Below are 576,716 nucleotides of genomic sequence, written 5' to 3' on the forward strand. Positions count from 1 at the left end.
ATGCTTCCTATATGCCAGGCTCCGCTAGTCCTTTATATGCATTATCTCGTTACATACTCACAGCAAACTCATGAGTTAGACATTTTTGTTACTCCCTTAAAATATATTTATATCAAAGTCGTACATACCATGGTTAAAGTAAACCAAATGAAACTAAAGGGCTCATAATAAAAATCTGTCATCTCTGGCCCCATCGTGTGTTCATCTATTTTTGCACCCCAGAGACGACCATACGTATTTGTTTTCAGTTCTTGAGGCAGTTATTTCCAGATTCCTAACAATGTACCAATATGGCAGTGATTTTATTCAGACATTGTCTGTTGATACCAGCTGTGATGGACAAAGATTTAGTTCATCCCGTACCTTCATTTATGCCTTCCTCTAGCTCCCTTTCATAAATACATATATATTTATATTGTGTATAATACTTGTGTATATTTATTGTGTATAATATTTGTGTATATTGTGTATATTTAATATAAATATATATTCAACCGAGTGTATATATATATTACATAAATATGCATAATATATATATATTTAACTGAATATATACATTATATATATTCAACTGAATATATGTTATTTATTACTGAACATATATATGTGTGTGTGCACATTAAAATTAACCATATATATGGTTAGTTTTGGTTTCTTCCTGGTCAGTTACCATTGTAACCTCAAAAAAACCATACTTAAACCTGCATCTATGGGTCTATCAGCCATAGAGAATATTTCCTAACTGACCATTTTATAAAATACAGTTGTTAGTTCTCTCACCCTTTCACGAGCTGTCATCCCTTCCCCCACTTTCCAGTCTCTACCAGCCACATCTTAATTTTATTCGGCTTGAAGCATGTGAAACTGCTGACATGCCATGGCCTTTGACCTATAAAGATGGCAGTTCCATATGGTCATGTTCATTGTACGGTCATAAAATTACATTGCATTTCATAACCATTGTTAAGGCTTCCATACTGATGGGAGACCAGTTAACATTATGCATAGTCTATGATGTTATAAATGTGTTTAGAAATAGGAACGCACAGTGTAAAAGACGAAGTCTTCCTTTTTACTAGCCCTTTACGTTCTTTACTTTAGAATGGTTTCTCGTTTGAAGGGTCCCCTGTTTCCTCATCCAGAGATGCAGCTGCTCGACCTTTGAAAATACCGTACATTTATTCAGTGCTGCTTTCAGTACAGGCAAGGCTTGTCATTAGTATTTTGGAGAGAGCTGTATCAGTGAGATAAGTGAGGAAGGTGAGCAGTGATCAGTATCGTTGTCACTTTCATTTATTTACTGTGCAGATATTTACGGAGCACCTACGATGCACCAGACACCGCAATAAGGCAAAGAATAAATCAGACACAGGTCCCGGACTTCAAGGGGATGATACTCTAGTGTGGCCAAATTGTGGCATTCTACAAAATAAACAGCGGAGGGACTGTGTGTGTGTGTGTGTGTGTGTGTGTGTGTGTGTGTATTAAACTTAGGCTAGGATGCCACCCAGATTCATTGAGATTTTAGAGCTTGTTTCGATTCTCCTGTGAGTTGTGACTTTTAGTTTTTTTACCGAATGCTGATAGAGTGCAAATAACGTTGTTTTACTCTAATAATAGTTGTGTTGTCTCTAACACAGGGATAGTAAAATTCTCTCTTGTATCAATGAATTGGTTCAGAAGGTCTCTATGTTTCCATACATTTTTAAATTAAATCCCAAGTTTATATAACAAACCCAAAGTGAAATTGTCTTCCTATAGTTGAAAAAAAATTTTTAAAGGCTGCTATTAAAGTGATTGTTTAAGGTTATTTTTCTTACATTTTGTTTGTCTTTTTAAACTGTTCCTATCTTATATGACTTGTCAGTATCCATTTTTGTTGCTGGACCTGCTATTTCATTAAAGAAATGGTTTTCATGGCAAAATAGGCAGGAATGGACAAGTATGTTCTCATGTGATTTGAGGAGACGCTCGTGATCTCCACTCACTATTTTTACTCACTGGAACCTAAAACAATATTGCTGGCCCGACTCACACTCTGCCTTGAGAAAGAGAGCAGGAAATCGTGTAGGTGGTCAAGTGGATTACTGAACCAAGTTCCCTGTGGTTTGTTTGCTCCTCATGTAGCCGTTTCATTCTTATAGTGACCTTGGGAAGCAACAAGGGCTGTGCTTAGGTTCCTGATTTGTAACCTCATGTCCATGATGGGACACTGTCCACTTATGCCTAAGATGGGCATGTATCACGTGAGGAGCGTCGCGCATGTGGTAAGCGCTCAGTGAATGTACTCGGCATCAGTGCGTGAATAAAATGAACTGAAATCCCCCTCAGTGATGTAGGAAATCAAATGCCTGCCTAGAGATTTCTGTGAATTCCTGGGGGGGGGCTAAAATGTTTATGGTTCCTTTTGGTTCAAGACCTCTTCTCACACCAATGGCTAAAATTTTCTGATTGTCTCACAAAACTATCCATGTTTTCCCAGTCCTGTATGAGGAAGGTTCAGAAATGAGATGAGACTCTTTCTTTGATTTCTCATACTCTTGTACATCATGGATGGAAAGGTCAACAAAAGAAAATGCATCTGTGATTACAGCAGACTTTATTCAAAGTTTGGGGACATTTTCTCAGTGTTTCTGTGCAGTGATGTGGCCATCCATTTGCAGTCTCCTCTGTCCAGATGCCTGCCCCCCCAGGGCCTGTTTTTAGAAACAAAATTATTCAAGTGAACAAAGTTAGGCCTTCTCCAATTATTCCTACTTACCCTAATTCTTGACTTCTTAAGACTACATTTTCTAGTTCTCTGATTCTAATGCAGACGTTTTGGCAACCTTGCCCTGGGAGTGTGGGGCTGGGGATTGAGGAACAAAAGTTGCTCAAGAGTCTGAAATGATGTCAGACAGAACTGGGTTTGTATTTTGGCTCTGATATTTACTGATCTTTGACATTGGTTAATTTGCTGAACTTCTCTAAGCTTTATCCTCCTATAAAATGTGGATAATTATAACATTTTACCTACTTTGTAGGGCTGTGAACATAATGCATGGAAGGTGCATAGAACAGTGTTTAGTGCCTCAAAAGCAGCCAATAACTTTCTTTTGTTGACATCGTATTATTCATAAGGCTATTGTGAGCCCTGATTCACTTGAAGACTTTGTACTTGTTGAAGTTCTATGTTGTCTTTAGAAATGTTTGCTACTATAAAATTTACTACCTTTAAAAATAGTTCCTTAGATGGGAATGAAGTAGCGAGAGTGGAAATATACGTGTGCATGGTAGAGAAAAAAATGGTCCATTAGATTTCCATCCTGACCGGACCACTTGCCTTTCTGTTAGAAATTCTAGTACTTTGAAGTAGAAATGCTTTGAAACTTAGCAACCACCGTATCAACTGCAGTGCCATTTTTTCTTTCATTTAACTGCTTTGAGCATTTAGTACATGGAGCCCATGACAGATCTCTGATGGTGAAATTGGTCTTACCTTAAATGCTGGCCATTTACTCATTTCACGATGGTTTTTATAAGTAAATCAGCATTTTCAACTTTATATTTTCCAGCAGGTCTTATTAAAAAAGGTATTTTTTGACTACTGGGAAACTATCTGTGATATATTTTTCACTATAAGGTTTCTTTTTGCTTTTATCGTTATGGAAAGAAATACGGATAGAAAAAAAAGGAATAAGAGATCTTTTTCTACTTGAGTGATTCTTCTTAGACGACTTTGAACTCAGTGTGTAGGTGTTTTGACCCATATAAAAATCTACAAAAAAAAAAGGGCCACTTTTTGAGAGGCAGGTCAGAGATAATTGTGAATGTGTGCTTCCATTCAGCACACATTTTTCCTTTGGAGATGTGTAGCCCAACTGAATTATAAGCTTTTGAAATGAGTATTTGATGGACTTTAGACTGTGTTGTGAAAAAGTGGAAAATTAGAAAGCTTCCTAAAACCAAAGTTTGAGAAATTTTTTGCTGTTTATTGTGGTTACACAATACCTTTGTAAGAGTAAATCATTTGAGCTTTCAATGGGTTCCATCCCCATAGTCTTTTTTTTTTAACTAGTAGGGACATAATTTTGGGCCATATATATATATATATATATATATATATATATATATATATATATATATATATATATATATATATATATATAATTTTTCTCATATATATGTATATGGAAGACTTCTTCCATATTTAGAGAACTGTAAATCATACGGTCACCTAAAACTCAGTTTGGGGACTGGTCTTATTTGTTAATAATGATAGTAGAGTAATTTTTCAAGTTTTGAGATGATGCCAAGCTCTTCTGTATAGTGTGTATTTGGGGATTGTGTACAGAGAAATTATGAGACAGTCCCAAGGACCCACAGGCCAGGAGCGCATTCTCCTGCATCCCAGACCATGACCCCACTCCTTGGCCCTGCACTGAGTTTATCCTTGGTATTTCTCTATTTCTCACACTGCTTAGAATAATTTAGGTAGAAACTAAGCTAGCACTGCTGCGTTTTCGGTTACTTGGCCTTTAGGTCATTTTGAGAAAGTGTGACCTTTTCATTGGTGGTCTGTACCCTTCCTCCCTACCCAGGTGCACAGCATATTATCAGTGACTTTTTACTTCGTTGCACCTTTTGGACCTTTGTAGCCTATTTATATTTTCATTAACTCTCACCTCTCTGATGTACTTCGTGGTACTCATTTTATATATAGTTGCAATCTTGAAATACCATGTTTAGATTTTAAGATATAAGTAGGACTTTTTTTTTTTTTTTTAAAGTAGGACGTTTTTTAAAAAATTTTTATTTATTTTTGCATGCTTTGGGTCTTCGTTGCTGCGCACAGGCTTTCTTTAGTTGTAGTGAGTGGGGACCACTCTTCCTTGTGGTGCGCAGGCTTCTCATTGCGGTGGCTTCTCTTGTTGCTGAGCATGAGCTCTAGGCACGCGGGCTTCAGCAGTTGTGGCACACGGGCTTCAGTAGTTATGGCTCGCGGGCTCTAGAGCGCAGGCTCAGTAGTTGTGGCGCACGGGCTTAGTTGCTCCATGGCATGTGGGATCTTCCCAGACCAGGGCTGGAACCCGTGTCCCCTGCCTTGGCAGGCAGATTCTTAACCACTGCGCCGCAGGGAAGTCCCTCAGTAGGAGTTTTGATGTGTTTTGGCAGCAGTTAAATTTCCCCCAATCAAGAGTATTTTTCACCAAAATAGTCATAGAGCATATCACTAATAAACTGAAACATATCACTAATAAGTTAAAATGTCACCAAACGTGGAAGAAAATTATGTGCTATCTATTGTAACTTAGGCTGAGAGTCTAAGCTTTTGAGAAATCATTCTGTCTTTGAAATATTAAGTGAAGGCCACGTTATAAATGGGTAGTTTGGTCCTGCAATATTCTGGAGAATACTGAGGAATAATTTTCCAGAAAATAATTCAATATTTTTAGAAGAACTTTCATTTTTAAACCACTTATTTTCCATCTCTGCTCTTGTAACCTTCTCTTGTTGACTGAAGACTTTCCACTGAATTTGTAGGTGAACCTAGAGAGAATGCAACATAGGTGGGGAAAACTATAACTTCAATTGAGGGAGTGGAACGCTGCAAGAGAGAGAACCTGGAAAGATCTCCAGTATTCAAACTGTATTTCCTTCTGTATTTCAAACAGCAAGGAAAGCCCTGCTTAACTAGAACTTGGTTTGAAAGTGAAAGAAAGGGACTACAAAAAGCATTGTTACTGAACTCAGGTTCAGCTGCTTATCGCTCAAGAAAGCAACCTAAATGTCCATCAACAGAGGAATGGATAAAGGAGATGTGGTGTGTGTGTGTATATATATATATATATACATATATATATATACACACATAATGGAATGTTACTTAGCCATAAAAAAGAATGGAATAATGCCATTTGAAGCAACATGGATAGACATAGAGATTATCATACCAAGTGAGGTAAGCCAGACAGAGAAAGACAAATATCATATGATATCACTTATATGTGGAATCTAAAAAAATGATACAAGTGAACTTATGTACAAAACAGAAACAGACCTGCAGACATAGAAAACCAACTTACGGTTACCAAAGGGGAAAGTGGGGAGGGATAAATTAGGAGTTTGGGATTAACAGATTCACACTACTGTATATAAAATAGGTAACCAACAAGGACCAACTGTATAGCGCAGGGAACTATACTCAATATTTTATAATAACCTATAAGGGAAAAGAATCTGAAAAAAATAGGTATATATGGATGTATAACTGAATCACTTTGCTGTACACCTGAAACTACCACAACATTGTAAATCAAGTATACTTCAATAAAAATAATTTAAAAACAAAGAATCCAATACTGAGAGACAAGTGTTGGGTGAAAGGAACGACAGCTTTATTGAGGAAGCCTGCAATCCTGGGGAGAAGGTGGACTCATGTCCAAAGAACCAACTCCCAACTCCCCAGGTTTTGCATGGAGATTATATGGGGAAAAGAGGAAAGGGCTACATGCTAGGGAGGGGGTAACCTTCTATTTTCAGAGATGCTTGTCTCGATCACAAGATTCCAAGTAGCTGTCAGGTCTCCCTTATGGTTGGAATATTATTTAAGTCATAAGTCTCTGGTTAGCTAGTCCTGAAGAATAAGGAACAAGGGTGAAGCCTGTAGAACAACTAATCTTCAATCTCAGTATACATCAACAGTGTTCTCCATCAGCAGCAAGCTAAGCTCAGTTAATGTGAACTGGGGTAGAAGTCAGGATAGTAAGCGCAAGATCACAGCCATATCCTAACTAAGAAATAGTGTCGGAACAATGCTGAGGAGCTGAGAGTTCCTAGCTACAGCCTCACCACCTCAGTTACAATCCGCACTGTCAGATCTTCCTTCCGTTTCCATGGGAAAGGGGCTAAGATGCATCTTCTGTAACTTCTTCAAGCTCAGAACGGGCAAGGAAGGGTTCTTACAGTGGAAGGATCTGAGGAGGTGTAAGAAATATTCTTTGGTTCCCTTACGTGCCAGTTGAGATTCCAAAAGAGGGGTCTCAGTAGTAACCTTTTCAGTAATTCTTTTGCGAAGAGTCCTTATGCCAATTATGACCCCCTGGACTAGAAGATAAAACCCCACAATAATTAGTGAAAGAGTCTCAACTCCAGGGTCAGTTTGGTCCCACTCTCTTGAGCCCAGTTCTTGGAACTGTGAAGCCATAGACTCAGTACTGCTCCAGATGGAGCAGCTTATGTCATGGCTGCAGTCTGGTCATCATGCAGTTAGCTTTTTCCCTCTGGTGGCGGTTATAGTATCTGTAACACAGCTCAGGAATGTGCATCAGACACTGTTACCTGTGTCCTTCAGGGAGGAACTGAAGATTCTGTGACTCTGTTGTCCTCACTGTTAACTGCTTGAGCCAGCTCTCTTGTGACTCAGGGAGGCCTGGGAGACTCCAGCTTTTCTACAAACAGAGGCAGGGGACGTGGAGGGGCTTTTGTACCTGGGAGGGCTTCATGGGCTGTTGCTCAGTTTCAGCATCTGTAAATGAGAATTTAGACTCAGCATCTGAAATCACTTTCAAAGGATTTATCTCTATTTTAGAGGATATCTTGTAAGAGGATATTGTGAAATATTCTGAAACATCTTGCCTTGAGACAGTTACCTTTGGTTTGTGTCATGTGTTGGGGATGAAGGTGGGAGAAAGAGTTATTTTCCCTAATTACGGAAAATCCTGGATATATTTACATCATCCCAAAATGTTGTGATCCATCTGTGAACCCCTAAATGGACTGCTCCTCCTAATAGGGATACCGCATGTGTTCTGAATGCTTATTAGCTCTGAGATTACTTATATTTTATTTCTAAACTGTGCCAAGGGTGGCAGAATTTTATGGTCTTAATCTATAATATTATTCCTGTATTTAATATACAACTTTGGTGTTTTACTTTTTGTGATGTTAGTTGTTGAAGTTTTTTTTGTATTTTATTTTATTTATTTATTTTAGATGTTGAATTTTTTTTGGTATGTTATTTCATTTATTTATTTTAGATGTTGAATTTTTTTTGGTATGTTATTTCATTTATTTATTTTAGATGTTGAATTTTTTACTTACATTATTTGAATTATTGACAGTCACTTCTATTGATGTTTGGATTGGTCAATGTCTTTAAATTTAAATTGAAAGTACTTATCATTCTTTGCTTTTAAATCATGCTACTAACTGCTTTGGATTAATGTGTTAATTTTCTCTCACCTTAAGTTCATTTGAATGGCTTATTTTTCACAGTACTGGCTATAATTAGCTATATTTAGCAGTTCAGTGGCTATGATGGAACAGGATTAAAGGGACAAAAGCAGTTATTCAATCTTCCAACTAAACTTGACATCTGTTTTTATGCTATTTTCTTGTTTTTAACCCAAGCCTTAGTAAATTCCTCTTTTCCAAATCGTTTTTTTCTTTTCCTTAATCACTATTGATTTTTGACTGATAGAACAGCTACTTTCAGTGAATGTATTGAAGACCTACCTGTACTATGTGTAGTTTTTTAAAGGATACTAGAAATACTTTTGGTGGAAAAGATTTCTGTACCAAGGAGCTAACTCTGAGACTTTTTCTGGGAGGTCAGGGAGGAGTTAAAATGCTAACTGTAACATATGGAGGAAGAATGCAGCAATAAGGCTGAGGAAATGAAGTTAGCATTTAGGGGTGGATTGGTTGACATCTAGATGGATGCGTGGATTTGGAAGCCTTCAGCGGGACAATGCATTTTTGAAGCATGCAATCCATGTATAAACGTTTCTACTTCTTCACGGGTTATCAGTGGACTATTCTGTGGGAAAGAAATCATGTCTGGTAGTAGTACTAGGGTTCTGGTTTTAATCAAATCTCTTGTATCCTTAATCATGGTCCTATATCATAGTTACATATTAATCTCATTTCTCAAAGGACCTACTCATTGAGACAGTATAGACTCCTGTGAAAGAATTATACTTTGCAGCTAAATATAGCCATCAGTGCCAAGAACATAATTCCCTGTGTTTGTAAGGAGGCTGTCTTTGTAATATGTCTAAGAATATTTCCTTTTGTTTATGTAATAGGAATACTTGTCATCTGATGTACTCTATGTGAAGAAAAGAAATCCCTATGAATGTTCTAAAGCCCCACTGTCCCACAGTGCTCTAATATCTGACAGAGGATTGGTCCCCAGACTCCTAGATGTGTGATTCTAGCCTGAAAAAGCATCCCCACGCCCTCACTGTCCTCCATGGAACTTTCTGGAACTGAACTCAACATGCTGGCGTGTCCTCCTGCTCTGCTCCACAGTGCAATGGTATCAGACCCCAAGTATCCCTCCTCTGTCCTTCGTGGCCTCCTGCTCCGCCAGGAGCTGTGTCTCTGATCGCGCAGACCTTGAACTTCCCGACTGCCTCCGGGTCTTGTTTGTTTCCTGCTCTGCCCTCCTGGAGTTCCGGGAGCCTCTTTTGCCTTCCTGGGTGTCCTTTCCAGGGGCTGTGTCCCCACCAGGCCTGGCCAGGCTTCTGATTCTATGATATAAACAGCTGAGCTGTGGGTCTCTCCATTGGGGAGAAAGTGCCCCAAGTGGGTGCACAGACAGAGGGACCCCTACCAAGAAAAGATGTCCGGGGATGCCCTCAGGACCTGGGTACCAGGTCCTTAATTCCCATCCAGGTGGGAGACCGCAGGCTCCACAGGGCAGGGGTCTAGTGGGTGCTATGCCCGCAGGGGGTGCCCAGTGGTGTTGGTTGATGAATAAGTGAAATAACAATTTTGAAGTCATTAAGCTGTGGACTTGAGTGGCTACAGTACTGAACTGAGACACTAGAGGGAGATCAGAGAAGGACTTGAACACGATAGATACAGCAGGAGTCAAGTTTCGGCTGTGTTTGCTCAGATGGAAATGTCACTTCTCCTTCCTTGTCTTAAATTCAAATATATATATATATATATATATATATATATATGTATATATATATATATATATATATATATATATATTTGGTGTGAAATCTGAACTGAATCTGATGGAAATGCTTTCTCTGTTTTTAACACAGGCCACGATGACCCCTACCATCTGTAGAAAAAAAGGTAGGAATGCTGATAGACATTCTCAGATAAATACTCATTTGAGAAGAAGTCTCATGAAATTACACCATATCATTAAACAGATGGGCTAGAATTAACACCACTAATAGTAATCGGAAATGACAAATGATAGACATGAAGGAATTCTGGGGAGAAAAACACTGGGCTTGAAAGGAAATCGCATAGCATGCCAGAAAGTTGTGTATATTAAATGGAAGGATTCGCTTATGTCCTCACAAATAAAGTCATTAACGTAATTCATGAAATAGATGGGAGAAGTAGGAAAGGACTTAGGATAAGCCTAATAAAACCCATGTGAAGCTTTGGGACAGACTGCTATGCCTGAAACAGATATCCAGGGCTTATTCTCTGTTTGACCTTGAACAATAACCTTTCTAGGCACTGTTTCTCCATCTGTGAAATGGAGTATGTGTTTCACAGGGATTTAGTGAAGATAAAAGGAGAGAAAGCACATAAAGGCCTTAACCCAGCGACTGGCACGTATGTCTTAAGAATGTTGTGTGTATGATAACTCTTGGGTGGTACTAGATACAGGCCTTTCTGTTCCTGTACCTCATTTACTACCATTTCCCTGATTGGGCCATTTCCTCTCTCTGGACTCTGTTTGAATGACTATGCTGTGCTAGAATTTTTTTGTTTCCTTGGACTGTTCCTCAAAATGGTACTTTTTTGGACTGTGAGTGTTTTGTAGGGAAGAATGCTCTTGTGTTCCTTTTGTAATCCTGCCACGTGTTGGTTCACCTTGTGGAACAGACAGATAAGGCCTCAGCAGTGGTTTATGAATGATCGTGCAGAGCAGTGATGCTGTAAGGAAGCTTCCAAATGTGTATGGAAAGATGCTGATGGGAGAGTTCTGTGTTGAAATTGTAAGTTTCAGCTGCATTCACATTGCGGCTAATAGCAAATCCTCCTTTTTTATATTTGCTTCACTCTTGGCTTCCGTTTTGTTGGATCTGGCAGAAGCTCTGATACGCAAATGGCTGTGCTAGCCTCACAGGCACAGGTGACCTTGAGAAAGAAGGAAAGAGAAAAGCTGAGAGAGCTGAGTAGATGGTTGCCTCTTCTTTTACCTCGACTATATTAGAGTATTTTTTTTCCTCCATGTAAATAAAGATCTGCTGCAAGTTCATTTCCAGATGCTTCGGTAAAAAAATTAAGTTGACTCATTTTAATAAAAAAAGATGGTAGGAAAGCTCTGCAGTGGCACAAAAGCCATGATGTCTTGAATGATGAATTCTTACATGAACTTTAAAAATTAAAGATATCCATTAGGTATCACATATGTCATTTTGAAAATAATGTTGTATCTTCCATCTAAATTTGAAAGAAGTATCATTTCAGTGATCTAAAAATCCATATAACTTGGTTCTCCATAAGTAAGAATAAAACAGTATAAAATATAAAGAGACGCGAACATAGTAAAATCTTATAGACTTCTAGTTTCAAAGACCTGGGTGGTGGACCTCATCTATTAGTTTTCACCTGCGTGCAATCACAGAAAAGAGACATACACACACGCACACACACACACGCACACACACACACACACACACACACACACACACACACTTTAAAAAGCACCAATTCAATGAATCAAATTAATCATTTAAAAATTCCAAGTTGGAAAGCACACTGAAACAAATAAGAAAGGAATTAATTTGGAACAACTAGGGAAATGACATGTAGCTAGTATTGGACTCAGTTCAATTTAAAATCAGAACAACTTTTATATTTTACCATCTGCTTCACCAAGAGCCTTGTAAAATTTCAATACTACAATCTTTAGAGATTCCCATATGAGGGCAGTTTTTTTAAAGGCCATTTAAAGAACACGAAACCAGAATAAATAATGTTGGTGCCTGTCCAGGAACTGAGGTTAGTAATTGGTGATCAGTGAAAAGATAAATCACGTCTGGGAATTAGGGGCTCAAAAATTCCACTTGAACTTCTGCCCTCTACAACACCTCACAGAAGTCTAGCAGAGGTCTTCCATCCCGTGTAACAGATGAGCAAACAGAGACTGGGAGAAAACAAGCAGCTAGGTGACACCCATCTCACTTGAAAATGCCTCAGAGCTGGAATCAAAACCCACAGTTCTAAACTGCTGGTTTTAGGCGTAACACTTATTAAACAAAATAGGCAAGCGGCATGGAACAGAATATATCTCTGTCTGCCAACTTTTCACGTTCTAGTTATATATTCAGGTGAGCTAGATAGAAGGCAGGTGATATATGCTGATAAAGCATATGCTTTACTTTTTACATAGACACACGCAGGTATCTGTATGTAGAGATTTTAATCGTGTAAGTTTTAGTTTATGGATATGACTGAAGGTTATAATGTTTTAAGTGGCCATTTAGTTAATTCTTCTGAAGCTTCCCCTGGACACAGAATGTAACTTATTCATCCTACAGTTCTGTGTCTTGTACACTGCTTGTTTAATGAGTGAATGAATGTCTAAGGAAAGAAGGAATCTTAAGAGAAGAAAAAGGGAACAGACATAAGCTGCTGACGCCAGATAAAGAAGTACTAATATGCTTGAATCACGGTTTTACTGAAGCTGATCATTATATTAAAATATATGACTCTACGGGATATGGCATATTTGGGCAGTAGATACTGAGATAGTTCTAGTTACTATCTGTGCAATCTTGACAGAGGAATACCTTAATTTTTAAGAACTCTAGTTTGCTGTTTACTAATTTAACATTTAACATGCACCAAGTACTGCAGTTAGGTTCAAATGTCAAATAAGACATCGTCCGTGTCCATGTGGAGTTCACAGGGGACTCCCAAGCAAACGGATAAATGGCATATCAAGTGATGGATGCCGAGATTATCCCTACACCACACCCAGGGGAGCTTAGAGAAAGGAGTCCTATCAGGAGTGAGGCAGCGAGTTTGGTTGGATGAGGAGAACCGGGGTAGGGACTGAGCCATGACAACGGATTCTCCAGTTACATTCTCCCTTCCTCCTTAGTCTGTGGGACATGTAATGTAGGTCATCAGAAGTGATGTTTCATGTTCTTGCTCCTCTGTTAGTACACCCTATCTCTCCTGCTGAATGAGAAAAGAAACCAAGAAAGGTTAGTTCTTATTTTAACTAGGTCCTGAAATTAAACTAGGATGCAACTAGTAGAGAAGTAGCCAGGATCAGGAGAGGGGATGATGCCAAGACAGACTCTGAAGCAAGAAATAGGACTGCACATTTGAAGGTGATACGCTATTTAGGGAGTGGAGCTGAAAGGGACCACAAGTGAACTTGACTAAAGTTGTAAAATAATGTTTATAGCTTGGAAAGGTGGGATTGATTATGGACACACTTAAAGGTCAAGAAAGTAATTTGGGCGCATTGTCTGAGAATGGCTAAAGTTCAATTAAATTTGATGAAAATGTAAAACTACTTGTTTTCAGCTTTTTCTAAATATAGTAGGACACATTTGGATGTCTGGGAAAATCTACATAATTTTTCTGGATTTGACATTCTGCCTGTAAAAACATTGGAAATATGTAAATGAATGATTGCATCCAAATGTGTCCTCATTTATGGATATGCTTGAGACATTCTAAAATTCATCTTTACTCCTTCCCTCGCTTCGATTCTTGACATGCAGTTAGTTATCATGCCTTTTGATCATGTTCATGTGTGTTAGCTTTAATGTGTAACAAAGCACCCTCAAAGCTTAGCATCATGATAGAAGAGAAAGGAACACTTCCCTAATCATTCTATGAAGACAGTATTTCCCTAATACTAAAACCAGACAAAGACATTCCAAAATACTATACACAAACGCCCCTTATGAATACAAAAAGAAAAGGATTCAATAAAATACTAGCAAACCAAATCCAGAAACAGATAAAAAGGATTATACACCATGACCAAGTAGGATTTATCCCAGGAATGCAAGGTTGGTTTAACACATGAAAATCAATCAGTGTGGCATTAATGGAACATAGGACAAAGACCACATGATCATCTCAGTAGACTCAGAAAAGACACTTGACAAAATCCAACAACCTTTCATGATAACACTCAATAGAAGGAAATTTCCTCAACCTGATAAAGTGCATCTGTGAAAAACCCACAGCTAAAATTATATATAAAGGTGAGAGACTGAAAGCTTTATCCGTAAGAAGAGGAACAAGACAGGGATGTTGGCTCTAGCCACTTCAATCCAATAATTTACTAGAGGTTCTAGCCAGAGCAATTGGGCAGGAAAATGAAATAAAAAGGATTGAGATTGCAAAGGAAGAAGTAAAATGATCTATTCTCATATAACATGATCTTGCATATAGAAAATCCTAAGGAATCCCCCCCCCCAAACACACACACATAACTAATATGTGAGTGCTGCAAATTTACAGGATACAAAGTCAGTAAATGAAAATCAATTGTATTTCTATAAACTAACAATGAACAATCCAAAAATGAATTTAAAAAACAATTCCACTTACAAATAGCATCAAAAAGAATAAAATACTTAGGAATAAATTTAACAAAAGAAATGCAAGATTTGTACATTTAAAACTACAAACCATTGCTGAGAGAAATTAAAGAAGTCCTAAACAAATGGAAATGCATTTTGCGTTTATAGATCAAAAGACTTAATGTTGAAAAGATGACAATGCTCCCCAAACTGGTCTACAGATTAAATGCAATTCCTATTAAAATTACAGCTGCCTTTTTTTCATAAATTGGCAATCAGAGCTTAAAATTAATATGTAAATGCCAGGAGCCCAAACTAGCCGAAACAATCTTGAAGGAGAACAAACTTATAGGATTGATGCTTTCCATTTCAAAATTACTACAAAGCCACAGTAATCCAGACAGTGTGGTAGTAGCATAAGGCTAGATATATAAATCAATGGGATAGAATGAAGAGTCCAGAGATAAACCCTTACCTTTATGGCCAATTTTTGACAAGGGTGTCAAGACCATCCAATGGGGAATCAGTAAGCTTTTCAGCAAATTGTGCTGAAACAACTGAGTATCCACATGTAAAAGAATGAAGTTGGACTTATACTTCACACCATATACAAAATTGAAATAAATCATAGACCTAAATGTAAGAGCTAAAACTATACAATTTTTAGCATAAAATATAGGGGTAAATCTTTGTGACTTCATTAGGCAATGGTTTCTTAGATATGACACCAAAATCAAGTTTAAAAAATGATAAATTAAACTACATCAAAATGCATAACTATGTGGTAGAAAGGGTACCATCAAGACAATGAAAATACAACCCACATATTGGGAGAAAATATTTAAAAATTATATACCTGACGAGGGGCTTTGCTCTAGAATATATAAAGTACTTTTATATATAACTCAACAATAAAAAGACAAACAGCCCGATTTAAAAATGGGCAAAGAACTTGAATAGACATTTCTCAAAAGAAGATATACAAATGACTAATAAGCACATGAAAAGATGCTCAACATTACTAATAATTAAGGAAATGCAAATCAAAACTACAATGAGATACACTTATCCATTAGAATGATTAAAATCAAAAAGTCAGACAATCAGACAATGTCAAATCTTGACCAGGTTGTAAAGAATTTAGAACTCCAATACACTGCTGGTAGCATTATTGTTAAATGGTGCACCCACTCTGAAAAACAGTTTGGTTGCTATGAAAAATTTTAAATACAGGGTTATCATATGACCCAGAAATTCTACCAGTAGGCATATTACCCAAGATAACTTAAAAAATATGTCCACACAAAAACCTATACATAAACATTTATAGAAGTACTATTTATAATAGCAAAAAAATGGAAACAACCCAAGTATCCATCAGTTGAAACAGGTAAGCAAAATGTTGTCTATCCATACAATGGAGTATCATTCCACCATAAAAAGGAATATGTGTTGTTCCATGCTACAAACTGTATGAACGTTGACAACATTATGCTAAGTCTAGAAGCCAGACACAAAAGGCCACATATAATATGATTCCATTTATGAAATATCCAGAATTGGCAAATCCAAAGAGATGGAAAGGACATTAGTGGTTACCAGAGGCATTCAGATTGTTCTGGGTTTAGTTTCCAGATAACCCAATCTGCAACTGTCTGCATCCATACTGGACAATCTATTATAAAATTAAAACATGCATTTCCCTCTTTTCTGACCTGTTTATACTATCCTGAAATCTGGACTTCCTTATCTTTCTTCCTTGCTCGGTAGATCCAAATAACTTATTTCCTGTTGGAATGCTTCCCTGAAAGTTCAAGAAGCAGCCCTAAAACTGACCATCTCTGACACTGAGCTCATCCTGATGTCTGTAACCCTCAACCTGGTCCTCAGAGTGTCCTAAGCAGGCGTGGTGATCTTGTCTTGTGTGATCTCTCAACCCACCATCAAGGGATCCATCAAATTCTGGAAAATCTTCCTCCTGAATAGATTTGAGGCTGCCTAATTTTCTCCTTTTAATTATATTTTTGAATGTGAATGTCAAAAACCCAGAAAAGTTTATAGTTTCATTTTCCCTGTTTGGAAAGTTATATTAATTTATACCATTACATTACTCAATGTACTCTTTTGTGTATTGAATCTTATGTAATAAGATATAAAGTTCATCCATGTTATTGTGTAGCTCCATTTCATTAACTCTTCTGTTGAATAGTATACATTTGTTGAGTATATCAGAATGTGTCCATTCCACTGGGGCACAGTTGATGCATTTGCCATTTGAGGCCACTGCAAACAATCCCCCTAGGATCATTCTCGAACCACTGTCCTGGTGTCCTTAGGCACACATTTTGCAGGTCGTAGGATCTGCATATCCTTAGCTTAATAGATAATCCCAAATAATGTCATCTAATATTATTCATCCCAGTGTCACAACCGAAGTACAGGATAACATCACCTCTCTGTAGACATAGTGCTGCACCTCCCCTCTTGGGTCATCTCTCTGCCCCCCATGTGCTCCCACCCCAGTGCTATCTTCACACTACAAGAAAGTGATCTTTCTAAAATGCGATTCTGTTCATTGTATTCAAATGCTTGAAATCTGCGAATGGTTCCCCATTATCCCCCCAATAAAATCCAAACCCCTACACACCATTTTGCCACCTGGTCTCTGACTAGATTCAGGGTCATCTCTCACTAGCCCACTCATCCATGCTCCAGCCATGCCTAAGCTTCTTCAGCAACTGAATGAAACCTGGCTTTGTTCTGTTTCTCTTACAGAATTTTGAATGTGCTATTTCTCTTTTGTTGCTCGTTTGTTTGTTTGTTGCCTAGAGCAGAGGTTCTCACACTTAATATGTATCAGAATCATCTGGAGGGTCTATTAGACACCCCCAGAATGCTGGAGCCTCACGCAGAGGTTCTGATTCTGTACACGGGATGGGACTAGAGAATCTGCATTTCTAACAAGTTCCCAGGGCATGCCGACGCTGCTGGTCCGGGGACCACATGACAACCACAGGACTGGATGAGCCTTTCCTACCCTTTCCTTCCTTGCTTCACCTCTCTTCATCTTGCAGAATTCAGCTTAGGTAACTCCCTTCAATGACTGCTGGATTGGCCAGAGGCCTTCAGTGTGCATCTCTGTACTTTTACCCATTCTCTCTATGTACTTAGCAATCTATCATTGTAAATATCCAAGTACCCTCATTTCAACTGAAAGGCATTCACAAGCGGGAGCTTTATCTATGCCATGCTCGTACCTCAGGGCCTGGCACCTTGCCTCATAGTATGGACCCCATAATAGTAGTTATTAAGGGATAAATAAAGGAAGACACGAGTGGAGGCCAGAATCCATATCCACTCCATCCTGTGCTCTCTCCAGCATCAGCCCAGGCCCTGTGCACAGCAGACACACTGTCAATATTTGTTGAATTAACACATGATGGTTTTATGGGGGTCAAATGATAAGACATTTTGAATATCTCCTATATGTACTTTTCTATGGTATTGTGGAAATTAAAATTACCTAGATTTTCTTACTGAACCAAACTTGGATCCACCCACCCACGTGCAGTAAAGCCAGTCTACTGACACTGGGTTGTGGTGAAGGAAAGTGTAGCGTTTATTGCAGGTGCCAAGCAAGGAGTCCAGGCAGCTGGTGCTTAAAAAACCAGAGCTCCCTGAGGGCTTTCAGGGAAAGAGTTTTAAAGACAGAGTGAGGGGGTGATGAAGGGAAGTTGTGGGGTGTGTGATCAGCTCCTGGACACTCTTCTGATTGGTTGGTGGTGAGGTGATTGAGAGTCAACATCATCAACCTTCTGTTTCCAACTGGTTTGGGGTCAACATGCTGGTTGTCAGCGTACAGTTAACTCCTTCTGCCTAGTGGGGGCTTCAGTATCTGCAAAACAGCTCAAAGGACATGGCTCAGAATAGCACCTCTAGCCCTTGAGGAGGAACCGAAGGTCCTAGACTTTGTTTAATGGCTAACCTACTATGATTTTGTCTTGCTTGACTGTTTTCCTTTCTTTTTGCATTTTATCACTTCTCTGATGAAATTTATTCTTTGGAACTGGGAGGCTGCCTAGGAAGCTAAAGTTTTTCTACAGACAGAAGGCAGGCAGAGGACGTGGCGGGGTGGGGATGGAGGTGCGGGTCTGTCTGCAGAAGGTCCCTTAGGGTCCTGCTTGGTTACATTTTCAGCCTCAAAGAATAACTTACTGACTTTCCCCCAAACCGTTCCTCCCTCCTCTGCCTTCCTCCTCTGCTCTCTGATCCCACTCATGACCTCGCTGAACAGCCAAGCACCGAGAAACTGGTGGCCAGGCTTTCCTCCCTGCTCTCCTGCTGCATCTCCCTTCCCATCCTGGCAATCTCAACATCGTTGCTTCCTGAAAATCTGCTCTGTCCCCTCTACCACGACTCTATTTCAAGCCCTCATGATGTCTGGCTTGGACTATGATAAGAGCTTTTTTTTTTTTAATTTTTAAATTTTATTTAATTTATTAATTTATTTATTTTTGGCTGTGTTGGGTCTTCGTTTCTGTGCGAGGGCTTTCTCTAGTTGCGGCAAGTGGGGGGCCACTCTTCATCGCGGTGCGCGGGCCTCTCACTATCGCGGCCTCTCTTGTTGCGGAGCACAGGCTCCAGACGCACAGGCTCAGTAGTTGTGGCTCACGGGCCCATTTGCTCCGCGGCATGTGGGATCCTCCCAGACCAGGGCTCGAACCCGTGTCCCCTGCATTGGCAGGCAGATTCTCAACCACTGCGCCACCAGGGAAGCCCAAGGACATGTTTTTTAAGAGACATTATTTTAAAGGAATGTATGGGAATGGGAAAGTATGAAGGAGAGCCTCCAAATTTAATTGACTCAAAATTCCTTTCATCCTCTTCAGGAAAATTGACATTATGTGTTAGGTCATTGAAATACTTCAGATAATTGTCTTCTAGTTGACAGGTGTGTATAGATCTGCCCAGCCATCAGCGTCTCGTTTCCCAGCTCCATCTCGTTTCCCAGCTGCATCTCGTTTCCCAGCTCTATCTCTCTTAGTCAGGCCATCACTGATCGCTGTGCTTACCTTCATCACCAGTGGAAGGTCATTCACGTGTCTATCCCACCAGTTACAGGAAGCTGCGTACTCCTTCAAATGGATTGAAGAACAAGGCAGAGAGTACTTCATTGTTTTCATACAAGCACCCATATTACACATTTGCACACAAACTTAGGTGCAGTCATACAGACATCAACTAGCACTGTCCATTGCTTACTTACAGTTAAGATATGCAAACTCTTGTTTGCAAGGTCACACTTTGGTGAGGTGAAACAGTATCTGAAAATCGGTGAGTCAGCCTAGATAGTTGTAACATATGCTGGAGAGATTTCGAAGTGGTTGTTACCATTCAAGTGAATGAATTTGCAAAGGTTTTACAAATTCCCTTTCGTAGATACCCAATTTAATTGATACTCATTAGAATTCAAAGCATTTCATTTTGAATAGAGAGAAAAAAAATCGCAAAAGGAATGTGGGTAACCAGATGCCCTTATGGAGCAATTAGAGCATCCCATATAGCCTGTGTGTATGGCGACATCTCTGTCTATCAATCTATTTATCTATCTATCTGAATATATGTATATATTTCTGTATCGATACACATAAATGCATATGTTATATTACTCTATCTTGCATTGCATAAAGAGTAATTTTCAAACTTTTGTGGAACAAATTTAAAATTGCATTTTTTTTAGTTTACATTGCTGTTCTATGAAAATATTAGTATAAATGCTGATGAGTATTTTCTGACCCTTATATTACATATTCACATTGAGGCACTAAAGCATCGCTCAGCTGGGTGACTGTCCTCACTGCTCTGCTGACACAGAGAGGGTGGCTTTTATTAACCTCTACTTTCTTTCTAGCCTTGCAGATCAATGTTGTAAATTCCCTCCTCTGTTAGCCCCACAGTTGTCTACATCTAAGTTAAATGTCCACTTGTTCTGGAAGGAGACTTGTGAGGCTGTTTGAAGGTGAGGAGTCCTGAATCTGATAGTCTGGCAGAAAACCAAATCGGCCCCAACAGGCAGCAGGCTGTGGAAAGGGGATGTGATCAGAGAGGCCAGGACCTGATCAGTCAGGCAAGGCAGGCTTGATCCTGGTTCTGAGGCACCAGAGGATGACTAGTGAGGCTGAAAGTCTAGCAAGAACGGACTTTATTTATACCTTTTCTTCTTGACAACTCAGGATCGGTCCTTCTCTGCAGCCTTCAGGAAAGGACCATTTAAGCCTTATAGAGTCCTAAATGATTAAACCAGATTATTGTTCTCAGGAGAGAAGATCTTGATTCCATCTACTCAGAAGCATTCATTATTTGTGATAGGCGATACTATAAATTTAGTTTCCAGCCATTCTGGGTTGGGGGGGGTTACCTGTGGATCAAGGTCCCTCAACCTGTATGTGATTTTCTTCATCAAAGTCTAATATTTTTAGGCCCCAACCCATAACCAGAGCAGAAGCAAAGACTACTTTGTCTCACGACTTGAAGTTGCTTTACAAGCGATTTGTGCATGTGATTTATAGCCTCATTTGGAATTTTTATAGCACCCTACCTAAACTGATGGTGTTTGTAAAGTTGAGTTTTAATTCCATCATTTAATAAATTCTGAAAAAATGCAGAACTGTGAGGTTTGGGAATTATCTATCAAAAGACTGATGTAACAGATCCCTCCAGATAGGGGTCGAAATGGAGTAGTATTTCATCTGTGAGCTTTCACTAGAAAAACTATTTTGAAGCTGTGTATCACGCACATTCCATTTTAAAAGATATTTAATAATAAGTGCTTGTCTGTCACCAGGATCATTCCAGTTTCATATTTTTTTTTTTCCATTCTGGAAATAATTTAGCCTTATTTGAAAAGATCTGGTGTATAACGATGCTAACCTTTAAAAGAAAAAAAATCGTGTTTTTAATCAGAATTAGCGTGAATAGTGAGCAGCTGTTTGGTGTACAAAAGAGAAAAAAGAATTTCTTTATTATTCCAAATTGCTTTTGAAATATTGTGTGTGACATTCAGTGAGAACAATTGTTCATTGTAAATTCTGAAAGATAATCAAACCTTTGTGCTTTATTAGTGTGTATGTTTTGTAACAATGAAAAACAACTTTCAAATGCGTGATTTCATTTTGTACTTAGTGACCATAATCTGTAAAATTAATTGTTAACATTATATCTAATCCAATCTAGGTCTTTATTGCTACCATCATCACCAACTCTGATGTTATATTTCAAATATCAGATTCAGAGGACCCCAAACTGGTCCATGGGATGTCATAACACTGAGTTGAGTTTTGTAGAGTTGGGCAGAGATCAAGAAGTTATAATCAATTGTAAATCACCATTGTTTTTCTACTTTATAAAGGGAGTGGAGTTAATAGAGTCAAAATTATCTTCCCTCAGTAATAATGCCTGCAATAGAAGCTACTTTTTGTTTGATAATGATGGAAAATATAAAGATGTATTTCTTTGTGGTTAAATGTAGTTCTACCAGTGTTTTGAGCATGAGTATGTGGTTTTCAGAGACAAAAACATGAGAGAAACTCTTAATCTGGGGGAATTATATGTATATACAGTTCATGCATATGAACCAGATTCTAAGTATTTTGATAAAGCTAAGAATAACTTTCTGGGGAGAGCTTCCTTTAACCCTAAAGTGGATTGGATGTTGTTCCTACTTACATACAGTCCTTCCCCTATAATTTTTATCACACTACACTGTGCTAGCTTGGTTGTCTATATTTCACCAGACTATAAGCACTTTGAGGGCAGGGATGAAGTCATCTTTACCAGTGTACTTCCAGTAGCAAGAATCAAAGACTTACCAAATGTTTATGCAATGAATGAATAATAAACACTTTTGGTAATGAGCCCTTGACATATGGGGAGAGATGTTAATTCTCACAAAGGACTTTGGTAAGAGTTCTTACAGGAGAAGGGTTTAAGTTACTTAATAGTAGATTTTTCGGGCTCAAATCAATCATACTTTAAATGACATATTTTCTTTGCCAAGCACATATCGTGCTTCTCTGACACTCATACATTATTTTTTTCCTCTCCATGAGTAAATGGTGTCATAGAACTCACTTGTCTTAAGATGTTTGTTGAGTATGAATTATATAGAGGTGTGCAATTTGCAGAAAACAAAGAAATACATGTATTTAAGGAAGGTATATAGATAACATACCTATCTTTGTGTTAAGAGGAGGGGACAGGTGTACCTAGATGGATAGCACTTTCCCCCAAGAGACGCTGGACAGCATTCACATAAAGTCATCATTACTGTGTGCATCTATGAAGACTTGTATTGAGGTAGGAAGAGAGAGCCTTGTTTTTTTTTTTTGGAAGCAGAGATATAAGTAGTTGTCTCATGGTTTTATTAGGAAACATTTCAAAACACACAAGAAAATCTTAAACAATAGACTCTATAATCCTTGTATTTAAGGGGTATGTTTTAGACATATTTTTATTCCTGAAAAGCACTTAAAATGGCAACTTGATAGCCATGACTGTCAATAATTGACTGTGGAATGAATGAATAAATGAGGAATATGCATTGCTGATAATGGCTGAAAATCCTCATTCTAGTTCTTGGGAAAACAAGTTAAGGTGTCTATTGCAGTCGTTTGATATATAGCTAAATATCATTTCCTTGTTACTGCTGATGGCACCTTTTTGTGGAACACCAACGATATCAATTAGAATTTGTATATGCATTTTTCTAACCTTCAGACTAAAGGTTAGGACTTGTACTTGCCATCTGTAGGTGAGGAAGCTGAGGCTCTTGGAGGCTAAATCACTTGTCCAATTAGACACCGTGGTGAGGGATAGAATCTAGATGTGAACTCAGGCCATTCTGATCCAAACCTTGAACTTGTTCTACGTCGTACTGCAAAAATAGAATGATGCCTTGGTTAAAACTTAAGTTGTGGCCAACCCAATACATAGGTTTGAATTTTATAATCTTTGGGTTTAATAAAGGCGTTTCTTTTTGAGTTTTGCTTAGTAAGGGAAGCTAAGACCTAGGCTTCTATCTTAGAAGGATGTACGTGGTTAAAACAGTGTTCGTAGTTATCTTTCCAGTGCCCTCAAAATTTGAAACACCACTTCTAGACTATGTCAACTTGTTTTTTAGATCATCATTAAAAAGTACCAATTTGTAAAAAAAAATTGTCTTGCATTTATAAGCAACTTACCTATGACCTTTTCTTTGGTTAACGTGACTATTGCATTGTTGAGTATACTTATTTTTGTTGCAATGACGCTTGCAGACCGTACATTTCTTTCTTTCTGATTCCAATTCAGTTAGAATTACTTTGCCCGCTTGTACAGTGAAATTCACTGCAGTCTGCAGAGGTAGCAGAAATCTAAATTCGTAAAGCTTTGCAAACCAAAAGCTTTTTGTGGATCATTTAAGTTTTACATTCTGTGTAGAAAACCAAAAAGATGTGTTGTGAAATATAATGTAATTTCTTCATTATGAGGGGCAGATCCAAAGACCTGGGATTCTAAGAGGTGGTTATTTTGAGATCCTGCTATCAATTTCCTATTCACACACAGCAACTGGTGGCAACTAAAAATAATCAGCTCGGGGACCAGCTAAGAATCTGGTCACATTCGGCTCAGGGACATCGTGCAGAAATGAGATTTAGGGTCCCTCCTTCAGTCGCTTCTCTCCAGCCCCCTCATTAGCTAGTTTGCTGCCATCTGAAAGCTATTGAAAAGCCATTAACAGGCAGGACTCGGAGAGAGCCGCACTGCAGCACACCTCGGAGCCGGCAGAAGGTGGGTGCATGTGAGCGCCAATTAGAGGGCAGTATTCCCGGGATTGTGGCACTAGGAGCCCTGTCAATCAAGGGGCTACAATAGCACGTGCAGCAGTGGTGGCTCCAGACCCGCGGAGAGGCTGATCTGAACTCCAGCTGCTGAATGAGAATGAGTTTGAAGCCTTTTGCACAACCATGGCACAGAGCCTCGGTTCAATAATGCATCCCGAGGTAAACTGTTACCTGAGGAGAAGCTCTCAATAATGCATTTCCTGGGGACGACAGTTGTAGCTGAAGAGAATGCTGGAACCTGTAGCAAGATTTCTGTCTGAGATGGAAAGATGTCTCACTATCATTTTATCAAGTGCTGTAAGTAACCTTGCTATTTTGCTCAGATGGTTATTTGTCTTCTTAAAATATTATTTTATGCAGATGCCAGCCTTAAGGCAGGTCTGCCGGCATGCCACATCTGCATGAGTGACTTTGAAAGGTGTTTTACATGCTAAATGAATTACCTCTTAATACTGGGTTCTGAAGTAATTCCAGTGTGATCCAAATGCTGATAGTATAGAAATCATTAAAACTCTGGCTTTTTAAGAAAAAGATACATACACATAGCAATTTTTAAGAACAATCCATAAAAAAGAATTCGATAAGGATATTTCCAGGTATCAGCACATATTAATAAAATGTTTGCATAAAAACTTAGTTCATTAATATATGGCTGAGGCCATTTAGTTATTATTTTATTCTCAAGTTTTACTGCTTGTGTCCACACCTAATGCTCAACTTGTAAGCTTTCATCTTTGGGTTTATCCTTGACTGTAAACTTTCATCCTTGCATCAGTCACCTTGCCATGATCAGGGACTAGGGTGACATCTGTACCAAATACTCTACACTGATGCCAGTATGGTGAAAAGTAGTTTGGCACTGGCTTTTCTCGTGGGTCCATCAAGGATTTCTTCAATGCCTGAATTTTTTACAGGATTTTCTGAGCTAGACAAAAGCTGCATGTAAACCTTTTTTGGATGGTAATAATGAAGAGGGAGACATTTTTGGTAAAAATGGCTCGCTAGAGATGCATTTTTTTTTTCCTGTAGCACTTCTGAAAAGTTCTATACATACATGTCATTGTCTTAAAGTGACAGATGACATTTGTAGAAAATGGTTCCCTCCTAAGATGAGGGTTTTGTTGGCAGAGGACATAACAATGTTACCTTTAAGTAACATCATTCAGGGAACACATGTTTGGAAAGGATCTTGAGTTGTGCATTAAAAGGGAACCTAAAAAAAACCTTGGTAATCAAGAAGGGGACAAGATTCACCTTTTTCTTGTCTTTTGTGGGGAATGCATATAGGAATAAAAACTCTATGATTAATGAAAATTAAAATTCCTTGCTATTCAGCACACCCAGGAGAGGCATGTTTTTGGCTTGTAGGACAATTTTAACTCCCAAAAGAATTCCCTTGTAAAATCACTTGTTTGTAAGTTTGAAAATTAGCTCTCTAATTAATAAAAGTAATTTGTTAACGATGTGCAGCATATTTAGGAATTGTGAGGGGTCTTTGTTTTAACCCCAGAAATCTTGGGGTTCTCGTCTTGGTGAAATGCACCTAGGACCGCACTCTTGGCTGGTTTTGTGTTGCCCCTCATGTTTTACTGCACCAGCAGAATGTCATTATTTCTCCTGTCTGTGCTTGTGCAGAGGAAACTCCTGGAACCCTCTGCACCATTTCTCCAAGGACCCTGGGTCCTCCTAGGCAGTGTGTGCAAACCTGGTGGAAGGCAGCCATGCAGCATGAGGAGAAGCAGAAAGGGACAGGGTGACATGAACTTGGAGGTTCAGGGAGCAGTTTGGTTGCCAAATATAACACGAGACTGCGCTTTCCTGCCTTACATTACTTTTGTTGCAGCTGAGTTATTTGAGTTTAGAATTTCAGAAAATTAGAAGAAGTGATGACGTGTGACCCATGGAAGCATCTGAGATAATTCTTGCAGTCCAGATGAAATCTAAAATTAATGAATAGTGAAATGATCCAAATACCTGGAAAAAGTGTTGCTGATGAATTTATCAGAGTAATTACCAACTTCCTACTAAAGATTCGACTATGTCCTAAGCTCTGTGTTTGGCAATAGCTATAAAATGGAAAAGAAGCATGAATATTGTCAAGTGCTAACTTCTCCTCAGGTGGAATGGTACAGCATGCTAAAAGGAGTTCAGACATTATATGTCATCATGTGCCACTAGTCAAGGGACATTTTGCAGTATTGACCTCGATCTTGAAGAATGAATAGAATATAGAAGGAATAATGAGGGCATTTACAGCATCAGAAATGTTTATTGATGAGGATCATAATTCACAGTTTAATCATTATTCCTGATGCAGAAGATGTTACCATACTCTGTTCCCTTGACCTTGATATTGGGGTGATGGATTGGCAAGGTTAACTGGCTGCTCCTTTTCTTCACACTCCATTCCTTCCTCGCATGAGCTCTGTGTCTTCCACGTGCCTGCCTGTCTTTTTTATCCTGGCCCTTGTTGGTCGCCGTATCACGTGTCCACTTCCAAGATGGGCAGCAATGCCGGAAGGGGATCAATTCCAGGGAAGGAGCCAGAGCTTCTGAAAACGTTCAACAACAGAACCACATGGGATCCTAGGAAGGCAGCCTTAGGGTGGGATGTTGGGAGACCAGTGAAGAGTGCTTCCAAGGAACTTTTAATCATCTGGGGAAGTAGTCATCAGTCATCATTTAATGTTAAAGCAGGTATATACCGAAAGGTCTAAATGCAGATTTCAACAGTAGCTGCTAACTCTGACTTATGGAATTATCAGTTATTACAATTTAATTAACTATAAGTATAATTAATTATATCTGGTTTTATAATTACAATTAATTATAATCAGCCATCAGAATAATAATCATAGTTAAACATTTATACTTAAATATTTATATATTAATTATGACTAATTAAATATAAAATTCTTTATATGATAATTATAATTATCAGCTACTTTAATAAACTATTCTGTATTTTAAAAACTGTCTACAATGGGCATGTTTTACTTTTACAATCAGAAAAGCAAAACTTTAAGACAGTATAAGAGAGACTATTCAAAGAAAGAAGTGGCTTAGACTCACATCACCACCCACATTCCTTCTTGACTCCATGGGACCTGGCCTAATTCTAATGTGCCATACATCTTATACAGAAATGTTAAAAACTAGAGTCTAAAAATGTATTGTGGAAGCACGTTGTAGCAGGAAAGTTTAGGAACACCACAACAAAAAGTGCAGATGTTTCCTGTGTCTCTGTGGCCCAGAAGGATCTTCAGATGGGTCCACAGTGATACTGAGATAGTGAGATTCTGAGTTGTGCCTGGTGAGGGTGACCTGTGAACTTGGCCAGAAACCTCAGCTGAGGTCCAAGCAGAAATGGGAAACTAAGGAGAAAATGAGCTCTAGGGAGTCATGGGCTCCCAGAGTTCTAGTGCCTTGTGAAACCTTGCGCCTGCACTTCTGGTTTCCTCTTAACAAACTGGAGCTGGAGCTTGAGGTGTGCCCCATGAAATTCCCTTCTGTGCCTTGGGAATTAAAGTGTTGGAACAACTCCACCTGGCTTCTGTCTCTCCCGGTTCAGTTCTTCTCTAAGTATATGGGGTTGGAACAGCATTCTTTGTGGTAGAAGGAAGGTTAAAGTTATTTAAAATGAATAGACTCCAGAACCGCTAATTCACTCACAGCAACCGAGGAGGAATTATACCAGAAAGGATGCTATTTTGCATATTAAACACGTTTTACAATATATCAAGGTCACCTTATTTTTGTTTTTCTTGTCGCTCATTCTCATAAACGCTACTTCTGCTGAGATGGCTTCCCAGATCTTGCACTGATTTTCCATGCTCTTCACTTGTTTGAAAACCTCCGCTGCCCTATTCCGCCAGCTCATTGAAACACCACCGTGCTGCTCCCATGCCTGCCTTGTCTCCCTCAGCCTGCTCTCTGCCCATCTCAGATCCAGGGTCCATCCCTGAAGCCCCTCCACTCCCTCGTCCTCACCTCCCTTTGTTGCACTCAAGGGACAGACGCCTAACCCAGGTCGAACCCAGCTTTCCAACTTGTCTGTCCTTATACCTCAGCAGTGGACGATCCTTGATGTCAGAGCAAAAGCAGACAACTCTCATTTTAATTCTAGACAGACAAGACTCTCCCACACTCTTACCATGTTTCCCCGGTTGGCATGATTGCTCTGACCTAGAGATTCCCTGGATCGCCCACCCTGAGAAAATAGAAACCATCAGATGTAACTCCTGCGTCTTCCCACCATTATGTCTGCAAAGGTGCCAGCGTGTGGGTTTCTCTTTGCTCACTTCTGTTCTATAGTCCTGAATTGTTTGTCCTTGTACCCAAAGCCAGTGTGCTCTGGACTCTACCTGATTCCTCCCTCCTTCATTTACCCTTTTCTCTCCTGCATCACCGAGCTCTCTCCACTGCACCATTTCCATCAGTTTGAATACAATTAAACAGTCCCCCTTGACCTCCTGTTCCTTTCTGGCCACCACCTCATTTCTTTGTTTTCATGGTCACATCTTAGAAAAATTGACACACATGACCTCTGACCCTCATCAATGTTTTTACTCTCCCAGTTGGTCCATTCATTACTTCACTGAATCCACTTTGGTTAAAACACCTTGATGCGGTTAAATCCCGCAGACCTTACTCCTTCCTCGTGTGAGTCAATTTCTCACGTGACTTCACTTCCTCTTTTACAATTCTTGGGATTTTCCCCCTAAGTCCCTGGCAGCTTTTCCTCCGCCCCATTGCCGGCTTTCTCTCTTTAGAGTTTGGCCCTGACACTTTGCAAAATCCCTGGTGACCGCATCCATTCCTGTGGTTTAAACACCATCTATATTTTCTCAAATATGTACCTTTAACTCAGACGTCCCCCTCTTCTTCCTTAACAACATGGACATCTTTTCCGGCTAATGAAGATATATCTAAGCATTCTTTTTTTGATAGTTAAGTAACATTCTTTAGCATTTGTTAAACCATTTATTTATAAACTTTTTCCTTTTCGATAAGCATGAAAACTTACTTTAGTATTTTTGGCTTATATTACTAGAGTATTGATTCACAAAAGCAGGGCTGCTGAATCAAATGGCATGTGGACCTTTAAGTATTGTAGAAACTGCCAGATTTCTTTGCAAGTAGTTATAGCACTTCAGATTGCCACCACGAGCAGAGAATGTGCATCTCTGCATCTTTGCCAGCCAGAGACGCTGCTGCTTGAAGATGCCTCTATCTTCAAACGTTGTCAACTCCACGGTGGAAATATAGTTTCTGACAAGGCTCTGCTCTTACTCCACTGATAATGAAAACGTTTTCCCCATTAGGCTTATTTCTTCATATCTGTTTTCATTTTTATGTTGAATTATTTATCTTTTTCTTATCAACTTTATATAATATTTTATATTAAGAAATATTCATATTTTTCTGGACATGTGTTGAAGAGAGCCTTCCTATTTTTTTCTTTTGTCTTGGTTGGCATCTAGTTTTCTTGTAATTGTATAGAAACGATGGCTCTCTTGTCTATTACAGAGTTTGGTTTTATTTATTTCTTTGGGTTGTCTGTTTTTCCTGACGCTAAGTGATTGATCTTTTACATATTATTCTAGACTTTAATTCTTACATTTTTAATTCTAATCCTTGTAAATTTAAGATGTTTGTGTGATGTAAGGTGAGGATCACTTTTTTCTCGTTACACTGATCCATTTATCTAGTTCTTGGCCATACTCTGTTGGTAACTGTGTCTTGATAGTAACTTTAATATATAATAAGGCAAGTCCCTTCTGATTTTTTTCATACCGTTCTTAGATATTCTCAAATATTTACCTTTCCTTTCAATATTAAAATTATTCAACCTGTCTTAAATTTAAAAAAATCCCTGATCAGGTTTAAAAAATTGCTCAGAAGTTTAAATGTAATAGTGTATTAGAATAAGATCTGTAGATCGATAGTATCTATAATTCTACTAAATCAATTAGTTTCAGAATGTAACACAACTGCTCCAAACTTACCTTTAGAACAGTGTATTGATAATCTTTATATGAATATTTTATATATGTGTAAGAATATTTTATTATTTTATCAACCAGTTTTTAAATAGAATAAGTATAGCTCTCATACTAGTGATAAATCTAGGACTCATAAAACCAACACAATTAAGAACAAGATAGAAATCACTAAATGTGCTGCTAAAGATAAATCTTTAGTGTAAGCTATCTCTGTCTGTATCCAAATCCAAATCTAATACCTCTCTACTTACCTATCTAGCTATCTATCTATCTACCTACCTATCTACCTATGTATCTATCTATCATCTACCTTTTATATCTATATCTATCCTTCCTGTGTCATCAGTTGTAAAGTAAAAAACCAGAGTTGAAGCCTATGTATAAAATGATAAATTACTATAGTATATGTCTATTATTGTTCCACATTTGACTGCATTGTTCATGTATTTCACTTTTCTACAGACTCTTAGGAGTGTCAAGGCTCCGTGTGCCCTGCCGGTCCATCCAGGATATATCTTTGTGTATTTCTGCAGTGTTGACCTTGCATTATTAAAGGCTTGTCATTATATCTGGAGGGTTCCACACCCATGTCCTTACCTGGCATCTGTTATGCTAATGTGATACGTTCCCTTCTGTAGGCTCTTTGGTGAATGAAAGGGGACTCTTTATACTTCCAATGGTTGACTCACACTTAGTGTCACTTGAGGGGCATAAGCGTGCTATGGCAACTAAACTGAGCTGGGTGGATTAATTTAGTTTCATTTTCCTTCTGTCTTATTCATTCATTAATTCAGATATTAATTAATTCAAGAAATATTTTTGAACTCCTAGACTTTTCCAAGCACTGATCTAAAGGCTAAGGATACAAGGAGAATAGAGCTAGCTCACATCCCTCACATTTTGAAATTCCCATGCCAGTGGTGAGACAGAGAGTAAATAAGTAAACAGATGTAGATAAAAATGTTTGGTATCAGCAACTGATGTGAAGAAAATTAAAAAGTTTAAAGATCTCATGGTGGCCTGAGAACAGAACAATTTTAAGGGACAATTTTAAATAGGTGGTTAAGGGACAGCATCTCTCAAGAAGTGACCTCTGAGTGATTGAATAAGTGGGGAGGTGGGACGTGAAGATGTGTGGGAACAGTGTGCCCCGCAGAGGGAACAGCAGGTGCAAAGGCCCTGAGACAGGGATGAACGTGGTTCATGTGGTTGATTCAGAGAATCTAGGCTCTCAGAAGTCAACTTTTTTGTTTAAAGTTTCATTAATACTTTCCAAACTTAGAAATAAATACTTTCAATGTTCTTATTTATTTCGATGTTCTTACCTACTCAAGTTAATATCCCATAATTCCACTTACCTCTACTTCCAAACTTCTTAAAAAAGTTCTTTGTGTCTGTCTCTCAAATGTCTTGCCACCCAATTACTGCGTTTTAACTTCCATACCATCACTGCATTGAGATGTCAAACTCTCTTTTTTCTTCCCCATTTATCTCAAAATATTTGTCTAGTTCAGCTCAGCATGAGTCAGAGTTACAAGGATACTTTCTTTCAGGAAAGCAAAATGCAGGAAGACTTAGGAGGTTAGAGATGGTCACCTCTAAAAGGAAAAGGATAGAAAGGACAGTCTGTGGACGGAGATGTGGTCTCAGAAAAGTCGTTTGCTTTTAAGATAGGAAATACTTGAGTAGGTTTTAGTTCACTGTGTCTAATTCCTCATCTTGGTAAACTCAAATCCATCTATGCCTCCACACTTGCCGTCATTAAGGCTATGTGTTGGGGCTGTTTTGTGTTTTAAACTCTTCGGGCATAGTTTAATCGCTTGAGAAATGAAAATAATGATAACAACAACAATAATAACGTTCATGGCAATGCAGATTTAGAAGAGCTTTGACAGAAAGGAAACTTTGTTTTTCATCAGTTGTCATAAATAAATTCATGCTAGAATAGTACCTATAGTATCATTGATTGTTATAGGAGAGGGACCCTTTTTGTGCCATGCTTTGAAAACTTCTGTTCCAAACCACAGTTGCATTATGTTTTCCTTTCTAAGGAGGAAACATCGTACAACTGCAGAGTCCATTTAAATGATTCTTAAACTGTTGGGTTTTAAATTGACTTCTATCTTCAGAAAACTACCCACCGCTGCTTATGGACAGTTCAGTAAATATGTTATCTCCACAGATAGTTGTGGTTAAAAAAGGTCATCAGGAGCTTCCCTACATCTTAAAGCAAGATGATAAAATGCAAAAGGGAAATTATCAGTGGCCCCTCTAGAGCTGCCCTCAGTTCTGTTTAGTTCAGCTTGGAAAGGTCTTTTGCTCATAGGATGTGGTCGAGGGAAGGATAAATAAGAGGCAAAAAAGCTTCAGGGTCTTTTAAATAAGGAAAGATGAAAGAAGCTTGAATTATTTATTATCTAGAAATGAGGAGTGACAGGAGAGACAGATACAAATTAATGAATGGTTTTGTGGAAATCAATTGGCTGTTCTTCAATCAGGTAGAAAAAGAGGAAACAGCTCACTGAAGTGAGCTGAGAACAAATATGAGATTGATGAAGGGTATGCCTCTTGGTGCCTCCTATTTTAAGCTTATAAAAGTCCATTCTGTGGAGCATAATTGAGGGGAGAAAACCATTTGGAGGTTGAATCGTTTCCTGGATTTCTAGTTCCTTATTATTTATCTGAATAACTTTACTTATTAGGTTAGCTTTGGGGGACTGAGTTTACACGCTTCCCCCAGGGCACTCACTCATTTGTCCATCACGCATTCATCCATCTCTGCAGTCAGCACTGGGTACTGGGTACATACGTCCCTCGGTCAAGGTCAAGGCTTACCTACCCCAGGTCTAGGCTGGGTCTGGAGGCCCTCAGGCAACAAAAGACTGATCCTACAACAAACCTGGTTTAGGTTAAAGCCAAACTTACGTTAATAATATTGGACACATATTAATGACACAGTAATATTTGTTAAATGAAAATGAGTGATCAGTAGTAATCCGTTCACAGAATGACTGTCATTAATGTTCTGTAGCAAAGCCATGTTTTCACAAGCTTTGTCTTTATTTTCCCAGTATCCACAACAGTCTTCTCTGCTGAAATGGCCTCCAAACCTTGTAAGGTTTAGTATGGACGCCCCTTATTTTGGCTTTTCTTGGCATTCAGAGATCTCCATCTTGCCCACCTTTGGTGAGATTTCCGTACACTACCTTCACCAGCAAACCTCCCACAGAACATGGAGCGCTGTTTGAGCTACCAACAGTAATTCTGGGGAAAAGACCTCCAGCTTTTCTGCAGTGCAGACACACCAAGTAACAAAGGACAGAGACCTACACGGACAGGATCACAGGAGGACAGTGGCTGAGGAGGCTGGGAGCAGCGGAAAGGACGGGATTTGGCCCCAGATGACAGGGGAACCCAACGCTCCCCATCTCACCCTTTATCCCCTCTCAGTCCTTGCATGCGTCCACCTTGACCCATGCTGACCACGGGAAGATGGAGGAACAGAGAAGGCAGAATCAGAGACTCTAGGCTTCCAAGTTCAGACTGAACGGGGCGCAGGGATCTGAGGGTTCAAGAGGAGGCAGGAAGCCCTTCTGAGGAGTGTCTCCAAGGTCGAGTACTCACTCCCAGCCTCACTGCCACTCTGCCTAAGACTCAGGCTGACTGAATGTGACCCGTGTCCAGGGCTCCACGTGTTTCCTGAATCCCCAGTTTGTGATCCCAAGTCTGCACAAGGAGAAAATGTTAGTTCCATGAAAGGAAAGAAGAAAATTAGAAAGAGGAGGGGACTTTTCTGTTTGTTTGCTTTGTTTTATCTTGGTTTTGGTGGCACATGTGAGGGAATTTTTGCTCTCCATCTTGAGCACAGCACATTTGGAACACATACCATGAAGCTTTCTGAAGTTTGGAAACATATTATTGTAAAATAAATAATCTATAATAAATATTCAATATAATATAAAGTTGAACCTTTCCTCTACTGTGGAAATAAGGTGCACATTCATGGCAGAAGAGAAGGGAAGTGTATGGGTAAAAGGAATGTATTGTTTATCAGGAAGGAAGAAAAAATCCTCACAGACTAGTATATTTTATGAGTCTCTTGGTTGCCATTGACAGAAAATCCGCTCATAATAGTTTAAGTACAAAAGGGAATTCTTTGGCTTTCATATCTGGAAAATGGCCCATATACCTGGAAAGTCTAAATTAAACTGGCCTCAGGTACTGCTGGATCTGGGATCTGGGGATTTAACTGATATTATTTACTCTCTCTGTCTCTATCTCTTTTTCACCTCTTTCTGTCTTTGCCTGTCTTTCTCCGTTTCAGAAGATATGAGACATATACCTACTTTCCAGTGAATTGATATTAAAACAACGACTGGGTCTTTTTTTTTTTTTTTTAAATCTCCCAGTGTCCATCTAGCAAATCTCATGGAAGGATCCTGAATTGTCCCTCTAGGACCGCATCCCCACTCTAGAACAGTCACTGATCCTCAGTGTAGCGGCCATTGTGATGGGCTCAACCTAGGTCATGTTTTCAGTTCTGTGGGCAGTTAAATTGGACAACCTTTTTAATTCCCCACTAGGACCACATGAAGTGAGTTAGGAGAGGTGAAGCCCAGAAGGGGGGGCTCCCAGAAGAAATGATGAGCACTCTACGTAGTTAATGATACTTTCAGATTCCATATAATGGAGTAACCGGAAGACAGAAATGAAGACAGCAGGTATGTAAAAGTCTGGGTTTTTTTTTTTGTACAAGGCACTAATTAGTAGTAATCTTCCATGGGCAAGGTGGAACCCTTTGATGATGGGTATATAGGTTTTGACTAGTTGTAATAGCTATACCCTTATTCTGTGTTAGTTCTGAGATGAACATATTTTTGAAAAGTCTTCCCAACAGGATGGAGCAGTGAGTGACCAAAGCCAAGGTTGTTTAATGTGATAACTAAGACTTGGGACAAGGGCAGTGCTTATTTTGGACATATGGATGTTTATTTGTGAATTGTACTCTTTGTTTTCAACTGACATTGAAGAATCTCTTTCATCTGAATATGTCTTACAAATTAATGTGAAGGGCAGTGGTAATCACTTAAAAACACAACATATAACCTAGAAACTTACTTAACCTAGAAAGGATAATAGATATTTTAGCATCCGAATTTTCCCTAAAGTTTTCCCTTTACAAAGAAAGGGGGGAACCAGACTCTATTAAAGCCAAAATTAAATATTAAATGTGAAGTTCATAGTTCAGGGTTGAAACTATTTTATACCAAAATAATGTCAAATATCAAATATTTTACATCAAAGTAACATTTTAGATAGAAAAATTTGCAAGACTCAGGACAATGATGAAATAAAAAAAAATATTTACAGCCATGAAATTAGAGTTGTATGGACACATACACAAGCTTTTGCATGAAAAAAAAAGAAATTTAAAGAGGAGCTATTAACATTACTAAAGCACACATAACATGTGCTCATTGATCTTGACCTTGAAATACACAATGTTCATTTTAGAGTGCTGTTTCAGGACTCAGACTAAGGGCATCCAGGAAGCTGCATGACTGACCAGTGGGGTCCCTGAGCCAGTCACAGCTTCTGTTTCCTTAGGAGGGAACTAGTGTGTTGAAATTGGCAGGAATCCCATTCTAAGACAGTCTGAACACCAGGGAATTTGTCTATTAAACATATCATCTGGCAGGAGTAGAGTGAGCTGAGCCTCTTCCAACCGGAATTGAAGATGTTGACTAAGGACGAAATGTGTAGATGTGGATTCAGAGCAGAAGATTGTTTAAAATTTGAGGGCCCCAAAATGTGTAATTGGAGGTAAAGGGTCTAAATCTACTGTGTTGATTATGAGTCCAAAGAGAGCTTCTCTCTTGAGCTACAAAGGCATTCAACCTTCTCTGAGGCTGTTTTAATGTCACGGCATTGCCCTCTCTTGGAAGGGATAGGGCAGTGATTTCAGTTCCAGATCTCGGAGAAATCCAGTGGCAGGGGCATTCAGGAAAAGACAGGGTTTGTTTTCAGCAGTATGGCAGGGCATTCCAAGCTTCTGAGAACAGCCGTCAGTAGGCAGTTCTGATCTTAAAGAGGCTAGACTTCCCCAGAGAAGTTCTCATTAAGTGTATATGATAAGAGTTGACATCCAGAGATGGGGCTCTAAGCCACCTGGCTCTGAAGATCCTGAGTGTAGCTGAGTTGTCTCCGAAAAGAAGCCTGGTCATTCAGTGCTCTAGGTATGAGGGTAAACCAATGTGCTGGGTATCAGCACGTGGGCATGATTGTGGAACTATTGATGACACAGGACAGAGAATTCATGACATGGTACCCTCCATGAACCATAGATTTGATGAAACGTGCAGGTCCACTTGGGTAATGAACCAGGAACATCATCACCTTAGGGTGACAATCTTCAGTTTTATTATTACCCTGAAACAAATCCTGAAAAGAATTGCGACTGTAAACCTATTTCCACTGAAAAGTTTTTTATCATAATCAAATCACTTGTTATTAAAGAAATATGGTAACAAAAATATTAAAAGTAGAAAAGTATAGATTGATGTGTAAAAAATAAATATACTTTAGAGTGTGCAGTAATTTTTGTGTCCTGTGTATTTGCTTCATTTCCATTTTCATTTTTTCACATTCTTTCATTAGAAAAGCACGCCCTAATCATTGGATGGAAACCCAAGAAATGGCCTCTTGATACATAAATTAAAACATTTGAAGAATCAGTAAAATAGTGAGATGAAAAATATTGTTGATTTTCTTGAGAAGAATTTAAATTATTTAAGTTTATTTCTCCGTTTTTCAGAGAAGTGTTTCAGTGCAGGGTTATATGAGACAGGCATTGTCGACCTAAATCCTGAGATATTTTAGGGCATAACATCTATATCTTCCCCAAATATAATTTCTTTGTACTATTTTTTGCTCTGCAAAGAGCGATATGGACCTGCAGCTTGATTACTAAGATGTTAAAATCTAGCACTTTTAAAACAGACTTCCAAGCTTTAAAAGGGTGTTCTTTTTAAGGCTCTGGCGGAATATGTTGAAATTGATTATACTCTTGTCTTTGAAAATCCTCACTGTTCCTTTGTTTCATTGTCATTGTATATGCAGTAAAGATATCTCTGGAAGCATGTTGTAACAATTGATTATGAGAATGAAATTTCTGCTAGGAGAGTTGTTGGGTGCATAGATGTAGTTGTGTGTGTGTGTGTGTGTGTGTGTGTGTGTCTGTGTGTAACACCTGTGTGTAAGCATGTTAATCTCCTTCCCAGACAACTACCTTCCTGGAATTCGTAGAAAACATTTGTGTAAAGTGGAATCAACAATAAGTTTGCATGTAAATTTTTCACAAAATACTTAAACTATGTGTATGTTTTTTTAAAAAAATTTATTTATTTATTTATTTACTTATGGCTGTGTTGGGTCTTCGTTTCTGTGTGAGGGCTTTCTCCAGTTGCGGCAAGCGGGGGCCATTCTTCATCGCGGTGCGCGGGCCTCTCACCACCGCGGCCTCTCTTGTTGCGGAGCACAGGCTCCAGACGCGCAGGCTCAGTAACTGTGGCTCACGGGCCCAGTTGCTCCACGGCATGTGGGATCTTCCCAGACCAGGGCTCGAACCCGTGTCCCCTGCATTGGCAGGCAGACTCTCAACCACTGCGCCACCAGGGAAGCCCTATGTGTATGTTTTTAAATCTCCTGTGATGCAGTGCTTTGTGTCGTCTTATGCTCTCTTTTTTTTTTCTACTTCTTTTATTGCAGTTAAAAAAAACTATAAAATAGAATTTACCACCTTAACCATTTTAAAGTATCCAGTTCAATAGTGGAAGCATATTCACATTCCTGTGCCATAGATCTCCAAAAAGTTTTTGTCTTTAAAATCTGATTCTCTATACCCATTATAAAACAACTCCCTCTTTCCCTCTTCCCCTAGGCCCCTGGTAACCACCATTCTACTTCTGTTCCTGAACCTAACTTGGATCCCTCGCCCAATGTGCGGTAAAGTCTACCTACTGACACCAGGTTGTGGTGAAGGAAAGTATAGCCTTTATTGCAGGCGCCAAGCATGGAGAACGGGCAGCTCATGCTCAAAAGACCCGAACTCCCCAGTGGCTTTCAAGGAAGGGTTTTTAAAGGCAAGGTGCGGGGGGTGGGGGGTGTCTCAGCGTGCGTGATCAGCTTGTGGACAGTCTTCTGATTGTTGGTAGTGAGATAATCGGGTGGTATTTTGGGAGTTAACATCATTAACCTTCTGGTTCCAACCAATCTGGGGTCTACAGGCTTGTGGTCAGCATGCAGTTAACTTCTTCCACCTGGTGGGGCTTTTAGTGTCTGCAAAACAACTCAAGGATATATTATCTCTAGCCCTTGAGGAGGAACTAAAGGTCCTATTATTATTTTGTCTTGCTTAACTGTTTTGCATTGTTTCTACGTTTTCTCACTTCTCTGATTAAATTTATTCTTTGGAACTCAGGGAAGGCGTAGGACGCTAAAGCTTCTCTATAAACAAGAGGTCAGGGACACTGGGGGAGGGGTCTGTCTCCTGGAAGCCCCCTCAGGGTTCTGCTCAGTTTCACTTTGTTTCTATAGAATTTGACTACTTTAGATGCCTCATATAAATGAAACCATATAGTATTTGTCTTTGAGGGACCGGCTTATTGCATTTAGCATAATGTCCTCAAGGTTGATCCATTTTATAACATATGATAGGATTTCCTTTCTTTTAAAGGCTGAATAGTATTCCATTACATGGAATATACTTATATATATTCCATATATATACATTTTGTTTATCCATTCATTTGCTGGTGGACATTTAGGTTGCTTCCACCTCTTGGCTATTGTGAACTGTGCTGCAGGAAATATAGGTGAGCAAATATCTGTTTGAGATCCTGCTTTCAATTCTTTTGATTTTATACCCAGAAGTGGGATTGCTAGATCATATGGTAGTTCTATTTTTAACTTTTTGAGGAACCTCCATACTGTTTTCCATAGAATTTGTACCATTTTACAATCCCACCAACAGTGCTCAAGGGTTCCAATTTCTAATTTCTTCCACATCCTTGTCAATACTTCTTATTTTCTGGCTTTGTTTTGTTTTCCTTTGGTAATAGCCATTCTAATGGCTGTGAGGTGATACCTCATTGTGGTTTTGATTTGCATTTCTCTGATGAGTAGTGATTTGGAGAACCTTTTTATTTGCTTTTTGGCTATTTGTATATCATCTTTGAAGAAAAGTCTGTTCAAGTCCTTTGCCCATTTTTTAATTTGGTTATTTGATTTTTGTTGCTGTTGAGCTGTAAGAGTTCTTTATTCTTTTTATATTCTGGATATTAGCCCCTTATTGGGTACATGATTTATAGGCATTTCATCCCATTCTGTGGGTTGCCTTTTCACTTTGTTGATTGTGTCCTTTGTTGTGTAAAAGTTTCTGTTAGTCCAGTTTGTCTATTTTTCATTCTGTTGCCTGTGCTTTTGGTGTCACATCCAAGAAATTATTGCCAAGTCCAATGTCATGAAGCTTCTATGTTTTTCTTCAATGAATTTAGTAGTTTTAGGTCTTATGTTTAGGCCTTGAATCCATTTTCTGTTAATTTTTGTATATACTGAAAAATAAGGCTCCAACTTCATTCTCTTGCATGTGTGTTTTATTATTTCTTATGCTGTTATTATTTCTAGTTTTGAACATGTACATCATTAAGTATGTTCAGTGTGTATAGATTTTGTATCTATGAAAAAATTTTTTCCTTTCGGAGTGAACCACAAAAATTAATAGAAAATTAAAGTAAATATAGGAAGCCTTATATGTGTTAGATTGTATCCCCTAGAAGCAGATTCTGAGGAGGGGATTTAGGAGCACATCACAGTCTACTGAGGGAATGCTCAGCAGGGAAAATCCATCAGGGAGTGAGGGAAGCAGGGCACGGAACAGACAAAGAGCAGAAAAACAGTGTAGTCTTGTGTAAAGTCTGTATTCATCTCAATTCACTTTTCTCTAGGGTGTAAATCACATCATAGGGTCGTTTCCCCTTGGGTCAGCTGGACATGTTCTTGGACCTCTGTGTAGGGCATTCAGTGACTATTGCTCATGGTAGGTGGGTAGAGTCTTCCACTCCCTGGGAGACTGAGCCCAGCAGGGAATTCTCCAGGGAAGAGGACCAGCCAATACTCAGAGCAGCTGAGGATATTGGTGTACCAGACAGGGAAGGGGATCTGGACAAGGCACCAGGAGCAATGTAGCTTTCTTCTTCTTTGCCGGTACTGACTTGTGTTGACCATAATTCTGAACTATCAGTTCTAATAGCTGAGTCATAGAATGTGTGGGTTTTTTCTATGTAGGTAGCAGTGTTTACAATGATAACTGATTTTTTCCTCCTCCTACCCATATTTTATGTCCATTATTTCTTTTTCTTTTTTTCTATGTTGAGTAAAACCTTCATTTTGTGGTAGAATATAAGCAATGATAGAGGGCCTCCCTCTTCTAAATTTGAAACAGAAGATAAAGTGGCAACATGCATTCATAGATGTTTTAAGACTAGCCATCCTTTCATTCCACTAACAAATTGCACACCCCTGGGTTCATTTTGCTGATGTGCACACAGGCTATTTGCATGTGTATGTATAATGAGATTGATCTATACCCCTTATTTTGTGATGTCCTCATTTAGTTTTTTTTTTGTACCAGTTTACATTCCCACCAACAGTGTAGGACGGTTCCTTTTTCTTGGTGTGGATTTCTTTTTATTTATTTATTTATTTATTTATTTTTATTTTATGGCTGTGTTGGGTCTTCGTTTCTGTGCGAGGGCTTTCTCTAGTTGCGGCAAGTGGGGGCCACTCTTCGTCGCGGTGTGCGGGCCTCTCACTATCGTGGCCTCTCTTGTTGCGGAGCACAGGCTCCAGACACGCAGGCTCAGTAATTGTGGCTCACGGGCCTAGTTGCTCCGCGGCATGTGGGATCTTCCCCGACCAGGGCTCAAACCCGTGTCCCCTGCATTGGCAGGCAGATTCTCAACCACTTCGCCACCAGGGAAGCCCCTCATTTAGTTTTGATATCAAGTTTATGTTAGTCTCAGAAAATGAGTTGAGACAGTTTCCATCTTTTCCATCCTCTAGGAGAGTTGAGGAGACATGCAAGCTACCCATTCCTTAAAGGCCTGTAAATCATTTGGGCCATGGTTTTTGTTCATTTGTTTGTTTGCTTTGTTTTGTTTGTTTAGTTTTTTTTCTTTTGCTGATTAGATTGTAACAATTTAATGTAATGATTATAAATCTATTCAAGTTTGTATTTCTTCTTGAGTCATTCTTGATAAGTTATATTTTTCTAGATATTGTCCATTTCTCATGTCTTTCCTTATCTTTGTTCTTTCCTTATTTCATTTTTAGTCATTTATATCCTCATTTAATTATTTTCTTCTTTTTTGTTGCACTTCTTTTATTGTTCTTTTCTAACTACGAATCAGATAGTTTTCTCATTGATTCTAAGACTGGATTCTTTTCTAATATATACATTTAAAGCTATAGATTTATTTCTATGAGCTATTTTAGTTTCATCTATGAATTTGATATAGACTTTCCTTCATCAATGGTTGGTTCTAAAAATGTATTATGTCTATCATATTTTTCTACTTAAACTATGTTTTATTTAGAATCAGCTTTTAAGTTTCTGAATATATTGGGAGGTGTGGCTTCATTTCTGTGGTTGAGATGAAGTTCTCAACTGGGTTAAGAAAATGCCTGTCTAACTTCACTTCTTCACTATTTGTTGAAATTTGCTTTGCTTTGCTGCCTAAGACATAGTCAATTCTGTAAATCATCCATGAATTCTTGGAAAAAAACTTTTTTCCCTGAAAATTGGATGCATGTTTCTACTGATGTCCTTTAGATCAAATTATGTATGCCTTTACTAATTTTTTTCTGCCCGTTTAATCTAGCAGTCATGGAGAGAGATGCACAAAAATCTCCCACATTGAGTGTGCCGTGGCCACATGAAGATTTTGATTCTAATTGAGATGAAAGCATTTCTGGTAGTTGTACAGTAGAATAATTTCAGGAGTTCATTTCCTAGTTCCCTTAACTTATTTTTTATATTTTTGGTTTGCTACAATATAAAGTCCTGAAGTCACACATTATGTGGGACCCTCCATAGCCAAAGCATGGGGCTACTAAAGTTTGTAACAGATATTGCACGTTTATTTCTGAATACAGATCTTGGCTTTTTCCTTTATGTATTTTGTCTGCTGGCTCTCAATTTTTGTCATATGGAGATGCACATTCGCTGAGCGGGGACTTCTGGCTGTGATACGTGTCTGTACATTTTTATCTAGAATTGCAGGGCAGTCATATGTATAGGCATCTCCTTCCCCACCCTCACCCCCAAAAATGTCACATTGTAGAGCAGGAAATCCCATACATGGTAAACTTGGCTATACTGTGTCCGGCCAGATAATTTTGTGAGGAAAAACAATTAGATGAGAAGTATGGTGTCAGTGTGCCCTTCTGTAAGAATAGAAGTGATAAGCATTTATCTACTACACCTTGAATTCTGGATCTGGTCCTAGTAATATACATGATATTCCTGCCAACTATCTAATGGCCCATTAAACAGTTTCATTTAACGACAGCAAAAATATTGAACATCTGCTATTCCAGAGACTAAGAATAAGCAGTGGATAAAACACGCCAAGTTCCTGACTTTGTGGTGCTTATAGATGAACGAGAAAATATATACCTTTTTTAGTAGACAGCGTTAGTATTGGTATGAGTATAATATGTATTCTAAGTATAATAATTGCTATTGTAGAAGTGTAACTCAGGCTGATAAGTACTAAAGGGGAAAACAAAGCAGCGAATAGGAATTGGAAGTTTTATCAGGGGACATTTGCAAATAGAGGTAAAGTGGGAGCCTGTGGGAGCCTCATGAAGAAGGGGGTTTTGAGTGCAGACCTGGGGGGACAGAGGGTGCTAACTACACAGTCTTCAGCTGTCAGAGTGAGAATATTCCAGGCAGAGGGAACAGAAATGCAAAGACCTTGTGTCTGGAGAATTCCAGAAAATAAAAAGGAGAGGTATCATTGAAGCGCTTTGTGGGGAGTGCCTTTACCTCTCTCTGATTCTCTTTACACATCCCATGTATGCAATAATTGGGACACAGAGATCCTCATAATATATTCCTAACAAGAATAAGAATAATTACCATTCATTGACTACTTTGTGCCAGACATTTCTTTTTTGTAAACTTTCTCCTATTTTTAAAATGTCTCAGAAAGCCTGACATATTAATTCCTTTTTATATGCTAAAAGAAAAATCTTAGAAGTCTTGAGTACTTTGCTCCAGCACATAGATAGAAAATGCTGTATCTAAGATTGGAATCCAGTTTGAATTTCACTAGTTTTTGTACTGTTTAACATTGCCATCCATGAGCAGCTGATTTTGATGATTAAGCCATTTAAAGTACATGGGTATTTATCTACTTCCTATGGAAACTCAAACTACAAGTTGGTTAAATCAGTCAAACATCCCGAGCAAAGGTTATTACCTATATGTAGTTATTTTCTCTTGAGAAGTGGGTAATTCTTGATGCTGTCTGCTTCAATCACGCCTTGGAAATCATACTGGAATATCTTTTGCCAAGTATTTGTTTTTTCTGATGCACATACAACCCTTGATTCTCCCATGCGGGGAAGGTGCAGTGGTGTTCTGAAGCCGGCCTGCACTGATTCTGGAGGGTCCCATCTCTGAGTTTAGTGATGTCACGTGGTCGGTTTTAATTGGCCATGCCCAGAGTATTTGTACCATGATGACAGGCAAACACACGATAATTCAAAGATTCCATTCCCACCCCACCAGAGCTGATTGTTAAAAATTCACCAGCGCTCCACTTGGTAAACAGTAATGGAGTAGTCTTATCATTCAAAATTCTAGAAAATTTTAATGTTTTGTTCATCACCATTTAGCACTGTGAAGAAAATAATTCCTCAACAACAACATCCTCTAGGTAGGATGCTGTGATTGTCATAGAGTTAAAACCCAAAATGTCAGTGGTTACACACAACAGAAGTTAGTTTCTTGCTCATAAAAAGTTAAGAGAAGGGCTGATGGGTGGAAGGCGCTTGGAGGAACCAAGGCTCCATCACTGTCACCATCTTGGTAGGCGGCTCCCTCAGTCACCAAGCTCCTGGGCATCAAGCTGGCAGAAGTGACAGAACATGGTAAAAGGCATGTGGGCATTTTTCATGAGCCTGGTCTGGGAAGCTCAAAAATGAAGTCCACTCACATCTAAGGAGAAGAGAAAACTGGTTTCAGCTAGTCAGTCTGCACGACAATGAAAATATGCCCTATCTTAATACATGTGTCTTTGTCATATTAATGAACTCATATTACTGTGAGAAAGAGGTTTGTATAATGTTGAAGTTGTATTAGTTCATGTGTCTTTTTTCCTAGGCAAAGAGAGTCAAAATAGTGGGAAAAGAAGTAGGATAGTCAGCAGGAAGAGCCCCGGGTCAGTAGCTGGGAAGGCAGAACCCCGTCAACCCCGTCACACAGTTGGAAACCAGTGCCTGCCCAGAACTCCTGTCCCAGGAGCAAACTAGCCTGGCCCGGTTCAGACTCCTGTCCTCCGCCTGGGCCGTCCAGATTATCAGCTGAGGAATTAGTTGTTGTTGTTCTTAGTGCCCTGGTGATGAAGTTCTGTAGACTTTGAGTAGACTGCCTCAAAACTATATTTCCCATAACTCTGCTATTTTTAGTGTGCTATCTTAGAGATCCATATAGCACATATACACGACATAGCTGATCCACCCATAATTAGCCAAAAGAAAGTCACAGTGCCCAGTACATTTTCAGAATATAAAATACATCAAAGTTTAGACCATTTAAAATCAAAGCATGTGGAATTATTTAACAAAAAATGTGTTAAAAATCAATATTTTATATATGTATGGATTTGAAATTAGACAGCCCTGGCTTTTGATTTTCCAGATCATAAGGGAGTTAATTTAGGAACAACCTTCGGTGCTTCTTTTTGAGGGAGGAGAGGGATTGCTTAATGAATCACCAGCTGTATCCACAGATTCCTCAAAAGTTAATTGAAAATTTCACCATGAGACCTTTCTTTAAGAGCGAAAAATGAGAGGACTGTTGGCTTTATTAGATTAACCTCCCTCTTGGACTGCATGCTGATAAGCACAGGATGCTCTGCGATGTCATTTGTTTTACTTCTTTAGGCTTTTCCGTGGCTCCAACGATTCCCTGGGCGCCCACTGACAAACCTGGAAAGTCATGGGAAGTCACAGTTTCCTGAGCATCCAAGTTAATAAATCAAACCCAATGATGTTTTCTAAACAGGTTTGAAAGTGGAGGATATCTCCTTTCCATTATTAATGAGCCCTCACAGACAGCCATACTCCAGAGCAATTTGTCATAATTTCAGAACCCCAGGTGTCCCTTTGTGTTCGCGTCACTGGGAAGGGAACGTTTTGTGAGTAGCTATCTGATTCTTCTAACACCATTCTTGCAAAGACTGCTGAAGAGTTTTATGAAAACATATGATTTTAAAACATTGAGCTTTTGTCTAATGCTAATGAGCAATGAAAACACAGTTCCCCAAGTCTGCTGCTCTCCCCTCTCCATATGTGTACACATATATATGTAAAATCTGGCTTTCAAGACTCACTGTCTTTTGTCTTTGTCTTGAGCCTTTATGGGACATTTACAACTTTATCATGGTCTTGGGCAAGTCACAGACTCCCTCAACATAGTTTTCTTTGCCTACACAGCAGGGATGGTTATGCCTGGTGTTTGTGAGAATAAAGTTTTGCAAAGTGTCAAGTGAAATAGAAATGAAAATAGCATTGGCACAATTTGCTGTGCTGTCAGAGGAATAGAGCATCTTTCCAAAGATGAAGTAGACCCTTATGGTACGATCTTTCCAGATGTGGCTTACGGTCGGTCACATTTTTGTGCATGCAGAGTTACTTTTACTTGCCTGAGACTTACATCAGATATATCTTGAGAGAAGAACATACACACGGTTATCTGAACCTGTAATTGTGAGCCACATTCTAGAGTGTTCAGTGGTTCAACATTTATTTTCTGCCAATAGTAAAATTTTAATGTAGTGGTAAATATACTGTTGTCAAGACCAAGTTTGTGTGCCTGATGCACAGTGAGGCCAAACAAGTCGGAGTTGGAGCAGGGCAATGTTTATTGCAGGGCCAAGCAAGGAGAATGGGTGGCTCGTGCTCAAAAGACCCAAACTCTCCAGTGGGTTTCAGGGAAGAGTTTTTGTAGGCAAAACTTGCAGGGAGGTCTGCTGGGTTGTGTGACCTTCTTCTGATTGATTGGTGGGGAGGTAACAGGGTGGTGTTCGGGAATCTCAGTCATCAGCCGTCAGGCTCCAACCAGTGTGGGTTTCACACGCCTGTGCTCAGCCGCAAGTTACCTTCCTCCGTCTCTGTGCGGGGGCTTAGTTCCTGTAGAAGAACTCAGAGATATGAATCAGATTGTTCTGTGTATCCCCTCAGGAGGCACCAGGACCCTGCCCCATCCCTGCACTGTTGTTTCTGGACTGCCTTTCCCTTGTTTCTGTATTCCCTCACTCATCTAGTTAGTAACTGCTTGAAATGCCCTTTGGAACTCAGGGAAGGTCTAGGAGGCTGAAACCTCTTTCCTACAAACAAGAAACAGGGGACACAGAAAGGCTTTTGTACTCAGTAGGGCCCCACAGGGTTCTGTCCAGTTTCAATATAAGTTTGTACAATTCCATTACAGGTGCTTTGGGTGGTGTTTATAGGAAATAGAAAGGGATGATTTTCAGGTCCAGGACAGACAACTCACTTTGCTAATCACTATATTAGTAAGACAAAGACTATGACAGCAACAATTCCATACACAATTTTGAGTTGCCAAGAGAAAAATCTCTCTTCCATTGCACAATCTTTATATTTACCCATCATCAGGTCTTTTAGGAATGAATGTCACTGATGACAAGGAAAAAGGCTCAGCAATAAATTGTGGAAAATGATCACTGTGTCATATAAACAATTGATGGCATACATATGTTCTGTTACATTAGGTTAGCAGAGTCATCACGACATGGAAAACCAATTTCATTAGGCTGTTCTCCAAAACTTGGAATGGCTTTCTGCCAAAATTTAACATGTAAAGTTTAGTTGGCATTATTCAGTTAGAAGGGGCTTAGTGCCATGGTAAAACATTTAAGCCTTTGGTAGAGATTTAAAGAAACAGGAAAGGATGGATTGTTAGTAATTATGTTGTACAAAATTACCCATCTATATCTAATTGTCATCTGTTTTACTACTATGCAGTCTTGAGTAAGGCATCAACTCTCTTTGCTTTTCCTGCAGTCTCTAAAAAGTGTTTGTATTAGTTGTCTAGCACAAAGAGGACTGAATGGGTTTCCAGCAATAGGTCTAGTGACTTTTCCATTGTGTTTCTTTCAGGTTGCTTTCAGCTATGTAACATATTTCGATCCCATGAAATGGAAATTGACCAGTGCTTGCTGGAGTCCCTCCCCCTGGGCCAAAGGCAGCGGCTGGTAAAACGCATGCGCTGTGAACAAGTCAAAGCCTACTATGAAAGAGAGAAGGCTTTTCAGAAGCAGGAGGGGCTCCTGAAAAAGCTGAAGCATGGGAAGAATCAAAAAGTTCATTTTAACCTTGCTGACATGATACAGGATGCAATTATCCACCATGATGACAAAGAAGGTAACGACAAAATCGTTTTCTGATGTAGTGCTTCATATTTTTGGTCTGTTGTTTTTTGGTGGGTAAGTGGGAGATAGAATTTCTTTTAAATATTAGAGGGTTTCTTTTAACTGTCTGAAATATTCAAGAAAAAAGTACTCTTTTCAGTGAACATAGTTAAAAGTCCCAAGTCTCCTCGTAAAAGTGAAAAAAGGGCAAAATTTTCGTAAAATCGTTGTATATGTTTTTTAAAGAATTACCTGCCTGAAAAGCAAGTTGTTGATTCAAATCGATAATGAAACTTTTTCCCAATGAAATTGTTTCCTTGATGATGAGATCGTGTTGTGAAATTTATTATTTCATACCTGGATTTATATATAGTAGTGAAGTCACTTCCCCCCAAAACTCTTGGGAGAGAAGAATCAATCGGCTTATCGCTTAAAGTTGGTTGGCTTGTTGTATCAAATTTTATTAAGAATACTCAATCCAAATTTCAGTTGCCTTTACAAGATTATGAAGTTTCTTGATTTTTGTGTATTCTTTTGTATGAATTTTTTTTGTTTGTTTTTGGAATCTACTTTCCAAAGTTCTAATGTGAGAGAGATTTTCCAGCTGTAGGTATACATGGAGAAAGCTTCAAAGAAGCAAATATAAGTTAATTTATCTTGATTGGCTCTAAAATTACTGGTTGAGTTAACCTAAAGCAGGTATGCAACGAGTACAGACCCATGACCCATTAACTACATTTCAAAATCAAAATCTCTGAAAAACAAGGGTTTTTTTTGTAACTCACTCAGTGGCAGAGTCGTCCCAGAGCTATTTATATTTTTAACCTGTCCAGTCTGGAAAAATAATAAGTTTAATAACATTGGTCCCAAAGCTTTCAACAGGAATTGTGGATCTAAGAAAACTGACAGCCCATCCTATACAATAATAGCAATAATAAGAAGACGAAAGTAGTTCTTTTTATGGTTTTGTGTGGGCATGCTAGTCAAACTAGAAGACTCTGAGAAGCTCTGAGATTTTTTTTTCTTAAAATGGAATGAGTGGCAGAGACTCTCCTGGCTGGGAAGGACCTAAGAGATCATGTCGTACAACCTCTCCTCTTACACGTGAAGGAACTGAGATGCAGCCAAGGCACCACATCCTCTAGAAAGCTGTCCCAGAGCACTTTTACCTCCTATTTTATTATTCTCTTCTCACTTATAGCTCTTCGTTGAATGACCATCTGCTCTGTGAAGCTATAAGCCCCTCGAGGGGCAGGGGACTGTCTGTCAGGTTCACCACACCCCTTGCCCCTTCTAGGACCTTCCAGTAGTGTGGAGGGAAAGAGTGAGCAAGTTTACCCAGAGGTAAACTAATTGTTGGAGAAATCCTAAATTAGAACGCAGGTGGATTTAAGCCCTGTATCGATTTAACAGTAAAGAAACAACAAGAAAATATTTACAAAGTTATAAAAACTTCTGTGTAAAATAACTACAGGAAAAGAATAACACCTAAGTTAGTGTTAAAAAGAAATTAAGCATAGTAAAATAGTAAGCCCAGAGAACAAGAGGAATCTATTATATATTATATTGTGTTATGTATTATAATACTTTGCAAAGACACTGAAGTCATAAAATCTGAGTTAATACTTTTTACGGAGTTGCTATAGGCTTGGAACTGTGCTGTCACTTGGGTGACCAAAGAGCAGGAAGAGAGGTGAATCCTATCTTCAGGAAGACTCCAATCCAAGTACAAAGAGAGAAAAAAACCTCAATAAAATAGAAAACAATAAATGAGTAAAAATGAAGTCTGGTGGAAGCGGAGTAGTTGGGCAGAGTTTTTTGGTGACTGTGATTTTTGAGAAACTCTGATCTTGATGGTTGCTTAAAGCTTAGATCTTTGAAGGAAGGAAAGAAGAAAACCCTACCCTTGGGCAGCAGTGCAGGTGAACAGCTTCAAAGAAGTGAGAGTCCCACACAAGGAGGTCTGTCTGAAAGGAGTGGAAAGTGAAGATATTAGCTGCAAAGATGGTTTTAAGTAGATAACTTTAGTGGGGATGCTTCAAGGTCTGGTCTTAAAGCAGAATGCAATGGGAATGATCGTATAGACCTAAGAAGAAAATTCACATGCTACAAATGGTTTTAAGCAAAGGTTAATCAGGGATAAATATACGTAGGGATGCACTAAAGGGTGAGAATAAGAACTGGAAGCAAAGACACCAACTAAGAATCCATTGATGAAACGTTAATGGAGTGAGCTTGGTTGAGCTTGGTTGGGGTAGTAGCAGTGGGAATTGCGGCAAAAGAACAGACCCAACAGTCCTATTCCATGGGAAAAGTACACTCATTCATCAGATATCTACTGAGTCTTTATTATGGTCCAGACAGCTATGAATGGAATAGACAAAATCGCTACCTATACGATGCTCAACTGTCTTGTGTGGGTGACCACAGATAAAAAGATAAAGTTAAACATGTAGTTTGGTAGATAATGATAAATGCTGAGGAGTCCACAGTTACCTCCTGAAAGTGTATCAGGAAAGGAGCCTTTCAGGTGAGGTCAAAGCCCCTGATGGAGAAACCAGTGTGATAGGAGCGGATGAATAAATGAGGAGGGCAGAAGGAGAAGAGCCAGACCACATGGGGGCTGGGAGGGTCATCAAAAGGACTCTGGCTGTTGTGCCCAGTGCCTGCTGAAGCCATTGGGAGATTTGAGCAGAACAGAGACCTGGTGTCACTTATGAGTTAACAGAAGCAGCCTGGCTGCCACATTCTGAACTGATTGAAGGATTTTGAGGGCAAAAGCAGGGAAACCAGTCGTGAGGCTCTGTTGATAAATTCAGCAAGAGATGATGGTGGCTTGGACCAAAATGGAACAAGGATGTGGTGAGAAATAGTCAATTTGGGGGTATATTTTTAGAATAGAGCTGACAGGAAATGCTAATGAACTGGTGATTGGGAGCATAATAATTTTCTATTACTGCCGTAACAAATTACTACAAACTTAGCAGCTGAAAATAACATAAATGTATTATCATATAGTTCCATAGGGCAGAAGTCTGGTGTGGGTCCCACTGGGCTGAAATCAATGTACCATCAGGGCTGCTCCCTGTTTGGAGTTTCTAGGGGATACTCTGTTTCCTTGACTTTTCCAGTTTCTGGAGGCCATCTGCATCCCCTAAATCTTAGCCTCCTCCTCCATCTTCAAAGTCAGCAACGGTAGATTGAGTCTGCCGCTCATGGTTCGAACTGTTGTTTCTTTTCTGTCCTTGCTTACATCTCCCTGACCAAATGTTTTGCCTTCCTCTTCCACTTCTAGGGACTCCTGTGATTACATTGGGCTCACCTGGATAATCCAGGGTGATCTCCCTATTTTAAGGTCAGCTCATTAACACTCTTAATTCCCTCTCTCTAGATAATGTAACATACTCACATGCATAACATCAGAGGGCAAAATTATGGAACCAAAATCCTACCTGCCTTTTTAAGGAACCTCCATCCTGTTCTCCATAGTGGCCCAGCAATCCCACTACTGGGCATATACCCTGAGAAAACTGTAATTCAAAAAGAGTCATGTACTAAAATGTTCACTGCAGCTCTATTTACAATAGCCAGGACATGGAAGCCACCTAAGTGTCCATCATCGGATGAATGGATAAAGAAGATGTGGTACATATATACAATGGGATATTACTCAGCCATAAAAAGAAATGAAATTGAGTTATTTGTAGTGAGGTGGATGGACCTAGAGTCTGTCATACAGAGTGAAGTAAGTCAGAAGGGGAAAAACAAATACTGTATGCCAATGCATATATATGGAATCCAAAAAAAAAAAATGGTACTGATGAACCTAGTGGCAGGGCAGGAATAAAGACGTAGACATAGAGAATGGACTTGAGGACACAGTGGGGGAAGGGTAAGCTGGGACAAAGTGAGAGAGTGGCATGGCCATATATACACTACCAAATGTAAAATAGATAGCTAGTGGGAAGCAGCCGCATAGCACAGGGAGATCAGCTCGGTGCTTTGTGACCACCTAGAGGGGTGGGATAGGGAGGGTGGGAGGAAGGCTCAAGAGGGAGGGGATATGGGCATATATGTATACATATAGCTGATTCACTTTGTTGTACAACAGAAACTAACACAGCATTGTGAAGCAATTATACTCCAATAAAGATGTATTAAAAAATAAAATCCTACCTGCTATGGGGAGTGAGAGGTTCATGGATAATATCAAGTTTGTTATGCCCTGAACAATCAGAAAAGCTAAATGCTCTTAACTGTGTTAGGGGTGCCTCTAGGAAGTGAGAATAAGAAAGGGGGTGTCGTGTTGGCTGGAGATACAAACTTCAGACACATGAACATATAGCCCAACGATTCTATAATATCACTTAGGGAATGAGTTTAGATAACATTATAGGAAGCACAAGGACTGAGTCCCAAGGAATTCCAATATTAAGAATTGAGTGAAATGAGGTAGAGCCACCAGAAGAGGAAAGGAGAAAAATGAGGTGAGGGTGCTTTTCTTGGAGCTAAATGATAAGAAATTTTCAAGGAGGAAAGAGTGATCAACTGTTTCCAGAGCTCCTGCTCAGTCCCACTGGAGGAAGACTGAGACTTGACCATTATGGTTAGAAATATGGAGATGATTAGTTTTGGTGAATTGTAAAAAGCAGAAATCTTAAAGGACTGAGTTCTAACAGAGGGGAAAACAGAAATGGACACGGAAAATATACAGAGCCCTTTAAAGGAGTTGTTTTTTCAGTTGAAGTATAGCTGATTTATAATGTTGTGTTAGTTTCAGGTGTACAGCAAAGTGACTCAGTTATACATATATATATATTTTGAATTATGTTCCCGGATAGATTATTACAAAATATTGAGTTCCCTGTGCTATGCAGTAGGTCCTTTTTGGTTATCTCTTTTTTTATCTAGTAGTGTGTATATGTTCATCCTAAACTCCTAATATATCCCTGAGGAGAGAAATGATAAGGGACTCCTACAGAGGGAAGAGAAACCAGGGGTCTTTTTAATGATGGGAGAAATAAACAGCTTAACAGAATAACAGAATAACAGCTTGCAGATGCTGATGCGATCTGACACCTAGGTGGAGGGTTTGCTTTAGCTAAGACCAACGATAGCAGTAGTTCTCAGCCCTGGCTGCATGCTAGGGTCATCTGGGGAGATTATATTTTTAATTTCAACATCTAAGCCCTACCCGTAAAGATTCGGATTCAGTGTGTCTGGAGTGGGGCGAAGGCAGTTTTCAACAACGTCTCAGGTGTCGTGGTGCCCAGAGAGGGTTGAGAAGCTCCAGTCTAGGGTCATGGGTGGAAGGATGTGGTGACGGGTGCTCATGGAGGCTCCTCCTGCGTCATACGCTCACTGATGGAAGAGCTGTGGCTGTCAGCTAAGAGTGGGGCTGGGGAGGAGAAATTGCAGCTTAAGGAAAGAGGGGAACATGGAAGAGTGGGGGGAATGAACGGACCAGAGAGAGGCAGTATGAACAAAAGGACTTATAGGTAAAATTAGATCTGAACAATAAAGAAGAAAGATCACAGGTTGTCATGGCCTCTCCATTTCTTTGTTTTTATTCTTAACTCTTTGATTTACTACCCTAAAATTTTCCTGTAGCTCCACAGTTTGCTTGGTGTAGTGACCCATGTAAGGTATTCAGAGTGATGGGTACAACAGGAAACGGAAAAAAAAAAATCACACACACACACCATAATATTCTTTGCACTCCTGCCATGCACGACGAACTGTAATAAACCCTTCCTATACACCACCCTGTTTATTCTTTAGGGCAGAAAAACACAAGCATTTTCTGAAGATTCTTAGAGAAGCATGTCCTCCAATACAACTTACGTAAATTTATTTCTCCCAGGAAAGACTTTCTGTTACTGATGGAAGCAAAGGTGATGTTCAGTAACTGAGGTCAGCATTAGCATCAAATGATGAAGAAATAGTTGAATGACTTAGAATTCTGCAAGAGTTTTAATTTGGAATAAATGTTTAACATTTTAAGTATATACATTATTGCAATATAAAATAAAAATTTCTGTCCACGGAGGTTGTCTTAGCTCAGGGTGCCATAACAAAATACTCTAGACCTGGTGGCTTCAACAACGGACATTTCTTTCTCACAGTTCTGGAGGCTGGAAAGTCTAAGAGTAGGATGCTGGCCAGTTCAGTTCCTGGTGAGGGCTCTCTTCCTGGCTTGTAGGTGGCTACCTTCTTACTGTGTCGTCACATGGTGGAGAGAGAGAGTGCTCCTGTCTCTTTTCTTTTCTTATAAGGGTACTAATCCCATCATGGCAACCCTATCCTCATGGCCTTACCCAAACCTCCCGAAGGCCCCCCAATCCTAATGTCACATTGAAGGTCTTCAATGTATGAATTTGGGGGGGGGACACAAAAATTTAGTCCATAACAGGTGGTATATTCATTTTATACTTGGAGCTGACCCAAGAATGAAATATCTATCTATATCTATCACTTCTTTGAGTCTCTCATCTACCTTGGAAAATTCCACCTGAGTACCAATATACCTCACTTTATCAGAGGAAAAATATTAATTCCTTGCAAATGGAAGATATTAAATTGCATTGAAGGGGTGAGTAATCTCTTCAGAGACATTAAAACCTCTCTAGCACATGTTTTACTTCTTCTGGAAATGTATCCAGGGCAAAGTTTTCATTTAGTCATGGTAGTCATATTTTCATTTATTCTTAAGCTACCCAAATAGTCCAATGTACACATTTATACAACTGAGAAAGTTAAAAATATTGCCATAAGAAAAACTCTTTCCATTTAAATTATTGTTAAAAACTTTGCAGAGTGTGTATTTGTGTAAATTATTTTATCTCTTATTTTCAAGTTCTTTCACTGGCTTGCTGAGTGTAAAGGATCAAATATACTTTTTCAAAGGATGACATGCTATTTGTGCTAAGGTTTATAGTATCTCATTAACAAGCAATTCACAGATTTTTGTTTAACTTTCTAAATGTTGCATTTTTGTAAGTGTAAATTTAGTATCTTCGACACTTTATTGTTCTCTTCTGAGAGCTGGTGATTTTTTAGTGTGTAATCTGTCATTTTAATGTACTCCATCAGTCTAAAATGGAGTACATTTTAGATTCAATAATTCTTTTCCATCTAGAAAGGAAAATTTGTTCTAAATTGTTTTAGGGGTTTCAATTTAATTGTCTTTGAGTTATACCACATTAGAGAGAGAGAGAGAGAGAGTAATTTTCCCTATATGCAGAGAATATTTAAATGAGAATGCAATTCCTCTGTTAGAATTGCTACTCCCAAATATCAGGTTTTACTAATTAGTCCACAATATGTTTTTACTAAAAGTAATATAAATGGCAATGGAGTGACTTCATTATGCTTTTACTATTTAGCATTCTACAGATGTTTTCAACACTGTCTGTGCTTTATATGATTTTAGTCACTTAATTCTTCCAGCAGCCATATTCAGTAGGTAGGATATTCTCCCCGCTATATGGGTGAGGATAATCAGCCTTAGAAGAACTAATTACCATCTCAGGTCTACATGAGTTGAGAAGCCATGTTTTTGTTCATAACACTACACTGTCTCTCACGTTGATTTCTTTTTTTAAAATCACTTTATTGAGGTATGCTTGACAGAAAAAAACTTGTACACATTTAATATATACAACTTGATGAGTCTGGAGATAAGTCTACCTCTGAGATACCATCACCAGAATCAAGGCCATAAACATCTACCACCTCCAAAAGTTTCCTGCCACCCCCTTCATTTTTTTAATTAGATTGTTTTTCTTTTGTGGTACGAGCACTTAATATATCACCCCTCTAGCTTATTTCTCATGCTAAAATGAGCTAAATCATCCACTTCACAAGTTGATTTCCTTCCATTTGCCATTTGGAATTCTTGCTTTCTCTTGTCTAGTGGAGATTTCCGTCCACTGTTAAGGGAACGGCCAAAGGCACGGACAGATATTCTTTATGCTCTGGTGTTTTCCTTCCTCTTTCCCTGATCAGCTCCCCTCCCTTTTTTTCTTTTTACAATTTAAGATAATTTATTAATTTAGATACCAAATATCTACTGAGGGCCTGTTTTATTCCAGATGCACAAGGCACTTGCAAGCACAGTTATAGACCTGTAATGTCAAACTTCAGTTGTATCTCCATTTTCCTTAAAATTCTGAGTCCTCACTTAGGAAAAGAGGAAACTATCAAATTAAAGCAATGTGAGACTCTGTTTCCTTCTCCTGTCTCTCCAGCCCCTGGTCTTCAGTTCCTTGGAGGGCTATGGTCTAAGGTCCATGGTCAAAGCTCCGACCTTAACTCTTCTCTTCCTACCCATCCTCCCTGGAAGGTCTCACATTTCACCTACTCTAATGATTTCCAAATCATATCTAGACTTTTCTCCTCAGCTCCAGATGCCACCATTCTGATGCCCTTACATTTCTAACTTATTATGTTCAAAATTGAGTATTTATCTCCATGTATTTCCCTAATCAAAACTTCCTCTTCTGTTTTCTATTTCAGTTAATGTCACCACCATTTCCTTGGTCTTATGGCCCAGAAATCTGGAGGTCACATTGATTTAGGTGCACATTTGTAAAATGCTGAAGGTTGTACCTCCCCTGAATAATTTATGAGAAGTATCATATATCTGTATATTATCCAGAGCCTTCTAAGAATATGCCTAGACTGCAATGAATTCTTACCATATGTTGGATGATCTCCTGAGAGGCTCCACTTAGAGTTTTGTAAGTAAATCATTAAGACCAAGTGTGAAGCCTTGGGTCAAAGAATAAATTTCGTATATTCCTTAAGTGTTTTATATATGAAAAATTAAATGAGACTGTGGTTAACTGAAAGCTCATGAATACTTAGCCCAGCCCTTTCCCTGCATTTACTAGATTGGCACAGAAGTTAAAATTTTGAAGTAGTTGGCTGCCACATAAATTTATTTAACTTTTAAATTTTTAAAATTTTTATAGCATTTATATTTATTAGTATCTAGAGTATAAATGAAGAAGGAACTAATTATAATTTTTCACCGCTACCATCTAATGATGCTGGCTTTATGAAGATGACCCATGTGCTCTGGCACTGTTTCCCCAGTGGAGGCTGTGGATTTCTACCAAATGCAGCCCCACTCTCTTTCCTAACCTCTCCATCACCAGCTGCACAAACAGGCAGGTAGAAAATGAGACAATCCCTCAGTAAATTTAAGCTGATACCTACAGAAATTGATACTGAGACTCTGCCACCTTGAGAATAGTGATCAAATCCAGTAAGTAGGTACCCAACCCTTGTTCCCTACTTGCATTCATTCTGAACATAATTGGGTGTGATGTGGTTGAGTACTCTACAAGGATAAATATGTCTAGAACTCAAAGGAGTATATACTTGACATGGAATATAGGTAGACGTTCCCCAAAAGAGTTGGATTCAACCAATAGGAATGACTTGGGTATTAGACATTTGGGGTTGTAAAGAAAATGTAAAGCACCCTTTTGTCTTTAAGGAAGAAATAGGGAGAAAGAATATTCCCAGTGGAAAGACATAACAGTATATTGTTGTCTGCATCTTCCATGTTCTAAAGCAGTACCAAGCTTGGGCAGAGTGAAGGAAATGGCAAATTTATCAGAACCATCCCTATCTTGTTAACTTCTCAATGATATGGGAACAGACACCCTCTAAGCTAAGCTGAGAATGAACCTGTTCCTCTCACTTGAAGGGGAGTCAGGGTATGTGGGAAGATGTAACTCAGATAAGATATTTTCTGGGGGCAGACACAGGAACAAAAGGACCACGTCTAGATTTTAGAGAAAAGGGTGAGATTTTAAGGTCCAGGTGTGTGTCTGCATCAGAGATCTGGAAGGCTAAATGTGTATAGCTTATGTACATGCTGAATCCAGCAACCCCAGGCAGTGTTGAATTTCACAGAACTATGTTCATTGGACTGTGATTATTTCAATGAAGGTGACAGCTGCTGGGTAATTAAAGGTGCCCATTTCAACACTGGTTATAAAATCATAAATAGCTGGAAATTAAGTGCCTTTAAATTCTGTGGGATTCTTTATGAATTTAATGAGTGGCTTAATATTTTACCAAGACTGAATTCATACTCCTGAGAATTATTAATTATTTTAACTGCCTGCTATGAAGTCACAACTTTACTGGGTACTGAGAGTGATTGGAAAAATGTAGAGAAAAAATGTGCTTCATAAGCACTTATAATCTAGGTGGAAAGATACACTGTTCTTTAAAAACCAAACCAGAAGTCTATCCATTTAAAAGGAATTGCAGTGGACATTTGTTGGGGTGAGGTGAGGAATAGGTGAATCTGAAACTCTGCTCTTTGGGAAATTTTTAGAGTCTGGTAAGAGGAGAGAAAAGGACTTTCTGGCTGTGAAAAACAGCTTGAGTGCAGGAACAGAGGCAGAGAAAAGCAGGTTTCTTACAGGAGAGCATCATGGTAGAAGCATTGCTGGAAGCTAGCACCAAGGGTTTTAACTCTGCATTTGGAGGATGGGTTGGATCCCAACCTAAAACTTAGGAACCGTGTGTCCCAAGTCAGGGACAGGCCACTTTCCTATTCTTACCTTCCTCTTCTGCAAATAAGGTTAAGAGGCAGAGGGGAACATCTCTCATAAGTGGTTGTGAGGATTAGTTAAATATTACATGCAAAGAATTTACGTCTGTCATGTATTACTACATACATAATAAATATCAGCTGCTATTATGATTTGAAAGGGAATTAATAGATGCTATTGAAACAGGTGGAACACTCTGACCTCAGGACCTTTGACATCTCAAAATCAAATAGAAAAAGGCATTTCTTTTATAGGGAGGGGTCATCAGGGCTAGCAGGAACTTTTGTCGGGGGGAGGGCTCAGAGGGGGGTGAGTAGACAGCATGATGGGTGGGTTAACAGGACATCTTTCTCTCTGGGGGCCAGACTTGTTTCTGGAATGAGCTATTAGTAGAAGATGTCCATAACCTTAGTGTTGCTTAAACAGAATCAGCCAGAGTCCAGGGGTCTGGGGAGAGGAGAGAAGGCTGAGCAGAGCTCCTAGATCTAGACTGCCCTGGAGGACTGCACAAGTGTTTGGAATTAATAATTAGCTGAAGAGCTAGTTGTTTTTCCTGATGATATTGTGTGCTATTATACATGAAAAATCAGGACCTTTTTCTTACTGTTGAAACCAGCCTCCTCATCTTCAGCAGATATCATTCTACTTCTCTTAGTCTTTACAAAGAGATTTTAATATCAGTTAGTGAGTGGTGACCTGAGTATATCAGTGTTCAACGTATTTAATTAATTAATTAACTCATTCATTCAAAATTAAGGGCCTATTCTTTCAAGTGTGTCCAACAGTGGCCTAAGTACTGGGGATACCAAGAGAAATAGAGCCTGGTCTCTGCAGCCTGGCGGAAGGAGAGACGCTGCAGCAGACAGAGGCCATCGGTGCTTAAGGTCTGCAGGGGAGGGTCGTTGGGCAGTGGGACAGTGGGGTCAGGGTGGAGTGGGAGGTGCAGGGGACAAAGGGAATGGCATCTCTTGGTTCTTCTGAGGAAGGAAAATAAGCTAAAACTAAAATTGGTCCAAGACCCGAAGTCCTGGAGGAGTGTAAAATTTCAGAACTGCAGGCACTTGAGTACGATTGGGGTTGGGGAGCTTAGCATTGGTCTTCAGAGACCATGAGCGCTATGCAGAGAGCTTGGGAGGTGGAAGAGAAGAGAGAGGGGATATTGGTCTGACCCAAATGTGTTTAATGGCAGATGAGCGCTTTAGACATTTATGAATCTTCGCATTCCCAGTGTGCACAATGCCACCACTTTCCTCCCCCTGGACAGTGGCTTAAGGCTTTTCCTGGTTATCCGAAGGAATGGCAGCATGGCGGCAAGAGCATCAACATGGCAGCATGAGCTCTTTTAGGTGTCATTCCTTTTTTTTTTTTTTAAATCATTTTCTTTCATGAATATAAGTAAAAATGTAGAAGGGAAATACTGGATTAAAAAGCACATTAAAAAATTAACCCAGTAGTTTTCATATTTTAGCGAAGAAGAAGGCAGTAGTGAATTCTGGTATGTGCAGTAAAATAGTGTCTTATAGTTTTACAGTCTCACTAGTCTATGTCAGTGTCTTGTTCCATATGAGGTTACTTCCTAGACCCGCTCTCTTCTGACTAAGGTGAATGTCTGATGAGAATTAATGGCAGAACCTGAAATCTGTAATTTCTCACTCTGCATACTCTCAAGTTTTAATTAAACTGAAACTGAAAAAAAAAAACCCATTTTAGGTCACTGAATTAACGCTGTGGCTGTGGTCTTCAATCCATCACATTTTAGATAGTATTGCTGCCGCTGGTATAAACCAAGGGTTCTCTGAGTTATTATGCTCAGAAAAGTCTATGAAAAAAGAAAAAAAATGACTGGTAATTTTCATAGGAAAAGAGCACAATCTGTCAGAGTCCCAGTCTGCTGCTGAGGGCACCAGAGCAGCAGCAAGACAATCTGTAGATCGTATTTGCCTTTGACAGTATGACTGTTGTACGCTCCAAAGTAAAATGTTTTACAGGGAAGATGTAGATTTGCCATTTATAAGATCAGAGAAGTCATTTAGTGCATGCAGGAACGGACAGAACAGAATATATTATCAGAGTTTTTCTTGAGGATTTTCAATATGCAGACAATTTCTAGGAAATCAAAACTTATAAATACTGTTTTGTAAAGCAGCTCTTCGGCAACAAAGTCCAAACTCGCCCAGGAGACCCACTCCCTCTGGCCTTCTCAAGGTCATCATTCTCCCAGGTCCCCCTTCATTATCCACAGCACAGGATCATTTGCATAGAAAAAAATACGTTGTAATATTTTCCAAAGTGATAAGAGAAGAAAACTGAACTAAGCCACGTCCCCTTCATTTCACTGGTCACTTTCTGACCCAAACTCCCAGCAATCCCACCAAGCCTGCTACCTGTTCTTATCAACGGCCTCCTTGTTGCCAAGTGCACGGGATGTTTCTAAGTCCCCACCAAGGTCACCTAGAAGCAGCAGATGCCATCCTCCATCATCCCTCCCTTCACTGGGCCTCTAGACCTCTACTTTCTCCTCGGTTCTTTCTCTACCTCACTGGTCCCATCTTCTCAGGCTTCTTTGCAGATGACTCTTCAGCTTTCCAAACTTTGAACTCCATGATACCCCAAGACTTCAGAGCTTTTCTCTTTCTACCCCCCATCTCTAGGAAATCACATTCCATGCCACGTGTATTCTGTGGACCCTAATTTTTATCCCCAGCCAAGATCTCTTCCCTGGATGTCAGACTTCCTACAGCATATCCTGTGGCTTCTGGTACAACCTGCCCATCCTACACTCTTGGATTTCCCTGACAAGACAGCCTCCTCCCCGTCTTTCCAACTCAGTGAATTACTCCATTCTACCAGGTGTTCATGGCCAACTTCTTGGCATCTTTCTTGATGTCTCTCTTTCTCTCCTCCTCTACCTCTGAACGGCTTTCATAATTGGACCACCTCTCAGCACTTCTGCGGCCACTCTCCTCTAAGCCATCATCATCTCTTGCCTGGATCATTGCAGTAGCCTCCTATAGTATCACCTTGTTTCAATCTATTTTCCAGCAGCCAGAATAATCCTTCTAACACTTAAACCCTTTTAGTGCCCCTCTCTGCCTACACATTTTCAGTGGCTTCTAGGCTCACTTAGAAATGGCATCTAAAACCCTTCCCACTGGCAAGAAGACCCTACAGCCTCAGCCCCCATCCTGCCTCAGTCCAGTCAATTTTCTGATGTCACCTTCTCCCCTTTTCCTCTTACACTCTCCTCCTGAGCCACTCTGGGCTTCTTATCTTTCCCCCAAAATGCCACACATGCTCCTACCTCAGGGCCTTTGCACCACCTCTTGTTCTAGTTCTGCATGGATCCTTCATTTACCTCCTTCAGCCCTCTGCTAAAATGTCACCTGATCAGAGAGGTTTTCTGTGATCCTCCGACCTGAACCAGCCTCTCCCCGTATCCCTCTCGCCCTCTCCACTCACCAGGTTTCCTTCTTTTTCATTGCACTTATCACCATGCAACAAATTCCTTGTTTGTTTGTGTCTGTCTTCTCCCAGTGGAATGTAGGACTACGTGAGCAAAAGCTTTCTTTGTTTCAGTCACTGCTGTTCCCTCAGCTTCTAGAACACGGCCTTGCACAAAGTAGATAATCAATAGACATTTGTTTAGTGAATAAGTCATGAGTGAAGTCTCTTCCTCATACCTTTTAAGGTTCCACTTCTCCCGGTCCCCAATGCCATTACCGAGTTGTGCCACCATCTTCTCTAGTCTGGGTCCATGCACTGGTCCCTGAACTGATCACCTTACCTTCAGCTTTGTCCTCCTTCCAACCCACTCATTGTACACAAACCAGGATCGTCTTTCCAAACCACAAATATAATTTTCCTCTCCTCTACTCAAAAGTCTTATGATAATGATATTACTCTCCAAACCCTTTTCTAGTGACTGGTCCTGATTGATCTTTCCAGAGTGATTCCTTAATGCCACCCCCTCTCCCCCACCCCGTCCCACAAAAGCATCTTCCGTCTATTGGGCTCATTCAGCGCCTCAACACCTTGTTCTGTCTCGTACCTAGACTTCATACACTCTAGTGCCGCCACCCACCTCCCCAGCCCTTTCTGTCTGATAATTTCCATTCATCCTTTAGTTCCCAGCTGATTTCTAAACCCCAAGCCTCAGGGCACTTCCTCCGAGAAGCCAACCCTGCCTGCCCAGGGCAGCTCCCAGAGTGGCTCCCCTGTATCACAGCCTGTGTCAGAGGAGGTATAATGACATTGCGCTTTTGCTTCTCTGCACCCAGAACTCATAGTCGGTTCCGTGAGAGCAGGGCCTGATTCTCCTTTCTCATCGCCGGATCCCAGAACCTAACACGGTGCAGTTGCTTAGCTATTAACCTGTTATATTTTGCACGTTTGTTTTGCAAATTAACATAAAATATCTCCACACAGCTATAAATTGCTTCTACAATGTAAAGAAGTCAACAGTTCTTCTCACCTTATTGAACATTAACTTAACATCTGTCTAGTCTAGTCTAATACTTGCTGAAACAGCCAAGGTCAATATATGGTGTCTGGATAAACCGCTCTAGAGTTCTGGAATGCAGGCAGGCTTTGCATAGTTTGCAGGGATTTTTTTCTTGTTGTTTCGTTATCCAAGTAGAGCGAAAGCAAAATTACCACTACGAGCACAATCAAAAATATCTTTTAAAAAAAAATACCTTGAAGCACTTTGTAATCCAACTATTATGTTTCTAGTTACTATATACATATGGGGAATTGTTCTTACCATGATAATAGGAGGATGTTGGAAAAAACCCAAACGCACCTCGTTCCCTTGTGGATTCACTCTACAGATGGTGAGCTGCTTGATTGTGTGGTGGAAGTTCATGCCTTCATCAGGGCCCCAGATTTTACGTATGAATGATGGTATTGTAGCTTATATTATGCACTTGTATAGTGACTTCTTATAACCGTCCATAATAACAGTGATTTTATTAAAATCGGAGTCCTCGCTGGCAAATTCTCATGTGAAGGGTATTTGACAAAGGGATTTTTGAATGAAAAGTGTCAAATGTCTATATGGCCTTTGGTCTCTTTCATGGGGTCATTTCCAAATTAGATTTTCCAAAGTCTGGTCACTATTCTAATTTTTCCTCTTGCATTTTTAATCAAAAACCACACAGGCGTCTAAAACTACTTACGCCCAACGCTACCCTGTTTTTCTATATCCCCGTTCTCCTTGCTCACAAAAATGTCCTCCCCTGCCCTCTACATGCCCATTTGTCAATGTATCACGGGTTTTCCCCGAATCTCCCGTTTGAAACCTCATAGTTACGTTTGATGTTTCCTGTCTAAACTGAACATGAGCCTTTAGCATCCAGTTTCCAGATCCCACTAGTGAGTTTCAGGAAAGGGTTCTGTCCCCCTACCTGCATATTTGTTCAGTTGCCTAAAAGGATTTTTACAGTTTTTACGTCACTTCCCCTTTCTCTGTTGCCTGCTCTTCACTTCTGATATTGTATCAGCTCTCATTCGTTCGTTCATTTATTAACTTTTCTCATTGCATATAGATGCCCAGGAGAGTGTTAGATGCTAGGCAGGCAAGAGTGAGCAAAAGTAGGCAGGGTCCTTGATTGATGGAGCTTACAGTCCAGAAGGAGAATTCATCCCCTTAGTCTTGTTTTGCTAATAGTACTCAGCTTTCTGCTTTCCTCTCATCGAGAATGTGAACGTGAGTTCCCTGTTATTACTCAACCAGTAAATGTAATGCTGTCCCACAGCGATAGGATTTATATATATATATACATATATACATATATATATATATATATGTATGTGTATATATATATATATATATATATATATATATATATATGTATGTATATATATATATGTATATATGTTTTCTCATAAGAGATTTCTAAAGCCATCCAGGTGCTGTATGTTTCCCTCCCTTTAAGTTTTGAGTGGAGTAGCAGGAGTGCAGTTGGGCATTTCAGAGACTCTCTCTCCCTATAACCTTGTTGCTATTCATGGCCCTCCGTGATTTCGTCTTTCCGGTATTATTCTGTGTTTCTCTATTTTGTGCGCCATCGACAGGCTACCCCAAGAGTGGTCCCAGGAGAGCAGCAACACCCACACCTGGGAGCCTGTTAGACATGTAGGCTGGCAGGCCCCGTCCCAGACCTGCTGAATCAGAAACTCTGGGCTGGGACCGGAAGCTGTGTTTTAAGAGGCCCTCCAGGGGATTCTGATGCCTGCTGAAGTTTTCGTTTGATTCTGGAGGTTCTCAACTGGGCATGTTTGTCACACTTAGTCTTGGGATTTACTGAAATTCTCTGTCCAGGGGACAGAGATGCTAAACATTGCACAGTCTTTGGGGGCAATGACAAACAGATAATTGTCCTGTTTCAAACGCCCCGATCATCCCTATGGAGAGCATGATGAATCTGGTCTAACAAAGATGTTGCCAGCCTTGAGTATAGTGGCTGGCTTCCTGCTTCTCTTAATTTCCTCACTCTGTTTCTTATTTTTAACTCCATCTCAAAATGTCTATATTCTATTCATCTTTCAAGGCTTGAATTCAGTAATCTTCCCGGATTTCCTAAGCTGAAATAGTAATATTTCTCCTTGGCAACCCCAAAATGCAATCTCCTTTGCATTTTATTCATGGATCTAGATTCGCTTACTTATATCTGCCTTCTAATATCATTCTTGCTATAAATGCCTTATCTTCCCTATTCTGTGCGACTCAGGACAAGGTTATGTCCTCAGTGACTTTCTGTTCCAAGCAGTGTCTGGCATTATGGTTTAGAGTAGAAACCTTCTCCCTTCCTTCCTCCTTGCAGTAGCCCCTGAGCGCAAGAATAGAGTGCTACTGACTTATTTAGCAATGTCTGGAAATACGAAAGAAAAAAAAAAAAAAAAAAAGGAAAAACCCACATATTACAATCCATGACCAACCTCTCATGGGAAGCAGCTACAAGCAAGAAATCTGTGTCTGATAAATGAGCCGCTTCATGCAGAATTGGTGCATGATATAAAAGCCTATAATTCCACCTCCCACCAGCTGTGTAATTCTAGAAGCCATTTGTGAATACCCTGGGGCAACATAGATTTCTCAATTGCCTCTATTTCCTTCTCAATTGAAACTGATTCTATAAGAAAACAAGATTACCTTCTGGCTCTAATAAAATGAAGATCACAAACACAATTTTATGTCCAAGTTGAATTTTAGAAAGATAAAGCTTGATGTTAAACCTGAGAATTCAGGCCCTCGATGTTCATCCTCTGAATTTCCTTTCCAAGTGGGCAAATGGTAGGGAGCAGCATGCTCTCTGCCTTTGGAAACTCTGCAGGAGTTAAGATGAGTTGCCTTCTTCAAAACCACAGAAAGGGTACATGAACTGGAGGACAACGAGGTGCAACTTGCGGAGGACTTCTTTCCTTTTTTTCACCTTGTGGGATTGTCTTAAGGAGGAAAGGTGTTGTATAAGTCTGCTGGGGCTGCCATAACAAAATGCTGCAGAATGGGTGCTTTAAACACCGGAAGTTAATTTTCTTGCAGTTAGATCAAGACAGGGGTAAATTTGGTTTCTGGTGAGAGCTCACTTCCTGGCTTGTAGGTTGCTGACTTCTCCTGTGTCCTCACATGGCCTTCCCTCAATGCCTGCAGAGAAAGTGAGCTCTGTGGTGTCTCCTTATAAGGACACCAATCCTATCAGACCAGGGCCCCACCCTTATGGCCTCATTTAACTTTAATCACCTCCTTAAAACCCCACCTCCAAATACAGACACATTGAGTATTAGGGCTTCAACATACGGATTTTGGGAGGACACAATTCTGTTCACAAAGGTGTATTTTGGTTGAATTCTTATTTCAAGGAGGCTGTGTTTGTTCTTGGCCCACTGGAAAGTGGACACCAACATGAAATTAGATGTGCAAGAGGTTTTGGGGAAAACACCAGCAAGAAGAAAAGGAGAAGGACCCAGAGGAAGCTGGAGGAGCCTTCAGAACACAGTGCTGGTGTGACCCAGTTGTGTTAGTGTGCTCACGCTGCCGTAGCAAAAGACCACAGGCTGGGTGGCTGAATAACAGAAATGTATTTTCTCATAGTTCTGAAGACTAGAAATCCAAGATCAACAGGTCAGCAGGTTTAGTTTCTTCTGACACTCTCCCTGGCTTGCAGTTGGCCACCTCACTGTGTCCTCACATGGTCATCCCTCCATCCCTGTGTGTCTGTATTCTAATTGCCTCTTCTTATAAGGACACCAATTGTATTGGATTAGGGTCCACCCTCATGACCTTGTTTAACCTTAATTACCTCTTTAAGGAAATTACCTGTCAACAAATCCAGTCACATTCTGGGGTACTGGGGGATTAAGACATCAACATATGAATTTTGAGAGATGCAATAACATCAGTGAAGAAGAGAAGGAAGCAGATGAATTGGTGGGAGAATTTGCCTCATGGTTCTAAGAAAGTTCTCTAAGAGGCTGACGGCTAGTTCTCCAGTCAGATCTGTCCTTGTGTGGGAGGTGCATCTTGCAGGACCAGACCTGCATCAGTACCCCTGCTGCACATGGTCACTTTGCTAGGAGCAGATCATGAGTTACAGTGGCCTTGGTGTGATGTGGGCACAGCAGGTGGGACCATCTGTCTGTCATGCTTCCTTCTCCAGGAGTTCTGAGTAGACATTTTCTTGGACACAGTAAAGCCTTCTGTCACATGTTAAAAAGAACTACAAGAGATTTTTAAGATAAAAGCCCGAAAGACTCCCATCAAGAATAGAGATTCAGATAAGAATGTAAAGGTAGGAACTGCAATCAGCATGTAAGGTGAAGCAAAGTGAGCTAGCACATACTGTCCCCATAATGGGCAGGGTCTAAACCAGGAGACATGAGTAAAATCAGACCTCAGATTCTGAATATTATAAATCAGAATCAGAAAGAAGGGATGACAGTTATTACTAAAAACTGGTTACAGCCTAAACCAAACAGAGAACCAAGTTAAAGATACAATGAAATGTTTGCATCAAAATCATTCCCTAAATTTTAATGTTCATTTATGGTAAAGTCCTAACTTCCTGAAATTTTACAAAATCAATGTTAGAAATTATCAAGAAGAGAACAGACAGCAATTTGTGTTGGATGATTTGGCTATTCAAGTGCCTGATGGCAGTGGTAGTGGGGGAAGGCGTGGTATAGAACTGTGGGCTGGAATTGCTTCCTGGAATAGAATTAACTTTCTGTGAAGGAAATGGAGGTCGTATGTAGTGGGTGGTGCAATGAGACAGGAGGAACATCCAAGGTCAGGTAGCATCTTAGAAAGATACTATTTATCCCATCTGCCCACACTGGTCCTGTTACTTAGTTGTGGATCTCACGGCCGGCCACTTCTATTGGTGATCCTATGAAATTCCAATAGTCAACTGTCCTTCACCAAGAACAGTTGCCAAGTTGATATGGTCCAACCTTGGTTTAGTTGCTTATTCCCAAACTTTAAAGTGAGTTATGTGACATCAGGCTGTGTCCGGTAACACAAGTTCATTTGTAATGACTGATTCTACACTCTGGAAGAATACTATGCAGTTAACTAAGGAGTTGCCTTAAGCATAAATATATACACAGCAAAATAAAATTAGAATATAACTCCAGCTCCTCTGAGAATTTAGTAGACTAATGGCAGTGTCCTACTTTGATAAACAGCCATGGCAGAAGTGAGTTAAGTCCCTGGTCTGCTCTGGCCTCAGGTGTTGGGTATCCTAGATAATTGCAATAATCACACAGACTCTTCTGTGTGTTCCGTGCTGATGTTTCCTTCACATGGAACCATGCCAGGCTGGTCACTTCTTCCTAGAATCACAGTCTGCAAGGTTCAGAATTCCTGCAGCTTCCTAGGAGCTTTTGTCCATTTAAACCAATTATTTTCAAGTTGCACTTTTCCTAAATTCATAGCCGGCATGAGTGGCAAAGACCTTGAACGTAGAAAGAGAATCTAAAAACAATTTGATGGATTTGAACGATGTAGTTAATCCACCAATAGGAAGATTAATAAGGGCAAATGTAAATTCCAAGATATCAGTTCCTTAATTTGGGAGCTGTGGTTTGTTGTAATAATGTGATACGAGTCCATTAATAAAATGGAAGACTGCATTAATAGAAGCAGGGTTTCTAAAACAAGGGAAGCAGAAGGCCTGAGTGATATAATTTAATTTGAGGGCCTTGGTGCATTTACATGTAGAGAAGCCCATCAGGACCATGAGAACAGGGAGAGACCTAAAACCATTTTACATGAGGAAGAGGCAGTGGGACTCAGGGTGTTTGGCTTAGAGAAGAGAAGCTCAGATAGGACAGAATAGCTCAGTTTGAAGTATTGCCACGTAGAACTTACTCTTTTTTTCTTTTTTAATTTTTATTGGAGTAGAGTGGCTTTACAATGTTGTGTTAGTTTCTACTGTACAGCAAAGTGAACCAGCTATACGTATACATATCCCCTCTTTTTTGGATTTCCTTCCCGTTTAGGTCACCACAGAGCACTGAGTAGAGTTCCCTGTGCTGTACAGTAGGTTCTCATTAGTTATCTGTCTTACACATATTAGTGTTTATATGTCAACCCCAATCTCCCAATTCATCCCACCCCCCGCTTCCCCCTTGGTATCCATATGTTTGTCTCTATGTCTGTGTCTCTATTTCTGCTTTGTAAATAAAGTCGTCTATACCAATTTTTTCAGATTCCACATATATTCATTAATATACGATATTTGTTTTTCTCTTTCCGACTTACTTCACTCTGTGTGACAGTCTCTAGGTCCATCCACGTCTCTACAAATGACCCAATTTCATTCTTTCTATGGCTGAGTAATATTCCATTGTATATATGTGCCACATCTTCTTTATCCATTCCTGTGTTGATGGACATGTAGGTTGCTTCCACGTCCTGGCTATTGTAAATAGTGCTGCATTGAACATTGGGGTGCATGTGTCTTTTTGAATTATGGTTTTCTCTGGGTCTGTGCTCAATGGTGGGATTGCTGGGTCGTATGGTAGTTCTATTTTTAGTTTTTTGAGGACCCTTCATACTGTTCTCCATAGTGGCTGCACCAATTTACATTCCCACCAATGGTGTAGGAGGGTTCCCTTTTCTCCACACCCTCTCCAGCATTTATTGTTTGTGGATTTTTTGATGATGGCCATTCTGACCGGTGCGAGGTGGTACCTCACTGTGGTTTTGATTTGCATCATAGAACTTACTCTTATAGCTTCTGTTTCTTCTGGCAACTTAGACTTGTTCACTATGGGATCTGATGGGTAGAGAAGGCCAGGGCTTCGAAACAGAATTTAGCTCCATGTAAGGAAGTGGTTTCAAGTCTTCGGAAGAAACTGCCTTGGGAGATGGCGAACAAGTTGACAATTAACTAAAAGCTTTCAGTGCCAAGGTTTGCTCATCTGTGATAATAGTACCTACACTGTAGACAGTGTGAATGTCAATCTGTAGTCTTGTTAGTATAGGCTACACTGCTCATCAGTAGCCTTTTGTTATTATTTTGTGCATACTTGGATTGCTTGTTCTTTAAAATTTTGATATTATAGTGTGATTCTATAAGTTTTTCATACGAAAATAATTGCGTTCTTGAATCAGAACTGTAGGCTGCCGTCAATTTGCTCTAGGATCCTTGAAAATCTCAGGATCAAACCTCTCATGAGTTTAACTTCAAATGTAAGTTATTTTCAGTGCAAAGGTAGAAATGGATTTAGGCAGAGAACAGTCTCCTGTCTCTTCCTTTCTTTTTCCCAAACTTTCCTTGCAGGTTGGTACTTGAAGGGCCATAGAAAGAGGGTATAAAATTGTATAACTTTATTAAGGTGCTTTATGAAAGTATATCTTAGCAAAGATGATAAGTTTTGGAATCAGCAGAGTGTGAGTTACAAATCTTTCTTGTGCTGCATGTTTATCTAACTTGATGGCATCATGCAAATCAACTTAATGTCTTTGAGTTTCAAGTTTCTTACCAGTTAAATGGAGGTAATACTGGTTTACAAGCTTGTGAGGATTGGACATTAGGTAGATACTGGTCAAATGGTAGCTTTCTTATTATTCGGCTATTGAGGGATCACTATAAATGTATACTGTCATATTTATTACAACTCATACTTATTACAAGGAAAATGTGATTAAAATAATGCCGTAAAATATTTTTTTTTGTTAACATCTTTATTGGAATATAACTGCTTTACAATGGTGTGTTAGTTTCTGCTGTATAACAAAGTGAATCAGCTATACATAAACATATATCCCCATATCTCCTCCCTCTTGCGTCTCCCTCCCACCCTCCCTATCCCACCCCTCTAGGTGGACACAAAGCACTGATCTGATCTCCCTGTGCTATGCGGCTGCTTCCCACTAGCTATCTATTTTACATTTGGTAGTGTATATATGTCCATGCCACTCTCTCACTTCGTCCCAGCTTACCCTGCCCCCTCCCCGTGTCCTCAAGTCCATTCTCTATATCTGCATCTTTATTCCTGTCCTGCCCCTAGGTTCTTCAGAACCATTTTTTTTTTTAGATTGCCATAAAATATTGTGGCGAATTTAAAACTTTAGGTTATAAGCCTTAAGAACATAGATTGTTGATTTGCCATTTGAAAAACTGGATTTTATTTTCATAGTTTAAATGGGTTTCAAAACTGCTAACCATGTCACAGTTGGTGATTTAATTTTTAAAATTTTATGTTATATTACAATTTTTATCACAAAGAACCTACAAAACTACGTTGAAGATAACTGTATGTGTATGTATTTGCCTTTAAATGTCAAATCAGACATTTTGTATCATACTTGCTAATTAAGTTAACAATTTTAATAGACCCCCAAATTTTATCATGAGACTATTATACAGTAGTAAAAATGAATTATTTCACTCAAATGCCTCATAAAGACTTCTTTGTGAGTAATAGCCATTTTTGATTATCTTTGCCATGATTCTATTTGGTAAGAATTAAATAAACTTTCATTGTCAAAGCGTATCTTTGTTAAACCCAGACAAATAACCTACATCCTTGACTATTCTCTTTTTATTTAACGGTCATTTCTTCTAAAGTGGATGAACGTACAAGTACAAAGAATCTCTGAAATCTGAAAGATAAAAAGAACAATAGCAGCAAAGAAGTTAAAGTAGAAAAGTCTCCACAGTGCCAACCTGGACTTGGAAAAACCACCACAGCTAACATAGTTCTAGGTGCCTCATTTCTAGGAGAAAAGAACCAGTTAATTGAAGAATAATGAGACTAGCGTGATGTAGAAACAATCTTCAAAATGAAATTCAATATTGAACAACTTGCAATGGGGACTGAGAACGTCACTATATTTTCAGAGTATAATGAGTTACGGGTGTGCCTGAGTGATTTTACCAAGTCTGTCCATCAGCCAGCTCTTGGCTCATTTTCCGCTGTTTTCTCCAAATACTGTTTAAAACCTACATTTTTCAGCTTAGCAAGTCCAGGGCCTTCCACAAGATACACTCCGATTCTGTTCATATAAAGGTCAAGCTTAGTGCCTTAGAACGTGGATACAATGCAAAACAGAACAAAAATGCACTTTTCTAGGACCTATTGTGAACGCTCAGTCTCTGGGGTAGCTTTGGGAGATGGAGTGTTTCAACAGTTACTTAGGTATCTCTTTTTCTCGGCTTTTCCTTCTTCCTGCTCTTTTGCACAGCAGTGATTAAAATAAATCCTTGCTATTTTATTTGACAAGTTACTTACATCTTTTTTTCCCCTACTTCCAAACTCAGTTCCTACCCAAGAACTGGAAGAAGGGCTGCATGTAGATGTCGGACTCATTTTTTAGCCCAAGTCCGTTCTTTTTCATCTACCTCTATTTGGTGGAGAGTCACTCTTGCAGAATATCTAACAATCCCATTGACTCGTCTTATTAATTTCTTTGTTTTCAGTCATAACTTAATGAACATCAACGACAAGTTGAAATAATCTAGGAACCACCACCTTATTGTCATCATTTTTATGTTTGGGCCATACTTATTCTGGAATGAGTTGGCCAGGCTGGAGTTATTACTGACCTGGACTATTCTTGAATGATTGTAGTGATTTTCTACCTGGCGTTTCTACCTTCAGTGTTTCTTTCTTCCGAACCCTCACACACACCAATATATTAGCGTTGTTCACAAAAGATCCTAGTGATTATGTCCTTCCCACTCTCAGAAAACTTCCTGCCATTTTTCCAGAAGGATGAAGACCCTCTTCCATGTTGTGTAGCTTCAAGGTTTGTGTAACTTAATCTCACCTTGTTTTTCATCATCTGTGATTTCACTACAACACAAGTTCCTGCTCTAACTCTTTTCTCCAGGATTTTTCGGATGCCTCTTGCATTTTCTTGCTTCACAGCTTTCTTCATGGTACTGGTTCCAGTCAAAAGGCTTTCTTCTGTTCTCTCAACCTCTGATGTGTTCCCCCACTAAATAAAATTTCTGTAACCAAAAACCTTCCAAAATATCCCACTACTTTCCTCTTTTTTCCTCTCTCTTTTCCCATCCACAGTCCAAAAAGTCCCCCAGATATTCAAAAATTGTGAAATTAGTTTTTCCTTGATTTATAGACTTGTTTTCATGAATTGCTTTAGGCTAGCTTTATGAGTTTTCTATTGCTCTTTAACAAATTAGCATAAACTTAGCACCTTAGGGCACACACTTGGCATCTCTCAATTTTTGTGGATCAGGTGTCTGGCTGTGACATCACTGAGTCTGCTACTTAGGGTCTCAAGTGGCTGCTCTCAAGGTGAGGGTGGGCTGTGTTCTCATTTTGGAGACTTGCCTGGAGAAGAACCCACCTCTGAGCTGACTAGGTTGGCGGAATCCAGTTCCCTGTGGGTTAGGACTAAGGGCCCCGGCTTCTTGCAGGATGTCTCAGGTCCTGGAACCCCTCTCAGCTTCTTGCCACGTGGGCTCCCAGCTCAGTCGGTTAAGAGGCCAGATTGAAACAGAATATCTAGAGTGAGTCTGTGGTCAAGACTGAGTCACGGAACCAGTGTCCCAGCGCTTTGGTTAGAAGTTGTCACGCCCAACCACACTCAAGGGGAGAGCGTCATAACAATATGAACACCAGACGGTGGGTTACAGGGGGCACCCTAGGGGCCGTCTCCATCCATGATGCTGAGTCTTCTCCATGATTGGAGCCTGGTAATGAAGACCTATGTTTGTATTTCTCCCTCTTGTTCTCTCTCCATTTCTGTTTCACACACACACACACACACACACACACACACACACACACACGCTGACCTTCCTTGATCACCTGAATTCCACGTCCCTAAAGAGATCCCTATGGAATGTCATTTGTCTGTTTTCTTTTAACTCACTCTTTAATCCCTTAATCTTCTAGCTAGCTGCCTATCTTTACTGTCAAACAGTAAAGATAGGCAGCTTTACTTTACTTTACTCTAGACTAAAGCTTCCAATGTATTAAATGTCTCAAAGTTACTAAGTCTTTTTGATCCAATAAAAATAGAAAACATCATCTTTTTCTTAGTTTGGAGCTTAAATGTTTTTATAACACACATAGATATTTTATTAAAAATTTTTATTATAAATCCCTTTTTCCTCAGTGAAAAGTTCCTGGGGCTGAAGAGCCAGCTGCGTTGTTCCAAGCTATTTTAGTGGCAGAATTTTGCCCAAGCATTGCCAGTTTCGGTTCCTCAACAAGCCTCATTCAACAGGGTCACCTTTGACTCCGTCAGCTACCTAGTACTCTTCCAATAAATGTATTTTATGCTTCAAAAGAAAAAAATAAATAAATCCTTTTTCCCTAACCTCAGGTCTGTGATGATGATCTATGATGATCTAAAAATACTTTGTGATGATTTGAAAATACAAGGGTCTAGTCTAGTCTAGTCTAATGAAACTTCTTACAACCTTGGGAACTAAAGTTTAAATCCAGTAGACAAAACTTTGAAGCAGTGATGAGCAGTATATGTGTCAGGCCAAACTTCTGAACATTATTTAAATAATTATAAAATGGTGTTTGTTAGAACTGAATGTACTGCTATAGTGTAAGAAAAATGAGATAAGATTATTTAACGCATGGGGCTGGATAATGGGCTAATTTGAAAAAAAATCATTCTGTAGCAACATTTATGGATGACTTAAGGTAAGAAAGGGAGAACATGTTTTTTCAGATTTTCTTACAGGTGTTTTTCAAAGCACAACTTTCTTCCACTTTTGGATTTTTGTGAGTTCCTCTGGGTTGTGTGGTACCCGACATGCCTCTGCTCTGCATAGCCACCAAAGTAATGAGAATGCTAGGGGGCAAAAGAGCCTTGAAAATCACAGGGAGTTTTATTTCCTGCCATGGACTTAAGAGGCAGCTGAATTAATAAGTTAACTATAAAAAAAAAAAAAAACGACACTTAAATATAGTTAGGTTTAACTGATTTCCTTTTGGGAAGGGCAGAGTCTTCCTAAAATAGAATAAATACGATTTAATATTTTTAAGTTTCCATCTCAAAGTTGGCAGTGAATCTCAGATTTATATAACAATTTGCATAACAGTAGTCCATAGCAGGACTATTTTGGGTAACACGCAGCATCAATGTGGCCAAATGTCATATCACTACTATGTATAAAATAGATAACTAATGAGAACTTAACTATACAGCACAGGGAACTCTATACTCAGTGCTCTGTGGTGACCTAAATGGGAAGGAAATTCAAAAAGGAGGGGATATATCTATACGTATAGCTGATTCACTTTGCTGTACAGCAGAAAGTAACACAACATTGTAAAGCAACTGTACTCCAATAAAAATTAGAAAAAGAAGTTGCGAAATGTCAACTCATTCCACTTTTGTGTTAATAAATTATCGGGTTGGCCAAAAAAGTTCGTTCGGGTTTCTCCATAGATGTTACAGAAAAATCTGAAGGAACTTTTTGGCCAACCCAATAATATTCGTAACATACAATGTGTTTGAAAAGACTGAAAACTTTTATTGGAATTATTTTGTTTTTAAAAGAAAACACCATTTAACGAATAGTATCACAGCCCCAAACGACACATTCTGAATAGGTATGAAAACTGGTGGCCAGGAGAGTTTCTGTTCAGTTATATTGGTTCTTCACATTCACATTTTATCAAAGCCCCAATCACAGCTATACTTAATGTAACTAAGCATTTTTATATCTCCTGAGTTACCATTCCCTCCTGTTTGTAAAATGATGATTCTTATTGTAATTGTAGGTTTTGATTAGTTTTAACATAGAAAGATATTAACAAATTATTTACACAGGCTTTTCAGTTTAGTTTCTCACATGTCCAAATTAGAGCCAACCTTTAATGTTTACCACAGACTTGCCAAATATTGGCATAGTTCTGTTTTCTACATGTGTTCAGATAACTGTGGGCCATAATAGATGCTTATGTAATGTAAATAAGGGTGAGGCTTAGGAAAGTGTTTGATTTTACTTCATTTATTCCTTACAGAAAGAATTTATTTTATATGTGGTCTGCCGATTTTTTACCTATTAGATGATATTTTAAATAACAGAAAGAAAAGCAGAAAACCCTCATGGTCTTGTCTGAGTAGTGTAGAAAAGTAGGGGAGGGTGGTGGGGATGAAGAGAGAGAGAGAGAGAGAGGGAGAGAGAGAGAAGTCCTAGCACAGACTAATTCATCATTTGGGTTTGTGCTTACTGTTGGTTTGTTTTATAAGGATTAATTTCATCTTGAGTCCAAATTGATGGAGGACGTACTTATTCAGTACTCCCTTGTCACTTGCTTAGCCATTCCAGTATCTAGCTAAATCAATTTTATTTTTGGGTTGAAGAGGGGTGACTTTTGCCGTCCACACTACTAGTTAGTTATATAGTTGATGAACATGAATGGGCTAGAAAAAGAGCCAATACTATTACCACTGTCACATTTCTGGACTTTGAGGAAAGCATACTCTACATGGGAAGAGACCTTTGTTTAGAGGGGGACTAGATGACAGCCCAGGAAATGCCCCTTTCAGAAAGATTTAAAAGCAGATTTATTATTTGTGTCTCTAAGTTAAAAGGCACTGCTTTCAATGACAACATTTTGAAATATCCCTGAAGCCTGACTCATTGTACCCTTGCCTCTGCCTTTTTAAATTTTCTCCTCCCATTTAATAATGGATTTTTAAACATAGAACATCCTGAATCAAATGTAAATGCTCAGTATAGATTTAAGCTAAACAAAGTCTTGGGCACCAGGAACCGATTCCTCTTCAGTACCAACTCCCTAAGGAATGATATCCATCATTCATGCCTTATGTTTCCTTGATTTTTCATGGGACAGAAATGTCCTCAGCACTTCTGGGGCTAACAGAGATATTTGGTATTCATCAGAGTAACTTAGCCTGTGCACATAACACTGAATTTCGAAGAGTGTTTAAGACACAAACTGAAATTGGTTAATTAAAGTGTGCAACATGCAAGGACATTAAAAACTGTTGATTTTGCATTTGTAGGGCAGTTCTTTAGTGCGAAGACCTAACACCGATAGATAGAGTTTTCTGGCAGCTTCTGTGGTCATGAGCACCAGGGAAGGGGCGGGCTCACTCAATCTTGTTGAATGCTAAAGCCTCTGGCAAGTATTGAAATTGGAATTGATCATTTCCTAAGGGGCAGCATTTATCTCTCTTCCTTAATGTATCACCCTGTATATATTTTTCTGCATGAGCTTCTCTGGGGACAACAGTTATAAATGCTTAATGGGGCATATGTCAGAGTATAAAAAAGAAAAATGTACTGATTAACAAGACTCAAAAAGAAAGGTAAGGGTGAGATAGTAACCTGGGAAATATCAGAGTCAAGTAACAACTAAGAGCATGTGGTTTATTTGATGCTGAGTTGAAAACTGTAAGAACTGGTGTCCAGGGTGCTGATAGGACTTGAGCAGCTCTGCTAAGTCATTCTGAGTGACCAGAAACTATGAATTCGAAAACATTCTCAATGTTCATTCTTGGGGCTAAACATATATTTCAGCACATTGGCGGAAAATTTACCAAATGAATATTATACAGATCAGAAAGCTTAATTATTCCTTGAAACTGTTCCTTTCCTGCCTCAGAATTATTGAAAAACACAAATAAGATTTATGCAAATAAAGGTATTTGACATTAGATTTTCTGTATAGATAGTGTTATAAAACATAATTATAATAAAGTGTATATGGTTTAAGAAGGTTATAAAGTTTAAGAGCATCACAGTAGAAGGATTATAACTTTTTATTGTGATAAAAATCCATCGAAAATAAAACTTCCCATTTTAATTATTTTAAAGGGTACCATTTAGCACATTGACCGTGTTGTGCATCCATCACCACTATTTAGTTTCAGGACGTGTCATCACCCCAAATGGAAATACTGTGTCCATTAGACAGTCACTCTCTATTTTCCTCTCCCCACAGCCCTTGACAACCACCGGTCTGCTTTCCATCTTTATGAATTTCCCTATTCTTGAGATTTCATCTAAGTGAAATCACACACTATATAGCTTATTGTGTCTGGCTTCTCTCATTTAGCTTTTTAATGTCCATTTGTGTTGTAGCACATACTCCTTTCCTTTCTCACAGTTAAATAATATTCCATTATATAGATATAACTCTCTTTGTTTACCCATCAGTCAGTTGATGGACATTTGGGTTGTTTTCACCTTTTGGCTGTTGTGAATTGTGCTGCTATGAACATGTATGAACAAGTATTTATTTGAGTACCTGTCTTCAATTCTTTGAGGCTTATATGTAAGAGAGGGTTTGCTAGCTCATATAGTTATTTATGTTTAACATTTTGAAGAACATTTAAACTTCTACCATGGTCACTGAACCATTTTTTCATTCCTACCTGCAATGTATGAGGGTTCCAACATCTCCACATTTTTGCCAATACTTGTTGTTTTTCTTTCTTTTTAAAATTTACTGTAGCCATCCAGTCATCCTAGCAACTATATTTGTGGAAGAGACTATTCCTTCCTCCACTGAGTGATCTTGAACTATCTTTGAAAATCTGTTGAACATAGATGTATAGGTTTATGGATTCTGAATTCTTAGTCCTGTTTCATTGGTCCATATGTCTGTCTTAGGCCAGCACCACACTGCTTTGATGACTAGAGCTTTGCAGTAAGTTTTGAAGTCAGAACGTGAGTCATCCAACTTACTTTTTCTTTCTGTTTTTCTTTTCCACTTCTTTCTTTTTCAAGATTGTTTTGGCTATTTGGAGTTTCCTATGAATTTTAGGATCAGCTTTTCTTTTTTCTGCAAAAAAAAAAAAAAAAAAAAAAAGCTATGGGTTTTGATAGCGATGTAGCTTGGCTTTTTTGATAAGAAAATGTCCTGGAGAATGAAGGAGGACTTTGCCATCTCATATGTTCTTTTCTCCCTTGAAGAGGTACTTTATTTTTGTTCTCATTGATGTTAGTTTAGTGGGTCAATTTAGCGAAGAATAGTCACTACTTAGTAACCAACATTTCTAAATTTTAGTATTCATTATTTATACAGTAATATAGCAAAATTTTCATTAAAATCTTTTAGTTTGAAATAAAACACAGTAAAATTTGCAAAAATATGCAACTATGATTTGTTAAAAAGTGAGCAAGTAGATGAAAGAATAAAATAAGAGTCCAGAATGAGGCCCACACATATATAATCATATGATTTCCTACAAAGGTATAGTACAATGCAATGGCATGTGAAAAGAGCATCTTAAAGTTATGTAATATAAATTGACAGTGGGCTATAGAGAAAGAAAATAAAAAGTAAAGCGTGTGTTTATCCTGTGTGCATTCTGGATTTACTATTTCCACGTCAAGGTCTGAAGAAGTAGGATGCACTTAAATCATGTTGTCATGAGCTGTCTCTCTGGGTCTGTTCTGGAATATTTTGAGAGTTAATGATTTAGGATTGGCTTAGGTACAGGAGCCATTCCTGATTCCCACCAGACATATATACTGTAACATTGTAATATATGCTAGAATTCTATAGAACAGGTGAGTTTGATAATAGCATTTTTCTGAATATCTTTTCAACTGCATGTCAGCAAGGTCCTTGAAGGAGGAAGGGAGGAAATGGGTTACAAACAACATTTGAAGAAATAACTGTCAAATACTTTTCCAAAACAGATTCAGGATATTCAGCCACGGATTCTAGAAGGACTGCAAATCCCTCTAGTGTCTAATTATTTCTTATTTGTCTTCTGTCTTCTCCACCCACCGGTCCACTAGATGATAAGCTCCATGAAGGCAGGATTTTTTCCCATTTTTCCTCTGCCACACCCCAACTTCTAAGATAGCACATAAAAGCACATAAAAGACACTCACTGGATTTTTTCACAGCTGCATGACTGGGTTGGGATTGGAGATTTGGGTCACCCTGGCAATGGGGATCTTGGATCTCATGCTTACAATCTCTGGCCTTTTAGTCAATCCAGTTTTAACCAGGTTGGGTAGGAAAGCAGAAATCTTAAGCCCCTTGCAAATAATGTGGAATTGGTCTTAACTGCCCAAAGTCTGGTAGGTGAGTGTGGCTTAGGTGGGCTTCCACCCACTTGCTTCTCAGGCCCACCAAGCTGATGAGTCTGTAGTTCTCTGCTGAGTCTGGAACGCTACTGCAGCCCCGACCCCATCCCCCAACCTCAGTGGTCTCCTTTTCCAAGAGAGTGGCTGGTATAATCCTTGAGTGTCCTGGTGATGCCCGTGGACCTGACCCAAATCAGAAACATCCACTTAAGGTGTGACTGAGCGACTCACCTGAGTATGGATTCGAGGCAGATACTCACCATGATCTTCAAAACCCATTAGGCCCTCTTACGATTATGGCCAGGCTGGGAAACCAGCTGGAAACCAGCTACACAGCCTTGTGGATACTGGTTTCCACCGCTGCCTCTCTTCCCAGTATTATAATCACTGAGATGCCCTGACATTAAAAATGTATGGTTAGATGGGCACATCCTCGACCGACTGGGCTTAAGAATTTGGTGAGAGAACCTGGGCATTTATATCTTTTTAAGTTCTACTAGCTGTCCTAAAGCATAGTGAGGGTTGAGAATCATTGCCCCAGGCTCAGGCTGTGTACTGACTGGAGGCCCCCCATCCATGAACACCCTGACCTTCTCCTCTCCAAATGCCCCCAAGATTCATGTTAGGTAGGCTTGGATAACTAAGCTTTGCAGCAATTTATTGAGAATAAACTTGTGTGTTCTGAGGAATACTGTGGCTCACCCAGCAGTGGGGACCAAGTTTTCAATGGCCAATTCATGGGAAAGAAACTGCCATGAATTGTTCACTTTTCTACTTATTAATCCCTTTGCTCTAGTTGAGGTATTCAGAGGTAATTTGCTGAGATAGTAGAATCCTAGCCATTTTTTTTCCTTCAAAATATCTTTAGGGGGACACTGGCACCAGAATCTCCTGGAGCGTTTCTTTAAAATGCAGAGTTTTTTATTCCATCCCTAAACTACTGAATCAGAGTAACTGGAGGTGGACAAGAGTATGATTCTAAAGGGGGGAGAAATAGCCCCCAGCGGTGGAAAAGTCGGTTCTTGAGGGAGAAATATCTTAGCTTTAACAAGGGTCTGTCGCCCTTTGTGGGTCTACAGTACACAGCAGACATCCAGAATGCATGTGGTTTTACAATTTCATGGTGGAACTTAGTGGGGGAGAATAATGAAAAGTAGGTTGGAAAGCACTGAGCTACGAAAAGCAATTCAAAAAACCATCCTCAAGTCATTCCTAGAGATCCTAAAATTTGAGTTCTCTGTAGGGCAGGAAACCTGTATGTTAAGCAGTGTTCTGTGCAAATAGGCATTTCTGTGGCGTTGATAACATAACTTCTCTATTCCTCTTTTTTGCTTCCCTTCTTTATTGACATATAATATCAGATCAACTTTTTTAGGCATTTCTCGGAAGACTGTCAATTGTCATGGAAGCTCTGTCCTACATTTTTAGAAGTCCTGACACTGATGCTTCTATTATCATTGCAAGGAAAAAATGACACTGGCTTTTTTTGTTGTTGCTATTCATTGTAACTTTTTATTTAGAAATGAAATTAAACTTACAAATCATACAAAGAAAGCCCATGTACCCTTCAACCAGGTGGACTGTTTGCTAACATTCTGCCACGTGATCTGTCCTTCCCTCTGTCTAAAAAATGCCTTGTTGCAGGGCTTCTAATGAGGACAAAATTTAGAGCCCATGGTTATGTTTTGTTTCACTCTTCCTTGGATCTGTTGATTTCAAACATAAAATCCTTGTGAATACAGACCCACTGTTATCGTGAGAATCGTGTGAGAGCAGTCATAGCTTGCTGGGCTTTCAGATGTTCACCCCAGCTCCTGTGATCGCCAGAGCGCTTACTGTCATCAAGTTGCTATCAAATTACTCTCATCAATTTGCTGGTTGTCATCAACACAGATACATCACAGTCATATCTAGACACTTAAGGCGATAATTATCAGGTGGACCGTTGGGTTTGGTTATGGTTGGTGATGGTGGGGACATCAGGGAAGACAGCTGCAGATTCTATTAAAGATGATGTATTTTCATCCATTTTTACCCCAATAGCTGAAGATTTCGAGACTGAATGTTTCTTTTTAAATATCAAATCATGCCCCCCACGCAGACATTTCGACAGAGTTTCTGTGGCAGCTTGATGATGAAACCACAAATATACAATAAATGCTGAATCAGTTCCAAGCAGCAACCCTATAAAAGGAGCCTAAACGTCATTATTCTGTTAGGTCCCCAGATGGCTGTTTTTCCTTAGGCTGTTTCCTTGCAGATTTTATTGTAATGGAAAGACTCCCAAGTCGTGGTGTCATTTCACTTGACTGTCAATTCCAACCGTGTTGTTCCAAAGTTGTTATGAACCCATACCTTTTTGGAGAAAGTGTTTTAACCTAAATTTGGACAGTTTCCTACAAAATTAGTTATTATGAGGACATTAGCATAGATCTTGATTCCTGTTGTGGTTCCTGAGTTGAAGGTGACCTTTCAACTCTCTTGTGACATGAGAGGTAAAGTGTCCTGATGCTCTCCATGGTTAAGAACACAATCCTTGGAGTCATACTGCCACACTGTTTTAGATCCACCACGCTACCATCTCATAATTTTTAAGCCTCAGTTTCCTTCACGTAATTTATAAGCCTTAGTTTCCTTATCAATTGTATTGATACTAATACAATTATAGTATTTGTATCATAGAGTTGGGAGAATCAATGTAATTCTTGTACTAAAGTACTGAGAGCAGTATCAGACCCTACGTACTTAGAAAAGCTCAATGTGTACTTATTATGCAAGTGATATTTTCTTCAATATATTTGCAGAGAATTATTATTATAAAGATTATTTCACTTTAATCTAACTCAGGAGTTAGGAAATCTTTTCTGTGAGAGTCAGATATTAAATATTTTAAGCTTAGTGGTCACATACAGTCCGTGTTATACATTCTTCTGGACTTTTTTGGGTTTTTTTAATTATTGTTTTTTCCTCACACACCCTTCAAAACGCAGAAATTGTTCTTAGTTCAAGGGCTATACACTGACGGCATTTGGCCTGCCACTCATAGTTTCCTGACCTCTGGCCCATACTCAGTAATGTCAATGAAAATATTAACCAAAACTTCAAGGTCACATTCATTAATTGTAACCATAGATTGGCTGTGGATACAAGAATTTTTAGTAAAAATCATCTAAATCATTCTGTAAGAATCAATTGGCTATGGATATTACAATAAATTGTGGGCTGCACAGCCTTTATAGCAACAAAATGTGTAGTAAATTCCTAGATGCATATCCATCCGTCTATCCATCCATCCATCCATCCACCCTTCCTTCCATCCATCCACCCATCCATCCATCCATCCATCCATCCATCCATCCATCCATCCAACCATCCATCCTTCCTTCCTTCCATCCATCCATCCATCCATCCATCATCTAAACATCTCCGTCTCCATCTGCCCTTGAGCATTCACAAGCACACCACTGTGGCCCACCTGCTCCTGTGGAGATTACCCGTGCATGTTCTGTGCTTGTAAATGGTCTCGCTGAACCAGATGGCTTAGTCCCACCTTGGCTGTCAGTGCTGCCATAGACCCCTCTTTCTGCAGTGGTGGCTCCGATTCCTGTTGTGTCCCAGGCTGGTTAGTCCATTTTGCATCCTCTGAAACAGAGCCATGAACCCTCAAGCTGCACTGGATCACCCCCTTCATCTGAGCCTGAACCTTTATTCAGGATTTAAACTGCAAGTGGGAGCAAGAGACCCCCTCTAGCCTTTGTGCTGACCTCTCTTATTGTCTTAGTCTGCTCAGGCTGCAGACTGACAAATATACAAATATACCAGAGACTGGGTGGCTTAAAAAAAACTTTGATTTCTCACAGTGCTGGAGGCTGGGAAGTCCAGGATCAAGGCACCAGCAGATTTGGCTCTTGGTGGTACCCAGCTTCCTACTTTATAGATGACCTTCTTCTCCTTGTGTCCTCACCTGGCAGAGAGAGAGCTCTAGTCTCTTCATCCCCTTATAAGGGCACTAATCCCATCATGGGGGCTCCACCCTCATTACCTCTTAATCACCTCCCCAATGCCCCTCTTCCTGATACCATCACACTGGGGATTAGGCTTCAACATATGAATTTGCGGGGGGTGGGGGGCACATACATTCAGTCCATAGCACTTACCTAAGGGATCTTTTCCTCCTTTGCTTAATATCCTGTGATCCTCTTCACTGGCCACAGAATGACTTCCAACTCCTGTAGTGTGATGTAAAATATCCTCCACAACAAATTCCTCCAAGTCACACACAATCTGCCACTCCTAAGGGACTGTTCACTGCCCCTCATCATTCTCCCACCATCCCCTACATTGTCCTCTTCACCCTCTTTATCCTGCTTTACAAATTGTACACTCATCCTTCAATTAATGTTGGTAAATTTGTGTTGCTTATATCCTACACTTAAATTCAACATTTAATAATCAAAAGGTTTTGAGAAAAATTTAGAGTAAACCTTAAGATATGTGTTCAGCGATATATTATTATGGGTTTCATGACTTATAGTAATTATACTAATAAAAATCATTGGGCTTCCCTGGTGGCGCAGTGGTTGAGAATCTGCCTGCCAATGCAGGGGACACGGGTTGGAGCCCTGGTCTGGGAAGATCCCACATGCCACGGAGCAGCTGGGCCCGTGAGCCACAATTACTGAGCCTGCGCGTCTGGAGCCTGTGCTCCGCAACAAGAGAGGCTGCAATAGTGAGAGGCCCACGCACCACGATGAAGAGTGGCCCCCGCTTGCCACAACTAGAGAAAGCCCTCGCACAGAAATGAAGACCCAACACAGCCATAAAAATATATATATATATACACACACACACACACACACACACACACACATATATATATATATATATATAAACCATTTAGTGATCCTCATGCAGTGCCGGGAGGGTGGGTTAGCTTTCCCAGTGGGGCTTGGCCTCAAATCTGTCTAACCCCAAGGCCAGTGTATCACAGATCTATATTACGTGTAATTCACCACATGTGTGCATGGTGGATTCTATGTAGAAATCTGACAGTATTTTACTCATGTTTTAACTAATATAATATAATCTTCCTCTCTATTTGTGATCACACTAGTACAAATTCTTTGCTGTAAAGAATACAAAGCACCAAATAGATATCAGCTCGTTCAAGATGAATGATTTCATTTGCTAAACAAATGAATATTAGGGTAAAAGTGCAATTTTGATTCTGAGAAAACCATTGGTAAACATAGTTAATGAACTTTCTGTTGTCATGAACAGACTTTTTAAAATTAAGTGTAAAAGTATGTGAGGGAACAAGACGTGCATCCATTTACTATATGTATGTGTAGAGAGAGGCCAAGAAAGGGAGTGACAAAGAGTGTCTACATACGGCTGGGCAACAGGCTGGTTCATAGAAACACAGTGAAGAAAAGAAAGGCAAAGGCCTCACCTTCCTGGACTTTTCTCCTAAGTGCTGATAAGGGAGATGCCTGAGTCAGCAAATGCATGAGCCATGTGATTTCAGCTTACAACTGATCCTGTAAGATCTACACCTTCAACAAGTTTTTTGTAGCAAACTACCCACATTAGGAGAATCTACGTTACGAAAAGAATTAGATTATTGAAGAAGGAATATCATCAAGGGAAAGATCATCAAGGGAAAGCCATTGGGTCAGTGAGTGGTTGTAGACATGCATCTATGTAGGCACTTCTTTTTGGGAGAGGCTGGAGCTTGTAAGATCAAGGAACCAGTCCAAGAGCTGCTGCTGGTCAGAGAACAGGAATGCATCTGACTTCCCTGAGGAGAGAGTTTTGGACAAAGGGTGCTCCAGTTTCGGGAAAGGCTGTTTGGAGGATGTGCTGGGCTGGGTGGGTGTTGTCTCTGCTCTCACATGTTACCCCCAGTGTTGGAGGGGCTGACCTATCTCCTGTTCATACCCCCTGCAAACATCACCGAAGAGATGGCCTTCCTGGAGAGAAAGCTGTGCAGGAGTAACTGTGTCTGCCCTCTGAGCTGTACAGTTAAAGCTGGGAAGATAGTAACAAACTAGAGATTGGAACACAGGGAAGATTTGGGGTGACGTAGAAAAGAGTGTGTACTGCTGACATTCCGGATTACGGAGAAAGTTAAAGGAAAGACAGTATGCTCAGTGAGGTATGGGTTTGAATCTGAACCATTTTGTACCGTTCTCTGTAATAATGGACTAAAAGAGGAACTGTTGCTTTAGTTATTTGTGGAAAAAGCATGAATGGCTTGTTATGAAAGCTACGATACTGCCATTAACCGTGGAAACTGGGATAGTGTCTTGGGGAATGGATGGACCTCTTGGAGCCCATGGCAATTTGCAGAGAATGAGACATAATCAATCTCCCAAGGGCTTTCCATGTCCTACCCAGTCCACCTTTGCTGTTCAAATGGAAACATAGGTCACTTTCCAGCTGTGCCTTTATTCTGATGAGTAGCATCTGTTTTGATTTGTTTGACGTTACTAATTTAGATACACATGGCTTTGGGAGAATGATGGAAACAGGGCTAAGGGGTAATTGCAGGAAGGGAAGTTTAATGTACAAAGTGTAAACTTTTATTGTTTTAAGCCAATGAGTCCTAATGAGTTAAAAAAAATAAAAATGAAGTGAACTAAAGCATACATGAGCCTAGTGGAGTCATTTCTTTCTTTTTATTTATTTATTTTTGTTCTATAAAGGATGCACAAGCCAGGCGCTTCAAAAAAATAATTGTAAAAGTGTGTTCCCCTTTCTGAATAATTTGCATGGCTGTAATGGGTCGTGATGCTGACAAACCAAGACATAAGTTTCAATGTGAAGAGAAACACTGCCGATCTTAAATACACAAAAAGTCAGATGGCGATTCATGCATCTCCTTTGGCTTTCATGGCTATTTGAGATTTAGATACTAATGAAATGCTACACCTTTTGATTCAGGATGTTGAAGAAAGATGCCGTGTAACTCTCCTCTCTCATTCTTCCAGCGCTGCGGCTCCTGAAGGAGGGGGCCGACCCCCACATGCCCGTGTCTTCAGGAGGGTCCCTGCTCCATCTGGTAAGAGCTGTGATGACCGGGTGAGCGTGGGTGACACCAAGTGGAAGGGGAACCAATGATGGGCTCCAAACTCAGTAGCAAAATGCAAGTGTAACTGATGATCAGAAAATGATGTGTTTCAAGTTAACAGGCTTGGATAGTGATACATTAATATTTGTTAATTACTCACATTATAGTTTGTAAATAATGGAGTTCAAGTCTCTGCCCTAAAGAAGATGCTTTTGAACATGAATAGTATTCAACAAATAAGCAAAACAATGTTGTATCAATTATAGAGCATTAGGCAGCCATCCTCTCTTTTACTTTTACATCCTTTCTTTCACTTTCTTTATTGATCCAATGAGCTTTTACTATTCTCTGCTTGTGGCCCAGATCATATAAATGTGAATAAAACTTTACTACATTCTTTTGGAAACAAGCAGGGAACGATTAAGTGAATAAACAGGTAAGTAACCACATAAACAAATAAATACAGTAGTTTTACATGCAAGAAATTTTTGCTGATTCAGTTAAGGGCAAAAATGAAGTAAAAGGAGATGTCAATATTTATTCCATTTAGTGGTCTTTAGGGCTAATTTAAAGCTTAAAAATTGATTTTGAAAAATGCCAAGATTAACATAAAAACCTAATTGAGAATTGTCTACCAATATTTAAAAAATGCCGTATTTCCTCACATTAGAGCAATCCATGTTAACGGAGGTCGCGCATCGATCTGATGGAAGCTCCCTAATCTGTTATTGGATCTCAGCCTTGTCTGCCCCCTGGAGTCACCTGGGAGCTGTAAAATGCCAGCGTCTGCCTCCCAGCTCCGTCCCAGCCTGGAGATTCTGGCTCAATTTTTCTGGGATGCAGATGGAACATTGGGGTGGGGCACAGCTCCCCCAGGTGATTCTAATTTACAGCCAAGGTTGAGAACCACTGCCAACAAGAGAACCTTGTGTCTGCCCAAGACTGGAGGCATCTGGGGTGCAGGCAGTCATATTATGCATGCAGAAGAGTGGAAAAATAACTCCGAATATTGATGGGGAACACCATAGAAGAACGCAAGCCATTTCTCTCCAGCATTGATTGAGATGGAAAGAGAGATTTCTGGATTCCCTTTTCCTTCTCTGGAGTGTTTTGGTTATGAAACCTCTATGTTTTCTCCTCCGATCGTTACATGGCTTACGTGACATTTTCAAGGGCTCATTAGCCCTGGATCCTAGGTTTGGTTTTGACAAGCAATCTTAGACTAAGGACATGCTGTGAACAGCTTTCCATAGATAAGGATTCTCCTCTGTTCACTATCTTTGGAATCCTTACCAGCAGGTCCAGTACTTTATTAGGTAAGAAGCTGAGAAATAGAAGAATTAAGCTCACACAGCAGTAGATAGTACTGGAGCTTAAACTCTGACCATCTAACTATAAATACTGTGGTCTTTCCACAGTAAATTCCCCGGTGATACCTGGATTAAGTTTTCAGACAGCGAATTATTCCAGTTGGGCTAGTGGAAGACAGACCTTTGCTTTGAACAAATCATGTCAATTCATTGTTGGTGTTAACTAGGAATGTAATGTATTCTTACTCTGTGTGTGTGTGTTTGACAGAAAGAGAGAGAAAGGAAGAGAAGTATGGCCACTTCTTCATATATTGGATTGGCCAAAAAGTTCGTTTGGGCTTTCTCTGTAACATCTTACGGAAAAACCCAAACGAACTTTTTGGCCAACCCAGTATATGATGTATCCAACTTTAATGAGCACCTAAAACTCAGTTTTCCCAATCAGTAGAGCAGCGGTTGCTTTCTTCACCTTAAATACAGCCAGAATGCTGCCGTCCATCTTCACCTGGACAAACCACCCTCCCTCTTCCCTGGGCCAGCAGCTTCTTCCCTCACCTCCCTGGCCCCGTCCCCGACCCTACAGTCTGTTTCTCCCACAGCAACCAGATCGTGTCACTCCGTCAAATTGCCCCAGGAACTTCCCTTCCCACTCAGGGAAAACTCCGGAGTCTTGCTACGGCCACGTGGAATGTGCCCACACCTTTGTGCCCTCATCTCCAGGGACCCCCCTCCTGCTCTAGCTGGTCCTTTAATGTGCCCACCATGCCCCTGCCCACGTGCTTTCACCATTATTTCCACTGGAACATTCCCCTGCCGAAATCCGCATAGCTCACTCCCCCACTTGCTTCGCCTCTCTGCTCAAAAATCATCTAACAGAACAACCTTCCGGGGCTTGTCCCAAAGGATATAGCAGTCCATTCCCACCACCCCACAATCAATCAGCTCAACTTTTATGCGGTTGTTTGTTTCATTCCTTGTAACACGGTTGCCACCAAACAGATCATAGGCTCAAGTGATTATGTTCTGTTTCCCAGACTGTCAGCTCCAGGAGGGCTAGGACTTGGCCTCTTTCATCACTGTTATATCTGCAGCACTTGGGGAAGTGCCTGGCACTTAGTAGGTGCTCAGTAGATTTGTCTGGTAGGCACATTAGCCCATTAACTACTTAATTAATTAATATATAATGCTGTGATAGATATTAGGGGTGCAAAGATGCAAAACACAGTCTAATAGAGTTTAGTTTTCTGAGGGAGAAAGAAAAATAAACCATGGATTACAGCAGACCTGGAAGCAGGATAAGCGGGTGATAGAGAAAGAGGAAAATGACGAGACCACTTGGCCACCTTCGGAGGTAGTTCTGAAGCCTTTTCTCACCCTCCTGATCAGACTGAATTACTCATGTATCCAAGGTCTCATGACGCATGATCCTTGCTTCTGCTTTCGATCTTGTCACAATGGATTGTAATTAATGGAGGATGTGCCCTTTTTCTCTGCTGCTAGACTGAATTTTCAGCAACTGTGATGTCTTAGATACTTTTATATCCTTAGCATGTGATACATGGTAGATACTCAACACATCATATATGAATAAATGAATGAATGAATGGATAGATGAACTGTATATAAGGATCTTTTTGGCTAATGAGAAGGTCCAGGTAACCGAGTCTAAAGGCAGTAGAGTCAGAAGAAAGAAGAAATGAGAAGGTGAAGGTGATGAGGTGGATGGGAAACGCTGCATTAGCTCTGGGTCCAGTGCAAACACACTGCATTTTTATACTGTTAGACTTTGTTTGTGAGACTAAGATAAAGCGGCTTTGAAACCAGAATACATGTAAGTAAACCTCCTGACGGCTGCAGGAATGTGGGCTCAGCGCTGAGCCTCCTTTTCCTTGGGTTACTGAGTAAATAAAAACAAATGAAAAATTGCAGTTTGCCAGAGAGACAAAATTACAGGGTTTCAAACTTGCTTAGGTACTTAAAAAGGCAATTTCGCCCTCGAATGTGTAAAGTGTGAGTAGCTCTGTGCTCAGCCCACCTCTTGGGCATCCTGCAGTATGAAGCCTGATGCTTTATCAGCGCCGAAGCTCTAATTATATAACGTTAGAGCAACGTCTTTGAGAAAATGGCATCGTTTGCTCATGCAGGGCATCAGGAATAAGCTGTGGAAGTTGTTGAGTTTCCCCAGAGTTTCGCTTGTTTAACTCAATTATTATTCACCGAGCACCTGACTGTAAGTGGGGATTTGGGGAACAGTAACTTTTAGGTTGGAGATTAATAATTCCCTCTGTGTTAAAGGTAGACAGTTGACACACAGGTTTTAATATTTTTTCATCATATACAATCTTTAGTTTTATCATCTTTTAAATAAACTTTCAACAGTAAGTCTGAATTTGCATGTTTATCTACTCTTCATTCAATAACTTATGAATCAGGTGTATCGCAAGTATCAGGTACCATTAGAGGGGAAATAATGGCGGCAAGTAACAATATCTGCACCCTAAGATTTTAGTCTCTGTGAGGGCAATATAGAAAAAACTCAGCTGTAACTCTTTGGAAGAAACAATGCTATGTATGGAGTTGAAAACAGCATCACATGGAACTTTGCTAAAATGCTGTCCAGAGTTTTACGTTATGACCTTTCATACATAAGCTATGAAGAAGGAGCTCCTGGTTGTAAGGAAACCCTCTTGCATGGAGTATGCAATGCAAGTTCTTTTGATTCTGTGCTGTGACAGCAGGAGACCATAGTGAAGCTTAAGTGAAATACATTAGAAATAAGAAAATCTTCTTTCTTTTACCTGGTGAATTCTCATTTTAACATAAAGGCAGGCATTTAAGCAGTGGAGTTCCACGTCGCTGATGAAAACAAGCTGCAATGGATGTGCAAATATGCCCAAGACATTTGGTAAATGTCAAAAGCAGATTAGAGAATAGTGTATATGTTACACTCAAGACAGGTAGACATGGTGACAGGGGGGAGGGCAGAGAATCTTCTCAACAGCTGCGAAAATCTTGAAGAACAGACAAGGAATTTTTAACAGTGACTCAGGTTGGGGAGGAGACAAGATCTCGTTTTTTACTCTTTTACATATTGCTTGAATGTTTTAAATAATAAGCATGTATGTTTCACATAATGAAAGAAATTACGCTGTCGTGGGCCCGGGGTTCAATCCCTGGTCGGGGAACTAAGATCCCACGAGTCATGTGGCATGGCCAAAAAAAGATGAAAATAAATAAAGCAAATTAATACAAAATACTTCTTAGAACTATGTTTTTATTAGAAGCTTAAATTCTAAAAGTTTCAATCACTATTCTATTCTTACAAGAATATCTGGGTCTCTGAATCGGGCTGTTCTTTGGGCTTTCTTCTAAGTTTCTCTAAAGTCTCAGGAGCTGTAAGAAGCAGAGATAATTAGCAGTTTACTACAGCAACAGCAGTTCAATGGCTTCATATCTTTAAAATCAAGCAGAAAATATTATGCTATGAAAAGAAGCAGAATATTAGGACTCTGGAGACAATGTTTAAAGGAATATCTTACTTTAGAAACTACCGAACAAAAAGAGTCCCTACGTGGAACTTATCCATACTTTGCCCTGCTTGCCAGAGCATCTGGGCATTGATCATGTAACTCCTTTGCTTTCCCAGGAAAGAAAGGGTAAAGGCTGCAGGGGTACCTTCTAGCAAAAAAATGAATCCTACCAGAAGACAACATGCCCTCTTCAGGGGATTTTCCTGGGGAGTTCCCTGGGGGTGGTGGAATTGGGGAGAACATCCATACAGGACAGTGCAACAGAAAGCAGAGAGGCAAACGAAGAGGCAAGATGGAAGTGAAAGGACGATGTCACTGAGAGAAAGAGAGCTGGGCCATTCTGATGTCTGGTGAGACTGCAGGATGCTGTGAAGTCCTGGGAACGGGAAGTAGAGTTGCCATCGGCTGTGAACAATGAATGGCCCCTTTACGTTTTTTCAAGGATGTGATTTAAGAGTCAAATTCCCGACTGCGCTTTGCTTTTTAAAATCCCACATCTCTTTGGTCCATGAGAATCATGGCATCATAACTGGAAAGTCTGAGTCCAAGATGTAGATCAGTATCCAGCTGGATCCTGGATGAAAATCATACCTTTGTTCTGCAAACTCTGGGTGCATTTTTATTGTGATGGCCCATGTGCATGACCTAGGGGGTGAAAAAGCAACGGAGGAGCAAGTTGTGGAGATCTTTGGAAGGCCGTCAGAAACTGAAGGGAGTGACTTTTCCATTTTGAGTAAATAGATCACACGGAACTGGTTCATTCAACGTCAATTATAAAAAACAAAAATTCCCAAGTGAAGTTACTGGTGAGATTTTTGTTTTGTTCTGTTTTGTTTTTATCTGTGCAACAATGGAATTCTATTTGTAAAGAATCAGAACCCTTTCTTACAGGGTGAAGGCAATTAGGCACAGACTTCCTGGGACTGTGCTCCCCTCCAACTAAATTTTCAATCAACCAGCATTGAAACCACTAGTGTGGATCTTTCTAGGAGAATTGGAGTGTCGCATCCTGAAAGGTTCTCCCTTAGGGAAGTCTGAAACTCCCCCACTCAGAAAGGCCTTCCTTGAGCAAACGGTTCCAATCATTTAATTGACTCTCTAGACATGCCAGATTTCAGGTAATCCCACGAATGACTATTTTCATCCCTCCTCAGTGTTTTTTAGACCGTTTCCTACTCTGGGCTGCTCCTCTAAGGTGGCTCCATGGCTCACTGGACTTCCGCATCTTATCTCTCTTTTGGCTGCCTCTTTTGACTGCCCCCTTGAATGTGAGCTGTTGATTAGGGAGGACATCTAGTTCATAATACCAACCCTCTGGCTTGGCGTATGGTGGGGATGTGGCAGGTCCTCAGTGGATATGTATTTAATCAGTGGATTATGAATGTCTCAACCCCTGCCCCTTAACCCTCGTGTTCCCATACTTAATTGTCCAGTTCTTACCAGGTAGTTGGGGACCCTCTGCTGTGACTCTGTAGAATGCTCTGTACACCCTCAATCTCATTGAACTGTACCGTCTATTTCTCAAGGGTGATTCCCATGTCATGGTCCTTTACGTATACATTGCCAAGCACAGTGCCTGGAATACAGCATTGCCTAATAAAATCTTGGCGATTCACAGCGAAGCAAACCAGTGCTGCAGCTGAAGGAGCAGAGTTTACGTTCACTGAAAAGGATAACAGTGTTATTAGGAGTTTAAAATTTCAGGATGTGCATCAGGGGTACATCTGAACCTCTTTAGCAACGACCTGTTCCATAATTAGAGTCTGGTTCAATTGGCCGGAAGCTGTGCTGTTTGGAATGCCGGTAGAAATAATAACTGTACTTCAACGCAGAGTATTCTGGATAGTTTATCTATGGCAAGGTAATCTGGAGTATAAATATTTACCAGAGAGAAGATACATGAAAAGCAAAAATGATAAGAAGTATATTCAAGATGACACTGTAATGAATATGATCCTTCAATGTCATATAGTGGCAGAGAAATGGGAGTGACTTTGCAGAGATCCAAGCACTGGCTGAAAAGGACAGCCTATGGGATTGACACTGAATGCACAGGACCATATGGAAGTTCCAGAGTGATGTCAAAAATTTTGGAAATTGCAACAGATTTGAATTTGTTTTGCTACTGATATGAATTTCTACCTCTCTGCCTCTCTGTATCTCTCTTTCTCCCCTCTCTCTGTCTCTGTTTCTTTCTCTCTGTCTCTGCCTCTCTCTGATTGTAGAAATGTTTTTGAACCACTAAGAACCCATAAACACAGGACAAGAAAATGGAACTTGACTAATCCAAATTGACTGTGTAAGCCCTGTTGCTTCCTCCCCCCAGAGCTGCCAGGCAGTGCAGAAGTACATAGTTTTTAATATTAGAACGATGCCTGGCACATGGTATCCACTCAATAAATGAATCTGCATCAAATTGGTTGTTGGCCTGATACCTCTTTGCTGGTCTCCTCTGTCCCAATGGCTTTGTAATCAACACACAGGAGGGAAAATAGATACTGAAAATAGATAATCATCGAGAAAACTTATGTTACAGTAGATCTGACTCCAGTTAAAAAAAAAAAACTGGCAAAAGATAACTTACATTTGTGAACCATAGGATTTGGTGTGTGAACACAGTGTATATCGAATTTTTGATTTTCTGAGGGTAGATTTCAGGGTCGTTCAGGACATGCTGCTCCTTAGCCAACCAGAACTAAAACATATAAAATACCCCTTATGATACGGTGGAGGGAAAAGACAACACATTTGAAGTTTAAAATTGTCTTCGTTTGTGATTCGGTTTCTATAGTTTTCAGAGTCTTTGGGGCTGAATCAGTAATTCACATTGTAGTGGGTTTTTGTACGTTGAGAGATATCACCTTTGTTTACAAACTTAAAAATGAGTGAAAGGATGCATTGCCAGAGAAATTGTGAACTACTGAGCTGGTGTTGAAAGTGTAAGTGGTCACTTTCTAACCCTGGTTAATTCCATGAACGTCTCAGAGGAAGGAGCTATCGGCCGTGTTGTTTTCTAAGTGTACCCTAAGAGGCAGAATGGAATATTCTGGTCACAGATTGGGACTGCAGAATTTAATATTTCAGCATGGAGCTAATCTTGGTCATGAGGAATGGGCAACTAAAGTACAATGCAGGTGAAGATTCCTGAGTACTGGAAGGAAGACATTTTAAACTCTCGTATAGGGTGGGTGACCCAAGGTACTTGATGCCTCATTGTTTGGTGGTGCTCAAAAGTGGAGCAAAGACCGTGGTCATGGTTCCTAAGCCTTTGATGAAGGCTTGGACCAGGTTGGGGGAAGAGCATTGTATGTAAGGACAGAGTGAATCTTAGAAAGAAGCACATGAAGGTGAACATGCAGTGATTCTAGAAGAATCAATGATAAGCTGAGAAAATAACCCAGCTTCTTCAGGGTCCTAGGAAAGAATAACTTTACCTGCACAGGGGAAGGCTCCAGGAGAGATGGTGTTTCCAGAGAGATAGATTTCTTTCATTTAGGTTCTCTGGAAATTTCCAGATGAGGAACGTTTACTTGAAATGGACTGTTCCAGAGGTCCAGTGGAAGGAAGAGTGTGTGGACATCAGGCGCCTGGGAGGCAGGTTGGTCAAGGGGCTTCAAAATTCAGGGCAGGCTTCAAGGCGTGTGCCTTGTACTTAGAAGGGCCCAAGCTTGCTTTCATGCTCTGCTGTCACCATCTTTAAATTCTTAGGAATATTTGAATAAAGGGCCCTGTATTTTCATTTTGCATAAATTATGTAGCTAGTCCTGCTTGGCACTTCAAGAAGGAGATGATGGTGACAGGAGGAGCTGGGGACTTGTCTCCAGGTGGAAATAACTGATGTTGTCTGAGTTCTGTTGAGGGTGACAGAGCGGGGCCTCAGCCATTCTTACGGTTCCATAAAGTGTCCCCAGAAATTGCTAAACATGGTGAAAAACTACCTGAATTGGGAAGAAGGTTTGCTAGCTTGATGAAAATTCTTTCTAGGGAGAATGAAGTTTACTATATAGCAATAATATTGTAAGAACATTGTACCAGGAATATTCAGCCATCATCATCTTTGCAGACAAGTGTGATTAGAAGGTACTTATTGCTGTCAAATTATTATTCATGATCCTCTGAAATGTGAATCTAAAACTTACGTCACTTGAGAGGGCGGGTGTCACTTTAAACACGGTATCTAATTAACTGTGTTTTGGTAAAAGACTGAAAGCTAAACCTTAGGTATCTTTGAATCATCAATGTGGATTTCTGACGTGCAGGTTGAGGACATCTTGACAGGCACAGAAGGACGAGGTCACATCCGGTTTGATTATGCAGGGAGCTATCAAAACGAAAAAGAGAGAAGAATAGGAATTACTTGCATATGAATTTCCTAAAAGAAATTGGGTCCAGGCCCCAAATTCTAAAATGGGTGTATTAGCTTTTATTCTCTGGTCCTCACCTTATCAGTCTTTGTACCCAAACCTGCAGTGAGTGTGGATGATGGGGTCATGGTTCACATAATCGGGCCCTGATGGTAGGGACCATTTGTTATTGCTACACATGACGTGGAACATCAGATACACAAATATCTTAGTTCAAAACTGAAACTAATCCTTCAAAGTTCATGTGTTTGCCATTGCCCCAAGTGCTTCCATGTGTCCCAAAAATGGCACCCCTCAGATCTTCTTCCATATGGACTGTGCACCATGATTTTGCATTGTCCTTTTTGTACGTTCTTGAGAGTACCAGAGAATGAAGAAAGAGATGGAGATTCTTCAATGACTGTGTTATAATTGTGAACCACAACTCATGTATCTTGTTTTAAGTTGAAGTACAGTTGATGTACAATATTATATAAGTTATAGGTGTGCAGTATAGTGATGCATAGTTTTTAAAGGTTATACTCCCTTTATAGTTATTATAAAATATTGACAAAGTTCAAATCTTTTGCCTACTTTTAAAAATTGGGCTGTTTTCTGATTACTAATTATAAAGGCAATTAAATAATAACAAAAACATACATGTATCTCTGTAGTACCCATTTCCTGTGCTGTCAGTCTGAGGGGTTATCAGTCAGTTTGAAGTTTACCCACAACTCACTGAGGCTCCGTTCATTTATTTCGTCATTTTTCTCTTTGTGTTTCATTTTGTATAATTTATATTACTGCCTTCAAATGACTAATCTTGTCTTCTATAATATCTAGTCTATTTTTCTTTCCACTGTCCATGGATTCAATTTTCCTTTCAGTCTTACATATACTTCTTTCCTTGTAGGTTAGTTAGGGAACATGAATACATTCTTCCCCAGTTTAGCTCCACCTCCCAAGTTCCAAAATTGGCATTGAAGTTGTCTACCTATGGAAAGGAAATTTGGATTAGGTTTATTCCAAATAAACCTATCGTAGTTTGTTATCATAGTATACTTTCTTTTATTTCTTTTTTTCTTTTTTCAGTGTGCCCGGTATGATAATGTCTTCATTGCAGAGATCCTGATTGACAGAGGGGCCAATGTCAACCACCAGGACGAAGATTTTTGGACACCAATGCACATTGCCTGTGCATGTGATAACCCTGATGTTGTCCTACTGCTTGTATTAGTAAGTAAAGCAATTCAGTTTATTACCATTTGAAGATTTGATGGCATATAAAAGTCTGCATATTTAACCAATAATACTTCACAATATGTAATACTTCAGGTGAGAAAAAAAATGTGTGTATATGTCATCACTTATTTGCCTGGAATTACAAGATAATTAGAGACTAAGGTTGTGGGTCACCACATAGTTCATAAAACAAATTGTGTAGATGTCACACCAAGCTCTATTCCTCTTGCCTTTTTTTTGGAAATTATATGCCTTGATACCTTGCAAGTCAGTGCTAACTAAAATGGTTTGATAATTGTTGTTTTGTCTTTCAATTCATTCTCCTAATTTTTAGCCAAACTAGGTATATGATAGTAAGGCCATGTGGCTTATATTGAATCTTCTTCTCTTGTTTAAATCTAGCAAAGAAGTGTCTACAACTTTTGTTTACATGAAAGTGAAAGCTCTAAGTATAAAAATCACTGGAGTTATTTGTTGTCATTGTCTTGAGTTATAACTTAGACCCTGACATGGGTCCTCACACATACTATAATTATTTTAGAATTGGGATTCTTTCTGATTAGTTTATCTCTAACAAAGATTTTAAGAAATTATGCAGGATTTTTTAGAAAGCATACTAGAATATAAGAGTAAGAATGAATGATTTGCTTTTTTTCCCTTTATTAATAAAAATTGCATAATTCCTTGATGATTTTCTATTATGTGCCTGGCTTTTCACATGAGCCCTCAAAATTTCACATACAAGCAAATTGGTGCTCAAAGATATTAAGCAACTTGCCATAGGTCAAAAAACAAACTATATCTCTGGACTTAAGGTCATTGTCCAAAGTCTGTCCTTTCTCCCCAGGGTCATGCTGCCTGTCTTAACAAATTACCACATACTTGATAGCTAAATACAAGAGAACTTTATTCTCTCACATCTTGGAGGCCAGGAATCTGAAATCAAGGTGTTGGCAAAGCTGTATGCCCTCTGTCAGCTCTAGGGAAGAATTCTCCCTTGTTTCTTTCTAGCTCCTATGGGTCCCTTGCAGTCCTTGGTGGTCCTTGGTTACAGGTGCATCACTCCAGTCTTTGCCTCCATCATCATGTGACCCTCTTCCCTGTGTCTCTGTGTCCAAATACCCATCTCTTTTCTTTATAAATGCACCAGTCATAGGGTTCAGGGTCCACCTTAACTCAATACCACCTTATCTTACCTTGATCTGCAAAGACCTTATTTCCATAGAAGATCACTCACAGATAGTAGCCTTAGGACTTGAACATATCTTTTTTTAAAAAACACAATCCCACTACACTGCTTTCTTCTCCCTTTTTAAAATCCTAAGCAGAAGCCGTTTAGGATGAAGACTATGAATGGAGATTTCCTTAATCTTGTAAGAGGTTTAATTTGGCCTAGTTTAGTCTAATTTGCCCCTCAAGAATTTGTAAACTTTTTTTGTTTTTATAGTAGAAGTGTATATCACTGGAAATGTGTTCCTTTCAAATCCTGGAAGATGGCAGCTATAATGAATAAATAAGGAAAGATAAAGGAAATAAAGACGATTTAGCTTGGAATAGAGTCATTTGGGGAGATAGTACTCTACAGGAAAACACGTGAAAAAGTACTTAACTCATTTATAAGAACAAATCTTCACTTTATAGAAACTGAGCCTAAGAGGAATTAAACTAACAAGTCAGCACAAAGGCAGTGAGATCTACTTAGTATTTGCTTAGTATTAAAGGAAAATCTAAAACATATCTCAGAAGGGAACTATATGGTCTTTTGAGTGATACCATGAAATCATCAACTGTGAACTCTTTGGAATTCTCAGAACTCATAGAACACCAGGCTAGATTTTTTAAGAAATGGCTTGGTCTGTAGTAGTTGTTTGAAACTTTTTTTTGGATAGTTCAACCACTGGATGTCTTGGGTGAAGTTGGGCTATAATTATATGAGAATGAGATAGAAAAGTTAGATTCATAGCTTTTGTGGTTTTCCTATGTTTTAATTTTTTTTTCCTGAATATTAGTTGAGAGATTCAGAATATTAGTTGAGAGTCACTTTTTCAAGGCCTGTCTCCATTTATTTTCTCTAAGTAATTATGATTAGTTACACCAAACCTTTGCCAAATTAGGCTTTCTATTTTCATTTCATTCATGCAATTCTCAGGAACCAATATTCATGTGACTGAGCTTGAATTCTTAAAATCCTTCTTCCATTTCCTCAATGTACACTGCTGGATGAAGACTTCGCCTTCTTGAGTTCAGAGAGTTTGTCAGCCCTTAATTTCACTGCCAACCAAGATTTCCTTCCTTCATTATAGAATATCTGTTTCTTATTTCTGATGGAACAGAGTAAGAGGATCTACCTTCTTTGTGGAGTCTGCCCTGAGTCCTGGTCTAGGCATCTCATAGGATTCTTACAATTTAATATCACAGGGACAGCCAAGAGAAGGGCTCAGTACATGGCAGGGTTGTGATTTCAAGGTGCAGAAGCTATGACTACTTGCAGATGACTCCCCTTCAGCATATAGGGACAGTTGCTGGGAGTAGCATGGGTATCAGAAATACCACTGATAGACTAGAAGTAGCAAATAACTTGGACCACCCAGAGGGCAGGAATGAAGCATGTTTATAACCAGAGCTGGGATTAGGGCAGCCCATGAGGACTGGTACCTGGGATGTCAATATATAAGGTACACTATAATTATAGAAATAAGTTAGACATACAGTGGCAAATTACTTAGGTCTTCCTTGTGGCTCTTTGCATAACTGAGGAAATATACATGTGCCTTGTTCCTGTTGAGGTTAAACAGTGTCTTCCAAGGAAAGTCAATAAGCACTGGCACCAGTCCCATTTCCCCAAACAGATGCTTAGAAAAATAACAACAATTTGAAGAAGTACTAAATCATTGTCCTGAATGGGGACACCCTCATGTCATTGTCAGACTCAATGATAGCTCCATTTTGATGAGGTGGGTTCTCTACACTCCTTTTTTTGTACTTTTATTGTATTCCCCTATTCTTTGGCATTTCCCCCCAGTTGCTGCTAGGATCATCAGCATATTGCCTGAGCTCCTTTTTCTTTCACCTTATCGTGTATGTTGTGCTTGTTTAAATACGATTTACTTTTCCCTTTGTTCTCGTGTGACACGGTTTCTGTAACTCCTGTTTGTTCCCCTGGCAATAACTCAATTTTATTAATGGCCAGTTGCCTTTATAATAAATATTTCTTCTGCCTAGAACAATTTGATTTATATTCATTAATTCTTTATCTAGCTTATATCAGTGGTGTTCATTAGGGAGCTCTAAGTTAGGCATTAACTAAATTATTAGCTTCCAGCAAGTCCCAGAAGTAACTAGCTGGTGCATACATGGCTATTTGTTAAAACAGTGCCAGCACTTTATAGAGACTCAATGTATATATATCAATACTTGCTGAATACATACACAAATGACTGGAAGAATGGCAGGCCAATTTTTGGAAGTCAGCCTGAATTTAATATTGCCATTATTAACTCATGTTATATCTAAAAAAAACCTGTCTTATAGCCACATTCATCTCCTTACATATTCTAGAATTCTTCATCCTACTCATTCTACACTTGTATTTAGAAGTGCTTGCTTCAGCACACATGATCTCAATGTCAGATGATATTGCTTTTCTTTACCAGGCAGAATTGAGAGCTAGAAACTGGATTTACTTCATGTATAAACATAGAATTAAATCTATAATTGTCAGGTTATTAACATTTTCATGGTCTGCAATGCCTTATTTCTCACACCATAGAATAACCCAACCTCATATGTAAAGTTATATATCTGCCCGTTGCTGTTATTCATTTACTGAAGACCATCTTTAATCATTAACTAATATTTATTGATCACCATTTTTAACATAATTCCTACCATCAAGGAAGTTACTGTTTGTTCATTCATTCATTCATTCATTCAGCAAATATTTATTGAGTGACTACTATGTTCTGGGTGCTACACAGTGAATAATAATAAGACATTTTACATTATTTTACATTATAGAACAATGACAAAAACAAACCAAAACAAGTAATGTACGTGTAACCACTGAGAAACTTGACTAATGGATTCAGCAAATCTGAGTAGCCTCATTACCACCATGTAATAACCAGCCCACCATCCATCCACAGAAATAATTTGCTTTCAAATAAATGTGGGTGAAATACATCATCATAAAAATTGTAATTACCAGAGAAATATGTTCCTGCTAACAACCTCAAAAGAAAGATTTATTTTACTTCCAGAACTAAATGCCATTGTACGTTGTTTAGCACTGCATGTCCAGTCTTCTTTCCATTTTCCAAATGGATAAGTAAGGGACACTGTGCACTTACATATTTGAGTGCCTTCTGTTCTGCGCTGAGGGGGTCAGCAGTGAATAAAAGAAGCACAAATCCCTGCCTCTTTGGAGCTTACATTCTACTGGGGAGAAACAGGAAAAAACACCTAAGTGGATGAAGTATACAACGTGTCAACTAAAGCGAAATGTTGGAGGGGCAAGGAGGGAGGAGTAGAGAGTCTTAATGGATGTCCTGATGGAGAGGTGACATTTGAGCTGTGAGCCTCGTGGGCTGGGCAGAGGCAACGGGTGAGGGCAAGCTGTGGGGCAGTGGCTCGTGTTAGAAGAAGAGCAAAGGAGACCCAGGCAGCTCTCTCGTGGAGTGGACGCGGGCAGGGCGGGACGAGAAGTCAGAGAGGCGACAGGAGCTCATCAAGCCCGTTGCTTGGACGTTAGAATTTACTTTTACCCCAGGTGATGAGGGGGCCTGTGGAGGCTTTTGAGTGGAGAGGTGACGTGATATGACATCCATTTAAAAAGATCCACTCTGGCTGCTCTGTTGAAAATACACAAAGGGGGTAGGGGGAACTCTTAGGGGAAACTGTCCCACTGTCCGGGCCAGACACGGTGCAGGTGGTGAGAAGTGGCCGACATGCGGGAGTATCTGGAAGGTCGAGTTGTCAGTATTTGGTGTGGGATTGGATTTGGGGCTTGAGAGAAAGAGCAGGAGTCAGGGAGGGCTTCCACTTTGTTGGCCTGAGAACTGCAGGGTTGGAATCTGTGTTTGCTGAAACGGAGAAGGTGTTTAGAATAGCGCGAGGGGTATGGGGTTATGTTTAAAAAGGAATGAAAAATGTATTTGAATCACATTTTTTTCAAGTTCTTCAGGAAAGCATTATCTGTAGTAGTTTTCATTGATTTGCAAGGTAAGTGTTTATTGTGAGTTTTTGTTAAGTGGAGATGTATGTGTGCGTCACCATCATATACTAAACGGCATTAGATTGTTGCTATTTTAATTGAATCACAAATGGTTTCATGTTTTGGAGTAGACATAGCTACTGTGAATGTTGTCAGTACTTTTGCCAGATCTACAAAACTCTAGCAGATATTAATAATTAACTTTTATACAGCCCTCCCTATATGATGAGTGTTTTTCGACGTGCTTTATAATTATTAATTCACTTAGTCCTCACAGAGTTCTATATGTGTGTGCTAGCTTTTTCCACTTTTACTTTTTATAGGTGAGGCAACTTAGTGAGGCTAATCTACATGCTGAAAGCCAGTTGATAGTGGTAGAGGCAAAATTTGATCCCATGAAGGCCAGCTTCAGAACCTGAACCCTGACCACTCTGATGTGCTGCCGTATTACTTATGATAGAATTCACATGGAGCTACAAGTCCCCAAAGTGGACAAATAAGATCATTATTTCTATTGCAATATTATACATTTCCCGTTAAAACACAGTTTTCTAACTTGAGTACTTAGACTATGGGAGGAAAGTTAAGAAATATTATGATACATTGTAATACATTATTTGTGGTGGTTCTGTTCTATAAAATCATCACAGACACTGACTTAGTGAATACAAGACCAGGCTCCTAGGGGACTTACAGTGTTAGGTTCCTGCGTGCCTCTGCTCACAACATGTTCATCAACAGATCTGTACAGCTTTATTTTTTTACAACTGTATTTTTAGCACAAACTTTATTTTTTGTGTGTTTCTGTTTAAAGACACCTAATTTAATATATGTTGTCGATTCATAAACATTGAACTCACGGCAGTATCACTATAACTCGGGCCTGAAAAAAGCTTATGCAACGCACATATTTTCTATTAAGGCTCATCACAGCCTCCTTGCCCATGGAAACACTAGACAGCACTTCTGCACTACGGTTGGGGGCCCCTTGAAACAGTGAAATCACCAAGAAAAAGCTCAAACACGTGAAAAATGTCACTGAGTAGACTGCAGTAAGACCATTTTTGTACACTATGAGAGCTGGAACAAGAAGGCAGAGCATGGCCTCATGGGACCTCTGCTTTGAATGTGCACCTTGGGTGGCTAGAATTTTCCACCACTCTGTGCATATGCGCGGATGACCAGCAAAGTACCATCAGTGTTGATTTGGGATTACAAATTAATTCTAGCAAGTAGGCAAGTTCACAAATATAAAATCCATGAGCAATGTAGATGGACTGCATTTATTACTAAGTAAAACAATTGACAGTTTTTAGGATTTTAATTGTGAAATAGAAACCATCTAATCCCAGTGTATTTTAGGAACTGGGGTGGCTCAGAAAATGATGGATTTCTACAGTATATTTTCAAGATTTAGACTTTTTAGTACCATTATTATTTTCACAATTTCCTTCACATAGTTGAACAGGGATTTGCAGTTTCCTAGAAGTTTGTTTTTTTTTTAATTTTTAAAATTTTATTTATTTATTTATTTATTTATGGCTGTGTTGGGTCTTCGTTTCTGTGCGAGGGCTTTCTCCAGTTGCGGTGAGCAGGGGCCACTCTTCATCGCGATGCGCGGGCCTCTCACTATCGCGGCCTCTCTTGTTGCGGAGCACAGGCTCCAGACGCGCAGGCTCAGTAGTTGTGGCTCACGGGCCCAGTTGCTCCGCGGCATGTGGGATCTTCCCAGACCAGGGCTTGAACCCGTGTCCCCTGCATTGGCAGGCAGATTCTCAACCACTGCGCCACCAGGGAAGCCCTCCTAGAAGTTTGATAGATAGCTCACTGAGTATGTGGAACACATCTATGACAAAGGCAGTGCACTTAATATATTATCCCTCTTTTTACATAAAGAAATCTAATATCATAGAGGTTATGTAGTAGAATAAGATCTCAAATCTAAATGTTTTCATTCCCAGTAAAATATTTTACTGCATTATTATTTTTATATGTAATGTAGAATTACATATTCATATAATTCTATATAATATACATTCTATTAAACAAAATTTGACCACAGAATTTTCACTTACCTTATTTTATCGAATATTTGAGTATCTCACATATGTAAGTTTTTAAATTTTTCATTCTACATTATCCAGTTTTTAAAATATTTTCTAACTAGTGCTATATTTGAACACCAATGCTCTATAACGCAAAATTTGTTAGAGTATTTTTTTAATAATTCTATAGTAATTTGCTATTTCTCAGACTTTAAGAAACTTTTCTGTTATCCAAGAGAAAATCACAAAGGCTGAGAAGTGGTTAACTCAAACCAGTCTTTTTAAAATTTTGACTTCCTATTTATTTCAACATGGTTGTAATATATGAAATGTATACATAGGTGTGTGTGTATATATACATATATATTTCTGGCATGTTGTGTCAGTGCATCTATGCCTTAAATCAATACTTGTAAATATCAAAATCTGCTCAATCACTTGCCTTCAGAGAGAGGAACAATAGACTTTTCTTTGCTATTTTGTACCATGTGATTTCACAGAGAATGGTTTCTTAATAGCATTGCTCAATTTTCACTTATTTACTGATATGACTTTGGATTACAGGGTTACATTTATCTGCGGCATGCTAGATCTGAATTTTCACATTTAATTTTCCGTTGTGGCCACAGTTGCTAAGCTTCTCTGTCCTGGTAGCAGTTCTAAAGCTGTGACAAATCTGCCCATTTTAACAGCCCATTGCATTTTGAACCATAAGAAACAAATTAACTTTTATATTGGTGTTAATTATTTTAGAAGGAAAATAATTTATTTGACTAAAACACTGAATGATGCTTCTTTTGGGGGAAAATGATTACCTATGTTCCTGACTAATCATCTCAGGTTTTTCTCTTTTTTATTGAAAATTTTGGGAGGAAATGCTTTGATACTTCACATGTCTTAGAACCATTTAATAAACCTTACTATAAAGGGTATCTATTATACATAATGTCAAAAAATGACTAATAAATAACTGAAAGATAAAATGTTATTTAATTGTTTTATTTTTTTAAAGGGGTGACAGGGAATGGTGAATTGCTGAATTATTACTATTACATATTACCAGGAGATCTTTTAAGATATTTTCACTCCCTGATATCAGAATGTGTAGGAGGAGATATTAGCAAATCAACAGTCATTTACTAAGTGAAGCTCAGTAATATTAATACTATCATTGTTTCACTTCAGTAACAATGGAATGATTACTTGAAATTGCAGTGAATGTTTTCTTCATCCTTGGCCTTTTGTGTTTGAACATCTGATGTTAGTAATTTCTCTGCCTGTTGGATGGCGCGTGTCATGCTCTGTGTTTAATGGGCAGAGTGGGACTAGATCATTTTAATGGATGCTGCAGGCAACTGACTGCTGGAACCTAGCAATTCTGCCATAAGTGAAATAGCAAATGATGTTTCAAAACCACATATTGCTCACTTTGTGTCAGGTGGCCAAGTTGATAGATCAAAATTAAATTGTTCCAAAACTTCACTCATTCATTGCTTAGACTGTTTCCGGGTTAAATCCTAGTATAAAATTTTTTATATTGTTTAGTTCTAAATTACCCTTTCCATCACTTTGATTTGTTAAATATTAGAACACAGGGTACCCTGCTATTTCAGAACGTTATATTCCTCCCTAGAAAATGAGCTAAAACTGAATAATTCAAGGTAAGTCTGATTTTCCAATAGGAACTGTGGCAGAACACCTGGGCATCACTCAACTTTTTATGTAAATGATGACATGCACGCCATATTTAATCTTTTTTTCAGATGTTGGTCTTGCCTTCAACTTCTCTGAGAAAATTGAGGTCTTCGGGCTTGAGTGCCTTCAACTCCCTACTAAAAACTATTGATTTTTTCCATATATATATTCACTGGCTTTCTTCCATCCTTAAAGAGGTGTTTGTTCTCCTTTATAAACTAACTCCTTCTACATCCTCTTTAGATTCTGCTACTTGCCCCTTCTCCAAAGATTTCTCCTTCATCATTTATTGAGCTTTCATTTTCGTAGTCATTCCTGTATCCTTTTGCTTTAAATTAATTCATGGTTATGTTCTAGTGATTTCCATTAGTTAAAAATTAAGAAGAAAAAAGCCTGATCAAACGTCTGTCCTCGGATTGTCACCCTGTTGTCCTCTCATGTTCATAGTCAAACTTCTCTGAAGGACAATATGCTTTTTCTGACCCCAATTTATGACCCCTGTCACCCCATCCAGACAGTCTGGTCTCTCTTCACTCAGGCCCCTCAAAATGGCCCTTTGCCGAGAACACTTTGACATCTTTGTGATGAGGTCAGTGGACACATTTCATGGTTTATCCTACTTAATGTATCTCACTAGGTCTAAAGGCAAGTTTGTCAAGAAAGGAAATGGGGCAAACGTCCAATTTTTTACCCAAGGTTGTATTTTTGGGGCTAATCGGAGCAAGAATTTGAAGGAAGCTACTCGGGCTCCTAAGCCCTGTTAGTGACCATTGAACATTAAGAGGGTTTTTTTTTCTTTTTTTCAGCTTTATTGAGGTGTAATTGATAAATAAAACTGTATGTATTTTACAACATGATGATTTGATATATTTTGTTAAATGATTACAGCAATCAGGTAAATTAACACCTCCATCACCTCACAGAGTTAATATTAATTTTTTTTGTAGTGGGAATGCTTAAGATCTACTCTCTTAGCAAAATTCAGGTGTATAATACAATATTATGAACTGTAGTCACCATGCTGTACATTAGATCCCTAGAACTTACCCATCTTACGAGTCAAAGTTGGTACCCTTTCAGCAGCATCTCCCATCTTCCCTGCCCTCCAGCCCCTGGTAACCACCGTTCTACTTTCTATCAGTCCACCTTTTTTTGTTGTTGTTGTTCTTAAGTCGTGTTTTTTTAAACCTATTGCTACCTAAACTTTCCCATCACTAAAATCGACGGTAAAAATTCATCCTATCTATGGTGAAAATGCTTACTCCTTATTCACAGTGATTAACACCATAAAAGTGGATTTCAGAAAACAAGCAATAAAGTGTCATTCGAAAAACACATGTGGAGGATTTCTGGTTTCAGCTTAGACATGCTCAGACTGCTGTGCTTGCAATAAGAAAAAGGTTGAACCAATTGAAAATCAGTAACTTTTCTTGGACCCATCAGAGAGCTGAAGTTTCAGGGAAAATCCTATCAACCTCAGAATCCGGGAGACAGGTGAATCCAGCCAGTCAGAGCTAAGATTTGGTGCTGGGCCAGAAGTCACAGGAGGCATAATGGTTGTTTTTTTTTTTTTTTTTTTTTTAACTTTATTCCTATAGGTCCTTTATAAACTATGATTGACAAGTCACCTTTTACTTTTTTTTTTTTTAAAGATTTATTTATTTATTGCTTGATTGATTGCTATGTTGGGTCCTCGTTTCTGTGCAAGGGCTTTCTCTAGTTGCGGCAAGCGGGGGCCACTCTTCATCGCGGTGCGCGGGCCTCTCACTATCGTGGCCTCTCTTGTTTCGGAGCACAGGCTCCAGACGCGCAGGCTCAGTAGTTGTGGCTCACGGGCCCAGTTGCTCCACGGCATGTGGGATCTTCCCAGACCAGGGCTCGAACCCGTGACCCCTGCATTAGCAGGCAGACTCTCAACCACTGCGCCACCAGGGAAGCCCCTGTTTTTTCTTTTCCTGAAAAGAATTCCACACCAAGTTTTCCTATAAAAGGTCCCCACAAAACTATTTATCACATAGGATGATATCTATTTGTTAGTAGGGTGGACAAATTCGTACAAAGGGTAGACTTAATTTCATGAAGTAGTGATAAAGACAGGAATATTAAAATTCCTGTGGGAACTTTATAAGTGCAAATGTTATAGCCATTCTGAACCAGCAGGAATGGTAAAAGAGATTTCATTAGCTCACTGATCAGTGACATTTAAGAGAGCGTATGCTGTTAAAGCTTGATCTGAGGTTGAGGTTTCCATTTTATTTGAAAAAAATATTTGAATTTGTAGAGGAAAATAATTTTGTAAAGCAGTATTCAATTTTGGGTTCTAAAATAAATACATCAGTCATTAAATTCATTAAAACACTAAATTACATCAAACAGTTAAATACATCAATAAGGTTGATATAAGGGGTGTAAGAAGTGGGACAGTACACCAATACTGTCAAATAAATCAAATAAACAATAAAAGAGGCTTAGCAACAATCATACATAATCCTGCTTTTTTGGAAGGTTATATGTTTTGTATTAGTTAAATAGTCCTTCTCTTTGGAGTTATTTCTTTTCCAGAATGGCTTTATTAAATCATCCCTTAACCAAAAATATTAGGAGGCTTCTACAAGAGATCTACTCTTTGTAATATCTTTAACTCATATGTATAGTCAAGGAAGCAAAATGGATTTTGAAGTAGATATCAATGAAAAGCAGGATCCTGGAAATTCATTAACTTCTTAAATTCTAAGACAATGTAGAACCTATCAGTCTGCTACTGTAGCCTGCCTACACTCTTAAATTACATTTTTGAAAATGAGTCCTCTTTGGGCCATCAGAACAAACCTATAAAGTGATAATTCACTGGAAAAGAATCAGGATCTCCATCAACTTGCACAAGGGTAAATAAGAGTCACCTCCTTTTAAATTTAGCTACCTGAATGGTTACTACAAAATATATTCAAAAAAGAGAAGCTATATATATATATATTTTTTAACATCTTTATTGGAGTATAATTGCTTTACAATGGTGTGTTAGTTTCTGCTTTATAACAAAGTGAATCAGTTATACATACACATATGTTCCCATATCTCTTCCCTCTTGCATCTCCCTCCCTCCCACCCTCCCTATCCCACCCCTCTAGGTGGTCACAAAGCACCGAGCTGATCTCCCTGTGCTATGCGGCTGCTTCCCACTAGCTATCTATTTGAGAGCTGCAGATCTTATGTAGTTGATGAAGTCTGTATATTGGTGTTACAGACATCACATCACCTTCTTGGACAGTAATTGTATTTATATCATAAATAATCTTAAGTGAAAATATCAACAAGGATTTCTTGTGAAAGTCAATGTGTCCTGTTAGAACTGTGCTGTCACGTCCTTCCCTGGTGTAGCATAAAGAAGTAAAGAAAATATCTAAGAATTTTCTTAGGGAAGGAAACAAGTTATTTACAAGCTGGACCTAGTCAATCAGAAAGAATAAATTCCTGATACGTTATTGATGTAAATAGCTCTGTCTGATGGAAAGCTGCACCGACACACTGAACACTGTTTTTGAGTGTGGACAAAACTGCTAGTAAAGGCTTTGACCATGGTGGTCACAAACATAGGTATAAATATACCAAGAATTTTAAAGGCTTAAAGTGGAAGAAAGAAGTACAAGGAATGGTTCCTTGGTCTTAACGTAGGCCTAAAGCATCATGGCAAAGATTATGAGCGTCAGAACCTCAAGTATAAGCCCTGACTAGTTCTCTCACTAGTTATGTGACTTCGCTAAGTACTTCATTACAAATAAACTCAAAAAAAGTGGGAACTTTTTTCATGGTTCGGACCACAGTTCCTCCTGCAGTGGCAGTGGACCATCACGTAAATTACTTAGAAGTTATTTTTGAAGAACGCCTGGATTTTTCAATTCAGTATTGCTCAATTCTCTCTTTTAACTTTATTTTTGGCACTTTTATCATGACTGTCAACATGTATTTCCTTAAGTTACTAAGTGAAGTAGCCCATGGTTAATGACACATCAGGGTATTCAGTATCAATACTGGATAAAAATTTAAAATGGTCTGTTCTGTGAAGATAGATTAAACGTGCAGGAATTTAATCAACCATGGCTGTGATTATGGCACAAAACTTAATACTAGATTCACAGTCCCTGAAAATGAAGTTTGTCTGGTTTCGAGCATGATTTTTGCTGCTCCCAGGGTTCTCTGATTGCATCTTTTACACAATATGAATTGTTTATACAAGAATATGAAAGACCTGCATTTGCACATATCATACATGTTAACTTGACTTTTTGTAACATACTGTTGTCACTGGTCAGCCTTTTCAGAAACTTCCACTGTTGATGATTAAGATTTTTTCTTTTCTGACTAATGTCTGATAGAAGAAATACTTACTCTTTAAATACAAAAGCGTAAACTGAAAAATGTGTGCCTCATGGCATTTCTATAATTTTACATAAAATTCTTTGAAGAACAGAAAAATACATACATTTTGTACATCTAATAGCAACATGGGTTTATTAAGTCTGGGAAATACAGAGCACCATCTGTGCTCAAGGTCTAAGGAAAACTTTTGTAGGTTTACTCTGTTTGATTATTTATGCTCCCATTTTTTGGTAAATTGTACCCCCTCTTTTCAAGTGTTTTTCATGATAAATAATATTTTTAATCTATATTTTAATTAAGATAATTTTAAAAATCTAATAATTTACATTAATATTATAAAGCATTTAATTTGACTTCTGAATGTCTTTTTAGTAAGATGTTTTCTTTTTCTGATTACATAAATAATTCATGTTTGTTTTACAAGCATTGGAAAATACAGAAAAAAAAGAAGTCACTCATTAGCCCACTGGTCAGAGAAAAATCGGTGGTAACATTTTGATGATGTCCTAGGTCTGTATGTGTTGATGAGTTTTAAGTGAGAATCCGTGGCACGTGGCCAGATTGTCATGTGGAAATGATCTCCCTTTATGGGCAGGAGAGAAAGAAATGGAGGGCCCTAGTGGATTCTGTTAGCAATGTGAGGTTATTATTGTAGCTTAGGTCAGGGGAGGTGGAAGTTTCGGCTGGAGTGACGATGGCCGTGAGCAATGGAACACGTCTGGCAGATGGTCATAAAACAGACAGATAATATGATCCTGTTTTACAGAAAATAATAATATATTCATATGATCACTTACATATATATGGGTACTTGTACTTATAACTGTATATAGATACACTGTAGGTATTTTTATAAAACCAATATCACCATATCTGTATTATTTTGCAACCCAATAAATACATGTGATGGCATAATATGACAACTTGCAAGGGTATACTAAAATTTATATAGCCCTTTGCTTATTTATGCTTTAAATTACAATGAGAATATTAAAATAGGATGCCCTAACAGGTGCCTTAGAGATTCTTGGAAATTTCTGAAACAGTGATTACTATACATATAAGAATAAAATTAACTTTTAATATTAACTTCAAAGTTTCCTAGAAACTTGTAATTTAAAAAATGAGTTCTACCTATTGGGAAAAAACTGTGTATTTTAACATGGCCCATTAAATAAAAGGATTTTAATGTGATTAGTGCCAAGAAGATTCTGAGAGAAATGTGTAACATTAAACCAATATCAATCAAGTACCTACTCACTTCCAACCACAATATATCTGTGATAAATTCAGCATGACAGCGGTGCTTTGAAATTTCGATCTTTGTTTACAGAATATCCCATTCCTAATGCAGGAAAATCATTTATAATAGGAGTCTCCAACACATTATTGATGGTTGGAAGGTGTAAATAGGTCAGACATATCTGTCATCTAAGATGGTAAAGTCACACTTGGGGTTGATTTCATGATACAATTAGTTTTAAAGTGTGATTATTTCAGGATTCAACTTAGTGCTACTTTCATATGCACTGCACCCTCAGAACACACACAGATATTTAATACAAGGGAAATGCCGCATCCCTGAGTCCTGCTAATATAGCCATGCTTCGATGCCTTGACCTTGCATTCAAATTGTATTTTTCTCAATTTTCATTCCCTGTAGGTTGCTGACCGGTGTGCCATGCACATTTGTCCTAGCTGTGGGTCCTCCAGGTAGAGCTTGTTTGTAAGTTTCTATTTTCCCACCAATGACTTGTAGTGAACCACTTCTGTGGGAGATCACTGTTATCAGAACCGCTTAGCTCTGAGGCTGTTTGATTTTCTTACAATCCGTCCCGCTAAGGAGAAGAGTAGGGGATCAACTCACTCCCCCGTGCACGAGCAAATGCAGAAATATCGGTCTTTGCATTTCCATCGTCAGAGCTCACTCTTTCAGCCTGTGATTCCATTAGGGGAGCAGACCCCGCCATCTCACTCGCTGTCAGACCTGGGCGACTGCTCTTTATTCAGTTCAGAACTCGTCCCAGGGAGCCGAGTGTGATCTCTGTTAATAGATAAAGCTGCACAAAATCAGAAATTTTTTCACATTTAAATTTAAAGAAACACTGAATCTTTAAACCACATTTGAAAAGTACTTTATTATGCCATTGTAGTGTAAACTGCTCACTTATTTGGGGGGAACTCATAAATATCAGACCAAGAACAGTATATATTACTGAGTGATGCTTTAGTGTAATATCTTTGTCTCCATTTGTGATTCTTGACACCCTTATTTCTTTTTCAATATTTTATCTATTACCACAGCAAGATTTGGGTGTTTTAATATTAATGGAAATATGATGTTAGGTCATTTATACTTTAGATATTTTATCATTTTCAATGAAGATATTATGAGATCCATATTTTTAAAATAATTTAATTTAGAAATCTTCAGCCAGGACTTGCCAAATGAAAACCACTCTTTGACAGATTTTGTAGGCTATATTCTCTTAATGATTATAGTCTGTGGAAAAAAAATAGTAACATCTAAGCCTTCTGAAGATTTTTACTTTGAGAACTGTGTAACTTGCAGATATTCTAACGGAATTTCAGAATTCTATGTTAAAGTGTGAATAGTTAATTGCATTTATGTAGATGAAGCAGGAATTACTGTTTCATAAAATGCACACATTATGCCCTTGTTTTTATTACTATTCTGTACTTTTGATATTTGTTTGGTAGGCACATGTTGCTATGTACTCTTTGTCAAATCAGTGGCAAGTTAAGACCCAAGAGAAATGCAGCAATCTATATATATATTACATGGAAACTGAGAAAATGAAGAAGGTCATATGAAAGAAATGATGTGGAAAAGTGTGATAAGACTAAGAAATATATTTGAATTTAATTCAGTTTGACTGCCTTAGGAATTAGAATACACAAGGAAACTTAGTTTGGGAACAATTTGATAGACAAAAGTGCTTATACCCCTTTCAGTAATAATAGAAGACTTTTAGTAAACACTTTGGGTTAAAACTTTAAAGACTATAAGTCAGGTGGAAATGTATACATGAATAAACAATATATCTAGTAAAAGGTAAGATCATGGTTTATTTTTGGCCTGAGAAAGTCAATTTTAAAAAAAGGCCGAGGCAAAATGGTGCCATAGAAAACCCAGTTACCATTAGGGATTTTCTGTCAGCCAAGGAGAAGTGGAAGTGGAAATCTGTAAATTAAATTTCTAAATACAACAGAAGCAAGAGAGACATTGATAGTTGTATCTATATGACTATAAGGTCGGTAGCAGGAATCAGATGACTTTGCCGGGAAAACAAGACAAAACGGCTGTAACAGCTGTGAGATTGTCCAACATACAGTTCTCCTCTTGTGGGGCTGCTAGAAATACGTCCAACCTAAAGGGCTCTTTTCCCTCCCTACAACTGGTTTTTAGAATCAGCAACTATCAGTTCTAGGATTGCTTCCTTAATTCTGATACGCACCTGTCCCGCTGCCCCCATTCAATGGCGACACAGTTATCTCCTGCTCCCCTTCTTAAATAAGTAAAACAGTAAATGAAAGGGGGTATCATAGAAAAGGGTTTCATGCATCTTCAGTCCAGGTGCATCCCAATGAGACCTTTCCGGACTGTGGCTGGTACTTGATTGTCTGGCTCAGCGGTGCCCAAAATATTAGGACAGGTTAGTGCCCATCTCAGCAGGACCCTTCCCAACATACAGAGGCTTCGCAGTGCTGTGATGGATTTTGAAGTTCCAAGTAGAGTATGCAAAGCTCCCCAAACACATTTGGCCATGGACACCCCAGAAAAACATTCTTACATGTGTAGTGTGCCATAAAATGCGGATAAAAGCTGATGAAAGTTATCAGTGAAGCTGGGGACAGGGAAAAGACCCCCTGCTTTGTGGGGAGTCAACTCTTCCACAATCCAATGTCACCTTCTCTGTTACCAGAGGTGAACATGTAGTGAGAATATATAAGGATAGAATGTTTGAGAGTTTCAATCTGAGGTTAGGGATAATTAATTGGAAAGTCACCAATAATGAGAAAATCTCAACAAAACATTTTGAGAGGCATCCACTTCCGTCTCATCCCAAAGTGAGGATGACACCTGATCATAATGATATTATTCCTCGAGTTTACAGAGCCAGTAAAGTTTCAGGGCTGGGGTTCACCTGGGGTTTGTCTGTTTCTGTGTCTGTCCTCGTCTCTACCATCTCTCTGGATCTACCGTCTTCCTTGTGCTGGTTGGTGCTGATGGGGATTATATTGTGAATAGTTACTCTTCAAGTCACCTGTAAACACCTTGAAGTTAGCTTCTTTGCCTTATACTTTTTACCTGACTTCTACATCCTCATCTGAGAACTGCAGACACTAAAATGCAAAAGGAGACCTCAAAAACATAGAATTACGGGATTTTAGAGTTTGGCAGGGATCTTGTCCCATGATCTCATAGAAAGAGCTACTTGAACCGTCCCTGGTATGGCAGTGGTCAGGGGCCGGGTTTGGAGAGGAACCCATCTCTTCACCTGGCAGAACACCATCGATAGATCTGCTCTGCAGTGGTCTTTGAATCCTGAGGGATTTAATGTTTTCCCATGACGGTCAAATTTACCTGCTTTTCATAGATCCTATTCTCTGAATTAATATAAATTCCAATGACTATTTTAGAAAAAGAAATCGGTCCTTAATAAGTTGTAAGCCACACATTTTCCTCTCAAACTCAGGATAATAATGGAAACACTATTTTCAAATGATCTCTGCTTAACTTACTATGAGAATCAATTCATTGCTTCCTTCCTTCCTTTAACATATTCTTTATCTGAGGGCCTGCTATGTACCAGGTGCTGGGCTTGCTCCTGAGAATAGTAGGGAAAGTACAAAATGAGGTTAAACACGAATTCATTACTTAGTGTGTAATTATTAATATGTTTACATAAGTATTTTTATGCATGTCATGCATCAAATCTTAGCTTTCAGTGAGGCCTGTGAGGCGGTACTCTGGAAACTCAAGTGTGGAGTGTCTGATCCGGTCTAAGAGGCCTGGGCAGCAGTGGGGTAGACAGAAGGGGCATCTAATTGGAGGCACTGCCTTTGGGAGAACATTTCATAAATCCCAGGTCAGGGATTGCAGGTTGAGGGTGGGAGCCATGAGGATGAAGGAAATACTGATGATGTATTTTGAATTGAAATCAACAGTAATGCTGATTTTTCAAATGTAGGCATTAAAGAAGGGGAGGGAATTTTAGAATGAACCCAAGCTTTCTGATTTGGGGAAATTGGGAGGGAGGGTGCAATTTACAAAGAAAGCAAACACCAGCGGAAAAATCTTTTTACATAAGGACCATGCATGCCTTTTTGAATATATGAAGGTCAGGACCCATGGAAAGCATCCACCTGGAGAAATCTAGGAGGCAGTTGGTTCTGGAACTCAGCAGAGAGAGAAAAGTCTTATCTGCATACACAGGGTAACAGAAGCCCTTGAGTAAATCAGATCAACCCATGAAAATGTGAAGTCTGAAAAAAAGAACATTTGAAAGAGGGTCCAAAGAAAACTAATTAAAAGATTCCGAGAGAAACAGGAGGCTGCAAAGAAGACTGAGAAAGGGAAGCCAGATTTAGAAGGCAAACCAGAAGCTTGCATTGTCGTGAAAGTCAAGGGGAAAAATGCCTTGAGAGCTTCCCTATGGCATTGGGAGGACTATACTAATTACAGGAGAAGCTAGTCATTCAAACATGGAGAAGCAAACCTAAGAAATTTGCAAACTGCATCCCTAGATCAAATGTAAAAGCATATTAAACCTTATGTGGTTTCCCTTGTGTACATACCTAAATATTACAGTGTGGAACATGAAAACTGTAATAGAATATTCTAGACTAAAGAAAGAAAAAGAGATAGAGGTGCTGACATCATAAGGCACTGGAGATAAACACCACGCATGAAGACCAGCAGCACAAAATTAAGGGACAGAAAGTATGAAAGGCCTATATTTTCAGCTTATTGGTAAACAGACCTGAAAAAAGCTGTATTTTCTCAGAGCAGGTATGAAGTGTTCAGATTAGTGAAATAGACTTTTTAAAAAGCAGAGTAAACATCAGACTGGTATTAGAGAATAATTCTATAAAGGATGAATGAGGTGGGAGGGTCCTGGCTCTTTCATATAAGGTCTTAGTCAATAAGTATTTACTAAGTTTTGTGTGGTCCCCAAAAAACATCCTATAGGAAGAAATGAGAGGCTTAGTAGGAAATGTGATATTTGCACGGGCCTTGAGATGATGTTGAACTTACCTGAACCATACCGGGCTCTTTACTAACCCTGGAACCCATGATTTCTTTTCTTAGCTTCTTTCTCAGAAATGCATATTCAACAGGCTTGCTTACGAAATTGTATCTTTTAATTGGATGGTTGACCTTTATATTCTGGCAATTAATTGATTCAAATGTTATTTGAGTCAGCTCACTGGATAATCGTTAATTTGTCTCAAGTTTTACTCCTCACCTTTGAATTTAGTAGATTTGAAACTTGCCAGGGCCCCAAGAGAATGGTCATGTGTTTTCATCTTGTTTCATAGTTTTGTTCATTGTTTAGTTTGAAACATAGTTTTCTCAACATAAATATCACATGTTTATTGTAGAAAATTGAAAGACACCCGCAGATGTATAGAAATTTAGTATCACTAACAATTCCATCACATAGAATATATTTTGATGTATTTTTAAGTCAGTCTCTCTCCCCTCTCCCTCTTCCCTACACGTGTACAATTCATACAGAATTTATCTGATACCATATATATATCTTGGTAGCCTATCTTTTCATATGCATTTTCTGTACTTCTGCAGGCCTTAGATTTTTCTGCTACAACATGGTTTTTAATGATTTGCTGTTACATCATATAAATGTCCTTAACTAAGTATTCTCCTATTTTTGACATTTTATACAAATTTTCACTACCTTTCTATTTTTACGGTACTATTATTACATCATTTCATGATTAGGATAATGCATATCTCATCACATATTTTTATGCAGGCCATTCTATTTTTTTTTCACTTTAGATTTTTACCTGTCATGCGTACCCATGTTTTCAAAAGCCAGATAGTTTTACAAGGCTTGTTGGAAGCTCTGTAAAACTCAGCCGTTCCCTTCAGCTCTACCCTTCGAATTTTTGTTCCCAGATACAACCACCTTCAACTCTTTTAGATGGTTCCTCTGACTTCTATATGTATTTCGTGTTAAATAGCTATGTTAATATTGCTACACCTTGATTTTTCATATTCAGTCTAGAAGACAGGGATTCAGCTATTGTTTGATACTCCCAGCCCCCGCTGGATACACCCATTCTGCCCATGTGCCCATCTTCCCCTTTTCATCACTGCAAACTTCTGTCAGATGAGTATTAGAGGTTTCTTTAGCGTGACTGTAAATGCCATTCACACCCCAGTCCCTTGGAATTCTACAATTACCTTTTCCTTCTTACAGGTTTTCTTTTCTTGGCATGGTTTGTTACTTAGCATGGCAGCTGTGCTACACATAAATATTTACGTGCTCCCAAAGTAATAATTACTGACCTCAGGATGTTTGCAGAGGGAGCTGTAAAAATGTGTTCCAGTATAATTTCAGCTGTTATAAAATTTTAAATATTTGTAATACAGGTTTTTAATTTTTTATTACCATAAAAATTTGCAATCATTAAAATCTCAAAGCACACTTTCATCATAATTAGCGCTTAATGCATAGTTCCTTAATGAATAAATGGGTTCCCCAGCGGTATCACCTCCTATGTTATCTGCCCAAAAATCTAGAATCCAAAGGAAAATTACGTGCTCCTAGTTTTCTGTCTCTGCTTAAACAATGGAAACTGGTGGGAAAGTCTCTGCTTGGGACCAGAGATGCATGAATTTTCTGCTTCGGTTCACTAAGTTTTCATGATCTCAGGCAGGTAGCAGTTCAGCAGTCCTCTGGTTGGTCTGATTCAGGAAACAGGAGGCACAGGAAGGCCTGTGCCCAGACAACGAGTCCTTCCTTCTCAGCCCTTTTCACTGGTGGCCATCAGGGCTAATTCACTCTGTTACAGGTTTCTGCTGGTACACGCCGTACCTGACAGCATCCCTCTGACTGCTGCAGGGATTTCAACTCTGATATCTCAGCTGAGGTTTGGGGAAAGAGGTTGTGATTCAACGGCTTGGGGTAGCCAGGTTTAAGTGTTTCTTCACCAGTTCCTTTTGGTGGCTTGAATAATTCAGAATAAAATAGCATTCTTGCCAACTGTCTATTTCAACAGTAATAAAGAGTATACAATGATGCAGAGTAGAGAGGGCAGGTATTACACAAAAACGTGAGCATTTGTCATTTCTGACGGCATCCGCTTGCCCTTTTGGGTGATTATCTACCATCCTTTTTCTTCATGACTTTAGGTTTCAATTTTGGGGGACTCTTTGGGTTTGCTTGTCTTTTTATAAAAACAATTTTCTCTCTTTGTCATGAGTCGTTTGAAGGTTTAGTAGTTCTTTGGAGTTTGTCCTTGAAGACACAGGTCAGAATTATGAGAAACTCGTCTTTCCATTTTCATATAATTGGTTGAAAGCAATAGAGAAAACTCTGTAGTGCTTTCCTGGGTCACTGGCTGGAAGACAGACTTTCAAAAACCTAAGTAGTAAATTACCTGGAAATAAATGAATTGGACACATTTTTTGGAGATCTCTTTCAGAAGTACCTGCAAGTTTCCACTTAATCTTTCATAAATGTGTTTTTAAGAAACAGATTTATAAAGGCTTCCCTTATATATCTCAGGGCAGGCTGCATTTTTTTTTCAATAACAGTAATAATAGAGGGCATTCTGTTATTTGTCTTGGTTTGCTGCAAATACTGTCCTTGAAACTTTGAACATCGTTGAGCCCTTGTATTCTGGGAATGACATTTTTTAAGTATTTCTTGCCTTTGACTAAAATTATTTCATTTCCTCATTGCTGGTTTTGTCAAAGATGTTCTATGATAAAAGTAAGCGGGGTGGGGCTTCGCTGGTGGTGCAGTGGTTAAGAATCCGCCTGCCAATGCAGGGGACACGGGTTCGAGTCCTGGTCTGGGAAGATCCCACATGCTGCAGAGCGACTGAGCCTGTGTGCCACAACTACTGAGCCTGTGCGCTAGAGGCCGTGAGCCACAATGACTGAGCCCACGAACCACAACTACTGAGCCTGTGCGCCACAACTACTGAAGCCCACGCACCTAGAGCCCGTGCTCCGCAACAAGAGAAGCAACTACAATGAGAAGCCGACGCCCTGCAACAAAGAGTAGCCCCCGCTTGCCGCAACTAGAGAAAGCCCGCGTGCAGCAATGAAGACCCAACACAGCCAAAAATAAATTAAAAAAAAAAAAAAAAGTAAGTGGGGTGCGGGAGAGAAATCCAGCCAAACCAAACCTGCCATCTTTAATATTTCAAAGAGCTCTGGGCTGTATGGTCCTATGTCTTGGCAATTTTTTCATTCTGTCCCATTCTTTTCCGGATTTTAATTCTTTTTGTTTATTTATTTATGGCTGCGTTGGGTCTTTGTTTCTGTGCGAGGGCTTTCTCCAGTTGCGGCAAGCGGGGGCCACTCTTCATCGCGGTGCACGGGCCTCTCACTATCGCGGTCTCTCTTGTTGCGGAGCACAGGCTCCAGACGCGCAGGCTCAGTAGTTGTGGCTCACGGGCCTAGTTGCTCCCCGGCATGTGGGATCTTCCCAGACCAGGGCTCGAACCTGTGTCCCCTGCACTGGCAGGCAGACTCTCAACCACTGCGCCACCAGGGAAGCCCCCGGATTTTAATTCTTAAACCTAGCTAAAAACTGTGTTTGCAGAGAAGGATGGGTGATCTAATGGTTGTCTTTGCAAATAATGTATATAATAAGATATTCTTTCTCTTCCAATTAATTATTAGGATAGCTACCATTTGTTGAGTGCCTAGCCCTGGGCTGGGTACCGCATAGGCTTATACTGAAGATAACTCTCCTACACATTATGGACTAAGAGTTGGCTCCACTTTGCAAACTCAAGGGCAGAACTGGGTGATTTGCCCTTGGTCACAAAACCAGTGAGCAGAAACCCGGCCCTCAGAGCCAGCCTTCCCGGAGGCCAAGCCAACTTCCCCCCACTTCTCCCGTTTTCCACCACCTCCAACCCACACCTCCCCATCCTTTGTGTTCCTGTGTTGCAGCTCCCTGTGTTCTAACGTTCCATTTTCCATTTTGTAATAGTTTCACCAAACTTCTTACCTTAATGAATGCAAAATAGTGGGCAATACAGAAGTACAAATTTACAGACTTCTTCTGTGTAAGAAACCCCATATAGGTTTCTTGTTTTTATCTAAATATTTCCCTTTCTTTTGAGTGTGCATTGCTTGTAGGATAGAAAGTTTTCTTATTTAATATGAGACTCCATGAATAATTCAGCAGTGAATATTATTGCATTTCCCAAACACAGGGTATTTTTGATCAAATGAATTGGAAAAATGTGGGGACAATCTTTAACTGGTTTCTTGGAGACAATAAGCTAAATGTACCCCCAAATTTTATAGGGTATGGATTATAGTACAAAGTATTTTACAATATAGTTTGCAGTCAAATTTAAATCAAACAATTTATGTAATGTGTCAGATGATTAATTTGCGAAAAACATAACGAAAATCAAATTAAGTTGTATTAGCCCTTTATGGTTTATTATGCCTGAATATGTAACTATGCCAATAGATTGGTTTTTACAATTTTTGCTCTTTCCTCTGTAGAGTCTATGCTAAAATATTATAAGCACTTTAAAATATTAACAAAAATACAGTCCCAATTTTTAAATAGCCAAAGCACTTGAAAAGATTATTTAGAAAAGGGATACAGTAGCCATAACATGTTAAGAAATAGCTTTTCCTAGATTTAAAACTGCGAACTTTAAAAAGTTACGATTTTATAGTATATACCTATATCAAATCATCATGTTGTACATCTTAAAATTACACAGTGTTCTATGCCAATTATATCTTAATAAAGCTGGAAAAAAAATAATAAATTCAAATAATGAAGCTCAAATTTCAAACAAGATTTTGAGAGCTTGTATTCTTCTGTATTTGACATTCTATATTTTATTCTGTGCCAAGGGTCTGCAAACTAGGTAGGCCCCATGAGACAAATCCGGCCCACTCTCTGTTTTGATGGCCTGTAAGCTAACACTTACATTTTTAAATGGTGGAAAATATCAAAAGAATAAGAGGGACTTCCCTATTGGTCCAGTGGGTAAGACTCCACGCTTCCACTGCAGGGGGCACTGGTTCGCTCCCTGGTCGGGGAACTAAGATCCCACATGCCACGCAGTGTGGCCAAAAAATAAAATAAAGTTTATTTAAAAAGAAGAAGAATATTTTGTGACCTGTGAAAATTATGTGAAATTCAAATTTCAGTGTCCAAAATGAAAATTTCATAAGAACACAAAACAAAATGAAAATTCTAACATTTCAAATTGTCAGTGATAAAATAAAAATGAAAAAATATATAAATAGAAAAAATATATATAAATACATAATTTAACAGTTTTAATAATTCATTCATTTATTTACTAATAATTGTTTTCTGAGCCACATAGAGCCTGTATTAGATCCCGGAGATATAGAAATATCAAAGTATTTTGTCTCATGGAGCTTAAAATCTAGTGTGGGATATGGTCAATAAGTAAATATGTGTGTGCTTAAGACATTGGATCATAATCATCACGGTGAGAAAATTAGAACAGAGTAAGGTGATGTGAAGTGATGAAGTATTGGGGGATGGGGACTTTTAAACAGCGATTTGATGAAAAAGCTGTAAAGGAACAGCCATCTCAAGATGCCCAAGGGAGAAAGCGTTCCAGGCAGCTGGACCAGCAGGTAAAGTCAGTGGGAGCCGGGCATTACGTGAGGGACGGTGAGGAGGCCTGTGTGGCTGGAGGGGAGTGAGCCAGAGGCCAGTAGAAATAATGGGTTGGAGGGACGATGGGGTCCAGACGACGTGGCACTTGGAAGATGTGGGGGAGATTAGAGACACTCTCTGGTCTCACAGTACAATTCCCAGTGTCCTTAAGACAAAAGCTTACAGGATGCCAATAGTATGTTCTCTGTCCTAAAATAATTGCGTGTGTGTTATATATTAGTTTGGGATAACCTTTACCTTAGCACAGGAGTACAAAATTTCCTATTCAAAGAAGAGAAACTCCTGGGATAAACAAGAATATAAAAAAGAATGTATAACTGAGTCACTTTGCTGTACAGCAGAAATTAACACAACATTGTAAATCAACTATACTTCAATTAAAAAAAGAAGAGAAACTCTCTGCAATTCAAAAGCACCAAATACCCACTCACATAATTTTTCTATTTTCCCTATCATGTTTGATGCCAGCATTTTTATATTTAAATGGAATATTTTGTGGCAAGGTGTTTGCAGACTATGTAAATATTTTATTCCTCCTCAACGATTCTCCCAAACTTTGACCTTTCCAATACTCCAGTATTTCCAATAGTTTTAGCATCCCCTGGTGACTCTCATCTGAATTATTACTCTAATGAATGCCAAATTCTAACCTTATCATTCCTGCTACATGTGCTAGTTGGTATTCTATCGTAAGGAAGAGCTTTCTTCTCCCCTGTAGTCAGGGATTCATTTCTTTACTGATATCAGTATGAACCCATGGGTTCTCAGCTGCAACTTGACAGTCTAAAAACATCACTCGACCAAGTGATCAAAGTTACCTTCATCACCACCGGGATCAAGGCACATCAGGAGTCTTCTGATACGGCACCATGGGAAGAACACAGTATCCCCTCTGTGGTTGCCTGCCAAAAATCTCATTGGAAGGACCTATGAGAGAAGGTCTTAAAGAAGAAGACAGAAGAACTGTTCCAATTGGAAGAAGGCTAAAGAGAAAGGAAAAGCAAATGCCCCGGATAACCCCTCATTCTGTCCTGAGCCAGGGGGTGATAGCGATCAAGGGGGGGGGAAAGCAAATGCCCCGGGTAACCCCTCATTCTGTCCTGAGCCAGGGGGTGATAGCGATCAAGGGGGGGAAAAGCAAATGCCCCGGGTAACCCCTCATTCTGTCCTGAGCCAGGGGGTGATAGCGATCAAGGGGGGGGAAAGCAAATGCCCCGGGTAACCCCTCATTCTGTCTTGAGCCAGGGGGTGATAGCGATCAAGGATGTCATTGGAAAAATTAATGAAACTTGGGTGTGGACTGGGCTTTATATAATGGAATTTAGCGATGCCAGACTTTCTGATCTTGATAACACTTATGCAAAAGAATATCCTTATTTTCACGATGTACATACTAAAATATTTAGGGGTGAAGGGACATGGTGCCTGTGACTCACTTTTACAAGATTCAGGAAAAATAAAAGAGACAGAGAAAGCAAAAATAGGGGAAACGTGTAAAAAATTGGTGAATTTGGGTAAAGGGTTTCCTAGCGTTGCCATTATGCAGTTCTACAAACCGGGTGGCTTCAAGCAACTTGTTGTCTCACGGTCCTGGAGACCAGAAGTCCAAAGTCGAGGTGTTGGTAGGGTCGTGCTCCCTCTGAAACTTCTGGGAAAGCATCCTTCCCTGTCTCTTTGAGCTCCTGGTGGTCTCAGGTACCCAATGGCTTGTGGCAGTGTCACTGCAATCTCTGCCTCGATCCTCACATGGCTGTCTCATCCTCTGTGTCTGCGTCCCCAATAACCCTCTTTTTGTAAGGACACCTGTCATTTACTTTACTCCAGAATGACTGCATCTTAGCTATTCTCATCAGCAGTGGTCCCATTTCCAAATAAGTTCACATTCACAGGTACCAGGGGCTAGGGCTTCAACATTGCTTTTTTGGGGGGATGCAATTCAACCCATAACAGATATATAGGACTTCTTTGTACTATTCTTGCAACTTGAAGTAAACTTGAAGTTATATCAAAATAAAAAGTTACTAAAACTATTTGCATATAAAACGTGGTATTTGTGTGTACGGTGTTACGTAGTGTTCTAATTTCATTCTTTTACATGTAGCTGTCCAGTTTTCCCAGCACCACTTATTGAAGAGGCTGTCTTTTCTCCATTGTATATTCTTGCCTCTTTTGTCATAAATTAGGTGACCATATGTGCATGGGCCTATGGCTTTCTATCTTGTACCATTGATCTATATTTCTGTTTTTGTGTCAGTACCATACTGTCTTGATGACTATAGCTTTGTAGTATAATTTGAAGTCGGGGAGCCTGATTCCTCCAGTTCCATTTTTCTTTCTCAAGATTGCTTTGGCTATTCGGGGTCTTTTGTGTTTCCATGCGAATTGTAGAATTTTTGTTCTAATTCTGTGAAAAATGCCATTGGTAGTTTGATAGGGATTACATTGTGAGAGTAGCAGCGACATATATACACTACCAAATGTAAAATAGTTAGCTAGTGGGAAGTAGCCGCATAGCACAGGGATATCAAGCTTAGTGCTTTGTGATGACCTAGCGGGATGGGATAGGGAGGGTGGGAGGGAGGCTCAAGAGGGAGGGGATATGGGGATATATATATGCATATGACTGATTTACTTTGTTGTACAACAGAAACTAACACAGTATTGTGAAGCGATTACACTCCAATAAAGATCTATATTTAAAAAGTGGTATTTGCTTATTAAAAGTCCACCAGGTACCTGTCATTAAAATTTCAGTTTTAATGTGCTGGAGAATTATTACTAAATGAAACAATCAGCAAGTTTATTCATTGACATTAAATTGCTACCTAAACTAATAAAATGTTTATTTACAGGAAATGTGCATTTATTTGTTCGTATGTCATCTGACATGCAGTAAATAAGATTCCTACTTGAGAAGAATGAGACATTTGAGTTCTATTTCCAATACTCCAGGAACAGAGTGTAGGACAAATTGGAGATGGGGTGGGCTTCCAGTCTGCATAATGAGAAAGGAAATGTATTCAGGGCTCCCAGTAGGAACTATCCAGTCCTCAACTGCAAAAGCGTTTGAGGAGTTTGCTTTTGCAGAATATAACATTTACTTCCCTGATGAAACCAATCACGACGTGATTGATTTTCTTGAAGCCAACTGAAGGACTTGCCTTAGTCTCAGTTCCAGAGGGACCCATTAACAACACATTACCTTCTGAGTTAGTCAAACTAAGAATAATAATCAGCCATGAATCTTATCAATGGGGTTTTTATATATGTATGTACAATTTCAGAATTCTAAGTCAAGAAATACAGCTTTTTCAGGGGATCATGTGGATACATGTTTTGTGGCACGTGAATCAGCTCTTCTAGGGACGTCTACTAAGACCAGATAGTTGAGTGGTGGGGGTAGAGCCACCGCAGCTGGGGTGTCTCACCCATGTCCAGTGGCAAGGAAAGAAAGAAAGGGAGGGAGGAAGGGGGGAGACGGAGGGAGGGGGAAGGGGAGGGAGGGGGAGGGAGGGGGAAGGGGGAGGGAGGGACTGATGGAAAGGGGAGAGAAGGGAGAAAAAGTCTCCCACAATTGTCATCCATCTAGAAAGAGTGAAGGCAGGAAACTTAAGTATGCATAGAGTGATTTTGTAATTTCATGTATATACTCTTAAAAATGAATGTCAGAAAATTTAGTTAAAAATAATTATCACAAAAAACATAATCCTTTGCCTCAATTTTTAGTAATTAGTTTAAGTTCAGCGTTTGCTTAATTTTCAGTTTGTTTCAGTAAATTGTTTTTAGGGCCTAACATGTCCCAGGCACCGTTGGGCACATAAAGAGGAATGAGATGTGATCTGTGATTAGGGAAGTTCCCGACCCCCGGGAAGGTCTCTACAGGAAATAACACCTGGCCATTGAGCAACACAGACCAGTGGGGGATTAATGGGTTGAAATTTCAATGAATGAACCCAACTAAAATATTCAGCACCGCGTTTCAGTTTCAGATTCTCTTTGAAAGAGCCTCATTACTCCTGAAAGAATAGAAAATATTCTCCCCCAGTGCCCCCTCTCCCTGGGCATCACGTTGCTCATCTATTTATTTTTGCTGTTATTGATAATATGTGACTCAATTATATTCACTGTCATCTGCCGCCCAGATGTTTGACATAGATAAGATCCTCTCTGAAACGTCTGTGCATTGGCAAAAAAGAGTAACCTGATTATCTCCCACCTCTTAGTATTGAAATCAGCAAGGACGCCCTGTAGTTCCGTGTCTTAATTGATACTTTAACCAATGAAGCTTGGGTAAATATGCAAAACGTTATTCTCCTGGTTGGAGACTAAAGGAAAGGAATCATTAGCAAAGTCTAGTTAAGACTATTGCCTCAAGTAACTTCTTTTCAAACTCTGAATAACTGAAACAAAATGAAATGCACTAAGAAGATAATCTGAAATCTTTAGAACCTTATAATGACATTTTCCTTAGGTAAGGGAAAATCTGAAATATCTAACTTGACCTGTTCAAATAAAGAAGTATCTTCATATGGTTATAGAAAATATAATGTGGTTCACTCTGGATAGTAAGGTGAGCAGTACAACTTACGTGGAGGGAATATGCTACCACTTTGACCTACTTTTTAATTTTCTTTTTACTATATTACAGCAGTCTTTTGGAAAACCTGTGCAGACTTGCTAAGGCATAGGAAAGCAGTATATAGATACACACACACACATATACACACATACACACACGCAGGCAAAGCCCCACATTTTAATATATAAAGCTATTAATGTGATGTTCCTTTTTATGTAAAGTTATGAATTTGGATATTATATGAACCATATTAACTGTATCCACATTGCAATACAGACTCCTATTCAGGAAGAAGAATGGGGTGAAACTTTCATTTGTTTGGCCTGAGTTTAGTGACAGGTTATTGGGAGGAGGCATACGGGAAATCTTGCCTGATAAATTTTACGGAGCTCATTAAAGAATGCAGAGCAAGGGCGACAACTGATGTGACTACATTTTTAAGAATGAAAGTGCATCTATCATTGTATTCAGTCTGGGACGTGCAAAGAGTCGAGCGGTGGGCTCAGAGGTGCTTGAGGGAGGGCCCTTTGAAGCTAAAAGGTGTGTGAGAGTCGTATTTAATATATTCCATCCATTAATGTCTACAGATTATGCTTTTTGTTGGAAAACAGTTTTTGGAAAGAGGAAAACCAACCAGAAGCCATTAGCTCAGCCTTTATTAAAAAGACCTTAGTGTGAGAACAGCTCTCAAATGAGTTTCTGTGGAGAGCAAGGAGATTAAAGATTTAACAGATAGTTTGGGGAAGATCAGTCAAAGTTCATTCAGGAGTTCTCCGTTCAGACCCTGAAGGCAGGGCCACTTCTGTTGTGTTAGGTCAGCCAGCATAGAGGCGTGCCGGGTTTAGCAGCCGGGGATTGGATATTTGGGGTTTGGCAAGTGGGGTGGGGAGGAGTACTTGCGGCTAGGGTCTTGCCTGTCAAGGGTCAGTTGAACCTTTTTGGACCATGAGAGTTTCTCACAAAGTATCTAATATGATTTGTCTTAAAAAATAATTCCAATTTGCTATGTGATCCTGCCGGCTGTATCTAATGTAAACTTTTCTGGGTCTGTTTCCTGAATAAGATAGAAATGAAAGTTTGGATCTGCTTTCTATGTTAACAGTATATATAATGTTCAATTTGTTCGTTTTCACTTACAGGCTGGAGCTAATGTCCTTCTCCAGGACGTCAATGGAAATATCCCACTGGACTATGCCACGGAAGGGACAGAATCGAGCTCCATCCTATTGACCTACCTGGATGAAAATGGTAGGCAGATGCCTTGAAAAACCATAGAAAGACAGAAGAAGAGATAGCGTGGTAGAATTTAAGTGTATATATTTTAGGCGTCCTTACATGATTTCAGACGGACGTCGTTTCCCTTGATTGTGTGAAATGAGGTCTCGTTCCGTGCAGCGTTTCATAGTTGGTTTAGTCAATGCAGTTTTGCAAGCTGGCAGAAATCTGGAGACCAACCATGCAGGGACATTTTAACAGGCATCCAAAGTCCATAATTAGCCGGACTGAGTTTGTAATTATAATCTATTCTCCTCTGGGAGGGGAAGGGAAGTGAACAAGCACAACTGAATTTTGAGTTAATGAGCGTGAGGTCACGTGAAGTGTATTCTCCTAGGAGTATCCTGCCTCCGAAGAATCCCACGCAGGTGAGTGAGGGCTGAAGTCAAGGGCAGTTTGCACAGCATCCCAACATCCGCTCTTGGGGACACATGGAAACTCAACCCTCGTCGGAAGAAAGCCCCACGGTCATGGTGCCGGCTGAAACGATGAGGCTGGGCCCCCAAATGTATTCGCTGACAAAGGACGTTTAATTGCACAGCCTGAGTGTATAATTTCATGAGTAAGTTCAGCCTTGGCGAAGTGTGAGGCGTTTGGAGCCCTGAGCCCCACATGGTGTTAAACTAAAGGAGTATGCCCCGTCGTTTATTTTTTTTTTTCTTTCAGCTTTTTAGGTATAAAGAACACCAAAGAAATTCCAATCCCTTCAAGTATGATCTTTTGTCAGAGAAAAAGTTCAACATATTTAATAGGCACATCGTGCCTGAGACCCTATCGTTCTTGCCTCTAAGAAAAGCCTGCACATCTGCCTCTTTGCTCTCTGTGCTCTGGACCCCCTCCAGATCACTTGTCTCAAAAGGTTTATTCTCAGGAGGGCTTAGAACAATAATAATTAGTGCTTAGCAGCCCTGGGTTCTTAAAAAAAACTTGTCTCATTAATTCTGAAAGCAAGGTGAGCGATGTTATCTTCATTGGAGAAACTGTGAGCTGCGCTGTGGTTCTGAGGGTCACCAGGTCATGGCCCCGGGAGACAGGCCGTGGGGTAGAGTCACTCCCTGGTCCCCGCTCCTGCAGAAGGGACGTTGCGCTTTCTCACATCTCGTCAGCTGTGACTTGTTCCACTGCTGGGAAGTTTATCACTTGGATCTTTGCAAAACGTAACTTGGAGCGCACGATTCTGAATCTGAGTTTAGAACATGGCTGTCTTATTTATCTGTGCCAGTTCTGTGGGATCGTTTCCTGTTCTCATTGTTCTGAATTTGTAATAGCTACAGTCATGTATCTTTCCCTTTGGAAACTAAAATTAAGTATCTTTCTTTGCAAAAGAATGAAATTTACTTCTTCACCTTTCCAACTCATGGGAGGATTTTGTTTGCTAAGAACATTGAGTGTTTGCAAGGGCAGTATTACTATTCCATATAAAGAAAAATAAGTGTATTCCTTTAAGAGGCTGATTTAAAAATGATTAAGGAAAAAAATGAGAAGGAGATACTGACTCTGAATGGTTAGGAGAAAATCTGTCACGATGATGGCTGTCACAATCCGTTTGTGAGATACATGTTTGCCGGAACAAATGTGCTTTAATATCTCTTACATTTTGAATTCTGTTTTCCATTTGTCCCTGCTGTTGCACTGGTCTTTGCCTTTCATCTGTCTGCCTGTCCTTCACCCCATTCACAGTCTGGTTCCATTTCTGCCCACATCCTTCCTCCTTATCTGGATCAGCTGCCATAGTTCCAGTAAATACTGTCTAATTCAATTTATTCTCTGCATCCTCCCCCGTCCCGTTGGTGCGCTTTTAGAGTTATCGGTTGTGACAGCATGGGCTGATACTGTTAGAAATTTCTAATGTTCCAAGATGGGATTTTCATTATTTGGTGCACTGCGTTCTACCTAGGCGGTGGCAAACCTTGAGTTCTCACTCCACATCATCCAGCTTCAAATCGGAGTACTTATCACGCTGTCACATGAGGACACATGTGGAAGAAGACAGGCCAGGTAGCGAGCACGTTGATTACATGGAAAATCGCTGGTCACAGGTTCTAACTGTACGGTCACCACCGGCACACACTGTACCCCAGGAAAGATGCTCACCATGGAAAAAAACATATAGGTCTATGTTTCCAAGTCCCTGAAGAGTAAAACAAAACCTTTTTACTTTGCCCTTCATATATCATCACCCGTGGCCCTTTCTCCTTTCTTTCAAATCCATCCTTTTAGAAAAAGCAGCTCATATTTATTCTTCTGAGTTCCTAATTTCCTCTACTGAGCCCACTGAAGTTCTGCTTCCTCCCCTACCGATCTGGACACGTCCCTACGGTGATTGCCACTGCCCTCGGTTCTCTATCCAGCTGTCACTTTTCTGCTCTCCTGCCTTTCCTCATCTCCCTGTGACATTCAGTGACCTTGATCACACTCTCCTATGAAAAGGCTCTGATCTTCCCATAGTTTTTCTCCCTTCTTTTAGTTTCCTTTGGATGCACCACTTATGTATCCAGAAGCCAAAATGTTGGTTGTTCCCAAGGCTTTGTCTTTGAGCATCTTCTCTCTACACACTGTCCCTGGTCATCTTCCCCTCTTCCTAGTGTCCTTAGCACCTACCTGACCCCAGGGTTACTCTTGCAGCTTAGATATCTTTCAAGACCTTCTGCATTGTACCTGCAATTTCATTACATGTCTTGTGTCTTTGACTTGTATGTCAGACAAGTTGAAATAACGTGTCCAGTATGGACCTTCATGTTGTGCTTTCATACTCTCTCTGTATTCTCTTTACCTTTACACCCAGAAATCTGAGTATCTGAACATCACTTTTCTTCTCCTGAATCCCTCACGTCGAATTGTCACCAAATCTTACAGAGTCTCTTTCCTTGACGTCTTTCTAATAAGTCCACGTATCTCACCAGCCACGCTATTACTGCCTTAGTTAAAACCCCAGTCTTTCTATTTTGGAACAGCCTTGGAAACTGGTCTTCTTAACTCCGGACTTAGCCCTCCCTCTGCACTTTTCAGAGACTCCCAGATTCATCAGTCTGCAAATGTTTCTCCTGCTTAACAAAGTTCATTCAGAATTCTGTTCCTGCACCAACCCCTTCAGAATCATCCCATTATTGGGGTGACAGTGATCCCGATTTGCCTGGGACAGTCCCACATTAAGCCTGTGGTCAGAGTTGGGGGAAAGGATTTGGTAGAGGTTACAACACCGTTTTGGCTTAAACTGGTTTATTTCTCTTTGCTAGAACAACTTTCATTATTTGCCTGCTTAACTTTTTTGCTTCCGTCAAGTCTTGGATCTCTTTGGAGGTTTACCATAGTGACAGAAATTGAGATTAGATGCAATTCTCGGAGTTTAGGGAACCCCAGGGTACAACCATGGGATGGGTCATGTCATGGCATAATGATAAAATTATCTGTGGTAGCAGCACAGAATACCCCCAATACAGGATGGATAATGGAGAAAAGGAAAAGCTGAATTGTTACAAAACAATATTACCTTGAGAGGGACAGTTAAGGAAGGTTAAGATAAGGTTCAGATTGACTTGAGATGTTAATGTAGTTTCGGTTCTTCACAAGCATTTATTGATATAATCAAATGTAATCAGGCAGTAGAAATTAGTATCACATGTAATAACTTGTGCATTTCAGGTAAATGATTTGTTTCTTATGTCCTAAATTAAACAAAAAATTACTAAATTCCTTTCAAAATAATAAATCTAAGCAGGGCATGTATTAATTTTTTCAAGAAACAGTATGACAATAAAACTGAACTTCTTTTCAAAAAGAGAGGATTGGCCCGTTATCCACTACAAAATAATAGATTTCTTATGGGCTATAGTCATCTTGTTTGGTTTTTTTCCAGAAGCATCTTAAGAAATTTAACCAAGAAGTGAGGGAATTTCCATTCTATTGTCTTACCAAATATAGATCTGCGGGGTTTTTTTCCCTGAACATGTCGGAAAAATCTAAAAATCACATCTTAATTGGTATCATATTTGATTCAAAATAAAGTTTTAAAATAATGGGGTACGATGTCATAATATTCCCCTCATGTCTTCACAACAGTCACCAGAAATAGATTGTTTCCACATACTATGTTGTAATGTGCATGAGTCTGAAATGAGTGACAGCTAATCTCTGTTTCAATTTGTGTCTTTCATCTTTGAGCCCTATTCTTTTTTTAATCACTCAATTTTAATTACATGTTTAAATAATTCTCTAAAAGATGCATACCACTTCAGTAAACATGCAATATTATAAAAGTTAAAATAATATAGCCTTAGAGTAGGGCAACCATTAGGTTTTTCTGCTACTTCAGCATGCAAAATTGAACACTGACATCTGAGAAATAGTGTTTTCCAGATATTACTCACATGTCAAATTCCATAATCCTAAAAATAGGAATAGAGTGACAGTTTTAGCTGGTTGTTTAGAAACCTCCAGTGTGCCTATTAGGGAAATCTGTTAGTTCTTCTGAAATGGCTTCTGATGATTAGGAAGCTGAGGTGTGGCTTCTCGTGTTTCTCATTCATGTTTCTACTAAAATGGATTTGCTTTGAACTGAGTGTTTGAAACAAGCTACACTATTCAAATATTGCATTTGGCTTTATTTTGTTTGGTTTCTCCCTGCCTCCTTATGGTAAAGAAAAACACTCCTAAATGCATGGCAGGTGATCCATGTACCAGAAGGCTGACTGATGATGAAATGACAGGTCCCTTTCATTGAGTGCTTCCTGCAAGCTAAATACTGTTTTATATGCTGTATGTGTTTTGACTCATTCTCCTGACAACTGGTGAAACAAACTGTCAGCCCCTTTTGCAGATGAAGAAACTGAGGCAGAGGATAAGTTTCCTGCCCCCACTGGCACAAATAGTAAGTGCAAGACACAGCACTAGAACTCCAGACCATCTCTGCTCTGGAGTTCATCCAGGCTCGGAGAACAAGGGATGCAGGGAGGCAGGCGTGGTGTGCTCTAGGGGGACATGACAGCCGATGGGCACCATGCTGGGCTGTGCCATGCAGACAGGTCTTATAAACGTTACCCATAGCTTTGTTCCTTTGGGATATGTATTATCATCTGAGTGACGGAGGACACAGGCAGTCAGGCTAAGTAACTTTCCCAGAGGCACCCTGGGGAGGTCGGCCACAGACCAGGCACAGCCAGGAGGATCAGTCCAGCCTTTCCGCTCAAGCCCACTGCTCTCTCTCCATGTTTGTGGCAAGGACTCAATCAGATAAGAGATAAAAATTGCTCAGAGGTGCGGCTGGCTCATAGCAAACACTGGCTGAGGTACAGATGTCATCTCAGCAGCAGCAGCAGAATCATCTTCATCAGCAGCATGAATATCACTATGACTGTTATCATTACTTTCACTTGGAATGAGGTGGATTATTTCCCCTTAGTGAACACCTATTATGCCCAGGAACCAACGTTAGGAACAGGGGATGCAGAAATGCAGAGATATATGCTACCGTGGAGATTACACCACCATGAAAGCTCAGGTTAAAATATATACTGGATAGAGGTATAAACAGGTGAGCTGAACTGAGTCTTCTCTGCATAAATCACCCACCTCACTGAAGCCAGGCTATCAGTCTTCACTCAATTTTAGTTTATTTCTCTTTATTAACATTAATAGTCATGAAACGATCATTTGGAGCATCCTTTCAAAAATATTTTGAAGGAAAGTTGCAAAAATAGTACAGAGAGGTCCCAGATACCCTTCCTCCAGATTCCCCTAACATTAAAAATGTACACAGCCGTGGTGTATTCATCCAAACTAAGAAGTTAACATTGGTACGATACTATTAAGTAAACTACAGCCTTTATTCAGAATTTTCCAGTTTTCCCGCTAAATCCTTTTTCTGTCCCAGGACACTGCATTGCTTTTAGGAGAAACTATTTTAATGAGGAAAATCCTAGGGAAAAAAAAGTATGTCTTTACAACTCATTTCAATTCAATGCAGGTACCTTACAATACTTTGGGCAGTCTATGCTGATGATTTATACTAAAACAGAAATCCACTGAAAGCCTGCCATGGCTAAGGCATCCTATCACATTTTGGGATATAATAAGAGGAAAATCATTCAAGACTCTAGCTGGAAATAAGACTGCATGCCAAGAGAAACAATTATGGATGCTTTGAGTGAGAATTCAAATTGGAAGAGGCGCTTCAAAGAGGAACACGTTGAAAAATATAAGATAAAATTAAATTTTTACCCCCTGCAGCTGAGAAGCAGTGTACATTCTGTTTGAAAAAGGCTCTTTTCCCCGCTAGGAGTGGATCTGACATCACTGCGGCAGATGAAGCTTCAGAGACCGATGAGTATGCTAACAGACGTCAAACACTTCTTGTCATGTGGAGGAAACGTTAATGAGAAAAATAATGATGGCGTAACACTGGTAAGTTACCACGCTTCACTAGGAGACACTGCTTAAGTTGAGAACATACGTTGATTTCTAAAACATAGAATTATACACAGTTAACTTCTAAATAATGTTTTTTATTTTTCTGATTATAAAAGTAATACATATTTATTGCAGAAATAGTGCAAAACAAACATGCAAAGAGGAAAATGCAGACCACTTATACCACCACCCAACGTTTATCTGTTGATATATTATTCTCTTTAAGCCTTCCTTCTGTGCATGTTTTTCCTACAAATTTAGAGTAATTTTTATCCATTATTTTGTCAATGTGATTTTTGAGATAGAACTTACAGGAGAATATTTTCATTTTAATTTTAAGCAAAAGAAACTGAGTTACTCTGATGAATGAATTTCTAAATTCAAGCAAACTCCTGTCATTACTTTTTTTTTTTGCTATCAGGCACAGCTGCAGAAAATTAAACACACAACAATTAAATCTGGATTAATTTTAATGTAAACACAATGTCTAATCATCAAAATAAGAACGTTTGGTCCTACTGACCCATAAAAATTACCTGGGCTGGGCATGCTGGGGTTAAAATTAATGATTGTGGAAATAAATAAATGTATTAAGTTTCAGGAAAGTAAACTAGGGCAGCAGAAGGGATTATGAGCTCTGAAGCATGGGGTGCATAGAAGTGGTTGGAACCAATTTTAGAAAGTGGTTCAGTTTCTACCATGGGGAAAATATGGTGTGAGGTTGAGCACGGTAGATGAGGAAAGCAACGTAACCAAATGGATATGAGTTGTGTGACACCTGATAGCTCTATAGACTTATTAAATGCAAAATAAGTGCCTTGAGACTTCTCGATAGAATTGTCTTCCTAGATACTGATGTTGGCCTTTGGGATGTAAATTTCAGGAGACTATCAAAAATGGAACTCTAAGCTGTAGGAAAAGAAAACAAAGCATGTTTAGAGTTTATTGAAAAATAACACATTCAAATGGAAAAACATTCCAACCAGTTTACTGAGGAAGTATTTACTGACCGTGACCTGTGAACAAAATCATAGTGAACAAAACCACAAAAGTCCTTTTGTCATGGGCTCACATTTCATTGGGGGAAGACAGGTAATATACAATATAAATGAGCTAAATGTATAGCATATTGCTAATAATAAATGCAAATGAGAAATAGTAAGACAAGACGGGGCATGCTGGGTAAACAGTTGACATTTTGCGTAGGTAGACAGGTGAGGTCTCACTCTCAAGAAGAGTTCCGAGTGATGGCCTGAAAGAAGTCTGCGCACACTGTAGGCGTGCAGGAGGAGCATTCCAGGCTAAGCAGTGTAAGTGCAAAGGCCCTGAGGCAGGGCCAGGTGTGGTGTGATTGGTAAACAGCACGGAGGCTAGTGTGGATAAGCAGAGGGGTAACCAGGACCAGATCACACGGCATCTTGTGGGCCTATGCGAGGACTGTGGCAGTTACGCTGTGTGAGATGGGAATAGACTGAAGAGTTCTGAAGAGAGGATCCTAATCCTATTCTAAAAGGATCCCTCATTCTGACTGCTGTGATAAGGATGGACCGTCAAAGCACGAGGGTGAAGCTGAGAGTTCAGTTAGGAGGCTTTTGCTTTAATCTAACGAGCGATGATGTGACTCAGACCAAGACGGTAGATGCTGGAGTGATGCGAAGTGGCTCATTTCAGTCTACACTGAAAGAAGGTCCATTGGGATTTCCTGGCCGGAATGTGATGAGAGAGGAAGAAAAGACTTCAGAATGACTCCCGTGTTTCTAGTTTGAACAACTGGAATGACGGAGTTGACACCGAATGAGATAGAGAAGGCTCAGGACCCGGCTCAGAGCAGGGAAGATCAGGATGGATTCTGGAAATGTGAAGTTAAAAGTGCCTCTTAGCCAACGTCATGGACATGCCAAGTCCGTGGTTGGATATTGGGGTCTGGAATTCGGGCGATGCCCGGGCTGGAGAAGCAGTTTGGGGGTCTTTGGCACGTACATGCTATTGAGGCCCTTGACCCTGGATGAAGTCACTGATTTGATACAGAAGGAAAGAGGGTTGGGGACTGAGCCACGGAGCACAGGAAAAGAGGAAGATCCAGAAATGAGATGGGAAGAGGGACTCCCAAGGTGGGAGGAAAACCGAGAGTATGAGACGTCCCCGGAGCCCAGTAGAGAAAGCGTGAGGAGGAGAAGGGATGATTAACTATCCAATAAACACTGCTGAGAGGTCACGTAGACGAGGTGGAGACTCAGCTGCCAGACTTGGGAACTTGGAGCCCTCGGGCTTCTCACCGGGACAGCTTTGGTGGAACAGTGAGGTCAAAATCCAGACGAGAGTGGGCTATTTAATTAACAGCTCATTTAAGGCAGGAACTACGTTAATTAACACATCTAACGCATAGTAAAAACCCAGTGGAGTCTGTGTTTCTTTTGTTTGGCAGAAGATATGACAACTTCATGTTGTTTTTTTTGAAATCACAGCTAAATAAAAACGGCACATGGGCTTCAATCCCTGCTCAATAAAAGGACCTACATACCTCAGAAGATAAGCTATTAAAAGAATCAATACACAGCAATAAATTGCTATCATTTTCAACCATCTGCAATTTTGACATTCCTGGTCACTTTTTCTATTGAACAGAGAACACAAGTGTGGCATATAATTATTCTGTAATAACTAAATCTTGTTTTATTATTGATGTTGTGATCATCTTTGAGCTTTATACGAAGAAAGTAACAGTGAACAACAGGAGGCTAGGAAGTCCTTCCCTGAGGATCACAGCATTTGGCAAATGGCAGATTCTTTGATTCTTTTGGTCGATTATGTTAATAGCTGCCACTCCTGGAGCTGTCTTTCTGTAAAGGGCATGTGGATGGTGTGTTCCTGACTGTTGTTGCTGATAATGATAAGAAGACAGTCTTGGCCGCAGGCGGATTTCCACATCCTGAGTTGGAATGTCAGTTGTGGTTCAAAATTAGGCATAATGCCCCACGCTGTTACAATGTATGTGCAAAAGAGATGAAACTGTCAACAGAATACTCAAGGAGGATCAACTCCTAGTAAGATGGTTTTTATGCTGCTTTTTCTTCCTTTTTTAGAACATGCAATAAAATAACCAAATATAAGGTAACTCTTTTTAAAAATCTTTATTAAAAATTTTTTTGGAGTATAGTTGATTTACAATGTTGTATTAGTTTCAGGTGTACAGCACAGTGATTCAGTTATCCATATATATATTATTTTTCAGATTCTTTTCTGCTATAGGTTATTGCAAGATATTGAGTATACTTCCCTGGGCTACATGGGAGAACTTTGTTGTTTGTCTGTTTTGTATAGAGTAGTGTGTATATGTTAATCCCAAACTCCTAATTTATCCCTCCCACCACCAAGATAGCTCTTTTAAAAAGATCTCTTCGTTTGTGTTAATATTCTTCTTAAAAGAAAACAAAAGCTTCAGAAAAGGATACAGTTCCTCCCAAAAAAGCCATGTTACAGAGAATATGAAAAGGAGTTCCTGAGTTCAGGTACATAAATACTCTTTGAAAACACTGATAACTAGTATATATGTTATCAAGAAGCTGGTTCTTTCCTGTTTTGTCACAGAATTTGATATATCACATCTGGCCTTGAGCCATATTTACTTGGTTTGTTGGAAAATAATTAATTATCCATGAAGTGCAAAATATCAAGCAATTTTATTTTTGTTTCCTTTTTTTTATTTCGGCCGTACTGCTTCATCCTTACTTCTGGAAGAAGACTTAGCCAGTGTCATCAGTTTTCTGGTCACATCTAGGGAATAAAGCTTTTGTGGTTACTTTCTGTCACCGTACATAGCCTCGATTTAGAGATTAGAGTGTCTGGACATATATAATAATGAAAACTTCCAACTTGCATGAAGTCAGGCCTCACTGACTTTTTATTAGGATGATTTTAAAATCTTCTGTTGTGATGAAGTGGAATGACTCAAAGTTAGCTGTTTGGCTTTTGTTCTGAGATGACCTAGGATTAAATGTGCCGGCCGCCCTAGACGTCACTGGTAGCTCCTGCTCTGGATAGCTTTGCTGCTAAGCAAGCCAAGACGGTTTTCCTTTAAGTCTTTGCCTCATAAGCAGCTGAGGAGATGACGGGGTGAGAGTGGGGCTACATTCTAAGTGGTGGAACTGGAGTTTTGCTACATGGAAACAAATCTATTCATAAAGGGGTCGATCCTATGAACTTCGCATCATTAGTATGCAAGGTGGCGATAAGCCACGCTTCACACACACAGCCATGCCAACCTCGCTGGTGTGCCAGGGAAAACAAGCAAGTGTGTAAATTGTGCACATGTTCTGGAGACGAACATTATAATACCGGATTGGTATGTGGGGCAGGGGAGGTTTGCAGGAAGAGCATTTGCATGTTTACACAAGTAAATTGTGGAGTGAATGCAAGGTTTGCTAGGAGCGTTCACACTGCAGCGTTATCCTTATAGCCTGGCCAACTTGGACATCCACTTGCCTTTGCTATTTCAAAATGTGAGTTCTGGGCGTGCAGAGGAACGTGGCTTCAGCCCACGGTGGCCCTGCTTCCCTGGGTCAGTTACCTCAGTGATCTAATCCACAACTTCTCCAGCTGCAAAATTGGGATGGTGACTGTTCCATCGGTTGTTCTGAAGAGAAGAAGTAATTTAGAACTTTTTTTTTTAAATTTTATTTATTTGTTTATTTATGGCTGTGTTGGGTCTTCGTTTCTGTGCGAGGGCTTTCTCTAGTTGCGGCGAGTGGGGGCCACTCTTCATTGCGGTGCGCGGGCCTCTCACTATCACGGCCTCTCTTGTTGCGGAGCACGGGCTCCAGACGCGCAGGCTCAGTAATTGTGGCTCACGGGCCTAGTTGCTCCGCGGCATGTGGGATCTTCCCGGACCAGGGCTCGAACCCGTGTCCCCTGCATTGGCAGGCAGATTCTCAACCACTGCGCCACTAGGGAAGCCCAGTAATTTAGAACTTTTATGCAGGATGTTTGTGAAACCACTTCAACGTCCTGTTCTGTGTTGTAACTGGGTAGGTGATTTCCAGCTTGCGATAACTTTCCATGAGGACTGTGCTTCCTTCCAAAAAGCTGTTGCTAATTCTCTACGGGAACGACCACTGCCTCTGTGGTTCTCGTAGCAGGAGAGGAGTATTCTAAGATGTCATGTGATCAACACTTACACATTTTGGCACCGATACCTTCCAGCCATGTCAGGACAAGGCAGGACTATAAATTCCATTTCAGAAAATAGACATTTTTAAGTTAAAAATTTTTAACTTGAAGTCGAACTTCCATGATGAGAAACGGTACCCACCCATAGGTCTAGTGACTTAAGGATACAGAACTTGATTGCCAGTAGAATCAAAATTATGGCTTTAAACTCCTGATATGTTACTGGGATGATTTTTAAATATTCTGTTATCTCTTGCGATGAAGTGGAGTGACTCAAAGTTGGTGCCTTTTTTTTAGATTCCAGACATATGCCATATGATAAATGATACAAATGAACTTATATACAAAACAGAAATAGACCCATAGACATAGAAAACAAACTTATGATTACCAAAAGGAGAAAGAGGGGGAGGGATAAATTAGGAGTTTTGGATTAACATAGACACACCGCTATATATAAAATAGACAAACAACAAGGACCTACTGTATAGCACAGGGAACTATATTCAGTATTTTGTAATAACCTATAAGGCAAAAGGATCTGAAAAAGAATATATATATATATAATAAAACTGAATCACTTCTGTACACCTGAAACTAACACGACATTGTAAATCAACCATACTTAAAAAAAAAGTTAGGTGTTTTGCTTTTATTCTGAGATAACCGAGGATTAAATGTGCCTGCTGCCCTAGATGTCACTGGTAGCTCCTGCTTTGTATTGCTTTGCTGCTAAGTTAGCCAAGATGGTTTTCCTTTTAGTCTTTACCTCGTGAGCAGCTCAGGGGATGACTTGGGTGAGAGTTGGGCTAAGTTCTGAATGGTGGAACCGGAGTTTTGCCACATGGAAAACAAATCTACTCACGAAGGGGTTGATCCTACGAACTTTGCATCATTAGTATCAGGCGCTAACCAACTAGTGGACCCATTCTTCATGCAGGCTTATGCTACAAGTGAACATCTGAAATCCAGATGTTAGTGCATATAGCTGGGTAACTTGCCAGTCACTGACTGATTATTCAAATAATATGAAATAAATTTAGAAGCAGGAGAAAGATGAGTTCTTTAGGAAAATATGCATATAAAATCATATTTCTCTAAAATATCTGTGGATATATCATTCTAGGGAGGGTTTGCTGGAATGTTAACGAGATGAATTCTGTGTGTAACCAAGTGTGGCAATCTCTTAATGTTTATACCTTAAGTTAGATTGAATCTATTTGTTGTTCTAATGTAGCTGAAAGTACATACAAAACATAAATATATAAATGTCACTGTAGATTGAAGAGCATAATTAAGTCCAGAGATAGAAAAGCAAACTTTTTTCTGAATTTTATCAAAATTTATGTTGAATAAGCCCTTTTGACTTTACTGTAATCTTGTCTTTGTAATAAAAATGGCAAGGAATCGAGCTACAAAATTCCATGCTACAAAACCTAGAAGTTGTTGTTTTTACTACTTTTAAATTAGTTCTTCTTTTTCCTTTCCTTATAGATTCCTCTTCTTAATTATTATGATTACAAATTCCACCATGTAGTTACTTAATAACCTAGTTTAAATTGAGGGTGATGATAATTTACTTAGAAGTAAAGCCTGTTGCCAAGAAACAGGAATTCCCCCATAGGAAAATTTGAAAAATTCCTCCAAACCCTGATCTCATCATGGTAGTTCCTGAGGCTTCATTTCTAAGCTTCAGTTTGCATTGAGAAGCTCAACTGGGAGGATATTAAAATGATGGCTACGTAATCATTTTAGAGCTTGTCGGCATTAATTCATCCTTTCTGGTGCTCCTGCCCCTTTTACATGTATGTAACCATGGCAATGATCACATGTCCTGTGGTCATTTATATCTCTGAGTCCCCCTCCTGTAACACCGAATACAGGGCTGGAATTTTAGAGCTAGTCAGTACATGTGTGACTTTGGGGCAAGAAGTGGTAAATCACTGAGATATTATATTTTGTATTTACAAGTATTCAGATTATAGTAGAAAGGGGCACTGGAGAGGGAAATAGGAATTACATGGAAAAGTGCACATTGTCAGGATCAGAAGGAAAATAATAAATAATTAACCCATAACCTTTTTTTCAAAGAATGATGACATCCACTCGTACCAAATAAAATTACATATGTGTTCTTTTTAAAAGGTCTCTGTGTTTTAGATCCGATACTTTATTAAATGGGTGTCTTTCAACCACTGAAGAAACTACATTGCTGTCCCTGCTTTTTTAAGTTAAATGACAAAATATCTCTTCGTTGCAGTTGCATATGGCATGTGCGAGTGGCTACAAGGAAGTGGTATGTCTTCTCCTGGAACATGGCGGGGACCTCAATGTAGCAGATAATCAGTACTGGACCCCACTCCACTTGGCAGCAAAGTATGGCCAGGTAAAATAATGTTCTGGGTTATTTTTAAAGAATTATTTTATGATCAATGCATCATTTCATATTTTGTTTTGTTTTCAGATTATGTACTAACATTATGTAACTTGACTTTTAATGGAATTGTCTTACTAAACAAATATGTTTGTGGTTGAAAGAAAACATTTACTTTTAGAAGGACACATTCATAACCTACATTCCTAAGAACTCTGCATGTTGCAGTCAGAATCATTGGAGAAATAATCAAAACTTATAAACATTCTTTATAGAATGGACTTAATACTATTTTCTTAATATTATATAGTTCTTATCAGCATACAGTTTCATGAGTCTAGGGTAATTGTGTTTGTTTTCTACAGTTAGTAGATGTAAAGCAAAATTACATTTTATATTTTATTTTTCTCTATAAATTATATTTCATTTTAATGAATGAAGGATGGGTAGCAGAATTCTTTCTCTGAATTGATGCTTGGCTGTAGCTGATGTATCTTGAGTTACTATTGCACAAACTAATTTCTCACTAGATACTAATAAACCATGAAGAAGAAGCAAACTTTAACTTCTAAATAATTTATATGGGTGAATGTGATCCAGAAGTATTCATAATAATTTATTAATATTACAATTGATTTACAAAAAATACATAATATGTTATGTTAGAGAAAGTCTTAGTGGTAATAGTAGGAAATATAACTCAGGTTACATATATATGGAGATTTAAGCTAAGCTTGTTGATGTCCAAACATTAGCTTGTGGTAACAATCTCACTCACAGAATTTATAGTAAGTTAAATCCCTTAGATACTAACCAGTGTGCAAAATATCTAGCATACAATTTGAGTCATGCAGTTGTTGAATAAATTGAAAGCATTTGCATCTCAAGCATCTTAGGAAAAACGTATTGCTTGGGAAGGTCTTCCAAACTAATAAGAACATTGTTTGCTTTGATGACATTTCCTGTAGAAAAAAGATTCATTCATTCAGTAAATATGTTTATCAGGCTACTAACAACTCCAAATCTGTGCTTCTAGCAAGTGAGTGTGTGCATAAGTGAATGGTTGGGTTAATGAGGTAAGGCTGGATGTAGCTGAAATCATTGGCCTCAGGAGTCCAGGTTTCCCAGGTCTCACTAGGATCACAGGAGTATCGGGGCATCAAAAGTACACCATCAGGACATTAGTAATCCATGCTAGCACAGCAGCAGCCCGGGATACGCTGGGTGAGAAGTTTTGTCATTTGTAAAAAATAGAGAGGTGAACATATAAGCAAGTACTCTTTCCTTGAACACACTTCTTGGCCTGTGCTGACGAGGTGATAATCAGTAAATTATCAAAATGTGCCCATTGTAGTCAGAGATTGCTTCTGGAAGGAGCTAAATCTGAAAGTGGTAAAATGTAGCAGAACACTACCAAACTTGAATGAATCATTTTACTCAATTTTTCACTTTGACTGATTGGGCTTTTAGATTTTGGACCAGGTATCATTGCAAAGAGGAGCTAATTGTTTCCCTTTAACCACTTTCATAAGAGAATCAACTCAGGGGAAATGGGACTAGATTTAACAAAAATTTTTAAAAAACATACCTTGGACTAAATATGTCACTTTCTGTTACCAGACATTTAAATGGTTTTTTTCAGGACCCAGTGTATGGTTTTTGTTTTCTTTAACTGCAGGTCAAATGAAATATTTGGTATGAGTTGATGCATTTTATTTGCTGTTGTATTTTTCAGTTCTGTGATTTCCATTTGGTTCTGTCTTATAACTTCTGTGTGTTTGATGAGGTGTTCTATTTTATCCTTTGTTTCAAGAGAATTTGTAATTGCTTGTTAAAGCATTCTTATGATGGCTGCTTTAAAATCATCATCAAATAATTCCTGCATGATTCATCCTGCTTTTGGTGTAAGTTAATTGTCCTAGTCAAATTATGATTTTCTGATTTTGGTATGACCATGATAAGTGATTTTTAATTGCTTCTTGGACATTTTGGCTATTTTGCTAGGAGAATCTTGGTGCTATATATATCTTCTATTTTAGCAGGCAGTCACCCTGCTTAGGTTTAGCGTTCAGGTTCCAGTCTACCTGAGTGGGAGGTGGATCCAATGACAGTTTAAGTTTCAGACCCTTCCAGGCATTATTTTGGTATGATTGGTTTATCTGGTGCCCCTGGAGTTCCTACTGGTTTCTTCTGGTGTCCCAAAAGGGGTAGAAGGCGTTTCCTCGGGCCAGGCTGCCCCACGTCTCTGGGTGGTGTAGGAGAATCTCCACGGGGACAAAAGACTTTCAGGGCTGGAGGCCTCTGGAGTATGCCCCACCCCCCACTTGCAGGTGCCAACCCCTCCCCAGCCACCCTTGTCTCTCTTTGGGGAGGGGCATCTCAGTCTCAGTGGAAAAAGAGTGTCTGCTCTTGACACTTAGTGTTAGCAGGGTCATGGTGCTGTATTCACCTGATATTGTCAGGGAGACATGGTTTAAAAGAGGGAGGGGTGCCTCTACCTGGGCCCCCTTCTGTCACTGGGTTGGACTGGGAAACACTGGGTCCAGGGTTGCCTTCTTCTATTGGGTGTGAGGACATAGGCTACCCTGCCCGTCCGTGATTTCTCCCTTCTGTGGGTCCTGAGTCACCTTTCTCCTTGGACTTTTCAGAGCTCTTCTTGGGTTGCTTGTTATTTCCAGGGTTTATTATAATTAGCAGAGAGGACCAGTAAGAAATCAATCTAAGCTGGTGTGTTTTTAAACAACTGCTTCTGTTTACAAAAAATACTTATTTATGAAAGACCTGTAAAGCTTGATGTAAGGCACATAAGCCCAGTACAATTGCTGCTTCCTTCATAAAGCTTCCTGGAACTTCTGTCACACAAAAGTCATAAGATAGAAGAATCACTGATGGATAAGGTAGAGGCTGAGAGGATATCGGTATTCCACCCCATTACCTGTCACATTCCAAAAATTTCCCAAACTTTGGGTTTTCTGAAACTATGTTTTCAGCCTAGAGAAACATAGTCATGAACTTACATGGGAAATATGATTCAAAAGCTGCACTTACTTTGCAAAATGCGGAGTAATTAAGGTGAATGTTTTTATTACCGTATTCCCGGTGTACCAGCTACATTCCCAACGCTTACCATTTATTAATGATTAATGGTAAATTAATGAAGAAACACTTTCCAATTGCTACATTTTTTTTCAAAACCAGCTGCACAATATCTGACCCCAACTTTTAAAAAACATATTTTTTGGGGGGTTCCTATTTTGTCTTCTATTTCCCAGATACTCCTCCCACATACACACACACACCATAGGTCATTCTGCGCATCTCGGGGATTCAACCAGCTTTGCTCTGAGGATTTCCATGGCCCGGCACTGGCTCTAGCACCAGCCACCCCTCGCTGGCTGTAGGAGCCTAACCAGCCTTGCTGATTCTTCCTGCCTAGAGCCTGGCCCCAGGGTCTTCAATCACTGAGAACCATCAACTTCTGTTAAAAGAGGATTTTTACATAGCTTGGAAGATTGGTGAGAATGATGAAGGCAGATGCATCAGACCATCTGTGCCCATGTGTCCAGGTCAATTGATCCAGCTGCTAGATTCACAGAGACAGATGTCCAACACACAGTTTTCCAGAAATGGCCATTGATAGTGTACAGATAAGGCAGATTTAAAAAACAATCTTACCTTTACCCTCTGCTTCTCTAGAAAATGACTCGCCATTAATTGAGTATTTTCTAAATCCTTCAACATTTTAGTGCCAAGGAGAGGGTCTGAAGATCATATGTCTTTTCCATTTTGCTCCATTAAACCTACTCAAATGGAGTCTCCACCAGAACGTAAGCTCCAACACAGCAGAGACTTTGCCTGTGTTGCCCAGCATGCTTTCTCGGTGTCCAGCAGAGCAGCTGAAGGGCTTGAATGGACAAATCCATCAGCCAAGAACTAGAAGCAAAGCTTTAACACTGAAAGGTAGAGTGGGGCTTTTCCGTTAGAATACATGACACCAAAACCAGAATACTCTTCCTCGATTTAGACTCAAAAAACAACGAGAGATTTCTGTTAATAGAGGATTTTGAGTAAACTGTATCTTGATTATTTTGAAGAAAATACCATATGATGTCTTGAATTGTTTTTAAAAATTGTTCACCCATAAAAATACCGTTTCATATTCATTTTGGAAATGACATTTTAGAACGAGGTATTATTTGGGTATCAATTTATAGGCATGGGAGATTTATAATTCTCTAAAGAAATTTACTGTAAATAACTATACCTCAGTTCAGGGAAAAAACCTTTAGAAATGCTAACATTTTAGAGAGACTAATGGCATTTTTATAGACCTTCATCGCAACTTCAGTTTCTTATAAATATCTTACAAGTATAAATGCCTTTTGGAGAAGGCAGTCCATAATTTATAACAGTATTTATAATTGACATGTATACTGGGATTTATAACTGACATGCATGCATATTTTAAAACTTACCTTTATAAATATATTAACTTCTCCAGTGAGAAAAAAAGAGATGCCTGTTCTCGTTTAAAACTAGGAACTGAATAAGTTATGTGAGCAGTAAGTCCTTTGATTTTCCAATTTTTTATGAGTTGTACATAAAATAAAATTCGATTCTAGCCTTGTACATATTTTTAGTGTTTATAATAGGATTGGCGATGCTACAACGAAAGATAAGAAAATAATTGTACAAATGCTAAAATCTAAATCTCCTTCCCTTCAAAAGTATCTTGAATCACACAACCCGCATATCATTTTTTTTTTTTTAATTAATTAATTTATTTATGTTGTGTTGGGTCTTCGTTTCTGTGCGAGGGCTTTCTCCAGTTGCGGCGAGCGGGGGCCACTCTTCATCGCGGTGCGCGGGCCTCTCACCATCGCGGCCTCTCTTGTTGCGGAGCACAGGCTCCAGACGCGCAGGCTCAGTAGCTGTGGCTCACGGGCCCAGCTGCTCCGCGGCATGTGGGATCTTCCCAGACCAGGGCTCGAACCCGTGTCCCCTGCATTGGCAGGCAGATTCTCAACCACTGCGCCACCAGGGAAGCCCCCAACCTGCATATCTTGATATTCAAAGGAGTCGTTTGTATTCTTAAGTACATTTTACCCAAGTACCTAAGAATTGAGATATATTCAGAGTTTTTATTCTTTAGATATGTCTTTTTCCATTGAAGAAAACAAAAAACACTCTCTGGTACTCCGCTGAGCATCAAATATTGATAAACTCAGTGCTGGATCCTAGGTTCCCTCTCTTCTCAATGTTTACACGTCTTTAGGGAATCTCACACCTGCTACTTCAAATGCTCTACATGATCACGGCCCCCAAAGCCCTTTCTTGTTTTTCTCTCAAGTTCCCGGCCCATGAGGACCACTGCCTGGTGGGTAATCTCTATCAGTCTGCCCTCAAACCCAACTTGTGTACAAAGGGAATTATCATCTTCTTTTCCCCAGTCTGTTGTCCCTTCTGTGTGTCACCATTTACTCATCACAAACCTGGGCATTATCGTTTTCCTGCCTCTCCCATAACTAAGAAGCCACTGAGCCCACAAACTCCTCCCTAGTGAATAACTTTGAGCTGTATGAGTTATAACCACAACCGATTAACCTGTACATCCTCACTGCCTCTGCCTTCACCCAGTGTCTCAGCATCTCTGCCTCTGGATCAGCCCATCAGTCTCCTAATGGAGTCCTCTCCCCCTCCCCCGCTCCATTCTCAACAATGTGGCTACAGCGAGCTTTCTAAATGCAAATGTAATAGAACTATTCGATCCACCATCCTTTCCATTGCTGCTGATATAAAATACCTACTCGATCACACATGAGTCCTCATGGGCCAGGAATTCTGCTGAATTCTACCGCTGTTTTTCTCCTACTCCCTCCACCAGGTTGGAGGATATGGCTATACTGAACTTCTTTCGATTTCTGGAATATGCCACCATGTACATCCTTTTCATGTTCTTTGCTTTTCTTGAAATTGTTGAGTGGTTAAATCTTCCCTGCCCTGCAGGAGTACCCTGAGATGTCAGTTCACTGGCTGTCTTTTCTACCTTCCTGGATCCCAGTGTGACGCCCCCGTCATGCACCCTATGTAGCACCTGTATCCCCCATACCACATCACTTATCACATGCTGGAATTATCTCTTATACTTGTTCGTATTGACCCTCTAGTTTGTGAGAACTGAGCGCAGGTACAATGTCTATTTCTTTATCTGCACGGGGCTGGCACAGAGCACTCAGTTACTACTCAGCGAATGTCCTGGTTTAGCAGATGCTTGTCTGTCTCAGTGCATCACTGAACACATGTGTGAAGAGACGGTGGGTGAGCACACACCTCGAGACTGGTGGGCCAACAGGAGAAATCCTCAGGGAGATATCCAGGAGTACCTGGGCATGGGCAGGGCGTTGGGGAGGGCTGGACATAGAGATTTGTGATAGATGACTCAAAGAGATCACGCACGGTGGAGGGGGAGTTCAATGAAGGGCAAAACAGGATGGGCAGCACCATCTTTAATAGTCTAAAGAGTTCATCAGAGGAACCTTTTTATATTTTAGATCTGAAATTTTTCAGATGGCTCTGAGTTAGAGGCATTTACCTATTATGATGTAGAGTATGAACCAATGAGTGTAGGATATGCAAATTCTGAATTCCCAAAGACCTTTAACATAATTTCTCTTTATTAAGTGAAACAATCTCTTTTAGCTTCTCAACTAGGAATTCGACTATCTCTGAATGCTCAAATTTTCTTTTTTTTACTTTTTAAAGAAGTAATCTAAATGACCATCAAGGAATTAATTTTGCTGAATTTATCCAAACCGAAATACAATTGTCCAAAGAATGAGCAAAGTCCATAGCCAGTAACTTGTGTGAGTTTAAATTTCAGCTTAAATATATTTTCTATCAGCCACGCAGGGCCTCCTTTGACACACACAGAGACACCGAATGACACACACACACACACACACACACACACACAGACACACACACACACACACAGAGACAGAATGTCAGTCACCTTACCCTCTGATGGTTTTGGTGATTCTAAAGTTCTTGTAATAGTGGAGATGAATCTTTGTTGGGTTCACACTTTACCTACTCACATTGAAGTAATTTACCTAAAGATCTTACCTGAGGTTAAAACAAATGTTGCAGACTACTCTGAAATTGAAATCAGTACTGCCCTGCTTAATTTAGTTCTGGGACATGCCTCACTGATCTCTATCTGGAAGCAAGTGGGAAATACTGACTTTAAGAAAAATGGAATTCCCCAAGTGAGAGAATCTTCTTCATTCCACACATGAATGTTTGTTTTACAGGCCTGAAATAAAATGGAAGTACTTTTGTGGTCATAGATTTTCATGTAGGAAACCATTTGCTTTGACCACTTAAATGCTTCCTGCAGTTACAGGGGAAGCTGCGGAGAGAGGTGATTGGTAGAGAAATTTGCCCAAGTTTCTCTTTGGAGTTCTGTAAAGAGTGAATTGAATTTAGAAATGCAAAGTAACTGTTAGATTCTCCTACAGTCGGACATTTTTGTCAGAAAATGAAAGCTTTTAGGTACTGCTGTTTTTTTCAAAATTGTGAAAAACAAGGGCAATCTTATATAATTCTTGGCTTTGCATTTTTTCTTTTCTTTCTGCTTTTCTTCTTCCCTTCATCCTTCCTTTCCTTGCTTCTTCCCTCCCTCCCTCCTGCTTTTTTCTTTTCCTTCTTCCCTCCCTCCATCCTTTCCTCCCTTCTTCCCTTCCTTTCCTATGGTTGAAAAGCAAGCAAATCTCTCAAATTTTTGATACAAAACAAAACTCTTTTCTATACCCATTTTGATGTCCTGGGACCCTGCTCTATATATGTTGTCTTTCAGATTTCAAGAGAACATCTATGTCTTTAGTAAACTGTATATATTTGGAAATAAAAATAAACCCTAAATATAAGCAGTCTGCTGTAACATGATTTAAGTGTTATTGATATATTTTATGTTCTGTAAAACCAAACACTGATTTGCAGTGGACTTGTGGGAAAGCTAGCAATGGCGCAGACTATTTAAAATCTAATTTTATAGTGAGAACACTAACAAGAGCAATAATTGATGGGCGGGGAGATACTTTGGAATGTCTGAGCAGAGTGCTTGCATGGATGGAGAATGACTGGCAAATGTCACAGAAGCAACAAAGCCACAGATCAGAAAAGCCCGTCTAATCAATATAATAAACCAAGAAATGGAAAGACAAACTTAGGAAAAGAGAAAGAATAAAAATTCCAAAGGAATCTCCAAAATTAAAAAGAAAAATAGCATTGAAAACATAAAATATATAGGGATATTTTTTACATAAGGTATGTAAGATTTCTACACTGGAAACTATACAACGATATTATATAAATATAAACAATATAATGAAAATGTAAAGAAGACCTAAATAGATGAGGTGGTAAAGCCATATTCATGTGTTGAGAGAGTGGCTATCATTAAGATCTTGTTACCGACCCTTTCAAGTTGGGCCCCAGCAAGGGTCCTCCTGCCCGGCTTGCTGACACCAATAGAACAGGACCGAGTTGGGTTCAGCAGCAAAGGGAAGCTTTATTCTGTTTTAAAAATTTTATTGAGGTACAGCTGATTTACAGTGTTGTGTTAATTTCTGCTGTACAGCAAGGTGATTCAGTTGTATATCTATGTATTCTTTTTCATATTCTTTTCCGTTGTGGTTTATTACAGGATATGGAATCTGGTCCTCTGTGGGGAAGCTTTATTCTTTGATCGGAGACCGGAGAGGTGTGGGTGTGGGTGTGGCTGGTTGTAGGGGTCTCTCGGTGGGAGGGGTTGGAGTTCTGTGCGGGGCGGGTAGCGCAGGTGCATTCGTTGCTCGCAGCTCCAGGGCCCGGTGCAGATTTCTGCACACGGCCCGCCACCGCCGTCGTGGACGAGGTGTGGTGGGCGATGCTTCTGTGCACGGCCCTCCGAGCTGAGGTGTCCTGAGTGCAGCCCTTTGGCGCCAGGAACTCTGGTCTGAAGGGCTGGGTGCGAGGCTGCTGCCCACGGCTCCCTGTGAGCCAGTGAAGCTAGACGAAGCACAGAAGAGGTTAGACGTTGTCTTATCCCCTAGATTCCATCTTATTCCCCCCACCCCCACCCCGGGACGCCAGTGGGTTTTGCTGAGAATAGTACCTGTGGAAGGCAGAATAGTGGCCCCCAAAGCTGTCCACACCCTGATCGCCGGAACCTGTCAATATGTTACCTGACAAGGCAGAAGAGCTTTGCAGCTGTGGATAAGTTAAATATCTCGACATGGGAAGGGTTTCCTGGATCTCCAGGTGGGCCCACTGTAATCACTGAGCCCCTAAAAGCAGAGACCCGTTCCTGGCTGAGGGTTGGCGGGAAATGCGACAGTGGAAATGATCGGAGAGGTGGGACGCTGCTGGTCTGGAGATGAAGAAGGGGCCCCCAGCCAGGGAATGTGGGCGCCTCTGGAGGCTGGAAAAGTCAGGGCACAGATGCTCCCTGGGGGCCAGAAGGAAACAGCGCTGCCAACGCCCTGGTTTTAACCCAGGGAGGCCGGTGTCAGACTTCTGACCCGCAGACGTGTAGGATAGTTATTATTTATTGTTTAAACCACTACGTTTGTGGCAATTTTTTATGGCAGCCACGTAAAGCTAATATAGCATCTATTTACTTCAAGCAATCCCAGTCAAAATACTCTAGCCGTTCTTACAGAAATTGAAAATTCATTCTAAGGTTTATAGGGAAATGCAGAGGACCTATATAGACAAAATTATCTTGAAAAAAAATTAGATACTTTTTTCAAGAGTATAAATTTTTTACTTATTTCGAGACTGCCTCAAAAGCAGTTCAATAAGAAAAAATTGTCTTTTTAACAAATACTGCTGAGAAACAAAGGATGCTGGACCCAAATTAACCTTAAGCCTTTAGGTGCCATTTACAAAAATTCACTTGAGATGGACCATAGACGTAAAAGTTAAAATTATAAAGTTTTTAGAGGGAAATGTATTATGATATTGTCATGGCCTTTGAGTGGGCAAAGAGTTATTTGAACCTAAAAAGCGCTAACAACTAAAGAAAAAAATATGTATATATGAAAGTTATACATAAACAGAAGTTAAACAAATTTTTAAAATCCTATCCATCAAAAGACATTTTTAAAAAGATGAGTAGGCAAGCCGTAGAATGGGAGGAATTATTGGTAATACATATATCTGACAAATGTATCTAGAGCATATAGATCATTAATTCAAAGAAAAACACTTCAGTAATAAATGGGCAAAAAAATCTTGAATAGATATTTCACAAAAGAAAATGTAAGAATGGAAATAAAGCACACGAGGGGGAGTTCAATATCATTGTCATCAGGGAAATGCAAGTTAAACTATACTGGGCTACTACTTCTTTCCCAGTATAGTAGCTCAATTTTTTTAAATGAGAGTATCAAGTGTTAGGGAGGATGTGAATCTAGCAATATGTAAATAGCTGGTCATAAAATTATTAAATAGAATGTGGAACAACAGGAACTCTGGTTGGCAGTGGGAGTGTAAACTTGAACTCTTTGAAAAAAAAATTGGAGCTATCTCATCGCTTGAACACGACCAGACCTTTATGCCAGCAATTTCTGTCCTAAGTACATTTATCCTGAAGAAATTCTTGAACGTGTACACTAAGAGATATAAACTAGAATATTTATAGCAACATTATTTGTAAATATAGGTAAATGGTTGCAATGGCTTGAATGTCCACTGAGAGGAAGGTGGATAAATTGTGATGTATTTGTACAATGCAGTTCTGTGCAGCCAAACAAACAAATGAAGCTTGGTTAAACCCATCACCTCAAAAATGCAATGTTAATTCATGAAAGCAAAGCACAGAAGAATACATACACCAGGATTTCATTTCTATAAATGAGACAAATAGATGAAACTAAAGCGATGTGTTGATTAGGGATACTTCTTTATTTATTTATTTATTTATTTATTTTTGGCTGTGTTGGGTCTTCGTTTCTGTGCGAGGGCTTTCTCCAGTTGCGGCAAGTGGGGGCCACTCTTCATCGCGGTGCGCGGGCCTCTCACCGTCGCGGCCTCTCTTGTTGCGGAGCACAGGCTCCAGACGCGCAGGCTCAGCAGTTGTGGCTCACAGGCCCAGTTGCTCCGCGGCATGTGGGATCTTCCCAGACCAGGGCTCGAACCCGTGTCCCCCGCATTGGCAGGCAGATTCTCAACCACTGCGCCACCAGGGAAGCCCAGGGATACTTCTTAAGTAAGGTCTAAGCTTACAAAGAAAACATAGTAATGGTTAACATAAAATTCATGACAGTGGTCAACTCTGGGAAGTAGGAACAGGGATAATTTGGGTAAAGAACACACAAACATACTATGAATGACATTTAAAAAACGTGGGTGCACTGGACTCTATTTCATTATTTACTCTTTCAACGGTACATATCCCTTATACATACGCTTTGTATGTACGATGTATTTTATAATAAACTTTAAAAAATATATTAATCTCTCATCAAGCTGCTTTATTCTTACAACTTGAGATGAAGTTTTTCTAATTGTCCATTGGACCTTAGGTTCATATTGTCCATGATGCTGTAATGGACAGACAGTAACAAGAGGTGTGACTTTCATGAATTGTTAATTAAAACAGAACACACTGTAACACGTGATTCCTCCCATTAGGTGCCCTAAAGTAAACGTGAAAGGCGTTAAGTGAACCTTTTCAAACCTCAACGATTTAACCCACATTTGATGAGTAATTTTTTATTTGAATGCATTAATTGATGAAACAGTTTGAATGTCATTTAAAAAAAAAACAAAAACAGGAAATGGAGAGAGTAAGAAACATTTAGCATAGTAGGTTATGCTAATGCATTCTCATTCCACCAGTGCCCCTGGGGGATAGCAACTGTGGATTATTTACTGATGAATCTTAAGTATCCAGCATAATCTTTCCTATTTCAATTACCTTTAATGTTTCAGGCAAACCTGGTGAGACTTCTTTTGATGCATCAGGCAAATCCACACCTATTGAACTGCAATGAGGAGAAGGCTTCAGGTAGGTTATGAGCATGCTGGATCGCTGAGCAGTTGCTGTCTTCTTCCCATCATATTGAAGTTGCTGACCCATCACCGACACGGCTACAAAATGAGTCAGCCTCTCCTGAGATGCTGTGTGAAACCCAACCCAGTTCAAGCATGATTCACAAACTCCTGGGCACTGCTACGTTACCAGCATCTGTCAGAGAGCAGTTAAGTTTATAGGGACTTCATTGCAATGCGCTCTTTGGGCTTTCAATTTCCCGGGCAGTGATTCCTGCAGTGTCACTTACTTTAAAATACATTTTTTCTGTTATTTAACTAGTTTCTCACCATACCAAATACATGCTTGTTCATTAGGTTATTTTTAAATGGTAAGAGTATTTTTTTCTGTGCAGATATTTATACTGCAAGCAATAGAGACTAACATTGTCAACCTAATTTAAAACTTTGAAAATCTTAATGTTACTTATTTTTTAATAAATATCTTTTTGAAATTTTCTAGAATCCTTGTTACCACTCTTTTAAAAAGTGGGTACTACATTAATTTTCTGGTTTTTAAAACTTGACAACAATGTTACTACCTGTAAGTTACTTTTGGTATATTAAAAATAAGAATTCTAAATAACAAAGAGAAAAGTCTTGCATAAGTAACAAAATAATATAAAAATGTTGAAGGTATTAATTCATCTGAATAACATAAATATACTTATTCTTCTTGTTTTTGTACCTCTACTAACCTGAAAGCACTTCACACCTGAGATTTCTTATTTCATGCACTTCTAGGAGTATAATTACCCGATAAACCTCCCGTTTAAGACAGAATGGGAGATTTGCTCTATTTCTTATTTTATTGGAATTAAGTATCATTGCTTAATATTTATTGATCTTATTTGCCAAAAATAAATTGAAGATTTAACAAACTATAAGATGGCTTAATAGTCTCAAACTTTAGAACCATGCTAATATTAATAATAGGGTAGTGATCTTACTATATCTACAAAAATTTGCCTAATGGTAAATATTGGAAGAGTACATAGAAATTTGTAGCGTTCTCCTATCTTTTTTCAAAAATATTTTTACTGTACATATAAACCCCATCCTCTGTTAACTCTAGATCTAACAGGAGATCACATTTTTCCAGATCTTATTTCTGGCTCTTTTCCCAGAGAATGGAATATATGATTGACCCTGGATGGCATGGACTCTATCACACTTTGACCTTTTAAGTCTAGTGTCAACTTTCCCAAAACAAGACACTCAAGGCAATTGACAATGACAGTCCCAGAGCCCCAGGAGTGACTAAGCTGCTGGTCTAGATTCCGCCCTGGCCGCCACAGGCCTGGTGTCTGATGACTCTCTTAGACAATTTTGCCCACGTTGGTCATGCAAAGCCTAGCATCAGTATAATCAGTTCTCCATGCCATGTTGGTCATGAGAGACACAGTGATGGGACCATAGTAGGCTCTCAGTAAACATTTGTTGATTAGTATCAGGTAGATGCAGGATATACCAACAAGAAGAAGGAACCACATAAAATGATAGTGCAGGAAACAGTAAACTAGACACCCATATTGTGGCTGAGCACATGAAAATCATCATCAGTGCTATATATTTAAAAACAATTTTTATTGGAATATAGTCGCTTTACTATGTTGTGTTAGTTTCTACTGTACAGCAAAGTGAATCAGCTATACGTATACATATATCCCCTCTTTTTTGGCTTTCCATCCCACTTAGGTCACCACAGAGCACTGAGTAGAGTTCCCTGTGCTATACAGTAGGTTCTCATTAGTTATCTATTTTATACAGAGTATCAATAGTGTATGTATGTCAATCCCAATCTCCCAATTCATCCCACTACCACTTCCCCCTTGGTATCCATACGCTTGTTCTCTACGTTTGTGTCTCTATTTCTGCTTTGTAAATGAGATCGTCTATACCAATTTTTTCAGATTCCACATATATGAGTTAATATATGATAATTGTTTTTCTCCTTCTGACTTATTTCACTCTGTATGACAGTCTCTAGGTCCATCCACGTCTCTACAAATGACCCTTTTTATGGCTGAGTAATACTATATTATGCTCTTGTTATTTTGCGCTTCTTGCATTTGAAATGGACACACAAAAAATTATCTGAGGGATAAAAGCAGTTTGAGGTATAGCTGTTACTTGGTATGGACATAATCTCCCAAGAAGAGGACGCTGAGCTGTCTCCTACTCATTACGCAGATATGATTTAATCTAAAGCAAATGATGATAAAATCCTGGCGTAAATATCTTCTTGTGGTAGCTGAATTACCTCACCCAGCCCATAAAGCCGCATAACTCAAGTTCATGGACACAAGAGGTCACGCAGTTTAGTCGTGGGGATTGGAAAGGAGTAGCCACAGCAATTAGGTTCTTAGTTGTTATTAATGTGATTTTTCTTCAGGATGTATTGATTTTCAGTTTCAATTGTTAGTAAGCGTAACTTTGATTAATGCACAGCTGTATTGCTGCTCAAATATGTTCGGATGTCACTGTTAACATGTAATTTGTAAGGAAATATAATTATTTTTATTTCAGATTGAAAAGGAAATCCCACCAGATCACAGAGAGAGGCCAGACCCACTGTTTTAAAAACACAACCGAGTATTTATTTGTACAGCTACCCAGTTAGTAGAATGCTTATAGAATGCCTACTACATGTTTTATAAGAGCACAGTTATTGGGGAGGTATAGCTATTTTCCTCTTCACATTTCCTCCTTTCCACATTCACCAGGATGAAGGAAGACATTCACGGAGAATAAAACGACATTAAGTTCTCTCAAGCTTCGCTTCTCAGTGATTTCACATTTTACCTGTGACCACTCAGTGAATATTATTTTTATATTATGTCATTTTATATTTTTATATTATGTCATGTAATTAAATATGCCACTGATGTAACATAAAAATAGTCTTTAAAAATGGTGGCACTGCCATTTTATTCCTACCATAAACTTTTAATGTTTTTTGTTTTGCTTCACGTGTTGATAAATTTTAGCATGTTACATATCAGAATTATTGACAGTAAATAGTTTTGTGGGATGTTCCCACTCACTGGTTCTGATCGCCTGGTATTGTTACTCGTAGATGTTGCCGCATCTGAGTTTATTGAGGAAATGCTGCTGAAAGCCGAGTCTGCCTGGGAAGGAAGAATGCAAGAGCCTTCCTGTGTTCAGACCTTGGCCCAAGAGGAACCCTATGAAGAGATCATCCCTGACCTTCCAGCCCTTCCCAGCAAGCTGTAAGTGCCTTCTCCCTAGTGATAAAGTCGTAGGCCTTGGTCCTTGAGGAGTTAGTTATTCTCCTTTGTCACCCTCTCTAGTCACCAGTCATTTTTCAATCAGTATTAAGTCTGTCTCTCAACCAAAAGTTAGAAGATTGAAGCTGCATATCAACATCTACCAAAAGATACTTGTGGACAATAATGAGTTAGGCATGAAAGCCCTCTGATTTTTTAATATTACCATTTCAGTTCTTCCTTCAATTTGTCATCACGAGACCAAAGATACTATTTTAAACACATTCCATGTTTTAAACTAAACGGATATATAAGGTTTCCAATAACTATCATCATGACTAAATTTCCTGAAGTAGGAAATACAAATATTCATTTTTTTTCTCTCTTAAGTATAAAACTAATGATTTCTTGTTATCTAAAATATGGCCTAAATACTGACACATGCTATAAAGAAGATGAACCTTGAAAACATTATGCTAAGTGAAGGCAGTCAGACACAAAAGACCACATAGTGTATGACTGAATTTATATGAAATGTCTGGAATTAGCAAATCCATAGAAACAGAAAGTATATTAGTGGTTGGATGAATGAGGTGAGGGGAAAATGGGAAGTGACTCTGAATGGATATGGAATTTCTTTGGGGGGATGAAGGAAATATTCTGGAAGTAGATGTGATGGTTACACACATCTGTGAATGTGCTAAAAAGCACTGACTTGTACACCTTGAAAGTGTGAATTTTGTGTTATGTAGATTATATCTCAATGAGATAAATAAATACATAAAGAAAAAAACATTTGAGGTCAAAACCAAAATCTGCTATATCTAAGCAGTGGGACCTTGAGGAAGGTACTTCCTATCTCTGACCCTGTGTCTTGCCTGGTGATGGAGATTATGTCTAACATTGGAGCATTTGAGGGTTCCCTGAATAAAAAGCACCGTCTGGGTTCTGGACCATCTGAGAGGTAATCAAACAGTAAAGACGGAGGCCAAATCACACCTGATCAGGGATGGAGGGTGCATCAGAGGACGTGACTGCATGTGGTGGCTGAAAGGGTTTATAAAGTTATCCCATTATTAGGCAGCTTGGCCAAGTAAGTCCAAGGCACCTATGAGTCAGATGAGATCTCCCAAGTGAGGGGCCCCCCAGACAAGGCCCAGGACAGACAGGAGGAGGACAAGTTGTGGTCTCTGCAGGGAGGCTCGCTCTGAGAAGGGAGGGGCCGAGAAGACTCATCCCCAGTTCATCCATCCGAGGATTCGTCCCACTCCCCAGGTGTAGCGGCAGGCCCAGAGGCAGCATGACTCGACTTCCCTTGCTAGGAGACGTAAGAGATGCTTCCAATAGGTGCATCACAAGGCCGTGAGCCGAAGGGAAAAGGGCTTATTTCAGAGCCTGTCCCATCACTGGCATCAGAAACACATTCAATTTAAAACCTCTCTAGGTAATTCAGAGGCTCAAGTCAGGCATAAACGCGCTGACCTCTACTTAATACTAAAATATATTCATTACTGGGTTTGATTTTTTGACTGTGTGGAAAAGGAGCTTCATTCGTGTGTCAGACGCTATGCTAAGAGTTTCATGGATTATCTTAGTCCATTTTCAAAGCCCCGTTAAGATTTTCTTACTTTCCCAAGATTACAGAGCTGGGAAATGCCAGGTCAAGATTTATAGCCCAGCAATCAGAGCCCAGATCATCCACACGTACACCACCTTACCCCTCTCCTACTTTCACAGGTGGGAAAAAAATAGTGTCACATTTATGTGGGAGAGAAAGTGAGAAAGCCGTACGTAGAAACAAAAGTTGGAGTCAAGAATGGTTACCTGGTAAGATACATTCCAAGTGGCCTGGAACTAATGATTAGAATATGTTGACCTTGCCCTTTACATTTTTATATTCCTGATATCACTGGAACGAGAGGAGTAATACAGATACTTGCTATGGAAGAATTTTACTTTCCAGATGTTGATATTAAAATCCATACCCAATATGTTCCATTTTACTTTTAAGGTTATGTCATGGGCTTCCATGTAAAGAGACATTAAACTGTAAACAGCGTCAAACTTTGAGTTAAAACCAAATTCTTTCATAATAAGTTATTTTGGATAAATATTAACTTATCTCTGTGTCTATAGTTTTGGGTTTCTTCTGCTTTAAAAAAATAAAAGAAAGCAAAGCAACCAACCTGCCCAAAAAAGTACTTTTTGCTGTTTTTTATATTTTTGATTGAACGTGTTTTAAACGGATTAATCAGTGGCTTATTTGCTCTACGCAGTTAAGTATAATTGTTTTAATAACATTTTTCTCTTGTTGACACTGAGCAAAGCTTTCAAACTTTGAAATAAGTTTATATTGAAATTTGACCTCTTCATTGAAGTCTGCTGTCATCTTTCTTCAGGATAGAATTGAAAATTATATTAAAGAACAACTCAATTATAATGTTAAGGTTTTTTTTTAACTCTAAAAAAGTGACAGGTAGACTTGTTTAGTTTAACAACTAAGCAACTTTGTAAAATTTCTTTTATCACTTTTGATTTTATCTTTATAGAATTATTAACAAATGGGAACTGGAGCAAAGAGACATGATGAAACAACAACTAGGTACACTTATGTTTTAATGCAGAAAAGCTTAATTTCTATAACTGACTTGCAGACCTTGTTTTAGTATAAGAAGGAAAAATGGGGATATTTGAGGTCTCCTCTATAAACAAATCCACAGACATTACAAAGGACAACTCTTTCTTTAAAGCTGATAAATGCGTGTATTTTTGGGAAAAAAAAAAACAAACAACAACCACTTGTTGATTTTATTATAGTATCACAGTGGTGATTGATCTGGGCAACAGTTTACTGATATATATCAGGACATTTTCAGAAATGCCCTTCTTTTGATAGAGAACATGTATGAAGTAAATCAGAGAATTGCCATGATTGACAGGAAATAGAAATATAGTTTAAAAAAAAATCTCTTAGGCATTACTTACAAAGCAGCATTTCTTCACAAACCAGTTACGTGAGAGTCAGTGGTTATATCCGATGTTTGGGGAGGGTTTGGGTTTCTTCTCTCCTCCTCATTGCTGCAACTTTCTGCAGACTTTTCTTTTTGCCTGTCCTCTTTCCTTATTTAGCCCAGGATAGAACAGGGCATATTCATTGAGAGGAGAAGCATAGAATTAGAAAGAACCTAAAACAACTTATCCTCTCCTCTGTATAATCTATTGTTTCTCTTCGATAACCTTTCCCACTTTTTATCTCTAGTCCTCATTCTGAAGATTTAACATGTAAAACCTCATCTGAATTACAGTTGCCCATCTTTCTTCATTATTTTTAACCCCGGCTTCCTTTTTTTTTTTTCATTACAAAGTTGACTTGTTTCTTTTATCTTTTCCCTGAACGCATTTTGCTAAAATGTTAAAAAATAATTGAGTGGTTTACTTTCTAATATCTCAGCATACAAGTCAAATTCCCTTTCCATTGTCAACTTACATTCATTGTTCTGCAAGCATTTTGTGCCATAAATCATGATTTAGCCCCAATTGTGCTGCAGGGTTTGTAGCAACTGCCTATCTTTGGTTCAACACTGTATCAATAAGAAATTCCTCTGTTATTGGGTTGTCCCACATTTCATGGTTTCTAAGACATCTCCTATCCAGTGAACATTATTAAGGTGTCTATTAGTTGCCTGAGTTTCGAGTTCATGTCTTAAAATGAGCAGGTTAGATTTAACTCCAGAGCTCCTGCCAGCTATGGCATTCTCCATCGGGTCTCTACTGTCTGTAAAGCTTTTAGGCTTCCTCTCTCTTCCCTAAGCCCTCAACAGCTCTTCTCACACGTGGCTGCGCCTCCCACTCTGTCCTTTCCCTCCTGCTGACGGGGTGTCTCCTCTCCACGCTGTCTTTTACGTCCTTAGCTATCTCAGTGCCTCACTGACTGTTATTGCTGCTAATGAAACAGCGGCTGCCGAACGTGCCCTTTGGGCTTTCAACCTGGAAATGCTCTCCTAGGGTTTCTAATCGCTGAGACATCCTGATAGATGCCCACTTTTGTTTCTTATATTCTCTTCCATGGAGTCCTTGAGTTGGAATCCTCAAAAATTCTGCACAGTGCCTACATGGAGTAGAATAGTTCACTAAACACTTGCGGGTTTTCACTTATTAATAATATAAACAATGATAACAACTGATAGTTTTTGAGCAGTTACCGGGCATCAGTACTTGTGCAGAGTGGATTACTTGTGCAGAGCAATAATTCCATTTAATCCTCAAAGCAACACCTGCAGGTACTTTGTATTTCTCTCCCCGTTTTATACATCCCTGTCCGAGACTCAGAGCTTCAGTGACTGGACTCATGTCACACCCGTGTATTCAGTCTGACATTGTTTCCGTGAGGAGGTCATTTTCATTGGTAATTCTAACATTTCTAACTTGTCTTTTAAAGAGGAAATGATTGATCTGAGTTTCAGTTACGGTTCGTCTGCTTGAGGTGTGGAACGTTGTCGATTTAGGATACGTGTGTAGTATGACAATTGGAGAAGACAGTGCGGAATGAGGAAGAGATGTCCCTTCCACAGAAGTGATGAGTGAGAAGGTTACTCGCAGTACAGTCTGCTGTGAACCTGCTTTCCAGTCAGAGTTGCGCACGGGAATGGAACAAGATGGGGCCACTGGGGGAGTTCCCTGGTGGTCCAGTGGTTGGGACTCGGGGCTTTCACTGCTCAGGGCCGGGGTTCAATCCCTGGTCGGGGAACTAAGATTTCACAAGCTGTGTGGCCAAAATAAAATAAAATAAAATAAAAAGATGGGGCCACTGTTTTCTATCTGTCCACCAAGTTATCCATCCAACCATTTGACCTTACTCACTCTGAGTGTCTAAAAACCAATGATGTGACTTAAGACTGGGGCTTTGAGGCAGCCTAACCTCTGTTCCTGACTGGTAAACATATCAATATTCTGGGAGGATAATGTGCCCTTACTCCATGGGAAGACGGCCCAGAAGCTCTGAGTTCAGGACCCTCTAAGACCTTGCCCTGTGTGTCTATTTGTTTAGCTGGTCCTGATTTGTATCCTTCACCATAAAGCTGCAATGGTAAGTATAGGGCTTTCTTGAGTTCTGTGAATCATTTGAGTGAATGCTCAAACCTGAGGAGGGTTGAGGGAGCACCTGAATTTGTAGCTAATTGGTCAGAAGTGCAGGTGGTCTGGGGACGCCCAGGCTTGTGGCTGACATCTGAAGTGGAGCAGCCGTGTTGGGGACGGTGCCCTTAACTTGCGGGGTTTGTGCTGACTCCAGGTGGTCCGTCCGTGTCAGAAACGCACTGCAGTGTTCGCTTCGGCAGCACATATACTAAAATTGGAACGATACAGAGAATATTAGCATGGCCCCTGCGCAAGGATGACACGCAAATGCGTGAAGCGTTCCATATTTTTCATCGGATGAATGGATAAAGAAGATGTGGCACATATATACAATGGAATATTACTCAGCCATAAGAAGAAACGAAATGGAGGTATTTGTAGTGAGGTGGATGGAGTTAGAGGCTGTCATACAGAGTGAAGTAAGTCATAAAGAGAAAAACAAATACAGTATGCTAACACATATATATGGAATCTAAGGGGAAAAAAAAAAAGGTCATGAAGAACCTAGTGGCAAGACAGGAATAAAGACACAGACCTACTAGAGAATGGACTTGAGGATATGGGGAGGGGGAAGGGTAAGATGTGACAGGGTGAGAGAGTGGCATGGACATATATACACTACCAAACGTAAAATAGATAGCTAGTGGGAAGCAACCGCGTAGCACAGGGAGATCAGCTCGGTGCTTTGTGACCACCTAGAGGGGTGGGATAGGGAGGGCGGGAGGGAGGGAGACGCAAGAGGGAAGAGAGATGGGAACATATGTATATGTATAGCTGATTCACTTTGTTATAAAGCAGAAACTAACACACCATTGTAAAGCAATTATACTCCAATAAAGATGTTAAAAAAAAAAAAGAAATGCACTGCAGTTCAGCGCAGGGTTATGAGGATGGTAACCGTCTCGTGGGGTTGTTCTTGATGACTAAGGGAGTTAATGGTTCTAAAGTTCGAAGCGCAGTATCTGACTCATGGTAATACTACATAGTGCTTGAGAGATGGCAGAAGGGAAAAAAAGGTATTATTCATTCATCTGTGAGCTGTCAGCAAATCATCTATAGAATGAAGGCATTTTAACTATAAGCTGAGACAATAGAATGAGGCCTCCCATTTGGTGCTTTTAAACTGATTATGACCTTATGGAGAAAACTGTATTTTCTAAGCAGCTGGGAAGAAAATCCAGTCTCGGAGAAGACCTGCTTTGGTTGGGTGAATACTTGGATTAAGTTGCTTGGGGGCTGGGTCTCCAGGGCTTCTGAGCCGTAATGCACTTGGGGTGGAGAAAAGTTCCTGTTCTGCTTGGGACCAAGAAAAATCTGGGAGGACCCAGAACTGAGCAGGGCTGAGGGTAACACAGAAAAGGGGCTGATGGTGGGATGTGGACCCAGGGTGGCTTCAGCCAAGTGGCCATTGATGAGGAGAAATACCCTGCAGGGATGATTGAGCAGCGCAATGTGAGTTATGAATGTGTCCTTCTTGACCTCAGTAAAACCTGAGACCCTCAATAGGCTTAGAACAGGCGTTTAGTGGAAAACCTTGAAGGTGCCACATTTTATGAAATAGGCTCAACCCGCATACATTCAAAAACAAGCCAACTTGTGGCTCCCCAAGGATTTCTTCTAGAGCCTTTGTTGCTCAACTGAAAATAAATACAATTTGCATATCAAAGTAATTTCAATAGTAATTTCCATCTACCTTTAAATTCCATGACTTAGGATGGATAGACATAATTATCCACATTTTATTTATGGAGAAACAGAAGCGCAGAGATGTGACAGACTTAAGGGTATAGCTGGTCAGCGGTAGCTGCAATTTGACCCCATTTCTTTGGATTCTTTGTTCATATTCTCCTTCCTAAGGCAGGAACAGCTCAGGAGGAATGCATGGTGTGCACAATCTTACCACTGCAGACCTGGAATGGTAAGAGGGAGGTAGCCTTTAACATATGTCGAAACCCTATGGAAATATCCCCTTGTAATTTAGACCAGAACACTTGGAGAAGCAGTACTGCAAAGTCCATTTTACTCTTAAGATCCTTAGGTACCTTGTGCTACAGCCATTAATTCCCTTGCCCTGCTGGTTGAACACCACGTCTCTGGTTACTCCTGTGAGACAGTTATTCTTGTAAATAACCATAACCCTGAGTGACCTGAGCATTTTCAAATTCGCCACAGAGTCAGTGAACATTTTGTAGTAAAATAGCATCACCTGCATTAAAGTCCAACCAGACTCCCAACCCTAAGTCTCCAGAGTCATTTGGAAGCTCTTGGGCTGTTGCCTTGGATGTCAGGAAAGCTGTGGCTGGCGGTGAACAATCTGAATTTTATTAGCACGTCGCCCGTAGGGATTCGTGAGAGTAAGCATTGAGATACAAACATACAAAGCACTTCCACCAGGGCCCTTGCGTTTATATTGAACTTTATTATTACTACCGTTTAATAAGCGTTTTCAGTGATCGGAAGCATTCATCTTCTACACTAGCTTTGTGCGTGAAAGAAATCATATGTCAGCCCATTTCAAAGCTTGGGAACTTATCATTGAAAAAGAAAACTGTCTTATTTAGAGACTTTTCTTCTTTTGAGCAGAGATGAGATTTGGAGTGAAATCTCATTATGCAAGCTTCATTTAAAGAAAGCAGTTTTAGTTATACCACCCTCTTTGGCACTCAGCTCAAAGCATCACGCTCTGTGACTGGGCCTTGGGATGCCCAACAGAGCCATGGTGGATTATCTTTGCCCAACCGGTTCTGTCTTAGGTTAACCCACAGGGAAAAAAAAAAAATATATATATTCCTAATTGTAGATCGTTCTCAAAGTTCCTCCTGTATCAGTAGGTGTTGATCTGAAGTGGTCAGTGTTCAGAGAATGAGAAACAGATAACATTAAGTAAATATAAAGGTTTTCTGTTGGCGCGGCAGCAGTGGCCCTGCACCTGAACCCCAGAAGAAAGGCAGGTGATACGCTGGCCACTGCCTGTCTATAACACCGGGAACTAAGACACCAGGATTTAGTGCATGCTGAGTCCTGGCCTTTCCTACACAGGTACATCAGTCCTGCTAAGCATGGCAGGATCCCGTCCCACGATTCAGGGAGATCCAATTTTTGTTCCTGGCCTCTGTTGTTAGGAAGCTTTGGGGAACGTCTGGACCCAGTGCCGATAACTGAGTTTAGCCCAGAGCTCTGTTCTGATGTTAAATAGAACATCTTCTAGCCACTTGGTTACCAAGGAGCCCTTTTTAATTTCTCCGGGCCGAGCTGAGATGGCAAGTGCTCTATCCTGATCCTATAAAATGGGCATCGGCTGGGAGGGAACCTTTCAAAATGATATTATTTTAAGCTCTCTCAGTACATTTTGGTGGCAACGTTGAGCATCACTTGGGAGAAGGTGTAGGAGGGGCACCAGGGGCTTTGCTCGGATTCCTGTTGTCCAGTCCTTAGTTCTGGACCAAACTTGCAAAGGCCTCTCGGCAGAGCATAGGCCCTGTAGTTATTAGGGACTGCCCCCCCCCCCCATACACATTCCTGTGTGACTTGGACCAATTCAGCAAAACAAAGCCCTTGGCACAGTTCGATCCACCTTCCTTAGAAAGTAGGTTCACACACTTCTTGGTGTGTCTACCATACTAGCTACTCATATATTATCCAGTTTTCCCTTTACGTGTACTAATAAGCCCCAAGCAGTGCCTTTTGTTTACTAAATCTAGTGAGTGTAACCGGGTAGGGCTTCTAGGAACGCTGTTGTTCTCCTGAGTAAAGGGACGGATTTGTCTGGTCAGCCTTGTTGTTTTGTGTCCTTCTAATACCATCCTGCCTGGGACGTAAATGTGTTACCTGGAGATGCCAAGTGTTTCTGAAACCAAAGGATGAAAGTGACTTGCTAAGAATACAGAACAGGAACCTACAAGGAATCAAGGTCCTGGAAGATCTCCTTGAGGTGGTCAGCATTCCTGAGCTGTATATTTCTGGCTTTCTTGTTTTATGAGAAAAATAACCCTTAATTTCCTTACGGTACTAGCCTTAGTTTCAGGCTGATGCAGCCTAATGCAATACTGCCTGATACCATAGCTATTATACCCTTGGGGTGTTTTACCTGGGGCCCCATGCCCCACTCAGAAAACTTGTAGTAATGATAATACTCTGACTCTCCAGTGTGTCTTAATGTTCCCTGTGGCTTTTTATGACCTTAACAACTTTTTAATCCAACACTATCAGAAGTTTCCTACAACTAGAGTGACCAAATGTCCTGGTTTGGTCCAGTACTAGTGAATGCCTATTTACCTAGCATAACTATCAATAAAGCTCTCTTTCAGCTTAAAAGTGTCCTAATTGGCAATTTATACTCTACTTATGTAGAATCAGGGAACACTGGGATAAAATTTCTTGTGTGGTTTCATTTCAGATTAATATTTTAAAGAAAGTAATTAAATAGACAGTTATTTCAACACTGCTAATTCATATTGCCCTTTAGAGTATAAAGGGCTTTTGCATCAAAAACCTCATTTGATATATGCAAAATTCTTTCTTTTAGTAATAAATTCTACAAGACATCCAACCTGTTTCCTAATCAAATATTATGACTACATTGCTAAAAATCTGAAGAATGTAGCTACAAAGTCTCGCTAAAGCTGTCAGTCAATTCCCTAAGAATTTACGCTTAGGAAGGGATTCTGTAGTCTAGTAGGGGACAGAGAGAAATGTCAGAATATAGGGACATAATGAGATGTTGAGAATTGTTTAATCTAGTTTCAGTTTAAACCATTCACACTATCCCCCAAACATTGTTGGGCAATTAGTCAGCCTTCCAATATTGGTGGAGAAGTAGACTCTCTTTGGGTGAAGGTGGAGGGAAAGGGTAGACATTCCGTTTCTATTTCTTTTCTACATTGGAAACAGCTCCATTGATGAGCACGCACTACCTTTTAAGGTGGCTTGTTCCATCCACTGCCACACACCCTCACTATTTCCTTCTCTTATATTATAGACTGAGTGTGAGTGTGTGTGTGTATGTGTGTGTGTTCTGGTGCTTTTGTGCTGTCAACTTAAGTTTTATCAAATTATATCAAATTTACTTATTAAATATGTCTGAAAAATGCAGTATCTCATTAAACATCTTTTTGATTTAAATAAATGATAACGTTGTTTCATATAAATATCATTCATTCAGCAAAATAAATACATGCTAGCGAGTCACTTCTAGCAAATGTAACTTTTGACATATTTAGAAGCTCCCTAGAGCTTCTGGATTCAACTTATTTTAATTTAGAGATTTTAAAAAATTTCTTTGCAAGTATCTGTTGAGAACTACTAAGATGAATGAGATGTCTTAAAAACAATATAATTTCCAATCCAACCACAAGCGACACGTTGAAATTTTTATTTATGTTTTAAAGACAAGTAATAGTTTACCAAAATGATTTTTTAAATTGTAAGTATTTTCTCTTACAAAAACTAAAGTCATTTTTGGGGGGGCCAAAGGTAGCAATTAATTTAAAACTCTCTAAGAACTGCTTCATTCAACATTAATCTTTGGATCATTATTTTATTTTATTGATGCAGAGAAACCCCAATTCCCTTTAATAAATAATTTATGTAGCTATGTTCCTAGGATTAAAATTGAGAACTATCTATTTGGTCCATTACTTTAACTACCAAAATAACTGAGTCACATATGCCATTTCTTCACATTTGTTTCTATTAAATTTTTTCCCCGATTGGCCTAATATATCTCAATATAGTCAATTTTATTTGTTTTCTTTAGTTTTCTAAAATTGCTTTAGTTATAATGGGCAATAACTGTCGCCTTCGTTAGTTTTATTATGTTCCTGTTTCGATTTTCAGAAATAAAATCCCAGTTTCTACAGGCACATTTGCTCTGCATGAAATGCTTTTTATGTTTATAGAAATAAGTAAGTCTCGAATAAATTCAGTAGAGTTTAGAAATCGGGTGTCTGCTGGTATAGTCCATCTAATTTCTTCCTCATCAAGTTAAAGTTATCTCACCTGCATCAATCTAAAGTACCCTTGGGTAGCTCTTTCATTTTCTTTATGTTTATGGAGTCTGCCTTACCAAAAGCCTTCTTTTAGAAAATATACTATTCAATCCTGTTTTTTTCTTTCTTGCTGATAAATGTCTAGCTCTAATAATTACTATTTTAATAATCAGAATATTTTCTTCCTTGAAGAAAATGTGGAAAGTGCAGAATAACGTATAGAAGCATGAAAATAATCTCTCATTAGTGTCGAAGAAAAATTGCACCAGAAAAGTTAAAGGTACAGGAAAGACTTTATTCAAGAATATAGCAGTAGGGAAGAGATACTGAGCTCAACTCCCTGAAACTAAAGGCCAGAAAGCCTGTCAGCGCTGGGCTTAGAGGAAAACTGCTGAAGGAAATTATCCAGGGGTTGGTCAGAGTGATGAGGCATGAGTTTGCTCACTGGTGTTTATGGAAGTTAGGCTCCTGGCCTCCCACGGAGACTGGGAGACAAGCGCTCCATCTTTCATGGTGATTGCTTCTCAAAAGGGTGGCTCTCAGGTCCTGGAGAGAGAATCCCTGGGTTGTAAGCCTGGGAAGGGTTTACATCTCAAAGGGGCGGAGAAAACAATTTATAACTGTAAGTTCTTTAAAGTAAGTTCTCTAAGAAGGGAGAGGTCAGGGCTCTAGAGTGGCGAGAAGCTTGTCTAAAGTTCAGTTAAGATGAGGGGAATGAATGGTACCTCCTTCTTCCGCATTAGTCGACCTTTTTGGTGCAACTACTGTCTATTCATTGGGCATATTTCTTCGTATCCTGTATATGTTTCTTCTTGTTTATTAAGTTGAATTCTTCGTCTTTCTATATAATTACAACTTATTTTTTAAATTAATCTTATAAATATTTTGCCATAATTGATAAAGTTTTAACGATTATTAAAATACCAATGATTCCTTTAAGATTATTCCTTTTTCTAGAAGAATAGCATTTTAATACATGTTTATATTCTACAAATGGATAATCAGTGATAATTTAAATATGTAGAAGTTAACATATGAATGCTATTGTTAATCACAGTGATTATGGATGAAACGTGTTTCATGTAAAAATTAGAATAGAAACCTGAAGAAAAATTGTTGCATATGAATGAGAGTATTTGTAACCAGCTACTTGCAGTTATTGTTAGTAGTAGATCCTAGAGTGTATAACCTATGATATTAGCGAGTGTATACATGGTTTTTTAAAATGCAGGTGAAAAAGCATGTAAAGAGAGATGATGTGTTCGCATCATAGAACTGTAGGACTTGAAATACATTTAGATATTCTAGTTCCTGCACTTAGCAAAGGTGGAACTGTGGGGAGATTTTGAAGTTCTTAGAAGGTCAGGTAGTAGCCAAATGGAGGTAAAAACTGACTTAGAATGAGGTCACTGTATTTCTGGACCAATCTTCTTTTCAAGTGTATCTTTCAAGGAGCCTGCTATTAACACTGCGATTAGATTTGGGATACAAAAGGAGTATTTCAGCTGTTTTAGTAGACTCACCAGTTCCTCCTTTTAGAAATCCTTTAGAGTTGATTTTACTTATTTTATAAACTATCTTTCTAGTTTTTAGCTTGACTAACTACTGCTTTATTAATTGCTTTATACTCAAAAGATTCAGTATTTGCAAAACCTCTCTTTAGCTTTTTTGTCATTGTTGTTGTTTGCTTTTTAATTTCTTGGCAATGCAGAAAAGGGAGACAGTCGGTCTAAGGGGAGATAAAGAAGGAAATATTCTGGTAGGTGTGAGGGTGCACTTTTAGCCGTAGGCAGTGTGACACGGTGGTTGAGAACACAGACTCTGAAGCTCAAGTCCCAGCTTCGCTACTGCTCACTGTGTGTCCAGGGCATGTTCTTCTCCTCTCTGGCCCTCAGTTTACTCATCTACAGAATGGGCATAAATATAATGTATACCTTATGGTATTGTTGTTAAAGAGTTAATGTGTGTGTAGTACTTAGCACAGAGATGGTCATACATTCAGTGCCATATAATTATTAAAATGATTTGCAAGTGTTTTACTCAAATTATAGAAAATATCAGGGAACCGCAACTGTCCTCAAATAGCTGAAGGGCTCTCAAGTCAAAGAAGCACAAGGCGTGCTGCTGGAGCTCCAGGTGTGATGAACAGAAGGGAGAGCAGAGAGGCCTTGTTCCATTGTTGCTCAGGGGAGAAATGCAGCCTCTCTGAAGGTTGTAAAGAGCTTAGTACTTGATGGTATTCAAGCAGATCTGGACGTGAGCATTTTCAAGCATTCCCTTCGTATAGTGAATTTTTTTAATGGATAATATAGCATTGGGAGGGACGCCCACCGGGGGTCGTGAGCCGCCTCCACGTTCTTGCTCAGTTGGTCAGACTGCAGGGCATATGCAGTTAGTCATACCAGCTACTGGATGGCTGGAGGAGACCGCAGCGCCGGGTCCCTGGCTTCTCTTCTACCAGGCACAGTGTGCCGCTTGTTCAAAGAGTTCTTGCTTCTTGCCCAGTTTTCTCTCCTACAGTGCGACACGATGCACGAAGTGTAGCCGTCCACTTAGGTCCATCTGTGTTGCCCCTCCCGCCCCCCATGGGACAGGGGGCAAGGAGAACTGGTGCACCCAGGAAGCGTGGATTCTGTTCGCCGTGAGCACTATGTCCTCCGTCTGTTATCCCAGAATCTCTCGTCTTCTGCATCTGTCCATACAAGACTAATAGGCTAACCTGTTAGCTTGTAAGTAGATTCCCAGAAACTTCGGCTAATACTGTTGCCTGCTTAGTACCAGGGCCATTGAGCTAAGCCCTTGATGTGCATTATGTTGGTAATCCGTCACTACGGGCCTGTTTTTCAGTTGCTTTTACAGAATGGTTATGTAACCAGCCCGAGGTGGCCGAGCCAGGCATCAAACTTCTTAGCTTTTCTGACTCAGAAATGTATGCTTGTTGCAGCTCTACTATACCATGCTGCCTCTTTTTAATATATGGTCCCCTGCCCTGTTGCCTACTTGAAAATATCGTCATTGACTACAACACTGCAAAACTTCATCATCCAGAGTTCAGAGGATGTAAAGTGACCTCACATTTCTGTAAACGTGTTCTTCAGCTGTTCCTGATTTTGCCTCAGACCTGGACCTAATTCAGCCCGTTCGTTAGTCTGTCTTTATTCCCATTTTCCTAGACTCCAGCACGGCTGGAAGGTAGCACAGAGATGGGCTGCAGAACGGTGGATGAGACTTGTGGTTACTGAAGGAAGTCCTTCAAATTATTCCCTTCCTCCCCATCAGGGTTAATCTAAAACAATCATTTGTATTCCTATAGACTAACAACTAGAGATTGAAATAAAAATACATTGGAAGTGGCATAAAACATGCAATATATCAGAATACATCTAACAAATTATTTGCAAGATTTTAATGCTGAAAACTACAAAATACTGATGAGAAAGTTAATGAAGATCTAAATAAATGGAGAAATATACTGTGTTTATGGATGACAGAATTTGACATTGTTATTAGGTAAATTCTCCCCAAATTAACTTATATTTTGAACACAATGCTAGTCAAAATTCCAGAAATTTTTATAAAAACTGACAAATAGATTCTAAAATGTATATGAAAATGCTAAACCTCAAATGGCCTCAATAATTTTGAAAAAGAAAACAAAGTTGGATGAATCACATTGCCTGAATTCAAGTCTTACTCTGAAAGTATATTACTCAAGAAAATGTAATATTGGTGTAAGAATAAGCTGTTATATCAGTGGAGTACAATGGAATGTCCCAAAGTAGGCCTGCACATGTATGGTCAGTTGATTTTCAATAAAGGTGTCCAGGTAATTGGATGGGGACAGATGTTCTTTTCAAAACTGATGCTGGAACATTTGGACAGCAATACGAAGAAATAATGAAACTTGACCCATATACAGCACCATATAAAAAAAAGCCACTCATAATGAATTGTAGACCTAAGTGTGAAGCATAAAACTATAACATTTCTGGAATAAAACCTAGGAGAAAACCCTATTGACCTTGGGTTTGGGAAAGAATTTTTACATAAGATACAAGAGGCACAAACCATAAGAGAAAAAATATTCCTTGCAACTTACTGTTAAAAAAATAAAAAGACAAGATACATACTGGGAGAAAATATTTGCCACATGTGTATCTGATAAAGGACTCGAATCCAAAATATATAAACTCAATAATATGACACCAAAGAATCCAGTAAAAAAAAAAAAAAAAAAAAAGGAGATTTGAACTTACACTTTACCAAAGAAGGGATTGTTGTGTCAAATAACCACACTGACATGCAAATAAAAGCCACAGGGAGAAGCCACTAACACGCCCACTGGAATGGATTAAAAAAACAACAAAAAAGACAAGTTCTGTCAAGGATGTGAAGCAAGTAGGACTCCAGCCCACGCGTGGGGGAAGCACCAATGAATGGTTCAGCCCCCGAGGAAAGTTTGGAGTCTCTCCTAGGTACGCAGCCAAGATAAATGAAAGCATATGTCGTACGTCACCACAAACACCTGTGCGTGAATGTGTATAGACGCTCCATTCACAATTGACAAAAACTGGACAAACCCAAATGTTTGGTGAATGGACAGCCAAAGTGCAGTGCATCCCACAGGAAGACACTACCCAGTGATAAACAATGACAAACTTGATACATGCAGCAGCATGAATGAATCTCAAAAACATGTTAAGTAAAGGAAGCCAGGCACAAAAGGCAACATGCTCTGTGATTTCTTTCACATGACATTTTAGAAAAAGCAAAACTATAGTGAAAGAAATAATTAACCATGGTTACAAGGGGCAGGGGGTTAGGGGAAATAATTGACTTCAAAGGGGAGGCACAAAGAGCCATTTGGGAGTGACGAAAATTCTATGTGTTGCTGATTATGTGGGTTACACAAATGTATATACATATATATAACCAACTATATATAATTATGTGTATGTAGACAAAACTCATGCAACTGTACATCTACAGAGTGAATTTTACTATTTGTAAATGCCTCCATAAAACTGAAATTTTAAAAACCCAACAAAATGCATTAAGCTTCAATTAGAATCACAACTACTGTTGTAAAATACATGAAATAATTATGTTTCTATATATTTTGCACTTGACTAAATATGTATGTATTTCTGCTTTATGGTCACATTTAGGAAAGTACATTTTTAAATTTTACTAAACTGTTACAATACAAATTAAACATTCGGATTGTGTTTATTTTTTATGAACTTGTCTTTCTTTTGGCAACAGTGTCTATGGAAGAACAAAAAATGAAGTAGGTTTTATTTTATATTTTTGCCTAGCGTGAGCTGTAAAGAAGTAATAAAACTTATTGTTTGTAACATTGCAGTCCTTAAGCATGTCGTTTGTTTTTAATTCCTATTATCATTTCTTCACAAACTCTTAACTATTGTCCATGATTCTATAACATATTAAAATCCTGTATGAACAGTATTTTACTTAATTGTAGAATTTTGCCTTCACTTGTTTGCATTCATTCACATTTAAATGTTTTGCTTAGTTCAGTCACGCATTTCCACCTTAGCTTTTCAATTGCTCATTGATTTGTCTGTTAAGTCATATATCCATTCATAAACATTTTCTTCTCAGGTTGAAATGAATATATTTTTTCTTTTAAAGGTGAAATTGAATGAAATCTGGAGGTAACAGAAAAGTTTACGGATTTCTCATTGATTTTACCTGCAGTGTTGACACTGTTTCTTATCTGAATTAGACAACTTTCTATAACCGGCTGTCTAGTCATGGTAATTTTTGATTGATATGGCAATGTTAGAGGACTAATCGTAGCATTGATTTTTTCCTCCAGCAGCCCCCTGGCATTGCCAATTGCCAAGCAAGACAGTATGTTGGAAAAAGACATTATGTTCAAAGATGCAACAAAAGGTCTGTGCAAGGGACAATCTCAGGACAGTACTCCCGAAAATGCCACCGTGAATGGCCCCACCAAACCTGATCAGGTAACTACACCCTTATTGCATGTCTGCTAGTGTTGCATCCTATTACATCATGCCTTAAAGTCCAACTTTTCAAAAACAAACACCTACTAATTTCAAGTCAGATAAAAATTAATGAGTGCAAATGTTAATATTTGGTTTGAAATTTCCATATGTAAATTGTTATGGTATTATACTGACCATTAACAAACTTAACTGCTATGTGTTTGTACAAGGATTGGAATTTTATAGTCTTGATTTACCAGGAATGGAAGTTCAGCCAATACGTTAATTCCTGAATACTTCCGGTTATGTCATTAGTCATCATTTTGATTATTATGTAGATTGTTTTCTGTTTCTTACAAATAACAAGCATTTTACATAACAAGAAGAAGGACAAACCAATCACTGAGTCACTTATCCTTAAAAGCAACTGTGGTGGTGTTTTGTGTGTGTGTGCCTGTGTGCCCCAGTGTCCAAATGATCAGAGATCACTTTGAGGAGCTTGGAGTTATAGAAATTAATATACTTTTTGCTATCATACCCACAGAAATAAATGATTTTTATATGTTTCATGTTTTATAAATGGCAGAGTAATTTTCTGAATGTCACAGTAATCCCTGAAAATGTTTTGCTTCACTGTGTCTAATTTTGAATGTTTTAAGGACAATTTATTGAGGTTTTCTAAAAATTCTCTTTTCAAAATTTAAATTTCATTATTTTTTGTTATTTTCAAATAACAAATTATTTTTGTAATTTTGAAATACCTTTACATTTTAGTAGGTATACTCATCAGCTCAGGCTGCCGTAACAAAATACCACAAACTGGGTGGCTTGAACAACAGAGATTATTTTCTCACGGTTCTGGAGTCTGGAAGTCTAAGATCAAGGCTCTGGCTGATTCAGTTTCTGGTGAACGTCTTCTTCCTGGCTTGCAGATGGCCGCTTTCTCTTCACATGGTAGACAGAGAGAAAAAACAACCTATCTGGTGTCTTTTATAAGGACACTCATCCTATAGGATCAGGGCCCCACCCTTATAACCTCATTCAACCTTTATAACTTCCTAAAGGCCCCATCTCCAGTGTCACAAGCTGGTTGGAGCCTCAACATATGAATTCGGGGGGACACAATTCAGTCCATAGTGGTAGGCAATTGAATGTTAGGTGAAATTTAAGGCAAAGCTTCTTCTTAACTTTTTTAAAGGTCCTATGAACTTTCTGTAAGCTTAAATACATATTATTAAGTGAAAGAGTCCAATCTGAAAAGGCTACGTACTATATGATTCTATTATTTGACATTCTGGAAAAGGCAAAACTATGGAGACAGTAAAAATATTAGAGGTTACCAGGGGTCGGGGCAGGGGAATAAATAGGTGGAGCACAGGGAGTTTTTAGGGCAGTGAAACTACTCTGTAGGACACCGTAAGGGTAGATACGTGATATTATACATCTGTCCAAATCCATAGAACGTACAACACCAAGAGTGACCCTGACGTAAACCATGGGCTTTGGATGATGATGATGTGTCAGTGTAGGTTCGTCAATGGTAACAGAGGTACCACCCCGGCGAGGGATGTTGATAACCGGGAAGGCTATGCATGAGTGGGGCCAGGGGTATGTGGGAAATTTCTGTACCTTCCTCTCAATTTTGCTGTGAATCTAAAATAGCTCTAAAAAATAATATCTTTAAAAAAAATGAGAGGACATTCACAGCATAATGTCAAGTGTAATCCTTGCTGAATGACTTTTCAGTTTTTAATGTAAGCTCTTTATAATTGTATCCTAGACACTAAAAGCAGCTGTAATCATGTTCTATTGTTCTGGTATTAAACAAGGAGAGGCTAGTATTCAGGTTTCATGTGCATATGTTATCTGTGTAATATTCACTTACATCTCCCACTGTGTGCATCATGCTGTCATTCATTCTTGGTCATGAGGTGCTTGGATTCTTGGCAGGACTATCCTCACTCACACTTCACAGGAGGGCTTTAGAAAAGCCTTGTCAAAGCAATAAAGTTCTGATTCACATTTTAAAGAGAAACACATTGTGGAGAATTCAAGTTGAAACAAAACCCACAGCATCTCTCCTTTCAGATTTTTAGAAAATGTAGGTCTTATCAAATGGTAACTCCATACATGAATATTCAAGACTTGATTTAAACTTTTTTTGGTTCTGATAGTCACCAAAATTCACATTCGCTTTATAATATCTCTGAGAATGTAGATTTTTTCTTAAGATGCTTAAAATATGCGACATTCTTCCTTCTTTTCACTTTTTGTTGTTTTCAGCTCCCATTCCTTGTCTCCCCTGCCCTCTTCCATTCTTTTCTAATTTCCTAACTGCTTAACTTCTTCTTTCCCTTCCTCCCTCTCTTCTTTCCTTTCACAGTATATTTATTTAAATTTGGTTCCAGCTTAAAATTCAGGTCAAATTTTTATCCCATTTACTGAAGACATGTTTTCCTGGGAGTAAAGAGACAGGAGGATGGAGTCAGGCAGATTTGCTCTGGCTCAGGTCTGCTTCTGGAGCTCTGTGACTCTAGAAGCCCCTTAATCTCACTAAGCCCCGTCTGTAAAATGGGAACATAGTACTCACCTTATTTGGTTGTTTTGAAGATGACAAAAGACTAAGGCTATAAGGTGACAGCGCAATTACCAAGAACAAAAACTCAGCAAGACATATGTATTGTTTTTATTACAGTTATTTATATAGACTGACTGTAAGGTTTTGCCAGAGTCGTTGAATCCTCTATCCACTAATTTATCTGCTCTCAATTCATGTAATTCCAGTCGACACTGGGTTTTCTTTTTTTCAATGTAAGTATAGATTATTTTAAAAAATAATAATATAAAATAATACTTTCAGAGCTTACAAACGCTTTCACCTATAATATCTTTTTTTGAATTTTATTTTATTTATTTTTTATACAGCAGGTTCTTATTAGTTGTCTATTTTATACATATTAGTGTATACATGTCAATCCCAATCTCCCAATTCATCCACCACTACCCGCCCCCCAACGCTTTCCCCCCTTGGTGTCCATGTTTGTTCTCTACGTTGGTGTCTCTATTTCTGCCCTGCAAACCGGTCATCTGTACCATTTTTCTAGGTTCCTAACGCATAACATATATGCGTTCTAACGCATAACATATGCATTAATATACAATATTGGTTTTTCTCTTTCTGACTTACTTCACTCTGTATGACAGTCTCTAGATCCATCCATGTCTCTACAAATGACCCAATTTTGTTCCTTTTTGTGGCTGAGTAATATTCCATTGTATATATGTACCACATCTTCTTTATCCATTCGTCTGTCGATGGGCATTGAGGTTGCTTCCATGACCTGGCTATTGTAAATAGTGCTGCAGTGAACATTGGGGTGCATGTGTCTTTTTGAATTATGGTTTTCTCAGGTTATATGCCCAGTAGTGGGATTGCTGGGTCTTATGGTAATTCTATTTTTAGTTTTTTAAGGAACCTCCATACTGTTTTCCATAGTGGCTGTATCAATTTCCATTCCCACCAACAGTGCAAGAGGGTTCCCTTTTCTCCACACCCTCTCCAGCATTTTTTGTTTGTAGATTTTCTGATGATGCCCATTCTAACTGGTGTGAGGTGATACCTCACTGTAGTTTTGATTTGCATTTCTCTAATAATTAGTGATGTTGCGCAGCTTTTCATGAGTTTCTTGGCCATCTGTACGTCTTCTTTGGAGAAATGTCTATTTAATGTCTTCTGCCCATTAATCCCCAAGATTCTACTGTGGGCAAGTTATAATTCACTTTTGCTACTTAACTGACTCTCAAGTTTCAAATTGAGTATTTAAACCGACCAAACTTAAACTCAAGAAAGTTAAACAAATTGCCTAGAGTCACAAGTGTTTCTTTTCTGCTGTATGCAGTGCTCTTTGGAGACACGACAGCAAGCTCCGGGTTCATTTCCCAGAGCCCTGCTGCCCTCAGGAGAGAAAGTGTGTGTTCCATGGCTGCACGTGCACATAGGGATTTTGAAGATTGGTGATGGTTCTCTTCCTGTAGTCCTCGGACATACCAGCATCCAGGTACACAAAAGTGTAAATTCTCAGCAAGCAAAGGACCTGATATATTGCACTCGCTAAGAAACATCTCGTAGAATACAAAGCAGGTAAAAACAAGGTGCTGTGCAGGCACGGTGATGGGCTTCAGCTTTGGGAAGCTTAATATTTTGTCAGATCATCACCCCTTTCCCTGTAGGACCATCCCGGTCGGCTCATTCTTTTCTAATTTCTTCTTTCCTCTTCTTTCATGCCTACTTATTTCTTTCCTGCAAACAGCCTTTCCCCAGAATCTTCTTGCTCTTATCCCAATTGTCAGACCTTCTGTTTGCCCACTGAATTTCTGGTTCCTGGACATGCACTACTTATGTCCTAGAGAGAGAAAACACAATCAAACAAAACAGAACAAAACAGGAAATTTGACAGCACTCAAAGCAGTGTTGGCAAGTAGAGACAAGGAATCAGTGAATTCAGAGTATTTCCAAGGTGTAAATTCCTTTTGGGTCTTGAAGCATTTCTCAAAGTGTTTCTCTAATTTCTTCCTGACTTTCTATTCTGAATTATGTCTGTTTTGTGTTTCAGATTTCCATTTTTGGAAATGTATACATATATAGAGAGAAATGTATGTATATACATGGATATTTGTATATCTTCATAAGAACCATAATGATCAATCCTAGCGAAGATGTTAAGTTTTGTTTTTTGTTTTTTTTACATATTTATCCCGTCTCTGTTTTGACTGTTGTCATAATTGTTTGGGAGACACTGGTAGCATACACGACTGAGTCTACAACTATAACATAAAAATATTCACAGACATATTATCAGCTGTCACAGTGCTTTAGGAATCTTTAGAAAGAATGTGCCCCTTGCTTAAGACTGATTATCAAAGCTTCATTCCTGATCATTTTGGAATCTGTTATGCTAACTACGAGGAATTCTTCCCTTGATCTACCCTAACACTGTATTTTCACGTTTCATTACTACAAGCAGGCTGGGAAGTCTTCACATTTTTACTGTCAGCCTAGTAGTACTTTCTCTAACCCCTGTAGCAGCTGTGACTGGAGATGAAAACCCTCAAGAATTCCAAAGAGATGCCGCAATAGCTCTTTCAGCCTTGTTGGAACAAACGTGAAACTTCTGTTAGTGCTATTCATGCTTTTTTTTTTCTTAATGTGCATGCAGAAATTTGCCTTGAGCTCCTGAGAGCTGTGGTTATACGAGGAATTTAATTATCTTCGTGTAAATCATTGCTTCTGAAGGAAAAAACATCCTGCTCTTGGTTTTTCTCCTTTTTATGATTGCTTTGGGAGTTCAATATGTATGCTAACCTGCTAGAGACCTTTGTCTATATAAATAAAACTAAACATTGCCCATTTCTGACTTGTAAATAATAGATTTTTATCTAATTTAAATATTTCAAATTTACCTTTTTTTTTTTGAAATATTGTCCAGTTTTTCAACTCTGTCACTCAATATAAAATTGAGTAGGAAAGCAATGTTTTTCTTTCTGACAGAATCATCTTAATCTGACACTACTTTAAACTTAGGAGTAATGTAGAACAGAATAAAATTCACGAGCCAAAATTCTAGAGGCTACTTTTAAATTCCAGTGCCTTCCTCCATGTATTCAGAAACTGAAGTCCAGGCACACTGCTTTCTTCCCATTCCAGTTTCGTGATAGGAGTTTTCCTTTAGCTTTGGAAACACTGAAAAACATGAGCTTTTCAACAGCTGGTCTTAAAAAGGACTCAGCACAGTTCAGAGCTGTCTAAATTAGACTTCACGATTGGAGGGACGTGGGGTCACATGCAGGTTGTGTGTGTAGGTGCGTGTATGAATGTGTGCCCGGGCTGTTGGGTACAGAACAGAGATTCTCACCTGAATACACTTCTGTGACTGTTGAATTTTTTGTTCCTTACAAGTGAACCATTTCATCTTTTAATAACAGTTTCGAATTCATGTGGTCTGTAAACTTTTGACACGTAATTGAAAATGGAACAAACAACTGTGAAGACAGTTGATTGGAAAGCAATTAGGATTGATCTTACCTACTTTTCCCCCAGGTCAAGCTGATACCTCCCGCTCCGAACGACGACCTGGCAACGCTCAGCCAGCTTACCGACAGCAGCCTGCTTTATGAAATTCAGAAGCGCTTTGGGAACAATCAGATCTATGTAAGTGCCCTTGAAATTGCCTCTTGCACTGCTTTTGTCTTGCTGCATATTTTCACCCTTCAGTGCTGCAAATATGACAAGGAAGGGGCTCATTGTTACCTCTGGTCATGCTGATAGCTTAAGGTGGATTTCTCAGAGTTTGGGTCAATTCTTCTGATTCAGTTATAAGGCAATTTCTGCAAAGATTCACATTTCAGGGTTGTTAAGAGAAAGTTGAAACCCTGAGGGTAGACAGCTTTCCTGTTGTCGTGTTTGCTGGAGAAGAAGATCTTGCTAGAACCAGCAGGATCTGCAGATCACTTATAAAAATGCTGTTTGTTTCATCTGCTTTAACTCAGCCTCCTAGATCTGGAGAATGAAGCTAAAGAGGAAAAGCTAAGTGTGCGTGGACGATGCTTCTCTATTTGCATGAAAGAAAAACTATTGTTCTTCTAAATTATCAGGAAATGTCTTTGTCTAGTAAATAATTTATATACACATCTCTGATAATAGCATACAAATATATGACTCAGATGACAAACAGCATGGAGAATTGATTTGCTGTGGTTCTCTTCTGGTTTATATGTGTTATTCCTTCCAATACGTGTATCAGTTTTGACACTATGCAATCTCAATGTCTCTCTCTCTCTCTCATTGATTTTGTTAAGTTCATCTCAGAGCAATTCAATCAGAATGTCTATGGAGAAATCTGATTATGCATATGTCTGCTATCCCTTTTTGATAACACCTGTTTTTTTTCCTACTCTACTGAGAAACTGATTAAGTAATTTTCATGTAAATGTGAAATCTGAGATTTCTTTACAAGCAATAAATTGTCAGGTGCTGATTAACCCATGAACATTCAATGCAGTGTCTTAATGATGGGATAAATTGCCCGCCACTGTAAATACACTTAAAATTAAATACTTCTATCAAAATTAATGGAATTGAGTCATCAGCAGAACGTGGTGAAGCCTGATTAGTTTGGTCTGTTACTACTCTGTTGCTTTTGTGTTATTTTTGTTCTCTTGTCTCTCCTTTTCCAGCATCGTGTTGATTCTTCTTCGTTTTAACTTCTTAATCACATTATCAGCAGACCACTGCTTGAATAGTTTTGATTTCTCTTATTTCTTTCATGCTTTTCAAGTGGCTTTATCTCCCAAATATCATTTAATCTACTACTCTGTATCCCAGTGGGCACCATCCTCATCATCTTTTCTCCAATAGCCTCCTGAATTTCTAGAGGAAACTTCATAATGAACTAGAGTAATTTTCGTAAAGAACAAATGTAATCTCGAAACTCCCAGTCTTAAAACTTTTCTGAGGCTTGTCATTTTTCTTGGAAGGACAGCCACAAGCCTTATTCACGATCTGGTCCCTAAACACTCTCATGGATGATTCTTAGTCACTGGTCGCTGCCCTCCTTCCTGCATCAGGGATTCCCCTTAGACTGTCTTTTTTGTCCATAAAGTTCTCTTTCTACCTCCACGTAATACATAGTTTTATAAACTCCCACTCAATACTTCTTCAGTCTTTAAGTAAACCTTCCCAGAACTTCCAGATTAAGTCACTGTGGACCATCTTTCTGTAGCACACTTCTCACCACTTGTGATTATAAACCTTGTTGGTGGTTTGATTAGCATCTTGCTGCCATGCTAGACTCTGAGCTCAGGGGGAGCAGGAGCCCTGCTGGTCTTGCACTTTCTCATCTGAAATGACAACTACTTCCCACCTGTTTATCCGAGTCACGTTGCAAACCCCACACAGTGGACCACCTTCGTAGACTCTCTTTGCTAACTCTACTGGGTTTCTCTCTCTACCTGGATAATCAGAATTAGGATTCCCTGCTTTGCTAAAGTTCATATAAAATACTATTAAAAAACAAAATTCAACTGAGTAAATTTTAGTGATCTAATTGGCTTTATTGAATGATTCATGAATTGGGCAACACCCCATCTAGCTAGTAGAGGGGAGCTCCAGGGGGCCACAGAAAGGGAAGGGTTTTAAAGGCAAGATAGGGAAGTCATAAAAAATAGTGCTTCAGGCTTAGGTAACTACCTGTGGGGAACAGAGGGGTCTATGTAGCGATTACCTCATCATCTTTTGGGGAATGGAGAGGGGCCATGTGACATATTACGTTACTGGTACCAAACAGAAAATTCCTGACTGTCTGGTCAAGACCACATTTCTGGGGGAGGTGGCAGCTTCAGTTAGGTTAGGTATTACGCCCCTGTCGGATAGCCTGGCCTAGCATACGGGACTCTATTTTGGGCCTGTGGTTTTCTTTTTGAGGATATAAACTTTTCACTATGTGAGGCATGATTTCCTCTTCTGTAGACCTGAAATATTGAAGGGCTGAACTACCTAGGATCAATTTTGTAATGAGTGCTCCAAGTTATGGTATTTGAATTTGCCTTTAATGGATAGACAAGCAATTTAAACGTTATTGATTGAATAGTAATAGGTGATTCGCGCAGTGTATTCTCTGGACCATTGGATATGTGAACTTTTTATTACCAGTCTGCCCTCAGAGTAAGCTTTTAGAAACTCTTGTAGCAATTTAATGGTTTAATTTCTGTCTGTTGAATCTCATAAGAATCAAGCCTTGCTTTTTGTATGTCTTTGTCTTTTTCAATTTCAGTTTTCCAGGAATTCGTTTTTTATTATGTTTTGCAGAAGTATTAGTCCACAGTGAATTGGAAATAAAAGTGTTCCTTCCCCACGGATACAAAAGCACTACTTTAGTAGATGTTTCAACATTAAAATATTCAAATTTGGTTGTCCGATCCCAACATGCCCCTCCCATGCCCCTCCCATCTCCGTTAATGACAACCTCTTTCTTTCAGTTTTCAGGCCAAAATGACTGGAAGAGTATTGGTGCTTCTTTTTCTTACATACCCCACATGCGATTTCCCTGCCAATCTCATCAGCCCTACCTTCAAAATGCAGACAGAATACCACCTCTACTGCTGCTCTCTGGGCCCGTCAGAGCCCAAGAGAAAACATTTCAGCTGAATTAACTGTTTAACCAGGGTTTTCATCTCTTTTCGCTATAGCCCTGTAGTCTGATTTGTTATATAAGATGATCTTTCGGAACAATCTGTAAGTTGCTCTTTTAACTGAGTGTATAGCATCCCATTTGGATATCAGATTGCGAAGTTTCCCTACAGTCTGTAGGAGTAGGAAGTTCCCGAACCATCAAACAGAAAGTGTGAATTGCAGGTAATGTGATATTCACTCGCCAGGAAGTGCACAGAATAAATAACATTATTAACATTCAAGTAATAGTTTTAAAAACTATTTTTATCACAAAATATATTTTCAGATAGTCCTGAATTCCTTCAATATTTAGGCCCCCCAAAAATTATATCTCCATAAAAAATGCATTTTAGGGTATTTTTATTTTATTTTAATGTTCCTCATCTTTCTTAATTAACAGATTTCTCAATTCTCCCTCAATCTACTTTCTATCTTCATTTTTCTTCTTTTGGAATTTAAGACTAATTTTCAGATACTTCACTAATAAGGTTCCCCTTTGGTTCAATTATTTCACTTTTATTTCCTTGCTCCTTTACTTGGCTATAAAATGCTAGCCGGTCCTTCTTTTAAGTGAATGCTGTAATGCATTATGACATATAAAGAGAATAATGCACAGCTCATTAAAGTATTGCTTCATGAATTTTTATTTGGTGAACACACCTATGTAACCAGCAGCTTCATAAAGAAAAGGAGTGTAAGAAGTTCCTTCCCCAGTTTTCTGTAATCATTACGAAAGATTCTGGCATATACTCTTATGGATTAGTTTTGTATTTCTTTTAATTTTGTATAAAAGGAGTCATCCGGTATATTCCTGTTTGTGTCTGTCATCTTTCATCATCATTATGTTTCTGATACTCATCTGTAGTGTTGCTTGTAGCAGCAGTTGTTTGTTTTTATTCCTGTAAGTAAGCTACTGTACAATAAGCTACTGTATGAATATATCGTCTTCTATTTATTTACTCTACAACTGAGGAATCTTTGAGTTGTTTCCACTTTTTGGTTACTATGAATAATACTGTTATAAACCACGCTATGCCTTTTGGGGGGCACACATATTAAGTAGCTCTTGGAGTAACACACAGCCTCACATCTTTTGTGAGGCGCTCACCTAGGACTAGAGTGCCAGCATCATCAGGTGTGTTCAGCTTCAGGAGATACAGCCAAATAGTATCTCAAAGTGGCTACATGCCCAATACAGACATCTAGGTTTCCACATCATGACCAACACTGGATGTTATCAGTATTATTTGTATTATTAATTAAAAAAAAAAAAATCTAGCCATTCTGGCAGTTGTGCAGTGGTACTTCATTTTGGTTTTAACTTACATTTCCCTGGTAACTGTCAATTTTAATAATATAATAGCCAAATATAATAGCAAAAGCAATATAATAGCCAAATATAATAGCAAAAGCAAGTTTATTCAGGAATAGCAAAGGAATTGAAATTCGGGTTGTGCAAACTATGGCAGACCACAGGCAAAGCCAGAAAACAAGGAAGGGGAGCTTGCTTTTATAGGGAAAAGAGAGGGTTTGGGAGGGGCTGTAATAACTAAATGATCCATTGGAGGAAGCGTGGAGTCCAGAGCATGCAGGCTTCTCATTGGTTGGGCTGCTTCAGTCTCTGATGGGCGAGGCTGTCCTCAAGCTGAAAGATGTTTTTTTCTTTCTGTTGGTCAGTGAAATAGAGACATCTTTCTGTTATAGATAGATGGTAGGGCTCTTCCTGTTTGGGGTAATTAAGGATGCATGGTAGGGGTGTGAAATCACCCCCTCCAGGCCTGTTACAAGTCCAGCTTTAGCTGAGGTTTTTAAAATTAATTCCACATAACTAATGATGTTGACCGATAGGTGTCTGTTGTTGATTTGATTGTCTTACCTTGTGAAGTGTCTCCAATTATATTGCCATTTAAAAACAAATGGGTTGTTTTACATTTTCTCCTTGATGTGTAGGGGTTTCTTAAATATTCAGGATATTCTTTCTTTGTCTGATATGTATAGATATAGATATATATTTATTGCAAACATTTTCTCCCAGTTTGTGGCTTGCATTTTAGTCTTCTAAAGTGTCTTTAGATACAGAGAAATTTGCAATTTTTACAGAGTTCTTTAGGGTTAGTACTTTTTGTGTCCTGCTTAAAGAATTTTGGCCTTGGTCCTGAAAATATTTTCTTATGTTTCCTTCTTGCAGTTTGGCTGTTTTAACTTTAACGTTTCAGGTGTATTACCAGTGTGGAAATGATTTCACAGTGGTAAAAGAGGAGGGTCAAGATGAATATTTTCCCATGTGGATTCCCCCGATGCATTGCAATGAGACCTTTGTTATAAACAAGCTTGCCATGGGGAGTGAGTCTCTCTGAAATTGGTCTTCTGTTGTATGGATCTGTTAGTCTGTGTGTAAACCAGTACTAAAATATCTTAATCATTATAGCTATATAATAAATCTTGATATATAGAAAGTCCTCTGACTTTGTTCTTCAAAATGTCTTGGCTAATGACTCTTGGACATTCATACATATTTTAAAGTCCACTTATCAATTTTCATTGGATTTTCATTGGTATTGCTTTGAATGTACAGATTAGATGAGAATAATTGACATTTTTCCAATATTGGATTTTTTGTTTCATGGAATGTTACTATCCGTCCTTTGGTCATCTTTAATTTTTCTGGAACATTTAAAAAAAATTGGTATAGAAGGCCTGTTTGCATTAGATCTATTTTAGGCATTTTTCAAGTTTTGATGCTATAATAAATGTTATTTTCTTATTGAAAGTAACAAGCAATTGTGTTTTCTAATTGTTTATCGCTAATATATAGAGATACGATTTTGATTTTTTATAAGCACATTTTATTCATCAAACTTGCTATATCCACATGTCAGTATTAACTTACATGGAGATTCTTTTGGCTTTTCTGCACACACTGCTATGTAGTCTCCAAATAATGACTTTCATGTGTCTCTTTTAAATCTTGATAGATTCTTTACTTTCTTTCTTGCATTGTTTCATGGTATAGGGCTGTTAATAAAAAGATGACTGGCAGTGACAATAATTGACATTCCTGTCTTGTTTCTGATCCCAGGGTAAAGCTGTTTTATTATTAAAATCTGTGTTTTATCATTAAAATCTGTGTTTTGTCATTAAGCAAGTTGTTAGCAGTAGCTGTGCCACAGGTGTAATAACTTTTTATAGATTAAGAAAGTTCCGTTATATTAATAGTTTTCAAAGTTATTATTATTTTTAATCAAGAGTGGGAATTGAATGTTATTAAATATTTTTTGTCATTTATTGAGATGATCCTATAACTTTAGTTCTTGACTCCTTAGTATTATAAATTACAAGGGTTAATTTTCTAATATGAAGCCAACCTTGGATTAGTAGAATAAAGCATATTTGGTTGAAATATATTATCTGTTGAGTGTCTTATTGGATTCAACTTGTCAACATTTTTCTCAAGATTTTAGCATGTATTTTAATGAGAGAGACCAGCTATAATTTTCTTTTCTTTCAATATACTAGTTAGGTTTTTAATATCCAGTTTATTGAGGCCTCTTAAAATGAAGTGAATCATGTTCCCTCTTTGCTGTTTTCTGGAATAATTTGTATAACATTTGTTTATTTGTACATCAGCATTGAGAAGAATTCACTGGTGAATTCTTAGTTTTCTTTGTGGAAAGGTTTTAGACATAGATTCAATTTCTTTTACAGAAAATAAAACTAGTTAGATTTCCTATAAGTTAGTACATTTGTTTTGGTAAGATGGTGGATTGTTGTCCACATCTTCTAAATATCCAAACTTAGTGACTAAAGTATGATCCCTAATATCCTCTTCATCTGTTTTCATGTCAGTGGTATCTGTAGTGATGTCATATTTAAGATATTGGTAGTTGGTGCATTTCCTCTTGTTTCCTCAGTCAATCTTGTTAGGGTACTATGTTTTTATTAGATTTTGCAAGATTGCCTTTTGGCTTTTGTTTTCTATTCCTTGGCATTTGTTTACTATTCCTTTAATTTCTGCTCTTTTTTTTTTTTCTAAGTATTTGTTTATTTATTTATTTATGGCTGTGTTGGATCTTCGTTTCTGTGCGAGGGCTTTCTCCAGTTGCGGTGAGTGGGGGCCACTCTTCATCGTGGTGCGCGGGCCTCTCACTATCGCAGACTCTCGTTGCGGAGCACAGGCTCCAGACGCGCAGGCTCAGTAGTTGTGGCTCACGGGCCCAGCTGCTCCGCGGCACATGGGATCATCCCAGACCAGGGCTCGAACCCGTGTCCCCTGCATTGGCAGGCAGATTCTCAACCACTGCGCCACCAGGGAAGCCCTAATTTCTGCTCTTATATTGGCTATTTAATTCTGCATAATTTTATGTAATTTGATGAGCTCTTTGAAATGGATACTTAGATCATGATCTGTCTCTCTTCTTTTCTAACATATACATTTCAGGCAATAATTTTCATACCAAGTATACCTTTAGTAGCATCTCACATGTTATAATATGTCATAATCAAAATATTTTCTCATTTGCATTATGATTTCTTTTCTGGCTCATAGGTTATTTGCAGATGTATAAGTTCCAAACATTTGGTGATTTTCTAGGTATCCATTATTAATTTCTATCATAATTCTCCCATGATTAGAGAACATACTCTACGTGACTCAAACTCTTTGAACATAATGAAACTGGTCGGTGTTCAGTTTAAAAGAATGTATATTGTACGGTTCTTGGTAATAGTGTTCTATATAAGTCAGTTAGTCAACTTGGTAATTATTTATTTCAAAATTTTGTCTGTTTGTTCCATTAGTTGCTAAGAAAAAATTGTTAAGATTCCCCACTATCACTGTGAGTTCATGTTTCTCTCCTTATAGTTTTATGGTAGATTTCAGTCTCATAGACTTTTAGAATTGCTATGTCTTCCTGATTTATCATTTTATTATTGTGAAATGTCCCTTTTTATCACTGGTACTGCTTCCTACCTTAAAGTCTATTTTCTGTGAATTGAATATTGCTAAACCACCTTTCTTGCAGTTATTACTGTTTTCATGTGTATCTTGCTTCGTCCTTTAACATTCAAGTTTTCTTAGTCTTTATATTTGAGTTAGCATTTTAATCCAGTTCTCATAATCTTTGTCATTTAATTATTTAGTAGTTTGCATTTGACATAATTACTGATGTATTTGGGTTAAAATCTAACATTTTATTATTTGATTTTTATTTGGCCCATCTGTTCTTTATGCCTTTATATCTCATTACTTGTCTCTTTTAAATTAAAATTATTTTTATTTGCTTTTTGTGCTTTACTAACTTTTCTGTTATACATTTTATTATTATTCTTATGCAGCAACATAGAATTCATAGCCCATTCACTGCCTCCATTCTATTTGGCCATGTGTTTTAATTTTGTATGTTTTTATTCAACTGGTGATTATAAAACCCCTTTAAGATAAGAAATTCTTAGAATTCAGTCATTTCACTTGTTATGTGTTCAATGGAACAGTCCTATTGGTTTAATTTTATTTGAATTTTCTATTTATTTACAAACTGTTAAAACAATTCACAAAATGGTAAAGTGTGAATTTTACTTATTCTCTATATTTTGCTCAGTGATTTTAAAATTATATAATTTTTAACTTTAAAGGTGCTATTTATATGGTCCAATAACTATTTATATCCTTTCCTTTTAACAGACTTTTATTGGGGACATCCTCCTGCTTGTTAATCCATTCAAGGAGATTCCAATTTATTCCACCATGGTGAGTATAAAATGTAAAATATCATTTAATAATGTAGAGTAACACTCACTAGACATGCCTATTTGTATCAAATGATTAAGAAGGAAAAACCAAAACAGTAAGTAAAATCAAGCTTCTCAGAAAATCCTACACTGAATGCTTAGATAATAGTGACTTTAACTTCTTCTGAGAAAATATTGACAAGGAATGTTATTTTGTCAAAAGATTTGTTTGCACTTATAATGTGTAATTCTTATGATTGTAGTCATTAGACAGACATCTAAAATCAAATGTTATATTAACTCTATTTCCCATGTATTTTTGATTAATTCAAGGTCAGTCGGTTTAGAGTTCTTTGAACATCATGACTGCTTTCAGAAGAGTATTATGATGTTAAAGCAATGGAATAAGAAAGGATGATACTGCATTTATACATTTTTCTAAAAGACTTTCCAGCTTTAATCATGAGACTCAAAATTAAAAGAGAAATTGCTTTTGGAAAATCATTCCAGGCAACTGAAAACACAGTATGATCTTTGCCTAGTATTTTTGGATCAAACATACTGTCATGGGAGCTCTCTATGTTTTGTGCAGCCACAAGGCTGCTTCCAGTATGAAACAGAATCCCTAATAAGGAGCAGGAGATGAAAGGAGGAGACGTGTGTTCTTGAAGCAGGGACACACTCGTAGATGCCGGAGGGGGGATGGGGGTAGGGGAGAGAAAGAGAGAGGAAGAGAGAAAGAGATTACCCTCTCTAAACTCCCAAAGAAGCTGCTAAGAATTACTACAGAAATGCTTCCCGGGTATGAGAGGACCTCTCACTACCCCACCTTCCACTCTTCTTACCCAAAGTCAGTTCCACCGTTGCTTTAAAACTGCCTTGGAACTTGCCCACCCTCCTCCTTCCACCCGTTCCTACCCCAGCCTCATCCCTGGGCTGTCTGAGTGTGTGTGGAAGCATGACCGACGAGGGCAAAAGGAATTACAGGTACCCATAATCATCTTGGGAGTTCTGTCATAGGAAAAGGTGCAGGAAAAGGAGGGAAAGGAGGAGGAGGGGGAGGAAGAAGAGGAGGAGAAGGGGGAGGGGAGGTAACAATGACAGGGAAGATGGCGCCGTTCAAGAACCAAGCCTACGGCATTGGCAAAGCAGTATTCAGAAAACCGACGCACAGGTGAACGTCTGAGGGTAAATGCTTGAGCAGTGAACCTGCATCGGCTTCTCACACTCAGTATCAGACTTTTCTCGGATGCTTCTCGCCATAACCTTTACTATGGAGTTCACAAACCAAAGATAGATCACCTTGAAATCTCAGTGTGCAAAAGGATGACACCTTCAGGATAAGTACCCGGGGGTGACTTCTCAAGGTTATATTTTTGACTACACACAGTACAAAAGTGATCCGTCATCCTGCATCCTCGAATTACAGGTGAGATTAAGCTCCGCCAAAGTGTAACACGGCACCTAGTGTGGGATGCCAGGCCTAGGGCTTCCTTTGCTTTCACATTCCATTGACTTACAGATGCTGCTGGACTCCTGATGTTCCCATGGCCAGGCATGTTGGGATTTGGCAAGTAGCTAGGGTGGCTGGGCTTCTTAGCCAGGGAAGGAGAACTCTACTGGGCTTAGTATAGGGGTTTAGCACACGGCACGCCTGCTGCAAAGGGCTTTACATATGCTACCACATGTAATCCCAAAAGGGACCCAATCAGTGTAAGTGTTACCATTCCCTCTTTGCAGATGGATAAACTGAGACTTCAGGAGATTAACTAGGCTTTCTAAAGTTTTCTCATGAGTGGAAGAGACAATTTAAATGCAGGTCATGTAGCCCCAGAGCAGATGCAGGACAGACTACTCTCAGGGACCCAAATGCTGAGCCCAGAGACATATAATTAGTCATTTGTATAAAACAAACTTTGTTTTTTCGGAGTATGTCATCTATATATAGGTATAAGATAATGAGTGGGAAATCCAATCAGGCAAATAGAGTGACATGTTCAGACTCTGGTGTGAAAGCAGCAGCCACGCCCCTCAAGCCCTTGGCATCAGGTTCCACAGATTACCAGGTCCCTGATGTCAGGGGCCTGTGAATGGCCCTCGCATAAGCTACAGACTGCATGGTTGGCTTCAGAAATCAGAGCGTGGCAGGATCCTGCAATCTCCTGGATGTTTATTGACGGGTATCGTGCACAGTGGAAAATAGGAGGGAATTGATCCATAAAGAAGGACCTTATTTATATGGGATCACAGAGTCCAGCTAGACTCTAGAGACTAGAGATAAGACTAGAGATAAGCCGAATGAAGCTTATGTGATGCCATCTCAACTGTGAAAGAGCACTTAAAATGTCCACGGACCAAAATCCTCTTGTTCCCAAATGATACAGACATGGAGAGAATAAGGTGAAATGGAGAGAGATGGCCTGTGGGAAAGGAAAGGTCTGACCCTGACAATATTTTCTGAACCAAATGAGAACATGCATTAATATTAGTACTGATCATGGTAACCAATGTAAAGTCGGTGGTTTGTCAATCACTCAGGAAACTAGAACGGCTTGGTGAAAACCTTCAAGGTTCAATATAAATAAGTGGAAAATGCTATTCTATTAAAATTATTATTTCATATTTACATTACTTCTTAAGTGTAGAATTAGCGTCAAGCAAAGTATTACCAGGTGGTAGCAATGGAGTATTCTACAATACAAACTCTAACATCACATGAAAAGAAGAAGATTTACAGGAAAAGGGAACTGAGAAAGGTTATTGGTTTGATTATCATGAAAAAACTTTGGACACTCACGATTCTTTACCACATCTAAAGTGTAGTGAAACTTAGCCTAAGGAGAATACCTAACTCTAAATAGGTTTGAAGAAACACAGCAGGAATGTGAGATGAACCCCACGTACATGTAGATACAGGCATGCTCCTGGGTCTCTTGGATCTCACTTTTTTGATAACATCTAATGAAATCCTTACTAGGACTTTACAAAAACAAATGGAGTTTAAAAGCATTTTGTCAAAATTAGATTAGATCCAGGTTGGACTTGGGGAGAAAGTGAAATAGTGTTAGTGCAAGTTTAAAAAAAACCAAACAAACGCAGAACAGAAATTTATCCTGCAAGAAAACAAAGGTGGGCTAAACCTTCCTAGCTGGCTGATGAATTATCATGTAGACGTCACTATCATTCAAATTTCTTTTATATTTATTTTAAATTCTGGAATAATTCAAAATGCAAAAAGTTCAAGTATAATAGACAATGGTGTGCCCACCCCCCATACATGTCTCGTATCTCTTAAAACATTTAACATAAAAAGTGCCATCTTTTTTCACATGCACTCCTGAGGTTGGGATGCAGCTTTAAAGATGTGATACCAAGACATTGTGTGCTAGTTTAATTGTAATGTTATTTTCTGGGTGGTACAGAAAATAAAGGCATGTTTCAATTACATGGTGTCTGAGATTAAGTGACACTGTGTGATGTCAGCACAGACTGAGTTCCACTTCAGCCTGTTCCTTTTCACAAAAGATGACAATCACTATCCCAAAGTTACCCTTTTTTTTTTTTTTTAATGTACTGTTCTTTATTATCCATTAGTAGATTTTTTTAACATCTTTATTGGAGTATAACTGCTTTACAATGGTGTGTTAGTTTCTGCTTTATAACAAAGTGAATCAACTATACATATACATCACCGAAGTTATCCTTTTATCCAATCTTCTGTCTGTTCATTCTGTATACATGCACAAATATATGCAATAAAAACTGCATATGCCATTATTTTCTGTTTTAATTTACTCAGAGAATATACTAACTATATTCTTTTACAACAAAAATCGTCATTAATCATTATGCTTTCAAAAATTTTCCATGATAAAAGGTTAGGGTCTAGTTAATTCATTCTAAATACCCTATAGTGTTTTATTGTTTTAATACACAATTATTTATATTTATTCATTAATCCCTATTGTAGAATTACTTTCTTGTTTTCTGCTCTTACAGAAAGTGCTGAGGATTGTTTGGTGTGTAGTTCTTGGTTCACGTTTGAGAATTTCTACAGCGAGATCGCTAGTCAAATCTACCTCCTTAAGTTTAGAAGTTACTGCCAAATTACACGTAGAATTTCTTAGAACAGCACTCAGTATTATACATGTGTTTCTCAGCCCTAGAGAAAACTTCATTTTGAAGTCAAGCTCCACCGCTAACTTGCCATGTGACCTTGGACCTGTCACTAATTTTTCTTTGCATCAGTTTCCTCATCTGTAAACAGGAAGATCATCCTCATATCCAAGTCGCAGGTTTCTAGGAGAATTGGATAAGTGAGTGTAAAATGCTGAGAAAAGCAGCAAGCATATAGCAAGTGAGGCCATCGTCATCATTATTAAGCTATTATTGATAAAGTTACCAATAGTTCATGTGTACTGTATCACCTTATTGTTTGAAATAGCATTTCCTTGGTTACGAAGAGAGTTGTTTTTTCATCTTTTCTCACATGTATTGGCCTTTCTTTTCCGCTTACATTCTTTGTCCAATTTTCTATTTTGTTTCCAGTTTTTCTTATTGATTTGTGAGAGTCGTTTATAAAATGCTGATAATTTATTGATTGTTTGCCCAGCTTACTTTCCTCTCTGTCTTCGCCTCAGTTTTTTTTATTATTATATGTGTGCTGTTGGTGGTTGAACAGGAGTTGTTAGCTATAATGTTGTAGGAATTTTCCCAATAAAATGTGTGTTTTTGACCCCTCTTCCCTTACTCCCAAATCATAAGAGTACTGTTTTTACATACTTTTCTAAATGTGTTAAGCTTTGCCGTTCATATTTGGAACTTAAATTCAGTTGGAATTTAGTTTTACACATGGCATGAGATAGTGATGTTTGTTTCCTTTACGAATAATCAATTTTCTTGACAGCTTCCTTTAAGGATAAGTGACACAGCCCTGCGGCCCCCAAATCTCACCGTGTGGGCCTGAGTTGAGTTCTGTAGTCTGTTCCAGCGGTTCCTTTTTCTCTCTCTGCAGCAGAACCGCAATGTTTGATGACTTAGGCTTTTGATGTTTTTATTGGGATAAAATGCATACAGGAAAGTGCTCATCTCTGAGTGTACTTGTCCACGAGCACTAGAGGTAGAATATTCCCAGCCTCCAGAGCCCACACTTGCTCTTTCCAATCACTAACCCTTTGCCCAAAGTACCGCCACGCTGACTTCTAACAGCATACATAGATTGGTTTCACCTGCTTTTTTTTTTTTTTGCTCTCTGTAAATGGGATCTCATAGTATGTTCTCATATGTATCTGATAGATTCCATTCAACATTATGTTTGTGAGAGTCATCCAATTTTTTCTTGTAGCTGTAGATCATTGATTGATTCTACTTTAAAAAATAATTTCCCCTGTAATTTGAAATAATTTTACACTTATGGAAAAATTGCAAATAATGAGTACAAACAACTTTTTTCCTTCAGCCATTTTAAAATAATTTGCTGGCATGTTGTCCCATCAACCTTGAGTACATGTACTGTGTATTTACTAAAAACAACGCCATTTTCCTATGTAACCTCCATACAATCATCAAAATTGGGAAATTAGAGCTGTTACCATTTAATCAGGAGGCTTCATTCAAGTCTTTTCTGTTGTCTCAGTGATGCCCAAACAACCAAAGATCCAGTCCACCATCACAGGGTGCACTGACCACTGGGTGCTTTAATTTCCTTCAATTTGGAACAGTCCCTCAATCTACTCTTGAACTTTCCAACCTTGACATCTTTGAAGATACAAGCCAGTTATTTTGCAGAATAAAAATTAAGTTTGTCTGATATTTCTTCATGACTCACAAGTCCTCCTATCATTTAGTTTTGATTCTAATATAACACAATTCACTCGAAACTCGAAAGGACTAAGAATACTAGCACTGAATCACTGTGGCAATCATTAAAAATCACCATTTGCACTGAAGTCAAGTTCATTTTATTTGTCCTTTTTCCGAGAAATTTGTAAATTTGTATGTTTCAGATGCAACTGCTTTCTTTTCAAATTAAATATCCTTGCCATCTTATGTTACTGAAATTAAATGTTGCTGAGAGAAATTGCATTTGATATAAATTGCCACCGTTTCAGCTTACTTCATGGATAGCTATTGAACTGGATTTTGGGGAGTTGCTCTTTTTGAAGACAGCCAAGTGATTTAAAGCCTGCAAACCAAATAATGAAGGCTCAGATGTATGTCTCCGTTTTGTCATTACGGATGCTTAAAATGTGCTGAGAAGGGCAGCATTGTGCAAATGGTTTGTGTTTACAAGTGAGACTCAAAATTAGAGATTTATATGCTTCTGTGTATGGGAAATCTGTCAATTGCATCGTGAGGTAAAGGATCCTGAGCCCTTTTCACGGAGATTCCTGCCTGTGTGCTGCCCTGTTTTCCAGGTCTCCCAGCTGTACCTGGGCAGTGCGGGGCAGCCCTGCCCCTCTCTGCCACCTCACATTTTCTCGTGTGCGGAGAGAGCCTTCCACCAGCTTTTCCAGGAGCAGAGACCTCAGTGCTTCATCCTCAGGTGAGCCTGCCCCTCTCCCCAGCTCCAGGCTCAGTTCTGCCCTGGGGGCTTGGCGGTAAGACCATCCTCATTTCTTCCGGTTTACGTTTATTTACTCCCTCACCCGTTTGTGGTCCACTAAGTGTGCAGTGAGTACACTTGACTCGTTACAAAGGAGAAACACCTTTGTTATTAGAAATGGCCCTGAGTGTAGCTGAATCGATATCAACAAACGGAGCCCGAAACTCATTTCAACCATTCAACATTATGTTTGTGAGAGTCATCCAATTTTTTCTTCCTTTTGAAGATTTACAGCTTAGAACCAGTGTCTTGCTTTCATACCTTAGAAAACATGGGAAAGAGAGGCACCCGATACTAGTACCACCCTTCTCCAAAATGTGGTGCTGAGCAAAATACCATGCAAGACCTTGCAGATGTGGGATTTCCCACCTGCTTCTAGGTATTTATACCTTTGCTCATATGTCAACAAAATTATACACTCAAAGTAATTTTTTAGTGAAATGCGATTGTAATATTAGCTCATAAATACCAAGATGCTCAGGAGGGAGCATTTAGATTGGAGCAAAAATTCTTCACGTCAAAAAGAAGTGTACCGCAAGAAGTAGGGATGAAATGTGATTATATATTGATAGAGGAATAAAGAAATATTTAGGTATTAAAATAAGATCTGCGTTGAGAATTATGTTTTATATCAGACCACACTGCCACAAGAGGGAGACTTTCATAAATACCCCTGGCTTTGCATAGTTTTCAGCAGTAGTGTTGGTTGAAAACTGAATGTGTGACTAAAGCTTTGCACAGCCTGAGTCAAAGTGAGATAAAAGAGTAACGATGGAAACCTGGAAAGAACCCAAATAATATTTAAATATTTAAATAAGCACTTCTTTATATACTTTTACGTTGTTAATTTAATCAGAAATTCCATGGAGGGTCACATTGATGGGTTGCAAACTTTAGTGTTATGGTTTTCAAAATAGTGTGCAAATGGTTGTTTTTACACCTGTTCTGAAGTGTCCCCTGGGCTGGGGTGGGGGACCTAGGCATTCTTGAATCAAGCAACTCTGCTTTCATCTGCTTTATCTGTTGGGTTTCCTGGTCTCACTTAGACAAAAAGAGAAACACTTTTTAAAAATCATGAGATGGTGGGGAGTGTGTAATAGTGTTGACGATAATAACAACTCATATTTATTGAGAACCTACTAAGTGCCAGACCCTCCTCTAGGTGCTTTCCATGTATCGTCTTATTCATTGCTTTAGTAACCTTGTAGGATAGGTATCGTCATCGTTATTATTATTATTGTCATTTTATGTATCAGGCGCTGAGTATTAGAAGGGTTAGTTCATTAGTCCAGGGTCTCCCAACTAGTAAATAGGTAGCGTAGCTGGGATGTGAGCACAATAGTCTGGCTTCTGAGCCCGAGTGAAGGTTATCCACACTCACAGCCAGACTCTAGAGCGTGGCTCGCCCAGTGCCGCTAACCTAAGGAGGCTTGCAGAGGTCCCCCCCAAACTCACCTAAAATGATGGTTACAAATCCACGGGCTTAACTAAATTCTCATTGAATCCACTTAATCCTTGTCAAAGACTTTGGACCTTAGTGAAGCTATCAGGGGCCAGTGAATCCATATCCTTTGGGAACCTACCGATTACAGAGTTCACAATGCCTAGCATGTTCTTTCAGTGAAGAAACCTGTTTGTCTTTGTTTCTACATGTACTTGCTCATGGAATTGTTTTTCTAACAACAGTAAGATTTGTTAATATTCTGCAGCACTAATATTCCTTTGGGACATTTTAAAAGGCTAATAATGCCATGTTATCAACCACTTATTCTGAAAAAAAGATTTCTTCATCCACGTTTCAAGAAAGGAAGAGCAAATCCATGATCACAAGGACTTATACTCTATTCATTGTCTTTCTTCTTTCAGGGTTGGTTTTGCAGGTAGCTTCTCAACCTCCTTGATTGTCTTGACTACGATAGGCTTTCTGCATTTATACTAATACATTAAAATGAGTAAATTTAGAATTCCACTAAATACTTTGTGTAAAGATCATTTACAGAGTGTCTATTATGTCCCATAATTAGCATTTACAAAGAATAATTGAAGATTTGGAGAGCAAAATTCAAATATTCCTGGAGTAGATGATTTACAGTACCAGGCCAGAGGATTTGTAATTTGATTTTCAAATTTTAATTTTATTTCTCATTTTCTTCATAATTATGGGCTCCGGTAGCACACTAGGCTTCATCCTAAGGAATAGTTTTTAACAATTTTTAGATCTTTGTCCTGGGCTAGAACTGGGAGTTTGGAGCCCACCAAGATCTACCTTTCCTTTAATTTTCTGAAGGCCTTGATAGATGGTTTTAATTAATTGTTTGAGCATGTATGACAAATATCCATTAGCCTAACAGTATGCTGAGCAAACCTAAATGAATGTTGTATGCTGAATGTGCAACTAACTTGTGAAATAAGCAACATAGGGCCTGCTTCTGTCATGTACAGATTTAGCAGACAAGGCTGTTGAAATAAGCTTCAAATTTTGTATGGGTCCATGACCAATCAGCGCTGCCCCAAATCTTTGGTCAATGTCTGGTTTAATCATAGACGTGGATTTTCAGATCAAGGAATGTTTCTTGAACACGTTGAACTAGAATTTTTAGTTTCAACTTGATATGCTATGAAGCCAAGACTATTATATCCATTTTTTCTTTTTTCTAAAATTTCTGTATATTTTACTCAAAGTGAAATGTGGTGATCGTTTTGGGATTTTATGAGATGGCTAAAAAGGCATGTGATTCTAGCTAGCCGAGAGAGTTGATCATTTTCCCTACATGTGGTCACAGGGTGAGGGCAACGGTGGGGAGAAGGAAAAGGGACTCACGTGACCACTGGGTCAGCCCCACAGCCTCCCAGGCTCTGTGTCTCCAGATCCGCAGGGACTCTAGACCCGCCCCTATTTCAACTTGCTCAGTAGATGCTCAGGGAGTCTTGGTTGAGTGTTTAACGTTGGATAAGCACTGCCTTCTACGCTGCCCCTTCTCCAAGAATGAGCTCAATTATCACCTCACCCAGAAGTCTTCCCTGGCTTCTTCCAAGAGATGTACCTGCCCCTTCGCCCATGGGCTCGTTGCTAGCTGTGCCCACCTGTTATAATTATACCTTAATTAGGTACCTACTCCTTCCTCGAGAGTATCCCCAGCCCATGGCGCAGGAAGCGGTATCTTTTCACCTCTTTTACCCTGAAGACTAACAGACGCCAGCACATAGTAGGCCCTCAGTAAGTCTCATTTGAAGGAACAGGCAATATTTGAAAAAGGAAAATGGTATTTTCAAGATTGATCCCTGAGTGAATGCAAGCAAAATCTCTCTAAAAACAAGACGCCTGAGACATCAAGTTATGTTGCTGGGTGATAGAATTTTTTAACAGGGAATATAGTTGTAGACATTAAATTTCCATCATGAAAGATTTAGATTGTTTCTGCTCTGCAATTAGAAGGTTAAAAGGAAAGGTCTTTGAACCCAGAAAATGAGCTCTTTAGTATCTTGCGCAGGTCACCATCACCTGCTCCCCTGAGGCTGCTAAGCTGGTCACTCTAAAAGTGGTTAAAATGTTTATGGTCACAGATGACGGGAGTAGACTTCTTATTAACAAGTTGAGATGTGAATAAGAGAATTAAGTGTCAGTTTCTTTCCTGGCAAACACCCCTTAATCAAATTCATTAGAACAAATGCTCAAGGGAGAAACCTGAGAAAGCCCTAGCAAAAGAGCTTTATATGTATTTTCAACTTTTGGCTATCGATGAATAAACACCGTTTTCACGAGTATTCCATCTAGATGCAGTAAAAGCTTTATTTCATACCGGACCACGTTGGTTTCGTAATTATTGTACTGGAGTTTTATGTTAACCCTATATTGCCTAGTCTCAGGAATATAATACAATCATTATTTATAGGAATTATGTCACTTATGAAGTATGCCTGGGAAATACCAAAAGCATTGTCCTTGTACAGGACATATTTGGCTGGTGCTTGTTCCTAGATTAAAGGAAAATGGAAAACATGAAATGTCAGAACTGACAGCAGCCTCAAGACGAAACAGGCCATTTTCGGATCTGCTAAGCACCAGGCACTGACCTACCCGGTCACTCCCCCATCTCACCGGCTTAGTTTTAGGAGCTGCGTGCTTGATGTTCACCTTGAAGGAAAGAGGAGGAAAGCTGAGAAGGACTGAATGACTTTTCCAAGGAAGATGTAATGTCTTTCCTGGAGGACTCAAAGATTTAACCAGGCCAGACGTGTGGCCCTACCAGATACGCATCTCGACTGTAGGGGACCGACACCTGGCGGCCACCTCACTCACCTGCATTCACGAAGCTGAGGACAGGCGGCAGTGTCTTTCTTTTCAGCCTGAGGCCTTTCTGCTATAATTTACCCACATCATGTGGTTCTACTCTGTAAGATATTGGGGAGCAAAAGTGGCATCCTATTCATTTATAGGCCCGGCATCGAAAACACCGTATTGTGTGTACACAGGTACACACACAGAGGCACCCAAACATACACACACACTTATTTATTTATTGTGCATATAGTACAGCAAAGAAGTGAATCACATAGAAGTGTTAAATGATACCATCATCTCATTAAAAGTCGCTAGGTCATTTCCTCACTTTCTTTGTGCCTCAGAATTATCTCTGGTTATTTAATTTTTTTACTACGTTCTCCAAAACCGTAAACTTGTGTTTTTGTTTTTGTTTTTTCTATTTTATTTTAGTGGAGAAAGAGGATCTGGGAAGTCTGAAGCCAGCAAACAAATAATGAGACACCTCGCCTGTAGGTCTGGTTCCAGCAGGCCTATATTCGATTCCAAATTTAAACATGTAAGTCTCTTGCTTGGGTTAGAAAAGCAAGAAAAGGGGGCATCTTAATAGGCCATAAGTTTAACCATAAGTTGACCAAAATTTGTGGAAAGAAAGAAAAAAAGACCGGTGCAAATGAATATTGTTCACGTCAAGGTTTATTTTCTTGTATATATTTTAAAATATTGTGAACATCATACTCTTTTTGTATTTGCTCTGAACAGTTGGATTGAAAATAGGTAATACAGTTACAGTCTGTCGTTGTTTACATAGAAAGCGACACTTTGGTGGGATTGGCTAGATAAGCAACTTTTGTGGGGGGATTACTGAGAGATGATAATGAAGTTTCAGTGTATGTAAAAGAACTGGTAACAGTCAACTTTGATGACATTAATAGGCTGGTGATAAACCTTCAACCCCCAAATTGATATTTTGACATATAACATTGTATTAGTTTTAGGTATACAACATAATGATTTGATATTTGCATATATTGCAGAATGATCACCCCACAATAAATTTAGTTAACATCCATCACCACACATAGTTACAAATTTTTTTTTCTTGTGATGATAACTTTTAAGATCTAGTCTCTTAACAACTTTCAAATGTACAATACACTATTATTAACTGTAGTCACCATGCAGTGCATTACATCTCCAGGACTTACTTATCTTATAACTGGAAGTTTGTACCTTTTGACTCCCTTCATCCAAATTAAGACTGATTTTAAATTATATGCAGTAACATTTGCTTTTATATGAAGACACCTTATCCTGCTACTTCATAGACCTAAAATACTGTCAGGATTGAATGAGGAAACCACAAAGCCCTATTAGCAGCTAAGGGAAAGGTCAAGTTTCACACGATAAAACTCAGACATTTGACTCAAGGAGACACCTGGAAGTAGATTGATGTTTTCACACTGTTCTAGCAAGTTTTGTTAACAGGTATTTTCCAGGCCACAGCGGATTAGAAGGAGAAACTCTCTTTTCAATTCTTCTCTTTACAAAGAATGTATGATAAATCAACTCTACAATGCATCTATGGTATTGTATGTGTTCATTAATGACTTTAATTCACAACCATTTATTAAACTCGAGCTATATATTGGGCATGTGCATAATTCTACAGCACAGCTCAAAGTAATTTAACATTTTGGGACTACTTGGGAAAAGTAGTGTAAACTCTTTGTTCAGGTATTGTAATATGCTTACTAATGACACTTAAGGATTAGAGAATCTATAAAGCAATGTGGTTTTAAAGTAGACTCAGGTTACCTAATAAAATAACAAGATCTACTGGCTTAATTGTAATGATAAGAAACCATAGTCTCTATGTAAATTACAGACTAAAGCACTCATTTATTAAAACAATGCTTTGAGAAAGAGCAGAGTGTAACTTCTAAAATGCATTCTAGATTACTTTATGTAAATTGGCTTTATGTAAATTGGATTACTTTATGTAAATTGGCTTTATGTAGTGAATACATTCTAAGCTGCATTCTTTTGGATAAGATAGATATAACTCTTCCAAATCAATTAGCATCTGGGAATCCATATTATAATGTCAATGCAAATTTCAAGTGAAACTATTTCTAATTCATTTGTTCATTTTACTCCTTTCTCGTGGCAAATTAAGGGTGTCAGAAACAAGTGATTTCTAGTCTTAGGTTTGAGTATGGCTTAAACTTCATGTCCATCATGCTTTTTTTGGTCTCCCTTTAAATGATCATCCACATGCATTTATTCAGTGTACAAGACATTCTTGAAAATTACCCAGCCACAGTTTTTGCCCAGCATCCGAGTGTGTGTGCTATGCGGTAATAAAATACAAGCATTGGAAAAAGTTATGAACTGACTGTAAATCATTGTAACATCACAGGTGTTCACTGAAATTATGTCTGTTTAAGAGATGGGCCAGTACTTTCTGCATGAAAGAAAAATTGTATTTAGGAGGTGAGTAGAAAAGAGTATCCTTGATACACAGAGCAACGTAGTAGAAGGCTTTATGTTCAGTGCAAGATGAGAGGAAGGTTCGTTAGGTGGCCCGGAAAGGAGAGGAGCGAGTGAACAGAGTTAGACGGTGGAACACCCCTTGGAGGTACCACAGGGCAGACACGTGCAAGATGCTGCCCTGAGGGGCCACGTGCACGGCAGACAGGCACATGGTATCTTCCACTGGGAGATACTGGTTGAGTCTGGACCAAATCATCTTGCCCTACATCTTAGCATAATGTGAGAGAAAAACAGTCATTGAAGGTCATGCTGATCAGCAGTTTCCAAAGAATAAATAGTAGAAGAACGGTAGCAACATAACAGGAAGGACATATCGGGATGGTCTTCAGCACAGAATCGTGGAGAAACTGAGGCGTAGAGAACACTTTCCTTGTGGTTTACATCGATGGCAGAATTAAAGATTTATAATTCAAGGTTATTATCCGGAGCTGGGTTGGGGGGAAACACAAAAGGAAGGGGTTTGGGAGGAAGCTGGCCATTTCTAAGTTCCAGGCTGTCACGGTGAGCAGTGCTCTCTGCAGAGGGTACAGAGAGGGGCAGAAGGAGATTTAACTGGTATCTGAAGGTGAGCTCCAGAGGTGGTTTTTGGTCATTTTATGCAGGTAATACACATATTTTTAAAGGACGCACAGCTGTAACATTTCTGGATTTTAATCTTATACTTCAATTGTCCCGTCTTGAAAGTCTACATAGGTTTACATTCTGCCTTTGGGATGGGCTTCAGAGTGAGCTTTACCCCCTGGGCAGATGGGTTTGAATCCTATCACTGTAGATATTGCTTTTGTTTCCCTGGACAATTTCAAGACAGCTGAGATCAGTTAAGAGGGTGGTTGTTTCTAGTCCCTGTATTTGAATTTCAAACTGTGGAAGCAGGGACTTTCCATGGCAGTAGGTTTATTGGAACATAAAAGTCATGTTTTGGGAAAAAACACAATTGCCTGGGACTTTTCACTAATTCTGGCCCAAATGAGTTTCAACTTTAAGACATTCAGTTCCATTTAAATTACTTAAATATTTATTGAGCAACCGCTTTCACAGAGAGTGATGGGGTCACCTTGATTAAGCCCTTATTTTTTATTGAGGAGGCTACAAGTTTTTACTTTGAGAAAATCCAGCTGACTAACTACTACCAGGATAATAGTGCGTAACTTTTAGTGGCAGAACTATGAAAATTTTATAGAAAAAAATTCCAATGTAAAATAGGAACAAATCATGCCAATAAAATTTGAAACAGTAAATACTGAGGAAATGTGTACTTACTTCCCTTTGCCTATATTTTTATTTAAAGTTTTATTATGGCACAATATTCTCATTATTTTGTTTTAAAGTTGAGCGGCAGAACAGTACTGGTTTTGCATTTTTTCTGTATTTCTCTTAACACATTTGTTTAGTGCCACCTATTGGGCAAATGGATGATTAAAGATTAAAAAACAAAAACAAAAACAAACCTCATTTCAGTTTAATCTTGAATCGTGGACCAGCAGTGCACAATGAAAGAATGCCATGTATTTATATTTGTTCAGTAGTTTTAGGTTTATGCTAATTTTCTGCCTCATATGTCTTTATTGTTATTCAGATATGGTGATTAAACACACCGATTCTGCAAGAGATTGCTCCGGTTTCAATCCCAGCTCCACTATTTATAAGCTCTGAACCTTGGGAAATTTACTTAATCCATCAGTTTCCTTTTCTATAAAATGGAGACAGTAGCTGTGAGAATTAAAAGAAGTTATTTGTACATATACACGCATATACGTTCGTACATAAATATGAATGTGTGCGTGTGGTTATATATAATTTATATATAACTTTATATATATAACTTTATATATATATAGTTCCTGGCACATAGTAAGTAAAGTATAAATGTTTTCTACTATTATTAACAAAAACAAAACTAATCTTTGCTATTTGTTGAATGCTTAACCATGTGCCAGGCACCAAGCTGAGCGCTTCATACACCAGACTCTGATAACCACTGAAGGGGTTATTCTGCTTAGAGTAAAGGAAAGGAGGCTTGGGAATTTATGAAACTTGCTCACGGTGATCGAACTTGTCATTAGCAGAGCTGGAAGTGGGGGGGGGGGAGGTGGGGCAGAGCACATGCATCGTGCCATTCATTACCCTGGACTTCCTGTCTGGGCGTGGGTCATTCATTATCTTTTATATTCATTTTCTATTATAATAAGAAATTAGTGTGTTATCAGATACAATACCAACAAACTAGAAGCCAAAATATTTAAAAATTTTATTTTATTACTTTTTATGAATTTTTAAACAATTGTTTATTGTAATATTGTAAAGGTTTAAAATGTGATATAACTATACTATTAATTTTGCTATATATTTATTTCATATTAAGTTGTTGGAAAAGAAGCAAAACATAGGACCTTCATAAATACTGTTTCAAATTATTTTTCAGAAACATTTCTGCCGTTACTACTATCAATGCACTGTTATGATCTTTAAAATTAGGTTATTGTAAAGAGACCTAAATCATAGGGTTTCTGTAAAGAGTCAGTGTTTCTCTCCAAAAGTTCAAACTTCAAAAACAGACGTTTTAATATATTTCACTGTTTCCACAATGTTTAGCACTGTGACTTGTGATTAGAATCAAAGTGTTGTTTTATAATCTTTCAAAATATAAAATACTTCCAGGTGAGTTGAATGCCTTAGTAGAGCAGTATCCAGAAAGTTAAAAAATAGCAGCAAACTTTTTTTTTCTAATTTAGAATAAAAGTCTCAAAAAATACCATCATCAGAAATTATAAGCCACCACCAAGTGTATCATTAAGGTATCATAGTGCTCACCTTGTGGTTGATGCAGGAACTGCATTTAAGGTGTCAGTGTCTTGAAACATACAGAAAAGTACCTTTGAACCTTCCAGATTTTCATACTTTTTGGAGAATTGTTTGGCCATCATCATTATCACAGGCACAATCGATTCTGAGAAAAAAAATGACATTCATCCTATAGTCAATTTTTAAGGAAATATGTGAAGAATTTCAGGTGCCAGGGTTGATCTGAGGAGCTATATTAACAGCATTTTTAAAGCTGCAAACACCCATCCCTACAAGAGCACCTCGTGATAAGATACACTGGACCCAACGGCTTCATCTAGAATTCTTACTGTGGAGCAAAAACAGGGTATGGGAGGGTTATCTAGGGGTTCGGGGTGCAAAAGAGTATGTGGCAAAGTAAATACGGGTTCAGAAGAAGGTTATAAACAAATGTTTAAGTGAATTCGTTGTTTTTAAAGGAAATTCTGACTATTGCTTATATTAACTCTAATTCCTCCCTCCAAAGCCACAGAAGCACTTCTACTGTTCTATTCAAGTTAAAAAGCCCAAATAGCCTGTGCTGAGTTGTGTGCGTGCGTGCGTGTGTGTGTGTGTGTGTGTGTGTGTGTGTTACACTGAGAGGCTAGTGAAAGGAAGGGAGTCATGTGCTCTGTGCATGATTATCTTGTTACGTTGGCTGCCATTTGAGAGGGAGGATGCTAGCAGTTTCCATTTGAGAAAAGAATGACCTTAAAATTGCAATATTGTGTTGTATGAACAATGGAGAACCTCTTAGCTGAGGGAAGAATATTCCTGTCTCTTTGCTATTATTACCCAATTTTGTTTAAACAGATGCGTAGCTCAATAAATGTTTCCCTTTAAAAAATTAATAAATGTTTCCCTTTTGCTACAGGTCACGAGCATCTTAGAAGCCTTTGGACACGCCAAGACCACTCTTAATGACCTGTCCAGCTGCTTCATAAAGTATTTTGAACTACAATTCTGTGAGAGGAAAAAACACTTAACTGGAGGTAAGTGTGAAATTAACAAGGGAGATCTCTGGAGCTACCAGAAGGGGGCAGAGAAACACCAAGCACCGTGGCAACAGTGACTGGTGTGTGTGCGAGTGTGTGTGTGTGTGTATGTGTGTGTGTGTGTGTGTGCACCCACATGTGGGTGTATCAGTGTGCACACCCAAGGTGTCAAGTTATGAGTTCTAAAATTATTGTGAATTGAAAAATATTCTGAGATGCAAGATGAACCTTTCAAGGCAATTTTTGTGTAAAGTATATAATATGAAACCAAACCCAAAATAGCTGAAATGAATCACACTTGCCGAACACAGAAACAAACTTAAATATCAAAATAATGTGTAACTTGAGTACATAATTCCTTCTTGCAAGGTACGTTGAAATCTATTTTAAATAAAACTGAATCTGTATTTTAAAATGATTGAATTAAAACAAATCAAAAAATCAAAATGATCACCCAACTAAACCCAAACAGAACTATTTCTTATTTGACTTAAATATTTAGTGTGTACTCCATGAAAACCCCCTATTTGAAATTCAGCTAATTTAGAATTCACTTGGGATTTTACATCTTTCAAATCAAAACAGATTATCCATGCAAATTAATAACATGAATATAACTGTAGTTAGAATGCCTGAATCTACTTGGAGGAATAGAGTATTTTCAGAAGTTTTGTAACAGCTGTTAGCACACAAACAATTGTAATTGTCTTTGAAAGAGATCAGTTTTATTTGGTGTTTCAAGTTACACTATCTTCCCTTCAGGAAACAAAAGTCACTTTTGACCATAGTTTAGAAACAAATAACCTGTATTTTGCAGTAAGGTATGTCCAAATCCCATTAGTACTAAATGAAATTTGGTAAAAAATATGCATAAAAAGAGTCAGAAAAGATAATTTTAGATGTTGATGTTAGAGGCTTAAATTCTGCAATAGGGAGGCTGTTTTGTTTTGTCTCTTACTCCATGGCTAAGAGCTCTATTTGAAGATCTACCATTTTAGGAAAACCTCAGAGGAGAAATGTCTTGAGCCTCAAACTCTGGTTTTCACATCTTTGTTTGTAACACCCCAGTGAGACCCCTCCCTCCAAGTGGAGGGCACAGCCTGACCCCCTCATTTGTGAGCATAATTTCCGCTGAGCTTTCCGGCACCAAGGGTTGGAGCCATAGCAGCTGGGAGATTCAGGGGTTCCGAAGGTTGCACGTCCGAGCCCCTTGCTACTCCAGGGGGACCCGAAGATAAACAAGGACACTGTGTAATCTGGAAGCTTGTTAGAAATGCAACCTCCTATGCCCCACTGCAGACCTCAGGATTGGGACTTGAACAATTTCTGGCGATTCCCTGGCAATTCAGACAAACGCTGAAGTTTGAGAGGGACGGTTCTAGCCCAACCCAAGTAAAGCCGGATGCTAGGGCTTATGCACAGTTGGCTCCGAGGAGATACAGCGTGTTCTTTTTTGGAAAAAATGGCAGAATTTTATTTCTTTTGTTTTTGTGGTTGTAAAGTTTACACTTGTTTTTTTTTAACTTTTTATTTTATATTGCTGTGCAGTTGATTAACAACTCTGTAACAACCAAATAGGGAAAAAGAATTTGCAAAAGACTAGATACATGTATATGTATAACTGAATCACTTTGTTGTACGCCTGAAACCGATACAGCTTGTTCTCGATTCAATATTCCCTTTACCAAGACGAAGATACGATAAGTGGCTTCTGACGGTCTTACCCATTCCTAATTTTGTTTACTTTCTCTTCTGGAAAGAATTTAACATGTCCTCCTCAGGAACGTTAATTTAGAAAATAATTGTATGCTGCATAAAAAAAGAAGGCGAAGGCTTACTTGTGGAGCTTTCTGTTAATCATCAGGCAGCCCCACAGAGCTTCAGCATAATCAGACCCACAGACACCTCTCACACGGCCTCTGCAGGCTGCACACTGTGACACGGTGACAATAAATATTCATACAGAGGAGCCTGAGGCGCTTCCAGGTCCCGAAACGCCCTCTGAACTGTTAAAGAGCTGTGAGCGTCAGCGTACCGTCCGCCTGGCACGTAACTTCATTTTCAGACGAGGTCACGTGCACAGGTACGGGGGCTTAGGGCTTAGCCATATCTTTTTGTGGGACACAACTCACCCCACGACAGAGAATAAGGAGAGATCTATTGTGTCTGTCTTTACTTTTCAAAATTATTCTCAGTCTAAGAAAACGTCATCATCACCTCCAAAAACAGGCACTGTTGAAACACTTGAAGAAGCTGTACGTCAATGGGATATTTTTGAATAATTTCATCACTGAGAGTCCTTTTCTGAAAGAAAAAATGTAAAAAGGTATTAATTTAAATTACTTTACATGTTTTTTAAAGACAGCTGAGTTCTTCAAATTAGTCCTGTGTAAAAGCCTTCTGAATTTTAAGTGTTCACTAGAATAGTAAACCAAATTGGACTAAGGTTTTTACACCTCAAATTAGGTAAAATATATGTAGGTTACAGGTTGATTTCATGCTTCACGGTAGTCTAGATTTTCTTAAATTATCAACACGTAAAATAGTTGTAATGAGTTTATTGTACAGGGAATATTATATTACTGCTTTTAAGGCTGATAGATGCTGTATATTTCCTTTATTGACATTATTGCTTATACTTTTATAATTTAATGCCAACTCCTTGATCAGGGATGCAACCACCAATTGTAACAAAGAAAATACAAGTCTCAGTTTTATGAAACATCAGCTACAGAAAGTCAGGATTGTTTCTTATTTTGAGGAAATTTTAACTAATAAAGAACATTCTAGGGCTTCCCTGGTGGCGCAGTGGTTGAGAATCTGCCTGCCAAAGCAGGGGACACGGGTTCGAGCCCTGGTCTGGGAGGATCCCACGTGCCGCGGAGCAACTAGGCCCGTGGGCCACAACTGCTGAGCCTGCGCGTCTGGAGCCTGTGCTCCGCAACAAGAGAGGCCGCGATAGTGAGAGGCCCGCGCACCGCGATGAAGAGTGGCCCCCACTTGCCGCAACTAGAGAAAGCCCTCGCACAGAAGCGAAGACCCAACACAGCCATAAATAAGTAAATAAATAAATAAAATTAAAAAAAAAAAAAAAAAAAAAGAACATTCTAACCTGGGCTTTCAGTCCAGGTTTTTTCCCATCTGATTACTTATTTAACAGTATAATCTTTCTACGTTCCCCAAGCCCCGGTTTCTAATGTGCTCCCTTGATTCCAACTCTGTTGACTGTAGACCAAGTCTCCCCGCTTATTTCTTCCCCAGCACTTGTCAAAATCTGAAAGCGTCCTTTCCCATTTGTCTGGTGGCTGTCTGTGGCTCCTCTTAGGATACAGGTTTGCTGATGGCAGAGCGCTTGTCTCTCCGGGTGCACGGTAGGCCTGCGTTCAGTATCTGTTGGATTACAGACTCTGAGGCGTGGCACTGGGGAGCGATCACAGCGAAGCAGTCATCATTCAGTTCAGGGAGGGGACTGTGTGAACGCCTCAGGAGCTCATTCATGCCAGCAAAGAACACCGTTACCGAGAGTGTGCAATAGTCAAGGAAAGTTATCAACATTTAACTCTGGATTATTTTTTGTAAATTAGAGCCGATTCTCTTCATAATGAGAGTTTGTGTGTGCTAAGGGTAGAACCATTATCTGCCTCCTGAGTGTGGAGACTGGCAAAACAGAAACGTGCTGAAGGGTCTACAAAGGTAGGAGGACCCAGAACCCATGTGTGGGAAGGGAAGAATAATTGGCTCCTTGCCTTTTCTGTGCCTTGAAGACACCCAGGCTTATTGAAGTGGAAATTGAAATTTGCTAACAGTCAGAGATGTTTCCCAATAAACATGCCAAGGCTGTGTTATCTACTTGGGAAAGTTAAAACTTAGAGTGAACACAAAGAGCTGGAAAATATATTAAGATGTTTGCATTTCGTTTTTTCAAACCTTGATTTTAAACAGACAGACAAGTAAATAGTTTTCATCTTCATTGATGTCATCGTCAACTATCCTTAGTATTATACTCTCAGTTCTTTTAAAAGTTTCAGAATGGCCATCATCAAAAAACCTATTAATAATAAATGCTGGAGAGGGTGTGGTGAAAAGGGAACCCTCCTGCACTGTTGGTGGGAATGTAAATTGATACAGCCACTATGGAGAACAGTATGGAGGTTCCTTAAAAAACTAAAAATAGAACTAACATATGATCAAGCAATCCCACTCCTGGGTATGAATCCAGAAAAAAACATGGTTCAAAAGGATACATGCACCCCAGTGTTCATTGCAGCACTGTTTACAATAGCCAAGACATGGAAGTAACCTAAATGTTCATAGGCAGATGAATGGATAAAAAAGATGTGGTATATATACAATGGAATATTACTCAGCCATAAAAAAGAAGAAATAATGCCATCCATTTGCAGCAACATGGATGGACCTAGAGATTATCATACTAAGTGAAGTAAGTCAGACAGAGAAAGACAAATGTCATGATATCCCTTATATGTGGAATCTAAAAAAAATGATACAAATGAACTTATATACAAAGCAGAAATAGACCCACAGACATAAAAAACAAACATGGTTATCAAAGGGGAAAGGAGTGGATAAATTAGGAGTTTGGGATTATCATATACACACTACTGTATATAAAATAGATAACCAACAAGGACCTACTGTATAGCACATGCAATTATACTCAATATTTTGTAATAACCTATAATAGAAAAGAATCAGAAAAAGAATATATATACATATATATATATACAAAAATGAATCACTTTGCTGTACACCTGAAACTAGCACAACATTGTAAACCAACTATACTTCAATTAAAAAAAAAAAGTTTCCGGGAATTCCCTGGCAGTCCAGTGGTCAGGACTCAATGCTTTCACTGCCGAGGGCCTGGGTTTGATCCCTGGTTGGGGAAGTATGATCCCGCAAGCCATGCGGTGTGGCCAAAAAATTTAAAAAAAATTTTTTTTAATGAAAAAAAATGAAATAAACTAAAAAAAAAATTTCAGAGTGCTTTAATTGATTGCATCTCCTTTGAAGAACAGCATCTTTTAGTGCAAACAGCCTGGGCTCTGGAGATAAGCCAGTTGGGTTTAAATGTGAAAAGGCCTGCAGCAGGATTTAAATGAGGCAAAGTTGGAAAAGCACCTAGCATAGTGCCTGGTACACAGTAGGTACTTTAAATGGTGATTCCTCCTCTTGGGATCCAGGAAGCCTGGGATCTTTGTTTCTTTTTGTCCCCACTTACGGATGGGGAAAGTGAAGTTAAGAGGGACGTGGAGATGCCAGTATCAGGTTCAGGACTGGGGACCGTACTTTGGACTCCTGATTGAGGCACCGTTCACGCATAACACCCCCGGCACTACTGATCCTGGAGAGTGAAGTCAAAAGTAGTGCCTGGGGGTGAAAGAGAGACTATTTGGCTGTGTTAATTAAGCAGCAGTGTGCTTTTGGTGATTGCTGATTGAAGGCATGATGGGCATTTCTGGGAAGAGATCTGATTAGTCATATACTGGTAACCACTTGGGTGGGCAGAGTGAGAGTGGGTGCTGGAAGTTTCTGGAAGCCAGTGGAAGGGCACCTGGAGCACTTGACCTTCTTGAAGGAGAGGGAGGTTTATCTCTTCCACCTCCTTTCATCTTGAACAAAAATAGGTATGGCTCTATAAAATCCTTTCACTGCATATTATGTTACATATAATCTGCAAACATATATATTTTTTTCAGTAGCGAAACTTTCTGGAAGACCTACTCACATAGATTTCTGGAAAGATGGAGGATCACAAGTATATTTCCAGTCAAGAATATTTCTGACATAAAATAATTTTTAAAACGTACAAGTCTTCAGAAGTCAAGAAATTAGTAGAAACTTTCTGTGCATGGACACTTGCATGAATGAGTCAGAAACATTTTTAACTTCAGAACCTATCATTTTCCTTCCATTATTCCAGTTTCATTTAAAACACAACAGAAAGGCCTGCATTTTCCCCATTCGGAAGAATATTAGAGTCTCACAGAAATTTGAATTTTTGGTTGTTTTGAATTTTTGGTTGTTTTCTTCCATCTAAAACCTCCTTAAAGATGGACTTTAAAAAAAAAATCCTACTGATTAGAAATTCTTCTAGTCCACAGCATTTTATTCACTGCTGGCGATGCACTAACTAGGATGTTACTGGTTTTGAAAGATGAAAGGTACTGAGGTCACTCTATGATGTGGAATTTGCTGAGTGATGAATGCTGCTTTAAATTGAGCTTCTGTGTTGGCTTGAACAAGTGGGCATAAGGTCAGTCTTTTCCCTGAGCATAGAAGCTTGATGGTCAGAAGGTCACCACTTAGCCCTCCATTTTCACCTGATATTCCGTTAGTTGGTGACCAGAAAATAACGGTGGGGACAGCTATGACAGTTTATTTCCTATGTGTACAGATTTTTAGAAATATTCTCTTGAGCAGTTAATTACTTCAGGGTTAATATTATCAATAACAAATGGAACATGTTTTCAGCATTTTGCTTAAGAAGGAAAAAGTAGGAAAGCAAATTTAATAATTAAGACCTCAACTTGAAATTACCACCTGATTAAATACTCATGGAGAAATGGAAAAGAAACCACACCACCTCATTCTAATTTTACCATCACCTTCGGGCTTTAATGCCGCTAATTAAAGGGGTATTTTGAAAGAGTCTTTCTTTATGCACTTTTGATAACTTTTCTAGAAGGTGTCTAATGAGACAACTTTTCTTACTAAGGTTTATTAATTTTGAGATTTTTTTTTAAGCACTGATCATCATTCTGACTGACTAAATTGACCACTTACAAAATTTATAGGAATAAAGCACTGCAGTAGTGGTTCCATTTGTTCAAGTAGATTTGCTATATAAAACCCAAATTGGGAGACCTCACAGTTTTTGCTTTTAGAGGCTGGACTCTGGAATAATTAACAGCAGACTCATTACACGAAATTTGGTTTATAGTTCAAATGGAGGGAAAAATTAAATTCATTTTCCTTCCTAAAACTGCTATCTTTTTGATCCCAAATATTATCGACCATGAATTCTTACTTCAAAGTGGAAAACTATAGTAATTCACAGTTGCATTTAAAATTCAAATACATAACTGTTTACTGACCATTCATAATGATAAGAATAAACCTAAATTCAAATAAAAAGAATACTCCAGAAACAGTAGGATTTTCAGCATGCCAAATACATGGTCCTAAGTTCTGATTAACACTAGATTCTGAATTTCCAGTCCTATCTTTGAAGCAAAACCGGGGTTGTGATTCCCAAATTGCATACTTCCGTCATTTCTCACGTACTATGAACGAAACGTGGGTTATTTTTTCTTTTGCTTTTGTAATGTTTAAAGGCAGAGGAGCAAATAATGAATCCTTGATATGAGTCCTACTAATACATGTGAGGTCACAATAAACCAGGAAGATGACTGGACATTATTCACATTGCGCCTGCTTTACTTACAGACACATTACTTATTTCCTCCCTGACTAGAATGTAAACTTTATTGTTGAAGGACCAGTGTCATTATCTACCACTGCGCTACAAACCACGATTTAGCTCCCTCTTATAATTCCAGTATATTAGGTCTTGAAACCTTAGTACCATTCTGTATCTTAAATTGTATCTTCATGTATTCACGTAGTATTTGCCTTTGCTGCAGTGAGTTTCTTCCAGTGTTTCCAGCAGTGAGAGACCATTGTCTGTATCTCTTTTCCTTAATAGTGCTGCTATAAAAACCTTCTGAGCTGTTTGACAGTAATACTTGCTAATGTCTACAGCAGAGCATTTAAAATCAATGCCTACTGATATATACCCGAGCAATATGTACCTGCAAATTTTGAGACGTTAATCAAGAAAATTCTAATACTTATTTTGGTGGCTTTGTTATAGGCAAGGACATATCTTGTTTCAGATTATATTTGTGCACAAAAGTATATGTTGGGTCAGGAACAAGGTAAGAATGTCCCCTCTCACCACTCTCTTTCAACACCATACTGGAAATCCTAGCTAATGTAATAAGAAAAAGAAAAAAAAGGTACACATATTGGGAAGGAAGAAATCAAGCTGTCTTTGTTGATTTGATTTTAGAAATCTGAAAGAATCATCATCAACAACAACAACAACAAAAACTCCTGGAACTAATTAGTGATTGTAGCAAAGTTTCAGGGTATAAGGTTAATATACAAAAGTCAATCGCTTTCCTGTGTATCATCAATGAACAACTGGAATTTGAAATTAAAAACAGCACCATTTCCATTAGCACCAAAACAAAAATACTTAAGTATAAATTTAGCAACATATGCACATGATCTTCATAAGGAAAACTACAAAACGTTGATGAAAGAAAGCAAAGAAGATCTGAATGGTGAGACACTCAATGTTCAATGAATAGGAAGGCTAGGAAGACTCAGTATTGTTAAGATGTCCGTTCTTCCCAATTTGATCTATAGATTCAGTACAATTCCAATAAAAATCCCTGAGTTACTTTGTGGATATTGACAGAGAGTTTGTATGGAGAGTTAAAAGATCCAGAATAGCCAACACAACACTGAAAAAGAAGAACAAAATTGGAGGACTGGCCCTACCCAACCTTAAGACTTACTGTAAAGCTACAGTAATCAAGACAGTGTAGCACTGGTGAAAAAATAGACAAATAGATCTATGGAACACCAATAGAGAGCACAGAAATAGACCCACATAAACATAGTCAACTAATCATTGACAAAGGAGCAAAGGCAATTCAATAGAGAAAGGATAGTCCTTTCAATTAATTATGCTGGAAAAACAGAACATCCACAGGCAAAAAAACCACGAATGTAGGCACAAAGATATCACGAAAAATAGCTCAGGTAGATCATAAATCTAAATGTAAAAACAAAACTATAAAACTTTTAAAAGAGAATAGAGGAGAAATTTTACGTGACTGTGGGTTTGGCAATGACTTTTTTTTTTTTTTAAATAAATTTATTTTATTCTTGGCTGCGTTGGGTCTTTGTTGCTGTGCGCGGGCTTTCTCTAGTTGGGGTGAGCGGGGGCTACTCTTCGTTGTGGTGCGCGGGCTTCTCACTGCGGTGGCTTCTCTTGCTGCGGAGCACGGGCTCTAAGCACGCGGGCTTCAGTAGTTGTGGCTCACGGACTCAGTAGTTGTGGCTCACGGGCTCTAGAGCACAGGCTCAGTAGTTGTGGCGCACGGGCTTCGTTGCTCCGTGGCATGTGGGATCTTTCCGGACCAGGGTTCGAACCCCTGTCCCCTGCATTGGCAGTGGCAGGCGGATTCTTAACCACTGTGCCACCAGGGAAGCCCGGCAATAACTTTTCAGATACAACACTAAAAGCACAGTCCGTGAAAGGAATAATTGATAAGCTAAACTTCATTAAAATTCAAAATTTCTGTTCTGTGAAAGACACTGTTAAGAGAATGAAACGATGAGCCATGGGCTGGGAGAAAATATTTGCAAAAGACATATTTGATAAAAAAATTGTTGTCTAAAATATATGGAGAACTCTTAATATTCAACAGTAAGAAAACAACTCAGTTTTAAAAATGGGCAAAATATCTGCACGGACATCTCAGCAAAGAAGACAGGCAAATGGAAATAAGCATATGAGAAGATGTTCCACGTTATACGTCATCTAGGAAATGCAAATTCAGACAAGGATGAAATACCACTGCACACCTGTTAAAATGGCTAAAATCCCAAACACCGACAACACCAAGTACTGGCGAGGATCTGGAGCAACAGGAACTCTGATTTATTGCTTATGGGAACGCAAAATGGTACAGCCACTCTGGAAGATAGTTTGGCAGTTTCTTACAAAGCTGATCATAGTCTTACCATATGATCTGGGAATCACATTCCTTGACATTTACTCAACTGAGTTGAAAACCACATCTGCACCTAATGTAGACATAAATGTTTATAGCAGCTTTATTCATAATTGCAAAAACTAGAAGCAACCAAGATGTTTTTTAATAGCTGAATGGATAAACAAACTGTAGTATATTCATGCAATGGAATAGTATTCACTAATAAAAAATGGGCTATAAAGCCGTGAAAAGACAAAAAAGCAACTTTAAATACATATTATTAAGTGAAAGAAGCCAATCTGAAAGGGGCACATATTGTGTGATTCCAACTATATGAAGTTCAGGAAAAGGCAGAACTATAGAGACAGTAAAAAGATCATTGGTTACCAGGGGTTGGGGGAGAGGGAGGGATGAGTAGGTGGATCACTGATTTTTAGGGCAGACTATTCTGTATGATACTGTAATGGTGCACACATGACATGCACATTTCTCAAATCCCATAGAACTGTACAACACAAAGAGTGAATACCAATGTAAACTACGGACTTTAGTTAATAATAGTGTATCAGTATTGGTTCATTCATTTTAACATATGTACCACTCTAGTGCAAGATGTTAATAATAGGGTAAACAGCGTGTTAGGGAGGGGAGAGAGAGGGTATGTTGGAACTCTCAGTACTTTCTGCTTAATTTTTCTGGGCTTAAAAAATTTCTCTAAAAATAAAGTCTATTATTTTGTTATTAAAAGGTCTGTGCTTGAAAAGAAGCTCCATTATTATTTCTTCTAATTAATATGTGTAAATTTATGGAAATGAAACTAATAATGCCATTTGACAGAATCCCTTTTCTTTTCTTAACCAGCCAGAATTTATACATATATGCTAGAGAAATCCAGACTTGTTTCGCAACCTCTTGGCCAGAGCAATTTTCTCATCTTCTCCTTGTTGATGGATGGGTTATCTGCTGAAGAAAAGTACGGACTCCACCTTAACAATTTATGTGCCCATCGGTAAGTGATTATGCATTTTCAGTCTGGTAGTTCTGCCTTCAAATTGTGGTTGCATTTTAGCGGTCTTAAATTTTCTTCTTATTTTTCAGAGAAGAAATGGTGACTTCTTTTAGGAGAATAATTGGATATACTATTAGATTAGAACTATCTGTATAACGGGGTTATTACCGTTTATTGAGTGTTTAGGTGACGTTTTGTGTATGTGTATTAACTTATGTTTCTATTTTCCTAGTTTTCAGATCAGAATACCAAATTAGCGCACATATAAACTTTTATATTCCTTTGCTGTATTTTGGATATAACATTAGTTATGCATTCCTAATTTTCAGTAGTCTTTTGAAATAATGGGACATAATATTTGAGCAATTATGATTCATTAGTAACAGATGAGGTTACATAATGGCTTAAGATGAACAATACACGTAAACTGGGGGGCTGATTTTCTGCAACGGAGGAGGAAAGCGTTTGTTAAAACGAGGATGCCTTGGTCACAGGAGGGCCGCGGAGGGGAGGGGTCTTAAGACCGTGAGCTGAGGGGTGTCTTTGCAACGTGTGCATTTCCGCCGACTGCCTGATCCGGTGTGTCTTCCTGCAAGGACTGGTCCAGATTTGGATGGGATGGGAACGAGCCAATAAGGAGAGTAAACCCCATTCAGAGGAGAAGTGGGTGAGAGATGGGAGAGAGAGGGAGCTGGGTGTGAGGGTCCAAACACAACAGTGAATTCCTGGCAAAGCAGGGAGGAGCTGGACTCTGAAAGAGACATGGATGTACTTCAGATATCTATTGACACCTGATTTATTGCTTACTGGCTGTTTGTTACTGGATTCAAGAAGAATGGTGTGAGTGGTCATGACTTTATGAGAACTTTTGTGAGAGAAAATAAAGGATGCTTGGGGAGGAGGAGCATGGCCTGAGGACCAATCATGTTGTTTGAGAGTTGAAGTGCAAGCTGAGAGACGGGGGATTTTCCAGGGGCGACGGGGTCTTAGTGGAGTGGAACCCCTAGACCTGTCGGAGAAGGGACAGAACAATATCTGTGGTCGCCATTGTCGGGGTTGACGGGGGGTGACTGATGTGGGGCGTGGGACCGGGGGAGGGGAATGAATTGGCCGTATTCGAAGTCACTGTTACGTGATTAACAGCTCTCATTCAGTTTCTTTGAAAGTATTACATCCAGCAGTATAGATGCACTTTATCATGTCAAACAGGAGACATGAAGTAAGAAAGCCTTATCAAAATTGTTTTGTATTCAAAGTAAGAGACTATTTGGAGATTTACTGTCCCCCCAAAACAACAGAAATTCCGAAGAAGAAAACACCGATATCAAAGCATGATTGCCCAGACGAAAGTGATTTAAAAATAGAAATTCTAAGCTACCAGAGCATTAGAAATTTTTTTTAATCAAATCCCTTCATTTCATGAAGAAGAAAATCAAACCCAGAACCATAAAGAGGTCTATACCGAAGTGAATATATTATACAACAGCAGTATTGAGAAACCCCATTACTTGGAATTCATTTTTTGTTTTTCTACATCGCACATCTCTAATGGGAGGAAAAGCCTCAGACTGGGGACCGTGGCGTAGGTGTTCAGGGCAGCCTGTGAGGAAGAAAAGTCTTGGAGTTTTGTGTTCCTGATCTTTCTTATTGCAAAAGCTCAAAACTGATAGCAGACCATTGGCTTCGGTGCGTCCGCGCGTGTGGCCACGTGCATGTACATGTGTGTGCCCACGTGCATGTACATGCGTGTGCTTGGCATTGCAGACGCGGAGCCACTGAAGAACAAAAGGCAACAATCTAATCCAGCATTCAGAGAGACAATTCAGCTTCTTGGTCTGTGGCTTGGACCCCTCTTTTGAAGTGTGAGAGCGTGTAGGAGAAAACAAGCATTTCTTTATTGACCTCCATTCCAACATCCGTTTCTCTTTGCAGAAGAGGGTTTGGAATCACTTAGGCTATTTAGAAAGTCAAACGTCAGGGGTTGCTTTGTGAGAAGCTCCGACAGGAAAGAACTCAGAAAAATCATGAATAATTCAAGTCCCTTGAACAAAGAAGTTATTTTATTAAAATGAATTATAAATATCTAATGGGCACAAAACAACATTCCTCAATAAAAATGTACACCGCCACTCCGGATTCATAAACCATATCCATTGGAACATTTGTACAATGAGAACTCCACAGACAAAATATTCTTTCATAATAAGACAAGCTGCTTTGCAAGTTAGAATGCGTTGTACATCCCAATATTTTTGTGATTTGTGTTATACGGGTCTTCTAACAGTTACAGTATTCGTGGGTTTTCTCACTTTTACAGTGCTGGTCAGGCTTGAGGAGCTCATATCTGTATGATATTTGAATTTGGGTCGGGGTATCATCTTTGCTTAGTAATTACACATATTAGGTACCACAATTTTGGAAGTTGTTTGGCTGGTTTACAATCAGTAGTATAAAGTTGAACTTGTTAGCCTTCTAACCTTTCAAAATTGATCATTCTTCTGAGTTTCCTCCTTGAAATCAGTATTCATAGGTAAAGTAGATCACTATGCAAACAAAAATATAAACATGAGCAATATATAAATAAATCTGTATGAACATAAACAATATATAAATAAATATATAATATTGCTTATATATAAACAATATTATTATCATCACACCTACTTATCTGATTTTATTTAAAAGATGTTGATATGTCTATTAAATAGAACAAATCAGCACCTGTATTACCATCTGACTATTCCTTTGCTTATTCAATACTTATTCCATTATATAACTTGTCTTGAAATTTTGATGAAGTATGTTGAGTCTTAAAGCAAACGTTACAAAATTTTGCAAGCCTTGCCTCCTTCAAACACATCTTTTCTTTATTACTACCAATTCATTACCCACATGAAACATAAAATAGGCATGGAGCAGGAATTGTGAGCTGAAGGCATATCCAATGTTTATCACGGGTCCTTACATGATTAGAACTCCAGAGAGAAGAAAGTATTGTTGTAACTAATGCTACTGTAATTAAAGCTACAAAAGTGTTTTTTTTTTTTTTTTAACTTTGACTCTGTTTTTAGAACTAAAAGTTTTCAAAGTCTCACATGAAAATTTATGGAGGTTTATTTCAGTGTTAAATGCACCTAAAAATACTTCCTTGTTTGTAAAATTGGAACAGTATCTAGAACAAGCAGATAGCACTCTTGCTTATGGAATAGAAATGATACAGATATAGACATCAGCTCCTACAGCTTAACTGAACGAAAACAGTATAACACTTTGCATAAAATCTTTCTGGACAGATTGTTTAAACAACGGCAACAAGAAAAATGTCTATAGGTCTTAACAAGAAAAATGTCTATAGGTCTCAACATTTTGAGCAGTGGCAGTGAGAGTGCATTGGTCGAGAATTCCCACTAGATGGCACACTCTCCACAAAGTTAGACGGGAGCAAAAAAAAAAAAAAATCCATCATTAAAGGTTTCTTTTTTATTTATGGTTCTTCCTATGATTTACTTTTTCTTTTTCCTGGCTGTTTGTTTTTCAAGTTTTATTTCAAAAAATTTTAAGTAATACTAACATTACATCTGGGCAATAAATGTCATTTATGTTTCTGGGAATTGAGATTTAATGAAAGTTAGAAATAGTCATTAATTGCTTATCTTCAACCTACTTTAAACAGCTTTTATGGGTGTAGAACAGTTGGGCTCTGAAATACAAAGAAATTATTCCTAATCTCCCTTCATATTGATTAATGATGGAAATGATTGTGGTGCTACCTAAGAACATTCTCAGCAAAGGTCAGATTTTGAATTATAAGCTGAGAGCAAGCGATGTTTGACTCAGTGCATGACCTGTTTCTAACCTTGCGTGTTAGTGAAAGGAAACTCTGACTCACTGAGTACTTGAACTTGTAAGTGCTGCCCGGGTACACCTGTCACAGTAGATGCTGCAGCAATGAACTCTCAACGAATGTTCAGTTTTTGCTAAGGATTTATTACATGCATTGAACTTAAGTTGAGAAAGACACATAATTTGTAAAAAGGTAAGGGTAAACTTAAGTATTCTTTGAGGATGATCTTGTGATATAATAAAAGATTTACTCAGTACACGTTTTAGGCATGCAAACTTGAAGGTGCTCCCAAGACAAAGATTTGAGACAGGAGGTGTTATATCTTTTTTCTTTTTTAAAAAAATTTTTATTGAAATATAGTTGATTTACAATATCATGTAGGTTTCAGGTATACAGCACAGCGATTCAGTTATACATGTATATATATTTTTTCACATTCTATTCCCTTACAGGTTATTACATAATATTGAGTATAGAAATCACAGATATTTTCATTTCATACTACGGTAGTTATAGATATCTCCAAGTATCATTTACACTCTTGCTGCTTTAGATTTACAGTAGTTATGAGACTTGTGGCTAGATCTTGTTTTTGTTTGTTTGTTTTTAATTTAATTTAACTTTTTTATACAGCAGGTTCTTATTATTTATCTATTTTATACATATTAGTGTATATATGTCAATCTATAATCTATTTCTAACTGATTCTATTATTAATTATTATATAAATGATAATCACAGTCGTAATATATGCAACTTACGGAGCACTTACCATAGGTCGGTCCCTCTCCTAGTTCTCCCTTGTCTCGGCGAATCCTCGCCGGTAATTAAGCAGAAGATGCAGGACCGCATTCTCATTGGGTGGCCCAGGACATGAGGATGGAGGGGTCAACCAGGAGCCAAGTTTGACTCTTGGCCATAACCCTGTATTGTCTCTGCAACAACGTTGCCTATAAAATAACACCAGCTGCCTTTGCACCTTTGCACCAAGGAGATTTGAAAGAAAATGAGAGGGAAAGCACATGGTCAGTCTGTATGTGTGTTTTTATTTACAATCGGTTAAGCAAAACTAACTTAGGACATGCTAGACTCTGTTCCCTCTAACTACCATAAAAAGCAATTCTGGGTCATTTCTTTATCCAGTAACATAAGAAAAATTTTGAAGTGCATTCATTACGCTAGCTGAAGGTTACGCTGAAAATATAAAGAGGGTTGGATCACCCCTGCCAATGAGCAGGTAAATTTCACTTGTGAAAAGCCAGCAGGAAGAAGTCAGGGCCCATGGCTTTCTAACTTCCTTCCATTCATGAATTATGTCCACCCAGCAGCGGAGGGGGGAGACGAAGGAGCACGCAGATGTCAGGCACTGCGCTCGGCCTCTAGCTTGTCCTCAGAACCCTACGGAAGAGGGAAGAAGAGCTGCCGTAACCTAAGTTGTGTTCGTAATAAATAGGAAGCACAGATACGTGCTACTTAGCACGTAGCCTTCCTCAAGGCCACTTAGCTGGTAAATGTAGTCAGTGAAAGAGCCTGGTTCCAAACCCAGGTATATTTTTGGCTTCCAGTTTTCTGTTCATCAGAATTGCTTGATTCCCAGTGTCAGATGCCCAACTCTCACACACTTAAGAACAAAAAGAAAAAGAAAAAAGGAGAAGGACTCAGAGGGTCACATAACTGGAGAAAAGAGAAGTTACGCTTGGGTGGGATAACTAGACCCAGGAACTCAAGTGCTGCCTCTGTGTCTCTCTGTCTCTGTCTCTCTCTGTGTCTCAGTCTCTGTCTCTCCCTTTCTCTCTCTCTCTCTCTGTGTCTCTCTGTCTGTCTCTGTCTCTCTCTCTGTGTCTCAATCTCTGTCTCTGTCTCTCTGGCTCTGTGTCTGTCTCTCCCTCTCTCACACACACACGTCTGTTTTACTTGGCGTGTGTTTCTAACACGGGGGGGAATCCAACACAGGCAGCCCTAACCTTCCACATCTCAGGAACCCTGGACGGAAAGCAAAGCTGTCTTTCTCAAAGACGCCACCTTGGCGCCCAGCACAGGCCGGGCCTGTGTCTCGTTTGCACAGCTTCTCATCTGTGTGCTTCTTCAATCCCACCCCTTACACTCAGGGCAGATCAACATTTGATAAATTCCAATTTAACTATAAACTTCCTAGCTCCAAAGTCTTTAATAAATATTGCTTTTCTGTCATATCACGTGAGGTCTCCTGGCCTTGTTGCAAGGCAACAGAGCTGACCAGGCCTCAAGGAATTTAGGGGAAGGGGTTGTTAACATGTTCTTCGAGGGTCTCTCTGTAGCTGCTCAGCCTATAGGGGTGGAGGTGAGTATCAGTCAAGTGAAAACTTAGTTGTTTGCTGATTGCAGAAAATGAACTTTAAAAAATCCAAAAATCTAATTTTTAGTATATATATATTTACATATGTATACAAATACATACACACACACACACACACACACACACACATATATGAATAAAGAACATACGTTTTCCCCAGAGTTTAGGATGAGGGCAGTTGTGGCTTGTGTAGTGTAGCTTGCATAGGTCTGAAAACATGGCAGTAATTGTTTCTCACCTAACGGAAGACTCATCCCACCTCAGGACCGCAAGGCAAGCACTCACTGAAAATGACCTTCACATCTGCTCCTGTGACCTTCCTCCCTCCTTCTCAGTCTCTCTTTGTCTCTCTCTGTCTCTCTCCCTTTAAAATTATTTCCTCTTAGAAATTACTGCATTGTATTCTTAAGTTATGAGGAACTGTGTCGAGATGCTAAACAGGCAAGGTGTAGAGAATAATCCACGTGTAAGTGGGGGCGTGGCTTTCGCAGGCTGCAGAAGCTAGTAGAGGAGACCACAGTCTCCCCAAGTGCTTGTTTGGTGACTCCACTGCCATCTTGGAGGGACTTGTTCCCAGTTCTGTGTGTGTGAATTTGTCTCCTTTCCAAACCCTGTGACTGTAGCAGACAGCACCCCGCGCTCGGCTGTGACGCTTCTGCAGTTCCGTCCGCCCATATTTGCCCGGCGGATGCAGCCGGTGGTGGTCCTCCTCCCCCAGCCCACCAGCCAGTCTCCCCGGCCCCTTGCACTTAGCAGCCCCACGTGGCTGTGCTCCCTGGGCCCTCCTCGGGGTCAGGAGTGGGGCGACCGTCTCCTTGCGACAGGCCTGCTGAGTGATTCAAGCTCAGAGCCCAGGTGACGGTCACTCGGCCTCCCAGCCCACGTCTGCTCCAGCCTTGTCCCCTTACTGACTCAGTGACCATTCTCCGGTTTTCTGAGACACGCCACAAAAATCGGCGCTGTCCACACACACACACTCCCCCACGATCTCCCCAGTTTCCTTTGCGGTTCACAGAAAGGACGGCCTTGACAGGGCGCAGTGGCAGATGAGATGCTGTCCGTCATCCTTTCCATACAACCACATCACTGAGTCGATAAACACTGGCCGCTGTTAGCAAAGAGGCACCTGTGCAGCCTGTGAAGTCAAGTCCCCGCACCTGCTGACGTTTAGGGGGACTCGTCCTCTGTATGGGGTGACTGTCTTTTGCACGTCATCAGTATTCTGTGACAAATATGTATAAACTGCTAAGAACAGTGCACTTAGCTGAAAGGACGCAGTTTCAATTTATTTATTTTTGGCTGCGTTGGGTCTTCGTTGCTGCGCGCGGGCTTTCTCTAGTTGCGGCGAGCAGGGGATACTTTTCGTTGCAGTGCGCAGACTTCTCATTGCCGTGGCTTCTCTTGTTGCGGAGCACAGGCTCTAGGCCCACGGGCTTCAGTAGTTGTGGCATGTGGGCTCAGTAGTTGTGGCGCACGGGCTCAGTTGCTCCGCGGCATGTGGGATCTTCCCGGACCAGGGCTCGAACCCGTGTCCCCTGCCTTGGCAGGCGGATTCTTAGCCACTGCGCCACCAGGGAAGTCCCAAGGACACAGTTTAAACCCGCCTCTTGCTGGCTGGGCAATTTGGGAAAATCGGGCAACCTCTCTGCTTCCCTTTGCTCCTCCGTGACACAGGGCTGACCTCGGAGCGCTGCTGTGAGTGAGGACTGCGCAGGCTGCCTCGAGAAGGTCCTAGAAAGCGGCATACAAGGAACAGCAATATTGTTGATATTATCATAGGAGGTTCTTTCCCATCAGAGTCACGTGGGGACAGCTGAAGGGATAATTGTTTTGAAAAAGATGACGAGCTAGTGTCAGAACTTGAGTTCTTGTAGAAGCGCTGGGTCTGGGGAAGGCTTCTTCCAAGCCTGTGTCTCTGCCCCCATGCTGCTGGGCCCAGGGACCTTCCCCAGCTTCTGCTGCGTGAGTCGGGCTCTGAGTCTGCGGTCACTGTGATGTATTACTTGTTTCAGTTATCGAAACGTAATTGGATCTTTTGATGAAGATCAGCACAGCCCTTCTGAAGAGGTGAGGGCGACTGAGAGCAGATGTGGGAAGGAGGACGGGTTGGTGGGGGGGGGGGCACGGCCGCAGCGGGTGCTGATGGGCTGAGAAATCAGAGGGTCTCCCATCAGCCCTGCGGCCGGGCTTCTCCGACAGAGAGCACCTCGTTACTCTTAGTGAGGTACCAGGGAAAGTGCAGCCCTGGGCAGGACCTGGACACTCCTGGAGGGCTTCCTGTTCACATTTTCCCTGCGGCAGAAAATCAGTTCAGAGGCTTCAGATGCTTTGCCTTTCTGTACCAGCTAGAAGTAGAAAAACAAACCAAAAAAAAAAATAGAGATTTTCTTTAAGTCCAAAACCCTGCACTTACTTAATCAGAGATGATGATGACCTCAATACGATTTCGGAATGCACGATTTGTTACCAATAATCTGTCTCCTCAAGTGGATTCTGTTAGTTCAAACCAGATGTGCGTTGTGCATATTTCAGGGTGGGTTCTGAGACTGATAACATGATGTGGATATTTATGTAGAATCCTACGGTAAAACGTGTGTGTTTATGTGTGTGCACACAGATCTAAGATTGCATTCCAGGCCGTGATAAGACGGAGCACTTTGAAGCTAAGGCTGTTTATTCTCGTAACTCCACAGGGGAATCTGAAAGCTTGTGGGAGGAATAATTAAAATCAAATAACCAACATTTGCTCGGGCTAAGAACTTGATGTTTATCATCTCACTTTATCCACAGCCCAGCCTGACACAAGGTTGAGTGAATCACCCAAAGTCCCATCCTAGGAGTCTCTCTTAAACACCTCACATTTCTGCCTCTCAAACCCTGATTTCTTGATAACAGATGAAAGATTTTGCAGAAATGTTTGAAAAGGAGCCACAGAAGATCATGGTACCCAGAGAAAGGCTCTCTGACACCTGAGGGGAGGCTGGGGCCCCAGAGGGCACAGATCACAGCTGCTCCTCCCGTCTGGGTACCCGGTAGCCCGCTGGGAGGATGCTAGCTGACCAAAGGATGCTGTTAAATGTGGTTCAGACCCGGGCGAATTCAGACACAGAGAAGAATGAAGAGGTGCAGGAACTGGTGATAAAGTGAAGACAGGGCAGCTAAGTGAGTGTCTAAGGGTGTCCAAGCCGGGCGGGATCACTGCACAGGAAGGGGGCTGCTGACTGCTGACGGGGCGACTGCTGAGGGCTGTGGGGTCTCATTCCCAGTGAGGATGGAGAGGGAAGGAGAAACGGGACCTCTGGCCCGTCTGGCCCCGCCCCGCCTGCCCCAGCCCACCCGTCCACCAGCACCACGCCCACTCTCCTCTCCCCCAAGACCCAGGCTTCTCGGGCCTCTGTCTGCAGCCTTTCCTCACCTTCTGCAGTCTCTGGGCCCGCTTTTTCGTGCAGATTCAGAATTCTCAGAATTCAAGCCAAGCAGTTTGGGGTCCTTTGTTTCTTGCTTGTCTGAAGGTTTCTGCCACCCCAGGACTTCGTGTTAACCTCATCGTTAATTAAAATCAGATTTTATGGTTACACGAATTACCCCGGAGCCAGACCTTCCCCACCCAGCAACTGTTTACTCTGATCTCAGAACCCGGGTGTGAAGCTGTTCGCCGTGTCTGTTCGGACCGCGGGCTCTCTCATCACTGAACTCTCTCAGCTACGTGCGGCTTCATCCCAGAACCTCAGAGGAAGCAAAGCCCTTCTCCCCTCCTCCACCACCAGTTTATGGCCTTGGTTGGCTTAAGAGGAATTAGCATATTAAAACATTCGCATGCTGGCGCTAATACATAAATCAGATTCTGATATGAAGATGTATTTGCCCCCCGGGGCACGTGGACGTCTCATAGAAATCTCCAACTGGACGTGTCCCGTCTGAGCTCCTGATGAGCCCAGCACCCCGACCCCAAACCTGCGCCATCCTCCACTGGCAATGCCGGCCTTCCAGCCGCCAAGACGAAGTTCCCTGGAGCCTCCTTGATGCCCTTCTGCTCGCAACCACAGGCGACCCATCAGCTGGTCCCACTTCCCAGTCTCCACTGCCGCCACCCCAGGTGTCACCCGCGTGTCTCCTCTGGATGACGGCACAGGTGTCCCTGGTCCCCGTCAGGGACCAGTCCTCAAGGCAATAGCCAGAAGGGTTCTTTGAAGCCCTCCTCCGCCAGCCCTGCAGTTTCTCCTCATTCCCCTGAGGGTAGGGAGCCGAGGCTCTATGACCTGGTCCCTCGGCACTGACCTCCCCGGTCTCCCCGCCTGGCCACACCGTGGCCTCCATATCCTGCTTTGAGTACCTTCCCACCCAGCTTTGCTCTCGCTGGCCCCTCTCCCCAGAATGCTCTTCCTCCAGACTCCACCTTGGCTCCCTCCTTACGTCTCCGAGGCTTTGCTCACATCTCCCCTTCCCAGCGAGCCTCCTCACAGGACAGCCCCCCGAACCTCGAGCCCTGCACCCCCAAGCCCTCTTCATGCTCTGCTCACTTCCCTCCGTAGAACTCAGCACCTTAACACACGCCAGGATTTACTCGTTCAGGGTACCCTCCGTGCCTCGTCTGCCCCCCGCGGGAAGTTACCCTCCATGACGGTGTGGATGATCGTCTGAGTCACGAACCAGTTGAAAGTGGCTGGAATTGCTCTTGGCACAGGATAGGCTCTGAGTAAATCCTTGTGAACTGTGGCACATATGAAAGTATCTGTTCAACTAAAGTCGCTGAGAATGTCTTATCCCCCAAATTGTTGCTGGCGCTCAAGATAAAGAAGGTTTTCAAAATGATGTCATGGCTTTCCTCATTTGGGTTATTATTTACCGTAACCTGGGGCTTTCCAGCACTCATCCTGAGGGTGTTTATATTTTCAGACTTTGTATCTGTTCTGACACGGCTGTCTCTTTTACAGTTTGAACTCTTTGGGCTGCATGAAACTTCCTTAGAGAACCTGGGAGGAAGCAAAGGGTTTCTGCTGTCTTCACCGTCAGTTTAGGGCCATAGAGTCAAAACATGTGTTTAAATATACCCAGTAGTCTCTGCGTTTATAGAGAGAAAAGTTCATTTGGATGGGACGCTGGCTCGTCCGTCCGCCCTGCTGGACGCCCCTGCTAAGATGTGCGAGGTGTCCTGAGGGTTTGTAGCACATAAATTGAATTGAAGGAGCTGTGAGTGGGTGGGATTGACCCCCCATCGTGGCTCCTTTCCGTCTCACCAGTGGCCCTGTTGGCTGTCCCTCCTTTCCCCGTGTTCCTGCTGCCGCCCTGGGCTTGGCTGTCATCCTTTCTCACCTGACATTCTTCAAGTCTCCCCAACACCGACTGGCCCCGCTACCATCCCTGCCCCGCTCTCTTTCGGAAGCAGCAGTCAGATCCTGTCCTGCCCACACCCCTTAAGACCTCCTAGCGTTTTTCCCTGGAGGACAGAATGAACTGCAGTCTCTGGGCTTCACCCGCGGGGCCTCCAGCCTGGCCTCTGCCCCCTCATCCCCGGGAGACACACATCTCCAGGAGCAGCTGAGGAGGCCTCGTGGCCGGGCTGAGAGGAGAGTGAGAAGCGGGGGCTGAGGACGGAGAGGTGGACACAATGCCACTAGAAAGAGAAGCAGAGGTACCGGCTGAGTCTAAATGTCCATGGAGACGGGAGAGCGGCACAGAGCAAGCACCTAGAGACCAAGGGCCACGAGAAGAGAAACAGGACTGGTGTTTTCTAATGCGGTTTCTGGAGAGAAATAGGAGCAAGACCACAAGCGAAGGCTTCCAGGTGGGCTTATCCCAGACAGGCTCTTTCCGCACCTAAAGGACATGCCGTTCACACTGACAGATGCTCTGGACTGTATCCAGTTCATAATCAGGACACCTTTTGAATTGCTGGTGCCAAAAACATTTAGACATGGGTGAGGGAGATTAAGAGGTACAATCTTCCAGCTGCAAAATAAATGAGTCACGGTACGAAATGTGCAACGTGGGGATTATAGTCAATAACTATGTAACATCTTTGTACGGTGACAGATCACAGCTAGCCCTCTCATGGTGATCAGTTTGAAATGTATAGAAATATCGAATCACTATGGTGTGTAACAGGAACTAACATAGTGTTGAAGGTCAGTTATACTTCAAAAACAAACAAGCAAACAAACTCAAAGAAAATGAGGTCAGATATATGTTTACAGAGGTGAGGGTTTAGGGGAAGGGGAATTAGATGAAGGTGGTCGAAAGGTACAACCTTCCACTTAAGATGAATAAGAGCTAGGGATCTAAGGTACATCAGGATGGGTATAATTCACACTGCTGTTTTTATATATAAAGTTCAGAGAGTAAATCCTAAGAGCTCTCATCACAAGAAAACATTTTTTTCTATTTCTTTAATTTTTTAGTTGACGTGATGGAGATTCACCCCACTTATGGTGATAATCACTTAAGATGTATGTAAATCAAATCGTTGTACTGTACACCTTAAATTTATACAGTGTTGTATGTCAATTATAGTTTTATTGAGAAAACTGGAAGAAAAAAATATATTAGAGAAATAATTTATTTCACATTGTAGTTCTGTCCAGGTTACAGGCACTGTGTTGGAGGCTAAGAATACCAAGATGTAAGATAACCTGTGACTGGATTTCCAGGGTCCTCCTGTGAAAAAGACCCACAACTAGTTGTAGGTGGACTTTAGCCTGTGATATGACAAATGAGATTCAGCTGTGGACCTCAGCCAAGAAACACATCTGGACAGCATGATGCCCTAGTGATTGGGGGAGCAGGCGTTCCCCAGACAGAGAAGGTCCCAGGTGCAGAAATAACAGAACCCAAGGACACTTAGAGAAAGTGAGTGTCTTGCCCAAATACCAGTGATTTTCCTACGTGAGGAAGTAGCAAATGATGCATTATATTTGTACTTGAGCATCTCTTTCTCTTATGCCCTCCTCTGCACAACAGCGAGACTGATCTTCCTCAGTGACTGATTTCCCGCATCCCTTGGGGAATGTCGAACCTGCCTGTGCTCGACCCTTCCTGGAGATTCTGATGTCATTGGCCTGGGGCGTGGCCTGGGCATTGAGACTCGCCCCGGGATTCGAATGTCCCCTAAGGAGATCCATAGTCTTGGGTGAATCAGGGCTCTGCAGGTGCCAGCCGTCCAGAGGTCCCTGATGACGCCTAAATAAAAGTCCAGCTTGTGAAATGGACTCACAAATAGGGCCTTCTGATCTGGAAATGTATTTATACTTTACAAGACTTTTGAAATTTCAAAAATTTTCCTTGGAGATGAGGTCAAACCGGGCAGGGAAAATATTCTGCTGTGTGGAATCAAATGAAACAAATGGACTTGATATTTCCCTGGTGCCAGGGCAGGAAAGGGTTGAGCACAACACGGAAATTCAAAGCTACCTGAGTTCTCACACACCCCACAAGGCGGCCTTTCCTGCCTTCTCAGCGATAAGGAAATCAACAAAACTCAGAGGGACCTGAACTCTGGAAAGTCCGAAGCCAGGATGACCTTCAGACCCAGAGTCCGACTGCACTCCACGCTGAGCTGTCTCTGACTGCCACCGTCCTTTCCACCAGGCACATCTTCAGTAAAGTGCCAGGCATTGCCCAGGAAGCCCCTCGGTGAGATTTCTAGAACTTTCTCTTGTGTTAGGAATCCCCCAGCCCATCTCTGCTCAGCCCAAGGTTGAAGGCGACACTGCCCGTGCTCGCCTTTTGAGTTTCCTCCTCTCCCCAGCCTTCCAGGGAGGATGCCCAGGAAAGAGGGGTGGGAGAAGCTTGAACAAGAGAGGAAGCTAGGATGGATTCCTGAGGCCTTCAGGGAAAGAAGTGAGGAGAGCAGGGGACCAGCCTGGAGGCGAGGAAGGGTGGGATGAAGGGCAGGATGGCCCATCCAAGTGCCAGACATGTCCTCACACCGCCCGTCAGTAAATGCGTTAAGGTAGTTGTTGTTAACAGTTACATGAGATTACACTGTATATCATCACATTCTAGATAAATCTTATACAAAATGTTACATATAATTATATGTAATAATATGATTACGGATATACCTAATTTCTCGTGCTTTATATTTGAGCAGCAATGTGGCACTCATCTAGAAAATCATGTTGCATGGATGTTGACATATAAGAAAAGAATGGCATGTTACATGTAAAGAACTGAACATATGAGCAATTGAAAGGGAGAATGGAGTATAGTTTGTTAGGTAAAAGGAGTGTATGTGGACAGCTTACATAGGTTTTGTGAGGGACCACACAAATAGCAGTTCTGTAAAATGAAAATTCATAGAGCCTGAAGCTGTACTTTTGAACTGAAATGGCCTAAAGTAAAATGACGAGCAGAGATGTATCAGGTAAGCAAATGAAAGCTTATACCAACGTCTGTGCTTTTCATGGAAACACCATATTTCAGGCATTTATAGTATACTTATTAAAAAATTGAGCACATCTTAGGCCATAGAGTAAAGTTTAATAAATTCCCAAATTCAAAAATTGTACAGGGTTTATTGTCTGTCTACAGTGTAATAAAATTAGAAACAAAATACGGAAGTAAAAGCAAACAAACAAAAGGTCACTAGAAAACTAAATATTGATCATTGGTAATAGAAATAAAGGGTATAACCACGGAGGGAGTGACACTAAATAAATAAGAATCCTTTGACGTTGACTCTAAAAGAAATGAAAAATCCAATGAGGTGAGAACCGTAGAAGGAATCTAGCCGGTTTCCATCCCAGAAAGAAGCCACGCCCAGGAAGTTCCTAAGCGAGTTCTTCCAAACCTTCAGAGAACAAAAAATTGTTTAAACCATTGCGGAAATTAAAGACTGAAGAAAATTCTTTGTTCCTTTTTTCAGAAGGCATATTATGCAGAAGAGAAGCCCAGAGTTCCAATGCTCACACGAAAAGATGCACATTCTCACAAGTAATCAAGGAAATGGAAACTGAAAGAATAATTGGGTACCATTTCACAATGAAAATATTTGCAACAGTAAGAAAAATCAGATAACACAAAGGGTGAGGCATTCTGACACGCTCCCAATGAGAGTTTAGGTTAGTACAGCCACTTCGAAGAACAGTGTTTGGTCAAGTTGGACACGTGTATAACATACAAAGGCAGGTGGGTGTTACTCCACAGGCCACTCTTGGCAGTATCTGGACACATCTTTGGCTGTGACAGCCTGGGGAGGGGGTGCTCCTGGCACCTCGTGAGTAGAGGCAGAGCGAGCTGCAGAACGGCCCCGCCTTCCCCAGGATGGCCACACAGCGGGGAGTCATCAGACCCCAGAGCTCAGCAGCCCCGAGGTGGAGAAACTCTGCATAGGGAAGCCCACACGTGTGCATAGAAAACATGGACATGGGTCTTCACTGGCACACTTTTCAAAGATGCAAATACACAAGTAGAAAAGAAAAGAAGTGATGGTATCTGAGGAAATGAATAAATTAATCAGGCGGTGGTCATGGTAGAGTATTTTAAAATAATGTAAATAACTGAACCTAAACTGTGTGTAAGAATAGATCTTATAAATCTAAAGTTGAGTTAAAGCTATTTGCTGAATGACACATATAAATAATATTTATATAATTTTAAATACAATAATATTACATATTTTATAGATACATACATGTATAATTTAATTTTTTTAAAAAATAGACTGAAAAGATAGACACAAAATTGATCATACTTATTTCCTCTGATAAGGAAGGAAGAGTGAAATGGACAGATGGGGATGTTAACTTTATCTGTGAAATTTATTGGTAAAAAACAAAGATTTGAAGCAAATACGTCACAGTGTTGCTATTTTCACATTGTTGAAGAATGATCCATTGGCTATCTGTATGTTCCTCTTTTAAAACTTTTATCACTGTCAAAATTTTAAAAAGAAATTTAAATCCAGAATATCTATGCTATCAACATATCAAAAGAACTACCGATTAAAGAAACAAATAGAAATTATCTGACTTGTAGATATACAGGCATAAATAAAATATTAGCAAATAGAATCTAGCAATCCATTAAAAGCTACTCAATGATCGATATTAAGAAATTTAATTATTAGTACTATACATCACATCAATAAGTAAAAAGAGAAAAATCAATTGACCATTTCAGTAGGTGCCAAAAGACAAAAACATTCAACTCCTAAATCTTTTTTTAAATTAGAAATAAAAGGAGTCTTTCACAAGAAAAAAATTATTTATCTCAAGGCCTAGGTAGACATCATATTTAGTTGTGAAATAAATCCAGATTCTTTTTAGCATTGATCCTAAAGTTGTAATCATTGTGATCAGAGAAGAAAATTAAGAGGAATAAACATTATCCAGGATAAGACAAAATTACCATTATAAGTAAAATGAAAGCTCACCTAGAAAAGCCAGTAAATCAATGGCAGAGTATTTTCTCTAATAATATATTTCAGTAATGTTTTGAGCTACAAAACAAACATATGCAAAAATAAAAAGATCGCATATGTGCCAGCCATAACCACTTAGATAAAATAGACGAGCAGGAGTAGTCCTTTTAAAAGAATGCTGCTGAAGTATAAAATCTCTGTGAATAAGAATGACCTAATAGAGACATTCACTCATAAAATGCAGTCATGAGAACAGGGACTTCTGTATCATAGGGCTCCAACTGTGAACACACACACACACTTACACCCATGCACACTTAAATACACACCTCCTCTTTTACCTGAGCATCTCTGTTTTACCTGTTTTATATATTGGAATCCCTTAAGATTCGTATTCAAAGTTTTCATGATGGAAAAAACTTCTAAAACCATTGCTCTCAAGCTTTCTAGTCTGCCTAAGAATTATTTATGCATATCTCCATCTGTTCCTGTCCACGCCAATCTCCTCCCAGTTCCCATCAAGTGTTCTGTGCTCCCGCAGCAAGAATCTGGTCAAACGTGTTCAGTGGATGAACGAGGGAACGAGTGAATGAATGAGTGGGTGAATGAGTGAATGAATGAGTGGATGAATCAATGAATTAGTGAATGAATGAATGAATGAGTGGATGAATCAATGAATGAGTGGGTAAATGAGTGAATGAATGAATGAGTAGATGAATGAATGAATGAGTGGGTAAATGAGTGGATGAGTGAAAGCCTTGACACTCTTCCCTCTGCCTGGGTTCTCCTCCTCCACCTGGAAAACACTCTCATTCTAAAAATTCATCTCGAGTACCTCTGTCCTTTGGCGCTTTCCTGACTCCTTCCTTTGTCCTTCGTGGTCACAGGTAGTCTCTCCATGTTCTGTGCTTATCTCTACTGTGGACCTCATCATGGTTATATATTGTGTGCTTACATCGCTGTCTTTCCCTAAGAGGCAAATGTTCTAAGACTTGAGACCATGACTTAATCAACTTAATGCCTCTAGATCCAGGCAACATCATTGGCACAGAATAGGTGTGCGATTAAATGGATATATAAATAAACATTGTTATGAGTGTGTGTGTGTGCGTGTGTATAGATTTCTAATTTTATAGCAGTGATTCTAGATGTAAATTTTGTTTCATTTTTTCTGCTTGAGACTTCGATTTGCAAATCATCAGAGGCATGTATTTCACGAAGTATGAAAAATTCTTGGCCATCATCTCTGTGAATGTTCCCTTTTCCCTCTGGAACTCCTGTTAGATGCATGCTGTTCCTTCTCATTTTCTCCCTCCTCCTCTAACTTCTTTCATATTTTCTATCTCTGTATCTCTCTGTGCTTCATTCTGGGTAATTTCTGCAGCGCTTTCTCATAGTTTACTTGTCTGTTTGGAGCAGCTATTAATCTGATGTTCAATGCATACTTTGCATTTTAATTTCAGTGACTTTTTTCCCCATTTCTAAGAGTTCTACTTTGTTCTTTCAAATCAAATCTGATTTTTCTTAAATACGGTTTCTTGTTCTTTTCTCATATTATATTTTCAGTTCTTTAATTTGTTTTAAACATATTTGTTATACTGTCTGTAACCAGTCATTGTATTATCTGGAGCTCTCAGGCTTCTACTATTGCTGTTTATTACGTCTGATGACAGCTGCTCAGGGAACGTTATTTCTCCTGGTGTTTGTCCTTCGGGGTGTGACTTGCTGTCCCTTGGTGGCCAGGCTGGGAGAGTCCTGTGTGGCCTGAATCAAGGGTTACCCTCTAGAGAGTTTCTCTCGCTTTGGTCAAATGCTCAGGGAGTGTTACCCACCTGGGACCATTTTTATGCTAATTCTTTAGTTAAAATGTCCTAAGGACACACATGTAGTCTGAGTTTAAACCTCTAAAACCAAGAAAGGGCTCTCTGTGGTTATAACTTTTGCCTCCCAGAATCCACCCCAATGAGTTTCCCCAATGAGTTGCCTGTCTGTGTCTGTGGGGCAGGTATCTTATGGTATCTCTTCCATAAGCCTTTTGATTGTCTGGCTTTACATACTTTCTAGGGCCAAAAACATGTTCTCCTTCCTGTGTGGACCTTAGCCCCTCGGTTAATAGAATAAACCAGAGTTCCTGTAAACCCTAAGGTTCAGGTCACGGTTGCCTCTGGGCAGCCCAGGGACTGCTCCTTACTCTCATGTGTGCAGTTTATCTGGTCCACACGGTCCCAGAAGTGCACTAAGCATGGTGTTCTTCCCTAGTGATATATTTCTGTTTTGGAGAAATGAAGGGACTCTTTTTCTTCACTATAAATCTGGAGTGAACAGTGGTTTTAGGTTATTTTAAGATACGTGAGCTATCTATATATGTAGAATAGATCATGTCGAGGTGTGTATATGTGTTTGTGTGATTGCAAGCATCTTTACATCCACCCAGGAAATGGATATTACTAAATTTGATTATAGCTAAATATTTTGACAAATCCTAAACACTTCTGTACTTACTTTGGGAATATTGTTAGAGCTAGCTAGTCCAGAGCTTTAGCTTTTAGACAGATTAATCTAACACTTTTATAGGAAATAAAGTACTCAAAACATCAATATCAACAGAAGGCATGATACATGGTGATGCCATGCTATTGTTGACAACCGGTTGGGTCATGTATAATATGACGTGTGTGTGTGTGGTGCCCAGGTATAGAACAGCTTGCCCTTGGGATACTGCACTCTCTCACCTGTTTAAGTATTTCATGGTAAACAGAACATCATGCAGTGAGGACTCATCTTATTTTTCTCAGTCATCTCTTACATCAAATGCATTAGCTTGGTAAAATCACCCACGTGTTGTATCTGTAAACCGTCACCATGAATTTGCTGCTTGCTGATAACCTTTGCAAAATGCATTAGTAATACAAAGAGACCCTGAACACTCAAAACAGCAGAGGACACACGTGATTGAAGTATTAAAGTGACTGAGGTCTATCGGATATAAATCTGCTATCACATCGAGGTGTTCTTCACAGTGAATCCTTTAAGAATGAAATAAAACTCAACTATTTTGATCTAGGTTGCACAGAAGACCCGTTTTTGCTTATTTTTCACAAGAAGGATTACTTGTTGTATGTTCTACTAAACTCAAGCCTCCTCCCGGTTGTCTGTGATGGGGACTGTCCTGGGTCCTCGGTAGAAGCCGCGGCTGGAGATGCTGGGCACACACACAGCTTCCCCGGAGGACTGGCCGCTGGTGCCTGATGCAGGAATGGTTCTGGTGGAATCTGCAGGACTGAACCCAATTCAAGTAAGAAGCAGCCAGAATGGAGAGGTCCTCAGAGGTCAATGGCAGGAGACAGAACCTGAAGATGGACAGACAGTGAGCCCCTGCCCCCTCCCTCTTTGGAAAGCATCTGGAGAGAAGGAATCTAGTCCCTGTGAGAGGATCACCTTGGAAAGAGTGAGCTGCAAAGATGCATGAAGTAGCCAGAAAACGGACAAGCATACGCATTTGCCCTTTTATTTTCTTAAAGAATGTTCCCCAAACATTGATTCAATTGAGAGAAATGCCCTTTCTTGTAGGCATTGCTATGGAAAGCTCACTGCAGCAATGAAAGTTCAAATTAATTCGAAATTAGCATATCCTGTTTTACTGCTTTGGGTACTACAAACACATCTTCCTCCTTGTCTCAAATCAAATTAATTTTGTGTAATTAACTTTGAACTTGCCTTAATATCTAGAAGTCAGTTTAATTATGCATACATAGAATAATCTATTTTGTGGCCTAATTGGCATAAATAGACCGTGTTTTGAGTTTGTAGTATAATCAACTCCTAGCTTCCAAAGAATACCAGCAAGGCCAGCAGGTCTGCATTTCATGAATAGTGCTTTGTTTTACCTCTTCTTTGATTAGAGATTGGTTTTTTTAAATCCTCTCTTATTGTTTCAAATAGTAACTCTATTTTTGACTATTTTTCTTTGTCTTGCATAATAAAATTACTATTACAAGCACATTTCCTCTAAGTATCCGCATTACTTCTAAGTTCACTTCCCTTAGACAAGGGATTTTTTTTAATGTTTGAAGACTCCCCAAGATTATAAAGCCTCTTAGACAATATGCTGAGAGAGTAAGTGCCTTTACAGAATTGTTAACATTTGACTACGTTACTAATTGAAACGCTCATTGAGTGTTTCCGATCAAGCCGATGGTGGATTGAAACATGCAGGAGCATTTCAGGATTCAAAACACCAAAATGTTCACCTCTTCAAATATCGGTTTGCCTTCCAGACTTAGTAAGTAATCATTGCTATTCTATATGTTAGTGTTCTGTATGACGTAATGTATCACTACATTACTACAATTTTATCTGTGTGCTTCTGTCTCCCCTGCTGACTGTGTAATGTCCCTGGACATATACTCGGTCTCTTCCATCTTTGATTCCCAGTCATCCCAATTCTTGACACATGTACACACTCAGTATTTTCATTTACTTGACTAAAGCCTTACTACCTTAACTTAGCAGTGGATAATAACAAAAACATGGGCTGTGTCTCTCACGAGCATGTAGTTTGTTCCGGTCTGTCTTTATAAATCATCTTCTCTGAGTCACCGAAGGAGCTTAGACCTACAACAACACGGTTATCTCCAACAGAGCAATTTTGATCAACTAAATTTTTGTTTGAAACCTTCTCTATTAGTGAGGAACGAGAGTGTAGGAAACCTGCTTTATTCAGGCCTGTGGCCCCAGTAAGAAAGTGTGACTCGTATTAAATTAAACATCTGAAGATACAGTGAATAAATTGATGCATGAACAAAACTCAGCTTATTTGCTGTGATGATAAGAACATTCATCCAATGAAAGAAACGAATATTTTGGGCCCCCAAAAAAAGGAAAAGTGTAAAAGCATTTTTATGAGTACCCGTTGTCCAAACATAAACACTGTATTTTTCGCATCAGATGCTGGGCAAATCAAATTGTGGTTGATAAAATGTTGCCTTTAAATTTCTGCTGTAACTACAAGAATATTATTTACTGGGATCACATCATAATATACAGTGGTTGCTGAAATGCAAAATAGTAACATGTCATTAAACCTTAGAGCAATTTCCTGATCTAGATCATCATATAGATGCAGTACAGTTGTTTTAATGAAGTATCATCAACATTTTAAATGTCCTACTTTATCTGACCTTTCCAAATGGATCTTGATTTCTCTTTGGCTGATACGTGTGATTGATTCCATTTAGTGGAAGATTTTCAATTTCAGCAGGAAGAGATTTCTTATCTGAAAAGGGAGATCAGTGGGAAGTGAGAAGGAAATTTAGAGCTGTTGGCAAAATCAGCTGATTAAGGTTCGAAGCCAGAGGAATAAAAACAAAGCACAGAAGAGATAAAACATACTACTAGACGTTTTCTTCTTTGTGCTGTGCCTCCTTTGGACTTCTTTCTCCTCTGTTACCACAGTGCTTAGGACAGGGACATCATTCTGGGAGAGGAGCTGAAAAAAGAAAGAAAGAAAGAAAGTGAGAAAGAGGCCATCCTACCTCGTGAACAAACAAAACTTTCCGAAATTCATCACATCGGGGAAATAGGCCATGATCCTTCTCCTTTTTAAAAATAATGACAACTGTGGTCTTTAACTTGTATTAGTTAATTTGTGTAATTTAATTCTTGCCCCGCCCCCCCCCCCCAATTTTAAGTTGTATGTCTTCTAACAAATAAGAAGTGGACAGCTACTGATTTTAATCTTCTTAATTTTAGAAGCTTTTATTTTCATAAAATTTGAGATTTAGGGTTAAGTCTTTGAAGTGTTTAATACCTGAAGTATAAATACTAAAGTTATTAGAAGCAGCAGATTGGGCAGAAAGAAGCTATCAGAGGGATTTCTATCATGTTTAAATAATCCGCAGTACCAAATATCCATTTAAATTTGTTTCCAAGGAAGAGTACGGTTTTGTACATTTGAAAATTGAAAATAAATTTGACAGTGAAGATGCATCTGAGCTTCATCATATTTCTCCTTAAAATGTTACTTATTAACATTTTCAAGAGTGGAATTGGTTTAGAAAACTTTAAATTTATTTCTATAAAGAATGATAAAACAGTAATAGTAGTAGTAATACTGAAAGAGTGACCTGATTTCTGCTAGGTCACTGTGTCATTTCATCTCCTCAGTACTGGAGGGAAAAGTTAAAACAGAATGTTAATTATTCCACTAGAAGGATGAACATATTAAGACCAAAATAGTCATGGCTACTGGTCTTGAAGATTCCAGAATCCATCTTTGGGAAAACTAGTTTTGAACATTTTTTACTGATTCTATACCTTTCTATGTAACTGGTTGCTTTTTAATATTCTTGTGTAACTTTTTGGATTTCCCATATTAACATCTCACAATTAGACTATTACATGTGGAGCTAAAGCACATCATTCTGACCTTCAGCAATAATGTTTTCAGAACTTTTGACTTTCCGTTAATTTGTAAACGTAAAGATAAAATGACAGTTAGGCAACATGCCTGGGCCTTTTCTGTCAATGTTCTTTTTCTACGTAGAAGGATTTTGACCTAAAAACACAATGCAACACTGGTGAGCTCGTGGGGATCACTTATTTGGACTTATTTGAACTCAATTATTTCATGAATAGTGTTTTGTTTTTATTAATAAGTAGTTCAGATTTAGCATACAGGTGGAAATATTGGAGTAGTTCAGAGAAGTTTAGAACGGGAACTGAGAATCAGTAAAGAGTTCACTTTGAGTGCTAATGGCTTAATTCCAGTCATTTTTCCTTTAGATTGTCTTGGCTCTGATGTTTTAAAATTCTGTGTTGTAATATTATATGTGAACTATATTTTTATATAATATATAATTTTATCAAAAATATGTAGCACATTTATAATCACAAGGACAGGTCCAACAGACATATTTTTCTAGAAAATATTCAAAAATAGGAGCAAAAAGAGGTACAATAGAATAGTAGGTCTTGGAGTAGAAGCCACATTTTCCATCCCTTTTTTCTTGATGTCATCAGGGTCAATTATGAGTAAAGGAGTATTTTTGTGTGTGCTAACAATCAATTTTATTTAGCTTTTCAATGAGAATTGATATTTATCCAAAAAATTGGGATATTTAGTTTAATTTAATTTATGAATCTCTCCTGAAATAACCAGTTCTAATATTCCATTTCTGAAATCATCTAGTTGCATACTTAGCTTTGGACAGGATTACTTTACTAGATATTACCTGCATTTTGATAAAGGTATTGTGGTTGAAAATTTCCTGAATTTTATTTAAAAAATCTTTTTAAAATTATGGATGTAGTATATTTTTATTTTACTCATTTTAACTTCTTTAAAATAATCCCAGTTTGCTAAAATGGAGATGCTGGTGTTTCTTACTAATATGACAGAGACATTCTAGCATAATCTTTGGATGCTATCGTGATGCCAGGGCTGTGAGCTTTCGTACATGGGATTTGTGTCTCCCTGCATGCTTGTGGACATGCAATTTTTTCCAGAAAGGTTAAGTTTGCTATTTGTCTAATTACATTATCCAGAAAGGCCATCAAACTAATTAAGTGAACAATTTATTTTTCTCTTCAGAAATGTTTTACTATTTCCTCACTCCTCCCCTCCCCTCCTTTTTCTCATACTTCCCTCCTGACACTCCTTAAAGAATTTAAGGCAGGTTCATCACCTCTGGTCTCATATTTGCATGTTTGTTTCTTATACTAAGCTTTTTTTTGCTAGAACATTTCCCAAAGAAATTCCTCATTGTAGTATTTCTGGGGTTTCGTTTGTTTTGGTTTTATTTTGGCAAAAGAATGATTGAATTTCATAGCATCGATTTTTCTCTTACTTTTGCCAACCTTTGGTCAAAGAAAAAGAGTAAACTTTGTGTTCACTACTGACTTATCAACCAACTACCTATGGCCCCTCCCAGGCATATTGAGAACCTACCAGGTATAAGCAGAACCAGCCAGGGGTATCTGAAAATGTGGAGACACGTATGGAAACGTTCAGGTTTATATGAAAACGACCACACAATCAGTACTGATTTAGGTTTTATAAGAATGTATATCAGGGGACTTCCCTGGTGGCGCAGTGGTTGAGAATCTGCCTGCCAATGCAGGGGACACGGGTTCGAGCCCTGGTCCGGGAAGATCCCACATGCCACGAGCAACCAAGCCCTTGTGCCACAACTACTGAGCCTGAACTCTAGAGCCAGCGAGCCACAACTGCTGAGCCCGTGGGCCACAACTACTGAAGCCCTCACGCCTAGAACCCGTGCTCCACAACAAGAGAAGCCACCGCAATGAGAAGCCCGCACACCGCAACGAAGAGTAGCCCCTGCTCGCCGCAACTAGATAAAGCCTGCGTGCAGCAACGAAGACCCAATGCAGCCAAAAATAAATAAATAAATTTATTTAAAAAAAAAGAAAGAATCTATATCAGGAACATGGTTGACATGATCTCTATTGAAAAAGAGTCAAATTATTGACATTTAAGTTGTATATGTTAAATGAGAACTATTAAATATTTAAGTGTGTGAATGTGTGAATAAGTAGGGAAGAACAAATCTCTATGTGTATATATATGTGTGTGCATACATGTGTGTGTGTTTATATAGACATACATATATATACGTGTGTGTGTATATAATTGATTTCACACAATTATGGAGGCTGAGAAGTCCCAAAAACTACAGTGGGTGAGCTAGAGCCCCAGCAGAACTGATAGTGTAAGTTCCAATCCAAAAGCAGTCAGGCTCAAGACCAAGGAAGAGCTGACGTTTCAGTTCAAGTCTGTAAACAGGAAAAGACGATGTCCTGGGTTAAGCCAGTCAGGCGAGGAGTCCCCTCTTACTTGTGGAAGGGTCAGCCTTTTTGCTCTGACTGGATGAGGCCTATCAAATTAGAGAGAGCAATCTGCTTTACTCAGTTCAACAATTCAAGTGTTAATTTCATCCAGAAACACCTCTCCAGACACACCCAGAATAATAATGATAAATAATAATAAAATATCTGGGCACCCTGTGGCCCAGCCAGGTTGACACACAAACAAGGCAGAGAGTATGGCTAAAACAGAGAGGGTTTTGTTTCAGGTGTGTGGCCTGGTCTGGCCTTGGCACAGGGGTCTGGCAGGAAGAGAATCCTGGTGGGTAGTGCCAAAGCGCAGGCGGTGGGTCAATGTCAAGTTATATGGTGGTCAGCTGCAGTGGGAGAGGAGGGTGCAGCACAGAAAGTGCAACAGAATAAGAATAGTCTGGTGGGGTGGAGCCGTGTTATGGGGAGTTGTGGAAAACGCGTAGGAGGATTTATCATGCAGGTGAAATATGTATAAGTAGAGAGTCGACATGATGGCAGTAAGTAAACTTTGGGAAGATCGATCTGATGGAGAGCTCCCGTGTACACTCATTCTCTCCAATCCAGAGTGACAACTACTTGGCTTGCTCCCTATGGGTGGGCTGTGAAGACCGGCCTTGCCTTTTTAGTGGGAATACCGATCCGGGCAACTTTAATAGGGTCTGATGAAGCACTGTTGTGAAGGAAGTGCAGAGGTTTGCTGAGCTCACAGGAAGGACACCCAGCCTCCAAGACTCCCCAGAGCCAGCGGCATGTGAAGAAAAACAGGACTCATCCTGGGTTTCGGATGTGTGTGGATTATGTTGCGAGTTAAGAGCACAGGGTGAGTGAGGGCACAGAGGTGGATGAGGGTGGGGTCTGTACGCAGGAGGGAAGGAAGTTCTGTGCGGCGAGAGCTCAGAGGGAACGAGGGTGACTTTGTCAAGACCGGCAGCTGGAGAAGGGCATGGATTCCATGACGTGGCGCCCAGCAAGCCTTGCTGGGGAGTTAGTATTCCAAAGGCAACTGGAAGCCATTTACGCATTTTGATTTGGGAAGAGAGTTCACTAAATTTCCACCTTGACCGGATGGAGGAAAGTGGATTGGACGTAAGATTGGAGACAGAGGCTCCCGCAGTGCTTGGGTGGTGAGAATGGGTGGGAATGGAGACTCTGCAGCCGCCTCCCACCAACCCTGGGAGGGGTGGGAGGTGAGCTGAGCTGATCTCTAGATGCTGGAGGCTGTGGGGATCCTGGAGGAAGGTGCGGCTCTCAGGTTCACTGTGAATGAAACATCAACCCCGGTAGTCAGATTTCCACCCAGCAGGGGAGGAAGAAGGATTTGGACATGGCGGTTATCCTGATCAGTGAGACTGGAGAGAAGGAGGGCAAAATCGGGTGGGTAATAGAAGTAATTCCCTTGAGAGGAAATTAAAATTGCCTTTAGACTTGCCAAGTTGAAAAAGCTTATTTGATATGTTGCTGGGTTACACGCAGCGTGGAGTTTTCCCATAGTTAGCGCTGCACGAACACTCACGCGAGTCCACGGCGGGTCCCCGGAGAAGCCAGAAGCCATGCATCCGTAGGAACTGTCCCTAAGTGGTCACGTGTGGGAATGTCATCTTCTGGAACATTTACAGATTACAGACGTTTCGGTGCAGGTGTCTACCTCGCTCAGTATTTAAGGCACCTTTGGGTTTATCCTTCATCACGGTGCTATGGATGTGATCTTATACACAAGGCTCTTTGGTGAGATTTCCCCTGAGGAGGATTTCTGTGCCTGTTCAGCCTTGACGGAGGCCTATTTATACGGACATACCTGCTGCCCCTCCTCCCACACAGAGCCAGAGCTGGCCTGGTGTGAGCTGGACTTGGGGAGGAATACAGAACGCCCCTCCTCCACCCGGCAGATGCAGCCCCCAGGCCTTGGCCAGGTAAACAGGTACATGAAGGCCAGGCCCAGCCACCTGCTCTGAGCAAAAACTTCTCTTTCTGCGCGTTTCACTGATTCACTCATGTAATCACTGCTGGTTCTCTGTGTCTCTGCAAGAAGGAAAAGACGCCGCTTCCTTCGGCAGGAGGGGCCCCTGCCGGACACAAGGCTGAGGACAGCGTGCAGCCTGGGGTTGACCCCCTAGCACGTGTCCTGGGCCCTTTGGGCAGGAGGCAGCCGCTCTGTTCTGATGTCTCCACCTCTGTTTTCAAGAACTAAGTGAGTTCATCAGAAGCACAGAAGGCACTCTTACTAGGAAAGATGGTAAGAGTTTAGAATTTGTTCCGCCAGATGTTTTGAAGAAATATTCCGACTGATTAGAAAAATATGGACAAACTATTCTGGGAATGTCACAAGACCCGAAGTCGTTCTGAATGCGTAATTTATTAAGTGGATTCTGTTCTTTTCCTGAAGACCACTGGCAGGCTTTCCTCTCTCCAAACAAAACAGTTTGCGGCTAATATATTAACATTTCCATTGGGGGAGATTTATGGATCTGAACCTGTGGTTAATAAGAAATCTTATTCATATTCCATGGAGGGGGGATTTAAAATTAGTTAATACTTTCCAGATAGTTTAAAAACAATAAAGAAAAGAATTTCTTTTGAGGAGAAAGGTGGGGTCGGGGTGCAGGAAGCAGCAGGTTACCATCTTCCTTCATAAACTAGTAAACAGGGCTGCCTTTGTTGACGCCAACTGCTTGGTCTTGCCTTATCTGGTTTCTGTTTACATGTTAAACTTCCCCGAGTAGAAGGCAGCTTTGCCCATGGTCGAGAAGACATTGTTCTTTTGTGTTTATGCGGCAGATCAAACACCAGCAAAACATAGTGTTTGTGGTCTGTGAGCCCAGACCCCGTGAATGGGCCGGGCACCACATGGTTTGAGGTAGTGAGCTTTTTTATTTCTTTTTTTCTTTCCTTTTTTTTTTAATTTCTATTTGAGCCTTCATTCCCCATGTGTCCTAGGCACACGTGCAGCCCCGCAAGAGTCAGTTCCTGTCGGCTGAACAAGGGTGCCTGGTGAGCACAGGCAGGGCAGCTGTTTTCGTTTGTTCATTTATTTTTCAAGTAATCAGTTAATTTTTGAGATACAGGTGGCATATAACATTGTGTAGGTTTAAGGTGTACAATGTGTTGGTTTGATACTTTTATATGTCGAAACGTGATGTCACTCTAGCGCTAGCACCTCCATCGCCTCTCATAATTATCATTTCTTTTTTTGTGGGAACAACTATTAAGATCTAGTGTCTTAGAACTTTGATGTTTATAGTACGCTATTGTTGACTGCAATCACTATGCATTACATCTCCAGACTTATTCATCCACCAGTTGCAAATTTGCAGTTTTAATGTGTCCGGCTCGGCTGTGAGAGAGGAGGGTATGGGTGCCTGGAGGGGAACCCAGGCCCTTGAAATTGTGTTTTTTTGCAAAAGGTCATTGTTTGTATGTGATATTCAGATCAAATCACTGCCACCTTGAATAATTCCCAGTCTTCTTGTCCGAAGGGTGCCTTATGCTGGGGAGTTAGCATTTTTAATTTGCCCCTCTACACAGAAGAACTTTATTCCAGGATCTGTTTTCCTTTGCCACAAAGCGTAAGTATCAACACACGCGTGCCCATGCACACACACACACACACACACGCCTTCAATCACACACTCACAGGCATACATACCACAGACACACACATGATTTTGACTGTAAATTTGACCCACCTTAGAAGACGTATTCCTGGAACACTGTTTGTTGTCATGACGATCAACAAGTTGGAACAATGGAACAGTTGACTAGAAATAGCACAAGTCAACAGTTGTTGTTACTGACTTATTTTAAATAAATTTAACTGTAGTGAAAACCTTTTCTTATTCAAAGCCCAAGTAGAATTTTGCACTGTTCAATTGTGCTATATATTCGTCTGGTTTGCTATTTTTTTATGTAAGTGAAAACAAAGTTATTTGTATATTTGGTACAGGTGTGCTTTTCTCATAGTGATCTTTAAAAATGAGATTTATAAACTTAGTTGTTCAAAATAAATCACCTGCAGGTTTTGTAAAAAAAAAAAAAAAGTTGGGGGGAGACCCAAGGAACCTATCAAAAGCAAACAAACAAAAAAAGCTTTTCTAGAGCTACTAAGTAAGTTCCTCAAGTCGCAGGAGTGTGACTGAACCAACCATCGCTAAATTCCATTGTAATGTCACAGATGCTTCAACCATGCACCTGCTTCTCCTGGAGGCCTCCCCATGGTGACAGAGACCCTGCCCAGAGAGGCAGCACGTGCTCGAAAGCATTTCTCAGAGGCTTTGCTGAGTTGTGAGTTTGTTACCGAACCAAAGTTGCGTCCGCTTGCCTACACGCAGTAAAGCCAGTCTGCACCACGATGTCGTGGTGAAGGAAAGGGCAGCATTTATTGCAGGCACAAAGCAAGGAGTCCAGGCAGCTCATGCTCAAAAGACCCAAACTCCCCGTTGGCTTTCAGGGAAAGTTTTCGAAGACAAGGTGAGAGAGAGGGTTGCAGGGTGATCAGCTCATGGACACTCTTCTGATTGGCTGGTGGTGAGGTGATTGGGCGTCAACATCATGAACCCTCTGGTTCCAGCCAGTCTGGGGTCTATGTGTTTGTGGGTGACATCTAGTTAATTTTCTCCATTTGTGGGGGGTTTCCGTATCTGCAAAGCAGCTCAAAGAACATGGCTCAGAATAGCGTCTGTAGCCCTTGAGGAGAAGCTAAAGGTCCTTGACTTTGTTTAATGGTTAAACTATTATTATTTTGTCTTACTTGACTGTTTTCCTTTGCTTCTGCATTTTCTCACTTCTCTGATTACGTTTATTCTTTGGAACTCAGGGAAGACCTAGGAAGCTAAAGTTTTCCACGAACAAGAGGCAGGTGGGGGACATGCCAGGGTGGTGGAAGGGAGTCTGTCCCAGGAAGGCCCCATAGGGTCCTGCTCGGTTACAAGCTGCTCCATTTCATGCCTGTAGTGCAAGTATAGAATTGAGTCAGAAGAGAATAACTTAATCGTAAAATACCCTATGAAATCTTAAAACCTCATGAGACTGCATTCTATTTAAAACACATCCATGTATAATAATAATTCCACTTCTTATTTACCTTCCCCCCACATTTTTAAGCAAAATTTTAACTTGAGGAAGATGCCTTGTGATGCTATGCAATTTTCTTCCTCCTCCCATCCCTCTGCAGGAGACTTGTGACTGAGCTGAGAGGCCCAGAGGGGTCAGGATGGAGTGTGTGTCCCTTGGCCAATTCCCGGCTTGGAAATCTTAAACAAGCTTCAGTTCGCTTATAGCTTAAATGGGCACAATGATACCTGTGCTTTTCAGGATCCAAGTGAATGATTAACTGGGACATGCTTCTAAAATATCCAGTGGAGTATTTGACACATTCTCACTTCTCACCACCTTTCCCTTTGAGTAGAATTAGTCAAACAGCATTAATCCATCTATGATTTTTAACATGCTACAGCCTGTTTGTTACAGTCTTCTACTCCATGGTGGAAACAACATCTGGAGCATTCCCTTGATGTGTCAATCTTTTGAAAACAAAACAGCAATGATTCTTGGTTCCACAAATGATAAGTCTCTGATGTTTCTGGCTCTGGACATTGAGAGATTATCTATACGTGGCCAAACGTTACTGTTCTGAGTTATGTATGAGTTAAAAGGAGATGATAAAGAAAAAAACAGATTGTTTGAGCTATAAGTATATGATTTTGAGACATAAAAGATAATATAAAAGACATTGAATATTGAGTTCTAAGATTTGAATACTGGGAATTGTGGAACCATTAATTAATAGGTGACATAGTTGGAAACTGTCAGATGAAACACTTGTACAGATTCACCTCGGTGGGTTTCGACCACTTTGTTGAGGTTAGGGGGAAAACATCAGCGGAGCATGGCTAGTCTACAGGGACATCTATAAACCATGGCCCACAGTCATTCTTACCAATTTTCAAGTGTTAAAAACGTGGAAATGCAAATGTGATTGTAAACCTTCGAGTGATTCACAATGGGAAAAAATAATCAAAAAGTGAGAACTATGATCTTTTTCTTCTATTTACTACTTTTATCTCAGAACAGACAAGCATATTTTATAGTTTAAACAATTCTACATTGTTAATAGCATGTGTTATAATTTCTCAAAATGTTCCTTATTTCATTTGGCTTAGTTATTTATCTGATTAAGAGATTCGTTAATGACAGAGCACATTGCCTAAAGCTCCCCACATATGCAAGATATATTTTTTCCAGGAAGTACTCTAATTCTGCACGCACATTGCAACCTGAATATAGAAAGCACATCACACACAGTACCTTATTTAATTATCATAAAATCATCATGAACTAGAAATGGAGAATTTTTTTACTTCACTTTTAATCTGTTTTTACTCCATTTTATAGTTACTAAGATAAAAGTTTAAAATGTCATCAGAAAGGGTCAACTAGAACTCAACTCTGTCTCAGATTCTTGGTTGTAATATTTTACTAGGCATATTTTGCTAGGATTCCTTTGTCCTGTGTGTGGTTTCACTATTAGGTGATTTATTTCAAAGGGAAAACAAGCAATTTTCATCTCCAGAAAGTAAACTTTTAGTTTTTTCTGGTACTCATTTTCCCACTTTAAGATACAGTTTTGCTGATAAGTAAGACCTATATTTCTAGTGAAATCAACCTACACATTATTGAATAGTGGGAGAAATGTAAAATTTGCATAGGAGACATTGAGGTCTATTTTTTTGGATCATCCTCATACCAACAAGTTTTCTGATTACAGAGGAAAATACAATGAATCTTAAAGCATCATTCCTGCCATCAGGCCAACTGTCCTCTAAAATCCCCTATTTTGATTGGGTTTCTCCTGAGCCATTACAGACTTAATAGCCCTGTCTAAATTGCCCAGATTAACTTCACATGGCTCCTGCCCAGAATTTTACTGTTACTTTCACACTGCTTCACGGAGCAGGTCAGAGCTGCTGTAAATTCCCACCATATGCTGAGGTTTAAAGAAATATTTGAGTTCCCCATAGGTGAAGCTTGTTAATTGATTAACTTTTAAGAATGTGAAAAGGAACCATGGTGTTTTGCATATTTGACTTTGTAATGTTACCAGGAGCTAATTATTCTTTGCAAGATGTCAATTGGCCACTCTGAATGGAATTCTAACCTATGCTGTGATCAACAAGTGGGAAAGAAAAGATGGTACCAGGAAGATGGATGGAAAACTGCTGTGAGAACATGAAAAATTAAGAGTAATTAGAACTGCTTATCATTAAGACTTTTTAGTCACTAGAATTTTGTGAATTTTAGGCAAGATGGCTCTGACCATCATAACCCAGCCCCTTGCTAATGTGGCTGCCCTTGACCTTTACCTTTTGTTCCATGGCCCCAAACCCCAGCTCCCTCATCCTCTGGGGAAAGAGAAGGCCCCCAGGAGCTGGTCCTCAGCTCCCCCTCGTCCTCGGCTGCATCAGCTAAACCTCCTGTGTCCCCTTGTTTGGCAGTGATGTCCCTTCTCCACAGCCAGTGTCCTAGATTCTCATGACCTTCCTCAAGGCCACTTTGCCTCGTCATCTAAACCTCAACTACTTTCTCTCCTAAAACACCGAAGCCACAAGCAGTGGTTCCTCCACTCCCTGAGATGCTTCTGGCCATTGGACCATATTGATCACCTGACCCAGATGTGGAGAAGGCAGTGTCCCTCCACTGTGCTCCGAGTCCAAACCCTCTGCCTTCCTCTGCAACTTCCTTCTCGCTTTCTTTTAAAGTTTTTTCCAGTCTTTATGAGCTTCTGCCTCAGCTTATAAGCTCCTGAAGTCTCTCCCACTCCCCACCTATTCCACTGGGCTGTTTCATTTAGACCCCTCCCAGCCAAGGTCAAGGACAAAGAAGTCCTCCCAGACCCCACATCCACACCAACAGGGTGTGCGTCTAGTCCACACCATCCTATCCCTCGCTCCTATGGTCTCCTTGCTGTTAATTCTTTCTTCATCCCTAAAATGTTAGCGTCTCCTTTCTACGGAGCTCATCCACTTCCATGGTTTAGTCATCTGCATGTTGATGACTTCCAGACCTTATTTTCTAGTCTTTTCTGAATTTCAGATCCTTATAGCCAATTATTTCTTGGAACACCACTTGAACTTTAGCAAGTTGTTCGAAGTGAACACGACTATGATAAAATACAACGTTTCTCTCCCAAAAACTCACTCCTCCTCTTGGGACGCCTCTCTGGATGAATGACGCCACCATACACCCCGCTTCCCCAGATGGAATCTTGCAAAGCATTATTGACGCCTCTCTTTTCTCTTCCCCTGTGACCAGCCAGGCCCCCTCCTCCCGGCCATCTGCCTCTCCATCTCCTCTGCCTCTCTTCCCTGCTGGTCTCTCACTGGGTCCACTGGCTTCTTTAGTTGCCTCATCTCTTTTCCAGGGAATCTCACTGGGCTACGAGAATATTCTTTCTGAAACTCCAATCTGCTCATACCTGTTCTTTGTTTCAAGAACTTCGGGACAGCCCATTCCTTCCAAGACATCATGGAAACTCTTCTGCAAGATACACACAACTCTGGCTTCTTGTCCGACCTCATCACCCACGGCTCCTCTCACTAGAGGCTCGGATTTGGCTGACCTACGCGAGTTCCCCACGTACATCACGCGTGCTCCAGCCTCTGTGCCTTTGTAGGTGTTGCTAATTATTCCAGGGACACCCTTGGGTCTTGGATTTGCTTGGGGAAACCTTACTCAGGTGTCAACTCTTGGAACCGAAGCCTCCTCCCCGCCCCTAGCTTTCCTCCTTGGACCCTTCCTACACTCTCAAAATCAGGCCAAGTTCATCTCTGTTATTCTGCTTCCATACTGCGTCACAGCTGTGTCTTCTCTTGTCTCTGCCCATGGATACACTATCTTTGCTCTTGAGCCTCCACGGATGAGTTCTTGATCCTTCTATCCTCAGCTGCTAGTATTGTGTATTTGGTAGGTGATTCCTTTGCGTTTGTTGAATGAAAGGAATAAATCAATGCATTAATCAACCATTTCGTAATTAAAAGGTATTGACAAAAATAAATAATAAATTGCTCTAAATTTAAAATCCTTACTACAAATATTAATTACAAAGCATACAACAGAACCTGCCAAATTTCTCTATGAAATACACAAAACACTTGTGACCTTCTCCGGGAAAGGGTGCAGCTCAAGTGAGAACTAAGTAAAACAGTGTGAATACGTTCTGGTACAGCAAGAACTTTTCTTCCTTCCGGAAACATCATGTGCTATTATGGACCAAAGCCTTATAAACACATGGGGACACAATGTCCAGGTGATTTCCATTATCCTGGAGACCAAATGTGGCTGAAGTGACTTTTAACCACTGGGGTTTGACCACGCACTCAGCCATAAAGCTATGTGCTTTTCCTCCTCACAGGTATTTGAGCAAGACCCTTCGAGAAGAAGTATCAACAGCAGAGCATTCTCTGAACAGGGAGAAATTCGCTGTTTGGAAACAAGCCCTGAATGTAATTGGCTTCAGTAACTTGGTGAGTCATGCCATAAATATTCCACCGAGAAAATCAACCCTCTACTAATTTATAAAAGTCATTCATTCAAAACACTTCTGTGCTCCTGGAGTTTGCATGCTAGGGGGGGATAGACATAAACAAGAGTACGCTCAGGGCACAGGTGCCCTGGAGACAGGCAGAGGATGGGCTGCCGTCTTCAAGGAGGTGGTGGAGACCTTTGCCCGTTGGAACCATGTGAGCAAAACACATCAAAGAACTTTGCTTTGACTCAAGAGAAGACTGGCAGATCGAGGGAACTGTTTACTGCCAAGAATCACTTTGACAAGTAATCTAATCACCTTATTAAACTATCTTCTTCAACAACATGATTTAGTTTTTTCATTCTTAAAGAATTACCAAATACCTGCCAGCATTACAAAGCTGAGAAGTACTATTTAACGGGTTTAAACCCACTGCTGTGAGGTGGAAATGTCTATGATTCTGGAAATGCCCTAGGTCTGCGCCGTACAATATGGCAGCCACTGGCCACGTGGGACCGGGGAAATGGAGTTTTAATTTTTCTTAGTTCTGATTACTTTATTTTTATTACTTTATTTTTTTGGATTACTTTAAATTGAAACAGTCTTGTGTGGTTCGTGGTTCCTGAATTGAATGGCACAGGTCTAGAGAATAAGAGACAGGAAATGACCTGAGCCTGAGACCTCTCGAATTCCCACCAGTCTCTTTCCTCTACACATTCACCCATTCAGAGACTGGAATTCTAGGAACGTGCAGTCATACGGTACTTTGTTCTTTGTGGCTCTGCTCATCCAATCTCTGTATTACTGTCTTTCCCTAACTCCTACCCGTTTGTACTTTTCTGTCTTTGCACTTGCTACTGTTGTACTCTTTTGTTATTGTTTTTCCCTTCCTACGTGTCTGAAATCTCTGCTTCCTTATGGGAAACTGGGATAGAGACGTGGGTAAGGAACCATTCCACCAAAATATCAGTTGCTTGGAAACGGGGCTTTAAAATCCATGATTGATCCTCAGAGGCAGGGCAAGCAAAATATACCTTCCACCTAAGGCAACGAGTAGGGAAGTTAAGTTTTTTGGTGAAAGAAATATGTGCAGTTAAGCAAACGATGTGAAGGCAGTCACTTCATCTTGATCCTTTGGGGTGACTGGGACGGTGACAATTTAGTCCACACAGGAGGAAAAGATCATGTCCCATAAGATTGGGAGGAAGGTACTTCTGGGCTGGCAAGACCCTTGAATCAAAGCTTATGACTGTGGTCCTGGGAGATCGGACCATAAAACTGCCTCCACCCTGTCTTCCATCACGGACACAGAAAAGCAGCCCCTGCCCCTGCTCACAGAGCAGCTTATCTCTACCTACCTCTGTCGTGGCATCACCACACTGTAATCCGTGTTCGGGCTACTTTTCATAGCTCTGCCTACTTCACTGAACTGGATGATCCTTGAGGACACAGCGAAGTCTTGCTGTCTGCATCCAGAAGTACCTCTCTCCTAGGGCACTGGGACATTTAATGAGGAGTTACTGGATTTATTTTAAAAAAAGGGGGAGAGGGAGGTGTCAAGTAGCTTAAGATGCCCGGAAAATGTTATTCAGACAAGCACAAGTAAATACAATTAAAGACACTAGTTTGTGATTTGGAGGTTACCAAAAACATTTCTAAGTCATGCCGCAAACATAGAGTATTATATCTGAAAATTACAGATTATCCTTTTCAATGCTCTCATTTTAAGGTAATAAAACTGTACCTTGTCCTGAAAACTAAAAGTTCTGGAGGAAATCCATAGAAGTCCCAATGACCATATTGTGTCAACTGTGTATTTATAAAGCAAATGAGAATTGTTCTTAGAAAAACTTCCACAGGCAGGAGCTTTTTCTTCCCAAATTACAAATGGGGAAACTGGGAATTTAAAAGGTTATGTCACTTGCCCTAAATGAGGCTTAACCACTTTTACTGTTGATAGCAGAACACTAAATATTTGTGACTCCGGGGAAGCACCTTTTAACTTACAGCTTTTCCTTGACTTTTTCTTCTTACCCCCAAATGACTGTCCAAACCCGAATCTGAGGTCTCATTTCTTTCTTCACACAGCGCTCCAGGTTCTCGGGTATCCTCTCAGCTGAGACTCTCATCCTCCCTGCTAACGTCCATTTTTTTCCTGAGTTTCCCTTAAAATACCTTCAAAAATTAGCATTTTGTTTATTTAGTCATGGACGTTTTCATCACACCTCCATTAATTTTCCAGCAGAAATGAAAAATTCTGTACGCATAATAGCAGTTTATTTCAAAACAGAGAGAACTGTTTGCATAAGAGATGGGCTCTGATGCTCCCTGAGGAAGCAGCCGCGTGACCCTGAAGTCGGCTTAGCCGCCGGTAGCAGTTCTGCCAGCCCTGGGGGGACACGTGTGAAGTCAGCCCCTATAGGTGATGTCCAGCCAGTCAGACCATGGTTACACAGCCATTCATGCTTCATCCTGAAACCACTCATTTATATCAGAGCATTACCTCCTCACTCTCTCTCGTTCAAGGAACAGAAAAGTTGGCTGCGAGAAGGAACACTGAGTTTCCCGATCTTGATTTTGAGCTAGAGATTGGCAGTTCTCTGACGGGACGTTCTGGGTCTGAACAATCACAGCCCCCATAGCATGCACGTCATTTTTTACACCCACTTGGAGGGTTTTCAGAGGATTGGTCTCTGAATCTTTCTTCTGGGCAGCACCGCTCATCTCCTCTATTTCTCAACCGCGTAGGAGGTGGAGAACGTGTGCGTGATTCTAGCGGCCACGTTACACCTTGGAGACATTCGGTTCACTGCTCTGACCGAGGCCGACTCCGCCTTTGTGTCTGACCTCCAGCTTCTGGAACAAGGTCAGTGGGACAGACCTAACAGTAACCTCACTGATGTGCAGCTTTGCAGACCGGCCAGTGGATGGCGACACAGTACAGAAAAGTCAGGTGGAATCAACCCTTTTTTGCTGGAGTGGGATTCAGTGAGGGTGGCGGAGGGGAAAAAAAGAACTGTATCCTCTTTCTTCTTCCTGGTTATGTGAATGAATAAGATGTACGTTTATGTCACAGTAACAGTGGTGATGCTTTGGCACATAATTGGGTTTATTTATATCGTTCTAAGTATTCTCCGCCCCACCCCCTGCCATCCCGTGTATTTGGGGGGGCATGTTATTAGCTGAACATTTAAACAGAACACAGTTACTTCCCTTTAAAGACCTTGTCACAAGCCTCTCTCTCCCTTGAAATTGCCTTGTCAGTCACTCCCAGATTTTTTCAAAACGCCTTAAAACCACAGGTGGTCGTGACCAGCATTACCTTCGCCTCATATCAAAGTAATTTAACCAGGAATTGGGAAAAAGCATTCAGGGCCATTTGTGAGGGCAGGAGGGAAAGAATCCTGCAGTGATTTAATGCAGGAGCCCTGAGAACTCATTAACGTTTCGATTCCTCTAAGCTGTTTCTCTAGCTGAATTTGCCAATTGCAGTGGTAGTTTCGTTTCTTTAATACACACATTTTCTAATGGGTCTACACAAACTTCTCAATTATAAAATACCATGTTCTCGCTGTCAAAAATATGTATTAACTTTATGCTTTCGTTTAGTGGCTGGAATGTTGCAAGTATCAACGGATGAATTGGCATCTGCTTTAACAACTGATATCCAATACTTTAAGGGTAAGTTTTTCTGTACTTTGCCTTTCACCTCTGTGAAAGTGTTTACAGTGTTGAGAGGCCATTCTGATGAGCTGGTCACCTTTTTTAGCTAGTGACTCATTTGAGACTAATAAAGTCATCAGTCCAAGAGGATTTATTCAATTAGAACATTGGATGCGTTTGTGTATGCGGTGCCAGGCTGCCCTCTTCTGTGAAGAGCATCCTTTTCCCTGTTCCTCATCAGTCAGGATAAGAGCTGCCATTTATTGGGCACTTATGAACTGAAGGGAATTGTGGCAGGTGCTATAAATGTTGGAATTTTTAGTTCTTACAAGTTGCTAAGGGGTGGGCTTAACTATTTCCATTTTAATGAATGAGAAAACTAAGATTCAAAGAGGCTAGATAACTTTGGACATCAAATCACCAGTAAATGGCATGCTTGGAATTAGACTCTAATGCCATCTGACTCCCGAGATGATCCTGTGCTGTAAGATCTCCACTCAGTGGCAAGAGAGTGCCTTTCCTAAACGCTGTTCACTTAATCCACTATAAATCATTGCCTTACGAAGCTGCCTCTTTACTGTAATTTTGAGGACCCACCGTCCAGCTGATATTTTTTTTTCTCAAAATCACTGCTATTCTTACCTTCTGTTCCCATTGGCCCTACTTGCAGATAATTTGGTATGTGGCTTGTAAATTCTGCCTCATCCCTAGAGTTCCCTTTCCATGTTCCCAAACTTTATGGATCTCCCCATTATCCACTGAGTTGCCCAGAAGTCCTTCCTGATACTTCGCCCTCCTCCTTCTGCCCTGAGTAGATCAGCCACAAGCCAGTTCTACCCCATAAATACTTCTCATTCTCACTCTCCTCCCTTCATTTTCATCACCACTCCCTTAAACTATCTTTCTTTACTTAGATGATGGCAAGAGAATCCGATTAGTCTTTCACCTGGCCTTATCTCACTTTACCTTCCTTCCGCACTGCTTCAGGAGTAAGCTTTCTGAAATGCAAATATGATTTTCATCCATGGATAACAGCCTTTAAAGGATACTCCAACTCCTTTAGGGTAAATGTCATCCCTTTTGGAGGTCCTGAGAGGCCCTTTATTATTGGGGCCATACCTCACTTTTATGCTACATCCTCAGCCATTTTCCCACCAGTGACCTTGCATCAAGAAATACACTTTCTTGAAGTTCTCCAAAGGCATTATTCTTCCTCACGGCTTTTTTTTTATTGAAGTAGAGTTGGTTTACACTGTTGTGTTAATTTCTGCTGTACAGCAAAGTGATTCAGTTATACCTATATATATACTCTTTTTCATATTCTTTTCCATTATGGTTTATCCCAGGATATTGAATATAGTTCCCTGTGCGCTACAGTAGGACCTTGTTGTTTATCCATCCTATATGTAATAATTTGCATCTGCTAACCCCAAACTCCCAACCCATCCCTCTCCCACCCCCCTCATGACTTTTTAAAGAAACATTGAACTCCCCCTTAATATCTGTAATTTAATATATCCAGGCCTCCCTCCTTACTCCCCAGCCATGTGGGTGAGAACCCCACCATCATGTTGGCTCTAGAGACCTCCATCCTATAACATCACAAGTGACACCTGCTTTCACCGCCACTTCGTGTGGTTCCATCTCAGCGGCATTGAACTCATGGTCGCTTGACTCTTTACGACCTGCTGGTGCTCTTTTGTTTGTTTGTTTGAGCTCAGCTTGCCTCAGAGGCGGTTCTCCTTTACCTGTACCTCTGTTGATTGACAGCTCACTAAGCCCTCATTTCCCATGGTCAGCATCCTATTACCGGACTCCCTGTGGGTTGAGTTGCAGTGGTACCCAGGTTGGGTGAGTTGCAGTGGTACGCAGGTTGGCCGAAGCCATAGGATGTGAACTAGATTCTCACTCCCTCTCAACTCTCCAGCATCAATGCTGGCCTAGCCTCAATCCCAAATCATCTTTACTTATTTTTTTCTTGGTTTCTTCTCTAGTCTATTCTCCACTCGAAAGGTTATCACTCAAGATTTCAATCACCAGCTCTTTGAGAATAACATAGAAATTTCTACCTTAAGGCCCAATCTTGCTCCCAGCCTCCTGACCCCCACTTTGGTTAGCAGGATCACTGCTTTGAAAATATTGAAAATATAACTAATTTTCCAGAGGCCTTGAGGAAGACTCCGTATCCAATGCAGTGAGCCGTTATCAGAAAGCTTGTTAAGAGGGCCCTGCAAAGAGTCGGTTCCCTCACTGAAAGGAGATGATGTAGGCTGCCTGGAGGTCAAAAGCTGTGGTCAACATTTGCAGCAAATAAGATTGAAGTGTGCATGGCACTCACTTTAGAGAAATGTGTTTTCGTAATCACCAGCAGAGACTTTGTTTATTAGAGTCATAATATTTTTAACATCTTCTGATATACGTGGATGTGGAGGGATAAATAGGAGGACACAGCTTGGTGGCTTCTGAACAAGGGAAAGTCTTGTGCTTATGCCTCCTCCCCTTCCTGCTCTCCCAGGAGAGATGATCACACGGCGACACACCATAGAGATGGCTGAATTTTACCGGGACCTCCTGGCCAAGTCCCTGTACAGTCGTCTGTTCAGCTTTTTGGTGAATACGGTGAATTGTTACCTTCACAGTCAAGAGGAGCCCAGCAGGTAGGTGTGATGGACGCTGGTGATTACGGTGATTCCCATAATAGCGGCTTAACTAGGCTCGCTCTTAAAGATGCTTCATAATCCAGTGTCACCCACAGGTTAAACTATCATTAAAACATTTCATTTTAGCGCGATGATTTTACTTTAAGGATTTGATTGACTAATTTTAAGGGATTTAAGCCCCCTCTGCCCATACGCACACCCCTGGATAAATTAATCAAATCATCTCTCGTGCATAGAGACGCAAATGCATTCTCTCTGGACTGAAGGCATCTATGGCCTTTTAATCACCAAGAAGCATAAAAAATGTATAAATCTGGGAAGAAGCACTTCAGTCCGTTGAGAAGCCCATGTCTCTCTAGAAACAATTTGATCATGTGTTTCAGCTCGGTAATTCCTCCTGTTTTCTTCACTTGTTTTGTGGATTATTTGATGACGCATCTCTATGGTAACCATTTTGACTCCTGGCCTTAGTCATCTTTAAGGAGTAGTGTTTCAGGGCTGTTTGATCATCTAAAAATGATAGATCTTCTTGGCATCTTGTCGGTGGAAAACTTTGTTAATATTCTTGTCTCCAATAATGACCTTGGGCAGGGCAGGCCATTGGGAGCAAAATTGCATCCAGAAGTCTTTACACGTGTGCTGGTCTTTGAATGAAACCTCTTGAGGATTTCTTTGTTGTCCATGCAGACTGCACCAAATTCCTGAAAACGGCTCCTTTTAGAGGTTACTTGGAAAACATTAGGACTAATATGTATTAATGAGAAAGTTCTTAAATAAATCCAGATATCTCAGAAGATTTCAAGGACAAAGGCGTACTAAATCCTCATTAAAATATGCACATAAAAAATCCACTGCAGGAGGCTTCCCTGGTGGCGCAGTGGTTGAGAATCTGCCTGCCAATGCCGGGGGACACGGGTTCGAGCCCTGGTCTGGGAGGATCCCACATGCCGCGGAGCAACTAGGCCCGTGAGCCACAATTACTGAGCCTGTGCTCCGCAACAAGAGAGGCCGCGATAATGAGAGGCCCGCGCACCGCGATGAGGAGTGGCCCCCACTTGCCGCAACTAGAGAAAGCCCTCGCACAGAAACGAAGACCCAACACAGCCATAAATAAAATAAATTAATTAATTAAAAAAAAAATCCACTGCACATTCATCAGCATGTTCAACATATAGTCTGTGACCTGAGGGTCGCTATAGCGTTACCTATGTTTTAGCAGATATACATTGATACTGGATGTGGTGAGGATTCTGGATTTTATTATTTCTTACTCTCAATTTGTGATTTCCCTTTAAATTTGAAGATTATTCACAGGACAGTACTAGTAGGCTAAGACTAACAAATTAATCTTGTATAAAATCATTGGCAGCTCTGCTGAAGTTGACGTTGAAAAAATTAACAAATAAATCCAGCTGCACGTAAAAACTTGTAGAAAATTTCCATTTGCCATTTAAATCTTACAGAGCCTTAAATTATATAAATGAAAAAACTTATACAGAGTCAAGATTTTTGACTGCACACAGAGAAAATGAAAACATAAACCTTGGAAAACACATTACTTCCCTTTCAGTGGGAATATTGTGTCATCGTGCAAATTTATGATATGAGTCTTGTCTTTATGATTCTTTACTAAGCAAATGAATAAGGACAAGGATTATTGGAAAATTAGAGGTGGATTAATGTATCATAAGTTTAACTTCTAAAAGACAGTTTTCTCATTTGAGTCATAACTCCCATGTTTTCTTCTCTATTTCTCCCATGGGTCACCCAAACCTGAATTTAAATCCAAAAATAATGCAAAGAAAGGTTATGTTTGCAGTATTTGTAATTCACGGAAATTCACAGAAAGCTTAAAGATTTGCAGATTTACAGACCCATTTCCTAAGTCACAGAGAAGTCTCAAAATTTGTATAAACTTAGAATAGGCTTTTATTGTTTATGAATTCCCCAATTTCTTTTGGAAATTTTATAATTGTGTTAGAAAAGATTATATTAAAATATATTTATATTCCTGTGGTTAACATGGGCAGGCACCCTTGATGTTGATGGGAAATATTTTTCACACTATGTAATTTTTGTAAAATTTGCAAGAGAGAATAAATATAAATAAGATATACTCTCACAAGTTATAAAGGGAAGACAAGCGAAATTTAAGCAGATGACATGTTTGTTCTTAGAATGCTGGGTTCATTTTCTGGATTATAGCAAAATAGGTACAATATAAATAATGTTACACATTTTAAAAAATTCTACTTCTTCTACCTGGATTCCAAATAGGTTTATCATCCTTGTGATTGTGAAATGAGATAGAGATTCTTGCTAAGGTGTAGCGAATAATAATAACTTAAAAATGTTCAAATGATAAATAATTTTTGCATCTCCTAAAATTGGACCTGTTTCACAATTGCTGCACTTACATGCCCAGGATTGAATTATCAGTGTTAAATCTGAAGTTATTATTTTTCCTGAATTGAGATCTTCAGTAGATTTTTGTTGTAAACTTGCCTATTGCAGAGGCACCTGTAAGTTAAGAGAGTCTTGGACAGGCAGAGGGGTTGTGGAAACTTCGGGAGACGTCTCCAAATGTCTTCAGGCACGGAAACCTACAGTTTATTTTAACTCATTTTCATCATGAGTTCTGACTGCAGTGGTTTATATATACGGGGACACCCGAGAAATATAACCTATGGAACAATCCCCTTTTTATCATAGAAGCACCCTAACAATAAGTAGACTGAAGGTTATAAATAGATAGGAGGTAACTCACTAGAGGGGTATTGGAGATATACTTTATACTTTATTTATTCATTCATTCATTTATTCATTGATGGCTGCATGATCTGAAATCCACATTTTTGGAGAGCACAATTTGGCATGCAAATATAATACAGTAAATAAACTGAGTTTCAAGCATACATATGGAGATTTTTTTTGTTTGTCACTGAGCCTTCGGGGTCTTACATATGCTTATACTATATTACATTCTTTTGATATTTTAGTTGAGCTAAACATAAACATGTTAGTAATTTATGATTAATTACATTCTGCTTCAATGAATTATAGAAACTTTGGGAGAGTTCTCCAACTGTCTTCAGATACCAAACCCTACGATTAATTTCAACTCATTTTTATCCTGAGTTCTCCTGTGTCCAAGCCTGTTCCTTTGGACGGCACCTGATTGCAAGAACTTTGGTTGGTTTCCAGGACTATCTGAGGATAAAAGAGGTCACACAAGGCTGTCTGCACAGTGCCTGGCACAACCAGAGTGGTTTTGCTACAGTAAAATCTTCGTGGTCGTGGCTGGAAAGAAGGCTTCCCAGTTTATGGCCGTTTATTGTGGAGAAATGAGGACTGAGAAAAAATGCAGAAGGAGGCCATGGTAGAAACCCTAGATACGGTCCACTCTCTTCGTTTTCCGTTGCTTCGGTAATCTCGGTTGTTTGGAGAGTAGCAGATAAAGGAAATAATTTGTTCTTTAAGAATATGAATGCCGCTACTCATGCACACTGCTGGGTAGTTTTGTTTTAAAATTCACATATCAATGTAGTGATTTAATTCCTGAAATCGGATATTTTTGGCATCTTATCCTGTTTCTAAATTCACATGGTTTAATTATAAGAAAATGATTTTGTAAGTCAGTATGGAATGTCCTAGGCGTCCAGAAAGATTTCCATCAGCTTATTGCCACGTGGCGCGGGCGTTCCACAGCAGTCTGGGTGAGTCATCGTAAAGGATGGAGATCTTAATAGTAGGGCCTGATGTCTCACAACTGACAACTCAACTCTCTGAAATGAGACAAAAGTGCATGTGCAGTAGGATGTGAATTTAAGGTCCTGTCGGGGTGTCAGGCGAGCACGGTCCTCTCCAGCATCTGACAGCATCAGGTGCATCAAAATGCATGTAGCGAATCTGCACTAATAAGATCGGAACAATCAATTTCTTATTCATATTCAGAAAAATGACACTTCTTCATAGGTGAGACTTGCTATTCGCTCTTAATTAGAGGCAACAAATGTTTCATATAGGGAAAATGTAAGATAGCCTTGAAGAATCTGAAGGCTGGTTTACTCTGTTGGGTAGTCTGTATCTGGTCTAAATACTGCCTTCCTGAATGGCAGAGAAGGCTGATCTCTACCTTGATGCTCTGAAATGAATGTAAGGTGAATTAGCCGGGTTAAGGGGATTTACGGCTTAAGTTTTCATTTGGGAATTCTCCTTAGTTTTGTTCTACTGAGAATTCAGTTTGTATACTATTAGTTATGAATAGTTAGCGGTGTGTATGCATGTTTGTTGAATTTCCAAGGATTTTAAACAGAGAGTGTTTTGCTGTATATTATATTGAAATGATATCCAAGTTTCTTATGATTTCCATTTGTTTCTCATTGATGCAGTCAGGTAACACTTAATGTACTTACAGAATGTTATAATGTATTTGGACCTTTTTTTAGGTCGAAGTCCAATTTGAGAATCTGATGAATGGCATAAACTCACACACAGTTTTCCGTATAATTTGGGGGACTTATAGGCTCTCCCCTCAAAGAAATAAATGTTCCTGGACTGTATTAACTTCTCAATTTGCTGATTAAACAAGTTAATAAATTCTGAAATAATACCACCAATGTGGTTCATAGTCCCCTGGTAGTTCTTGGGGATTTTTAAGTCAAATTATTTTTTTCTGTAATGATTTTGTTGTTGACCTTTTCTTAAATAGAAAATTATCTTTTTAATTTTAGATAAAATCTGTGATTTTTGAAAACCTACACCGAGATACCACCTGATAGACGAGTAACGTAATTTTTACTACACTAATATGACAGTAAGAATGTTAATCTTTTTAAGATTATTTTCAGCGGATTAGATGGGCAGCTCTAACCGAGCATTTGTCAAGGATCTCATCCATTAGAGACAGGAAGTCAGTACCTTAGTTTATGAAGCTCTAGGGGCCTGAAGATAGAGCATTGTCCTCTGCACTGCAGGCAAACCATCAACAACATCTCCTGGATTATGGTTTATACCTACACCGTTTGCATAGATCACCTATAAGTACTTTACCTAGCATCTTAGGACAGTTTTCGAATTCCATCTATAGGTTGTTTTTGCTTTTTGTGCTGGGGGATTTGTCATGATTTCTGTACCATCTCGTATTTCCCAGGATGAAAAAGCCTGAAATTCAAATCAAGGATGTGTGTGTGTGTGTGTGTGTGTGTGTGTGTGTGATTATTTTCTTCTTAAATTATTTAACCAAAAGGCTTTTTAAAAAAAGTCAGATGCCATCTATGACTTTTTAAAAGGACTAGATTGTAGCCATAAATAGTTATAAATGGTTCTTACAAAAGTATAATTTGTTTTATCTTTTGCAAGGAAATGAGGTCCGTCAGGTTAACTCTTTGAGTTGAAAATTTGAGGATTAATCTCCTCCAATGGTAGCAATCATTGGGCGCATCCCAGGTGATGAAACTCGCCCGTTATTGGGACTTGAAATTCTCAAAACGACCTAAGCGCTTAAGCCCCCCAACCGGAATCCCGCCCTGCTTCCTCACAGATGGTCACCTTCGCCTTAGCTGAGGGCTCACCGTCATTCTCTCCAACGGGAAGGGTTAAGGTGAGCAGTGTTTCCCTCCTTCCTGAGTCAGACGATGAGGAAAGATTTTATTGAAAAGAAGCCACGCGATTTGTCAGATGTCTGCATGCCCCTACCCCCAACCCCGCCCTGCCAGATCTGTAATGGAACTTGTGTAGTTGTCACCTAACTCCAGATTTAGGTATTTTTTACTCCCTGCGACTGTCCGCATCATTGACTGGCTGGTCTGTATGAATTCTCGTTAGTTCAGGGCGGGGCTCAGTGGGGCTCTGTGACCGCTGCAAAGCAGAGGGATGTCAAAATTAAATACTTTTGCCAACCCACACACCGCTCTCCCAGTCCGCTCAAGGAGTCTCAGTGAGGGAGAGTTTGTAATGCTCCCCAGGATTTTAGGGGCTGCAATAGGTTAAGAAACTATCTAAATGCTAAACCGGGTGATAAGAAAGTGAAGTGTGGAGAAAATGTCTAGAAATTAAATGTTTTTTTCACTGTTATTTTGATAAGAAATTGGAAATTAATTTCCCAAAGAAAACATCTGAGCATACGATATATTTAACATCACTTGAGAATCCTAAGTAAAATCTCATTCTCTGTCTCTCATTCGATATATATTTTATAAACTGTTAGTAAAAGTTTGAAAAAGGTCATGGAGATTATCTGTCCTCATTTCAGACACAAAAGTACAAAGTGAAACCTGAAGGAGGGACTGAATGTGTAAATAAATCTGATTAAAACCCAAATATTTACTTATTAGTTTCAACTTTCCCCCTTAGCACTTTACTAAAATGATTATAAAGATTTAAGTTCTTTGATGGATATTACAAGTCGAAAAGAAAGATAATCTAAAAATTTATACCAACAGTCCATACGTAATTAAGAGTTGGTAAAATATTTTCTACATTGCCTTATTAATTATAATGTAAAGTACTTAATTCTTAATAAATGAATTTATATCATTAATTCCCAAATGCCTTATAGAAATACTAAAACAGCTGCTGTGCATTTGTGAGAAAATGAAAATAGACATTCAATTTTTTTCCATTTATTGTGTGATATCTTTCTTCATTAACTGTATTTGGGGGAGTGAAAGATTTAATAATCAAGAAGAGTACAAAGGGTTATAGGCAAGTCTTACCTATTATCTAACACATTTAACGTTTGTCACTTTTGCTTCCGATGTTTTTTAACGGAAAAGAAATAGAAAATTGCAGCTAAAAGCTGAAGTTACTTTTGTTTATCTACGTAAGTCAATTCCTCTCCTTCCTGCCCAGAGACAACAATATCATCAATTCTGTGTAAATTTTCCACAGTTTTAAAAATTAATCTAGATATTGGTGTTTCATAACAAGTGTATGACACTGTGAGTCATTAAAGAATTAAAGAAATGCTATCATAGAGTACATTTTACGCTGTACTTCCCTTTTTAACTCCACATAGTTTTTGAGATTTAACTATATTGATAGGTAATGAGCTAATTAATTCTTTGTAACTGCTGCACTAATTCCCCTGAAGAGAAACCACAATATCCTCATCTATTTCCTTTTAGATGGACACTTATGTCTCTTTTCATTTCAATTACAGTGTCACATCCTGCGATATATGTTTAGAATTTTCCCTGGGGTATATATTTAGTAGCAGAATTGTGGGGAGAATATTAATTTACATTTCCCTGATTACAAGTGAGGTTGTGCATGGCAATGCAGATTCTACACTGCCCGGTGGTGACGTGCTCATATGTGTATGGTGATATTTGTTCAGTTATATACAATGACCTGACTTTAGGGACTTACCATAGACATTCTTTTCCTATTCCAATGTCATCTTACATTTTTTCCTAAACCTTTAGATTTTCAATACATCGGGAATTTATTTTTGTTTATATGAGAAATTGATATAATGTTATATTTTAGATGGATATTCAACTATCCCTATCCCATTTATTAGAAATGCTTTTTCACCTCCTCCTGATGTTTAATCTATTTGACTAAAACTGTATCAATAATATATTGTTTTAATAAGTTCTCATAATAAGTTCTTACTTTTCTTATTTGTTTTGGTTATCTCTGGATCTTTATTTTTGCATATGAATTTTATAGTCGTTTTGACTTAGTCCATAAAAGAAATTCATTTGGGATTTTGATGAAAACTACATTTATAGATTAATTTGGGGAGAATTGGCCTTTTTAGACTGTTGATTCTTCGCTTCCATAAATATGATCTATATTTCTTTCTGCATACATTCTTTTATTTCTTAAATATGTTTGTGTTTTTTCTATCAATTTCTTGCACACTTCTATTTGATTATTTTCTAAGTACTTTGTACTTTCTCTTGCTATGTTGAGTGCTATTTTTCTATTATATTTTAATTTGTTTATTGGGATACTTAATCTTGAGTTTCATATGTTGATCTTATATCAGGAAACCCTGCTGACTTTTCTTATTAGTTCTAATAATTTTCCTGTGGAATATCATAATGTAAGTGATCATAATTATCTTTTTTGTCTTCCTTGTCATTTATGTCTATTTCTTCTTATTTTATTGCATTGGCTAGCACTGCCAATACAATGTTGAAAATTTGTGGTGATAGTAGATATTCTTGTCTTGTTTCCCAATTAATGTAATACCTCTAAGTATTTGTCAGTAAGTAATCTGTTTATGTAGAGTTCCAGTAGACAATCTTTGCTAAATGGTTTCAACCATAGATGGATGCTGTTTCATTGAATGTTTTTCTTTTATCTATTAAGATTATTTCTCCTTTTTTTTAGCTTATGTGACAAATTTTATTGATGTATGTTTTTTGATGTCGAATAATTCTTCATTTTTGGTGTAAACCCTATTTGGTCATGATGAACTAAATTCAATTTTCTAGTCATTATTATGGATGTTTGCATTTATTTTCATTAGTGAGATAAGATTTTATTTATTTGTTATATAATCTTTTGCTATTACATCTATGTTAAAGAGTAAGCTGAGAGCAATTCTGTTCTTCTTCTCTTCTAAAATGGTTTGTGTTAAATGAAGATGATATATGCCTTGAATATCTGGTGGAATTCTCCCTAAAAATTTTTGGGGAGGTGAAAGGAGAATTCACCTATGAATACTATTCTAAAATTTATAGGTCTAATCAGATTATTTTCTTTCTTTTTAAAGTCATATATATTCTAGACAGTTGTCCACTTTAAGATTTTAAATGTATTCACCAACTAAATCACAGTTTTGTTTTATTTATAATCCTCCAATCAACATCTCTTATAATTCTAGTTTGACAACTTTACATTCCTGACATTCTTTATTTATGCCTTTGCTCCAGTATCATTGGTAAGTCTTGCCTGAAATTTGCCTGTAAGAATTATTTATTTTCAAAAATCAATTTATTTTTCTTGTTGTCATTTCTCATGTTTATGTTATTTATTTTTACTAAGCTCTGCAGTTTTAGGATACCCTATTTTGACTTTCTTTGAAATTTTCTCCTTTTTTTTTTCTGACTTCCTGACTGAATGTTTTTTTCATACTTTCTGTTGATTATGTTGACCCGGAGCCTATAAAGTATCCCCTGAGTACCTCTTAGTGCATTCCAGGTGATTTATATGTAGCACTTCCTTCGTTTGTTTAGTTCTAAATATTTTGTCTTTATTTTTGTTTCAGAGATGAAATAACAAGCAGTTTGTCAGAAAAATAAATTTTGCACACCATGTTTTTCCCTCCTTCATCCAAATTGGGGAACTTTTTCCCATTAAATAATGATATTTCCCAGGGGGCTTGCCTTTCCCTGACACCTATGGGGTCTGCCTCGGGGCGGGGGGGGGCGGGGGAGGGGAGGAAGCACCAGAGTGCTTATAACTAAAATAACTTTTTCCATTTTTAATAAAATGCCAAAAATATCAAAAAAAATAATGATATTTCTTTGATTCTTATGAATATGATACGAGTGACTTCTATTTCTGCATAGACATTTAAACCATGGTGCTTATTGTCATGACAACCAAAACTACACAATTTAGCAAAATATCTAAGACAAAACCTGCTTTCTAAATAATTCTCCTTCTGCTTCATTTCGTTACCAAAACACCCATATGTGTAATGATTTCCTAAAGAGCTAAGAACCTTTTCTCTGTAATTGCACATTTGCTTTTCATTTTTTTGTGAGATACTTTTTTTTCAAATAGAAGGATCCAGAGAAATAAAAAATATGAGAGGTTTACCAAAGTAGCATGTATATTATATTACTCAAAAATTAAATATTACATAATAAATACAAAATGATGGTTAAAAATTTACCACCCTTATTATAAAAATTACCACGTACTATGGACACAATAATGGTTAAGTATAAATATTAATCATGATAATGTGATAAATTGTTTCAAGAATAGTGCAGCTTATTGAACCAATGAAGAGCTACGTATTTTTCCCTTAAGTGCATGTTTTTAGGCGATGGGAGGAAAAAAAGAGATTTCTTTCAGATCTATGAGAATATGGCATTTTTAGTATCGAACAGTAGTGTTTTTCCTTTTTGATAATGCCTATTATGCTATTTGCAAATATTATTTGAGAGTCAAATAGATTCAGTGTACTGTGTAAGAAATTCAGTGATTTATAAGGCTAATACAAACCCGCGAGCATTCTTCTCTAGCTCTTTCTTGAGCCAAGAGTGCAGAGGCTAAAGCTTGTATATTTTATACAAAGGATAAAATTCATCGCGTTGCTGGCCGTGCCCACGCTCTTGTTTCATTTCTCACTGGGGAAATGCATTTGGCCTCTTTTCAACCCCCTGATACCCTGCCCTGCTGGATAGAGTTAACCAAATCTGTATTTATTATGCTCCTCTGTGCCTGTCATTTGAGCGTCGTGGCAGTTCTGCCAAAATAAATAACGCCGCCATGCAGCTCAGAGATGAGAGCAGGGTGTCCCATTCTGGGTCTTGGTGACCCTGCCGCTCCCTGAAGAAAACACCAGGAAGCAAATGTCAGTCCCACAATTTAAATATTGTTTGCCTTTTCCTAATATAATTTTCTCATTGAGAAGGATGGGCTTTTCAACGAAAGGACATTTTTAGTTTTTGTCAGCTGCACACTTTTAACTTTTCTCTCTTCACGTACAGTCTTATTAAAAATACATTTTCCAAGCAGACGGGAGAAGTGGGGAAGGTGCATTTATTGTGGTTATGGTTTACTGGATGTTACCTGTAAGTGAGCTGGGCTTTGAGCTGGAGATTATTACATTTAATATTGACATTAGCATGAGGCAGGAATTATTGTCTCCCCTCTTCAGATAAGGAAACCAGAGTTCGGAGAGGTTGAGTAAGTGGCCCAAGTCACACAGCCAGGAAGAAGTGGTAGATTTGGAGTATGAACCCCAGTATGTCAGACTTGAAACCTTAGTTTTTCCAAAAATGTCTCCCCCATTGAAACGGTCAGAAAATGATTTTGAAAAACATAGTTTTAAAGCTACCTTTAAAAAATATGAATGATTTCTTTATTTCCCCAAAAAATTATTATTTAAAGTTTAACATATCTATATATCGACGTGTCCCTGAGGGTAAGACTGTCCTGTGTTCTTTGCATCTGGGTCTCTAGCACCCGGCAGAGTGCTTTGCAAAAGTAGGTGCTCAGTACATATCCATTCAAAAGGTGAGTGAGCTAATAAATAAAGTAGTTAAAAGCCACTCTCAAGTGAAGAAGTGTTGATAGATTGCAAAAATGGCCCCAACTGCTTATTCTCTGCATCCATGCCCTGTCCGATACAGCTTTGACGCTTCTCTTATCAAGAGTTTAGGTCTGTTTTCACTTCCTTCGAATTTGAGCTGCCCTTGTGACTTGCTGTAGCCAAGAGAATACAGCAAAAATGATGATGTGCCAGCTCTAAGGCCTTGCACTAGTCTAAGATCCCGGTCGTTGCCACTCGCGCGTAAGCCCGGGCTCTCCTGCGGATAGCGAGAGCCACTGTTAGCCAGCCAGGAGCCGGCCAACCCCAAGGCATTTAGCGGAGGAGGTTATCCTGGACCTGCCAACCCCCCGCCAGGCCACCCACGCTGACAAAAGGACTTAGAACCATAATAAGTACTTCATGTTTTGGGGCACTGAGTTTTGGGGTGGCTGGTTACCCAGCAATATCCACTTGCTACAAGTCACTATCTAATTAATTTAACTTTGAGCCACAAGTTGTGAGCACGTATACTTGAAGGTGATTGCTGGAAAGACAGGTGTCCATTTCATAGGTGGTTTGAGGGATTCTGAGATGATCTCCCATCCCAGTACTTTCACACTCTTTCTCCATCATCTTCTGGGGGGCAGTAAAGTCACAAACCTTTGGGTAATAAGAATTTATGATTTCAAACCTTACTATTAAATTGCAAAGGTATCCTGAAGTGCTCTTTAAAATCTTAAATAGTAGAAACCCCATAAAAAGGGGAGGAGGGCAGTGTATTCAAAGAGAATTATTATGAAGGGAGAAAAGGAACCCTATTAAGAAAAGCATGATAATTTTTCAGTTGTGTAGCAAATCAGCAGGGTGTATACCTTAAACTTACAGAATATTGTATGTAATTAAATCTTAGTGAAGCTGGCGAAAAAAAAGAAAAGCATGATAAGTGAAAAATGAAACAGCACTTTTTACTGTAGTTTACAACTAGTGGGTTGAAATGTTATGTAGATCTCATGTTTTGTGTATGTGTTATGTATGTTCAAGTACATGGTAGTTAATTTATGAATACAGCAACTTTATCTTTTAGCTGCGTTTTAATTTTTTGAAAGGGTGATTGAAATCGAGAGATCTGGATTTCTATTCTGAGCCTGACACAACATTAATGAAATTGTTAGTAAGACATTTGTGTCTTGTGAATATTAATTTTCTCAGTCTCTGAAACTGTGATAATCACATTTCATTTACCTACAAATGGAGCCTTGGCTTATCTCTCTGGCTTGGTTTTGCTTTCAGGACCTGTGAGTCTATGATTCCTGGTCAGGGTATTTTGGAAGATGTCAGTCCCATCCAAATACCTGGTGGCTCCCTGCTTCATGCCAGGGGGTGAACTCTGAGTCAGCCCCCTCCAACACAAGTTATGCTAAAATGCATCAGAGTCAATGGATCCTTGAGACTTAGTAGAACTGGTAGTACCACTATTAATAGGTGAAATTTAAAGTCTGCAGATCAGAACACACCTGCAAATTCTCACAACCATGCCTGGATTAGTTCACCTCTTCCAGTGGCTCTAGCCTAACAAGACCAAGCTCCAGAGAAGGTCAAGAACTCCAGGGAGGGTCAAGACTTCTGCCTGTGTTGCAGGTCTCATCCACAGGTATTTGTGGCAATGCATGGCTGGCTTTCTCTGCAGAATAGCATGTGCCTGCTAGCACTTGCCCACCCGTTCACATAGGGCATTCACACGTAGGGGGCACTCCCCTCCCCATAATTAGTACTCATCCCTTTTCTGCAAAGATCACAGAAACTGCAGATGAAGTGCTTTGATGGCATTCTGAAAACTACTCCCACCCAACCTACCTGGATTACCCACCCCTATGGGATCGTGCCTTTACTCTGCCTTCCAAACCAGACCCACCCAATTGGGTTTTATACCTTTTGAGTTTCCCTGCGTCTATCCAGAGCATCCCCTGCCTGACCTTGGCCATATACCTTGACTCACAATCTCCCCTGTGAACCTCGGGCTTGTCTAAAACCAAAACATGACCTTCAAATACACCTTCAGAGTTCACTCTTCTTTCAAGCCTGTCCTCTATTTGATGCACGTGGGTCCTTTGGATCAGGTGGCATGGATCTCCCAAACACTCGGGGTCAACCTGATCTGAGTTCTGAACCCTGCTGTTGTATTTCGTCTTGCAGTCATCTACCGACTGACACAGACCAAAAGGAAAGGAGACATATCTGCTTGATATGAGACCGAAATACACATTTCCTGGAAAAGACAAATAAGCTACAGAATTCCCACATCTTCGTATAGGTTTTTATTTTGACAGTTGACAATTTACAAAAGGTCGTTCAAAAGCGATGATACAGGATCCTAGATTAGAGGCACATGGATGTAACACTGCTTGTTATTGTTTGGCATGTAGAATATGGTTGGTCCCTGACCTTGAAACAGCAAGGATAATGCACAAGTAACCTACAGCTGAGTTGATTTCACGGGGTTGCTTTGTTTTTCTTCTTTGAAATCCTTTCAGGCATGGTGTGCTTCTTTGGTTGATGTGTCCCCGAAGGAAATCCATCACCCCTCCTTACACCTACATACATCAGTAACACGGAACCTCCCTCTAGCTTCTCTCTGACTCACTTATCCAGAGAATTGGTTGAACACAAGAACTTACTTTTCTTTATTTTTGTTGGAGGGACTAAGGGCACTAGTCTGAAGGCATCCCCAAGAAATACAACTCTGCTTTCAAAGAGTCAGCAGACATGGGAGGAGATTAGATACAAATCTCAGACACAAATGCAAACAATAGCGGCATAAACACTGCTGTGATCATACTCACCTGCTAGAAGAATGTATTTCCATCTCAACCTCAGGGTCGCTCAAACATCTTGCTTGTAATTTTCTTTCCTACTCATGTCTTTATATTAATAAATGAAGCTTGAGCCTCTGGTAGGAGCCAAGGCCAACCATAGGAAGGGTCGCTATTCTAACATCATGGCGGACGGGGCAGTACCAAAGTAAGCATGCATTTGAGTGCTTCTCATTTAACAAATATTCAACCCCAGATCTCTCTGTCCCTGTGCATAGTTGTGATTCTAGTGAGCGTACCATCTTCTTACCGTTTTATTGAGGGCTAACAAGGCTGAAGTGCACATGTTCTGTAGAGTTCAGTGGATTTTACATACGCAACCTGGCACGTCACCCCCTGACAGAGCGAGAAGTGGACTGTTCCTCCGCCCACTGGTTTACATCTGGCTTCCTTTGCTGAATGTTACTTATGTGAGATGCGTCTACAACGTTGAGTGCAGTAGTAACCCATCCTTATTCTACTTCCAAGTAGTGTTCCTTTGTAAAAACGTGCATGGACATACCACTAGTTAGTTACGTATTCAACTACTGATGGGCACTTTGGTTGTCTGCAGTTTTGGGCTCTGTAGATAAGAAGCCATGTACCTTCCCATGCATGACTTCTAGGGGACAGGCACTCATTGCCCTGGATACCCGCCCGGAGTGGGATTTCTAGGTCATTCAGTAGATGTGCATTAAGCTTTAGTAGACGAGGTCAAACCGTGTTCCAAATTTCAGGTTTAAGCTGCGACCAGCGACATGTGAGGGTTTCAGTTGCTCCACATCCCATACATACAGTTTTGCATCTGGATTTTTTCACTGTGGTAACTATTTCTCCATATTTCTATCTAATCTTCATAACTCTTTTAAAAACCGCAGAATACTTAGGAGGAGCAATGAAGTCATAAATTAGTTAAATGGTCTGCATTGTTCTCAAATGAGGGTTATTTCAGACTAGGAAGGTAAGAGTTCATATAAACTAAATATCATTTGCGGTTTGAAAGAAGTAAAGTATGTGGTAGGTTATTCTTGTTTCTAAAGATGCTTTTGTTAACAATACATATATGTGTGTATATATATATATATATATCACTGTTTTAAAAGCAGCTGGTAGTGAATAAGGACATATGTTTATTAAAAGTACTAAGTACTGGTGCTTTTCAGCTGTGAGTTGTAGCTTTCACTGATAGGAAGGGTTTAAGTGATTTTTTTATTATTTGTGCTCTTACTACCCCTAGAAAGGGCTCCCTTCCTGGTTTCTCTGTAGGTCAGAACTAGCTTTGTTTATAAGACCAGCAATTGGAAGTGGCTTTATATGATACTGTATCAATAAAACATTAGTTCTGGTTTTCACCCTCATGCCAGGATTTCTGTGCACATCCAGGCTGATTAGCTACAGTTTTTACTTCAAGGGGTCTCCAGTTTTTAACTTGCTAACTTGTATTTCCAGTGGTGGGGGGTGGGGAATACAAAGAAGGACGGGTTTAAGAACAACGTTGGTGTGCATGGTGCCATAGGATAGATGGACGCAGAGGGCTGCTATGGTAACCACTAGCCCCACCTGCCACCCAGCTTCTAATGAAACTTGCCAGCAACTGCAGACTTCTTCCCTAATTCCTGAGGTGTTTTCAGAAAATGGTAAGTCTCAGGTACTTTCTTCCGTCAAAGAATAAAAGGCAGGAACTTCTGAAAATACGCAATCCTGGAGCCACGTCTCCATCCCAGGTTCCTCTGAGACTAGAGAAGACCCTTCCGGAGTCAGATAAGCTATGGATTGGGCAGAAGTAGCCACCACGATGAGAGCGCTTTGCCGATTACAAACAAAGCTTATTTTAACCAGATTCTTCAGCGTATTGGTAGTAGAGCTTGCAAACGCCATAGCACAGCCCAACTTCTCCAGGGACGTTGCGCCACTGACCTCTGTGCAAGGCCATCTGGTCCCCAGGGCAGTGTGTCTGGACAGCCAGCTTGCTCAAGTCTGGAATGCTTTTATATTTCGCTCTTACCCCATCTGGAGTCTGACCCGTCAATGATCAGCCAAAGAGGCTGATTCAGCTCTGGCTCCATCTGAGGGTTTTGTGCCAAACAGGATTCAGCTAGCTCTTCCGTAAACTGACTTTTAGTTACTTAGTTCATCTCCTTGCCTGGGGATGATCGAGGACAAAACCTGATGTGTACAAATCCCCGGGCCTCTCTGCCCAAATAAAATTAGTTCATCCATGTTCCAAAGTGGACAGTCTCTTTAATTCAGACTTTCCCCTTTCTCATACCCACAAACCTGGAAGGCAAATCAAAATGAGACAGATGCCTTGGCATTTAACAGTTTATCTGATATAGAAGGTGGTGTATTTTACTAATGAGTTAATGTGGGTTAGAGTTTTGTTAACCATCAGGAAAGCCCTCAGGAGAATTCTAGGGCAGAATTTGAACTAAAACAGATCATCTTATTAATATGTTAATTTTGCCTAATGGATTGAATCCCGGTTCATCTGATGACCTCTGTCTGCTCCTCCGTGCTAGAAATTGGATGTTGAGTTAAATGCCTGTGTAATATGAGTCAAGATATCAGTAAGAGAAATGACAGAATGGGCATTTTGCTGCCTACAGGTTCTTAGAACCCTCCTGCCAAGGCTGCTATTGCAATAACAGTCACATATTTCACTCAATCATAAAAGATGAAATAGATTTTTGAAAAAAATGAACACCTTATGTCTGTCAGTAGTTGCAAAAATGATCGTTAAAATGCATTAAACCTGCATTAAATTTTTTCCTGACAATGGTTTTTCCTTTCTTCCCATCTTTTCCTTTTTAATTTTTATTTTGTAACCACATATAGTTTGGAATCCAGTGTGTATGAAATGTGAAAAAAATCATTTAAAAGGAGTGTTCTTTCAACCCAATATATGCTACTCTAAATCGCTAATTAATTTACTGTCCGCAACCTAAACCAGAATCTTCCAGCATTTTACTCACCCGCGTACAGCTGGGTAGCCTCAGCCTCCTCTGCTTGTGCACACGAAGCCACAATCCTTATGAGAAAGGGAAGGATGTATGTCACGAGGTCCTGCCACTCAAAGCTCTCCTCCTTACCCCTGACCTCTATCAATGTTGTGGGCTGTCACGACAGGACCCCTGCTGCCAAGGCAGCTGGGAACCAGGCAGGGGAACTGGGTCTGAGGGATGAGAGGGAGGTCCTGGTACAAGTTGGCAGGAGCATCCATACTTTGGACCAGCACGTGGCCTTCAGGAAGCCCCTCTGCTCCCTCCGGACTCCTGGGGTCCCTGCTGCACCTCCCGCCCCTGGAAAACCAGACACTTGTCTCCACCGTCTCAGCTGGGCTCCACTTGCCTCTTTCTGCCCTGAAGGTTATGGTTGTCCTTCCTCCACCAACTCAGAAAATGCCCAACATGTGTTTAGTCACGTATGTTTTCAACAAAGGCTGAAGATGGAGAGTGCTATAATACCCACTACAGAACATTTTAAAAATTATTAAATCACCGCCAGGTCTACCATTGGAGACATTTCCAGGTCCTCTTCTCGGGCTGACTGTACTTCTGTCTAGGTCTTCTGGATGTGTAATTGGGGTTATTTATACAGAATTTATATATTGATTTCTATTAACTTGACAGTTTCTCTAAATTAATCCATCCTAGGATGGATGCTGTTTAATTAATTGTGTCTTTAGTGTCGGGCATTTGTTATTTCTTTTTGTTGTTTTACTATAATTAAGATAACAATGAACATCATTATTCATGTCTTCAATTGCATTTCTGATAATTGTCTTAGTATAGGTTCCTGCTTATGGAAGTCCTGGTGCAAATGATAGGAATATTTCAAAGCTTTGTGCCACATAAGCGTATTGTTTTTCAAGAAGGCTCTACCAATTTCAACTGCCAACAAAAGTGTATGGGGATATCTTTCTCATCATAATTTTTAAAATTTTATTTCTTTTGCAATTTTCATGAGATTGACATTTTAATATGCCTATTAGCCATTTATATTTCTACTCTTAGCCACGCTCTTTATGTCTATAGCAAGTTTAAACAACTATTTTTAAAAGCAACTTTCAGTGATTGGAGACATACTGTGTACCAGCTATTATCCTAGAACTTTCTTTACATCACTTCTAACTGTAGCAAATATCTAGGTGGATAAATGTGACTTGTTATCTTAGTTTAATAAATGATGAAACTGCAGCTCAGAAAATTTAAGTAACTTGCCCAAAGTTATCCAACTAGAAAGTGTTTGAATCAGGATTCCTACCAAGACGGAACGACTCCAGAACTTGACAGGCTTCATCACTAGGCTCCTACAAGTGAAACGATGCAGCTCATTACATGGAAAACACACACACACACACACACACACACACACAACAAAGCAACAAATCAGCCTGAACCTCAGCACCATGGTTCCCACTGAGTGAACATCATTCCCGATGTCTTTTTGTGCACAATATAAAGATGGTGGGATGGGAAGAGGCGTGGGTGGATGGAAGATGACGTATGACTGGACACATAGTCTAGTAGATTGAGAAAAATCTATGAAAATGAAGGAGACAATGCATTTTTAAATGACACTTACCTCTAACAGAACTTAATTTTATTTATACAGTTTATCCTGCAAAAGAATTTAGTCTTTGCATGATCATATTTTTGAATATTTTCTTTTGACGTTTCCCAGAACTGAAAGCAGAAAAAAATGATCACATTTGTTTTCCTGTACATGTTTACAGTTTCTGGTTCTAACATTTGGCTCTCTAATCCATGTAGAGTTTATTTGGCCACACAGGGTGAGATACAAAGCTAACTTCATTTTTTTCTTCTAAAATACTGAATCAGTTACCTAGAGACATCCAATGAATGATTCTTTCCTCCCCTCACTGACTTATAGTCTTTGCCATGTGACGTTTATTTGAAGGGCTTTTAAAATGCTCTCTTTCCTACTTATGAAGCTCATATTTTGTACCATCTACAACAAATAATCTTAGGGAAAGGATATCACAGAATCATTAGTTTGCCTTTTTTTAAAGAAAAAAGTGGCCACGTAAGTGACAAATTATAGCCCCTAAAGTATTGTGATTACATCCTGATTGCGAAAACACAATATAGGTACAAAAAGGGAGTTGGTGGCCAAGGGGGTCTGCAGTTTGGATACATCAAATTTAGTGGAAACAACAGCAGAACATCTGCACCAGCAGGGAGCCTGGTAATGAAACAACGAGCACCATCGTGGTGAGGGATCATCACTTCCACTGGCAGAAAATGCAGACAGCAGTCCTCCTGGTGACGCGCTAGACCAGAGATGTGGGAGGGGTGGGGTGACCAGCGTTTCAGAATCATCTGGGGCTTTCTTTGCAAGAAGCACCTCGCGCACACACCCCCGTGCTGCTCCCATATCCCCACAGAATCCAGGTTGTCAGGGTTCCCGGGTCACATGAGGTTTCATTCCTCCTTTCCTCACTTAACTGTGTGTGTTCCGACATCTGTGATTTGACCATCCAAGACTGTAGCAAATTCCAAGAGCGATAGTTTACGTGGAAGAGAGAAGTCGTTACTTAGATAGATTTCTTTCCATCTTGCACCCAAGTTTCATGGTCTTCATTGTTCTTTATTTATAAGGACTCCTTTAGGAAAATCATAAGTTTTGGAGGGGCTCAAACTGATCTATCAAAAAACATGCACATGGCTTAATTGTGACTTGACTTGTATTGTACTTATGTGTAATGGAGAAGTTGCTTGATTTACTGCTGGTGAGACCCACTTAACAGGTCGGTCCAAATTCCTTCAGAGATAGCAGGTCTGTTTGAAGGAGACAGACACAGAGACTTTCAGAGAAGTAAATGTTAAACTACCCATATATCATTACATTTTATACTTAGAAATCAATGCATTTTTGTTAATGAGTCTGTGTTTGAATCAGAACATTAAAAGAACACTTTTTCTTCCTAATTTTCAGTTTTCCACCAGATTAAGATAATCATTTGTGTTTTTACTTCAAGTTGTCAGTGACATGCTACGTGGCTGGATTTCTCCAACCTAAAGTAGCAATGAGAAGCGTTAAGGATGCCTGTTCACTGTGTCCTCTTCCATTTCAGCTCGCAGACATGGGATATTGGAATATTGGACATCTTTGGTTTTGAAGAATTTCAAAAGAATGAATTTGAACAAGTAAGTGGGTTTCTTTTGAAATTTTGTTAACTTGAATGGTTTTTTCAACTAATAAGGTATCTCTTTTTAATTCAGTAAAGACTGTTTGCACTATTTCTTGGGAATATGTAATTAAAATAAGGAAATAAGGACTCTGCAGTCCTGTTTTAAATTAATGTCCCTGGTTTGTTGACATAGTCATCATTTTTATGTGGTCTTGTAAACTGGCATAATCCTTTTTTATTTTTTTAAACAGAAGCACTTGTTTTAAAAGACGGCGTTAGATGAAACCAGAGTTGTGCTTATGGAAATGCCATTTCAGCAGGGTCAGAGACTCGGAGGGTGTCTCTATTTGAAATCAGTTTGAAGGTCTGTAGAAACTCCAGCCAAAAATCAGGATGGAAATACTTTCTCATGATAAATGCTCTTATTTGTAGTTTCAACTTTACCTGACATGCGTACATATGACTATGGCCAACTCATAAAAATACATTAAAGAGGTGTTGATTATTTTTACTCTATTTACAATTTAGGGCACTTGTAAAAGCACTAAAGTCTTTAGGTATCTTAATAGTATAGTACGAATAGTTTAATCGAATTAAGTATATCTAAAAATTAAGTGTTAAGGGTAGAAATAAAAGTTGCTTTAGCAGAGAAGGAAAACTAAACCTGTAAGATGGTACAGGTGGAAAGAGAGAAAACCATGCTGCATTAAATTACATGAAGAATTTCAAGTATGCAGTGTTTAGGGTGGTTACTGGCACTGGGTAAGGAATTAAATAGAAGAGGTTGAAACCCAGTTCTGCGACTTGTACTAGCAGAGCTCTCCTGGCCAAGATGAAGAATCTGTAATGAGCTTTGGTTCCTTATCTGTAAAATCAAGATGGTAATAGACCTATGGAGCTGTGAGAGTGAATAAGATGACTGTTATAGAGGTTCTGGTGTCATTTTCCAGCTCACTGTACACATGTAAGAAATGGTGGATAGCTACCTTCGCTGCTGTCAATGGGAACACCTGAAAACCTTTTCAGATTTGGCCTTTTTTTCCCTAAAAAAGTGGTTCAGGGTCCTCTGAGTAGATCTTAATCATGCCGACTCACTTAATCTAGGGTGAATCATTGTGAATCCTTTCTCTACAAAACTTTACAGGAAGTCTCGCCTAAAATAAGAACAGTGAGACGAGAGATTTCTTCTCCCTTCATGATTCTGTGTCCATGGATTAATGGAAAAGGGAGGACTTTGTGGTTCTATTTACTTATTGCTTATTATTAAGAAAAATAGTGATGAACATAAGGAAGAGGGCAGTTAAAAGAGTCACCAGCAGGATGTCCAACAAGAAACATAGGTCTGCAGGCTGCTTCTGGTGACGGATTTCTCAGTGCAAGTGTTTGAATGTTGTCTGGCCGTCTTATTGATTCCTTACATTTTTGCCTTAGAAAACATGCAGGCTCGGGTCTGTAGTGAGACTCACGGTTTCTGCATCTCCCGGTTAAGTGACACGCAGAAATCACAAGTGGGAGGGTGTCTGCGAGGGCTGGGCTCCCAGCCTCCTGCTCCAAACCCAGACTCAGTATCTATCAAGTCTGCGCTGGCAGCTGAAATGTGCAAAACATTTACGTTATCTCCTTATTAAAACTTACTTATTTACTATAATTACGTATACCCCTTATCATTCTTTCTTGCTGTTAAATATTTTAATTATTTATTTTAGAATATATTCATGGCCTGAGATTTTTATTAACAAAGAATGGCATTTTAGATTTTAGATTTTTCAAATCTAAAGAACAAGTCTCTGTTAAATACTAAGAGCTAGTTTTAGGTACTTATGGGTAAAAGCTCAAGACCAATTTTTAGACCTTAATTACAAAAACAATAAATATTTTTAAAGATGTACCTTTAGTTTGCTTGGCAGGTTTGTCACGCACGTTTAACAGGTTTGCTTAATTATTGGGCGCAATATACCCAGGAACCATTTAGAAGGATAAAATTATTTTCTTTGTGGTTAGTCCAAATCTCATCTTACAGGGTATTTAGCAAATTCCTAAATTTGCCTGTGAGCTTTTTAAAGGCCATTGGTTTGAATGATACATTCTGGATTCTTGAGTTGCTAATAGAATGGCGAACTTCCTCATTTCTTATTCCGCTGAAAACTTGCAACAGAATGATTAGCAGATCACTATTATATTCGGAATCAAACCCAGAAGAATATTAGTGCCTTTATAAGTGTCTGTTCTCTTCTGTTTCGAGCTTATTGACCTATCGGCTATTCACTAGAACGTCCACGCCCACAGGGCTGCAGCTGGGTGTGGTACCACATTGTGTATACAATACGAGCTTAACAAATGCGTTTCAACTGAAATTTAAAGAGTAAACTCATAAGGAAAAAACCTTTAGTGGATTTGCTAGGGGCTTTTCTTGCTCAGGAATAAATGTATACTGCTTGACAATCATTCATCCATAAGAAATTTGACGAACAGGGACAATCTGAGGAGATACTAAGAAACACTCCAAAGCATCAGCATGTCCAACCTCAGTTTGCCCAAGTAGCTCTAAATCATTAGATGGAAGCTTGTGATACTTTAAATGAGAATTTGTTTCAGCTCATAGGAAATGCTAGTCCTGTTTTCTCTGACTTTTAATAAGTCATTTCTATTCAGAACTAATTTATATATTATAAAAAGATAATTTTTAGAGTAAAATATGTAATAGAATATACAACTCAACAGCAGTTTGATGCTTCAGTGGAGGGGGCGCTAGATTATCTGAGTTCCAAAGTACAATTCGGGAGGCTCTGAATCTATCGCCCTGATTAGTTATGTAATTACATCATTACCAGGTCCTCTCTGCCATGTGATACTTACATGTCATGAATTCTCATTTTCTTCATTATGTATCTAGCGCTATAAACATATCTCCTAATGCCCTAAAAGAAAAGCCTCTCTGATCAACTCTTCAACTTGACACAGCCAGGGAATTCCATTTGTGATGCTTGATAATCAGAAAGAAAATAACCAAGACAAAAGTTCCCTTACACATCGCAGTGCCAAAGATGTTAGAAAAGGGAAAATGATTCAAGGCACAATGTGGGAAGGAGAGGCAAAAATACTTTTAGTTTCAGAGACTATTAATATTTAGAAAGCTGAAAAGAAAGAATGAAACATTACTACACACAATGTGAGAATTTGATAAAGTAGCCAGTTGTAAATCAGCATGCAGAAGACTTTTATATGTTCTTAAAATAGTTTATCAGAAGACATAGAGGAAAAGAAGAAAACATTTACATAGTCAAAAATTAGTAAATAGCCTAAATGAGGGCTAAAATACTCCTGAAGGTTGCATAATTACAGTTAAAAGTGGAAAGATATTCTGTATTCCTAGAAAGGCTTGATAGTACAAAGATCCTGATTCTCCCTAAGTTAATTTATAAATATAACCTGATGTGGTCTCACTACAAATAAATGAAGAATGAGTGACAGAATTAGAGCAAGTCAGTTCTACAGCTCCTAAGAAGTAATGAATCTATGCAATGAATATCAATCACAGCTAACATTACAAGAAGGGTGACAATATACCAGATGCATATCAAGTGTTCTTGTCAAGAAAGAAAGAAAAGAAGGAAGGAAGGAAGGGAGGGAGGGAGGGAAGGAGGGAGGGAGGGAGGAAAGAAGGAGGAAGGAAAGGAGAAAACCTGAATATAATGAAAGGTATTGATGTAACTACTAATTAACAGAAACTGAGGACAGAGAAACATGATAAACTAAACCACAAGAATTCACTCTGAAAACTCCAGACTGTGAGAAACAGTACAGGACAAATGACCTGATTTCTTCAACATATAAAATGCAAGGATAAAAATGTAAAAGAACAAGGTGCCTGGTAGATTAAAAGAGATCTAAGAGACACAGAAATCAGTTAAATGTATGGACATTATGTGGATCCTGATTTGCTTAAGTGTAAAAAATGATGAGTTAATTAGTGTAATCTGAAATCTGGATGTTTGACAAAATTAAAAAATTATCCTTGATAGAAATTATGTGATATAAAGGTACTATGGATATATTTTTTAAAGTCCTTGTAGCTTAGAGAATTATACTAAAATATTTGCCAATTAAATGACACAATATCTGAGAATTGCTTCAAATGAATTTAATTTTGAGGGTAACATGGAAATGGATAAAGCAGAATTGGCCATGAGGTGGTAATTGTTGATAATTGTTGAAGTTGGTTGATGGCAGATGAGGTTTATTACATTATTCTCTTCACTGTTGAATATGTTTAAAATTGTCCGTAATATACATGTACACCTCAGAGATTTGCAGGTTCGGTTCCAGACCACAGCAATAAAGGGAATATGGCAATAAAGCTAGTCACGTGCATTTTTTGGTCTCCCAGTGCGTATGAAAATTATGTTTACACTATACTGTAGCCTATTAAGTGTGCAATAGCATTACGTCTAAAAAAATACACATACCCTAATTATAAAGACTTTATTGCTAAAAAACGCTAACCGTCCTCTGAGCCTTCAGCAAGTCTTAGTAGAAACATCAAAGATCACTGATCACACATCACCATGACAGCTATAATAATAATAATAAAAGTTGGAAATACTGCAAGGATTACCAGAACGTGATACAGAGACAGGAGATGAGCAATGCTGTTGGGGAAATGGCGCTGGTCGGCTTGCTCGACCCAGGGTTACTCCAAACCTTCAATTTGTAAAACACACAGTAGCTGCAAAGCACAGTAAAGCAAAGCACAAAAAAATAAGGTATTCCTGTGCTATTTAAAATAAATGGGAAAACTTTGAGATTATATAAATATTATTTTAATAAATGCTAGAATATGTTCTCTCCCAACAGTTGTAAACGCCAAGCTCTGCAGACTACAGATCTTCACAAAAGGCATAAAGAACAAAGTAGTGGAAACTAATGATTTAATATTCAATAATTTCCCCCAGTTTCCCACTAGACACATAACATGCAGCTACATATAATGAAACTTCTGAAGCTATGGAATCTAGTAAAATTGCATATCAACAATTTGCTATAAGACTGCAGAGAATTTGGAAAGAGAACACATTTGTTCAAAGTAAAAGCTTTGAAACATTTCCTTGCTTACAAATTCTTTTCTAAAGAGTGAGATTTCCTGGAAAGTCCTGGTGAACAAGACAGTCTTGGGCTAAGTGTTCAATGGTTTGGGAAAAGCCAGATGCCTTGACTTCTAAAGTTCTACGAAATAAGATTATATAGTGTGTCAACCTCAACCTCAAAAGACCCCCGTAAAATCCTTAGCTGTGAAATCACTATCCTAGATATGATACAAAGATAAATCAAAGAATATATTAACGACCATCGGTTGAACTCATACCATGTACTGTTGATGTAGATAATTCCATTTTACAGATAGGAAAACTGAGAGTGCTATGGTCTCTGCTCTCTGTAAGAAAGTGTTTTATCGGTACCTAGAAGGATGCATTTTTTCTCGCTCATTTGCATCAGGGTACTCTGGTTCATTCATTCAATAAGTAGTTTTTGTATATGTACCAAGTTCCAGACCCTGTACTAGGCACTAAGAAATGTACGGACATTATGGTGAGGTAGGTAGGGTACAAATATGAGAAGGACCAATTCTAATTGGATATCTTGGGAGAAGGATTAGGAAAACCTTAATGAGGGAGAGGCTGCTATTTTCATCCCTAGTATGGCAAGTCCCATGTATTCTTTTTTTAATTGAAGTATAGTTAATTTATACAATGTTGTGTTGGTTTCAGGTGTACAGCAAAGTGATTCAGATATATATATATATATATATATATATACACACACACACATATATATATATAATATATTCTTTTTCAGATTCTTTTCCATTTTAGGTTATTATAATACAAGATACTGAGTAGAGTTCCCTGTGCTCTACAGTAGGTCCTTGTTATTTACCTATTTTATACATAGTAGTGTGTATCTGTTAATCCCCAACTCTTAATTTATCCTCCCTCCACCCTGCTATCCATTTTGGTAACCGTAAGTTTGTTTTCTATGTCTGTGAGTCTATTTCTGTTTTGTAAATAAGTTCATTTGTATTATTTTGTTAGATTCCACATATAAGTGACATCATATAATATTTGTCTTTCTCTGTCCTTCACTTAGTAATATTTGTCTTTCACTTAGTATGATAATCTCTAGGTCCATCCATGTTGCTGCAAATGGCATTATTTCATTCTTTTTTATGGCTGAGTAGGATTCCATTATATATATATATATCACATCTTCTTTATCCATTCATCTGTCAGTGGACATTTAGGTTGTTTCCATGTCTTGGCTATTGTAAATAGTGCTGCAGTGAACATTAAGTGCATGTATCTTTTCAAATTAGAGTTTTTGTCTTTTCCAGATATATGCCCTGGAGTGGCATATGGCAACTCTATTTTTAGTTCTTTAAGGACCCTCCATACTGTTCTCCATAGTGACTGCACCAATTTACATTCCCACCAATGGTGGAGGAGGGCTCACTTTTCTCCACACCCTCTCCAGCATTGATTATTTGTAGACTTTTTAATGATGGCCGTTCTGACTGGTGCGAGGTGATACCTCATGTTAGTATTTAATCATAGCTCATGTTCTGATAGTGATAGCTATTAGGTATCAGTATGATCTATTTACTGCTCAGTGAATTGATCTATGAATATAAAAATATTTTATTGTTAAATATGCAGATTCTCAAATCATGCATACATTAAATATCTAACTCTGTCTTAACACACTTTTCTGCTCTCTGATATTGAATTTTCTGAAATCTTTTCAGGAACTCACCAAGCTATTGATAACACAGTTTAAGAAAAATTTGAATAAGGAATTTTTTTTTTTTTTTTTTTTTTACATAGCAGAACCCCGGTATAGTGCTACTCAGGTTTCTATAGAAAAATACACAGAGTAATTAAGTAATGAGATGCTATTTTAATGTACTTCTTATAGTAATATTGGATTCTGTGTTTAAAAATAGTGTGGTTAGAGGTCCTCAGGCTAACAATTTCTGAAAACTTGTTTTGAGGAAATAAAAAATGAAGTAGAAGAAAGCAATTTTGACCATGTAAACTGTACATTTAATGACATTTTTTTCTTGAAACCTTTTAACTTAAACACTATCACCATTTTAGAGCTAAAGAAACCAAGGCTCAGATAATTTAAGTAACTCAGGGAAGGACATGTAGAGCCAAGATCTGTTTCCAGAACCAATGATCTGCACTATTTCCAGTTTCAAAGGTTCTTTGAAAGTTAGACTTAAAGATTTATTATTATTGTAAATTTTCTAAACTTTAATTGCTTCCCATTCATAAATATATTTTTTGTATTTCTCTTAAGACACAGTATTATTTATTCTATTAAATATAGAAGCAATAAACTTTTAATAAATTTTATGTGGTATTTTTTTTTTCCATAGTGGAGTTTTTCACCAAATGCATTTATTTAATCCGAATAAATAAGTTAGAGAATGCGGGTATATCTTCTTCCTTGTAAAGTGAAGGCAGACCTCCTTTTATTACACTTTGCTTTATTGGGCTTCACAGACACTGCATTTTTTACAAATTACAGTTTGGGGGCAACCTTTCATCGAGCAAGTCTACTGTCACGTTTTAGTAATCTCATAATATTTCAAATGTTTTCATTACTTTATATTTGTTATGATGATCTGTGATCAGTGATCTTTGATGTTACTAATACAACTCGCTGAGGACTCAGGTGACGGTTAGCACTTTTTTTTTCGCAGTAACGTATTTTTAAATTAAGGTATATACATTGTTTCACACATAATGCTATTGCACACTTAATAGACTATAGTATAGTGTAAACATAACGTTTATATGCACTGGAAAACCAGAAAATGCATTTGACTCGCTTCATTACCATATTCGTGTTATTGCCATGGTCTGGAACCAAACCCGAACTGTCTCTGAGGCCTGCCTGCACCAGGGTGGTTAAAAGGAAGTGTTACAGAATGTAATAGGGAGAAGATATGGATTTGAAAATGTATATCAGGTCACTTTAGAGAAGAGTGAATTGAGCTCTCTTAATGACAACTAGCCAGGAAGAAGCTCAGCTTTACAGCAGTGGCTGTGCAGATGCAAAGCCCCTGATGTGCTGACTACGAATATGGTTCCATTTAGTTTTCTGCTGAGACTCACCAGTGGCTACAATTTCTAGAGCCCCTGCTACGAGTCAGATGCTTTTCTTGTATTATCACTAGCTCCTGCAGCAACCTTCTCAAAAAGCTAAGGGACGTCCCAGAAGCCTTTGCGGGGCCACGTGGGAATTCAGATGCAAATCCATGTGGTTCCAAAGCAGTGCTCTTTGTGCCATTTTCTTTCTTCCTCTGACACCTCAGGACCACGGCTCTGCAGTCTGTGATTTTTTTCAGTATCTCTAGGCTTTGCATTTAATCCTGGATAATGACAACTCTTTGAAAAAGACAATTATTTCAGTAGCATTTGTATTATTCAGTCTGACGTTAGCAGATTGTCACGTAGAATATGGCAAGAAAATTAGCCAATAGGTTTATTGTTGGCTGACCCCTTCAGTCAGTCCCTCAAATCCCTGAACAGTGGTGGTTTTTATGTTAAAGGAGATTATAGGCATGAGTTACACGCATTAAAATACTGGATTTATTTTATGAATCTATGTTGCACTGAGTAATAGAAACCCTAAAAGAAATGCTGGAGAGAGAGAAAGTGTTTTTTTTAAATCTGTGTAAAACCAGTGTCTTTATTCCTGTGAAGTAACTGCCACCTCTATTAGCTTAAAACCTATTGCACAGAGTTTGATTTGAAAAATCTCAAAGAGAAACCAGGGGAGGAAAGGGTGTTTGGTTCCTTTAAGAAACAGTAATCTACCAAAAAGGGGTGGAAAGTAGTTTGGTTTTGGAAAACCAAAAAACAAACAAGAGCAGAAGCAGGTCCCCTCAGTGCCCCGGGCCGGGATCTGGGAATGAGGCTTCCGACACAGGACTCCAGCAAGGGAGCAGCCCTGCCACCCCGCGTTCCCCAAGCATCAGGCTCCTGTATTTATGGAATAATATCAGAGTGCTGGCAGAGGTGGTCTTTCTCACTGTCAAGTCAAGATAGATGGTGCTGGGAGAAAGGGAACATGTCCTTTCCCAAACAGGGATGGAGAGAAGAAAGGCTCTACAATAATAGGAATTTCAAGGAAGGCAAAATACACTATAGAAGTTTAAAGCTGAAACAGATCGGAGACATACTCTTCCCTCATCACCCCCACCCCTGCCATTTTATAGATAAGGTGCTGAAATCAGGAATGACTGATTGGTTGGGGAAACTATATACATTAGTCTCGAAACCCAAAGAGGCGTTCTTCAAAAAAGTAAGTTGGAGATGCAGAGTACACTTGACACAATGAAGGCCCCAGGAAGGGCCCCTGCAGAGAAGACTATTGGCTTGGCTTAGTGTTTAACAGGCTTCTGTTGTGTTGTTTTTTAGACAATAGTAATTGACGTCTCATGCAGTTAATGTTCTGCTGAACATATTTGAGAAATACCGAATATCTGAAACCTGACCTCATTCCTGCCCCATCAGATAAAAATGGGTTAGCAGACATTTGGTCTTGTCCAAAACCTCCATAGGACATTTAGTTCACATGAAAAGGTCCTTGAAATTTGGTCCTATCCAAAATGTCCTTGAGCATATTTAGTCTATGCCAAAAGGTTTTGGACAGGACCAAATATCAAGGACCTTTTGGCATGGACCAAAGGTCTCACCGGCCAGATATCTGAAGGACATTTTGGACAGGAACAAATGTCCTTTAATGTGTAACTGCATGATATATGCATCATGTGTATATATGCGTGTGTGTGTGTGTGTGTGTGTGTGTGTGTGTGTGTGTGTATAAACTGATGAGGAAATCAGGTAATGGATTGTGTATGCCATCATCTATCTCAGTGTGTTCAATCATGTCTCCATATTAGAATCGCCTGGAAAGCTTTCAAAATATATCAGTGCCTGGGCCCTACTCTGATTTAATTGGTTTGGGGTCAGGCCCAGACATCAGCCTTTTTTAAAAGCTCCTGGTTAATTCTAATGTTCAGTAAGATTTCGAATCCCTGTCTAACGCCTGGAGCTCTGTCTTCAACTGGAGTGAGCTTCAATTAATCTCCACTTTAATTCTGTGATGCCTACATCATGCTTTATTATATTTTTGCTTCAGATAAATTTCACTGAGTAATAAAAATAAAGGGAGAACAGTTGGTGAAAATTTACTCAAGAAATTAATTTTGTCATTAATACAAATGATAGGCCATCTGGATAAGCAATGATAGTCTGTTACTAAAGAGTGTTTTCAAGGGGTGCATGATTTTTATTATTAAACCACTCAGCAATGGCACCTAATGTACAAAGCATGTATTTTAATCAGAGAAGGCGCATGCTAATTAAACAGCTCTTAATGACTGTTCATTATCGTTATGAATACCTACCTTTTACCCACATTCAAGTCTCCTCTGAGGAATACGTGGGAATTTAATGAAACCCAAACATAATTCCGATGGATAGAGTTAAAAAGTAAAAATAATGATTGTTTTGCATTGAAGTCAGTGATATACTCAATTATTGATGGAGATTTATGCTTCTAGATACATAAACTGATTTGCCTTACAAATCTTTCATTCTATCTTTCTCTGATGGTGTTTAAACACACCCGCATATGCACACACAACACAGCTCAGTGAAAATAAACCAAGAATGCGCAGGTTTTTGTCCTGATTTTGGCCACCATTTGGTTGGCGGGATGTATTTTTCCACTTGCCAGCAAGGGGCCTGCCACAGGGTATGTCCACATTCGTCCCCTTAGCTACCTTTCCTGGCAGTTCCTGAAGTTCGTGCTATTAGCACTTCTTTTATATTTTAACTTTTGTTCGAACAGTGAGTGCTTTGAACAGTTTAGAGCAGGGAAAGGCAAACTGATTTGGTAAAAAAGTTTAATGCATGCCTCACTTCAAAATGAGTTTGAAAAACAGTCTACTTCAAACTCCGTGTGCTCCCCGTGATTTCCTTTAATACCCAGTTTCACTCGCCTCTCTTAGAAATGCAGGTCCACCTTCAGTTTCAGGAAGCACCCCTGTCAAAAAAGCTACAAGCCAAAAATCACTCCACAGGCTGCTCAGTTGTACACATCTAGCTGGATTTTTCCTTGGGATTTTTAATAAATGACTTCTTTTTTCTCCCCAGAATACAAAGAACACAATGTACAATTAAAGGTTCAGATATATTGTAAGGATCACCCCATGTCACCAAGTCCCACCGGACACTGCAGCTTAAAAATAAAGCTTTACTTAAAAAGTAAAGCTCAGGAGGGAAGCTCTATGTTTTATGAATCATTTTGACCAGGAAAGCATTCAGCTGAGTTGCTCTGTTCAGAAGCACAGGCCAAATCGTTTTTTTGTTACCCAAAGTTTGGTACTCTGCTTTAGACTTTCCTTCCTGGGGAAAAAAAAAAAAAGTAGAAAAAAAAAAAAAAAAAAAGACTAGAAGCCCTTTTCCAGCTCTTTCTAATGACTGGGGCTTTATCCACATTCACACTTGACGTCACCATTCTTACTAAAACAGTGGATCAATTCAGTGAAGCCAATATTCAGTTCAGTAAAATATTAGGAAACAAAACCAATTAAAATGTCTAGTTTTTATTATAAAAATGCTTGAGTCAGTTGAAACACTACAGCCAGGTTTATATACAGAGATGGTCAGATATAAAGTCAGGAGCAAGACGATTTAGTCAGTTGTCATCAAAAATAATTTTTGTAACTGCAGAGCTGAGGTCTATTCTGAATGCAAAATGATAAGAGAATTATATTTTACAATTTATGTGTCATATATGATATAATTTATATATTTTATAATAATTATTATATTTAATGTGTTTGAGACCTCCACATCTACCTAGGTATTTTCAATTAGAGCATCTCAAAATGAGGGGAAAGGTAAGTGTCATATAATTTGGATATTTCTTCTACAGTAGAGAATCAGCCGTTGGTGGGCTTATTTCAGAATCCTTTATCAGACGTTTTTATTTTTTCCTGCAGTAACAGACATCATGTTATTTTCATGGCTTCTCCGTTTATTTCTTGAGTAACCTATTTCCCAAAATATATAACATTTAGTCACACTTTCCATAACTACTTTTAAATCAAACTGCTGAGATGTAAGATCTATTTGTGTTGTTTTAAATGATTCAATGCATATTTTAATGTCAAAAAGTTTGAAAAATTACAATTGTGTGTATCATCTAATCAAAGAGAATCTTTTCCAGTGGTTTCATTTCATAATGGAATCATTTATTTTCTGTACATTTACTGTAAATATTTCACTCCAAATTGAAGAAATTTCTTTGCAGCATTTCTTAATCTTTGGTAAAGAAATTATCTCAGGACCAAAGGAGTTTATCACATTATTAGATGGGAGGAACACCTCAAAATATTATTTTTTAAGCAAATTGAATATTTTAAAAAATTTTTCATTTTTACCCTAACAACAATTTTCAGAAGTTTCTGTTTTTCATTTATGATTAAAATGACAGCAACAAGAAAATGTATTCTTTCATAGTGGCCTACTACTAGGGACAGATGCCACACAGTTTTATAGAAAATGACTTGTCTTTCCAGAATCATTCCTAGAGATTTATACACCATAAGTAAGATTAACATAGATCTTGATCTACTGATATCATTTAGTTTGTTTTTTTTTTAACAACTTTATTGGAGTATAATTGCTTTACAATGTTGTGTTAGTTTCTGCTGTATAACAAAGTGAATCAGCTATATGTATACGTATATCCCCATATCCCCTCCCTCTTGCGTCTCCCTCCCACCCTCCCTATCCCACCCCTCTAGGTGGTCACAAAGCACCGAGCTGATCTCCCTGTGCTATGCGGCTGCTTCCCACTAGCTATCTATTTTACATTTGGTAGTGTATATATGTCAGTGCTACTCTCTCACTTCGTCCCAGCTTACCCTGCCCCCTCCCCGTGTCCTCAAGTCCATTCTCTACATCTGCATCTTTATTCCTGTCCTGCCCCTAGGTTCTTCAGAACCATTTTTTTTTTTTTAGATTCCATGTATATGTGTTAGCTTATGATATTTGTTTTTCTCTTTCTGAGTTACTTCACTCTGTATGACAGACTCTAGGTCCATCCACCCCACTACAAATAACTCAATTTCATTTCTTTTTATGGCTGAGTAATATTCCATTGTATATATGTGCCACATCTTCTTTATCCATTCATCTGTTGATGGACACTTAGGTTGCTTCCATGTCCTGGCTATTGTAAATAGTGCTGCAATGAACATTGTGGTACATGACTCTTTTTGAATTATGGTTTTCTCAGGGTATATGCCCAGTAGTGGGATTGCTGGGTTGTACGGTAGTTCTATTTTTAGTTTTTTAAGGAACCTCCATACTTTTCTCCATAGTGGCTGTATCAATTTACATTTCCACCAACAGTGCAAGAGGGTTCCCTTTTCTCCACACCCTCTCCAGCACTTATTGTTTGTGTGTTTTTTGATGATGGCCATTCTGACCAGTGTGAGGTGATACCTCATTGTAGTTTTGATTTGCATTTTTCTAATGATTAGTGATGTTGAGCATCCTTTCATGTGATATCAGTTAGTTTTGATGGGACAGTTCAAGGGGATGAATGTGCTAGATTGTATCAAGTACAAGGAAGGAAATATGTTTCAGATGATATTTAATTACTGAATTCCAGCCCTTCCTTTGCCAGCTCTCATGTGCAGAATTTATGGGTCTGTGTCCGTATTCAAACTCTTTTTGCCTTAACAATCAAGCATTTAAAGTTAAATGTCCTATGTGGTATGTTCTCAAATGAAGTGACTATATCTTCAATATTTTTATATTCAGGGAATTGATCCACAAAAGTGTGAGTTTATTTAGGAAACATTTAGTTTTAAATTTAAAGAACTTTCAGCTTTGCATATATCTCATGAAATCTAGTTGTCAGGGAGCAGAGGGGAAAAGTTCTGGTTAACCACTGGCCAAATCAGATAGAAGGAAGAAAATTCAAAAAATTTCAGAGATCGTGGATGGAGTGGTAGAGGAAGAGACGATGCCAGAAAAGGGGGATTTTGCAAGTTTGAACAAATTCACTCAGGGTCTTCAGGTTTTAACATAACTTCCAAGACAGCAGCAATGTGGCATAGTTATTTTATTTTTAACTTTTTTTTCGGGTTTAAAAAAGGAGGGTTTAATTAATTATATATAAGAATGAAACCAGACAGGGCAGGGGGCAAGGGGTCACCGGAAAGCACAAGTCCCCTGGGGCCCTCCCCTTCCCCTACCTGCTAAATAGCTAAACAGCTGGAACCAGGTCCCAGTGACCACCGGTCCCTCCAGGCCCCTGGACACCCAGCTCCCTGGGCCCTCAGACTGCAGTCTACCTGCTGCAGACAGGCACTGGCCAGGGCTGGGACAATCAAGGGGACATTCGGACAGACACATTTTTTTTGGTTGTTTTATGTCAAGCTATTTAATTGGGAATGAGGGAGATACAGATAACAATTTTCCCTCTTTCTTGTTAATTTTCTTAAACAGAAGATCTTATTTTGTAATAGAATGCAGTAGGGAAGCTTACTCAGTCTACAGACATTCACTGGTCACCAAATTTACGGAAACCATTTTTTACTATGAAACAGAGAAACAAGAAAAAATATTGGAAACAAGGGTAGTCGCCCTGGGCCATCATTTTTGACCTGGAGCTAAGAATTATTTTGGTTTTTCTTTGTGTGTCAATATATGGTATTTAGATCTCATTTAAATACGTTATTTAAATATTGTATTCGGTATATTTCTATTGTACTCTCCACTTATTATATTAATAGTGAAATATTGATGGATGTTCATCATCCAAATAACATGACTAGATTAGGTCATAAGAGCCTCTACATTTTCAGGTCTCCAACTTCTGCTTCCATCAGGGTAGTCCCGTGTCTGCAATCCTGTTATTCTCCAATCACCCTGTTTCTGAAGATGTTTGAGCTGCCTCTACTTAAAAAATTCTGGTCCCGGCAAGAACTAAAGAATAGAACTTCTCAGCAAACCATTCCAGCCTCAGGACGAACTCCCTCTGTGTGCTGACCCATGCCATGCACTCCAATATGTTGCTTCTTTTCTTCTCTGAAAAAATTTCCCTCTAAGACTTCTTCGTGTCCCTAGAATCTCATAAATAACCATCCTCCCAAATAGCTAGGTCTGTGAGAAAATGGAAAACTATGCATGTGTTATTCTTAATTTATTAATTGCCACACCCTTAGGGGCAGGCCTAGACCACCTGTATGGAGAATTAGGGCATTTCTGGTGTTGGTTATGGGGGGCGACTTGGCTTGCTGCTTGGAAGCTGGAATGTAAGGGCTGCTCTTATGCGTCCAGGAGAGAAGCCATGAGCTCCCCATAGAGGGACAGGAATGTCTGAGAGGAGTCCTACTTAGCAGGTGTTGTGGTGATACCAGACCTGGGGAAGAATTTGGGCGCATGGACAAGGGGAACCCAGGGCGGTCTCTCTTTCTTCGGGTGACTGTTCCAGTCTTGTGCGATTTACAGTAGCTTTGGCATTTACTTTGTATAAATACATCCCATTTCACATTAAACATAATCCTAAATATTGTTCCCTTTGCAAATGAGATCTGATTTCCATTTACAAACGCTTTATTGGTAACTTCGATTTATATAAATTATTCATATTTAATTATTTTCAGTGAGTTACAGAATTCTAAATATTTCTAAGTGACTTTGGATTTTACTTAGTATAACATAGTGCAGATGGGGGAACGGGATGGTCTGTGAAACTTCCTGAGCTCACAAAGGTAGTGGGTATAGAGATGGGTGACAGGAGGCCCTGGGCGGAGTGCTGGACCACTCCAGGATGGAGTCAGAGAAGGAGATGGACAAGGGGTGGCCAGTGAGGTAGGAACTTGAGAGAGTGGATGTCCTGGAAGACAGTGGAGGCAGTGCCCCAGGGAAGCAGAGGAATCGGCTGTAGACATCACTGGGAGGTCAAGGAAAATGAACACGGAGGGTTGAACGCTGGATTTAGAAATGCACATATCACTGGTGACTTCTAGAAAAGCCATTTTGGTGGAGCAGTGATGGCAAAAATGTACTGGTGTGGTTTGAATAGTGGGGAGGACAGGAATTTGAGAGAAGAAAAGACAACTCTTTTGAGGTTTTTGCTATTAAAAAAAGAAAAAAAAAGCAGAAAATAGGAGAATAGCCCAGAGGGAAAGCAAGACTTCATCTTGGCTAGATTTGTGTTATTTTATTTTATTTTATTTTCTAATATCTTAAGGTATTTTTAAGTTAAGAAATTACAACTGTAAGAAATAACACATTTGTTAACAAGTGTTGGTGGGGTGTGGAGAAAAGGGAGCCCTCCCACACTGTGGGTGGGAATGTAAATTGGTGCAGCTACCTTGGAAAGCAGTATGGAGATTTCTCAAAAAACTGAAAATAGAGCTACCATGTGACCCTGCCATTGCACTCCTGGGTATATATCTGAAAAAAAACAAAAACACTAATTCGGAAAGATACCTGCATCTCAGTGTTCTTAGTAGCCTTATTTACAATCGCCAAGATATGGAAATATGGAAGCAACTTAAGTGTCCGTCAAGAGATGAATGGATAAAGAAATATATATATAATATTTGTTGACAAGAGCCCAAATATATATTCCTTTTGGAAATATTTTTTAAATACTCAAATATATTTTAGACCCCAAATTTGTAAGTTAATACTGTAATTATACTTCTTGTTGTTTTTAACACGCTCAACTTCAACGGCGTAATCAGACCATATGAAGTCAACAGCGTCAAGTGAAGCTCTTTGCTCTGGCTTCTCGGGGACGACTGTAGTGCGGCATCTAGATACACTAACTGTGCTGACCGTTCTTGAGTCAACATTTCACTGGTCTGAAATGTGTCCTGGAACCATGGATCTGCATGCCGAATCATCTTGTGAATTGTTTCCTTTTTCCCCACAATAGCTCTGTGTCAACATGACCAATGAGAAGATGCACCACTATATCAATGAAGTGCTTTTTCTACAGGAGCAAACAGAATGTGTACAAGAGGGAGTTACCATGGAAACGGCTTATTCTCTTGGTAACCAGACTGGAGTTTTGGATTTTTTTTTCCAGGTATTCACATAATATAATTAGATACTTTACAGGATGCATGCATTTAAATATACTGGAGACAAAGAACTTTCTTTCACGGGGCCTTATTTTGAGGATATCTTTATGGCAGACTCAGCAATTTCTAATTTATTTATAATCTTTCAGTGTTGATTGAGGAGCACACGACCTTTTCTCTGAAAGGGCATTTGAAGGATTACCAATTGATTAAAAAGACAAGAAGTATCAGATCATTTTGTTATAAAAAATATTCAGCTGCAGTTATGTCACTAAAACTCTCCTCTTGGCGTAGTTATAAATACCCATTGTACAAATATAATATTTTATAAAGTAACTCTAAGACTAGCAAGACCATAAAACAACTTCAGCAGAATCTTGTTTGTCTCCAAATTTCTAAGTTTGAATATGGAAAACCTTGGCAGAAAAAAATATATATATATACGTACATATCATCTTAGTATTTCTGCAGGTGTTTATGCTTATCTTTATTGTTCCTACCTTACAAAGCAAGAATCTTTGCCTCAATATCGCCATCATAAAAGCAAAAATCTATCACACAAACATCAGTCTCTATCTACTAATATAAGGCTTTATATAGATTCACCAATAATATTTCTAAAACACTTGAACAGTGTTTAAAACTGATACCATTTAGCTATTGAGGAGAACAGTATATAATTTTCTACCCTTTATTTTTATAAAGGTATACTTACCAATTAACTTTATTCATTTTCTGAATATGTGCAATGTTCTTGTTTCTGGTACCAACTTGTCAACTTTCCTTGTTTTAAGTACAGAAGAAGTTATCTTCCTCCAGAAAGCCCTCCCTCATCATGACACACGTAGTATACAGTTTACCTCCTTAAGGTTATAAGATGGGTTGACAGTAATATATACTTACCTGAATATGGGAAGCCTTGGGTACCCACCACCCTCCTTCTCGCTTTCTGCTATGTCCTTGACTGCTAAACTGCGGCCAGCAGAATGAAGTTATTTCTGTCTCTTGGGTTATCGTCCTTGGGGTCTCATCGTTGGAATGGTTATTTCAATAGTGGGACCCTCATCAGTATGAACTGGAAATGTCAGTGGATATTTCTGCTGCAACTCCTCTTTGATATCCCCCAAAATGAAATGAAAAGACATACCAAATATAGGGTGAAACTTGAATTTCTACCTATAAAGAGGTAGGTCTATATACCAGAAAGAAAACATACAACTTTTCTGTAGTTGGAAATTTTATTTTTATTAAGGTGAGAATATATATTTTAACAATGCCAGCATTTTAATGACTTTAAAATACACTTATTTATTTTCAGTTCCTCTAATCAATAAATACTACTGAGAACCAACACGACATCAGAGGTTTGCTAGGTGGTGCGGATACAGCAATGAACAAAAATAGACATGTATTGATAATAAAGACTAACTTATTTTCTCAGTGCTTGTATGAACATGGTGAGGCTGTAAATGGTATGCATGAGCAATAACAAAAATGGCAAATTGAGTAATAGAAGGAAAAAACTCTCTCTTCTTAACTTGCAGAAGCCTTCTGGATTTCTCTCTTTATTGGATGAAGAAAGTCAAATGATTTGGTCAATGGAACCAAGTCTTCCCAAAAAGCTACACAGTCTTCTAGAATCCTCAAACACAAATGCAGTTTACTCCCCCATGAAGGATGGGAACGGGAACCTCGCCCTCAAAGACCAAGGCACAGCTTTCACCGTTATGCACTACGCAGGACGGGTGAGTTCAGAGAACTGAGCAATTTATGGTACGCACTAATGGGCCAAAGGTCTTAAGAACAAGCCTTAAAGGTTTTGGTATTTTAGAGTTTTGATCATTGAAACTGGGTGAACAACCCACAAAATGTTTCTTTCCTAAGCCTGATAAGGACTTAACATCTTCAGAATGTGGGTGATGGAGCATGCGGTATGATTCTTCTCATAACGTTTCCATATTTATAACTTAATAATACGAGCAAAAGAGACCTGGATTTAATACAAGAGCTCTTCTGTGAAATTTGGGATATTTTCAAAATCCAAACAAACATTGGACATCTGAGTTTACTTACCCTCAATATAGTTGTTAGTATTAAATTACTTTTCCTAAACCTAAGGAAGAAAGCAACTCTCCAATCCCTCTCCATTCCCTAACCAGCTTTGTAAAACATGCTTCCTCCTTCAAATCCTCAAGGACCGACTCTTATCTGTCTAAAACATGTCACAGTCCTGAGGCCAGCCTCCTATCGGGCTTCTCCGAGCTGGTCCCTGTCACTTCCTCCAAGGCGTACCTGCCACAACTCTCCTCTGCAAAACCCCTGTTCAGGTTCTTTTTTCCAATCCACTCCCTGTTTTCCTTCAGATCCCTCCCCGCACACGTGATGCCTCTTCACACTCAAGCTGGAAATATCCTCCTTGCCTTCCTCACAAGGTCAAATTTTATCCATCTTTTAATGCTCACATCCACGTCCCACTTAATCTCCGATCCAGCTTCCATCTATAGTTAATTCTTCCACTTTTGAATCTGTAGCCGCCAGACTTTCCTCCCTGTTCGGGATGTAGCACAAATAACATTATTAGGGGGTGAAATCCCTAGTCACTCTCTCACTCTCTGTGTATTTCAGTTCACTTCAGCCAATGTTTTACTGAGACTCTACTATATGCCAAACCCAGGGCACTAGAGGATCGAAGATGAGTAAACCGTATTTCTCGCCCTCAAACGTGTCACAGTCAAGTAAGGAAAAGGAAAGTTAACAAGTACTTAACGCTATAATTTGCTCATAGTAATATTAGTCATGTTGACAAAATTCTCCATTACCACAAAGAAGAAAGAATTTATTTGGCTCATAAAAAGAGTGTAGAAATGTTTTCAAGAGGAGGTAAAATGTGACCCTGGCCTTTAAGGGGCTGAGCTGCCTGAGATTGCGAGGTAGGAGCATCCCAGTAAAGACAAGGGCTTCTGAAAATGAATGAACCCTGCGTCTGTCTGCATTCGGTTGCACAGGACAGAATCCTGTGTAGCTGTTCAAGCAGAAAATAACTTCAGTGCGGGAAAATCACTGTCGGGGGGACTCTAAGTTGAACTTTCAGAAATGACCTTAACACCGCCCCACAGGACAGGGCTCCCTCTGTAGCTAGGGCCACGTCTTTGATCAGGAAGCCTGCAGCCTGATTGAGAAACTGCTGCTACAGGTACTGACTCCCAGTAACTGCTGCCACCTAAACCAGTAAGAGGCCCATTCCCCGGCACTCAACAAGGAAGAGTCAGTGGCTGAGCCTGGAGCCTTCAGTGCTGGAGAAAACCAACATCTCCTGGACATGCTCACCAGGTAAAACACAGACACAGCAGAAATGCAGCCTCCACCACTTCAACTTTCTAAATCTCGGGCAGTAGTTCAGACAGGTGGAAGCCGCAGAACAAGCGGACCCTAGCTGCAAAGGAGTCTGGGAGAAGTAATATTCGCACTTTCCAACATCTGCAGGGCAGGAGGTGACCAGGATAAACCTAACACTCCGCCATTTCCACCCACATCGTAGTTGGGAAATGGTACCAGACGTTTGGTCAAGTCTATGGAGGTTGGTAGGAAAAAAGTCTAGGAAGGTTGTTTGTGGTGAAATCATGAATAAATATGCATGTACGCCTCAGGACTTTGTCCTCTTGACAGTGTTAACTTATCAGATGGTTTTAGACAGGGTGGGGGATGAAGTGAGAAAACCAGAGGACATGATGTAGGTAGGTTAGGAAGAAAGGAAGGGGGGCAATTGAAACACTCCAACAAGGACTGCGTTTGAGTCAAAGCGGCAGGACAGAGTGGTGGCATTCCCAGGGAAGAGTGAGTGACTGAATGTGTGGAGTCAGGGAGGGGACATAGCTGGAGATGACCCTGAGGGCCTCACCCTGTTGACTGATGGAGGTTGTTTTAAGCCAACCGAGAAGGGAAATCCTGGAGAAGGAGGCTGTTTGGAAGGAAAGATATTCTGCTTTAGATGTTTGGAATTTGAGGTTTTTAATGGAAATTCCCATGAGATGCTGAAAATACTTGACATTGGGAGGCTGGCTGCTTCTGGAAACCTAGTCATAGTTTGGGAAATGTATATAATTGCACATGGAGAAGAGGGAGAAAGATGTTAGTAGGAAAGAAAAGTATCACAGAAACGAAGAGAAAAGAGACGTCCGGGTCAACAGGAAGTGAGCCTCGACAGGGCACTTAGGCCAAGGAACAGCTTTGTGAGAAGTTCTGGTGGGACGGTGCCATATGATGGCTTAGTGGATGTGGGGAGGAAGTCAGTGGATGATTTTATATAATAAATAGATATTCTCAGAAATTATCAAATATCCTTTAGAGCTGAGAGATTTAGCCTTTACATTTTTTAAGTAACAGTAGCAATCTTTTAGTCCTATGTGCAGCTTTTTTAATCTATATTTTCTTTATATTAAGAATTTACTAAAGAATATAGAAACAAAGATACTTGCATAATAAAATAACATGTTATTTTACTTTTCAATTCAAATGTTAGAATGTTAGAATACTTTTCAATTCAAAAGCTTTTGTGTCAGAATTTTTTTTATTGAGGTACAGTTAATTTACAATGTTGTGTTAGCTTCAAGTGTACAGCAAAGTGATTCAGTTACACATAAATATATATATATATATTTTTTTTTTCAGAATTATAGGTTATTCTAAGATATTGAGTATAGTTATTCTAAAATAATTGAGTATAGTTCCTGGTGCTGTACAGTAGGTCCTTGTTGTTTATTTTATATATAATAGTGTGAATCTGCTAATCCCAATCTCCTAATTTATCCCCCCCCCCACCCCCCCCCCACCCCCCCGCTTTCCTCTTTGGTAACCATAAGTTTGTTTTCTATGTCCATGAGTCTATTTCTGTTTTGTAAATAAGTTCATTTGTATCATCTTTTTAGATTCCACATATGTGATGTCATATGATGTTTGTCTTTCTCTGTCTGACATACTTCACTTAGTCTGATAATCTCTAGGTCCACCCATGTTGCTGCAAATGGCATTATTTCATTCTTTCTTATTGCTGAGTGATATTCCATTGTGTATATGTACCATATCTTCTTTAGACATTCATCTCTTGATGGACATTTTATTATGCAAGTATCTCTGTTTCTATATTCTTTGATAATCCCCAGTGCCTGGGAGAGTATCTGGCACATAAAATGCACCAATAAATATTTGATGAATAAATGAATTATTTGATGCTTAAAAAAAATAATTTGTTGAATTCATAGGATTTAGTTGAAAAATTACAATAAGGTATAACTGATGATTTTGGAAAATTATTTTTCTGTAAGTTTCGTGGAAGCTATCTTCAGTCGGTATATACCTGACCCGCCTTGTAAGTGTGTTTGTATTGTATCTTGAAGATACACTAGATGTTCAATAAGTGATAATTGCATTAAACTGAATGGTACCAAGCTTTGGAATAAAATTTTGCTTGCTAATTATTGTATGTTTGCATTTAAAAAGTATTCTACAAGCACCTAATAAAATGTCAATGGTTTTAAGAAAATCTGGGGAAAAACAATGAAGAGTTTGAATGAATGGAATCATTTCACTGAGTTCTGATAGCAATAAAGCAAAGCAGAGAAAGCCAATTGATTAGTTGCCACATAGCTAAAGCCCTGTGGAATCACGAAATTTCCTGTAAAAGCACCTGTATATTTTAAAGCAGGATTTTCCATAATTGGAGTCAAGTTTGTGGTTTTATAAAAGTCTTTCATTTCACTGAGATGTACTAAAGAGTCTTAGCCCAAGGACTCCCTGAGGACTCATTCACATGTTAAAGTATAGATTCTATGTAATTTGTGGCAATATGTCAAGCCATATGCCATTCTAATCATCAGATGTAACTTCGTATACTTAAATTTTGAGCTATTGCATTTTCAAGGAAAGCAGCACATTCTGCATTTTATAAATCAGGAGATGTAGCAAAGAGCTAATTGGCTTAAAATCAGCAGGCAGGGTCTATTTTGGACAGTAGGATGAGCAATCCTGAATAGCTCTTTGATGATAAAGTTGATCCCAGAGGAGACCTCAATGGCTTTGGGGTTCGTGGGTTTGTTCGTAGTCTCTTCTTTGGCCAGATGGATGTGCTAGAGAGTTCTTATCACCACTTGCCCCTCCATGCCTGGTTTACCTAGTTTTGTTAGTAAAAACATGCCCTATCTCATAGGAAGGACGATCATTACTGCTGGTGATGATATTGACATCCAGCCTCCTGCCCCCAGAGACCCACACATGTGACTGTTCTGCTCTGACTGCGAGACCCTGCCATGCTTCTGAATCTCATTTGGAGCAGAGGCTCAGAAGTCCTTTTAGAAATGTTTAAGCAACGTTATTTAAATTGTAGCTGAAGATCTTCCCTAAACACATTTGAATTTTTCATTACTCATAGGAGCGTGGTGTATTTTCCAATCTCCATTACAGAAATATTTTAAAGTAAATGGTATGAGGCTGTGCATGAAGTATTAACAGGGTCTCACTAATGAGCATGAATTTGAATTAAGGAAGCTGTGAGTTGTGTGTTTTTTTATCGTTGTTATTTGTTTTAGCAAATTTTAAACCTTATATGGGGTTACCTGTTTTAGGAATTGCTCTTAAACTTCTTGTAGTGATTTAAATGATGGATAAGCATGAAATCCAGACGTGTGTCTAATTTTATTGGCTTTTAAAATTAAGAATCTTGAAGGAAAGAAGAATTAGGATTTGGCAAAAGACGTTGGCTCTTAGGAAAGTTGAACTTCCATGAAGGTGATTCCTAAACTCTAATAGGAAATAGTATTTTGAAGTTCCTACATTTTAACGTGAGAAAAGGAAATTGATTAAGAGATAGCAAAGCAGTCTGAAGTAATAAAAGTTAAATTCATGAGAACAGAGGTCAAGATTAATAGCTATAAAATATATGACACTTACATATTTGACCTTCTTTGGTGTCTGCTCGCAAGGTCTTTGTCTGAACGTTGTTTATTATGATCATGTTTTTTTTGGCATGAAGTGATTCTTTTGGGATCTCGGGTAAGTGTCCCGTTGTATGACTGGCCTTGATGATTTATACAAATCATGCTGGGGTGTGGCTCTTACCTAAGGTGACGTGCCTGTGTTTTAGCCTCCTTCTGTTTCCACACCTGTAAGTATCGTAGTGGATGGAATGGTGCCTGCCCCACACAAAAGACAGGTCCTCGTGCTTGTGCCTAGAACCTATGACTGGGATCTTATTTGGGAAAAGGCTCTTTGCATGTGTAGTTAAGTCAAGGATCTTGAGACAAGAAGGTCCTCCTGGATTATCTGTTAAGCCCAGTGACAAGTATCCACAGGCCGAGGAAGGCCGGGAGCCACCAGAAGCTTGAAGAAGCACGGAAGGAGGGCAGGGATGCCAGATTCCAGAGTGGTTGCTGGTTACAGCAGCCCCAGGAAACTAACGCACGTGTTCATTGGGTCAATGTTTACAGATTAGAAAAGCAGTGAGGAGTTTTAACTAGTAGCGTTGTAGTTTTTGTTTTCTTTTAACACATTTGATACATTTGAAAATGACTCTGGCATTTCTCCATCTCTGTTTTTGCTCACATGGTTTCCTCACCTGTAATGCCCCTTTCCTCTTTCTTTCCAAATCATACCCATCTTCCCAAGGCCAAGTTCTTGGCCTGATCCAAATTTCCCTGCTCTGTCTCTTCCCTCATCAATAAGCACACCTGATACTTACCTAGCAGTGTTCAATTTGCAGAGTGCCTGGGAAACATTTTCACCACAACCTTCTTTGTAAATGTTACTGTGTCAGTTTTCCAGTGAAGTAAGCCTTGGTGGGGTTTAGTGGTTCACCAAATATTATACAGTTATGTGTGAGTCTCCTGGGGGCACCATTACGAAGTCCCCCATCCAGCATGGCTTAAAACCGTAGAAACGTATCCCCTCTCACAGTTCTGGCGGCCAGAGTCTAAAATCAAGTGTCCACAGGTTGGGTCCCTCTGCAGGCTCCGAGAGAAATCTGTTGGAAGCCTCTCTTCCAGCTTCTGGGCTTGCCAGCAGTTGGTGTTCCTTGGTTTGTAGACACAGCACCCAGGTCTCCGCCTCTATCTTCACGAGGTTTTCTCTCTCCGTGTGTCTTTGTGTCCCTTTCTCTTCTTTAAGGACACCAGTCATTGGATTTGGGGTCCCCTCCCATCCAGTAGGACCTCATCTTAACTAATTACCTCCACAAAGGTCTTATTTCCATAAAAGGGCACATTCTGTGGTTCTGGGTGGGCATGAATTTTGGGGGCACACCAGTCAACCCACTACAGACCAGTAGGTCACAATATGGTGTCTCAGCTTTCTCACCCCCCCACCCCCATATCTTTCTCTCTCCACCATGGTATGTGCTGAAATCTTAGTGTTTATTATCTCAGTCATGAAATCTGTGTTGTGTAACAGAGAAGACGCACTGGGGCACTAGGGGCTCCATTGCTGTGACTTTGAGGGGTACACTGACCCTCAGCTAACATACCCATGGAGTTTGTAACTAAGGGGAATATACTTATGAACCTCGTAAACTTGTTCTGAAGGGTAAGTGGTGGGCAAGCAATCAATGCAGGTACAACTGTTTTGAGACGTTGTGTCAAAGATGCGAGTCCTATTTCCCCAACAACCGCTGAAGGTCTTTCCACGCAGGAATACCACCATATTTGGCAAAATTTTAAACTCGTCAATCACAAGTCTCGAAGTCCTGAAAATATTTTGGGAATTACCTAATCAACTGGCTGTACTGAGAATATTAGAGGCCCAACTGACTTTCTCAAATTGAATCATTGGTAAATGTCCTTGATTAGTTAAGAAAGATATTTGTTAATTCCTGTATCTTATAAATGTGCTCACGTTGCATAAATAAATGTTTTATAAATGTGTTAGAATATTTATTTTTATTTATCATGATGTTATTAATATCGCTTTAGCAGATGATAAGGAATATGTAACCACCAAAGTTATAGTATGATATTTTCTTGTACTTCCTATCACACTTGAAAGACTTCAGTGGAAGGTAAGTGCAGGAAATTGAGATTGTCTCTATCTATGGAAACTATAATATTAAAAGAAAAAATATTTAGATAAATGTTTCACCTTATGTTAATGTGACATTCTGTTTTTCACTGACTATACAGGTGGTTTTTGTGATGGGTAACGCTACCTTGATTAAAGAGAATTTTTGTAAAAAATTATATTCTTTACCATTTAGCTTTATGACTAATGTTTTAATCAGGCATACAGGTGTGTGAAATTTTACTGCAGATTTTTAAAGGTCCTCTCAATATCATTTTCCTTAAGAAAATTGAAGCGCTCTCTGCAATTTACATACATAATCCAAGATGTAATTTACAACAGAAGGAAAACGTACAGCGCGTTATATAATGTGCTCGTGGGTGCGTCTTTATGTGGGTGGGGTTTGCTCGTATTCATCAAGGTTCCTTTTCCATCCTCCTAAATCACATCCTGGTGAGGTGGATAAAGTCCTAATCCCAGACTGTAGACCCTAATCGTTATCATCATGTCACTGATTTCCACAAGCCTTTCGGGGAACCCAGTTACTAAAACATTGCTGATGGGAGTGATGTGGGGAAAAGACTGATTTGTGGCCAGTCTATAAAATACCTGAACTTTTTTTCCCTTCTCCTTGAAAAAGGATCTACCCCTATTGTGGAATAAATTAAGTTTGAAATATGTCGGTTGAGATTTATGGTGTTGCCCGGACGTCTGAGAAGCAGAGATCTCTATCTCACTGAGGCTGCAGTACATTCTAGGTGACAGAGGGATGAAAGCCGACCTCTTTGCCCTCAGACGTGTTTACATAACATGTATGTGGGTGAAACCTTGGTCCCTTCAATTTCCCTGTGTCACCTGTGTCAGGAACACCTTCTGTAGCTTGTCTCCTGGCCTTCACCTCCAGAGATTGGTGGGGACACAGTGTTCCCAAGAAGACTCTTTGAGAGTGAACCTTTAAATCAACGGGAAAAGGAGATGAACTCATCAATAAGGAAGTTTCTCCAGGCAGAATCCCCAGACCTAACGATGAAACCTGTCTGGTCCAAGCCAGACTGATACTATTAAAGGTTATTTGACAAAGGTATTTTGACCCACACAAAGAGAGCCTAATTTACATCTGTATTTGTTCACCTCTTGGGCAAACTTTTAGAAAAACAAAAATTAACTCCCCCAGGCTTCTCGTGCTCCATTTCTTCTATCAATTTCACCTTTGGCTTACATTTTTGTAGACTTGATAAATGTCTCCTTATCCAGAGTTTCATTAGGAAGAGAAAATACAGGCTCTTATTTAGGGAATCTTCCCGTTTTTTTCAAAGATTTAACTGGTTCTTTTATCTTCATGGGCTGACAGACATTTATAAATAGGGAACTTTAGATTTCCTAGAATATTGATATCTTATTGTTAGTTGATTGGTATTTTTTCTCCTTAAAAGGAACCAATGAAGCGTGTTCATAAATTTCAGTTGTGGTAATTTTAATTCAATGCCCATATCCAGAATCTAGATATCTAGATAAGGACTCTTAACAGTAATACTATGTGCTTCTAATAACTTTCTCTGTTGATTAGTATTTATCAACTTAAAGTGAATCAGAATGAGAGCAAGCAAAACTATTAGATGGAATCGCTTAATGGAAAAGTAAAAAATAGAAGCCTCTGCTTATAAATATTGATGCAAGAGAGAGATCAATTTACCACTACGCATGAAATCCAGACATTTTTCAGCAGACCTCAGATAGAAAGCTGAAACCAGGCGTGAAAAATTATCAGACCCATTTATATTTACTGAAAACGATCTTATTTCTTTTGCTAAAATCCAATCTTTACACACATTCTGATGTGCTATAGTGAACTCAAGAGTCTATCTCAAAAGTTGCCCATTTTTATCAGCTGTTAATCCCACCTCTTTCCTAGGGATTATATTTTGCATCATGTAAGTAACATGGTGGAGAAGGGGGTTATGAATTTGACTGATGAGTGAATTTACTTACATTCTGTAAATATTGATGATTCCCAGGAGAGTATTTTATATCTCTTTCTAGGAGTTTATATGCTCTCATGATTCAGTTTCGTAGATGACATGGCTCCCATGTCTCTCCAGTCTGTTTCTCTGTGGGCTTCACACCTACAGGTCTACTTTTAGTATCTCTGCTTGAGTGGCATCTTCACGTTAACAGATCCAGTGGCTAACTAAACTAAATTCCCCAACACTCTCTCAACTGACTTCAAAAAAGTAAATAAAACTGATTTGCCGTATTTGTCCCACTTTTCAACTCATGGTAAAATCAGAAACCCAGTTAATTACCAAATACAAGCTACTCTCTCCCCACTTACCCTTAGAATCCAAATATCCCTCATTTGTATTCCAGCGCCCGAGGTCACATCACCTCCCCCTCTTGGGTCCCTTCAACCGTCTCCTAACACTAACTAATGGAAGAAATGTGAATTATGAGTAAAGGGATGAATGAATAGCTTTACTTAAAGGCATATGAACTGCTTTTATTTCATTTAGCTTCTTGTTTCCCTGGTGACACTGTCCAGAATTAAATGTGATTATTCTGATTCGACTTGTTAATAATAGTCCTGAAACAGTGGCGGTGATGCCTGCTTTCTTTTCCATATTTTTACCTCCCAGTTTACCTCCTTTGGTAGAAGAATAAACTCTGATTTCTCTTTTAAAAATCAGATCTTCCAGACCGTTTTAACACTCTCGTTCTTCGTGTACCTGGTAGTTGAATATGCACAACTCGGGAGATTTAATCAGGATTCGATTTTTATTTTGGGTTCACACCACTTTTTAAAAATATATTCAGCTGGGACAGCCCTTCCTTTTAACCAGATAAAAAACCCAGGCAGCTCCAGCGATATTGCTGGTCTCTCCTAAGTAATAGAGAGTCCTTTATTTGCTTTCGTTGGCGCTCACGGACTCAACTCAGCGACGAGGAATTTCTGGTCCTGTATAGCGATCAGAACCACAAACTTTAGCTGACAGTTTAGTCCCGTCAAGCCCCAGCCACACAGCAGACACGGGACCGTGGCCGGGAGCATCCTGTTTTCTGTTTATTCTTGTGCTGGGTCCTCTCATTTCGTCCCAATATGGCTTCACGCACACGACTCCTTTCGAAGTTTAGGGCTGATGCTGGCTTGGGTGCTTCCATGTGTCCCTGAGACGCTCCCCTGGGGGGGCTTTGAGGCCCTTCCCGTGCCCTTGGTGACGCTGTTTCCCCCTCCCCCCCAGCTGGCTGCTCCCCTGGGGCTCTGGTTTCTGATGTTCACCCACAGACGCTCTCCACCGGACCCCACTCCTCTCAGCCTCACGTATAGCCTCTTGGGCAGAATGTAACCCAACTTGGGATTGTGGACCAGATGAGGAAACTTCATCACACCCTTTGTACTTCATCAAAAAGCGTAATATGTCCTGCTCTCCACTTTCTGGAGCTGACACACAGCGGCCCCTCCCCCTGCAGCAGGGCTGTCCCTTCCCTCACACGCACCCCATCCTCCTGCCCATCTCTGACTTTGTGCTACTTAGTGGGGGTCGATCACCCGTTCCCAGTGTCCCCCTAAGTGCTGGGACATCGTCCAAGTGTATGAGGGCATTCCATGAAGTCTCCTCCCTCTTGGTTTAGGGGCTGGGGGAAGAAACTGTGTAAAAGTATTTATGGCCCTATTTGCCTGCTGTATAAAGCAATCACTGCTGTGCACTCAAATTGGTGTGAGAGCAATAGATCCATAGATCCATAGATAGACAGAGACGTCCAAGTCAAATACCGTACTTAGAGAAATATGTACACACACACACATATATAAAGGAAATATCAGTGCCGCCAGAAGCACATGTAAGCCGTCCATGCTGTAGTCTGGGATGTCCTGAAATGCCCCAGTTATCACTGAGGGTAGCTTCATTAGAGGAAGTTGAACTTTTAGCACGTAACCACATGGAAATACAGATTTCCACATCGGAGCTACATTAATTAGGTGGTAATATAATTAGCAATTCAGTTAGTCCTTTACATTTTGCCTTGCAAGGTGGAGTGTCCACTCTGGAAAAGGCTCTCATTCTAATGCAGCGTTTTATATGTTACAATGGGTAACGTCTCAGCCCAGTAGGAGAAGGAAGGACAAAGAAGACGCAGGAAGTCTAGGTAGCGAATCCCTAAGTGATGCCACAAAAGGCTCTCCTAAGAATTCTCCACCCTTGTTTTCCCACTCAGGTGGTTTCCTGTTGGCTTCCTGATTCTGGCCTGAATGGAGAATTGGTTGTGACATTTACGTTTCTAGCCTACAGTGCCATGCTCTATTTGTTTCCATTTCTTTTTCTCTAACCTGCGAGGCCTCTCTGCAGGTACGCTGAGACCCCCTCCGCTCGCCACATGTGGTTCATTTCACGGGCTGCGATGCTATCTCCTTGCACCCTCAGTCTTCTCAGAATGAGTAGTTTTTATCGCTCTGTCTGCATCCATCCATCCGCCCTTCTAGGCCTGCCTTGCTCTCTTGGCTTTCCGTCATACCTTCAAGAGCTTCGTTATCTCTCGTCAGGTGTCCTGAACAGTGACGAACACGGTATCTCTCCTTGTCCTTTTGAGCTGCAGAGCAGGTAGAAGCAGCTGAGCTGTCAGCACCAAGACAGGAATAGACAGAGCGAGAAACTGGGGCTGGTGGAGGTCAGCCGGGGTCTAGCCTGAAAAAGAAACTGTTCCAAATTTTCAAGCAGAAGAAAAGGAGTACAGGCAATAGGTTCCACAGGAAAAGTGGAGACAGATGGGAGACGATGAGGTGACCCAGAGACGTGGGAAGCAGCTGCCTCCTCTGCGGCTGGAGATGGGAAGGGAGAAGACAGTCCTACGGGAAGTGGAGCTGACGGCAGACTGGCACACCTTCCTTGACCTCGCGTGGCCCTCCTCCTGTGTGCCAGCTCCTGGAGCGGGGCTGAGACCACAGACGTTAGGATGTTAGGCCCCAGCTCTGGCAGACCCCGTGCTTTCCTTATCCAGGTGGAGCAAGCCAACTTCTCTCCCTGCAATTCAGGGAAGTAAAATCAGGGATGGTGGATGGAGCCATTTCCCTGGAACTCGCTCACCCTTGCACTTCAGTTTCCTTGGAGATTAGCCAAAGCTGAGCTTGACAGCCTCCAGTTGGGAAGACAATGCGTGTGGTTTGGCCTTTTGGGACTTTCCTTTGTGGACCCAGGAGACTAAGTATCTTGACGGATTGTGATTCACAGCCATGGCGGAAGTTTTAGAACCCCCGTTTTTATGTACGGCGAACATAATTTTCCTTTTAATTGTACGTATTGCAGTGCCGGAGTGTTACAGCGAGTACATCCAGAAGAGGAGCGCGTGGCCGCGGCTCCCCAGCCTGCACTCTTCTCTCTCGGCATCCTCACCACAGCATGTAGACGAGTGTGCTAACTGCTGAAACGTGAGGAAAATGCTAAATTTCCTTTGGAGCCATTGTATTGAATGGAATCATTCCAAAGGAAATCTTTGACTACATGACAATTTCGTTAAGATTTGTATGGGCCTGTATGCATATAAATTTCTCTGTTACAGGCATGAGGGATGCTGTCACTTATAGCATGAATCCTACAGAGGAAAAAAAAACAAAAACAAAAAACAAGCCTGAGTTTCAGTTATGTTAAGACAGAGGGGGAAAAAGAGCATTTATCCTGGCCTCTATCTTTTGTGACTTTCAGGTTTTTTTTCTCCTTTCATCCCCCAAACAGTAAACCAGCAGGAAAAGGAGGGGTGGGGCTGAGAGCAGAGAAGCTGTCCTGAGTGACCTAGAAAGGCCCATGCCTGAAACCTGCTCCTGCCGTTCTAGCAGTGCCCGCTACGTCCCTCCCGAGTGGCACGGCTGAGACAGGACAGGCCTTATGTGTCACCCTGGCATCACAGACTCACAGAGCTAGGGTGATTCCTAGGGTACATTTTTTTCTCCTTGCTGTTTTCCCATTCATACAGATTCCTCTGTCCATTTAACTAGGCTCGGAGGCTCACTGCCCTTTGAACCACCAGGAGCCCAATGGGGTGGCCTTTTCCCACTCAGTGTTGCAGCACCCATGGCTTCTATGCAACCTTAGTGCCTCTTCAGGCCAGTGGTCCCAGTGAGGTCCGGAGGCTGAGGCTAGGTGGCTGGTGAGTGTAATGTGCTTTTACTCTTCCAGGGAGATGGGCTTTATTCGGAAGCAATTTCTTTGTAAGGTAATAAATGAATTTTGACTGATGGCGTTACAGCTACAGGATGAGCGCCTCCTTTTCGGATGGCAGCTCATGTAGCAACCTCATAGTTGGATGGCGTAGATGACTCCGTGAGTCCTTCTCGGGGCGATAATGTAAAAACATTCTGGAACAGGGCTGAGAGGAAGGTACAGGTGAGCGTTAGAGCAGATATGGGGGTTGCTGATTAGAAAACGATAGGTACTATGCAAAACTAGGACTAACATACTTTTTCATGCGTCTTCAAAATCACCCAGAGAGAGAGAGAGAGAGGTTGACATGACCATCCATGTTCTGGAAACGAGAAATCAGGAAGGCTCAGTACCTTGATGTCCTTACCTACCAGGCACCAGGCCTGGTTGAAGCTGGAGCCCAAAAGGCAGCTGCCGTGCAAGGCTGGTCCTCTTTCCAGTACAGCTTGATGCCTCCTACCTAGACGTGGGCCTTGAGAAGTAGACTCGGCTTTGGCAGCTGGTGGAGCTGGAAAGGACTTTTCTAAAAAGAAAGGGGAGCACCTGGAAATAGGCCATATGTCAAGGGATTGTATTCAGTGAGGTGGACATCTTTCTGTGGAAAGTGAGGGTCTACCAAGGATTCGACACGAGCGATCGTGGAGTTAGATTTTTGGTTTTCTATGCACGTCTTCTTCTGAAAATTAACTTTTAGCTCTCGTGTTAACTTAGGACTAAAAGAAAATGTGTGCTTATCATCATCCAGATTATACATTTTGTTGGCTGTGGCCAACTCGTTTGCTATAATTTTTTTAAGTGAAAATAAAACCCAAAACCTTTTAGTTACCTTTATTAAAATGACAGTGCGCCTTTTTAGAATGTGCAGTTTTGAAATGCTTAGGCACAGTTCAGATTTCAGCGTTGTGCGAAGTTTCTGCATTTGTCTTGTGCCACCACCTCCTTGCTGGGGGGAGGGGGTGATGTCAGAGGAGTGGGGGGAGATCAGGGCTCTCGCCACTGCCCAGAGGTAACCCGCCGCAGGTCCCCTCTCCCCGTGCCCACGTAGGAAGCAGTAGAGAGGCACGTCGACCCCTTCCACCTACTCACCCTGCAGCCAGGGAGGTGTGCCTGGAGACCCAGTGGAGACCCTGAACTCCTGCCCACCCAGCGGCAATGAGAATCCTTTCTTCTTTTGTGTCAGATGAGGTTGAGTGGGGACCCCGAATTCTCCACTTGACAGTAATGAGGCTGTGCCTCTCTTCCCCGGCTGAGCGCTCTCAGAGGAGGTCAGCTAACCAGAAGGTTAAGTGGGAAACTTCAACGTCCTCTTCTCAATTGATGGAACAGCTTTGTGGGAAATCAGAAAGGATGTAGAAGAACTCAACACCATCAACCAACGGGATCTGCTCATTTATAGATGTGTAAACCAAGAGAAGCAGAATACTCATTCTTTTCAAGTCCATGCTTCAAGAAAGACTATATTCTGGGCCATAAACCAAACCTAAAATTCCGAAGGATTGAAATTATACAGACTGGGGCTTTCCTATCACAATGGGCTCCTCAAACTAAAAATCAAGAAGAGAAAAATAACAGGAAAATCTCCAAATACCTGGAAACTAAAAAATGCCCTTCTAAGTAATCCATAAATCAAAAATGAAGTTTCAAGGGAATCCAAAAATATGTTGAACTGAATGAAAATGAAAATACAACGTGTCAAACTTTTGAGACAGACCTAAAACAGTGCCAAGAGGAAAATCTATAGCACTACATACATATATTAGAAAAGAGGAAAGTCTCAAGTCAGTAATCTAAGCTTCCACCTCAACAACCTAGAAGAAGGAAAGTAAAATAAACCCAGAACAAGCAAACGAAAGGCAATCCAAGAGCAAACCGAGAGCAAAATGCATGGAATTTTTTTAAAAATAGAGAAAATCAATGAAACAAAGGGTTGGTTCTCTTAAAATAACCATAAAAATGACAAACCTCCAGTAAGGAAAGACAAAGAAAAAAGAGAAAAGACACAAATTGCTAATATCAGGAATAAAACTGGAAATATGAATACAGATCCTGCAGTCAGCAAAAAGATCAAAAGGGAATAAATACTACAAACAACCGTCACATATAAATTTGACGACTTAGATGAAGTGGACCAGTTCCTCACAAAACACAAATGACCTCAATTCACCACATATGAAATAGAGTCCTGAGTCTTCCCTGCACTGATGTCAATATCCTACTGGTGATGGTTTTGTCCGATGTTATCATTGGCGGGAATGGGGTAAAGGGTCCGCCGGCTCTATCGGTGTTATTTCTTAGAACAGTGAATCTACAATTATCTCAAAATTAAAAGTTTAAGAAGTATTTAAAGGTGATGGGAGCAGGTTATCTATGGACATAATAAACGGGCATGAGTGGATATCATTTATGTAGATTTTCTAGTTGCCTTTGACAAGGCCAACACCAAACTTTATTGGATTGAGGAAATCATCATGGTTAAAAGGCCAAGTTTGGAAACAGATTGTATTTTATCCTTAAAATGAAAAAAATAAACCCATCTCAGATGTGTGTGCACACATATGTGTGTTGTGTGCATGTATTTCTCAGCTTGTCCCCTGAAAAGTCCTAGAAACACTGACTAGCTCGATAATACTACGCTATTGTGCACCTCTAGGTCTCTAATTTCAATTTTCCTATAAAATATGAAAGGGCTCCTTGAGGAAATACTCGATTCCAGATTTGGGACCAGGAAAAAAAAACCATGATATGGAACCATGTGTTAGCATTCGACTAATGCCAAGTTTAGGTAACACACAGTCGTTAGCATTATTGCATTAATTATGATAAAATAAGCTATCTTGGGGGGTAATGTCTAATACTTCTGTTGAGCTGTCAACTCAAATCCCATCAATACTGTAATCATCCATGTCTTAGGAATAGGCTCAGAAGCTCTTAAACTTGGAATGCCTTTGCAGAATATTAATTTAGCACATAAAGAAAGACTCAAAGAGCTAAAGCAGTTTTCCCATTGTCTCAAAATAATTAAGCTCACCTGCTTCAAGACTCATTAATTTTATATGAAGTAAAAACTTTTGCCCAACTCCATGCTTCCTACAAGCATCAAACTGCCCTTCTTGAGTGTTTGCACTTGTATGGATTTTGTTAAGTATCTTTTCCACGTAACTTCTCCTGCTGGTGTCTCCAACTGGGAAGTTTTGAACTTTAGTTTTAATGGGAGACCTTTAGTTTTTTGTCTAACTATCCAAGTACAACCAGGATGCCATTCATGAGGACTTCCCAGAGCACATGATCTTGTGATAATGAAAGACTCATCAACATAATCTTAAATAAAAAGGGGCAGCACGATGTTATGCTATATGTGGTCACAATATAACGAAACCTTTTTGTTCATTTCACCAAATATTAAATGAATCTGCCCAGTGGACAAAGCATTTTGCTTGTTGCCGCAGAGACAGAGCTGAGCAATCCATAGTCACTCCCTCAAGGTACAGGAAGAAGGCCCATCACAAAGCAAGGCATGACAGGAGCAAAGACAGGCAAGGAATGTATTTAGAAAAAATCAGGTAGTCCAACTGTGTGTGTGTGTGTGTGTGTGTGTGTGTGTGTGTGTGTGTGTTTACTTCAGAATCATCAGATACCCGTGAAAAGAAGAGGCTAGAATTATAGATTGGAACGGTACAGAGGAGGACCCTACACTGTAGGATCAGCTCTGGGACATTAAATAACCTGCCAAAGTCCATATAGATGAAGAGCAGCTTAGCTGGGTGTCTGTGGTCTCTGGGCACTGCTGTGTCTAATACAGGAAGGCATGCAGAAGCCAAACTCCAGGTTAAGATTTCTCAACCCCAATCCGATGGTCACTGGGAGCCAGATACTTCTTCACTGTGGGGCTGTCCAGGGCACTGTAGGATGCTTGTAGCACCCGTGTCCTTCCAACGCTTCAGTTGTGACGAACGCAAAAGACTCCAGGCACTGAAAGTGTCACCATCATCCCTGGTTGAGAACCACTGCTCTAGATGATGTAAAAATTGCTTATATTCAACAATGTGTAATATGTAACATGACATACAGCTTACATTTTAATATTGGTAAGCCATGTTCTGGCCTAGGGGCAAACTGGATAATTAGATAATGATTGAGAAGTATCTTAAAGTTGTTTAGTTGTTTGCCTCTTAGCTCGAGCAGTCTTCTGATCCAAATTCATGTTGGAAAATCTGGGGATCTGGAGGGTATCTTGGGATTTCTGTGCCATTTAGGTTCTTGAGACAGCAAAGAATAAAATCTCAGCAAGGCTTTATTGTAAGGATGACACAGTTAGGCATTGGAACTTGAAAACCCGGTAGGAACCAAGACTCACTGGGGGGCATGTGGCCTTTTTCTAGCTTCCTCTCACCGGCCACTCAGCCTCTTTCTCATGGATTCTTTCTGTCTAGTTCCATCTTGCTGCCAATGAGACAATATCCTCTGGGCCGTCCAGTTAAAATTTCCGAAGGAGTCGGGTGATTATCACCTTCACTTGTCTAACCACCCACACTCCCTCATGGTGATGCAGAACGAAGAGACATCATTGACCAGATGCCCTCCTTGGGGTCAGTCCTGGTCTACCTGGGGTAAAGGACAGCCTGTGACACCCAACCGTGGTGAAGCAGCAGCAGCTGTTGAACCTGATGGGCCTCGTGGCTGATCTGGCCCTCAGGACCACACTTGGGAACTCACACTTGGCTGAGGCTGAGAGAGACAATAAAACCACGTCTCTCTTCAAAAATCACGTCTCCCAGGCCAGATGGGAATACCAGCAAAACCAGACAATAAAGTCATTTAAAAAAGTTCGTCAGTAAACTGTGACAGAAAAAAAAACTGTTCTTTGAATAATCCAGAATTAATTGTTTCCTGAGTTTTCTTTGTTTTAAGGACTTCAGATTTTATTCACTGCTTAAATGATCCAAAGGAACGCTTTTTTTTTTTACTGAAGTACAGTTAATTTACAATGTTGTGTTAGTTTCAAGTGTACAGCAAAGTGATTCAGTTACACATACATACATATATATGTACATATCTGTTCAACATCTATTCTTTTTCAGATTCTTTTCCATGATAGGTTATTACAAGATATTGAGTATAGTTTTCTGTGCTCTACAGTAGGTTCTTGTTGTTTAGTATTTTCTATATAGTAGTGTGCGTATCTGTTAATCCCAAACTGCTGATTTCTCTCTTCCCCCCCCCCCACCACCCCTGCTGCTATCCACTTTGGTGACCATAAGTTTGTTTTCTACATCTGTGAGTCTATTTCTTTTGTAAATAAGTTCATTTGCTATCATTTTTTTTAGATTCCACATATAAGTGACATCATATAATATTTGTCTTTCTCTGACTTCACTCAGCATGAGAATCTCTAGGTCCATCCATGTTGCTGCAAATGGCATTATTTAATTCGTTTTTATGGCTGAGTAGTATTCCATTGTATATATATACCACATCGTTTTTATCCGTTCATCTGTCAGTGGACATTCAGGTTGCTTCCATATCTTGGCTCTTGTAAATAGTGCTGCTGTGAACATTGCATGTATCTTTTGGAATGAGAGTTTTCTCTGGATATATGCCCAGGAGTGGGATTGCAGGATCATATGGTAGCTCTATTTTAAGTTTTTAAATAAAGACAGCACTCCATTTCTCAAACTGACGCCTCATTTCCTTCCCTCCCAAGGTGTCGTGAAGTCTTCCTACTTGGTTTAGAGAGTTTTCTGAGCAGGTGAGGGTTTTGCAGAATAAACAGGCTATGATGGCTGGGAGTCAGCACCCCTTTCTCCTAAACTCACGATTGGAGGAGGGCTCCGTCAATCAGAGCAGAGGAGGCATCCCTGGCTCCATGTGCAGAAGGAGAGCCTGGGAATGGGAGCTTTGAACTTGCCTGTAGCGAGAACTCTAAGACCTGAAGACACTGCTCTTATGAATAATTTAAAACTGCCGCTGAGTCAAGTTATTCTTTAAAGGAAATTACTTTCGTGGTCATGTTTAACCATTAGTAATTATGCCACTTTCTTTTATTACAGGTAACGTATGAAATTGTTGGAGCAGTTGAAAAAAATAAAGACTCCCTTTCACAGAATCTTCTATTTGTAATGAAAAGTAAGTTTTCCCCGTACGGTTAAAATGCCACACGTTCTTTATGTCTCTGTCTCTGAACATGGTCCTATAAAATATGCCACCAGCTAAGGATAATTGAACTATCTTTTGTGTTCTAATACCCAGAATAATAAGGAATGGATCTTGCCATGCTACACACTGGTTACAACTTAATTTGGAGTCTAGTAGAAACCATAATTTAACTAAGCTTTTAGCAGATAGAAATATAAAACACCTTTACCAGTTTGGCGCGTGAATATAAAGAAGCTCTTGTGTGAAGACTGATGGAGATGCATATGGCTTCCACAGTTATTTAGGCTACAGCAGGGTGAATTTCGTTACTTAAGATGACTCTGGAGCACATCTAAGGGTGGTATTTTATTCATGTGTACTTTCAGCTATAAAAAACTAATGCTTACAAAGTAAAATGAGGGTACAAATTGATATATACATACACACATGCATATATGTATATATCCATATAAATTTATAGGCGACATCTACTTAGTGAACCTTAGTACTTTATATACATATCTCTATACATATATCTATAATTCTATACTATACGTAAAATGATGTACTGGGTTTATATGTGGTATAATTATATATATCTCTATATTTACATATAGATCTATAAATGTACGTATATGTATAGTTCTATCTCCTCTAGTAATTGTTTTCTTAATAGCGGTTCTGCAGTGATTCACATTTTCTTAATAACCTCTTCAACGAATTAAAATGTGTCACCTTTGTGCTTTAAGTTGCTCTAAATGAGATGGAGCCATTTATCATTCCTGGGAAAAGAAGCATATCATAGCCTTTCATGAAATAGTTGGATGCCTTTGAGCTGGAAATAAGACATCCATATCACTTCCAGCTGGAGGAATGTATTTACCTTAAATCAAATAGTAGAGTTGCAATATATTGCTTTTCATGGGGAATGATTCTGCTTGCCTCTCAGAATGTATGGTTATTGAGTTCTCTTAAAGGCTGAGACTAATGATAAAAAAACATGGACTTGGAATAATACTGTGTAAAAAGAAAGACGTGAGATAATTGATCTTCTTGATTATCACTGGAAGTATCTTCCTTCTAGTTTTCAAATATTTGGACTTTCATTCATAACATACTTAAAATTTTATAACATATATAAAATCCATGTATTTTATGAAGAACTAACATACAGCATGTTTTCAAAGTTGGCACTAGGCCTCCTTTTTTTTTGTATTTCTTGGTGACGGAATATGTATTTAGAAAGAAAACATGATGGCTTCTGATATTGCAATTCTGCTTATCTTAACAGAGTCCCTATATCTTAAAGTCATTCTTTTGTGTATGCTTGCTAACAAGTGCCAAGAGAGAACAGGCGAATCTTATTTTATTCTAAATATTTAAGACTATACATCCATCTGAACAAGAGGACAAAATTTACAACGTGCCCTTATATGTTCATGTAAGAGGTGCCAAGCGTTTTCTGCCGAGAGCTAGAGAATAAATATTTCAGGCTTTGTGAGCCGTAAGTTCACTGTTGCAACTACTCAACTCTGCTATGATAATGAGGAAGCAACTGTAGACAATACAGGTGGATGTGGCTGTATTTCAATAAAACTTTATTTACAAAAACAGGCAATGGGCTGGATTTGGCCCACAGGCCACAGTTGCTCACCCGTTCTATCACACAAGCAAAGATGCCTGGTTGTGATAGTATTTTATGAATCTATGGAATGTTTTGACACTGCAAATAGTTATTAAAAGCAAGTGTAATTTATAGATAATAGTAATAATTCCTGTTTCCAGGCACCCTTCTAAGTACTCTGCTTACAGCATCTGATTCAATTCTCATATTATCCAAAAGCTCCCAGGTGAGGAAGGAGGCAGGGTCTGCGCCAGGATCCCTACAAATCCAGCTGTGTCTGTGACACCCCTGCCCAGTGCAGACAGGGAGCTGGGTGGCACGGCTCACACAGACAGTGCCCTCGTTGATGCCCAAGATGAGAAATCAAGTCCACTTGACTCAGAAAGAAGCAGGTAGAGTTAAAGTCCAGACTCTTAAGTCTACTTATAAGTAGAGGAAAATTTACTATTTATTGTCAGTGATGCTGTTGGCATTTCTGCATACCCGCCTATAGACTGTGGGCACCTCAGTCAGCTCAGCCCATTTTATGGGCAGAAAGGCACCCAGTGCATTGTGTATAGAGCCCAGAGAGGGATGCTTTCCATTGCAACGTGTATACAGGGTGACATGAAGAAAAATGCCTGCAGCAAGTGACTCCTAGAAATAGGGAAGGGAGGCCAAAGCTGTCTCTCCTCTAGGGACTTCCTTCTCAGGCTCTAGGTGGCCACACGATGGCCAAATTTCTCTTTTTAATGTGCCGAGGAACCTGCTCTCGACTCCCGCTGGCTCAGCTTACGGGCCGGGCTCTACGGTTAGGGTTGAGGCACGACGGCATCTCCATCGTAGGGTGATGGTAGTCCTACTTTACCTTCATGCAGCCTGGGTGTGTGATCCAGAGAAAGGACAGAAACAGGTCAGTTACATGTTTTGGTTCATAGTTATGTCTGGTGTTTATAGATGTAGTAAAGCCTTTTTCCCCAGTTATGGGAGTACCAAGTTGCACTATCTATCTGTGGTTCCATCCATCCACAGACTAGCTAGAAATATAAATAATATTTTTAATTAAGTTAAATAGGCCATGGTATTATATGTTTATTGTTTCACTGTTTGCTTTGAAATGATTTCAAACTTAAAGTCACAAAATTAGTACAAGGAACTCCCGTATGCTCTTTTCCCAGATTGACTTTTTTCATTTCCTTTCTCCTTTTCTCTCTTCCTCTCTCCTTCCTTCCATCTCCCTGTGTGCGTGCGTGCGTGTGTGAGTACGCACACTCTCTGAACCACTGGAGAATGGCCAAAAGTGTCTTTGTGCCTAAATACTTTGGTCCATATCCTAAGACCAAGGACATGATCGTAGATAACCTCAGTAAATTATCAGACTATTAAACATTGATATGATACCAATATCTAATTCAGAGTTTATGTAACACTTTACCAATTATCCCACTAATGTCTTTCATAATGATTTTTCCCCCAATTCAGGACCATTTGCTGAGTTTACTTGCCATTTCTTGTCAGTCTTCTTTAATCTGGGAGATTTCCTCAGCTTTCCTTTTTCTTCATGACATTAATATTTTAAGAAGTGGAAGCCCAGTTTTGTCATTATTTTGATACTAAAATTGCCCAAGACTTGGCCAGTGAGAACCCCTCCAAGCTAGTTCCTATGTCCTTTTGACAGGTTCTCATGTCTTTTGTGGCACTTTCTTACATTCTGGCTTTCCAAAATGTTCTAGGATCTTCTACCTTGCCTCAAATCCAGAATTGGCCACTTATCCAAGAAGACTTGATTTATTTTAGAGGTGAATGGTGTTAAGAAACACTAAGAAATGGGGGCAGGGTGAACTCATTGCTACTGGGGTGTCATTGCTTTTAGACCCTTTCAGAACTAGAAAATTTAAGATACAGGCATAGATTTTCAATATATATGTGTGTATGTATATATAGATATAGATATAGAGAGATATATTGCTGTATATTATTGTGATACCTATAATTTCCACCCAACACCACAGAGCTCCTTTTTGCCTTCCTGCAATCCATAATTGTATCTCCCTTCTCTGACCCTCCTCCTAGCTCCCTATTTGTTTATTCATGTAGCGACTTTTCACTGACGGCACTGCTAATAAATATATTAGCTGGGCAAACAAAATAATCTGAGTGCAGAAATGGTGGAAACTAAACCACTTTGCTCCTAAACGTTGCCAACTGTCCGATGGGCTAAGACTGATCCTGAACGATTTATGCATGTTACATCACACTTTAATCTTGCAGGAATCCACAGAGTAGGTACTCAGGTGGTTATTTCACAGAAAAGGAAATTAAGGCTTAAAAACTGTCTACATACAGATAGAAGTAACACAAGAAACATGCCTTCTAGGTCCTTAACTGTCACAGACATGGTTTTTTTTTTCAAGAAGAGATTATGAAGACTTAAGTTTTACTCACACTCTTTTTTTTTTTTTTTTTCACACACACACACTGTATTTTATTTTTACAAGGGATAAATAGACTCAGACATGGTTTTCACTTTGCTATTCAAATGTGTCCATCCATTCATGAGCCCATTTCTCCCTGAGGTGTCAAGAAAGACATATGGACCCAGAATTACCAGAATTTTTATAACCTAACATCTAATATATCAACTTGCTTTCACCTTTCCAGCTTAACTGGATCAGAAAAAGAGGCGCTTTTTCCCCTAACAGCTGAGACAACCGAATGAGACAGGGGCTCTCCAATGTCTGCATTCCACTCGGAGAGAGGTTCTTCCTGGGGACGTGTGTCCCTGGCAGTTATTTTCCTGGAATGGAGAGCTGCTGACCAAAACCATTTCATGACTTGGTCAAGTGCACTGAGGCCCCTTAGGTCTGAGCAGGTCCGATCCGGTTCTGGCTGTTAGGAGAAAGTAGGTGCCACTCAATTCAAGAGCAAAGGGTTCAGGGCTCAGGTGGGGGAGAGGAGAGCGTGGGATGCGGACCGAGGGCAAAAAAGGTCAGAATTCATCAAACAGTGTCATGAGTAGTGGGGAAAATAAAAAAGAGGCAAAAGGAAAGGTAGACTCCTAAATTCCCTCCCCACTCAGAATGTTTCAGTGGTTAGAACGCTCGGATGACGTGTAAGCTTAATGCTTGCGTGAATTACGATCTTAATGCCGCTTACGATATTCATTTATTTATTTCCTAGCTAGTGAAAATGTCATGATCAATCATTTGTTCCAGTCGAAACTGTCACCAACAGGAGCCCTCGTACCTTCCTCTCCTTCTTTTAAATTCAGAGGACATAAATCTGCCTGGCTCAGTAAGAAAATGACAGCTTCTTCAATGATTGGAGAAAACAGGAATTATCTAGAACTTAGTAAGGTAGGAGTTTTTATGATTCATGTCTGGTTGTTTTGAAGTTTGCTTATTCGCACATTTGCTTCTTCTTTTAAAGAAAAAAAAAGCACAATCCTCAATGCTAATGGAAAGAAATTGATATTTTAATTGAAAGAATTAAAGGAAAGACTGCTTACCTAAAGTACAACCCTCTGAGAGAGGACGGTTATAAGAAAGTGCAGTGGAGTGAGAATTTGATAGCAAATAGAGTATCGGTCATTTTATTTGTTGTCTGTGCAGCATAATTTTTACATCTCATCTCTGTGACTGTCTTTTTGATGAATGGGAGGTAGCTTCAGGGATAATAGGATTAATGGGAATAAACTTAGCTACCTTATTCTGTTGGTATTAATCACTTCAGAGGCTTCAGGTCTCTAAACAATAAATTGTTTCTCATATAGACATAGTGTATTTTTCAGGTCCTAGAGTGTTTTCACTGTGTTTTATAGATTTTTAATTTATTTCAGCATTATACTAATTTTTTATTGGGGTATAGTTGGTTTACCATGTTGTGTTAGTTTCTGGTGTACAACGAAGTGAATCAGCTGTATGTCTACATATATCCCCTCCCTCTCGGTCCTCCCTCCCCGACCATCCCACCCATCTAGGTCACCACAGAGCACCGAGCTGAGCTCCCTGTGCTATACCGCTGGGCCCCACTAGCTATCTATTTCACACATGGTAGTGTAAATATGTCAATCCTAATCTCCCAATTCGTCCCACCCTCCTCTTCCCCCACTGTGTCCACACGTCCATTCTCTACGTCTGCGTCTCTATTCCTGCCCTGCAAATAGTTTCATCTGTACCATTTAATGGGTATTCGTCCCACACCAGCGTGGTTGTACTTACGACCTAAAGATTCTGACGATTTGTAAAATAGAACAAAAAATTCAGTGAAGAGTTGTTTCAAAACTGAAATGTTTTAAGTTTATGAATTCAGTGCCCAGTTGTAGCCCAGTTTGTTTTGCTTGCCTTTATAAAAACTCTTAAAAAATGAGAAATATGGTTGGGAAGGTGTCCAGGACAATCAATCTTAGAAATTCAGTCATTGTCGCTTGCTGAAATGCATTTTAACTTACCAATTAAAATAAAAGCATAATTAAAATCAACTGTATTATAGAAGAGTGGCAGAAATGTGTATAGCGTATTAAAAATGTATGTGTGTGTGTGTGTGTGTGTGTGTGTGTGCTCCTGAGTGCGTGTGTATGTGTTTAGCCATTAGACCCTAGATTTAAGGATCCTTTGATATAGTTGTTCCAGAACTGGACCATCACAGGAATTCAATCTCATTGCATATAAAATGGCATCTTTTACATAAAAAGGACAAAGTGTTCCCCTTGTAAGCTCAATCTCTGTTCCTGGTGGTTTCGCTGAAACTTCTCGCCCTTCCTTTCTCTATCATCCTGGAAGTCATGAGCAAGAAATCGCCACACACCTCCAAACTGTAATTTTTAACCTTAATTATTAAACATTACCAGGCATAGATGCCATTAGTCTTTTCCCTGAAGGACTGCAAAAGCGAGATAATTCACAGCAGTTCCTCCACCCGGAAAGGGAAATTGAGTGTTCAATTTCAAGGGATGAAGATTTATTTATTATGATTTTTCCTTAAGTGTTCCATTCCTCTCTTGCCTCCGAGGGTCCTCACCCCTGCACACCCATCCCTGTGACCAGCAGGGTAGCCATCTACCCCCCCTTCAACTGAGCATCACGTTTGGCTTTGTGTTTGTAGAAAACAAGTTGATCTTAGACCAATCGCTTCGTTTTCCATTCCCTTGTCAGTTACAATTGATCTTTTCAGCTGGACAGTTCATCTCAACGGAAGGAAATGAGCTATTGCCATGATAGCAATAGCACCATATTGACAAGAATGTTTCATCAAATTTCTTGTTCTATCGAGACCTTTTATTTTAAGATAAATGATTTTGGATCGATAGATCTGTTGGTCTCAGTCTGTATGATTTTGTGAAATGTAATAGTACATTAGTGGCTGAGGTTTCTTTTAACCCCTGGTGGGATTTAAATAATTACTTTCTGCCCTTTCTTTCTTCACCCACTGGCTTCATTTTCACTGACTTCTTTTATGTGCCTTATCATTTAATCTTTGCTACGTATGAATTATTTTCTTTTAAGAGCTATATATAACTGCTATCGAAGAAAACAGTCTACTGTCATTTTTCATAGGCAAGTAATTTACTAACCCCTTTTAGTCATTAAAAAAAAGAAAAAGAAAAGGAAGGGAAAGAAAAAATGAATAAGACACTGATTATAGTTAAACTTAAGGAACAAACCAGTGATTGTTAAAACATCAAATCTTTGTAATGTAAAATATCAATAGTATCCTTTTACCCCAGAGTAAGCTACATTTCATGATAAACATGCACAAGTAGTAATACAATCAGGATACCAGGGTGAGTTTATTGTACCACCAAGCAAGTCAACATCTGTCTATTCTCAAATTAAAGTAGATGCAGGTTCGTGACAGCCATGGACTTGAAAGGCAAGAAATGGTTATTTTACATGTAGCTGCCCATTTTTCTAGCTCATAGTACCATTACAGCAAAATCATTTGGCACTGATTTTTATAGTCTGTTTTAAATCTACATCTGCCTGTAAGTGAATTTATATGAATCAGAGGGTTAATTATTTCCCTCTAAACTGGAATTTAGTAAAATAAACCCGCTCACCCTTTCCTTTTGTTTTTATTACAGTTATTAAAAAAGAAAGGAAATTCTACATTTCTTCAAAGACTAGAACGGGGAGGTCCGGCCACCATTGCATCGCAACTCAGGGTTAGTGAAGTTTTCAGATTTCAAAAACTTCCATTTTGATTATATCAACTGTAGAGGGTTTACATGGAATTTTCCTCCATTTTCAGCACTTAAGGACCTTCAAAAAAGTAAGCATGCACACACACACACACACACACACACACACACACAAAGCAAGTGAATGCATAATAAATAAGAATCATGGATTGAAGATAAAGATTTTTATTTAAAAATTGCTTTACCTTGTCAGTCGGTGTCTTCTTTGGGGAATCAGTTGTGTTTTACTTCTCTCCTTAGAAAACTCTGATGGATATCACTGGAAAACTTCAGAAGTGCACTCCACACTTTATTCATTGCATCAAGCCCAATAACTCGAGGCTGCCAGATACTTTTGATAATTTTTACGTGTCTGCTCAGCTGCAATACATTGGGGTCCTGGAGATGGTGAAGATCATCCGACATGGATACCCTGTCCGCCTTTCCTTCTCGGATTTCCTGTCAAGGTAGGTTTTGCTCTTGTGTCCACTGTTCCCAGGAACATGTTGATAATATTGTAGCGTGGATCTTCTGTTTTCTTTTCTGGCATTTCTTTTATTATTCATATTCTTTTATCCTGAGTAGACAAAATACTCTGGGAAGCAATGAAATACACTGACAAAGCTTATATAAAAAGTTACTAAACTTTACTGCAGACCCGATAGCTTGGAAACAATTTTCGTGTTCCCTTAAATTTAGGTTTCCTTGGATTTGAACATTTATAAAATTGTTGCTTATAATATTGACATAAAAATTATAATTTAATATAAGAAATTAAGTATGTGATTATTTTCTCCTTTTATATGTATGAACAAATTTTTTTTAGGTCAAGTGTTGGCAAACTGCATTCATGGGCAAATCCAGCCCACTACCTATTTTTTGTAAATAAAATTTTATTGGAATACAGGCAGTGAAAATAATGAGGATATCTGTTTTCAGGCAATCAAACAATAAAAGGGAGGATGGGCAAAAAGGAAACAAAGTATTTGGTAATCTTATATAAAAACATGAAATTTAAAAATAACATTGACATAAAATAATATCAATATTACAAGTATAAAATCTAGCATTTATGGTTAAAAACTAACTGTACAAATAATATGGAGAAATCTGTTTGGCAAACCATTCACCTAAAAAAAAAGAGATTTTAAGATTTTGTTGACCAGAAGTTCCATTTGAGCTACTGGTTTGAAGAAGCTGCTAAATTCAAGCAAAGCAATCAACCAAAAAACTTAAATCACCAAGTTGGAAATAATCAGAACAAAGGGTATAATGTTTAAACTATGACTAAAATTCTATGTTTAATTTGTATCACATTTGTTTTTCCAGAAGATAGAAGTAGCATCTGTTTATTGTGTATTTTGGTAAATTTCACAAAGACACAAATAAGAAAATAAACACCATAGGAGCCATTCATTCTCAAAGAGCTGATAGACTATTCAGAAGGGAGGAGATAAAATCCACCACATTTCAGGATAAGGTATCTGGAGAATGAATATGTTTAACCTGCAGAGTGTATAGTGTAGATAGACAAGATAATTGTGTTTAAAAACTTAAAAGATGCTAATTCATGAGCTAATAGACACACTGTCTACTATTTATAGGGAAGAACTGCAAAGTTGGGCATTACACAGGCATACATTAGGAATTAATATGTGCTGAATAGAAGAATTAATTTGTGCTTTTGTTGGGTAGGGATGGTGGTGTCACATCACCGCTTATTGTACATTAAGAGGTATCTGGTAGGGATAGCTCCGATTTGCCTCTTTCTGTTCCCTCAGTGGATGTCCATTTATAGTCTCCAGAAATGTTTGGTCTGTCAATGAGTATATATTTTCTCACACTTTACAGTTTAACTGTTAAAAGTCAGCCTTCCCACCCCTTTAAGTCCAAGTGGTCTTCGAATCAATGAGTTTAAAACCTGCCCATAAACAAGTTTAAAGTAATAGATTCCCACATTTACCCCAGACCTTCTGAATGACAATCAACAGAGAGTGGGGTCCAAGGACCCCCTGGTTTGTCTGCTGGGGAGGGGTATGGTGCTGTTATCTGCTGGCATCATATGGTCTCAGAGGGTCACCAGCCTTGATAAACCGTAGTTCACTCAGCAGCACTGACTCCCTTCCCAAGCCGTGCTGAGTGAGAATAATGGTTCTGCAACGTTAGTGTCCATCATAGGCTTGTTAAAATACAGATTCCTGGGCAGCAGCCCCAGAGTTCCTGGTTCAGTAGGTCTAGGTGCGGTCTGTGAATTAGCATTTTTAGCGAGTTCCCAGGTGATGCAGATGTTGCTGGTGTGTGGACAACCTTTTGAGAACTACTGCCCTGGAACATCTACTCACTTGGGGATTACATCTTTGTTTGGTTTTGTTTTTCCCCAGACAAGGCTTGGAAGTAGGTGAATGCCTTGATAATCAAAGAGAACTTGTTGAGGATTCAAAATCTCAGGCATTTACTGATTTACTGAATTAAACTGTGCAAATTGGTTGAGATTTCCAAGTGATCTGGATGCACTTGAAGTTTCCGAAGCACTGTGAATGGATTCCTGCATTGGATATTAAATAGGGCTAATCTCACTCTGTGAATATTTTTTGAAGTGCGTTCAATGCATTTTATTTTGTTAGAACGTCTTCGACTCATGGAATCAAAGAAGCTTGGCATTAAAGTGTCCCTCAGAGTTTCTCTGGTATAATCTTTAGTAGCTGCATGGATCTTTCTTACAGCTACTCCAACAGGCAGTCACTTGAATTGTCCTATTTTCCCAGAAAAAGGTGGAGAACATGGCTGTGTGTGTGTGTGTGTGTGTGCGTGTACGTGTGTGTGTATGTTCCCCGTATTATATATCATAATAATTAGAAAATCATTTCACCTTTGTTATTTGTATTTGTCTAGTTTGACATATATACATATGTACCTACCAGAATTTCTTATCTCTATTACAATCGTATACGCAATGATTATCTTTTAAAATTAAGTACAGTCTTCCATATATATGCATTTCTTGCTTTACTCTGACTTCTAGGCAGAGACCATGTCTTATTCAGTCACAATACCTGTACGTTTTGGGTTTTAGTCAATGTTTTAGGAATGAAGCTGGCATTGGAGACTAATAGCTGTTCAGTGTAAAGTAATGTTCCTCCATAACAGAGACGATAGCTGCACTATGTTTGTTGAAAACAATAGTGGGGACGGGAAATGATACCTTTTGGTAAATCTCTGCTTTTCTTTAACCAGCCCCTTACGTAAAAGGAGATGTGATTTCAATTTATCATCTTTATTTGTAATTGCACATTAGGAGAAATGGAATTATTAATGTACTTCAGTAGGAATTTGTCACCGTCTCTCTTACATAAAGGACGCCCATCTGGAATATTATCACAAAAACACTGATCTGTAGAGAGAGTATCAGTTTCTACAGAACTTGAATAAAACACAACCCACACAGTGTCACGTTAACAAGTAACGTATTTATTCAGAAAGCTCATCAGAACCTTGAAATTCCCCCAGGCAATCAAGCATCGTTGTATAAACAAAGCCTCGAGGTGCAATTTAATAGAAGTTTTTGGTTGCCAAAATATCAGATAACAGTTTCTATGTAAAACATTTCTTTTCTATTTGTATCACCTTGTCTTAACTGTTAGAGAATAAAAACCGATCAAACAAATTACTTTGTTTAGTTTACAAAGAGGAATATGGTTACCACAAAAATGCTGGACAAAGAAGAAAAATATGTCCAGTTTTGAAACCAGCACCTACTCATCTCAACAGCATTTATTGCTTCTGAAACCCAACATGACAGTAAATGTGGATAATGGACATTTCTGCGGAATCTGTAGGTGGGCGTGATGGTTTTGCAAATTTGCTTCCTGGTATCCTGGCTCTAATAACTGTCCATCATTCTGAGTCTTCCTAATCAAAACCAGAGAATTGTGTTTGTCGAGAAATCCTATTTTGATTAAACGAGAAGCATGCTTGTTGAATTTTTTCCCTAATAGCATCAATAGTTTCTGAATGGGGTAGTAAAGATGCAAGGTCCTATCTCCATGGCAAGAAACCTCACAAGTTTGGGTATATGAGGAAGAAGGAAAGGAGCAATAGAAGTAAGTTATTATGTGCAAATCATGATACATAATTGGATCACTTATTGCTGTGGACTGAATTGTTCTGCCAAAAAAACTCATACGTTGAAGCTGTACCCCCCAATGTGACTGTATTTGGAGATGGGTTCTATAAAGAGGTAATTAAGGTTAAGTGAGGTCCTAAGGGTGGGGTCCTGATCCAATAGGATTGGTGTCCTTATAAGAAAAGTCACCAGAGAGCATGTCCTTCTTCTCTGCTATCTGAGGATGCAGTGGAAAGGCAGCTGTCTGCAAGCCAGGAGGAGACCTTGGTAGAAACTAACTGCCCCATACCTTGATCCTGGACTTCCCAGCCTCCAGGACTGTGAGAAAATAAACTTCTGTTGTTTAACCTGCCAGGTCTGTGGGATTTTATGGCAGCCTGAGCTGGCTGTGAATACCTGTGTTCCTAGGTGTGTGTTTATATGGTCTCAATAGGTAGCACAGCTGGACAAGTTATGCTGGGAAGTTTTTGGGACTTTGTTCGTATTACGTGATACTCTCGTGCTAATGGGAAGAAGTCTAGTTTACATGCACGTATCATGTGATTTCAAAAACTTGTGTCTTTGTTCATGGAATCATATTCTTTCTATCTTTTTCTCTATTTACTCAATGGCATTTACTTGATATTTAATATTCACTCAAGCATCCTCTCTGTTGAAAAGTCATTTATAAAATCCCAAATTGGTTTGTGTCTCTTCTCTAAGCTTCAAAAAGGCCTTAAGTATTTTACTTATTATTTGCTCACTGGAAATATTCATTTATGTGAATATTTAACCACTTAACCACTAGAGCAGAGGTTAGCAAACTATAGCCACCAGATCAGATCTGGCCTGCCACCTACTTTTGTATGACCTGAGAGCTAAGAATATCTTCTACATTTTTCAATTGTCAAATTTTAAATGGTTATATATATATACCTACGTAATCTCCTCAAGTTTGCCTCTTGGCATACAGAGCTAAAATATTTACTCTCTGGCCCTCTACAGAAAAAAAATGGCTACCCCTGTCCTAGACCATACGCTCCTTAGATGAGGGCAGGTATTATTGCATGTGCAGACACTAGCATGATGCCAACCAGCCGTCATCCTTCTGGGTCCAAACTCTATGAAACTGAACAAAAAAGATCTGACATCCTCTTCCATTTCAACAACTGTCTGTAATGTTGGTCGGATTCTTCAGTTTGTGAGAATTTTTCTGATGGCATTGTAAAAGACAAACTCTCACCAATACAATCTGTAGAACATAAAATTCCAAGTCAGTGGCTTGCAAACAACAAAGGTTCCTTTCTCTTTTATATTATATTTGACTGTATTTAGAAGTTTGCACACCTAAACTCGAATCCGCTCTGATTTGGGCCTCTTTTTCATGATGCACCCCGGGGTTCAGGCATAGCCCAGATCTAGGACATGCCCTTTCTGTGCTGGGGGAGAAGAGACGTGGCTGAGTGGCTGCTACCACTTGTGCTGAGATGCAGCATCTGTCACTCTCTCATATTCCACGGGTTAAAGGCAGTCACGTGGCCCAGGCCAACATCAGTGGGGTGGAGAAGTGCCTTACTCATGGGAAGTACCCCAGAGCACGTAACAAAGAGTAGGGGTATGTACACTTCTGGCTCGGTTAGCAGTTGCCCCAAAACTTAGTGGCATAAAACAGCAATTTGTTATTTCTCCCAGTTCTGTGGGTTAACTGGGCTTAGTGGGGCATTTCTTGCTTGGGGTTTCTCCATCCATTGCAGCCATACAGCAGAAGAGGTTGGTGTCAGCTGGGCTGGATGGACAATATGGCGTCTTCATCCCTGTGTCTGGTGCCTGGATGTTCCTTCACGTGGTCTCTCTCTCCAGCAGAATAATCTGGGCTTCTTACCTGGCGGCTCATGGTTCCAAGGGGCAAGGAAGGAAACTTGCAGTCCTCTTACAAGCTGGGCTGGGAACTAACACAGCATCACTCCCCCTGTATTTTATTGGTCAAAGCAGTTGCAGACCAGCTGAGATATTTTCACTGGGAAGCAAGCAAGTGGCCAACTTTGGGACAAGCTACCACATCTTCTTGAAGGGAGAACGTGCAAGTAATTGGGAATGATGCCTAAAGCTCTGCCTACGTGCACCGGCACTGAATTGAATCTCAGTAGACAGAGTTTTGGGTGAAATAGAAGAGAAGAGCTTTATTGCTTTGCGAGGCAAAGAGGGACACAGCGGGCTTGTGCCCCTCAAAAACTGTGTGTCCCAACCTGGGAGGATTTGGTGAGGAGTTTTATAGCAATAGTTCAAGGGTGGGGTTGCTGGTAAGAGGCAGGGTGTGTGCAGGGCCTGCATTCCTTTAATCTGGCCTCAGATGATCTCCTGATGGGCTTCTGTGGTTCTTTTAATCCAGAATGAAGAATGCTAACATCTTCCATTTGTTGGGGGTTTTAGTTGTGTAAAGCACTCGAAGATATCGTTATGTGCATCCCTTGAGGCGGAACCAGGACCCTGCCCCAAGCCTGCACTATTGATTCTTGACTGCTCCCCACTTGTCTCTGCATCCCCTCCCTTCCCTGATTAGCAACTGTTTGAACCTCCCCCTTGGAACTCAGGGAAGGTCATGGAGACTGAACAGAGAGGCTCCCGTGCCCAGGAGCCCCATAGGGTCCTGCTCAGTTTCAGGAACAACAAAAAAATGTCAATAGTCATGCCTATACCTATGAATTGCTATTATATCATCCTTCACCAGTAAGTGTATGTGCGTTTGATGTGCTGAATACTGTAATACCAGCATTTTTTTTTTTTCCAAATTGTAGAACTGAGGGAAAGAATAATATGAGGCAATGCTGATGAAACAGTTTTGAGGTGTCTTTAAACTTATGGTGCCATGCCTGGTACCTTGTATGGCACTGTACCATCGTTTTCAAGGTTTTCTTCAATACCCTGTATACTTGTGACATTATAATTAACATGGCTTTTTAATGGTCATCCAAAGCTGTGTCAGATTTTAGTCCTTTGTATCTCTACTCTTCTCAGGGTGCTAACCTTCTAAATGTTCGTCTTTTTCCAGATTTAGAAGGGACGCCTTTTGGAATCTAGCTGTGGGTCTTGGGTGGCAAGTGTGGAAGGGTCACATCATTCATCTGTGGACTTCTTTGTGGTTGGCAGGGGAGATCAGGACAGCATCACCACGGGGAGAGGTTGACCCTTTAATGAGGTGCCCTTATTTGGAAAAGACAGAAGGGCTTGTCCAATAAAAGCACCACAGGGACTGGTATTATGCTTGGCAAGGTGAGGGCGCATGATCTGTGTTTTGAGATTGTTACTGGATGAGATCCCTCGCAGAAACAGTATGAGTCATTTAGCTTGTTTAAATGACACGGTTGTTGCTGAAAGGGCAGGCTGTGAAAGAACATAGCCATGATGTTAAATTGGGTGCGGGGAGAGGGATGAAAAGAGACACACTTCAGCCGATTGGATTAAACTAATGGGCAGCGGCAGCCCAGCCCAGAAGAATCACAGCTACAGATCTGGGTTGGAATCATCGAAAAGTTTTCTTTGTTCCTTGGAAGTGATGTCAGTTACTGTCAATACATCTTTAATAGGAACGTGAGTTAATACATTCGAGAGCTGTTAAATATTCTAATTCAACTGGCAAAGGATACATTTTCTTCTGGGTATTTTTGCCAAGTCTCAACGTATTCTTTCTGCTAAAACCACTCTGCAGGGTTGGCTGATTGTCTAAGGTTTAATGACGTTTGGAAGGAAAGAGGACCTGCTACTTTTCAATGAAATATAAAATAGGAAAGAGAAGTATAATACATTCTTGAAGCTATTTCAATTTAAACATAATTAAGTATCTTTATTGGGAATTTGTTATACTGTTCAATGGATTAGGAATCATAAATTACCCCATGATCCACTCTGGACATCTGAAAACTTTTTCTTTAAGAGACCAAATAGTAGCTATGGTAGGCTTACAGACCACAAGGTCGCTGACCTATGTATACTCAACTCTGCCTCATGGCAGAAAGTAGCCATTGACAGCAGGTCAATGAACGGGTGAGGAGGGGTTCCAATAAACTTTGTTGGCATAAACAGAGGTGGGTGGTTTTGACCCAAGGGTACCTAACCCTTTATCTAGTCCCACCCCTCCTCTTTCTGATAGATTTGGGGGACATTTTTCCATAGAAAAGGGGACAGATAATGAAAGGTGACGATGTTTGCTTTTGTACATGCATCATCTGCTTCGATCCTAATTTCTACTCTGATAAGCTGGATGATCTGCCATGACAGCATTCATTCACTCATTCCTTCACCATTCACTTCTTCATTGTTATTCATTCACTCTTATTTTATACTAGCATTTTACGGAATCAAAATGCCATTATGCCTTTAATTTTTTAATTATAAGTTATGTCAGGGAAAACATAATCGCAAGATGACCTTGCTTACGGGGCCAAACCAGTTTTAAATAATTACCTATAAGTTGCTTGTTTCATTATTATAAATTATTTAATTCTGTTTATAGGGCAACAATGTTATGTAGTGGGATCATTAGTATATGATAGTTTTCATTCATGGTATCTAAATGATGCTCATAACTCAGGAGTCGACAAAGAAGCTCAGGTCATCATTAGGACTTTTGAGAGGACCTGATTCATATCGTTTTTCTTACCCAGTCCTTGACCAAAGTGAGAAGACAAAAATCATCAAAATGTCATCTTTCTTGCGTGTAAAGTCTAGGATGAAGGACACTGCTTGGTGTGAGAAGCAAAGTGTCTGCTAATAGAACCCCAGAATTAGGCAGAACTACACACACCCCCCAATTACGGGCAGTTTGGGCTCAGGTAGACCCCCCAATGAGGGATGCTGTTCAGGCAAGGCATGGAGAAGAGAAGGAAGACAAGCATTCCTTTGCAAGCAGTTTGTTCTCAAACAGCTGAGAATCCCCTGTTTTGTTTTGTTTTTTTCTCTCTCCAAAATTACCAGTTAGATTAGTCAGTCACTTCGCCTTCCCTCATGGATTGTGAAGGATTAGAGAGTGACCCAGAGTGTCACCCTACCTCCATGTCTAAGGAAACATCAGAAAAGAAGAGGCAATGCCCTTGGCTAACCCTCTGCATTGTTTTGTGTTCTGAACCAGAGAATGCATCCAGGAATGCAATACATATACATACAAATAACAAGGTGGGTGGTTCTGCTCTTGGGGGGACGTCTGAGTCTTTCAGAATATTCTCCCCTCATCTTCACAGCACCCACTGCTTTCTGATGTATCTTTCTGGGACCACTGAGAAGCAATATAGATTTTTGTACCCAAGGATTCTGCAGTGGGCCAACAGTGCATTACTTTAATTGATTTCAAGGCCACTCTGTATTCAAGACTATAAATGAATTTTATTTCCCATCCCAAACCCATCCTGACACATTGTCCAACAGAACCCATCGGGATTCTGTGACCAGAATAAATGAAAATATTAAAACAAAAGAGCAACTCAAATAATAAAATCCCAGTGGCCTAAATATTCCCAAATTTGACTATGAATCTTCTTCCGTTGTTAAATTCCCAGTGAGAAAAGAAAGTTCAAAGATTAATACATCTTATAAATTCAAGTCCAGAGATACTCAGTTCCAAAGGAATTGAAATCCCAAATCTGATTATCTTGACTTTCTGAATTAAATGTCCAAAATTCCATATGCATATGAAATTACTATTTCAGAAGCATTCTTTCCATTTTTCTAACTTAGCTCAGACTTAGCTAAAAAGGTTCCATATGTCTTGGTGGAGCTGGGGACTCTTCAGTGTAACATTCTGAGCAGTTAGTCATTATATTAGTCTGTTTGGGCTGTCGTAACAAAATGCCATAGTCTGGGTGGCTTAAACAATTGGCATTTATTTTCTTACAGTTCTGGAGACTGGAAATCCAAGATCAAGGTGCCATGGAGACAGAAAGAGACAGAGAGACAGAGAGAAACAGAAAAACTCTCTCTGCTGTCTTTACTTCCAAGGATACTAGTCCTGTTGGATTAGGGCCCCATCCTTATGAACTCATTTAACCTTAATTACCTCCGAGAGGCCCTATAGATGAATACAGTCACATTGGGTATGGGGGCTTCAGAATATGAGTTTTTTTGTGGGGGGACAGAAACATTCAGTGTGTAATAGACATCTTAATGATGTGACTAATTTAGATCTCATTTGTTGTGTATATCACTGCCAAATCGCTCATCAATTTCACATCAAGTCCAATGAATAAATACTAACCATAAGGTTATTTGGATACCAATGTCATACACAGTAAATTTAGAACTATTTCCCTAGTCCTAGAGCAGAATATTACAGGAAGAATTATTCTAGAATCTAATATTTTGTGTTGCCAGAGACAAGGGTGATCATATAGTATATTGAGCAAACCAGGGCATGTTTAAGAGTGAAATGGGGCCACTGTTAATAATTTTGACAGAAATACAGTTATAACCTGGGACTGTCCCTGGCAAACCAGGACATTGGTCACCCGAACTATCTTTACCCTGCACTTAACCTTCTCATGAGTTTCACTGCATTTCATTACCAGGAATCTTTCATCTCTGTCATTCCCAGTAGATTATAAGCCCTGTTAAGGAAAACCTTCCACTATATGCATGTAATAGGTGGCCAACAAGCATTTGTTCAATAAGCTAATAACATTTTAGTTTTCTGGATAGTTTTATAGTTGAGCTCTACATTGTGTGTCCAAGATGTAGTATTCATTGATAACCTATGATGCATTCCTAACTCAAACCAGCTGTCATTTTCAAACCACCTTAAAATATATGGTTTCATTATGCCTAAACATTTCCTTTTCTTTTTGGCCATGCCACGTGGCATGCAGGATCTTAGTTCCCCGACCAGGGATCGAACCCACGCCCCCTGCAGTGGAAGCGTGGAGTCTTAACTCTTGGACCACGAGGGAAGTCCCTAAACATTTCCATTTTAGGGTAGCCATTTGAACGTTAGGGTGAGATAATGATCCCAGTCTTGCCTTTGTCACAGTTTAATAATATTCTCACTCCTCAAAAAGCACTGAGTCATTCTCTGAAATTCCTAGCCATAACTGTACAATAATTCATGGATTAGTGCTCTATATTGATTTTTAAAATGGCTTTCATTTGATGCTTCTTTGTTCTTTGAAATGCTTTGTTAACTGAAAGTACTCTCTGTTTTATTGCAAGGAGAGGATCAATTTATGCAGTAAAAATATTTTTAGGAATAAAAACATCACAATAGACACTGGATTGATGATCTATGTTTAGGGGAGAAGCTATTACTAACTAAGAGTAATTTACAAGTCGGGCTGACCCACTTAATACTATTTCCAGAGTATACTCACTTGAATCATTCACTACAACTACTTTATTGTGAGACCCTGTTACTTAAACTTGAAAATTTACTTTTGTGGCAAGTTAATAAATATTTAAATTATGTGAAATAAAGATTTCTACATTTAGTAGAAATCAATTTTGAAATAAAAGTAATTTGTTTTATTATTAGGAAATCCTTACTATTTTTTAATCCATGGTTTTAAAAGTATGGTGATGACAATGTGTTTTTAAACTAATATTCTTACGGATCTCTCTCCACTTATGACCAAAAAAAAATTCCCAATGTACTTCTGTACATCATTCTCAGCAATTTTCTTCACAGCTGTCAAAAATGGGATAACTTATATTAGGAAGGAACTTATAATGTATTCAAAACAATAAAGTTTGCAGGAAAATGAATCATGCAAAGTGACCTGAAAATTATCAATGCACGTAGTGAGGGACTCAAGAAGAAAAAGATTTTAATAGGAATGAAAAGCCTTCTCGACAACTGGCAGATGGTTAGAGATGGGGGCAATGTGACATTTTTTCCAGCTCTGATCATCATGACACTAAAAATCAGAGTCCCACTCAAGAACTAGAATACCAAATGTGGCATTCAGCAAAATTACGCCCTCCCCTTTTTTTGAAGAAACTTCTATTAGATCTCTACAAAGCTGAGGAATAGAAGTAATCATTTATACATTAGATTTAATAAAGCAATGATTATTTAACAAAATAATAAAACAAGAAAGCCATATCTATACATTTCCCATTAGAGATAACCTACACATCATTTCTAGATTGACTTTTACAGATTTATCAGGAAGAGGCTTATTAAGAGGAGTCATTCCATGGCTATTTAAAACTCTGCTGCCCTTGTCCCAGTGAAAGATGTATTTGGAGCAGGTACAGATGCAAGAGAATTTATTTTCTATGCCCAGTGCACCTCACTGTCAAGACCAACATCGACACAGCAATCATCTTCCTGCACTTGAACAGTTGAGCATTGTTTCATTAGGTACTTTTATATGTTGACATCTAATTCGTTATTGTGTTTTGATCCTTACTCCAAATAAAGCGTACACATGCTGATAACAGGACCTGCATTTCCCCCAATGCTTAGCCCAGCACCCTTATTCATGGCAATTGATTGACAGCCTCATCTAGCAGCAGCTTCTGTGTCCTAGTTGTGTTTCTTGTTTCACAGTACGGGTTGAACCCTCTTAGTGAATACACTCATGGTGCACGCCCACTGAGAATGGGTCATTTCTTCATGCCATGCTGTAAAGTACCTTAGAAATGCAGTGTCAAAGGCACCTTCTCCCATCCCAACTCTTATTGGGATAGGAAGTATTGGAATAGAAAAGATTTGGAATAAAGGAGTTTGGTCTTCCCACTCTACCATGATATCGCCTTACAGCCTTACCTAGATGGAACCTTAGGGACATATACAAGTGTCCTCTTATAGATTGTGTCCCCAGCACCTAACGCAGGGCCTGGTACAAGGCTGGTGGCTAATAACTGCTGTTGCTATTGAAGTGATTAATAAAACATTCAAACCATTTTGCAGGGAATTTTCTTCCTCTTTATGTCTCCACTAATGTTTATGAATTCTGTGTCATTAAACACACACACAACACACGTACGCACACCAAGCACTTGTCAGACCAAATTCTTTAAGTCAGTACCTCTCAACCATGGCAGCTCAGTAGACTCATTGGGGTTTAAATTTTTTAAAAAGTATGGATGGCTGTGTTGGGGCCTGGGCAGTAGGTAAGGTTGCCAGATACGACACAGGATACCCAGTTAAATTTAAATTTCAGATAAACAACAAGTGTCAAATCCATTTTCCTTGCTTTTTTTCCATCAAGAGGAGATACTCCTCTGGTGTTTACTTACATACAAACTAAATATCAGAAGAAGCGAGAACTTTGGTTTCTATTGTAGGCATCCAGAACAGATTTTTTGTTAAGTTTCTCTGAATTCTTTTTATGAATATGAATTTATTTATTTCTAAAAAATTTTTAACAGTTTTAATAAACTATGATTGACATACAATAAGCTGCACCTGTTTTTTCCGTTTAAAAAAAAATGACAAGTTTTGACGTAAACCTACGTCTCAGAAACCATTTCACAAATCAAGATGGTGAACCTGTCCATCGGCCCCAGAAGATTCCTCCTGCCCCTTTTGTAGCCTCACCTTCTTACCCATCCCTGCTTCCTCATCCCCAAACAATCAAGGATGCTTTTGTTTACTAAAAATTAGTTTCATTTTCTAAAATATTTTACAAATGGAATCATAAATTGTGTACTCTTTATCTAGCTTCTTTTGCTCAGCATAGTAATGTTGACATTCAACCATGTAGTTGTGTGTTATCAGTGGTTTGCTGGGCTGTATTTCTTTTTAATGTTCACTCACCTGTTGTTAGGTATTTAGGTTGTTCCCAGTATTTGGTTATTACCAGTACAGCCACTATGAACACTTGTGTCCCAGTCTTTACACGGACATGTTTTCATTTTGGCGGTGGAGTTGGGGGTAAAAATATGGGAGTGGAATGGCTGAGGCATATGGTTAGCATATGTTTAACTTTTTAAAATACTGCCAAACTCTTTTCCAAAATGGTTGTACCATTGTGTATTCCCAGCAGCAGGGAATGAGGGTGCCAGTTACCCACATCCTCTCCAGCACTTGGGTGATCAGTCATGTCACTTGTTACATTCTAATGGATATAAGCTGGTATCTCATTGTGAGTTTGCTTTGCATTTCCCTGATGACTAATGATGTCAACCATCTTCCCATGGGCGTGTTTGCTAGCCATACACCTTATTTGGTGAATTTTCTGTTCAAATGTCTTGCCTAATTTTTCAGTGGGCTGATTGATTTTTAGACTTCTTTATAGATTCTGAAGACACGTATACATTAAACATTTAATTGGCAACCATTTTCTCTAAGATTGTGTCCTGTCTTCTACATTGTGAAAAAGATTACATAGAATTGGTATTAATTATTCTTTAAATATTCGGTAGAATTTACTAGATACACCATTTAGGCATGGAGATTTCTTATTTGGGAGGATTTTAAGTATGAACTCAATTTATTTAATAGTTCTCAGGGTATTCATGCTGCCTAGTTCATCTTGGTTGGATTTCAGTAATTTGTAGTTTTTAAGGAATTGATCAAATTTATCTATAAAGAGTTGTTTGTAACATTCCCTTACTACACCTTTAATGTCTACAGGGTCTGTGACAATATTCTCTATTCTGATAATTTTATCTTCTGTCTTTTTTCTCTTCTTTACCAGTCTTGCTAGAGTTTTATCAAGTTTATTTATTCAAAGAACTAGCTTTTGATTTTTATTTTCTGTTCAAATACTTTCACTGATTTCATCTCTTATGTTTATTATTTCTTTCCTTCTGCTTGCTCTAGGTTTATTTAGTTCTTTTTTTCCCCAGTCTTACAGTAGACCTTTAGCAATGTGAAATCTTTCTTCTTTTTGAATATAAGCATTTAATATAAATTTCCCTCTACTTGTCAAAATATCATAGTTGAGCTGATGATGAGTTTCCCACATTTTTCCAGTAGCCACTGGCCTGGAATCCAGGCAGCTGTAAACCCAGAAGTTGGTATTGGTGCAAGTAGAAACAGCTCCAGGAGAAGCCCTCTACTCCAGGCTCAAGGGGCAGGACATGAAACTAGTAAAGCTCCAAGCATGTGGAAAGGCACTGTTTTTGTCCCCTCCAGTCTCTCAGGCCTCATCCCAAGCAGGCCTGTGGCAGAAGGCTCATAGGCAGCTAATTCTTTGAGGGAGGGGAACTTTCTTCCCCAGTCAGAAGAGCTCCCAGGAGGGTGGGATGAACCCCTATTGATCTTCTCTCTTTCCTGTCAACCTGCAGCTCAGCCCCAGATGCAGGCACAGTCAAAGGGATGCACCATGGAGGGGATAATAAAGCCCCAGACTTCAGGCTGGAAGACAGGAAAGAGGAGACTCGAGGAGCAAGAAAGTGCTAGTGAGACTGGGAGGGAGGGGGAGCCCTGGAAGGTGACACAATAAAGCCTTTTAAGAACCCAAGGCTCACTTCCAAGCAATGTGTGTGAGGGTCATAGATGTATTTCGCTTTTTTTTTTTTCCGTTCAATTTATTTTTTATAGACTATATTTAGAGCACTTTCAGGTTCACAGCAAAGTTGACTGGAAGATAAAGAGATTTCCCCTATTACCCCTGCCCCCCCACCACATGAACAACCTCCCCCATTATCAACATCCCCAAGCAAAGTGGTACATTTGTCACAATAGATGAACCTGCATTGACACATCATCGTCACCCAAAGTCCATGGTCTACATGGTTCACTCTTGGTGTTGTACATTCGCACCTTCATTTTTCAAAGACGTTTTTACAAGTTAATTGAGTAATTCGAGTATGATGCATCTTGGAGAAGTTTTCTTCATATTTCCTGTGCTTGGGGTTCATCAGGCTCCTTGGATCTATGAGTTTCTTGTATCTATGAGTGTGCAGCTTTCATTAAATTTGGAAAAATTTTGTCCACATTTTCATGGAGGATTTTTTCTTTCTCACCTCCAATTGCCTCTCATTTAGAATCTACAATTACGTGTGTATTAGGTACTTGAAGTTGTCCCACAGATCACTGATGTTCATCTTTGTTCAGTCTTTTTTCTCTGTGTTTCATTTTGGATAGTTTCTGTCGCTGTGTCTTCAGGTTCATTAATCTTTCCTTCTGCAGTGTCTAACCTACACTTAATCCAATCCAATGTATCTTTTGCTTCAGTTGCTATAGTTTTCATCTTCAGAAGTTCAACCTGGATCTTTTAAAACTCCTTCATGCTTTTGGTATATTTAATCTTCATTTTAGTATATATTAGTCTACTAATTCCATTATCTGCCATTTCTAGGTCAGTGTTGACTGGTTAATTTTTCTCCTTATAATAAATCATATTGTTCCCCTTCTTTGCATCCTCGTAATTTTTGGTTACATACCAGATATTATGAATTTTAATTTTTCAGGTGGTATGTATTTTTGTATTTCTATAAATATTCTTGAATTTTGACTAAGAAACAAGTAAGTCACTTGGAAAAGTTTGTTGTTTTGAGTGTTTCCTGGCATGCTTCGTTAGTTAGAACCAAACCAGTATGTAGTCTGAGCCTAATTATTTTATACTACTGATGCAAAACAAGTGAGTTCTCTTTCCAGTGCCCCATGAATTGTGGAATTTTTCACTCTGGCTGATGGGAATAGCCCAACTTTCTTCCTGTCTTTGCCGTGAGGATGGTTCCCTCTCCTCCACTTGGGTGGTTCTTTCCCGGGACATTGGTGGTTTATTCACATGCATGTGGTGATCAGTATTCTGCGTGAGACTCAAGGGGGCTCTGAGGATCTCTGGACTCTTCTCTCGGTACAGCTCTCTCTTCTCAGATTGTCTGCTCTGTGAACTCAGGCTGCATTTGCATCCCTCATGTCCCAGCACCATCTCCTCCACTCAGGGAGAACCTCAGGCTTCACCTGGGATTCCTCTTTGAACCACAGGTTGGAGCCTCCCCCCCCATGAAGTAAGCTGGGGGACTCTCAGGGCCTAACTCATCTGTTTTCCTGTCTCTCAAGGATCACTGACCCTCATTGTCTGGCGTCCAGTGCCAGACTGAGAATCATTGCCTCACATATGTTGTCCAGTTTTAAATTGTTTGAGGATGGAAAGTAAAACTAGTCCCTATTCCTCCATCTTGACTGAAAGCAGAAATTTATAAATTTATTTTTTATATTGGATTCCTACTGGATGGGTCTTTTACCTATTAAATTGTTCCTGGGCTAAGTTGTGAGCACCTATAATCTATTCTTACAACAGAGAACTTCCTCAAATGAATGCTATTGTTTGAAGGCTTGTATTTTTTAGGTAGTTTTTGATACCCTGGATAATAGTAGACTTTTCTCCTTTGATCTTCAAATTATGTATACCAACTTTTCCTAAACAGACTTGTATCTCTGTAGAAAAATTAACATAGAGCAGCTGGTATTTTATAAAATGATGATTCTAGACAAGAGTTTGGATAGGAAGTGGAGGTGAATACTATATTTGCTTGAATGTGCATGGGATTCTAATTAAGCTAAAATTAAGCATGTTAGAAACTGTCCAGGAAGCTGATGACTTTTTTCTTATTCTTAGAGAATTCATGGGTTGGAAGTTTCTATGACCAAAATGGCTAGAATTGCATATTTATGTGCAGGGCCCTGAATAGACTTATGAACATTCTACCCCACACCCTGTGCCAAAAAAAAAAAATTATTTTGACTCAAGAAAAAAGTTCCACCTGCTTTGCCCACAGTAGAATTTTGAGAGTTAGCAGGAAGTTTCCCATTCTCTCATTGATGACCTACCTGTGCTTTAACCTAGGGAAACCCTGAGACATAAAAAGATCTTAAGGTATTTCAAAAATTAATCAGTAACAAGGATAGATACCTCACTTACATTTCTCATATGTTATCTCAGAAATCTTTACAGCCATTACCTGAAAATATTGCTATAAGCATTTATCAGACATTTATCAGATCAAGAGTAAGACTCAAAAAATTAAGACTTAAGCAAATGCCTCTGACCTTTACTGTGTACTATTGCCATTCCATTTCAGTGGTCTGGGAATATATAAACATACATATGTAGCATATATAGTATAATATGTAAAATAATATATAGAATACTAGCAATAATTGATCTATTTCAAAGAAAGAAACAAAAAACCTAATCAAGACTGGCCTTGAAAGGTATAGGTATATATATATATATATATATATATATATATATATATATGTATTTATTTTATATATATATATATAAATGAGTATTTATTATATATATATATATATATATATATATATATATATATATATAAATAAATGAGTATTGTACATTCTTTCCTCAGGAGTTTCATGTTATACATTCATTTACTTAAAAAAATAAATCTTCATATGAAGCTGCAGATACATCATTCATTGACATATTTAAAACTAAGAAACGTAGCAATCACACATGAAACCTAACAAAGTGCAGTGTTACGTGATGCCTGTACTTCATTTCCCCCTAAAGGTTATTTTATTTCTTGCCTTAAATCTTACCCAAGAATTCTCTAAAGACCTACAAGCTTGAATGCTAAAAGACATCTCTAAAACAGTTATTCATTAGAGTTAACATTGAGTTCCTACAAATGACCTGAGGCCCTGCTAAGTGTTAAGGATACAAAGATGGGTGAGTCTTGCCCAGATCTGATGTTTCTCCCAGGTAAGTTGGGGGAAGAGATGCACTAGATGGTACCGGGGTGCCGTCGGAGCCTATAAGTAAAGCCTGTTATCCCACCAGAAGGAATTCCAAGAGGACTCTTGAGCGATGATGAGAAACAAGCTTGCTGCCAAAGGTGATGGAGGAAATCCCAGACTTAGAGTGAGACCTGAGGATCTGATGTGAACAAAGGGAAGGAGGGGAGAAGCATCAGAGGGCGTCTGGGGGGGACATTCTCATTGCAGTCGCCTAAGTACATCAGGGAAAACGACAGCTGAGAGGAAGGCAAGAACTGTGTATTTTAGGTACAAAACTTGGAACTTATCCTGTAGCTAATAGGCAGTAATGTTTAAAACCATGTGATACTGTGGTTTCATTCCCCTTCAAGCTAGATCGGGGTCGGCGAACGATGGCCCACGGGCCACATCCAGTTGGCAGCCTGTTTATTAAAGTGTTATTGGCACCCAGCACCCCATTTGTTTACGTGCTACCTGTGGCTCCTTTCACGTCACAAAGGCAAGATTGAGCCTAAAATATTTCCTGTCTGGCTCTTTACAGAAAAAGTTAGCTGGTCCCTCCCTGAGCTGGACCTCTCCAGCACACTTGCTTCACCTGACACTGGACCAGATCACTGTTTTGGGGCAAGATAATTGCTTGTCATGGGGGGCTGGCCTGTGCATTGTAGGATATTTAGCAACATCCCTGGACCCTGCACACCAGATTCCAGGAGCTCTCCCCTCCCCGCTCATGACATAAAAACATGTCTCCAGACATTGCCACACGTGCCCTGGAGGGCAAAACCACTTCGGGTTAAGAACTGTCTCTATGGAAAAGCATCAAGGTCTACTGTAGAGCACAGAGAACTATATTCAATATCCTGGGATAAACCATAAGAGTATGAAAAGAATATGAAAAAGAACGTATATATGTGTATAACTGAGTCACTGTGCTGTACTGCGGAAATTAACACAACCGTGTAAATCAACCACACCTCAATACATTTTTTTAAAAAAAGAACTGCTTCTAGTAGCTTGGTTTTAGTGAACATGACCTTAGCTAAAGTTGAAACGGTGGGAATTTGAGGGAACTGAAAAGACAGATGTGGGGGAAAAAAACATATTTTGGATGTGGAAATAGCACCACTTAGTGATTATAAACACGAGGCTTCAAGCAGATGAGCATCAGGGATGACGTCTGTTGGTCTGGCTTGGGTGTTCAGTCCGGTGCCTTGGGTCACAGTTAGGTGTCCTTCACTGAGATAATCACAGAGGACAAGCAGGTATCAGAGGGAGGAAATGAGTTTGGCTTTGAACACAGTAGGTTCAGGTACCTTGATGTGCTAAGGTAAAGAAAGCTAATAAGCTGTTGAATATGAGAAAATTCTGGCAGAAGAGGTATATTGGAATGTCACTAGATTGTGGTCAGAGTTGAAGAAAACCAGAGGGTGCAGTGGCAGAAAAGCCATGAGAATATGAAGCCTGTGGGAACTGTGACCAAAGGAATTTCTGCAGCAGAGAGAACCAGAGAAGGAGCACAGGTTGTCTGCTGTATCTCTGTGTGAGAGAGAGACGCACAGAGGGTGCCGGACAGAAGAAAGAGTGCGTACATTGAGGTGTAGCTGAGAGTCCAGGACTTTTGAAAGATAGAATGAGAAGAGGCCAGACAAGAAAAGATGGAAGGTCAAGAGCTCCATGGCCTCCAAGGAATACTGTAAGGAGAGGCACCGCTTAATGTGGCCTGAAACCTTCCCAAGACTAGTGTAGGTGAGCAAGACACTTTGCTTAAATGTTTTGTAAGGGCAGCTTCCTTATAAATAAACTCCTAGCGTGTACAGACATCGCACTTGGCAGGTGGCAATTGTGACAGCAGGAGAGGGTTTTCAAGGGCACCAGCATCACACCAGGTATTGGCAACAGTTTGTGAAAGAGTTGAAGTGTCTGGGGATGCAACTGAAGTCAGAGCTTGCATCTCTTTCTCCTTTCGTAACATAGATCTAGGGTCACGTGTGCACTACACACCTTTCTAGAGCAATGCATGTATTATGTATTACATATAAACACAGGTTTAAAGTTAATCCATTTTGTCATTTTCACTGAAATTGATCCACTCAGCAGTCCTGTTTTTAGGTGGTTTGGGGATAGTTTAAAAATGGTTTTAAATAAATCAGCCACAGGCTTCTTTTAATACCACCCAGTCAGAAGGTGTAGAAGAAGACACATCTGAAGAAAAATGGGGACTTGAAAAGTGTTTTAAACAGTCCAATGAATAAGAGAAAAAGTGTGCTGCTAGGTAGCACTTGTGCAGGGCACAGTGGCCTGGAGAAGACAAGATCTTTGCTGATTTCTCCTAATGACCACATCTGCTCCCCCAGCTTGGGACCGACGCTGCTGAGGTAACCAGCACCTCTTTGCTTCTATGAAGTGAGTCCGTGCAAAGGTGGGCAGTGAATTCCACCTCGGAGATGGTGGCCAGGTGCCAGCTAGACAAAAATGGCCAATTCCCCTTAACATATGTTACAAATACAAATAAGAAATAAGTGACTATGAAATTGTTGTGCTTTCACTTGATGTCTAATATGCGATGTGATGGTACAATCATTAGTTTTAATATATTTACATAAGGGGATGGTCACCAGCAAAACAATATCCCTGAGTTATTATTAAAATAATATTAAATATTAAATATTATTTAAGTGCATTTACTTTATAAATGCATATACTTACATATAAATATTATAGATTTAATTATCTTACTATATAAAATAATATTTAAATAACCATTAAAATTTTATTTTCTCCCACCTCCTCTCATTTCTTTTCTTCCTATCCTTGCTTTAGTCACTCAGCCAGCAGTAGCTTGTGGAATGTCTTCAACATAATAAATACTGTGCAGTACGTTAGGGATAAAAATATGGAATGCATAGAATATTCTCCTTTGCCCCGGAAGCTAGGGAACTCGAGGATGACAAAGGGAGTGATGAGCTAGAAGAGGATGCGTGCAGTGTCTACTCCAGGCAGGTAGGTTTCCAGGGAGGGGGTTCACAAAGTCTCCTGGAGTAGATGTCCTTGACCCCAGGCTTGAAGACCACTTAGGATTAACCAGAAAAGAAATCAAAAACAGTCGTCCACACAAGCAGGTGCAGAAGCACAACAATAGGGATGAATTGTGAGTTCAGTGAAATTCAACGTGACAGGAGTGCGTGTTCCTGACGGCCGGGATATGTTTAACTAGGGAAACGCAAAGCCTGTAAGAAACTAGGACCGCGTGCTGAAGGTGGGGAGTCCCCGAAAAATGCTGAGAAAAACGGTGTGAGGATTTGGAAAGACCGGGCAAAGCAGGCGCAGTTAGGAGACTATCGATTCCAGGAATTGAGACATAAGTAGTTGAGGCTTTATGGTGAGAACTTAATTGAGAGGAAGAGGACAGAAACTTTAGAGATGTTTAGGATGTGAAATGATCAATACACGTTGGTGGACCTGTCTTTAGAGATGTCCAGGTTTCCAGGTGAGGAGGTAGATAGACATCGAGGTTTCCATGTGAGGAGGTGGATAGATGTCCAGGTTTCCAGGTGGGGAGGTGGAAAGACGGTAGATCCCACATAGGAGTATTAGGAGGGGGTGTAGAATTTGAGGTGTGCGTGGGAGATCCACACTGGCTGTCCAGGAGGCAAGGGGGCGTATTGGTGTGAAGTTCAGGAAAGTGGTTACTGTGTCTCACGTACACACAATTTTCACATCAGTTTATAAGGGATCCTTACAGCCTTGAGGGTTTTGAGACGGCTCGGGGAGAAATTCCAGGAGGGGCAAGAAGCAAGTGCTGAAAAGCACATGTACTGATGAGAAGGATGGAGGGGATGAAGTGTATAAAGGAGGCTGAGAAGTTGTGGAACAGCTGAGGGGCAGCCTCGAAGAATGGCAAGGAGACTATTTCAAGGAGGAAGGAGCCAGTGGTTTCATATGCCACAGGAAGGTCAAGTTATATGAAAACAGAAAGGATCGCAGGAGAAAAAAGCCCTGAAATACAGCCATTGGATTTGACAGTAGAGAATTTGTTAGCTATCTTGACATATGAGGTTTCGATAAAATGATGGGCACAAAAATGGAAACTGGATTGCAGAGGTTGGAGAGTATATCGGGATGAGGAAGAGAATTGGATTTGATTATTGTTCTAATGCTAACCCACCCCTTGCTAATTCTCAGTTACCACATCACATTGTGGTAAAACACAACTTTCAAAAGGGGAAAATCATGACTGTCATACAGATGTGTTATGAACACCTATCAAAGATTTTATTCAGTTCCTTAAGTAAAGAGGAGACTAGTAAGGTGCTAAAACCAGATCTGATTTACAAGTGAAGAATTTATTTACAGAGATTATATTCTGTAGGGGCAAAATTTATGTGCCCCGCCATGACGAACATCCTTTGTGTTGCTTTGGACAAAAACTATCTGCATGTCATCAGTTTCTATAGTTCAAGTTCTATCAATCACAGCAGAGCTGCAAAATAGCTGAGTTAAAAGCAATCAAAGATTATACCTCTATAGAATTCGGTAATCACCAAGGGTCCACTGGACAATGCCCAACATTCTTTTGAGAGGACATGCAAAGGCAAGACCATATCTTGTTCACCGTTCTTCCCAGTATCCAGCAAAGTGTTGTACACACGTTAATCTTAATGGTAATTATCAAGAGAAGTGATAGAAAAGCTAGAGATGATTAGAACCAGAACTTTTAAGTGTGTGCAATGCCAAAGGTGTATAGTATGTTACTGGACATGAAGAGACAGAGCATTTTGCATACTATTAATTCCTCTAGGGTTCTAGTCAATACTAACTTTAATCATGCCTTCTCTGAATTAAAACTTTCATTAGAGGCATCAGTACCTAATGGTGAGTGATACACTTAAATTTCCAAGATATCTCCAATAGCATGCATCTTACATCATTTGGACTTATCCAGCCAATATTTTCAAATAGTAATCATAAGTAATCAATATTTAATATGACAATTATGTGCACATCTTATTTTCCCTCAAAATATGGGTGTACTGGGTTCTAATTCAAAAATGTTAGTTACCCTTCACTATTTGTTATATCATTCAAGAGTAACATTATCTGTATTTAAAGTGTCTCATTAAGAGAGAAAAAAAATAGATGTTACATTTTTCCTTTTGATCCTATGTTCTTAAAAATGTTCATTCCTTGCATTTCTTGGCTCAAGATGACAACTCAGTTAACTGACATTAGAATTTACTGCTGCTAATTTTCCATGACTCACCACAATACAAATGTCAATTTTGTCTTTTTCTTTAGTTTCTCTTTTTCTTTTTTTTATTTTCATATAATTTTTAAAGTTTATTTTCCATTTGCAGTTATTACAAAATATTGGCAATATTCCCAGTGCTATACAATACATCCTTGAGCCTATCTTATACCCAACAGTTTGTACCTCCCCTTTCCCCATGCCTACATTGCCCCTTCCCCCCACTTGTAAGAGTTTGTTCTCTATATCTGTGAATATGCTTCTTTTTTGTTATATTCAGTAGTTTGTTGTATTTTTTAGATTCCACGTGTAAGTGATATCATATGGTATTTGTCTTCCTCCGTCTAACATTTTACTCAGCACAATGCTTTCCAAATCCATCCATGTTACTGCAAATGGCAAAATTTCATGCTTTCTTGTGACTTAGTAATATTCCATTGTGTATATATACCACATCTTCTTTCTCCATGCATCTATCAGTGGACACTAGGGTTGTTTCCATGTCTTTGCAATTGTAAATAGTGCTGCTCTGAACCTTGGGGTGCATGTATCTTTTCGAATTAATGGTTTTGTGTTTTTTGGATGTATACCCAGGAGTGGAACTGCTGGGTCATATGGTAGTTCTGTTTTTAGTTTTCTGAGAAACTTCCATACTGTTTTCCATAGTGGCTGCACCAATTTGCATTCCCACCAACAGTGCACAAGGGTTCCCTTTCCTCCGCATCCTCACCAACATTTGTTATTTGTAGACTTTTTGCTGCTAGCAATTCTGACAGATGTGAGGTGATACCTCGTTGTGGTTTTGATTTGCGTTTCCCTGTTGATTAGCAATGTTGAGCATCTTTTCATGTGCCTGCTGTCCATCTGCATTTCCTCTTTGGAAAAATGTAAGTATTGGATGACGGTATTTTAAAATTAATGCTTTCTGTGTGGTATTTACATACAATGGAATATATTATTCAGCCTTAAAAATGAAGGAAGTTCTGCCATTTGTGAGAACATGGATGAACCTGGAGGACATGATGCTAAGTGAAATAAGCCAGACACAAAAAGACAAATACTGTATGATCTCACTTACGTGTGGCTCTAAAATAGTCAAAATCATAGCAACAGGGAGTGGAAGGGTGGTTTCCAGGGGGTGGGGGGGAGGGGAAAACAAGGAGGTGATGGTCAAAGAGTACAAAGTTTCAGTTCTGCAAGATGAGTAAGTCCTAGAGGTCCACTGTACAGCACTGTGTCTATAGTTATCAGTACTGTATTGTTATCTTAAGAATTTGCTAAGAGGGTAAATCTTATGTAAGTGTTCTTATCACAGATAAATAAGTAAATAAATAAAAATAAAGAAGGCAGAAGGAAACTTTTGGAGGTGATAGTTATGTTTATGGCATTGATAATGGTGATGGTTTCACAGAGGTACAGTTATTTCCAAACTCATCCAGTTGAATGCATTAAATATGGACACACCTCAATAAAGCATTTTTAAAAATAATGAATACTTTCCAAAATTAACAAACATTATTGGGTTCAGATACTGAACCCCAACTCTTCATTCAGCTCTTGTCACACATTTTCAAAAGTAGACGTTCAAAAGAAAATTTCATCACTGTGCAAACCGGGAGATGTAGCTTCAGTGCCAGGCTGTTCCCTCAGAGATCATAATAATTTCATTCTTCTTCATGATCTGCTAACCAATGATAATAACAATGATATTCAGAGTAGCAGGTTCCTATGGTTGTAAGTAACTCAATTCAATATCTGAAATTGACATAAACGTATTGAAATCATAAAATAACTGGCATTAGCCACCAATCTTCATAAAATGTTTTAGCCATTTACCTGGAGAAGAAGTGTCTTCTGTGTTTAGTAGGGAGAGAAAACACTGGAACAACAAATATTTCCAACAAATAAATCAACCTGCCTTGGTTTCCTGTTCCTACTCAAAGATAGGAGGTCAGACTAACCCCAGTGGATATTTGGTTAGGGAGCAAATTGCTTTAGGAACCGGATAATTTTACTGAAACCACGAAGCTTAGAGAGGGCTCTCATTTAGGCTTAAACAACAAATGAACAGCTGTTCTTTTCAGTTTAAGGAAACAAGCTGTTCTTGTACCTGATAAATACAGGCTATGGCTCAGCCAGTAAATTCTGCAAAGTGTGGAGGGGGGAAGGATGGAGCACGTCAGCTTCAACATCCTCACCGACTGCGCTAAGCATCTTCTTGGGCGTGTGTAACGGGATCTGCAAACAGCAGCATTGGGTCCTTCTCCTGCAACCGTTAGTTCAACTCCATCACAGATTCAGTCCCCCGAGAGGGCCCAGCTTTAAATGTCCCCACAGTAGGTGGCCCTGCAGTGCCGTGCATGCAGGGATGGGATTTCTGTGTGTAAAAATATCCTCCGGCCCTATTAGAAGCAAGTACAACCCTGGCCAAGAAACAGGTTACCTGCTGCAAAGGCTGCTCAGGAAATGGAACTCTGTGTATATTTCACACCAGGATACTTTTAATTGAGTGTTTCACTTCCATCCATTTACTGAATAATTCGAATGTTCTTCCGTTGTACAATTAAAATGAAATGGTGGGGTGGGCTTGAAGTAAGAGAACTTGAGAGCATTGTCATGTAAATTCTAGGCAGATGCTCTGAATTCATTTTTTATCTGCAGAGTGGTACTGGCTAATCCCAGAAGCCAAGGTAGAATTTCGCATTCTTTTCTATTATTCAACTCCCGTATTGTCTGGGATGAGAGCCTCCGGCTTAATTACATGAAGTGCCTGAATGAATGCCACACAATTAAGGCCGCATATCCGGACAGTCTGCTTGGCCGCGGGCTCCGGAGTGAGATACTTCCGAGGAAGTGACCGTGGTGTGAGTGGATTCGTTTCGGTTGTGGTCGTCGGTACCCACCGCCTTCACCGTGCCGGCCGCTCACAGGCTGCAGCCGGTTGGCACATTAGCGGTCAGAGCCAAGGGAAACAGCACACCTTCGGTAGAACTCACACAAAATCATCCCGGGGGTTTTCAGGTGAAGGGTAAAAGGGCTTCTCCAGGGCCTCTCAGCTGGCCCAGGAAGTAGGGTCCAGGATCCCCTCACTCTTCTGTATTATCTCCTTTCTCTTGCGTCTGCATCTCCACCAGCAGTGATGTAAAAGCCAGGCGCTGAGTTTGAATTTTGGACGCTGGGTTTTAGAGTCGTAACAGATAAATGCCTAATAAATGTGGCTGTGATGACATTAAATAATAGTATAATAATGTCATTAAAATAACAGTCACAAAAGCAGCACCACCCCCCCCCCAGCATAATGAGGGAGGACGAGAAGGAGAGAGAGAAGGGGAACATCATCTCGACACAGGAGGCTTGGAATTTAAGGCAGTAGCAGGGAGCCTTGCTCTTTACATTTCCTGTTTTATTAATAGTCCTCGTTTATACATTAATCTGTATGTTGGTTACCTTCATCCTTTCAGGCTCAAAAACAAAAGCGGCAAGTATCTGTTTTTGTCCCATCTCTCATACACATTTAGTAGGAGCCGTATTAGCCTCAGAATTCTATAGCCTGGACTAAGAACCTAGCTTTGCTGTAAACTAACTTTTTGCAGTTATGTAATCTCTGTAAATGTCGTTCTGCGGTTGCTGTGAGAATTCAGTGATGACATGGACTGACCGATCATCATACCTGGAATCTTTAGGCACTGGATAACTCTTCCTTGGTGTTTCTCCCTTCCTTCCGTCTCTCTCTCCCCACCTTGCTTCTCCCCTGACCCATTTTGAACTCCAGAGAATTGCATGTAGAAGTTAGGGATGACCCTCACCAAGCTAGTCACCCAGCCTCGGACAGAACTGTCATGTGGGCGTGCAGCTCTGGGGTGACATCAATGGGGCAGCTCTTCCACCACTACCGCCCACCCCCCCGCCCCGGCAACTCTTCCCAAGGACTCTGCTCCTAGGGGGCTCTTGAACCAGGAAACCCATGGGAATGTGAAGAGCCACAGTGCCTTTGAATGGTGTAACCATTTTCTAAAGATGACGGCAGCCTATTTACCATCATTTGGAAAGAGAAGAGAACTGAGTCTTGCCCAGTGGCATGAGTAGTAGGTCTGGAATTGTCGTAGTAACGATGGAAAGACTTTTCCCCTTAATAGAGTCACATGCAGATCCTGAGGGGCTTAATGGTGGTCCCAACAGATGTAAAAGGAAACTCAAGACCAAATTCCAGTTCCGAACACTCCAGGAGACGCCAAGGCCATAGCAAAAGACAGCTAACATCCCCTTCCAGTTCTTCCTGTAAATATACAGGAAAAGGGGGTGCCTACTAAGGAGGGGATGTGGGTGAACCCACTGGAAACTGTATCAGGCTGACGAGGGCACAGCAGGTGCAGAGAAATGTTGGGGGGGGGGCAGAAGTGGCTTGATAGGCTTGATGCAGGGGACCTGTGTGAAGATGATAGAAGACGGGCAGGTGCCTGTGATAAAGACTCCATTGGTCCGCTGAGCAGCTCAGGCTTTGCTCTGCCGCGGAGGAGGTGGGCATGGGGGGTGGAGCAGAGCCCACCCGTCACAGGACCGTCAGCTCCGGGGGCTAACACCCAGACCAACCGACAACCCTAGCTGGGATTTCTAAACCTTAAGAGTCACGGAAGAAGACAAAGAATGGGTAACACTTAACACAATGGATTTTTGTGTGAACTAGAGGATTTTGGACTTTTTCCCTTTGCTTTTGCATCCTTTTCTTTAAAAGGAAAAAAAAGCGATCCTCTTTAGTTGAAAGGCACTTGTGCAAATCCTCTCTCTCTGTGTCTCATTTCTCCTTCCTGTCCTCCCCCCAACCTCCACGTTGAAATAGATTCCGTTTCTCTCTCAAGCCCACTTGTGCTCCTCCTGCTTCATACTTCTCACTATTTTCATGACGTATGTCAGCCCCGTTGCTAGGCAGCCGTTATGCTCCACCTACCACTCAGCATCCTGAATGCTGGAAATTAGCCCCAAATAGCTAGGAAATCACCCTTCTGCACCTGCACCGTGTTTACCGTGAGAGCAGGAATATGAAGAGTGCAATGACAGTCCAGGCAAGTTCGTGGAAGGGGTGAAATGCGTCCCTGTCGAGCCATAGCCAGACGGCTTCGTTCGTGCTACACGCCAGGTAGAGAAACCACACAGGGCCCTGTGGGAAAAGTTCAAGGGGATGGTTAGAGAAGACACTGTGTCCTCATCCTATCGGAACTAAACCTTAATGAGCGAGATAACCTGGAGGAAAACAGAAATACACAAAAATAAGCATGGATAGAATGTAGGGCTCGTAGATTTCTACAAGTGTTGCCTATACGGTCTGACCATTCTTCCTTGCCGCTGAAAAGCAAAAACACCCCAAAGCTTCGCTTGATTCTATTTCATGCTCAAGCTGTTGACCTTTTCTTTATTTATGAACCTCGAGATCCCAGTTCCTGCGCTTCTCCACCATCTGCTAATGTCTTGATGCCGTAGCATTCTGGTTTCTTCTGGACATTGTCTCAAGTCCTCAATCACAAATCCAGCAGCCCCTTGTCAGTGCTGACATGCTTGACCGTCTCCACAAGGGTTAGTGCTGTGGACCCCGTCTCACGCTCTGCCTTCCCCGGGCTGCTCTGAAATCACACAATCCCAGCCCCACCTGCCCCTCCCCCCCTCCTCCCGCACCTGCCTTCACCTGCTGTCTCTCTCCATCTTTCCTCCGATGGAGAGCTGCCTCCATGCTCCATTTTCCTCTTTCTGTGGATTATCCAGGCCTTTCTCAGGTAGAAGGAGGTTAACGGGAATCCTCAAGCATTCTTTTGTTGTTCTCAAATAAGTAATAAAAATATGTCCCTAATAAGAGAAATGTCATCAGGTCTTGAAATAAGAGAACCACATCTTTCCAGAGATATCATTTTAGCCAGAAAAAGGCACGTGTAGTAGTTGAGCATGTGCAGTGAAATCAGAACCCATCTTGGTGACCAGTGCATTTCTTGGCAGAGTATCTGGCTTGTAATGGGTGCTCAAAGAATGTTTGCTGAATAGAATTCAATTTTAAGTGGTTTCGGGATTGAAGCTGTCACGACAGAATTTTCTTTGAGAATGAAGAGATGAAGTCAATATTCAGCAAACAGAAACAATTTCAGAGAAGTTGCATCTAAATTTTTTTTTTTAAAGCATTAGCTTAATATATATCCCTTGCATCTTTCTAAGGCAATGATTCTACAATTTCATGATAGTCAACGAAGAGTCACTACAATGTTTAACCAGACGTCTACAGTCACTGCATAAGCCCTTTTTTTTGTCTCTGGGACTATGAGGGATAGAATGTCAAGGTTCTCCTTGAAACTAGAAGGAACAACCACTTTTGAAAAGAGGAATATTTATTTCATCACTTTCCTTAGGTTCTATTGTACTTTACATTTCTTAATTGTTAGATTTTTCTCTGCTACTTCAACTTCAATCTACCCATCTTAGAATGCAGAGACCTCAAAATGAAAAGGACCAGTGATGTGGTTCTTTCACTTATAATTTTGTAAGGTGCGGTCATGTCTGTTATTCTTTATTGTCATCATATTCTTGATTCTGTAAGTGCATTGAGGAGAGGTTACATGAATCCTTGATGTAGAAAGAGCACTTAATGACGAATGTGTGTGTTATAGAATTTTTCAGTAACTATGATGGAACTTGCTGGGAAACCCCACACTTATATATTGGCAACTTAGGATGTAGACTGGCAGGAAGGGGAGGATGAAAGTCGTCAGAGACATGTTCACAAGAGAAGTGAGGCACATGGGGCGTCTAACACAGTTATAGGTTTCAACTCTGTTACCCCGAGTAACAGAGAACCCTGAGTATTCAGAACCGTAATGGAAAGAGAACCAGTTTCCCACATGGTCAGTACTGTCCTGTTTGGTCAGACAGAAGGTCATGACAGAGAAGAGACTGACCCCAGCTGAGGAATTGACAACCAGGGAGGCACTAGGTCTGGTTCGGGGGTGTTGGTGACATTGGTCTATAGCTCCTTTGGGAGTTTCACCTCCACTCCCTGTTTCTGGTTCTCCTGAGTTGCACTGACTGTTTCCTTCTGTTTATGCAGCATTGGCCCAGGGAAATAACTACTCTTGCCAGACTACTCCATCTCAGTAAACGTCAACTTCATCCTTAGTCTCCTAGGTCAAGAAACTTGACGTCATGCTCTCTTCCCTTCACATCCGCATCAGTGCACTGGGAAATCCTATTGGATCTGCCTCAAATGTGGACAGAGTTCAACCAATTCCTACCATTCCCATTGCTTCCATCCTGGGCTGTGGGAAGAGTGTCCAGAGGGTCTCCCCAGCCCCCGGCTTGTTCCCTCTGCCTGCTCTCAGCCTCACAGCTGTGACGATTCTTTAAATGTCAAGTGATGTGACTCGTCTGCTCAAAGCCTTGCTCCCCAGAACTCTCAGAGTCAAAGCCAAAGTCCTTGGAGTCACCGGTGGGGTCTTCGTCCTCACCCTGTGTGGATACCTCTGTGGGTCCATCTCCTCCATCTTTCCTCCCCCTTTTCTGCTCCAGCCATGCCTGCTTCCTTGATTCCCTAAGCAGGTACCATCCCACCCCAGGCTTCCAGACCCCATGCCCTCAATTTGGATCCCTGTTCCCCAGACAGAACCATGCCTCCTTCCTCACCAGCAGGTATCTGCTCACCCTGAAACCTTCCCTGCTTTATTTTTCTCCATCTCTCTTGTTGTATCTGACATCCGTCCTCATTTACATTTCTATTATCTCTCTCTCCATCATGGGATGTAAGGGGTATAAGGATCTGTTTTGTTTCCTGCTGCATTCCCAGTATCTATTTTGTGCTCAGTCAATATTGGTTGATTGATTGAATGAGCCCAAGTGAGTGAGCCACAGGACCCAGATTCTGGACGTGGAACTAGATGCCAGTCATGCCCCTCATCCCAAACCAGGATGAGACAAGAGTGAGTCAGCTGGGAGAGTTAACGTTGACTTCTTAGAGTCGGCTGGTTTATCTGGGACGCAGGGCAGGTGTCAGCCTGAGGACAGGGAATCTTCAGTGGGTGGAGGTGACCACCTCTTGGGCAACAGAGGCCAGGAGGGTGTGGGGAATGAGAGCAAAGAAGTCGCTTCTCCAGTCACACCAGCACTCTGAGGACCACGTGCAGCTCCAGGCTCGGGCTGGTTATTTCCATTTGGTCTGAAATTGAAGTTTCTATGAGATCATCCTTCAGTGCAGTGATGGGCCCGTGACACCACCCAGAGATGACACTCACATTCCAAAAGACAAGATGTTTTTAATTACACTAAAATAGAGTACCTCACCCTGTCTAAGATGACGTCTTTGTCTTTTCGTTTGAAATGTCAGAATTATACCATTTTAGGTGTCAAAAGAACAATATAAAATGAGAAAAAAAGGCACCAAGTGTTAAGATTTTTTGTTCTGACTTGTTAATACTGTATTCAGATACTTGAATTATGTCAATTCACTTCTTGGTGATAATTAGCAAAGTTCCAGAATGAGACAATTATAAAAGAATGAGAAGATAATTTGAGTGATTTCATTTCATTGTGTGACTCTGGGTAAGTGGTGGAAACGCGCTGATTTTCCTGAGTGTTTGAATGAGTCTGTATGTCATTATGAGTTTAGTTTACTGCTGAAGAAGAGCTCAGTCACCCAAAGGTCAGAGAACCAAGAGCTCTTAGCTCTGCATGTCCCATAGGCTGGTGGTTACTGTGTGTTTCGCCGTTTGGGACTTTGATGCTCAACCTCATCCCTTTTCACTCTGGAACCATCTGGGGCCAGGGCTGCTTCCTTCCCGCCTCGGCCGGAGCGATGGTGGTGGAGACATTGCCTCCGGAGTCAGGCTGCCCCAGGTTCAATCCCAGACCCTTTCACCATCTGTGTCAGGTCCCTAGGGCTGCCCTCACAAAGCACCACAAACCGGGGGGCTGCGAACAACGCAGATGTACTTCTCACAGTTCTGGAGGCCAGAAGTCCAAAATCAGGGCATCACCCGGGCCCTGACCCTCTGAGACTCTGGGTGGACTCCTTCCTTGCCTCTCTCGTCTTCGGGTGGTGGCCCCGCAGTCCTTACAGCTGCGTCACCTCCATCGTCACGTGGTGTCCTCCCTGTGTCTCTGTGTTTACATGGCATTTTCTCTTCTTATAAGGACACCAGTCCTGTGGAATTAAGGCCCACTCTACTGACCTCCTCTTAACAGCATTACATCTTCGGAAACCCTATTCCCAAGTCAGGTCACGTTCACGTTTCTTTTGGGGAGACACAATTCAACATCATCTCTGTGAACTTGGGCAAGTGACTTAATTTCTGTGACCACCAACTTCTCACCATCAAAAGGAGATTATCATCCAAGCCCCCTGCATCTTGGAGGAGTGTGCGAGGCAACTTCTGAAAAGTCCCCTGCACTCATTCGGTGCTCGAGAAGTGTCATTCCCCATCCTCCACCCCCCCAGCCCAATTTCTTCATTTATGCATACTTTCTACACGCATCGGCAATCGAGCAGACACCATGGGATGTGCAGAGATGACCCCGAGCCCTGGGGAAGCTCGCACACGCTGAGGACAGATAAAAATTAAATTATTGTTTATAACAGAACATAGAATTTGGGTCGCACACATGTGCGGTACTGAGAGAGGGGAAGACTACCCGCTCGGTGCTTTGCCAAGGGCCTCAGAGCAAATTTGCTGCAAAGCTGGAACCTGAATCTGGGTTTAGATCCCCAATCCAGTTTCTCTTCTATTCAGACACATTGCACGGTTACATCACTTATCACCTTTGAACCACTTACACATTATAACACATAATCCCTGTTTGCCCACTGATGCTCTGATGTCATGTACCAGCATCTCTTGGGGATGCCCGTCACCTTCAGGTGGTCCCTCCACTGCCCCCGTACACTCTCCTCCTGGTTCCCGGCCTTCCGCACACTGCTGGGTAGAAAATCATGTTCTTGCCTCTTATCAAAAAAAAAAAAAAAAAATCACTGAATACTTCCATCATCCATAGATCATTTCAGACCATTCGGTGTGATCAAAATGATGAGCAAGATTTTTCAGAGCCGTGCCTCTAGCACTACAATTCATGTTCAGTCTCTGTTGCTCGCTATTTTTACCCCCTCCTGTACCCTGAGTTGATACATGAGTGAAAATCTATGTGTGAGAAGGGAGGGTGTTGCTGATGAAGCCGTATTTATTTTGTCTGACTCATGGCTAGCGATATCATGACAACTCTCAATCCAGGACAAATAATACGGTAAGTTTTCGGTGACAATGCTAAAAGGATTTTAGAGGGGAAATGAAAGTCTGCTACTGAAAAAGTCAGGTGTATATACAGGTGTATTTTCTCAGTATTTATGTTATACCCCGGACCCACAGTTCCTGCTGCGCTTCCCCCTCCAACCTCGCTTCTCTACTGCACTTGCAGATATAAAGAGGTGCGGTGGCCGCCAGTGGGACGTCCAGCCCTCTCAGTGGTCGGCTGGATGGGGGTGGTGAACCGGGTGTGTAGGCGACACACCGCCTTCCTTAGATGCCCTCAGGAAACAAAGGACTCATTTGAGAAGATGCCAAATTTGCTGCAACCAACTTTAGGTGAAAAGCTAATCTATTTTACAGAAAATAACAGAAAACTTAGGTTATTTAATTATCACCATTGAGTTCCCAGGGCAGCCCAACGTGAGGATCATAAACACACCAGATGCAGTTAGATTTTTTTCTCGTTTCTCCTTTCTCTCTCCTTCCCCCTCTTCCTCCCCCTCCCCCTCTTCCCCCTTCTCCTCCTCCTCCTCCTAATGTGGTTTGGCTTACATGTCAGGCTAAATGCCGTTAAGTGCAAATGAAAATTTCACATAGATTTTTTTTTAATGGGTCATATAATTTTGAAAGGCATTTTTTTTTAGAAACCCATAGGAAAACTTTATATAGTCATGAATTTCAGCCAAAGAGTGAAATTTAATTATTCTGAGGAACTTTCCAAAAATAAAATGTCCTTCTAGAAGATTTAAAATACTCAGTATCTATCTACTCAATGGGGAGGAAGCTTCTCTACCTCTCACTTAAATAAAACTTTTGGGTGTTTTGGTGTCCCTTTATTACAGATACTAACTACCTCTAGATTCACTCTCAATCACTAACAAAGAATGTTGGAATACCTTAAAAGGTGTATTTTAAGAGTATTCTAAAAATTTAAATGAGAACTAATAGATTCATATTCTTCCTCTTCGAAGCTTCTTTTGATAAAGGGTTTGCATCGCTCCTGATAATATTAAAGATACATTACAGGATTGAGAGATATATTTGGTTCCTTTTAAAATCATTTTCCTTGTAAAGGATAAGGACTGTTTCCTAGTGGTCCAATGTGAAATGCACAATGGATGGAGATTTGGGGGCGCGTGGGATAAAGTAAGAATGGGAAAAGTTTCAGAAACAGGGTAACAAAGGCAACCCTGTTGAAGATAATCGTTTGATGACCAATTCAGTCATGGCTTTCCCGTCTCCACTGCTCTTTGCAGGTATAAGCCCTTGGCCGAGACCCTCCCCGACGACAAGAGGATGCTGCCGGCCGAGGAGAGATGCCGGCTGGCTCTGCAGCAGTGCCCGTTACCAGGCTGGCAGGTGGGTGACCTACAAGCTCCTACCAGAGCAGTTAGCGTTTCCAGTAGGTGAGCCGAGTCCCCACGGGGAGCTGCCCCCGTCTCACTGGCAAAAACAAACTGCTGTGATGTGTTTGGCAAAGAGAGATGCCAAGTGTAGTCCCTGGAAACATATCAGCCCTTCTGATTCACCGGTTTCGTCAGCAAACCCAGGATGAAGGAAGCTCGGAGCCTCTGTTTACAGCGTGGGGAGAAGTCCGGAAACCCCACTAAGTGTGCCCAAATCCCAGACCCCAGTGCTGCTACCAGAGCTTTCTGGAGTGTCTAAAAGAGAGCAGAAGTCAGACGAGCCAAAACGGGGGGGATTGGAAGAGCCCAGGGGTCTGCTGGAGGGATAGCCAGGCTCCCAGAAGGAGGAAGGAACAGGAGACGGAATAGCAGGGAGATGCTCCCCAGAGACACAAGGACACAGTTTGGATTTTGTTTAATCCCTGAAGCAACTCAGAATGCCACCGTGACTAGGGTTAGGAAGAGAAAGAGGAATTTGAAAAGTAAAAGAACTGAGAAGGTAATGTTAGAGCAATAACAGGAAACAGAATAGAGTCCGCGACACCACGAATTATTGCAAGTTCCTAGGTACAAAACATCTGAAAGTGCATTGGTGGCAGAGAGCTTGGTGGCCAATAGCTTTTTCAAAACATAACCATTACTGGAAAGCAGACATAAATCTCATTCTTTAAAAATGAGAGGGAGATAGAGCATCTTCAAGTGAAAATGGATGATAGTTGATGAGGCCAGAAAAGAGTACTTTAGTGCAGAAATGACATGAAGAGAAGGTTCAGAATTGCTGATGTGTCTGAAAGGGGCCCCGTGTGGGTCAGACAGGTATTGAATCCTGGATTGACGCGAACACCCTTATCCGTCTCTGATGAAGAAATAAGAACCTCGCATTTTAGCATCGGTGAGTAACGTTTTCGTCGTCTGTGCCACCCAACCTCTTTCTTGATGATCCTTTCCCCTGTTCTTTCCTTTTTCTACCTAATAATGGAGTTAAGCTTTAAATAGCGGTCTGAAGGAGGGCGCTCACACAGTCGGTAGTAGGCATGAACGCACATTCGTGCCAAAAGACTGGATAAAAAAAGGAGGAAAGAGGACTTGCTAACACAGAGTGATGTCAGCTAGCCCCGCTGCAGTCAGTGGCATAAGATGTGGGCTCACATGCAGAATTGTTCAACAAGCCTGTAGGCGGCGAAGTTATTTCAACTGACTCATTGTCAGAACTTTTAAGCCAGTACCTGAACAGTAGTGTTTCCTGAATATAGAACACGAAGATTTTCTCGTTGCATTTTGTTCTTTAAAAAAACACAGATAAGAATAATTTACTTTATTAATGTTGAGAAAGAAGGTTGACTTGTCGAGACGAAGTGAGGGAATCTGGGAGAATTCTTCCACTGAGAGAGCGACTGGCAGGGACCATAACACCTGACCAGCCATCGTTCCTCCGAGACACCTGTGTAGAGTGTGAGGTCAGACCCGAGGCGGCAGGGTGGTGGGGAGCAACCCAACGCAGGCTGGCAGCTGTCCCTCGTCCACGTGTGCTGGGACACTTGACAGTGCAGCTGGGGACGGTATGACACTGAATCCCACATACATTGGGACTTTGAAAAAGTGCATCAAAATAAAAAATGCGGAAGAGTTCCCATTTCATTACACTAGTTTATTTTCCCGCACTCTTTATCTCCCCAAAGGAGGCCAAAAATACAAGACAAAGAAAAAAAAGCAATGTATTCATTTGCTGATCATGTTTGCTTATGCGTTCCCTATTGAATAGTTAGAAAAGACAGCTTTCTCCAGCTTCTCTAAGATGTAACCTTTCATATACTTTATGCTATAAGACAAATCATTGACTTCACAGAAATAAAGCTTATTCACGTTTCACTCTTGTGCTAGTCAAACAGCAAATGAATTTAAAAAAAAAATTATTCATTTCTGACCTAGAAAGGCAGACCCCTCAGTTTCAGAAACAAAGCATTTGTTCGAAATGCGGTGATAGTTACAGGCAGAGTTATTACCACTCTCTTCTGGGAGGTTAATGAGGACGAGGGTTAAATAGGAGCTGTTTGCAGCAGCAGCAGGTCCTAACGGATGGTTCTTGTATGGGCAGCCTTACCCTCAAACTGCTGAGTCCAACGTACGTTTCTGGGAAGCCGCCCGTGTTCATCCTCTGGCTGTGAGTGGTTAGCGTGAGATTAATAGCTATTCTTCTCCAAGTTGTTTAGAAACGATGCTAGAACATAAAGGGATTGGAGTCATCCTTTGCTGCGTGAATCTGCGTAGAGTGTTAGCTAGAAATTCAGTTCTCTTAGCTAAAAATAGGATCCTTTAATTGTGGCTCTGATGGGTCTTGGGGATCTTGTGAGATTGCTTCCTTTCTCCCAGACACTGATCAGAGCCTGTGCAGGAAAGCCTCTGCATCATTAGTAGCGGGATTCTAGCCCCGTTGTTCCTGTTCTTTTGCACGTTACAGCGATTCCATCAGTGGTGCTGAACACCGGGATTTCCTTCTGTTTCAGACGAGGAGAGACGTCTTCCCTTCAGTGTTGTGCATTTGTTTACCAATCCATGTGTGCTGTTTATTGTTTATGTAGCCGTGGGTTTGGAGTCAGTACGTGAGGCACTGGAAATCCTGATATTTCATAAGTAACGATTCCTCTCATCCTTGGAATTTGTTACAACTATTTGTAGGGTTTTTTTGTTCTGTTTTGTTTGCTTTATTTGAGTTAAGCCCTATAACAATTCCATGCAGAAGAAGGAAGGTAGGCAGTGAACAGGAATGACCTCATTTCAGACATGAGAAGGTCGTCTTAGAGCGAGGCATACTGATCAAAATACAAGGCGCGGCGAATATTTCGTTTCGGTGGGGAGGCCCCTTTGCTGGGACCAGACCCGGGTCTTCTGTGCTGTGTTCTTTCCACTGCACTCGCCTCGATCTGTATCTTTTCATGTAGGCACCGAAAGTCCCTTTCCTCAGACTACAGAACTTGAAAGGCATGGATTATGCATCCCGGCCTGAGCTTCGATCAGAGGCTCTGGTAGGTTCGTTTATGAGTCGGAGCAGATTGCTTCCTTTAGTTAGTGTCTTTTTTCTGTTTCTGATTCGCCCAGTAGATGCAGGAAAAACAAGCCGGCTGCTTCCCGTTGCTGGCCATTCTGATCGGAATGTTTCTTATGCAACCGTCAGCCCACTGACCCTTCAGCAGCCAGGGCTTTTGGAGGCTAGGTCCTGACTGCATTTTGCAAAGAAAAGGAGGAGAAGGAGAAAGGGAGAAAAGAAGGAATTGGACTCAAGGGAAGAAGCGTTTGACTCTGTCCAGTGTTTAATGTCAGCTCTAGTCTGAGAGCGGAGACCTAGATGCTCTGGGCATCCGGAGGAAACAGCAGATGTGGCAACGATTCTCAGTCCAGATGCGAGTCTAGGGGACGCTCGCCTCGTGTTCACCCCTCGGGCGAAGGCAGGTGGCGAACAGCCCTGCTGAAGCGTGCAGGTTGCCAGCTTTGCTCGCGACCAAGTCCCCCCCTCCCTGTCCTCCGCTTGTCCTCACTCCTGAGGTTGCCCACCTTCGACCAAGTTGCTGCCTGTCTGTCCTCCACCATCCGAGGAGGCCGCGGCTGCCCGGTTTGCTGCTGTGTCTCCAGCACCGGTGACGGAAAGATGCAGGCAGGCACTCTGTGCAGATCTGCAGGGCCAACAAATGAGTCTGTGTCCATAAGAAGCCACCAAACCTACGCTATAGTTTAGAGACGAGTATATACAGACGTACACGAATTTTTAAAACCTGGAACAATTCACAGAAACCTAACAGTACTAATATCTGGGGAATGGTTTTGGAATGAGAATCAAATGGAATTTTTAGCTTGTATCTATGTTTAGAAGGTACATGTATCTATGCATTACTCCTGTAATTACAAATGACTTTTAAAATTTGTAGCCACTCCCTAAGTACAGTTTAAGTGGAATGTTGTGTAGGGTCAGCTTAATTATTTTAAGCCTTTATGAAAAAAATGGTAAATCACACTGACCGTGCTTTCCCTAAAGCATTTTTGTTTCCAAAAAATAATTAACCTGTTGCATAATTTACACCACCGGCCCTTTCTTCTCAAAGGCATCTTCACAGGATTCGAACTGGTTCCCACAAGTTTGGGCAGACTCACTCAGGCCATTACTCCCTTTACATACTCAGCCTCACTGCTTTAACAGAAGGGGGTTTTAATTTGACGAAAAGTGAAGAAAACTCATGAGGTAGTGATGGCTGGAAAAGCATCCTGTTTGGTGATGGTTTCTTGTTCATGCTGATGAAATGACATATTTTAAAAATATGCTGGACGAATCAGAGCTTTATCCTTATTTCAAGGCAGAATTTAAGTTGCTCAAAAAGAAATAGAAGGTCCTTGAAATGATTTGAGTGGACTCTACATGACTGCCTTCCAGGACTGTATTCTGTCTCAGCAGAGGTATTTTTCTTTGAGTGGACTCTACATGACTGCCTTCCAGGACTGTATTCTGTCTCAGCAGAGGTATTTTTCTTTGAGTGGACTCTACATGACTGCCTTCCAGGACTGTATTCTGTCTCACCAGAGGTATTTTTCTTTATGAGACAAAGAGTCCGTGGAGTACTTCGTTTGTGGTGAAAAAAAAATCTAAACAGCTTGAAAACAAGTTAAGTTAAGCTGCTAGTTATTAACCTTCTACTATTTGGTGTCTTTTAAATTATTCAGGTATTTCATTTATTTAAATATATACATTTTTAATTCAGTCCCACTTTAAAAGGTAACTTTAAAAATAATCCCTCCAGACTGTGTACATTTAATCAAACACTTTCTGCCCTGATTTCCCCCAGCCATAGACCAGCGACCGGCAGGCACTTCGGCTCACGTGAAACATGCTTGTTTTGCCATGTTATGTCATTTATATAAAGGGAAAACTTTTGAAACTAATTCTAAGTGGAAAAATAAATGGTATCATCTGATTTTCACACATTTTATATGAATCAACTGGTTAGAGGATGCTTTCTTCTGTGTAGTTATTTGAATGCTATATTCATTTTAAAGCCATCTGGAGGGTGACGAAGAGAGAAACAAATCTGTTAGAGCCCATTCACGGGTGCCAGGGGTGCCGTGCAGCCCCCAGCACTGGTAGGGCCCAGGGGGAGCCGGGCTGGGGGATGGCTGACCCCCACTTAGCAAGGCTTTCACAGGGATAGGTTGCACTGTCGTTCCAGACTTTTCTAGAACTTTGGGGTGAGAGGAGCTTTGCGGACAAGCAGAGTGTCCTGTGTGACACCTGTTGCAGGACAGCGTGGAAGGAGAAATTTCGATGATAACCTGAGAGGGACTTCACGTTTCCTCTAAGGCTGTAAGAATGGGGGGTCAGAAACGGGAAGGCTGCCGGTGACTCGCTCAAGATGGTACAGACAGGAAGTAAGAAACGCAGTTAGAACTTTAACTTGATCTCAACTACCCACCTGATATGATTCCTACTCCTTGTGTGCGTGAGAGAGAGAGAAAGGAAGAGAGGCTCTGAAGGAAGTAACAAAGGGCAGACTCCACAGTCAATGAAATATACGTTTCCTGTTTGTGCTTATTCACTAACAGAAACAATTACAGGCCTTCCCTGGCGCTACCACTGCAGGGGGCACGGGTTCAATCCCTGGTCAGGGAACTAAGATCCCACATGTCAAGTGGTGTGGCCAAAACATAAATTAATTAATTAAAAAACAATTACAATAATTATTTTCTTCATCATCATCCTCTAATGTAATTTTCATTCCTTATATCTTCTCAAGTAAGGCATGACCTACATTCCACTGCATGCCTCTCTAAAATATACGGCCTTGGAAGGATTCACTCTGACAGTACTAAGAATTGCAAGATTAACATAACATTAAATAAAATCATTGGATGAAGGAGCGATTAATTCATTAATCCGAAATAGTCCAGTAGAGAAAAGATAATAAAAGTAAGAGCAGGAAACTGTTAAAAGTTTTAAACATGCTCTACTTTCTTTACATCTTTGAAGACGAGACCATTGTATCAGGGCCCTTGGCTCTTATTAGCACAATAAATTAATGGTTTATAGCCTTTGTTTTATTACTCGAGGGGCACTTCATAAATCAACCATAAGTTCAAGCTAGAAAATAGCCTATAAAATTATTCTTTCTCTCATATTCCTCCTCTTTCTCTGGCATTATTAATGTTGAAAATAATAAAAATCAGGGATCTAAGAGTACCTCTTGGTACTATGTTCATTGTGACTGGGAAGTACTATATATATGCACGTATACGTGTTTCCTTTTTTCTCGTGTACTAAACACGTACGTATACACATATATATGAATATAATTTTGTTATAGTGTCCAATCTTTATAAGAAACTTGAAAATTAGAGAAGAAAATATAGATCACCCACAACTGAACTTCCTAAAGATAATTACTCCAAACTCTTGGTGCATATTCACTCAGTATTTAAAAATAACATTACAGATGTTTGATTCTTGGACAGTGTGTCTCCCTTTTCACTCTGAACTTTATTGAGAACAAATATTACATCTCTTTTTTTCTTATATATTTTCACACACACGTGTGTGTGTGTGTGTGTGTGTGTTTCACGATCACATCTCCTGGAGTCTGGGTCATAGTAGACAACCAGTGTTTGTTAAATGAATGAACGAACGAACCTCCTACCTATTATCACGTTTCTTTTGGAAAGGAAAGTATCCACAATCGAGTCTGGCTGATATGTGTGATAGTTTCTTTTTTAAAGTCATTTTATGTTTTCCCTCTCAGCCTCATTAAGCAAAAGGCTTAGTGTAATATCTGGCACTCAACCATTGCTAAGTGAGAACAGGGTATGCCTATGGCTAATGCAATTTTCAGGTCTTAGGAATCAATCTACCTTCTTCTAACTCCAGGTCAACAAGCCTTACTGAGCACCGTTTGTGTCCTGAAATTCCACAGGCAGTTGTGATGCAATGTTAAGGAGGAATGGCCTGTCCCCCTCACAGGGGCCTTACAGTCTAGTCGGGGTGGGGGGATGGGAGGGTGTACCATGAGCAGTAAATGAATAAATAATTACAGGTTAGGGTCCTGTAACTCCTCACTGGGAGGGAACCAGGATGGACACCGTGATGGCGAATCCCAGCGTCCCTAGCTCAGGTGGGCGGGGATCATAACGGGCATCGCCACAGCCACCACGTTCAGGCGGAGACCTGAGGGCTGGAAAGGAGCCAGTCACGTGATGGGGCAGGAAGCAGGGTGGGGCTGGAGCCCTCTGTGCTGTCCCGAGGGGAGGGCAGCCCAAGAGAAGAAAGCTGATGGGAGCAGGATGGTGGAGCCCTGAACACCCACCGGTGACAAGGGGAGAGACCACACTGTGGGGCAGTGTTTCTCAGCCTTTGTTATTTCACTGTCGCTCCCCTGCATGGAAAAAAATGAATGAGAGAATAGGACTGGGGGACACAATCTTAGCTGTTACAATGGTTTGTGGCCCTTCAAGGATCAGTCTTCCTGGACAGGCTTGGCTCTTGACAACTACTGAAAGAATGGTGGTCCTGCCTATGCCTGATCCAGGTCCATCTCTTCTGCATCAGCCTAGTCTTCCCCACTCCAGATTGATGTCGTCATTCAATAAGCCCTTATTAAGCACCTGTTGTATGCCACAAATCTTGTCATAGCTAAGGGGGGTTTTGCCCATCAGGAGCCAATGTCACCCTCTGAGGCAGAATCCACCTTGCTGAGAATGGATGCTTAGAGGGACGCAGGGGGACTTGTATGAGCAAAGCACAGCGTTCTACTTCAAGTTCAACGTGAAGCCATGGATGAGCTTTAAGGAGGGTGTCAACATGATCTGATTTAGGCTTTAAACATGAAAAAACATATCACTGGAAAGCAAGACTAGAGCTGGGAAGCCAGGCAGTAAACTTAAGGTGGTAACCTACATGAGACAGAGCAGGGGTAGATGGACAGAGAGGGTAGCTGAGGCGGAGAAGGGACGGAACCTCACAGGGACCTTCAATCAACAGTCTTATCACATTTAACTGACTCAAAGAGTGAACTCTCTTTTAAAACCAGCACATAAGTTTAGGTCAGGAATATGCTCAAGCTCTTTTTTTTTTTTTATCATCTTTATTGGAGTATAATTGCTTTACAATGGTGTGTTAGTTTCTGCTTTATAACAAAGTGAATCAGTATACATATACATATAACCCCATATCTCCTCCCTCTTGCATCTCCCTCCCTCCCACCCTCCCTGAGTCGGTGTCTGTACACACCCCGGTGAGGACAACGGCTCTGATGGTGTTTACGCTGCTGTTAATCATTTATGACGTCACATTCCACAGGGCAGGTGAATATTATTGACATTATTGAGCCCATTTTGTTAAAAAGACAGACTAAAGGTGCTCCTTCAATGAATCCATTAACTTATCCAGTGCACTTCCCTCTGTGATTTTGGAGCTAATCAGCCTCGTCTGGGTTTGGCACTGGTTTGCTTTTCACAATGTGTCGCTATGGGGTGAAGAGATTTGTTTTTTCTGTTAAGCACTCTTGACCATATTGGTACGATTTCCATAATGAAATAATACATAGGATCACATAGTGCGTAATTCACTCGTAAGCACAAAATAGTAGTTTTTATTCATCACCGCTTGCTGTACAGGTCATACTGTTCTAGGTGAGAGTAATTAATTTTTCTTAACCCGTAATTATATGTAATTCGAGCCAAACCACTTTCTTCAAATACCAGAAGATACAGTACTCTTTTAGATGTGTGTAGCTGTAATTATCTTTTCTGCGTTGAAGTTAAACTTCAAGAATAGTCTATTTATAACAAAGAGAAAAGAACTTGTATTTTAGTACAAATGTATCCTTTGAGGATGTTTAAAAGTACATTCAGAGCCAGACTGAACATTAGAATATTTATATTTAGTAGTTTTTCAAAGCCACCATGAAAATGTAAAATCTTGAAGTATTATTAATAAATATAAATATGGAAAATAGTGGTCTTCTGTAGAAACTTAAGGAATCCAAGAAGCAAACGGGAGAAATATGTGAATTCAGCCTGGAAAAGATGGCTTTTAGTTAAATGGTTGTTTTACTGAGCTTCCTCAAAGGATAAAGCAGATTCTGTCCATCCCTGTGGTCCTAGAGGCTGGCACAGTGCCTGGTATTAGGAAGGCCCTAGGCACATGTTTGATTTATGACTGGAGGGGTGGATAGATAGAAGGATGGAGGGATGGATGGAAGGATGGAGGAATGAAGGGGGGGATGGAGGAATGGAAGGATGGATGGAGGAATGGAAGTATGGATGGAGGGATGGGTGGAAGGATGGAGGGATGGAAGGATGGATGAAGGGATTGATGGAAGGATGGAGGGATGGATAGAGGGATGGAGGGATGGGGGATGGATGGAGGGACAGATGGGTGGATGGATGAATGGTGAATGAATAGATGGATGAGACAGACAGATGGTAGGATAGGTGGGTGAATAAATGTGAGACAGGAAAACCAGGAAAAGATATAAGATACAATGCACCTAAGTACTACGTGAAAATGATAAATAACCAGAGATGTGTGAAGGACTGTCCATAGTGTGCCTGTGGAAATGCTGGGGTTTGGGAGGCTGCTTCTGTTTGAAAGAGATTACCTGGTAGGTACAGATAGTGCTCTGCATGGTAAAAAGGAGAAAGATCTGTGTTTTAAAGGAACACAGTGACATTCTCAGATCAGCAGGAAGAAAAACAAGTCTGATGGGAGAGAGACACAGACATCAAAACACATAAAAAAGTGTGTTGTTCTTATGATTGCCAGTAAAGCTATTTTAAAAGCTGAACAGATTGACATTGGTAGGGCACTTTAAGAGACAGATACCAGGGCATTTTTTGAAATTCTAATATTACAGTAAAAGAAGTTGACTATTTTTAATCTAGCTATGATATATCTTGTCTTTAAATGGGAAGTATTTGTTTGAACAACGCTTCATGTTTTTAGAGCGAAGGAGATTAAAATTTTTAAAGAATCATTTTTTGTCTGTAATAACAAGCATAAAGCATTTTGCAGCAAAAATATAAGCATCCACAATAAACTATTTCTCATTAAAATATAATCTGGTAATTATATGTGGTAATTATTAGTAAAAACCTTCCAATAATATGACATACAATACATACGAGACATACGAGATAGCATCTAACATAACAATGGCAGCAGCGGTGGCACCATTCAGTAAGAACTCTGTGCTCAGATGCTGTAGGCCCTTGATACTGTCTGCGCAAGCCTTGAATTGCTTTCTGCTCTCAGGGAGTATGTGGGAAGTTAGAATAACAGTCAATAGCATCTCTTTTAGAGGAGTGAAATGTGTTAGATCTTCAGAGATTAATAAAGATCATATTATGGAGGGCTTTGAATGCTAAGCCCTAAAGTATGCATTTCAGCTTAGAGGCAGTATAAAACCATGGAAGGTTTCTGGAATATTAATAAATTGGAGGCAGTGGGCAAGGTGAGTCCAAGAGTAGGTAAAGAATTAGAGGATGAGATAGGTCCTAGATTTTGGTTTACAATTATACCAGAATGTGATGGCACCAGAAATATGAAATTTAACATCTTTGTTTCTTGAACTGCATGAGATGCATTTTTATAAAATGAATGAATTCATATAGTTTAAACAGATATAATTTTTTAAAGATTCATTTATTTGAAATAAATTTTAAATATCTGAGTTCATGTTGTAGCTCGTGTCCATTAAAATCACTTTCTTTGAAATTCTGCTTTTTCCATTTTGTCATTCCATCTACTTTCCTTCACCCAGTATGTCTAAACTATGACCTTTATATTTTTCCAACATTATTCTAGTCCACAAATACTTCACAGTCAAGTTGAACATTCAGACAGGTGTACCAATAATGACAAAACCGGGAATTCAGTGGTATTCTAGAGCTATCTACAAGGTACATTAGTGACATAGACACACTACTGTAATGAATTCATTGTTATAAAGTATACACTAGACTGAGAGTTCATGAAGCCATCTGTGTTTTGAAGGATGAACAGGGGCTTATCAAGTAGATGATTTAGAGAGAGATGAAGACAAATAAACAGTATAGGTTAAGCCAGAGGAAAAAAACAAGTTCCCATTTTGGAACAGTAAGAACTATGATATAGTTTGAGAATAGATAAACTTGAATGCATTGAAAAGGGATCTTACCACAGAAAGTCTAACAAACATTTCAAAAGAGTTTGAGCGTTATCCTGAAAATCATGACCTGCTATTAAATAATTTTAAGCATGGAAGTAATATAGTGAGATGGATGTTTAGAAAGATCACTCTGAAGATAGTTCTGCCCGTGGTCTGCCAGTCAGCGAGGGGTGGTCAGATGGGGGACGTCCCTAAAAAGGTGAGACCAGTGATGTGCATGCACTTCCTGCCATGGGAACGGGAAGTGTGGGTCCCTTTACGCTCCCAAGAAGGGCAGCCCTCCTCTGCGTCTGCGCCTCTGTGATTGAAAGCAGTAATCAGTGATACTGATGAAGGAAAGGAGCGGCAGGGGAGGAGCCTCACAGGTGCCCTCCACACCTCTCTCTACTGCAGCGTCCAGGCCGCCTGCGCTCCATGGCAACCGCCCATCCAGCCCTTGTCTGTGCTCCTACAGCCTACGCCTCTAAAACAATCCCTGGAAACTGTAGCGGTGATTGAAACTTTCGAAGTCCTCGATGACAATTGTGTGTAATCTTTTAAAATCTGTCACTTCAAAGAAGAAAAAAGACAAAAAAACCTCATGGTTTTCTAATAAAAATAGCGATGACTCTAGTTCACAGGTGGTTTACTTTTACAGGAGTCAGAAGGACGTTAACATTTTCATCTCACATAGGAGACGATGCATCTAGGAGTTGCACCCTGCGTCTAGGGAGCACAGAAGCAGAGGACTCAGTAGGAGAACGTGTCAACCTCTCCTTTTCTCTGGTTGTGAGAGCATCTTTTTATAAGAGAATGCAGCCAAAATCAAGAATGTAGGTGATCTGAACATTTGGTCTCATTCCGATGAATCTTAATTTGTTGGATTTGATATAGCATACTAAGGCACTGATTACAGAGAAACTGTACATGAATTCATCACAGAGACAAAATTAAAATGGCCAACACTTTTCTCCTAGTCAGTGTCATTAATAGACAATGTAAATCCTTGAAAATTTTGGGAGCTTGTCTGGGTTTTCCTGATGAAGATAGATTCCTAGATTTATGTCCCACTAATCCATGGTATCAGTGAGAGTAGAGGCCGTAAGGACTAAAATGTATTATTCAGAATGGTTTCTGAGGAAGGAATCCGAAATACTACTAAATAGCTAATTTCATTCTTTAAGGAGAAAGAAACATTTACTAAAAGACCAGCACAGCCAAACAAATGCTAAAATTTCTAGCGAGCACCTCCAGATATAGGTGAGATAAGTCATGTGGTAAGCAATAAAAATAAAGAATGAATGAACGAATCTACCTGTTGGATAACTGTAAAGTAAACCCAAATAGCTAAATAAAAATTTTTTTAAAATCATCCGAATGCGATGGTAGTACAATACCCAGCCATTTCCACAAAGTCTTCAGCTGTGTCTTAGCAGGACACTGGCAGTGTGGATTCAGACTCCCTTCCTCCCCTCCTCCCGCTGAATCAGAAACCCAGAAGCCCTCCTCACTCACAAAGCCCTTGGCTTTACCTGCGCAGGGAGAATTTCCATGAGCGTAACCACACCAGAATCTCACGAGGAGCTTGGGAGCGGCCCCGTCCTCTGGCTCCCACCTTCCCTGTGTCTGCCTGTCTAGCATCCCACCTTCCCTCGTACGTGTCCTGTGACTCACATTCCCAACCTCTCCTCGTTATCCCAAACCGTGGATCCCAGCATCCCACCTTCCCTCGCACGTGTCCTGTGACTCACATTGCCATCCCCTCCTCGTAATCCCAAACCGTGGATCCCAGCAACACCTCCTTTTTTGCTGCCTCCGAGTCTGGCCTGACAGGCAGATCTGCCATGTGAAACACTCAGACCACTTCTTAACTACCCACTCTTGAGTCCTATGAAATTTCTAATCATTGTGAGAAAATCCATTTCATCCATGTTTACTCCCCTTCAAATTTAGCTTTCCTGTGTGACCTGAAAACTGCCTATTTCCTGAAAATACTCCACTACGAGGTTTCACTTTTTCTCATCTTCCTTGTCTTGGTGGAGGAGAGGGGTCCAGCTGAATCATTGCCCCCAACGTTCTGTCTTATGTTTTTTTCTTTTATTCCCTCCATGGTTTATCCTGTCACCTGCTGTGTTCCAGGACTTATTTCCAGCTTGATGAATGACTTCCGGGCCTGGCTTATGTGTTCATTGCCCATCGTACCTTCTTTTCATCCTTGAGGACATTATCATCTGTCTCTGTGACTCATCTTATCCTAAGACCTCAGAATTCCTTGTCTTCTGTTTCTAATCTGAATCCACCTTCCCCACAACCCCACCACTTGTGAAGTGCAAGAATTCATATTCTTCAGGAGATGTAAATATACATGTGCAATGGCAAATACCTAGTGCCATTGTGAATAAGTGAAACAAAGAATCATTCATAGGGGGCTGTGGGAACACAAATGAAGGTCACCCAAGCCCTACTGGACGTGGAGAAAAGGATATCAAAAATCCACCCCTGGAGGTGGGGTAAAAGATAAATAGAAGTTGGCCAACAGACAAGCAACAGTTGTAGAATCTTCCAAACCCAAATCATTGATTTCATTATACTGTCCCGCTCACAGCCAAGCCCAGCAATCCATTCTCCGGCCAGTTTCAAGCAGGAACTTTATAAATTTTGAATACAGTTTCCAAAATTATTTTTATAAAAGTTAGACGGGATCCTCTTTAAATCTTCTAGTGTATGCCCAGTGTTCACAGGAAAATGTCTGTTCTTCACAATGTGGCCACCGGTTACATGTGTAGCCTCTTCGCTAATCACTCTCCACAGGGCTGCACCTCAAGATGGTTTGTCGTCTTCTGTTCCTTGCCTAGTTTTTCTGTCCCACATTCATCTTTTCCCATCATCCCTGGAAAATTTTTATATCCCCAAATCTAGCACAATTCTCAAGATAAACCTACTTTGATTTTTGGAACGGCTGTTAGAAATGTCACTAGATGATCTTATTTGCAAAGCAGAAATAGAGACACAGACGTAGAGAACAAATGTATGCATACCAAGGGGAAAAGGGTTGTTGGTGGGATGAACTGGGAGATTGGGATTGATACATGTACACTATTGATACTATGTATAAAATAGATAACTAATGAGAACCTACTGTATAGCACAGGGAGCTCTACTCAGTGCTCTTTGGTGACCTAAATGGGAAGGAAATCCAAAAAAGAGGGGATATATGTATACATATAGCTGATTCACTTTGCTGTACAGTAGAAACTAATACAACATTGTAAAGCAACTATACTCCAATAAAAATTTTAAAAATAAAATAAAACAGTTGATTAAAAAAAAAAAAAAAGAACAGGGTAAGGAGTAAAAATAAATCATAATCCAATCCAAAACCAAAAAAAAAGAAATGTTGCTAGAAGAGGTCTTAGTCATCCCTTCCAGCTGTCTTCCTGCCCGGGGTCTCCATTGAATTAAGGGAGTAGAACTAGAGTCCAGCTCCTCCACCTCCAACCGGAGGTCTTGTCTCCATGGTGCGCTGCCTCCATATGTTCGTTCTCCACGAGTGGTCATTACTGATTCTACCCGTTCTGTAGTATTGCTGCCTATAACTCTCTGGGAGTTTCATTTTGGAACCCAAGTTTGCATGAATTTTGCTTTGGGGATTGAGTTTCCTGCAGTGAGTTGCATACCACAGTCGACAATGAACAGAAAGATGACGTGCTCCCTCCTTCCCAAAGCCTGCCTCACAGCTTTGCTCTGTGGTGCTCGCAGACAGTACCAACTGTTCTTCCTGTTGACTGCCAAAATCAGTCAGCAGTTGGGAAGAAAAAAAAAAAAAAAACTCTATGAATTATGGAAAATAACTAGGGAGAGAGAATGGCACTACAATGGGGGGGGAAAGTGACAATTCTCTGTGGCCACCCATTCAAGTGCCTGCCTCAAATCTCAACCAATTTAAAGAACACTAAATGAAGAAGGACATCTAGTCAACCAGGGGCCTGTGAAACAGGAGAGCGGTTGAGGGCTTGTCCTGTCCATCCAAGTGGCTAGCCCGACTGCCATAATGCAAGATCTGAGTCTCAGTCTCTTGCAAAACTGCATGCTTCATTAAGACGACAAATCTTGGCTAAGGGGAGAGCTACATAAGATGGGAAGTGACAAAATATGTTCGGAGTAAACCCCGTTTCCATGTGAAAAGCTTCATAAGCTACCTCTGGCCAAAGCACTCTAATGGCAAGTCTGACCCGTCAGCCTTTTTGGTACCTCATGGTGTGTATAAATGTGCCAGCTTCGGGTGTCCCTTTGACGTCTGACACAGGCTGCGGTGGTAAGGGGTGGTGTCAGCATTTTAGTGTCCGCGGCCCATGCTTGGGAGCACATGTGTTGGTCTCTCATCTTCATGGTGTTTGTCTCAAGTGCTAAGAAGATGACTATGAACATATCACAAGGTTTGCCTGAGCTGTATTTTTTCCGTATCTAACAGGATATCAGGATATCTCTGCTCCCCCTGAGAGACTCTGAGCATTTCCATTGTGAAGGGCATTTCTTACCCCTACCACAGTTCTGTGAATTCTTAGAAAATAAGCACAACACACCAGAAAATGATTTTGAAAACGCATGGTTATGGCTTATTGTTATGTGTTTTTCAGAATTTTCTTTGGCAGCTCTTCTCATCAATAGCGGAACATTTGGACTGGCTTGCATACCACCAGAGCTTTAAGTAGAAACTGATTCGGTAACATGCTGAAATTCCTTTTTTAAAATTCTAGACAAGGATGTTCATTGTATAGCTACTGTTTAGGCAGGCATCTAGCAGATTACTGCTCAGAGATGACGATGTGAAGACTTTTTACTTTTGTGCTGCGGTTCTATCATTGCAGTTGTATAAACATTTGATTTATAATAACATATGGTGTAGTCAAAAAAAAAATCATTGAAATGAAACAGTTTTGTGCATCACGTTTAAGTTGTTTTTGTTTTTGGTCTTTTTGTTTGTTCACTTTTCCTTTTTCACAGACTCAACCTCCCTGCTTTGAGTTGCGGGAAGAAAAGGATCATAAAATAAAGATAAGGGTTTAGCTCTGGGATTTGGGAATTCATTCATGGGAACGGTTGTATCTTCCAATAAAGAGTCAAGGCCCGTGTTTTCCCTTTGCGCTGCAGGGGGCAACCACGACAGCTGTGGTGTATGGGTATTTGCAAACGTTAGTGACAATGTATGCACACAGCAAACATACTTATTAGACCAAAAGCTTGGGGATTCTGACAAAATGTAAAAGTGTTACAAGAATATGGAAGACGTACTGGAATTACTTTTGTTCGCTTTGCTTCTTCTAATCCTTTTCTGGAAAAACCTCTTGCCTGATTATTTTCCCGTTGTTATTTTGGCATCTTCATGCTGTTAAATGTTTCCCTGCTGTTTGCGTTTTAGATTGGTGTTCGAAAAGTATTTCTGAAATACTGGCATGCCAACCAGCTAAATGATTTGTGCCTACAGCTGCAGAGAAAAATTATCACCTGCCAAAAAGGTAACAGTTACACACTTCACAGTAACAGTTCAGTGACATTTCTGAACTTTGATGAGTCGGAAAATACAAAATCAGTTAGTGAACCCCCACGTTTAAATGTTAAGGGAACCTACATTATAGTGGACCCTGCCATGGCTCTATGCCCATCCATCCCATGGCGCTACCTTCAGGCAAATAAATAGATTTCAGGGGTTTCAGAAGCACTGTAGCTAAGTTTGCTATTTACTTGTCTCTAGATCAGAGTATGCAGACACAGCTCATGCTTTATTTCATGATCATTCTATCTGTAATTCTGCATCAAATTTTCACCTAAGTCATAATTTGGAAGAGGGGATATACATACCTTGTAATTTATGCATCCCTCACCTTGAAAATATTCATGCTCGCTGATCCTCCAAGAAGCACAGGACAAGAAGAGTGTGCCTTTGAACCCACAGTGGGAAAAAAAAAACAACCCATGTGACACTTGGGTGCAGCTCTGGAGCCAGATTCCTAGGCCACGCCAGTCAGCGCCCTTGGTATGCTAGAGTTTGGAGGACTGCCACAGCCAATTAGCCAAACCACCTTTTAAGTAATTCCATGTATGCCTTGGATAAATGCTTGACTATTTTTCCTCTGTGAAGGGATAATAATATTTGGACTGTTATCTTTGATAGCAGATAGCATCTATTTCATGTTAACTTTGAGAGTCCATTTAGAATTGTTTTTTTCTATCAAAACCCAAGTGACCGTCGAAAATAGGTACATTTTAAAAATCATAACTATATCTCACATGAAACATACATACTTAATAGATTTTTAATTTTAATTTGCTTAATAGTTTAATTGTATTATATATCTCTAAAGAAAGGTAAAAAGGGGAGAAATTAATCTACAGGCTAACTTTTGGTGGAAGCAGCCGTGATGAGCTTAGCTCTGTAATGTATCTGAAACTATTAAGAACAAGTGCATCTCAGAGAACGCGGAAAACTGCCTTATCCTGTTCAAGCCTCTGTCTATGCGAGCCCCTGGGGGATTCCTTCAGGCACACCCCTGGCTGAAATCTCTGACGGGTCCCATCGTTTTCTGACGATAAAAAGTCCTGCCATATGCTAGTTCCTCAAACAGACTCGGTTCAGAATTTAGCAAGTCCCGTCCACGTGAAGGTCAAAAGTCAGAATCTCATTCCAAGTTAAATCGTCCCTCTCGGCTCCCACCTGGGGTGGGAGCCGAGAGGGACGATTTAACTTGGAATGAGATTCTGACTTTTGACCTTCTTGAGAGGGACGATTTAACTTGGAATGAGATTCTGACTTTTGACCTTCTTAGGTGCCCTCCGGGGGGGGGGAGGGAATAAGTAAGGGGACAGGGCCGCCCCTCAGTCCGACCCACACCCATGTGACCTGGCCTGGGGTTTCTCTGGCCAGCAGGCAGGCAGGGGTTAACAGGCTCTCTGCATATGTGGGCTCCTTTCAGCCCTCACCTGTGCTACCCACCTGGGAACCGCGAAATCTCTCCTTTGGACGTCACCTGGAGGTCCCCATTGACACTGCCTGTGGGCCTGGGCGCTCTCCAAGAGGAAGTCTCTTTAAATGACTCCTGGCAGGCATCTGTGTCTTGATAAACGAGGTCTGGTGGCCAAGAAGCACAGTTGGGGACCCTGACAAATGAGCCTCTCCCCGTAGAGCCGCCCTGCATTCAGCCCCTGGCAGCGTCGGCCTCCCAGGCCACCGTGTCCTCCAAACTCCAGACCATGTGGCAGGTTCTCTGGCTGGTCCCCTGAGGCCACTTTCACCAGCGTGGTGTTCAGGGGCGGTGGCGGGGTGTCTCGGGTGAGGGAGGATCTATGCAATCCTCGCTTCTCTCTGGGTTAGGGTACTCTGGCCTTCTCTGTCACTCATCAGTGTAGGAAAGGGCTGGGCTCACAAGTCTCCTTTTGACTGTTCCCTTTGCAATTCCTTTCTGCGTGGTCAGTCCAGGCATGCCCTGGGAGCTGGTTAGAAATGCAGAGTCTCAGGCCCTGCCCCAGAACTCCTGAATCAGAATCTGCATTTGCAGCCGCAGGCTGAAAGTGGGATGGGGAGAGTCCCCTTTACAAGACCACTGCTCTACCCACCCTGGGCTGTGGAGCCAACCGAGAATTCCATTTAAGACCGCGTTATACATACATGGAGCGGGGTATTGCTTTCTCCTGGAAATTTTCCTACATGTAATTAGAAGGCTGCGTACCCTGTCTTCCATCAGGGGTGCCCGCTAGTAATGTCTCCTCTGGTTGGTTACAAATGTTAAGTCGCTGTGCCCTATGGACCTGACACAGAAGAAATTAGCAGAACTGTAGTTCTTTCTTCACCTCTAATGATAAAAATTGAGAATGGTTTTTAAAAAGTGGATAAAACCCACAATTTCCTATTGCATAAATGAAATAATGCCTGTAAAGGCATTTTTTTTTTTTAAATTACAGGCTCTTAAATGCAAAGCATTAATTATTGATTTTTATTTTTACATCTCTTAGAATCATTGCTTCAGTCCTTTTTGCTAGTGTGAAATTCACTCAGAATTTATATCATCTGGAGTCATTTCCAGTTTTTCAAGAGTTCTCATTTTTTTCTTTGTAAATATTGGGTGGCAGAACGCTGTAGTTACAGCTCAGTCTTAAATTTAATCATTTCAATTTCAAATTATTCCCAACAGAAGTTTCCGTCTGACTATATACCTTCATTTTATCCTGCATGAAATTTTCGGAAAGAGACAAGTATTAATTATCTATTTGTGCCAAATTTATTTGTATTAATTGTCTCTTAGTAAAGGTACCATGTTTTAGCAACTAGTATTAATTTTTTTTTAAATTTTCGAAGATTGCTAGTGCAAAGTGTGAGAAAACAGGGTCTGGACACAGGACAGTGGATTCCCAGGTCTACGTGGATCCAATGAATAGTCCTGCTGTAGTTGGAGGTCAGAAGTCTGGCTTGTCCTCATTAATCTTCCCTTTATTCCAAGAGATTAAACATCTTAAATATACCCTCCCATTGTCAATGTCTAGATTTTTTTTAATGTAAGAGGAATGAGCGAATGAACAGAGAACAGGCCTTCTGCTTCTCTCTCTCGCTGTGCCTGTCACATGGCTAAAATTTCTACATTTTATTCCGCATTTTTGATTCCCGGGAGTCTGATTGTACCTTTAGCTGTTTAATTTTTTTCTCTTTTAGGTTAGTTCAGCATGACTGTTTTTACAGTTATCTTAATACACTGCATTCCAAAGTAACTAAACACTTAGTACTGCCATCTGAGAAAAAGCCTTGAGCATTTTAGACGTCTGCATATTATTTGCCTCTGAAGCCATAATTGTGGAAAGTTGTGTTCGCCTTTCCATCTTCTAATCGAGTAAAGGCATCTAAGTGAATATCCCAAACATATATAGATACCCACACATTTATTCTCCTATAGCCAGGGAATATTTTAAAACACTTAATATTGTATAGGATGATCCCCCTTACAGAGGAGAATAAAGTGTCTTTGTTACCCACACTGGTTTTCCCTACAATTATAGCTCTTCCTATAATCCAAACAACTCCTTCTAACCATAGAAACTTAGAATGAGAAGGGACGCATCCTAGCATCAAATCAGAATTGCTGCCCCTCATCTGTCAGCGCATCCCTGAGCAGGGGCCATCCTGTTTCTTGAACTTGCCTGGGTACCGGGAGCTGACTCTCTCCCGTGAGATGCCAGATCTGTTTACAGCCTGTGCTCATTGTTACCTGCACCTTCCCTGTTGTGATCTGCTCTCTGGAGAGCTACAGATCGCATCTACGTGGCTGGAAGGTAGAGTTTGGCCTCATAGGGGCAGAGATCTGAATCCCCGCTCTACCGTTCATTGGTTGTGTTTACCTGGAGGAATCTTCTCAGCCTCACTGAGCTTCTCTTTCTTTGGGTACAAAATGGAGATACTGGTACATGAATGACCATCGAGTTTGGGCACTGAAAGATGGGTTGGAGCGCCTAGCACATGGCAGTGCCTTTACACGGTGGGCGTGACTTTTATTTTCAAGTCTTACGTTTGTTACTGACACATAAGTGATTCCAAAGTGTGTTCATCCACCTGTTTCCCCCAATTCTTACACGTTTTTCTAGCCCTGCTTCCCCAGAAGGCGGAAGGATCACCCATATTTCTACACAATCTCTTCCCAGAGCCTTAAATGCAGTGTTAGTTTTTCTAGGCGTTAAGTCACAATCCTGTTAACAATATGTGCATGGTTTTCAAAGACTACATCCGTGAGCCTCAGACGTTTCTGTTATAATCTGATATAAAAGAACGTGATTGGTGCATCCCCAAAACGGTCTGATGAGAGCCACACCCAAGAATTCTCTGGGCTTCGGACTTAGTTCTTTCCATCAGTGTTCAGCCTGTGTTACCACCGGAAGGAGGGAAGCTTTCTTAGACTATTACCTGCACGATCTCATTCAGGGTGAGGATTTTTGCCTCCACTGTTACCATTACTGAATGTAGATATCTTTTTTAATATAAGATTAGAATGTTTTAGTAAAGTCCTAGACTGGGTTAAATATATTTTATTTTAGAGCTGCTCCAACATAATGTATTTGGACTTGTTGATGTACATCTGGGTTTTTTGCTTTTGCTCCTCTCATTGACCCATCATTGTGTTCTTTTACTGAAGTTATCAGAGGATTTTTAGCACGCCAGCACTTGCATCAGAAAAGGAGCATTAGGCAGCAAGAGGTCACATCCATCAACAGCTTCCTGCAGATTACAGAGGACCTGGGGCTTAAGACCTATGATGCCCTGGTCGTTCAGAACGCCTCGGACATTGCCCGCGAGAATGACCGGCTCCGGAACGTAGTGAATGCTACTTACCACAAAGAGAAGTTGGAGGCCAGGAACAAGCAAGAGGAAGGAACCAAAAGGTAAAGGCAGATAGTGCGCAACTTCAGTGACCTACGTGATTGATCCTGGGGCGTCAAGAAAATGCCAATAGTCCTTGACGCAAAGTTCCATCACTCATGACCGTAGGGAGAGGAACAGGCACGTATGCATGCGCAGTGCGTTAACGTGAAACCTCCTGACATCTGAAAGGATGCTTTTCCTGGGCTTTCCTTCCACAAAATAGATGCCCCACGTGTTAGTTTAGGTCCCATGAAATCATTGCTTCACCTACCGTGCTTGCGTCACTGACCATCTCAAGCACAAAGTTTTAAGGCATCTAATCTTTCCGTCTTAGCAAAGATAGATAGCTTGGCTCTCTACATCTTTATGCAAGTGTCACGTATATGAATAAGGCTGACTCCTAGAAACGTCTGAAAACCTGACCCCCAAAATGGAGAAGACACTCTAAAAACACAAAAGCAGTGAAATCAATGAATGGGTTGCCTGTATTATATTTCCCTTAGGAAACTGTCACATCTTCTTTGCCAAAAAGGAAAGCTCTGGGGAAAGATCTGTATTTTAAAGTTCACGTTGGATGCTGAGCTTGAAATAGACATGTGAAGAAAACTAAGTCCTTCTCCACTTTACCACTCTTGTCTCTCTGTGACAGACGAGGACACCCGTGATTTACCATCCTCCCTGGGTCTTTCCATCCTAATTTGCTGTCAGGGAGATGTTTGTTTTTCCAGAGGAACTTAGTAATATCTAGTTGTTTGTCACCGAAAATGACCCCCCTTCGCCTTGACTGCGATGTCGAATGATTTTTTATTAAAGTGGAAGTGGTAGTGTGTCTCTCACTAATTAGCCTCAAATATCTCAGTGATTAAATACTGAAAAAATTCCCTTTGTACGGAAAACTGTAATTAAACATTACAGGGAAAACAAATTATCCACTGAGTGCCATGCTTTCATCTTCAGCTAGTTCATTTCCTATATGGGCGTCTGGCTCTGCCTGGCAGTAGATCCCAGCTCTGTTGGTGCTCTGCCACACAAAGATATAATTATAAAAACAAATGCTCGGAGACTCCTGGTAAAATGAATGCATTGGCATCTCCCTGGCACATGATTACATTGACATGTGAAGCCAGAAGGAATTTTTTTTAACCAGATAACTATTAATTTTATATGACTTCCAGAATAATATTTATTATTTTCTCTGCTGGAGCTAAACAGCCACCCCAATTTCTCAATTTCATTAGGTATTCATTTGCCTGATATAAAATTAAGTGAAGAAGTATTTGTCTATTTATTTATTGAATACCAGCAGTTCACTTGGCATTGGGCAACCGGATGGAATAACAGAAGAAAAATAACAATCCTGCACATAATTAAATAATTGCTGATGGAATTTAAATGGCAAGGGAAAGAGAGAGAGAGAGAAACAGGGAAAATGAAAATCTTTGATGGTTTTAAGTAAAGCATCTACTCTTTTGCAAGGGCAAACAGAGATAACTCCCAGCATCTGATGCATCAGTAACTCTCTATTAAGATGGATTTCCCAGAAATTATCATTCAGATTGAAATTCTGGTTTTTAGATTTGCTTAATAATCAGGGTGTGAAAACTTCACTCAGCGAATGCCTGGTAGCAAATGTGGCACTCCTTAAGACGTCTTGGGTTCCGGTGAGGTTTTTTTCTAAGGTAATAATGATGAGGCTCGAACGTGCTTATTTATCATGAAGCAGGGGCTGGCGGGATGAAGCGGCTTCCTCTGGATGCGCCGGATACCAGAGCGCTGCACGCAGCCTCCGGCCTCGGCGGGAAGGCTGTTTACCAAAGAGCCGTGATTATGTCTGCTTGAGCCAGTTCATTGTTGCCATCTGAATAATGCATCTGGGTCTCTCTGGCGGGGCTGTTTGTGTTTGTTTCCCACACACACACCCAGAGCTGAAGACAAGGGTGGACCCAGGCGCCTCCACTGCAGCTCCGTCCCGGTCCCCATGGCGGTAGACAGCCTGGTCCAGTCCCAGGCTGGCCCATCCACCCCGTCTCCTCCTCTGCACTCGGTGCTCAGCCTGGATGACAGCAGCGGCCTCCCGTCACCACGGAAACAGCCTCCGCCCAAGCCAAAGAGGGACCCCACCACGCGGCTGAGCGCCTCCTATGAGGCCGTGAGCGCCTGCCTGTGGGCTGTCACCAAGGACTCCTCCAGTGAAGGTTAGCCTCGGGGAAGGGGGACCCCGACCCCTGTTGGGTTGTTGATGCTTGACTTCCGGTCTTTGAGTGCGCGGCGGCAGTACTTTGCTCTAATATATTTTTGGTAGAATTAAATCCATTGTTGGCTTGCCAGGGGGCCCCCCTTTTTTTGAAAATTTTTATTTATTGATTTTTGGCTGCGTTGGGTCTTCGTTGCTGCACGCGGGCTTTCTCTAGTTGCGGCGAGCGGGCTTCTCATTGTGGTGGCTTCTCTTGTTGCAGAGCATGGGCTATAGGCACGCGGGCTCAGTAGTTGTGGCACGTGGGCTCAGTAGTTGTGGCTCACGGGCTCAGTAGTTGTGGCTCAAAGGCTCTAGAGTGCAGGCTCAGTAGTTGTGGCACACAGGCTTAGTTGCTCCGCAGCATGTGGGATCTTCCCGGACCACGGCTCGAACTTGTGTCCCCTACGTTGGCAGGCAGATTCTTAACCACTGCGCCACCAGGGAAGCCCACCAGGGAAGCCCACCAGGGGCCCTTTAATCATTAAACATAGATAATATTAATTCAAATCTCTAAGCCTCTTAGGGAAAAGCTAGTTATATATCATTTCCTTAACTCCTCTCCTGACTTCCACATTGAATGAGGAGCCTCAAACCAGAACAATTCAGAAAGTCGGTCGCTCATCCATGTAAACTTTTGCAAATTAAAAAACTAAAAAGATTCATCTGGCTTCCCTATTATCACAACTTAATTAAAAATTAAGCCTGCTTTATCACCACACAGTAAAGTGAAACGATTCATGCAGAGGAGAATCATGACTCAGGAAAATTCAGTGAGTGAAACTTTGGGGACTAGACAACAAAGGTTTCTGCATCGGTGGTCTAGACATATTTATGCAAAACCACAGTTTATTCTCAATTAATTCTCTCATAGATTAGTTCATGTGATATTATTGCTTAATTTTTAATTTTTAGAATTGTGAAAAGCAGAGGAAGTCCTTCTTTGCGGAACATTTACTAACTTCACAGATTTTACTTATCACCCGTGGAGTACGAGGCCCTATTCTAGGCCCAGGAAGGTACACGATAAATAAAACAAACAAAGTTATCTTCCCCCATGGGGTTGGCATTCTAGTGGGGAAGACAGATGGTAAACACAATAAACAAATAAATACACAGAATATTTTAGACGATCCTGGCTGCAGAGGGAAATAGAGTAAGAGGTGGTGATGCAGGGGGAAATTCTAAATGAGATGACAGCGTGGGTTTCGCTAGAAAATATCACGTGAACAGAGGAAGGAGCACAATTTCTTTGGTAAATAAACGAGGCAAAAATGCAAAAGCACAGCAAAGCCATAAGCTCCTCTTTGGGAAGAGACAGCTGACACCAAGGAGGCAGCGGGCAGACCAGGGGCCGGAGGCCCGCGGCAATGAGTCGACCCTAGTAATCTTCAAAGATGCTCTTCACTGGTTGCTTTAGAAACAGTAGATCTTCGGGAGAATGTTTTTAAGAATTGCTGTTGTCATGTATGAGTCATGTTACAGTAATGCTTAGATGGTGATGTAGCAGAAATTCATTACTTTGGGGAGAAGAGGACAAGTGTGTGTTTTTAGCATCATGGTAACAAGGCAAATAAAAACATTAGAGAAACCATCTGGAGGAGAGTCTTCAGGTGGATGCAGACGTGAACACAGATGGAAAGCAAAGGCCCTCCAAAGAAAGAAGCCGTTCTTCTGTTCTCCCCAGTGTATGACACAAACTAGAAGAGGCTTATAGTCTAGGCAAGTCATAAATACTCTCCCTGAGAAGGTAGGCCAGGTCCCATTTCCACCATTATTACTTGTAGATTTCTGTAGTGGATTTACGGTGCAGATCTCTGTGTTGAAATAAGAAGATTTGGGGGGGCATATTGGGAAAGGTAGAGTAGCGTCTAAAAGGATAAGCCTAATGAGATGGGAAAATGTGAAATAAAGACTCAAGACAGCATCAGAAATTGAAAAAAAAAAACAATATGAAGCAAGATTGTATATAAGATGTACAGCAATGTATATAAGATACAATGTATATAAGATGGAGCCCCGTCCAAATTTGAACACCACCGATAAACTATAAATTTGGATAAGCAGGCCTCAAAATAGCCTGTGAAGCCTAAAAATGCTTTCTCTTCGTGGGCACGTGAAAAGTCTACCTGCCCTGGAGTTGAGATTTTGGAAGAGTCGGGTGCCAGCTCATCACATAGTTGAGAAAGGGGGTAAAATATTGAGAATAGAATTGAGTTCTCTCATCTGGGCAGGAACAGAAGAGGTCAATTTAAAAAATCACTCAAGAACCACAGGAGATAAAAATATACATAAAAGCAAATGACAGGAAAAAAAGATTAATGAAGAGGAAGCAAGAAAGACCCCAGGTGTAAAACTCTGACATTCCCACTGCTGCGAGGAATCACAAGGCCCTTAAGGCTGGCTGTTTAAAATACATGATGTGATATCATCAGACTTGCAAGACGTTTATATAAATTATAGGTTCTTGGAACCTAATTTCAGCTCACATGTGGCTCTAAGATGCTTTGGGTGTCTCCCCACTGAGGCCCACCCCGGGGGAACTCATGTTTTGGAGGCTTGTGACAGGGCCGGTCAATAAATCGGTTCCTTCTTTACTATCCACATGGTTGGTTCTTTCTTACAACACATGATTCCTAATCCTGATGGCTTGACAGCCACCTCCGCATCTCCTGCAGCTAAAGGTGAATTCCTGTGTTCAGGAATGTGCTTTAAATGGGTCTTTAAGGATAAGAAAGTTAACCTGACTGATTGGATAGAGGAGGTGTGCTGGGGGGTTTTGGTAGCCGTAGGACTGAGGCTTAGTCATTCAGATCAGCAGTGCCCTGGATTTCTAATAAACCATCCATCAGCAGTGGCTCTGGTCACCTTTATGTCATAATGACAGGAGCTGAAGGTGTCCAGAAAGTCGCCACTAACCACTTGTGGCTATTTAAGTTTAAAATAATTACAATTAAATAAAGTTTAAAATTCAGTTCCTCAGTCATTAGTGCCAAGGACTCAACAGCTGCAGGTGTGGAATTTCCCATCATCACAGAAAATTCTATCAGACAGCACTAATTCTTTTTTAATTGGAGTATAGTTGATTTACAATGCTGTGTTAGTTTCAGGTGTACAGCAAAGTGAATCAGTTATACATATACATATATCCACCCTTTTTTAGATTCTTTTCCCATATAGGTCATTACAGAACATTAAGTAGAGTTCCCTGTGCTATACAGTAGGTGCTTATTAGTTATCTATTTATATATAGTAGTGTAGATATGTCAATTCCAATCTCCCAATTTATCCCTGCCCCCCCTGACCCCCTTGGTAACCGTAAGTTTGATTTCTGCATCTGTAACTCTATTTCTGTTTTGTAGATAAGTTCATTTGTACCCCTTTTTTAGATTCCACGTATACGTGATATCATATGAGGTTTGTCTTTCTCTGTCTGACAATTCACTCAGTATGACAATCTCTAGGTCCATCCATGTTGCTGCAAATGGCATTATAGACAGCACTGATTTTAAATTCATGTTCTCACCACGGGGGCAAGACTGAGTTTTTTACACCTGGTGATACGTCACACAATTATCCTTCTTCTGCGTAAGATGGGAAGGAAACCTGATCACTGCATGAAGTGCTCTGTGAACACTGTTCATAAGAATAAGACCACAAATCAAGTTCAAGACCTTTTCTTTTACAAATAAAGCTGCTAGTCAATTCAGAAGGTTATAGAGTGAAAAGAGATCTGTTTGGAGAATGAAGGCCAAGAGGCAACACCTTTTATGCCCAATCCTGTTCTTATTAACACGTGCCTCTCCTAGAGGTTTTCATCCAGCGTACACGGTCATAGTGAAGAGAGGCCGGCCAGAGAGCTCGTTTTTCTTCTCTACCTTTGTGCCTGAAAAGCTGGAAACAATTTTATGGGCCAGTAAATTTTAACACTTGTTTGCAAACTGTTAACAAGCGACAGCCAACTATTCGAAAGTATGATTTTTAAAAGTTTGGGGTTGCTTTTTGCAAACAGAGACTAGGAAAGGAAGAACTGGGCCGCGACTTCACTGCTTCTTTGCAGGGAAGCTCTCAGCTGAGAGCTTTTCTGAAGAGCTGAGTTTCTAAACGCAATGTGACGGCTTTCTCCCCAACACAGTGACACCTGGATGGTGAAATAGCACAAGACAGGTTTCTGGGGGGCAGCTCTAGGCGCCACCACTTAAGCCCGGTGATGTGAGATGCACACGCAGCCTCCCTCAGTCTCCAGCCATCCGCTCCTTGGAAATAACACCTGAGGAATCCGTATTTCTTAGAATTGCTGTACAACTCCCTTTGCAACAAAACACAGTTTATATGTATAGGTACGAGAATGGTTCAGCTGTGTGGCTTAATTTGGAAATAGCGTTACATTTCTTTCTCTTTTTTATTGTCTTGTTTATGAATTTTTTCTAGACTAGCACTTGACACCCAGTAAGCACTCAATAAATACTTATTGAACAAATAAATCAATATAATAGAAAAATATTTCTTTGTGCTGCTTTCATGAAAGCAGAATTAGCTTCTTATCAGTAAATCAAAATGAGCACACTTTGGCAAGGTTCAACATGTAACCCTTGAGATTTGTCAGACTTGGTTTGTCAGCATTATTTTTAGCAGAATCCCCTTTATAATATTTTTTTCTATTACCTGAAATTTGATGAAAATTAGGTCCTCCGTGAACGCTGCCCTGAGAATGTGTGACAGGGCATAACAGGAGAACATAATTATGTTTCACAACTTATGGCTCATTTGTCCATTCAACACATGTTAATTCAGCGTATTCCACGAGCCTGGCCCCTCCCCCCGGGCCTTGGAGACCAGTGGGCTAGGAAAATGGGCAAACAAATTATGAGAGAGGCAGAGTAACAGCAAGGGCGCCGAAAAGCACGGAGCAAGAGGGGCTAACCCTCAGTGGGACCTGTGGAAGGGTCGAGAAGGACATTTAAGAGGCCTTCCGCACGTGGAGGGCAGTCAGTGGGGAAAGATGGGGCGAGAGCAAAGGTAACCAATTCATCCCTCAAAAAAATGACCTAGCAAGGTTGTAATCTATCGCAGCTCAGTAGAAGCCCTTCTTGTCCAGTTTGTAAGCTGGCTGTAAATCGATAGTGACCTCACTTAAGTATGCAACAGGCCCACCAGCCAGGGAGCTGGCTTTATCCAGGCATCCTTCATGTCTTAGGTCCTGAGCAAGGCACACAGTTTGCTCTGAAACTGGGCAAAATCACACTGGGAGAGTTGGAAAACAGAGGATAACAACACACACAGATAATACAGGTATTTTCTTGATGAACGATCTTCTCATTTCTTTTTTCTCATAGATTTAATATGTAGGCATCTTATTCTCGGTGAGAATGGGGCCAAATAACTTGTGTCTTGAGGCAAAGTCACCGACATGCCTTAGCAAAATACTCAAAGGGAAACTATTTTGTACAAGAAAATGTTTACCTCCCAACAGAATCTAAAAATGACACAAGTCCCTAGATCACTGCACAGTAACTCAGGTAAGAGTCAAGTTTAAGAAAAAATGAGAGGGCTTGAGAATGTGGGATTTATCCCTTAAGTTACTGTTAGGACACTAAGACTTGTCCTCGAGGTGATCTGTAACCATGAAATGTCTCCCTGATCCCATCTCACTTTTACCCATAAATCCGAGGACTAGAAAAATTGTTAAGAAAACTCTTAATATAAATTCACTCTTAACAGCCCTTAAATCCTTATTTGCAAATGAACAATTAGCAAGGACTTGTGTGGACACACACACACACACACACGCAAAGGAATAACCATAAAACCAAATTAGAGTCTTAATTCTCTAACTGTGGTATTCTAATTTCAGTTTATGAAGAATGAAGCTTTCCAGTTCCCGCCCCAGATATTCTAATTTGGTAGCTACAGACTAGGACAGGCACCGTGCTCCTTACATCCTCAGTAAAGCACCCCAGGTGACCTGATATTGATGGACTGCAGACCACGCCCTACAGAACCCTGTTCTATGACTCATGACTGATTTCTGGTTCTGTAGTAATAATATGATGTTGATGGTAACAGCTGACACTTACAAGTGTTTATCATGTGACAAGCACTATGCTAAGTATCTTCAACCTTTAGAACTACCTGATGGCGTGAGACTGTCACTGTGACCCCGCTGTAGATGAGGATGTGGAGTCAGGGAGCAGTGGTGTATCCTGTCCCATGCTACACACCCAAGCAGTCCGATTCCAGAGGCCAGTCTCTCAGCTGCCTCCTGACAACCCAGGCTACTTTTATTTATCATCGTTTAATTCAAAAAAGCTTTCCTCTGCATCTAAAGCACACCTTGAGGGAATATCATATCAGCTATCTATTGTTGCTTACCAACTCCTCCAAAACTTGGATATTTAAATAAAATACGATTATTTTATTACTGTCTCGGGTTCTGGGTGTCAGCTGGGCTCATCTGTGTGTCTGTCCCTCAGGGTCCTCCATGAAGCTGCACGTGGTGGCTGGAATCACCTGAAAGCTGGTCACTTGCAATGCCTGGTGCCCATAGATGTCTAAGGACTGGGACTGCTTGCCCATCTCTGTGTCTAGGTGGTCCCTCCACCCGGTTTGTGCAGCCTGGCAGCTTCAGGGTAGCTGGACTTCTTAGGTGGACAATCAGTGTGTCCCCGGTGCCTGCTCCAGGAAAGAGAACGCCGGGTGGTCACTCTCTTACCTTTGATGAGCAGCCTTGGAAGCCACACAGCACCACTTCCACCACTGCCACCAGACAGTCTCAAAGGCGCCTCCAGGTTGAGGAAGGTGAAATAGACTCGAACTCTTGATAGGACTGGGAAAACTATCGTGGCCAATTTTTGGAAAATACAGGCTGCCTCAATCCATCCTCTGGACAAAACAATTCACATCCCTCCCACGTGCAAGATGCACTCACCCCTCTCCCATGCTCCCCAGAGCCTTATCCCATCATCACATCAGGCTCAGGTCCAAGCCCCAAATCCCACCATCTAAATCAGGTCCAGGTATCCTGGCTGCTCAGGTAAGGCTCCTTAGGTGGGCAGCTCCTCCAGCACCGTCCCTAACTATCGAAGACAAGTTGCCTGTTCTCCACACAACTAACGTGTTGCTTGTGCCTTGGTTAGGATTTAGTCCTGGTGCCCGGAAATTATTTTCTTTTTTCTTATTTTTAATATTTTAATGAGATTCTTGTCTGCTTACATTCTTTTTATGTATGTATGTATGTATGTATGTATGGCTGTGTTGGGTCTTCGTTTCTGTGCGAGGGCTTTCTCTAGTTGCGGCAAGTGGGGACCACTCTTCATCGCGGTGCGCGGGCCTCTCACCATCGCGGCCTCTCCTGTTGCGGAGCACAAGCTCCAGACGCGCAGGCTCAGCAATTGTGGCTCACGGGCCTAGTTGTTCCGCGGCATGTGGGATCTTCCCAGACCAGGGCTCGAACCCGCGACCCCTGCATTGGCAGGTAGATTCTCAACCACTGTGCCACCAAGGAAGCCCTGGAAATTATTTTCCATGGCCATTAGGTCCATGCTACGGAATCTTGGCTCACCTTTGGATATTGTTTCCTCATCCACAAGAGGTGACGTGTTTGGGGCTGGTCGTTTTCTCAGCCTGATTCCTGCTCATAAAATTTTGAAGCACCAGAGCCTCTCTATTTTGTATTGATCGTATCTCTTTCAGCGCAGCTGATACAATTCCTTTAAAAGCTTTGCGAGTTTCCTGTGAATCAATTTATAATCTACTCCTTTAGTCAAAAGCCACATCCACAAATCTCTTTGAGATAATCTCCTCTCTACTTTTTCTTTTCTGCAAGATTTCTGTGGGGCACTACTCTTGTTGTCCTTAGAAGTCCTGTGGTTTTGTTTCTTTGAAACGGTCCAGTGAAGCACCCCCTGAAATCTTTCTGAGGTCTTAATAAAGGGGATCATAGTCATGACCTTGGCTTCAGCTTTAGATCATGTTTTACTGAAAATGCCCCAGATTCAATCTCTGCTTACAAGTCATTTCTTAACTTCAGAGTTATTTGCTATCCTGATGGCCCAGTGAGAAACTATTTTATTTTCAAACTCAGAAAGCCCAGGCTCCTTTATAGATAACAGTTTGTTCTTTCTTTAGCTTATCTCTTTACCCTCATTTTCCCTGCAGGAAAGTAGAAGAATCCAGGAGGCTGCTTTTACACTCGGTCTAAAGATCTCCCTACCTAGATCATCCAGTTCCTTAAGTGTGTTGTCGGGTTTCCACAGTACTGCAGGTGACAGTGTTGCTAAACTTTCCACAAAGGTATAAAAAGGTCTATGTTTCCTTCAGCGTCCAGCATCTTTCTCACTTTCCTTTAAACATCACCAAGAGCTTTCTTGGGCGTCACGCTTCTGCTAACAGTCTCTTCAAGACTCCTCCTCCTTCCCTGGTGGTCCAGTGGGTAAGACTCCACGCTCCCAATGCAGGGGGCCCGGGTTCAATCCCTGGTCGGGGAACTGGATCCCACATGCTGCAACTAAGAAGTCCGCATGCTACAACTAAACATGCCACGACGAAGATCCCGCCTGCCTCAACTAAGACCCGGCACAGCCAAAATAAGTAAATGAATAAATAAATAAATAAATATTAAAAAAAAAAACAAAACCCAGATAAACCTCCTCCAATTTCCCAAGGCTACTGCCAGGCTTTTAAAGTTTGGGTTTTTTTGGTTTATAGCAGCACTCCACTTCCAGTACCAATATCTGTATTAGTTGTCTATTGCTATCTAACAAACCTCTCCAAAGTGTAGTAGCTTAAAATGACAAAGGTTTTATCATCCCCTCTCTCTCTCTCTCTCTCTCTCTCTCTCCCCCTCTCTCCCCATTCTACTAGTTGGGTATCAGCTAAGCCCTTCTCATGCAAGCTCTCTTACAGCTGTGGTCAGACAGCGGCTGGGCCTGGGATGGTCCACAAGCTCAGTTCATTACATTTCTGGTGTCTGGGCTGGGGAAACCTGGACACCTGAGGGCTGGAGCAGATGGGGTCGTCTGGCATCTCTCTCACCTCTGTGTGGCCTCTCCACATGTTCTCTACAGCATGGGTGCTTCAGAGTAAGCAGTCTTCTCAGAGATGAGGGCCACCAAGAGATATGTCCCGAGAGAGGAAGAGCCAGGCAGAAGCTGCACTGCCCCTGACCCAGCCTTAGCAGGCAGGCGGCATTCCTTTTGCCATATTTTACTCATGGGGCAGTCACAGAGGTCCTTCCAGCTTCAAGGTTCTAGAAGAGCATGAAGGACTAAAAATATTGTTGAAACCAGTTTTGTAAAATACAATCTGCCACAAGTCCTTTAAATTATTCAAATCTTCAGAACAACTCTATAATACTAATGTTAAAATTTTGTTTGGTTCATTAACTTTCTAGGAGAAGCTTATGAGTTGCTGTGTTTTAGTACATTGAAAGCCTTTGGGATAGTACTTATTAATTACAGAATTGTGCACTTTGGGTATTTTCTACTCTTAAAAGTTGGCTGCTTTGGTGAACCCTGTATAATACTGGCCTTCAAAGATATCCATTGAGTTAGAAAATTAACTTTGTTCTTTTCCATTCTCATCTGGATGTCTCCCATTTGTTTCATGTTTACGAAGTGCCAGCATCTGAGCTAAGCACTTTACATACATTATTTTATTCCTCTGAGATGATTAGTGATATCACCATTTTATGCATGACTATACTGAAGCACAGAGAGATGTGACCAAGACCTCTTTTAAACTTATAATTTGCACCAATGCCACCCCGCAAACACACACACACACACAGACCCAATTCTGTGACTCTTTATTATGGCCTGTAGTTTCCCACCTCATAGCATGTATCATGTTCTAACATGCTATGGAATTAACTCGTTTGTTTTATTTACTTTTTTTATTGTCTGACTTTGCCCAGGAGGGCAGAGGAAGGAAGGGGACAATTATTGTGTATTCACGAATGTGTCTCTGAATAAATACTGGTTAAATGCACGACTAAATGAATGATAGCATGAAAGGGTGGTCATGCTGGGGTTTGAATCCAAGTCCATCTGACTCCAAAGCCTTTAATTTTAACCCTAAAAGTGGAGTTGTCACTCCGAAAGTGGAGATGGATACTGTCGTATATGCAGTCATAATGAGAGAAAAGCCTGGCTGCCTTAAAACTCAGGAACTCAGCAAAATTAGATGTGCTTATTCAGATCAAGAACTCCTACAGATTAGCAAAGCACCAAATTGGTAAGATAGTTCAAGATTTCTGAGAAGTTTTGATATTTTAGTAAAACTGTATGTAATTTTCTAAAATTAACATCTTGGCTCCAGAGAAATTATATTTAATAAAATCTATAATTTATAGGAAAAAATATTAGAAAAAGAAGTCTTTTAGAATTTTTTGACTTAAACTTTAATAAATGTTTTGAGTCATATTTAAGTAGTTTTTCTGCCTCTTTCAAAATTAGTTCTCGCTAATATTATGCCCTTTTGTTTTTCTAAATATCTTCCTTCTTTTCAATTTACGAAGTTGCCACTTAAGTTCTTAGTGAAATACAACACTCTTGATTTCCCTGTTAAGTGTGTTAGGATTCAAATATATCAATTAACTGTAAAACAAGCCCTTGGCATCATTTTAACAACGTTCTTTTTAGAAAAGTAATCTCTCCATGCATGTAGTTGTTTTCCTTGGTGTTTTGTCGTGTGTTCGTTTTAGACCATTTAAATAATCCAGCTTAGGTATTTCCTACAGGAAACACCCACAGGGCACCACCTCGCTAATTTGCTTGCTCTCCCCAGTCTCCTATTTTCTCTTCTCTAAAAACCATGAGGAGCAGTTCAGCCAGTACTTAGTCCACACGTGTATCAGGCCCGTAAGGAGGTTCCAGCGCAGATGGAAGGTGCCCACCCCGCCGCATCCCAGGCCCTTCCCGCTGCAGGCGGCTGGCAATCCTGGGCCTCCTTACTGGCCACCTTACCTCCTCCTCGACTGGTGGGAGTTGTCCTCCCCGTCCGAGATCAAACCTGGCTTTCCCCTTGGCAGTCGTGCGAAGTGCGGGGAGACACGGACCCTGGAGGGTGGGGAGATGGGGACCCTGAGGTTGAAGAGAACCAGACCCTGGAGGGGGGAGCGACCTGGACCCTGAAGGGGGAGGGACCCAGACCCCGCAGGGGGGGGGGGAGAACTGGACCCTGGAGGGTGGGGGGACCCGGACCCCGCAGGGGGGAGCGAACTGGACCCAGGGGGGTAGAGGGACCCGGACCCCGCGCGGGGAGGGGGGGGGGAAGAACTGGACTCTGGAGGGTGGAGGGACCCAGAGCCCGCGGGGGGGGGAGGGAGGGAGGAAGAACTGGACTCTGGAGGGTGGAGGGACCCAGAGCCCGCGGGGGCGGGGGGGGGGGGGGGAGGGAGGAAGAACTGGACTCTGGAGGGTGGAGGGACCCAGAGCCCGCGGGGGGGGGGGGGAGGGAGGAAGAACTGGACTCTGGAGGGTGGAGGGACCCAGAGCCCGCGGGGGCGGGGGGGGGGGGAGGGAGGAAGAACTGGACCCTGGAGGGTGGAGGGACCCGGACCCCGCGGGGGGGGGGGGAAGACTGGACCCTGGAGGGTGGAGGGACCCGGACCCCGGAGGGGGGAGCGAACTGGACCCTGGAGGGTGGAGGGACCCGGACCCCGCGGGGGGGGGGGGAGGACGGGACCCTGGAGGGTGGAGGGACCCAGACCCCGGAGGGGGGAGCGAACTGGACCCTGGAGGGTGGAGGGACCCGGACCCCGCGGGGGGGGGGGAGGACGGGACCCTGGAGGGAGGAGGGTGCAGGCCGGGTCCTCGCCGGCCGCGGCGCCGGGGCAGCTCCAGGCGCTGCGCGAGGCTCGGCCCGGGTCCCGCTAACACTGCCGCCCCTTCTCCGCCCCCGCGCAGTTCTCAGCCGGCCGCGGCCGCACAGCGACGACTACAGCACCGTGAAGAAGATGCCGCCTCGGAAGCCCACGCGGAGCCCGCACACCAAGCTCAGCGGCTCCTCGGAGGAGATCTCGGGCGCCCGGCCGGGGGCGGCGGGGGCCGGCGGGGCGCGGCGCAGGGTGCCGCCCGCGCCCCCGGAGCCCGAGCCCGTGTACATCGAGATGCTGGGCCGCGCCGGCAGCCCCGAGCCGGCGGAGGCCGTGTACGAGGAGATGAAGTACTGGGCGCCCCCCGAGGGCGGCGGCCGCAGCCCCCGCCCCGCGGAGGACGGCGACGCCGGCGGGCCCTGCAGGGACGCGTGCGACATCCCCGCGCCCTTCCCCGACCTGCTGCCGCACCGGCCCCCGCTCCTCGTGTTCCCCCCGACGCCGGTCACCTGCTCCCCGGCGTCCGACGAGTCGCCCCTGACGCCCCTGGAGGTGAAGAGGCTGCCGGTCCTGGAGACCAGCCTCAAGTACCCCGTGCAGCCCGAGGGCGCCGGGCCCGCGTCCCCGCAGCACCCCAAAGCCCCAGAGGGCGACGGCGACCGGCCCGCGTTCGCCGGGCCGCACGGGGCCCCCCGTCCCCCCACGCCCGCCGCCGCCCCCCGGCCGCCCGCGCTCTGCACCTCGGCGCCCGAGCCCGGCGCCGGGAGGCCGGCGGAGCCGCCCCGGGGCCCCCCGAGGCCCACCTCGGCCCCCGCGGGCGCGCCCTGCAGCCCCGGCCCCAGGAGCCCGCACTCCCCCGGGAAGGCGGCCCGGGCCGAGCCCAGGAAGGCCGCCCCCGGCGCCCCCTCTCCGGCCGCCTACAGCCCCCCGAACTGCAGGCCTGTGGGCAGCCCCCTGGACGAGCTGGCCAGCCTCTTCAGCTCGGGACGGAGCGTGCTCCGAAGGTCGGCGGCGGGCCGGAGGATCCGCGAAGCCGAAGGTGAATTTCGCGCACGGAGGTAGAGGCGTAGCTGCAGACGCGGATGTGTGCCCGTGTGCCCGTAGCTACGGTTTAAGGAACGCTTGAGGTCATTGCGGGGCTCGTTCAGAGCAGGTACCAAGTTAAACAAAACCAAAAAACTTCTTATGCAACCGATACGGCCAGGTAGGTGAGAATGGATCTTTCCGTCTCGTAGGTAGAAGTTCACGATATAACAACCCACAGCGCTAAACCTGGGTTTAATACACGCTTGTGACTTGAGAATTATCAGAGCAAGGCTCAGCTTGAGCCGCTGATTTCCGTCTCCTGATAGTGTTCACTTGCACCATGGAAGTGGCACTTTTGTCACGTTGTGCCGAGATGCCCCTTTGGTTTACAGCTCAGGGCTAACCCGAGTGTCTCCGCCCTGCTGTCCGTCTCACTTCCACTCCCGGCATCTGGGACGGTGGCTACCTGCTCGGTTACTCTCTTACACTCACTCGGTACCGCTTGCGCTATGTTGTTTTGAATGAATGATTTTTGTTCTGTTCCTTTGCCACGCAAGGAAAGTTTTAACTCAGTTCCGTTACATCTGCATCTTCTCATTGAGCAGCTCCGCCTCATAACTAGTTAGCTGTTGACAGGCCAGTCAAGTGAGCTCAGGGCTAAGCTGTAGCAGCCAGAGGCTGTTGCCTGTATTAAAAAGTATTTATTTTGTGTCCATATAAAAGCAGAAGGTAGCTAGCAAAGCAAAAAAAAAAAAAAAAGCGCCCTCAATAAGAATTTGTTGCTAATCTCTTGTAAGTAGCTCACCATGCGCTAATTCATTCAGACGAGGTTGCCTTTGAGCCAGAGGTGCCATTTGGGCACAGATTCTCTTAATAATCACAGAGAATGTAGTCATCTTCCAAAAAACATCTTAAGGCTTTTATACAGAACCAAAATATTTTCCAGTGTTCAGTATTGGGGAGGGGAATTACGTTAATACAAAGCATCTTCTCTTTAAGGGGACTGTAGCAGGTCCCTCGACCCTGATGCCATTAACCCGAATGTAGATGGCAACTACCAGCGTCCCCACTTTACGGAGATGGGAAACTTCAAGGCGAGGAGGTTAAACGCCTTCCTTAAGGTCAGGTGGTAGGATCGGAGATAAAAACTTATGCTGTGACGTTTTATGTACGCGTTAACCTGCTCTTTCTCCTATAGAAAATACATAAATATATTGGCTTTCGTCATTTGATTAGGTCCCAGAACACTAGGAAATCTACAAAACATTCTCAATAAGTGAAAAGTAGGTCAAGACTAAGAACATTTAGCAGATGAGTGAATAACCTACCCCCCCCCCCATTTATTCTTCAGTCAGATAAGCTAATTGTTTGTTTAGCTAACAATTTCTTCTTAATTACAGGCCATTAATAAATGAAATTGTCCCTGTAAGTAGGAGATGGCTTGAATTTCACAAGTCATATGTTTCATTCCAAGGAACAAAATGGACTCTAAGAGAACAGCCTTAAATGAACAAATTACTATTTGCTTTCGGAACTAAAAGTTTATTAAAACTAAATTTTACTATAGATGGGAACTGGGTGAATTCTTCTCGGCTGTATTCAAGAAAGTGAAATTAATGAATCTGTAGACAGGCGCCACCGTTTGGAAATCCCTAAGTCTAGGACTTGAGGGTAGGATTCCAGTGAGGCCTCCAGGCAGGGTGTGTGGAAGTGCTAATATTTACCCTTGGTAACGTTAACCGGTATTTGGGAACATGTATCCAAACCTCAAGTACAACATTGTTAGTGCAACTCTAAAATTATAAAATATCTATTTTTCTACTGTGGGCTTTTACAAAACACTCTTTATTTTGAAAAGATTGTCTCGAGCCACTTGCGACTTTCTCATAAATCTGTGAATTGGCAGCTTCTGCCCCAGCACAGTGGCTGTAATAACAGGAAACTGCAGTAGGAGATGGCTCGTCCCCTCGCACCAGATGACAGGAGTCCAACTGTGCAGCTGAGACCGGTGTGATTCCCGCGGGGCCATGATGTAGGAGACACGTTGACCAGCGTGCAGGACGTGCCCTCCTGGGATCGTACAGGCTATTCTTTTAGAATGTCAAAGGGGCTTAAAGAGAAGACTTGGAAGAAAAAATAGTCTTGATGCTGGAGCTAATCACTGGAGCTGCTTATATGATTATTAGGGTTTACACAGTATGATCCCGAAGCCCAGTAATCCATTTTCTTCTGAATGAATCGCATGGCTGGTATTAGTGATTTACTAGAGTCCTGGGACTTCTCCCCTTTAAGATTTTAAATCTTTTTCTTTACCCTTTTTAATATTTCAAGATATTCTTCTCTTCACCTGAAGTAGCTTTCTTACCAAATAATCCAGTGGGCGGCTAATTCCGCCTCAATGCACCTGAATTAATTACAGCTCATTTCTTGGACCGTTGTGATATGGGGAAACTGCACTGCAGATTTGCAGAAAGGTTCAGAATATTCCCCTGGCTTCTTTAGCAAGTGACCTTGAAGAGATTAAACTGCTCCTTATTACCCTGCTAAAGGTATTTCCAGTTAAAATATAAAGGATGGTGAGTTGCGTATAGAAAATGAGGTCCTTTGGTGTTTAATTCTACAACGTCACTACTCCATAGACTTAATATCCATGTGGGATTTCATAAATATTATGTCCCTCAAAACAGTTCATTTTCTATAGACTCTTGGCTATTCAATTTGAGGTACACAAGTCACAGAAATTCTAAGAGTCCAGGATGCAGGTATAGACCAAATGTGATTGTGCAGGTGACAGATGTGACTGCAGCCTGGGAGGGGTAGTATCAGCAGCAAGGAGCTGCAGTGCTTACTATGCTCCAGGCATTGTTTTAATAACCTCTTTAGTTCTCACAAGACTAAAATATATCTGCTGTTAGCATCCCCATTCTACAGATGGGAAAACTAAGGCATAGAGATTAAACTTGCTCAAAGTCTCCCTCCTTTGAGAGACACAGCCTGACTAGAATGCAGTGATTCTGGCTCCAGGGGCATTTGTCTTGGCTACCTGCCCAGGACTGCAGGGGAAGAAAAAAAAAAAAAAACAAGAAACAAAAAACAGAGGATGAGCCTTTAAAAATTCATATTTGCTCACCTGAGGTGCAAGAAGTAAGAGTCCTACAGTTTGGATGGAGAAAACTGTTTCATAAAGTCAAAAATTCCAAACATGTACCTTACAGATCATGGATGTATACAACTGTGGAATACCCACTGGGCCCTTAAAATGAAGAATGACTAAATGTTTAATTGTGTGTGACTTTCTGGGTATCCCATTCATTCACAAGATGTTTTTCATCTGACGCCATAATATGATTAATATTATTATGCTAATTATTTATAGTTACTTAGTTTCAAAAATTATGAGACCTAATTCAAATGCAGGGGGAGAGTCATTGGCTTCTTGGGGCCACGAGGGTGCGCCATTGTTCCAGATGGCTCCATGGCAGCTGGTTGTTTATCTAGAACATGAAGTAAAATGAGCATGTTACTCTGTACCCGTTGAAAAAGATCAGGATGATCGGGCATTGACAGCAATGCAGTACAGCTCAGAAATCTGGAGAAGGACCTGGAGGAGTCTGATTTGCAGAATATTTTGTGAAAAAACATTATTTTGTTACTTTCTGATACTGTGCATCCTTAGTTTATATGATATAAATAGGTAGTTAAAAATTATATTGACAACAAAAAATATAGAGAGACAATATTTCTTCGCATATAATAGGTGTTTATTAAATACATTTGATGAAAACCTACCTAAAAAAGAAAAAGCAGTCTTACACATAAGTATATTTGGTAAATCTGGCCCTTGTGGCATTTTTACAAATAAGAACCACTGAAGCCAAATGGCAATTACTCTTAATTTCAAATATTTAATTTCATTGCATAAACACTCCAAGTAAGAATATTTTGAGTTTTTAAATCAAAGTATTATTTAAATGAATTTTTTACAGCATGATACTTGATTCCATAGGGCCGTTTATTTTCAAAAGAATTATTTTTAAAGTCGGCTTTATGGAAAATTTCAAACATAACAAAAGTAGAGAATAGATTAATGAACTCTCTCTGTGGCCAATCTTAGCTCATCTCCAGTTTTCTCCACCATCAATGGATTATTTGGAAGTATGTCCCAATGTCAAATCAATTTACTAATAAATATTTATAAATCTTTTATTAGAAAAGTCCTTTAGAAAAAATAAAAGGTTTATTCTTAAGTCACTTTAATTAGTACAGACCAGTCAATCCTTTTGAGCCTCATGAATGTGAGATTGTTGCTCAGGACAGAAGCCACCTCTGGATGCTGGAGACTCGTTTTTCATGATATAACCAAAATCATTCTCAGGAGTTAGCTTTCCACCAAAACAACACCGGCCTGCGAGATCTTCCACAGGTTCTTTGAGTACAGCTCCGGAGGTGGGCAGCTGTGCAGACAACTTTTCTACTACAACAACAAGTGTGGATTTCTAAATATCACATCCAAACAGAACTAAGTATGAAAAATCAAGGTCCCAAAAGACATACGGTTGCATCTTAAATCAACATTGTGTGAGGTTTGGACGCCTCACTGCCAAATTAAGTACAATTACTTATGCGTTGTTCAGCAACGAGAAGATGCTTTAAAATCAGTGAACTATCACAGGATTACAGGCAGAAACCTCTGACCTGCTCAAGGACAGTGTTGGTAAATTGCCATTCTCTGCTCCTGGTGTTTGAGACAGAAGTTTCGACACCATCTTCATTTAATCTGTGATGCATTCTAATGAAATTGCGGCCTACGATATCGGTCCTCCTTGTGCGGATGTCTACATCCCATCGTGGGATGCAGGGCTTGACATCCCGGAGGCTTCCTGCCTCCATGCAGGCTCTACTAGCAGTTTATCCGTGCCGAGCTGTTAATCTTTCTCACTCCCCAGCCGCTTTGCTTTCTCTCCATGGTGATTTATTTGTGAGGGGTGGTGGCCTGAGGCTTCATGAAAATTATAAAGGGCGTGGAGAGCAAGCACATAGTTTACTGATGTGTAGTTGAGTGCACTCCTGCCTCACATAAAGGTCTCCCTCCTGTGAAAGGGAGGAATTCCGCTGCCTTCTGGAACCATTTTAAATCAACCCTAAGTTTCCCTCATTTTCCAAATGAGTAAGTCCTCGGGGAAGACGAGCTTCACATCCCCAGAGAAGCAAGCTGTCCATTTATCACTAGGCGGCTATCAGGCGAGGATGAGCTGTGGAAACGGCTCCCCCTACCCCATCAGTGAACCTGAGCTTTCACGTAAGGAGAGTAGATCTCTCTGTGAGAAAAGGACATTTTCACCCAGTTCCTGGCGCTGCTGCAGTAAAGGAGAGTAGCTGTGTTTGGGACTGGCCACTGGACATTGCAGTGTTTCTAATTCCCCAGGTGTGCAATAGAAATAATACTTTGTCCATCTCCGCTTGGAAATGAGCTTTCAAGCGGAGTGAATTGATCAGTAGCCACACGTACCTATGTTAAGAGCACAGAGCTCTCCGTCTTCTATGTTAAACTGGACAGTTGAAAAAAATGCCTAATATTTGTTGTGAATGTGGTGACATTTTTCTCCCGGTTGACGGCACCTCCTCTCTCTAAATGCCCAAGAATTCACACGGGGAAATTGTGCAACCAGGGACCCATAAGCAGGACTTGCATTAACTTGTAGAGCTAATTCCCTTGTAGTCATCCAAAAAGCATTCGCTTAATGGGAGCACGGGGCTTGCCACGGGGAATCCAAAGCAGAGGGAAAGAAATCAGCGCGCCCTGCCCCGTCCAGACAGTGCGGGGGGCAGGTGGGTCCACCCCATTTCAATGAGAGACTGTACGTGGAGGCTATAAACCAGGAACGGGTCCGCAACTGAACCCCAAGTGGCCCGTGAACCCCAGGGGTTTGCTTGTGCCTTGTTTGGGGAGAGGTTGCACAGACTTCATCACAAAGTGTCGGTGAGCAGGGCGCGGTGCGGGGGCCGCTGCAGCAGATGTGCACAGCTGGCGTGCCTGGCAGCCCAGAGGGGAAGTGCGTGACGGCTGCAGTCAAGGAGAGCCTCACGCCAGCGCTGGCACGTGGGCAGGAAGGGTGATGGGTACAATGATGGGGCGTGGAGCTAGCTTCCCAGGTGCAGAGGGGAGCCGGTATGGCAGCCAGAGCAGCCCATGTGTGGTGAGCCCTGCCTCTGAACGTGAGTTCAGGGTACCTGGTCCTTTCAGCATCCGGCCATGAGCCTTGAAGGAGAGAGAGAGAAAACAGAGGGCGCATGGAAGCGGGGCAGGATGAGCTTCCTACCTGGAAGCTCCACGGCAAGGCCTGGAAGCATCGCCAACGTCCCTCTTCTGTCCCGTGAGAATTCAGCATTAACCCTTAGGATCTCCCCTACAAAGTAAGAGCCAAAGGAAGAAAGAGAACCAAACCGATAGTAGCAATTCTGGGTATGTGCATGTGACCTCAGAGAATGGGAACTACTCAGAAACGCTCTGGAACATTGGTCATGGTGTTCTGTTAATAGTATGAATAGCTAATGTTTGTAAGTGGCTCTTTCCTGTCGGCCAGGCATGCAGACGTCCCTCTTCTCCCCGGGTCCTGTCTGTGAAGCCAGAGGAGCAGGTGTCAGCCTCTCCATCCACCAATGAGCAGTCGTAGACTTTGAGGGATGAAGTGATTTTCCCATAATCGCAGAAACTGATCAGTCCCAGAGTCAGGAATCAAACACGTCTCTGTTCTCCCAGACCCTGGGTCCTTTCTACTGTGGCATTCTTAGTCTCCAAAAAACAATTAAAGTGTAAAAATGATACCCAGTCCCTGTCTCAGAAAGTAATTCCTTTCTGAAGTTAAACTCCTTACCAGGAAAAGATATGGGAAGAGGACGCATAAAACTTTTCTTTTTGTAAAACCAAAAAAGCAAAAGGCCACATAAAACTGTTGTAAATGTTCCTAAGGGACACACAAGTGTCGGTTTTGAGCTGAGGGCATGTTCCTTGAGTGCCCCTTCGCCTTGTCCTCACCTTCTTGATAAAACCCTTTCTACTCTCTGGTCCCACAAACTGTCCTCCCTAGTGTCAGGGACCCACAGCACACAGGTTGGGCCAGAATAATTCCTCACATTCAAAAGGATTGCTTGCTTGCTTTCTGTCTGCCTTTGACTCAGCCTCTGTGAGGTTTTGCTTGGGAACAGTTCCTAATTACAGGTGAGCAATCGCTCACAGCAGTTGTTTTCACTTGCAAAGCGCTCACCCAGCATCTTTCCTTAAGGAAGTATTTGACTCTTTCGGGATGTGAGTGTCCGTCCTGGGGGTGGAGCGTCTCAGATGCCTGCTCAGGACCAGCCAAAAAGTAAAGCTGTAGTGACCTCTCACCCTGTCCCGGGGCCACGCCAAGGGCTGCACAGATGATCAGAAGTGGTTCTCAACAGCCAGCATGATTGGGGCGGGAGAAAGGCACACCCAAAAAAGCCCTCCTCATCTGTGTCTCTATGGCAACTTTTTATTTCCTAAGTTACGTGGCTATAGAGACAAAAATATAGATAATGGCAAAATTAGAAACATGGCTGAAAAAAAAAAAAATAGTGTCAGGCCCGTACTCAGAGCCCCTCAATAAATGTTTGTTGGGAGAATCTTAAACTCAGAGGTCTCCTGCGCTTGGTACTTCCACTAGGCACAGCTGCTTCATTCTTCTTTGAAACCCAGGAGCCAAACCAACCGGAGAGTTGTGACAATTAAATATTTAGATCAACCTGATCAAAAAGTTACCCTTTGACTAGTGTGAATTATCCTGGGAAATTACCTTAACGTCTTGGCTGTGAGTCTACAGCTGCCAGCATGCCTTCAGACCAGAGATAGGTATCTTGCACAAATAGTTCATCATTTTTGAGATGGGCCGGAAGAGGCAGAGGAGCCATCCCAGCTCGGCTGTTCTCTAATGCACAGTCAGTGGGAAGAGACTCTTTTGCACCTGGAATTCTGGAAAAAAGGGCAGTCTTTTCAGAAGTGGATTATCTTTCCTAACCAGTCAATATTTTTCATACCATCAACCCGTTAAAGCAAGCAGCCATTGTGTGTTGGGGGTCTCTAGACTAGATTTTGAATTAAATGCCCACTGGGGGCTCCAAAGAGAAACCCAGTGCTTTATCCTCTAAGCCACTCAGCAATTCTCCCCAAGCAAGTTAATAAAGACCTTCCTGGCTATCGGCATCTCATTATTGCCACAGAATACAATATCCCGGGGTTTTCTTCCTTTTGTGAAGAAACTCTTAGAAGTGACACGGTACATGGAAAGTTTTCCTAAAGAGGAGCAGGACCGCTGCCATGTTCTCTCTCTCCTTAAGAGGATTGGAAGAGAAAAAGCTGTTTCTTAATTACCCAAGAGTGTTTAGGTTCTTTAGGCTGACTTGAATCATTTTTATGATTAATTCTCAGATTAGCCTAGAAAATTCCTCACCACCTGAGAGCCAGCTATATGCAATGTCATTCTACCCACTGCCCTATCCCATGAGTCAGCAGCTATCGCCTCACACCCGCTGTGTGTGAAGCTTCTCAGATGTTTTTCTATGCTGGTTTTCCCTTCTTTCTTTTTCTGGTTTCTCCTTGAAACCAGAAATGTTCATACTTAGACATTGTACACTGACAATATACTGGGCAATTGCAATTTTACATTCACTAATACATGTTCATCGTAATAAGCCAATCAACGACAATCTAGTTTGCTTTCCTCCCCACACAGATGACTGGGTCCTAAAATATGCAGGGACCAAAGCATGGCAGACATGAACAGGAGCCTAGATGACACACGTTTACAATGCAACATTCACGGTAGCATACCTGAGAAGTTGTGTATTACCAAAGTCCTGCAAAACCTACAAAAGAGCTTCTTCACACCCAAAACTCTGACTCATGATCAAACATACCCTTCCCCCCACCCCTCCCCTGGCCAAAATGTCCATTTTAAAGAATGGAAGAATTGGCATGTGCGCTGTACGTACAACAGGGTAATTCCCAAGCAAATAGGCATGTTTTCGATCTTAGTTTTATTATTCTCCTTTGATGTGGAAAGATCCAGGAAGGAGTAAGTAAGAGACAGAAGACTTGAGCAAAGCAGTGGGTGAAAACTATCCCTATTCAGGCATTTCCACGTTACTGAAAAGGGAACCAAAGCTTGCAGCCCTTAAATTACTTACTGAAGTCACATCTGTTGGAGTTAGGTTTGCTTAATTCCTGTTCTCAGGTGAGATCACCAGCCGGACGGGGCCAGGCTGGTTTTAGAAGCAGGATGGAGGGCACATACAGAGCACAAATGACTAATTTAAAGTAGCCTAACGCCCACAATACTCTTACCAGTTCACATGTCCTTTTTCAAGTAAATAACCAATGCCCAGCAGCCGATTCTCTAGAGCAGAAGAGTATAGTTTTTTAAAAATTTTCATGAGAATTATATTGACTTTATTTTGTCTCTTGGTATTTAACCACCTTTATATATAGCTTGTAATGGAGCCCCTCCTGGATTTTTAATAGAAACTTGTGTTAAGAATAACTACTTCATGGACCAAGAGATTATCATACTAGGTGAAGTAAGTCAGAAAGAGAAAAACAAATATCATGCGATATCACTTATACGTGGAATCTAAAATATGACACATGAACTTATTTACAAAACAAACAGACTCGCAGACATAGAAAACAAACTCATGGTTACCAAAGGGGAAAGGGGGGGGGGCGATAAATTAGGAGGTTGGGATTAACAGATACACACCACTATATATAAAATATATAACCAACAAGGACCTACTGTACAGCACAGGAATTCTACGCAGTATCTTGTAATAACCTATAAGGGAAAAGAATCTGAAAAAGAATATATATATATATAACTGGATCACTTTGCTGTGCACCTGAACCTAACACAGCATTGTAAATCAACTATACTCCAATATAAAATAAAAATTTTTTTAAAAGACTGAAAGAAAGAATAACTACTTCAGTCCTTGAGAAAAATATGTTACCTACGTTTGCTCCATTTCAGGGACACCAGCTTTTGTGCTCCCGTCGTAACATGCTTTCTGGTGCCTTCTGTCCGTCCCCTACCCACCACATGAAACTTAGCACAACCAGAGATTTGGTGGAATCGCATACGTGTCAAACGAGACAGTAAAACTCTAATGGCTGGCGTTCATTTCACTGATGTAGTTCACTTACCCAGGCTGGAAATCGTGTCTAATCTCCAGAGGCTGGGACAGCGACACGGGGGCAGAGCCACTGGGCTTCTGTGTGGTGATGAGGGATTATAAAAATGTCTTTTTAATCTGATGATCATTAGAAAACCCAGGGATGTGGTCCAGCTGCTAATCAGAGAGCATTTCCATTGCTGCAGGGGTCGAATCCATCTTAAGGAACCCTCTGTTATGATTTTAGGGGAAAGGTTCCATTTTTTCAGACAATAAAATCATTCTGTGACATCGCCCCCAAGACACAAAGTCCTTTTCAGGATTAAAAAAATCGGAGGTTAACTTCAGGCAAAATGATTCAATGAGCAACAGTATTTTGTGTTGCTCTTTGCTACTTGCCTCAAGTTTTCAAAGAGGTTTGGAAAAATCATTAAATGAGAAGGGCAGGCTTCATTCATTTATTCAAAATATGCATTGAGGGTGTGTTTTGTGCAGGGCATTGTACTTAATTGTATGGATTTTAAAAGTAAAATATGGGATCTGCTCAGAAGCAGCTCATAGCAGGGAAACACGAGAAATCCGAGGTACCCAGGCAGCAAGAAACATTGTCCTTGAAGATACTGTTTGGGTTTCTCAAACTGCTTACCCTTAATGCTTGTGAAATGCTGCATTTTTATTCAATTCATTCTACTCTCTTTCGTTTTTAAATGCTTATCGTGACCCACTAAATTGATTTTCCAACCCATAAATATGTCCTTTGAAACACTGATCTGGAAGGTAGGATTTATCTGGAGGGAAGGAGGAGGGTGAAACCAAAACAGTGAGAGAAATAGGCTGAGACCAGTGCATCTTGCACTGAAAGGAGGAGGGTTTATGCAAGGACATGATGGCATCGCCAAGTGATGTTTTGGAGGAACTACACCAGGGTGTGTGAAAAGGGTTTTTCTATATTCATGTACTTGTAAACATATATACTTTACAAATGATGGATGAGAAATGCTTAGTTGTGGGCACATGAGGATGGGACCGTCACCTCCTGACTGGCTCCGAGGGGCTTTCTTCCTGTAGTTCTGGGTGAGATGAAAGCCATTGAGATCAGCTCGGCCTTTCCCTCAGTGTCCCTCCCACTGTCCCATCCTTCCCGAGTGGCCGACATCTCTGTGATGTGACACTGCCACTGCGACGGCTCCGGGGACATTCAGTCACAGGCACAAGGAATTAGTAGTGTCCACCCGTCTACTTCCGGAAAGGACACAATCATGGGAGCCATCAAAGAAACAGGCCACGTGGCTTGAGGAGAATTCTGACGAAACTTTAAGTCTGTAGAGATATTTTTAATCTGTTATGTAAGGCCTCAGAGCTGCCACCTAGCAGCGACCCGAGGTGGGCAGTGGGGCTGATCTACAGACGTGCAGGGCACCGCCAGGCTGTTAAAATGTGGCCATGTCTCTGCACCAGTGGAAATCACTGCCGTCCTGAGCCCTCCGGGGTTCCCAAGCCCCAGCCCCGCGGGTCTTGCCCCAGGCCTGCCCTGTGTCCTCCTCGTGAAATGTGCCCACAGGCAGAGGCTTGAGGTGTGTGGCTCCTGCCTGTTTTCATTGGTCCTGGCTTGTGACCTTGGGGCTCTTAAATATCTGGGGTGGATAAAGTTTATAATTAGTTCTGAATAAGGATTTTGAAAAGACTCAGTATACACCGCTGCTTTTTGGTTTTTAACTTCTGCTGATTTTACTGGTTCCCTCTGACCCGGCTGCAACTACATCAGTGAAATGAATGCCAACAGTGAGAGTTTGTCTCGTATGACGTGTAAGTGATTCAGCCATGTCTCTGGTTGTCCTGAGGTTCACGTGGTGAAGGTAGGGGACGGACAGAAGGCACTAGAACAGCATGTTGCGGCGGGAGCCCAAGCTGGTGTCCCTGAAATGGAGCAAATGTAGATTATGTATTTCTCAAGGACTGAAGTAGTTGTTCTTAAACAATTTAGCTAACTATTAAAAATCCAAGAAGGGCTTCAGGACGAGCTAAACATAAAGGTGGTTGAATACCAAGAGACAAAATAAAGTCAATACAATTCTCATGGAAATGAAAACATAAATGAATACGCAGTTCTTATTCTAAAGGGATCTGCTGCTGGGTGTTGGTTGTTCCCCTGAGAAAGGATGTAGAACCTGATGGAGGTGTCTTGGGGGCACCCTCCTTGTTTATTTCAGGTGGTAGGTATTACCAGTCTCCCATCCATGTGACACCATACAAGTGTCAACAAATACCAAAAGCTCCCAATAAAAGAAAAGGAATATCGTCCACTCCACCTGTGCTTTCTGGAGAAAAGCACACACCTAAACCAGGACATACCCTGTCAACCTAGTGCAGCTGTGCAGGTGTGGCGTTCCAGGCCTCCTGGATTTATGTTACCACCTGGCATTGAGGAAATGTAAAAATACCAGCTATATAAATACCCGCGTGACCCATGAGATTAGACACGAGGAATGGGTCTCGGGGCCAGGCCAGCTTGTTGTTTAGATGTTGCATATTCAGCTCATTATAGGGGAGGTGAGCTCCAGGGAAAGGAGAGGGTGGCCATGCTTCTTCCCGCGATGGCAGGGACAGGAGAGTTGGGCCCAAAAGGAGCCACAGCTCGTCAAACTGAAAAGAAAGTTGACACAACATAATTCTCTGTGCCTTTTTGGGTTCTGCAAACCTTATTTATACTGACAGTCATTTTTTAGCTTTACTATGGGTACATTCTTGCCCTGCTCAGCACATATGTTGTTGAAGATATCACTCTATTTCCTGCCTCGGTTGGTGTTTTTAGCACAAAACATCTCCTAAGACTTGGCATGGGATTGGGTGGCGGGAGCTAAGGCGGGGTGGGCAAGGAAGCCCTTTCCTTCCACCCGACTTAACCCCAAGCGTGCGTCTTGGTGACACTTTCCCCCGCAGAAGACTGCTCGACACACAAGGTCAAGAGCCATCTTGATCTATTCGAGAATGATGAATTCATAAGGGGTTTATAAAAAGTAGGGAGGAACACTGGGGGCCGGCTCTAGCCTCTCAGGGTAAGAAGCAAGTCCAGCTAATATGTGTTCTCAACCCACCCATCCTCGCCAGTCGCTGCAGTGTTGTATTTTTCTGCTTCTTGAGTAATCAGTTCTTATAGCCACATGACCATGTTGTGGAATGCAGCTGCCACAAGAGTCATCGCATGGGGACCTCGTGTGGTCCCCGACACCGGTAGACACGGAAGCCCTCTCTGGATCCATTTCTGGGACTGTTAGCAAAGGGGTGATGAAGTCTGGTTCACGTGGCTCAGGGCCATTTAGGATCCTGCCGTTCAAAACACACGCCCCTTCCGTGTGCCCTCCTGACCACACCCCTTTGATAATGTGCCCCCTGCTGACATCTATCTCCTTACACAGCGCCACACGTGAAATCTCTCTTCCTGTTTGAGTTTAGGGCCAGCCGCTGTGGCTACCTGAATCCCTACCCTTGACATTTGTCTTTCTCTTGAGGCGATCTGCCAAACGTCTGGGTTATACTCTCACGGATAAGAAAAAAGTCTTATTCATGTCCTAGAAGCCTGTTCGAGTGCAGGGGGCCTGCGGAGTGATCTCTAGACCCTTATTTTTGTGTGTGTGTGTGTTTTCCTCATGTGCAATAATGGAAGATTTCAGAGAAATAGGAGATTTAAAAGGCATTGTTCCTTGGAACTCAAAGTAGATTTGGTTTAACACAAGCTGGATGCCGATTTCGGGTCTGAGCGGTCCTACCCACGCGTAGTGACACACCATCTATGTGTGTCTGTCAGCAGAGTCGAGCTGCGACTTCTCAATTTTAGAAACGAGAGGCTGAGAAGCAGCAGGACCATGCCAGGCTCCTGTCCCAGACTTTGTGCTTTTCCTTAATGCCAAATAGGAAGAAACAAGCACATTCCTCCCTGCAGTAGCCTTTCTGAAGAGGAATTTTCCTATAGAGTTGCGGAATGAATGATAGCCAGCATGAGTAATGAGTTTAAAATGTATTTTCACATTTTTTATGCCTTGCATAGCACTCTCAACCTTAAATCAGTCAAACAGCTATAGTTTGTTTTTCTCTTGCCTTCCAGAAACCTGGATCTCAATCTCATCCGTTTCCAAAATACACCCTAAAGCTATCTCAAATCCAGGTAACCAAGAGAGAAGTGATGTTTTTAAGCATTCTTCTTAAAGGAGCACTCCATCGCTCAGTCCTTCCTCATTCTCCTTGACCTTTCTGTGGCATTTGGCACCGTCAGCCCCGCCCCTGCTTCAAGAAGCCTTTCCCCTCTGCCAACCACCCACCCTCCCATCCCGTGTGCTCCCCCCTCCATGCTTACACCTGACCGTTCGCGTCCACTATCACGTGTGCGCTGCCGTCTGCCTCTTTACTTGTAGGAATGTCACTTTTCCTGGAAGAGATCCTCCCTCCCGAGAGATTTTTAAGTCTCCCCTAGACATTGTCTTTTCAGTCCTAACAAATGCTCTTGTTCAAATCATCGCCACTCGGTTTAACCCTTGGGTAGGCGGCTGTCACTTCAGAATCCACGTTCGCAGCCCTACCCGCACCCTCATCGCTGGTCCTGGCTTACTCCCAGTGCCTGGGCTCCCAGGGGTCTGTAACTCAGTGAAACCCCACTCGCACTCCTCCTGCAGCTGCCCGAGTCTAAATTCTCACTGCCTTTCCGTTTCCAGTCTCTCTTCGAAGCTGGTCAGCTGCACACGTTTGTTGCTGGATGAATAACACTTTACAGATACAGCCTCCTTCCGGGCACACCCTCACCCGGATACCTGCTGGACCTCCCTGGGTGATGCCCCGGAAGGGCCAGGCTCCTCCCACACCCCAGGGCAGCGCTGGGGCAGAGCCCACGAGGCGCTCACGCTGCTGCTCTACGTTGTGGCTTCCTTTTCCCTCCTCCTCGCCACATTCTGTCCCTGCTTGCAAATCCAGTGTTTTCTCCCCATGCCCGCCCTGCGGGGCTCACCTGGCCACTGAAGCCCCCGCCCCTCCTGTGGATCCCTGGGCATTTGCACGGCTTTCCTTCCTGCCCCTGGTCTGCTGCTGAAGGTGCTCTGGAGGCGATCACCTTCGAGTTGATCACCTTTTGTGTCGAGTCACCATCCAGAAGCCTGAGAAGAGGCACCTGTTAGGATGCACCCTGGATCTCCTGTACATGTTGGCATTTTAAGTGTCAAAGGCTTTAACACGCACACACGAAACCCAGCCAACATTAACTCAGCTGAGTAGAATGAGTATCCCACAGTGACTATTACAGATTATTCATCCCTGAATCCCCCGAGATAGCTGGACAGTCATCTGTGCTTTTTCTTCTTGCACTTTGTCAATTGTTTCCGTACATTCCTGTCACTTATTGTGTCTTATCACCCCTCTAGAATGGGAGCATTTAAGGAATCATTTCTTTTAGGTATATATTTCTAAAAGCTCCTGGCTAATTCTTCGCATACCATTTGAACTGTGTAGGACTTCGGAATTATGTGTTCCATCCCAGGAGAAGCCTCCTGGTGTAGAGGAGGAACATGGTTGGCCCACGGCTCATCACTCTGCATTCAGCTCACACAAAGCCCCCAGAGTGGCCGCCAACCCAAGGGCATCTCACTGTTTCCCAGGGATGGACCAGCCCCTGTGCCTTTTGCCACTTTCCTCTGCCTGCAGATTTGGAGGGAGTTCTCTGAGTCGCTCACCGCACGCACGTGTTTCTCGAGCGCCCCAAACTTATTCAAGGAGTCATCTTCCTCCCTAGTAAGAAGCCTCTCTCCTCCCCTGAAAATCTTTGCATCCCTTTCCTGAGAGAAGTTCCTCTGCTTAGCCTCTGTCTCCCAGCAAAACCCTGCTTCCTCTCCTCTTCCAGGCATGTCCCCTTCCGTGAACTTACACCTCTGACACCCAGGTAAACTGGCACTCCAGTCCTGTGACCAGTGAAGAGTTAGGCTTTTTCTGCTCGGACATTGCCCTGAGGAGCGTGTAAAACAGCAGCAAGCTTTCACGGAGTATCAGTGAGAGCCAGACGTCACGCGCCCTTGTCACCTTATTCAGTGACATCTCTCAGCGAGAGTCAAGTCCTAGGAGCCAGGACTGGATCAGATGCATTGCTGCCAGGACCCTCTATGTTTGGGACAGGTTCTGGGTTTTTTTGTTTTCAAGAAATTGAAACTTATGCAATTGGGGGAACGAGAACCTTCTTTAAGAAAAAGAAAAAAAATGACCAAAATTTAGGGAGCAAAGTGGACGTTTATTTAAAATGAGAAGATAAAGCAAAGCAAAATACTCATTGTTCTGTGCTTAGAACAGTGCCTGCGCACACTAGATGCTCAATAAAGATCTGTTGAAAGAAAAAGAAAGAAGGAAAAGTAACAAAAAAATCACTACAACAACATTGCTGTAGAAATTTTGTCAGAAAAAGCTGTCAGGCACACAGATATTAACTGTGGGTGCTTTGCTTGACTCCCACGGGCCTCAGCAGTGGTCTTTGAAAGTGGCGTGCGGTCTGGAGCCTCCCCTGTAGACTTGGGGTCAACCGGCTTCCACCCGTCTCCAGCCGCCAAGATTCCAGGAGTCAACACTGACCAAATCGACTATAATTTCCTGACATTTGACATTGTAAAACCATGTAAAGTAAGACTTTTTAAAAAAGCAACTATGCATGAACCTTGTGTATTTGTAGGACAATAATGACATAATTATAAGTGGTAATTAGTGGGAAAATAGTGAAAACATGAAATCTCCTACCGTCAGTCAGGAATAGATTTCCAATATTCACAAGTGTTTTCTTCTCCAAGTTAACGCTCTTAGGTAGAAATCAAACAGCTCTGGCCCTTTGATTTTGTTTGTTGTTTAAAAGCTATGACATTATTATTAACTCTATTCCCCACCCTGTACATTTCATACCCATGACTCATTTATTCTGTAACTGGAAGCTTCGTTCCTCTCAATCTCCCGCACCTATTTCTCTAATCCCCTGCCACCCTTCCCTCTGGCAACTACCTGTTTGCTCTCTGTATCTATGACTCTGTGTCTGTTTTGTTATGTTTGTTCATTTGTTTTGTTTTTTAAATTCCACATATAAGTGAAATCATACAGTAATTTGTCTTTGTCTGTCTGACTTATTTCACTTAACATGATACCTTCAAGGTCTATCCATGTAGTCACGAATGGCAAGATTTCATTCTTTTTACGGCTGAGTAGTATTCCATTGCATATATGTACCACATCTTCTTTATCCATTCATCCATCAGCGAGTTGCGTCTGTATCTTGGCTATTGTGTCTTGTCCAGTTTAACACTCTTAGGTAGAAAGCAAACAGCTCTGGCCCTTTGAATGAGTAAAACATGTTTACCACACACGCTGAAATTTCCTTACTTAAAAATGTTAAATAAGTGGAGATTAGAACCCAAGGCATATCATTAACAGTGGAAATCCTTCTATATGTTTTCAGTAATCTCATGTGAATGGGGAGAAATTATTCCTGTGATGTATGATTTCTCTGTAATAATTCACAGGAATTCTTCAGTTAGTAAACTTGTCAACTATTTTGCAGTTACACAGAGTGTGGTTTCTTTAAGAAAGTGGATTTTTTATAGCAATGTTGTTGTATTCATTCATTTATTATTCATTCTTTTTTTCTCTTTCTTTCAACAAATACTTACTGAGCACCTACTATGTGCAGGCACCCTTGGAGGCACCAAGATTGCATTTAAGCTCATGGTGTCGATTTTCTGGAAGGTGGAGACAGAAAACAAACAAACGCTTGAAGCGTGACATGTCATGTGGTGAGCAGGACCGTGTAGAAAGCTAAAGCAAGTTGTGAGGACAGAAATTGACCTGGGGAAGGGAGAGGGGTGCTGTTTTCCAGAAGGTGGTTGGGAAGGCCTTTCTGCTCAGGATAGTTTGTGTGGAGCCCTGAACAAAGTGCAGAGCCCCCGGGCTCACTCCGGGAGAGTGAGAGGATGGGTGGAGGGATGCAGAGAAGCTGGTGGGGCTGGGGAGGGGTGTGGTAGATGGGCAGCTGGAAATGAGGTCCAAGGCGAGCAGGGAGCGGGGTCCTGGAGGGTCCCTCAGCCTCAGGAAGCCTTTGGATCGTGACCTGAGCAAAATAAGAAACCAGTAGAGAGATGTGAGTGGGAAATGGCATGAACTGACTTAGCTTTTTCTTTTAAATTAAAAAAAAATTGTTTTTCTTTTGGCTATGCCACGTGACACGTGGGATCTCAGTTCCCCGACCAGGGATCGAACCAGCGCCCCCTGCAGTGGAAGCGTGGAGTCTTAACCACTTGACCGCCAGGGAAATCCCATGACTTAGCTTTTAAAGCAGGGTTTGTCAACCTCGGCCCTACTGACATCCCAGGCCAGATGTCTTGTCCCTCAGTCTTCATCCTGGAGGCCTGTCCTGTGTGTTGTAGAGGGTTTTGCAGTATCCCTTACCTCTACCCACTAGATGCCAGTAGCACCCACCTCCCCGCTGTGACAACCAAAAATGTCTCCAGACAGTGTCAAATGTCCCCTGGAGAGGTCGGGGTGTGTGGGGGTGGGGGGTGGGGGGGGCGGGCGTGGAGTGCAGTATCATCTCCTATTGAAAACCACAGTTTTCCAAACATCACACCCACCCGGCCTGATACTCTGGTTACATAAAAGCTAGCACTGGACTACGGAATTGTTTGTGCATTCATATTTCGAGATTTGGTAGAATTGTCTCGTTCGATTAATGCTCAACTTGAATGTGCCTTCATTGCATACTTGTGTTCAATCATCGTATCTTAATGTAAAGACCGAGACCGTATCTTTGAGTCACATCCCCCGATGTGATTCATCTTTCCTGTACCTGTAAGAACAGCACCAGGAAGTCGGGGGAGGTCACAGAGAAACCCTGTTCACAGGCTACGAGAAAATTCCACAGGAATTCGAATTAGCTGATGTTACGATGCGCCCATGAGAAGGCTGCCCCTGAACTACACAGGCCACTGATTTCACAAGATGCAGAGATACAAAAAAGACTCAGACACACCCTTAAATCTCTATGTGGGATTTTCCAGCCCTCACTTCCCTACTTGTTTGCTTAGATTCATTGAGAATCTTGAATATTTTCTTTTGATGTGACTTTTCTTCACCCTCAAAACCCTGATGACCACGACTTGGAGGCATGAACAAACTTGGACTCTATTTGCTCTGTATTGTTTTTTTAAATTTTCCACAAAATGTGCGTCCTGTACCTGCACTTTTATAACCAAGCCTTCTTCAGACTTCATGCCAGGGTCCTCTTGATGGGATGCCGTTGCAATTCCTTCGGTGTTTAAATAATGGGTGTACTTTTGACGAGGAATGTTGCAACCATTCTTGCATGAAACTGACAACTTTACAGCAAAATCAAATTTTTGAGAGTCAAAACCTCATTGGGGTTGAATCGAGAAGTGAACAAGTTGGGGGACAGACTCTCGTGCACAGGTTCAACGTGGAGTCAGGGCGTTTATGAGAAGAGGCTGACACAGAATGTAGTAACCAAGAATCCCTCGGTTAATATTCATGAATAAGCATAACCCCAAAGTGGCGATGTCGATATTGATGTCACAACTCTATTTCGGTGGCTAGAGGACAGTTTTTCAAGCTGGGGTTCCCAGTTCATTACCACTGAGGCATGGCTGATAAAGGCACAGAAAAGAAGCTGCTTTATTCTTTACATCAGCGAAGGAAATAAGGAAGAAAGCCTTTACGGAAGGGGCCGAGCCAAAGAATGAGTGTGGGTGGACGGCAGAGCCCTGCACGCCTCGATCGAAACCCAGCGGCGACACCGGCTCACTGGGAAATGTTTGAGTGTAGATTCACCTCCCCAGGCCCCAGTGACCTCATCTCAAAAACAGGCGAGGGAGTGACAGCTCTTCAGAATTGTTAGGAAAATGAGAACTAAGTCAAGTCCCACCTCTAGCAGGGGATTGGCGCATAATAAACATGCAGGAGGTGGTAATTACCGTAAGAACAGTGTGAATAATTGTCATCAGGTTGACCACTTATTCTTCCATCTTAGGAAGGACTCGATCCCTTATTCCAATCCAGAGCCATCCTTGGGATAGGCAGACGTGCGCTCTTACGATAAAAACATAGAGAAAATATTAGTAGATAACGTAAGGGTCACAGCCTAAGTTTTGTGACACATTTTAAAACATTTCTTGGCTACAAGTGAAACTGCTGATTGGAAATATGAAAAATTTTTTTTAACTTTAATAGCAAAAATGGAGGGTGCGACTATAATTTACATATAGCAGTTGTTTATGAGATAGAAATCCATTCTGGGGGAAGCTAGCATCACATATTCGTACCAGGACTTCACACAGTGTCTCAGAGGACGGGGTCCTGTACCGCCAGACCTAAGAGAACGTCCCTGTTACCTAGGTGCTATGCCCTGCTTCACACTCCGAGCCTAAACAAGACCCCCTGGAGAAGGTTCCCTGACCCACTGCCACCCAACTGGGAGCCCACCAACTTCCTTCATCTGCTTGCTTGTTCCTTTGCTTGTTTGTTGTCAATCACGGTCCTGCGGGCGACACCCCAAGCTACCTGTCTACTCATTACTGGACCTCCAGCTAGTGGAGAGAGTCTGGCCAGAGTAAGCATTCAATAAACAACTGAAAGAGTGAAAAAAAAAAAAAAAAAAAAGCTTAAAGAGAAATAAAAGCAGGTGAATGTCTGTGTCTTGAGACAGCTTTAAAACCAAACCTGTTTTACTAATTTTCAGAAGATTATTTTTAAAAAGGCAAAATAGAGTTGACCAAGTTGAATAGATACTCTTTCAGTTCCAGCCTGTTCAATAATCTCTGGCTGTCAAGAGCTAAGATGGTGTCGATCACCCGACCTCGCCTTGGCTGCTATTCCCACCTTGGCCTGGCCAAAACCTTTTCACTTGTTTTTTAAATGCAAGGAGTCTGGAGCTACTCCCTGGGTCGTGGAAATAGAAACTCTTCCACCTGGTTGTCAAAGCCCTGCTCATTTTGCCCTCATTCTATCTGTCCAGCTCTCCCTTCTCTAAGCCTTGGAACGGCCTCCTGTCTGGGCACACCAGGCCTGCTCACTTGTAAGGGAGCGGCCACTGCCCTGCACAGAAGATGCTCTGAGCAAGATTCCTGATGGTGGGGAGGGAAGAGGGCTGAGCGGGGAGAGGGCATCCCAGGCATAGGGAATGCTATCCCAAGCACCAAAACGTGTCAGTGTGAGCATCTGGGTAAATGCTGAGGGCCTGAGTGCTATTTGAGTGCAGGTCTCAAGGGCAAGGGGAGATAGCATCCAGGAGGGAGAGCTAGGATCCTGTCAAGCCCAGCCTTGGAGATGAGCTCTGGGGGACTGGGCCTGCTTCCTTCTGCCATCATGGTGGGTAAACTGTTCCTCCATCTGTAAAATATAATAAAGCGTATTATGTTTATTATCCTTTTTGAATAATGTGTTGGCCTAAGACTTCAGAACAGTCTGACTAAGAGATACCCAGAATCTACTGTACACCCACAGACAAGGGGCAGAAGCAACATGGCAAATCCCTGATGTTGAACAGAAATTCCCCGGAAGGTTGGAGGGCTCCTTTCGGCTCTTCAGCCTAATTTGGACAGTGGCTTCTGTGTTCTTCACCTCAGAGAACTCAATACAGCACATGCATTAAACATTTAGGTAATTTTGTTACTGTATAGAATGCGGAAGTAGGGTTTTGAAGTTTAGTATTCCTAAGTGGATAATAAACTTTGTAACAATAGCGAAAATATATCTGTTACATTTTTTCAAAGCTATAAGGTTGCCTCAACTAGACTTAATTTAAAAACTCAGAAAACTTCTGAAACATGAATATATTGCCATGCTTCTTTTAGGAAATAACCTTCTCAAGATAGGCAGTTCTGTAATGACAAGTAATTAGACATATGACATCAAAAATTCTGTATAGAATTTCATAATTATGTTTGAAAATAGCAAGTTATGAAATTTATTATTGCCACTGAATGCATCCCATTATGTTTAACAGTGTTATGTCAAAATTTGGTGAATATTTTATAGGCCATACGTTTGATTAAGGGTGATTATTAATTTACTGTTTCAAACATAATTAATGTTTGTTTTCATAAGTTTTATTATTTCCTTCCACTATTTGATCAACTTGCTCAGTACACTTTATCAGAAAAGAAGAATTTTTTTTACAATTTGTTTCAGGTTTTGAAACTAACATGAACCTTACTAGCCGAGATGATCTTGGTACATCAGAAATTGCATCAGAGACCCAAGATAGAAATGCAAATAACCATGGGATTCAATTATCTAATTCACTCTCCAGCGCGATCACTGCTGAAAATGGAAATTCCGTCTCAAACGGTAAGCACTTCTTTACACCCAGAAGTAAATAGATATACGTTCTAAGTTGTATCAACTTTCTAGGGAGAATGGAATTAAAACAAAAATGAAGTAGGCTTAAAAACTGGGAAAGGGTATAAAGTATGAAATATCACTCTAGGGTGTGTTGTCAACTTACTATTTTCAAGTTAAAGAATTCAAATTGCATTCGGTATTAGTTGACTTTTCAGGGATTTTTATGGAGTATTTGGTCTGTGGAAACCAGTATAAAATGAGACGTATACTGAGAAGAAGGAGGCAGAAAAATACTCTAACAGTATTTTTAATGAAAATAGATCTTTTTCATTTCTTTTAAAAATTTATTTATTTTTTATTTATTTAAAAAAATTTTTTTATTGCAATATAGTTGATTTATAATGTTGGTTAGTTTCAGGTGTACAGCAAAGTGATTCAGATATATATATGTGTATGTATATGTGTATGTATATATATATGTGTATGTGTGTGTGTGTTCTTTTCCCTTATAGATTATTACAAGCAATTGAGTATAGTTTCCCGTGCTATACAATAGGTCCCTGTTGGTTATCTATTTTATATATAGCAGTGTGTATATTTTAATCCCAAGCTCCTAATTTATCCCTCCCCCTTCCCCTTTTTCTTTTCATACCTCAAAAGTGTGAAGGAAAATACTACTGAAGGAATGGTAAACACCACACTGGCTTTAGGTGTTCGATGTGAGTGTATCAGTGAAGGTATCCTGTAGAAATTGGCTTGACTGTGTGTATCCAAAGCCTGTCTAATAGTGACTTAAACAAATAGCTTATTCCTCCCACACTAGAAGAAACTCAGGGCTTCTAGTATTGTCTGAAGGGAAAATTCAGACCAATCTTTTCTTGAAGAGACTGAGGAGGTGGGCATGGGATGCAATGAAGGCCAAGCAAAGAGGTCTATATTCTAGGCTTTTCTCTGAAGGACATTGGGGGCGTTCACTGAGTCCACAGGAGGTAGCTGAGAAGCTTGGCTGTGCCTTTTAGGATTGTGGGGACAGGCTGAGTCCAGCACCTGCCAAGGCCCTGGGGTGAAGCCTTGAAGGGTCCATCCTGAGAGTCAGAAGAAAAACCAGGAACCCCAGCTCAGCTATGAATCTTCTCAATCCCTGGGGCAGGACTGAGGTCCTCCAGCATTGACAGGGCCCACAGGTACCTGGGAGAAAAAAAGTATAATCTATCCCAAAGGACAATTACAGTATTCTAGACTTCAGAATGTTCTTACAAACCATTTTTCAAATACAAAGTTCAACACATAATCAAAAAGGACCAGGCACATGAGGACACAAAAGTAGATGAAAATTACAAGCAGAAATAACAATCCATTGCAGTGTATTATCCATGGGGGCTCAAAAGATTGGAATTCAGAACCATATACTTTAAAATAAGTATGTTTACTAGGCCTAAGGAGATAAAAGAATGAGAATCTCAGCAGAAATGAGAAGCCATGAAAACGTGTCAAATGGAAATTCTGAAATTGAAAAATGCAGTCATAAAATTAAGTACAATAGAGGATGAGGTTAAAGTTAATTAGACACAGCCATTAAAAAAAATCCTAGGGAAGTGGAAGATAAATCAGAAAATATCAAGAATGAAACACAAAGAAGCAGAAGAGAAGAGTGGAAATTCCAGAAAATGGTTTAGAACCTATATTCCAGTAAAATAATTTAGAGACCTGAAGGATATGCTGAGAAGGGTTTTTGGAATTCTGGGGAAAGGAGAGGGAGTCTGTGGGCAAGAGAAAAGATCTGGTGAGAAATGGGAGAGAATTCTCCAACACTGATGAAAGCACTAAGAAACAGGTTTAAGTTGGCAATTTCTTATAAACATACACTTTCCATATGACCCAGCAGCCCCCCTCCTGGGTGTTTACCAAAGAGAAATGAAAACAGCGTCCATATAAACACCTGTATGCAAATGTGTATCCTACCTTTATTCATAATCACCTAAAACTGGAAATAAATGAATTGTCCTTCAGTTGGTGACTGGACTGTATTCGTTATTAATTGCTGTGTAAAAATTACCCTCCAGAACTTAGAGGCTGTTGTTTTGTAGTTTCTGTGGGTCAGGAATCTGGGTGTGGCTGAGCTGAGTGCCTTTGGTTCAGGGTCCCTCGCGAGGAAGCGATCAGCTATCCGTCAAAACTGTAGTCATCTTCAGGCTGGTTGGAAAGATGGTCTGATTTCAACATCACTCACAGGAGCATCTCCACAAGGGAGGCCTCACAACAGGGCGGCTGGCTTCCCCCAGAGCAAGCTGTCCATGGGAAAGCAAGGACGAGCACCCAGGATGGAAGCCACGCCCACTGCACGGCTGCTCTTGGAGGGGACAGCCAGCACTCCGGCCACATCCGGCTTGTTGGATTCAGGCCATATGTCCAGTCGAATCGTGGGAAGGGGTTACATGAGGTGTGAGTGCCTCCAGGTGGGCCCATCAGGAGCATTTCACAGGCTGACCAGTGCATGGATCAACTCTGCAATAAAAAAGGATGAACCATTATTACACATGACAAAATGGATGCATCACAAATGCATTGCACTGAGTGAAAAAAGAATCAAAAGACTCTAAGTATGATTGCATTTATATGACATTTGGGAAAAGGCAAACTGCAGGGACAGGAAGAGATGAGTGGTTACCACAGGCTGGGTGCAGTGGCCAGGGCTGGGCTGTGTAACAAAATGTCACAGGCCGGGTGGGCTGTAAAGAGCAGTGATGTGTTGGCCACAGTTCTGGAGGCTGGAGTCCAAGGTCAGGGTGCCGGCACCGATGACAGCCCTCTTGCAGGTTGCAGATTGCCAGCTTCCTGCTTGCCCTCACGTGGTGGAAGGAAGGAGCTAGCTCTCTGGGTTTCCTGTTATAAGGGCACTAATCCCATTCATGGAGGCTCCACCCACATGACCTAATCACCTCCCAAGGGCTCCACCTCCTAACACCACCACACTGGGGGGTAGGGCTTCAACATATGAGTTTTAGGGGGACACAAACATTCAGACCACAGCAGACCACAGAGGGGCATGTGGTGGTTGACAAACAGGAATGAGTGTGTTCCTATAAATTTATAGGCAAGTACATAGAATAAAGGTGAATCTTTCTTTCTGTAAACGTCACTTTTGTTTAAAAAAAAAGCCTGAGTAGGATAAATGCAAAGAAAAATACTCCTGGGCATATCATAGCGAGACACTGGTAACCAAGCATGAATCTTAAAAGCAGCCACAGGTTAAAAAGGAAAAAAAAAGACAAATTACCTTTAAAGAAGCAGTGGAAGTCCAAAGACAATGAAATAACATATTTAACATGCTCAAATAAACTAACTGCCTATCTAGAATTTTACAAACAGTAAAATACTTCTGTAAGAATGAAGGGGAGTTAAGGATATCTTATAAAAACAAAACAAAACAAAAACTGAAAGAATTAAACATGGGCAGACCGAGAATGCTCAGGTAAAAGAAGGAAAAATGAACAATAAAAAACTAAGTAAAGTTAGGAGGGGGTAAAAATAATATTTAGTATTATACACCAATAAATCACATTAACAGGTTATAATTTCAAAGGTAACCACTGAAAGAACAGTAGAGAGGTGTATAATTTCCAAACTAATAGAGTAAAATAGAATAATAAAAAGTCAATCAACCTAAAAGATAGCAAAAAGGGTAAAATAGGAATATCTGCAAGGTACGACAAATAGAAAAGTCTCAGATGGTAGACAAAAAAGCATACATGAAAATAATTAAACTCAATTGAATTCCATTAAACTTTAAAAGACTCTTATTTAGTGTAAGTTCACGTTAAAAATCAATTAATACAATATTTTAAAGCTTAAAGTTTCTGAAAACATGTAATACATGAGGATGCTGAAAATTTAAATGTGAAGGGATAGAAAAGGAAAAGATAGAGCATGCACATATTAAAAACAATAACAGTTCTGTTTGGAAGTTAAAAATTACATTGCTGAGTAATCAATAGATTCAAGAAAGATAAGAACCTAAGTTACTGAAATATAAAATAAGCAACAAAGTCAATGTTAATTCTTTGAAAAAAAATCTTTGAAGCATTAATAAAATTGAGAATTCTCTTTCAAGGGTGGTAGAGAAACAAAGTGTACACAAATAGCCAATTCTGGGATGAAAAAGGGGACCCACCACAGATCTTCCAGAAATTTAAAAAAATGATAATGATTATATTATAAACAGCTTTATGCCAAAGTAAATTTGTGAATTTAGATGAATACTTTTCTCAAAAAAAATTACAACTAACCCAAAATAGAGAAAAGAAATAGGAGAGCTAAATAGTTATGTAAATGTTAAATTATTGAGTTTGTAAATGAATACTTTCCTACAAGGAAAACTCTAGGCCCAAATGATATTTCTGGTAAGTTCTCTCAAAATTCTAAGGATGAAATAGTTCCACTGTTATACAAACTCTTCCAGAGAATAAGAATGAAGAAGGAGAAGAAAAAAAATTAAAACAGAAACCTCTCCCAGCTTGCATAAATAGCCACTTAATTTATGACAGAATTGGCATTGGAGGAAGAATAATCAATTGCTGTCCATGTGAGGAACAAAAATGAAACTTGACCCCTACCTTACACTATACACACACAATCCCTGGTAGATTTTAGATCTAAACGTCAAATGTAAAATAAACTTTATAGAAGAAAATATAGAATAATAATTTTTTAACCTCAGAGATGCGAAAAGAAAGGACTTCTTAAACAAATTAAACAGGATACAAAAAAGTGCTAACCGTAAAGGAAAAAAAAAAAAAAAAAATATATATATATATATATATATATATATATATATATATATATATATATATATATACACACACACACACACATATATATGTATATATATGTAATGGGATAAAATATTTCCAACACATTTAACCAACAAAGGGCCATATTCAGAGTTTACTTAAAAACAAACAAAAACTACTGAACAGAAAAACAGAAAGGACAAATGAAAAGGCATGTCAACGTTATTAATGAAGTCCAACTTTATTCGTAATTAGAGAAATGCACATTAAAACCACCACGTGAGGGGCTTTCCTGTGGCGCAGTGGTTGAGAATCTGCCTGCTAATGCAGGGGACACGGGTTCGAACCCTGGTCTGGGAAGATCCCACGTGCCGTGGAGCAACTACTGAGCCTGCGCGTCTGGAGCCCGTGCTCCGCAACAAGAGAGGCCGCGATAGTGAGAGGCCCGCGCACCGCGATGAAGAGTGGCCCCCGCTTGCCGCAACTAGAGGAAGCCCTCGCACAGAAACGAAGACCCAACACAGCCAAAAATAAATAAGTAAATTAATTAATTAAAAAAAAAAAAACCACCACGTGATCCTACTGCAGATCCTATAGAATTTCAGAACTGACTGACCAGGATGAGGAGCTTTGTGAAAGGATCACCAGGCGTGTTAGGGCAGGGATTTCATTCGGAGGAGAAAGAGCCAATACTGATTTGAGAGAGAACGTTGGGAGCTTCTGGGTAATGGACAATGTTCTATTTCTTGACTTGTGTGGTAGTTAAGTTCCTCACTTAAAAAAAAAAATGGGAGAGAAAGAGGGAGGGAGGGTATTTCAGAATGGCTGTTAGGTAGCCAGGATGGTGGTACTCCACGGCCGTCAAGAGATTCTGGCTTCACCGTCCTATCTCTGGCTTCCCTCCAGGTCCAAGTAAGGTCGCGGGATGTAGTTTTTCATCTGAGCACATTGCTCACCCAAGGATGTTCATTGCTGACCCAAGGATGTTCATTGCTGACCTGCCCAGCAGGAGGGGGCGAATGGGTCTTGGGGAAAATCTACCCAGGCGATTCTCATCACAAGTCACGCTTTACTTGGAAGGAGTCATGGGGTGGGTAGTTGATTAGGGCAGGGCTCGTTCAAGCTTAGCACGAAGGACCCCAGGGTAATGCGGGAGTGTTCTGTTGGCACACAGGAAAAGGACTGTTTTCACCACACACACACAGAGAAAAAGCCCCAAAGTGTTTCTGAATGCTACCCCTCTCCCCATATTAAGCAGGGATTCCATGTAAGATTGGTTGGAAGTATTTGGCTCGTAAGACAGAGGCTTTTTGGTACGATGGGAGGAAATGACACTGGGAAGATACAGAAGGATTTTTATACCTGCGGTAAAGATTTCTAGGGAAAGGAACTGCAGTTACCAAGAACAGACAGACGTACCGGTTCCCAGGTTCCCAGAACATGGGTCTTTCCTTAGTTTTCTCCTCTCTTCTTCAACAACATATTACTATTCATCTGGCGTTTTAATTTTATGCAGGTTATAAAAGCTGTACATGTTTTATGTGACAATTTGGAAAATACAGGAAAGAATAAACAATGAGTAAAACCTACCACTCCCTGTATTACCCAGAAATACCCAAAACATGTCTAATATTCCACTGTGTAGGATTCTGGTTTTTTTCATACAAGTATATGTGTGTGTTTATATAAGATGTTCGGTTTTGTTTTTATAAAGCGTGAGTTATACTCTACACGTGGTTTTGACAATCTACTTTTTTCCCTTAGAAATCTCATGTGGTATATCTCTAGGTCAACAAATGCGGATCTGCATTGTTTACAGTTGGCTGTTAATTGTACACAATGCATATAGCATCTCATCAGATAAGACTAACATGACTTAAAATAACCCAGCCCCATTTGTTGGATATTAGAATTATCTCCTGATTTTCTATCCTTAAGATAAAACTGAGTGTTTATGATGGATTACTCCAACTTGATGAAAACAGACATTTTGTACAACTTTCCATGTTAATGTGTCATGTCCAGATTTATGGGTGTGTGTGTTTAGATGGAAATATAGAGATACAATCTTTCTTTTAAAACCATTGCTTTCTGAAATCTCTGATGATAACCCTTTACAAAAAGGATAACAAAAACGTTGTATACCCTTATACTGAAATTAAATATTCCTAAAATAATAAAAATGGAATTTGAGTGACAGCAATAGTCAACAAGTGTGTGATAAGAGAATATTTCACAAAGGTTGCATATATCTAGTAAGAAGGTAATTAATTCATTTTTTATTTTCAGTTTTGGAGTATTTAAGGATAGCTGCTAAACAAAAAGGGAATTTGAAATATATTGGTTGATCAAAACTGAATGCACAAACATTTAAAAAGATAACCATATATCCCTTCATTTTTATTAAATTTTCACTCCCTGCCATTCTCCCTAGCTCACCTTGGATGATGCTTGTTCTACCACAAGGAAAGAGAAAATAGGCCCTCCCCTTTACCAAAATATTTAATTTGTCTGTGTTTTGAGTCAAAAGCCAAAAGCTATGGCTTGGTAAATGGTCCTAGAAAACTTAATACAAAAAACTCTGAGTTTTACTCTAAAAATCAAAATAAACCCCAAAACAAACGGAGCAAACCAAAAAACCCTCTAGACCAAATGGAAATTTTTGTGGAATATGTTGCCTGAAATTAATCATATAAAATTAAATATTTAGGAATATCAGGCTTCAAAACTTCAGTATGTAACTGATAGTGTATGTTCAAACACTGAAACAGAGATTTATACGTTATCCCTTAAATGCTTATAGAGACCAGATTTTAAAATAAAGCTAGTTCTGCGTTGTTGTTCATTGAAGATCACTTGAAAATCTCGAGTTATGTGCACAAAAGGAAAATTATTTCAATTAGGATTTCAGTCTTTCAAAGCAACATGACATGTTTATTTTGATTTACCTGTGTGGACACCATGAGCTTCTGGGTTCCTGAAACCTTCCCATGACTATTAAAATATCCGGCACAACGCTCTGGATACTCAGGCAGGCACTCAGTAACAGCATTTACTGATTGGAACAATGTTGCATATTTCATGAGAGCCAGTAAGTCCTATGCCGGGGCCAGAGTCAGAAAACCTCTCCTGGTCGGTATGATAAAAACTGATCAGATGTTATATATGTACAGCACATGATATATACATGGTCAGTATAACTCAAATCGGTTAGTCGTACTGGTTCACAATTCACAGCGTATAGTCAATATGCTTACTAAATAAAGGCACAAGATGGGAATAAGTGTTTAAAATAACTCGAAGTTTTCATTGAATCAGAAATAGTGTTATTTTCAAGGAAACGATTTCTCTGGAATGCCAGTATCTGCATGCTACCTCTGCTTCCCAGAAATAATTATCTGTTTGTTCATTTGCTGAAATATAGTTATGTGTGGGTAATTATAGCTATCACTTACTTTAATTGCCATCCTTTTACTGATGCGAACACAGACTTAGATCTTTTTTTCTATATTTAATTATTCCCTGGAATTGTGGTTATTTATCATTAGATTAGAGAACAGTTTTTAGTGCTAGAACGTTGTAGTTATATCAAACAAAATATTGTGAATCTAAAGATGTTTAGTGGGGAAATAAAGATATGACAAATTCTATCTAGGCCATTTTATGTTCAGCATGATTTTCTTTCTTGCTGCTTGATGACTACACATTTTATCGCTGGGCATCAGAAAAAATGACAATTAAAGAATACAGTCATTATATTTGATTTTACATTTACCATTCTCTGAAGATTGTCTTACTTTATTTGTGCTGTGTTTATCCTCGGTGCATTGTAAGGATAATCTATGGTGATAAAGTACTGGGTGAGACCATTTACAAGACCAGAAGCTCTGCATTCTTTGCATAGACTCCAAGGCCACATTGAACCTAGTGCGATGGTAGCACCAAACCACATCGACTCTGGGAACTTTGGAGAATGGCTTTTTTCACTCATGCTCAAGAAAGATCCAGACCCCTAGCGAAGGAGCCTTTGGTTAGAACCCATGAAATGTATTCAAATATAGGTTTTACAACCTCATCTTGTTTATAGGAACTGTATAGATTCTTTGGAATTCATACTGCTTTCTGATTCAGAGCCAAACTGCCAGAGGAAGCAAGCCTTCACTTGACAATCTAGAATATGGTGCAATTATCTATTTTGAGCAGCAGAAGGTAGATTTGTCAAGAAAGCAAGCTCCTCAGGCATTCAGAAAGCCCTGCTCCACTCCTCCTTTTCATTAAAGATAGTTTGAAGTCATATTGAATAATTTCTAATTTGGAATTCATTTAATTCAGTTTCCTCCACTGTAGTTGAGAAGTCGGGTTGAAAATGGCGGATGGAACTGCTGACTCTGCCATTTCCTAGCAGTGTTGCATTGTTCCTCTCTGCCTGCGTTCAGACCCAGGGCTGATGCACACTAACTCCATGACCCTGAGAAAATGACTTAACCTCTCCAATTCTCAGTTTTCTCAGCTTAAAAATGGGGACAATCAAAGGACAGTCCCCCTGCCCTGTGGGATTGTTATGAGGATTTAGTATCAATACAATGATGCTAGCTAAAATTAGTGCTCAATAAATACTACCTATACACAGATATCATAAAAGGCTTAGATATTTTAGAGCTAGAAGATCCCTGAGGATTTATCCAATAAAAACAAGAATTATGTACATGACATAGATGAGGTGTAAGGCAGTGAATTAATTCCTCCAAGACCACACAGGCTATAATACTAGAATCAATGGCTCATGACTTGTTTACACATAGACCCAAGTACCCACGTGTGTATAGTCAAACACGCAGGTCATTTTGATGGTCTACACTGGTGTTCAGCCATTACGATTCGGAGCCTCTGGCATGAATGGAAGTCGTGGTATGAGGGTAGAGTTCAAGGGAAGGGAAGCACACTGTTGCTGCTGCAGAAAGAGTACATGGAAGGAGGGGTGTAGAACTGTGTTTGCTGGGAATTATTGCCCCAGAGTCTGGTCTGGGAGAGGGCTGTGCCCTGAGAAAACTAGAGCAGGTTTATAAGTATGCGTGAGCAATCGTTCTGTGATGGAGACCCCACTTCCAATGGAAGTCAGCAAATAAGGGGCTTCAGATGAGCCTTGAATGTGCCCCCAGCACCAGTCAGGGGTCTTCAACCCCGTAGGAAAGCACAGTGGGATTCTCTACCCCAAGGCTTTGGGATTCTTCTGATGCCTTTGTGTAACAATGGCCCTTAGCTACATGAGGGACACATGTTCAAGAATTTACAGGTGAAATAATATAATTTCTGTATTTTTTTAAAAAGATAATGAGAAGTAGATGAAACAAGATTGAAATACTGAAAATCCTGAAGCTTGGTGATGGGTCCATGGAGTTTCACTCCATATTCTCTTTGCTTTTATATGTACATGAAATTTCTGTAATAAAGAGTCTTGAGATATTTGTTGTCTTGATAGATAAGATGGGTTAATTATTGTAGTTTTATGTGCACTTCTTTGAATACTCAGTGAAAATAAACTTGTGTATTATTTAGTGGTCATTTATAGTCTCTCTAATTTTCTGTACAGAGTCTTTGCCCATATTTTAAAATATGAGAGTAGGTCCTTTATTTTGACTTGTAGGATGTTTTAAGAATAATAGAGCCTTTTATTTGGTGTATTTAAATGTTCTTTGTTGTTCTTTTTTAATTTGCATTTTACTTTTTTGATATTTTTAAAGTATATTTATTTTTAAGGTTCGAATAGAAGTATTGATACATTTTCTTTTCCTTCATGGCGTGTGTCTTTGGTGTCATTTTTAGATCATTTGCCTTTAAAAAGTACTGCTTCTAATATGGCAACAAAATAAAAGGTTTTGTTGGCCAGAAAAAGAAACCCTGCCTTTTCTAATCTCCTTTGCACCTTCAGTGCTTCCGGCTATTCCTTTGCTCCTCCGGATTCACACTCCCATGCCATATTTGCCATAACCGGGCTTTCTCACCTCCCTGCTATGACCTTCAGGGTCAGTGCCACCCCAGAGTCTTCTTCCCCTGTAGCCCCCTCACCTCCTGCATCACCAGGAGGAAATGACATTCCCAGACTTTCTCCAGTGCCCCTTTCTTCTCTGTCACTCTCTCTCTGTCACCGCCCAGCCTTCCATCCCCACCCCCGACACTGACTCTATCTGTCCTGACCCCTCTTTAGTCGACAGGTAAGAGATGCCTTTGCACTCACCACTTAGGTACCCTGGTGCCACAGCCCTTCTCAGAAATCTACAGTGCTACCCATTGCCTTCAAATATCGCCAGATTCTGTGACGTGTTAGGTGACGCCTTTAATTTCTGGACTACACCCTCCAGGTCCCCTACTTCGGCCATCTTACAGGCCACCCCCAGGATGTGGAGACATCTCGGGTTCCATGTTACGATGCTTCAGCTCTTCCATTCTCTTGGCCAGGCTGACCTTCCTCAACCTTGCTCACCTTTCAAAAGCCTCCCCATCCTGGAAGGTCCACAGCCTTTGGCATCTCCACCATCACTCTTCCTCTAATCCCTCAACCAGAGTGAATCCCTGCTTTCTCCAGATCCATCTCAACGCCACCTGTGCCCTGTGGAACCCTTAAGTCATTCTGTTGTGTATCCTGCTTAAGAGGCATTACCGTGAAGATTTGAGCTCCTCGGAGGCAGACCTTTTCTTGAGTCTTGGCGCATTTCCCAGTGCCTTATTCAGAGGGTGACCTAGATATTTCCTAACTTTATTTAGTTGACACTGTGTAAAGCAGTTCATGCTAATGCCTTGGCTCTGAGTTTGGATCCTCACTAAGCTCAGTTTCTGTTCTGATTCAGCGAGCAATCTTCTAATTGATCATTTAATTTCTAAAAATGAATCACAGCCCTCTTCTCCTTCCCCAGGTTCCTAGTCTCTGTAAGACGTCCAGTGAACCAGATTCTCTAGCAGCAGATATTTGTCTTGCTTGTCAATGAGCCCTTCATCCCCCTCCACATGAATCCCAAACTCTTAGCTTTGCCCTGCTACCTGGGCATACATTTTATTGTGACTATCTGCTTATCTAGTTGCCTGGAACGCCAACCTGTGTGTGATCTTGGATTTCCACCCACCCTTCCTCTGTATTGATTCCGATCACTCTAACACTCACTGCTTGATTGGAACCTTCCCCACACCTGCTACCCGGGTCTTGATACAGTATTCCCCTGGGCAACTTTAGACATTGCTATTGCTTTTGACCAAGACCCAGTCCCCCCATGACCACCCATCCGTATATCTATCACTTCCCAGATACTGGCCCTCTCCTGCCCAGTCTCAATGAACTAACCCTTCCATGCCAAGGTATTTGTATATATATCAAGAAGATCAACTGGGGAGTCTTCTTATGTGTTAACAGGATGTTGTGGACCTCTCTGCAGAACTAACTCTCTAACTGGAAAAATATGAGTGATTTTCTAATGATGTTTAAATCAGGAATCATGTACATGTTTAATCAGTTGTACCATACTGGTTAATTATGATTTCAGATGAGAGGAGCAATCACTTCAGAATCTAAAGTTGTCTAGGTTGAACTTTCATTGGATAGTTACTTTTTAATCCATTCATTTTTATCAGTAAGTCACCCGATTGATCCCTCTCTCACAGTGCTTCTCAGCCAGGGATGATTTTGCCTCCCAGGGGATATTTGGCAATGTCTGGGGACAGTTTTGGTTGCCACAGCTAAGGAGGTGTTGCTGATGAACACGGTGCAGTGCACAGGACAGACCCCAACAGAGAATTATACAGCCCAGAACGTCAGCCAGGCTGACGATGAAAAACTCTGCTTGGGCCACGAGGGATAATTACTATAACCTTTTGGAGCCTCGAAGGCACTTCTGTATCGTGGGAGATATGAGTTGCCTCAGACCCACCGCTGAGCCTATAGAGTTGGTTATGTATTGGTCTGTTGTGATCGGGCAGCTACCCCGGCCTTTTCCGCATGGAATTTCACCCAATCTCCTCCTTCCCTTTGGGTGTAGAATGAACGATAGTCAATAGAATTCATCTGACACGTAGACTTGATGGTGTCTTATCTGTCTTCCATCTCAGCCACCCTGCTACCCCACAAATGGGAAACAAACTGCAACCGCAGGGACCCATTTACCCTCCGTTGCTCACAGGCTTCTCTTTCCCCCATCAGTGTTTCATCAGACTATTTTCAGCCTCTAGAAAAGTTTTCCTTCTCCCCTCCAGTACTTCTTTGACCACGTTTGTGCTATTACGACATATTTCTTCATTATCATTTCATCTTTTTTTGCCAGTACATTTCCTCTTTGATTAGATGGAACTCCAGCAATACCTGGTATTACCATGCTGCCTTGGGAAATTTATTTTTCAGTGAGTGTTTACTGACCTTCATTTCAATCCATGAAATGTCACCATTTTAGTTTGTTCAATAAGTACACGACTTACTTTATTTGGGGAAAGAACACACAACTTAACGGCTATTTTGTGTTGACCTCCATAGGTTTACCTGAAGACGATGGATTCTCCAGGTTGTCTGGGAGTGGGACCTCCTCCTTTCAGAGACATAGAGAGAGTCACACCACTCAGGTAATGACCCCTCAATGCTTACCTTCGCTATGATAACCGAAGTTAAATGCCTACAAGAGATTCATGAAGGTGTGACCAAGAGTGTTTGTTCTTATTGGACTAGGGAACACAGTTATTTTCAACTCTGCTGTAAGTTTCTTCACCTCAACATTCTCTTTCCCTTTGTATCAGCTAACTGCTCTCTATTTTCTGCTGGTTTCAAAAAAAGAAGAACATCCAAAACAAATAAAAATTAATAGATGGTTTCATATGAACTGTTATGACAATTTATGTAGTGGCATTTTAAAATCACTGTCAGGTGAAGGGTATATTGCATCTGCTGAATGGTATTAGTATTTCCTGCATTTGACCTCAGCTGAAATAGGAAGGCTGTAAGTGAGGACAATATGGAAATAAAATGCTTGAAGCCCCTGTGGTTTCATGGCCATTTCTCAGTTACCACCTCAAATTCCATGTAATCCAAATTCATTTATAAACTATCATATGATCAGAATACTGCAAAATCAAAATGAGATTGCAGTTCACAAAACTGTTTGGATGTGCTTCAGTAATTTCACGTGTATGCATAATGTGTTTGGCCTCAAAAATTTTGCCAAAATAAAGAGGATTATCACTTTAAAATAAACTCTAGTGTTTGTAGAAAGAATAAAGGATTTATATCAATAGTTTAGTGTCCTTTTTATGTTGAACTTTAAAATATTGTTTTCAATAAGTATCTTCAAAAAATATGACTTTGCTTTGAAGGTGGTACACAACCAACAATGTATCAAAGATTTTATTATCAATATATTAAAGATTATTGCTTTAGCAGCAAGATTATTTTTTATGAAATTACAGCACAACTTTTGCTTTGTCAAATATCTACATTAAAATCGTTTAAAAACTCAGTCAAGTATTCATATGTTTTCATGAAACCAACTATCCAGCCAAGGATCTGTTTTCATCTGAACATTTGACATTATATAGGCACGGTTATATTATCAGCTTAGATTTTCTAAATAACACTGATGAGTTAGTGGGAAAAATCAATAATTTAATCTTAAAAATAAATCTTACAGTAGACAATATGTTGAAATCACTTATGCTGATACATAGGCATTGAAATAGAAAAAAAATGCTGATTGCTTGCAATAATAGATTGTCCTAATCTCCCCTCTGTTCCTTAGAGATGCATTTACTTTACCTTGTAAGCATTACAGCTGCTTTATCTATGATAATTCACGGGGGAACCTGCTTGTAAAGGACATTGGCTTGATTTTTATTATAGGGTTGGCTCCTATACGTTAGAGCACAGTGATAGATACATCCTTCCCAGGGCTCCCACTTCAATGTGGTTCATAGAGAAAAGGGTTAATTTTGAGAGAAGGTGCATAAAATAGGCATCTCTGCAACTTTCCCTCTGATCTTTCATGGATTTGGCTAAGATGCAAAGAGGGATGGGAAAGATCACCGGGAGTAATTTTCCATTCCCAGTTTTCAATGAGGGCTTGTTTTCAAATGCAAACAATCTCCAGTTATCTCACAGTGCATTTTTTCAAGGAAATGGAAAACCAGGCTCATTTTCTTCCATGCCTGGTGTGGGCATTCTCCTGGCAGGACACATGTGTCAGTGTTGGGGACCTATAACAGTTATGTGGAACTATGCCTTGAATGGCCACACATCTCTCAGCATAAATGCTTCTTGTATGACATTTATAGAGGAAATATGGACACATACAGGCATATTGCATTCTAGATTTTCTAGTAATGCTATTAAATAAGAATTCTATAAAATCAGCCCTGAACTGATTGGGCATGTAGCAATAAAATTAAATGTTGACTAAAAATTGAATTCCTATTTGAGGATGTCTATATTTTAATTAGCATCATCAGTGATTTTAATGAAATCCCTTTAAGGAAGATAAAATGTCTGGGTGTTACTGTAGATAAAGAAAACAAGAAATAGATTTAGTAATTTTCCAGAGGTCATAGGGAAAATGCAGCGTCCACAGTTTGAATGGATGTCAAGATCCTATGTCTTGTTTCTGAGAGTGAGCTTACCATGACATTAAAAGCAATGGAGGAGTCACCCAACTTTTACATAAAATTTAAAGAAGTTTTGGTCAAGGTGAAAATCTTACGTAGCTGTAGTGGACATTTGTGGTTTGTGTTTTTAGCTGCTGGCCACATATTTAAGTTTCTGGCCTACCACCATGATAATATAAGGAGAGAGATTTCACCTTCCTCCCTTCCTTTGACAGCTGGATAAATGCATGTGAGATGGGCTCTGTCTATCCACCATGGGTTATGAGTTGAGAGACATACGATGGAAGGGACAAGGATAGATGTCGCCATGGGGGTGTCATCTGGCCACAGTGGCTCCCTCCGGTGGCCAAAGATGCTAGCCTGTGTCTGTGACCGCCAGTCACCGCGTTCACCTTGGGTGCAGCCCACCTGCCAAACCTGTCCTTAACTTCACGTCCAATTATTTTGCTTTCCAATAAATCTTCTACCTGTTCGAGTTAGTTTCTGTTGCTTGCAAAGAAGAATTTTGACTGACACACTAATTTGATTTTATTGTTATTATCTATAAAATTTACTTTATAGCAAAGGGTTTTTTTAATTTTATTTTTTATTCTCTATTTTTTTTAATTGAAGTATAGTCGATTTACAATGTTATGCTAATTTCTGCTGTACAGCAAAGTGACTCAGCTATACATACATATACATTCCTTTTTTATATTCTTTTCCATGATGGTTTATCACAGGATATTGAATATAGTTTCCTGTGCTATATAGTAGGACCTTGTTGTTTATTCATTCTAAATGTAATAGTTTGCATCTACTAACCCCAAACTCCCAGTCCCTCCCTCTCCCTCCCCTCCTCCCCACTGGCCACGACAAGTCTGTTTTCTATGTCTGTGAGTCTGTTTCTGTTTTGCAGATAGGTTCATTTGTGCCATAGTTTAGATTCCACATATAAGTGATATCATATGATATTTGTCTTTCTCTTTCTGACTTATTTCACTTAGTATGATCATCTCTAGTTGCATCCATGCTGCTGCAAATGGCATTATTTCGTTCTTTTTTATGGTTGAGTAGTATTCCATTGTATACATGTACCACATCTTCTTTATCCATTCATCTTTCAAGTTTTACATAGAGTGTGCATTATTCTTTTTTTTTTTAAACGTATTGTGTAATGAAATGTTTTTATTTATTTTTATTTTTATTTATTTATTTATTTATGGCTGTGTTGGGTCTTCGTTTCTGTGCGAGGGCTTTCTCTAGTTGTGGCGAGTGGGGGGCACTATTCATCGCAGTGTGTGGGCCTCTCACTGTCGTGGCCTCTCTTGTTGCGGAGCACAAGCTCCAGACGCGCAGGCTCAGTAGTTGTGGCTCACGGGCCTAGTTGCTCCGCGGCATGTGGGATCTTCCCAGGCCAGGGCTCGACCCCGTGTCCCCTGAATTAGCAGGCAGATTCTCAACCACTGCACCACCAGGGGAGCCCTGCATTATTCTTAATGTAGATGTAAACAATTTTCTAATAGGGGTAGCACCTCCATAAATAGGTTCTTTTCTCAAGGTACAGAATATAGAAAATGTAGTTTATGTTCTATTCCATTGTATTTTTAAAATTAATTTACAAAATGTAAGGACTTTATGTAAAAGTAGTAAATCAATTTTGCTTAAAATATTTGGAACTAGTAAAAGCTGAGACACTAGCCGGATCGAGTATGTGGCTGTGATCATTTATGCTCCTTATGTAGAAGGCTTGGTAGGTCCAGGCTGTGAACCAAGGCGAACTATTCATGTCCTTCTGCACCCCAGGGCACAAGTAAACCAGCAGTGAAGGTGTAGCATCGTGGAATCCCACATCCTAGTCCTGAAAGGGGGCTTTGTGGCATTTCCCAGTTCTCGAAACTGGAATCGCAGAGGTTGAAGAAGCCACTTCATGTTGGTTTTTGAATTAGACAGTGTTTATAAAAATACCATGCCATTTATCTACTTGACATTTTGTAACATGTGAAATCATTTTTTTTAAGTTTATACCATTTGGCATGATGCAGTCCCTTAGAAGTAAGTCAGTGGGGAGAGACTCAGCACTGAATGAAATACTGAGAATACACCCACCAGCCTAGAGGGACTTCTTCGTGTTTGTGCTGAGACTGCAATGCTGACTCAGGGGGCCAGGTAACCTGAAACAGGGAGCCCACAGATTATAAATAGAGCGAAAGCCTGAGCAGAGCAGAAGAGGGCGGGCCTGAAGGCAGGCGGGCAGCAGAGAGGATGGATGAAATAAAGTGCTCAGCGCTTGCCCTCGGCATGAAATTGCTATTTACACATCTGTTTAGGGGTCCACACTTGACATTGAAAAATGAGATTATTTTTTATTTGAGCATAGTTAATTTGTATTTACAGTCTCGTTTTAACTTTACCAGATTTCACCTCCTGCCATTTTATTCCTCTCATCTATCTGTTCTGCCCAGTAATATTGTGTGGTTTACGATCTTCAATTTTCGTTGTGGGCATTTATTGTATTTCTTGCCAAACTTTTTGTTATATTCTTTGGCTTTTTAAAAGAGCACTAAAAGTTATTCTTAATATCTGTAATATTCAAATATTCAATGTAAGAAATCATTGATGGTTTCTGATAAAATAGTGGCAATCCAGTGCCTGAGAGCTTAATAAATATCTACTCCCTTCCGACACAGCCGCCAATGAAAGCCCTAACAGAATCAATACGCAGTTGATCCACATCAAGAAACAAATTGTTATGTGGTTTGTTTTACTGAACCATCAAAGGAACCTTTTTGTAATGTCACATATCAAAGAAATGAAGAGTTGCAGAGCGCTCAATAAACCCAATGCCTTCTTTCTATATTCATTTTATTTGTCACATGGACTGCTTAAACTATATTGTGGCATGGAAAAGAAACAGTGTGTTAGATAAAATAACAAAATGTAGACACTTTTCCTTTAATGTTAAGGGGGTAATTCTAAAACACATGATCGGGAATAGAAATTAGATAACCATTTCCAAAGGAATTATGTGTATTTCACTTGTAAGCTACAAACCGAAGGAGATCTATCATAGAAAGCTCTTCACACCGCTGAGGTTTCGGGAAATCAGTATGCACCACTCGTGACTTCCATATTATGGGCAAGCAATGAAGGCAGTAAATTAATTTTATGGTTAAGAGTTAAATGGCAGCGTTTTCAACAGGAAAGGAACATGTCCTGTATAGATATATAGAAACTTGGAAAATAACAAAAACAAATCCTATATTTTGTATTTTTTCCTTCATAGAATTGTATCCTAAATGTATTCAAGTGCAGAATGTTTTTCCAGTGAAGACATTGACTATTATCAATGAGGAAAAATCAATTTTAAGAAATATGAAAGGAACGAGAAAGCAGAATTGTGACTATGTGTTTTTTGTTTGTTTGTTTTGTTGAAGTATACTTGGTGACTATGTTTTTAAAAAGGAGAAAGGTCTTGTGATATCTCTGCAGGTCACCTTTCTCCTTTTTAAAAACATAGTCTCAGGACTTCCCTGGAGGTCCAGGAGTTAAGACTCCATGCTTCCCCTGCACGGGTTTGATCCCTGGTTGGGGAACTAAGATCCCACATGGGGCATGGCCAAAAAATAAAAATACAAACATAGTCACAATTCTGATTTCTCGTTCCTTTAATATTTCTTAAAATACATTTTAGAAAGAAACAGGATAATTAGGGCTGGGAGTGACAAGAGTGGTGTGGGAGAAGGTGGGGTAGGGCTGCAATTTTAAATCCGATGGACAACAAAAGCCTCGCTGAGCAAAGACACAGTAAGAAAGTCAGGGAGTCAGCCAGGCTGAGGTCAGGGGAGCACTCCAGGTAGGGAAGGAGCAAAGACCCTGGACAGGAGCCGGCCTGGATCGCAAGATGGCCAGCGTGGCTGCAATGGAGTAACTCCATTCTGCAGTACGACTAGATGTTTCCCTGAAGAGCAGTAGAAATTACCATTAGCTATAAGTGTTAATTCTAGAAAAAGGGAACTTTTAAGTTACAAACGACAGCAAGAGGCTAAATGTTAAATCCCAGTTATGACTGTATTGCATTGTCTTTCTTCAAAACTGTTAACCAGGTTTGCCTTTTCTATAAGTGGAAAATATAAGACAGATAGCTCTGTTCCTGCTCCAGATACAGAGAACTGGAGGATTGATACCTGGGAACCTGGGCCCCAGAGTTTCTGACTTATTAAGTGTACTGCTCTGTACATTAATGGGGCCTGACAACTTTGAAAGAAAAATTTAGGCTAAAGGAACAGAAAGTTTTCCATGGTGCTGAAACGTAATCTAGCCAACCTTGGTGAAGGAATTTATTTTATGACCTTAGTAGACCTCCAAGACCTGATTTTTCTCTGATTTCTATGATTACACTATTATTTGAAACTGTCATTTCTGACAGAGTCAGAAATAGGTTCTAAAACAGATGAACTATGATATTGGGAAGAAGTGTCATGAAGTCAATGACACAAAAAGCCTAGATTTTGAAGCCCAAGTGGATTTAAATTAATTGTATACACTTGCAGGTGATTTTTAATATCTATTTTGGGAAAGGAGTCTTGATTAAAAAGATCTGCTCTTGTATGTTGCCTACTTTGGCAGAATCTTGTCTATTTTCCTTTCTAATGCTTCCTGACATCTCTTTTCCTTTCTCTATTTTCTCTAGCATTTGTACCCACATGATTTGCAATGACTATGTCTTAAAGACACAGTCAACGGCCCCTAGGCACCACCCCTGGCAGACACAGTGCCCACCAAATCCATTTCTTTGGAAGCGCCTAGCTAGACTACGTTTCCCAGCATGCTTGTGGTTGGGAGTGGTCATGTGACTGAGATACAGCCAATGGAGCAGGAGCTGTACTGATGTGAGCTCCCTCCAGCCTTGGCCCATGCAAACCTCCCTTGGACTGTGAGTGCTTTATGCCCTTTCCCATCCAAAAGCTGGATACACAATCCTCCAAGACCCTGGAAGATGCAGAGTACATTTGTGACAACGTGGAGGCCATCCATCCACTGATCAGAAACACCCGTTTCAGCCTTAACATGAACAAGGCTAAAATGGGTGGATTTTGTGTCAATCCACTGGTATTTGTGGTTTGTCTGTTACAGCATCTTGGGTAACGTAAACTGGTACCCTTTCTCATTTATTTGGCCTAATGTTTTATGTGTTGCTACTGAGCATTATTTATAGTCCTTAATTCACTAAGTTTAGCCTGCATTATTATTTAGCAATCTTTATTCTTTAAGGTAGTAAAAATCATGCCTGTTCACGTCTTCTGATGATAGGATTATTGGAATGTTGTTTATCAGACATTTTAATACAAAATAATGATCACTGGTACTCCCACCGAGTCATAAATATGTAAAACCAAAGCTTGTAATTCTTAACAACTGGTCGCACAGAAATCCCTCCAAATCAATAGACTTTATTTTACTCAGGGACAAAGTCAGACCCCTATAATAAACTGGGCATCCTGGAGAAATGGTCTAATACTCTTAGGAACTATTTGTGCATTTAATGATGAGAAGGAATTGCCTCTCTTATCTCTCATTCTCAAGTGGTGACCCTAACTGGTAACTAAACTTTGGAGGGAGACTCAAGGTTGAGGACAGAGAAGATGCTTCCCCCATGCAGTGAGTTCCACGGTCAATGGAGGTGCTAAACTATGCCCCTTTCTTAAATATAGTTGATTTTTAAAGTCTATTTAGATTGGGCTAGTAGTTTTATTAGCATTCAGTATCACGAAGTGGTTTTCCTCATTCTTATTTAATTATATTTAATACCATAACACACAGATTGTGATTGTTTCCGGAAATAAGTATTTTGAGAAATGAATAAGTTAACAGGTAAACTGTGCCCTACAAAGCAATGCAAGTGAAGATACTGGCTGTTTGGACAGTGGGGGTCAGTATCCTTGGACTTGGACCCTCCATCCTCTGGAGGCTGTGGAGTGCTTATCTGCCGTGGTTGTGCCCCTTGCTTTCCTCACTTTCACACCTATATCTTATCTCCTTTCTGACTTATTCACATCTGCATTACTAGTTCAAAGCTAACTCTCAAGTTGTACATCACATGGCACAGTGTTTTCTCTCCCTTGTGTTTTTCGGTCATTGTCAATGTAGATGTGAACAAAAGTGTGGACACCATTCCTTATCCCACTCGACCCAAGTTGCCTTTCTTTTTGTGTGTCCGACTCATCCTTTTAGTCCAAAACAAATCCCACAGCCCAACAGGAATCTCTTGGCCATATTGGCCTTGAAATGAGTCATGTCTCCTCTGTATTCCAACAACAGTCATTGCGTCTGTAATTTATTAGTCAGTTAATGCTGTGCTTCCTCATGAAGTTTTTGTGCTGACATCCTGTTTAAGCATGTTTATTCATCTAACTCTTTATGTTTTTATGTCCTGTTGCTCATACTCAAATGAAAGCCTCTTGAGGGAGCAGGTCGTACTGCACGATTCTAAGTCCAGTAGACCCCATCACGGCACTTTCTGTCTCATAATCATTGAAAGCACATGTGCTCATTGATTAGCAGACAAGAAAAACTTCTTGGAAGTCAACGTGATTAAGAAGGTCGACTAAACTCAATGTACTTGGATTTGAATCCAGACTCTACCACTGACTAGCCAAGTGAGTTTGGGCTTTAAAGATGAATTTCAGCATCTATGAAAAGAGGCTAATAATCCTTAACCTGCTTATTTCACATGGTTATGAGATTTTACTAGAATAACCTGTGAAAATGCTTTAAGAATATGAAACAAGATCATGAAGATGATGCTTGAAATGGGCTCTGGAAACCTTAAAGCTTTCTGTATCTGGGCGTACAAACTGGGACTGTTACAGAGAAGATAAATAGAATTACAGAGTGTGTTCTGGGTACATCTGATTGAATTGACATACAGAGTCTACGTGAGGGTGAGTGATGATGAAGCTGGAATAATTAGTGTGGTCAGAAAATACAGGGTTTTCTGTAACATGCTAAGGTGTGTGGACTTGACTCTTTAGGCTAGGGCAAGGCGGCGGCATTGAAGATTTTTGAACAAGCAAATTTTATAAACAGACTTATTCTTTAGAGAGAGAAAATCTAGTAGATGATTTGTCCTTAATAATACCTCCTGGTATTTGCTGTGAGCCTCCCATATAATCCCAAGAAAAATATATTTAAAGGAATTGTAGTACTCTTACTTTCTATGTTTCCGTTATAGTAGATTTATGTTTTTCCATGTATTCTCTGTATTTGAACCCATTACTGTAATATGTCATTACTATAAATGTACTCTAAATATATGTTACTAGTTTTTGCTACAATCTTCTAGTCACTAATACTGGTACTGCCATGTTTTTAAGTGAATTGAGGTAAGAGACCAGAACTCATACAAAAATCCATATCCTGAAATGTCACGAATTAATTGTCATGTGATGCACAATCATGAATTTCTATTTTATAACTTTCCATCAGTAGGAAGAAACATGCATCTACTCATCAGAGTCCATTTTTATTCTTAGCTATGGACTTAAAATCAGCTGCAAAGTGCAAATAAATGTCCACTTAAATTATATTAAATGTTCTCCAATATAATATTACTTATTATAAAAATAAAGGACAGTGGTTAATTTTTTTTAAAGAAATCAACTTGCACAGATAAGGTAAAAAAATTAAAATCCTCTCTTCCTTCCCTCACTGTCTGTTGTCCAGATATACTCTTGTTTCCAATAGAACCTGTTCCTTTTAAGGGATATTTTCCCTTTTTTAACCCGTAGGCGAAAAAGTAGACAAAATAGCAAGAAAGAACGTAATTGGATTGCTGTCTAAATGACTATTTCTGAATTAAGAGGGATCAGCTCTCTTCTGCCTAAACCAGAAATGCTGTTTTGCTTTCAGATCATTTTCTTGGTTTTTTTTTCCTAAAGTATGGAGATACACAACCCTCTAATCAGAGACTTTTTGAATCAAATTTCATTTTAAGCCATGTCATTGGGATCTATTTAGGTAAACTTTGGTTTTACAAACTGATTTTCAAATTTCATTTTTTAATGCTTTTCCTCCAACATGTTGTTAGCATGAGTGGAAATGGAATTTGCATTTGAAACACTGATATTCACTATTCAGTCAGCCAAGAGGCTGTCTTCTTTTAATTTCCATAAATGTCAGTAAATGCCTCTTTTCACCTTTGGGTGAATAGTCAATAGAAAAATCAATGCTGTGACAAATGAACAGCAACATGATTTTACATATGAATTATTTAACAAAGACTATTTTTATCCTAGAAGGGAAAGACTTAAGGTAAAAATCAGCAGCAAATTATTAATTTATATTTATTAATATTATTCATAGAAATGCATAGCCACAGGAAGTGAGGAAAATTTGTATCTCATTTTTTAATTAGTTCATGTCATAGGACTCTGTTAATGATACAATAGAAAACCATTAAAAATTAGCAAGTAGATATATATGTAATAAACCTCATTAAGCCTTTACATAATGTTGTGCTTCCTTCTGGGTTGTGAGAGAGTTTGTGGTTTTTAACCCCTGAAGGTAAGTGCACAGATTATAAAAGTCCCACTTAGGGATGTAGAACTTGCAAGAGGTCACTTAGTCAAATTCTATCTTCACGTCTAATTGCTGTCTCCTAGACATTAGAAGACACAAAACAGTTTACAAATCTGGAGTTGGGGGGTGGTGAAGAGGATGGAGTCTAGATTCATGACTTTTAAATACCAAATCAACAAGATTTTTCTCAATAACAGGGAAAAAAGACACACATTATTTTTAACCCCATCCTGAGTTGTCCAGGTCGTAATCACCAGTGTCTTAAGTAACAGTATTTTCTAAGGATTAATTTCAATTAAGGAATCTTCTTGTTAAAAATCTGCTGAAAGGAAGGGATTTTGTTCCAGGATGAGTATCCTAGCCCATAGGGAAATGACTTCAGACTGTGATCATCTATGCGTCTGTTCACATGTTCTGGGAGCTTGACATGGGCTGGTCAGAGGCATGGCTGTGTACTGAACATGGATGGCTTAGCTCCTCCCTTGCTCCATCCTTCCATAAGGGCAGAATGGAGAAAGTGGAGCTATATATGCAAGCCAGGCCACATTTTAGGGGGTCTAAACTGACAGGAGGGTGTCAATTTAAAATGCTGACCACCCCTTAAGTGCAGCCTACCTGCAGTGACTCAGGTGTTGCTTTCCAGTGGTGCTGGAGGAGTCACATTATCTCAGCTCCCAGTAAATACTTAATCCAAGTGGACCCTAAACTCTGAAGTTTCCAGATCTCTTCCAGGTGTCAAATTTTCAAATAAAAATCACAGAATAATTTCCAAGTGTATTATTAGATCCTCCACCAAACAATTTGTTTTCAAAGACATTTAAGCTGACAGATAGTGTGTGCCCTTTTCTAGAAGCCTGAGTTTTGCACCTGTTATAGAATAGTACCATTTTTCCCCATGACATCCAAAAATAATAATTCTGGGCATAAGATGTCTTAGTCCATTCTGGCTGCTGTAACAAAATGCCACAGACTGGGTGGCTTATAAACAACAGAATTCTATTTCTCACAGTTCTGGGGGCTGGAAGTCTGAGATCAGGGTGCCAGAGTGGTTGGGTGAAGTCTGTTTTTCAGGTCACAGACTTCTGGCTGTGTCCTTACAGGGCAGAAGGGGTGAGGGAGCTCTGTGAGGTCTCTTTTATAGGAGCACTAATCCCATTCATGAGGGCTCCACCCTCATGACCCAATCACCTCCCAAAAGCCTTATTCCAAATACCATCACTTTGGGTGTAGGACCCCAACATGTGAATCTGGGGGACACACATTCAGACGGTAGAATAGGATAAGCCTATTTGATTGCTCGAGGCATTGCATCGTTTGGCCACCCTGAAGTCTAGGGTGACTGTCCCACGCTCTTCAATGACCCCTCTCACCAACCATTCAAACCCATGTAGGCAGGTCTGAATTCAGAGTAACTAATGAGTCCGGGACGCCTCACACCCTGTGTGATTTCAGAGCAGCAGAGCATTTTTAGTACGTTCCCAGGGCTTTACAGTGTTTGAAAGGGTCTTATCTGAATCTGTGAGATGTGAATTACATCTCAAGTCTGAGAATTCATCCACAGTCCGTCTGGCATTACTCAAAGGCACTCTCTTCCTTTCCCTTCCCAGAAATTGATGGAGGTGTGGTGCTCAATTGCCCCCCAAGTTTACAAAAAAGTGAAACCACAAGTCTAATACACCGTGATGACATTTGTCCCTTTTCTCAAACATGCATCTTGGCATTCATACACTGACTCCATCCAGACCCTCTACGTAAGTGCATTGGATGCATTGTGCTGGGCAGAGATTAATTTACTAATTTACCAGTTTTAGACTCTAAAGGACACCCATAGTCTTGTCAAGCAGTGACTAATTTTACTCACAGGGAATTCTACCCACTTAGATCAGCATTTTCCTCCCACTTGCATATTATAATATATATGACCCTTTTTAAATAATAAAAAGTCATCCTTGACTCTTAACATTTCTTAAATTATTTCATTATAATGTTAATTAAGTGTATACACATATCGTTACGTAAAATATCTTTATCCTTTTAGCTTTTACTACAGCTATAAAATCAAAGCCAATTTACAAATTGAGTGAAACAAAAACCTACAAAAGCAAGAAAACATTAAAATTCACAACATTTATGTTAGGTATGATTTTCTTTAGCTGAAATTACTGTTGAAAATATGAATCTGGTACTGACTCAAATCCATGAACTTTGGTACAGATCTGCCATCTTGTGCCTTTGATTGGTCCCAGTCTATCACTTCTATGTGAACTGCTAGGCAACCTACCCTACGATGTCAAATCACTTAGCTTTTTATTGCAGGAAAGTGCCTTATTTGAATATCAAATCCATCTACCTTTTTCTCATTAACCTGAAACAAGATAAACAATATTACCTGTGTCAATCTGCTTGTAAATAAAAACCGAAGTCAGAAAATTAAATCTCACTGAGCGCTAGCTTAAAAAGTAGGTATTCAAGTGATCCAAAGCACATACAAATAAAAAAGCAAAATATTTTAGGCTGTCCCAAGAACTTGAGGACCCCTGAAAATACATATACAAATCCGTTTCCAAAACATTTAACTGTTGTTTAAACTACTCACTACTGCCCTTTATATCTTACTCTAAAATTCAAAAAACTTGTAGACCTTCTTCTTGCATAACTTTCTTTAGTTGTAAATCATATATAAATCCTAGTTACGTTATAAGTCTAGCGTGTTGCTCAGTATTTTGAAATCTTCTTGTTACTAAGGAAGGAAAAGACTATTGTATATTTTTATAGGGCCACAAATTGTGAGAAGTACTTTCCTTTAACATTATCTGATTGAGTCATCAGGATAATCATAATTCAGAATGTTTAGGGATTTTCTCAAGTCAAAGAGTTAACCATGACACAATCATTATTGCCCGTGTTTATAGAGCACTCATTACATTTTTAGGGCACTCTTAAGTAGCCCAGATCTGTCCTTTTGAGGTAGATGATTACTGTGCACCCACTTTACAGGTGAGGAAGCTGATGGGCTTGCTTAAGGTTACACAGCCATCAGGTGCCAGATTCAGGATTCCACTCCAGGCACCCTGGCTGGAGAGTCCTGGTTTGTCAACCATCCCACCCCTGTTCACACCAGAATCAAAGTCCCGTGGGTTTGTGATTCCCTGTTAGAGAATGAAGTTCAGTGTCATTACTGGTGCTTGTCTACATCAAGCCCCGTGGAAGTGCCTTCTTTCCCCCTTTCTACCCGGTGCCCATTTCATTTTTCAAAATTCAGATCAAAGTTACCACCTCTGTGAAGTCTCTCCAGACCTTCCTCCATACAGCCCCCTTCCCCAGGTAAACAGTGAAAAAAATTTTTTAAAAAACCTCCCTCTCGTTGACCTACTCCATCTCCATGCCCCGTGCAGCATGTTAAGGCACTGACGTCATTGGCATGTCTAAAAATTCCTTTAAAAGCAGGGCTTTAGTCATTTTCATGGCACACAAAGGTGGTGCCACGTAGAACCCAGAGGTTCCTAGGTGTGGAACACTTCTTACTTTCCCAGCTACAGCTCTTGCCTTCTGGTTCTGAAAGAGAATGTTTTCATGTACAAACACTAGTCTATAAAACATGCCAGAAAAGAAAATAAGTAAGGAAGTAACTATCTGAAGTGGTGGCATGGGCTGTAGATATAGCTTTTAAAGCAATGGGGAGCAGGATTTAAGTTAAAAGACACCAATATGACGTCCTTTAATCTCCAAACGAATCAGGATCAATGAGACCTGGGTGAAGCCAGCTGACTCCAGGCCCACACTGCCAGCGGCATCCTTAAGCCCCAGAGTCGCTTCTCTTTATGAAAAGAAATGGTTCCCTTTCGATACCAAAGCTATTTTGTGTTACAAAATCATTATTGCCTTTTTACTGATAATATTTAATTTGTTGTGAAATAACAAATAATGGTAAGGGACGCTGTAATGGTTTTTGTTACTACAAATAGGACATGAAATTTAAAGAATGACAAAACACTGATTTAGATGTTTTTACCGTGCTAGATAATATTGCAGATACTTTTTTTCCTCATCTATTTCTCGACCACAATTTAAATAACATTCATAGTTGTATTTGGTTGCTATTCTAAAATAGTAAAGCTCTTTCACTGCCTGTGACAAATATGACTCTTGTGCCTCATAACCTGATACATTTAATAAATCTAAATAAAGCAGATTAACCATCATTAGTCAGGGCATCCTGTCCTCATCTTCTCATCCGTTTATTGTCTCACAGATCATTATCTTAAACTACCCTTCGAACTTCATTGTGTTGAAAGTAGTGACCTATCAAATATCCTTACCCAGAATTTTAACCTTCATTTAAGGCATAACCTGTGAAGATTCCTTGTGTTTTTTTTAAATGGAGATCAATAATGTTAATATTTTAGCATCTCATTTATGCCATTCCAGCAGCTACCTTTCTATACCTATTAGATTTTACTCAATACCTATTAATCTCTGTAATACAAAGTTTCATGGGATCTCTCAAAAAGAGAGTGTATTCTGAGCATTAGTCTGATTATTGCAAACATCAGTCAAATTTTTGCTTCTCAAGGAAGCATGGAGAGCTCTTGGTGGTTGATTCAAAGATGGTATTCTTCTGTACCCACTACATTATTCAAGACATCGATACCCTCATTAAGAAAGTGCTTTCTAATGCTTTGTATGTATAAGTTTCACCTTTTATAATGTGCTTGGGAATTCAGATATTTTTAGTAAACGTTGAGAAGCTTTGAAAGGATAGAGAGCACTTTTTTTTTTTTTTTTTTTCAGTGAAGCAGTGACTCAGGGGATTTGGGACATTTTATGTCAAAATCCCTCCCCACAAGCCTAATTCAGATCAGCAGCTGCTGAAAGTCACTCTCAGTAGATTGGGCTGCCTCTATGGAGTGACTCCACCTCTAAATCTTTCCTGTTAACGAAGGTCTTAGCAGAGCGTCACACCTAGTGTATATTTTTGGTCATTATGAAAAGCTGCTGAAAAGAGTTTAGGATTGAGAATAACTATAGAATAGGTGTATTTTGTGCTTGATAAGAGGACAGAGTGTGTGGTCACAACAGCATGAAAATAAATACAGCACATGCCAGCCGGCTGCAGAAGAACAGCACCAACTGCGGGGTGGAGATTTGGATTCTGTTTTTATGCTTTACTCTGTTTTGTTAGGAATTGGCCTCCATTTATAGATACAGATATAGATATAGATATTTGCGTCTTTCTTTTAGATTAATTGAAATTTATTATTTCATGATAATTTGTTAATTACACATTCTATCATTATTCTTTTTGTACGTTCCTAGAGAATAAAGCATGAATCCTTGATTTATTTCGTCTTAAATTGTATTACTTCTGTCATTTCCCTAATACTGCTAGAACCTCAGAACCTCTGAACTCCATGTAACCCCTGCTGACTTTTGCAGTTTTTGTTGGCGCGTTGTTCTACATATGACTTAAAGTCTATAAGACATTTTCCAAACGCGTAACTTGTATTTACCCATGGATTTAATTCCAGTGTCCTTAATCCTGTCTTAAATTTCCTTTTTTTTTTTTTTTTTTTTTTCAGCTAGGATCATTTTCTTCACCTTAAAAAAAATAGTCAAGACCTGTGATAGCAAACCTCCTCGTTCTTGTTTGTCCAAAAACATTTTATTTCACTTTCATTTTTTATTTTTTTAATAGTAACCTTTTATTTATTTATTTATTTGTACATGTATTTTTATTTTTGGCTGTGTTGGGTCTTCGTTTCTGTGCGAGGGCTTTCTCCAGTTGCGGCAAGCGGGGGCCACTCTTCATCACGGTGCGCGGGCCTCTCACTATCGCGGCCTCTCTTGTTGCGGAGCACACACTCCAGACGCGCAGGCTCAACAGCTGTGGCTCACGGGCCTAGTTGCTCTGCGGCATGTGGGATCCTCCCAGACCAGGGCTCGAACCCGTGTCCCCTGCACCGGCAGGCAGACTCTCAACCACTGCGCCACCAGGGAAGCCCTCACTTTCATTTTTGAGGGATATTTTTTTTTGAGTCTAGAATCCTAGGTTGAATTACTTTCTTTCAGTACTTTAACTTGTGATTCATTGTTTGCTGGCTTCCAGTATTTCTGTTTAGAAGTCAGCTTTCATTCTCATTGTTGCTCCCTTGAAGGTATTGTGTTTTTTCTTGTAGATTTTGAAAACATTTTTCTTGTCATTGACCTTTGGCCTTTTTAATATGATCTGCCTTCTTTTCTTATTGTTGGTGGTGGAGTGTATTTATCGTGGTTTACCAAACTTCTTAATATGTATGTGGGTGCCGTTCACAAGTTTTGGAAACTTATCTCTGAATATTGCTTTGCCACTTTCTTTATATCTCGTCTATCAATACTTCTGCTACTCCTTTCCTGTTTATGTCTACTCTGCTATATCTTTTATTGGTCCATCTTTTTCTCTGTTCTTTTAAACATTTAATCACAGGTATTTTAAAGTCTTTATCTGCTAACTCTAAACCTGGATCTTCTGTGAATCTGTTTTATCTTTTGATTTGGGGTAGATTTCCTTGTCTCTTCCCATGTATAGTAATTTCTAATTGCATGCTAAGCATTGTGTGTAAACAAACTATAGACACTACTGATGATGTTTTCTACCTGAGGCGATTCCACCATCCTGTGTTAGGAAGCAAAGGTAAGAGATGGTCACCTCAATCCAATCAAATATTCCACAGTGATGGAAAACCAGCCTCCCTCTGGTTCTCCCCTCATCCTCAGGCTGCACTGAGAACCTGACAGGCGTTTGTTCATCAGCACTGAAACATTACAGTAGCTCCAGCTCTGCCCTTCAGAGCCCCTGGCCCCATTCAGCTGTGCACCCCACTCAGTTTCAAAATCTGCAAGTCTTGAAGATGAGACTAGTCACGCGCTTGAGGCTGTCATCTCCCCTGTCATACTTTTGCTTCTGAAGCACCTCTATCACTATAGGAGATTTTACTCTGCTTTTTTATAAGCTCTTGACTTAAGGCACCACTCGCTCATATAGTTGAAGAACTCAACAAATGTCCTTTGGGGAAAATGACCATGCATTTGAGGGTCCTCAAGTTTTCAAATTGTGTCTCTTGTTCCCATACAACTGCAAAATAAGGCATGGACTTTCTTTCTTTTAGAAAGGGCTCTCTAGACCTACAGAAGAATTCAGAATTAGCAAATGTCCCCAGGAGAAAAAAATAGTAGCTGTTAATTATTTGATTTTCTATTCACTCAGAAAGATTCTTCCCATCCAGAATTTTAGTTTCTCTAGTTCAAAGTTTTGCCAGAGCTTTCTGGTGTTTCAAAATTATGATTTTTGGTAATGTATCCCATTTTTGCACTTTTGCAATGGGAGCAGTAACCTGTCGTGACCTAAACATCCTAGGCAGAAGTAGAAGTTCCTTGTTTTGTTTCTAAATAGATCAATATTAAGTTGTGTTACTTCAGAAAGATGGTATCTCAAGGAAGTGTTGGGAAAATAATCTACTGAGATGATCAATTAAATATTCTCTCATAAGAATAAATCCAAGGACTGTATTTTTCAGAGATGGCTATTATATGCTGAGTGTGCCGAGGAACATGTATACAAATATTCAATGTCCGGGAAACGAGACTGAAGCTAAATGTAATCAACACAGCATCCACTAGTGGAGAAAATAGAGGAACTAAGATACGTTAGTGAAAGAAACACACAGATTTCACTCAAATCCCAATGAGAAAAAGAAATAAAGAGGAAGATGATATAAGGACGCTGGTCTTTGGCGTATATCAGGTCCTGGACACCAGCTGTTGGGCAAATGACAAGCACTATGGGGTAATAGGAAGACAGACCCTGGAACCAGACCTCCTGGTTCCACCATTTTCCATGTGACTTTGGGCAAATGACTTAGCCTCTCTGTGCCTCAATTTCCTCATCCGCCAAATGCTAGCACTGCTTTGTAGAGCTCTTGGGAGCGTTGCATGAGTTAATATTTGTAAGGGGCTTAGAAAAGTACTGACGCATCTTTAGCATTCTGAAGTGTTTACTAAATAACTAATTTTATGCACACCCTCTACCCGGCTCTCTTGGCTCACTTCCCTGACAGTAGAGGCAACCTGGCTTCCACACGAGTCTCCCAGCAGGAGAATTCTGACTTCCAGGTCATTCTGGTGCAGTCCTGGAGACTAGAGAGAAACCCCCTTTTAAGGGGGGTATACTGCTTTAGCCACTCACTTTCTATCAGTGCCTGGAGGTTGCTTTGGGGATTGGACGGTCACAGGCCTGTTTTGCACACTGGTTGTCTAAGCTTCAACTGGGAGAAATTCCTTTTCCTAATAACCAGCCCAGAAATCTAGTTATGTACTTCAGGTATGGGTTTGACCTCCCAGCTTCTGTGTTTTCACATCGTTTCTTGACATTCAGCCCATTTCTGTGATTCTAGGCTTTAAAATCTTCTTCCTCAGGTAAACAAGAGGCTTGGGTGTCCAGGTGAAGGTGTTGGCTTTAGAATTGTATGGAACATGGATGGCTTTGTTGTTTTCAAGTGACTCTCCTCACATAAGCCGACCACCATGTCCTGCTTTGTTTTATTCTCATTTATCTTGATGGAAAGGATGGAAGTGATGTGGGAACAAGGTAGTGGTGCCTTGAGGCCATCTCGTTCCCTCTGAATTCTCCCCAGTAGTCCCATTCTGATGTCCAGAATCTCATTTTGTTAAACCAGCATACTCACTACAGAATTGACGGAAAATTTGGTTTCTTCAGCGTGCAGCTGCTCCAGATGACTGGCCCCTGGCAGAGGGCAGAGCCCACAGCATGTAGCCTGCCTGTCCCCACATCCCCTAGCTGTCCCTGGGGGCAAGCTCTGCCTCTCTTCAGGGACCCCAAGGAAGCCAGACCGAGCAGCCGATACACTTGCACGTGGTGATGCCCTCCTGCAAAGATCCCTGAAGTTCCCATGTCTGTGGACTCCTGGGGCTAATGCGTGATGGTCAGAGTTGGGGTCACCTGACCTTAAAAGGTGTTGACTAGTAACTGTGCATAGACAGAGGGGTGGATCCTGGAGTGGGATGCAGCTGAAGAAATCCAGAAACATCTGTTATAGACAGAATTACAATCGTGATACATTCAATGAAGAAAAAGTCCAAGATGTCGTAAGAATGTATATAACAAGAGAGGGCAAAGGGCAAACAGACATGTGATTCTTTCCTGTATCACTGGAGGTACATCACCTGTTCCCCAGGGTACTTACCCTAACTGATTTCCAAGTTCCGTTCATCCTCCTAATTCGGCAGCTCACAGCCGACCTGCATTGGATGCCGTTTCCCAGGGCAGCAGAGCCAGGAGGTTCTAGAGGGGACGTCCAAGGTCTCTTTCCACCCCGTCAGAGCCTTGGCATCCAGGTGTTGCTTTTATACTTCTCATGCATTCACAGTATCTGATGCTCGTCTTTTTCCGCCCTGCTTCCCTCCCCCAGGTAATCCATCAGCTGAGGCTGTCCGAGAATGAGAGCGTGGCCCTTCGGGAGCTCCTGGACTGGAGGCGGAAACTCTGCGAGGAGAGAGGAGACTGGCCACAGATCCTGCACCACACGGAGCCCAGGGCACCTCCGCCACCTCCGTGCAAGAAGCCCACGCTCCTGAAGAAGCCCGAGGGGGCCTCCTGCAGCAGGCCGCCCCCCAAGTTCTGGGACACTACCCTGTGATGGGCCCCGACTGCAGACTCGCTGCCTGGGGATGCCAGGTTCACAGACAGAGGCTGCCCCTGGTACATGCCAGGGGCTCTGTCCGCATCTACACGAAAAGCACAGGACAGCCCAGTTAAATACACGAGATTCCCTGGGTGTGTGAGTGTGCGTGTCTCTGTGTGCGTGTCTGTGTTGTCTCACCCGTTCTGCGGGGATGCACTCTGATCTTCAGGCTCTGTGGTCCTAGGGCCGTGCTGCCCCGAGGTAGCGAGAGAAAGGCTGGACAAAGCGCGGATGAGCAGGGAGAGGACGACGGAGGAGGGGGACGCCTACACCGCAGAGTGGTTTCTATAGGGTCCGACCACTTGCTTCTTGCCCTCCAGTCATTTTACTCTCACACACTCTCCAGGACCTAGGTTTTATTTCTTTGTAGGTGTTTGCGTTTTATTGGAATTACAATCCTGTTAATGACTTACATGTTTGTTATTGTATTTTATAATTTTATGCAATGGGTGGTGCTCCCTTTCTTCAAAATACAGACTTTAAAAAATCATTTCCAGAACTCTTCTTTTCCTACATACGTTTTTGTTTAATGTAGAGTACCGAAAAATCCAGAGGCTGTGTTGTTGTTTTAGCTTCGCCGTTCCAAGCTCTGCAAACGTACAACTGGAGTCCGATGTCTTGTGTTTCATTCACTGATCAGGAGACGGTTCCTTCCTGTGCCCTGTGGTTCCAGGCACATGGGCTGTGAGCTCTTGATTGCATGTCTCACCCGCTCCATGTCCTCAGCCCTCCTGTGATGCGCCCGCCTTGCTTATCCGTGCGCTTCTGTTGGCCTCAGACCGTGGCGTCTTGCTCCTTGGAACTTTGTTCTCATACCAGCCTTTGCAAAGTTACTGTGCCAATAAAAGGGTACAACTCTGTTCTTCTGTGGTGTTATTTATGTGCCACTGTTGTTTTCCACAAACACTTCCGTTTCTGGATCAGATCAGTAGCGGCAAGGAGACCTCTGTTCGTGTGTTCTTCTCACAGCATCTTGCAAACTTTAGGATCTACGGTTTGTTTTAAAAGAAAGATTTTTATGGTTATTCATACATAACTACCAGGTAGGCCTACGTCAGTTGTAGGAAAAATATGTTAATTATTTAGGAATACTAATCGGCCAGTAAATCAGGAGAGGACTTCCATTGAAAGGATGATTTGTGATGCTCACAGGTCCCACACCAAGCCAGGGAGGCCACACGGAGAAGCACCTGGGTGCGGCCAGAGGCAGAGGAAGCAGGGGAGCTGGTGGGCTGGAGCTTTTCCTGTGGTTTCCTGGGAAGGAACGGGCGAGGCGGGTGTGCATGTGTGGACTGACGGGCTTGGATGGTTTCAGCCGCTCTCGGGCACAGAAGCTGCCCCTGGTCCTCTGGTTGCTGGCCCCGGGTGGGGGGATAGTGGCCTGGAGTGGGAGAGATGGATTGAAGGTGGTGGATGGGCTGTGGGCTCCAGAAGGGTCGGGGTTTTCTTCTATCTCTGGGACTTGGCCAGCCCTGGGCGGGGCAGTTCCTTCAGCCTCAGCCAGGGACAGATGTGGAAGCATCAGAATGCAGAAAATTAAAAGATGTAGTTGAGACATGGTTAAGTGGCAACAGGACTGATGTCACCCAACAAGTTCAGGGGTGTCCGCCCGGCTGCCAGCTGGACAGCCACCGAGCCTCACTCCCTGCTCTTTCTTCACACTCTCCCCGACATCCAACCTCCTAACCCCAGTCCCTAAGTAACCGCGACACCAATTCCCTTGAGACACCTGCTTCCTTGGCCAAGCTTTCACACTGTAGGCACTTCATGACCTTGGCTGAATTAAAAGTGGGAACTGGATTTCTCTTGCTAACACACATGGTGTTTTTATTTAGACCAGAATGAAAAGTGAACCGTCCAGGCATTCGACTTGTGAGAACTTGTTGCAAATGTGCATTGAGCACTTGCCGTGACTGCTTTGGTTGCTTTGCACGTAGTATTCCAACCCTGACACTGACATATGCCTTCCTGATAATTCTCATCATCTGGGTACCGTCCCTGAAGTTGAAGCTCAGAGTTTTAAGGAGGCTGTCAGAATATAAACCCTCATCTTTATGATTCCAAAGCTCATGCCATTTTAACTTGATAGACTGAAATTTTATACTTATTGTACGGAAGTCTATCTTGAAAAACTTCACTAAATGATCTTTTGGGGGGTACACCGCTGTGTGAAACTCTGATGGAAGCCTATTACAGGGAAGGTGTACAAGAAGCAAGCCACCCAGGCACATATGGATCCAAATGGCACACTCTCTGTTCTATTAACCTGGTCACAGTGTGGGGCTTGTGTAGTTATAACCTGATCCTGACCATCACCTACTCAAGCATCAGGCAATAGTAAATATTTAGTCTGTTTAGTAATCCCTTTGTCTCATCTAAGGTTGTGCATCTTCCAGAGCGAAAGGCCAAACCCCTTGAAGATTTTCTGACACACGGTCTCCTGACTCAGTAAGTACAGCATTTTGTGCATTGCTTTCTGCTCTCCACAGTGGAGAGATTTCGGTGTGTGTTCATCAGCAGCTTACAACCAGCTGATTGTACCCGTTCCACTTATATGATGGAAAAATCAGCTCAGACTCAAAGCATTTCATTGCCAGGAGAGTATTAACAACAATAATAGTCAAAATAATATGAGATAAAGTCCAAGTCTGTGGGGATATTAAAGGTACTCTCAGAGTGGTTCTCTAACAATTACAACATTGTCAAGATAATAAACAGGGGTGCCATTCTGGGTAATAAAGCACGGAATGTTACTCCACATAAGCAAGATTTCAACAATTGTGTATGTTTGCAATATATTTAATGATGGTATTTTAATTGCTATCAGACCATAAGGTATGAATTATGATATATTATCAGGCCTGAGACCTTATGTTTAGCAATATAATTGGTGTGAATTATTACCCTATGTTAAGACACTGCCCAGTCTTATTGCTTTAAAAAAATGCTTTATGAGAGGGCTCTAAAAACTACTATCAAAATGTTCATAGTGGGTTAAAATGATTTAAAATGCATTTTCCACAGTGGAAAAATATATCATTAGTATTCTTAAATAGTGGCATATAATTTAGTAGAATTATGCTACCCAATGAAAGCAACAGCCGATTAAAATCTTAGATTTGTAAATGAACTTCACACAGAAACATTACACAACTTGGACAAAAAGTATATTCTGAATTCCATAGTCTAGAAGGTTGGATACATTTCTGGGAAAATTCTATTCCTGTCCATTTTCAGCCAGACATCAAACTCAACTCTATCACAGTAAAGGACATGAAGTTATTACATAATAACATTCTACAATGGGACACATTTTACCCCCTCGCTATTACTCTGCACTGCTAATTTTGTCCCAACTTTTAAATGTATGTCTTTAGTTAGAAGTTAAAAAGTTTTTTTATTTTAATTCTCATTGGGAAATTTTCAACAAAAAACATTCAAAGCTGGAAAAAAAACCAAACAAACACGGTGTTCCAAGTAAAAGTTCAATGTAATTTCATTGCATTTTTCAAATTGCTTTTAGCTTCACATAAAAATCCAGGTAATGGAGATGAGAGCCATAATATTTCTATTTATTGTGCAATGGTATATACTCCACAATGTTCATGGTTTCCCAAAACAGTAGCACTGCTTTCAAAACACTGAAAAATATATTCTTTATCCCCATTGTACTTCCTTTACATCTTATTCCTAAGCAATGACTTTATCAAACAAATTCTACAATGTTCTACCCATATGAGTTACAAAGTTACCCACCTAGCAAGGGGTTGTAGCATGCTGAGTTACAGCCTGGAAGAATTACCTTTGTAGTTTTTCTCTTTACCTAAGTACCGTGGACCCCTGGGATGTTCCATTATTGTGGTTTCAGTAAGTTTCTCTAAAATCCAGGATGCTTTGTAAAACTTTAAAGATGACTTTTTCAAAGGGTAAGTCTTATTGGATTGCCTATAATACATCTCTATCACCTGTTCTAATTTCTCAGATCACTTTTCAGACTTTAAAAAAAAAATCTATGTCTAAAATATCATTTTTGTATGATCTGACAGCACAATATAACCTGGATTTTATGTCGTTTACCAGATCATTACAATGGCAGAAGAAAATCTTGATGTTTTCTCATAAGAAAATATCAAAGGTGAATAAATCTATGCATTTATTTCAATTTTTGTTTTATAATAAGAACGCATCAGATGTGTCTTCTCTTTCCTTTGAATTAGTCATCGACAGACATCCTGGCATATCTGCTAGCTTGCCTTTTCCTACAGCCCCAGGGAGCGTGTGCTGCTTCAAAAGGAGGCTCCAGAGCTGGCCCAGATGACATTTTCCTGATGTCACCCCTTAGTTTCTAAAGTCTAAAGAAAATGAAAGAGAATGAAACTATTGATAAATTCCAAAGGGGGAAGTTCAAATCTCTAAAGAAAAATGGAATAAAACCAAATTCAATTGGAGGTTTTGATCTTTTAAGATTTCTGCAAACAAAGAGGCTGGAGGTCCCTGATCTAAAACAATGGTTGAAAGTATATAAATTCTGTCACATTGTGAAGAGTGGTTTTCTTACTGAACCTATCTTGAGGGCTCTATTAAGCTGAATTGCATCAAACCAGGTCTTATATGATAATCAGAACTGGTCCACCCAGCAAATTCCTTGTTGTGGTGCACCCACATTATTGTTGAATAAAATAATCAATCTTAATACTGCAAAATATTAAGCGTTTTGGATACTTTTTTATATAAATAGGCTGTACATACATGTGTGTTGTAGGGGAAAGGGTTCTTCAGAAAATTCTGCATTTGGAGAACTGTTGTCATTCCCTTGGGCTCTGAAGCTGTTATAAGGGGATAATATTCCATATTTTAAAAAGCAAGAAAAGTTGCCTAGCAGAAGAGACGAGAAGCCACAGGAAATCCACATAGTCGTGACCTCAGCTCCTGAAGGCTGTCAAGGGCAGGGAAGTAGGGAATTCAAGGTGACATTGCGTAACTACTGGACACCAAGAACACCCACCTTCCAGCCCCTGGTGAAAGGCAAACCCTACAAAGATGGAATGCTTGGTGCCCAGAGCATCCAAAAGCCAAAAGTTGGCTCACAATGACTCTAAGAAAAACCTCATTAAAGGTCCAAGTTTGGTAAAGTTGCAGGATACAAAATTAACGCACAGAAATCTCTTGCATTCCTATACACTAACAACTGAAGTTCAGAAAGAGAAATTAAGGAAACAATCCCATTCACCATTGCAACAAAAAGAATAAAATACCTAGGAATAAACCTACCTAGGGAAGTAAAAGACCTGTACTCAGAAAACTATAAGCCACTGATGAAAGAAATCAAAGATGACACAAACAGATGGAGAGATATACCATGTTTTTGGATTAGAAGAATCGATATTGTGAAAATGACTATACTACCCAAAGCAATCTACAGATTCAGTGCAATCCCTATCAAATTAACAGTGGCATTTTTTACAGAACTAGAACAAAAAATCTTAAAATTTGTATGGAGACACAAAAGACCCCGAATAGCCAAAGCAGTCTTGAGGGAAAAAAACGGAGCTGGAGGAATCAGACTCCCTGACTTCAGACTATACTATAAAGCTACAGTAATCAAGACAATATGGTACTGGCACAAAAACAGAAACATAGATCAACGGAACAGGATAGAAAGCCCAGAGATAAAGCCACACACCTATGGTCAACTAATCTATGACAAAGGAGGCAAGGATATACAATGGAGAAAAAGTCTCTTCAATAAGTGGTGCTGGGAAAACTTGACAGCTACATGTATAAGAATGAAATTAGAACACTCCCTAACACCATACACGAAAATAAACTCAAAATGGATTAGAGACCTAAATGTAAGATGGGACACTATAAAACTCTTAGAAGAAAACACAGGAAGAACACTCTTTGACATAAATCACAGCAAGATCTTTTTTGATCCATCTCCTAGAGTAATGGAAATAAAAACAAAACTAAACAAATGGGACCTAATGAAACTTCAAAGCTTTTGCAAAGCAAAGGAAACTACAAACCAGACAAAAAGACAACCCTCAGAATGGGAGAAAATATTTGCAAATGAATCAATGGACAAAGGATTAATCTCCAAAATATATAAACAGCTCATGCAGCTCAATATTAAAAAAACAAACAACCCAATCCAAAAATGGGCAGAAGACCTAAATAGACATTTCTCCAAAGAAGACATACCGATGGACAAGAAGCACATGAAAAGCTGCTCAACATCACTAATTATTAGAGAAATGCAAATCAAAACTACAGTGAGGTATCACCTCACACCAGTTAGAATGGGCATCATCAGAAAATCTACAAACAACAAATGCTGGAGAGGGTGTGGAGAAAAGGGAACTCTCTTGCACTGTTGGTGGGAATGTAAATTGATACAACCACTATGGACAACAGTTCCTTAGAAAACTAAAAATAGAATTACCATATGACCCAGCAATCCCACTACTGGGCATATACCCAGAGAAAACTATAATTCAAAAAGACACATGCACCCCAATGTTCATTGCAGCACTATTTACAATAGCCAGGTCACGGAAGCAACCTAAGTGTCCATCGACAGATGAATGGATAAAGAAGATGTGGTACATATATACAATGGAATATTACTCAGCCATAAAAAGGAACGAAATTGGGTCATTTGTAGAGATGTGGATGGATCTAGAGACTGTCATACAGAGTGAAGTAAGTCAGAAAGAGAAAAACAAATATCGTATATTAACGCATATATGTGGAACCTAGAAAAATGGTACAGGTGAACTGGTTTGCAGGGCAGAAATAGAGACACAGATGTAGAGAACAAACATGGACACCAAGTGGGGAAAGTGTTGTGGGTTGGGTGGTGGTGGATGAATTGGGAGATTGGGATTGACATGTATACACTAATATGTATAAGATGGATAACTAATAAGAACTTGCTGTATAAAAAATAAATAAAATAAAATTCAAAAATCAAAAAAGGAAAAAACAAAAACAGGTCCAAGTTGCTACGTCTCCCAATTTCACTCCCAACAGTTGGCATTTGGCCTTCCTTAGTGAGCAGTTGTCTTGAGTCTCCACCTACGTATGTTTATTAATCAAGTAGGCTAACTGATTTAAAAAACAACCACAGAATCTACTGGCTTCACACAATAAACCTGTATTTCCATTTTCGTTTTCTCCCTGAAGCCCCAGTCTTCTGCACATTGACCTCAAGCCGTCATCCAGAGACCAAGGGTCCTTCCATCTCTTGGCTGCAACTTTCTCCTGGTCTTTGGAGGTCAGCCGGTGGATGGGATCGGAGCCCAGAGAGTGGTCCATGGAGGACTCATGGCTTGCCTGGAGGTGGCGCTTGTCAGTGGCTCCATGGTGTCATGCCTGGGGCTGCAGCCCCGTTAGGCCTGGGCCAAGTATCAGCTCTTTGTGTCTTCCTGTTCGCCCATGCTCCCCGGGGGTCCCAGTGAAGCCCCTTTCATGAAGCCCAGCACTGAGAGTTACCACGCACCCCAGACCCCCCTAAAGGTGGGGAGGGGGACTTCCCTTCTGCCCAAAGGAGTGTCAGTCTTCCCTGGATCCCCTCTCACGTTTCTTTTCATATCTTTAGTCTTGCTGAGGGCTCAGGAGACAGCCAGCCTGTTTTCCTTCCTCTCCCTTGTAAAGTCTACGTGTGTTATCAAGGGTCCCACAGTCACAGTGGCGTCCCAATAATTGTCATACTGAGGTTTAGTGGAAACCGAGGAAGAAAGAGTCACAATTCAATCCCCTGTAACAGAGACATCCTTAAAAGTATGTAAAATATGAAATGTCCTCAAATGCTCCAAAAGTCTCCACTAATTCGGAAGGGCCTTACCCCCATGACACAGCTGAAATGTTTTGCTATTAACTGCAGTGTACATGGCCCCCTGAAGGATTTTCCCGTTCTTATTCTTCTGAAGCTAAAGAACTCATGACGCACACATTACAAACTATCCTTGACACTCACTGGGCAGAATGATGCCACCAAAAAGTTTCTTCTGGGTAAAACTGGGAGCTGAGAGTTATTATCTGCATTAGACCAGGAAACTGATAAGTCTTACGCCCTCTGTTCTCATGGGAAGCACCTCATGCTTAATTCCAAACGTCTTTCTAGGCACAAGTGTCCAGCAAAACTTTTAATTTCTATATATGTACACTTGAGTCTGGCTTCAGAGAGGGTCAATAATGAAAAAGAACCACAGTCAAAATTGTTGGGTTTTTTGCAAGAGCATTTCTGTTAATCATTGCTTTCTTTTACTCTGATTTTGGAGGCTGTGACGCTCATACAGGTGATGATTTTTACAGATATAACTTATATGTCACTAGTTTTTGGTTTTCAGCACAGCTCTTAGTATTTAAATAGTCATTTGCTTTATGTTAGTTTCCAGTCATACAGATATTTTCACTTTTAACTATTCCTGGTTCAAAGTTTCCATCTAAAATTTGTTTGCAGGTTTTTATATTAAACCTAACACCAAATTGCTTTGAATTTCCATCTTTGAATCAAGAACAAACCTTCCCCTGGCTCCTGTCGAGCCATTAATACCAGATGAAATGAAAACAAATTCGCTTTTGATAAATGTGATTGCCACGGGATCTGTGCTTTCAGTGTCATTTCCACACAGAACACCATGAAATATATTACCCTAAGAAGGACCCCACTTGAAAATCAATCATTGTAACAAACATTCCAAAACGGAAAATCGCCCTTTTAAATATTCGACCCATGTTTACTTCCTGAATACTTTCTTGTTTCCTGTGGTTTTTAAAATTTATCTCTACTGATGGTCTCTTTATATCCCGTCCTCTTTACAGCCTTTACAAGAGTACAGGTGACATGTCCCAAAACTTTTGCTCACTTAAAACTGTAAACGGGAGCACTGATTTGATGAGAAGTGACACCACAGCAGGTGTAATGGGCAGTGTTCCCCACCGCCAGCCGCAGCTCTGTCCGCAGATCCACTTGGAGTTCACAGAGCTGAGAAGGGCTGAGACTCCGTTCCTCTCTCCGGCCAGATGAGGAGAGAGAAGAGCGAGCAGTGGAAGGGAGGTGTAATTGCACCCTCATCTTGGATTAATCATGAGCGTGAGAAGGAGACTGAGTTAGGTAATGCGCTCTACCTGCATGTTTCAACTGGGAAATAGAACTTAACAGTTTGGTACCAAATTTCACAGAGAAGCCCACTGACATTTTCTCTGAGGGTGCTTTGCTTTTCTGCATGGAACACCTAAAGCAAGTTCATGGACTCAAAATGAAACATGTATTTTTTTAAAATTAATTAATTAATTATTTTTAGCTGCGTTGGGTCTTCGTTTCTGTGCGAGGGCTTTCTCTAGTTGCAGCAAGTGAGGGCCACTCTTCATCGCGGTGCGCAGGCCTCTCAGTATCGCGGCCTCTCTTGTTGCGGAGCACAGGCTCCAGACGCGCAGGCTCAGTAGTTGTGGCTCACGGGCCCAGTTGCTCCGCGGCATGTGGGATCTTCCCAGACCAGGGCTCGAACCCGTGTCCCCTGCATTGGCAGGCAGATTCTCAACCACTGCGCCACCAGGGAAGCCCGAAACATGTATTTTTAAAGCTCCTCCTCTGCCTATGTGGTCTTGTTCAAACAGATAAAATTACTGCTAAGAAGTTACAATGTAATGGGGAGAAAAGAAGTCAGACAAATAATTCCACATACCTCTATTTTGAAAACAATGTTGTCAAGTGTTATGAAGGTGAAGTGCAGGGTAGTATAACAAATCTAAAGGAAAACTTAACTTATTTAAAGGAGTCATGGAAGTATTTTCTAAAGCAGAATTTATACCGAGACATAAATGGGCAGGTATGGGATGAGGAGAAGAGTTCTAAAAACTGTTCAGTGTAGTAAATACTTATTAGATATCTTCTATTTGCTTATAAGAGTCTCTCAACCAAACCAGGGTGTACAAAACCAGTTATTAAGTGATTTTACACTTTCTTGGGTAGTTTTCAATGAAATAATTTTTGTGGTATGTAGATATTTAATAAGATATAATACTAAATTTTAAAAAAAGCGTATGACTCGATTGCCATGTAGAATATAGAAAGCCCCAGAAATGGGAAAGAAACTCAGATGTACTGTATTCTTCTAAATGCCTCTTCCTTTCCAAAAGCTCTGAGTCCTCTGCACACACCTTCATTAGAGCTCCTGTCATGATTTCTAACATTTCTACTGAACTGTGGGGGCTTGAGCGACCTTGACATTCCTCAGATTCTAGCGGAATCTTTGGCACACAGAAAGCAGCAACCTACTGCTAATGGACGAATACACGAAATAATGCATAAATGGATGAATGAAAGCCAATGAAAGTGTTTTCAAGGCATCAGACTGTCAAGATATCCTTCTGCTATCCCAAATCCCTATACATAATATAAAAACATTCTTTTTCATACCTGAATCATTATGTAGGACTTTTGGTGGACCAGATAATGTGAGAAATGCCAGAAGCCTAGAATAGAGGGACAGAAGAATTGCAAAAGGAAACCACAGCCTAACATGGATGCAGGATATACAGGACGCCTGCCACAGTACGTCATGGACACACATGGTAGGGTCTGGGGCCACCTGGAAGGGGCTTAATGGGATACTCCAGCGGGAGAAGCCAGACACATGAACCCATGACGCCTCTTGTCCCACTGTCGGCCACACAGAATTGATAGGATCAGTGCCTGTAACGTCTCATTCAGAGAGGAAGACAGTGTCCTAGGTGCTGGTCATCCATTCAGCCCTCCCAGCCCCTGCGTGAGAACAATCTCAGGAGGAAATCACAGCTGCACAATTCACCCCTTCCCTCAGGTGGCAGCACAGACAAATTCAGCAGAACATCTAACTGCCACGGCACCATCAAGGGTCACAAAGTATCGGAGAAACGAAAGACAAGAACTTCAACAAGATAAAGAAATTTTGCCCAAAGAACAGTCACGGGGACAAGCAGAACTATGTTGAACAAGCAAGGAGTAGATAATCTGGGGGCCAGCTTTCCAACTTCGCAGTTGGGGCGATGGCTCTGGAGCTACTTTCGGATTCTGGGGGTATCTTTGTGATTTTTGTCATATTCAGCCAAAATTCAGATTCTTTAACCCATTTAATATCCTGGGAGAAATCTGGGAGAAACTAGCTGGTGTTGGCTGTTCCTTCACCTGAACCTTCTTCAGTAGAGTAACTGGTACCAGAAGTAGACGACAGACGCTCAGGGAAAAAAGAATCTGAAATGTCTGATCTGATCTGTTAGACTTGAAGGCAGCAAAGATTCCTCTAGCACTAAAGGATGGGACACTGGTGTTCTGTGGCGTCCAGTGATGAAGGAGACAAATAGTCCCCCAGAGTTGTGGGAAATGAAGTGCCCATTGAAGTAACGGCTTTGGCTTTGGTGGGCTACGCGGCTGCTGTCACAAACGTGGCAGGATGAGAAATACAATGGTTATGGGCTGTGTGTGGTCATTTTCAACTGTTAGAGATCACAAAGGTAGATAATGAAAACCTTAGGGCTGTTCGTTCTCTGCTTATGGAATAGGAGACCAGGAAACTTCTCTGTTTTCAAGGATAGCTTATCTTTCGCAGCCATACGGCAGATGTAGTAAAAATCAGCATCTGATCATAAGTCTGGGGTTTGCGGGCTCACTTAAGGTCAAGGCATTGGTTACAAAAATGTGAGACCCAAAGTACCAGAACAGGTATGAATGGGAGAAATAAATTACTCTAAATAACCAAAGACCCCCAAACTCCTGAATGACCCTCTCCCCTCCTGGCAAGAGATGCCTATCAGATTTGCAAGCATTCAGAAGTTATTAAAAAGTTATAAAAATGTATCTTTTTTAAAAAAAGAATGAGAAAGATCTCTACAAACTGGTATGAAGTGATTTCAAAGAGCCACCATCTCATGGCAAAAGCAAACTACAAAAAAATATGTGGTATGCTATATTTTATGTCAGAAAAGAGGGAAATCAGAGTAAAAAACTCAAACCTAGTAAAATATTGCAGACGGTCGCTGATTTAGGATGATTCGACTTATTTTTCAACTTTACAGTAAAGCACAAATGATACGAATTAAACCATACTACAAATTTTGAATTTTATTTCAATTTTATTTCTCATGAAGTTGGGCAGTAGCAGCGGGCCACAGGGTCACAAGGGTAAACAACCAAAGCTCTTACAGCAATTCTGCACCCAGACAACCATTCTTTTCACTTTCAGTACAGTATTCAATAAATTACATGAGATATTCAACACTTTATTATAAAATAGGCTTTGTGTGAGATGATTTTTCCCAGCTGTAGGCTAATGTAAGTGTTCTGAGTACTTTTAAGCTAGCTTGGGCTAAGCTATCACGTTCAGTAGGTTAGGTGTATTAAATGAATTTTCAACTCACAATATTTTCAACTTACGAGGGGTTTATTGGGATGTAACCCCATCATATATTGAGGAAGATCTGTATAGGGGATTGGTAGAAGTGAGCTCAAAGAAATAGAATCAGGTATAATAAATCTGAGTATCTTTTTTACATAATTTTGACACATCTAAGTGTTTTACATATTAAAAAGTAAAATTTAATCAAAATAATAAAAAGTGTATCTTGAAATTAAATACAGATACAAATGAACCAAGATGCATATCAAAATAATAATGTAATCATACATTAAAGGAATTAATTGAATGAGTATTTTAACTGTACATCTCTAATAGAATAGAGTCCAAAGACGAAAAGAATTTCAAAGAAACCTTGAACTTTACTTAATAACTCTGTTGATAACTTTGTATTATGAAAATAATTCTGAAGTACTTTGCTTTCATGGTAGGATCAGTCAAATGAGTTGACATATTAGTGTTGGTGGGAATCATCAGAAAAGAAGGGTACAAACATAGAATGAGGAAATGTGAGAAAGAATTCTGTGGTTTCAGATTTGATTTTGCTTTCAGAATAAAACATTAAAAAAAAAAGCCCAGCTCTATCCAGCGAAGGCACCTAGAAATAACAAACCCTATTAGCAGTGAATACACCAAGCACACAGATCTAGGTTTCTAATTGGCAAATGTCACCCCTGGGGCAGAGAGAATAAGAGGTGAGCCTGGGTGGTTTTTTGTGATCAGAACGCAAGGAAGTGCTCACGTCAGCACAAAACAGGAGCTGGCCAAATTTGAGGCTCTTCTATTCAAACTATAGAAGAAACACTACAAGGAATGATACAGATAGTTTACATTTTAAACAAATAGTGGAAAAATTTTAAACCTAAAAAGGAAAACTAATCTAAAGCACTTTGTGACTAAATCACAAAGAGGCAGGACCCAAAACATCAATAAACAAACCCAAAGCATGGTCCATTACAAGCATAAATTAAGAATACCAGAAATCACAGTAAATGTGAACAGATTATATTGAAAGGACGGTGAAATTCAAAATGCACTTGACAAAAAAAGAAGGACGAAATTAAATAAGGAAAGGGAAAAGAAAAGAAATCCAGTTAGCTGAAATGGAACTTGCTGTCAGAGTATGTTGCCTTCTGTGAAAAATTCTTTCAAGTGTCATGACCCTAATCTGCTCAAAAGAAGGGTAATGAGGAAATCTACCACTCATAGTGGAAGTGAGTATGACATGGAATGGCACATGTGAATGTAGTTTGTGGACTATGCAAACATTAGCTGCCATTATTTTACCTAGAATTACTGCTTTGGACTTAACTGCTTTGTTACTCACTTCTTGTAGCTCTTGGAGCAGCTAAAGAATACTTAACTTTTGCTTTTCCTAAGTGATTTTAGACAGCTTTGAGGCAAAGAAAGAAAAAGAATAAATACGGTTCCTATCTGTTATTCTACTTTACCCCAGGAAAGATAAAAACTAATAGGCCAGTCCCTACGATGTGCTGAGTGGAGGGGTCTGATATCCATTCATTCCTAAGGAGTATTAGGCTGAAACTATAGGGACCCAGGTTCCAAGTCCTGGCTTAGTAGTTAGCTTGCCTTTTGTCAGGGTGTGTGTGTGTGTGTGTGTGTGTTTGGGGGGCAGAGAGGTGAGAGGATGTATAGTAAATTACTAAACCATAATTCTAAAATGTTATGATTCTCATCATAATAGGATAATTGACATTTTTGAAAAAAATACGACAGAATAGCCAAAAGATTATTTTGTCCCAACCAGAAAATATAAAAGCGATGGTCGACCACAAAAGAAGAGATGGCCTGTCTCTGGTCAGAGAGAAGAATGAAACTCATCCAAGGTACATAGTCAGTTTTAAGAATATATACATGTTAAAGAAACAAAACACGAAAGTGACTTCAAGGATTCACTGTGCTGGAAACACGAGCCCATTGTCTTCAAAGGATGCTCTGACACTTATTCCCAAGACGTGGCATTTCTTTTTGTATGATGAAAAAAAATGATTTGAAATTGTAAATAAAGCCCTCCCCCCTAATGATTTGACAGTGTTAGACCTTGCCTCGGGCAAGCCCAAGGAAAAAGACAAAGAAACACAAGGAATTCTGAGTGCCAGAGTTTATCAAAGTCAAGATGGTATCTTTTTGAAAACTGCAAGTAAGGTTTAAAAGATGATTTCATAGAAAAGAACATCCAACCTGACCAAGTGGGGATGTTAGGAGGTCCTGAAATGCACACTTCTTAGTGGGGCCACACTTGTGGATCCTTTGAAATCTAAAATTGTGGCAAGAACGGTGAAGCGGGAATTTAAAGAATTTGCGTGTGAGTCTCTATAAAACCTAAGAGGTTCCTGGAATCAAAGCAACTGAAAAGACCCCTAAGCTGCTGTCTCATTGCACATTTTAAACACATAGGTGGTTATTAAAACAGAAATCAAACAAGGCAGAAGACTTAACTTTTTTTTCAAGTAAAACTATTATGTGTTTGTTTTGTATATACTAATCTTTCCCCCTGATTAAACTGGGGGAAAAAAAAAAGTAACAACAACAACAACAAAATGAATGGCTTCCTAAATAACAATTCCAAAGAGAATACCTTAGGTCCTTCATACAATCAAACAATTCATATTTTTGAGAATTTATTACGTGGTGAGTCTACAGTGGTCCCAGGGTTTACAAAACCCGAAAAATCCAGAGCTCCAGGTCTTGAATATGTAACAATCTGGACCGTTGAGTAAAAGAGTAGCAGCAATAAGGCTTAAAGCCTCAAAATCTAGCCATTATGAGAACAGGTGGCTTGGAGATAATAATAAATTAACTCTAAGACATGGAAGGAGAGACAGGTGCTTCCCCATCTCACCATATGCCATCCAAAACCTAGAAAAAGCAGAAATAAAGTCAGACTGATGAGCTACCTTAATGTAAAATCGTGTTTTACGTCTGGAAAAATTCTTAAATTTTGTGTGCTAGATGCAAAAGTTAACAGCCCTTTGAATAGACAATTAAAGAAATGCATTAAAACTAATGTCTAACAGGAACTAACATAGTGTTGGAGGTCATTTATACTTCAAAGCAAACAAACAACAGAGAAGAAGAGATCAGATTTGTGTTTACAGAGGTGGGGGAGGGGAGGAGGAGTTGGATGAAGGCGGTCAAAAGGTATGAGCGTCCAGTTATAAGATAAATAAACACTAGGGATGTAATGTACAAAGTGATAAATATAATTAACACTGCTTTGCGTTATATATGAAAGTTATTAAGAGAGTAAACTCTCAGACTTCTCATCACAAGGAAAAAATATTGCTTTTCTTTTTCTTTTATTTTGTACCTATATGAGATAATGGATGTTCACTAAACTTACTGTGAATGTGAATGTCATGATGTATGTAAGTTAAATCAGCGTATTACACACCTTAAACAGTGCTGGGGAGTTCCCTGGCTACCTAGTGGTTAGGATTCTGAGCTCTCACTGCCGTGGTCCCGGGTTCAATCCCTGGTCAGGGAACTGAGATCCTGCAAGCCGTGCAGCCAAAAAAAAAAAAAAAAAAACTTAAACAATGCTGTATGTCAATTATATCTCAATAAAAATGGAAGGAGATTCTTTTCCCATACCGGTTATTACAGAATATTAAGTGGAGTTCCCTGTGTCCTTGTTGATTATCTATTTTATATACAGTAGTGTGTATAAGTTAATCCCAAACTCCTGATTTATCCCCAAAGAATCTGAAAAAGAATGAATATATGTATATGTATAACTGAATCACTTTGCTGTACACCTGAAACTAACACAATATTGTAAATCAACTATACTCCAATATAACATAAAAATTAAATTTTGAAAAAACTACAGCCCTATTTAAAAAAAAAAAACTGGAAGGAGGAAAAAAAACAACTAGTGAGGGAGTGAATTATTTTATGCCATCATAGGTTTTTTTAAAATGTTACCTTTCGGGGTTTCATTCATGCCTTTATTTTAACTTGCCCAGGGCCCTCTGTGCCCGGAGCTGGCTTTTGTATGAGAGGCTGAGGGAGTCTGGCCATCCACACCCTGTTCCCCTTTTTGAGTTAATCCCAACCTCAGTAACAACAAAAATGCTCTCTTTTTGCCCAGATGGAAATCTGAGGCCAGGATTTCCTGGGACAGGCATTTCCACCCAAGGGTTCATTGTAGAAAGGTTCAGATTAATTCTCTTCAGTGGATCAAACCAGCCCTGTGGGAAGCAGGTCACCTCCCTTCCCTCTGTATATATTATTTAAAATCAGTTGAGGGTCACCCCCGGACTGCTTCCATGAGGTCATTTCTTGTTCATTATCCATGGAGATGTTTGCCCACAAGCAGTGGTAAAAAGCACAAAGGACAGAAGGCCCTCAAAAGGAGAAAATAAAACACAACTGAGCCAACCACATAGTTTCCATGTCACAATCCCCAGAGCTCACATTCTGTTCTCGTCGATGAGGAAACAATATAATGTAAAGTCCTGTCACCATAGCTATTAATAACTTGGAAGGCATCCAGACCCACACGGGTACAGGGGGATATTCTGTCCTTAGTAATCACATCAGTGTCTAGATGTTTTCTCTCTGAGACCAGGCCTCTGTGTCTCCTGCAAGCCACGTGTGACGCTTCTAATTTTCCAGTCACACATAAGCCCTGATTAGTGGTGATAAGGACCGATTTTTTTTAAGAGACTTAAAAAACCACAAAGAACTCAGAGTTCCAAAACACTCCATTAGCACTTTCCAGCCCTATTTTAGAAAACCAATAGGAAAAATGTAAAACGGAGTGGGTTGCAAAGGTTTTTCAGCAAAGTAGAGTTGTAATTTTAAGTGGGAGTTTTGTATTGAAACCCCCGATGGCAAGCATGATTAAGAGAAGCTTGGCTCCACTGTTTATAGCAAACCTTGATTAAATACAAACAAACAAATGAAACAAAGAAAGAAAGAAAGAAAGAAAAAAAAGCCCCTTCCAGAATGTTCTGTGGTCCTTACCCAGAAGAATTATCTTGGAGGAAAAAAAAGCAGAGATCCGTGGACTTAACCATCTGTCTTGGTCCCCCTTCCTCCCTATTTGGTTCAATCCTTCGTCCATCTGTATGACTTGCCTACTCTGGTCTGTCTTTTGAGTTTCAGCTTTTCAAAGAGCAGATACCACACCAGCTTATTTTATGTTGAGCATCTCTCACCGGGGGCTTTATTAAATGCTAAGGAATAATAAGACTTATAATTGCACTGTGATTCCCCGGGATTTTTTTTTTTCTGAAGTAAGGAAGGCTGAACATGATGTGTCTGCATTTTCCTCCAAGCCTTTGGTACCAGGAGGCCCAGGGCATTAAAAACAGGACCACCTGGAATAGGTCAGGTGACTATACACTCTTGGGGGCTTCTTTCCTACAACCCTTTCCCCCTGCTCCCTTCTGTTCCTGGTTCTGTAAAAGGGGTAAGTGCAGGGCAACCATCCCATAAACCAACATCAGAAAAGCAGGAAGAATTCACCTGTCAAGAGGAGAGATAAAACCTGTTATGACTACAGAACAGTTACAGCACAGTGAGTAAGGAGTAGAATTGCTGGCAGTAAGTGGGACTCGTTTTCTTTCAAGGGGTGCAACTCTGAGCTAAGGAGAAACATGCTGAATCTTTGAGAGGCAGAAGTGTGATGGGGAGAGTACGTAACCTGACAGCACCCCAGGTGGCATCTGGGGCCACACCTGCAGACAGGAAGGTGGAGGGAGGAGAGCTCAATGACTTCTCATGACTCGGAGAAGAGTCGGTGGGAAAGTCGACTCTTATGGAAGAGAATTCTCATGTTTAGGAAATAGTTTCGTCAACGTGATCTCAGTTAGGCTGCAGCTTCACCTATTCTCTTCCTCTTCCCTCTCCATCTTTCTCCTACTTCCACCCTCCTTTTCTCTTCTTCTTCTTGCACTGAATGAAATAGGAGTGGTCTTCAGGAGAGGTCAGAGGACGTTACGTGGTCGTCATCTGCTGTAAAACGTTCATTCAAAATGACCTTTCTAATTTCAAGAATTGGAAAGGTCACTGTGAGTTCGAGTGAATTGTTTCCCCCACTCTTCATTTTTCACCTGATAGAGATACCAGATCATACATGACTCTGCTTATGGTCTTATGTTCTTTTCTTTACAATGATCCGTTTCCCAAGTTCTGGGAACTTGCTGACTTCAAGTCAGCAGAGCAGACTGTTGGGAAAGGAGGAGAGAATGGAGTGGGGAAGACGGGACTTCCTGGAACCAGCCAGGGTGAGTGGACCCATAAGGATGGAGAGGAATCTTTAGTTTCTCACTGGCTGTGATCCTCCGCCTTTAATGATAGGGATGTCCTTTGGGAGAAACTGACCCCTTTGTGGTACAGAAGCAAAGAAAGGTGATGACCATGGTCTTAATCCCACATTCACCTTGGTTTCACTTGCAAAAATATTTTTCAAATGCTCTCATCTGTCAGAATTTCTCTCTCATTACTACCCAACATTGGTCTTTTACTCCACTCTTTTCCTCATCACTCTGTACTGTCAACTCTTCCTAAGTTTACCTCTAATACTCCTTGAGCACGTAAGGATCCAGGCACAATATAGTATGGTTTTGCAATTTTTTATATCCTATATTTTAATGCTTATAGTCCTGTGGGGTCAGAACCATGTCTCTTTGTTTCAAGTCTTTTATTTAGAAAGTGAAAATTCAGTAGACACGTTTTGTCTGACTGATGGGCTAAAGGCGCTGGGAAGTCTGGCAACCTCCTTTCTTGTTGATGTTTGAGCAGGTGCCAGATTTAGTCTGACTTCCCCGTCTACAGAGGCGGTGGGATTTATTCAAAGTAACATTGGGAGTTTTCTAGATCAATATGGCTAAGTGTTCATTATCGAGAATCCCCTGAACACCACCTGCAAGTCTGAATTGTTGATTTGAGGAAGCTAATTGGTTTCTTCCAAGTTCTTTGAATTAATACTGGCATTATCTTCCAAGTGAAACTCCAACCTCAATAGTTCACAAGGGCATTTTATGTGCTCATTACAAGACATCGAATAAGTGTAACACGTTAGAGGTCATTTAAATGAGTGAAAGGGTGTAACAGGAAAATCCTGGGCAGTCAGAATGATGAGATCACAGAGGATTTTCTTCTCTGACAGTACGTTTTTAAAAAATCATATTGAAGATAACGATAGAGATCCAATTGGAAAGGATCACAGAATATTGAAAGATATATTCTCTACTGAAACATCAACAAAATTGTTTCCTCATATTAAAAGTGATCAGATTTGAGAGAGAGAGAAAAATTCATCTTGGAAAGGAAAACAGGTAGCATTTAGTCTGATTTAAACTCTGAACTGTAGCTTTATAAATCTTCTTCCTCCTTCACCCAAAATGCCAAAAATAAAGCTTTATTATTTTGATCAAGAGTGGTGAAGAAGAAAAGAAAAACAATGTTCCCTCTGTAGAAAGGCAGCAGTTGGTCCTAACTGGGACTGCAGAGCTTGCACTCAAGGCGATGGCTGGAGTCTATCCTGAGGAAGTTCTAGGTCATCTTCGGTCATTACATCTCAAGTGTTTCAGGGCTGAAAGCAAGACCCAAATACCTTGAGAATATTTCACGCTGTGGCTGGATTGGCACAATTTGCTAGGAAAAGAATAAGAGGTTTTTTGTTGTTTTGTTTTTTTGGGTTTTTTTGGTTTGGTTTTTGCTTTGTTTTTAGGAAACTTACTCTTTTCCAAGCAATTTTGAAAATTCAAAGGAGATGCTGAGGAAGTGATGAAGGAGGGCCTGTTTCCTTAATAGGTTACTTCTGCTGAATCTACCTGGCAACCAATCAGTGCATCACTTTCATACCCTAAGGTTCTCGGGACAGCAATGATTCCTTACATTGGGGAGCTTCAAGATGGTTTATTCCACTGCGTACACTCATTCTTTACCAAAATTATTAAAAATGAATCTGATAAAACCATAGTCAATGTAAAATGAGTGAAATACTTTTCTACAAAAGCAAAGGGAGGAGGGATAAACTAAGAGTTTGGGATTAACAGATACAACTCCTATATATAAAACAGATAGACAACAAGGACCTACTGTGTAGCATAGTTATACATATATATGTATAACTGAATCACTTAAAATTTTGTTATTAGAGTACCTTAAATTATGTTTTGCATTAATACTTTTAAACTGTGAATGATAGAATAGATCTGGATAGAAAAGAGCTTCAGTAAAAATTTAGTTTTCTCAGGGTGGTTTTTGTTTGTGTGTGTGTGTGTGTGTTTCGGTTTTTGTTTTTGATTGTGTGTGCATGTGTGTGTGTGTGTGTGTGTGTGTGTGTAGAAGGTGGGACCGATATACTTGTTTGTCGAGGACCACAGAGTTTGACCCATATTTGACTGTGCTAAGGCAACCTCAGGAAAGTTAAAATGTGTCCAACCCTTTGACTTTCCAAGTCAGACACCAAACAAAAACTACGGGATTACATCAGAGAGCATACTAGAGATTCCTGGGTCAAGGGACATTGTTAACTATCATGATGGGCCATGAACTATAGAAGGAAGCTGTCATCACCATTGACAAATGCCTGTCATATGAGGCGTTGGATTCCCTATAAAGAAAGCAAATACCAGTGAATTCAAGTGTAAGCAACCCAAGGCCTGAGATTGGAGTTACCCTGGATTTTCCTGCCTGTTTCCACACAGATAAGAATCCAAGTCTATAATGAAATGGAACATCCACATTGGCACATAACTCCGTGATAGGACATGTGAGCACAAATAGTTCAAATTGCTCAGAGAGAGAAAGCCAAAAGCACACTGAGCCATCTGACTCTTTGGAATGTCAGTGTGGTGCAGGAATCACCTGACAGGCTTTGCGTCGGTCCATTTAAAGACATTATTCAAAGAAACTTTGTCTGCACATCACTGCCCAAAAAGGAGACTTTTCTCTTTCAAAATTAAATGAACTCCCCAACCAATTTCTTAGCAGCAGGTGTCATGACTACTGAATATGAGACAATCCCCCTCGTTTTCAATCCTTGCGGGGAAACTACAGATATGCAAAAAGCACGGTATGCAGAGACAGAAATCCTACATTCTAGAATGTGCCAACCCTTTCCCAGACAGGTGACCTTGAGAAAGTACCTTCTTAATCTCTCTGAGCTTTCATTTCCTTCTTTGTTAAGGAGTCCCTGAATTTTCCTTCACACAGGACTTTCATGAAAATCAAAGGAGATAATTTATAGAATAATGTTTGATGAAGTCTACTGCATATAGGCACAATAATTAGAATAATTACTATAATATTTTTATTATTATAAAAGCAGAATCTTCTGCAAAACCAAAGTGTTACTTGAAGACATAAGAGTCAATGAGGCTGTGCAAGAGAACTTTTGGTGTCAGCCAGAACGAGGGAAAAGAAATAAAAACCTGAGGAAGACTAATACTTAGGAATAAGGCCTAGCCAAGAGCCAGCAAAGGAGAGTAAGAAGTGATGGTGGAAGCGGTGGGTAACTAGGTGTGGCTGGTGTCATGGAAACCAGCGCTGGAGCGGAGTGGCCTTAGGCATCATGCAACACGATGGCAAGTAGGAAGATCACAACTGAATTGAAATCTTTAGGTTTGACGATTAGGAAGTCACAGCTCTGTTGCTATTAACTAATTTTTCTCCTGGTCTCGGGCCACATGTCCTGCTTCTCCACATGCCTAGTAATTTTAACCAGATGCTTGACATGGTCCATATTATCCAGTGTCTGGATTCCTGCCTTCCTTTCAAGATCACTGGGCTGTGTTCTGGATGGCAGTTAATTTGAGCAAGAGTTTAAGCCTTATAATTCTGTATTTTTTAATGCTTTGTTAGAGTGGGTTTACAGTGGCTTTTTTCAGGGCTGGAGAAGCCTTACTCCTGAGGTATGGCCCTTCTGGAGCCTCTACTGAATGCTCTGGGGGTTCCAACAATGTATTTCCACTCAGGCTGTGTGGAACTCAAATATCTCCCAGCTCTCTGGGAACCTCAGTAGTTTTTTTCAGTTCGTAGTTTACTGATAGTTACCTTTCTTTAATAGTTGTTCAGACTAACATTCAGACAAAGACTCAAGGCAAACTCTTTCTCTACATAGCTCCTTGCCCTCCACCATTCTGCCCCACAAATTCCAAGTGTGCATTACCTGTGAAATTACCTGTGAACCAGCAATCTCAGCTTCCTGAACTCTGATCTCCATCATCTCATCCCAGTGGGGCCCTGTACTCTGCTTGGGTTCCCCTTTCCTGGGCCATGATCCAGAAGAATCATCCAGGCAGAAAGTCAAGGCATCAAGCGATCACTTCATAAGTATCTCTCCTGCCATGGATTGTATTCCTGTGCTACCTGAATACGATGTTGTTGGATATCTGAAAGGCATACATTTTGTACAGTTTTTGTTGCTGTTTATGGCTAGAGAGCTAGTCCACTACCAGAAATCAAGAAGCAAGAAAGGCCCACTGGACTCATGACCAAAAAATTCAGAAGCCACCTTCAAGAGGCTTTCACTACCCAGTACTGGGTAAATCTGAATAAAAATTTAAGATTAACAAATGTAATAAATTGAAGTACATCAAAGATATTAATTCATGTGTTTATAATAATACTTAAATCTCGTTGGTCATATTTAGAGAATGCTAGGAAAACGACTCGTTATCTTGAAAAATAGTAAGAAGACATAACCAAGCACTTATCTTGCCGTTTCTGAAAGAATTCTACCTGAGGGTAACCGAATAATATATGAGGGAAAGACACATTATAGACAATAAATTAAAAAGGAATGCTCAAATTAAGATATCACCATTTTGCAACCCCTAAATTATTTTAAATCTATTCTAGACAGGTTATTAATGGCAGCTATCTTTACAAAAAGAAAGATAGCTGGGCATCATGTGCCTCCTGATAGAAATATATAATACTGCCTATGAGATGCTATGCATAAAAAGTAAGATAAAATAAAACTGTAATCTAAATCTCATCAAAACTCTAGGTCTAACTACCAATTTACAGAACATACGGGATTCAAGGGAATTACACAGCAGGTATACAGCAAAATGTGGACTGTAAAAAAATCTCTTCAGGACAAACAACCCAGATCCTTCAGCAAATAAAATGCAAGGAAAAAAGGAGGAGGCTATATTTTTATGAAAAGAGACTTAAAAGTCAAACAATTGCAGTGTTTGGAGCTTTATGGAAATTCTGAATCAAACAAACTGTAAGAGAAAAAAACCCAGAGAATCGGAAACATTTAACACCAGCAGGATTTTAATAATAGTAAGGAACTATTCTTAATTTCTGTATGTAATAATGGTATTGAGGTTACATTTGTAAGAGTCCTATCTTTTGGAGATGCTAACTGAAATATTTATGGAAGAATTGATATGATGTATAGGATTTGTTTCAAAATAATCAGGGACGGGGTGCAAGCTAGGACTAGAGATGAAGTGAGACTGTCCTCAAGTTAAGTTTTGAAGCTGGGTCATTAGTACATGAAGTAATTATAATATCCTCTCTTTCTGCTTCTTTTAGCTTTGAAGTTTCCATAATAATTCTTTAAGGAGTGTCTTTAAAATTGCCTTACCAGTGTATTAGTTTAAACAAAAGAAGTTTTGTGATCTGTAGCAATATATAGATTTCTTGGTAGTAAAAAGATAGTCAAGAGTTAACATTCTCTAAATTCCAGAAGGAAGGAAAGAAGGAAGGGACAAAAGAAGGAAAAGAAGGGCGGGAGGGAGGGAGGGAAAGTAGGAAGGAAATATGGAAGGAAAACCATACTCAATGCAGCAATCTTTTCAGTTTGTATAGAGCTTTAAAAAGTCATGAAAATAGTAAGTTTAAGTCACCCCAAATTACCACAAATTGCGGTCAATTTTAAAACATTTTTACTTATACCTTTGATAAGATGCCGCAAGAGGCGTAACTGAGAAATCATATGTAGATGGAAGAATAGCCCCCTGAATTTCTTCTGATAAGCTCTTTTGCCATTGCCCAGACACAACCAAAACTGGCCCATTTTTCATGGGGTTGTGGTCTCCCAAGTGGACAGCCTCCCTTGGCGTCTCCTGCCTGTACAGCTTTTCCATGGCAAAGGGTCAGGGCTGCGGCCTACAGTGGCACATGCTGGGTGGTACCCCACCAGGCCACATTCCGTGGGGCAAAGCTCACATCTAAACAGGATGAACTGGCATCCCCACACTTCCCAGTATGAGGCAGCAGTGTCATCTACAAAATCATAAAATGTCTTGGAAAAGTTCCTTTCTCTAATTTGTGTAAAGACCCCTAAAGACGTTCTGGCTTCCCTTGTGATGGAATCTCTAAAAGGTTCGCAGTTTTTACCATATCCCTTGATTTTTAAGCCCAGAGGTTTTTTTTTCTTTTTAATCTCACAGACCTGGATTTGTATATCACCATCCAGTGGTTAGCCTTGAATTTTTTCACCCTATTTTGTGGTACTTTCTGAAGTTCTAGGGATTAGATAGTTACATAGATTAACGATCTGCTATTTTAAAAATATAATTGGGAAAATATCGCTTGGCTCCATTATAGAAGACCAGACCATATATGCGTTGGGCAAATCACTTAACTTTCCTGATCATCAGTTGGATCTGTTGTTTAAAGAAGGTCATAATCCCTTGCCTATCTCTTAAGACTATTATCATTAGGATGTGATCCTGTGAACTTGTAATTACCATTGATGTGCACAACATTGTAGACAGCTGAAGGCAGATGACAAGTATCTAGTTGGTATTTAATGAGCACATTTGATTACCGGCGAGATTGAGCAATCACTATGTGGCTGGACTTATCAGCAGGGCTTTATGTGTATTCTCATTTAATCCCCAAACAATCCCATGAGGGAGTATGAACATCTCCTTTTTAAAGATGAGAAAACTGAGGCCATGAAAGGTTAATTAAATTGCCCTGCATTATGCTGTTGATGTCAATAGCAAGTGGCAGGGTCAGAATTCCTAGCGAGGCAGCCTGTGGTAAGTGCTACATTGCACTGAGTATTTATTTGATTACTGATATTTATTAGCAATCAATACTGATGACTGATATTTATTTGAAAGGTCTGGTAGGACAGAGAAAGGGAAAGGCAAGTCCAGATGGAAGCATGTGAGCACCCAGTTAGGCTAGCAATGTGGTCCCTTGGGTGATAAAGATTCGTTAACCACGTATTAAGAGAAGCTGAGTGCAGAACGGGGAAGAACAGAAACAAGAAAAAAGGACCACTTTTACTGTCCCAAGCACTTGACATCTTCACAACTGTTAAGTGGGCTTAACAGAAGAAAAGCCCTGAAGTTACAAGAGAGAATTTTACTCTAATATGTTACTACTCAAGCATCCCCCTTGAAGGAATCACTCCCACAACCAACCCAAGGAGCTTTATCCAGATATTATTTTTAATCAAGTACAGGAATCTGTCAAGGAGATGTGGTGGAGAGGAAAATATCTCCATTGCACTACCTCCAGGGGATGTTTAGACATTCCTTATAAAGTCCATCATGGGCAGCTACCCACCGAACTTGGCTTGAAAGACAGGTTCCCTGCTAACCGAGAAACTGCATCTAGTTCAGGAAAGAGCTGTAAACAACGAACAATTGTTTCACGTTCCAGAGTTTCTTTAACTGTAAATCCTTTCTCTCGGTCATTGTTTCCATAATCATTTTGACATCATCTTTTCCCTCATCTCTTCTATCCAGTTAGCTGCTTTTGGAATTCCACTCAAATCATCTGCCACCCTCTCTTCCTTTCCTTTCCCAGGACCATTGGATTCATCTGGGGGCACCCCCTCCCACCCCTCGAGGAATTGGCCTAAGGCTGCCTGCTACGAAAAAATAACCAAAAGCAGACGTGATGAATACGATTTGCTATATCTGGTAATCAACCAAGAAGTGATCTGCTAATAAGTGACTGCAATGCTTAACACTTATCTGTGGAATTCTGATGACTGGTTACATTTCTAGGTCTGATGACTGATTGTATCTTTAGAGAGTAAAATATTTGGAGTCTGAATACAAATACAAGCCAAGTGTTAATTCTGCTTCCTGTTGTCTGGCAAACTTGTGGGGAAGAAAAGAAAGCATCCTTAGCCAAGAGGGGTACAGAGGTGGAGAGCGTTTGCCCCTCCAGGGAGAAAGAGAGAAAGATGTTGGCGTTACCTGCAGCCATGGGTCCTGGCTGAGTCCCCTTTCATGTAGACAAGAGGGGCGACACTCCTGTCATCTGCTCCCGGCAGCACCAACAGCACTAGCATCTGCCGGTGGCAGGTCTGAGGTCTCAGGGTTTTGAGGAAGGTGGGCCCTCAGACCCCCTTTTCTGAGAAATGGCCCAATAAGCGGAAAGGACATTGCCCCATAAGAACCCCTATCAACAGAACCTCCAGAACTCCAGCCGAGGTTGGAGGTGGAAAATTAAAATGTGAATCAAATCCAGTCAAGTGAAACCAAATCTGTGTTACCCGACCTTATCTGGAAACGAACTAGGCAAAAACCAGCCTGGATTATTGATGAAGGAAGTCCTGAAAGCCAGAATTTTCCCATAATTATTCAGAGAAAAGAGACATGAGCGATGTGATCAGCCTTTAACTCATTAAGAAAGCAGTGACCTCAGTGGTCAAATCAGGGCGGCCAGATGTCATGCCTGGACACGACTCTCCTCCTCAACCCCTTCTATGCTCACCTAACAACTTTCAGGTTCACCCAGTGTCTCGGGCATGGTCAGGATGCTTCCTGTCATAAGGGGGATATAAGGATGGGAGGGCTTGAGGAGAGGACATGAAATTTCCCTTTATGAATTCACCTTTCCCTTTAGGAATTAAAATGTTGAATCCAAATAAACACGGGAAGATTGACAGGTTTGCTTTCCCAGGAGTTCAAAGCTGAGGGCAAGCCCCTGACCACGGTGACTTTATCGGGGGAATGCCACCCTCTAATGCCAGCTGGGATGTCTGGGTGACATCCTCCTCCAGCACCAACAGGTAGTATCAAAGGTCTGTTAGATGTCACTTTTGCTTTGTAAATTTGCCAACTAGTGCCACCTCTGGACCTCACTTTCCTCAGCCGTAAGACACTGGGTTGGCCTTGATGTTCTCAGAACTTTCAGTCTCCATGAAGCTCTTCTTCAAAAATACCATTGACTTTCTTGTTTCTCTCTTTCTCTTTTCTTTTCTTATTTTTCTTTCACATGTCAAAAAAGCACAGTCTCTTGTCAAACTTAAACCTTGGGGCTTGTTCTTGGGTTTGACATACTAAACAAACGAACTGTTTTCAACTAATTGATCATGTCCTTCAGTCCCCATTGGAGTATGGGTTAGTTATGCATGAGAAAATCTGCCAGTCTTGACAGGCCGACGTCTCTCAGGTAGGTAAGCCACCTGTGATGAAGTGATCCATTGAGAAAGGCTATTTTCTTGCTGCATAAAAACAGGCCTGAAGACAAGACAATGTGAGCTGTCATACATGGACCTCCTCGAATGCAATTCCGGGGAAGTGACATGTCGCCATCATTCAAGTTAATGTCTATTTGTGCAATGATATTGTTTGAAATAATTGACCAATTCATCAAAAGGGAACAGCAGACTTTGTGGAGGAGGGGGAGAAGGGGCTTTTTTCAGTACTAATGAAAGAAATGACATTTCTGTTTACCATGTGTCGGCTTTAAATAGTCAACGAACGTTTGTAATGATTTCCAAATTTTGAGATGGGATTCACTTATAAGGACATGCAATTTTTAAGATTTATGGACAGGGTGTTTCTTCCATAAACATTCAGCTTTGATAATTATCAGGAGAACTATTCGTTAAGTTTCAGAAGTTAAATGCGTGATAAATGGAATGCCTCTTATTGGTTGCAATTTTCCAAATGGAAAGAATGCCTATTTCCTTGGAGGTCAACTCAAATAATATTAATAACAATTGTAGAGCTTTTGGGGGCTGCAGGTTGATAGTAAGCCTGAAAGCATAGAATAGTATGATTTTTATATTAAGATCGGTTTCATTCTCAAAGCAGGCACAAACACAATCAGAATGATCTTAGTGTTTCCAGCGACCCTGCCCAGAGAGTCCTGATTGATAACAGCTAATAGGGTCACATATGCCCTCCTACAAGTCAGCATCCCAGCTCCAAAGCAAGCTCTGCTCTCTGCAGCTCAGAAACCCAGCTGAAACCTGGAATCCGAAGAATGTGTTTGCATTGTCCAAGATCTCTCCCATTACCTAGGGGTCCACCCTGGGATTCCATTCTAGTGACTTTACAGAATGCATCTAATTACTCATTAGTTAGTTCCCACGATCTGCTTAAGAACTTGTTTACTTGTTAACAGAGAGGGTGGGGCATCTAGGCTTCGGAGTCAATTGAACCTCAAAAATAAGATAAACTTGTCTGAAGTTGTGCACACTGTTCCCGGACAGCTGAGCTAGAGGTAATCAAGAGATCACCGTCGCCCTTCTGATTCTGCAAATAAGCACACGGGGAAGGTCATCGGAAAGTCTGTCTGGGAAACTTGCCTGCGTGGGATTCCATGCGCAGCTCCCGACTTGTCCCGAGATGGTGTTTCATGGATGTTTGTGGAATTGAATGAATACAGCTTGGATTTATACCCTTGCCTGTCAGATATCTAGTTCTAAAAAAATAGAGACCTGTGCTTCAGCCATGCAAAGCTATTAAGATGTTTCCTGCTGCGATGTGGGAAAAGATGTCTCTGGCCATAATTATCACCATTAACCAGTCTCAGAGGTCAAGCAAAACTGCAGAAGCACACACACACACACACACACACACACACACACACACACGTCCAGGTAATCTCATTTGCAGTCATCACAGCTCACACTGAGTTCAAAACATTTCACCCACATTTTATTACCAAGAAAACACCTGAGGGACCACACATCCTCTTGGACCTGGTACAGAAATCCCTGAGCGCAGATGTTGGGTGGTTCATGTAAATGACTCTGATTTCATGGAGGCAGGTTTCAGCGTGGCGTCTAAAAACCATCCTGTAAGATATATTCCCCAAATAAACATGGTTTAGTGCCTTTTCAGTCTCTGCATTTTTAATGCCCCCTGTAGCCACTGTGCCACGTGTACCAAACAGTAGTTCATTACCACTCAGTAAGGTCCTTGCGCTGCATTTACTAATTTTATATCAAGAGCATGAAACGATGTTGTCTAGGGAACAGGATAAGAGGAGCGGGGTTTAGGAACCCGGAATTTTATTCTGGCTCCGCTGCTAATTCTCCTGTGACCTCAGCCCAGCCCTGCAAATTGTTACTATCTGCAAAGTGAAGATAATGGACAGGCCCTTCCCATCCCACAGGAAAGGCTGGAGATTAATTAGGCAGCTCATTTGAGATTCAAAGTGATGTGAGCCCACAGGAAAAGTGATGGGGAGAACAAAGGCGGGGCTGGCGCTTCATTTTAACAGACCTGGGGCCACACCAAAGACAGTCCTGGGAATCCATTTGGTGACACACCAGAATTTGTTAATTAACTGGTATTAGGAAGTCATTATGGTTAGCAGGGGTTAATGGAAAGACTGAACTTGCTAAAATGGGCCTATAGAGGTGTAAATCCAGGGCTCCTTTGTTCTGAAGGACTGGGCCCTTAGCATCAAACCTAAGTTGCATGTACTTCCGGTCCTTTCCGAACTCTTTCAGAAACCCAAAGCAGGTAGTCTGCAGCAGGCACAAATTTTTTTTTTTTCAGTGAAAAATGAAATCTTCTAATTCTTACTATGCCAGGAACAAAAATTCTTTAAAAAAATGTTCTTAAAGGAAGAGAACAATTAATACGCCTTTCATAGTGCTTTTGGGGAAGAGTTTCATCCAGTATTCACATAGTGGGTGCTGTGTGAACACACACGCGCGCGCACACACACAGAGCCAAACAAGAGTTCTAGCAAGAAACCAGAATAACATTCCAGGAGGATCCCAGAGGAGTCCTCAACCTCCCAGGGAAGGAACAAATGGGAAGCACACAGCACAGAATGAAACAGATCTGGAATTTTCAAAGCCCCGGGGCTCAGCTCTGCAGGAGAAGCCCCGGTGAATGCAAACCGGTCAGAAAGGGATGGAAGGAAATGAAATGTTTGTCTTGTTATCAAAGGTGGGTGTCTGAACGTTGTGAGGGCTTTTAGGAGGGAGGGAGGGGCGTTGATCAAGACCCTAAGTACAGCATGCCTGGGCTGGGTCCCACCTCGCCCCCCGGGATGGGGGACGGGGGTGGGGGTGGGGGTGGGGGTGGCGGCGCCCAGGGTGGGGGCGGCGCCCAAGGTGTGAAGTTGACCAGATTCGCTTAAAACGCAGCCGCCTCTAACCAGTTCCAACTGGCCTGTTTCAATTTGCTCAGTATAAACCATCAGCATGAATAGCGAGATTCACAGGACCCTTTGCACCCTAAGGGCGCCGCCCTTCTGCCTCGGCCCCCAGAGAATCCCATTCTTACAAATGTGAGGAAAAGGGGGAGAGAGAAGGGCCAGAAGCAGCAAGATTAAGCCATGAAGCAGGAGAAGCCCCTGCCGGGAGGGTAGAGCAGACGCTGTCTCACCTCTCCCCGGGCCCCTGTACAGGGTTCATAGCTCCTTGCAGAGTATTTGACGAGCTCTCACCGTGGGGACCTCTGGCGCAGAGCGTAGCCGCCTTCCAGGGCGGGCGTGGTGACCTGGCATCCTCAGGGCCGGAGACGCCCACCGTCTCCCACGGGGACATCTCTGCGAACGGGGACCCCAGGCCCTACCATCCTCGCAGAGGGAACCCCTGACTCTCCCCCTGAGGGTTCTCTGCAGAGGAAAGACCCCCGTCTCAGGGTGAGCTACCCCTGCGGGGGAGCACAGAGGGCGCTTATTTGGTTTGTCTCTGGTCTTGGAACCTCCCCGTCTGGGCGGGCAGGGGGCGAGGGAGGCCTTGCCAACACCTCTGGGAGCCTTTGGGTCTCTGGGCCCGGAGCCCCCCCGGGGTGGGTAGGGGGAGATGCCTGCGGGAACGCGGACCTTCCCGGGGAGGCTGGAAAGCCGCATGTAAAGGCCCGCTCCCTCCTCCCAGCTCAGGCACAGCGGACAGTAAGATGTGAATACTTAAGAAAGGAAGTCTCTAAAGAAGGAAGGGGGGGAAGGGGGAGAGGGTCAGGGGTGCAAGAGTGGACACAGGGGTCGTCGGGCCTCTCAGTGTGTCTGGGAGCCGCGCCCCTGTCCCCCCCGCCAACCCCCAGCCTCCTCCCCTCGGCCCCCGGCCTCTTCCCACCCTTCTCTGCTCTGCTCTGCTCCCCCACTGCCCACAGCTCTGCTTCCTGATCCACACGGTGGACGAAGGAAAATGGAAATTCTCCCACCACCAAACCTGTGATGGGGTTCAGGACGCGCTTCCTCCCAAATCCGGCACCTCGACGTACAGGATATCGGAGGCTGAAGGAGTTTGAGGGCAGGGCACTGGCAGGGAGTTGCTCTGACCTCCTTCTTTCCCTGAAACAGGTCAAAACCCTCCTGTGAGGGGGAGCCCTCCCTGTTCCTCAAGGGAAAAAGCATGCTTAACCCGTAAGGCAAAGGGACTCCGGGAAGAACCCCACAAACAGGCTGCACGTCCCTCCTATTCCTGCCCTTTCATCTTCCTCCACGACCCTCGCTGTCTGTGGAACCCAGCGGAGAAACACTCAGCTCTGCGCCTTCTCGCCCTCCTTGTCTCACGAAGGCTCCCGTGTCACATAAAGCTTATATTCAATGCATGTCTGTGCTTCTTTCCTGTTCATCTGTCTGTGTCGGTTTCATGTTCAGACCCAGCCAGATACCTTAAGAGAGCCCGTCCCCCATACCCCACTCTTCACATGAAATGTGACTTTCTGGGTCCTCTGACTCCACAGGAAGGTGGGAGCTGGACCAGCCGCCTGTTCCCAACGCCCGCCCTGCTCCTTGTAGGAAGATGGCAGCGTCAATGTGCCACTAAGAGTCCTTGACAGGCTAACTGCGTCCCCCAGAGACAGTCTGCACCGTGCACTTGGCTTCTGAGATTCTTCAAGACCCAGCTCTGCCCTGCCTACTCGGAAGTGTTTTCCATCATTTTCCAAAGGGCCCTGGGGCCAGGCGGCCTGCTGGTTTTCCTGTGGTAGCCCCATGATGACACGGTCCACGTGTCCCTCAGCTGTGGTTGGCCTTTCCCGAGTGAGTCAGACCCACTAAATCCTCCCAGAAGGCCTTTGCTGACCTTCCTAAGACTCGTGGAAGTTCCTTGGCTGGGATTTCTGGGCCATTTATATGGTCCTCTCACTGTCTTTCCTGATCGTTTCCGGAGAAGACCCTGCCCATCACCCTCTTTACTGTTACGTTGCTTTATTTGTCGTCATAGCATTCTTATTGCCCAGATTAATTGCATGGTCATTTGTTGAATGGTTTGTCCATCTGCCCGGCAATAGATACATCCCATGATGGCCTGGACCTCGTCTGTCTTGTAAACAAGATGTGTCCCCACCATAGAGGACCGGGTGTGAAGCACAACAACAAAACCACAATCACAGGCATCCCAGGGCACTGGTCCAAGGGCTTTACCTACGCCAGCGGATTTAACCCTCGCAGCAATCTGACGAGGTCAGTGAAGTTATTACCCATGGACAGCGTACCCTGCCGGGACGCACACTGCTCGCGTGCAGCCGAGCCTAGGCTCAAACACAGAGGCTTGGGTCCAGAGCCCACGCTTTTAACTGACAGACGCTGCATCATAAAGGCTTAAGAATTACTTGTGAATGGATGATTCAGTGAATTGTTTCCGTCCCCTGTAAGCTCCTGGTGACGTGGAAACATGCAGCATGCTTCTCTCTCCCTCTCTCCCTCTCTTCTCACACACACCTCAGACCCAGGCAGGTAAGGGGGCCCTTAATTAAATGCCGTGCCCTTGGCTGACTGATTCCACAGATTCCATCCTGGACCCCGAGGATGCTCTCACCTGTCCAAAAGCACACCTGAGAAAACTCTTCAGTGACCCTCCAGTCTCCATTCTGTACATCAGGAAAATCTGAGAACCACCTTTCAGAAAGAACTTTAAAAACAAAAATGTTGCCCATTAATAAGGATTTCTCTAGGGCACGCGACTTGGAGAAGCATGATGGCAACTGCATGGCTTGGAGGCCAAGTGGCCTCGGTCCCAGTGCCCAGGACTCGCTAAGTGGCCCTGAAAAGACTTGGAGTCACATGCACACCAGGTCTTTCTCTGAGCTTTTGATACCATTAGGTACCTCCTTCTAATGTCGCTGTGCCTTGAACACAGTAAGTACTAATACACATTAAAAATTGTAATCATCAATTATCATGAATGGTTCAATGCCGCTCAGATGAGAGGACATTAGACAAGTAGTTATAAGAAATAATGTCTCAGGACTCTTTAACTCTAAGATTTTATGATTATTTTTACCCACAATGTTAAATGCAATTCATTTATTCATTCCACCAACATTTACTGAGTGCCTGGGATGAGAAGGGGTGACCTATAGGGATAGGTCTTAGTCATCATTCCTCTTTTATTGTTATTTGGATACCAGGAAAACGCCACTGACATCCCTAGGAGAGAGGAAAAGGGGTTGCCAGTCATATGGGGGCAGAACTGAGGGAGACAGACATCCAGAAACAAAAGGCAAAGTGAAAAAGGAAATGGCTATTCAAATTAGGAAAGAATTCTCTGAATTTAGTAAGCTTATCCACAACCATTTCAGAAGGAAAGTGGCCCTGATCTTGCAAAGGATGTAATTGATAGAACATATGGTAGAAACCTTTCAGGGCTTCATTCATTTGAGGCGATGAGAGGGAATGGCATGAGGCTTTGAGGATGTAATGAAGATGGTGGTGGTTTCATCCCAGCTTGGGATAACGCCCTAACCATGAACCAGCCCTTCCTGTGAAGGTCACCATATAAAATACACGACGGCCAGTTACGACTGAATTTCAGGTACACAACAGGTAACTTTTCGGTATAAGTATGTCCCAGGTATTGCATGTGGTATACTTATACTAAAAATGTATTTCTTGTACATCTGAAATTCGAATTGAACTGGGGCTTCCTGTGTTTGAGTTTGCTAACTCTGGTTTGGCCACACTTTTCAGGATGTCTACCTTAAGTCTTTAAAAGTGAAACAAGAAATGGCAGATCACAGGATGGTAGGTACATGAGTCAGGTTTCTCCAGAGACACAGAACCAATAGATGGTTCTGGAGAACATGACATTGTTATTAACACTGAGACGTTAAGAGCTTTTGGAGCAAAGACAAAATCAGCAGGGGCCTGGCAGGCTGGAGACCCAGGGGATTATGGACATGCAGTTTGAGTCCAAAGGCCTCTCCTGGCAGAATTCCCTCCTTCTCTGGAGAAGTCACTCTTTTCTCTATCCAGACCTTCAACTGATTAGATGAGGCCCACCAACATGATGGAGGGTAATCTTCTTTACTTAAAGTGTACTTTGATACACATGCTAATCTCATCTTAAAAATACCTTCTCAGAAACCTCTAGACTAATACTGAACCAAAGATCTGGCCACTCTGGTAGACGCACAGAATGAACTGTCACCTCAGGAAAGGCAGCTGACTGGGACACTGTGTTTGAAAATCTGGTGGATTTGGAGCAATTCACTACACATGCATGGGAATCTCATCCCAGAAGTATGTGTTGAGTCATAAAGCAAAGCAGCAAACGTATACACTGACTGCTACAGTTCATAGAGTTCCAGGCGTGTTCTTAGCTCACAGGGAAATTGTCTTCTTTTTTAAAGAACTGGTTGCCTAGAGATGTTTTGTTTTGCTTTGCTTTTTCCTTCTATCTTTTCTCTTAAAACAACACTGATCCTCTGATGAAGAAAGGGAAGCTCACTCTTTGTTTTCTCTCCTGCCCCCAACAGAACAGCTGTGAGAGGAATCGTGAATTTGAAAGGGCGGAGCTTTCTGAAGCCCATCAGATCTGAAGTCTCTAGAGATCACTGCAGACAAAACAAGTCTTCACAGCCAACTCTTACTCATTTGGTCACATAGGGCCTTGCGTGGCCTCCCGTTCAAAGGCTAAATTTAGGGGAACAACTCTGGCCAAGACTGAAGACGAAGGCTCACAAGGGCAGCCGAAGTCCAAGTTGATCTCCACTTGGTGATTCACGGCACGAGGCTTCACGTGGAAAGCGTCCAAATTACTAGGGGTTTAAAGATTCAAAATCGGAGGAGACTCTCAGCGAAGAAACCAGAGGACCTTTCTGCGGTTTCCTTGTCCCCTTGAGGCGGGCGGGCTGGCCGTGAATTCCTGGTACCCAGTGCCCTGCGGCCTCCTCCCCATCCTCCAACTTCACGCACTTGGCTCACAGCCTCTGCAAGGCTTCCTAGGAATCTGCCCATCACCAAACACACAGATTCTGTAGAATAGAATCATCACCCAAAAAGGAAGTCCCTTCTTCTGAATTGTCTCTTCCGTGAGGGACCCAGGAATATGAGCAGTTAGCTCCGAGAACTTCTGCCCACCCCGGGTTTTCTTTCATTTGCCTTCTTTGGAGACTGAGGAAAACACTTTCCCTTAGATTCCAGAGGGAGACAAAGGGCCGTATTTCCCTGAGCCGCACGAGGGAAATGGGTGAGTCTGAACTCTGATGAGAGCTGGGTGAGATCTGCTCCTTCCCAAATCACCCACTTGAGGACCTTTCCCCAGTCAGATCTCTTTTCTTGTCTTATTTAATCCGAGAGACAATTTCATGATGCTCTTCACTCCATTCTCACTCCAGCCATAGACCCACATAAGCATAACAGAGAGCGTCACTGTAGGAAGGGTTTTGTTCTTATTTATTGAGCAACCATCATGTGCCAGATACTGTTTTAAGGAATTTACACATATTCACTTATTTAATCCTAACAACAACCCTATGAGGTAGGCACTACAGATGGCATCTGGCTTCAGAGCTCACTCTGTCTCTCACGGAAAATCAATTTTTGGACGTTTCATAATAATAACAACTGACATACCAAAAGCTCTATAAAGCCTTGAAAAATATTTTCACGGAACTCATCCTATTTCCCCTTTGTTACTGCCTGTGAGATAAAGCATCCCTTTTCTTACCGTCCTCATCATCTCCATTGGAAGAGGGAGGATATCAGACTGGGAGGGGTTGCAGGATTAGCCTGGCCTCACCTGGATTTGCAGATAAGCTGTCCGGCTGGGTACCAGGTACTCCGTCTGCCTGGATCCAGTTCCCCCCGCCTGCACGCAGCCAATGCTGTGTCAGAAACCCAGTCCCTGGCCGAGCCTCAAAGTCTTCCCGGACTCAACCAAGCCAAAAAGAAATTCATGATCTTCCCTCCACAAACCATCACTCTCAATTCTCCCCTCCTTGTCGTGATGTGATGGCCATCTGTCTTCTGGTCTCCCTGTTTCAAAACCTAAGAATCATCTTCAAAGATCTCTCTCCTTCTTCCTCTCACATCCAGTGTGTCCTTTGAAACACGTGTGTCCAGTTGGTGAAACAGGCTAATCCTGCACCACGCTGTGCTGTGATCAAGGGACATGACCATGGGGGGAAAAAGATGGGGAAGGTTTTATAATCCTACAGAAGACGTGAAACTGGAACATAGATCATTATCATTCAAGATAAGCAATGACAGGGGCTCAAGACAGGAAGATGAAACAGCTCCTTACCTATCAGATGAGGGGCCTCAGAAGACGACTTCCTCACCTCCAAGTGGCCAAGACAGAGAAGTGAGGCATCATTGGAGCTGAGACTTAAATGACTCAGAACCTAAAACACAGGGGCAGGGCTGGTGCTCAGAAGTCAGTGTCAAAGTCGGGAGTAACGAATACCATCTTTTGGCTGATTTTTAGGCGAGAATGAAAGAGATCTAAGAAACTAGATCATGAAATTAAAATTTCTTTGAAATTCCTTTCTCCTTCCTCTGGCTGCGCTATGAGCCCCTTGTTTCAGGCTTTTCTCACGTGCTGATGGCAGTAATTCCACGGCCTCCCTGTCAGTCACCAACTCTCCCGGCTCTCCTCCTTGCGCAGGATGCCGCAGGTGATGTTGGTGCCATTCCTTCCTTCAAGGGCATCCATAATTTATTATCTGCTAGTAGAGACCCTGGCACTCACTCTCCTCCTTCTCTCTTGTTACACAGAAGACCTGTCCCACTGAATTGAAAGCCTCCTCGTTCCCTGGTGCTTTGGATCCCATTTCATCTCACCTCCTTAGTAACCAAAGAGTGTGATGACGGATAAACAGTTCTCTCCTGTGTATTCAGGTCTCCCTCCTTGTTCCTGGGCCCATCGCATCATCATTTATATATTCCCAAGGCTTTCTCATTAAAAAAAAATCCTCCCAGAGCAAAATGGCCCAGTTACCATTCCTTCAATCCTCACCGGAACTTCTCCCCTCATAGCATCCTGTTTCAACCCCATCACTCCCGTGACCCTCTCCCTGCTCACACCCATTACATCTCCCCACCTTTTCTTTATTTCTCTGTAGTCTTTTCTCAATAATTATGATGTCTGTGGAAACTTAGGGGGAACAGAGTGGACTTCTTTCGGTGATGACAACCTTGGAAGAAGCTGGTCTTGAAGACAGACTAGGTTTAGATGTATTTGAAGGTGCAGAAGGAGGACCACTGGGTCAGAAGAGCCCTCCGTGGTCCTGTCATCTTTCAATTTAAATACCCTCTTCCCCCTCTACCTGGGATTACCATGGGGTGATCTTCTTGTGGGGCTATTTGGTTATAAACCTCTGGTCATAGGAATCAAAATTCAAATGTCAGCCAACTTTTGGCCCAGGAACTGCACTGGCTGAAATTGATCCAAATAAATAAGAGGACAAATGCATATATATGTGTGTGAGAATGTTCACAACATTGCTGTTAAATAAGAGATATCAGAAACCGAATTGACCATCAGTAGAGGCATTATTAATTGAATTATTGTAGATACTTACAAGGTGTGTTCTTTAAGAATGATAAAACAGATTTACATTTATTGGCATGGCAACATTTATAAGGCAGATTTTTAAAAAATTATAACCTTTTAAAAATTATACATACAAACATGCAAACATGGAGAAAATTCTGGAAACAAATATCAAGCAGTGATATTAGCTAGCAGTGGCTTTCCCTAAGAGATTACTAGTGATTTTTTTTCCTTCTTTATAATTTATAGTATTGTTATTTTTTTTCACAATGGTCATGTTATCACTTATATCATAAAATAAGCTCTTTTAATCTTGGGAAATTTAGGGTCTGTCCTCACCATGCCGTCCCTGTTTTTAAGTTATCAGCCCAGTTTTGTGTGGCTTGGAGAGAGCCTGGCGGCCTCAGGTCCCAAAGCAGTGGTCCATCTCTGCTACGCTGGTCATCCTACTCTTTGGTGTTAATTTGTCCTAAAGGAAGGGAGAGGAGAGAAAGATGAAGAGTGAAGGAAAAAGGGGAAGAGAAAATGGGCAAGCAAGGAAGCAATCTGCTGGTAAGATTCAGCCCAGTCTGTCTTTCCAATTGTTTGAATTCACACTGCTGATCTGTGTCACCAACAGCACGTGTGTAAATTCACATTGCAGCATATTATGAAACAGTCTATACGAAAACCCTGAGTAATAGTCAGGGATAGTTTGTGGATGACAAACGCCAGTGACTGCTGTTGTTTTCCCGTGACCAGAGGTGATAGACAGATGGTTCCCTCAATCCATCCAACTTAAGACCTGGGTCATTCCAAATACAACTGGTCATTGCCATTTCAATAAGACACAACTTTGTGTGGTACTCTTCCTTATCTAAGTGGAAGGCAGTGATGGATTTCTAGTAGATTTTTCATACTTTTTGGAAAATCTATTCTGGATGGGTTTCTGTGTTTGCGTGGTTTTTGAGGTTATCACTCAGAGAAAATCAATCCGAATAGAAAAGCCCAGTAGGTTCTAATACATAGGACTTTTTTCTGAGATTCTGCCTATTTCTGTGTCACACTGCCGATCAGCCACTGAGGGCCCCCGAGGACACCCGTGTCCCAGAGAAAAGCCATTCTGCTCCCAAAGCTATGACAGTTGAAAGAGGAGAATCCACTTTCTAGCTAAATTCCAGCATGTAATAACGATGACACCACCCTGAGACGAAGGCCAGGTCTCTAATAAAAGTGAGCTAGCCTCTATCTCTGAGCTATTTTCAGCCCTGCCTCTCCTGCACATTTGGCTGTTTGTTTATTTTTGTTAGAAAGACAGACTTGTTCTTTTGCCAGGAAACCCTCTAATATCCTGCCACCGGCATCTGCACAGAATAGAACACTCTGGAGGATCCAATGGAAAAAAACCCAAAAACCTTCCCTCTGAAAGGGGTGAGGAAGATAGTAGTGTTTCTGTTTGAAGCAACAGAAGGTGTAAGAGAAAGTGCCAACTCGGCCGCACCAAGGAGCTATTGTGAGGGGCTGGTCCGGGAACAAGGGTGAAGGGGACCCAAGGTGACTGTGCATTCCCGCGCCCTCGGCATCTGCCAGGCAGAACACAGCGCCTTTCTGCTGGTGTTCAATATGCTCCTTGTGTCCAAGAGCCTCAAAGGGCACTTTCAAATGTGGTCCACTTATTTATACTTTGTCTCCTGCATCAGATTGTAAAGTCTACGAAACAGAGAATGTCTAATAGACTCACCCGTACAGACGCGGTGTTAGCCCCACAGTAGATACTAGACAGATAGTTGAAGAAAGGAGGAAAGGAAAGAAGAAGGGATGGAGGGAGGGAGGGATGGGGGAAGGGAGGAATTTGTGCCTTTGACCGATGATGCTTCCAACACCCCTCGCACCGGCCTGATTGCTGTTCCAATGCCTCCTGCCGTTCCAGGCAGTGCCCAGCAGTGGGCGGGGCAGAGAGGAGGACGGTGCTCATCGGATTCACAACAGATTAAAATTGACGTCACAGTAAAAAAAAAAAAAAAAAAGAACGTTAGTAAGTTAGTGTCCACATGCTTATAAATAAGTACTTTATATGAATTAGTTTTATAAAAAGGAAGTTTTTGAATGCATTCTGAGAGTTATTTTTGTCACTAAGTCCTCTAAGCACGTGGGACCCACACCAGCAAGGAGACACTAGCACAGAATCATCAGCGTGTTGTCAGGTGGTGTGTTCAACAGGAGGGGCGGAGAATCTATTCTCCTATTACCTAATAGGAGAGTTTCTCCTATTTCACCTCATTTTCCATTTAGTTACCACTCCAAGGAGGCATGCAGGGTAGTGGTGACAGTGTATATGGTTTCTCATATCACCCATCTTTCTTCTGCCAGCGTATTAAATTGGCTTCTTGCTACACCTGGGCCTGTCTTTATTCATTCGTTCATTGAGTCATTGCATGACTTAGCTACAAAACAGGTAATGAACTCACAAGGTGCCAAAATCCCAAAAGGAAAACATTTTGATTTCTCCTTTGTGTCCCAGACAACAAGTTCTCATGCCCACAAAAACAACGGTCTTCAGCTTTTTGCCTCTTCCTGTGCTACCAGATTCGCTTTTCAGGGCCCCCTGGGAACCTGAGTGGCCATGTCTGGATGGCAAGTGCCTCACTGTAAATGCCTCAATGCCTCTGCCCCCACTACGGACACCCCAAACTTACGCCACAACTTCCATAGCTCCCACTCGTGTTTTTTTCATCCTTTGTGGGTGTAATAAGTAGAAAGCAATACACTAAAGATTAAACTATGTTGCGTGAGACTACAACTTCTATAGGTAGAATTTTGTTGTAAAATCAACTTTAATCAGTTTTTATGATTGGAAGGCGCTTGTTAAGACAACATGCCAGCCCTGAAACAACCTCTAGGTTGGCATCGGCCATGAAGTGTACCAGAATATGCGGCCCAAAATCTGCCTGTTTGGCTCACGGAGTAGTTGAACTAAAGGCAATTGAACTGAGCCCCAGCAGACACAGGAAAGGCTCTTCACCTCCCACTAACTGCCTGAAAATAGAGAATAAAATTCCCTTTTTGTCAAGGAAATTCCCATTGGTAAAGATGTCTTCCTACCAGGAAGGCAGCTACGCCAGACACGCATCTCATCACTGGAGAGACTCTCATCTACATGACAAGACACTCCTCACTTACCAGACGTGTTCTCCCCTCACCTTCCCATGACCTGTCTCCCCATCTTGGAAGTTCAAAACCCCCTTTCTTTCCTTTGGCTTGAAGTGTGTATAGGCCTCCATCACCCGGCTGCCTTCTTGAGGCTCATTTCTTTGTAAAACTCCCCTGCATACGTCCTTAAGGTCATTTTTGTAGTAAAGTACCTATCTTCCGTTTCTTGGAATTTATGTTGCATAAACTTAATATCATAAGCCAAGCGAAGAGGCAAAATAGTGGGTTCCTGAACTCTCTTCTTTGCCCAGGAATGGGGTGAGTTAGGCCAGGGGCTGCGGGAAAAATGTGCTGAGTCAGGAAATACTCTAAGAGTCCCCCAGCTGCAGTCCCACCGTTACATTCAAGCAAGTGGAGTTCTGCCGTAAGTCCCACACTTTAAACACACACACACACACACACACACACACACACACTACACACAAAGTTATTTAAGAGCACGTGGGTATCTCAGTCACTCAAACCCAATGTTCTGTGTTGACAACCACACCTTAAGCATCGTTCTCATGACAGAGGCCCATCAGACCCAAAGCAACGTGTCTCCACATCTCTTTCCCTTTGTCCTTAAAGCAAGAAGCTACTGTGTCCAACCGCGAAGATTTTGGGTTGAGCCATTGTCCTGTGAGAGACGGACAGGCTCTGCTTACAGGGGCAGAGGGATTTACATGGCCCCTTGGTAAGAGGAAAGACAAATCAGCTAGGAGACACTCACCCTGTGTGGCCGAGTTCCTTTCCCGGGAGGGCTGACCATCTGTCCTCACGCCCTGCCCAGCCATTTCGTGGGTCAGAAGGTCCTAGAAACCAGTCCGCGCTCACCATAGTTGCAGAGGAGTAGTTTGCAATACCAAAAATTCAAACTACTACTCAATTGTTGTGTTATGTGCTTGTATTTTATTACTCATTTAAATATCAAATATCACTGTTGTGAGAACACCCATTCACAATACTAATTAAATTACCTCATCTTTGATAGCTTGCTGACATTCCATCCTTAGCGTCATGGATTTGCATAGTTGTTTATTTCATTGGTGTGTAGGGTTTTTTTTCACATATGGGGAAAAAAACTCAAAAAATCAATAAAGTTTCAATTATAATTATCCATAGAAGCTTTCAATATATATTATTTCATTTACTCGCATGGTAGCCAAAAAGCAAATTACATGTGGAGTACAATTACGCATTCTGAGAAATGCATTAACTTTTTTTTTTTACTTTTTATTTTATATTGGAGTATAGTTGGTTAACAATGTTGTGTGTGTTTCAGGTATACAGCAAAGTGATTCAGTTATACGTATACATGTATCTAGGGAAGCGGGGGGAATAGAGCATTTTTTATTCAATGTAATTTTGGAGCATAACTTAACAATATTGAGACATGCCGGATGTGTGTTCTCCGCTGGTATTTTGCCCTGGACCAACAGAACCAATCTCTGAGGTCCCTGATGTTCATCAGGGAGGATTTCCCACCCCTCTGTGTACAGTTTTTGCCTCTAGAATGTCTTAATTTGGTCTTACCATTAAGATAGTTGTTGATAATGACTTCATTACCTTCCCCCAAGATTATTGCGGGAGATCCCTGAAATTTAAACAGCCTTCCAAGAGCTAAAGCAGAGCCCATAAGCAGATGACCATACCACCAGGTGCAGCTGGCATGTACAGGAAGTTTGGCTCTCTCCTTACGGAGAGATAAGTACTTACGGAGTACTTTTTTGGGTAAATTTGTAAATGTCAGTAAGTACTGATATTTACAAATTGGGAATTTTCACACCAGTCCTCAAAAATTAGATCTGAAACCCCTCTCCAAGGCAGTGACTGGCAGCAGCCAGGTCCCCCGGCCTCTGCTGGACACCAAGCCATAAGTCAAGGACTCCACTGCTCCTCATCCCAAGATGGAAGCAGCTGCCCTTCATCCTTCTTCTTTTGCTGTTCACCAAAGGCCAGGTCCGCCCTCTCAGTGGCTCCAATGCCTCTGACCAGGGACGTTGGAGCGTGTTGTCACAGATGAGGGCTTTCTCAGAGGAGGAAAAAGCTGGGGGGGGGGGAGTGGTTGTAGAGAGGCCTGGTCTCCATGCCCGGGATCCCTCCAGCTGGAATTCTGTGATTCCTGGAGTTTACAATTTACACACACAGACGTCTGCACACTTGCCGAAGTGTGGACGGATCCCAGTAGGGCTCATCAAGCTGAAACAAAAGTGGATTCACAACCAAATTTGTTTGTGAAACCTGAATTTAGTTTCCACTAGTTCAGCGTTCATTCCAGCAACAGGAATAAAATACCAGAGGAAAAACTGGAAAAAAAATGAAATGCTTGCACTGAAGTATTATGACAAGACCTAGCTGACAGGATCTCAACACCGAACCACACTTAGAAACAAGCTCCTTGGTTTCCTCCTATAACCTGTGTGAACTTTTGGGTTTTATTCATTTCCAGTTAACCTTCAAGTCATCCTTGGATTCTGTATTTCGAAAGCCCAAAAGCATTTATTCCTCTCACTGGCAAAATCCATCCCAGCTATTGAGTGCAGGCTTCTGAGATCCGGCCTAAGCAGAAATTCTGTTTGCTTGCTTGCATCTGGGAAAGGAATCAGAGCCTCTGTCAGAGGCGATTGCTCTTATTAGTGGATGTGACTTTCAGCCTGGCCTCTGGGGTACTTATCACTAAGGCGACTGCGATTGAAGTGCGGGGGAATCAAAGATCCTTTTTTTTCTTTAATGAAAGAAGTGAAAATTTTATTTGAGCCAAATTTGAGGATTACCCGGGAAGAGCCTCTGAGAAAGCTCTGAGAACCCTTTCCTACTTCTTACTTTCAAAGATTCTTATTCTAGCAATAGAAATGAAGAAGAAAACAAAACAAAATACTTCACTGTCATTTTGATGACAAAGAGAAGAGGAGCTTGGGGCTGAAGTTGCCACACAAGACGATTGGATGTGACTTTGCAAACCGTGTCATCAGACCAATGTTAAATTAGCAATGCAACTTTACCGCTGTCAAGAGTTAGCAGAGGTCAGGAAATTGCCATCTGTACGTCCAACCAAGCCTGTTTTTCCAAATAAATTTTTTTAAATGCAGCTCTACTTCCCCATTCACCTACTGCCTGTACCTGCTTTTGCTAATGTCACAGCTGAGTCATTGTGACAGAAACCTCATAAACTGCCAAAGACTGGCCCTTTACAGAAAAATTTTGCAAGACTAAAATTCCAACTGATTTGAAATAATTGATTGTGGGGCAGTACCCTTGTCGTCAAGAACAAGCGTGTGCATTGGAGGAGGATGGACCTGATTTAAAATCTGATTCGTGTATTCATCCAACAAATATCAGTGCAATGTCCACTCTGTGTCAGGTCCTAATCCAGGTATGACAGTGTAAACAAGGCAGGATGCTCTACTCTCGTGGACCTTACATTCTAGGTGTACCATCAATCAATAGCAGAAACTAGGGGGAAATTATTTGTCTGAGGGTCAGATGCCTTAGTAGTAGCAGTGGCCTACACTAAGTACCTCATTTGTAGAGTTACTAAGAGGATCACAAGAGAAAATTTATGAAATAACACAGTGCCTGGCACAAAGAAATAGCTCAATAACTATTTATTATGATGATCTTACTCTCAATAAATAGATGGAGGAAAGATTACTTTTATTACGTCAAGGTCAACTCATTCAACAGATAATGTAATTTGGGGTCATGTTGCATGCTAGCCAACTGCGTTGCACAGATGGGTCTTAGGAAGTGAAGCAGGAGGTGTTAGGGCCAGCCTATGGAGACTTGGATAGTTATGCTAAGAGGTTTGGATTTCATAGACGAGGGCTTGATGCAGAATTTGAGGAATATTTCAGATGGCGTGATGATAATCAGATCTATGGTTTAGAAAGATAGTTTGAGTACATGTTTGGGTGATGGGGTTGACTTGATCATCCTAATTGTATAAGACATGTAACTCATCTTTACAAAGGTGACCACTGAATCAGCAGACCTGAACTGTTATTACAGTAGCCGCTAGCCTCTTGAGGCAATTTCAGTGTAAATAAATTGAAATTCGCTCAAACTAAACATGGTTCCCTAGTCACAGGAGCCACATTTCAAGTGCTCAGTACCCACACTGGGGCTGGTGGCTACCATATTGGACAGTGCAGACGCGGGATACTCCTCATGGCAGAAAGTTCTATTGGATGGTGCTGATTACACTTTGGAAAACCTACAATTTAATCATATTCTATAATCGTTTGGGGTCAAAGGATCTTGCTCAATGCTTCTAGACAGTTGATAACTTTTCAGTGGGAAATGAGGGAGATGGTTGGATGAGAAAAGAATTCATTTTCTCTGTGAGACCTACGCTTTCGGCTCAGGCTCTACCACATGGCACAGCCTGGAGTGGGTGCAGCCATGGGGTGCTTTGCCCCAACCTTGGGGGCTCAGACTGGGGGGTGAGAGCTAAGTCCAGGTCAGTGTTGCTGCCCTTGGCTCAGGCTCAGACCTCTGAAAGCAGCTCTGCCAGCCGGGCATCTTCAAAGACAGCCAGTATCCACGCCAACAGAGCTGGAGATTTCTGCCCTCTGCTGAAAACATCTGAGTTGCGAATGAATTCTTGTAATCAGTATGGCAATAAAAACACTCACTGGTCACCGAGAGCAGTAAGATACGCTTTTTGAGGTCCTGTGGGATCACCTGGTCCCCAGCCACACAAAGCAGACAGCAGTCATCAGCCACGGAGGCAGCTACAGGGGAGACAAGAGGAGAACCTGGGAAGGGAGGAGCATGGCGGGCTGCTTCTGGACCACACTGAGTTCTCCAAAAGCCTGCAAAAGTAGCTGGGAAAGGTATTGAAGTGAGTGGTTATCTACCAACTGGTTGGGTTATGTCACACACCACAAACACTCAGCTATGAGACAGGACACCCACTCTTTGTGTAGTCAGACTCGGTGAGGTCTGGTACACGGGACTTATTTATTCTTCTTGACAGTCTTTTTGAAGGTATTTTTGCATATTGAAATGAACAATTCATAGCTTTTTCTGGAATATAATAAAGTTGCTTAATTGGGATGGATGCCTCCCCACAGAGCAGACTAAATGACCCGCTAGCCGTTAGTACCTTTCTCTCTCTCCCTCTCTCTCTCTTTCTTCTCTTTTCGGTTTTTGTTTTTTTTTTTAAGCCGGGCCATGTGGCTTGCGGCCCCAACCAGGGATTGAACCTGGCCCCCGGCAAAGGAAGCACGGAATCCCAGTCACTGGACCACCAGGGAATTCCCTCGTTCTTTTTAAAAATACCTTGAATCAGAAGAAGTTTGGTTATTCTGCCCAGTTCTTCTGAATTATTTCTCTGATAGACAATTATAGGTTTAAAAAAGGTTTTACTTGATTACTTTAGTGGGAATAAGTCATAGGGCTCAATGTTAGACAGAATGAAAGCCATCCTCTCCTTAGGTACGTGAGAATGTGCGTATGACCTGGCTTTAGGTAGTCTCTAAAAGATCCCCAGATGATTGTAATGTGCGGCCAGGGTTGAGAATCACTGCAGAGTAGGACAGGAATCCACTGAAGAACCGTGAGTGGGATCCTGATGCTTCTCCATGAATGCTTTTGAAAGTTTATTCTCATGGTAACACGGAGGAAAGAACAAAAGCAGGTAGATTCTAGTGACTTGTCTATAGTCATTGGCCTGAACTATTGGGAACTTTAAATAAATCTTTGAACAAGGAAAGCTACACGCTGGGGACAGGCCACTAGGGCCACACAGCCCTGAGCTCTCCCAGTTTATGAAAGTAACATATAGCTTTGCCTCTAAGAAGGAAGGAATGTGTCCTCCAGAGAACACATGTTTTGGGGGACTTTGCCTTAGGACAGGCAGGTGCTGGTGTCCACCTGTGAGAGAAAAGCTTTACAGAATACACACAGGGTCACAACCGTGCCCTGGAAATCAGGCTTTGGATCCCAACACAGCTGGGTCCTGGGACTTGAGAGCATATTCTGAACAGCCCCTGACCCCTGTGGCTGGGATGGGTGGCATGTGCACCCCAGGGAGAACCCTCAGCATCTGTTCAGGATCTGCCTGGGGAGCCGTGAAAGATCTGAGCCTCACGTTAGGAGACAACGACGCTGATGGGGCTAGTGCTGGAAATAACCATATGTGCCACCATCTTGCAACCACCTGTGGCCAGAAGCAGTGATTCTGACCAGACATGAGATCCACACCTCCAGCCAGCTATTCAGTTTGACAAAATGGATCTTCCAACAACCTACAGGAAGTCAGCTGACGATTTGTGTTTTTCACACAAGGCTGCTTTTCCCCAAAAGAGCAGGGGTATGCCCTGAAACTCAGTCCCTAAATCCTCCAGGCTTCAGGGAGAGACTTGCTGTGAGTCAGCTCTCCTGGGAAACCCTGATCCTCCCGATAGCCAGAGGCACTCACTCCTGGACCAGCTTATTTTCTGCCCACATTTTGGTTTTGTTTAAATCTGGACAAAGTTCATGTTGGGTTTTGTTATGGGGAATGCAAGGTGGGTTTCAGAGTCTTGGAGGGACCGGTGGTGCAGAAATCCCCCTATAGAAAAGTCATCCCTCTATCCTACAACCATATTTCCATATTATCAGTCCTAAATTTACAAAAGTGATGTGGAATCATATGTTATCTTTATGAATAGACGTATTGGTCTAAAAAAGACCTGCAGAAATCTGAACTATCTTCTGCACTGGCAATCATCAATTTTATTCTCTTTCCTTCTCATTGCCATTATTTGCAAAACTGTACACACATCCATAATAGATACTTTAGTATTTTGATACAGACCATTAGAGTTTTATGATATACTGAACTGTCATTGAGTTATAAGATTTTTAAAATGAATTCTTTTCAGCTAAGATAAAAGCAAGTTTAGATGTACCAATGTGATTCATACTTATTTGAACTCATATGAATTTTTTATAATCAAGTCTTTAAAATATCTTGAATATCTCTTTTCCTTTTGGTCCAGTTAGGTGGGAAAAATTACTGTCCTTAGCATCTTAATTAAAGTAACATTATAATGTCAGCAAAACAAAAAAAATCATTTGACATAGTCATATGGTAATGACATTAAAAAAAGATTACTCTCCATTAGTCTTCCTGATTGTACTAAGCCATCTGTGCTTGTAAAAATAATAATAAACAATGAATTTCATACACCATATGTACTTTGCTGTTTAATAGTAATTCAGCAATAATCCCGAAGCAATCACTTGTTAACTGTGATAATTGCTTAAAGGTAGTTATTTGGTAATAAATGATAATCAGTTATTTATAATATTAACAATAGTTTTCTTATTTTTTTTTTTAACCTTTAGAAATTGCCGTTGGCCATAACCTATCTTAGCAGCTGTGCTGGAAAATTAGTAATTCTGTTGTGCTAATGACAGATTTTCCACAAATCAAAATTCTAGTTATGGTCTGTTAGGTTTGTAATATGTGTTTATAGTATTTAAAAAAATGAGACTGCTATAAATATCTCGTTCACCTTATTATTACAAATAAATGGCTTTAATAAAACTTCCAGGAAATGTAAAATGCGGAGTGATAGATACTACAAAACACAACATGAGCATGAAAATAGCAGAGCATTAGGGCCTAAGTAAGAATAGGTTGACAGAAAACCAAGTTTGATTTGGGAGAAAAGAAAAAAAACATAAAATATAACTGCTTATCTACAGTTATCTACTTTTCCAAATGCATCATTACTGATTTTAGCTTTAGACAGCCAAGTCATTTCAAGAAACGATATATGATATAAAATAAAAGTGTGGCATTTCTAATAAGAGAAGTGACTAAATCATACATATTTCAGCAATAAAACAATTTAGATGTTTATGATTCAAAGCAACTCTTTTGTTTTATTTTTAATAGAGCAATAAGGAGTGCATTGGACTAAGACCACTCTTTCCGAATTTCACATCTGATGAACAAAGGTACATCGTACAGTCGTCCGCCTCCAGCCTTGGTTCTGCTTTCTGCAGCATCAGTTACCTGCAGCCAATCGCAGTCGAAAAATATTAAATGGGAAATTCCAGAAATGAATAATTCGTAAGTTTTGTGTTTTTTTTTAAGAACTCTTTTATTTATTTATTTATTTTTGGTTGTGTTGGGTCTCCGTTTCTGTGCGAGGGCTTTCTCTAGTTGCGGCGAGCGGGGGCCACTCTTCATCGCGGTGCGCGGGCCTCTCACTATCGCGGCCTCTCTTGTTGCGGAGCGCAGGCTCCAGACGCGCAGGCTCAGTAGTTGTGGCTCACGGGCCCAGTTGCTCCGCGGCATGTGGGATCCTCCCAGACCAGGACTCGAACCCGTGTCCCCTGCATTGGCAGGCGGATTCTCAACCACTGCGCCACCAGGGAAGCCCAATTTGTACGTTTTAAACTGCACATAGTTCTGAGTAGCGTGATGACATCTGGCGCCGTCCCGCTCCGTCCCACCTGGGATGTGGATCTTCCCTTTGCCCAGCATGTCCCTCCCATTCGTCCCTCAGAAGCCCCTTGGTTATCAGATCTACGATTGAGGTATCACGGTGCTTGAGTTCACGTGACTCCGATTTTACTTAATAATGGCCCCAAAGCACAGCGACGCTGGCAACTCAGGCACGCCTAGGAGAAGTCATAAAGTGTTTCCTTTAAGCGAAAAGGTCAAAGTTCTCAATTTCATAAGGAAAGGGAAAAAAATCAGTATGCTGAGATAGCTAAGATCTACAGGAGGAATGAACCTTTTAGCCATGCAATTGGGAAGAAGAAATTCATACTAGCTTTGCTGTCTCACCTCAAACTGCAGTAGTTACGGCCACAGTGCATGATGAGTGTTTAGCTAAGATGGAAAAGGTGTGAAATTTGTGCAATAAGTTATTTTGGGAAAGAGAGAGAGAGAGACCACATTCATGTAACTTTTATTACAATATGTTGTTATAATTGTTCCATTTTATTATTAGTGATTGTTGTTAATGTCTTCTTGTGTCTCATTTATAAATTAAACTTTATCATAGGTGTGTATGTAGAGGAAAAGACACAGTATATATAGGGTTCGGTGCCATCTGTGGTTTCTGGCATCCACTGGGGGCCTTGGAAAATACCACCTGCGGATAAGGAGGGAGCACTGTATGTGCTTCTGCCCCTTAACTGTGGATTCCTCACATGGCAAGGAAATAACACGTAGAATAAGTTTAGCTGCCTCTGGATTAGAGGTTCTCAACTAGGGGGTGATTTTGCCCTGGGGGGACATTGGACAATGTCTGGAGACATTTTTGGTTGTCATGGATGCGGAAGGATGCTCCTGGCCTCACGTGGGTAGAAGCTAGGGACGCTGGGAGACATCCTCCAGTGAACAGGAGCCCCCCCGTACAACAGAGAACGGTCCAGCCCAAGACATCAGTAGTCCTGAGCTTGAGGAATCCTGCCCTAGATGAACTGTTTCGCAGTCAAATAATTGATAAAAGAATCCAAGCATTTCAACTTTGAAACTTTCAAACTGCAATTAAAAGACCAACCTACCAGGAACTTTGTTTCCGGTCTTTTTCTACCAGAGGAAACAGGAAGTATCCCAGAAACCAAAACTTCTCCCTCAAAGATCTGGTACCAACCTGCAAAAGCCAAAACCCCCCTCTGTTTATTTTAAGCCCAAAAGAAATAAGTTTATTAAAGAAAATTAAGTAGCTCAAAAAACTGTCATGAGGGCTGCTTTAAGAGGGTAACCCTGAGCTCCCATAAGGGCTGCAACCATATCGCAGAACAGGCCTGACAGAGACTCTCACTTCTGCTGCTGCAGCCAGCAGAGCTGGTGCCAGAGATGCAGCCTCTGTCAGCATCTCTGGGGACAGAGGGCCATGCAGGGGCCTTTCGCTCTGTTTGCAAACTTTACAATCAATATCTGGGGCAGGTACCTCTTATGGAGGACCCGTGGGGATGCATAGGTACACTGCTTCAAGGGTGGCTGCAGAAGAAAAATATCTAGTCTCAGAAGACGGGGCTCATGACCTGGAACCCTCCAAAGCCAGTGGAGTTAGGCAGAGATGACTTGAGCCTCAAATGGCAATTACGCTTCACACCTGGTGTTGGGACCAGAATTGCCATTTGTTTTTGGAAATAATAGGGCCAGCAACATTAAATGCCAATATTTCAGGGTTGGAGGAGAGGTAAGGTATTACCTCTTCTGACTGCATGCCCTCTCCACCCACCCCCACTTCCATCTAGTTTATGTCTCTTATTTTTTTCTTTCCTTCCTCAGCTGTCAGCCAGCATTTATCTACTGAATACGTGCTTTGCACTAGGTGCTGTCCTAGAAGACACTGCTGCGAGCCAAACAGGAAAAACCCATGCATTTACGTTCTGACTTAAGGAGAGCAATAAACAAAATAAGTGAGTAAACGTAGTAAGGATCCCTGGCTTTCCAAACTCGGGAACTTCACAGGTATACAGGTAAATATTTCAATAAATCTCTTGTTATCCAAATTCTTGTTAATTGCCATCTGAAATTCAGGCACCAAATAAATTCCAATAATGCCTTATCTCCTGCTGTTCAAACTCAGCACCCCAACTAGGAATCAAATAGCCCTGAAGTGACGGGACTGTTTCTGTAATTTGTCAGATGGTGATAAATGCCAGCGAGAAAAATGAAACCGGGAGAGTGGTAATGACAGTCTTGGGGGGGAGGAATTGCAATTTTAAATAGTCACCTCTATGACAAGGTGATATTTGGGAGAATTTCCAAGCAGAGAGAGAAGCAAGCGCAAAAGCGTTGGGGAAAAGGAACCTATTGCTGGGTTTAGGGAACTGCAAGGAAGCTCGTGAGGTCTGAAGGACTCCAGGGAGGTAGAAATACAGGGGCCTGATCATGAAGGGCTTTGCCCACCAGACCATAGTAGGGACTCTAGTTTCAGAGAGGAATGGAGATCCACTGGAGGGTTTTGATCAGGGAATGACCATGTGCTGACATATTGCAAAGGGATTGCGGTGTTGAGCATGATCTGTAGGAGGGTTAGAATGGACACTGGGAACCCAGTGAGGAGGCTATGACAGGCAGAGACCTTCTGGAGATGTGATGGAGGCTTAGACCAGGGGTCACAGTGGAGGTGATGAGGTCAGATTCTGGATATACTGTGAAGATAAAGCCCAATTAATTTCTGATGGATTGGATGTGCAGTGTGCAAAAAAAGGAGAGGTCAAAGATGAGGAGCTAGAAGGATGGTGTTCTGAGATGGGAGATACCACAGGGAAGGAAGGGCGTGTGTGTGTGTGTATGGGTGTGTGTGTGTTTGTATGTGTGAGTGTGTGTTGGGGGCAGTGGTTCTGTCTTGGACACCTTAAATTCAAGATGCCTCTCTGGCATCCAAGTAGAAATATTGAGTGGAATGTGAGTCTGGGGGTTAGGGGAGGGGTCTGGACCAAACAGGCATTTGGAAGTTCTCAAGGGTATGCTTGGTATTGAAAGATGTACACTTAGTTGAAGTCATGGAGTTAATTCATGTAAAGAAGGGAAAAGGACCACGGACAGAATCCTGGGACACTCCCATGTTAGGGAGTTGGATTGATGTGGAATAACCAGCAAAGGAGACTCAGAAGGAACGACCTGGGAAGTAGGAGCAAAACCAGAATGTCTTTTTTCATGGGTAGAGTAATTGAGTGTGTCAACCAACGCTGGAAACTGAAAGAGGTGGGGACTGCAAATTGTTCATTGTGAGCAGCAGCATGGAAACCATCAGCAAACCTTCAGGAGTCGGGGAGGAAGGGCCTTGCTGAAGACAGTTCAAGAGTGAATGGAAGGAACATGGGAGACAACAGTACAGAACATACAGGAAGAAGAGAAGTGGGGAGGTAGCCAGAGCAGTAGCCAGAGGAAGTAATTGCATGCTTGGATGGTAGTGAGAATGGTCCAGGGGAGAAGGACAAATAATGATGTAGGAAAAAGGGTTTCTAATTAGTCAGAGGAAGACCCTAGGGAGCAGGCCAATTTTCTGCTCTTAATAGGTCACTTCCCACCTGTGACTAAGGACTTAAGCATCTTAAAAAGTCCCAAAGTCCCTTCCCCATGGTACAAGCATCTTTCCGGCTCTGGTTTGACCTGCTGTGAAGTAACCTCTGAAGTGGGAGGTCTGGTTCATTTCCTGGATTCTCAAATTGCAAGTCTACTCTGCATCCACGACCAAAAGCATGACCGAACCACCATTTTACTGATTCAGTATTGTCTTAAAATTATCCATAACATCCCTTTACCCAACACCCACTCTCACGGCTTCTACTCATATTATTTCTCTAGACCCTCACTCTCTCTGTGCCATTCCCACCATGGATGGTTTCAAGCTACCAACGTGACTTCCCTCAATAAAGAATTGAGACAAGGTGTGCAAAATTAGCTTTTGTGAGCTGGTAAAAGCCAGCTCCAGCCCACCCCTGGAATAAAGAATACTTATTGTGAATGTCTTAGGTCTTATGTCTTAGGTCAGGTTCTTGCAGAATCGACCAGGAATTGGACACATGTAATTTATTAAGGGTGTGCTCCCATGGGACACCGGGAAGGGAGCGAGTGCAAGACAGGGATGGGTAAGAAGGTGAGCAGGGACGTGATTGCAGAAAGATGGCTGCTTCAGCCTGGCTCCACGAGGGACTGTGGAGTCTGGAGTCTGAAATGTCCCTCCAAGTTGTCCCGGCTTTCACCCCATAAAACCAGTGCTCCACGGATGTCACCTACTTGTGTTTGGTGGTGGCAGTCTGTGAACTATCCTCCAGCTCAAGATACAGAGGAAAGAGTGACTTTCTTCACTAGCAGTTTGGGAGATGAAAGGAGCAGGGATTTTACTGCAAAATTTAACTCTGTGATGGGCTTTAAAGGGTCCATAGAGGCTCACCTAGAAGACAGAACTTTGACCGAGGGAATTTGACAGAAAGCATAGCCAATAACTTGTCCAGAAGAGTGTAGCTCCAACCCTGGCTGCACATCGGAATCACCCAAAGCCCTAAAATGCAGGTCCTGCCTGGACCCCGCCACCCAAACCTGGGGTTTGATTATTTCAGACAACGGTAATCTTTAACAGATAAATCAGTGTGGTCAAGGTTGAGAATTAGTACAATAAAACTCTCAAGCAACTCACATTGTTTTTTGAGTTCTCAAATAGTTCAGTGTTGCTGGAGCATACAGTGCTCTGTTTGTGTGTGTGTAACAAAGTACCTTCAGTAACAGTGTTGTATATGTTACATTCTGTTGCATTTTGTGAACAAATAATTTTTGGCAAAGCTACACAAACACACACATATATAGATTTTTGTCAAATAATTTTTGGCAATGCTGACATATAATAATAAACATTAAAAATGTATATAGCTTTGCCAAAAATTATTTGCCAAAAAAGAATATGTATATTAATGAAAATTATTTGCCAAAAATTAATATATATGGAATAAAACTATTTCAAATCCAACTCAATGTTTGCCTTCTTTCAAAAAAGCTCTTCTTCTCTTATTCAGTGCTCATTAAACATCTCTTCTCATAAATCTGGTCATATTTATAGTCGGTTAAGTGCTTGACTATCTACTAAACTGTATTATTCTCTAATTACTTCTCGCCCATAAATCTTCTCATCCAGGTTTTAAGTTCTTCCAGAGAAGTACGATGCTGGCATATTTCCTTGCATCCTCCACAAGGAAGCCCCAACTGAGGCTCCACAGCTGAGCCCCACCTGAGAGGTTCTTTCTTCCAAGGCTCAATGAGGGGGCTGGCAGGTTGTAGATCTACCTAAGATCTACATAAGCTTCCATGGTCACCCACCATTCACATCTTAATTCAGCATATCATTGTCATATAACTCAACGTTATAGAGAAATAGGACAGCAATGTGATGGTTGGGACTCTCCATCTTAAAGTAATTCAGAAGTTGGGTGAAGTTAGAGGTCTTAGTTGCTTTTATATAACAGGTATAAAACCCTGCTTATAGATCTGGCCAATATTAAAGACGGGGCTATGGCTATGGTTTTGTCAATCTCACGCTCCGGTAACTTCACACTGACCTTGATTATGATCTGCTGGGGGACCCATGTCCTAAGACTGCATTTACGTCACACTCAGTTAAGTGGAGTATGGGCAAATACTTGGATAAGATAAAATGATCAACTATGAAAATAATAAAAACAGTCAATACAGTTACCTCTTGGTAATGTTTTCAGAAAGTTTCACTTGTTCTTAGCAGAAGAAAATGATCAGGGCTTTATCAACTATGCCACGCACTGACATAATTTGGAAGAAAAATGTGTAGGTGCTGAGGCCACCTGCTGGAAGCAATCAGACAAGCAAGGTGAGATGACGTTATCGTGAAGATGGGGATCATGACAGGGTCCCCCATGATTCCCACCACTTCCCAGCTCCAGAGCCCTGCGCTCTGAAGAGCTAACAAATGCCTCGATGGTTTTGAGTGTGACTCAGTAGGAGGTCTCCCTGAAGGAACAGGCAGACAACACAGCTCCCCTTGATGAGGTAAATATTGTGTTGAGAGAGTTGTTAACTTTGGAATGAGCCCCACAGTAGGGCATGTTTAACCACCAGCCCAAATTGCACACATCTCTCTAATTAAGCAAACCTCCCTTTCCCTGCAACACGGCCTGTGGAGAACAAAACAAGGAAAAAAGAGACCAGATTATATATTAGAGAAAAGCTCTGGACCATCTTCAGGATAGAGTGTGGGAAATTCTCCCACATTAGTATCACATGTATTCCTGGAATTTTACCAAATATTTAATTAATAACTACAACCATTACTTGATGACTTAGGATGTGCCTGGGCAGTGCTTTGCAAATGTCTTACATTTTACTTGCATCTCACAAGCACCGCAAATATGGAAACCCTGAGGGACCAAGTGCACCCTCCTCCAGGAAGCCCCCTCTGACTGCAGAACTGGAGTAAGTCGCCCTTCGTGGCAGCTGCTATGGCCCTTATTGCCTTCCCAGCACTCTGGAATTTTCAAGTTCTCCTTATACTTTCTTTTCTTTTTTTTTGGCTGCACCATTCAGCGTGCGGGGTCTTAGTTCCCCGACCAGGGATCAAACTAGGGCCGCCTTCAGTGGAAGTGTGGAGTCCTAACCACTGGACCACCAGGGAAGTCCCAACTTTGATACAGCCTAAGACCTCATCTTCTGCCCCAGCCCTTATCTTTACAGGCATTACTATGGGATTATAGGGCGGGAAGACCCTGATACTCAAAGGTAAACCAAGACTGATAATATTTATTTAGCAAATGACTCGAGTACACAGTTTGAAACAAAGGAAAAAACTGTAAACACGATAAAATACATATTTGAAAAGTGATTCCCTTCTCCAAATAAACCCAAACTGTTATGTAAAACCCAAGTTTTCAGAGATGAAAATTCAAAACAATTTTTATTTTCCACTTCGGTTCAGGACAAAGGAATTGATTTCTTCTCCTTTCTCCAAACCCTTACCCCAATCATTTTTTTTTTTTATCTTCAGTAAATCTGTATTTATTTCCACTTTGTAGAAATTAAGTTTGGATGAGCAAATCCTCAGACTGTGATAAAGCTGCCTCACGAATTTCACAAGCATTAATTTTGTTTCTGTAATGAATTACCCAATTGGAAGCTGAAAATTGGCCAGCTGTCTTCTACTTTGCCTGGGAGCCAGATAAAGAGCGTTTGGGTTTCCTCCTCTCCTTCGTGGGATTTGGGGGCTTGGGAGAGAGGAGTCCTGGCATGGGGCCTGCCATCCCACAGGCAAATCCTCCATCCACAGCTGGGCCCCTTAATCCTCCACTGTAGAATTTTCTCCCAGTGTAGAAGCTTTGTCTTGTGGGATTATCTCCGGAGAAAATGAAAATAGACATATAGCCCTGCAAATTAGCCTTGAATCAGGAGTGTATTAAGATAATTGTGCTTTAGCCAGGCTTCTCTGTCCCGCTCTCACTCTGCAGGGATCGTTATTTCCATTTGGACTACCGTTTGAAAGTGCCCATTACTGATACCTAAAGTGAATTAGACAGAATACCTCCAGAGAAAATAATATGCCACCGATGGTCACTAGTCCCAACAGTCACATGGGCTATTATTTTGAGCACTGCTTGGGGTGAGGCTCAGTCATTCCGGCCTTTGGAAAGAAGGTTAAATTCCCATGCCCAGGACTGTATTTTGCACTTTTCAAACCTCTTGCAGAAATCAGATTCTATAGTTTATGAAGAATTCTCCATTTATTTGTAAATTTATGGGGAAAAATCAACAGTCCTGGTGAAAGAAAAAAACATAGGAATGTGCATTGAATGTTAGCTATTTATGGGCACCTTCAAGTTCAGAAATAGAGTGTAGGTTTTATTTCAATGTCTGTATGTTTGAAAGGACCCAACTCTGCCTGCCTCTTAGAGAAGTTGGTCAGTTTGACACATTCCTCTTCCCATTGTCTATAATAAACCATTTTTAATCTAAAAGCAGCTGGATAAACCTTTCTTCGGCTCACTTAGTCACGTCCTCCCTCACCGTTATCTCTGAATTAAAAGTTCTGGTCATGGAGAGCAAAGGGCAATACTAGTGGTTAAGGATGGCTAAGGACAGAAACTCTCCCAGTGGCCAGGTCTCCAGGTGGGGGGTCTCTGTCCCACATCTGCAAAGTATCAGGTCACCACTCAGGCCCTCAGAAAACGTAACTGATTGTGTTCAAATGGGCCTAGATGCCAAACTTACATCTGCTGTTTACCAGTTGTATAACCTTAGATAACATGTCTGTCTTTTCTGAGGCTCAGTTTCCTCATCTGTGAAATGAGGTCACTACTTATTCCTGTCTCCCAGTGTGTAGCGAAGGTCCAATGACTCATGTCCAGCTCTTAATTCTGTGCTTCGTACCTCAGAGACTCTCAGGAAATGATGACATCAGACATTTGGATGGACCCCATATAAAACGTACAGGTTTTATCCTTGATGCATTGAAAGAAATACATATAAATCTTCCTCCAAACTAGCTATTCTTCAGAGAACCAGCTGCGATAAGTGAAGCAGCAGCCGTGGAGAAAGGCCCTGCATGGGGAAGGCCACCTGGGGGGGATTGTCACCACCACAAGAAAGGATTTTTCCAGCACACACCAGAAAACAGGAAATGTACCAAGTCAGGGGCCCCAGACGATTCAGAATCTGACTTCCACTGAAACTCTGATAGACCTTTGAAATCAAGGTCACCTATCTTCTGAAGGTCTCTGCTGTGTCCATTACCATGTGACACTTGAAGAAAAGTTAACTGGGAAAGCTAAGAGACCACAACTTGAGCTGTCTGTTCTCTTGTCAACATTAAATAGTTTTAAAGCTAAGCAGCTCCAATAGCATTCGGATTTTTAGAGTAGCAAGTATCCAAGTCCTAGACGAAAAGGCAGAAGTTCAGACCCACAGAAGAGATAAGAGCAGAAGCATTGACAGTGCACTGGGTATTCCTAGGAATGGAATAGTTCTTGGTTGGCGTGAATCCAGGCAAAGGCAGCCCGGCCTCGGAGAGTCTGTGTCAGGATGTGCTTGGCTCTGCCGCAGTAACGAACAGCCCGGGAGTCTCGAAAGCTTAACAGCCGTCAGTTTATTCCTCAATCTGCGTGCCCACGCCCGCCATCTAGGGGGTCTCCTCTTGCAAAGCATACTCCGTATTCTGCAACTGAGGCCGAGAAAGCAGCGACACTGCTTGCGAAGGCGGCAGAAGGAAAGGTGTGTTTTTCTGGGTGAGGGATGGTCAGCCTGACAAGGACACAGCTCACCACTCCCTGGCCGCCTCTGTCACGTGGCCCTCGCTCCACAATGAGCACCGGAAAGGTTGATGCTTCCAGGCAGCCAGAAGTGGAAGGACTAGGAAGATCGGCAAACAGCACAGGTGAGGCTGCATATCTTGCTTTATTACGTGTACGCTAGCCCCAGAGCCAGTGCCACAGGCAGTGGGTGAGGCGGAAGCACGGGCAGAGACCGTGGCAGGAGAACCGAATGTCTTTGCCAGTTTGCGGTTAAGACTTGAGCAGCTGTAATTCGGTGAAGGCTGAGCAGTGATGCTTATGGACCGTCCGCCAGACACGTCCAGGGAGTACACCCTCAGGACACTTCACGACATCTTCCTACCCCCTGGGCTGTGTCACCAAGAACCAACTACAGAAAAGCGATCATTGGATTGGGGGAGGTTGGGTCATGGAAGTCACTAGGTTGTGAAATTACAACATCAAACTATCACGTATATTATTAAATTGCAAAATTGTTGTGTTACACATCACAATGCGTATTTTTGTGTGTCAATGAACCCCAGTACAGAGATTCTCAAAGCCTGGTCCCCAAAGAGCAGTATCAGGGCTATTTAGGAACTTCTTAGAATTTGAGTTCCCAGGACCCAAACACAGGTAACCGAGTCAGGAACTCAGAGGGGCTGCCCGAGCCACCTGCCAGGTACCAAGCCCTCCAAGGGATTCTGATGTGGTGTTCTCAAGTGTGGGAACCACTGCCTTAGGACACATTATTTTAGAATGAACAGAAATTTTAAGAGTTTAGCTAGTGGTACAGTAGTTCTAAATCCTGGATGCAGTTAGAAATATCTGCAGAGCATGTAAGAAGTACATCTGCCTGGGTCTCACTCCCAGAGATCTTAATTCAGTGTGTCTGGGATGGGACTCCTGCATCATGCGCGTAAGAATACTTCCCAGGTGATTCCAATGCACAGTGTAGGTTGAAAATCACCTACACAAAATCCCTCACTTTCCTGACACAGAGGAGGAGGCCTGGGAGGCTGAACAGCCCGAGCCCACAGCCCGTTGGGTCCTACACGAGCATTTAGCGAACATTGTGTGCTGGATGATCATATAATATCAAATCATCAATGCATAGTTTCAAGATTCATAATCTGGTTTTGACCCGGATGAGTCACTGTTATTGCTTCTACCCTTAATTCACATTCGCTTTGCTTTCACAATGATCCCGGATTTTCTTTAATATACAAATTTGTTCATCCAGCAAGATGACAAATGGTTGACGTAATAATGATGCAAGCAACGGACATGCAGGTCATCATTTTCCCATTACATTTAATCAGGGTTCCTGCCTGTGTGCCATGTGCAAGTCAGTAATCACGGCATCAATATTACATTCCAAGTTCAGAGATTCTACGGTCTTTTAAAATCAGAGAATGGACCTGATTCTGAAACAGATGGTTCAGCCCTAAATGTCATGTTCTCAAGTTTTCTGAGACAATTGGATTTTACAAGAAGGACTGGACAACGTTTTCTTTGCTCCCAATAATCGGCTGTGGCCAGGGGTGTGGGACTTGGAGGCCACTGCATCCCTGGGCGCCTCTAGGTGTCCGCACTTTTCCTGCCCCCTCCACCTCCCGCCTGCCTGGAATTCCCAGCGTCTGCCGGCAGCTCCACCCCCTGGTGCTCCTTCAGTTGCTCTGCACCGATGTTGAAGCCGGTTATGCACAAGGCAGATGGCAAGGGAAGGCAGTGTTTCTCAGCCACTGTGTCTGCTTTTCCACCTAAACACAAAAGAAAGCGTTCACAGATTGTATTTCTTCTTTCCGACATTTACAGTTTAAGGATAATGGCTGTGCAGGGTAGGAAGCTGACTCAACACCTCCGGAAGACAAAAGCACAATTGGAGCGGGATTGTTGGAGGAGGCTTGCGATCAATATTTGCAAACCTGTGCTGAAGCGGTATTGTGACGTGATGCACCTCCCTTCCAAGCTGCAGAAACCCTCTGTGCTGGGAAACTGGGCTTTCCTCATTCCTCAGGCCATCACACCGGTCGCTGGCCCTGTAACCTGATCTTTGCTCCATTGTCACGCACTGGGTAACCATCAGCTATCTGAAACTGGCTAGAGGTTACCATAGCAATGCCACCCAAACTGCCCTGAGGATGGAGGCTCTTGGACTGGGAAGTGTTGTCATTTCAACCCCTGACTTTCACGGTTTGGAACCTGACTCTAAACCCACGTATCAGAATACAAGACGTTTCAGAAAGGCCTGGAGCTCCGGGTGTTAAGTTTCCAGACAGGACTCAGAGGCCTCCTATAGAAATCAGCTCATTACAGAGGTCAGAAAAACCACTTCCTGCAGCAGTTACAATCTGCAAAACAGGGGTCTGACCTCCGCTTGAAAGCACGGGCTCGAGGAGTTTGGGAACAGAAAACAGAGGACGGGTCGGGCCCGATGGGGCCATGCTGCGGCCAGGGCCCCTGTGAAGACAGCTCGGTGGTTGACAGGACTGCTCGGGTGAAAACGAGGCTCGGGTCTCCCTCACCCCCGCCAGGCGGCTTCACTGTTCTAAGGGATGCTGGCGCTCATCTTTGACTCTCCCGCGTCATTTACAAGCCGCTCCCCTTCCTTTATCTCTTGTTCCTGACTCTCCAATATTTTATCTTCCTCCCTCGACTGTTAGCAGAATCTTCAGCTTCGAGCTTTCACTGCGGCCTCTTGCATCTTTATGAAATGTTTACTAAGCGCCGCACGTCCTGGGGCATGGTGGAGAGCAGGGAGGCGTGGCGCCTCTCAGGGTCACACTTGCTCTGGATTTACGTCTGTGGGAGCTAATTCCTCCACGTGCGCTTCCCTTGCTTGGAACGACACCCACCCTGCAGGGCTTGCAAAGATGAAATGAGATAATGAATTTGATGTGTGACCAGAGTGCGGACTCCGGCCAGAGCTCTTCCGAGAGTCGAGCTTACAAGATCCAACAGGCGAGGACAGGCCATGTGGCCGTCCCTCTTCGGCCTGGGCAAGAGAGCTCCCTGTCCTGACCCTTCACCTTTACAGTTCCCGCTCTGGTCCTCCTCTGGCATTGTCCTTCCAGAGGGCAAGATGCCGAATGGGCCAAGGGTCGCTGCCCCGGGAGCCATGCTTTCTTTTCTAGTTCACACCCTGCACACCCCAGAGCCAGAAATCCCAAGAAAACAGTCTCGAGGTCACGTCCAAGGCCTGTAACACATTCTCATCCATCTTCCTGAGGGGACACGCGGCCCCAGGTAGCTACCACTGTTTGTGGGGAGTGGATGGAAGCTGGACTTGCGGGCTGGGCACCCACCTGCACACCCAAGGCAGGTGATGGAGGGGCCGGGTGATGGAGTCCTGTCCTGGTACTAGCTCAGAGATTGGAGGAGTCTGAGAACCCCCAATTCAAACCTGACCTTTCTGGTCATTACTTAGACATGCGTGCCAAGGTAGGCAGACAGAATATGCCTTATTTCACTGTTTGCCAGCTTGATTCGTAACGTTGTGATATTTACCCAAACAGTGTGAAGGCTCCATTTGCACTGTTGACTTGGCCTCCACAAATGGCAGTGGCGGGCTGCACACACACACACACACACACACAACACGCGTGTCACAAGGATGTGAAGCACCTACACGGACACCGAGAAACTATGCAGCCATCACTTTGACTTGTTTATTTTTGTCCTTTTTCAAAGGGATTTTTAAAAAATTGTGTAGTGGTGGACCAGGTAGCATTGGAATGGACGTGTGATACACACAATAATAAGAAAATTGGAAAAGAGGTCAAAAGGGAGGGAAAAGAGCTAAAATTTGTTTCTGGTAAAAAACAAACAAACAAAAAACCCTCCTTCTTCCCTTCTTTCTTCCTAACCAGTTCGCTAGAATTTCTAATCCCAAGGAAAATCCGACAGTAATGCAAAGAACTAAATATCCGGGGCTTAACAAGGAGACCATAAAAGCAGCCTAGCGAATGTTCCATTTTATATTAGAACGCATTTGAATCGTTTTTCACCCTGACCTGAGATTGTCTGCCTGCGATCCGGATCCACTGGGCTGAGCTGAATTAAGTCGTGCCAGTGATGGATTTTACAGGAAAAGCAGGTGGTTGCCTAGGGCAGCAAAATGTTTTAGTGACTCTATTACGGGTGGGTCTGTAAGCTGTGGAGGGGGTAGGTGGGCTTGTGGCTCTTTTCTCCCCATCTTGCCTACAGATCTTGCAGCAGATTCCACCCCCCCCCCCACCACCACCCTAGCGTGTAACAGGCAGAACATTTGAATATATTTACATCACTAATTGAAACAGGCAGCGGGGAGGAGGAGAGGAGAGCATTTGTTTACTATTTCCTGTGCTTCTGATGAGAATTTAACTTTCTCTCTCCATCCCCGTGCAGCTCCTGTGACGTTTCCTGGCTGGGAGAGATGCTGACAGAGCCAGGCTTTAGTGAAGGTCACATCACCAGCACGGGGGGGTGGGGATGGCAACCCTGGCAGACGAGAGCGACAGCTGGCACCCCTGCCCGCTCCCCTTTTCTTCCCGCCCCTCACTGGAGAGCGTCTACATTGCCGTAACAATACGATAGACCTCCTGAAGCCGGTCCAAATCTGCACCTGGTTCCCCCAGCTGACAACACCATCTGTGCAGGTTGTCACCGCAGCTCAGGTTGTCAGACCCCAAGGAAGCCTCGGTGGGACAGAGCCCGTTCTCAGAGCAGACCTCACTCTTTTGCAGGGCTCCTTCACTTTGTGATGGAGATCATTCACGTGTCTGGTAGAACTGGAGTCCGTGAAATGCAAGTCCACTCCACTGCAACATAAGGTGCCATACAGGGAACAGGACGACCCAGTATGGGCTCTGGTCGGAGGCTGGTTCTGAGTTACGTGCACTGTACTACGTAAAATTATCACTCAGAAGTTCAAGTGCGTCACTGTCACCATGAGCCAGCATGGGGCAGGCAAACAAGCTGTCCAGAGGAAATAAGGAGGCTTGACCATTTGCTGAAAAGTGACACTTTTAGGAAATTCCAAGGAAGGGTATCTTCAATTAGCCAAGATCCTTGGAACAGTCACTGGAGTCGATTAAAGGCCACAAGAGGAATCTTCTGAATGAGGCTCCGCTGGGGACATTCACCGTGAGCCCGTGCTGTGTACACAAAGGGGCCGGTACAGCCAGTGCAGGGGACCCCCTTTTATCATCACAGGCAGGGCACAGGCAGAGAGAATGGTTTTTACCCGAGGGGGCTATGGTCAGTAGGAACTGGGGGAGAAACGAGGAGGCTGGAACAACGAAGGTACATTTCCTTCTGGATGCCTCTTATCGGGAAAAACATTCCATAATACTTTGGAAGTAAGTTTGGCATCCTTTCAAACCCGATCCTTCCCAAGTCAGCACAAGATTTTTCCTCTTTCTTTCCAAAGTAATGTTAGGTTTTTTTCTGATTTGTGATGTATTTGTTTGTTTTTTTAAGTACTTCCCAATTAACAAATGTTCTCTACACACAGAGCCCAAGGGATCTATTCTTTTTTTTTTTTTTTTTTTAAGGGATCTATTCTTATGTCAATATGTCCACATAATTCACCATTAATGGGAACTAAACATGCACATCGATGGAAGAAAGGAACCCTGCATAACCTAATGAATAAGCTTCATTAATGCAAAATTATGGTTGATTTTTTCTGAGAAAATGCATTTAAGCCTAAGGCTTCAGGATAAATCTGCCAGCAAACGATGGACACAAATTTAGCCCAAAGGCATTTGAAAGATAATCCAGGCAGGACTGCAGTGACTGCCTTGAAGCCCAAGGTCCAAGGCTTCCGGGGGAACCTTTGGGACCTTGAGTCAATAGCAAATTGTTCTGCAGGCAGGTCTCCCTACAGAGAAGGGTGATGAGGACCTCGAAGACCAGAGGTGGACGCCCAACAAAATGCCTAATTTTGCTGCAATAAAAAAGTAACTCAGTCCACAGTATAAAGTGGCAATTTCCGTGCCATGACAAGATAAAGATGTTATCTTTATACCTCTGTAAAATATGCCCTTTATGAATCCTCATTTATGGTCATTATTAAAATCCTGGGGAGCTCCTGTGAAAAGGAGGAAAATCAAATTTGGACTTGATTTATTTCTGTGTGCATGAAAAGGTAAGGTCAGTACATGGCAAAGAGCAAAAATGGCACATTTGGGGTGGTTTTGCCATCATTCGAGGTTGCTCATTACTTCATACCTCTTGTGGCACTCTGAGTGGCATTTCCTAAGACAACTGTTAAAAGCTGTTACCAGATGATGAGGAAAATTGGGTTTTTAGCTTTGACAGGAAAAATGTCTATGCCTCTTTGGAGAGTGAAGGACAATGTAATCAAATCCTCCCAGGAAAAAGCAAATCATGGTGCTTGAAGCTTTAACACACCTGTTGAATTTAGGGCCATGCAAAGTTGGCCTTGATGGTGAGCCAACTCATGGGCCAAAAGCCCAGACAAAGATATTGATGTGAGCCACTTGCTTCATTGCACTCCTTCTCTTCTGTCTCTCCTTTTTTTTTTTTTTTCTTTTTTTCAATTCCAGTTGCAGTGATTCTATTCTTGGAATTCAAAACATAAAAAGTCACACTCTTGTCCATGGAATTTTTATCCTCTATAGGCTTCCTTTGCCCCTAGGAAGAAGAAAAAGAAACAAGAAACAAACCAGACAATTCATTCTCTCATGTATTTTAACTTGTATAAACCTCGGTAATTCACAAGGAATAAAGAAAACACATGCAGAATCATTTCTCAAGATGTCGATAATTTTAATGACAAAAGTCGTTCTATCATGTGAGTTTTTACCCATGCTCAGTATCTCCATAGGGATGTGCTGCCTTCTCCGAATAGTTTGATTCTGAAGATTGTCATACCAATTGGCTGGTCTTGTTATGTGGGAGATCTTTGAGAAGATCTCACAATGAAATTCCTGAAAATGGCTTTGAGGGGAAGCTCACCAGGGGAGTAAGGGTCCTGAGCTGCAGCCTTGCATTCTGACCCTAATACTTACTAGTGTTTGTGTTAACCTTTGCAGAATCACTTTTAACCACAACTGAAATGAAGGAGGGAAGGATGGGGATCGGCAGGGTCACTGTTTTTTCCAAAGTGTGTTCATTGGTACACACGTTCTGGAAGATCACTTATGAAAAAAAGATTCTCGTTTCTTAAATTAGGAAATACTGTTTACTGTATTTTCTTAATGACTTTCAGTGATTCCTTTTCTGTTAAAAAATCTGAGATATCTTCAGTTAAAAATTAGTTTAGTATTAACTCATTTTTTTCCCATCTCTTAGTTGCTGAAAAGCCTTTAACAAAATTCAATACCATACCTATTCATGATTATAAATACTCAAGAAAATAGAAAGATGTTTTCTTAATAAGGATATACATACCATTCACACACAAACAGATAGATAGATACGTAGATAGATGGGGATATAGTCCCAAATCCACCATGCTATTTAATGGAGGAAATTCTAGAGATTCTAGAAACATTTCCCCTAGATTAGGAACAAAGCAAGATGCCCCACTATGTCCACTACTTCTCAGCATTGTACTAGCAGTATTAACCAATTCAGTCATACAAGATACATCAATTAGAGACATGAGAATGGGTAAATAAAGAGTACAATTTTCTCTGTTTACAGGTGTTGTGTTACTATTCTTTTAAAACCCCAAAGAATCCATGCTAAAACTAACTCAAATAATACAAGAATTCAGTGATATAGTAGGATATAAATCAACACACCAAACATCAATAGCCTTCATATGTACAAATAATAAGCAGTTAGAGAAAGTTCCATTTACGATAGCAGTAAAGATTGTAATACTTAGAAATAAATGTAACAAGAAATGTGCAAAACTTATACCGGGAAAACTTGAAAGTGTTCATGAAACTTGCAAAAGTTAACTTGACCAACTGGAAGGTCAGTCCTATCTTTTGGATAGAAAGACTCAGCATTATGTACATTCTCTCTAGGTTGATTTATAAGATCAATGCAGTATCAATAAAAATACCAACAAGTTACTTTATAGTATTAGAAGACTTGATAAAATTCATACGGAATAACTAACATGCAAATACACCTAGGAAAACACTGAGAAACAAAAAGGGTCGGTCTTGCTCTATCAGATATTAAAGCATACTATATGTCTCCTATAACTAAAACAATGTGGTACTGGCGTGGAATAGACAAATAGACCAGTGGAAGAAATATATAAAATATAGAATTAGATCCAAGTACATATGGGAATTTAGTATATTACAAACATGGCTTCTCAAATCCCTGGAGAAAAGATGGACTTATTAATAAATAGAGCTAGAACAAATGAGGGTAGGCATTTGGAAAAAGATAAAAATTAGATCTACATTTCACACTATACTTAAGAATATACTCCAAATTGATTAGGGAGCTAAATGTAAAAAAATGACACAAGTACTAGAAGACGAATGGGTAAATTCTCTTTAAACTTGGTGTAGAGAAAAACTTTCTAACTATGGCTCAAAATTCAGATGAAAAGATTAATAAATTTGACTACACAAAATACACAAAAAGTTATATGTCAAAAACTCACCATAAGCAAAAGACAATTGAAAACTGGGAGAAAATATTCCAAACAAATAACTCAAAGAGATGATATCCCTAATAAACGAAAATCTATTAAATATTGGAAGACCAAGGGCAAAATATGATAAATGTGAAAAAGGCATGAACAGACCTCTCTCTCTGACTCTTTCTCTCTCTCTCTTTTTTTCCTTCTCTTTTTTAATCTAGCTAGAGGTTTACCAATAATATTTGTCTTTTCAAAAAGCCAGCTTTTGTTTCAATGATGATTTTCTTGATTGTATTATTGATTTCCATTTTTTCTTTTAACTGAAGTCTACTATTGTATTGACTTTCCATTCTTTTTATTTTATTGATTTCCATTCTTTCTTTTTCCTTATTTCTATTCTGGCTTTGATTTGATCTTCTTTTGATCTTCTTAAGGTGGAAATTTAGGGCATTGATTCTGAACCTTTCTTCTCATGTAACCGTTTAAAGCCAAAAAATTCCTTCTAAAATTGCTTTAGCTGCATCTCACATATTTTGATATGTTGTGGTTTCCAATTTTTTCTCGTCCCCTTAATTTTAATGTATTTTGTATTTATATCAGCTTTAGAAATACAGTACAAGTATCTTAATTGCATGGGTATCTCCCATGTACCGGTACATCCAGCCTCTCTTGTTATTAACACCTATGATAATATGGTGCACTTGCTACAATTAATAAATTGATAATGAGTCTCAATAATTAACTAAACCCATAGTTTATTCAGGTTTCCTCAGTTTCACCTAATGTCTTTTTCTGTTCTGGAATCCAATGCAGGATCCCACGTTGCGTTTAGCTGCCATGTCTCCCTCGGCTGCTCTTGGCTGTGACGGTTTCTCAGACTTCCCTTGGATTTGATGACTGTGATAGTTTTGAGAACTACTGGTCAGGTATTTTGTAGAATAACTCTGCAGAGAATGTGTCTGATGTTTTTCTCATGATTATACTGGGGTTATGGGTTTTTAGGAGAACTACTCCAGAGATGAAGTGCATTTTCATCACAGTGTAGGATGATGGTTCCACACCATCAACAGGACTTATCACTGGTGATGTTGAACTTGACCACTTGGTTCAGGTAGCACTGGGTCTCTCCACTGCACGGTGGGAGTAATGCTCCCAGTCCGGAAGGTGAAGACTCTACGTAAATTATTTGGGATTCTTCTGCGTGGGACAGTTGTCTAGTCTCCCCAGTTTATTTATTTAGACATTTATCATTTATTTATACCAGCATGGACTAACTGCTATCTATTCTATATTTGGTTTATAATAATAATACTTTATATATTATATTTTTTCATATTATCTTGCCAACATGTAAGTATATTAGTAGAATACATCTCCAGAAGTGGAACTGTTGAATCAAAGATTACGTACACTTCAAATTTTGATAAAGGACCAAACTGCCCTCCTGAAAGGTTATTCACATGTATGCTCTCCCCAGTAAAGTAGGAAAATGACTGTTTCATGACACCTTTGCTAACACTGTGTGCTACAATCTGCACTGAACTTTACCAAAAAGAATCTCACCATGATTTTATCGCGTTTGCTATTTTTTAATGAGCTCTAACTTACCAACATGCGTTTGTGTGCTTCCTCTCTCAGCCAATTTTCCTCAAAGCCAGACTCATTCTGGGGTCAAGACAAATGGGTAAATTCTCTTTAAATTGGTGTAGAAAATAACTTGCAGATCTCGTGGGCATGAGGTTGGATCTGGCCCCCGGGGTTGCCATTTACTGTGAACACGTGGACTTTGTTGAACTTTTCTGGAATCTGAGACCACAGCTGTCACCTTCCATGACTTCCAAGTTTGAGGTCCATTGCTTTTGACAGACTAATCTCCTATTTTTCCCCTCCCTCCCTCCTTCCCTCCCTTTCTTCCTTCCTTCTCTCTCCCTTTCTTTCTCCCCCTCCTTCCTTTCTTTCTTCCTTCCTCCCTCCCTCCCTCCCTTCCTTCCTTCTTTCTCCCTTTCTTTCTCTCTCTCCTTTGCATCTTTCTTCCTTCCTTTTTTTCTCTCTCCCCTCCCTCCTTTCTTTCCTTCCTTCCTTTCTTCCTTCCTTTTCATCAATGGTGAAATTTACTTATTTCTATTTTGCCTCTTATTTTGAAGTTATTTCTTACAGGAGGAAGGCCAGCTTCCTTTCACCATGGTAAAAGCAGAAATCCTTGCCAACCTTGAACTGATGGGCACATACCTTGCTTGGAAGGATTTCCATGGGAGAAGATTCTGACATTTTCTCTTTAACTTCACCCTGGCACATCTGGGTTACTTGAATCTCGATGCAGTCATCTGCTGTAGTAGATTCTTCCCCCCGATCATTAGATCACTCTCTAATTTGAGGAGCATGTTTTCTATGCCTTCAAATAACTGAAGATAAAAGCGTTCGACTGCACTTAATCACATCAGAGCCTTTCGACTTGCTGCTAAGAGCTTCCTCTCAGGTGGCTATCAGTACATTAATCACCACCTTTTTTTTTTTTTTTACAGTTATCCGCTACTTTACATTTCATCCAATTTTACTATCAGTCAGATCATGGCATCCTGCTGTTCCATGAGCATTAAAAAGGCTCTGTCACATGCTTTGATGAGACCCAGATACACCATGTCCATGCCATCCCACTAGCTGCCAGACTAGTAAGAGCATCAGAAAGAAAATGAGGTATGACTTGCCGGAAGCAAGCCCATGCTGACTCCTTGAAATCATTCCTTCTTTATCCAAAGGGCTAATAAATCTATCGTCTGATAATTCACTCTACAATTTTACCAGGAATGGTCATCAAGTGTGTCTATTTGAAGCTTCCGGTACCCATGGCTTTGCCCTTTTACTTCATTGCAATTCTTCAAAGGGAGCTGAAATTGGCTTTGTAATCACACATTTATGTTCTGCACACCTTGCAGTAAAAGTCCTCTGGACCTGGAGACTCCATCCCTGTCACAGGGCCAGCCCTCTCTTACCCTCCCCTCAGCTGTCGGGGATGCAGCTCCTGTTTCCTCCCCAAGCTTCACTGGAAAGATCCATCTTGCTAACAGAGAAGGTTGGAAAAACCAACTAGGGTAGAAGGAGTTTTGTCTTCTATCATCTGTTAACATCGAACCCAAACCTAGGGCTCCTGCAGGCCTTGAGAGCACTTCCTGTGAGCTTTCTTACCAAGCTCCTCTGGCTGTTAGTCCTTTGGCAAATCGTTTCTCCTCTGGCTGCTCCATCCCACCCTTTTTAAAATGAGGGTAACCAGAGTACTACCTGATAGGGCTCCTCACGGAGGTTAGAAGAAAATCACCTGAAGCCAGCAAACACATGTTAGTATTTACAAATACACATGAAGCCCTGAAGGGGTAAATACAGAATCCGGAAGGGGAACAGCTTTCTCATGGGCTACGACCTGAATTCTGTCCCAACCTGGCCGCTGATACCTAGGCACAGACAGAAGGGACTATTTTTATATTCTGTGTCGGTCTCAGGGCTCTCTGCAGAAACACGTAACGATGATTGTAAACTTGTTGAAATTGCTTAAATGTTAAGCACATAATTACTGGTTTTCTAAAGACCTTTACAAGCAAGAGTACCCATCCAAATACTGGCAAACCTGGATAGTTGTGCCATTTCTAATGGCGAGGTATGTTCAACGTCATACTCAGAGGACGTTTATAAAGGCCCACAAAGGAACAGCTATGACACACTTTAAAAATATGCTACACACATAGCTAAAAATCAATACAGGTTTGTTCATTCGCAGTTACTGCTGGATCATGGTCAGAGAATATGGCGGAGGAGAAGGTGATTTCGACCAAGAGTTAGGAGACCTGGGGTCAAGTCTTGCTGGTTGCCTTCCAGAGAATAACTGTAAAGTGACCGGTGCTGGTTCTCTAGGTCTTCAAGTCAAGAGGGCCGAGTAGACGCTCTCCTTTACCAGGTACAACCAGGGACCCTGGATTATGTCCAATAGGCCTAAAAAATTCCAAGAGATCCCTGATTTTCCCTAGTACTGCCATAATAAAAGCCTATGAGAGCTGGCATGAGAAAATATAATTTCTACAAAATACTTGATTTGGAAAAACAGTAGGAAAACACGTAATGGACCCAGTCCTAGAAGCTCCAGAGTGGGTAATACCCTTGGACTACAGGACCCTGGACATCTGTATCTAATTCAAGAATAACAAACAGAGGTCCAATGATGGGACGTCTGTGTGGAGACGTGGGGAGTGGGCTGGGGGGAGATACATGAGCCAATCTGAAGCACTGCTTTTATGATCTGAGCTAACATTTTTTTCCAGCTTAATGTTCTTATGATTTGACCCACGAGTGTAGACCGGTACAGAGAAGCTGTTAACTGTTTGGAATCTTCAGTCCAACAGATCCTGGTTCCTGTGTCTGGAAGTGAACTCCGTCCCTTCCAGATCTCTTTTAGTGTCAAGATTCTATTTTCCAATCTGAAGCTATGATTGCCCAGAAGGGGCAAATCACACCTTCCATGTGATTGAAAGAACATAGAGATCCTTGACCCCAGATCCAGACCCCAGCCAGAAACTGACTTTGTGTGTAAAGGGCTTACATCATTTAGAAACTTCAGACCTTGGAGTCTGCCTTATGTATACTATTTCCCAAAGTTCATGGCCCCAAACCCCAATCACGTAGGCTCCTGTATGTGAAAACGTGTTCTGGGGCTTCCCTGGTGGCACAGCGGTTGAGAATCTGCCTGCCAATACAGGGGACACGGGTTCGAGCCCTGGTCTGGGAAGATCCCACATGCCACGGAGCAACTGGGCCCGTGAGCCACAACTACTGAGCCTGCGCGTCTGGAGCCTGTGCTCCGCGACAGGAGAGGCCGCGATAGCGAGAGGCCTGCGCACCGCGATGAAGAGTGGCCCCCGCTTGCCGCAACTAGAGAAAGCCCTCGCACAGAAACGAAGACCCAACACAGCCAAAAATAAATTAAAAAATAAGCTCATTAAAAAAAAAAAGTGTTCTGTGTCTGTCTGGGTTCAGAGATTCTGCCCATCAGTTTCTAAAGATATATATATATATATAAATAAAATGTATAATATATTATATAGTATTAAATAATATGTATGCTATATCATATAAATTACACATCACATACACATACATTACATCTTACATATCATATATTATATATATTACAAACATACCACTATACCTTAACTTGGAAAGAAAAAAATGTGCCTCAGAAAACGATTTTAAAATATATTCCTATAATTAACAATAACACATAACATTTTGAGATTTTAATCTATTACCATGCGGTCTTCTAAGCTTATTGTGTATTTTTTTTCATCTTAAAAGCAACCCTATATGCATTTGTCAAAACCTATAGAATGTACAGCACCAAGAGGGAACCCTAATGTAAACCATGGGCTTCGTGTGGTAATGATGTGTCCATGTAGGAGGGGTATACAGGAACTCTCTGCCCTTCCTGCTCAATTTTGCTGTGAACCTGAAACTTCTCTTAAAAAAATGAAGTCTATTAAAAAAAAGGTCCCTAAGGTAGATACCATTATTATCCCCATTTTAATGGGAATAAGGACTAGAGAGATGAGAAAAACTAGTTACAGGAATGTCTGACATCTCCCTATGTGTTCACACACCGAGTAAGTGGCAGAGATAAGATTCAAACTCACCCAGCCAGCTCCAGAGCCCACACCGATCTGTATAAAGTAAAAATAGACACTGATTCCAATTTTTAAAAACCTACATCACTAAACTCTTCCTTTCTGTGTTTGCTTTAAAAATAATCGAGATGTTGGAGGTTGAAAAATGATGCCTAGGGGTTCTTGAATATTTGTCTTAAGATTTTTAAGTTCACAAATGAATGCCAAGTAGAAGACTCTTGTTTTAAAGACATAGGATAAGAAAGATTTTTTTCAGCTTTTGCAGCTTTTTTTTCTCTGTTTCTTTGATGGCTCTTTCAATACCCACTCTTCCTGTTGAGGGGTCACCCTGGTGTATCTTGGAACCAGTATTATTACTGTATTTCCGCTTAAATAACTATATAGAAATTTCCCATGAATCCATAGCTTAAGAAGACTACCACTGTTTTACCTTATTTTTCTTTTTATTAAAATTAAGTGCCAACCACTGTTCATCTGCTTTTCCTCAAATATTCCCCCTTGCCTGGAATGCTCTGTTCCTTTCCAGGTTGCCAAGTCCTGTTCATCATTCAATCACAGTTCCTCCAAAAAGTCTTTTTCAATAACACTCACAGAGGGAGACTTCTCCCCTCTCTGAAAATCCCAGCATTGATCGTGTGCTCTGTGTGAACATCGCTGGGGACCAGCCATTCTCCACATTGTAGGCAAAGGCAACCTTTCATATTCCTTACTTCCTCAGGGAGATTGTCATATCTCTTTACATACATTACACTCTTGATTCCCACAGAGCTGCAATATGTAGCATATACAAGGTAGCCTAAATATTTATGCTGATTGAAAATGCTTCCTTGATCCAGCAATCCCACTCCTGGGCATATATATCAGGAGAAGAACATGGTTCGAAAAGATACATGCACCCCACTGCTCATTGCAGCACTATTTACAATAGCCAAGACATGGACACAACCTAATTGTCCATCGACAGATGAATGGATAAAGAAGACGTGGTACATACATACAATGGAATATGACTCAGCCATTAAAAAGAATGAAATAATGCCGTTTGCAGCAACTTGGACAGACCTGGAGATTATCATACTAAGTGAAGTAAGTCAGACAGAGAAAGACAAATATATGATATCGCTTATATGTGAAATCTGAAAAAAAAAAAATGATACAAATGAACTAATTTACAAAGCAGAAACAGACTCACAGACTTAGAGAATGAACTTATGGTTACCTGGGGGAAGGGTGGTGGGGAGGGATAGATTGGGAGTCTGGGATTGACATGTACACACTGCTATATATAAAATAGATAAACAACAAGGACCTACTGTATAGCACAGGGAACTCTGCTCACCACTCTGTAATAACCTAAATGGGAAAAGAATTTGAAAAAGAATAGATACATGTATACGTAAAACTGAATCACTTTGCTGTACACCTGAAACTAACACAACATTGTTAATCAGCTATACTCCAATATAAAATAAAAATTTAAAAAAAAACCAAAGCAAACAAACAAAAAAAAGCTTCCTTTTGTTTCATACATGGTTGGCTGTCACAGGTTAGAAACAAATATAGTGAAATTGGCAGGAAAACCAGAGCAGCCAATGTTTCTGGGCAATTTACTCAAATAATACTAAAATAATTAATTGGATTTAGATGGAAATGAAGATTAATAAAGTTTTTTATACCTTTTTACGAACATGTTTTCAGGTATATTTGACTAATTAAAAGTACTATAAAAAACTTTATTTTACCGTGTTAAATTGCTTAATTTCCATATGCAATATAAATAGACAGAAATCATTTGTCTCTACGCATGGAAATTTTAAATTGTTTTACACCCACTGAGACCTTTGGCCAGATGTAGGTATTTCTGAAGAGCTGAAGCTATTTTGACCAGTGAAATTCATCCCTAATGCGTTCAGTTGTCTTATCCTTTTAAAAAGAAGTTTGTATTTTAGCAATGATACACCATTCAAATTTTAGAAAAGTGAGGCTTAAAAGCTGTAAGATATTCAACTTGTTCTAGAGAAATATATTTGCAAACATTTATCTGAAGAAGTTTCATTGAAAACAATGTTGTCTGTTTTCTTTTAAATCATCACCTTCCAGTTTTTCAAGTAAGAATCAGAGAAAGCATTTCCTCAGGACCAGGGTTGTCCAAGATGGAGGTCACTAGACCCATCAGTCTGTCAAGTTCTTGAAATGAGGGTGGTGAAGTTCTGTAAGTGCAGAATACAAGAAGAGAGAGTAAAATAGGTATCTTACAACATTTATGTCAATTATATGTTGACAAAACTCTTTTAGATCTATTGGCTTAAATAAAACATTATTAAAGCTAATTTCACATATTTCTTCTTATTTTTGAATATGTGTCTACTGACAATTTAAAACTGCTTATATGGCTCACATGCCATTTTTACTGGTCATCACTTTTCAAGACAGTAACTTCTAGGAAGATTTTATTCATCCTCCAATAAAGAGTTGGAATTGTATTGTTCACAAAAAGACTTGATTTTTCTGAAATATACTAGCATAAGGCTTTCCTTCATCTGATAATAAGAAATGATGAGGGTAATGCGTGTTAGTCCAAACAGGAAAAAAAAAAAAATAGAAAAAAGAAGAAAAAAGCCATTACAGTTTAATTTCTTTCAATTATTTTTAATATATGATTTTAAAAACATGCCACACAAACACCCCCGCTTTTAGCTTTGGGTGGAAAAACTGATTTGAGGGAGGGATTGATCCCTTGTCTACCAACATGACGAGTCCAAAAATAAATAGATTAACCATATCAGCTAATAAGGATGCAATTCCATGGGCGGCCGGGAGCAGATGTTTTCTTCTGTGCCACGTTGATCGAAAAACTGACAAGGGACATTTAAAATTCATTGCTGGGAGACTCCATATTATAATGAATCTCATTAATAGTAATTAGGATTTGTTTCTTCCAAGCCACCAAGTCTGATACTCTCCCTTTTATCGGTCAGAAGAGCTTAAATGCTGTACAGCGCCCTAGCAACTGACAATATCATTTTGTTTCTAAGAATATGTCGTAAGCTGTAAGCCACTTGTAAGCAGAAAATGTTTATTTCCTTCTTGCCCCGACGGTTCACATTGGCCTGACAACAGCCATCTCACAGAGTTTTAAAAATCATGACTGGAAATAGGACATAACATACATGTCACAACATCACCAGTGACTTTTAATCATAATTATAGACAGACCGCAAGTCAAAGCAAGCACATTTCTTGCCTTGTCTGAAGAGTTCTCTTGGATTTCATTATGGAAAATCATGACCCTTGTCCTGTGAACATCGTCTGGGAAGAAGAGTGGGATGTTTATTTATGTAAATGGACGAGATGGACGATTTTCTTGCACCAGTTCCTCCAGAAGCACAGTGATCTGATTAGTCCTCGCTTTCATTTACGTGGGCAGACGTTTGCTCCAAAGATGGGCAAGGCTGCTTCTTTTGGCAGAGCCTGCCACGTGGAGTTCTACTGTATTGGCAGACTGTGAATAGCACGGATATGCTGGCACGGTGACAGGGGCACGGGAGGCCATGCTCTTAGAGAAGGGTTTCTGCTACATCACCCAGACAGCCTGCCCTTCACAAGTGTCCCAGACACCGTGCCCCTCCCAGACACACAGCCAGCGAATATGAATGCCAACCTAATTATGTATTTTGGCTTCTGTTCTCAAAATAGGCTGTACTTAAGCAAAATTTAGTACCGTCTTATGTGTTCCTACAGCTGGTTAATTACAAGACATTTCAGTTTTCGGAGTAGGAAATTCACGATACAAAGATTGGCCACTATTTAAAGACAGTTATTCGCTGCACTTTCAGGGACCCATGACTGAAAAGCATGTTGAACACTCTGAAGATGGTCCTGAGCTGGGAGAGAGAGAAGCATGGTTTTGATTCAGAGTCCAAAGCATTTTTTATGCTTTGGGTCAGTGTACTGTGAAAGACACTTGCTACAAAAAACATGTCTTTCTGATAATACTTCCCCTAAATCCCTCCCAATAAGTGATTCCTAGATGGGGGTTGGCTGGGGAAGAGATGGGCAAAGCCAAAAGCTAGAAAAAGAGAATGCCTTGTTCTTCAAAGCCCCTCGATGAGGGGAACAGAAGTATAGAGCATTAAAGACTGGAAGAAACCTTAGAAATCATCCAGTTAAGGGGTATTGAAATGCTTCTTTTTTATTGAAGTATAGTTGATTTACAATGTTGTGTTAATTTCTGCTGTACAGCAAAGTGACTCAGTTATACATATATATACATTCTTTTTCATAATCTTTCCCATTATGGTTTATCACAGGATATTGAATTCCCTGTGCTATACAGTAGGACCTTCTTCTTTATCCATCTTATATCTGATAGTTTGCATCTGTAATCCCAAACTCCCAATCCATCCCCCCTTCCCCCTCCCCCTCCCCTTTGGCATCCACGAGTCTGTTCTCTATGCCTCTGAGTCTGTTTCTGTTTTGTAGATATGTTCTTCATTTGTGCTGTCTTTTAGATTCCACATATAAGTGATATCATATGGTATTTGTCTTTCTTTTTCTGACTTACTTCACTTAGTATGACAATCTCTAGTTCCATCCATGTGGCTGCAAATGGCATTATTTCATTCTTTTTTATGGCTGAGTAGTATTCCATTGTATATATTTACCACATCTTCTTTATCCCCTCATCTGCTGATGGACATTTAGGTTGTTTCCATGTCTTGGCTATTGTGAATAGTGCTGCTCTGAGCATAGAGGTGCATGTGTCTTTTTATAGTTTTGTCTGGACATATGCCCGGGGATGGGATTGCTGGATCTTATGGCAACTCTGTTTTTAGCTTCTTGATGAAACGCCATACTGTTTTCCACAGTGGCTGCACCAACTTACAATCCTACCAACAGTGGGATTGTTGGAAGGGTTCCCTTTTTTCCACACCCTCTCCAGCATGAAATGCTGACTTCCGAAAGAAAAATACATCTATCTAAGCAGAGGTCAACCTGTAAATCAGATGAAGTTGGGTCTGCCCTGGGTCCTAGAAGCTCCCACAGCCTTATGGTAGGAAAACCCCTGAGCAGTACACACAGCTCTTTTCACAAGGAGAGAAATGGCTTTTCTGATATAACTGTTATATTATCAATATTATGTGACATCAAAGGCTAATGTATTAGCTGAAGACTGTTGGCTGATGTCCAGGACAGAAGAAAAAAGAGCTTATTTGAGTCACAAACTGTGCTCCATCCTACAGCTCCCTTCCCAGATCAGCACCTGAAATAGGCTGTTTGCCTTGGTGCTAAGTCTTTAGAAAATAAGCCCTGTTTGTCTTGCAGACACGTTACAGGTTAGAGTCAGAATCATAAATACTTCGTAGAGCAGCAAGTGAAAATATTTTGAAAGGACGTTTGTATTAGGTAAAATAAAGTTGCTATGTTAATAAATAAAGATCCTTGAAGAAACAGGAAGGCAAACAAATTATTTTAAATGAATTCATTCATTTTTCTTCCCGGATGAAGCAGCTTCTTGGCCTTTGTCATTTAGCCTTTGGTCTTGACGTATATCAGAGTAGAAATAATGGTTATCATTGCAAACTCTTTTGAAGCAATAGAAGAGTGTCTGACCGTCCGGGGGATGATGAATCCTAGTGGAGGATCACCCGGGCTTTCTGCTGAGCTGCCCTTCTCTGCTGCCAAGTGTTCCCCTTCTTGCTTCTTCTTTTTTTTGTAAAGAAGTGTATGTTCAATAAGTTTTCATGTGTGAGTGTGTGGTTATGTGGCTGTGTGTGAATGTGTGTGTGCTGATATGTCAGAGGGTGATTGTGTGTGTGTGAATGTGTGTGGTTGCGTGTGAGTGTGTGTTTACATGTGTGCGATTGTGTGGGAGTGTGTGAATGTCTGTGTTAATGTGTGTCTGGCTGGGTGTGAGTGCGTGGCTGTGTGTGAGTAAGTGTGTGGTTGTGTGTGTGTGTGTGTGTGTGTGTCCAGTTTGTTAGGTAGAGCACGGGCTTTAGAGGGAGGGATTTGAATCTGCGTCTCTCCTCCGTCCCCCCGAGGATGTCTAGCTCACCTGCGTTCACTCTGGATCCTGCATCAGCATCCTGTGAAGTTCTTGTGATGCTCAGGACGCCGGGTCCACCCCCCTGACTTCCTGATTCACTAGGTCTGGGGCGGGTCTGACAATTTAGATTTCTGGCATTTTCCCAGGTGATACTCTTGCCGCTGCTCCAGAACGTTCAAAACTTTCTGTTATGTGTACCTACAGATAATAGACCTACTTACAGCCAGAGCAGTTGTAAGGAATAAAGTACATAAACGGTCTAGCACCATGCGTAAAATAGTAAAAAAAAAAAAAAAAAAAAAAAAAAAGAAATAGCTACTGACTATTTGTGTTAGTTTCCTGGGGCTGCCATAACAAAGTACCACGAACTGAGTAGCATAAACAACAAGTATTCATTTTCTCACAGCTGTGGAGGCCAGAAGCCTGAGATCAAGGTGTCTGCAGGGCCATGCCCCTCTCCCTAACTTCTGTTTGTGCCAGAAATCGTTGGTGCTGCCGGGCTTGCAGCTGCCTCACGCCACGTGGCCTTTCGTCTTCTGTCAGGACACCAGTCATTGGATTAAGGCCTATCCCGATGACCTCATCTTGACTTGATTGCATCTTCAAGGACCTATTTCCAAATAAAGCCACATTCCCAGGTACCAGAGGTTAGGATTTGCCCATTCATTTTGGGGGAACACAATTGAACCCACCGCACTATTACTGTTCATGAATCAAGGAACATAAAGTATGAGTATTTCATATCTTCTCTCACATGCAGTCATAACACAACAGAGAAAATGACCAGTTTTGAAGAGCTCCAAATCATGCACCATGGGAATTGGATATAGAAATTCTGGATTTTTATTACAAACCAAAGAGATTGTTTTAAAAGCCGTTTTAGGGCTTCCATATAACATATGGTAATGAGGTTGCCTCAGTATGTATAAACTAAATAGTTCTACTTCAGATGATAACAGATATCACTTTCTGAAAAAGTGTAGATATGCTGTTTCCTTTCACAATGCAGTTCAACAATCTATGTAGTCTAAGACAAATATATAGAGAGATGTCTTTGGCTTTTTGTATGATGGTTGTCTAATCGCAATGATTCCATTTCTTTTTAATTGAAGTATAGTTGATTTACAGTGTTGTGTTAGTTTTAGGTGTACAGCAAAGTGATTCAGTTATACATATATATATATTTTTTTTTTTTTTCAGATTCTTTTCCCTTATAGGTTATTACAAAATATTAAGTATAGTTCCATGTGCTCTACAGTAGGTCCTTGTTGTTTATCTATTTTACTTATAGTAGTGTGTATCTGTTAATCCAAAACTCCTAACTTATCCCTCCCTGCCCTTTCCCCTTTGGTAACAAGTTTGTTTTCTACATCTGTGACCCTATTTCTGTTTTGTATATAATTTCATTTGTATCATTCTTTTAGATTCCATTCTTAAGATTATATATAATCTTATATTATATAAGATATAATATGGTGTTTGTCTCTCTCTGTCTGGCTTACTTCACTTATTATGATAATCTCTAGGTGCATCATGTTGCTGCAAAAGGCATTATTTCATTCTTTGTTATGGCTGAGTAATATTCCATTATATATACATACCACATGTTCTTTATCCATTCATCTGTCGATGGACATTTAGGTTGTTTCCATGTCTTGGCTATTGTCAAGAGTGCTGCTATTAACATTGGGGTGTATGTATCTTTTTGAATTATGGTTTTCTCTTTACTATGGGAATTATCAGTCTCTAACTTGCAAATATATCTAGTGACTTTCTGAGAGGCCTTTATAAATCCTCCCTCATAAAGATGAGGGTTGCAAGCCCTAAACTGGAAAGCTCTGCTGCCGAATGAGCATGACATGGTGTGTTGGCAATTGTAGCCTGCTTCAGTATCTTACACTCAGTCTGGTATCGTTCCATGGTATCTTGGCTTTAAAAACAATTCAGAAAAAATTACACTAAGGCAATGATTACAATTGAAATATTTCTCTCTTTTCTGACTTAGCACAATACCTTGGCCACTAGCTAGTCATCTTCTATTTGAGGAAGTAGAAAAAATAAACAATTGACAACTTTACTCTTCATCTCCTACTTGGAAAATGTTTTCAGATTAAGATTTCCAATCATCTGAGCTCGATGTTACAAACTTCATCTAAGTTCTTTTAAATATTTCAATAGTATTGGTTTAAAATCCAATGTAAGTACTGGTCTTTTCTTGTGCTTAAGAAAAAAAAAAACACAACAGTATTTCAAAGTAATGGCCTCAGAAGCATGAAATATTGTAGCCCTTGATTAAATTTTGTAGCCTCCGATTACATTAGAGCTATGAAATATGGCCCACTCACTAGCTGGCAATGGATAGGTTGTTAATGTATCTGTATTGCTTCCATATTCAGGTAGAACCAGAGCCCTCTGTCTACTCAGAGGTAGATAAATGAGGAACGGTGCCATGACCATATAACACCAAGGTGTCAAGAAAACTAAAAAGAGAAATTCAATTACTTTCCTAATCCTTCTTACATTTCTCCTTTACATAGCGCTTCATCATTAGAAGAGGCCACTGGTTCTTTAATTCACTTTTCATTTAGACTGCCTTGTCACAGACTCCAACTCAAACTACTTACCTGGCCACGAGGTTCCAATATACCTTCAGTAGAAGCTGTAGAGCTTGCTTTCTATAGAGTTAACATGACGCAGACCCATCAGAATTTCCCCCTTTATTTGTAGATCTAACCTGAACTACTCTAAGAAATAACTATAACCAGGCCCATAGGCAAAATATTACTTCAGGTACAGACTCCGGGGTATTTATTTATATCTTCATATCCCAGGCCCCTGGTGCTTACCCAGTTGAAATGATCTAGTTAGATGTACTTATGAAAAGTAAATGAGAGTTGACATTCAGTTCTTCCAGTTATTCGGGACATACAGACACATTCACAGAAGAGAAAACAATTTTGATGTCCTATAATGACAGATGGCCTTGAAGTTCCTCACTGATCCTAAGAGATCCCTTATTCTGTCAAATACTTATTAAGTCTAATTCTCCTTTGGCCTTGCCCCTGGTCCCCGTTCAATTTTTAGCTCACCTGGTCCCCACCTGCTATTTCTGCCTGGACCCATTAAATCAACATTTCACATAAAGTGATAAGGGTAGGGTTGATGCTACACGGCCAGGCTAGCATCCACGTTTACTGCACACACACGGAATACCAGGCCTGAGGTGGCAGGATTAATCAATCCCATTCACAATCTAAAATGTCTAACACTTTCGTCAGGAGACTAAAGAAAGAAATATTTGAAACTATCCATTAAGATTAACACTGGGAGGTAAACGGGTTCAAAATAAAAAGCAGAAATCAAAGATGATTCAACCTGAAGGCAGGTCACGGCTCCCTGATCATTTTATTTTTAATTTGTGCGTTCCATTTGGTAGTCAGTTGATAACAAACAGGTTGTAAAATCTATTGATTTTGGAGAAAAGGGAGGGAAGAATCAAATTCCGTGTTTTGCCACTTTCATCCAAGGAAAGGACATCCACCACCCCTACCCCGTCTTGCTTCACCTGTCCTCAGGGGAAGGTTATGGCCACCCCCTTTGACACCTACACCCCTCACTCAGCATTCTTTCTCCAAAACAGACAAAACACTGCTTCCCAGGGTTCCTTCTGTGCTCTCCCCTTCACCTGAAAGCGTCTGACATGTTTCTAAAAATCTGATTGATGAAAAGATGGTTCATTGAGGTGAACTTTCCACTCACGGAACATGCAGCAGAGTTGTCTCCAGCAGAAAATGAGCAAAGAGATCTCTGCTTTGCGTCTTGGCCCCCAAACCATTCCCAACAGTGATCGGTGGGGCAGACAAGCGTCCACTGTGCTGCAGGCTAAGATAGGTCCTAAGGAAAATTCAAAGGTATCTGCCGGCAGGTGTGGGTGTCACAGGAAGAGCAGACAAAGCAAAGTGTGGGCCCTCAAGGCAGAGCTTTTCTGGTTCCTGAAAGAGCCACCTGGGAAAAGTCAGGTGGTCTGGCTGTTGTTGAAATGATCAACCACACACAGAAAAAGAAAAAAGATGATTATTTTAAAGTGAAAGTAATTTCTAAACTATAAGGTATGATACCAATATATCACTTGGTTAACTAGTCGAACAGTGAAGCGAAAGGTATGTGAAATGATAAGTGGCCATTGATTTGAACTTGGCTTTGAGGAAAAGAGGGAATCAAGCGGGGGATGCCCTTACCTGTTCAGGCCAGAACTCTCAATTCTCAGCTTCCCCTGTCTTGCTTAACAGATCAGCGCTGGAGAGCAGACCCGTAGACCCAGAACTGTGCAGGCTGCCCGTGTCACCAAACAGAAATTGACGTGTGATCTGCAGCCCATCAATCAACCAGAATTCCGCCTGGAGTCAGAGAAAACTGAGTCAACACGCACCCCATCCGCCATTCAGTCCCCTCTAAGTCACATCCAAGGAGCGACAGGGTGTATTATATCATGATCAGTTTGTCATTCCTAGAAATTGCTGGGAAAACAAAAGAACAAAATTGATGAAATAAACAAATGAAAGAACCCGAGTCACACAGTATTAGAAAGATACATCTTCATACACGAGTCACAAAAATAGATCACCCTTTCAGCGTGTGACATCCGCATAAGCATATATTATCACGTCTTTCACTGTCTCGCCTTTGCAGCGTTCAGGTGCTTGGAATGCTTGAGTCCGTGTTTTGATCGTAAGCAGCCTCACAGCCACGTTGGGAGTAGATGGGATAGCAATCAGAAATAAATGAAATCTGGAAGAGCTGCTGGGTTTTCTGTGGGTGAGTGAAGATGGGCAGTCAGTGTCCCAGCGCTGGTTTTAAAGATGAGAAAACTGGGCGTAAGTTGGTAGATTGTTTGAACTTTAAAGATGGAGCATAATGCAGTGGATACATTAATTTGAAGAAGGTCTTCTTTTTATTTGTATTTTATTAATAAATTTATTTATTTATTTGTGGCTGCGCTGGGTCTTCGTTGCTGCGCGCGGGCTTTCTCTAGTTGCGGCGAGCAGGGGCTACTCTTTGCTGCGGTGCATGGGCTTCTCATTGCGGTGGCTTCTCTTGTTGCAAAGCACGGGCTCTAGGCACGCGGGTTTCAGTAGTTGTAGCACGTGAGCTCAGTAGTTGTGGTTCGTGGGCTCTAGAGCGCAGGCTCAGTAGTTGTGGCGCACGGGCTTAGTTGCTCTGTGGCATGTGGGATCTTCCCGGACCAGGGCTCGAACCCGTGTCCCCTGCATTGGCAGGCGGATTCTTAAACACTGCGCCACCAGCAAAGTCCCTGAAGAAGTTCTTCTTTTTACATTTTCATTGACCGTTTTAAGTAACATTGTTATTATTCTCATTTTTGAGATGAGGGATTCAGGGCTGTCATAAGACTTTCTGTATGCGTATCCTGGGGCTGCCTTAACAAAGTCCCACACACCAGAGGGCCGAAAACAATAGAGATCTATTCTTTCATCTGTCTGGAGGCCAGAAGTCCAAAATCAAGGCGTCAGGAAGGCTGTGCTCCCACTGAAACCAGTCAGAGAATCCTTTGCTTCTTTTGGCTTCTAGAAGCCCCGGACATTCCTTGCTTTGCAGCTTCCTCCCTCCAATCTCTGCCTTTGTCATCAGAGGGCTTCCCTCTGGGTCTGTCTTCACAGGCTGTTTCCTTATAGGGACACCAGCCTCATACTGGATCAGGGCCCCCCCTTATTCCAGCATGATCTCATCTTAACTCATTCTATCAGCAATGACCTCACGGCAATGAAGGTCATACTCTGAGGTGCTGGGGGTTAGGACTTCAACCTATCTTTTATTCTGGGGGGGGGGGGAAATTTAACCCGAACATTTATCTAAAATAATCAAGCCAGTTAATGGCATGATTATGTTTAGAACTTTGATCTCTTGCCATATTATCCCTGTACCCTTTTCCCGGGCAGAGCAGAAAAGGTATTTGGGAACAGGAGGGAGGGAGCAGGCTGGTGGGCACAGACACATATTTTACTATATTGAGCCACCACAGGCCAAACAGGTCAGGCGGAATTCTGGGAGCAGGAAAGACAGCAGTGAATGCCGGGGACAATGGACCCAACAGCAGGCAGATGATACTTTCCTGGGGAAGGAGACCAACAAAACAAACAGCCCGTCCATCAGACAACACGTAGAAATGCGAATTAACAGAGAAGGGTTGGTTCTCGATAATCACTATGTAGAGAAAACAACAGCCGTATGTGATGGGGCAGGACTGGACCCTCCCTTAGCCCAGGCAGCCTAGGCATAGCTAACTGGGGTCACTGCAGGTCCCTCCATCAGAAGACACACACGTGCTCTCTTTAGCTTTCAGGGCACTTTGCTAGTTGACATTGTCACAACTTGCAAGTAGCGCATCTCACATCCCTTTGTCCTGACAGTGACACAATTCCCACACTACTACTTGGGCATCACATGGAGGTGGGCTCCATTCCATGGCCCCTCTCCACAGCCAGCGACGCCCACCCGGCTCATGCTGCATTTAGGCTGCGGTCCAGTCCTACCGTGCACGTTCTGTTGCAGATTAGGAAATGAACAACTGAATTCTCAGGCAGGATCTTACAAAAATCAAAATCTCAAATTCTGAGCTCTGTCTTTTCCAATCCAATCCTTTCTTTGGTACAAGAGTTCCACTGCCCCACAATCACAGGCTGGGTGGGGCTGGAGGACCTTGCTGGGAAGAGCTTTGGCTCTGAGATAACTTCTCTGTGTGTAGATAGACTGTAATCAGATCTCTTGTTGCCCCGTGATGACCTTAGCACTCTCCCACCACGTGCTGTGTGACAGTCAACATCTGACAGCGTGCTTAGCAGTGACGCTCTGGATCAATGAAAAAGGAAGAAAATGTTCAAAGAGAGCAGCGTGCAGATGTCTTGACATTCACAACCCAACTGAATTAAGAAATTTCTAGCATCCGTTGGGGAATCAAGTAAGGAAGGGTCTGCACATGAGAATTTACCAGGAGATGCTCTGGCCCTTGCCCTCTTTCCCCTTCACTTTACAATCAAGCTCTTCGCCTCTCACTCCCTGAACAGGAATCTTGTTTCTGTTCTTAAACCATTGAAACTTGTCACTGAGGATTTTCTAAAAGCCCAAAACTTACCTGATGTCTCTACTGCCTTTGGCATCAAACACTATTCCAATCCAGAGAAACTCTTTCCTTCGATTCTGGGAGAATAGTAAATTTCCTCTTATCACTCCTACTGCCCTGTCTTGACTTCTCTCCTAGGTTCTTTTCTCTGTCTGACCTCTTAGAAGCCTGGTATCCTCCAAGGATCTCTTCTCTTTTCACCTTGTAGACCTGAGTGTGAATCTTGGCAACTCGATGATGAGATATGTGACCTTAGGCAACTTAACCTCTTCCAGCTTCCATGTACCAATTACAACATGGAGAGAATCACAGAACAACTTCAGTGGAACCACCAGGATCAGAGAAAGTGGAGCCTGTGTCCATAGTTACAGAGCACAGAGCAGGCAGAGAGGATGGTTTCTCTTGGGTCCACGCCTTCACCACGCAGTTTCTATTTGGTAAACTGTTCTCTCCACCGTGGTCTTTTGCTTTATCTTACTTGTTTGTCTCCCTGTGTAGACTGAGATTCTTATGGGCCAGAGCTTTTATCTTGGTCTACCCAGTTCCCAGCCCAAAGGGAGTGTGAATGCAAAGTTTGCTGACTGTTGTATTAGTTATCTATTGCTGAGTAACAAATCACCCCAAAGCTCAGCAGCTTTTATCAGTCTGTTGGGGTCGCCATAACACAGCACCACAGGCTGGGTGGCTTAAACAACAAAAGTTTATTCTCTCAAAGTTCTGGTGTCCAGAAGTCTGAGATCAGGGTGTCAGCAGGGTTGCTTCCTCCTGAGGGCTCTCTCCTCAGCTTGCCAACAGCCACCTTCTCACTGGGTCCTCACATGGCATTTCTCTGGGTGTTGCTCGCCTGGTATCTCCCTCTTCTGGTAAGGGCACCAGTCCTATCAGATCAGGGTCCCACCCTTAGGACCTCATTTTTAACCTTAACTACCTCCTTAAGGGCCCTCTCTCCAAATATAGTCACACTGGGGGTTAAGGCTTCAACATATAGATTTTGCAGGGGACAGAATTCAGTCCCTAACAGAACGTAAACAGCCTTTATCACTCACAGTTCCCATGGACCAGGAGCCTGGGCACCGCTTAGTGGGTCCTCTGGCTCAGGCTGTCTCTCAGGCTGCAGCCAAGATGTCACCCAGGTCTGCAGTCATTGCAAACTCTACCGAGAGGAGAGAAGTCTCTTCTAAGCACACTCAGGTGGTAAGCTCCCTCCTGAGTGTCCCTCTCTGGCTGTTGGCCTGAGGCTGCTCTCAGCCCCTTGACCTGTTGGTCTTTCTTGCTTCATCAGAGTCAACACTTGAGAAGAGACAGAGGAAGAGAGAGGAGAGGAAGGCAGCAAAGTCACACCCTTTATAAGCTAACTTCATGCAGCACTTCTGCTGGACAAACCCCTCATTAAGGGGTGGAAGTAAGTCCAGCCACACTCAGGGGAGGGGACCACAGAGGGCATCAATCTGGGGGGCAGGGGGCATTGGGACTTGTGTGACGATGCTGCATGCCCAGCCGTCTGCCAGCCCAGGCCTGGGAACACGGCTACACAGGAACAAGAGATGGTCACTCTAGCGGTGTCGAAAGGGGTAATGGAAATGTGGATGACAATAGTAATAGCGTAATGGTCCCATGTGTGTCACAGTTTAAGTGCACCCAGTACTTTTGTAAAGATTATTTCTAAGAAATTGAACTTTTGGAAGAACACACTGCCTTCACCTCAAGAGCCCCGAGTGAAACTGAAAGTCGTGATAAGGTTTGTCCACACAGAACTCACACCTGCCATCTGGTGGAAATGGTACTGGTTTCGTTCTTCATTCTGTCTTGCTTGCGGATTGGCTGTCAGTACCCAGCTGTAAGGGGAGCTGCTTGGAAAGATGGGGTTGCCTGCAGGCTGAGCTGCACAGGGCCAGAGGCCGGCCTGCCCCAGGTGAGATTTAAAGCGATAGACACATGTTTGCTTTATAAACCCTCTTAACCATCACCACACTCTGAAGCCAGGACTGTACATTCTATGGCCAAGCACGACACATAGCTATTTTGAGTTATTAAATATTTAATATTTGCCAGGGTTGTTTTTTCACGCAAACTAATTACGTACCAAGCCTTTTATTGCCAAGAACTATATGCTGGTAAAACTAATTAGCATCACAATAATTGCCCCTTGTGTAAGTAGGGTTGTAAAAGATCAAGATAAATATTTAATTTTAATGCTGTTTTGAAGCTCTCCTCGATTATACAATCAGCTCTCTCCGGGGCCCTCAGAAGCACCTTCACAGTAAATAAGGGACACAGAACATGTCACCGGGGCAAGTCGTGAGTTGGCCAAGCAAAATTTTCATTGGTGGCTGTTATGGGTTGAGCAGTGTCCATCCCTCCCACCCCAAAAAAGACATGTTGAAATCTTAACCCTTAAAACCTCAGAAAGTGATCATCTTTGGAGGTCGTCTTTACAGAAATAATCAAGTTAAGATGAGGTCATAGGGTGGGCCCTAATCCAATATGACTGGTGACCTTATAAAAAGGAGAAATCTGGGCACAGAGAAGTCCACGTGAAGATGGAGGCGGAAATGGGAGGGATGTGTATCCCAGCCCAGGGACACCAAGGATGACCAGCAAACCATCGCAAGCTGGGAGAAAGAAGCCAGGAGGACCAGATTCTCCCTCGCAGCCTCAGAAGGGACCAAGCCTGCCTTGATCTCAATATTCTGGCCTTCAGCACTCTGGGAGAATAAATGTCTATTGTTTTAAGCTGCCCAGTTTGTGGCGCTTGGTCACAGCAGCCTCAGAAAACTAATACAGTCCCCCTACTACTAGCCAATGACCAAGGCTCTGGAATCGATGGCCAGACTCACTTCAGAAAAATCTCATCAAGCCTGTGACTCCCTGTTGCCTGTTGAAGACTGCACAGACCCTGCTGCAGGACCCCGCGGAAACTGCCACCTCATTGTACCCTTTCATTCCCAGAATTAAGGAGAATAAATCTCCCAGGATCTGGTCCCCGATGGGCCCTTTCCATGGCCTGCTCACTCGTGTAATTTCGTCCTCAGCTTCTTTCTCGCCTCTGAACATATTCAATAACAAGCACATTTAGTGTCAGGAGACGCCCACAGGAGGAGATTTATAACCACAGCCTGTCTTTCTGGCCAGGCCCTAAGTGACAAGATAATCCAGTAAGTAGAGTAAACTGTATATAGGTTTGCCTCTGTGTCATAATGGACCAACAAGATGGAGAAAGAAGAAAAAGACAAGAAAATACAAAGAAATGTATTCAATTCCGTGTCTATTAGCTGGAGAAGCATAGTTTCAGCGCGTATTTCAGGCCGGATATCATGCGAGGTATCGAGGGCAGGGAAAAAGAGGCAAATGCTGCGTCCAGCGCTTCTGATCTGTTTTGTCTCCTCCATCATTTAATTTCTAGATGGCTTCTGGCAACCAGCAGCTCCCCTGGGATGCCAAAGGATGTAGCTTTCCCTCTGGCCCCGGATGCTCTGACCTGGGCGTTGACCTGCTGAAGCAAGAGGAGCCCTGATGTCATGTTTTGGGTAATCCCAGCTAACCCGCCAGTCCGACTGAAAAATTATCTTGCCTCGTTCTCCACCTTGGTTAAATCCATCAGATAATGTCTCAGTCTCCCATCCCCTCAGTCTATTTTAAGCTTTGCTGAAAAGTGTTAATATTCCTCTTTAAATCAACTTTAGTGCATATTCAAAGTTCCTGTCGTGAAAGAAAAGTTTCCGTGTGTGTGTGTGTGTGTGTGTGTTTCCTTGTACATTTGTCCTGTTTACAAAACCTCTACAGCTGATGTTTCAGGCCAAGAGGCAGGTAAAGTTTTCAAAGATCACTGAAATAAGAATAAGTCCCCAGGATGCTACTTTATAGTGAACCAGCCCCTGCATTCCCACCCCAGTGACATAAAGTATCGTAGGCTGGCAGAGAAAAGATAACACACCCAAGAAATATGTTGTTCCTTTCCCATTTTGATTTCTCTGGTGCCCTGATTTGGAACCTGGCCCTGGCGCATTATGTTTGCATCTCCATCTAGGCAGCAAGAGATGTCAAAAGAGTCAAAAACGCTAGAATCTGTCGGCAGCAGCAGAGGCAGCGGCAGAAATAGAAAAATCCATTCAAAGCCTGTGGGTCACTGGGCTCAGACTTTCCAAATTGGAGCTGGCTCAAGGGAGGCGCTCAGGCAGCCCGGGGCTTCTCCCCGCCTGTGTTCCGCACAAGAGATGGCGCCCTCACCATTTGCTAATTCACTTGCTGACCCCCATTTCACAGAAGAGAAGTAAGTTACTCAAGCCCCGTATCCAGGGGAGGCTGATCTGTCATATTCCAAAGTCCTTTATGGGTAGGGGTCTAATCACTTTGTCTGTGGGATTCCTTTGCAAAGCAAATAAATGTAGAGCTTTATAAACTGGTGAACAGCATCCTGAAACTTCCTGTGGGTTCCTTCCCAGCATAGCTGTGCCTATCTGCCATGGAGAAAATTCCCCCCAGGGAGGAAGAAAGAATCGGGGACCCTCCCTGGGCTGGATGTCAGCCCCCAAAGCCGGGAGCCTTTGTACGGGGCATATGGCTGTGTAAATTATACATATATGCAGCAACGGGGTACTGCGCTTATTAATTTACACACGTTAAGAACAATATTTCAGAAACAGTGTTTTATTGGGTCAGTTTCGTATCATCCTGCACACAAAACTGTTTCAACGTTCTAATGTAACAGAAAAACAATATTTTGATATGTTTCCCATTTTTAAGCAAACATCTTATACACTTTTAATCATTTTTCCCTACATTGTATTACTTTTTACATTTGATATTGCATTTAAACCATTTACCATATGATTTCAGTATTATTCTACCCATGTTTCCATATTATCGTAACATTTCCACAATCATTAAAAGGACAGCACAGAATGGATAAATGAATATGATTTTAATAGTTGCTCCACTTTTTCCCCTTTTCATCTTGTAAACAACTCCATTAACTATCTCTCTTCACCAAGAAATATATTTCAAGGCCTCACTGTAGGCCCCTACTCATAATGGGTAGGCTTGGTCAGCTCAGGCTGCTGTAACAAAATACCATAGACTGGACAGCTTAGACACAGACACTTATTTCTCATAGTTCTGGAGGCTGGAAGTCCAAGATCCAGCTGTTGGCAGATTCAGTTCCTGGGAGGGCCCTCTTCTTGGCTTGCATATGGCCATCTTCTGTCTGTGTCCCCATATGGCAGAAAGAGAGCCCTGGTGCCTCTTCCTCTTCTTATGAGGGCACTAATCCCATCATGGGGGCCCCACCTTCATGGCCTCAGCTAAACCTAATCACCTCTCAAAGGCCTCACCTCCTAATACCACCATATTGGGGGTTAGGGCTTCAACAGGAATTTGGGGGACACAAACAATAAGTAACATAGGCCCCTGACTTTCACACTTGTCTTAATTTAATCATTCTTAGCCTTTCACTGTCTTTCTTTAATGCAGGGTTTCTTATTTTGGGCCCTGTTGACATTTGAGGCCTGATGGTTCTTTGTTTTGGGGGGCTGCCCTTGACCACAAGTTCCCCTGGAAGCAGACTCAGAGACCCATATTTGCATGAAGAAACAACGCTGGGGAGCATAGTTGGGAACAGCAATCACTGGGGAACCAGAAAGCAGGATTGTGTGCAGGAGAGGTTGAAATGTGTTGCAGCTGCACTGATCTTACAGGGAGTCTAGGAGCCGGGACAGTGCTTGGTGACTGTCAGGAGTTAAGGCAATAGGGGCTGAGTGTTGTAGGCCTGCCTTGACCAGTCACTTGACAGATGTGCAATGGACTGAACCTTGTTTCCGCTCAAGATTCATACATTGAAATCCTAACCTCCAAGGTGATGAAATTAGAAAGTAGGTCACTGGGGAGATGAATAGGTCATGAGGGTGGTATCGCCATGAAGTGAATTAGTGCCCTTGTAAAAGGGACCCTAGAGAGTCCCCCATACTCTTTCTGCCTTGTGTGGACATAATGGGCATTTGGCATTGTGCCACCCAGAAGAGGGCTCTCAGCAGAAACCCACAATGTGGTTACCCTGACCTCTGACCTCAGGACCCTACCACGCAGTCACCACGATCTCTGACCTCAGGCTCCCACCATGATGTCACGCTGACGTCAGACTTCCAACCTCCAGAAGTGTGAGAATTAAACTTTTATTGTGTATGCTCCCAGTCTGGGGCATTTTTGTTAGAGCTGCCCAAATGGACCAGACGGAGGTTGCTGCAGGGAAGGGCTGAAACTGGCCAAGGCAGCTCCCTCCAGCTGAAGCCATTCCCAGAGGCAGATTCCCAGCAAAGGGGGACAGGCACCCCATCCTGCAGAGCCCCTTGGGCCTCTCTCCAAGGCATCCATCACCTGTACCTCTAACTGTATTGGCTCCAACCAAATAAAGCCACACCTATTCCAATGACCCTTGGCCTTCATTCTCGCTGCCTCTGACTGAAGCTGGCAGGGCCACGTCCTCCTCACCACGGGCTCTCAGCCACCAGCATCGTCAACCCCAGGCCTCCTCCCACCCAAATGATGTTTGTTTCACAAATAAGTGCATGGACCCGTGAACAGCCGAGTTTTTTTCAAGCAAAATAGAACAACTCCTTCCCTGTTTACAGAAGCTAATTATGAAAGATGGAAAACATGTTTTCTCCTTCTGTAAAGTCTCTCTTGAGCTTAGAAGCCACATTTGGCTTTTTTTCTTTCTAGACGGGGCTCCCTCTGCGCTCTTCTGCGAAGTCTCTGCGGGGACCGGGGCCACGTGGAGAGGGCTCCTCTCTCTGCTCTGTGCATTTCAGGAGTGTCTTGGGACATATTCCTTTGGCACCATATGCCACATGCAATTGTGAATTGAACTTAAAAGTACAGCATGAACACATTGTCTAATTAATTAACATTTAAAGGCTCTTTGAAGAAAAGCTCACTGGGCAGACGACGTGACATGAGAATGTGTGAACGATAAGCCACCAGATCTGGGGAATTTAAAATATTATAATGGGCACCCCGTGTATGTCCTGGGCGTATCTGTTCAACGCGGCCTCGGGCTCTGGGACGTTACGAGCAGGTGCTGGATGTCAGCCCATTTTCCAGTCCAAGCTGGAAGCCTTGAACTACCCGAAGCCAGTCCTGAAGAATGTATTTTTATTCCTCGTTAAATAAACCATTGGTCTGTTTTCTCTTACCAAAAACCTTCTTGTAAGAAAATGGAAACATGATGAACGTGAGTGAGCACGTGCGCTGGGTGACGACACCGGGAGAAAGGAGTTGAGAACCACGGTCGCAGCGCGCGGGGACTCACGATCGGGACGCTTCCCGCGCCGTGTGGTCCTTCTGGGTTTGTTCTCACCAAAACAGGTCCCCCGTGTAGGCAGGTGATGAAAAGGTACATCTTAAGGACCATGATGTGAGAGACTGAAAAGTTCCCAATTGCCTGAGAAAGGCACATTTCTCTCTGATTCTGGGGGGGCCCACCTATCGGGGAGCCAGCCACCCTCTATCTGAATCTAGTTGAGTTAAAACCACGGTTTTGGGAGTTCACCATGTGGGCAATTGAGTGAGCAGTGCCTGGGGACTTAGCAAGCGTCCTCCACTCTTTCTGCCCTGGGATGACCTCGGTGATGTCATTTAATCTCCAGCTCTTAAAATGTATAGTAGACAAAAATTTGCCACTTTCTCACTTTGCAGCCATGTGGCACTAAGACCTCATCCTACCACCTGTGGAAATACCTGTAGAAAATGACATTGGAGGGACCTTGGAAGACTCTTATAATGTCCCATTCCTATTGCATGTGCTCACGAAACACTAATAGGGTCTGATGGTGGATGCACCCGGGCAAAAATACGAATGAAAGCTTGGAAGGCTTCCCTTTGGCAGTGTCCATCATCCTGTGTGCCCATGGGTGAGAAGTGGAAAATTAGGCTGATTATCCTGTGAATGCAAAAAGAAAAGTAAAAACAATTTCCCCTTTTTCTTTCAGAGCAGATCACCTCAATTCTCTACCTGACTTTGCCTGGGTAACTTCCAAAAGCAAGAGTCCCATTCATCACACATCAAGAGTACTCATATTTAATTGACCATCTTAAGAAAACAGCTCATGAACATTTTGAGATGATACACAAATGCCACAGGCGGGATGGTGACAAGCTTACTCAACAGCACATAAGACCGATCAACCACTTCACTCTTCTTTCAAGTCAGGAAAGGCCAGAAGGGTTACTGCTGCTGTTCACTCCTTCTCTATACCGACTCCAACAAACAAAATTATTAGATCAAAATGATCGTACTATCTTTTAGCTGAGGGGGGTTTCCAAATATAAGAACCCCAATCACCTGTTAAGCCTTGATTCACGCCTTTGATTTGGAAAAGGGAAAAGACCCTGGAGGCTCCTGCGAGGTCTGATGGAATAAAAGTTTTGTTGTCCTCCTTGGTTAAAAATGCTCTGTGAGATCACAATACCTCTTTGAAAATGGGCAGTGATATTGATCTGGGTGCATCTGTCTCTCTCAGCAGCTGAAAATGACACCACATGTGATTTCCTGTCACCAAAGCCCGGCAGACATCGCGGGGTCTGGGCTCGGTGGCCCGCGCGGTTCCCATCAGTACCTCGGGCCTGGCATCTTCTTGCCTTTCACCGGATATGCCTGGGGCTCTGCTGCACAGCTCTCTCAACAACTTGCTACCTCCTTCCAAAGGTAATTTCCTTTTACTTCCATTGGCTGCTGCAGCATAAACAGAACATTTTTAAAAAACGAAAATCTTACAAAATAAGCAATCAGGAAAAAAAAAAAAAAAAAAAAAACAAACCTTCCAGGAGAGCAGACTTGCTCAAGCTTTGCTCCCCAGGGTAAATGATATGATTTATACCTGTTGTTTTCATTTCCAGTCCATGGTCGTGTCAAAAACATTACAACTTAGAGAAAAATAAAATACCATCAGCCCTATTCATCCCTATGCCCTGGCAGGGGAAATTAAACTGTGTGGAAGGCACCCTGAACTTTGCAAACCCACGTTGCGTCCTGGGCAGATAAAACTGTGACGTTAATTTTTTATCGCATTGTACCCGAGCAATGGATCTGAAGAAACATAATGGTCTTGGAGGAAATCCGTGTCATGACTAATTGTTACTTTCACCCAGTGCTTTCAAAATATTTTATAAACGTTCAGTGAGAATCTTAGGTTGAATTAGAAAGTTAAATGCTTAGAGATGAGAATGTAATTATTTTAAGAGACATCAGTTTGATGTATGCTTTATTTTTTTCTATATTTTAATGTGAGGTGATATGTGTATTTCTTTTTAGAGGAACTGTAATATGATTTCTACTCTGGTGATAATGGCAAAGCAAGAGAAAAGAGAAAAAGAACAATAGCAATAAAAGTAACACTCATCTTTGAAGTCTAAATTGTGGAACTACAGAGCTAAAAGTCGGAGATCATCTTCTCCATCAAATACCTGCATTTTATAGACAAGGGAGTCCGGCACTGTTCTGAGTTGAATTGTGTCCCCAAAATGGCGTGTTCACGTCCCAACCCCCTGTGCATGTGACCTTATTTGGAAATAGAGTCTTGGCTGATGGAATGCAGATAAGATGAGGTCATAGGGCGGGCCCTAATCCAATGATTGGTGTCCTTATAAGAAGAGGGAGGGCTTCCCTGATGGTGCAGTGGTTAAGAATCCACCTGCCAATGCAGGGGACACAGATTTGAGCCCTGGTCCGGGAAGATCCCACATGCCGCGGAGCAACTAAGGCCGTGCACCACAACTACTGAGCCTGCGCCCTAGAGCCCATGAGCCACAACTACTGAAGCCCGTGTGCCTACAGCCCGTGCTCTGCAACAAAGAGAAGACACCGCAATGAGAAGCCCGCGCACCACAACGAAGAGTAGCCCCGGCTCGCCACAACTAGAGAAAGCCCACACGCAGCGACGAAGACCCAATGCAGCCAAAAATAAAAATAAATAAAAAGAAGAGGGAAAAAGACACAGACACTGACATGTAGTGACACAGACAGAGATTGGAGTGTTGCATCTACAGGCCAGGGGATACCCAAGACTGCCAGCCACACAGGAGCCCAAGGGACAGGCCTGGAACAGACTCTACCCCGAGGCCTTCAGAACCTTCATGGCTCTGCCAACACCTAGATTTCAGACTGCTGGCCTCCACATGGTGAAAGAATACATTTCTGCTGCCTTAAGTGAACCAGTGTGCAGTGATCTGTTACGACAGCCCTAGGAAATTTACAAGAGCACCAAGGAATTAGGCAGTGGCGGAACCAAGGCCAGAGTCCCATGAGCATCCTTTCCACTGGGCCCTAGGGCCTCTCTCAGCTCAAGCAATTCTACAGAAAAGCAAATCATTCCATCAGGATTCCCAGGGAAAATATTTCTACCTTAGTGTGAGTTACCCTAAAGGCAGAACCTGCACTGAGGATTTGAATAAAAGTAATTAATGTGAGAGGCAATCCACAACATGCGGCGTTGAGACAGGGACGGTGCAGGTGCAGGTGAGTGCTGTGGCCGATAGGGCAATGTCCTGCTAGGAAAATGCCCCAGAATCATCCCACTGAGGGGTGAGGAGCTAGGATGACTTATCACTCTGCAGGTGTTGTCTGCCTCACTTCTGGTCTGCCCTCTGTGGGTCTAGCATATTCCTCTGGACAGAGAACGTCCTCGGGCATGTCTGCAAGCTGTATGTGGGGTGGGCTGGGGGGCGGTGTGTGGGACAAACCAACAGCATCCTCTGACCTTCCTTTCCCATCACTGAGTTTACATGTTAACCACAAACAACCAAAATGCAATCCTTCTGAATTAGAGGGTGGGTGTGGAGAATAAGAACCAGAGGAATTTTTTTTTTTTGTAATTCCAAAAGATTGTTTTAAGAAGATAAAGTTAAGTAAGGAAGGCTGGAATATTCAGAAGTGACAGAATCAGTATTGGCAAAAAATATATTTGCCAACATATTTAGTACAGAATATATAATAGTACAGAATAGAGATGCCTTAAGTGGTTCTTTCAGAAGTACAGCTGATCCTCATTAGTCACAGATCCTGTGTTTGCAAATATATCAACTCATTACATTTCTTGGTAACCCCCAAATCAATACTGTGGTACTTACTCATTCATGGACATAGACTTAGTGGCAAAAAATCTGAGTTGCCTGTTGTGCATGTTCCCAGCTAAGAGCTAACAAGGGATGCCCTGCCTTCTTGTCCCAGCTCTCAGACTGTAAACAGGGATCCTTTTTGTGCCTTTCTTGGTGATTTTGCTGTTTAAAATGGTTCCCAATGGTGCTGTAGTGCTGTCCAGTGTTTCTAGGGGCGAGAATGCTGTGATGAGCCTTGTGTAGGAAAACTGTGTTAGATCAGCTTTGTTCAGGCCTGAGTTACAGGGCTGTTGACCACGACTTCAATGTTATTATTATTAAATCAACAGTATCTATTAAATAAGGTGTCTTTAAATGAAACTTACATAAAACAAAGGTATGAATTGATTGGTTGGCGAGAATGTCATAAGCAGAAGCCTGCAGGAACGTAACCCTATATTTCCTATAGGAGCAATGGCTCAGTATTCACTAATTTTGTGTTCACAGTGACTACAGAGCTTAACCACCATGAATAACAAGAATCAACTGTACTATGAAAAGTTTTCAGCAAAAGATACTATGTTAACTCTCTTTGTCCAAAATACAACTACAAGTAGCCTTTCAGTAAAGATAATATTATCTGACATATCATTACTCCATTTTATTCTTGTTGTGCCATTGATTTTAGGTACCGCAAAGGGTGAGAATAATTTTTCCCATTTTGCTTAATCTCCAGTTCACACTGGTGAGGTCCTTGGGATTGATAATAAATTAATGCATATATGCAGACACACATAAATAATGCTATACTCTTTTATTTTAAGCACAAGGAAAAGTAGGTTAAAAGTCAAGTCATATGTTCATTTATTCCAATTAAGGGGGCTGGAAAAGCAACACATGAATGAAAAAGAGTTGATCAATTGGTAGCTTATGGAGGTTATTCCCTGAGAAAGTAAACTGGTTAACGGAGACAGAGAAATTCAGAAAGAAGTTATTGCAGAAAGTCAAGGGCAGGGAAAGGATTATGAACATTTAAGACCAAGACTGTGTTTAACGACAGATTTCAAATCTCTTAGATATTTACCTTGAAGTCCCAATTTCCCTCAAGGCAAAGTACTGGTGTTTATGTTTCCTGATTGCTGGTTTTAGCAGTTCTTCAGGCGATGAAGGGAAACCTGTAAGCATCCAGCCAGGTGGAGGTTCACGTCTGTCCCGTAATCCTGGGTGTTCACCCAACATCGACCCCCAGCTGCATGCTTTTTAAACTTCAGCTGGTTGGAGACATGCAGAGCAGGGATTTTCTCCATTATGTCGGCACCCCGATTTGAGAAAGACAGAGCATTATTGTGTCAGTGAGTTTTCTTATTGACTTACCAAGGAGAATGTTCCTATTGCTTTGGAAGGTGTCAAAATGAAGAAGAATCTTGAGATCTTTGAGATTCAGACTGTGCCAGCCGGTTGTGTTTTTGTTCTTGTTGTTGTTATTATTTCTAAAATATTCACCAAAACTTCCTCTTCAGAAGTCTCTGCACGTTTGTGCGGGACCCCAGATTGCTTGGGTGGATGTGATAAGAAATACATGTGGGTTCTGAAGAATGCGGTCTTGGTTAAATGTTTCCCTCTGTAAACTGAAACCTATCCCTTGCCCCGTGGAAGGGAGCTGGGACCAGCTACAGGATATCCCCTCTTCTTTCCCAAATACTTATGATACCCGACTCTTCTCCTCCCTCTGGCAGGCTTCCCCCCACCCCATCTGAGTCAAAGTAATCCCAACCCACATTTCTATTTTTCAGGGACAAGACAATGCAGAGGCAAAGGGCCTGCATGTGTGTTGAATGAGGTTGGAATGCTGCTAAATGTTCTAAGTCATCGCCATGGACTGCAGGGTAGAGTTGTGAAGAGTGGAAATCTTTTAGTGTTTCTGTGAGAAAAGGAAAAAAAAAAACAGTTAAGTGGAAGCTACCGAGAGTGGAGAGCTGGTTAAGGGGCCCATTCGAGAGGAGAAGATACAGGAAAAGGATAACAAGACAGAGAAGAGCTGGAAGAGATTTAAAGTATGTGTTTGAGAGTCTGGAAAGCCAGACCCACACTCTCTGTGCCTCAGAGTGACCACTGGTAAATAAGAGAAAAACAGGCCCTGCCTCACAGGCCAGTGTGAGGACTTAATGAGATTGTGCTCTAAAGTGTTCAACATGGCGCCCCTTCCCCCTCCCTCCCTCCCTCCTTTCTTTCCTCCCTCCCTTCCTCCTTCCCTCCCTTCCTTCCTTCCTTTCTTCTGTCCCCTCCTTCCCTCCCTCCTTCCTTTTTTTCTTTCCTTCTTTCTTTCTTTCTGGCTCCCTCATTTTTTTTTTTTTTTTTATCCTGAGGATAATCTTGGAAACGATGATGTGCTGACACAAACGGGAGGCCAGCAGCTCAGGGCAGCATCAGAAGACTAGAAACCCAATGTAGGTAAAGCAGGTAGACAGCCTGTGAGCTCCCTAAATGAAACTCAGGGGCCAGAGAACTTTTGTAAATGTGATCGCTGAGACATCTGAGGGATCTTTGAAAAACAGAGAGCAGAAGGAAAGATTGCCAAAAACAAAAGTGAATAAATGGCATTTCAAAACCCCAATGGAAAAGAAGATCCACTTAAGGCACACTACAGGTTAGTGAATTTAAAGTACATCCCTAGAAAGAATCTAGAAGCTTATTATGATAATGGTCTGAGAACAGCTAAAGAGAAAACAATGGTAACTAAGATCCAGTAAGAGTCAAGAAGACTAAGTCATGACTCTTTTCTTGACAGGATTACTAAACTCAGATTTCACAGAAATGTTTTAAGAAGCAATTAAGTGGATTTCAATCAACTATAACATGGTATTTTGTAATATCCTTACAGATTAGATGAAATTTAAAAATAAAACGTTTTGGCAAGCATCTTATCCAATCCACATCTATTTGTAAGATGCCTGTTGGTACTCGGCCCTCTGCTTAGTACTAGGGGTACAAAAATGGGAAATGCAGCTCCCACCCCATGGCGCTGGAGCTTTGGCTAAGAGAGGAGAACCAGTATCAAGTTCAATGACCATTAGTGTTGGTCTTGTGCAGGGTCTTGGGCAGGCTTCAGCTTGTGCTCTCTTTGGTGCTTTTATCAGTGACTTGGTACAAAGATGGAAGACATGTCATCAAATCTGCAAGTCCCAACAGCATGAGGGTTGGCAAATACAATGAATTTCAGGGTCTGAATCCAAAAACGCCCCAAGTGCACTGCAGCAGGGGGTCCTATGCCACAAGCTGGACAACCCACAGTTTGATGTGAATGACTGTGAAGTCCAAGTCCAGAATAGGAAGGCCTGGGAGCCAGGTTGGGCACCTATCAGATAGGCGGTGAGGCTTGGCAATGAGAGGCCGTCTAGGCTAACGGCACCACACTGCAGGCTCTGAGCTGCTCATGCCTCCAACTGAACAATGACTGAGAGTGAGGGGGACCACCTGAGCTGCTCAGACCGTGCTGGGGGCGGGGGCGGGAGGGGGGGGGCGTGTGTAGGGGAACATCACAATCTGAAGAGCGCCTTGGAAACTGGAGGAGATAGAGGGGAAATGATGTGTACAGGGAAGGGAAACCAATCCGTGTCAAGTGAGAAGTGAGACAGAATGGTTAGCTTAACCATCAGATAGGACGCTAGTAGAAAACGGAAGATGGACGGAAATTCCAGGCAGAGAGATGCCAGCTGGAGAGAAAACAAAAACAAACAAGCACGGCTACAACCAGAACCTCAGGGCATGCCCACGTCTCTACACATGAAAATGTCTGTTCTCAGAATTGGTGAATTAATGATACAGGAGTTAAGATAAACAGCTTGAATCCTTAGCAGGAAAAGGTAGAGGGAATCCAAGCACTGGGTGTGGCTTAGAATACTGCTTCCTTGGAGCAGATACTGGCTTAGAGGAGACCTGAGAGGTTCTGCTTGGCTTCTTAGCAAGATCGATGCCTGACCTGGGGCTCGTGGACACGTGCTTACTGGTCCATTTTCCCCATCCACCCTCTTCAGTGAGGCCCTGGGGTTATATATCTGTGACACCTCTGGGCACCAGCACCACACACATTCTCCAAGGAAGAATGAAAGGGAACTCTTGTCCCTCTCCTCACAAAATAAACTTTTCAAACAATTCTTTTGTGGACTTACAGGAAGTCTTAAACCTTCCACTTGGAGCAGGTCATTCAAATTCAAAGTGTTTCAGCTCCTGGAGATAGTTGATGACGTAATATAGGAGGATTGGATTATCTTACTGATGCAGGCTACCAACCACAGACCCCAAATCTAGCCTCGTCTACTCAGAACCCCGGATATATCCTTCACAACCCTTTTTCAGGGTGAGTGGTTTACAGCTTCACTGCTGCAAGCTGGTGGAGTTCCCGTGGTTCCAGGGAACCACACAGGCTATTAAGGTGGCCCACCATTCCTGTCCTCTCTCTGGACCCAACAGATGTGTTAAATATGCAGTTTAGCACACAGCCCACTGGTCCAGGCCCAGAGCGGTCTGCCCCTACACCCCTGTGTATATTCTGATTTCTTTCTCCTGCCTCGTAACAGATTCCTTCTTGCCCTTCATCTGAGCTATCGCCTGCATTCTGATCTTACTTATGTGGCCCGTTCTCTTCTCCTCAAATCATATTCTCTGGGACAAATTTCCCCCCCAAATTGTTTCTTTGTTTTTACCTTAATTGAAGCCACAGGTGTGTTACAGGGGATTTTATACCAATGAAAATTTTATCAATTTTTTTTCCTAGCTGTAAGTATTGTCTTTATATGATATGATATAAAGTTATGATATGATATGATATACAGTTATGATATAGTTTCTTAGATGCTTATTGAGTTAGTGAATAACACTGAAAATGCATACAGAATAATATTAAAGGAAAGAACCATGATGTGAAAATGAAAATTGTATATAGAATTGGGGGGAAATCAAGTGAAAAAAATAAGCTATTGCACATCAAATATATAGCATAGTAGCAGATACATAGTATTTAATAAATGCCGAGTCTTAGTCTAGCCATAAACATTGTTTCATTTATTAAGCTGCTGTTGCAGCTGACATCATTTACTTTGGCCAGTGGAATTTGTACCTGCATTGCCTGCTGGTGTGATCATGGGTGAACATCTCATTTGCACTGTTACACGCATTTCTCTCTGGTCCAGCAAGATAGACTGTAGGAAAGGGTAGGAGATGGAAAATGTGTAATTCACATAACTATGAGCTTTTCCCCCTCACAACCAAGATTTTCTATAACACCACTGTTCCTTATTGTTTAAAGACATTGTTTATGGCATTGTTTACTCTTAAAGCAGAGGATGAGTGGGTACATTTGGTCCTTTCTATAACATTCCAGCAATCTAATCAACACTGACAGAAAGTTGAACCTCCCGCCTGGGGAGGAGGCGGGGCGGGGGGCAGGGTGTGGGAGGGAGAGAATGACAAACGATCATGAGGAAACTTTGGCGATGATGGATGCATGCATCACCTTAACTGTGGTGGCAGTTATGGATGTGCACACAGGCGAAAGCTTAGCAAGTTGTACACTTTAAATATGTGCATTTTATGATTGTTAATCATACTTCAATAAAGCTGTTAAAATTACATCTGTATTTTTCTTCTCACAGTATGAGTTGGGTTTTGATATGTAACAACTGTTTGGATATATCACCAAATATGCAAACTAGTTTACCAAATCCAAAATCTTGCCAACATCTCTCCTATCACTTAATTATCAGAACAGAGTAAAATTTCCAGTGCTTATCCTGACACCCCGTCATGCTTTGTAAATCACGTAACCAATTTCTTCTTCATTATCATTACAGATGCTTGATTCATGTTTCAGTGATGTATTCTCAATTTTACTCTGCTATCTTATGAGCTTTTCATACGTGTGAAGTGGGATAAAATGAACAAAATGGTTTTTCCTTGCGAAGATCTCTCTCATTTCCTGTGTTTTGGTTTCCCAAATGGAGCCTTATTTGGTTTTACTGCATCTATACTAAGTTTACTCATTTCTGTTTGAAGCACCACAGTCCTTACTTTCAAGGAAGAGCAGCAGAGAAGGAAGATGACGTCAGCAATTTAGTAAAACAGAGGCTTTCCACGTGGACCCCAAATCTGCTCTCTCTATGTGGAAGGCACTAATGAGATTTCAAAGGCACCGATGACTCAGAGATGCTCTCTGGGTCCTGACCAAAGCTGCTGGCTTAGTTTGCTCTGAGGGGAAATGGAGCTGGAAATGTCCTCTTGAATAGGGGGTGAAGGAAGGGCCTCACTGGGCACCAGGCACCCCAGCCTCGGCTCCCAGATGTCCTGTCCAGGCTCACACAAGGCTCCTGCTCAGCAGGGATATCCTTCTGACAAACCTGCCGCCCTTGGCAGCATCCAGATGCTTACAAAGGAAGGCTGGTTCCTCATCAACAATAATCACAACAGTGAACACGGTGTGTGATCTTTCCCACTTCCACAGGGAATTGGAATAAAACTAGAATAGGATTAGAAGCACATATCCAATTGACTAGGGGCTCAGTTCCCCTGTTTGGGGAGAAATCTGAATATTTAACTCATTTTTTGGTCCTTGCATTTTAACAAGCAAATCTGGTCAGACTAAAATTCTTTTTATTATAAAAATTCCCCTTTAAAAATACTGTGTATAGAAAATATTCCAAGTCTTTGAGTCAGCATTTTGTTTCTGGGAATCTGTCTTAATTTCACAATCAGAAACACACTTGAGGATTTATGAAAAATAACTGCTATAATATTTCATCAGAATAATATTTGTAATACAATTATAGTAAGTGACAGTATTTACATCAATGAAAAATTGGAAACATTAATTGTTTGAGTGACATAAACCTGCTCTGGTATATATCTATCCCATAAAAGGCACAGGCATTAAAAATCATGTTTACTAAGAATTTTTAATGATAGAGAAAAGAATATACAGAAGAATGTTACAAAGTCATAATAAAAAATGGAAAGTCATGCAGAATTGGAGGAATAAATTAATTGATGCTGGTAGAGTATATACAACTATGCCTGACACGTGTGCAATCAAAGTTCACTGTTATCTCAACCAATCTATTGAATACATTTGCACATTTAAGAAAATACAGAATGTGGAACAAAGTCTTCAAAATAGGATTTCAAGTAATTTTATTCTTATGTGTTGTCTAAATTTTCTGCAGTGAGTTTATAAGGCATTCATCATTAAAATAAAATCTGTGACAAAGAGGAGGGAAATTGCATCTGCACAGTCACACATTGTTTTTAAATGACAAAGAGTTAATTCTGACATTCACAAGATGAGATGGGCAACGAAAGCAATCATGCAGTGAAAAAACCCATAATATAGCCTCCAAATTGACAAATTTTCTTTCAGAAGTAGTTATTAGTTTTATTGGATGACTTAGTTATTCTTAGTTATTTAAATTGGCTGATTAATAACTGGGAGCATAATGGTTAAGAGAGTTGTGACTTTCCAAAATTTATGGATTGGGAATAAGTGTGTGTGTGTGTGTGTGTGTGTGTGTGTGTGTGTGAGAGAGAGAGAGAGGGAGAAAGAGGGAGAGAGAGATGGAGAACATACCTACATTCATGCATTTTCTTTTCAACTCGTGTATTTTACCTTGTTCCAGGAAGTATTTAAGTCAGATCGATTCGTTGTGAGCTGTCAACAATTATATGTAAGTAGTAAACAAAGTGACCTGCTGGGAAAGAACACCTTCCCTCCACACCTCTCAGGAGGCCGTCTGATGTATCTTTACACTTGGCCTGATCCTTAACTCTTGAAGTTCTGCAACGTCTGCCTCTTTCGGGGTCACTGTGAACCTTTAGTGGCTTCACTGACTCTTCTCTTTCACAAATGTGGTGATGGGAACGCCACCATTCAAAATGCTGAATGAGCCTCTAAAAGTAGGAACAAATTATGAGTTCTTGTAAAGACTGTTGTCTGCAGCATCCCTGTGCAGTGGTCTGCAGGCACCCTTGTTTCCCTGTGTCGAGTGAGTCTCGCTGACATCGGCGGTGTGTGCGCTTCTGAAAGTGGCACTGTCTTCTCCTGAGCGACTGTCCATGAACTGTTTCACCCTAAATGAGAGCACTGCTTAGGAATGACATTGCTAAACAGGGAACATTTGATTCTTCCAGTCGCTAGCAATTCTTGGAATATGGCAGGGAGTTTTCTGTTCCTATTTTCATTTCCTGATACTTGTAAAGAGCTCTCAATCAATGGATAAACCACCCGTAATAATTAGCCAGACAGAGTGAAATCATTTGTTACTCAACCTACATTATTACCAAGGGGGAAACGCCACTGGCCTCCTACAGATATTGCTACATGATTGCAAAAGAGCAAGTGGGTTAAAGTTGTATTTTTTTTCCTTCAGAAACTCTATTTGCCAAAACCCACAGATTGCGTTGCACCATTCTCGCTGCTCGTGCTGATAATGCTGCAATACGGGCTGTTTTCATAGGCAAATGAATTTGCAAAATCAGACCTACTCTTCCAGATTATGCTGCCATAGCTACAAACAAAAACAAAGAGTCAGCAAAGAAACAAGTCTCAGAGGAGCTTTCCAGCATGTTCTGCAAGCATCCTTGGGTTCCTTTGGTAAAAATTATACAACCGTTGTTTCTTCACCCATCCCTTAATAAATCAATAAATATGTATTGAGAACCTACTGTGAGCAAGGCATTCTGCTGGGTGGGAGAGAAAATGCAAAGACGGGTAAAATATAGCCTGTGATGTAGAAGAGGACACATATATGGAGATGTCTAAGGAACAGAGAAGATAATCCCCATCTAAGGGAAATCCCAGTGAAGCCAGACACCCCACCCTCTCCCTGACCCTCTGACACTACATCCTGGCACCTCTTCCCCCTCCTCTGTGGACCAAATAGCACCATACCAACCGCCCAGGTGGTCTTCCTGTATCCACCCTTGTTCAATTCCAGTAAGTTTTCCCTACAGAGGTAAGTGTCATGTTATAAAAGCCCAAATCTGATCATTGAAATATCTGCATAAAACTCCCATTTCATTTTAGAATAAAGAACAACGTTTCCACCATGACCTCCAAGGTCATGGGTAATCTGGCCCTGCCTGCTTCTGCCAGCTCCCACTGACCACCGGTTTCCTCTGCTCAAGCCACAGTCTTTGGCTCTTTGAATGTGTGCCTTCTCTCCTGTCTAGTGTCTTCATAGTACTGTCCCCCCCACCCTACCTCACCAGGAATCCTCTCCTTCCACGGCTGTAGTAAACTCCAAATCCTCCTTCTGAGCTCAGCTACAAGTCTACAGCCCCGGAAAAGCTCCTCTGAGTTGCTAGACCGCATGACATGAAACATTCTGACAGCATCCTGCATTTTGGGTTATTAGCCCTTATTTTATTAAGATACAACTGTGTATGACAGAAAACTTGACATACCAGTGGCTTAATAGATCAATTTCTTATTTAAAGCATGCAGAACTGAATAGAGCCAAAGAGAGCTCTGTAAGAACCAGGGACCCAGGGTCCTTCTAGGATCTTCCTCGGATCAGATTCAGCATTTGGCTCCACCGTGTTGTCCATGATGGCTGATCGAAATCTGGAAGTCAGAACTACATTCCGAGCAACAAAATAAGGAAACAGAAAAGAAAAAAAAGAAGTATGCCCTCTTACTCGAAGACTACATTCCATAAACTATACACAATGCTTCAATGTACAAGCCATTGGCTAGAACGTATTCACATGCCACAACTAGCTGCAGGGAAGTCTGAGAAATGCAGTGGATGATGAGTGATCCCTACCCAGCTAAAAATAAAGGGATGAATGGTATAAAGTTACTGATGGCATCTGCTCTGTCATGGTCTTTTCTAGATTGTAAGCATGAAGACAAGGACCTGGTCAATTTGCACACACCCCCCCATATTCTTGGGGCCTGCCTGGCATGCTTCCAGCACACCGCTGATGATCCTGAAATATTATTGAATGAGTGAATGGATGGATGAATGAATGGGCGGATATGAATGAATGAGTGAAAGTTCTATGGGGTCCAGAGACAGAACTCATTCATTTCAGATTGGAGAGGGAGATGGTGGTGATCAGGAAGGCGTCATTTTGAAGGTGTGATCTCAACTGGGATGAAAAGAATTAACCCACTTCCCTTGGAGGAGTAGGCTATGAATAGTCCAGCCAGGAAAATGATGGGAACAAGGGCCCAGAAAGGGTAAGGCTCAAGAGAGGAACAGAAGACAGAAAGACATGGTGACATGGAGAAATGTGAGAAAATACTGGAAATGTAGACCGGGCCAAGACTGCATGCGAACATCTGGGCGAATCACCTCTCAGCTCAGTAACCACTGGGGACTTTGATGGTGTAGTCACAGCACACAGGGCATCTTTTCCGGTCAGTCCAGGACCACAGGCATGAAGTCACCTTAGGATGTATGAGTCACAGTCAGATCAAAATGGTCCCCATTGAACCTCTGCCATACAACATCCTCCTAAAGCTTGTATCTGTTGATCTCACCTGATCCTTCATTAAGAAAATAGAAGGAAGTGGAGAGGAATCCCTCATCTTACTGCCACCAACCCTACCAGCCTAGCAAGCTCAGTGTCCTCCCATCTCTGTGCTTTCTCTCGGGTTTCAAAGGATGAAGTGTTTTCTTTTTTTTTTTTTTCCTTTCAAAGGTCAACCATTCATTTCTACCCTACACCATCACCTCTCCTTCTCCATCATTGCTTTCTCTCTACTGGACCATTTCTATCTGCAAACAAATGGGTTCTGGCTTCATTTTTTTTTTTTTTTTTAAGACGACAGCACCCGGTATTCCCAGGCGGTCTCCCATCCAAGTACTAACCAGGCCTGACCCTGCTTCGTTTCCGAGATCAGACGAGATCGGGCGCGTTCAGGGTGGTATGGCCGTAGCTGGCTTCTTTTAAAAAAGAAACAAAACACCCTTTTTGATTTCCTACTTCCATCTAGTAAAAGCCCCATGTCTTTGCTCCTGTAGACATCAGTTTCCTGAAAGAATCTGGAGCCACTTCCTTGCCTCTCATTCTGCCCCAAACTCTCCCATCAGGGCTTCTGGCCTCTTCCCAGGTGCTATCCTTTCCCACGTAGCTGCTGGTGATGGAGATGCAGAAGTCTCTCCCGTCTCCCAGCCTGTCAGCAGCATTCAGCTCCTGTGAACACATTTTATCTCTTGAAACACCTCTTCTCTCAGTTTCCATGACGCCCACTCTCTTGTTTTTCCTACATCACATTCTCCCTTGTTGAGCCTGGATGGGTTTTTTTTTTGCTATGCTTTCCTTCTAGATTATCCAGTTCTGCCCAATGACTTTAAATACAGACTATATACTAGTATCTCTGGCTTTGACTTCTGCCCTGAACTCCAGGCTTGTGAATCCAACAGACAGCTTTCCATTTGACATCTCCACTTGGAAATCTAATGGGATTCATGATTTGTTAACGTGACAACACAAAACTCTCAGTTTTCTACCTGCCCCCAGCCCACCATCTGCCCTGCTAGATGCCTACTGTCAGTCCAGTTCCTCTGGCCCGTTCTTAGGATGCATACTTGATCCATCGTTTTCCTCTCCTTCTTCATCCAGCTCTTCAGCAGGTCATGGTGGGACCTCTAACTGGCCTCTCTGCTTCTCCCATCGCCTCTGTCACTCTGTTCTGCACGAAACAGCTAGAATATTAGTTCATGCACATTGTGACATGTCAGTATCGCAAGAAACATACTCGTCTGGAGGCTGGTCTGAGCTCGTTGCCATGCCCCTTCCCTACTGCCTCCTCACCCCCAACCTGACCTGTCTCTCCCTGGCCTCACCCCTTGCATGCTTCCACTTGCCCATGAAGTCCAGTCTCACTGGCCTTTTTTCTGTTTCTCAAATGTGCCAAGCTCCCTCCCCTTGAGGACTTTTGCTTTCATGGTTTCCTCACCCTGGAATGAGTTTGCCATTCATCCTCCTGTGACCGGCACCGACTTACCATTTGGTTCTCTTCTTAAATGGCTCCTCCTCTAAGGATGCTTCCTTGGTTTCTCATCCTTAGCTATGCTCCGTGACAACTTTCAGTTTCTAGCATATCACTCTTTTTTTTTTTTCAAAATATAAGACAATATTATCTGATTTTTTGGATTTAATTATTTAACTTGTTATTTTGTGACTCTACCTCCATTCCCTGGAATAAACAGCGTGACAGTAGAGGGTTTATCTGATGCACTCTGATACAGCTTTATGCTCAGAGCAGTGTTTGGTACACAGTCTGTGCAAACGGAATAAACGTGTTGGGGAAAGGAGGAAAATAAAGAATATGGTAGTCATGCTGACAAGTCCAGAATTATCCTCAGCTTCTGGGTAAATAGCAATGACCAGAAAAGTTTAGAAGACTTTAAAATGTTTTTCTCACCCTGGTCTGTCATTTAGAATCATCTACTAAGAGCTACTTATTACTTGGTGTTTGGTTCAGGGTTTGGTCCCATTTTATGATTTCATACATGACCGGGGAGGGCGGCTCTAAATTAAGTACCTACCCAATCAGTCTTTCCCTGGAATAAAGAGTCTCAGAAGTTGGTTATAAGATCTGAGAGAAGTCATGATTTTGGGTAAGGAGACCACTATAATTTTCATTTCAATGCCTTCCCTTTTCAGTGGGAAACGGGGGGAGGGGGAACCACTGGTAATGACAGTAGGGCAACAGGTAGAAAACCAGGACTGTCCTGGGCACCATGGAAGGTTCTGGTAGGGAAATTAGAAACAATATGAGCAGAGAAAAGAAAGACAAGGGTATGATGAAACATCTTGAAATAATGTTACCATGAAACAGCCAGTGGACAAACATATTAGTATGCAGCAAACAGGCTAAAACACATTGTGAAAAGATGGAGTAAAAGCATGAAGGAAACCTAGGAACAGGCCAGCGTTGGGAGCAGTAAACATCTCTGGAAATGGGCCACCGCTGTGACCACAGGGCAGAAAAACAAACAAACAATTGCACGTGTCCTCACTGTAGAAAGGATAACAGGTTCAGAGTAATTTATTCCCACAACCCGGGGCATCAACTCAGCGTGAAGGACTCATACATTTATACAAACAGCAGGGCAGATGACAACCGAGACACACCACGCACAGAACATTCTTTCCAGACATTAATCCTCGGTTCATCTTGAGCCAATATTAGGCAACAATTTGTTTTCTGATTATTCGCTTAAGTCAACTCAGGTAGAAAGCCACAGACAGCTTCCAAAGATACGGATCATAGTGCGATGAGAAGTGAAGTCACATAAACAAGGAATCGATGATTAACGATAGGAAACTGCAAAACAAATAGAGAGGTCAGATGACAGCTTGCGTACAGCAAAGGAGGGTGGGTGAGTTATCATTCCATCCTGCTGCCCTTGGCTCTATTGATTTTTCCACTCCTTACACACAAAAACTGAAGGAGGGCAAAGGGAAGGACTCTAACAGATTTTTTTTAAAAGAAGAAAACAATCTTTGATTTGAGCTAAATCCATCAGGGCCATTCCACTTGATGTACAGACGAGCATGTGGCTCTTTCATTCAATCACAAAGTTATAACTGCATTGCTTCCTTTATGCCTCGGGAAATAGCCGTCACTAGAATTCCTCAAAAATGGGTTTTTTGGGAGAAAGAAAGGGGCTTGTGCAACAGTGGATCTGGTGATGGGTGCCCTGAGCTTCAGGGGAAGTCCAGCAAAACTCCTGCAGCTTTGCTGCCATCAGGAGGGTCCAGTAAGCACGTGGTAGAGCCCTTCCCAAGTTTGCTTTAAGAAAATAGCAATTTTCTCCCAAGAATCATGTGATATTCATTTTTACCCAATTACCCACACATGGCCTTTGAAGGTCAAAGAATTGGCTGGGTTTTTTGTTTGTTTGTTTGTTTCTGTTTTTGCCTTTGAAGGTCAAAGAATTGGCTGGGTTTTTTTGTTTTTATTTTTGTTTTTGTTTTAAAGTAATGGTCACAAAGAAAGACAGGGAATGTGGGAGAGTATTATGCCTGTTTCATGATGTGCACTGTGATTTAGAGACACTTAAGGAAAAATATCAAATGCAAAGTATCTAATGCAAACCTAAGCAGACATAGCTTTTCCTTAGAAGAATCATCTCAACAATCATATTCTATCCCCTGGTCTACCAAAAATGTTTAAGGTATAATTATTATTCCCCAAATTTAATTCTGGACTGACTTTCTTGGAAAAGTTCCTCTGAAATGACGAAACCCTGATAATACTGGGTCACTTTATGTTTCTAAATATATTCTTATTATTTCCATCCTTATTATATTATTTCCCAAAGGCTTTTACATGAATATACATAATTCTGAGAAAAGAAACATAAGTCATCAAGACAGGCCAGTCAGGGCTAAAGCTAAGGCTTTAAGGATAGCATACATGTTCCATGATGTTTTCTCTATTGTTTCCTAAATGTCTGCACAGAACTGTGCTCTGGGAAGGCCGCCCTGCTTGCCCTGCCGGGCCTTCTTGCGTTAGCACGGAGACAGAAAATAGCAGGGCCTGACTCCAAATAGCCCTGCGGGGTTATTTGCCAAGTGCAAGGGCAGCCATAGGGCACAGGCAAGCAGAAAAGGACATGTAGGGGAAATAGTTCTGCCATCAAGTACCAAGCAAGTCTCCTAGACTCTCTGTACCTCAGTTTCCCCATTCGTAGGGTTGTACTAGATCTCCAACGTACTTTGCAAAACTAAAATCCATTATTGCTTAGTGCCTCTGGAAGTTGCCTTGAAAGTCCTTTTTCTTAGAAAAGATTCACCAATGAACAATGCATGAGCCTGGAATCTTCATATACTGAGACAAGACCAAACCCAAGACATGACACAGAGAGACCAAATGCATAGTTATATGTCTAAAACCTGTAGAAAATGGAAATCTAGACCTGCTCCCCTGCCCACCAGGCTGGCCCTTCTCTGAATCGATTTCTAATTCTTGACATTGCCAGAGAACCTGGAATTAGATATAACAAGCTAGGAAAAATCTCATCAGTAATAAGGACATAAGATAAACCTTGAGGGGGTCAGCAAATAAAATTAGAAGAGACCTGTGATTAACTCTCTTAAACACAACTTTGCTGGCTTTCACCTCCTTCTTCTCCAATACCTGTATAATTTCTCTTTCACAGTAATAGCAGATAATGACCTAGTATCTTGAACTCGTGCTCTTTGCTTTTCTTCTCTAAATGATTTACCCTTAGAAACATTATTAAGTATCTTTGAAAGTATAATTTCTGTCACAACAAAAGAATCCATTATAATTTAAAAATTTGAGTATTGGTTATTTTTATATTTTTACTACAATAACTAACACTGTGACAAACACCCTTCTAATAACTCTTTGCTTTAAGATGATTTATGATAAATTACTGTTAATTTTTTAAAATTCATGCATTCAGACTCTATTCAGATACAGAAAAAGCGTTTGACAAAATAGAACATCTTTTCATTATAAAAACCCTCATGAAATTGGATAGAGAAGAAACATACCTCACGTGATAAAGGCCATATATGACAAATCCACAGCAAATATCATACTCAACTGTGAAAAGATATGAAAGATTGAGAACTTTCCTTCCAAGATCAGTGATAAGACCTTGCCCTCTCTCACCATTCTTATTCAACGTAGTACTGGAGATCCTAGCCAGAGAAATTAGGCAGACGAAGAAATAAAAGGCATCCAAATGGGAAAGGAAGAAACAAAATTGTTATCTGCAGATGATATGACCTTATATATAGACAATCTAAAGACTCAAACTCAACCAAAACACTGTTGAAACGAATCAATGAATTCAGTGAAGTTGCAGGATATAAAAGCCACACGTAGAAATCAGTTGCATTTCTATACCCTAACAATGAAATATTAGGAAAAGAAATAAAACTACTTTATCTCTGTAGTTGGCTGGGTGCCTGAGGACCCTCAGTTTGAGGAACTAAATACTAGATTCTTCTCACTTTTCTAGGTCTTGCAGCCTCCTTCTGATGTGATTTGGTTTCCCTTGTTGGTCCCCAGGGGAGAGAAACCTGATAGTTCTGACTGGACCCTGGACCTTGTGAAGTTATTGCTCATAGAAATTAAGTTACAACATAGAGTCATTCAATGAGCAATGATTTTGTGTGCAGTAGCTTTTGCCAGGCTCTGGGTCAAGCCTTGGGGGTGTAAGGATGAGCAAGATAGACCTTACCCTTGGGGAGTTGACTGTCTGAAGGAGACACAGTGGGGTGAACAGGCCACTTCACTACAATGTGCTGATCCCCATGATGTGTTTGTCAGTCCGGGGGCTGTGGGAACCATGGGAGGGGACTCTAGAGAGCTGGGTGGGAGCATCAAAGAACATTCCTATGATAAGGCAGCAAATCTGGATGAAAACACATGATGAGTGTAAATTGGAAGGTAAATGGGTGATGTTTTGGTGACAGGGGGGTGGGGAATGAGGCAAAAGTGGCTTCCAGACGAGAAAAAATGAGCAGGTCATTTTGTGTTCAGGAAGCTGCTGCAAGTCACCCTGCGTGGTTGGCACACAGACCATGAGGTTATAGGCCATGGAGAGAGGAGGCTGAGCCCAGGGCATGAAGCTCTCCCCGCCAGGCTAGGGTGCTGACTCTGAGGTTTGTAAGCAAGGAAGTGACTTGGTCATCACTTCCTTCAATGTCCCTATAATTTATTATGTGCCTGCACTACTCAGTAAAAGCAACATTGTGCTACAAGATGGGAGTTAGGAAACGGAGCCCCTGGCCGTCAGGTCTCTCTTGGCCAGAGTCGCACTGCTGGTAGCTGCAGAGCTGGTGCCTGGCTCTTGTCTCCCTGACTCTGGGGTCTTCCTGTGGCACAGTCTTGCCCAGCAAGGGACTGGACCTGGGCGTGGGGTAGACTCTGCATGCAGTCAGTGCTGATTCTAGCTGAGGATGACCTCACCCAGGTCAACAGTGACGATCAAGGCTCCCCACTGCCAAAGACTGTGGGTAAGATCCTGCTGGGTCTAAATTGATCTGTTTTTATTGACTCAGTTTTAGCTCCAGGCTCTAGCAGATATGTAGTTTAAACAAGGCTGAGATGGAAGTACGTATGGTCAAGGCCATGGGCTAAATGCGGCAGTGGGTCACGTCTGGAGGAGGGAGGCTTTGGGAGTGTCCTAAAGAGTATTTAATGGCAGGAGAGAGTGCTCTGGACACACTGTTAAGTGAAAAAAGGAGGCTGAAAAATGGATGTGCTGTATATTGCATATTAGGTTTTACACACACATACACAACAATGTATAAATGGAAAAACACTGGAAGGGAGTGTGTCGAAATATAAACAGTGTATACAGAGTAGCAGATTTATAGATGATTTTAAACCTCTCTTCTATATTTTCCAAATTCTTCATAATGAACATGCATTACATTTACGTTAAGAAATTTCTTTCTTCAAAAAGTTGTCACCAGACACTTACAAAAAAACACCTTTTAATTGCAGTATGCACTAATAAAAGTGCACAAATCATACCTGTACTGCTGGACAAGTTCCCCGAGGAGATGCCTCTATGGAACCAGCACCTGGACCAAAAAAGATCTCATTACAGCATTTCCAGAAGTCTCTCTTGTGCCCCCTCCAATCATTACCTCCCTTCAAAGATAGATTCTAACACTGTAGAATAGTTGGCTTGTTTTTTGAATTTTACATAAGTGGAGTGCAGTGCAGTATGTACTCTTGCCCCTGGCTTATTTAGACAAACACTATGCTTAAGAGAATCCATTCCTGGTTTTACAGGTAGCAATGACTTTTCATTCTCTTTGTTATATCACATCCATTGTGTAAACTTGCTGCATTGAGACTGTTCCCACTAAGGAGCAGCTAGGGAAAGTGCTGCCATGATCATTCTTGTATACACTTTTTGGTAAACTTACAAGTGCATATCTTTGGGTCCATGTCTGTGAGCGGAATTGCTGGGCCATAGTCGATGCATGTACTCTACGTTGGTAGGAGTTCCAGAGTCTCCCTAAGTGATTACGCCTTTTACACTCACTAACCGTGGATGCATGGTCTGCTCGCTCTGCATGCTCACCAACACTTGGTGGTCCCAGTGGGTGTGTGATGCTATTGCACTGAAGCAGTTTGCATTTCCCTCATGAATTATGAAGTTGGGCACATTTTCCTACATTTAACTGCCATTTGGATTTCCTCTTTTGAGATGTGACTATTAGAGCTTTTTTAAAAACATAATTTATTTTATTTTATTTGTTAATTCCAAAGTCCTAATTTATCTCCCCCTCCCCCCCCCCCCCGCCCCCGCACCCTGTTATCTACTTTGGTAACCATAAGTTTGTGTTCTATGTCTGTGAGTCTATTTCTGTTTTGCAAATAAGTTTATTTGTATCATCTTTTTTAGATTCCACATATACATGGTATCATATGGTATTTGCCTTTCTCTTTCTGACTTACTTCTCTTAGTATGGTCATCTCTAGGTCCATCCATGTTGTCTTGGAGCTTTTTTAACCCATCTCTCTCTTGGACTGTTTGCCTGTCTTACTGATCTGTGGGACTTGTTAACATTTTCCAGATACAAGTCTTTTGTGTAATATAGGGAATTGCAAGCATCTTTCTCTACTCTGCAGCTTCCATTTTTACTCTCTTAATGGTCTCTTTTGTGATATGAATTTATTAATTTTAATGTGGTACCATTTATCATTCTTCAATGATGAGTGGTTTGGGGGTCCTATTTAAGAAGTCTTTTCCTAGTCAAGGTCATGAAGAGCTTCTCTTATGTTTTATTCTCAAAAAGTGTATTATCTTACCATTCACATTTTGATATGTAATCCATCAGGAATTGATTTTTATATGTCATGGGAGGTAGCGGTCAAGATTTGTTTGGCCACTTTTTAACACCCCCAAATTAATTACCTAAAAATAAATTTTAAAATCTGTATAGCACTCCACCCCTCCCCCTTCCCAAAAGACAACCGTTCTTTCTGACAAAACACTGGTAAACAAAGAAGAGCTCCCAGTTAGGGAGGAGGGAGGTGGAAGCCATCAGATGCAAACAACCATCTACACTTTGCACATGTGTTCCTCAGAGCAACCCTGTGAGCTGAGTTCTTATTTCCACTTGATAGATGACAATAATAAGAGGAATAAGCCAACTTGCCCATAGTCATATATTTAATAAGTGGAAGAGGCAAGATTCGAATTCACATCCTATCTGACTCCAAAGCCCTTGCCTTTTCCCTATTCCCAATGCACAAAGTCAGGGAAACAGGCAGTGATTATTCACTAGGAGTTGGTTTAAAACCTCCTTCCACCAATAAAACCTTCCGCCAAGACAATGATATACAGCCCCACTTTTGTGTTTCCAACCCTCCAGATCAATAGGTGGGCAACTGATTGGACTGACTATATTCAGTTTGATTTATTTCCTAAAATGGCTACAGTAACTGGATTGATTCTGCCCTGGTCTAGTTATTTTGGGTATAAAGACAGTCCCTAGGCCTGAATGATCTAGCCCGAATTGTCTCTCTGATAAACACATTAACACTGCATTTGTCACTTGCACCATCTGCATCTGAATGAACTCTCAGACCTTTCTCAGGAAGAAAAGAAGATCCCGCACATAACTCAGCCACTTTCACACTCACATTGAAGACCCATTTCTCTGAAAGCGACCCTGATGAGAAAGCATCACTGGCCTCATTGCTGTAAAAATCGGAGCTTAATCTTGTGTTTTCCTAAGCCCTCTTCCCACAAACACATTAAGAGACAATTGCTACTTTATGGTCTCAGTCATTTAAAAGGGAGAATGCTAAGGCTATAGAGCATTTGTATGATGCGCTCTTGTGACAGAAGCAGGCAGCAGTAGATAAGATGAGTGGTTCTTTGAACCACACCGTAAATCAGGCTGATGCCTGGCTTAGAACTCAAACGTTTCCCCTCCCCACACACCCTCCTCCAGTACAGCACGTGGCATCTATCTGCTGGAATGGTTTTCTCTTCTCATGACGTTAATATTCTAAACAAACGAATGTATTACATCCATCCAATCAATATACTCTGAGTCTCATGACCATCAAAGTTATGGAAATGTATTTTGTACCTCTTCCGTGTTCAGCTAAAAATCAATAAAAATACATTATCTAATATTTCAACTGCTACACACCAGAGAAACGGTTAGAAATAAATCTCTCCAAAGAATAATTAAGCTGTCTTACACGATTACTAATTATTGACATTTACTTCTTATAATATCATACCTGGTGGGCAATTATTGGTAATTAAGTGCATAGCAGATCAGCCTCAAAGGAAAAGAAATGTTAAATAGTTAGACAGACATTTCGTATATGTTGCTGACTGTTTCAGTGAATCTTTAAAAATCACATACAGGTTCAAGATGATTGGTTACTGTTTCTAAACATTGATTTAGTTTCAAAATGTGTAACTAGGCATCACAGATAACTAATATTAAGTTAAGGAAAATAAAATACTTACTATAACAAACTAAAACTATGCCAGGTTGAGACAAAAAGTAAGAGCGACACAAAGATGTGTAGCCATTTGAAGAATAACATCCAACAAACATACTCAATGAAACTGGGAAACTGAGGAAAAAAGTTGAGATCAGATGAACTATTTGTTGGGAATAAGAAATTCTTAAGCTGAGAGTGGCTACAACAAAGGGATGTTGATTTCTTTAAGGCACTCCCCACCCCACCAAAAGAGATGGCCATACAGAGTAGGTATTTTATATATAAACTTTACAGATGCGCTTTTTAGATGGAGGAATGGATACTCAAAGACTTTGAATGACCTGACTGGAGTCACTTAGTCAGCTGGGTCTGCCACATGAGCCCTGGATGACGTTACCCTCAAGACCTATGCTTTTCAACTCCAGTGGGACAACTTCCTATCCAACAGTTCTGCCTAAAATTCATTTGCATTTCCATGTCATTTATTATTACCTTAGGCCTGAGATGCTTTAAATCTGGGACAACTGCTTGGAAAACAAAACGTTAGGAAAGATATGGCATATCCCAAAATTCACAATGAGGAATCCTATTTGGCCCCTTAATGGTTCCCAAACCTATTTACAAGCAGTCTTAAACATTTATTGAGAGCCCCCTATCCGTTCATTCTCCCAATATTTATTGAGCATCTACCATGGGCCAGGCACCGTGCAGAAAGCTAGGAACAGCACAATGAATATAAAACACGCCTGCCCTTAAAGAGCTCAAGATGGAGGGCAGAAAACAATGGCTGGAGGGAATTACATAGGGCGCGATAAACTCTGGATAGGTTCCCAGCGCAGTTTGCAGGGCTCAAATGGCTCTTTTTTGGAGGATGTGGCAATAGATCTGAGTTTTGAAATAAGAAGTGGGAGTTTTGTTAAGTGGATAATGGAAGCAGGGCATTCTGGAGAACAGGGGAAGCTTGAAAACGTGGGGCTTCTTATAGAAAAAGCAAGTATTTTCGTAACCTTACATTTCAGGAAGTCTAGTGTTAGGAGATGAGGTTGCAGATGATGGAATTTGCTGGCTGGACCACAAAGTCTGAAATCATCTCAGGACAATCTGGGGCCATTGAAAGATCTGACACAGAGGAATGACCTGATCAGATTTGGTTTTTTGAAGAAGTCACTCTGGCAGCCTTGAGAGAAGGTAAGTTGGTAGGAAACGAAGACAAGGATGAAGTCTAGGAAAACCAATCCAGAGGCTCCTGGCAATGCTGAGGGGTGAAAGCCCTACAGTAGGCGGGACCGGCAGGAAGTGATGGCGTTGCTGAGGGCAGATGCAGAGGGGACAGTCAGGTTTCGTGTCGAAGTCGCCCCCATTGGAGGGCAACTTCAACGAGTGAGAGGAGCATACACGATAGAAAGAAGTCAGGTGAAGCAGGTGAATTCAGCTTCGAAAGTTGAGTTTCAGAGGATTTTGCAACATGCCTTAGGGATTCCACAGAGGGGAATGGGCAGTGTACGAGGCTGGCTGACCATTCAGCCGTCGAGGTAATAAGAGTATAAATAATCAATCAAACGTGACAGCCATGTGCTAGGACTGGGGGCATAAAATGAAGAGCCCCAAAGATGCACCCAGTGAACAGTAAACACTGGCCTGCCCAGAAAGTGGAGTCTGAGAAGGACTTTGGAAAGTAGCATCCAGGGAATATGGTGCAACTCAGGCCCCAGAAACCAAGGGGATGGGGGCGGGGAGGAGGATGTATTCTCTCCAGCCCAGCAATACGTAGTCTCTTGTTTAAAATAAGTATTCTTTTGACTTTTAACACAGCCTATTGTCTAAAACTTGGAAAATATAAAACCTCACACAGAAGAAAGTACAACTTCCTTATAATCCCATCCTTCCAGGATAACCATTTTGCACACTTTTCCATGTGTCTTTCAATTAGATGCCTCCCTTAAACTAGTACAGACCTTGAAAAAAACCTGAAAGATCCAAGTTGAGAAAGAATTTGCATTTTAGTTATTTGCAGTTGACTTCTATACTTTGACATATAATGATGAATACTTTTAGTTTTCGAGAAAATGCATTTATAATTTTAATGTTCAATGGAGAGAATTGAGAAACCTTTCCACGTAACTACAGAGTAGATGAATCGTTTCTTATCTGTAGAAAATTATTTTCACAATGGCTATTTTTTATTAAAATACTTAAAAAAAAATCCTTCTTAAACACATAAACATCAAAAAATAGAGTTTAAAATTTGTAGACCAAGATTCAAAGAAACCAATTTTTCACCTTTTCTAAGTCGGGTATAACCTTTCTATACCTCTCAAACCCATATTTGGAGGACCAATTTCAGTACAATAGCTTTTTCCTGCGGTTTGTGTAATGTAGCTATTATTGTTTGTATCACTTTGTTTGTTTTTATATCTTTCCCCATTCTAGTAACCTATCTCTAGGCATTTTTTCAAGAACAATTTTAGATTATATATCAGGCATAAAATTAAGTGCTGGTCCACATGTCCAGAGCGTACAGAATAGACTAAAATAGACTCTCAGCTTCTGGTAGCCATCTGTAGCCTGGGGAGTCGTTCTGTGTTTAGCTATGCAAATCCCCAGCTTCTCCTTAGCTGGACACTGTAAGGAGAGGTGACCAAGGACACACACAGACCCAGCAGGCAGGCCACCAGCCATAATGTCAGGAAACCAGACTGCCACGTGGGGCAGGAGTGGAGGAGAGCCATCTTCCTCAAGACCAAGGTGCAGCTGAGGCAGTTTCCTGGGCACGTGGAGTGGAATCTCTGCTCACCTTTTCCCAGATCATCTCCTGCAAGACCTGGAGAGGCTGTCCTCCTGGTGGGTCCAAGTCGGAACTTCTACTTGATCTCAAAGTCAGTGCCCAGTTCCCCCATGTTGTGTACCACAGAATCTGGGCTTGCCTGGAGATCAGCTCCTTCACTGACTCCACGACTGCTGTGGGGAGAAGGCCAACTCCCACCAAAAGCCACCCCTGGTGTCTCTCCTGCCCCTGGACACAGAGCAGCAAGATGCCACAATGGCTGCTCCGTTCCTGGTCACGCCCTCTTTGGCCAAGAGAATAACTCTTTTAAACAAGGATACGTTCTGAAAGATTTCCTGAGAGGTACCTTTCAGCAGATTCACCTACCCATTAAGATTCAAAATTTCACCTGGAAATCCCAGTGGCAGAAATATCTACATTCTTATATTTTGAAATTCTCCAGTATTTCAAGTGAAGCAGTGAATATCTTCGGGCCTCTGGCTGAGTTCCATAGCCATATTTCATGCAGTGTTTCTCAAATCTGTGTCATCCCTAGACAAAGGCAATGAATTGCACTAGTCTGTAAGCAGAGGAAGCAATTTTCATCATTTAATAGGGACCGATCAGAATAAACTCTGAGATAAACAGTGACTGTTTTCTCCACATCCAAAGCAGCACATTTAAGTTGTTTAAAGCCAAGTACATTTTACTATGCTCCTTAGAGCAGAAAAATATCCAAAAAGGGACTAAGTTGCTACTCTCTGTGGTCTTCAATAGGGATGTGTCTAAGACAAAGTAAGACCTTAAGAATTAAATGTACCCCAAATTCACACAGGCTTGGCCCTGGGTCTCCTAACATCCGAGAGCTGCTTGGAATGATAAAGGGGTACCCATGTCACAGGAGACCCAGGGCACTGCCACAGGGAGGCCAAGGAATCATTGTCTTTTGTGGCTGTGAACCAGGTGGGAAAACGAGGAGAATTTTTTTTTTTTGAAGTGTGAAATTGACCAAGTCAAGATTTTAAAATATACACTGTCCCAATAACATGGGTTCTGAACCATTTTTCTTCTGAATGCAAAATCCAAGTAAAACTTAGACGTTGCTGACATCACGGTTGGAATTCTGAGCTTGAAAACTGATTTGCAAATAAAATAATGAAACCGAATTGTGTTTTCCATTAGAAGCAATCCGGAGCTCAAAATAATTTTCTCTGTGCACTTATAGCATTTAAACATCCATGTGGATTGCTGTTGCACTGGGGTCGTGTCTGAATTTGTGTCCA

At 40.8% G+C, this 576,716-nt stretch overlaps 1 protein-coding gene and 2 non-coding genes across 3 annotated transcripts; 2 read left to right on the forward strand and 1 right to left on the reverse strand.

Moving 5' to 3' along the window:
* The first annotated feature begins 47,900 nt into the window (after positions 1-47,900).
* On the forward strand, positions 47,901-454,757 carry MYO16 (myosin XVI). Its single transcript, XM_068526630.1, has 34 exons — positions 47,901-48,141; positions 87,216-87,286; positions 97,571-97,714; positions 128,692-128,800; positions 135,102-135,226; positions 142,659-142,784; positions 154,752-154,827; positions 157,930-158,083; positions 175,046-175,196; positions 181,276-181,386; positions 190,085-190,150; positions 196,548-196,675; positions 201,450-201,555; positions 207,247-207,364; positions 218,044-218,191; positions 252,990-253,101; positions 255,852-255,969; positions 256,713-256,784; positions 259,282-259,423; positions 279,600-279,672; positions 296,700-296,852; positions 298,392-298,592; positions 318,122-318,197; positions 322,990-323,165; positions 325,892-325,972; positions 326,249-326,454; positions 361,476-361,578; positions 378,201-378,297; positions 382,951-383,197; positions 385,101-385,372; positions 397,317-398,264; positions 420,644-420,802; positions 434,099-434,184; positions 454,233-454,757. Exons 1-34 carry the CDS (start codon positions 47,916-47,918, stop codon positions 454,458-454,460), a joined length of 5,409 nt encoding a protein of 1,802 aa, XP_068382731.1. The 5' UTR covers positions 47,901-47,915; the 3' UTR covers positions 454,461-454,757.
* LOC137752292 (U6 spliceosomal RNA) lies at positions 163,401-163,507 on the forward strand. The gene has a single exon (XR_011071137.1). It is a non-coding gene; the product is annotated as a U6 spliceosomal RNA (small nuclear RNA).
* A 108,249-nt stretch (positions 454,758-563,006) lies between the features above and the next one.
* LOC137752282 (5S ribosomal RNA) lies at positions 563,007-563,125 on the reverse strand. The gene has a single exon (XR_011071132.1). It is a non-coding gene; the product is annotated as a 5S ribosomal RNA (ribosomal RNA).
* Between the last annotated feature and the right edge of the window lie 13,591 nt (positions 563,126-576,716).

This window comes from Eschrichtius robustus, chromosome 18, assembly GCF_028021215.1.
Source record: "Eschrichtius robustus isolate mEscRob2 chromosome 18, mEscRob2.pri, whole genome shotgun sequence".
Lineage (NCBI taxonomy): Eukaryota > Metazoa > Chordata > Mammalia > Artiodactyla > Eschrichtiidae > Eschrichtius > Eschrichtius robustus.

What these genes read in the sequence shown, in the direction of transcription:
- MYO16 (XM_068526630.1), top strand. Translation starts at nt 47,916, where the DNA reads ATGGAAATTGACCAGTGCTTGCTGGAGTCCCTCCCCCTGGGCCAAAGG. An exon ending in CCACCATGATGACAAAGAAG is followed by an intron (nt 48,142 to 87,215) that starts GTAACGACAAAA and finishes TCATTCTTCCAG; the next exon opens with CGCTGCGGCTCCTGAAGGAG. An exon ending in TTGTCCTACTGCTTGTATTA is followed by an intron (nt 97,715 to 128,691) that starts GTAAGTAAAGCA and finishes TTTCACTTACAG; the next exon opens with GCTGGAGCTAATGTCCTTCT.